At 38.6% G+C, this 576,716-nt stretch overlaps 2 protein-coding genes and 1 pseudogene across 12 annotated transcripts; 2 read left to right on the forward strand and 1 right to left on the reverse strand.

The window, feature by feature from the left end:
- Positions 1-250: 250 nt before the first annotated feature.
- Positions 251-268,702, reverse strand: ANK2 (ankyrin 2). Of its 11 annotated transcripts, XM_055433969.2 has the most exons (51): positions 268,317-268,702; positions 234,882-234,983; positions 209,375-209,473; positions 206,784-206,882; positions 159,454-159,552; positions 154,679-154,864; positions 154,218-154,241; positions 151,116-151,214; positions 149,719-149,817; positions 141,742-141,840; positions 137,712-137,909; positions 135,448-135,546; positions 135,188-135,286; positions 129,823-129,921; positions 123,833-124,030; positions 120,076-120,174; positions 119,436-119,534; positions 113,115-113,312; positions 108,582-108,680; positions 107,757-107,855; positions 104,060-104,158; positions 103,029-103,127; positions 93,755-93,827; positions 92,499-92,552; positions 82,716-82,860; positions 67,761-67,863; positions 66,955-67,058; positions 62,425-62,460; positions 55,725-55,949; positions 53,882-53,980; positions 52,731-52,885; positions 49,557-49,768; positions 49,054-49,258; positions 46,614-46,710; positions 43,649-43,877; positions 41,492-41,617; positions 39,039-39,161; positions 36,443-36,475; positions 34,519-34,540; positions 25,299-31,535; positions 23,680-23,754; positions 18,603-18,734; positions 17,522-17,665; positions 14,177-14,459; positions 12,146-12,437; positions 8,886-8,978; positions 8,308-8,391; positions 8,032-8,196; positions 6,857-7,039; positions 5,379-5,470; positions 251-2,817 (listed from the first exon to the last, which is right to left on the reverse strand). In XM_055433969.2, exons 1-51 carry the CDS (start codon positions 268,449-268,451, stop codon positions 2,634-2,636), a joined length of 12,531 nt encoding a protein of 4,176 aa, XP_055289944.2. In that variant the 5' UTR covers positions 268,452-268,702; the 3' UTR covers positions 251-2,633. The 11 variants fall into 11 exon arrangements, with proteins under 11 accessions (XP_055289944.2, XP_088692290.1, XP_088692291.1 ...); XM_088836164.1 differs by lacking the exon at positions 154,218-154,241; XM_088836165.1 differs by lacking the exon at positions 92,499-92,552.
- On the forward strand, positions 45,919-46,037 carry LOC129562242 (U4 spliceosomal RNA; annotated as a pseudogene).
- Positions 268,703-330,658: 61,956 nt separating the features above from the next.
- Positions 330,659-331,045, forward strand: LOC129561457 (large ribosomal subunit protein eL37). Its single transcript, XM_055433968.2, has one exon. The coding sequence runs from the start codon at positions 330,692-330,694 to the stop codon at positions 330,983-330,985; it is 294 nt and encodes a 97-aa protein (XP_055289943.2). The 5' UTR covers positions 330,659-330,691; the 3' UTR covers positions 330,986-331,045.
- Positions 331,046-576,716: the final 245,671 nt, after the last annotated feature.

Genomic DNA, 576,716 nt, shown 5'->3' on the forward strand with positions numbered 1-576,716 from the left:
TAAAAATATCATAGCAGCACTAAAGGGTTTCTTCCAAGAACAAAACCAAAGATACTCTCCAAACACAACTGATTTCAGTTTTGCACATTCCTGCCCTGTTCTTTATTTGCATTAATGGATCCATTTCATTTCTAACCCTCAGTCGATGAGAGACGAGTAAAACCCCAGAGCTAAATGCTGCTCCCGAAGGCAGAAGGCGTCCTCGGAGCGCCATGACCGCATAGGAGAGAAGTGAATCATGGCCCCTCTTCTCATCTCTTCCAGGCCCCTACATTCCCGTTTCTCATTTACTCGTGATCGCAAAACTAAATCATTGTTTTTCTCCTTTTGCATAACAATAAAAATTATTTCAGGACAGAATACAGTCTGTTTCTCCCAGTGCTTAACAGCGTTGGGCATGAAGCATATTCAGTTCGCAAACAAGAACAAAAGCAAGTTGTGTCTTCCTTCAGGCTTCACATCTATTTCATCTCTTTAATATTAATCTGTTATCTCCTGGAGTCAAAGGTGAGTGATAAAGAATAACAAATCACTGTTGCCACATTTAACACTTGTACATTTTATTTAATTAAATCAGCCATTGTACACATTGCAGCTATGTATTGTTAGTGTTGTATTTTTTCCGTTAACTAATACATGCCCTCATAGATATATTCAATTAGTGTTATCACCATGGGAACAAGATGCTGATTCATCAACTGAAAATTCACTTCTTCTCACAGTATTCAAGTTTTTTGATTACACAGCAAAAATCAAAACCAAAGAAAAAAAAAAAAAGGTGAATAACCATTATGTTGTTACACAGACATCATCTGCACTGCAAATAACACAACAGAAATGCTTTTCTTGAGCTCCAGTGAGGGTTTGGACAAGAAGGCCATGGTGTGCTCAAAAAGTTTCACCACTGGCCTCCCTCATTTTGGCTGCCAAAGAATGCTTTGTTTCCTATCCAATTGCCAAAAAGTGCTATCATTTGAGGCTTAGGAGATTTGGCTTGTGGGAAACCTCCCTCCCAGGAAATCTTCTCTCTTGGCAACATTACTTGAAATGATGAAGTAACATTGTTTGTCATCTTTGTTTTTGACATTCGGAACAATGAGTCATTTTTGCACAACAGGAAAAGACCAGATAGAATTGGAAAATGTTCAATCCCTGGAGGATAGACTCTGGTTTTTAAAATTTTTAAATTTCATCTTCATTGAATATACTTTTCTTTAACAAATAACTGATTCAAAATGTATACTGTTTATATGAATATATTTGTGAATACATATATGTTAAAATGCTACACAGCTTCAACCACTAGAGGAATGGGGAATAGGACATGGAAATCACTCAGATGATTAAAGTCCCTTCTTTGAAACAGACAGGAAAGTGCACAAATGCACTTCAGAGTTTCCAAGGGAGTTTGGATTTCAAATAAATAAACTAAAAATTTTAAACCCAAACCAAATTTTTCAGGATTTCTCAATCTCGTCTGCAAGCTAAAAAACAGACCTAGCAGAAAAGTGAAAAGTGCTTGCTGAGGGCAAATAGAATGAAAACCGTCGATGTGATTAGAAGAGGGGTTTGTGGTTTGATTCTTAAATGCTACATGCAGGTATCCGAGAAGATATAAACCTGGAGAAAAAAAAAAAGAAGAAACCACTTCAACATGGTGAAGGAGTTCAACCATTTGTGTTGGGCAAATCTTGTTTCCAATGAATTATCTACAGTGCAGTGGCCAGGAGAAAGTACCACCAATAAGACAGCGTGGTTTGCTAAAGCAGCAATGAAAACTGGAAAACTACAGTAGTTATAGCTTTTTAAAATACCCTGCCAACATGTCCCAAATCTAAAGGACCTGAAGATGCTAGACAGCTGTGGGATGCTGCTGCTGGCAACTGAACACCTCACTGCTTCATCTCGTTGCCTCGGCTCCCCGCCTCCCCGCCCTCGATGACGGCTGGAGAGTCATAAATCATGGCTGGCCAGCACCAGCAGTAAGTGCTTAGTTAGGACAGTTCTTCAAGGTTTTGAACCCATCTTTAACTAGGAGCCAGGGCTACTCTGGAAATTCTAAGGTCATGGTAGGTCTGAAGTGCTTCTTTTGTGGTAGAACTGTATTATCGTTCGATTGTGTTAGCAATATCTTAATGAACCATGGTTCAGCAATTCCTCTAGAGGCCTTTTACTCCGTGATGCCCAGTGTGGTCATGATAGGCAGTGGTTTTAAGTTTAATATAGTGTTCGTCTGAGCATTAGCTATATGCATCGTACACAGGTGTCTCCTGGAAGGATTCCTATGTGTCATCATTTGAAGAGGTCTGCAGGTGAAGTTCTCCCGTTGAATGGATTTTCATGGAGCTTGTGCAGAAGCTAAGAAGAACAATGGAGGTGGCCAGGTCCCAGGTCAGCACAGACACAACAGAGTGGTGGGTACAGCATCCAGAATGAGGGATGCTATCTTTGGTCACAAATTAGCTTACAGTTAAAGAGGATGGGGAAAAACTCAAACCAAATGCCGCATGTTTGCGAAAAGTGAAACGTCAGGGTACCCCATTAATCAGGCCAGTGAGGTCACTGCTCTAATGAAACGGGACGTTGCATACTGAATGAATGTGTGGTTTCTGGTGTGAGAATTGGACAGCCCCTCACTGGGCCACTTGCTTCGAGTCCTCCTTGCAGAAATGCCGAAGGAGTTGCTGGAGGTCGTGCTGGAGGTCGTCCTGGTCTAGTGCTTCTGGGACATCCTCCAGGTGCTCCAAGTAAATGCGTTTTCCCTGCTGGTCCTTCACCACAGCCCTCTTCTGAGTTCTAGCTTTACTCATTGTTGTCCTGGAGGAAAGCAGACAAGAGAATGTTACATTCTTTCTTTACACTAAAGGCAGCCACTACCTTTGGTATGAGGGGACCCAAGAGTGAAAGTGGTACTTACTGTCGACACTTCTGTACTGGGCTATTAGAACAACTACAGCCATCTCTGCATTTCTTTCTTTTATTAAACACGGCTCTCCTATTTAAATGACTCATGAGATTTCTAAAAACTATTCTGGAACAAGGAGTATTTTCTTTAAAAAAACTTTAAGAAATATTTCAAATAAATGAAATGATGCTTTCATATGATTCTCTTAAGAACTAACCATACAATCATGCCTGTTTTGATTGGGGCACTGCTTCATCTCAATGTACTATTTTATTGGTATGATTATTTTCCTGCATCCTTACTGCAAAGTGATCATACTGTAATTTGCTCCCTCTCTACTTGTAAATACAATTCTTCATTCCACAGATATGTGGTAAACATGTCTTATGGACCAGGTACTATTATTATTACCTGAAACTGGATCTCAGAGAATTTAAGCAATGCTTCAAATAAAAAAAAATAGCTCAGTTACTATATAGCAGGGCCAAAAATCAAAGATTTCAGGATTTGAATCTATAATCATGAGGCCATAGAGACCAACTTATATCAGCATTGGAAGTATCAGTTTTTGAAGCTTTACCCAGTATTTTCCTTACAGGTTCCTAGTGTCAAGGAGTTGAGGGTTCTGCCCATGGGTTGCCCTTAAGCATTATTCTTCCTTTAACATCTCTACACATTTGTTGAGATCACCTTGATTTTTAAAATGGCTGACTTCAGTCAAAACACTTCCGGCTTACCTTTGGACATCTTGTTTCCTTCCTTCTCTTGTGTTCTCTTACCGCCCCTTTCCTTTGAGTCTACCTGAATTATTTTCTATCTGAAAGCAAACTTTCATTTGTTCCTTTTGAGTAAAATGTCAAATTTGGTGCCAGTGGTTGAAGTCAGATTGTTTCATAACTATTCAGCATCAATATATATTTTTTTCACCCAAAATGCAAATTTCTGACTATTGCCGCCAAGATCTAGTATAAACCTTTAGGGCACTGGCGTTGGGGGTTAAGCTTCTATCAGAGGACACCGCTTGGTGATTTGTGTCCACACATGTCAGTGAATGTGTTTATGAATACACTTACATATACGACTCAAACAGCAGAATTAATTGTATGCCTATCAGGGGAGCAGTGGGTATGATCAAATGTCTTTAGCAACATGTAAGATAAAGTGTTGTGGATCACAAACAGACTTCCATAAACTAAGTAGCTATGGGACTGGACTGAGCTGTCTGTGTTCCTGGCTGTCACTGAGAGTTTTGAATGAACTGGTCTCAATCTAATTCCATCTGAAGATCTCATGATGCTAGGGTGTGCGTGGTTCATGTGGTCCCTTACGAAAAACTGAGTAAAAGACGTAAAAGTTCAGAGTATAAAAAGCACTCTGTCCTTAATTCATACAGCATTTTTAAAGTTCTGTGAGCAATTACTCTCTCTTAAACTCTGAGCTGGGGCTGTTTTTCACATGTGGTTGGAGGGTGGAATTGTGACAGAACCTTTAATTTCACTGTTCTAATTATTATGTTCTACAGGCTAAAAATAGCCGTGTAGAGTACTATGAATGACAATCTTTCTTTTCACTGAAATGAAAAGCACAGCAGTAACTTCAATTTCCATTGTGTTTTCAATGAGAAGCTGAGAACATTTTGTTAATACACACGGCACTGCTAGAAGCCCAGAAAGAAGTGAGGTAACAGTGCCCAAGTTTACACATCGAACAAGCGATGGGGATGAGGGTTGACTACAAAGCCTCAGAGCTAATCCTTGTTCATATGCACAGATATGAGCTGCTTACTGCTTTTATAATACTTTCTGAATTTATTAAAGCCCCTGGTTTCAGCCTCACTAGGTACATTCAGCTTCATGGGTATCAAATTCATGCTTATGTTATTTGCCACTCACATGCAGAATCATGAAACAGCTTGTTAAAAACAAAAACCCATCAAAGGAATGATTTACCAAGATTGAGCTGAAGGCAGCTAGATTAATTTGTGAGCAATTCAATTTGATTCCTCTTACTCTGTTCTACAATGGAATATCCCAGATGGTTGGCCCAACGAAATTGGTGACTTGCTGAAATCTAGGAAGTGACTGTGTAAAAGTCATCTGACTATTATCATGTCTTAGTATTACTTAAAAAATAATTTGTTTATTTATTTATGGCTGTGCTGGGTATTCATTTCCGTGGTATGTGGGATCTTCCTGGACTAGGGATTGAACCCAAGTCTCCTGCATCGGCAAGTGGATTCTTCACCACGGAGCCACCAGGGAAGCACCTTAGTATTACTTTTAAAGCATCAGAACACTTTAGGAATGACACAGTGACAGATGTATCACTTGACAGAAGTCTTAAAATGCAGGGTGAGTCTGTAGCTCCCAAGGGGTTTTAGGGTAGATGTGCGGGCTCTACTTATCTTTTCTTAAAGTTAGAAAACTTTTAAAAAGTGTTAGTTGGCAAAGCATCACCCCATGCTAACCCAAACCTTCTAATTATTGATCCATCCTCCTTCAGGACTTCATTCTCTACTAAACTGGGGGAATAGACTTTCATGTGGCTACCTGTGTAACTCAAAGCCTGAAATAAGGAAAAAACAGAACAAGACAAAGTCCATCATAAACCACAGACTTTAACTTAATCTATCACTCTGCTTAATGGACAGTCAATATAAAAATACACGCTTGAAAGGATAAAGGAAAGCAATTCTTAGGAGCAGATCTAAGGATCAAGTTTTATTTAACAGGTCTGTAAAATTTCTTCCATTCATGAAGGAGACTTGTTCAACTACTTTACAGTTGTCCCTACCTATACTGGTTGATTTCTAATTTCCTCCCTGCTTCTTTCACCCTGCTCCTTTCTACAATGCAGACTTTAATGACAAATACAATCAATAATGACCAGCGGCAAAAACAAGCAACAAACAAATAAAGCTCAAAGTGTATAACTCAGGTGATTCTTCTTTTGATAGTTCAAGGTCACCAGTTGTCGAAACGTGAAGAACAAAAAGTGTTATAAATAAAGTATGCTCTTAATATCCGAATGCATTCATATATAATCTCAATGCATACTGTGGGTATAAAAGAGGGCATACACATAACATTTAACTTCAAAATGTTTCAATAGCAAAGAATGTTTCATAGATGTATTTTGCACATGCCCACCAGCCCTTAGCTGAATTTTTGGGACCAGATGTGTTTCAAATTTCAGATTTTTTTCTTTTTGGATTTTAGAAAGGTAATATGACGTATACACTGTATATTCTAATATCTCAGTTGGGGTAGGGACAGCATCCTGAAATCACACCCATTAATATATCAATAGCAAAACATGAACATTCATTCTTTTGGAATAAAAAAGACTCCAAGTCATTACAATTCCTTGTCAGTTCACACCAAATTTTCCTGCCAAACTAGCTAGATACTAACTTAAAAAAATTTGTTTTGGTTTTCAAAATTTGGGGAATTTTTGTATTGTAGTAAGTGTTTATGGATATCACTGTGGACCCATTTCATAATTATTGAAAATCAGAACTTAATTATAAATGTTTACTTATGGTTATGAAAGATATCTGAATCTTCTTTAATGCTTATCATTGGAAATATCTGAGAATATCCATTAGCAAAAATAGGGGCAATATCTAATTCTTTCCCTTACCAACTGGAAGTACAAGTCAGTTCTGAGACTTTTAGGCAAGAGGTACCATCATGCCCTAGTTTTGGAGATTCTGATCCAGAATGAGCTGAAGTGAATCCTGGTCATGGATTTTTAAAAACTCTTCAGGTGGCTCAAATGAACACAACTGAGGAAAATTATTTCACTGTACGCATTATTCAAACAGGAATTCTATGCTCTTGAATTATTCTGCATCCTTCCATGAATACAGGTATGGAATGACACAATGATAAATCATTTTCTTCTCAAACACAAAGCACACATAAAGACAAAGTGATGATGCTTCTATACCTCTTCAAAGTCATCTTTGGCTGAAGGAAGATCAGTGGCTAAACTAGAATCCCCCAGATGTTTCTCCATCCTTTCTCCATGTACCATAGTTGTCTTAACAACTTTGCTGACTCTACGGCCTTCCACTGGTTCAGCCTGAAATTGTGAGGTACTGGACAAAATGCTGGGCTCACACAAAGTTACCTGATGAATGAAGGACACACAATACACAGTTTCTGATGACCAAAATGTAACAATGGTGAATTTTTCTATGACAAAACCCACATACTACAATGGTGTATCTTAAAAACAGCATTTTGTCAACAAGAAGCAGAAAAAACTACAGTCAATTGGTAACATCTATATAATGACTATACAGACACAGCACCAAATCAACCACTCAATTAGTTGCTTGGACAGAGGTTGGTCAGCAAACTTCATGACTGAGGAACTGGCTGCTCAGTGCAATGCAGACACAGGGCCCTGCAGATGAACTCTCTTTTCCCAAGTGTAAATGGCTTGTTCTGACATTATGAAGACAAAATTAACCATCAAAGAAGGAACTTACACAGACATGAGAAACTGAAAATGTAGATTTTTAGAGAACCTCATGTGTATAATAATAAAATTTTGAGGATGTGAACGGATGCAAGATGGTGAGAATGTCCCAAATTACATGTCAAAGAGAGCAAATACGCTTCTGAAAGAGGGAAGTAAAACAGAAGGAAATAAAACTACAAATCAAGGGAGTTTCTGGATCCTGATTTCAGTGACTCTGAAATGCAGAAGTTTAGAAATCCAATATTTATCAAAGGTGCCCTAGAGAAGGCTGCAGTGACTGGGCACAAAAACCACAGTGCATTTGCACAAGTGTTTTTCAGAATCTACCACTTGCCAGCTAATAGGATTGCTGTCTTTTAAATTTTGACTCTTGGATGTCTGCTGCTGTCAACTGAATTAATGAGAAAGTGGAAAAGGACCAAAGACAATGAGCACAGCGGTTACAAATCTCCCTCGTGGTTATTTAAAAATTTTCCAAATCACGAAGACAAAAAAAAATCAATGTGAAACTAAACACAGACCGCCTTATAAAGGGGAGAAGTGAGGCCAACAGGAATAAACGATCTTGCCCATCTCTTGTGAGCTCTATTTCACACCTCTCCATAAAGTCAGTGCTGGAGACGTTATGGGCTCACCTCTGACTGCTCGGTGTCACTCTTCAATACAACGCGCTTTATGACTTTGGAATAGCCATCCCCTTCTTCAACGCTGATAGAATCCTGTGGTGTTCCCTGCATCGTAATCTCTTCTTTCTCTGTGCCATCAGAGGAGATGAACCGCCTAATGATTTTCCTGGTAACCTAGAAAATATTTTATTCATGGAACTTGTTTTTACGTGACAGTGCCAGGGGACTGAGACACATTAAGACAGGAAACTTGAATCAATCCTGTTAAGATACTTAAGATAATACCTTCTTCACCACGGTGTGTCCATGCTCATCGACGTATTCTTCTTCTGTGACTGTTTCTGGGGGTATGTCAGGCATATCATCTCCCTACACAGTTGAGAGAAAAGGGTCACTCCGTGTTTGACATCAGTGGTGAAGAACTACTCCCAAGTGCTTAAAATGCAAGGAACATTAGAAAATTAAAGGTGCTTTGAAAAGCATTGCTGAGATGCCAAGTCCTGTCAAATAGTAAGTTTAAAAGAAAAAAAAAAAAAAGTGGGTAATAACATGCTAGAAAATCTGACCAAAGTTAGCTCAAACTTAAACAAACAAACAAACAAAAATAGACCAGCCAGAGGTGAGGTGGGTGGAGCTGGAGATGCTAAATCTTGCTCTTGTTGTTCGTCCTCTCAGAGGGAGGCTGTGGATGTCATTACTGCCGCATTTCTTTACAGACAGAACTTAGGAGGGTTAAGGATCTGCTTTCTGAAGGCCATGCACTGCCTGAGGAGCATGCCAAGCCCTCCACTCCAGGTTGGTCACTCTCACAGGGCCATGGGGACAGAAGTGTCCCGGACGTGCGGTAACGGAACAACTGGTACCTGAATAATCACTCGTCGGCGGACAACCCTGGTTGTCACCATCGCCTCCTCATCCGAGCTGGCCTCCAGCTCCCCTAATTCCTCTGTGAGCTCCTGGTGGAAGCACGGAAGCAGGCTTTTGTTTATCGTGCTAAGGAATGTCTCTTCACTACAGGTTTCTGATTTAGCTCACACTGATTTCTGCACGTTCTATTCATGGAGGCTTTGGTGGAAAAGCCAGGAGGGGTGAAAACAGCATGTGCTGGGCTCAGACTTCAGCGAGAATATAGCCTTTTGTTTACTGAATTTAAAAAAAATCTGAAATTCTGAGAGTGCCCTGAGCACCCATCTGTCAAAGTACATCGGAAGAAAGAAGCAACTTGCCCACTCTTCTGGAACTTCAGCTCCTGATGCAGACACAGATCACAGGCAGCACAAGAAACACTTGTGAGCTGTTGATTCTTGGGCTCAGGTTTAGAATGACCCACCAAAGGTACAGAAATATCCTATGCTTGTAGCAGAACTTTCTGCAGGAAGTCAAAATTTCCTGAAGCTATTATCTGGCCAGTAGTGAGTTTCCCTGCCATCAAGGAAGACAGGCTATGAATAGTATTAGACTCACTGTGCAGAGAAGCTGAGGTGCAGAGGCCAATCCAATTTTATGGGTCTGGCCCAAAGCCAGAGCTGGAGCTAAGATCATAACTTTAGATGAAAACATATCTCTTGGGAGTCATATACTGAATCATTCTTTCCTAATGGAATGCTATTTTTAAAAATTCTATTGAAAAATAGAAAAGATTACTCAACTAAACTTTATCAACATACTTTATTTTTTTTTCGTGTTAAATGCTTCTTTTATTGATAATCATGTATCTTTCCCCATTGTTACTATTTTTTCTTTAATTTTTATTTTTATTGGAGGCTAATTATTTTGCAATATTATATTGGTTGGTTTTGCCATACATTGACATGAATCCGCCCCGGGTGTACATGAGTTCCCCCTCCCAAACCCCCCTCCCACCTCCCTCCTCCCCTTATCCTCCCTCTGGGTCATCCCCGCATACCAGCCCCGAGCATCCTGTAACATGCATCAACCCTGAACTGGTGATTCGTTTCACATATGATAATATACATGTTTTAATGCCATTCTCCCAAACCATCCCACCCTCACCATCTCCCACAGAGTCCCAAAGACTGTTCTATACATCTGTGTCTCTTTTGCTGTCTCGTATACAGGGTTATCATTTGCATCTTTCTAAATTCCGTATATATGCGTTAGTATATTGTATTGGTGTTATTCTTTCTGGCTTACTTCACTCTGTATAATAGGCTCTAGTTTCATCCACCTCATTAGAACTGGTTCAAATGCATTCTTTTTAATGGCTGAGTAATACTCCATTGTGTATATGTACCACAGCTTTCTTATCCATTCGTCTGCAGATGGACATCTAGGTTGCTTCCATGTCCTGGCTATTATAAACAGTGCTGCAGTGAACATTGGAGTACATGTGTCTCTTTCAATTCTGGTTTCCTCGGTGTGTATGCCCAGGAGTGCGATTGCTGGATCATACGGCAGTTCTATTTCCAGTTTTTTGAGGAATCTCCACACTGTTCTCCATAGTGGCTGTACTAATTTGCATTCCCACCAACAGTGTAAGAGGGTTCCCTTCTCTCCACACCCTAAAATATCACTTATATTTCCATATTCTTTCCTGCTGCAGGAAAACATGTAAATTCCAAGCCAAATTATATTTTAAGTACACTTAGGAGTTTGCTGCCTAGAAATATGGTCAGTAAGAAAAGTGACTGAAATTGGACCCTTAATTCAGGGTCATGAGATGAAAAGGGTCAAAATAGGAAGCTTAAGAGAAAGAATTAGAATTCATCAAGAATAAGTAGAATAGGCCCATATAAATAATGTGGAATACAGGGCTGCTGCTGCTAATTTATCAAAATTTACTTATATGCATAGGACAGATTAAATATATGAATTATCCAGATATTTGTTTCAAGTGTACACTTCAGTTAGCTTGTAGATTCTTAGACTAAAATTGGCAACTTTTAAGTTCAGACAGCATCTATGAAACATTTTTACTAGAATTCATTTAAGCCAAGAACTTGAGAGATGAATAAAGGCTGTAAAAAAGCAAACTTGGAATAAACATCCATTCATGGGATGAATTCATTATTTAAAATAGCTGCCAAAATTTGGAGCAGTTCTTATCTGCCTGGACCTCCCCTAATTTTAAACTATGATTTTAGATAAATCTTGCCAGCAGACATCACACTCAGAGTGAACAAAAACAAATGTAGATGTTAAGCCCAAAGATATTTTCCCTCCAGAGTCTTAATTCTTTTATAAAACATTCTTTCCTAAAAGATGTATATGCATGCTTTAAAAATACCCTGACATATGTTTTTAAATCCAAAAAAGGAAAAATATATCTAATTTAATTTACATTAATTCAGAAAGATTTTGTGTGTGAATTCTTCAGGGAGCTATTGAAAATGCTGGTTCTTGTCCTTTCCCCTCCCTGGGTTCATTCTGAACCAGGAGTTCTGAGCAGGGAGCAACATGAACCATTCAGACCATGTTCTGAGAATAAGTAGTTCAGCTGAGCTTCTTAAGATAGTCTCCACCTCGCTTCACAATATCAAAACTCACTTAGAAACAAAGACAAGACAGTGAGGCATACTTATGCTGCTTTGGGAACCAGCCACAAATTTAGATGTAATGTCCTTTCCCTGAGTCATTCTTAAAATAAATAGGAGACCTCACTTGGAAATAATACTTCCTCTAATGAGAAACATTTGTTTTGGGATGTAAACCCCACTCAATACCCACAGTTGGTGTGCTTATCACCTGACCGCACAGACAGACTTGCTAAGAGGGTAGATTCCGGCACTCTCCCATGGCCAGTTACCTTACCTGATGTTCGGTAAATTCCCCTCACTAGTAGTCTTTATTTGTAAGATAATTAATTCTGAAAGGTAATATCAGGTATATTATTTCACCCCAATGCTCACTTTTCTTAGCAAAAGTGTTTCCAACTATAAAACTGGGGCTGATGGTCAAAGAGCTAGAATTAGAACCATGTACTACCTTTTTCTAGATTCACAGGTTCTCAGGTTTTAAAAGGGATTGGCAGGCTTCCCATGGCCCAAGTTAATTAATTTGGCAAGTCATTCTGTGAAAAAAACAGGTCACTGGAGAAATGGACATGGGAGAGGGTGTGGAGCTTTGTTCCATGTGGGCAAAGAAACAGAGGAGGAGATTTTACCTTTTGGAAAGCAGCATCTTCATCAAGCCTCTCGAAGGCCTGCGGCTGGTCCTCGGCTGACTCCACGATCACGAGGCTGGTTTTCCGAGGTGAGCTCTCCTCCCTGCATTCAGGGGGCTCCTCGGGTTCCTGCACAACTGGAGAGCCTCCCCGCTCGCTCGATGTCGGGGTTTGAAGATACAGCCTCTCCTCCTCGGGAGGGGTGACAATTTCCTCGGGTGTCTTGGCGGGGGAGCCCAACGTTCCCTTGACCTTCTGAGTCTCTGACATTTCTGTCCCTGGGGTTGTCACGCTGAAACAGAAAAACCCCAGTATACCATGAGAATACAGGCACTTCTGCCCCTATTGAAGGAAGGGAAGATGAAATCTGTCTTCACAGTCCATGGAAGCCTAAATATGTTTTCTAAATTTGGCCAAGAAATGCAATGTGAACAAAAATTGTATGTAAAATATAATTAAGCACATTGATGTAGCACTGACTGGGAAAGATGCACTTTAAAAAGATAAAAATTATCCTCGAATGTATCACCATTTCCTAATCTCTACAAAGTAGGGTAATAAATAATATGAGATATTAATAAATAAATAATTTTATCTTTGACAACTCAAGGTAATACTGATGATCTGAGGAGGTTTATATAAGAAAGATCTGTGGACAATAAGGCTTCTGAAACAAGACCAAAATTTGGCAAAAATTTTAAAAAGCAATATATAAACCCCATGTTAAATATAGTTACCACAATCATAAATAGAGGGAGATTCTTGTTATATGCCTGGAAAATCGTTATTACTTGATAAGATCTTTTGGTATTGAAACTTTTTCTATCGATATAGTTTAAGTAATGCAATCTTTATAATCGTAATTTTTTTTTTTTAATTGTTTATTTGGTTACACAAGGTCTTAGTTGAGGCATGTGGGATCTAGTTTCCTGATCAGAGATTGAACCCGGGTCCTCTGCATTGGGAGCATGGAGTCTTAGCCACTAGACTACCAGGGAAGTTCTTATCATCTCAATTTCTAAAAGAAAAAAAAATGTTCCCCTACTTTATTATAATTTTCTGTCACTCTATAGATGTTAAATGCCCCGAGTGCTTTTCTGAAGTCCCTCTTTGCTTCCCATCTTTTCCTGACCTCTCCTTTATGCTCTCCCCTACAATCTAAAGTCAGGTGGGTGAGAAGGTGGTGCTCTGTGGAAGGCAAGGTCATCTCAATGCCCATTTTACCCTCTTGTCCAATTCCAGTGATTTCAGCATAAAGCTCACTCAAGGACAAAGAGCCTCCTGACACACTATTCTCACATTTCAGGGCAGGGACATGCTTGCCTTTCTCATGATCTGGTTGGTTTTCTAGACAAGTGTCATTTAAGAAACTACCTTTTCCTTCCAGGAAGCCCAGAGCTTGAGTTCTAAGCTCACTGCGCTCTGCAGCTTCCTTTAGCCAGAAGCTCTCTAGACGACTTCTCTTCATTCCCATTCCAACCTCCAATGGTCTTTCAATCTGTGTGCGTAATTTGTGTGGCATTTCTAGTTTTATTGTCAGCCATCTCATAGCTTTGTTGAAATACACGTGGTGGCTTCTCCTGCACTGGCCCTGCTCACACTCTGCAGCAGTCAGAACAAACGGCATGCACACAGGGAAGGGAGATGCAGCACATACACAAGTCACAACCACAGGTCTACACTTTCAACAACGCCTGAGGAGACACACCCTCGACCTTTGACCCTGTAAGGTGAACAGAGTGGGTATTATCATCATAATCTACAGATGTGCAAACAGAAACTCAAAGGGCTTAGGCATTCGCCCAAGGTCACCGAACTGGAAACTGGTTCAAGCAGACTTGTGCCATGCAATGCTGTCACATGATGTCTATTAAGTATCTTGCTTCTTTTCCTCTAGTTCTGGCATTTGTGATTTGTGGGGTCATTTGAGAACTATCTGAAAACGCTTTATGCTTGGATATGGCTGGCACCCTCGCCATGTTGGCTGGCATCTCTGGACTGACCCAGCACAGCCCTTCTTTTGGAACTCACAAGTATTCTTGCTGTTCAAGAGATGACTCCTCAGGCAGGTCTTGCATTTTCCCTGAGAAATCCTGTTGAACTTGCTCCTTGTGAGTCTGGGGAAGGAGCTCTGTTGCAGAGCCGTCGCCCTCAGTTTTGGGGATACCATCCTGAAAAGTGGAGTAACCAACAGAAATGTCTTCCTCTGAGACGATGGGAGGGTGGTCAGAGGCCTCGTCCTCTTTAGAAGCAGCATGCTCCTCTTTCTGCTTGTGCTGGGCAGTGCATAGCTCCTCTTGAAGTACTGAGAACCCTAGAGGGGAGAATGATTCAAATTGTTTAATTGAAGCTAAACTATATTAAGTAGGTATTTATTAGGTAACTACTACATGGCACGTCTGTGATAGGTTCATGGTTACAAAGTTGACAGAGGCACTGTGTCTGCTTTCCATCCAATACTGACCATCTAGGGAAGCATAGGCAGGTAAGAAATATTAAAATGCACAGTGACTGGCCCACCAGTGCCAGCTGATGAATGCCAAGCACCCAACAGGGTTAAAGAGTCAGGAAAGGAAACGCAGAGGGTGAGACATCTTTAGGAGACCTAAAGATAAGCAAGAATCAACTGCAATAGCCAAGGCGTAAATCTACGTAGTAAGAAGAGGGTTCATACTACTACTACTAGCTGGCACATTCCAAATATTTAAACTATACATCAGGTACCATCATGGGCTTCCCAGGTGGTACTAGTGGTAAAGAACCTGTCTGCCAGTGCAGGAGACATAAGAGACATGGGTTTGAACCCTGGATCAGGAAGATCCCCTCGAGGAGGGCATGGCATCCCACTCCAGTATTCTTGCTTGGCGAATCCCATGGACAGAGTAGCCTGATGGGCTACAATCCATCAGGGTCACAAAGAACCAGACACGACTGAAGCGACTTAGCACAGCATGGACACTATTATAGGTGCTTTGCAAGTATTAGCATGTATTAAATAAACACTCTGAGGTTAGTACTCTTTTTATGAAAGGTCTCTTAGGCCAGGCCATGGAATTTCATTATATCAAGGGCAATAAGGAGTCACTGAAAAATTTTTTGGCAGAGATGTGACTAATATTCATCTATTCTCTATTCACTCAATAGATATAATATGTTGAGTTTTATATCTAATAGGTGTTGTTTAGATGCTGGATCCATAGTAGTAAACAGGACAGGAAAAGTTTCTGGCCTCACTGAACTTGAATTTCTGCAGATATAGATTTATAATAACTTTTAGGGGGTAAGAAAGCCAGGGGAAAAGTACAGAGTAAAACTGGGCCAGTATTTCAGATAAACTTGTCAGAAAAGGCTCCTTTGAGGAGCTGATACTTGAGCAGAGAGAGGCCTGAATAAAGTGAGAGAAAAAGGTACCTGATTATCTGAGGGAAGAACGCCTCAGAATGGAGGGGACAAAAAGCACCAGAGCCTAGAAGCCCAAGAAGACAGAGGTGCCCAGGGAGCAGCCCAGAAGTCAGGTGTCTCAGACTTGGAAAGAGGGGGAGAGATGGGAGACAGGGCAAGCTCTGAGGCTCCTGCTGACAATAATACATGCCATTGTGTGGGTTTGCAGAATGTAAACTGCACAGAGACACTGAGGGAGACTACCCTGTGAAATGGGGGGGAAAAAACCAAGAAGAGAGGGTATCATTTTAAGAAGAAGAAGGGGTTAATTTTCTGTGTCAAATGTTACATGCAGGTAAAGGAAGATGAAGACTGAGTTGCTCAGTGCATTTGGCGATGAGGAGAAACTGGTGAATTTTGCAATATTCTTTTCTGTAGAGCGGTGATGACCACACATGGCCTGTATGGATTCTAGAGACAGGTCTATAGAGAGCAGGAAGAGAAGAGATGGGAAAGTTAGACTCTTCTTTGGAAGAGACTCCCCATGAAATGACTGGAGAAACAGAACAGTCATACAGGGGGACACGCTGGGTGAAAGAAGACATTTGCCTTGCTTTGTTTTTTAAAGCTGGGGTCTATGAAGTACACTGTAACGCTCCAGAGCATGGTCTAGTTGTAGGAAGACAGAGCGGGTCACTGCTGGAGGGAAGCCCATAGCTGGTAAAGGGGATGAAATCCAGCACGAAGGACGAGATGGTGGCTGTAGCAAAGCAAGGCCATTTCATACGGCAGGGAAGGCAGAGTAAAAGCACTGAGATGCACTTAAGTTGGGAGATTTTGTGGTGAACGGATATGGACATTTGCTTATAGTTATTCTCATTTTTTTCTAAGGAATGTGAATTACGATCACATTGGAAAAAATGAAAAGAAGAGAATGTGCAAAAATAGTGATGAGACAGAAGGAGAGTCAGTGAGAATGGAAATGAATGAGGGTAAATTAGGGAAATTTTAATATCAAAAATGAGGTAGGAACAATGGCTGGAGGTCCAGTGGATCTGAAGGACTGTGTAGAAGCAAAAGAGGATGCAAGTGTAATGCCTAAAGTTAGGGCCTGGAAGGAGTACAGACACTGATGACTCAGGTCGGGTTGCAGGCATAGAAACGGGTTACTAAGGTTACAAGCATCAGAAGTGCCACCCAGGAGCTGAAGAGAGGGCAGCGGATCACCCACGCTGATGGCTGCTATGGACTATTTGTGTGCATGTGTGCACGCTGAGTCGCTTCAGTCATGTTCAACTGCGTGACCTCATCAACTATAGTCCACCGGATTCTCTGGTCATGGATGACTCTCCAGGCAAGAATACTAGAGTGGGTTGCCATGCCCTTCTCCAGGGGATCTTCCTGACCTGGAAATCAAACTCGCATCTACCTGTGTCTTCTGCATTGCAGGCAGATTCTTTATCTACTGAGCCACCTGGGAACACTGGGTCCCCTTCAAATTCATATGCTGAAACCCTAGTCCCAGTGTGATGATATCTGGACAATATATAGGAGGGAATTAGGTCATGAGGGGAGAGCCCTCATGAATATGATTAGTGCCCTTATAAGAAGAGGCCAAAGAGCCGGCTGTCCTTGATGTGAGGACAGAGCAAGAAGACAGCCATGAACCACCCTGAAGACGGCCCTCACCAGATCCTGACTATGCTATCACCCAGATCTTGAACTTCCAGTGTTCGGAACCAAGAGAAATAAATTTCTGTTGTTTAAGCCACCATGGTTTTCTGTTGGAGCAGCCCACGATGACTGAGACGGCGATGAAATAACAAAGTATGAGCGGTACTCGGGTACCTAAAATGGGCAAGGAAGTCAGGATAGTGAGGAGAAGAACGTATGACCAAAGACCATAGGCAACCCTCTGAAAAAGGAAGAGGGTGGGTCCCATTGCCTGAATTAACCGTACAGAACAGACTCGCATACACACACAATCTGTCTGACCTTCACTGTGATCCAGTGTAATGGTCTGCTCAATCTCTGCATAGCTGTGACCGATGCGCTCCTGGAGAGATTCTGTGCTGGTCTCCATGAGATGCACGATATCCATTCGGTTGATCTTGGTGAGACATTCAATGAGACTGGCATCTGGGATATTAAAGCAAAAACATTGATTACATTAGTCTTTTAAACCCTTTCCTGTAGTTTTCTTAGTGATTTTTTTGTTGATACATTTTAAATATAGGAAAAAATTTACTAAAATTTTGATATCTGTACCAAAAACAGACAAAGCCCAACTAAGGATCTTTGTGAAAGTAAGCAAACAAACCAGACAAACACACAAAATGGGTGACACAGCATGGTAATAAGTCCTAAAAGCAGCGTTATCAGACAACATGTAGAAGAGCCCGTCAAATGTGAACCTTTGATAAAAAACAATTTTTTAGGTAAAAGTATATCCCAAATATTGCATGGGATATACTCGTACTAGGAAAAGTATTTGTTGACCACCTGAAATTTAAATTTAACTGGGTGCTCTCTATTTTTATTTTCTGGCAATCCTGTCGAGAAAAAATGGTAAAAGAAGGAAAGATAAATGTGGGCTGGAAGTCTCTAGGTAAGGTCTTCAAAGAGATATTAAAGGAAGTAGCACAATTTAGACCAGCTGAAGGATAAGAAGCAGTTATGGCTACTTCCCATTTTATTTGATGTGGTCAGAATATCCACTTGACATTCCCCCCTTTTAGTTATTTAGGAGTAAAGGAAGCAGGAACTGAATGTAGTGTACCATCAATAAAATAATGACTAATAAAGCAAGTGTCTGCTATCAATATTTAGAAAATTTAAGGATCTTAATAACATTCCTGTTAGCAACCAGTGCTAGTACCACTTTTCACTACTTAATGCTGTTCACAGAAACACAGTACAAGAAGTTTTACGCAACATGGCTATTTGAGAAATGTTATGGCTTCTCCTTATTTGCTTACAGCAGCACTTCGGACTGACGACACCTGGCATAACAGGTATTGATAAGACTTCTTTCTCCCTCCATCCTATCGCCCGTTATTTAGAGCTCCCCACCCACCTGTGGCATGTTTCCCATCCCTTTCGAGCCAGTACTTCAATAGTGCGTGACTCTGATCCTGGAGGGAGTTAGGGTTCTCAATTCGAATTTGATGAATTTGCTCTTCAGTGAAATCCAGTTCTCTTGCTAACTCTAGAAGAGAAAATACTTCTTTGTAAACACATTAACTTCAAAGTTTGAGTCTCAACACCTTGTCTTGTGATTTTGCAAATGATGTGTTCTTTGTACTGCTGTAACAGAGTTCCTTTATGTTTTCCTATTAGAAAAGACTCTCATATGCCTTTGTTCTTCTAGCACTAATCCCAGCTATTTTTCTTACAATTTGGTTTAGAATTCATCACTGTCATAGTGGAAAAAGTAAGTTTGAAACAATGATTATAAAATATGTATATTCAGGCAGGCCCATTTAATTCCAAAATTGAGAAGAGACCATTAATACTGGTTTATACAGTTTGAGTGAACTTCGGGAGTTGGTGATGGACAGGGAGGCCTGGCGTGTTGTGATTCATGGGGTCGCCAAGAGTCGGACATGACTGAGCAACTGAACTGAACTGCACTGATACTCTTAACCAAGATAATGGAAAATAAATGAGTGAAAACAGTAGAAGATACCATGTCTCACTTTTAAGCATAACTAGGTAATTTTCACATCCCTTATGATTATACAGTGGAAGTGAGAAATAGATTTAAGGGACTAGATCTGATAGATAGAGTGCCTGATGAACTCTGGATGGAGGTTCGTGACATTGTACAGGAGACAGGGAACAAGACCATCCCCATGGAAAAGAAATGCAAAAGAGCGAAATGGCTGTCTGAGGAGGCCTTACAAATAGCTGTGAAAAGAAGAGAAGCGAAAAGCAAAGGAGAAAAGGAAAGATATAAGCATCTGAATGCAGAGTTCCAAAGAATAGCAAGGAGAGATAAGAAAGACTTCCTCAGTGATCAATGCAAAGAAATAGAGGAAAACAACAGAATAGGAAAAACAAGAGACCTCTTCAAGAAAATTAGAGATTCCAAGGGAACATTTCATGCAAAGATGGGCTCGATAAAGGACAGAAATGGTATGGACCTAACAGAAGCAGAAGATATTAAGAAGAGGTGGCAAGAATACACAGAAGAACTGTACAAAAAAGATCTTCCCGACCAAGATAGTCACGATAACGTGATCACTGACCTAGAGCCAGACATCTTGGAATGTGAAGTCAAGTGGGCCTTAGAAAGCATCACTACTAACAAAGCTAGTGGAGGTGATGGAATTCCAGTTGAGCTATTACAAGTCTTGAAAGATGATGCTGTGAAAGTGCTGCACTCAATATGCCAGCAGATTTGGAAAACTCAGCAGTGGCCACAGGACTGGAAGAGGTCAGTCTTCATTCCAATCCCAAAGAAAGGCAATGCCAAAGAATGCTCAAACTACCGGACAATTGCCCTCATCTCACACGCTAGCAAAGTCATGCTCAAAATTCTCCAAGCCAGGCTTCAGCAATATGTAAACCGTGAACTCCCAGATGTTCAAGCAGGTTTTAGAAAAGGCAGAGGCACCAGAGATCAAATTGCCAACATCCGCTGGATCATGGAGAAAGCAAGAGAGTTTCAGAAAAACATCTATTTCTGCTTCATTGACTATGCCAAAGCCTTTGACTGTATGGATCACAATAAACTGTGGAACATTCTGAAAGAGATGGGCATACCAGACCACCTGACCTGCCTCTTGAGAAACCTGTATGCAGGTCAGGAAGCAACAGTTAGAACTGGACATGGAACAACAGACTGGTTCCAAATAGGAAAACGTGTACGTCAAGGTTGTATATTGTCACCTTGCTTATTTAACTTATATGCAGAGTACATCATGAGGAACGCTGGGCTGGAAGAAGCACAAGCTGGAGTCAAGATTGCTGGGAGAAATATCAATAACCTCAGATATGCAGATGACACTACCCTTATGGCAGAAAGTGAAGAGGAACTCAAAAGCCTCTTGATGAAAGTGAAAGAGGAGAGTGAAAAGGTTGGTTTGAAGCTCAACATTCAGAAAACAAAGATCATGGCATCTGGTCCCATCACTTCATGGGAGATAGATGGAAACACAGTGGAAACAGTGTCAGACTTTGTTTTTTTGGGCTCCAAAATCACTGCAGATGCTGATTGCAGCCATGAAATTAAAAGACGCTTGCTCCTTGGAAGGAAAGTTATGACCAACCTTGATAGTATATTAAAAAGCAGAGACATTACTTTGCCAACCAAGGTCCGTCTAGTCAAGGCTATGGTTTTTCCCGTGGTCATGTATGGTTGTGAGAGTTGGACTGTGAAGAAGGCTGATCGCCGAAGAATCGATGCTTTTGAACTGTGGTGTTGGAGAAGACTCTTGAGAGTCCCTTATACTGCAAGGAGATCCAACCAGTCCATTCTAAAGGAGATCAATCCTGGATGTTCATTGGAGGGACTGATGCTAAAGCTGAAACTGCAATACTTTGGCCACCTCATGCGACGAGTTGACTCACTGGAAAAGACTCTGATGCTGGGAAAGGTTGGGGGCGGGAGGAGAAGGGGACGACGGAGAATGAGATGGCTGGATGGCATCACCGACTCTGTGGACATGAGTTTGAGTGTACTCCGGGAGTTGGTGATGGACAGGGAGGCCTGGCGTGCTGTGATTCATGGGGTCGCGGAGAGTCGGACACGACTGAGCGACTGAACTGAACTGAACTGAACTGAGGTAATTTTCAAATACTATAAATCCTGTTTCTGAGTACTTGGATAAATATTGGTTGCAGTTATACTATGGTGGTTGGATAAACTCTTTTCTACAACATTATGCCATATGAATAAAAGGTTTGGGAAGCATTAACTGACCTAGGGAAGAAGCCACAAAGTTCTTATTTAAAGTCTATACCATTAACATTCTACATAGATGCTACATTGAGGGGCATGCGTGTGTCTGTGTGTGTATAAATGAGGTGTCCTCTTTAGAGGGTAATTTGCTAATATCTTTCAAAATTAAAAATACACATATCCTTTACCCAGCAATTTTCCTTTCAGGGGTGGGCCCTACAGTGTGTGCGTGCTCAGTTGTGTCTGACTCTATGCAACCCCACGGACTGTAGCCTGCCAGGCTCCCCTGTCCATGGAATTCTCCAGGCAAGAGTACTGGAGTGGGTTGTCACTTCTTTTCCAGAGGATCTTCCTGACCCAGATATCAAACCCACACTTCCTGCATCTCCTGCATTAGCAGGTGGGTTCTTTACCTCTAAGCCACCAGAGAAGCCCATGCCCCATAGACACAGCCACAAAACTACCAGCGCACAAAGATATTTACTGCCACTAATCAGTCCTGGATGTTCATTGGAGGGACTGATGCTAAAGCTGAAACTCCAATACTTTGGCCACCTCATGAGACGAGTTGACTCACTGGAAAAGACTCTGATGCTGGGAAAGGTTGGGGGCGGGAGGAGAAGGGGACGATGGAGAATGAGATGGCTGGATGGCATCACCGACTCTGTGGACATGAGTTTGAGTGTACTCCGGGAGTTGGTGATGGACAGGGAGGCCTGGCGTGCTGTGATTCATGGGGTCGCGGAGAGTCGGACACGACTGAGCGACTGAACTGAACTGAACAAGAAACAACTTAGGCATCCATCAACAAAGGCCATTGATAAAATGGCTTCCTGTACAGTGGAATTAAATATTTATTTAAAAGAATTATATAGCTATTTCTATGATGATGGATTACTTATGAGAAATACTATTATTAATTACACAGCTTATTTTTTAAATAATAGGCACAGATGTGAGCACTGCAGATTTTGTCTGAATACATGAGAAAGTGTTAGCAGTTACACTTGAGGAATGGAGCTTGAAGATAAGATGTAGGTAGTGTGAGGGACTTATTTACATTTTATACCATTCCATATGATTTTAAGGTTTGAATTTTCACCAACTATAATAGATGTTGTTTAATATACATACACACTTAAAAGGCAAAATAAATAATTCGGAATGCTACCTATTTAATAAGTCAACTAGGGATATTTTGAGATCCTCCCTTCCTCTAAATTCCTCAATTAAATAAATATGATCAGTATTATTAAACTACTTTAAACTATTTCAGTCATTTATTCTACATTATCAATTATCTTTGTTAAGAGTATTGACTTCATACCAAATCTTTAAGAAACTTAAACGAGCTTAATATTAACTTTATAATGTTTCAATTGCATAGTCTGCCAGGTTCCTCTGCCCATGGAATTCTCCAGGCCAGAATACTGGAGTGGGTAGCCATTCCCTTCTCCAGGCTATCTTCCCAACCTCAGGATCAAATCCAGGTCTCCCACAGTGCAGGTGGATTCTTTACTGTCTGAACCACCAGGGAAGCCCTTATACTGTTTCAATTAAGTAGTCACAAATGACATAAAAGTCAGACCAAAAAAAAACCCAGGAAAAAGCAAAAAATCCTGACAATCTTGCTTTAGTATGTTATATCATAGGAAAGATGAAAGGGTATACCTTTTAAATCCTGATTTGTAAATAAATCACATTGATTTTAAGAATTCACTTTGCATCAAAAAAATTATTTAACATATAATTTCTAAACTGAAACATTCCTATTTCTCAGAAAATTAGTGAACATCTCATTCATATGTATTTTAACTTTCATCTGAAGTTAAGTTTAGTATTGTTCACAATGAAAATATCTGACACAAGGTGTCTAAAACAAGAAACCCTGGTTGAATTTAAAATTAAATTCTATGACAACTGCATCTAACAATGGTTTTGAAACACAGTAATCTCTCCAAAATTTAGATAGCCAAAGAAGGGTGGTGGGAGTTGTTTTGTTCTCAATCTAAAGTTCTATTATTCAAAATTCCAGAGACAATAGAAGGCTTGCCCTGGTTCACACAGCGAGTTAATGCACACCCTGGATTTTTGAGTTCACAGTTTATCATTCTTTTCACTATTCCATGTGGTCTTCCTCAAGGGGAAAAAAAAGACCTTTTACATTGTTAATGACACTTGGCTGATGCAAACTACGTCATTCAAACCAAGCAGGTTTTGTTGAAGAAATGGGTCATATGCATTTTACCTGTCCAGCTGAAGCCAAGGTGATCAGCAATATATGCCAGCCTTTCCTCAATCCGTTCCTGCTCATCCTGTTGATCTATAGAAGGTCAAAAACAGAATGGCCAAAAGTTGTCCATGACAGGAGAGGAAACACAGTACTGATTATCCAAAGAAAGACAGTCAATTGTCCAAATATTTGATTATAGCACAAGTTAACTATTACACTGTAAATCATATTAAATTGTGTGTTTCCCTGATTTCTGGAATGGAATGGGGGGATACATTTAATAAAAATCATGGAAACCATCTGCTTCCATATCTCTTTAATCAAGACTAGTCATTGGACATAATTGCATAAGTTACTGATTTCTAGTAATCTTACGACTTTCCTCTTAAATTGTCTGAGAGGATACTGCCCACTCTAAGATAATCATCTTGCTCATCAAACAGCAGAAAAATCACAAATGGGATGGAGAAGTGGAGTATGTGGTTAGGACCTCCTATTATTGCCTGTGGCAGTATAAGATCACTTCTGAGTCACGCAGCAAAAAATCATATCCAAGATTCAAACGGGACCGAGATCACCGGTTGATCGGACCATCCCGGATTTTTTCGGCACGGCCAGAAACAACGTTTGTCTTGGTCCTGATGACCTTGGAAGAAGGAAGAATAAAATGTACATAGTTGTATGTGCATGTTATATTTGTATGTATATTTGTCTTTTGGGCAAAGTTTCTGTCTGCTTACTACTAAGTAAACTCAGATAACACTCCCACAGACTACAATTTTGCCTTTTATTTTTAACTTCCATTAATTGATGGGCAGCATTTTAGGTCATGGTATCATGACAATTTTTATAAACCAAATTTAAAAATAATAGTCTTTATTGTAGAGATATTGGAAGACCAGAGGCTTCTTCTCAAAGCCATCTATGGTTTCCTTTTTTCATAATTCAAAGGGTCATCATCCCCTCACAGTCAACTTAAATCATGCAAAGTTTGAGTTTTCGTTGTCTGCTGCATCTAATCAGAGTCCATTCTCTATTCATCTGTCGCATAAGTGAAAAGCATGCTTTTACCTTATGATTGCTTAAAGTATTTACCATTGGTATCTGAAATCCAACCTTTCTAAATCAAAAACAAATCCACAACAATTAGAATTTCATGTTATGTGAAATCTTGTGCAAACGGCTTTCTAATGATCATAAAATTGTGAAGTACTAATTATTTCAAAGTACACAAAGGTAAGAAGAGAAAGCAATGAATCCTCATAATACAAAACCAAACCAAACCAATCCATGTGCTTAATTTGAGGCTAAGCCTGGAAAGTCAGAACAACAAAACTCAAAGCTTGCATGGCTTCACGTGCAGCGGTTGGAGAAAAGGCAAGATCCTGGTTGCCTGCCGACCATGTTTATGTTTTCCATAAGCATTCTCATTACTCAATCTTGAGATTGTTTCCACGGACAAGAGTATACAGAGAAAGCACAAAACACAAAGGGCTTACACAAACATAGTAACCACTACAGAAAGCTTAAAGGAAATGAGACACAAATCACCAAATAAAACAGACATAAAAAAAAAAAACGATATCAAATTTATGACATGCGTAGCACAGGGAATCCCAGTGGCTGGCAAATACCTTCAGCATGGTCATGGCCATTTTCATCAGGGATGCGTTCAATCAGAGTCTCAATGGACTCATCCCAAATGGGCCTTGTGTCAAAGATGTCCTCAGGAATTGAGTTCTCGGTCTCAACAGGTGGCAGATTTTCAATTACTGAAACTTCCAGGGCACTACTACTTTCATCATCTGAAACTAAATCTTGCTCCCTTTCTGACTGTGTAAGTCTATCCACTAACTTGGAAGCTTCATCACTAATCTCCTCAAAGAATTCTATGGAGTTCCTGTAAAGATCAAAGAAATGTTCCTTGTTGTCTCTTGTGGGGCTTGTGGGCCCCCTGCAGGAAGATGTGGTGCTTCTGCTCCTTACTGGCAACTGGGATGCAAATATCTTTGGTCGTGTGGGCCCCTCCTCTGATTCTAACTCAAGCTCCTCTTCCTCCCCTGTGCTTTCTCTTTCTGTCTCAATGTAACCTCTAGTTTTTACTGGACATTTGCTCTTCACGTCCAAACTGGCACCAGTTTCAGATTTGCTTCTATCATCTGGCGCGCTGCTTGTCAAGTCCTGTCCCTGGGGACCATCTGTCTTCTTTAGAGGCGAGTCTAGATGTGAAGGTTGCTGCTCCACTCTTTGGGCAGGCGCTTTCACGGGGATTTTAGACTTTGGTTTTGCTTCATCTTCTTCCTCATCCAGGCTGGGTAGAAAATCTTCAGAAAGGGAACTCTCATACTCCGCCGATGGAGGTATTGAGGTTGAAGTCCTTACAGGGATTTTGGATTTGCTCTCAGTAGAAGGCACATTCTCCATGGGTGCAGTAGGGATTTCAATGACTGATTTCTGTTCCTCTGGGGAGGAATCGGGAGAATCATCACCCCGATCTGAATATACAGACCTAGTGACTGTGGAAAAATCTAACTGAACTTGTACAACTTGTTCAGGGAAGTCAGGGCAAGTTGTCTGCTTCACACTGGACAGAGGAAGGGAATCACCCGTTTGCCTGGTGGGTAGGTCCTCAAGCCCTGTAGAAGTAGCCTCTTTCATGGATGTTTCTATGGAGGCTGAAAGGTCTATTTGGGAGCTAAGTGGGGTATCTGAAGTGTGTATTTCTTCTACCTCCTCACTCAGGTCATCTGGGAGTAACTCTGCTTCATCATCCACTGTTTCTTTTGATTCTGAGAGTGTTAATGACTCAGCTGATATCTCCACCTGTGGGGGCTCAGCACCTGTACCCCCTTCTTTCATGTCTTGTGAGACAGTCTCTTCCCTGGATTCTTGCCCAATTTGGAAAAAGTGAAAGCTTTCATCGGCATAGGACCTTTTGGTCATATCAATGGCACCACTTCGGGTCATCTCAAACAATTTTCCTTCCTGAAAGAGAAATGGATTTTGCTCACTGGTTGGGGTCCCCTCTTCAGTTGGGGTCCTAGCAGGAGTGGTGTCAGGGGTGGTACCCTGCGATTGTCTGTCTACCATCAAACCAAATATCTTCTGTTCTTCCTCTTTCACTCGAGCCTCAAAGGCTTCGTCATCCTCACGGATTTCACTCCAGGAATCAGAATCCACATCAGTTTTTGTGATGATGACTTTGCTTATTTGTTCACTGACAACTGTTGATGTTTTTGGTACAGTTGGCTCCAAAGATGAGGAGGCTCCATCTGACTGTATTTCCTGCAAAATACTCTCTTGTTTGGATTCTACTTCCAAGACCTGGTCCTCAAAATTAGCTTCTTTACTTGAAACAGTTTTATCAGAGGAGCTTGTCTCTACTACGTCTTCAACAGAGGATGTGATAGTAACAGAATACTCTTCAGAAGAATGAAAACTTGCATGTCTTGTATCTGTTTGGGTTTTGCTTTCTTCACCAGAGAAAAAAGATTGAGAAGGAACATTTTCATAAGGGCTTATGATTTGAGGATCATAGATTTCATCAGTCTCTGTTGGGTCTGACACTGGAACATCCAAGGATGATCTATCAGTCTGAGTAGTAATGAGTGAATCTTGAATGGAACAGTCTTTTGGTAAGCTCTCAAAAGCTTGGTCAGTTTTTGTGACCTCCATTTCTGTAGCAGAAGCTGTAGAGACCATGTCTTCATCTAATTCTTTTGCTTCAGATGCTGGACAAAGAGGTAAAGAGGAGAAAGATGAAGAGCTTTCACTGGGGGGATCTGTCCGTGGAGATTCGACTCCAGGAACATCAAGCTCTTCTTCTAGGTCTTTCTCACCAGTGTCTTGGAGGGCTAGTGATTCCTTATGGAAAACTAGCTGCTCACTGACATCGTCACCAGGGGAGCTGCAGAGACCTGAAGAGACAGCAGCGGCTGAGTTGCTAGGACTCCCAATCTCACACCCAAGGCCGTCACAAAGTTTTGGTTGATAAGTATCGCCATTCAGGCCATCATAAGATATCTCTGGTCCATCAGTAGGAAGAGCATGACTGTCTTCAGGTAAGCGAGATTTATAATCTTTTTCTTCTTCTGATTTATCTGAATCTTCCTGAGCATCTTCATTCATCTTAAAAGTGTACTGTTTGGAAACGATAGGCTGGAACTGTATTTCTTCAGGACTGGAATTTGAGTCTATGCTGGATGGAAGTGGGGAAGGAGGCTGCACTCGAATAACTGGCTCTGCCAAGAGGCCTGAGTCAGCACCTTTCTTCAGCTGTGTCAACTCAGGTTCACTTTCTGAGGAGGAAGAAGCCTTCCTGCCCTCTGCTGTTACTACCACAGGAGCATCACTTTCATCCTCGACACTCTCTGTGAGTTTTGGTTCATCCGTGTCTGCTGAACAGTCGACATCTGCATCAGAGGATGAAGAAGATTCTTCCTGCTTGGGTTCCCTTTTGTAGTCCCTTTTCTGCTTTGCTTCTTGTTCAAGTTCATCAAACGTTTTGACTTTGGTTACCATTTTAAACATCTCCTCTTCCGGTGTGAACCTCTTTTTCTCCCCATTTTCTGAGTCGTCCTCCTCCGCACATTCAGGAATCACAGCTGGCTTTGGGCTGCCTGTGTCTGTGGTTTTGGGTGTGACCTCATAGCTGACTTCTTCGGAGCTGGGGGTGTCTGGGGAAAGGGGGCTCTTCCCCGAACTCTCCATGAGTGATGTCTGCTCGAGGCTGTCATCCTCGGCACTGCCGTCGGGGTCTCGGAGCAGCCGGGACCGCACAGAGGCCACTTCTGTGAAGAGCTCAGTCTTGGCAACAGCTGAGGGAAGAGGAAAGTGACTTGGGAGAATTCCAGCCTTCATCTTTGGTTCAACGGGGCTGCTTTCAAGAGAGTCACGGCAAGGAGATTCCTTCAGAGGACTCGGTTCCAGAGAATCGGGAGTTTTGTGTGAGGAGTTATCTTCCAGCACTGGGCTGGCCTCCAGGGAGTCTTTGTGGCTCACAGTGAAGGATTCATCAGCCCCGGGGCTGAAAACCTCACTCTCGCGGCGAGGGAGTGCGAGTTCTAGCCCTTGGGGACTTCTAACGGCTACCTGGGGCTTTGATTCAGTCCCTGAGCCTGGCTTTACAGCAGCCTCGGACAACGGCGAGGCCTCTGTCTCCTCTGAGGGCTTGGTGGCTGTGGATTCCTGAGCTTCGGTATCAGTTTGCATTTCGTGGGCTGGACTAATGTGTGCAAGTGGACCTTCATCACTGACTTCCTCAGTCAGCCCTTCAGGTGTTTCTTTTGCTAATGATACACTTTGACCACCAAGGCCGTCACCTTCTTGTGGGGGACACGTGTCTTTGGAAAGGTCTGGGGTGGCCTCTGTCAGCTGACACTCAGCAGAGGACTCTGCTGCCTCGGTGACTGCAGCGCCTTGCCCTTCAGAACCATCAGCGACATCTTTGGTTGAGGGATGTCCTTTTTCAGAATGACTTTCTAGTGCTATTTCTAACTTGGTAGTTTCATGCGTTTCCCCAATCTGCTCCTCATTTTTCTTTGGCGAGAAGGAAAGGCTCTCTGGGCTTGTCTCGGGGGTCTCGGCTAGGCCCTCATGCTTATAGCTTTCCTCGGAACTAATCTGAGGGGTCCCTTCCATCAGGCTGCCACATGGAGAATCGGCCACCCCTTCGGGCTTCACGCTCTCAGAACTGCCATGTAAAGCGCCACTCTGCAAAGACAGAGTTGGGAGGAACTCATCTTTCATGTAATCTAGTGGAAATGTCGTGTTGAAAGGACTAGTGAGCACTTGGTCTAAGTGAAGCTGTGCCTTCTCAGGCTCCTCACTCATACGGAACTGCTGGTATTTGTCATTGTCTTCCAGTTCTTGCTTAATGACGTCAGAAAAGTCAGTGGAGGTTTTCCGGTCTGGGCTGATCTGGAGATCCATGTCTCCCTGGTCGTCAGCCAGCTTTTCTTTGGGGACTTCGCTATCTTTATGGCTTTCTTCTTCAGGCACTGGCTGAACAGGTTCGGGTGTTTTGTGGTTGAGAGATTTCTCCTTTTCTCCAGCCCCATCTTCTCTCTTAAACCCTGTGGAGGAAGCACGGACTGCTCTTCTGGGTTCTGAGAGTCCCGTGACCAGGAACCTCTGGCCTCGTTTGATTGTCTGACTCTCCGTTTTCTGCGTTTCTCTTGGGGTCACTATTGGCCCCTTTTCTTTTTCTAGCCGAACTCTGCCTTTTTCTGGTGGCTGTTTTTGTTTTGCAGATTTGTGCTCAAAGAGTCCGGTCCTGTGTTTCGATGGGTCCTGACCTGACTGGAAAGCTTTCATCAGTTCCCGAACAGACATGCTCTCCTCGATTCTTTCTGTTTTTGAGGTGGGGGAGACAGGTGGTTGTTTGTCTGTTTTACCAGAAGGTGACACTGGCAGGTGCTTCTCAGTTTTCCCGGAGCTTGAGACGGGAGAATGCTTTTCCATCCTTCCAGCGGGTGATACTGGCAAGCGTTTCTCTGTTCTGCCAGGAGATACTGGCGGATGTTTTTCGGTTCTCCCAGAGGGAGATCCAGGGGGGCGTTTGTCTGTTTTACCTGACGGCGAAATAGGTGGGTGTCTTTCTGTTTTTGCAGCAGAGGACATAGGGGAGTGTCTTTCCGTTTTGGTCGAGGGTGACACGGGTGAGTGTTTCTCAGTTTTACTTGAGGAGGACACAGGTGAGTGCCTTTCAGTTGTCGCGGAGGGTGACACTGGTGAGTGTTTCTCGTTCTTACTCGACGGTGACACCGGAGCGTGCCTTTCTGTTTTGGCAGAGGAGGAAAGAGAAGTGTGTCTTTCTGTTCTAGGGGAGGCGGATGCTGGCGCATGCCTCTCTGACTTCAGAGAGGGGGATGCAGCCAAATGTGTCCTCTGTGTTATCTTTTTTGGCACATCCTCTTTGCCTTTGACTCTGACAGGCAACTTGCTTCGACCTTTCTGTTCATCTTCCACCCGTTTCTGAAGGGCCTTCACCTTGTCCTTTATGGAACCAATGGGCGTTTCCTCTATCAACGGTGACGGAGCTTTTACAGCGGGAAGAGGCTCGGGGGCTGAACCTGCGTCTTCATCTGCCGACTCTTCTGAACTACCTTTCTTAAGTTGTGTTGCTTCTGCGCTAGCTTGTGCACTAGCCTCCTCCTGCTTTTGTTTCTCCTTTAATCTCCGTCTCACCGGCTTCTTTATCCCCAGGCTTGGCTTGGGCTGTCTCTGTGTGCTCTGTGTCTCCTCTGAGGGCGCGTCTTTGCCTTCGCTTTCTGAGCGCCTGCTGGGACCCTGAGCCTCACGCTTCTCCCCTACCGTACCTCGCTCCTTCTGGGGCTGCTCTTGGTGAGGAGGCGTGTAGGAATTCAGGTCCTCAGTAAGGTAGTTCACTAGCCCTGTTGCGTCTTTCTCTACTTCTACTTTGGTCTCTTTATCTAGCCTAACTTCTACACATGGGTATTCGGTGATCTCTGAAGATGCTTTTTGCTTAGCCTCTGCTATCTCCTCCTCACTGACAATGACCCACTCCTCTTCCACTAACTCCTTCTCTGGCTGAGGTCTCGGCAAACTGCCTTCATCTCTTGTGCAGGTTCCGCTTCTCAGGATTTCGTTCACCTTCTCTAAGTCCTCTTTAACTCTTTCAACAATTTCAAAAGGCTCCCCTGGCTCTTCCTCGGCAGCCTTCACCAGCTCCTTCACTTTGATGGAACCTGCCCTATCAGATCCATCTGTGGTCAAGATGGCAGTCATTTTGATCAAATCTTGTTTCATCTCAGAAACTTCAGAGAGCAAGTCCGGACTTGCCAGGACAGGAACTTCATTAACCAGGTGACTTTTCAGGACAGATGTTTCTGTAGATTCTGTCTCATCATCTTTGATGTGAATGGAAAAACATCGAAAGTAAAATGGAAATCAAAAAAGATATTGGCAAATGTAATCAGGACTGAAACGACACAGTGTCTTTTCCTGTCGTGGCGGGAGGGACAACAAAATGGGCTGGGAATGGTGGATCCACAAGGTCTCAGGATACAAAAGCAAAGCAAGGCTAACGGAAAAAAAACTGAAAAGGAAAAATGAGCAGGAAATAACTTGCTTAATTTTCTCACTTGTAGCACATCCACACATATAACAAAGCTTTAACAAATAATCAAGACACACACACACAATCACAAAACAAAGAACGAACGCAGTGAAATTACACGGAGATATCTCAAGATTGTTCAGATGTTACAATGTCGAAAAAAAATGAATATGTGAAAAAAAAGGAAAAAAGCATTAGAAATCGCAGATAGTTGATTTCCTCTAGGAGAAAGCCAGTAGTAGCAAACTCAGAATACTTCCTAATGATGTATATACATTATTTAATCACAGAAAAATCTGGAACGCAGCATGTTTAGTTCTGCCAATATACAATGACTATATAAAATATATCTGAATCAGCTGCAAACCGGCATTTCATCTAAGGGAAATTCACACCTAACAATGAAACAAACAGTCTTGTGCTGAGAGGCATGGTCCTTTCCTTGGAGCAACCTCCTTGCTTAGACACGTAATGGACAGACCAAGGAGGGAAAGAAAGGAAAGAAAAACAACAAAAACGACTGTGATTAAACTTATATGTGAGTCCAAAGTTAAAATGTGATGCATGGCAACCCAAATCAGAGACAGTCACACGGGACACACGCACAGTTTATGTAAGCCAAGTTATTTCCATGCAAAGCAAAGGTGGACTAAAACTGGTGGGAGAGGCAGCCTTGCTGAAATGCACGGGCAAGAGGATGGTGAGAAATTAGAACAAATGTGGAAAACGTTACTGTGGTGAAGCATATTTATTTCCCTAAAAGTCCATATACAGGATGCTCAATGCAGTATGTTTGAGGCATGGGTGGTGGGTGCCTTTATCCATTAAAGCAAGGAGGAAAACTCACACTGTTTTAGGATTTACTCATGAAAAGACCTTAGTTCAAAAAGTCCTTTCAACAGAGCTCTTCTTTGGAGATTATTTCACACCTGGATGAAGATTATTTTATCATTGTTTTACACTAAAAGAAAGCCAAACATGGGACTTCCCTGGCAGTTCAGAGGTTAAGAGCTTCCACTACAGGGGATAAGCATTTGATCCCTGGTCAGGGAACTGGGATCCCACATGCTGCACAGTGTAGACCCCGCAACGGGAAGCCAAATGTAAGCCTATATTTGAAATTTTTTAAACAGTCACAATGCCTTGATTCATTTAGGAGGACTAATGGCATTATATCAATATAGTAACCTTTTTTTTTTAATGATTGAGCCAGATGGATGACTTTTTAATTTCTGTAAGCTTGTATCCAAGGAATAAAGGGTCATTTAAATAAACATATTAGTACCAAAGAAAAAAGTGGAATAATAAAATCTCTTTATAAAGAGGAATTAATGAAAGCAATAATAATGCAAAACTTTTTATAAAAATAAGTTCCTTCTCTTGAGAGAATCAATATTTGTTGAGATATACTCTGTGAAATGCATATATAAAGATATACTTAACTTATATTAAGACAGATTTGTTCAGATATAAAACAATGAAAACACTCAGAATTTTAAATATGCTAGTCCTAAACAAAGATTTATAGTGGTTAGTAATAGTGGTCATGGCGTGCTGTGATTCATGGGGTCGCGGAGAGTCGGACGCGACTGAGCGACTGAACTGAACTGAATAGTGGTCAATAATGGCACCTAGCTTATATCTTACGTCATGATCTTAACCCTCATATTTAAGAGGGTAAGGAGACTCTTAATTAAAAGTATTTCAAAAACTTAGCAGTAAATTACATTGCGCTAGGACTTCAGAAAAGGGGCGGGGGGGGAAGTCCAAAGATTACTGCATAGGGCCTAAAGACCATATTAAACATACTTCTAAGTTTTCTCCTTTCGGGAATAGCACTCTGAAATACAGTGAATCAAAATAAATCTTAAGGTGAATAAACACTAAAAATCAGATTTTTTTCTAAAGCATTTGGGGCATAAAAGTAAGAAAGAATCCTGAAAAACTCAACTTCTTCCACACAAGAACCTAGTCATCAGAAACAAGCCAACAAACTGAAAATTTAACTGAATGTTACAGACCTAAAATGAGCTCTAAGATAGCTCTCTCAGTGTCTATAAAAACCAGTTCTTTCTGTACTATATTATGTTTAGGCTTTGCATCATTATTTAAAATTAGCCCTATTATGACATTATGACATACTGTTATGATTAGTAATTTCATCCAGGAGGTTTTCATTTTTGCTTTTCCTGGTTCTTATTTTTTCCAGAACACTTTAACAAAAGTCCATTAGACCTCAGCCCTAGAGAAGTCAGTTACACTTCACCACAGTAAGAGGTGCAAGGGGTCGGGGTGGTGTGAGGGGAGTGTTAGCTTTAGCTGAGAACTATTAAGACAGTATCACTTTTGCAGGTGTGGCCTACATAAGTAATGAGCTCTCTACTGATGTCAGGGTTGCTTGATATAAAAAGTGATACTGTCACATCAGAGCTTAAAAAAATGAGATGACAATGTTATGCTAACAAATGTACAAAAACGATAGGGTGTTTCTAAACAAGCATAACAGCAAAAGCAGGGCTAACAGGGATCCAAAAGAAAGTGAATGCTTAGATGATTAATCATTGCATTTTACTGGTAATTTGCTCACAAATTAGATATATTCATAATTCAACTGGCCAAGCTGCTTTTCTAAAAATATATTAATGATTAATAAGGATAATATAAAAATATAATTATTATAATGGTTAGTAATGGCAACTAGCTTGCATCTTAATTCATGCTTTTCTTTATTGTAGCCAGCTTTCAAACAAACTCAGTTTTATTTGAAATCTTACTTTTTTCTGATGTCATATCGATCTGAAAGAAAAGATACATAAATTGAATGGTTACAAATAGTGTTGTCGTCCATATCCCCGAAGTACACAATAAACTCTATCCTAATTATAAACATGGGAGACACCATAAGATCAGAGTAATTTGCTACAGTTCTTCCCCAAGAGTGTCTTTGATTCTTATCCTAACTTTGGAAAAAACAAATCTGCTTTCTAGACACTACGGGTAGAAAGTCCTTTCCAACATGTTTCTTTGGGAAGATATGACCTAGAGGTGTTTGATGTTAGAAATACATATATAGGGGAAAGGGCCAGGGAAAAAAAAGTGAAGTAGGTATAAAACAGCAAGTGTCAATTTAGTTGAGAAAAAGCAAAGTACATGCCAGGGTGATATGTTCTATAGAAACAGTTTCATTATTAGTTACAAGACAGAATTCCAAATCCCCAAAATAACACAAACTAGATCTACTGCACTGAATAGTTCCTGAAAATATTCAATAGAAAATCGTAAGCCTAATAAAAAAAGCTCATTTGGATATAATAGCAAAGCTGGTTTCATAATTGTGTTGCTCTTTCAACAAAGTATGCAGGTATCATTTTGACCAGCCTGGGGATCGAGTCATCAACTACAGAAGGGAAGTTGAATATGTGAGGCAAAGAGTGACTGTGTACCTGAGGGTAAGAATGGCTTCAGTCTTGTAAGTTTACTGTGCATCTGGTCACACATGGTAGGACAGTGAGTCTACAATCGCCCCTATCACCCTGCTCCACGGCTGGTATGAATAAAGAAGGGAATTGATGGGTAGTCTCTGAACTGATAAAGGCCTTAAATTTTAAGCGGGTGAGCACAAGGGTTTTTATTATGTTTTTCTTCATGGTTTTGTATTTCAAATCCATCAGAATAACATTAAAAAATAAAACTGGCATATTTGAAAACATTTACGTGAAACAAATAACAATTCCATTTGTCTGTCTTAGAGATATGAAACAATATGGTAATTAAGTATCAGAACTTTTTCAATAATTTCTTTCATTTCTATAATGCTTAGGCATTTTCAGATCTTTATTAGGAAAACAAACATATACTTTCTTTGACTATCAAAGCAGGTATAATTCAAATGGCTATTTATTCAAGGTAACCTAAGACTCATTTTTTTCATCTGTCATATAGCACCTATGGTATACATATACATATACCTCTTAGCATGACTGTGAGATCACCGTTGACGGGGTATGTGGAATACTTAATAAAGTGTCTACCTTATAAGAAGTGCTCATTATTAGTAGAGTTCTGCATTATAATATTAGTATAGTAAAATGGATGAACTATATACTCCTTTTGATTTCAGTGGTTCTCAAACTTTTTGTTCTTAAGACTCCCTTTATACTCCTCAAAAAATACTGGGGAGTCTGAAGAACTTTTGCTTATGTTTAACATATATAAATATGTATCTACATTACAAATGAAAGCTGAGAAAATACAAGAACCCAAGTGTAAGCAAGCACACATTCCATAGTGTCAGGGTGATAATGTCATCATATGCAATGCAGCCTCTGGAATACTTCTGTATAGCTTGTGAGGGGCTGAAAGGCAAATGATGACTCAGTACTAAGGAAACGGTTTTATCCTCCCGGCATCTCCTGACCAACCTTTGAGAACCAATGAGATTGCAGTTTGGCAATCTCATGAGTTGGCAGAGAAATCTGTATTATTGCACAGACAGGTAATAATTTATGGAGGAGTTTTACTGTCCTATGAAATCAGTCCATAACACGAGAAAACAGGCTCAGGGAGGTTAAGTAAAATTGTGATCCTTCAATTACTAAAAACAACTATATAACCCTTCTGTGTTAATCATGTGCTCTTATCAGTGGTTATAGCAATGACACAGCCATTAATTAACAAGCAACAATGCCATATAATTACCTCTTCCTCCTGTTCTTGATCTGACTCTGATTCCTGGCCACCCCAAGATGCCATGCAAGATGGAGAAAGAGAGCAGGAAGAGTAGAGAGTATTTAGAAGAAAAGACAAGACTAAATACCCTGACAGCAAACATCAACAGGCAAGCATACAGTCAGCATTTGGATATTTTTTCTTCCTAACAGTTTACAGAAGACAAGCACAAAAATTAAAGAAGATTGATTTAAATGCAAACATCTCTAGATTCAAAAGACAAAACAACCAAAATTATAAATATACTAATCTATTAGACAAAAGAACTAATGTTACAAATGTACTCATTTCAGATATAGGTTACCAGCAGCCACAAAGTGTGACATTTCATGGATTTGATGGCATATGTCTACAGAAATGGTGATGATAGTATCTCAGCATAATATCTTGATGCTTTTGAACTGTGGTGTTGGAGAAGACTCTTGAGAGTCCCTCGGACAGCAAGGAGATCCAACCAGTCCATCCCAAAGGAAATCAGTCCTGAATATTCATTGGAAGGACTGATGCTGAAGCTCAAACTCCAATACCTTGGCCACCTGATGCAAAGAACCGACTCATTGTAAAAGACCCTCACTCTGGGAAAGACTGAAGGTGGGAGGAGAAGGGGACGACAGGATGAGAGGTTGGATGGCATCACCGACTCAATGGACATGAGTTTGAGTAAGCTCCGGGAGCTAGTGAAGGACAGGGAAGCCTGGCTTACTGCAGTCCATGGAGTCGCAAAGAATCAGACACAACTAAGCAACTGAACTGACTGAACTGAATATCTCAGCCATTACAGGTATTGGTTAAACATGTTAAAAGCCACAAATGAACATGCAGTGAAGATATTTTCAATACACAGGCAAAACTTAGGAGTTCTCTTGTAATAAAGAGCTACTCTGTTCTAAAATATATCTAAACTCTACCATGTTTGTCAATTTTTTCTTTTTGTTTTAGTTACTAAATGGAGCGCTGTCCTGGACCATCATAGAATTAATAACTGTGCCTGATATATCTTGACTTAGATACAAAAAGGAATAATGAACTAAATGCTTTCTTTTATGGCATACTGAAAGCTCATTTGAATCAGAGACAAAGCTCATTCATCTTTACACACTGCTCAGATGGATTGCCCCAGCATTTACATATCTCTCTGTGGTTCTTATTTGGCATTCTGCTTCAGCGATTCAAAAGTGCTCAGCACTACCACCCCCAAAGTACATTCTTTACCACTGGGATGCTATTAGATAACAGTTACTTGGATGCACATGCCTGCTGCTGTATTCGAATTCTTGTAATAACATGTAAATTTACATATGCAGATTCTGGTATTTCATTTCATTTTGATCATTAAATAAGAATTTAGTGTTAAATATGATGCTGCATGGTTTTCTCTATGTGACCGATTTCTAATTTGTAAGAATAATTAATCATGAAAAATGGTGAATGAAAATAAATATAGAAAATGTTCTGTTTCATGGAGTTAAAATTTAGGATTTTAAATATGTTTCTACCTCTCCTCCTGGGTTTCCCTTGTGGCTCAGCAGATAAAGAACCTGCCTGCAGTGAGGGAGACCTGGGTTCGATCCCTGGGTTGGGAAGATGCGCTGGAGGAGGGAAAGGCTACCCACTTCAGTATTCTGGCCTGGAGAATTCCATGGACTGTAGAGTCCATGGGGTCGCAAAGAGTCGGACACAACTGAGCGACGTTCACTTTCAGTTTTCACCTCTCCTGCAAGTCTCACCTGCCAGTATCCCACTTCCCAACCTCTAAAATACACTCTGACAACTTGTTATAACCTTCTGTAAATTGCCACATGGGAACTTTCCATTAAAAAGGAATACTGGTCAAAATTTTTCAAAAAATAAAAAAGCTTTTCCCACCATTTAATCCATTCCCTAGTCTTCTTTGATTTGATCAGAGTAATCAAGGAATTCTGTAAAGAGGAGAGGTCTGAATAGAAAGAAAAACTTCTAGTAGATTTGGGTCAAGTATTAATTTTCCTTTCAACAATGTTTCAAATCTATTCCTATAACATGTGAGTATTTTGTATACTAACCATGTTAAAATAGTTGAAAAATGAATTTGATGCTCCCCATGTAGTATAGGTTACAAAATGAACAAATAATTATTTTAGCAACAAGGTAAAATACCCTGAAGTTGCTCTGAATTTCATAACACATAATCCACCTGTGAACTGGTAGTAACCAGAAGCTAACAGACATAATGTCTTGGCAGGGCCGAAAGCACTACTAGCATGGTGCCAGGAGGGCACATTAAAACAGTAAGGAAGGCAAAGTGAATAATTTTATGTTCAAAATCAGTACAAAAGGTTACATCTTAAATTGAAATTTTCTCTCTTCCATATCCAATACATATTTATAGAAACTTTTCCATCAGTGAAGTTAATGGGAAATAAGGTAGAGCTACTTTTTCCTTACTTAAGTGGAAAATCACAAATTGGACAGGGTATCAGAAATGACTATTACACATGGCGCATTCAGTGTCTTTGCTTGCATCTATTCTGAAGGACTTGAAATCAAATCCTCTACAGCCTGAATGCACTATAGCAGATTATAATACCTTGGTATAAATTGGCAGGGTGATGTTTAAGTTGCAAATAGCTTGGTGCACCAGGCCTCTTGTAGATTTTGGCTCTTTCATAAATGATAGTCGTCCGCAAGGTTCCTGAGTTGTATCACGTACCTTAAACAAGAAAGGCGTACATGCTTCACTCACGTGTGACATACACTGTTTACTTTAGTGAGATGACACTCAAAAGAACCAGAGAAAAGTAAAATTCACTTGCTGACGCTAAGTGAGGATTTGGAAGTGCTCCTTTCCCCCTTCCCTATTATCATTTAGAATGATTAAAAAAATCATTCAGCTTTTTAAAAATTGTGATAAAGTATACATCAGAGGGTAAAGCAGTAAAGCCTACAATGCGGGAGACCCGGGTTCAATCCCTGGGTTGGGAAGATCTCCTGGAGAAGGAAATGGCAACCCACTCCAGTATTCTTGCCTGGAAAATCCCATGGATGGAAGAGCCTTTTAGGCTACAGTCCATGGAGTCGCAAAGAGTCGGATACCACTGAGCGACTTTTTACCATTTCACTTTCACCATACATAACATAAAACTGACCATTTCCACTTATATTCTTACCATTGTTATGCATACAACTCAGTGGCATGAAGCTCATTCGCAAAGTTATGTGATTATCACTACTGTGCAAAATTTCCCATCATCCCAAACAGCAACATTATACCATTAAGCAATAACTCCCCATTCTCCTCTCCCTCCAGCACCTAATAGCCTCTACTTAACTTTCTGTCCCTATAAATTTGCTTGTTCTAGGTGCATTGTATAGACAGAGTTATACAATCTTTGTTCACTTGTATCTGTTATTTCAGGTTGCATAATATTATCAAGATTCATTCACATTGCAATATATACCAGAATTTAATTTTTTTTAAATTGTGTTAAATTGTACATAAAACATCATTTCAACCATTTTTACATGTATAGTTTACTAGCGTTAAGTACATACACGTTGTTGTACAATCATTACGACCATCCATCTTCAGAATGTTTTCACCTTCACAGACTGAAACTGTTTCCACAAAACAATAATTTTCCATTCCTTCCTTCATTCAGATCCTGGTAACCACTATTCTATTTTCTGACTAGTTGACGACTCTAGGTATCTCATATAAGAGGGAACATACAATATTTGTCTTTTGGTGTCTGGCTAATTTTACTCATTTTAAGGCTGAATAACATTACATTGTATGGATATATCACATTTTGTACATCCATTCATCTGTCGATGGATATTTGGAACATTTCTACTTTTTCACTATTGGGAATAATGCTGCTATGAACATTGCAAGTAACTGGTTGAGTCCCTGCTTTCAATTGTTGGGGAACTGCTGGATGATATGCTAATTCTATGTTTTAACTTTTTGAGGAACTATCATACTATTTTCCACACTATGGAATGGCTACACCCTTTTACATTCCTTCCAGCAAGGCATCAGGGTCCCCATTTCTCCATATCCTCACCAATATTTGCTATTTTGTTTTGTTTTGATAATAGCCATCCTAATGAGTACTCATAGTGGTTTGAGTTTGAATTTCTCTGCTGTTAAACATCATTTCATGTGTTTATTGGCCATTTGTACATCTTCTTTAGAGAAATGTTTAAGTCATTTTCCTATTTTTGTATTTGGTGTCTAAAGGATAACTTTTGCCCACTAACAACATCAAATATTAGCATAATTACATAGCTGTTTATGGTAAATAGATCCATTACTCCTTAGAAGAACCTATCTTTAATCAGGAAAACCACTGAACCAGAAATCTTGAGAAAACAGACATTAAAACTTAAATAGAATTATTATTTCCTTTTATTTCATGAATCTCTCCCTCATACTCATTTTTGTTCTCTTCAGAACTGGTATCTAAAATGCAATTTGCATATGTTACTGATAAATTCCTAACCTAGATTAATATTCCTAAACAGGGACAACAAATTCATGATACATTGAAGTGTCTCCACAAATGTTTGTTGAATGAATTTATGAAAGTATATCCAGTCTACTACTCTATCTGGGATAATCTCTTGATAGATTAACTGGATCTTTTAAGAGCTTTTACTATGAAAATTGGTCACTAAGAACTCTTTTTGGTCTCCACATTTGTGAAGTTCATATATGAAAAAAATTTAAGCACAAATATTTAAAAGAAATAATAGTTAAAAAAATAAAGAGAGACTTCTCTTAAAATTTGGAAAAGAATGACCAATTTTCCTAATTAATCAGTTGGCGATTTGTCCCTCATTCTTAGCCTATAACTAAAAATCAAGGTTGAATCTGAAATTTCAAAAAATAGTTTTTAGGAGTTTAAAATTTTATAGAAATAGTTTTAAAAAAATCATTAGAAATGATTGAAAAGCAAATATTCTCTTCTACCAAAGGAAGTCAAAGCCTTACTTGATGCTGAATAAATACATTCCCAAATTCCACGTATATATTACCTTGACAAAGAGAGGAAGTCTGTTTTCTTTGAAGGCAAAAAAACTGAATATATGATGTTGGCCACTCTTGGTTAATGGCACCAGGTTGCCAAAACAATCAACATAGATGGGTTTTCCTTCTAAGACCTGAAGAAAACAGAGAAAAACAAAAAGAATACCATAGCTGAAATTATTACATTACTGGAACATTAAAATTCTTAAAATGTGCATACAATAATCTTTAAAATCCTGACTGACATTTTGTCTTACCTGTGACAAGCATGGACCAGCACTCCCTCTTACTACTAATAGGAATCTTCAAATACACAGGGGCATTTAATTTTACTGTACTCATTTCTAACACTGTACCATGTTATTTTCCCAAATCAATGTCTTTAAATAATAAATTTATATATATTTTTGACATTACAATGAATTGGGTTACTTGAATTCAATATCAAAGATCCACAATGATGGGAAATTAAGAAATAAGAAAAAGTAGTATAGCAAAGCCCTGGATATTGTGTTTTTAAGTTTACACAAAGGATATACCTCCTGGGCTGCTTTCTTTATTGGTTTTTAAATTCTCTTAAAATTTGCTTATTTTTGACAATATATAGCTATATATTGTCACCCTGCTTATTTAACTTATATGCAGAGTACATCATGAGAAACACTGGGCCGGAAGAAGCACAAGCTGGAATCAAGATTGCCGGGAGAAATATCAATAACCTCAGATATGCAGATGACACCATCCTTATGGCAGAAAGTGAAGAGGAACTCAAAAGCCTCTTGATGAAAGTGAAAGAGGAGAGTGAAAAAGTTGGCTTGAAGCTCAACATTCAGAAAACGAAGATCATGGCATCTGGTCCCATCACTTCGTGGAAATAGATGGGGAAACAGTGAAAAAGGTGTCAGACTTTATTTTTTGGGACTCCAAAGTCACTGCAGATGGTGGTTACAGCCATGAAATTAAAAGAAGCTTGCTCCTTGGAAGGAAAGTTATAACCAACCTAGATAGCATATTAAAAAGCAGAGATATTACTTTGCCAACAAAGGTCCATCTAGTCAAGGGTATGGTTTTTCCAGTAGTCATGTATGGATGTGAGAACTGGACTATAAACAAATCTGAGCAATGAAGAATTGATGCTTTTGAACAGTCTCCTGGACTGCAAGGAGGTCCAACCAGTCCATCCTAAAAGAGATCAGTCCTGGGTGTTTATTGGAAGGACTGATGCTGAGGCTGAAACTGCAATACTTTGGCCACCTCATGCGAAGAGTGGACTCATTCAAAAAGACTCTGATGCTGGGAGGGATTGAGGGCAGGAGTAGAAGGGGATGACAGAGAATGAGATGGTTGGATGGCATCACTGACTCAATGGACATGAGTTTGGGTGAACTCCGGGAGTTGGTGATGGACAGGGAGGCCTGGCATGCTGTGGTCCATGGGGTCGCAAAGATTCGGACACAAGTGAGTGACTGAACTGAACTGAATTGGGGGGTAAGTGCTTTACAACGTTGTGTTGGTTTCTGCCCTACATCAACGTGAATCAGGAGTCACATGCCCCTTCCTTCTTGTACCTCCATCCCACCCACCCCACCCCTTTAGGTTGTTTTCTTTATGGTTAAAGAATAATAGGGAAAAAATCCAATAAATAGTCACCTCAAAAAAAAAAGAACAAGGAAACATAACAACAGGTAAATTGCTATATCCATTTATATACTTATAATTTATTAATAATGTATAATGTTTCCCTTAATAATCTTTAAAAGAGTCCTTTTATCCCTATTGAATGGGTCCAAATTGGCTAAAAATGGCACATCTTAGACACTGGCCTTCTAACTGATCAAGATGTTGACTGGTCTGTTTTTGATGGCATTATTTATTAGATGGGCTTCCCTGGTGGCTCAGCTTTAAGAACCCATCTGCCAATGCAGGAGACGCAGGTTCAGTCCCTGGGTCGGGTAGATCCCCTGGAGAAGGAAATGGCTACCCACTCCAGTATTCTTGCCTGGGAAATCCCATCGACAGAGGAGCCTGGTGGGCTACAGTCCTTGGGGTCGCAAAGAGTCGGACACAACTTAGCGACTAAATAACATTTATTAAATACTATTTTAAATATATTAATAGAGGTATAAACAACATACTAACATAAATTGGTTTTTCATATACAGTACCTCCACATCCCTGCTTCTGGCCACCTCAGCAAAGTTTTCTTGTTGTTCCAGGGTCTTATCCACTTTATCATCAGTCATGCAGAAACACCTCAACCTGGCTTCAATGGGGTCATGTGATTTGGCAAAAACTACAAATTTGGCCATATATGGTACACAGATAATTTCTCTATACACTTGTGATGCAAAGGTAACAGATTCCTGAATTTGTCGACAATCGATCAGCCAGAACCTATAAAATGAAACAAAGTCAGTTATCTGAAATTTAATTACAGTCATCCCTCAGTATCTGGTTCTTGGAACTCCACAGATATTGCGATCCACAGATGCTCAGGTTCATTTCACAAAAAGGCAGAATACAGTCAGCCCTCTGTATCCATGGACTCCACAACTGTGAAAATGGATAGTCAGTTACATGAAAAACAAGTCAGTTCCTTCACTATAATCAGAGTAATCATTGCACGCCTCTTGGAAAAAGTGAGAAGCAAGAGAGGGAGACAAAGAGAGAAAGCAAAAGCAAAGGGAAAGAAAGATGGGGGAGGAGGGAAACGCAGGAGGATCGATGAGAAGGAGGGAGAGACAAGGATGCGCCAGCTGTTTCAGGTCAAACATTACACACCGTGGCTCTCTTCCTTGGACAGTCTTCTGAGCATTCAGTCTTCTGAAATACATCTTCAGTGTCTAGAATCCTTCTGGGGGGCACCCTGGTATTGTACCAATATCTTGCTGGATGAGTTTCTATCTTCTCTGATCGCCCCTGCTGTTCCTCATTTCATTTCCTAAAACTCTTTTCAACAAAATCTACCTAATGTTTCTTCATCTCATCATTCTTTTCCAAAGGACTCACAGTCACCAAGGTTGAATCAACCAAACTACTTTTTAAAAAAAAAAATCTGCTTTTGCTTCAGAACTCCTAAATACTGCTTAATATAATCCATAGAAGAAATTATTGGCTTTGTGAATAATTTATGATTTCTAGCCTCAGTCAAATCTGTGACATATTTTGGTAATTTTTTTCCTCATATATCATTTTATACATTATAGTAATATTGCTAAACCTTTATGACACCCCTCAGGCCTTCAGAAAGGTAACTTCACAGAAAAGCAGTAACCATCAGATGCACATTTTCTCAATTTGCTCTTTATACATGTCAAAGATTTATTCCACGTCCTCTCACATTGAAACCTTCCTCCATCACTGATCCCTTCTTCCTGACTCATTGCTCATAACCTTTAAACATTTAGAAATTTCCTTATCTTCTGAGCTTTTCTTTCCTTCAAGTTCCTGATCTCTCTTCTTCTACTTTTTAATTTTGATAAAATACAATTTAATTGGCAGCCTCAACTCCAAGAAATGGGCTGTGTGCACTAATGATAATGTAAAATTTGTCATTTTAACCATTGTTAAGTGTGCAAGTCGCTGGCAGTAAGTACATTTAAAGTACTGCACAACCACAGACACTCTCCATTTCCAGAAATTTTTCATCGTCCCACACAGAGACACTATACCCATTAGACAATAACTTGGAACTTTCCCGTTCACCTCAGTCCCTGGTAAACTCTATTAAACTTTGTCTCTATGAACTTGCCTATCCTAGGTACCTCATTTATGTGGAGACATGCAACATTTGTTCTTTTGGGTCTGGCCTATTTCATTTACTGTAATGCTTTGAAGGCAGCCTAGTTCCTGGCTCTTGACAGGCACTCAGTATTACCTCCTTCCTCTTTATACTGATTCAACTATCCTTGATTCACTGCTTCTTCGACTGTCTGAAAGAATTATATTATTCCTATAATAATATAATAACTCCTGATTTCTTTGTCTCTCCTATAAAGTCTGTTGTAAATAACATTAGCCAACATTCTGGCATTATTCCTGAATTATAAACTTCATTGTTGCCAGCCTCCAACGCCTTTCTGCATCTTGGCTCATGTTACCTTCTTTTCTACTTTTATCTGTCTGTTAGGTTTCTATCTATCTCAGGGGCTACCTTCTCTCGACCACTCTGATGTGAATGCCCTTTTTTGAATTCTTTCAGTAACTCTTGTGTACCTTTCCATTCAGAACTTGTCATTAGAGTGGAGATGAGTGAATGGCAGGGCACGCAGACACAGAGCCAGAGACTCTCAGTTGAGCCCTTTGGGTGGCTCAGACTACACCCAGCTATTGCTGTGCACTGTTATTCATGCATCTATCGTTTTACCCCCTGAGTAAGAATGTAAGCTTTAACTACTCTCAACTTCAAGTTTCTCATCTTTAAAATGGACATATTAGCTTTGCGCAGTGGCAGTATCGTAGCCAATGAGGTTTATCTGAGGTGCGATTATTGCTAAAATGGACATATTGCCTCTTGTTCTTCTTAAGTCACAAGATTTTATAGCAATCAAATTAAGCAAATAGGAAAACACTTGGCAATCCATTAAAGATCAAGCAAATGAGAACTAATGAGTTAGTATACACACATGCAATAACACTAGACAGCTTAAGCTTTTTAAAGATAACACAAAAAGGAGAATATGTAAATATGCTATGATGCATAAGAGTCACTGAAAACTCTAAACTGTGTAAGAAAACCATGATGTGCTCAGTGGTTTGCTTATCATTCTATTTGAAAAAAAAAACAGTTCAGGCTATTTTGTTGACAGTAGGAAACCCATCATTCCTAAGTCCTTCAGGACTGGAAAAATTAGTGGTGGCTGCTAAAACCAGAGTCTGGGTCATACAGTAATAGCAGGCAATAATTTACTTTCTTTAGATTTTAATCTGAATGGCTGTACTTCATACGTCATTAATGCATTATCACCATTACATTTACTGGCGAGTCTGATTTAAGACATGAAAGTAAATGCAGACCACATTTAAAACCAAACCAAAAAAAAATTACTTTTAAAGACTATATGAAACAAAGTAAAACAAAGACATTTGGGCACACAATTTCAATGGTTTTTCTGTGCAGTGTAACCATACCTGGCAGACACATTGGTTGTAAAGGAAACACATTCATTGACAAATGTTAATGGCGTAGTTCCTGTAATATCTTCCCACTGAGCAGGGGTGGTTCCACCTGAAATAACATGATTGTTGAAAAAATTAGGCAGAACTCCAAACTCTGTGTTATAAAATAAAGGCTTTGTGGTTCTGGCTTCTGGCTACATTCATTCACTCTTTAGGATGACATCCTGGAAACAAAGTGACTGAAAACTACGTGCTAAAAAAATGACACACTGAAAACAAACATTAACACCACATTTCACAGAACTAAATTTAAGGGAGGTCATTTGAATAACTGCTTCAAATTACTAGGTGCTCTTTTCTCTCCCTGACATTCTAAAGTTTTTTATTGTAATTGCTAGTTTCTGAAGATAATTTTGAATCGTATTCAGTTGATGATTTTAAAAGGCCCTTTGATTAACCAAGGAGCTGAATGCTTTGTTAAAACAAAAATCCAAATATTCTTTCACTTGATATTTTAGGCAATTATTTTCAAGAAACAAAATTTCCTTTCAGTTTGCAATTGAAGGTTGGCAAAAATCCTTGGAAGATATTAAAAGCTTAGTAAATATTGCAAAGTGAAAGAACAAATGACTGAATGCCTCTGTACACTGACATTCACTCTGGCTGGTGATGCTGACTTTCATTTCTACTGAGAAATTAAGTTGGCATAAACAAGGACAAAACTGTCTTCACGCATTGTAGGAGAAATATATGTTTGAGATGAAAACAAATTTTGACTCTAAGATTTCTTAAAGAAGGGAATGAGTTATCAAAGTTCTCATAAAATATACATTCTAAACAGAATTATATAATAGAGCAAAATACAAAAATCCAAATATCTATTAACGTATTTGTAAAAATTAACAAGTAAATTTAAGAAATTGTTTAGAACAAATCCATCCCAAGACAGAGGCCCAGAATAACGAGACTAGATAGTGTCAAGGCCCAGGTGGTATCTTCACTTGATCATCTAGAAGGGCAGGATGTGCCACGGACGTTTTTCAATCTGACTTGTTTTGCATCCAAGCTGCTACATAGCATATTTTAGGATGATTAATCATGAACCAAACAGTATGGGAATGCTATGCCTTAAGCAGAAATGAATAATTGGGAGAGGCCCTAAGTGGAGCATAAGAGTTCGCACTACTCTCATTTTAGTGCATATATTTTCTTTTATTATTTTTGCTTTGTTTTGGTTTTGAGTGTCTTTTTTGTGTGTGGTCATGCCATGTGGCATGTAGGACCTTGGTTCCCCCAACCACGGATCAAACCTGAGCCCTCTACATTGGAAGCACAGTCTTAACCACTAGACCACCAGGGAAACACCCATGTATTTTAAAATTATGTCATATTATTAAACTTATGGGGTAAAGTCTCAATGGTCTGCTATCAAGAGTACAGAAAAAACACTGATAAGAAGGAAGAACGAGAGAGGATAAAAGAAGGGTGAACGTTCCTGCTAAAATGAGGAGAAATGAAAAAACAATCCAATAATACAGAAGCAGATATGGTTATTATTCCTACTAAAAACAGTATGAATATTTACTGAATGCTAGTACCATGCCGTTTTTGTTAAATAGGGAAATTCTCAATTATGTAGTTCTAACAAATGGCAACCCACTCCAGTGTTCTTGCCTGGAGAATCCCAGGGACGGGGGAGCCTGGTGGGCTTCCGTCTATGGGGTCACACAGAGTCGGACACGACTGAAGTGACTTAGCAGCAGCAGCAGCAACACAGGTTACCTGTGTGGATTTTTTTTAATCTCTCACTATCTGTGGTAGTATTATTGGTCACAGACAACCAGTGTCCTGGGGATATCTTTCTGGAGTTTGATGGTTAACTGAAAGCTATTACAACTTCCAACTGAGAAGACTAAATATCCTTCCTTTTTCCAAAGTTAGTCAATAGAATAATCATAAAGTCATAACCAATTCCTGGACAGAAAAGTTTGAAATAGTTGGTATAATTATTCAAGATATCATTTAGTTTGCAACAGGTATAAGATGAAATCTTCAATGAAGGCTTAAAGCTTGGGTTTAGAGGTACATGGACTTGGGTTTGAATCCAAACTCTGTCAGATATTTACAGTATAATTTCAGGTGAATTATAAAAAAAATTCTCTCAATCTTGGTTTCCTTTCTAGTAAAAGGGGGTTAAAGTTTCCTCAGAGGGCTACTTTGGAGATAAAAATGACAATGTATGAAGTGTCTAAAAGTCTGGCATCAGGCTTTATTTAGAAAATATTAGTTCACTTCATATCCCCTTTCACTTCCCTAGTTAATTGTGCTTTTCCTGAACTAATCCATATTAATAAGATGCAGGCATCTTATGACAAAGGTAATTTAGTATTTACAATCTAAGTTCTTCTTCCAGAACTTTCTATTATTAACACAATAGTCCTATGTGACTCACCTGTGATGCTGCATAGTAATCTTAAGGTTGGTGCATCTCCCCCAAAACCATTCAACATGACATCACTTGAAGCTTTGGGGACAGGAATGGTCATGGTAATTGGTTTATGAAATTTTCTTCTTCTAGGTTCCAAAGTGACTATAGGGCTGAAGGTAGCTTTGTTGCCCAGAATCTTCTTAACCAATTCACTGTGCATAGGTTGAGCCTTTTAAAAGAAAGGAAAAATATGAAACAATACATCATTATATTCCATGTCAAATTTCTTAATACATTGTTTTTATTTCATAAATCAGTTTTGTGTCTTCAAACAGGGCAACTGTAATTTCCTACTGTTACCAAACACTCACATAAAACTTTATGACACTGATGGCTTCTAAGGGCAGCTTTGGCTCACCCAGGAATAACTGGATTCTTTAGCCATTTAATTCTCTTTTGAAAAGCTGATTTTGAATCACTGGGATAAAATCCATGTTAGGTTAACTTGCATCTTGACGTGGGCGTACCTGTAGGCCAACACGGATCCGCTTGGTCAGTGCCCCCTCGGGGAAGACGGCCTGCACCTGGGGCACCACGGTGCTGCTCAGCACGCCTCCCTCCGGGCCAATCAGGTTGCTGTCCTGCTTGATGCGAGACACCACCGCAAAGTACTGTGGGAAGTCACGGGTGATGATGCGGCAGATCCGTTTCTTTTCTAGGTCTTCCGGGCTATCCAGCACTGAGACAAGAAATGACCCATCTTCATAGAGCAAGGATTCGCTTTTGAAAGCATTCTAGCAAACTAACTGGCATAGTTAACACTGAACAGATGTGGCAGCAAAAACCTTCTTTTTTTAAATAATAGGAAAATTAAAAAAGCAAGGCTATCCTAACAATACCAGAATCTCTCAAGACCTGTCAGCATTTGGCTGGCACATTTCTCTCTGTGAAAACTGGGTCTTTCCAGGGCACTGTGAAAGAAAAGCATCTAGTTCCAGATGCAGTACTGCAAGGATGTCTTTGTAAATGAGGAGGTTTGAGGACAATGAAATGAACCTGTCCTATTTTTGGCTCAATGTGATGAAGAGGAAATTGAATATGGGCTCTGTTTCTTTGCAATTTCAAAGTTAGTTCAAAACCAGTTATTTGTGGTTTTAAGAAGTAATATGGTCCTTTTGGTTCTCAGGGGAGTAGTACAGGAATAAAATCTGTCTTCGAAGGGTAAGATTTGTATCAGGGTGTTCACTGCAGTGGCATGACTATCTCTGAGATAACCACTGTGGATATTTTAAAAAGATCAGTGATAGCAAATTTAGGGTTTCAATAGTCCCCTGAAATCGTGAACTTACCAAGCAGATCATCTAACATGAGGAGAATGGGATAATGGACTCTTGATAGCTTGCATTAGTGTAGATATGTAGGGCAATACAGTAAATCCAACTGGTTTAAAATTTGAAAATTTGAACTAAGTAGATTACTGAATTTTAAGGGATTATGGAAAGCTTTTCATTTTTAGAAAGCATTTTACAATTCTACAGAGGCATGAACAGCAACTGTGTTTTTCTTGACTCTTGAATATAACTAGATAGCAAAAGTCAGAAGTCCCAGGATCTGATCATTCATGACTGAAGACTGATACACTGGCAATTACTAGCATATACTTATGAAAGAACAGGTTTTCATAGAACAAACATAAAAATATACAAATTCAATTCTGTTTCAAAATGAGCTTTTTACATATGTAAAAAGTTATAAGAGGGGGTCCCCATCTAAGGACAACATGGCAGTGTTAATGACAGGTAAATATATCAGAGGGAAATATCCTAAACTCAATGCACGCAAAAGAAATGGTTCCCAGGAGCAGAAGCAGCTAAATACCGCACAGAACAAGCTTTATCAGTAAGAATCATGATCTTTTCATCTTAATTGTAAAATACTGACCCACACGTCAAAAAGGCATAATTTCCTCTTCCGTGGCCTCTCTTCTTACTAAACCTCAGCAGGGTACATAAAGAAACATTAAAGCAGCTGTGTCAGGCTACACTTTACTATCCATGAGCCACACATGAAACTACAGCTGGTGGTCCTGGAAGACTGATGAAATCTGGCAAACAGCCGCACAGTTGTGTGCCCAGGTTGGTGCAAATTTCGGTAAGTTCTTGGCACTTGGGCAAAAAAAAAGTGCCTATTTGTGTAATCGCATAAAGTGGAACATATCTCTGGTTATCAGGACTGACACCTCATCTCTGTGCAACCTCAGGAGGCCTAAGAAAGAGCACCTCCCTCTAGTCAAACTAAGGTATTTCAACCTGAGGCTAAGTGGCCTAAGCTGGGATTTGGGATTTACAGAGATTAAAGCCCTAATGAAAAATATGTTCCTTAACTATATGTGTAGGTGTCCATATGAAATTCAACCATAGCTAACTCTCTGTTTAAATTAAGTGTAAACTGTGAGTGACCTCCTTAATAGAAAGTTAAAAGTATTATTCTAGTGAGAAGTTGCTATGCAGCACAGACAGCCCAGCCTGGTGCTCTGTGATGCTCTACAGGGATGGGATGGGGCAGGGGAGGGAGGCATGAGAGACAGGGAAAGGACTTCTCAGGTGGCGCTAGTGGCAAAGAACCTGCCTGCCAATGTAGGAGAAGTAACAGGTGTGAGTTCAGTTCCTGGGTTGGGAAGATTCCCTGGAGAATGAAATGGCAACCCTCTCCAGTATTCTTGCCTGGAGAATCCCATGGAGAGAGGAGTTTGGTGGGCTACAGTCCACAGAGTTGCAAAGAGTTGGACACGACTAAATCAACTTAGCACACACAGTATGTGTATAATTACGGCTGATCTGCATTGTTGCATGGCAGAAAACAAGACAACATTGTAAAGCAATTTTCCTGCAATTAAAAAATAAGTTAATGAAAGAAAAAATTATATTATCCTATAATGTAGTAGTTATAGGTATATGTAAGTTTTCCTATAGAAAAGCTTAGCACTTTTTATCAGTGTCTTAAATATCTAAATTTTCAGGTTAGGCATTTTAAAAAATCATGGATATATTATCCAGTATCTATTCATTTTGTTATGAAACAGCATCTATTCTATTTCATATTTTAGAAAAGTTTGCACGAAAGATAGAGATGGGCTGTATTTCTTTATTAACCTAAGATATTTACTATTAAAGAATTTCATTTTCCTGAATGCAACAAAAATAAGACTAGGCAAATATACTGTGCACTCCAATGCATCACCATGGGAATATACCAGGACACTCTGTTGTTGTTTGGTCACTAAATCATGTCTAGCTCTTTTGTAACCCCATGGACTGTAGCCTGCCAGGCTCCTCTGTCCATTTCCCAGGCAAGAATACTGGAGTGGGTTGCCATTTCCTTCTCCAGGGGATCTTCCCAACCCAGGGATCAAAGCCACGTCTCCTGCATTGGCAGATGGATTCTTTACCACGGAGTCACTGGTGCCAAACAAGGGGTCTGGGCAGCTAATGCTCAAAAATCCAGACTTCTTGTTTGGCACCTGCAATAACCTGGTATTATTTCCTTCACCACAACCTTGTGTCAATAGGCAGGCTTTACTGTGCAAGCACCAGCAGAGAAAATTGGATTAGGTAACACACACCCCTCCCTAGGATATAAAGAAATGCATCACTATCATGCCTCCACTTCAGAGGCCTTTTAAAACCTTCAATATGAAGTACCTTCATCCATGCCATTCAGGATTTCATTCAGCTCCTCCTCCGTGTATTCACAGTAATGCTCTTTCCAGCTGTCCCCGTTCTCACTGCGCAGGACCACCAGTTCCCTCTCTTTTCCTCTCAGGGCAGCAAAATGAGGGATCTCCACGATCACAGGCCTGACACAGCAAGGCAGAACATTCAGTGTGGACAGGTGCTAACCACCAGCAAGACAAGCACCTCAACTCTGTCTGTTGCAAAGTGACCTGGAATTCTTCTCCTTCTGGGGACAGGGACAGAGCGGGGCCATCCTCCGGAGCCCTGCAGCTAGCAGACGGTCCCACAGTAGCTAGCACTCCACCTCGGGGGCACCAATCCTCGGGGCCATGCTGCTACCTTAAGCCAATGATGTCTCCCTGTGAGTGCATGTGGCATTCTGGAACTTCTCCTTTGATAAACGTAAGGATAACACATTTAACCAAAAGAAATGTACATGCATATCTATGAGGTATGCCAATCTCTTAAAATGTTTTCTACAAGGTGCAAAATGACAAAATGGCTTAAGAGGGAAAATGGCTCATACACTGTGTAATTTCATGAGCTATAAATGAGGAGATGTCAGAAGAGTCAACTACTTCGGAACTCGAGAGACATGCACTGAAGGACTCTTTCCATCTATTTCCTCCATTCAAGGAAACATAGGCATGTGCACACAGTGTGGCCCTGCAGGAGCACCTCAGCAGGCGGCCAGGTTGTGTCCAATGCCTGTCATATTCAGGGTCCAGAACATGCACTGCCCTACTGTTTCGGTCACATTCACTCTCCAAATCCAGAGAGGCTTTTGATTTTTTTTTTCAGTCCAGGTTGCTTTGATACAGACTCCGAATTTATCATAACAACATCGTAACTAGCACACAGTACAACTAGGCAGATCTCATGCTTGAAACGAAAATGAAGGTCACAGCACTTAAGGGGAAAAGATATAAAAACATCACTCAAAAATAAAAGTCACATACCACAAGGGTCAGAAATGGTCCACTAAAGATAGGTTGTACAGAATTTAAATCATAGAGAGGGACATGTCATGGGCACAATGACAAAAAGAGAAATCATATTGCAGAAGAAGGAGAAGAATGGGGGCCCGCAGCCATCAATTTGTTTTAAGTCACTCCTACCCAAGGAATTTGGTTCCAGGAGGCCCCAGCTGAAGGATGCGGCTGACCAAACTTTCTCCCTCATTAAGTGGGGGAGGAGCCGTTGGCAGGTGAAGTTTACTGAGTACATCCAAAGCAGCAGTGAAAGAAAGAACATAGGTAAGCTTCAGGTGTTGTGCTCCACAGAACCCCAGCGTCACCAGCTGATGAACAGGGTGAAGTTTGGTTTCACACTGCGTTTGGTTCTGCCCCCTCCATTGGTCACAAAGAGCAAGAACAGAGACCCAGAGTGTACAATGGAGGCGCGTGGAAGGAGGGCGCTTGGGGTCGGATCTATTCCTGCTTAGGTTCACCGCCAGGGCATGAGCCAAAAAAAAAAAATATATGCTCCACAGGAAAGACAAAGCTGTTGGGAATACAATAAAAACTCTGACTCTATAATGAAGCCAGAAGTTTTCATGGGTATTTCTCAACAGATCTGACAATTATTAAAAAGCCTACATCTATCTGTGCATGAGGAAGGAGAAAGGACCTGGTACAGAATATGAAAGGAATCACTGGGGAATTATTCCAACCAGAATGGAGTTTTCTGATGCAACCCAGAACTTCACAGGCTCCTTCTAAATCTCTGGTCTGTCTGATAGGAGGACATGGGAAGTAGTTTCCATAACTGGGAAATAACACACACACACCTTTTCAGGTGTGAACATAATTTGGAACAACCTGTTAAGAATTTGCTCCAAATTACGAGGCTTTAGAACGTTTCCTGAGTTCTAAAGAAAGAAATCCTCTCCCCAGTATGACACTGGCAAAGCAAAAGAGTTCATAATTAATAGGATTTTCTCCCAGTTTTTTAGCACAAAAACTATAACTATAGTTATATATAACTATATAACAAGACTTAAATACAACCAATTTGTTTCAAAATATTTTGAAACTTGTCCCCCTCCAAAACTTCGTTTTGTCAGTTTTCAGCAGGTGCTACTCATTTCTTGGCACACTGAGATACCAGGTAATATAACAGCAGCAGTACAAATGGAAGAAAAGCTTATTTCTGCTCAAAACTGCTAAAAGGAGCATGGTAAAAGTCATTATTGATTTCGTCCTCTTAATGAAATCTATGCCAAATAAAACTGCCAGGATAATTTTTAACTAATGGTAGCAATTCTGATAACAGAAAAGACAAATCACATAGATTAAATTTTTGTATGTTCTATAAAGAACACTGCTGTCCAAAGCAAAGATGATGATTCTGTTTGTTGTAACTATACAAGACGTCAAGTTTATGTTCAGAACAGACTAGCACAGTTGACCCTTGAACAGCTAGGCAGGTCCATTTGATTTTTTTCAGTGGCAAATAGTTCAGAACCACGTGGTCCATCAGTGGTCGCTGGATCCACAGATGAAGTGCCTGGGATATGGAGGAGCCTCTTACAGGCAGACCCAACCCTCAGGTGTTTGCAAAGTTTCGGCTGTGTGGGGGGCGGTCAGCACCTCTAACCCCTGCGTTGTTCAAGGGCCAACTGTATTTTTTCTCTACGACTTTTCCACTTAAATCCAGATTAAAAAATACCTACCATCAACCAAAGTATGATTATTCATAGTGGAAGCCTGGCAGATACTATCAAATCCAAAGAGAAAGAGTAATAATCAACCTGAATGCTTAACCCATTAATGCCTTAAAATAAGAGGCATTTAAGTGTGGTCAAACACTGAGGCATTACTTTCAATTCTTAAAAAATTTCATAGGGGCCAATCTTCTTTCAAAAGTTTGACGTACCTTTTTCCACTCCATCCTAGTGATTTCATGTAGAGGACACAAGCTCACCGGTGACTAACTGGGAGGTTTATCAGAAACCCTTACCCAAGGAACTGAGCACCAGAAGGTCCGACTTCAATCAGGCGACTGGCCAGGCCTTCTCCTTCCACCATTGGAGGCATTGTCGCCAGTCTGTGGCGTTTGACGAGTCGGCAGGTGACTCGTGTTGGGGCAGTACATTTCCGAGGCGGAATAATGATACGGAGCCCGTTGTGTCTGCATCCTCGCATAGCACCACCTCGGGCATCCACCATAAAACTAACCAGGAAACTAAAAATTAAAATGGAAGATTAGATGGTGTTTTGAAATGTCAAAGGCAGATAAACAAGCTTTGTCAAGTTAGCTTTTCTTCCATAATGCTCTGTTCTTAAAACATTTCTTTTTATATGCATGGTGGCCAAAAGCATGCCCTTAAAAAGTAATTTTACTTATACCACTGCCTTTATTTCAGTTTGGTTGCTGTTTTAATTTGTGTTTTTTGATCTGTTACTAAAGAACAGTTCTGCTCCTAATTTGACAATGGTGATATTAAACATGAACTTGTAAATTAAACATACATCCAAGTGACTTAGAAAGTGGAATGAAATTACATAAAGAATATGAGTCTCCTTTTGTTATAAATGCAGAGGCATTTGCTTCCTTCTATATGCATCTTGAAAAATCCATAGTTTGAAATAATATAAAGATAGAGCAGAGAGGAAAGACTAAATTGTAGCTTTTCTAACTTAACTCAACCTGACTTTTAAAAATTACATCATGTCCAGATCATTTTAGCATAATTCTACCACTTAAGAAAAATTCACAGGCTTTCTCTCAAGACCAAACTCATATGTACATGCATCCTGCTACAACACTGTCATACTCAGGATGTGGGTTTTTAACTGATTACATTCTAAAAAAGAGGAAAACCAAAATAATCAAATGCTTTGGAAAGAGCCCATTTACCGATTCAAAGGCAATTTTTCACTTCTTAAGTAGAAATATCTCTTCTATACCATTTTAATTGATAGGGGAGACAGAAAACAAGATTATCAATGCCCTCTGCTCTGGATTTTCAGAGGGAAATCTTGGGCTCATGCTAATGGAAGACATCTGTGCATCGTGATTTTCCCAAAATTATAATAAACTGAACATGGAAAATCATAGCGAGTAACTCAGAAATGTAAAGGCATCTCTTCTTTTGCTTCTTTTTTGCCAACCTAATTGTTCATGAATAAGGGAATAATGATCCAAGGTGATTTGGCTTGTTTATTTCAACTGTACCAAGAGAAAGGGTTTGTCTCAACTCTGAAGTTGGTTCCTTCAGGATGTTTCTGCAGCTTAGTTTGAGTTCATCTCACTAGGTTAGTGTAAAACTCTAAGTCTGGGAGGCACTCCCTCTGTCAAGGAGGAAAAATTAAACCAGGCAATCTGATGGTTGTATACATATACACAAAGACACACACAAATAAAGTGCACACCCTCTCACAAATAACATTACTGTCTTTCCAATTCTCCTTGCATTTGCAAGAATTTTATACCAAAACAGAAAGAGGAAAGCAACACATAGGTGTGGTAAGATCTACTGATAGCTTAACCAGCCCAGAACTATACCAGATTCATCACACTCAGATATTACATCCATGACAAACATGCAAAACATTCGAAAGGTATTTCATTAAAGTAAGTTATGGGATAGAAACACAATATATTTGTGTTATTTTTAAATAAGTGAAGGAAAAATACCTTAGCATCCTCTTCATAGCAGAACACAGAACTCATTAAGTATGCTACTGAACAGAACCCTGCTGCGAGTAATACAGTCGTCTGTGAAGGAGCCCAGAGTGCCTATCTGAAGCAGGCCATGCAGAACGAGACCAAGAGAGGAGGTCTCACACTTCTTTCCCCATGCAGGAGTCAGTCTAGACCGACCAGTTCAAACCCCGCCCTCTCAGTTTTTAGTACGGGGCACAAACTGGGGAGTATAAGCAACAGGTCAGTTCTGAAGTGTGGATGTTTCTGGTCTTTTATCAAAATACAATGAGGAAATGTTGGCGGCTTTTCTTATTACTAGTGTTTAAGCAGGAATTCTTAAATTACTTTCTATTTGCTTTTTAAAATGCACTATCGCTCAAAAGAATGAAAGAACTGGTAAAACATCTAGATGACTATAAAGGTTTCTTTTCCATTTTATTATTTTCATTTGCCTATGATATTTATGTTGATTTTTATAAAAACTAGAAAAAAATGAAGTTTCAACCAGTGCTATTTTGAACTCATTGCTGTATTTCTGACTTTCTCTACTTTCTTTGATTTCTTTTTCATCTTTTGATTACTAGCACCATTGCTGAAGAACAGGGACTCAGAAAAGTCCTGATCTGATAATAATATAATCATATATATATGTATATGTATGTATATATATGTATATATGTATGTATACATATGTATATGTATACATATGTATATGTATATATATACATATAATATAAAAGATAATAATGCATCTGATTAATATTATCAATATCCAATACTATCTGTATTTCTTGAAAGCATTCAGGATGTTTCCCCATTCATGGTACATGCTATTATATTTTCACTGTATCTATTCCAGTAATGGTTTACAGCCTATATATTCCATTGAGCATATCTTCTAGTGGTGCATTCTGTGAGGAGTGAATTGAAGTAGCTATATACTTGGCTGTAACAATGTCTAAGCACCTACATGTTTGATGTCACATTTTTTATGCCTCTTGTAAGTGCCAGGTGCTCTGCTAGGAACTGAGCAAGGATGCTCACAGTCTAAGCCCCAAATGTCACATGATGATTTCACTTACTCGGAATCATTTACTCTCCCGGTCAAGGAAAAAGGAACTAAACCACACACAGGTCCATATCAGTGTCACAATGTCAGGGACCTTGTGCTCCGTATTTCTTCCTGTGTCCCAAGTGCCTAGTGCAATGTGAATGGGGCACATAGTAGGCAGTTAATAAGCAATGGCTTAGTAGTGAATGAATGGAAGAATGAAAAGGGTAAGTTGTGAGAAGCTGTATAGATTTGTTTCTAATTGAGAAAAAGGCTAAAGTAGAAGGTTATTTAATTCTTTGATTCCTGGACAACCAATCCAGTCAGACCTCATTCAAATTACTGCACTCAGACATTTCAGCTCATAATAGTTGAGAAGGACTGTCTTCAATATTAAATATTCCTCTACAGGCATTTCCCTGCTTGAAAATGAGAGAGTGAATATATTTAATTACTTTGATAGAGGATTAGTAGAAAAAGAGGGTAAACGAAAAACCAAGAGTTTGGATACACCAAAGTAACGATTTTGTTAGGAGTGAAAACTGTATGAAAAAAGACCAAAGACTGGGAAGTAAAAGGACTTCAAGACTGGAGCTGCAGTAGATAAATTTAACTATATATGTCTTGGTGTCATCATAGATCTAGGAAATTATATTTAAGTATCGTACCAGAACGGCAAGCAAATTTGAAAAATTAAAGTGGCAATGTGTCTAATTCAGAGAAAATTTCCAACAAAAACAAGCTTTTGTGTCTTTATGAAATAACTAAAGGAAGTGCAATAGACTAGTAAATAGGAACAAGCTCTGTTGAGGGAATTATTAGACGAGAGAGGGAGAGATGAAGGAAGAGAGGGCAGGCAGACAGAGAAGAAAGCAAATCAGAAAGATATCAAGGAAGAAACAAAAGGACGGGAAGTCATGAAAGAGCTAAATACTGATAGTCAAAACGGATAAAAATGTTTACAAATTTAGTAAGAAAGTACTCTAAGCAAATCAGACTCAAATAGTGTAACTGTAGATGCTGCTTAATAGCGAATGATGGAAGAGTGAAAAGGGTAAGTTGTGAGAAGCTATATATATTTATTTGTAATTGAAAAGAAGGCTGAAGTAGAAAGTACGACTGAGCGACTGAACTGAACTGAACTGAACTGGACAACCAGGGACCAAACACCAGTCAGACCTCATTAAAGTAAACAACTAATTAAAAAGCTGACTATGCAGAATTATATATAAAAGTCTTTTCTTCAACTAAAAGAGAATACGAGAAATAACTATTCAATTTTTTTTCTAGGTACTGATGAGAAGTCTTTTGATAAAAGGCAACATGCTAATCAGTTAATCCCAACAGTTTATAATATAAAATTGGCTTAGCATTTGAATATTTTTAGTAAAAATATCAGGATATCAAAAGGTGTTACTATTTGGATGTGTGTGTTAGTCATTCAGTTGGGTCCAACTCTGTGTGCCACACTCCTTTCTGTCCATGGGATTTCCCACTGGAGTGGGTTGCCATTTCCTTCTCCAGGAGATCTTCCCAAACCCAGGGATCAAACCCACGTCACCTGTATTGGCAGGTTGGTTGTTAACCACTGAGCCACCAGCAAAGCTGAGGTAATAGATTAGTGGATAGTTATTTTGTAATGTGTAACAATTTCAAAAAGCAGATTGAAAAAGACCATTTTTTTTTTTTTTGTATCACAGGAAAAAGTGAAAGGTTAGGGTGAATCATGAGAGAAATTAGTTCACATACCAGATTTGATTAAGTAAATTTGATTTTCTCATATTTTCAGGAGATTAAAAATGGGACAAGATAACCCTAACCCTAACACTGGGCGATGAAAAGAACTAAAGTAAAATGTATTGATAAATGGATTGAAGTTCAGTTCCACTGTTTGTGAGCTGTGACTGAAGCCTCATCTGTCAATGAGGGATAAACCTATCACCCACTCAAGGGTAGAGTGAGAATTAAATCATTTTGGGTCAAGCAGATAGAATTCAATAAATGTGCATAATTTTATATATTTTGGATGTCTTAAAATTACCATATAATGTAAAAAATTAAACAGAGAAACTAACATAAAATATCTACAATGAACCCAGAACTTTGCTAAAGTAGTTTAATATGGAGTTTTGATTAGTTTATGAACTGTACTAAAGAAGATGTAAAAAGCACTATTATTACAGAGCACAAGATAATTCAACATGTACCACATTCTTTCCGGGCTCCAGCTTGGATCTATCACAAGATCCAACCCTGTGTTGAATTACTGCTGTAACCTCGGGCAAGTCACTTAACATCTTTAGGTTTCAGTTTTCTCATCCCCAAAATGAGAGACTTTGATTAAAACTCAAACTATAATGTGGCATTCTGGTATTAAAATTCTAACTAGGTTAGGCGACCTACTGGAATGTTCCATTTCAGAAGTTCTGGAAGCATTTCTATTTGAAAAACAAACTGCTATTCCTCCAAGTAATATATACTATTTTTGCTGTATGGCTAAAACAATCAAGAGTAGTTTTGCAGAAAATGTATACACATACTACACTAAACATTTGACTTTAGACTGTACAGACAAAAAAACATCACATAACATACTTGGTTTTAATTGTTTATCTTACTCTTCAAAGGAAATTCAGCAATCATGCAAAGTAGAAATCCTTATTGAAGTTTTCTAAATTGTGAGATACAGTGTTATCACAATTTAAAAGGAATAAAAGCAAAAGCAACCCACCATTATTATGCAGATGACTTGCCTAGGAATATGTAGTTGATTAGCTAGACAGATACATGCTTCAGAGGAGGCAGCAGAAAATGATTCTGGTCTTTTGAGGACTATATCCTCCACCCCAAAAGTTATGAATCCTTAGGTTTACGTTTAATTCATCCAGGACCATGGGGGTAAGGATGGGGAGGAGATTGCAGCATTCAGAGTTAGTTATTGAGTGAAAACAGGAAAAAAATCTGTCATCAGGGTGCTTCAGTGAACTACACATACATAGCAAGAGGGCCTTAAATTAAATCTGATTACTGGGTTACTAAGAAAACCATTCCGTGAGCTCCCTGTCCTCTATAATTTCCTTAATTTCTTCCTAATCTTCCAAATTCCATCAACTGAAAAACTGATGAAAAATAGCTTTGAAATAAAGTGCCTCAAACCTATTAAAATCACCAAAAATGTATTTATCACTATGTTAATGTATAGAAACAAAATATTTAGTGGGTATTGCAGAAAAAGTAAAAAAATGGATATAAATTTGTCAAAATTGAAAATTGATTTGTAGACAATCTTCAGTATCCTGATCCTGATGGATGACTGTATAATAAAAATACTATAACCAGTAGTCTGATAAGAACTTTTAAAAATAACTTTATCAAAATAATATAGATTCATAGATATTTTTAGAACACTGGAATCATTCTATAGTACAATTTCCAAAATATCAAAAGTTGCATTTAAAGCAGTACTAGCAAGCAAGTGGACTATTAATAAACTTTCAGTTTTTGGTTCACCTAGACTATAGCTTTAAAAAACTCTGCTAAGTGATACTTAAAATCATAACCTTTACTATAACTTGAAAATAGCTTAACCAATTTGCATAATTGCTAGGAATAACATCTTTCAGCTCTATGTAGCCCTTTTTCTCTCAAAAGAAGCCAGAGATATGGAGACTTAGATGAAGACAGCCTCTCACATTAGGTCTACATTCATTTTAGCATAACCCCACTTATTTCCAACAAAATAAAAAAATACCCACTTTCCCTGAACTACAATGGGGAATTCAGTAATGGTCATGACGTGGAGAGAATAAATCACTCTCCCTCGTGTGCTCTCTCTCCCGCTCTCTCTGGCTAGGTATGGTCACACTAAAGCATCCCGAGGCAAGGTATAGGGAGAAGGACGTGGAGAAAGGGGACGAGGAGAGGCAACATGTTCAGAGAAGGAATTATGTGGAAGTTCACCTGCTGTTGTCACGATCAAGACATGGAGAGGTGCGGCTGCAACAGAATAGATACTTTAGCACAGAGAAGGAATGGATAAAGTGAAATATAAAGAAGGAAATCAGAAGTGACTTTCAAATGAAATATTTATATACCAACACCGTATTCACTGAAAAAAAGGATGGAAATACAAATGAGATACAGCTCTATGGAAAGGCTGAGAGAAGACCCAGATAGGGGGGCTATGGCGTAATCCCAGGTGAGGGAACTGGGATATAAAATCACTGGAGAGGGATTTGTGGCCTTACTCAACATTGGAGTATGTGGGGACTCAAAGTCTAAATATCCAAGAAGCCATAAAATATCACGGGGCAGTTTAATGAAAGTTAAAAAAGTCTTTGATTTGATAGACACAGTTTTGCCTCCATAGCTTTTCACTCACACTTTTAATACTTTCAAAATAATGATAATGCCCTTTGGGCTGCTACAGAGGAAATGCAAACAGAAAAGGCTCAATTCAAAAATCAGCTCCAATGACAAACAGTAGCATAAACTATAAGGCAGAGTAGGTAGCATTAATTACCCACTCTAGGTAACAAAAACTCTGTGAACGAAGTCTTAGTGCTTTTCCAAGACTTTCATTCCCTGTCTTCCTCACTGGTCACACTGTTTAATCTCGCTTTACAGTCCTGTCTTTCACTCCTCTTCTACTTGAGTCTGCTCTTCCTCAAAACGCTCCGTACGTTTTCATAGAGTCCACTTGGGTTTTCAACACCTGATGACTGACAAATGGATATGTGTATACTTTGGACCAGAAACCTAACTTGACAAAACAGTTGTTTTGCTGCTTATGAAACAATTTTATTCACCCCAAAGAATTTACCTTCATGTCCCATTAAAAAAAATAGAGTATTTGAAATACATGAGCAACCAAATTAACTTAGATAAATATTGATGTCGTCAAATGAAAAAGATCTTTAATTTCTATGAATTTAAAATATGAACTTCCACTATTTGAGCTAACATCCTTACATTTTTTAAAAAATAGACTATATTTTTTAGAGTAGTTTTAGGTTCACAGCAAAACCATCTTCGACATGTTTTTATGAAAAAGAAGTCCTATAACAGATTACTTTCCTATTGACTTATAGTTACTATGTCTTATATACAACATCATGAACTGACATTTATTTGTTGGCACTTGGCCGACATTAAAAAACTATAACAATAAAGACTTTTGAAATAATATTTAAAATGAGTCACAAAACTAGCTATTGATAGGAATTTGTGGCTTACATCTATTAATTCATTATGCACTTATGAAATGGGGAAGAAATGTAAAATTTAAGTTCTTGTCCAAGCTTGCACTGGACGTGATCATGGTTAGGATACTAGAAATAATAATCACACTGTGAATCAGTAAGGCAACTTCTTTAAGAACAACAACAAAAATATTACAGTCAGCCTTTTTTTTGCTAGATACTGGCTGTATTTATTGGTCAGAACAGATTTTTTAATCACCGATACCTACTGTGATGAACACTAGTCACTGGAAACAGTAGAAGTAAAAAGAAAATAATGGTGCTTATTGGTAGAAGTTGTGTCTTCTATTAATCTAAAATCTCTTCATCTAATCTAATAGATCATTATCCACAAAATTAGTGACATACGCATATAAAAGCTAAATTTATTATCTCCTCTATCAAAAATTATTTTTTTCTTACAATTTGGACAGGCTTTAAACAGGCTTAGGAATTCACCTAATTAATTAAAGAGAAACTCAGCTCCTTGAAAATTACATAAAAACTATTACTCAGGGACCTGATGTATAATGAATAAAATTATAAGAAGTCATTTTTATATGATATATTATGAATACTATTTATATTTATACCACAGTAGCTTTCAAATACCGTCACGCTCAGAAATATTGAATTTTTAGTGGTAACTATCCATTCCATTGGAGTCATCTTTTGCAGTGTTCATTCAAATACTATAGTAGAAACACAACCTCACGATAGATTACCTGATAAAAAATAAGTCAAACACTGCCATTATGAATTGTACCACATTGGTTATTCCCATTTAGAGAATTCAGAATACTTTTGTTTCACAGACTGGAAATTTGCTAAATATGTGTGTAAGGATTGTATAAATGCAAATGGCTAAAATCTATGGAGTATTTATTCTTTCTAGGCAAAATGCTAACTACTTAAGAAGCATCTAATCCTTAAGTCTCCCCTATGGAGTCTATAATATAACATTCATCTTATAGATAAATAAACTGAAACACTTTACACTACTTGCCCAGTGTCACATATTGAATGTCAGGGCCAGGATCTGAATTCTGTTTGATATGATTCCAAAGCACACTCTTAACCATCATGTTAATGCTCCTTCAGAGACTGTCTTCCAAATTCAAATAACAACACATCAGCAAGTTTCTTAAAGGTACTGGCTATGGCTTACTTATCTGTTTTCCTTAGTGCCTGGCACAAAATTTGGTGTGTTGTAGAATTCAACAGTGTGTGAAGAGAGAATACTTAAGTAAATGGAAAGGATAAAAAGATATGTGAGGTAACTAGTCATATGTTAATTACCTAAGTCAAACTTATAGTCGAAGCTTTATTAGGCAATGGTGTTCCTTTCTAATAGCCTGCTGCTGCTGCTGCTAAGTCGCTTCAGTCGTGTCCGACTCTGTGCGACCCTATAGCCTGTGCGACCAGGCTCCCCCGTCCCTGGGATTCTCCAGGCAAGAACACTGGAGTGGGGTTGCCATTTCCTTCTCCAATGCATGGCAAGTGAAAAGTGAAAGTGGAAGTCGCTCAGTCGTGTCCGACTCTTAGTGACCCCATGGACTGCAGCCCACCAGGCTCCTCCGTCCATGGGATTTTCCAGGCAAGAATACTGGAGTGGGGTGCCATTGCATTCTCCTTCTAATAGCCTATATAAAACAAATATATTTGACAACTGGTGCTTGTGGAAAATACCAATGGCAAGGCCCCAACAACAGAGACTGTGATATAACTGGTTTCAGCTGGGGCCTGGGCATCAGTATTTTTAAAGCTCCTAAGTGATTCCCATGTACAGCTAGAGTTGAGGATCAGAGTCAGTGATCATGTTTCATAGTAAAAAATAAGGATCTTTAAAATCTTGGTCTGCAATAAGACAATTTTTCTATGTCACATTTTGCTTAAAATAATCTTGTCACTTTGTAGGCTGGACATGGACTTCAAATACTAGATTATAGTTTCTAAATTCTGGTCTATTATCCATCAGCACTCTAGGCCCAAGGTTTTTTTCTTATTATTATTGTTGAAAAATTTAGTATGTGATGTTATGCTTTCTGAACCACTTATAGCTGTCAGATTTTAATTATTTCATTTCATACTTAAAATAAGTAAATTTGAATGAAGTTTAATTGGTTTTCATTTCCCTGAATAACACTTGCATCAAGAACTAGCTTTTACTGATTTAACACAGAAGAGTATTATGATTATTTTCAATATCTATATAACTAATTTTATATCTATGTAACTAATTTTATGAGCCTTTAACAGAAGATCAGATTAAGAAGTCCCAAATTTTAAACTACAGTATCTTAAAACGCTTTCCTGAAAGGAGAATATTTTAGAATAATAAAAACAAGAAAGGATCCATCACTCAAAATCATTCTGTGGATTATGGATAAGGAGTTTGGGATAATTTAAATCAAAATATTACATTTAGTTAGATAAAATATGAGCAGGGTTTAGAAAGTAATTAAAGAGAAACATTTTAAAAGTTTATTCATAATTATGGAATTACTATACAACTTGGAACCATTAAAATGTAAGGAAAAGACCAATTGTGAAGAGTATTACAATTTAAAACCCCTTAAGGAATTTATATTCCAAATAATTGAATTCTTCTAACTTAAGAACATCTTTAAGGATATTTAAAATCATTAACTCAAAGTCCTACTTTTTAATGAGCTAATAAAAATAGGCAGCATTTCTGAAGTAGTGGCATATATATTACCTGAATGACTTTAAAACAATAATTGAGAACCTAACTGGTTGCACTCAAATCTCCCTTTGTAATATATTCCTACTTCAAGCATCATGTGAACTCTGTATATCTGTATGACTCAGACTCCTGTAAACATTATTTTACATGCATTAATATGCAAGGAAAGGCATTTATTAAACTAGTCAATCTTAGTAAACAGAACTTTCAAAAGCAAATGATCTTGCCCCTCTTTTCAAGGTATCTTAAAGACAAAAATATGAACAATAAGGAGGCCACAGGTATACTCTGGTTAGTTAACAAGCTATTTGACGCAGTTCTATGCATTATTTTAAAACAATGGTCAGTTCTTCTAAGCTGAATTCAACCCTTTTTGCTGGTCTGTTTGTGTGGAGAGAGTCCATGGCGGATAAAGCATGACCTTTTTAAAAAAGGTCACTTCCCCTGTAAGCTAGCCATCAGCTAAAGCTACTGGACAAAGCTGTTATTTTCGCTCATCTCTTTTTACCTCTTGATCTGGATACATAATATTGATTTACTCACCCTGAATGAATAGGGCTGGAAGAAAGAGCCACGTTGTCTAAGTTCTCAGTGCCCCAGCTTAGACGATAAGAATTCCTTTCTGCCTCCTTGGCTAGAGTTGTCACCTAAACACAAAGAACACTGGATTTAATAAGAAAGACTTTCTTTCAATTAAATTAAAATATAATGAACTTCAATAACTGGAATCACAGGAAAGTGGTATTACATGGAAAAACATTCATTTAAAAATATGACATGAGACTAAGGCATTTAAAAAATACCTTTATAATGCATTCCAATTTAAATTATATTATTGATGTAGGGTTACACTTGAGTAGTTGTCTTTGAAAAACAAAGGTTTCATCTACTTCCTTATATGCACCCAAAACTGATAAAATCTTATCTAAAATTAAGCTCATAACAAATTCTACATCTTTTCTCATAGAAAACAATTTTAAATATTGAGAGACATATTTTAACCTGTACCTTTTATCATATACTTTAAAAAGCATCCAACCTTACATTTTCCTTTAACAGACATTTCACAAAGAAATGGAGTTTTATATATAATCTTCACAGAAAAATCCAGTATAGCTGAAGACACAAGTAGTATATTATTTTAGAAAAACTCTGCTCACTGAGAAATGCAGCAAACATTCTTTATGCTTTTGAAAAACTTGTAAATCTCTTATCCTAGGCTTATTGACTGAATTAAGACAGTTTTTTTTTTTTTTTAGGTTAAAAATCTTCTTCCAGACATTTCCAACATCAGATAATGTTAAAAAGGCCTCCAGAAAACAGAAACACAAAGGCAAAAAGTCACATACCTGGTGACTGGGGATCACAACTGTGTCGTCGATCATGGCACTGTCCCTCAGGTACGAGGCATGGCTCAGGGTGTGAGACCTGTCGGAACTGAAGGATCGAAGGCTGGTAGGTTGGCAGGAGGTCATGGTGATATACCAACAGCAGTAGTAGGGTTGGGAGGATGGAATGATGAGCCGAGCAGGGGAGTGAAAAAAGCGTGCTATTAGCTAACAGTGCAACTTCCAGGGGGACATCAATCGCAACCATGGAAGAAGGAAACACAGGTCCGTGCTGCCACACCTCTCTGTCCAGCAACTAAACTAACACATCTTTTGACTGGCTCCTACCACTCAATGGCCAGGGCACAAGGGAATCCAGAAGATAAAATTTGATACTCCTAATCTGATTCATTTTCTTCCCAGAAATGTTTTAAACCAGCAACTGTAGCTTACTGCCAGTATAAGAAATTCACACAGAAAGTAATTCCAGGATAGAGTGCTTAAATCTGTGTTAAATGTAAATCTCCCTGCAGCTAGGAAAAATATTAGTAGAGTAGAAGACAGCCCTCGGAGAGAATGAAATGAAAGCACAGGTTTCATTTTCACTCACTTTCCTTTCTCCCACACCTCTTTCTCCTCCTCTCCAGCTGTGAATGACTGAATGTTGGTGCACACCCCTGGAAGCTACAGAGCGAGATGAATGGCGGCCAGAGGCATGCTTCCTGGGGAAGCAGCGTTTCTCCTGTTGTCTCTGGTGTTTCCAATAAAGGTATTTCAAAGGACAGCACTGTTCCCTGTGCATGTCCTGTGTGTGGTGAGTGAAGCACCAAAGAATGCTGGTTGCTGTGGCAATGAAATGCAAGAGCACAAAAAACCATTTCTAAGACCAGCCCACAACACACACGCACACACACATCTGCCAGCACGAAAATGAATTGCCAGCGGACACTGAGCAAAACTGAGGTTTGGCTTCACAATAGGATTTAGGCCTTGATAAGCAACGCTTTACATTTTTGGTAAATCTGAATTTCAAAGTTCTGAATTACATACTCATATGCAATGGGTGAAACTCGTTATCTGCATAGATGCAGTTTCCTTACTTCCTAGTTAATTTGTACAATCAAATGACAAATACATTGGTATCTTAAATAAACTATATTTTATACATGTTAGCCCAAGAATTAAAGATCTGTATTCAAAATACTAGCCCAAAGCCCACAGGGGAAAATAAAAAGGCAAACTTTCACTTTATTTATAGAAGCAAGATTTCATTTACTTTTAGCTAGTAGGTATTTGGCCAGTGAAGCGCTGTAGAATTATGGACTAAACGTCAAGTTAGCATATCTATTAGTAGAAACTATTTTCTTTTGCAAATATACCTAAGTTTGTAAACCATATATTGTCATCTATGAGAGGTGTCAATATCTCCAACTATCTTTGAGGAAATCATCACTTGGTAGGTAATTTATAGTGATTTGGGGCCTTCTCCTATTTTCCTGTAGGATCTATGCCCCCAAAATAAATGCTCAATATTAGAGGGTAAGTTCAGTTCAGTTCAGTCGCTCAGTCATGTCCGACTCTTTGTGACCCCATGAGTCACAGCACGCCAGGCCTCCCTGTCCATCACCAACTCCCGGAGTTCACTCAAACTCATATCCATTGAGTTGGTGATGCCATCCAGCCATCTCATTCTCTGTCGTCCCCTTCTCCTCCCATCCCCAATCCCTCCCAGCATCAGAGTCTTTTCCAATGAGTCAACTCGTCGCATGAGGTGGCCAAAGTATTGGAGTTTCAGCTTCAGCATCAGTCCTTCCAATGAACACCCAGGATTGATCTCCTTTAGAATGGACTGGTTGGATCTCCTTGCAGTCCAAGGGACTCTCAAGAGTCTTCTCCAGCACCACAGTTCAAAAGCATCAATTGTTCGGCGATCAGCTTTCTTCACAGTCCAACTCTCATCCATACATGACCACTGGAAAAACCATAGCCTTGACTAGACGGACCTTGGCGAAGTAATGTCTGCTTTTTAATATGCTATCTAGGTTGGTCACAACTTTCCTTCCAAGGAGTAAGCGTCTTTTAATTTCATGGCTGCAATCAGCATCCACAGTGATTTTGGAGCCCAGAAAAATAAAGTCTGACACTGTTTCCACTGTTTCCCCATCTATTTCCCATGAAGCGATGGGACTAGATGCCATGATCTTAGTTTTCTGAATGTTGAGCTTCAAGCCATGAATCCAAAAAGTTAAATTATCTAATCCTATGTATTTACACCTATATAAGTCTGTGTGTTTATAATACAATTAAATCTAAATAGAATTTGTCAGTACAGCATTTTATGTTCTACAGTCTCTTGGGGAAGATAGAGGCTTCTGACACAGCCATGGCAGGAGGAGCCTGGAAGTCAAATAATCTATTTATAGGGGTTTTAGTTCTGGCACCTGGAAACAGCTTACATTATAGCTATTTTTACAGCTGTGCAACTAGATTTTGATGGTGCACTTCATAAATAGGCTACTGTGACTAACCTTGGCCTGATGTTGAAATTGAGGCTAGGAAGGGGATTAAACTATTGGGAACAGGGGTCTTTAATCTCAGCAAAAGCTTGGCTCAACTGGTGGACTGAGCAGTTTTCTTTTCCTGCTTTAAACTATAAAGATAGCTAAAGATTCACTTGGAGGTGTTTGGTAGCAGGCAGCACTAGATCAACAGCTCTTAAATTCTATTCTCCTGTTTTTTGCTTTGAATTGAACCAAGAAGAGAAAAACAGCAGAGGGGTCAGCCTCTTGAAATGATGTGTTGTGTATGGGCTCATCCGTCTTCCCCCATCAAGATCTACCGGGTTTAGAAAGGAACAAGATGGCAGAGGAATAGGACGGCGAGACCACTCTCTCCCCCACAAATTCATCAAAAGAACATTTGAACGCGAGTAAAGTCCACAAAACAACTTCTGAATGCTGGCAGAGGACGTCAGGCACCCAGAAAAGCAGCCCACTGTCTTCGAAAGGAGGTAGGAAAAAACATAAAAGATAAAAAGCGAGACAAAAGAAGTAAGGACGGAGCTCCGTCCTGGAAAGGGAGGCTTTAAAAAGAGAGAAGTTTCCAAACACCAGGAAACACTCTCACTGGCGAATCTGTGGCGAGCCTTGGAAGCTCAGAGGGCCACATAACCCTCTTTTTTTTTTAAGATTTTTTTAAAACCCACAGACTACCCGCCAAACGGTAACTCCCAGCGGAAAAGCAGCGCAGACGCCTGCATACGCCATTAGCAGCGGGGGCTGGGCAGGGAGGAGCCGGCTGAACTGCTCAGAGAGAGGACTGGGCTTGAATGCCACGAGAACAATTTGAGAGAACTGGGGAGAGCAAAGCAGACTGTGCGATAGCTTCCCCACGAAAAGGCGGAAAGCTCTAACCTATGACTCAGCCAGTCCCGCTCACAGAATAAAGGACTGAGCAGAGCGAGCCGGCTGCGGTCGGCCTATCCCCCATTCCCCGCCAAGACAGGCAGGGAGCGCAGCCAGAGCCGGAGCGGACAACCGCGGCCCCAGAAAGGCATCCGATACAAACTGCAGACAGGCTTGTTGCTAATCAGGACTTCTTGGGCTCAGGCCGGTCGATATCCCCCTGAGAAGGTGCACCGGTTGTACACCCAGAAAACTGAGTAGCGGGGACTGGGGAGGCGATAAGTCGCAGAGACCGTGCTCGCCAAACACCTGGTCCCCTGAGCTGCTCGGACCAGGGAAGGCACAAAACGCAGGCCCAACCAAGTCTGCGCCTTTGTGGAGTACCTGAGAACCTGAACTTGAGCCGCTCAGACCTGGGAAGTGCATACAACCCGGCGCCGGCCTCGGACAGTTCCCAGCAGAGCAACCTAGAGCCTGTGCAGTATAGACTGGGACAGCATACGTGCTGTGAGCGGGGGCAAACCCAGTGTGGCCGAGACGCTGCGAGCACTCCCCACAGACGCCAGAGACATTCGACGGCAGCGTTCCTCCCTTCCCAGAACAGGACTGAACAACTGAGCCTTAAAAAGTGTCCACCCACCCCCTAGTATCAGGGCGGAAATTAGACACTGAAGAGACCAGCAGACAGAAGCTAAAACAGAGGGAACCACCTTGGAAATGACAGACAGAGACGTCTAGAGACTACTCCAAGAATAAGACCAAAAACCAGAGGCAAGAGGCTTAAGCCCGAATCCTGAGAACACCAGAGAACTCCTGACTCCAGGGAACATTAATCGATAGGAGCTCATCAAACATCTCCATACCTATGCTAAACCCAAGGGTCAACAAGTTCCAGAGCAAGACATACCACGCAAATTCTCCAGTAACACAGGAAACTAGCCCTGAGCTTCAATATACAGGCTGCCCAAAGTCACTCCAAACCCACTGACATCTCATAACTCATTACTGGACACTTCATTGCACTCCAGAGAGAACAAATCCAGCTCCACCCACCAGAACACCGACACAGGCTTCCATAACCAGGGAACCTTGACAAGTCACCTGTCCAACCCCACACACAGCAAGGAAACTACATAATAAAGAGAACTCCACAAATGGCCAGAAGAGGGAAAGGCCACCCCAAGCAAAGCATTATAAGCAAGATGAAGAAGCAGAGAAATACCCAGCAAGTAAAGGAACAAGATAAATGCCCACCAACACAAACAAAAGAGGAAGATATACGGAATCTACATGAAAAAGAATTTCGAATTTTGGTGGTGAAAATGATTCAAAATCTTGAAAGCAAAATGGAGTTACAGATAAATAACCTGGAGAAAAGGATTGAGAAGATGGAAGAAAGGTTTAATAAGGACTTAGAGGAAATAAAAAAGAGTCAGTATACAATGAATAATACAATAGATGAGATCAGAAACACTCTGGAGGGAACAAACAGTAGAATAACAGAGGCAGAAGACAGGATAAGCGAGCTAGAAGATAGAATTGTAGAAATAAATGAAACAGAGAGGAAAAAAGAAAAACAAATTAAAAGAAATGAGAACAATATTAGAGACCTCTGGGACAATGTTAAATGCTCCAACATTCGAATCATAGGAATCCCAGAAGAAGAAGACAAAAAGAAAGACCATGAAAGAATACTTGAGGAGATAATAGTTGAAAACTTCCCTAAAATAGGGAAAGAAATAATCACCCAAGTCCAAGAAACCCAGAGAGTCCCCAACAGGAGAAACCCAAGGCGAAATACTCCAAGACACATATTAATCAAATTAACAAAGATCAAACACAAAGAACAAATATTAAAAGCAGCAAGGGAAAAACAGCAAATAACACACAAGGGGATTCCCATAAGGATAACAGCTGATCTTTCAACAGAAACTCTTCAGGCCAGGAGGGAATGGCAAGACATACTTAAAGTGATGAAAGAAAATAACCTACAGCCCAGACTACTGTACCCAGCAAGGATCTCATTCAAATATGAAGGAGAAATCAAAAGCTTTACAGACAAGCAAAAGCTGAGAGAATTCAGCATTACCAAACCAGCTCTCCAACAAATGCTAAAGGATCTTTTCTAGACAGGAAACACAGAAAGGGTGTATAGACTCGAACCCAAAGCAATAAAGAAAATGGCTACGGGATCGTACTTATCAATAATTACCTTAAACGTAAATGGGTTGAATGCCCCAACCAAAAGACAAAGGCTGGCTGAATGGATACAAAAACAAGACCCCCATATATGTTGTCTGCAAGAGACCCACCTCAAAACGAGGGACACATACAGACTGAAAGTGAAGGGCTGGAAAAAGATATTCCATACAAATAGAGACCAAAAGAAAGCAGGAGTAGCAATACTCATATCAGATAAAATAGACTTTAAAACAAAGGCTGTGAAAAGAGACAAAGAAGGAAACTACATAATGATCAGAGGATCAATCCAAGAAGAAGATATAACAATTATAAATATTTATGCACCCAACATAGGAGCACCGCAATATGTAAGACAATTACTAACAAGTATGAAAGGGGAAATAAACAATGCAATAATAGTGGGAGATTTTAATACCCCACTTACATCTATGGATAGATCAACTAAACAGAAAATTAACAAGGAAACACAATCTTTAAATGATACAATAGACCAGTTAGACCTAATTGATATCTATAGGACATTTCACCCCAAAACAATGAATTTCACCTTTTTCTCAAGTGCACATGGAACCTTTTCCAGGATAGATCACATCCTGGGCCATAAATCTGGTCTTGGTAAATTCAAAAAAGTTGAAATCATTCCATGCATCTTTTCTGACCACAATGCAGTAAGATTAGATCTCAACTATGGGAGAAAAACTATTAAACATGCCAACATATGGAGGCTGAACAACACGCTGCTGAACAACGAACAAATCATAGAAGAAATCAAAAGAGAAATCAAAATATGCATAGAAATGAATGAAAATGAAAACACAACAACCCAAAACCTCTGGGACACTGTAAAAGCAGTGCTAAGGGGGAAGTTCACAGCAATACAGGCACACCTCAAGAAACAAGAAAAAAGTCAGCTAAATAACCTAACTCTACATCTAAAGCAACTAGAAAAGGAAGAAATGAAGAACCCCAGTGTCAGTAGAAGGAAAGAAATTGTAAAAATTAGGGCAGAGATAAATGCAAAAGAAACAAAAGAGACTATAGCAAAAAATCAACAAAGCCAAAAGCTGGTTCTTTGAGAAGGTAAATAAAATTGACAAACCACTAGCCAGACTTATCAAGAAACAAAGGGAGAAGAACCAAATCAATAAAATTAGAAATGAAAATGGAGAGATCACAACTGACATCACAGAAATACAAAGGATTATTAGAGAATACTATCAGGAATTATATGGCAATAAAATGAATAACCTGGAAGAAATGGACAAATTCCTAGAAAAATACAACTTTCCAAAACTGAACCAGGAAGAAATAGAAAATATGAACAGACCCATCACAAGCACGGAAATTGAAACTGTAATCAAAAATCTCCCAGCAAACAAAAGCCCAGGTCCAGACGGCTTCACAGGTGAATTCTACCAAAAATTTAGAGAAGAGCTAAAACTGCAATACTTTGGCCACCTCATGCGACGAGTTGACTCACTGGAAAAGACTGTGATGCTGGGAAAGGTTGGGGGCGGGAGGAGAAGGGGACGACCGAGAATGAGATGGCTGGATGGCATCACCGACTCTGTGGACATGAATTTGAGTGTACTCCGGGGATTGGTAATGGACAGGGAGGCCTGGCGTGCTGTGATTCATGGGGTCGCGGAGAGTCGGACACGACTGAGCGACTGAACTGAACTGAACTGAACACCTATTCTACTCAAACTCTTCCAGAAAATTGCTGAGGAAGGGAAACTTCCAAACTCATTCTATGAGGCCACCATCACCCTAATCCCAAAACCTGGTAAAGACCCCACAAAAAAAGAAAACTACAGGCCAATATCACTGATGAACATAGATGCAAAAATCCTTAACAAAATTCTAGCAATCAGAATCCAACAGCATATTAAGAAGATCATACATCATGACCAAGTGGGCTTTATCCCAGGAATGCAAGGATTCTTCAATATCCGCAAATCAGTCAACGTAATACACCACATTAACAAACTGAAAAATAAAAATCATATGATTATCTCAATAGATGCAGAGAAAGCCTTCGACAAAATTCAACATCCATTTATGATAAAAACCCTCCAGAAAGTGGGAATAGAAGGGACATACCTCAACATAATAAAAGCTATATATGACAAACCCACAGCAAACATTATCCTCAATGGTGAAAAACTGAAAGCATTTCCCCTAAAGTCAGGAACAAGACAAGGGTGCCCACTCTCACCACTACTATTCAACATAGTTCTGGAAGTTTTGGCTACAGCAATCAGAGCAGAAAAAGACATAAAAGGAATACAAATTGGAAAAGAAGAAGTAAAACTTTCACTGTTTGCTGATGACATGATCCTCTACACAGAAAACCCTAGAGACTCTACCAGAAAACTACTAGAGCTAATCAATGATTACAGTAACGTTGCAGGATATAAAATCAACACACAGAAATCCCTTGCATTCCTATACACTAATAATGAGAAAATAGAAAGAGAAATTAAGGAAACTATTCCATTCACTGTTGCAACGAAAAGAATTAAATACTTAGGAATATATCTACCTAAGGAAACAAAAGACTTGTACATAGAAAACTATAAAACACTACTGAAAGCAATCAAAGAGGACACTAATAGATGGAGAAATATACCATGTTCATGGATTGGAAGAATAAATATTGTAAAAATGAGTATACTACCCAAAGTAATTTATACATTCAATGCAATCCCTATCAAGCTGCCAACAATATTTTTCACAGAACTAGAACAAATAATCTCACAATTTGTATGGAAATACAAAAAACCTCGAATAGCCAAAGCAATCTTGAGGAAGAAGAATGGAACTGGGGGAATTAACCTGCCGGACTTCAGGCTCTACTACAAAGCCACAGTCATCAAGACAGTATGGTACTGGCATAAAGACACAAATATAGATCAGTGGAACAAAATAGAAAGCCCAGAGATAAATCCACGCATCTATGGACACCTCATCTTTGACAAAGGAGGCAAGAATATAAAATGGAGAAAAGACAGTCTCTTTGACAAGTGGTGCTGGGAAAACTGGTCAGCCACTTGTAAAAGAATGAAACTAGAACACTTCCTAACACCATACACCAAAATAAACTCAAAATGGATTAGAGAGCTAAATGCAAGACCAGAAACTATAAAACTCCTAGAGGAGAACGTAGGCAAAACACTCTCTGACATAAATCACAGCAGAATCCTCCATGACCCTCCTCCCAAAATATTGGAAATAAAAGCAAAAATAAACAAATGGGACCTAATTAAAATCAAAAGCTTCTGCACAGCAAAGGAAACTGTAAGTAAGGTGAAAAGACAGCCTTCAGAATGGGAGAAAATAATAGCAAATGAAGCAACTGATAAAGGATTAATCTCCAAATTATACAAGCAGCTCCTGCAGTTCAATTCCAGAAAAATAAAGGACCCAGTCAAAAAATGGGCCAAAGAACTAAACAGACATTTCTCCAAAGAAGACATAAAGATGGCTAACAAACACATGAAAAAATGCTCAACATCCCTCATAATCAGAGAGATGCAAATCAAAACCACAATGAGATACCATTTCACACCAGTCAGAATGGCTGCTATCCAAAAGTCTACATGCAATAAATGCTGGAGAGGGTGTGGAGAGAAAGGAACCCTCTTACACTGTTGGTGGGAATGCAAACTAGTACAGCCACTATGGAGAACAGTGTGGAGATTCCTCAAAAAATTGGAAATAGAACTGCCATATGATCCAGCAATCGCACTCCTGGGCATACACACCGAGGAAACCAGAATTGAAAGAGACACGTGTACTCCAATGTTCATTGCAGCACTGTTTATAATAGCCAGGACATGGAAGCAACCTAGATGTCCATCTGCAGACGAATGGATAAGAAAGCTTTGGTACATATACACAATGGAGTATTATTCAGCCATTAAAAAGAATACATTTGAATCAGTTCTAATGAGGTGGATGAAACTGGAGCCTATTATACAGAGTGAAGTAAGCCAGAAAGAAAAACACCAATACAGTATACTAACACATATATATGGAATTTAGAAAGATGCAAATAATAACCCTGTATACGAGACAACAAAAGAGACACAGATGTATAGATCAGTCTTTGGGACTCTGTGGGAGAGGGTGAGGGTGGGATGATTTGGGAGAATGGCATTGAAACACGTATGTTGTCATATGTGAAACGAATCACTAGTTCAGGGTCAATGCATGTTATAGGATGCTCGGGGCTGGCATGCGGGGATGACCCAGAGGGAGGATAAAGGGAGGAGGGAGGTGGGAGGGCTGTTCAGGAGGGGGAACTTATGTAAACCCGGGGCAAATTCATATCAATGTATGGCAAAACCAACCAATATAATATTGTAAAATAATTTGCCTCCAATAAAAAATAAATTAATCACCTAAAAAAAAAAAAAAAAAGATCTACCGGGTTTAGATGTGTTAATTCCATAGTCTCTGTCCTGGGCTTTGAAATTCACAGATCCAGACGGTGGCTTTATAAATTTAAAAGTGCTACATTTATATTAACAAGTAGTACAAAGGATCAACAGGCACTGGAGTAGAGGAATAAAAATGCCTGCTCATAACAGCAAGTAGAGACTCCATCACTATGTAGAATTTACCCTTAAACGCAGCCATAGAATAGCAGAAACACAGGTCTCAAAGTGAAAATGGATATTTAGCTTGGATGGGAACAAATTGAATGGATTAAAAAAAAAAAAAGATGCCTCAGTTAAGAACCAGTGATGTGGCTGCCAGCACTGTAAAAGTGTAAACTTTAAAGAGGGCAGCCAGGTTTCAACTGCCACTCTCAGGGAGGCCCCATAACCGAGTGGAAGTGTGTCTGCTTTAGGAATGAGGTCTTTAAGGGCTCCTTTGGGTGTGAATGGAAAGAGGTGTTAATGAGGTTTCTAAGAGTTCCTTGGAACGTGAATTTAAAGCCACATCCTGCAATCAATGTATCACTAATAAAGGTGGACCACTGGAAAAGAGTCTGATGCTAGGAGGGATTGAGGGTGGGATGAGATGGCTGGATGGCATCACCGACTCGATGGACATGAGTTTGGTTGAACTCCAGGAGTTGGTGATGGACAGGGAGGCCTGGCGTGCTGTGATTCATGGGGTTGCAAAGAGTCAGACACGACTGAGCCACTGAACTGAACTGAACTGAACTGATATCCATCGACCTAATACATGGGTCTACCTTTCAACTAGTTTTGAACCAAGAGGAGAAAAGGGATGTTGGTGCTATTTGTGGTCTTTCCTAGAGCCCAAACAGCAAAGAAACACAGAGGGAGAAGACAGGAAAGAAAGAGACAAAATGATCACAAAAAGGAGATTAGGGTAGGGAGAAAAAGATATTAGGATCTACAGAGAGTGAGGGAAGTTAGAGAGACAGAATAAAGAGAATGAGTAAGTTAAAACCATATGTCTGAAATGTCTACCCTCTGATTTTATTTTAGCGCTCTCTGTTTACTGCCTTCTAAAATGCTAATTGGCATTTAATCAATGTTTATAGTTCTAATTGCTCTTTTTTCTATGATATCATAGAATCTACTTAAATGAAATTAATGAAGCTAGAATATTTCAAGAGTAAGGAAATTCTTCTCTCTAAAGGAATAATGATAAAAAGCAGAGACATTACTTTGCCAACCAAGGTCTGTCTAGTCAAGGCTATGGTTTTTCCAGTGGTCATGTATGGATGTGAGAGTTGGACTGTGAAGAAAGCTGAGTGCTGAAGAATTGATGCTTTTGAACTGTGGTGTTGGAGAAGACTCTTGAGAGCCCCTTGGACTGCAAGGAGATTCAACCAGTCCATTCTAAAGAAGATCAGTCCTAGGTGTTCATTGGAAGGACTGATGCTAAAGCTGAAACTCCAATACTTTGGCCACCTCATGCGAAGAGTTGACTCACTGGAAAAGACTCTGATGCTGGGAGGGATTGGGGGCAGGAGGAGAAGGGGACGACAGAGGATGAGATGGTTGGATGGCATCACCGACTCGATGGACGTGAGTTTGAGTGAACTCCAGGAGTTGGTGATGGACAGGGAGGCCTGGCGTGCTGTGATTCATGGGGTCGCAAAGAGTTGGACATGACTGAGTGACTGAACTGAACTGAAGGAAATTCTTCTCTCTAAAGGAATAATGATTAAAATTCAAGTCTCTGTATCAGAAACTGTCTACTCTGATTTAAAACACTGCAAGTATATTCAAATATTTTGCAACAGAATTGCCACTTTTTAAAATTAGGTCAGAGGTGGTGCTGTTCAGTTAAATTTGCAATAACACATATCTATAGAAGTATACATTTTTACTTGCTGTTCAGCTAAGGGATGAGCCAAAAGTTTTTTTTTATAATCTTAAATTTATACTTTTTCACCGTGATACAGCTGCTTTATGGACACATATTAGATGGTATCAAAGTTTGCAATTTCACTGAAAAATGTAATAATTACTATGTTAGTAAGCTGCAAGATTTATTAGAAATTTAATTAATGGTACTTTCAAACCTATTATATCAAGTGAATATCCCAAAATTCAATGTGTTTGCTTTAATACATGGGGAAGCTTCTGTGGTTCACTGTTATTTAGTTCTGCACTGACTCGGAATAGCATTTTTTAATTTGTAAGCAATAATAAAATAAAATGGAAACAAAATCCAACTAATCAGATCTTGGTTGTGTTCCTATTCAATGTAATCAGAATTTAGCTATTTTTATTCCTCTGCATCTATATACATTTTAGGCATCAGAGTAATTTTTTCTATCTTTGGAGCAGGAAATGGCAACCCACTCCAGTGTTCTTGCCTGGAGAATCCCATGGACAGAAGAGCCAGGTGGGCAGCAGTGCACGGGGTCGCAAAGAGTGGGACACGACTGAGTGATTTAACATAAACACTTTTCTTTTTGGGAAGCCATGCTAATGTTTGATCAACCACAAGGTGGAGCTGTGACAGTTAAAATAAAGTTGGGCGGGGGCATGTCACAGACTTTCATCCTAGTGAAATATTCCCCCTTCTAGCTCAAATATTAATAGATACTCAATGTAATACATAAAAATCCTAATTTGAGAATTAATCCATAATTCTAGAATATAAGCAACCCTTGCCAAAACACACATGCACGCGCACACACCCACACACTACACATATATTGAGCAGTGAGCAGGGAAATGTGGATGTATCCAGGAAGGTCATGTTTTCATCATATGCAATTAATACCTACCTGGGCATGGTACTATTGAAAGCACACCAAATAAAGAAATGAGAAGGAAAAAATGATTACCGAAAAAGATAACATATTCAATTGGCTAAGCAAAACTAAAAAAAAAAAATTGCAACCATGAAAATGAAATGCTGACTATAATGCCAACTTGGAAAGGATGAATGCATCTGGTGTTTTACAAATGCAAGTGTGGCCCCGGACAACCGATCATGTCTTCTTTGTTTCATATCCCCTGTCTTTACAAGCGGAGAAGTATTCAGTTTAGGTAGAATCCTCAAACCACTGATACTTGTCTTATGGAAAGCATTGTTCTAAATCTTTCTCTGTACTAAGTATTTCAAAGTAGGCAAAAGGATCAAGTTAAGCACTTATTCTTAACAAGAGAAATCAAGCTAAAAAAAGGATTTTTGGATAACAGTAATATGATTATTCACAGAACTGTGAATTTTTGCAAGGCCATAAACATTTTATTGCAATTTAAAGTCTTTCAAGAATCTCAGACTGTAAGTCTCAAATCAATGAGTGTATCAAAATTCAGAATCTAGAACACTGACCCCTCACAAGCTCCCCTACCCCCACTCTCCGAGCAGCCCCTCCTATATCCTGATCCCAAGGCCCCTCTCCATCTAAGTCACTGAAGCCAACGAGCCAACTGGGTCTTCCTCCTCTTCCTCACCCACCCCATAAAGCCTGTCACCACATCCGGACAGTTTTGCCTCACTGATACGTTCTCAAGTTTTTCATTTCTAAAATTCTCTCCAGGATTGCTACCACCCAGGTTAAAAGTTCAAGTCTTGTCCTAGCTACTCCAGGGAGCACTGCAGCAGGAATTCCTCAGATGGTTACCACTGCCAGAGGTGGGTAGCCATTTGACCAAGCCTCTGAAATTCACCCTGCATCTCACTGTCAGAGAGACCCACCCAAAATGCAGATGAGGCCTCCCTCCTTCACGCTTGCACTCCAGCCGCACTCACTACTCTTTCCCTCACACGCCACAAGCCTTTGCTCACCTCCCTAAAGCTTCAGATGCCCTCCCCACCTCTCTTCACTGCTACTACTCATTGTTCCTTCCCAATCTAGGCTCATCCGCTCCAGGAAGCCTGAGCCTCAGGGGGCCAGGTGCACTATGGTACCGCTGGCCTCATCTTTCTCTCAGGCCATTAGATAGTGAATTCAGCAATTATATATTAGTTATCTTTGTACCTCCAGCACCAACCACAAAGCCAGTCCAGAAAGGCACTTATACGCACATTGAATTAAAAAAAATGATAGGAGGGAGGCATTAGTACTCAAGGAAAATGCCCAAGGTAGGCCTGTTTTTGCTATTCATCCCTTTAGAATTGACTAATCTTTAAGGTATTTATTTCTTACACTCCACGTATGCTGGATATAGCAAAAATAGAGCCAATATTAAAATTATAAACTTGAGATTACTGATTGGCAAAAGATATTACATTATATGAATAATCACACACAACCTAAATTGGCAGTCATATGTTTGATGAGGCACCATGGAATGTTCTTAGTCTGTCTCAAAAAAGAATAATCACCTGAAGTGCTAGTTAGTAATAACCCCCAAAATTGATTGTATATTTCAGAATAAAATGTAAACCTCCCTGGATCTAGTGATAAAACCTGATCCCGTTCAGATTTTGCTCAGATTGCTCTTGGTATCCAGCCTCTTGGGGGATTCTATTCCAATTCTTTTTCATAAAACAGTTCCAGGCAACGGTTCATTCTCAATTTGTTATCGTTAAATCCTTCTTCACAATATAGTTGATTCCACTAACAAAAAACCCCAAGGGGATTTGGGAGTACCTGTAACTGCCACTGAGTAAAGACTGCCCATAAGGCAAAACCGTCCTTTTAATTTGCCTAGAGAAAAAGTTGAAGATGATTAAAAGTATCATACTTTAATGGTTCAGAGTTTGTCATGACTCTGCTTCTTACAAAGCTAAACTTTGACTAAATTACTTAATCTCTCCAGGCCTTGGTCTCCTTTAAAATGGACACTAAGTTGTCAGAGAATGCAGTAAGATAATGCAGTAACTGCTGAGAGGACAGCCTACCTATGAAGCGTCAATGACCGTGTCTACTTCTTTTTATTACTATCGTCACAAAGTGAGCGCTTTCTGTGAATACCTGTCGGAGCGCCCCCCCTCCAAGCTGTATCGCAGGTAATTCATCCCGTCCAGGAACTGACTGCTGGGGAGGGAGTCATCACCCAGTTCCTTTAGGTCCTCAGGCCTGAGGTACTCTCCCCCATCACCCGTCATTGTGTCATCACCTTGAAACAGAGAGAGATGGAGACTTACTTGTTGAATGTAATATCAACTGCAAAATATGATTATAATTGTGAAAAAAATCAGAATAGCACTGACATCACTGAAATACTGCATACTGGAAAAAAACAGAACACATGCAATTAAAAAGTGCTGAAACTCAGGGAAACGATATTTGACCCATTTTCCTATTACTTAACAAGAAGAAATAATTACCTGAATTGGAATTCTTTTAATATTAGACAACTTTCTTTACTCATTTTTTATCATAATAGCTGATTTATAGCTTCATATTTAACTTAATAATTAGTACAATATATACAACTTAGCTTCTGAATGTGGTTTCAATAATTCTACACACAGTAGCCAGCATTAACAGTCTTCATGTAATCAACAATACGCTAAGAAATATCTACTGCTCTAAAACAAATAAGAAGTGTACTAAATGGAGTTAATAGGACTTATATACAGATATTAGCAAAATATGCACATTAGGACGGGGAAGGCAATGGCAAGCCACTCCAGTACTCTTGCCTAGATAATCCCATGGACGGAGGAGCCTGGTAGGCTGCAGTCCATGGGGTCGCTACGAGTCAGACAAGACTGAGCGACTTCACTTTCACTTTTCACTTTCACACATTGGAGAAGGAAATGGCAACCCACTCCAGTGTTCTTGCCTGGAGAATCCCAAGGACGGGGGAGCCTGGTGGGCTGCCGTCTATGAGGTCACACAGAGTCGGACACGACTGAAGTGACTTAGCAGCAGCAGCAGCAGCACATTAGGAAAAGAACACTAGAATGAAGTGGGCAGATTGTAGCATTTTAATAAACAACCAGGGATTTAATTTTAAAAACATTACAGAGCTTAGAAAGGATGCTTTGGGATGGCTTCCCAAAGGTGAAGCACCAGGGAAAAAGTGAGCTAAGCAACGAAGCGGTGGTAGAAAGCGATGCCTAAGTGCTGTGGCTGTCATCTGGGGGCACAGACGGCGAGAGCGCACTCCCGGCCCGTGGACTGGAACAGAACAATTTCAGAACACAGATTTCAGGAGACTCGATAAATGACACCTCATGCACACACATGCTGGCTGTACCACTGATGTGCTAGAATGGGGGAATAATTTAGCTAAGAGAAACTATTTTCGAAGGTCCTTCAAGGGCACGAATCACACAAAGCCTGAAAAACTATGTAAGGGAAACCTGAAGGAATGTACTTCATTCTTACAAGTAAAATATTATTTTAATTTCTTCTGTTTAAAATAACTATTTCAAATCAGCACTAATTCATTTATAAAGACACAGCATTAAAGAACCATACAAAACATGTCTTCAGTCTTTCGTTACTTCCCTGTATATATGATCCTAAGAGCCCATAATCAAAAGATTATTAGCTTTCTAAATTACTTAAAGACAGTTTGAACAAAAGATCTTCCAGTAAATAGAGATGCAATTTATTCACCGCTGGAGTTTTTTCTCAGAATCATTACACTTAATATTTGGCAGTTACAAATCTCATCATTAAAATTACTTTTCATTTTGCCTCAGTGAAACAATTATATTTTTATTTAGTTTTAGTTGAGTGAGGCTACACAGAAGAGTAATTAAAAGTTGAGTCTTTAATATCAGATAGATCTGGTTTAAAATTCTAATTCTGCTACTTACTGGCCAGTTAATCTTCCCATGAGAGTGATGCTAATAATCTGTTTCACATGCCGGGGATCTGAATTAAATAATAAATAAGGATGTATTATCGCTAAGAGTCGGACACGACTGAGCGACTTCACTTTCACTTTTCCTTTCATGCATTGGAGAAGGAAATGGCAACCCACTCCAGTGTTCTTGCCTGGAGAATCCCAGGGACGGGGGAGCCTGGTGGGCTGCCGTCTATGTGGTCGCACAGAGTCGGACACGACTGAAGCGACTTAGCAGCAGCAGGATATAATATTACTAGGCATTATTTTTGTTAATACAAAATGGTCAAAGTGTTGACACTCTGAAATATAAGCTAAACTTCATTTATGCAAAATAATTTTTGAAAATATATAAAAAAAATATAATTGCACTGCTTAAATAGTTCATAAATCTGATAACTCTAATGAAAACATGAGTAAATTTTTTAAATTAATTTTGTTAAACTGGTTCCCCCTCAACTCTTGTATATAATCTCTTCTTCAAAGTGTTCCCTCACAAAACCAGAGGCAGCAACAGCAGCAACCCATAGATAAATAACAATACAGATGCATATGAAATGCATGATGTTAGTTAACTTTAAGGACCAAAAAGGCCAAAGGAGGGAGAGATCTCTTGTAGTGCAGTGGGTTGAGCAGTATCCCCCCAAAATTTCATTTTGTCAACTTGGAGCTCTAGGATGTGGTCTTATGTGGAGTCAGGGTCCTTCTAGATGTAAAAGAAGGATTTAGATGAGACCATACGGGATAATTTCAAAAAGAGTGTTTTCACAAGAAACAGAGAAGGACACAAAGAGACTCAGAGGAGGATGTCATGTGAATGCAGGTGTTAAAGAGATGTGTCTATAAGCCGAGGAACACCAAGGTGCTAACAGGCACGGAGGCTGGAAGAAGTGATCAAAGGTTCTTCCCTACAGCTCTCAGAGACGAGCATGGTCCCACCATGGACTTTCCAGCCTCCAAGTCTGAGGGAGTAAATCTGTGGTGATTTGCTGCAGTAGTCCTAGGAAATTCTAGGGAAGCTGCAAAAGGAATTGCTGAAGAAAGAATGGGAGCTGGTCAATTGCTTGGGGGCCATTGTGATAGGCAGCTGCTGCTGCTGCTGCTAAGATGCTTTAGTCGTGTCCGACTCTGTGCGACCCCATAGATGGCAGCCCACCAGGCTTCCCCATCCCTGGGATTCTCCAGGCAAGAACACTGGAGCGGGTTGCCATTTCCTTCTCCAATGCATGAAAGTGAAAAGTGAAAGTGCTCAGTTGTGTCCGACTCTTCAAGACCCCATGGACTGCAGCCCACCAGGCTCCTCCATCCCTGGGATTTTCCAGGCAAGAGTACTGGAGTGGGTTGTGTGATGGGCAGAGAGATCAGGGTATTTCAAGTGAGAGGCTGGTGTGTGAGGGGTCATGGAGGGCAACAAAAACAGTATGAATATGAGTAACACGCATTACTCACTGAGAGAATACTAAGTGGAGTGACAGCATTAGTCAGTGTCCCTGCTGGCGAGCAATGTGAAGAGTCGACGAAGAAAGTCTGTCTCTGAACACAGCAGTGAGATCAGGGAGCTTGGACGCTTTATTACAGGGCTTCTGGGACTTTCCACTATTTCTCCCTCTTGTATAACTAGTAAGTATTTACACAGGAGCATTTTTATGAGTCAAATAAGTTGGGATTCCCCCTTGGTTTATTTCTGGGAGATAAAAAGTTCTAAGATCAATTCTAAAGAAAGTGAAGTCGCTCAGTCGTGTCCAACTCTTTGCGACCCTGTGGACTGTAGCCTACCAGGCTCCTCTGTCCATGGGATTCTCCAGGCAAGAATACTGGAGTGGGTTGCCACTTCCTTCTCCAGGGGATCTTCACGACCCAGGGATTGAACCCAGGTCTCCTGCATTGCAGGCAGACGCCTTAACCTCTGAGCCACCTAAGATCAATTCTAAGACTTGGCTTATTAAAACACAAGTATTCTTTGGATATAAGCCTAAATTATTTCAGAAAAGAAAAGTTTTCTTAACCTTTGAGAAAACTAAGCCTTATTTATGAAAAAGTAAAGGGAATGACTGAATTCACGATGACATATAAAACAAGCTGTACTTCATCCCTTGAGCAAAAGGCCTACAGAACTATTTAAAACCCAAAAGTGCTTGAATGTACTCTCTCATTCTTGCTTTATCCCCCACTCTACTACCCCAATTCTCCTCTGAGCTCCAGCAATCAAACAGTTGAGCTTTGCCTTCTAGCATCAAATTCCTAACTTCACCCAGACTGAGGCATCCTACCCATCCCCAGAGTCAACTGGCTTTTGCATTTCATCTTGCTTCTCATAATTTGCCAGCTCTCACCAGTCTCTTAGCAACCAACATGGTTACAGAGAACAAAGACAAGTCACAATGAGCTTTAATTTCTTCTTAAAATTACTCACAAGTGAAAGCATTAGCTGCTTAGTCATGTCCAACTCTTTGCGACCCCTTGGACTGTAGCCCACCAGGCTCCTCTGTCCATGGAATTATCCAGGCAAGAATACTGGAGTGGGTTGCCATTCCCTTCTCCAGGGGATCTTCGTGACCCAGGGATCAAACTTGGGTCTCCTTGCACTGCAGGCAAATTCCTTACCACCTGAACCACCAAGGAAGCGCCCACATTACTCAAAATTCCTTAATAAAGTAGGGCTTACAATTCAGGTTCTCGGTCTTATTCCTCCCTTTCTTCTTCCCCTCTTGTCATCCTTAAATGGACAGAAGGTTTACATGGTGAAGGAAAGAGAAGGTCACCCAGCTGGACTCACTCCTAGTCTGGAGAAGCAAGGCCCAGTGTCACCTGTTTTACCTTGTAGAAGATGCAAATGAACTTAGCCTTCCCCTCCTATGCATGTAGTCATATTAAAAGACAGAAAGAAAGCAACTGGAAGAGGACACTTTTAATCAAATATATCAAATGGAGTGACTGCAGTGATAAGTCAATGCACAACTGAAAAAGCCCTTATTTCACTGAGTTGATGAGAGAGTGGATGTCCGTTACATTCTCCCTCATTTCTGTACTTTGATGGTTTTATTACAATGCTATCTGCCTAAGACAGCTGCTACATTAAACAAACCGCCTCCTAGGCTCTATATTACCAAATGTGAAGTTCGAGGGTTAGACCCCCTATGGTGGTCTTGTATCTATCCTGATGCCTGTTTATGTTTCAGAGTCGCTCTGTCATGTCCAACTCGACTCTGCAACCCCATGCTCTGTAGCCCGCCTGGCCCCTCTATCCATGGAATTCTCCAGGCAAGAATACTGAAGTAGGGGTCCTACAATATAGCACATAGAACTCTGCTCAACATTATGAGGCAGTCTGGATGGGAGGCGAGTTTGGGAAAGAATGCACATGTATATGTGTGGCTGGCGGGCTTCCCTGAGAGCTCAGTTGGTAAAGGATCTGCCTGCAGTGCTGCAGGCCTGAGTGCGATCCCTGGGTTGAGAAGATTCCCTGGAGAAGGGAAAGGCTACCCACTCCAGTATTCTGGCCTGGAGAATTCCATGGACTGTTTAGTCCATGGTGTTGCAAAGAGTCAGACATGACTGAGCAACTTTGACTTTCACTTTCATGCATGGCTGAGTCCCTTTGCTGCCCACCTGAAACTATTACAACATTGCTAACTGGCTATACTCCAATATAAAATAAAAATTTTAAATAAAATAATAAAAAAGAGAATACTCGAGTGGGTTATGATTCCCTTCTCCAGGGAATCTTCCTGACCCAGGGATCAAACCCAGGTCCCCTGCATTGCAGATGGATTCTTTACCATCAGAGCCACCAGGGAATACTTACGTCTCAGAGAGAAATGGCCAAAGATGCAGAATCCCAACATGCTGGTGTCAGTGGCCAGATGCTAACCCAGTGTTGGAATTATCTGGAAAGGTATGTACTTAGGTACTATTCTCACCATAAAACTCTTCTCCCAGGACATGTGTGTATAAACCATGCTATTTGACAGTGTCTGCAGTGTGGGATGGAAAGCAGAAATGTCTATAGCAATTAATGAAAAATAAGTCTGCTTTAGAACTGTGGTGCTGGAGAGGACTCTTGAGAGTCCAAGAGATCCAACCAGTCCATTCTAAAGGAGATCAGTCCTGGGTGTTCATTGGAAGGACTGATGCTAAAGCTGAAACTCCAGTACTTTGGCCACCTCCAACTCTTAGGCCTTCTTTATTTCATACTCTGAGTCCTTTTCCTTTCACAAACAGAGGCTTTCTGCTTTTACAAGTTAATCAGTGGCCAAGAGGTGACTTCTCTGCAACACTGCTGCTGCTGCTGCTGCTGAGTCACTTCAGTCGTGTCCGACTCTGTGTGACCCCATAGACGGCAGCCCACCAGGCTCCCCCACTGCCCTCCTTAACTTCTCTGACCCAAGTCCTCCCTGGTCTTCCTCCTCACATCTTTGAGTCAGTCTTTCCAGTCTCCACTCTCCTTAAATGTTGATACTTCCTTTCCAAACTTTCTTCGTATTTGATATATAATCATGTGCTTTTAAAACTTCAAAGATCACCTATATTTTGCTTGCACACTTTCTGTATCCATCCCAAACCTCTCTCACAAACTCAACACGCACATTCAAATGTTTCCTGGACTGCCCCACCTGAACTTGCGAGAAGCGTCTCAGGTTCAGCCTGGGGACCCCCGACTCATCTTCTTCCCCACCTTCTCGCTACCCACCTGCTTCTCTCTGCAAATTCCCTATGTGAACACACAGTACAACTACTTCCCTGCCCGAGCCAAGGCGGGGAAAAGGGATACGGGTCTACTTTCAAATAAGATTCTGAATGTAAAAACTTAACCCTGATTTGTTCAAGTACAGTTCTACAGGCTTGCAAAGAGTGTATGACAGAGTGGTTATACCCCAGTATTCTGTGCTTTATCAACTTCCTTGTCGTAAAACAAACAAAAAGCAAACCCTTTTTTTTTTTTTTGGCATCATAACAAACCTAAAGTGAACTTCCTTTCTGTTTCTTATATTTGAACAACCCCTTCGCTGACATTACATATTTACTTACTTAACAGAATTCTGACTTCCAGATTTTAGGATTTAACTTGTTTTTCATTGTATTCTCCAATTATTCCATACAACTTCATGAAAACCCTTTCCTACTAATTGTATAGCATTAATGTATTGCTTGCTTTCAAAGTTTCCTGTCTTAACATCTGGAAACTAAACAGTCCTCAGGGCTAGAGCCACCACCAGTCTCTACAGGGCACAGATCACAAAAGTATGGGAACAGATACATACGCACAGTGGGAAGGGCCCAGGATTCTTCCTCCTGACAACTCTTCACAATGCCAGGAAGAAGGAGATTCTCTGAAACGTTCCTGAGGTCTCTCCCTCTCAAGACTACTTAGCACTTCTGCAGGTAAGTGTGTAAAGAAATCTGAGGGAGGTGCCATCCTAGGGTCAAGTGTCCACAGTGGAAGTGGGTCAAAAGGAAAAGACAGATGTGACTCTGCATTTCATCCCAACATGCAACCACTCTGGAGTTCTCTTGATCATTAGGGCACATCACCCCAGAGAACTAGTGGAGAAGTTTGTACAAACCTCCCGCTCATAAACCCCTGAGTATAAGGGATACATGGGTCACAGTTCCACAGGTAACTTAGTTACACAGGTGTTATGATTCCAGAGCCCCATCATATAATTTACGGCTGGAGAGCTGAGTCAGCAAAGGTAGGAAGCAGCTCACAATCCGAAGATGTAAAGGATGACACTGACAGCTTGGTTTTAGTCTGCACAGTAGAATATTCTTAGACTGAATTCCCATTTCTCTTTTTCTTCCATTTCTCTGCCATCCGACTTATTTTACATCCTGACTGAGCTATTGCAGCAGCTTTCCAAGTGGGTTTACATCCCACATCTACCACTTAGTAGCTCTGGGCCACTGAACAAACTACTGAATGTGTTTAAGCCTTAGTCTCCTCACCCTTGCGTGAGTCTTTCTCACCTGAAAAAAAAAAAAAATGAGGGGAAATCCACAGCTGATCTCACATGGATGTGTTGGGGATGAGATAATGCAGCTAGCGTTGTGATGTTTTGCGCTCTTTTCCCTCAGATATCTGCTTTCCACAGCGAAAACCGTATGTTTCAATGAATCAGCCACATTGAATGGCTGGATTACTTTGCCACTCTGTGTCCCTCTCGTGTACTTTCCTATCTCAGGACCTTCCATCCTGTTCCTTTTCCACTCCCCAAAGCCTGCGCCACCCTCCTATTCATCTCTCAGCTTTCAGCAAGTCCATGAGACTGTGATGTTCCCAGGCAGATAGGAAAAGCGGATGACATAGTGCCTTCAGTTAGGCTTCATGAATTTATACATTTCCATACATATTCATCTGTGATTCTGCCACGGTACCAGTCATAGAGCTTACACACAATAACATAACTTTCACCATCCGTTGATTGGATTCACGAATGGAAAATTCTGATTTCTTCACTATAGCAAGTTAGCCTGCTAGGACATCTATACTTGGCTTGAATACTCTTCTGAGTACTGATACACAGACTATTATTAAAACAGTAGAGTTGTAAAGAAAACAGGGATTAGCTAATACTGTCCAAACACATGCAGCTGTACTCCGCCCATATAAATGATGGTAGGTTCCAAGAAAACATTTTAAACTCACAAAAAAATTAAAGGATTGGCAATGTCAACTAGTTAAACTCTTTTATACTAATTGTACTAAAATGTTACTTCACAATACTTAGCTATATTCTACACAAGAATATTATTCAACTTGAATTTCTTAGTAAGGAAAAATGCTCCTGGTGGCGCTTGTGGTGAAGAATCTGCCTGCAATGCAAGAGATACAGGAGACTCAAGTTTGATTCCTGGGTTGGGAAGATCCCCTGGAGAAGGGAATGGCAACCCACTCCAGCATTCTTGCCTGGAGAAACTCATGGACAGAGGAGCCTGGTGGGATACAGTCCGTGGAGTCACAAAGGGTCAGACACAACTGAAGCGTCTTAGCACTCAGGAGGCCACAGAAAGCTTCCTCTCTCACCATGAAAGATATTCTTGATCATTCACCAATATTCCTTCAAGAGTTCTTATCACTAATAACTTTTAACATGTAACAGTTTTAACAAAAGTATATGAGATGTTATAACTAGATCTTATATTATTCAGTGCTTAGGTTCAAGAGGTTGTTTCATACAAATGAAATTTCTAAAACCTCAGTAAATACCTTGGAAGCATTAGCTATTGGAATTCTTTATTAAGTATTTTAGAAATAAATAACAATTTTTAAATTAAATAATCACTACCTAATTTATCTCATTTATAAATTTAGATTTTCATGTAATAGGTTTCCTTAAAGTGGTACCACATGTATTTTGGAGTCTTCTTGATAGAAAGGATATTTTATATTATTCACTTTTCCCTATCTACCAAAGTCACCCCTAAATTTTTAAAGATTACTTTATTCCTCAGTAATTTTAAAAAACTGGATTATAATTACTAACCTAATATATTTTAAACTACATCTAAAACATATCTTTATCCAAGAATGGTATGACTACATATTCAAGCAGTCTAATGAAGTTAATATGTTCATGCTAATTCAATATCAACTTATCAAAAATTAATTTTTCTCTAAATTTGTATTCTAAGAAGAAATATTAGTTTTAAAAAATATTTCTATAGTGTCATTAAATAATGTAATTAGTTAATAGGTCTCAATAATAGTTTCAAATCATTAATATTACAGTATAAGCAATTCATAACATTAAACTTCCAAGTTAATACAATCCACACACTCAAATGCACATGGAAACAATTCCACTCATATTACACGTGCTATGTAAAAAAAAAACAAAAACAGATGAGTATTAGGCACCCAGATATAAATATTAAGAAAGTTGCTTCTAGCCAGTTAAGAAAAATTAAAAGCAAAGACAGGTTTTCACTCCAACAATGTCCTCAAAAGGTACCTGAATCACTAAGGACTTCCCCATCAATAAAGTGGTCACCAAACTGTTTAAAAGCTGTTCAACATGTAAGTGAAGATAAGAAAGATGATCACACAAAGCAAAATATTGTGTGCAAATACGAATGCAGAAAATTGGCACGTTATTAGGATGGAATACAAAATTATCATAATAAATACTTGGAACCATTATTTTTGGCAACATCTTTTAATCTGACCCAATGTTTGTTTGTTCTTATCATAAGTTCTTACAAAAGTTGAGACAACTCAATGTCTGTCACCAATAAGTGAGTGCATCTCAATGGAAAGTTTGACTTTATGATTTTATCTTGAAGAACCTAAAGAAATATCTTTACTATTTCTCCATAAAAGCAATTAGTATGGGGCCTACTACTAGGGCCAGTGTGGCAATAGTTTTCAAACATATACACTTGCCATGTGCATACACATGTACACATTTTTCAAACATGTATGCCTGACCAATAGCTGTACTACTGAAACTTGGTTATTCACTTTATTTATTCATGAATTTTTTAGATTTTTCTTTTTGTTCAAGAAAAGTCAGCTACTCCAGTGAAGTACAGTGGCGGAAACCTGCTGGCTGGATCTCAAGCATAATGCCTTGTACCCACCCCAGAGAGTCCCTAGTGCTCCTCATAGAGCTTCTCAGAACTTTGAAATCCACTGGCTTAGATAATTTTTATCAACTGTAAAACTATAGCAGGCACATTTTCTGACTTAAAGAATCAAATCTCAGGTTTAGTTTGTATGACTTACTGCTGTGCTATTTTTAACCTTCTCTAGGCTCTTTTCCTCTGGATTTAAAGTAGATTCTGTGTGATTGAACCAATCAGAAAGCAGAAATTTCTCAATATACCATTGATAAAACATGCTTTAAGTACTTTTGCTTTCAGGCATTTTAATAAAAAATGTATTTTAGCATAGTTAAAATATATTAACAACAATTGTATTATCAGGTAGATATTTTAACAGATGGTCAATTTCCAGTTTCTTTCCCTTTCCCCAGCCCTGTTATTTAGTAAGTCATTAAAGATAATACCAGTTGAAAATACATAAACAGAATCCTCCCTCCTCCCAAACTGAAAAAGTAAATGTACTGAAACAAAGGTGAAAAAGTGACTTTAAGTGCTAAGATGTTGTCATCTACACCCACTGTACCAGCTTGGTCCCTAAAAAAAAGATGATTTCCTTCATGTAAGATCATGACAGATGTCATAGAAGATTGAATAAAAGTCTTACCCTCTTCATCAGAAACATCAAGAACCTCAGTCATGGTCTCAGGAACATTTAGCTTGTGTTTTTCAGTGATAGTCTGGAAAGACAAAAATCATTAATGTTCAGCTTAAAACAAAGGATTGAAAGAATCACAGAGGAGAACAGTCAGTAGCATCAGCAAGTGATCAAGTCCTGAGCACGCCATCTTCTCCATGTGGACATTCTGGAAGCTTAGTCTCTTATTCTCCTTTATGGAAGTTCCTTTGTTCTTTCTGAAAATAAATGACCATTTACTCCAGTGAAGTTGTTAAGAGAAAGTTCATTATTTTAGGTTCCCATTTGCAAAACACATTCTTTAGCAATGTGGAGAAAGCAGATTCATGTTTTCAGGGCTTCCCTAAAATGGACTAAGGTATGTCTCCAGACAATCTTTAAAAAGAAGCAGTGAACACAAGCAATCTATTACAAACAAAATCATTGGTTAGAAGTTTTAAGCAGTGTGACAGACTTGGGCAGAAAATGAGATGCATCTGTTCTGGACCAGAAGATCAGCAGTGGACAGTCACTCATCCTTGTGGTCTTTTACTGGGTACAATTCTGGTTTGCTGCTTAGTGGCCTTCCTGAGTAGCACCCCAGAGCTGCCAAATTCTCTGCCTTCCAGCCCTGGCAGACCAGGTAAGGTTATGAGACCATTCTCTGGCCTGGCTGCCTAAGTTCAAATTCTAACTTCATCACTTATCAGCTATGAAGCCTTAGCAAGTCCTCTATTTTTCTATGCCTTAATTCCCTCATTTATAAAATGGGAATAATAACACTACTTCCTAAAACTATTATGAAGATTAGATGAAACAATATATAGAAGAGCTCTAAGAACAGAGCTTAGAATATAATAGTATTCAATAAATATTAGCTAGCATAACTTATCATAATAATTTGATATTAAATTAGTCTTAAAAACAAAGGTCCTCTCAACTTTTTAGTCATTCAGGCACTCAAGAAATATTTTGAGTGCCTATTCCATGATAGGCACTGTTTAGACACCAGGAATACCAAGGTGATTAAAAACTAAAGATAAAAAGTCAAATCCCACAACTTTAAATATCACTTAGAGATGGCTGAGTCTCTTTTTTCTGTATCCCTGTCTCTTGTTTCTGTATTGAAAGTGTATTAAGTACATCAATTGGCATAGCCATGAGAATGTTAAAATACTAATCTCTCAGAATAAAGAGTATAATCTTCAACTAAAGACACCAAAATACAGTCAATAGGTTGTCAAGGTTTTTAAACTTTGCTGCATAGATATTTCAGACTTGTTTATCTTTAGTATCCCATTACCAGCTCATTTCTTTCCAAAAGCAGTAGAGAACTTCAAATATATTTATAGGGAAATTCAGTTGATTAATATGAAAATATATTTATATGTGTGCTGTGCTTAGTCTCTCAGTCATGCTGACTCTTTGCGACCCCAAGGACTGTAGCCCACCAAACTCCTCTGTCCATGGAATTCTCCAGGCAAGAACACTGGTGTGGGTTGCCATGCCCTCCTCGAGGGGATCTTCCCAACCCAGGGATCGAACCCAGGTCTCCTGCATTGCAGGGAGACTCTCTACTGTCTGAGCCACCAGAGAGGGCCAATATACAGGTATAATTTCTTTGTATTAAGAGGGATTGATTAAATCATAATGTGATACTGAACAACCTTTCAGTGGCTTCCCATTTTCTTCAGAAAAAACTTCATACAGTTGATCCGTAAATAATTCAGGTTTGAACTGCATGTGTCCACTTATATAAGGCTATTTTCCAAAAGTAAGTACTACATCACTACACGATCCGAGGTTGGCTAAATCCATGGATGCAGGACGGGGCATGGCTGACTGTAAGTTACACTTGGATGAACTCCCTAAGTTGTCAGGGGGTCAGATGAACTGGCTCCGATAATGCCTGGTGATGTAGCTAGAGGCAGGGAGACCACATCGCTCCCCCAACCCTGCATCTGTGTTGGCAGCCACGTTCTCTTCCGCCTCTGTTTTCCTCCCAAATCCTTTTCTTTACAATAAATGTTCTCTTCTCTTTTCTTGGCTCATGTAAGATGCAACTTCCTTGAAGAAACACTCCTTGATCCTCCCCAATGAATGTATTTGTTTAGCCATGTTTATCTGCTATTACTCACTCCTACAACATCACATGAACCACATCACACACATCTGTATATGCCTCATCCGCCTCCTACCTGAGTGCGAGTCAAGAGATGGTTTCTGAACCAAAAACACAGTAGGGGCTTCTTAAATACATAGAGGAATAAATCGATGACATAAAATTATGCAAAATACATTTAAAATTCACACAATGACTACATAGATTTCCTCTGGGGAAGAAAAGTAAAGGAAGAAATGGAGAAAGTCTTATGTTATCCAGATGAAGGCGCACTGAAGACTAGAGTAGTAAGTTCAGCTTTCCAGAATGTTGCTTCTGGTGTTCAAATAGTTCCATAATGCCTTATTCACTGAAAACAAATTAAACACTGTAGGAATGACAAAAGCATCTATCCAAAATTATGGAGACTAACAGGTGGTAAATTAGTATTTGATGAACAAATTTTAAAAATATACCAATTAATCATAATATTAATTTATGAATTTAACACAAAAAGATGATAATCTAAGTTCTATATCAATGGTTATCAACTCTAGCTGCATAAAATAATTATTCAGTTAAGGTCAGCTCAGTTCAGTCACTCAGTCATGTCTGACTCTTTGCGACCCCATGAATCGAGCACGCCAGGCCTCCCTGTCCATCACCAACTCCTGGAGTTCACTCAAACTCATGTCCATTGAGTCGGTGATGCCATCCAGCCATCTCATCCTCTGTCGTCTCCTTCTTCTCCCGCCCCCAATCCCTCCCAGCATCAGAGTCTTTTCCAGTGAGTCAACTCTTTGCATGAGGTGGCCAAAGTATTGGAGTTTCGGCTTTAGAATCAGTCCTTCCAATGAACACCCAGGATTGATCTCCTTTAGGATGGACTGGTTGGATCTCCTTGCAGTCCAAGGGACTCTCAAGAGTCTTCTCCAACACCACAGTTCAAAAGCATCAATTCTTCGGCGATCAGCTTTCTTCACAGTCCAACTCTCACATCCATACATGACCACGGGAAAAACCATAGCCTTGCCTAGACGGACCTTGGTTGGCAAAGTAATGTCTCTGCTTTTTAATATGCTATCTAGGTTGGTCATAACTTTCCTTCCAAGGAGTAAGCGTCTTTTAATTTCATGGCTGCAGTCACCATCCACAGTGATTTTGGAGCCCAAAAAAATAAAGTCTGACACTGTTTCCACTGTTTGCCCATCTATTTCCCATGAAGTGATGGGACCAGATGCCATGATCTTAGTTATCTGAATGTTGAGCTTCAAGTCAACTTTTTCACTCTCCTCTTTCACTTTCATCAAGAGGCTTTTTAGTTCCTCTTCACTTTCTTCCAGAAGGGTGGTGTCATCTGCATATCTGAGGTTATTGATATTTCTCCCGGCAATCTTGATTCCAGCTTGTGCTTCTTCCAGCCCAGCATTTCGCATGATGTACTCTGCATATAAGTTAAATAAGCAGGGTGACAAGATACAACCTTGACGTACTCCTTTTCCTATTTCGAACCAGTCTGTTCCATGTCCAGTTCTAATTGTTGCTTCCTGACCTGCATACAGGTTTCTCAAGAGGCAGATCAGGTGGTCTGGCATTCCCATCTCTTTCAGAATTTTCCACAGTTTATTATGAACCACACAGTCAAAGGCTTTGGCATAGTCAATAAAGCAGAAATAGATGTTTTTCTGGAACTCTCTTGCTTTTTCCATGATCCAGCATATGTTGGCAATTTGATCTCTGGTTCCTCTGCCTCTTCTATAGCCAACTTGAACATCTGGAAGTTCACGGTTCATGTATTGCTGAAGCCTGGCTTGGAGAATTTTGAGCATGACTTTACTAGTATGTGAAATGAGTGCAATTGTGTGGTAGTTTGAGCAAACTTTGGCATTGCCTTTCTTTGGGATTGGAATGAAAACTGACCTTTTCCAGTCTTGTGGCCACTGCTGAGTTTTCCAAATTATTAGAGATTATAATTATTCCAAATAATTATAATTTTTAATATAATTATTAGAGAAGTTTAAAACATATTATTGCTTGGGTCTCAACACAAGTCAATTAAATCTGTATTGCTCAAGACAGGAACCAATTACAGGTGTTTAAAAAAATTTCCTTGGGTGGGTCTATTGTGCAACTCAATTTGCAACCTGTTACACTTTCTTGTATTAAGAAAGGGCATAGATTGCAGAAAAATGACTTTTTTTTTGCTTTTAACATATAGGATAGAGAAAATGAGATCCTATTAAATTATGACTGCTGGGGAAACTTTAAAAATAAGTCTAAGTGTAAATTAAATGATTTAAAAAGTTAAGGGTTATCTACTGTATTAAATACACCAGAAAGTCAGTTTTTTTGCAGAAATATTCTAGAGTAATTGTCCTTCACTGGAAACAGTTTCACAAGAGGATGCGTCTCAATTTAAAAACAACTGATGGAAATATACTTTAAATGGGTAACTTATATTGCTCAACATTCTCAGTTTCTATTTCAGATGCTGATAATGTGACTATTTTTTTTGAACTTGTGACAGTGGAACTAGCTTTGCATTAGTTTGGTTATTGCATGCTATTAAAATTACTATCAGCCAATATATGTGGCAACAGAAAAAGTAACACACTGATCATATTAGCCTGGGATGTTTTTTGGTACAGATGTTCAAAATGCCTTCTATTTACAAAGCAGTAAATATAGGATGCATTTTTACATGGCATAGTGCCTGACCTTTAAAAAATCATCAGTAAATATTTGTTAAATGGGTAATAAGCCTTGTACTCATGACTAATGATAAAAGAGATGAAAAAAAAAGTCCCTTTAAATGAAGCATCCTTTGAAAACTTGATTAGCCAAACATAAATATAGTTTTGTGCAACTCCATCTGAATAGTCCACAGAAAACAAGGATATAATTAAATGATCATAGGCATCTTCTGCTATAGAATCTCAGATTCTATGGTCAAGACTAGAAACAACTTTAAAATTAAAATGAGCGTGCACAAAGCATAAGTTTAATAGGATGCAGTTAAATCATACGTTGTGGCAAAACCAGTATGTGATGCCTGGCAGACTTAACTTACATCATAATGAGGACAATAAAACATGAGCTTTTAACATGCTATTTTTGCAGATGGGGATGATACCTGGTTTGTTTCATGTGGAAGAAAACATGTGCTTTGCTGCCCTTCATCCGGTGCCTCCACGGTCAACCATTCCCTTGGTGTCACACACTCTGCCAGTCGCAGCGTGCTGAGCGACCCTGGCTAGCCCACACACAGTCTCCACCAGTACTACAAGCCAAACCTTTATGCCAATTGCACATGTTAACATAATTTTTGTATATAATTTAAGTACTATGTAAGTAATATTTTTCTATTAAAAAAAACTAAGGTTAAAGGCTTGGAAAGTATCAATGAAGGTGAGTTACCAAAAATAACTGCTACTCAGGTGTGGTTGAGACAAGTATAGCACATTGGGAAAAAATACGTCAAAAGTTTTAAAAGGTTCAGCATTCAGATTAGTGTTCTGAGTCAAAAGTTTTAAAAAGTTCTGTATACAGACTCTCTCTTTGAGATAACACATCAGATAAATTTATATAGATATTATAGGATATACACATGTACCCACAATACAGTATGTATTATTGATATTCTTTGTGCAAGAATAACAACTTTTAGCTTTCCAGTCAGGGACCTGTATTCAAAGAAATGTTCTGGACTCCATCTTAAAAGGTGTCAAATGATTTACATGTATTTACTGCATTGCCATTTTTATGATTCCCACTTTATCTGACTCATGGTATCATATAAGATTTAGAACTGATGTTTAAACGCTAATATAATGTCATTTTTATTTTAGTAGGTTATTCAGTATGTATGCCCTACATATCAATGATTATATGCAACATAAAACATGATCACTTTAAAACTATGCAAATAACTGATGATTGCTGATCAATCATCTGAGCCACTGCTCCCTGGTGGCTCAGATGGCAAAGAATCTGCCTGCAATGCAGGAGACCCAGGTTTGATTCCTGGGTTGGGAAGATCCCCTGGAGAAGGGCATGGCAAGCCACTCCAGTATTCTTGCCTGAAGAATCCCATGGACAGAGGAGCCCGGTGAGTTACAGACCATAGGGTCACTCAGAGTTGGATATGACTGAAGCGACTTAGTACGCACGATCAATAACAAAAGGATGACTCCTATCTCACAGCTCTTCCAAACTGCATTAGGAGATTGAGCTTGTTGGCTTCCGTGGCCAGAAATGTGTCCCTCCCACTTTGATGTCCATTCCGGCAAACAGACAATTATTGTAATCCCTGGAGAATGCTCAACTGTCTCACATTCCCTGCTGCGTCTTCTGAAGTCAGAAAAGCAAAGGTTAAGGAAACAAACTGCAATCCCAAAATGTCTCACAAATTTCTGAAGTAATGACTTTTCCTTTACAAACTGCTCCCTTACTCTCTTCTCCACACAATGACTTTATTCATACTTTGGGATGAAGAGCTCTGGAAGGAGGAATAGCTAAGGAGACTCTCTCTGATGCCAAAGAACTCACATGGCTGCTCAAATGGCACACTGTACTAAGTGAATGATGTGAAGCTTTTATGTTAGGTGTGTGGCTGTAGCTCAGCTAATACATTCAAATGGTAATAATATTAAATTTAATTTGGTTTATTTTACCTATTATTAAATTGCTTCATACTATTTGCCTACCACCAGTGAGTAGTTCCAAATAATTTTCAGTGAATCTACAGACTTTAGAAATAATAGTCATAGCTTTAAATATCATCATTATGTGGACAAAGAAAGAATAAAAATCTCTTCTGAAAAAGAATATAAAGTAGGAAGACCTATATTACAGGAGGAATAAGTTTGTATTTTCAATCCTTAGACCCAAATTCCATTTCATAAAACAATAAAACCCATAATTCTAAGAATCCAATTCTTAAGAGAAGTAGAAAGTAAAGTCAGGACAGTAGCAAAACATGTAACCGGTAAAACTACCCATTTAGAGAAATGGGGTTCTTGTTTGATTAATGTGGGTGATGATTTCTTATTTTGCCAACTGAAAGTGATTAAAATCTAAAACATTTTATTATGTTTTATATTTATTTGCTGGCTTTTCACATAGAAATTTGATTGCTAAGTACGGTGGTTTTTATTGGAGCAATGTTTAGCAAGGCAGTGTAAAGAATAATAGATACAAGAGAAAAAGTTCACGGAGGAGCTTTGGGGCGTTTTCACATCCCCCTAGAGCTACATGTGGAGATATGACCTATGTCTGATTTGTGACAAAGTATCTGAGAACTATGTGGCAATTGTATTTAGAAAGCAGTTGCTCCTCTTTTAAAATATAGCTCTGAATGGTTCAAGTATAACTCTAAGTAATATTTATGAGCCTGAGATCACTTTGAAACATGTAAATTTTATAGATTTGGTGATATTAAAGAAGATTTTCTTACAAAACTTAAAATCTCATTTTTCACTCACACTACACTGTAAGTTATTGGTCGGGAGGAATAATGTTTTTACCACTGATGACTCTTCAGCATCCAGCATGGAATCCAACACACCTTTTATACCCAATAAACACTAAATGAATGAAAGAAAAGCAGGTCACGATAGCAAAAGATGCCACCTAGTGGCCATTTTATAAAAATGCATATACACGATTCCTAGAACGTGTAAGAGATGATAAAGTTGAGAGACGACTAGAACAAATGTTTAGCCAATCTTGCCATCTAAAGTTTCACTTACCTGTGACGTGCACACTGTTTCAAAGGTGCCAAATAAAGACATATGTAAAGGTCCCTAATATGAAGATTCTCCCGGTATAGGAAACCATACAGTAAGAAAAAGCCATTACGATTCATTCATATACAGTGACTCAGGACAGTGCTAGACAGTGACAAGACTTGTTTTTCTCCTATATAATTTATGAATGCTATGCTTTAAGTCTTTAAAAATATTGTGGTACACTGGCCAAAGATTTTTCTTGGGGAAACAAGCAGTGCCATTCTCTTATCTAAATTCAGTCTGTGTCTTGCAGTTCATTAATACAGTTCATTAATACATCATCCTTACACTCGATTTAAAACTTCACATCAAACTACTCCAACATCTGTCATCAGGGACTTGCTGTCAGCCTGAAGAACAAAATTCTCTTCTTTTTCTTCATATCTATCAAAAGAATCAAGAGTTCTAAAACTATATGCATCACTCCTAGCTTGGAGCATGTATTAGAACCTCATTCAGAATTTTTTACTTGTTGGTTCATGATCTCATTGGATCTCATCTCTAAGGAACAGCTAATGATCTGCTGTTGCTCTACTTTTCTACTTTACGAAGAGAAATTACAGAGCTGCTGTTCTTGCTCAAAGAGGAAAGTTAATAAATAAAAGCAAAGAGAAGAGTACTTTTAGCTGTGAGTCTCCCTCTCAGGAGGCCTCCTTTAAGCTCTGCTCCAACTGAATAGCACAAAAGCATTAGGAATGATTCCATCATGGTCTTCACTGTTCCAGAGTTTCTCTGGCACAGGCCAGTGATGATCACTGGCCTAAAGAATCAGCATTTATATTCCATATAGTGAAAAAAAAAAAAAATATATATATATATATATACTCTGTCAAGATGCAGACATGGTTTTTCTCCTAAGCACACTCAATTTTCTTTTTGAATAAAAAAAATACTCAGAAATAGGAAGAAAATCAGGATGAACTGTTCTCACTGCGAACGCATCTGAGCCAGTCCTGAGCTAAGAAGGGGTCAAGGTCTTCCCAGCGTCTGGAGTGACCGTCAGGCTAAGATAAAAAGTGGAGTGTCCTACCACTTTGCCAGCAGTAGGTGTCACACCCAACTCCAGCAACAGGGCAGAAGAGCCAGAGAAAAAGAAGTCAGTCACAGAGAAAGGGCTAGGTGTTGTAAAATTACAATTCACACAATTTATATAGATTTATGTTGACAAAAGGAAGCTGAAATCCCTGTATGAGCTGTGTAAACGTGTTTACATCTGCATACTAAAGCACACAGGCTCTACAATATGTTCACCCAAAGTCTCTACAACCTGTTCACGCAAAAAAGTTCAAACGCTCAAAACATTTTGTAAATGAAAATGCCTGTGGCTTAAAAACCACAACAACGGAGCCAAAGTCCATGCGTTCCTTTTACTTACCGTGGTGGTGGTGGTGACCTCCTCCGTTACAACCTTCAGGGTGTCCACCACCGAGATGTAGCCCAGACGCTTAGCAATCGCCAAGGCAGTGTTGCCATTCTGAGGAGCGAGCGAGAGAGAAAGGCAGTGAGAGCCGGGGGAGGATGGAGGGCTGAGCCAATGAGCTCACCCGCCGCTCCAAGTGAGCCAGCATTTTCTTCCAAAACAAGGCACAGCCTAGGAAAATCACTAGTTTTTACCATTACATCTGAATCTTCTTTGTAACTTCTTCAAACTACAGCCCAGGTCACCATGGTAACACAACAAGCTGCATCTGCCTGCTCTAATAAGAAGCACTCGATTGCTTTAACCCTGAGGTTGTCAAGCAAGCGCTCCGAATTCTGTACTTAGGAGAGTCACGTTTGAAGCCGGAAGGAGGCCTCCGAAGAAAACTATTCAAGAATCAAGTACACTCAGTCCTCATCAGAAGTCAGGCCATCTGCTGCAGGTAAGATGTCACCACAGGGAACGCGGCAACATTTCGCTACAGCTGTGCAAGAAGGTCTCCGTGCAGCAGAAGAACACAAGCAAGCAACTGAGGCCCCAGGCCGGGCCACTGGGGACCCCGCTCGGTTTAATTGCACCGCTTAGTTTACATTTCAATGGCTCCACATCCCAAAGAGCTTCGTCGGAGCCAGCGGCCTCGGAAAGCGGAAAGCGTACTCCCTTAAGACGATCGGGCGGGAGGGGTGGACTCCGCTCCAGCCGAGAGCCAGCTGGAAGCCGAGCCCGCTTCCGCAGCCCGAGCCCAGGGCCCCCTCCCAGGAGGGAAGACTGAGTCAGGCCGCTGCGCTCCCTCCCGGGACCGGCGCGCTCAGAAATCACATGCCGATTTCTGGAAATCCCGGGCTTTCCCCCGACTGCAGAGGTTTAAGAAGGATGTGGGGTGTTGGGGGACTCAGCTCGGCCAAGCGGCTCCCGGGCAGGGGGATTCTAAGTCAATCAAAGGGAAAGAGGGGCGGCGTGGTGAGAGACAACCGGCGCCCCCTTACCGCGGTGGTGGCGTTGGGCTTGGCCCCGTGCTGCAGCAAGACGTTGATGATGTGCGTGTGGCCCTGCTGGGCGGCCTGGTGCAAAGGCGTGTAGCCATTCTGTAGACGAGGCAGCGGCGGCAGACCCAGCAGGAGTGTGCGGGAGAAGGAGGAAAACTAGTTAGCCTTCATTTTGACTTTCTTAGTCTTATTTACACCCAAGTCGGCGCGGAGGCCTGTTTCTCTGGAGCAAGATATCAATCACCAGCAACCCATTTTCTTAGCAGCAAAACTCCCTCACACCTTATGGTCCGCTAAACAAAAAGGCTGGCTTCTGAAATTAGCAAGATCAACAGACTCCAAATGGTAACTATTATTATATTTTCACCAATTAGCATTCTAATTAGCATTCAAAATGGATATGCTGAGCGAGGAGATTTATAATGAGGAAGAGTAATGTCACAGTGAGTCCTTCCCTAGGAAAAATGGAAGCATCAACTGAAACTTAGGAGGATCATACAAACCAGTGTTTGTCCATTGTGACTTCCTCTGGGCTAGCTTTGGCAATTCTAAACCAGTGACAGTAAATCTAAATCTTCTTTTCCTTTCAGAAAATCTTCAGTCAAAGATGTACACACTTAACAGAAGATTTCATTGGAAGCTGAGTGGCCCACTTTCAAATAAAAACTCCTTTAAAAGTAGGTTCTTTTAAACATTCTGGTCTAAACTTTACTTAGATAAAAGTTCTGCAACTGTGATTTGTGAAAAATTGCAGCTGAGGTTAGTGAGAAGCCAATCTTGCTCAGAACTCTAGTGAGAGCTAGGTATGGTACAGATTGGTTGCATACAGACATCGATACAAGCAAACGGCACTGGAATCCTTGGAGGCACAGTGAAACAGTAATAGCTGTCGTGTCCTAAGCGCCCATTTTATGCCAGATAGTGGACCTTATATTTATTCTCTTAATCTGTACTACCATTCTGAAAATGAGGGCTTGGTACACAGTAGGTGTCTTATAAACGCATACATGAACAAACGAGTGGATCATGAATAACTGTCCCTCTATTTCAGAGACGATGAAACTGGAGATAACGGGGCTAAGTAACTGTGCACAGTCATTCTCGGTTCAGACCCCAGGTAGGAGGTCATGAAGGCAATGACCGTCAGATTACTTCCTGATTGTCTACCGGCCTCACCCCTGATAAAATGTTATCTGCATATGTCAGACCCCAGAGTCCTGGGCTCTAAGTTATGAGTAGCCCATTCATACCTTAAACTTGTAAGAGTGCACATCCCCTATTTCTAGTGTCACTACCTCTTCATGATCAACATGCACATTTGCTTCTCCTGTCTACATGAAGTGACTATCTCTATGCTGTTACAAAGAACACTACAGGCCCAAAATAGAGTCACTTATGCCAGGCAACCCCACCACATTGGGGCTTAATACCTAACCTAATAGAAGCTTCAACCCCCCCCAGAAATGTAGTCTCAATTGGTCAGTCAGGAATTTTCTGGTCAGCACCAAGGAGGTAATCTGCCATGTGGGCCCCCTGCATATAAGGAAGATGAGGTAATCTGCCACTGAGACCCCTTCTGTCCACCGTACATAGGTTACCTTTATTTTTTTTTACGACTTCCTTGTTCTGCATTTAAAAACCCTTCCCTTTCTGTCTTCCTTGGGAACTCCTCCCTGCTTGCTAGATGGATGCCACCGATTCATGAATCATTCAATAGCCAACTAGAGCTTTAAAATTTACTTGACTTAAAAGACTTTTAAAAAATCAATGCACAGGGTGCCACATGATTCCGTCTATGCTTTCACTTGGGCCTTTCCATCCATGGGAATGTACCATATGTGTGAGAGTCTGTCTGAAGATCTCTCAGACTGGAATGTCATCAGCTCAGCCTTGTCTGCTGATATCCCTGTAATGGGATGACTCCAGGAACCTGGAAATATAAATCAACACCAGGGACTCTGAAAACATAGCTGTTGCAGGCACTCTACTCTCAAATCAGGCAATCCATGGATAGATATTTCAGGAGCATAAAATAAGTAATATTTATTTTCTTAAAAAAATTTTTTCCTTTCCATTGTGTTTATAAATATTATACCAAAGTTTTACAAACTTTTCCAAATTTTTATACCAAGTGATGAACGTTTGAAGAGTAAAGGAAATACACATATTTTCATAGCAACAAAACAATTTGTAGTAACCATGGTTACATATGAGATGTGAGGAAGAAAACTAAACTTATTCTCCAAAAGTGTCATTCTGTGTGAAAACATTCTGAAGTGTTTATTAAAAGACTGTCCTTTGAGGTATGCATCAATCCACTCCTCTGAAGGTATATGAAAAGATACTTCCAACTGCAAGTAAAATCTACATAGGTCACTTTTTAAAAACCTTAAAAGTTAAACTGAGATTTTTCTCTAAACTAAATGTCCATTTGAATGCAGATCAAACCCGAGGGAGACAAATGATGCTATCTAGACGACATGTTTTGCTTCTCAATATTATAACTATTTCAGCAGTCAAACACCTAAGATAAAAATATAGTAAATATTTTCAAGTTCTGCCAAAATCTCATTGCATTGCTGCATTAGGCCTTACAAGAGAATACCTGTTTCCAAAAGTCTTTCCTGTAGTACTTGTATGGGAACTGACTCAGCCAAAATGGTATTACACATTATTATTTAAAAGCTCATATCGGAGCTTTTAAATAAGTCTCCAAGTACAATTTCATGAGAACTCAAGAATTTCTCAGAAACTAGGTAGTCACCATTCTTGCTTGAGTCAGATTAGAAGTTTTGTATCTCAAATGTTACTAGTATAATTTTTAAAATAACTTTAATTCACTTACAAATATGCTTATCTATAGACATGCTTTTGTTTATGCTTCAAAGAGGATATGAAAAAGCTAACTTCCGAAATTTGTTATGTTTCTAATTAGTATCATCTTGAATGATGACTTTGAAAAATCCTGAATGTGCTCACAGTAATTTGCTTGAGCCTACTCACATAGCTGAAATTAGCGATTTGTGATACATAAACAATGCAATTACATACATCTTTGGACTAAAAAATTGGAGCTCCTAGGTTACACTATGCATAGTACCAATAGTTATTTTACCCATTTCTCTTCCTTTGAAATAATCTGAATGTACTGAAGTGTGGTGTTATGTTCCCATCATGCTTTGCAGGATAGAACCCTTACGATTACACTGAGAAACATACTCAGCTCTACATTATCCTTGAAAACCCCCAACCCAGGCTTACATATTATTGCCTCACTGAGCACGACCATGTGGTATTCCAAATGTGACAGAGTTCATTAAAATGAAAGGCAAGCAGTCCAAGTGGCCTAATTGTATTTTCTCACTATGGGATGAGGGCTGGGGGCTCTGAAACAAGGTAAAGGAAATCGGCCTGAACATCAAGATGTTCTTGCTGGCATCTATTGCATCCTGCAGCGAATTGTTAAATCGATGTCAGCTACTTGAACTTCATAACAGAAGTAGTTCTGAAGCTGACCTACATGGCTGTCAAAGGTTATTAAAAAGAAAAGTCTCAAACAATTGCACAAAGCTACATGGCTTATTCAAAATCAGTAGAAGCACTAAAAGGAAAATATGTAACTATGGTGAGCTAGTGAAGTGTCCCTATGGCTGAACCAATGGCTTACAGAAAACAGAAATGAGTACAAGTATTTTACCTTGGTTTTTGCATTGACATTTGCTCCCTGCTTCAGAAGGAAGTTGACCATTTTCACGTTTCCATAGTGACAGGCCACAATTAAAGGAGTGTAACCAAGCTATAAATAATAATAAATAAATTAGCACTCCAGTGGTTAAAACTGAAGGGGAGAGGGACTGGGGAGAACTTCAGTTCTGGGAGGATTGGTAGAAATTCTATTTGCTTGTATAGATGTTACTTAGTAGGTGATATATGCATCCTGTGGATACAGATATGGACAGGAGCACACCCCTGAGCACAGGAACTTAACGCAGCACAGGAGCTCTGTTACTGGGCAACTTAATCTGACAAAGAGCTAAGGAAAGACACAAATAACAGGATCTGAAAACAAGGAAGAGAGACTGAGTCTAATAGGATCCAGAGGAGATGCACAGAAAACACAGAATTTTTTGTTTTTGTTCACCTATGAGAATAAGATGAGCTCATAGAATTTAATGACATAGAGAAACAAAAGCTGTTTAGAAATGACAGGCATGGAGGCAAGCAGGCACAGGAAGAAGAAAGCAAGTCATTTTGCCTAACAGATATGATGAGGGGGAGAGGGTAAACTTAAGCCTGCAAAGTTGGAATCTTTTGGTAAAGAGCCCTAACATCTGCTATCCATTTTGACTTGATTCCAGCAAAAATGGAGAACCGTTAAATATTTGTGAGCAGAAAGAGCTACAATTAAATCAGAATGGCCATCTGAAGAGGCGGGGACTTGGACTTGTGGTGACATGAATGTGGGCTACTGGGAATCATTCCAGTTAGAACCTGTCCCGATATCAACAGTGATTGGCTTTACCTTTGTGTGAGCATCCTGGTCAGCCCCATGCTTGGTGAGGATATCAGCGACATTCACTTTATCTTCCTGGGCTGCAAGGTGTAACGATGTGAGTCCACTCTACGGAAAGAATGAAAGCAAAGGGGTACATTTGAAGAAGAAAATACACAGTAGCATCTATAATAGCATGTCGTGAAAAAATCCTGGAAAATTCAGAACCTCTCCCTAGAAACTGCATCTTTTGATATCTAAAACAAACCCTCCAAGTGAATATCACTTTCCATCAAAGACATGCTCTCTAAGTTAATCAACACTTCCTTCAAATTACATTTTCTGTATTGGGTACTTATATTATGATGTGAGACTTTAAAATAACCCAGCTAGTAAGCTTCCAAACAACATTCATTTCAAACCTGTTCTGTTTCTCCTGTTGAATCTATTTATTCACTTGAATAACTGATCAACCAATTACTACTTCTACTTTATAGAATAGCAGCAATAATGTATATTTTCATCAGTGAAACATCACATCAATGTAAAAAACATCCAGAGTTACAGGAAATGAGTTCAGAATAAATTTCTCCAGCACCCAAAGACAGGATACTGTTTTAGGGATTTACCTAAGTGCTAAATAGTGATCCAATCACTCATATTTGGCCAGTTATATGTAAATTTCCTGGCATATGTACATCAAGTAATTATTTTAAGTAATTAGCATGCAAATAAAGTACAGTTAAGAATTAATAAAAGAATAGAGAAAGGAGGGAAAAGTGATTTATTCAGTCAGTGTCACAATCTGACAGCCTCACTACATATGCAAGTATCTCCCATTAAGCAAAACTGAAATTTAAAGGGTATCTTTAAAACCTAAATCACTTGTACATTTAAAACGTGTTTTTTGAGTACCTCTCATATGCCAGCAAGAGTCCTAGACACTTCACTCTATCAGTGAACAAAAGCTTCTGCCCTTTTAGGACTTACATTCCAGCTAACAGGATATTCATACCATATGTTCATCTCCTGCTGTACTGCTCAATACCTAGCGTATTTATCCTTTCCCGGTACATGCTACATCCGCACACTGAGGGATCTTACTTGTCCTCTCAGTTGGCACTCCCGCTCCCCGAGTTCATAGCCAATCAAAGTGTCTCAACCATGGCCTGCAGGCCGGCTCTCCTACAGTCTGGTTGGGTTGAAAAATCTAAACCATGTTCTTCAACAGTCATGATCTCTAGCCACGGTGTTACTTCTATAAACTGACAAGTTCTCTGACCTTTAAAAAGTCGAAGTAATATTTACAGAGAAAAGAAAAGAAAAAGATTCTCCAACTAGAGAAAGGGCTTTATGTTTAAGAGTCTGAGGCCTTTTAATTCTTAGAGTTCTGGCTGAGCTCAGCTTTGAGTTTCATAAACCATAAGAATGAGATGGAAGATACACCCTTCTGCATTAAAATGTTATAATTTCTAAACAAATAATATATAGTCCTAAAGTATAAACATTATGAATATTAGGACAAAGCAGATTTTTCTTCATCTTGTTATTCTCTATATTAAAACAGCAAACATAAAATTATTTCTCCTTAGAAATAAGCAGTCTTTTAAAAATGTTACTGAAGTGATCATTAAATGAAGTAATCATCAGATGTCTCAAAGGCATCTTTAATGGCATTTCAAAGGTATGTGCTGATTTCTACATTATTTGCAGAATGGATTTTTTACAATATAAGATGGTAAGCTAACAACCAGTGTAAAAATCCTCTACAGTTTATTATGGTAAATTTGCATGCCTAAATCAAATTATGTAAACCTTCCTAATAAATTGAGAAAACAGAAGATGTTGAAAGAGTTCTTTAAAAAAAAAAGTAATCTATTTCCTAAGATGCACTGGTAGATGCTACAATTGGTTTTATTATTAGATGGGTGATTGGATAAGGAATGAAATATCTATTTCTATATTACAGTTCTTACTGAGAAATAGTCACTTAAAGCATATTAGTTGATTTTAGTTGAACTTTCTTTCTTTCCAGCCACACTGAGTGGCATGAGAAACCTTAGTTCTCAAACCAGGAATTGAACCCCTGCGCCCTTCAGTGGAAGCATGGATTTTTAACCACCAGACTGCCAGGGAAGTCCCTGATTTTAGTTGGTCTTAAATAGAAAAAGAATATATGTAGTTTAAAAAAGCAATGGGAGATTTATTGTCAGTTTTGTTTATTATCTAAGACACCTTCACAGTTTCATTTTCCTATATTTATTTCATATAAATTTATTTATTATTATAATTTATAAAATAACGCCAACCAAAAGGCAAGGTTATATTTTTCAATATCATATTGTTATTCAGATATATTTAAAATATTTACTAAAGTTTTACTCCAGTAACAAATACATCATCGTTGATCTTTAGGAAATCACCCAATATTGAAATCACGTTATACAGGTAACATAAATACTTTGTGGTTCAAATGGAATATTTTTCTCCATTGCTGAGTGGAGAAAATATTCAAAAATACTCATTAAGTATTTGTTGACTGCTAAAATTGATGCTTTTGAACTGTGGTGCTGGAGAAGACTGTTGAGAGTCCCTTGGACTGCAAGGAAATCCAACCAGTCCATTCTAAAGGAGATCAATCCTGGTTGTTCATTGGAAGGACTGATGCTAAAGCTGAAACTCCAATACTTTGGCCACCTCATGCAACGAGCTGACTCACTGGAAAAGACTCTGATGCTGGGAGGGATTGGGGGCAGGAGGAGAAGGGGACAAGAGAGAATGAGATGGCTGGATGGCATCACCGACTTGATAGACATGAGTTTGAGTGAACTCCGGGATTTGGTGATGGACAGGGAGGCCTGGCGTGCTGTCGCAGAGTTGGACACGACTGAGTGACTGAACTAAACTGAAAATTGTCTCAAAAGAAGTAATATGTTTAGATGAATACCATCAGGAAGAACATAGCAAACTGATTCTAGATAAATGTGTGCCATTTTATGAATTAAAAATTACACCATCAGAAGCACAGTGAGATCAGTTTCATGAAATGTCAATTCTACTCAAAATTTTGCATGATTTGTTTATGGATTTCTTGTGTTTATTTTCAAATGAAGATTTGTTTTTAATGGACAATAAACATGACTCATTTGTGTACTGATATAAAATGAAATATTCTACCATTGGTTTCATGATGAGACTGTCCCCAGTGAGCTAAAAGACCACCTGAGTCCCGTGATTTTAACAATCACAAGGAAATCCATGCCTTTAAGGATTGTCTGGCTGACACATTGAATTTCACCGTAAAGCGTCATCATGTTCATTCTTGTTAAAAATGGAAATATCTTTTGGAGGCTTAAGCCTATAATTAGTCTCACCATACTTTAAAAAAGGATCTCTGAGGCCTTTTGATAGAGAAGAGAGAAATGCATAAGGGCAAGGAATGTACTGACACACTTCTGAGTGATTAAGGCACAGAATAGGAATCTGGAGGCAGTCATAACAACCTGTCTTTTTCACAGCTCTTTCTAAAGGACATAAGCTACATAACCTATTTACAAATGTTATTAAGACCAACTTACAGTTGAGTCTCCAAAAGTAATAATTAACTCAACAGTGAGATGTGGAAAATATCTTATTTATTTATTTGTGGGAAATCCTAAGAAACTTAACTTTCACTAAACCCACACCATGTGTTAAAAAAAGGCATCAGAAGATATAAATGATGAGCTAACTTATAAATAGGCTCCAATTTTTTTGTTTCTCAGCAGCTGGTTCCAATGGAGTACAAAGAAGTGTTAAAAAAAAGATACATAAATAGACAGGGTTATGGATATATATGGAGAGAGACTGGCACGTGCTGGCAAAAATTTTAATATCTTTTTCTGATATGTCCCTGACTTACTCTATTATAGTTAATACACTTGTCCACAAAGGCTATTCTCTGGAGAGGTGCTTTATTAAAAACACTGATTCTCTGACCACCACCACAACCACCCAAGCTAAGCAGAAATCACTATTTTACTGAGTTCTCTGCTATGGATCAACAGGTGCCTCTGCTGCTCAGCCCTGTTGAAAATGACTTGGGTCGCAGGCACAGAACAACAGCTTAGAAGCAAGTGTTTGGGCTGGACCCCAGATGAAACAGTCAACTCTCCTCTCTCTCTGGAATTTGGAAGTAGGACCAGAAGGTTCTATAGCAATCTGGACAGCTGCTTAAACTGCGGTGATATTAACTCTCGGGAGCGACAGGATAGCCTCTCTGGTCAGACATAGAGAAGCAAAGGGAGCAGGCACAGAGAGAGTGAGAGAGGTAAATGACACTGACTTGCTGGAAAAGTCAAGACAGGCAGACAGCCCTCAGGCAGAGTCTGGGAGCCTCGCCCCTCACGTCCTTCTGATTTTCCAGCCCCTCGTAAGGCTTGACTCCTTTGCTACCCTTGAATTCTATAAGATATCCCCATTTCTCTCCAATACATGCCCCCTTTTTGTTTCAAATTGTCTTAGATTGCTATTTACATTCACTCAAAAGACTCTTCGCAAAAGCAAGAGGCCAAACTAGAATACCTTGGTTGACATGTGGATATTGGCTCCCTTATCCAGAAGCAAAGTGACCATATCTGTGTGTCCCTCCTGCGAGGCCAGATGGAGTGGAGTGACTCCTTGCTTCGTCACAATGTTTGTCTCTGCTCCGTAGCTCAGGAGTGTGGAAGCTATCTGCATTTGATTCTTCTTGGCAGCAATATGTAAAGGAGTGTAGCCATTCTAAAAAAATAAAAACAAAAAAAACACACCTATGTTGTTAGCTTAGCAATTGCCCTGATGTATGCCTAATGGAAATAAGAATCTAATCAACAGAAAAGCTAAAAAGGTTATAAGAAATCCAAATTCTTGCTCATCATGTTTCAGTTCAGTAACACCCAAATCTTTGCAAATCATTCTACTATATTTATGACAGATATAGACATAAATGGCCAAAGCTTAAAATCTCCCCATCATAATGCTGCTCCTGAAGAGCAACAAGCCAGATTCCTCATCTCCATCACCATCCTTTAAATACCTGGAGATGGTTTTCATTTCTCCCTTTAGTCTTCTGTTTTTCAGATTAAATTTCCCATTCCTTCAACTATTCCGGACAGAAGCCCCATTTCTAGAGTTCTCCATTGAGGAGGACCTGCTTTGGACTGACTCTCAGTTCAGTTCAGTCGCTCAGTCGTGTCCGACTCTTTGCGACTCCATGAATCACAGCACGCCAGGCCTCCCCGTCCATCACCAACTCCTGGAGTTCACCCAAACTCATGTCCATCGAGTTGGTGATGCCATCCAGCCATCTCATTCTCTGTTGTCCCCTTCTCCTCCCGCCCCCAATCCCTCCCAGCATCAGAGTCTGGACTGACTCTAGTTTGTTAATATACTTTAGATATGATTTTAATAGCACATAATAAAACATTATTTCCATGATCTTGTTATAACACCCCTACTAATGTGCTTCTAGTTGGAGTGTACTTTTTAATCATTTAACAAATATTTAGTATGTGCCTAGCATAGCCAGTCAGTGTGTGGGGTATGGTGAAAAAGATTTCTGTTGTTGTTGTTCAGTCGCTAAGTCAAGTCCAACTCTTTGCGACCCCATGGACTGTAGCACACCAGGCCTCCCTGTCCTTCACCACCTCCAGGAGTTTGGTCAAATGCATGTCCATTGAGTCAGTATCTCATCCTCTGCCACCCTCTTCTCTTTATGCCTTCAATCTTTCCCAGCATCAGGGTCTTTTCCAATGAGTTGGCTCTTAGCCTCAAGTGGCCAAAGTATTGCTGCTTCAGCTTTAGCATCAGTCCTTCCAATGAATATTCAGGGTTGATTTTCTTTAGGATTGACTGGTTTGATCTCATTGCTATCCAAGAGACTCAAGAGTCTGAGAGTCTTCCACAGTTCCACAATTCAAAAGCATCAATTCTTCAGCGCTCAGCCTTCTTTGTGGTCCAACTCTCACATCTGTACATGACTACTGGAAAAACCATAACTTTGACTATATGGACCTTTGTCAGCAAAGTGATGTCTCTGCTTTATAATACTCTGTCTAGGTTTGTCAAAGTTTTCCTTCTAAGAAGCAAGAGTCTTTTAATTTCATGGCTGTAGTCACTGTGAGAAGTGATTTTGGAGCCCAAGAAAACAAAGTCTCTGTTTCCATTTTTTCCCCTTTTCTTCTATTGGCCATGAAGTGATGGGACCAGATGCCATGATCTTTTAAATGTTGAGTTTCAAGCTAGCTTTTTCACTCTCCTCTTTCACCCTCATCAAGAGGGTCTTTAGCTCCTCTTCACTTTCTACCATTAGAGTAGTATCATCTGCATTTCTGAGACTGTTGATATTTCTCCCAGAAATCTTGATTCCAGCTTGTGATTTATGCAGTCTGACATTTTGCATGATGTACTCTGCATATAAGTTAAATAAGCAGGGTGACAATATGCAGCCTTGTCATATTCCTTTCATAATTTTGAACCAGTCTGTTGTTCCTTGTCCAGTTCTAACTGTTGCTTCTTGACCCAAATACAGATTTCTCAGGAGACAGGTAAAGTGTTCTGATATTCCCATCTCTTTAAGAAATTCCAGTTTGTTGTGATCCACACAGTCAAAAGCTTTCACATAGCCATTGAAGCAGAAGTAGATGTTTTTTTCTGGAATTCCCGTGCTTTCTCCATGATCCAATGGATGTTGGCAATTTGATCTCTGGTTCTTCTGCCTTTTCTAAACCTAGCTTGTATATCTGGAAGCTTTCAGTTCACATACTCAAAGCCTAGTTTAAGGGATTTTGAGCATTATCTTACTAGTATGTGAAATGAGTATAACTGTATGGCAGTTTGAACATTCTTTGGCATTGCCCTTCTTTGGGATTGGAATAAAAATTGATCTTTTCCAGTCCTTGGCCATGCTGAGTTTTCCAAATTTGCTAACATATTGAGTGCGGCACTTTCATCTTTCTAAAAGCATCATCTTTTAGAATTTGAAATAGCTCAGCTGGAATTCCATTATTTGATGGAATTCCATCAAAGCTAGAACAAATTCTAGCTTTTTTCATAGTGATATTTCCTAAGGCTCACTAGACTTCACCCTCCAAGACGTCTGGTGAGTGATCACACCATCGTGGTTATCTGGGTCATTGAGACCTTTCTTATATAGTTCTTCTGTGCATTCTTGCCACCTCTTCTTAATCTCTTCTGCTTCCATTAGGTCCTTACCGCTTCTGTCCTTTATCATGACTATCCATGCATGGAATGTTTCCTTGATATCTCCAGTTTTCTTAAAGAGAACTCTGGTCTTTCCCATTCTATTGTTTTCCTCTATTTCTTTGCATTGTTCATTTAAGAAGGCCTTCTTCTCTTTCCTTGCTATTCTCAGAAACTCTCCATTCAGTTATGTATATTTTTCCTATTTTCCCTTGCCTTTCACTTCTCTTCTTTCTGCAGCAATTTGTAAAGCCCTCTCAGATAACCATTTTGCCTTCTTGCCTTTCCTTTTCTTTGGAGTGGTTATGGTCATGGCCTCCTGTACAATATTATGGGCCTCAGTCCATAGTTCTTCAGGCACTCTGTCTACTAGATCGAATCTCTTGAATTTATTCATCATCTCCGTTGTATATTAATAAGGGGTTTGATTCAGATCAGATCTAAATGGCCTACTGGCTTTCCCTACTTTCTTTAATTTAAACAATAAAATCAGCTTATATTAATCTTGTGGTCAATTAAAATCCTCAACCTCCTTTTTGTCTCTAAAAGCTGCTCAAAGGCAGAAATATGAGGCCACTAGTTACGAGGAGGTTTGTAGAGAGAACTAGAAACCAGAGGAACTCACACTTTGCTTATAACAGCTTAAGTTTAAACCTCATACTTAGTTAAAAGGACAAACAGCTTAACAAAACTCTGGAACAAGTGTAAGTCTGGAACCTACACTGTTTGCTTTCCTTTTCTTTGTCAATTCTGGTAGAATTTTTCATGAAAAATATGTGGTAGAAACTAAAAACAGTGACTGGCCATTAATTGTGGAACACTGAAGGGAAGCACAGCATATTGATGAAGTGCTTCTTATGAGACTCCTAAAGTCTAACTGCAAAGTGTACCGAAAAATGAAAAGGGGCTTTGAGAATTTGAAAGGCCTTCTGCGTCGTCTGAGATCTGGATCCTCAAACGTCCCTACAGTATCCCACTGTCTCCTTCTCTCCAAGTCCATATAAGCATGTTTCAGTTCCAATGAACATTTCCCTCTGAGCTGCTCAGGAAATTCAGCAGCTCTTCTGGAAGTCTTTTCACAGGTCCCTTATAGGCCACGTGATCTAGAACACTGCACTTGAACCATGGGCTCTATTGAATAAAAGAGCACGTAGATTATTGTGGACCCTGTAAGTTTATACATTATTAATATTTTTTGCAGTGGGTTTTCTTTCTTCAGCCCCCAACTCCCCCCAGTCCTGTAGCACAGACTACCAAAGCTAAGCAAAGTATCAGTAAACCTACCAAGGTTAGGAAAAACTTGGGACTCATGTAGAGAAGGACACAGAGGTTTTAAAAAATAAAAAAACAACATAAGAGATCAAAGAGAATGCTAAGTTGTAGCAATATAAGAGGTCTGACTGTCCAGCAGCTACTTAACCTGCTAGTCTGAAGAACCCTCCTAACTCCATATAGAGTCAAATTTTGGGGAACTAAATAACAACAACAAACCCAATGAAGACTAAGAAAGGATTCTGGAGTTTGATAGAAAGAAGCAAAGAGGTTCCAGGATCCAAGGGACAGTGTGTGTTTGTGTGTGTGTGGCAGGTGGGGTGGGGTGGGGTGGGGTGCAGTGGGGGGATGGATGGATGGGGTTTGGGGGGCGGTTAGGGCACTGTAGTGAACAGAGTGTCAAGAGTGGAAGCAGGGGTGGGGTCCACTCACTGGCAGCCTCTTGGAGCAGCCTCAGAGCTACAGGACTTATCCTCCCTGACAAGCTGGGGCAGGCGAGCGGAAGACACTAGAGGGGCCTCCTAAACCCTCCCCACTGCAAACGCTGGAGCAGAGGCTGCTCTCCCTAGTCTTCTGGACCCTGAATGTTTGCTCCTCAGTAAGGACCACACTTTGTCCAGGAGAGAGATCAAGGCTATATTTGTCTCTTTAGAAAAACCATACACATTATAACTTAGGTCTTCTCTCCCTGGTAGATTGAGAGTCTCTTGTCGGAGGAGAACATCCATCTTATAGTTTTACCACAACCCTTTCTTTATACATATTAAGAGTTCAAATAAAGAGTTGTGTTGGGTATTGACAAAGTCTTTCATATCTTAGTTCATAACTGTCAGCCTAGAAAGTTAATGGAAAAAACACTGGGATGTTAAATGAGCAGGTATTTTTTATCCCATTGGACTAGTTGCTCAGTCTTCATTCTTTCCTTAAAATTTATTGAGAACCTACATGATACTGTATGAGACACCTCAGAGACATACAAATGTGAATATAACATGATTACTATCCTCAAATAGTTTATAGTCTATTAAGAAGAAAGACATTTTATGACAAATGCAGAGTTGATGACATTATAGAGAAAGGGGGTTATAAATAAGAATAGTATGTGCAATAATAAAATTTGTCCTGTTCTTTTGATAAACATCACAAGCTATATATTTGTAACAATAAAATATGTGTATACATATTTACACATACACATACAGGCACATATGTAGGTATGGGTACAAAGTTTAAATATTTGTAATAGTTTATCATATATAACATTTTTATATACAAAATATTTGGTATTATACAAAATATACTTCTACAGAGTATTCCATTTTATTACATATGTATAGTGTATATAATTAAACAGACATGTGAGAATATATGTACATATTGCTACACTAGAAGTGCGGTAATTCTCTAATGCTTTGGGACACAGTAGACCTAGTAGTTAAGAGTGCTGGCTCTAAAGTCCGATTGTCTGAGATCAAATCCTAGCTCTGTCAATTCTTAGTCATGTGACTTTGGACTTACAAACTAACCTATTTAAATCTCACTTCCTCATCTGTAAAACAGAAATTATTACCCTCATCTCACAGGACCATTATGAAAGTAAATGAGACATTGCATGTAAAGTGTTTGACATATAGATGGCAACAGTGGTTACTCTACTATGTCATCTAATATAGCTTGACTATTTTGCCACCACAATAAATACTGTTTCTTTTTCAATAAACAAATAAACTCTGACATGTTTTCAATATATGTCTGCTGAATGAATAAATGCAACAGACAACAATGACGTTATGTGTTATGTGACCTTCATGTGTATTTTCAGTGTAATAAAGAGGCAGCTCAAATGACAGAAACATCACCCAAAGGTTCAAGTCTTAGTTGGAGCTCTTTTATGAGTTGCTGCTACACATACTCCCAAAATGCATTCCTAGACTAGAAACCTAAAAGGATGTATGCTATAGTTAACAAGAATGCAACATTTAAAAACCAAAGAGCAAAAAAAAAAGAGCATTTCATAGAGCACAATGAAAATTCTGAGTCGGAAAAAATGAGCAAATAAAAGGGTGGGTGTATCACAACATTTGGTTTATAGAAGAAAAGGAAAAACCTGAACTTTCTTATGTCAAAATTCATACTTCGGTGTCTAAAACACTGACTGCTGGCAGTAAGAGTCATCTTTCCTGGTCCCCAGGCACATCTCCTTAATATTTGCTGACTTGTAAAAAATGTTAAAAGGTTTTGTGAAATCAAATGGAAGGGAAAAAATGTTAATACCAAAGCTCCTATCAGTACTAGTTGCAGTTATAACAATACCATATGTTTAAAACCAATTCCCACGAGCTGTCAGATTAGTTACACCCTGCAGCTGTAAGCCCTTTCTGCCGTCCTCACCTTGGCCGTGGCGTGAGGGGAAGCGCCCTTCTCCAGTAGCAGCAGCGCCACCTTCTGGTTGTCATAATGAGCAGCAACATGGAGCGGGGTGAGGCCATTCTGTAAAGGGTGTGTTTAAGTCTCAGAATTAATCAATTAGCATTAGCTGCTGTATAGCTGCCCGGATGCATGGAAACTGATACCGACTAAGTTCATGTTAATGAATTAATATAGTCAATAGGAAAAAATCAAAGTAAATGATTTCCATATTAGCAATGTAACTAAAACTGAAAAATGATCAGTTGAGCTTGCGATTAACACAGAGCATCTGGATTCCACCATGAAATAAACTTCTAAAATGCCATGTAAGAATTATTACATTAACATTGCAAGGATTCTTCTTAATATAGAGAAGTTCTGGACCCTGTTGTGACACCAACACACGTTTGAGACACAGCTTTCTTACATACCTTCGGAATCGGTATGTATGGGGACAGGTCACGGACAGACACCTGCATCATGTCTATTTGGAATAGTTTCATCAATTACATTGATATTTCTTTCAGAAGACTGAGAAAAATTTCTGGAAAAAGCCATCCCCCAAGTTTCCAACTTAACCGAGTTATAGCCTAAGAACAAACATGCATTACTGAAAACTTACCTTCCCTGCAGAATCTGCGGCAGCACGGCGTTGCAAGAGAAGTTTTGCCACATCCAGGCTCCCATACTTGGCAGCTACGTGCAAGGGGGTAAAACCCTTCTGAAAATGGGAAGAACAAAAGTAAAATGTAGCATTTGTCTTTGTGACTGCTAACAAAATTGTTTTAACAAAACTTATTAAGCAAACTATGTTGATTCTCCACTTGGGAAAAATACTGGAAACATTAAATCTGTTAGTCATAAACGAGGACTAGAATAAGGAATAAAATTTAACAAGCAAGACTTTGGCTTGATAGACTGGACAAAAGAAATCTTATTTTGAGGGCTTGGAGACTGAGATTGGACCTTACAGGCCTGGAATGTGCAAGGGTCAGTAAAATGGCTCTGATCTGTGAGTGAAAAAAAAAAAAAATCCTGTCTTTTTCTTACCTCTAAAATTAATAGGATTAAAACAGTAATGCCTTCTGTCCAGACTCTTTTTCCCTATTCTTTTTATAATACCTGAATTCCAAATTTCTTCATTTAAGGTTTAGGGTAGTTTAGCAGTTATGATTTTAAAAAAATTATTTGTGATTCAGTTGATTGCATTTTCTGCAGAAATAGCAAGATAAATGGTGGACAGAACAAAAAGTGTTCACCTTAAAAACCACCTCTCCTGACTGTTGTCCCTTTTCTCAGAAGACCCACACTTTATCTAATACCTTTTGGAAAACACACTTCACTTCTGGCATTGTATTGAGCTGAGTAACACCAGATTAACTGTTGCTCTACTATACATTTGTATGTACAGATTCAAAGTCTTGTGTGCCTAATCCACGTCACTCTGTAATTAGCAGTGTGTTACAAATATAGCCAAGTTCCTGGACTCAGATCTCTAGGATGGCACAGCTCCTACACCATGATCTCAAATCCATCCTCTTGGCCAGACAGTCTAACCACATGCTCTTCTGGCACTGGGGTGGGTGTGGGAGGATTTTAAAGCTGACCAGGGCTTGCAAAACACACACAACAAACATGCCTGGGTTAAGTGGTCTAAGATATCCTCTATCCTCCAGACCACTTAGGCCCTCGTCAGAATACAGAACACCCCTCAAGAAACAACACTGCTTTCTCACGGTATCACTATACAAATTATTTTTAGCTAAGATGTCTTTTTTTCTTTTTGCTTTTTTTGAACCTTAGGTACTAGTCAGTCTTTGGAGGACAGTAAATCTGCTTTTTGCAAGTGTGGGAGGAATACAAGAAGTCCATTTATGCCAACATATGTTATTAATACTCTCCTCCCTACACACAATGACCGGGGTGCCCCCAGGGTGAAGTAGAGTTCTTTGAGACAAACCATGTGGTAAAGAAGAAAAAAATAAACTCCTTATCCTTAAAGTCTTGCTGGAATAATGATCAGCCCCTTTATAAATTTGGAAACTATTATTACACAAGACTATATAGAATCTTTACTGTAGAATCACAAAATAGAGGTTGGAAAATCTCTCTTGAGTCACACATTTTCCTTCTTCCCCTATGTTAATCTCATCAGGATTTCACTTGCCCTCTGATATTTATAAACACTCAAATAGCTCTAATAATGATGAGTCAACTACTCTTCAGAACCCCAGTCACTTCTACTGTAGAACTGTTTTGTTTAATAGTTTCTTCCATTTAACTGTTGTAATTTAACATTGCTTTAGATATATTTTTAATTCTAAATATCTTTGCAAGACAAGGGACTATATTTTATTCCCTATTTCTGTATTTTTACATATCTGAATTTCACTATTTATCATTGTCTGAGGAGACAATCACCCAACCTTTCTTGGGTTGCTATTGCTGCTATTATTATTATTATTATGGAGTTGACCCTTGAATAAAATGGGTTTGCACCGTGGGAATTCACCTACATGCAGATTTTTTCCAAGGGCAAACACTATAGTACTGCACAGTCTGCATTTGGTTGAATCCAAGGCTGCACAATGGACATGGAAGAAACCAGGATACAGAGGAAGTGCGGATGTGAGGACAGACTACAAGTTATATGACTATTTTCAACTGCATGAGGCGTGTGTGCCCTTAATCACCTCAGTGTTCAAGGATCAAATACATTTTTCTTGTTTATGATTTTAAAAAAATTAAAAATACTTTCAACCCTTTAGATTTCAGCATTTGAATAACTACCAATTTCTTACATCAAAACATGTTTTGCAGTCATAGGCAACCAGGTATGTCATAAGGGATAGTGGACTGCTTCTACCACTAAGAGGACAGAAGCCACCACAATACTTCAGCTTATACTTGCAAACTTCCTTCTCGCTCAGATGTAGTATTTATGTCTACTTATTATGAGCAAATTGAAGGTGTCTCTTTAATAATCTGAATCACTGTTGGACTTGTCGGAATTATTTTGCCCTGCAAACAATTCAGTTGTTCTAGGCTGTAACATGTCTCATTCACCTCTTCTGGACTAGCTCATATCTTTTGCTCCAGTAAATTGTGTTCATGTTTCATTCTAGGTCACATTCAAATAGTGGAGCTCAAATAGAATGCGTTAAGTGGGAAAAAAAATGGTCTGCCCTAGCATTAAACTTTGAACATAAGTAAAATTCTGTGATATGGTTATGGATTTTCTTTAGAAAATCTAATTTTCTAATTAGATTAGAATTAGATTCAGTTCAGTTCAGTAGCTCAGTCGTGTCCGACTCTCCGCGACCCCATGAATCACAGCACGCCAGGCCTCCCTGTCCATCACCAACTCCCGCAGTTCACTCAAACTCATGTCCACAGAGTCGGTGATGCCATCCAGCCATCTCATTCTCCGTCGTCCCCTTCTCCTCCCGCCCCCAACCCTACCCAGCATCAGAGTCTTTTCCAGTGAGTCAACTCGTCGCATGAGGTGGCCAAAGTATTGCAGTTTCAGCTTTAGCATCAGTCCTTCCAATGAACACCCAGGAGTGATCTCCTTTAGAATGGACTGGTTGGATCTCCTTGCAGTACAAGGGACTCTCAAGAGTCTTCTCCAACACCACAGTTCAAAAGCATCAATTCTTCAGCGATCAGCTTTCTTCACAGTCCAACTCTCACATCCATACATGACCACGGGAAAAACCATTAAAATTGTCTAATTTTCTATTAGACAATAGTGACTAATAAATTGTGATTCTGCAGCCCACTTCTGTTTAGTCCATTGTTTAACCACTGTGAGCTGGTTAAGTAGAAAACAGAAAAGGCGTGATAGCTGATACCAAGGTTGGGAAAATGCAAGATTAAGTAAAGTGAACTTCTAGGTGGTACTCTTAACTCTTAACAAATACAGTACCTCCAATCTAATGCAATTTTCTTTTCTTCATGGCAATATATTACAGATTTTACCATGGAAAGTAAAGAGAATGTAGCCCCTGCTTTATGGAAATATCTTAATTAAAGTTCTAGGGAGAATTCCCTGGCAGTCCAGTGGTTAGGACTCCACATTCCCAGCGCAGGGAGTCCAGGTTTGATCCCTGATCAGGGAACTAAAGTCCCACAAGCCAGACAGCCTGGCCAAAATAATAAAGTTCTAGAAATAACACTGGCATTAAATTAGAAGAAGAAAATCCAGCCCTCTTTATTGCAGATACTATACATAATCTCACAATCCCCCGGTCATCTAGAAAATGAATAAATATTCAAAGAGAAAGAAGTAAGTGGCAGGCTGACAGGAGACCCGCCCTTCCCGACTCTGTGACTCAGGGTGCTCCTGGTCCACGTTGGCATGAAGCCACTCCTCTTACCTTGGTAGCCAAGGAGTGGGCTGCCCCCGCTTCCAGGAGGACCGAGGCCACGTCCACCTGTCCTTCCCTGGCAGAGATGTGCAGCGGCGTGTACCCATTTGTAGTGGCCGCATCTGGATGAGCCATATGTTGCAGAAGCAGCTGAACAATTTCTGTCTTACCCAGGCGGGAGGCAATATGCAAAGGCGTCTGTTCCTCCTACAACTCAAGTCAAGTAAAAAGTTAGTGCCGGATACACCGAACTTTACCTATACTGCATTTTACCCGGATGTTTCATGATGTCTCCTCGGAATCTCTAGGAATCTCTACCACAAAGGAAATTATTTCAACTCTGACCACAATTTACATCTTGTTACAGAATGACCTGTTTGGTCACAGACTCTCCCTCAGATTGTTTAAAAGTAGATATTCCCATGAACTTGGTCACTGTTTTCTGTGCATGCCAAAATGCTTCTCAACTCATTAAGGCTTCAGCCCTCACTGATGTTTAAATATAAACCAGCTTATGGTTCAGAATAAGAAAGAAATCTAGTCCAGAAGTCCCAAGACCTAGATTCTCATCCAAAAGCTTTCACCAAGAGACAATATTCTGGGAACTGTATCAAGAGAAAAAGAACAAAGCATGCTGGGAAAACATTGCTATTATTCCACTTAGCAAGCCAAGGATACACATGCTGGTTATTTTCTTCAAGGAGAGACTGTGGATAAAGAAGATATTGTAATCTGATTTAAAAAGATGTCATTCCAGGAAACATGGCAGACGGGTCTGGGACTTGCATCTAGGGCTTCAAAGATCAAATGGAAGTCTGGCGAGAAGCTAATGGGGTTAAGAATTTGCCAAGTGCTTTTCATTTAAAAAAGGGAGAGGATATAGCTGGTATAAGAGACAGGAAGGACATGTTCAAGGAGGCTCAAGAAAACACCTGACTCTAATGTGTGGTCAGGAAAACATTTTCAGTGTTCAGAAAACCAGGCCAAACTATGCTCTTATAAAAAGAAAATTGTGTGTAACTTTAGTGATGAAAAGAGGTATATCTCTAATCTGCCCAAGGGCATGTCCTAACAAAGGTGAAGTTGGAAAAGCTGGGCCAGCTTCCAGGGCTAAGAATGAATAGAGAAGATAGAGTGGGGGAGAACTGTTCAAAAAACGCAGTATCTTAAAGTTATAAGAAAAGAAGTATTAAGGGGGAGTGACAAGAAGAGAAGAAACAGGACTATATGCATTCCAGGATGGTAAGAACAAAATAATAAATAGTAATTATATAGAACTGGGAGTTTAGAAAAAATTGCACTTTCTAAACTTCTTTCATGTACCCAACAAGTCCTATGCTTATAACAGGCCTCAAAGGAAGATGTAGGCTGTATTAGTCAGTCTTTTCCAGAGGAATTAAATGAGTTCTCCAGGACTGTCCAAGGTCACTCAGTTATTAAAACAGAACGTGAATTCAGGCAATGGATTCTAAAGACATTTCTTTGTCTATTCATTCTACAGAGACAATATGACGGCCACTAAGAAAACTAATGGGCTTCCTGGGTGGCATAAGTGGTAAAGAACCTGCTTGCCAATACTGGAGACATGGGTTCGATCCCTGGGCCGGGAAGATCCCCTGGAGGAGGGCATGGCAACCCACTCCAGTATTCTTGCCTGGAAAATCCCACGGAGAGAGGATCCTGGTGGGTTACAGTCCAAAGGGTCGCAAAGAGTCGGTAATGACTAGGCGACTTAGCACACATGTAAGAAAATTAATAGGACAATGGGAGATTCTCAACAGGAAAGGAAACTGACAACACTTTAAAAGATACAACTTTCTCTGAAATATAGAGGAGATAAGAGAGGAGTGAAGAGAATTACAACTACCAAAATAAATGGACAGCAAAAACAACAATCAAAAGACCAAAGAACTTGAGGATCGCAATCATGAACATCTGTTGTTTCTGGGTGTCCTTTCTCGGACTTCTGCCCAGCAGAATTTGATAGAGGTGGGTATTGCAAGTGACACACTCTAACATGTGTTTTCAGTGAGCGCGAGAGAGTTGGGGCAATGATGACCCCTCAATCCATAGCTGGAAAGTGACAAACCTTGACTAGTGGTGACTGAGTAACTGGTTAAATTATCAGTGTCTCCTGGTTCTTAGACCCTAGAGCATTAAGGTACTTGTTTTTGTTTGTTTTTAAAGTTAAGAAATAAGCTTTCTTGCCTAATTTCTTGAATTTTTGGTACAATCCTATCTGAAAATTGGAAAGGAAAGAACATACAGATTCAATAAATTCTTTCCACCTGAAATCAGAGATTATAAGATTTCTGAATGTGCAGGTTGTTGTTTTCCTGTTGAATAACAAAAGTTTAATTTGCCACCCCCAGTTAAAGCTAATTCAATCCAAAGCAAAGAACTGGGAAAGCACAGAAGATAATATTAAAGAAAAACTGTATGTATCTCGACCTTCTCGGTCTCCTCCAACTATCAGTTCAGTCGCTCAGTCGTTTCCGACTGTTTGTGCCCCCACGGACTGTAGCACGCCAGACTTCCCTGTCCATCACCGACTCCCAGAGCTTGCTCAAATTCATGTCCATCAAATCAATGATGCCATCCAACCATCTCATCCTCAGTCATCCCCTTCTCCTCCTGCCTTCAATCCTTTCCAGCATCAGGGTCTTTTCCAAAGAGTCAGCTCTTCGCATCAGATGGCCAAAGTATTGGAGTTTCAGCTTCAAATCAGTCCTTCCAATGAATATTCAGGACTGATTTCCTTTAGGATGGACTGGTTGGATCTCCTTACAGTCCAAGGGACTCTCAAGAGGCTTCTCCAACACCACAGTTCAAAAGCATCAATTCTTTGGTGCTCAGCTTTCTTTATAGTCCAACTCTCACATCCATACATGACTATGGGAAAAACCATAGCCTTGACTAGACAGACCTTTGTTGGCAAAGTAATGTCTCTGCTTTTTAATATGCTGTCTAGGTTGGTCAAAGCTTTTCTTCCAAGGAAGAAGATTTTTAATTTCATGGCTGCAATCAGCATCAACAGTATGAGGAACAGTAATTCTCTCATCATAAAGCATCACTGACTGTAATACAGCCTGATCCAGGCAGACATGAGCTCAGCCTTAGCATCACTACTAGCTTGAAAAATCAGGGAGACTTTCTGAGCCCCAACCCCTTTAACCAAAATGACAAAAAAGCAATGGCTGGGACAGGGTTTAAATGTTTGATAAAATTTCCGCTACTAGTTTCTAGCTAACAAGATCCCCAGGAACCATATCTGCCGGCAGCTAACTAAAGGTTTAAGTTAATTTTCAAGTGAGTTTAAATTAGGAGCCCTGTGATTGCTCAATCCCTAAAGAAAATGCCAGACCCCCATATTGTGCCAACAGAACGTGGGCACTTAAAGCAGGAGAGCTCTCAGAGGCGCAGGTCCTAGCAGAGCCTCAGGTTACGTCCATGGCGGACGCTGGCTGAGAAAAGACCTACGCCGGGTGTGGGGCAAGCACACAGCATGAACAGGAACCAGCGCCACGGCAGCCCCTGCTCTCCAGTCTGTTGAGCAAAATGTGACACATGCTCCTGACTAGTGAACAGAGTATTCTTGCACTTCTTAAGTGAAAGATATTATTGTGATGACATGACATTTCTTTCATTATGGATCACTCATCAATATGACTTAGCCCCATGATCATATAACCATGAGGTAATATTTCTAAAACCCGATAGAGAAGAATACATACAACCTAGAGATCTTGACCTTAGAGATCAGTGTGGTAACCAGGTAAAATTTTTACTGTCTCCCCTTTGTAAGAAAGTGAATTTTAGCACAATGGTATTAGGTTAAGAGAGGGAGTTTTCAGAAGTGCATGCATGTGGGAATTTGACTCAAACTATTAGGTAGTTTCATATTGAAAGAGAGGGCTTCCCTGATAGCTCAGTTGGTAAAGAATCCACCTGCAATGCAGGAGACCCGGTTCGATTCCTGGGTCAGGAAGATCCACTGGAGAAGGGATAGGCTACCCACTCCAGTATTCTGGCCTGGAGAATTCCATGGACTGTACTGTCCATGGGGTCGCAAAGAGTCGGATGCAACTGAGTGACTTTCACTTTCACTTCACTTCATATTAAGAGAGATAAATGTGAAGGCCTTTTATGATTAAGCATGGATTACAAAATATTTACCAGGACACTACCACAATTTCTGGTAAACTTAGTGAAGTTCATAGTACTCAGAGTGCACTGAATGACCATAATTTTTTTCTAATAGCTGAATTGCCAGGCAAACTTAAAAGGAAGTGAGAATACACAGAGCACAGAAGATTTTTGGGGCAGTGAAACTACCCTGTTGATGCCTTAAGGATGGATACATGTCATTATACATTTGTCCAAACCCAGAGAATGTACAACACCTAGGGTGAACCCTTGTGTAAACTATGGGCTTGGGGGTATCATGATGTATCAATATAGGTTCATCATTCATAATCAATGTACCACTCCAGCGGGGAATGCTAAGAATCGGGAGACTTTGGGGTTGGGTGCCTTTTGGAATGGAGAAGGAAATGGCAACCCACTCCAGTGTTCTTGACTGGAGAATCCCAGGGACGGCGGAGCCTGGTGGGCTTCCGTCTATGGGGTCACAGAGTCGGAGACGACTGAAGTGACTTAGCAGCAGCAGCAGCAGCCTTTTGGAAATCTATGAACCTTCCTCTCAATTTTGCTGTGAAACTAAAACTGCTTTTAAAAAATAGTCTTTAAGGGTGGGGGAGGGGAGAGGGAAGCAAGAAAAATGCCAAGGGAAGAATAGAGATTGAATAACAAAACACTTAATACATAAGAGCATAAAACACCAATGATGATTACCAAAGACCGTAAGTTATACTACTTGTACAGTGGATAGAAAGGTGGATAAAATCTAAACGCACAACAGTAATGTCAAGGCTGCCATGTATATCACTGCATTCTGCATGAAGGTCTGCAGGGAAAAATGCTGCAACATTCAGAGTCAGAGAATGTTAAGGAAGTCCAGCAGAGTTTCAAGGTTTCTAAGGCCAAGCTTACATTTTAATCATAAAGACCTGGAAGTGAAATGGCTTGCCTAAAATGACAATTTGTATGACTCCAGTAGAATGCTTTCATTCCAGTACACTAATGTTTCTGAAATGGACTCACAATGGTGCGATTCATGCTGAAGCAAGCTCTAGCTTAGATATTGAACAAGGAGAGAAAAAGTATTTAAATATTCTTTGAGAATCCCAAAGATGCTAGTGCAAAAGTTAACAGAACAGCGTGGAAAAGGAAACAGAAGATATTGATAAAATATTCAGTGTAAAGGAAGAAGGTGAAAAACGCTACAGGGAAGCAAAACTTTTTTTAAAAGAAGTGGGAAAAAAAATCAAGTTGTGGGAAAATTAGAAATGGAAGAATCCAATCACACAACCTCCTAGGCCAAAATTCTTCTATTTTGGAAGAGTGGAAGGGCAGAATGTCTAAATATGGAAAATCAGAGTAAGAAGAAAAGGAGAACTCATTACAAAAAGGAGGAAAGTAAAGCAGATGAAGGGGAAACATGAAAACTTTGAACGTGGTTTGTTTTCTGGTAACTAGTAAGAAGTGTCTATGGAAATTTGATCAGCTTTGGTGGTAAGAAAAAATTTTATTATGTAAGTATCTTTATAATATAGATAAAAATATTAAAGCTCATGAAAATGAAGATATTTGTGGAAGTGCTTTCATAGGTTTAAAAAAAATCATTAAAATATTATTCAATGCCAAATTTCTTAGATACTGTATATTTTCTCAAATGCTAGTGTTTCTAAAATTGGAGTGTATTTTCCATTGTGTATATTCACTGTACCACTTCATTTCTGCCTGAAAAACTGGTACTGAATTGATGTGTTCACCTACAGTCCTTGGCATTTCCACATCAGGAGATGAAGGACAGCAGCATCCCTTGGAGACGGAAGTCATGCACGTAACAGCAGCAAGCCCCAAGCACCAGCACCTACCCTGGCTCTGGCATCGACGAGGGCACCGTTCCTCAGGAGGCATCGGACCACTTCCACCTGCCCTGCGCGGGCCGCCATGTGCAGGGCCGTCTCCCCACGCTGCCAGGAAACAGAGATCGCTGAATCGTAAGCAAACCCACTGCTCCAGATGGCACGATAAAAATGTGCCTTTTTGTGAAAGACAGCATTATATCCAAAGGTGTAAGAAATCTAGGTAAAGGTACAATTATTTCATAATTCTTCAGTCTGGAAAAATGGTATCTTCTCCATTTTCATAAGGATAGAACAAATGTTTATATATATTTTTTTCTGGCTCAGACGGTAAAGCGTCTGCCTACAATGCGGAAGACCCGGGTTCGATCCCTGGGTCAGGAAGATCCCTTGGAGCAGGAAATGGCAACCCACTCCAGTACTCTTGTCTGGAGAATCCCATGGATGGAGGAGCCTGATAGGCTACAGTCCATGGGGTCAAGAAGAGTCGGACACGACTGAGCGACTTCACTTCACTTCACTCCATAAAAAAACTAGTGAACTTACCCAAACATCCAGGATACCCTGAGGTTTGACTTTGTAACCAGCATAACCTAAATTGTCTTTGGTGACATGAAGTCATCTTTCACCCTGTAAACCTAAAATCTGTCACACTTGCCTATGTGATTACGACTTCATCCTTTTATTACTAATGAGAAACTCTAGATGCTGAAGATCAAGTCAAGACAAAAAATTGCAGCACCTGTACCATACGGAAGTCACTCCTTTCCAGAATTCAAAATTTACTTCTGAAATAAGCTATTATTTGTCTTGGTGTTATGAGACTAAAGACAGTTCATATGAGAAATCTGATTTGCCCAGGAGGTCCCTGCTTATCACTGATGAACATGTTTAATTACAGACAGTTATTTGAGAGAACCACTCAGAAGTGAGTACAGCGATGTTAACAATGCCATAGGCTGAGGTGGGCAGCACTGAGCTTCGGGTCTCTCTTAAGCATCTCTGTGCTGCATTAAGGAAGACACACCTATCAGGAAAAGGCAGCTTACCCTGCAGCATGAAGGATGATGGTTAGACATAAGAGAATTTTCTCATTAGGAAGCCTGTTAATTATTGCCTCTAAGAGAGAGATTTTTTCCCCCCAATCAGCATGCTAAAACCATGATAGTTCTAAAGAAAGCAGGGGTTCGTTCTGTTAAACAATTTTACAATTACAAAAGAATAAGATTCTAGAATAAAAGTTATTTTTTGTCACCACAACTATGCTAGAAAAGAAGGTTGACTTCAACCTGGTAAAGTAAACCATTCCAAACAGACTAAATTGATTTCAAAGTTGGTTGAGGTAATTGGATAACACCTGACAAATCCCGGTGAATAATTTCTTCTGATTCCTTGCACAACAGACTAAGAAGATTTAAGACAAACTTTAGTTTGGTACTTAGCTCACAGTTCATTTTTTGCTAGTGTTCAGTGTTCCACTCCTTATGAAATTATAAGAAATTCATTTCCAATGATCTGAATTTAAAAGCACTGAATTGGATGTCTAACTCTAATTTTCTTTTTGTTGGTGATTCATTTATCCTCTAATGGCCTTATTTTCTGATGCTATCTTTTGACTTTTGTAAATGTATCGGAGTATGTTATCACATCAAATAACATTATCAGAATAGCTGTATTTGTTTTCATCCTTTGGTTATATGGGAAGATTTTTCCTCTTCAGACAACCATGATTTCTAACTTTTCTGTATCACTTAAAACCTGTCCCTAAATAGATGAAGCTAGATCTTCTGATTTAGAAAAAAAAAAAAAAAAACCTCAAATTTTACAAAGTCCTATAATAATATGGCAATTTTACTAATTTTGGAAGAAATGAAGACAAAAATAAGTTTTCTTATAAGAAGTTAAATCAAAGCAGTCTCAGGAGTACCTACTCAATGATGAATTTTATATGCTTCCTTTACAAGCCAAACTTTATAAGTAAGGGGTTTTCAAAATGTAGTGTTTCCAGTACTAGTCTTAGTATTTCAATATCTTTATTTGTACTTAAAATAAGTTATTTGTTTAGTGTTTACACATTTGAAATTGATAAGTAAGGTATAAACCCTAAAATATTAAACATTATATTCAAAGAAAAGTTACACATATATACACACAAATCATCTGTCCGCTTTAAAACAATGGCCATGTTCAATTCTTATTTAATGACTTTTGGATAATTTACTTTTATCATAAATTGTCTTTATTCTTTTAGCTTTATCTTATCCTTGTTTACACATAAATATAAATAATAAAATTAAATATGTTATATATTATTTTAATCAGTAACTTTCATTTCTTAGTTACTGGGTACCTCATCTTATTCAAAGATCTTGTTTTCCTTATGTTAAGCTAATTAACTGTAAGGGTTAGGGGACATTCTTAAATATAACATGCAGTGTGAACTTAAGCCATGAATCCATTGGTTAACTATAAGAAGAGAAAAACTCTGTGTGCCCCACACTGCACTCTGGACAGCCCCCAAAGTGCTGGGGTTTTTACTCCCACGCTTGTCAATGCATACTTTGGATTATGGATGTATCGCAACTGTCAGCTCAGCTTTCTAGGTTTTAAAGTACATTTGTGAGCTTTCTGGAAAGGGAACTTTGCAGTAATAAAATTTGCACATGATTGAGTTGTTGGTACACTTCAAGCTTGGAGTGAATTTTGAGACAAAAACAAGACTGGCAGGAGAATGAGTATGCTCATGTCCAAAGCAGGTACTAAATTTCATGCCCCTCCTCCCAGTCATTAAGATCGACTCTGCTGACAGCTATGTTGACTTCCACTTTGGCTGCATCAGTTGGAAAGCATCAAAGCACACAGAAGCATTACATTCAAAAATGCAACATGATTTCAGGCAACACACAAAGGCACCAAGGGTGGGGTACTTTGGGGTCAGGAAATGACCAACTCTGACACAGCAAGCAGGCAGCCAGTGTTCACATGGTTTCTTAATCAACCCGCAAAGAGTTTCAGATCCAGTAGCTATAGCCTCACGTTCTGAGAATACATCATTTCACAGGCATGTTGGGTTGCCAGAATTACCAAATCAAAATACAGGATGGCCGGTTAAATTTGAATTCCAGACAAAGAATAATTAATTTAGCCTAAGTGTGTCTTGACTATTGCCTGGGGAATGCATATACTAAAAACAATTATGTGTTGTTTATCTGAAACTCAAATTTAACTGGGAGTACTGTATTTTTTCTGGCAACCCTATCTATATGGTATCTGCTCCCTGAAGGACGCATCCTACAAAACTTGAACAAACAAAAAGCAACTAGGAAACACGTTTAAGGAGAGGAATAGATTGGCAAGTACCCCTCAAATATTTATTTCAAAGGATCTGAAGGAAAAGAGTATGGATGGACAAATGAGAAGATGAAGAATGAAGAACTTTATAATGACCAACAGGTGGAAGTTAAAGTTTAATACAGCAATTGCCAAATTTGGGAGTATTTAAGAACCTAAAGATGTCAATATTTTTATTGCTTTAATTGCTATTTATTTTTACTTGAAAATCTATATGTAGCCTACACAGGGTTTTTTTTTGTGTGTGTGTGGAATGGAGCATATCAATATGGAGTAAATCCGTAAGCATCAAATAATTTGGAATTGGTCAGTTAAGAAGCAAATTAAGAGTGCCACATAATCATACAACCATTTCTTGTGGCTTTTCTTTGATTAAGAAATATTTATCAAAAATCTCCCCTCAAAAAGATTTTCCAAAAAGTCTCCCCTCAGAAAGATTAACATAGGGAGTTTCAATCCAGCATTGCATAGACTATACTTATCTATATTATTATAGCATGATAATGTAATTAACACAGTATCACCATTGCTCCTGAGATCCTGCAGGCATTTTAATGCAGAGAAGGAAAGTACAGTACAGTGAGAAAGTACTCAGAGAACTTCTTTTAAAAGGTACTGGATTGTACAGGTCTCAATTTAAAAAAAGAGAGGCAGTCATTTCTGAACACAAAAAAAGATGCTGTTGATTTCTGTTAAAGTTCTAAGAAGTGACCATAAATTAAACTCAAGTTGGCATGTTGTGAAATTTATCTTTAATGGAGAAATTAAAATTTGCATACAGTATTACTTTAGGATCAATAGGTATAAGTAAGGGAATTATAAATATGGACTGTATTTCAATTCTTTAGTGGTTTTATACTCCAATTGTGAATACTATGGAGAGGTATTAAATCATATTTAAAATCAAATGAGTTTATTTCATATGGATTTTGTCCACACATCAGAAACTTCAGCATGGAAACAGTGTGTAAAACACAAGGAAATGAGTAAGTGAGAGGGAATATGAATAAAAAGTGAAATTGAACATTCTGTTTTACAAATTAAAAGGAATGGGATACCCAAAATTAATAGCCACAGTAAACCAACTGCTTTTGATAGCATGATTCATTTCAATAGTAAACACTAACATGTACTGGGGGAGTTATTTCTGTTGAATACTTTTTAAAACCTCTCAGTGGTTCAGTGGGTCCTGGTGAGCTTCAAATACTTGACATCACCTTGTACAGAGCACGTTCTCTTGGTCAAAAGAAAATCTGCATTCAATGATCAAAGTTTAACTGGGCAGACTCCAAGAAAATGAGAGAAATAAGAAATGGGAAATAAAAATCCTAACTTAGATTATGTAGAAGAATTCTGAAATATCCAGCATTTATTGGCAGAACAAAAGTTGTCTGGAGCCCAACATGGACTTTAGGATACGTGAAAAAGTTGCAAATTATAACTATTTCAGCAAACAAAATCAAATCAAAAGGAAAAATCAGAGTAAGGTTAGAAAATGGAAAATCCATGTAATTTAAAGAGGGAGAATTTAAGTGAAAAACAACAACAAAAAAAACCTCTTGGTCTACCTCTGGTTAATCATTTTATATAACCAATTATGGTACTCAATATTTTAACTAAAATTACCTGGACTATGATTCACTCAAAATAAGTAGATTAAGCCTTAAAGTTTTTATTCCAACCAATAATTAATTCACATTCAGAGGACCTCTTAAAATGCATTTTGTTTAAATAAGTGTATTAAGATGTGTGGTCAATTCATCTGTACCAGGAAGCTGACACAGTCTTGTTTCACAGCTTCCAATGTACTGTGTGAAATATTTCTTACCCTATGGAGGTTCTCCTCAGTGACATTCTAGCAATTATTTCAATAAATTTATCACAGGGGTGCTTCCCAAAGCTCAGCCGGCCACTGAGCTGTGATCTCACACACACACACACACACACACACACACCTCTCCACACACCCACACGCGTCCTCTCTCGGTCTCTCCTGTGTTATTCTGACCCAAGCCATACTCACAATGTTAGTGACATCTGGAGAGGCGCCGTTCTGCAGCAGAAGGAGAACAATGTTCAAGTGGCCCATGAAGGCAGCCACATGTATTGGTGTGAGGCCAGACTGCGGAACAAAGCGACAGCAGTTTTACTCCTCTGCACCGGTGGGGGCCTTGGGGCTTCTTCAGATAAATAAAACTCAGAGAGGACAGAAGATGGGTGGAAGGAAGGGGGAGAGGGAGTAAGACAAGGAATGTTCTGTGACAAGCTGAAACAGTTTTCTACCTCTGTTATAGCTTGGATTGAAGCCCCATATTTCACCAGCAGTTCCATGACTTTGATGCGGTTTTTCTTGCAGGCAATGTGCAGTGGAGTAAAACCATTCTGTGCAAAAGACAATCAAGTTAGTTGAAAACATGCAGAAACGAGTCTCACACAACTCCATGCTGGCACATTGCAGGCAGTAATGCTCCATCATCACATAATGTTACCATTTCTTCAAACACTGTAGCTGTTGGAGTTAGAGAGACAGTGACGGTGTATTCCTGGAGGCTTGTGTCATATGTGGGGGCAGGTATGGCATTGTTGTGTGGTTACAGAGAAAACAAAAGGGACGTGGGCCTATTCTTCTAAGATGGAAAAAACACACACAATTATAGTTTAGTCCTAAAATGGTTTTAGAGTATACTAATAGGACAGATTATGAAATGGCTTAACGATGCTTCAAAGATAAGAGTACATTTTTTTTGATGATGGGCTATTTCTTAGAGTGAAAAATCATTACCTGTTTTATGTCGAAAATCTAAGATTTATGACTGTATCTATAATAAATGTTTCAGGTTAGCTACTATTTTTTTTAGGGAACAGGTGTTGCAAATTAACAGAAATCATTATTTGTGTTGATCATCTTTTATAGCCAGAAGTTATACTGTTTATATTAAAAACTTTTTATGAGGAGTTGTTGCATGTTAGCAGAAATCATTATTTATGTTGATAATATCTTTATAGCCATGTTATAGTTCTTATATTTTTAATATAATATTTTTATAACATACCAATCTAGATACATTTTGTTTTAGAAAGAAATTAATAAGTGCTGAAATATTTTCAAAAATAGTATGAAGAATTTTTGAAATAACTGTAAAAAGGTATCTCTTAAAAGCAAAGAAATGTGGAGAAGTCTTTAAGGTACTTTTGAACTTTCCATACTAGGATAATGTGCAGGAATTGGGGGAAATTACATAAAAATATGTTAACCCCATGCTTAATCCTTATGTGTTATATTTAAGTATTATATTTTTATTTGAACAATGATGACTCTATATAGAATAGCTGTATCCATTCTGCTAGTTAACAATTTTGCATGTCCCAATAGGGACTTTTTATCAGAAAATATTCTTCTACACTAACAGTTCTTGGGAAAGCATATAATTTTTTTTAACGTATGACATTATTATTCACAACATTTTAAAACTAATTTCCCATCTATTAGCTATGTAATAAGACAGATATAAATAACCACATGTATATGCAGCACTTAAAAGACCTGCAATGATTACAGTGTGATATCTTACAAGCTTATTGGCCACTATCCAATTAAAAATGAATACTTTTTTCTTTATAAGAAAACAAATATTCTCATGTAATTGCACATAACCCAAAAAGTATAGTTGTTTCCCAGGAAACGATAAATAAGTTGATTCCAATGGAAAATTTCTCATAAAAGTAAGATCCAATATTTTCTAATTCTAATACAGTCTCTTAAATATTGATTGCCTGAAGACTAATTTAACTGACATAAATAGAAAAAAGGATTTGCCTTTAGTTAGAGAATTAGGAAACAAGAGGCATAAATTAATACACGCCTAATACTTCCGATGATTATGGTTAAAATATAAGTGAAGCAAGGAGACTTATTCAATATTAGACCATGAAGGAAACAGAAGGTGCTCTAGGGACAACCATTTGCAGATTTCTCTTGAGCAGTTTCTGAAATAGTTCATATAAAATGCTTCCTGAAGTAAAAAGATGACAAGCATCACTTTTCTCTTAGTCTACGGTTGAGTAATCAGGTCAATAAGCAACATCTCCAAGTGAATTCTTTACAGCTTACATTTCACATTATCTTACACAGTCAAATCTGTTCACCACTTTCAAACATTTTCCCCCCAAAGATTATAAAGTTTAGCTTTTTTTACAGTTTTATTCTGACTCTATATAGAAGTGTATAGAACTTATTTTTGTAACTGCCTATTTTGCAACTCCTATTTTCCATTTAAAAATGCTTATCACTCCAGAGGTTTCATATTATCTATGACTTTATAATTATGGCAATATTACGTTGGTGTTCTCTTAAATCTATCCCTGCCATTATTTAATAGCAAACTGTGAAGGCATGAAGTAGGCAGGCAACTTGTGGGAGGTGACAAATTTAGAATTAATTGCGTATCTGTAACCATGCACTGCTGGTGTCTGTAACCATTGATCAATCAATGTGGGTTTGCTGATGTCAATCTGTATTCATTTAACGTGGACTGGGCCAGGTTTACCAGGGCTCTGGCGTTCGGGTTGGCTCTCTTGTCCAGGAGAAGTTTGGTTACACGGTAGTGGCCACAGTGTGCAGCAACGTGGAGGGCCGTCAAGTAGTCCAAAGTGACGTCATCAACAGGCGCCTTGTGCTGGAGCAGGTGCTTCACACATTCCACGTGGTCCCCCTGTGCAGCCATGTGAAGTGGAGACAGCCCATTCTGCACATCAAAACCAAACCAGGCCCACATTTTAGTCATACTGAGTAATAAGAGAGAGAAAGACATATCACATGATATCACTTATATGTGGAATCTAGAAAAGGGCACAGATTAACTTATTTACAAAACAGAAGCAGAATCAGATGCAGACAACAAACTCAAGGTTATGGAGGGATAAGGGTGGAAGAGGAATAAATTGGGAGATTGAAGTTGATATATACACACTACTGAAAATAAATAGATAATTAATAAGGACCTTTTGTGTAGCATAGGAACTCTACTCAATACTCTGCAATGGCCTATATGGGAAAGAAGCTAAAAACTAGTGGATATATGTATAACTGATTCACTTTGCTGAACACCTGAAATTAACATAACATTGTGAATCAACTATACTCCAATAAAATTTTTTAAAAAGATAAGTTTGAAGGAAAAAGAAAATGTATAGAATAATCAGATGGCAGGGAGTGAGAGTGAACAGACTTAAAAAATACAGTGTGTAGTCAAGCAGCATCAGGCTGACTTAGGGATCACAGGGATCATTAGGGATTACAAAGTTAAAGAGAGCCCCATTCAGCCTCAAAAATGGGAGTTGGATTTAATCAGGGTGAAATGTAGCGAGCGTGTCTGAGTATGTCAGGGAGTGGTACAAGTAACCAGGGAATTTCTGGTGCATAGAGATGAGGGCATAAGGTGAATGAGGGACAGTTCAACACCTGGCTAATGGCACCAGCACAATAAACAGTTTTCTGGAGTTGGGCTTCTGGAGAGTATTCACTGAAACAGAGAAGGAGGTGGATGGACAGAGGGAAGTTAAACACAGAAATTACAGAGGCTTTACAGTGACCAAACTGAGAGGCCAAGTGCGAGGATCATCTACTGCTCTCACCAAGCTTGTTAAAATCACCAATTAGAACAGGGGTTGTGGGGACTTCCCTGGTGGTCCAGTGGCTAAGACCCGACACTGTCAATGCGAGGGGTCCAGGTTTGATCCCTGGCCATGGACTAGGTCTTGTATCACAACTAAGGCCCAGTGCATCCAAATAAATAACAGATCAATCTTTTTTTTTTAAAGATGAATTGTGGAGAAGAGTCACAGTTTACTGAGAATTAGAATTTTCAGAGAAAGAGAGAGAGTGACAACTAGATAGATGAATATTTGCTTGAAGGAGGAATAATAGATGCTACAAAGCTGGAAGATTTTATGGACAGGGAGGGAAGATAGTCTGGTATTAGTTGCCTTGGCCCTTTCCAGGTTGGTGGTGTCACCTCACTCCAAGATGGTTAATTCATTTTCTTCTGTTCCTTACCATAAACATAGTTCTACTTTTTGTAACTAACTCCTTGTCTATCTTACCCACATAAAAGTTTCTTGAAAATACAGACGGCATATTATTTTTCTTGATAGTCCCTTGGTGTTCAGAACACTGCTTGGCACATTGTACCTACTCATTATGATAGATAGATGATGCATGCATGCATGCTCAGTCATTTCAATCAAGTTCGACTCTTTGCAACACTAAGGACGGTAGCCCACCAGGATCCTCTCTCCATGGGATTCTCCAGGCAAGAATACTGGAGTGGGTTGCTATGTGCTTTGCCAGAGGATCTTTCAGACACAGGGATCAAACCTGCGTCTCCTGCACCTCATGTATTGCAAGCAGATACTTTACCCACTGAGTCTCCTGGGAAGACCAGTTTGATGATACATGAATGATATCTGATTTTTAAAAGTATGCCATTAAAAAATTCCAAGGTAATCCATAGTCCTCGTTAGTGATTACAATTACAGGCAAATTCTGCAGATGAGATTTTATAGTTTATGTAATGGCCTATCTGCCTACCCTCAATTTGATACAGGTCTTTTATTAGTTATAGCATGACCAGTGTGAAATTTTGTTCCTTCCATTTAAATTTCAATCTATTTCCTCAACAAAATTTTCCTTAATTATGTATGCATTACCCAGCCCCAAATGTTGCACTTTAAAGACAGAGCTCTACAACATTCATACTATAGAAATGAGAATGAAAATGATGCAGATGATTTATTCTTTGTCTTCATATACTTCTGATTTGAAGCCACCCTTTTAGGACCTATGAGGCACATCTCTAAAGACTGAGTTCATTCTTTATAAATTTTGAACCCGTGGGCTGGTTTTGGCTCCAATGATCTTAATTAAATATTTAATTATAGCATAAATTGAAAAATATGTACTTGTGTTGGCTGCCTTATTTTTCTCAGCTTACCCTAGTTACAGCATTGGTTGATATGAATCATGTTCAGGGGATGGGAAAAATGCAATAGAGAGAAAATAAAAGAAATGTCCCTTGTCTAAATTTCTGCTGTATTTAAGGATCTAAGTGTTGTTACATTTCCCATTAAATAACTCTGGGTGATTATTTTCAAACTGTGTCTCATGATATCTTCTGGTAACCCAAAGAAAATATCCAATAAATCAGCTCATTACTCTGTTTCTATTTGTATGGATAAGAGTTTTCCTCATGGCTGGAATATTGATGAAATGAGACCAAAATATACTAGTTGTACCATGCCATAGAGAACAATATGGTTGTTTAATGGTTCTCTGTAGCTAGACTATCCTAACTTTTGCTTTTCACATCACCTATTAATCCCAATTATAATCAACCAACACCACTGGTGAATAATTCTTTTTAATAGTACTGTCTAAGAAGTAAAGATTGGAGAGCTAGAAATCTTATCTTATATTGCTACCTGTACTTCTTTAAAACATAATTTTATATGCATTTTACAGCCATCTCAGAGTATCATAAAAATGTAGACTAACAATGTTTAGAAATATTCTCACATATATAATATCTTTATTTATATATAATACAGTAATATTCACATTTCTATCTACAGAGAGAACAGTGGGTAAAAATATAGAAATAATTTGAAGTTATACATTTAATATAACATAAAGTTGGCTTAAAACTCAACACTCAGAAAACTAAGATCACCGCATCCAGTCCCATCACTTCATGGCAAATAGATGGAGAAACAGTGGAAACACTGACAGACTTTATTTTGGGGGGCTCTGAAATCACTGCAGATGGTGAGTGCAGCCATGAAATTAAAAGATTACTCCTTGGGAGAAAAATTATGACAGCATATTAAAAAGCATATTAAAAAGCAGAGACATTACTTTGCCAACAAAGATCCATCTAGTCAAGGCTATGGTTTTTCTGGTAGTCATGTATGGATGTGAGAGTTGGACTATAAAGAAAGCTGAGTGCCAAAGAATTGATGCTTTTGAACTGTGTTGTTGGAGAAGACTCTTGAGAGTCCCTTGGACTGAAGGAGATCCAACCAGTCCATCCTAAAGGAGATCAGTCCTGAATATGCATTGGAAAGACTGATGTTGAATGAAACTCCAATACTTTGGCCACCTGATGCGAAGAACTGACTCATTGGAAAAGACCCTGATGCTGGGAAAGACAGAAGATAGGAGGAGAAGGGGAGGACAGAGGATGAGATGGCTGGATGGCATCACCAACTCAATGGACATGAGTCTGAGTAAACTCCGAGAATTGGTGATGGACAGGGAGGCCTGGCATGCTGCAGTCCATGGCATCGCAAAGAGCTGGACACGACTGAACAACTGAACTGAACTGAACTGATACATTTAATACACCTCAACACCTGTATTTTTAAAATAATTTTTAAAGTTTGATACCTACGACTCATTCCCCAAACACAACTATTGAGCAACTAGAATATGCTCAGCTGATGCTTTGATTTTAAGAATAGATATTATCAGAAAATGTCTTAAAGAATTTGCTGGACACCGTCTTCCTCATAACAACTCACCTTCGTCCTTGCCAGCAAGGGAGCGCCCCGCTCCAGCAGAAGCTCCACCACTTGGTCATGCCCACTTCTTGCAGCACAATGAAGGGGTGTCAACCCATCCTGCAAAAAGAATGAAAGATAAGGCCTGCGTTCACTTAAAACAAACAAACAAAGATTGTATCTATTGCCATCCTGAAGAGAGGGTTTCCTGAATTCAGTCCCAGTGACTCAGATCAGTGATAGAATTGCTATCAGTTAAGGGATAGAGAAGAAAACTTAAGAGAGAAAACAAGATAGATCTTGACAGAGAGAAAGAGAAAAGCAAAGACAAAACAGAAAGAGGGAGAGAATAAGAGAAATCCCATGTGTGGAGGTTCAACATAAAAAAAATAAAACAACTGTGGCTGGTCATGAATTTGCATATTTAGGAAGATGGAGAAGCAAAGTGTGCTGCGTTTGTTGAACTTCAAAGTGCTACTTGCCTGGAGCCACCCCCAGAGATATTTGATGATTCTATTTTCATTCTGGTTATCTTAACACAACTCCTAAAAATTCTTCTTAATCTAACTTGTCCATCTATCTTCTCTCTTAAATTGTCACTTTTGATAAATTCTTCTGAAATGCTCCATGAGGCTTATAAAGAAAGAAGGGTTATTTTTTTCACCTTCTTCTATAGGTTTCTGCTCATATTTTTATCATTTTATAAATACATAATTATTTTTCAAAGATTAAATTTATTATCAATAAATAGCATTAAAGAAGTGTCAAAATTATGGCACAACTGCATGTTATGCTATTTATAAAGCTTTCTGACCTTGATAATGTCACGGGTAGTTTTTAACTTTGGCCACCTGATGCGAAGAACTGACTCATTGGAAAAGACCCTGATGCTGGGAAAGATTGAAGGCAGGAGGAGAAGGGGATGACAGAGGATGAGATGGTTGGATGGCAGCACTGACTCGATGGACATGAATTTGAGCAAGCTTCGGGAGTTGGTGATGGACAGGGAAGCCTGGCGTGCTGCAGTCCATGGGGTCGCAAAGAGTCGGACACAACTGAGCAGCTGAACTGAACTGAATCTCAAGTACCCTCTGTCTTTTGGGTTTTATTTCTCTTTAGGGCAGCATGGCCCAAGAGCAGCATAGATGGAAAATGTGATATAAGATATATAAAACAAGATATAAGAACAATGGGTAAGAAGCAAAACAGAAAATAAAACCCTGGGTACATAAATTTACTAGCGATTTCAGATTTAAAGAAAAAAAAAAAAGATTGTCTCAGGAAAAGAAGTTGAGAAGGTATGTAGTAGTTGAGAAAATGAGGGATGACAAGCAGTTATGAGGGCTTTAGAAGCTTCTGATTTATCCAGAATTTTAATGGCTTATCTTTTGTGTCTCTGCTTCAGTGACTGCTATCTCTGGGTTATGTTTTCCTCCTAATGAAAATCACTCATCTGGATTGCAACACTCTTCCTGATCCAACATTCTGCGATGTCTAAGCTAGCTGTCTTCCATTTGCCCTTCCAGATCTGTACTCTACCCTTCTCCCCTGTGGGCTACCCTGCCCCTGGCTTCTGGTGGGGGTTGGCCAATGCGATACACAGCAAGACCTGGAAGCAACTTCCTGAAGGGCCTCCTGGGTCTGGCAGTGACTTTTTAACCAAGTGCGCACGCCTACCAAAGCAGCCTTCCATGTACAGCACTCTCCTGTGAAGGGCAGGTGACCTCTTCTACTGCTCACCTTTCGGACCTAGGGTTGGTAATGAGCCCTGCGGGCAACTAGCCCCAGGATATGCCACCTTCCCTGTTGCCTCCCCTTCAGTCCAGCTACAATGGTGTAAATAAGCCCTTGAATAATCTCTGTTCAAATTATCAAGTTTGAGTATGTCATCTGATTTTCGCGAGGACCTTTTTTAATTTTTTATTGGAGGCTAATTATTTTACAATATTATATTGGTTGGTTTTGCCATACATTGACATGAATCAGCCCCAGGTGTACATGAGTTCCCCTTCCTGAAGCCCCCTCCCACCTCCCTCTTCCCCTTATCCTCCCTCTGGGTCATCCCCATGCACCAGCCCCGAGCATCCTGTATCATGTGTCGAACCTGGACTGCTGATTTGTTTCACATAAGATAATATACATGTTTCAATGCCATTCTCCCAAATCATGCCACCCTCGCCCTCTCCCACAGAGTCCAAAAGACTGTTCTATACACCTGTGTCTCTTTTGCTGTCTCGTATACAGGGTTATCATGATAACAATTCCTTGCTTTGTTAAATCTATTTGGCCAGTATTGAGATACTAATAACCAAAACAGACCTTGCAGTTTTTGGGTATCTGGGATTTAGCATAAAAAGACTGTCTTCTCAGCAAAAAGTATATATAAAACTATTGCAGTTGGGATGCCAATTTATTTTAAAGTTTGCCAAAGGAACTTAGAGAAAACTGTGTAGGCAAGGTGATTACCATGATGACACATTTGTATACTGGTATCAGTGACTGGTGGTAGACACATTGAGCACTGGTTGCTGTCTTATAAGTAAAATAGCAATTAGATGCAACTTTATATCTCAAACGTATTTTTGGTGAGGGCTTCATGGAGATCTAGAGTTTGAGAAACCCAACACAGCAAATGAAGACATGACGTGCACAGTCCAGCATGTCTAGTGGTCTCTGGAACCACTGAGCTACGGGTGTGAGTGTGTCTCAGATCAACCCACCATGGGTGAATCTGCCTGAGGCTCAGCTGCACGATCTGTTGAATGAGGATGGTTTTTCTTACCCAGTTTGACTTAAACAGCCTTGTTTGAAAGATGAAGGGATGCTATTTTAAATCACTTTTAGAAAAGGCAGAGTATTGCTTTCTATAGATTGTATGAAATATTCATTGCATAATCATTTTGAAACCTCCAAAATGCTTTCAGAATAATAGGAAAATATGGAGAACCCTTAATAAACCCACCAGAATATCAAGGAACAGTAAAGGTTAAATAATTGGTTCTATGAATAAATATTACAATTTAGTGATGTAATTTATCTGCCTGTATAAATTATATGTAAATTGTATCAAACTCAAGTTGCCCAACATTATCAGTCTGGATTAGGGTTGATATATTCTAAAAAGTACAGTGTCTCATCCCCTGCCCCAAATCTTGATCGAGATGTTTTGTATTCAAGAATGTTTTAAACTCTTTTTACTCTTAGGAGCTATCACCTGTTCATTACCTTTTTTTTTTTTTTTTTTACTTACATTCTTAAGACTGTATTTGAAGATTACCTTTTCTCCCACTGCAGAGTCCCCTTCCCTGTGTTCTCTTCCCTCCACCACATTGGAATCATTTCAAATCACACTGCAATGTCTGTAATTCTTAAAAGGACACCATTTATCTGGCTAGTAACCCACAGCATTAGCTTCTTACAACCATTTCTCTTATCTTTTCCTCTCCTCCCTGTCAGCTTAGATTATTCTTCCAGCAATGTATCCTGAAGTCTGTGGGTTAATATAAGCTCTGCTAATTACTAAGCTGTGTGTCCTTGGTTAAGTTATATAACTCCTCTGAAACTCATTTTTCACATTGGTAGTCTCATTTCTCAATTGAAACCACCATATTTTCTCAACAAGAAAACAATGATACTTGGTAAGTTGTTAGGAAGATGAATTAAGATGATATTAGCATAGTATTTAACAGGGTGCCTAGAACAGCATGTGTATATGACAACTTATAGCCAGTACTACTACTTTAATTATTACTTCTAATAATGAGTAGCAAGGGTGATCTCTTTCTCTGATGCATTGTTTTTCATTAATCATCCTCTAATGTTTTTTGTATATTTTTACTGCTTGCATTGAAATACATATTTCAATATTTTAACCATAGTCCTTATAGGAAGTATTTCCATATTTAGATAAAACTAAGTTATAAATAAAAAAGAATAATGCCTTTAAAAAAGTTGAATTAATAATATCATGCTTAACTAGCTGTAACATTTTAAAGCCTTAATATGAAAATGAAGTTTTTCAGACACCAGAAAACCAAGGCTCTGGTGAAAATGTCTTAAAGTTTCACATGAGATTCTAGTCAGTGATGAGAATGCCTCTGAGATGCACAATGTCTCAATGATTGATATAATGCTGGTGAAAGTGGTGAGAAACTGTGGGTATGATTTTTTAAATTGCCCCAAAGCCTTTACATATAATATTACAGAATAATGTTTATATTATTTAAAATTCCATCTATAGACACATTATTATATTATCTAAAAAGATAGTCAAAAACAAATACAACATTTTTTTAATTTTAAAAAATATTTTTAAAGGACAAAAGGAAAAACAAACCATGAATTGGCCGCCTGATTTCAGACATAGTCCTGGATTTTCTGCATTTACCTCTACGTGATTTTACTTTCAGTAAGAAGGATACAGGTCTAATAATTATAGCCAAAACCTAAAGAATATACGTGCTTTCAAAATTCTACTTTAGAAATGAAATATTCTCACTTACAGAACAGCTCAGTGCCACCTTCAGTATTGTGACTGATCCCAGGATACACTGGAATCAATTTGCACAAATTGGTGAGAGTCAATTTTTTGCCTAGCTTTTCTCAATTCTGCGTCAGTGATATGACATTGGTAGGTCTAGTTGGCCATGACAGAAGTATGGACATATTTACACCATGTGAATCACCAGAGGAAAAGGCTACAAATCAGAGTCTATAGTTTATTTTTTTGAAGAGCTTATTATTAAACTTTTACCAGGAAGCTGCTAACCTGCTCCCGTGGGTATTCTTGATATGCATCTCTGAGTGCAGGGATCTAGTCTGTCTTTGTTAACAGCTGTATCATTAGGGTTCATAACACCAAGCAGGAAATCAATAATTATTTGTTCAAGGAAGGAATGAACAGAATGTCTGCACAATGTGTATAATTAGAAAATCTATTTTCACTTTATAAATTCCTGAGTGAAATTCTATTTACTTGCTATATCTAAAAGCTACACTGGATGAAATACAGTCCAAATATTCCCTATAAGAAGAAGAAAGCAATGCTTACACTGACAGAACTAGTATAAAAATCCATTTCTTAGTATTCTTTTTATGAAAAAGCAATGCTCATTTGCAGTTACACTTTTAAATCACATACGCAAATGTGTGAAGGGCAAGCAAATTAGAGCATATTGTAAAGGACAAAGCAAATATTGTGATGATCAATAAAAACAAAATCAATTGCCTCAATAATTAATGAATACACCTGAAAAGTGTTAGTAAGAGTAACATGCATCCTTAAAACACTGATGAAGATATATATTTTTTTGCATTTACAAAGTGCTATCTTTACATTGGTCCTCTCAATTACTAGAGTCTCAATAGAGACAGACAGGTAAGTATAAAGGGACTCATTATTTAAGTAACGTACTTAAAGAAGGTGGTACAGAAACTCTTTCCTTCAAACACAGAGAACAAGTAAGCAAAGCATGTGACATTATATGTAATTATTCCAAATTCTGCATACCTACAGCATAGCAAGAGAAAAGGCATGCCATCAAAGCAAAGGGTAGAAACCACATAAAACCCTGGTGAAAGACACTAGACACCACAGCAAAGATCTTGACAAAGCAAACCATTTCAGAGTTCCCACATGATAATATGACCCAGGTGCTCTGGACCAAATGTCTTAGAGAAATGAGATTTAAAAAGCAACATATTCTAAAGTCATTAAAAATCAAAATGTATAGTCTGGGACTGGTGTAGCTTCTAAAAGCTCAAAGATGATGATTTATTAAAATATTTTTTAGTCTTAAGATTTGCAAGGGAATTAGATCTTTATTCCTTTGACTATGAGAATGCAACGTCCCAGAATTAAACAAAGTGACAATAAAATATCACAAGGGACATATTCTATCTACTAACTTACATAGACTTCTTCCACCATACATTTCAGAATTTTACATAATAGGGATGTTTAAAGTTTTGCTTAAGTCTATGATTAATCAAATGTACTCGAGAATTAACACTGAAGTACTAGTTCAATGTTTAAGCAAGTAATTGTACATCATTTCCATAACATGATAAAAATTATGAGTAGCTAAGTAATTTATTGGTAGTTCAGCTGGTAAAGAATCCACTATTCAGGAGACCCTAGTTTGATTTCTGGGCCGGGAAGACCCTCTGGAGAAGGGATAGGCTACTCACTCCAGTATTCTTGGGTTTCCCTGGTGGCTCAGCTGGTAAAGAATCCACCTTCAATGTATGAGACCTGGGTTCGACCCCTGGATTGGGAAGATCCCCTGGAGGAGGGCATGGTAACCCACTCCAGTTTTCTTGCCTGGAGAATCCCCATGGACAGAGGAGCCTGGTGGGCTACAGTCCATGGGGTTGCAAAGAGTCAGACACAACTGAGCAACTAACCACAAAGCACTTTAAAAAATACCTAAGAGTTGATTCTCACACAACCCTATGAGGTAGGTAGTATTATTGGCCTAACTAAGTTTAGAGAAGACAAGTAAAAGGTTAATATCACTAGTAACCAGAAGTAGGATTTGAAATCAGGTAGTCACTTCATGGAAATGGCAACCCACTCCAGTGTTCTTGCCTGGAGAATCCCAGGGACGGGGGAGACTGGTTGGCTGCCGTCTATGGGGTCGCAGAGCTGGACACGACTGAAGTGACTTAGCAGCAGCAGCAGTCACTTCATGGGAAATAGATGGGGAAACAGTGTCAGACTTTTTTTTTGGGCTCCAAAATCACTGCAGATGCTGATTGCAGCCATGAAATTAAAAGACACTTGCTCCCTGGAAGGAAAGTTATGACCAACCTAGATAGCATATTAAAAAGCAGAGACATTGCTTTGCCAACAAAGGTCCGTCTAGTCAAGGCTATGATTTTTCCAGTGGTCATGTATGGACGTGAGAATGAGACTGTGAAGAAAGCTGAGCACCGAATAATTGATGCTTTTGAACTGTGGTGTTGGAGAAGACTCTTGAGAGTCCCTTGGACTGCAAGGAGATCCAACCAGTCCATCCTAAAGGAGATCAGTCCTGGGTGTTCATTGGAAGGACTGATGCTAAAGCTGAAACTCCAATACTTTGGCCACGTCATGCAAAGAGTTGACTCACTGGAAAAGACTCTGATGCTGGGAGGGATTGGGGCTAGGAGGAGAGGGGGACGACAGAGGATGAGATGGTTGGATGGCATCACTGACTCAATGGACATAGGTTTCGGTGAACTCCGGGAGTTGGTGATGGACAGGGAGGCCTGGCGTGCTGTAATTCATGCGGTCACAAAGAGTCAGACACGACTGAGCGACTGAACTGAACTGAACTGAAGTCTGTGTTCAGAGTCTGCACTTTAAACAGTTGTGTTGTCCTGCTATCTTGTTATCTAGTTTTTGGGAGTGCATTAAAACTCAGAGCTATATTTTAATCAAAAAATTTGAAATGAATGATGGGCACTGCCTCTTGGCAAGTTGACATGAGTAAAAGTGCAACATAGTAATAACTGTATGCCTTTTTTTCCATAAGCATAACCGGAGATCTCCTGTTCAGATCCCTATAGCATAGCCAGTTAAGAAAAATGACTTAGGAATTGAAAAGGTCAAACCAAAAGATTTTCAACATGTTTTAAAATATATTTATGTAAAAACCACACTCTCATAGCTTAATGTGTCCTAATGAGTTTGGGCTCTTGGTATTTATGACTAGCCAAATCATAGATGAGTAAGTTCAATCTTTGATCTTTCTGCCCAGAAAATCAGTAAGCAAGAACTTGAAAAACTGTCTCCCTGAGGAGCTAGCATTCTGCTTCTCTGGGTACCTATGAGCAAATATTAATGCCACTTTATCATGTAAAACCTTTACATAATGTATGAAGTTTAAATCAAATCCAAGAAGGTAATTTCCTTGAAAATGCATTGCTTGTGTTTAGGGACTGGTATTTTAAAGTGCCTGCTAAAAGAATAAAAAAATAATAATGGTAGGAAATTGAAAGAACAGAGACACTCACCCTAGTTTTGGCATCAATCTGACCACCACGATCCAGTAAGAGCTTCACCATGTTTGTATTTCCCCTTTTGGAAGCCACATGCAGAGGAGTGATTCCATTCTACATCATGGAGAGACCAAACAAGAGTATGTTGGGTATGACAGGGCATGGTGGTGATGGCTTTGTGCTGAAGAGCACAAAGGAGATTGTGACCTATTTTACAGTTTTATCCAAGGTTTCTATGGCTTCAATGCTTTTGATTTTTAAGGAACAAAAAAAGCACACAAACCACATAGCACTATAGAGAATGAAAAACATAATGAAACTGCATAACTAAGTTAATCAATAACTACGACATATGTACTAAATCTACACATCACAGTCAAGAGACAAAGGAAGCAATTTTGCATAATAGAAGCAAAATTTCAGATCCTACTAGGATAGAGCCCTAGTCCAAAGTCTATCTTTCTTAAAACATTCATGCACTTAAAGATTCTGGGATCCTAAAGATTGCTCTGCTTAAAAATGGAATACACATATGCCAATAAATACCCAATGGAAAAATGATTCTTAAATACATCTTCTTCAGAATAATTCAGTATGAAAAACTTGAAAATAACTCAATATAGTTTCAGGGCAGAAGACTTCTAAGGACAAAAACACTGCAAGCATGAATTATATGTCTTTCTTTTCTTGGCTATTCTATAATCATCATGATGTCAAGGATATGTACCTGATTTTTTGGTATGCTATGATTTTGTAAAATCAAGTGTTGCATTTACAGTATATTAAGTATACTGAATTTTATATCTGTTATGTAAGTGAATTCTTTCCAATGAAAGTATACCATTAAACCTAGCTAATAAGACTCCTCATATGACCAAATTAATTCTCAATTTATTTTAAAAAACCTGTGTCAAATTATGTGCCCTATAATCACTATTAGGACATAGTATAAATGTACTTATATATCTTATACTGAACATTTTAACAGTTTTTTGTTGACTTGAAGCTTCTCATTCATGATTCATGGTGTGACCTTTAAATGTAACTGCTCATACTGATGTCAGAATCAGCATTCTCCTTATTGAAAATGATTTGCACGCATGTGAATTTACACACTATTTTTCACTTGCTGGGTCATAATGACTTCCTATGATTTGAAGAGAAGAAAAAATGGAAAATCTAATTTCTCCAGCACAGATAAATCCATTAAGAAAAAATAAAATCTTTATCATTGTTTATCTTTACTTTAGTAAAATGCCAAATTCCCTGGCAGTCCAGTGGTTAGGACTCTACGCTTTCACTGCTGAGGGCTCAGTTTAATCCCTGCTCAGGTAACCAAGATGCTGCAAGCCACACAATGTGGCCAATCAATCAATAAATTAAATTAAAAGAGAAACTATTTTAATCCACACCCTGGCTGTGAAGTCCACAGCAGCTCCCCGGTTTAGAAGAAGAGTGGCCACGTTGACGTTTCCATAGTGGGCAGCGATGTGCAAAGGGGTGAATCCACTCTATGGAAAGCAAAGCAAACAGCAGTCAGTAAAGCATTTTACCTCCACGCGTTGTAGTCACTGGATTAGTGAAGAAAATCACATGGTAACTGTCTACCTAACACGTGAGCAAAGTAAATCAGGTCATAAATGCTTTAATAAAAGTTTTAAGTTTGGGTGGTATTATTCAAATTTAGTGGTAAATAAGTCAACATAAAAAGGTAAACAAATATCCTATATTTCTTGGCAACATTATTTCTAATTACCATAATAATTTATTTATTTATGAGATTGGTTGTTTATATAAAACCATGTTTCCTGAGTTGATTTAGCTTTAAAGCAAAACAAAATATGATTAAACAACATTATATTTTCAGCCATAGAATATAACTATGAATAAAGAATATTTTCTCCAGAGAAAATTTCAAATCTTCTATTTTTAAAATTTGTGTTTTGGTTTGGGTGTTTTTCAAAATGAAAAATAGCATTGGTTGATATTGTATCTTTGGAACAATGAATATAGTGTGAGAAATCCTTATAGAAGATATACAATTTCATCTCACATCATTTATACTATCCTGATATTTCTATTCTCTTTAACAACTGAGTTTTGTCAGTCTATATTGTTATGAAAAAAAGTTTAAAAAGCAGTAGTTAAACAATACAATAGAATAAATATGAATATAAAATAAAGAAAAAAATTAAGTGGAATCCAAATTTGAATGTTAATTAAACTAAATTTTATCAGTAAGACTAATATAAAAAATAAGTAAATCATATGAGCATTAAAGAACAGTTTACTCTGAGTGTTTTAAAAATGAGTCTGAAAATCTTAAATAGAGAAAAGCATATTTCCTTACATTTTTGCTAATGAAAGCGTAGTTAGAAATTTCTGCCATTTTCACAGCAGAAGCATATTGATTCTTTTCTTATTTACCGTATTAAAAAAAGCATTGCTCCTGCTCTCCAAAAGATAATAGGAACAATAAAGACTGTTCCTATAAAACTGGGTGTCAAATCCTGCAGTTTTGAGGCCATTTTTCATTACGCTCTTTTGTTTGAAATGAATTTTTATATACACAATATTGTTTTTAAGAAATGTTACCCACATCACAACCATTATTTTCCTATTCACTTGGTGACTTTGCTTTTAAAATGGCCTAAATAAGTATTCAGATACCTTAGGTAACAGAAATTCCTCTGTGCTAGTAGCCAAATTAGCTGCAAATAATTTCCGACTCTAGTGAAGCAAGATACAAAATAAGAATAGCAACTATCAATCCAAAGCCTACGCTTATAGTCACGATATTTTTATTTTGTGTTTACATGATGCCAAATATTCATGTCAATAAAGAAGAAAAAAAATCAGCCTACAACCTGGGGGCTATTTTACAAAATGTCAAACTTTGATATTTTAGGAAATAATTGACTAGATGTTTTTCATTTTTATTTGATATTTCCTGTCACCCAGTCATATCCTAAACATGCATCTATTTTTTGAGTTACAATTTAATTTCAGAAAAACAAAACAGATCGCTGATGAATCATTTTCAAATTATTCAAGTATAACAATATTATTTTTCCCATTTTCAGAAGTAAACTAATTTATTGCTTGGCACAGCCTCATTGAAAATCCACAGTGATGCCTCAGGCTGTGACTCTTGGATCAGCATGAGGCTGGTGTAAGCCCCTCAGGAATCCTTCCCTGATTAACAGAGATGGCAGGCTCGGGTCACGATTCTACAGGACTGTGGATGAACGGGTTTCTCTTCTTTGATATTCTATTGTCCTTGAAGAAATAGTTCTAACTCAGTATGTATCTACTCAAATTGCTGCATAATAATTAGAGCCAACACTGCTTTCAAAGATGTAAACAATTACCCCCAAATCACCTAAAAGTAAAAAATATTAAACTCAGTAATTAAGATATATCAATTTGTATTATTCCAGTCTTGAGCAATTTCACCAAGCAGTTGGGCATTTTTAAAAAAGTCTCTGACCTACGATTTGGAACAGAAGAAATGATATGAATAATTTAAGTCTATTCACATCTCAATGGATAAACTTGTTAATAAACAGGTATTAGTTTTAGAAATACACTACTAACACTAGGCAAAATGCTCAAAATCCCCATAGGTCCACAACCCAGTGATCATATGAAATGTTAATCTAGAGAATTTCCTCAGCAAAGTGAAAATCAATCTATAGAAACAGTCACTTGCCTTTCAAGGTTACATTTTATAGTACAGGTTAATCTTTATAATACACTTGCAACAGTTTTTGAATTAGTGTCTCTTGATAGCAACAGAGAGACCACTACACATACACACACACACACTCTCTGTCACATATACACACACACACACACTCTAAACCAAATGCTCTTATTGATTTTGCTGGTGGATGGGACTTATTTAGATATGTGGAAAACAGATGATTTCATGACAGCTATTACCAGATAGCAAGATGATGAAAATATTTTGTTTATGATATGCTCAACATCATTACTGATTATATACAACATGGTAAAAAAAATACAAAAAAGGGCAATTGCAATTAGATAAGAGGATGAAACACTGGCAGAAAAACCTCCTTAAATTACACTTTACTAGCCATCTATGGGGTTGCACAGAGTCGGACACAACTGAAGCAACTTAGCAGCAGCAGCAGCAGCAGATTCTAAATGGAGAATTCTCATTAAGAAAAGGAGGTCACATCTCTTGTTGGCAAAAAGTTAATAATAAAGCTCACTTAGTAAAATACATATTATGGAACAGTATTGTTTCATGCTCTACTCTAATGATCTATTTAAATAGTTATACTGATTAATAATGTTTCAAAAATATATTAAAAATTTTTTGAATTACCTATTTTTCCTAATTACGGGCAAAGTTTCCAAATTAATTTCCTAATAATGAAAGTTCTAATCATTAGTATGAATTAGTGAGCATTTATTCTAATTGGACAAAAAAATACAATAAAATTTTTAAAAAGATATATTTTGGTATAACCGCAATACTGTACCTCGGTTGTCCTATTCACCATCATCTGAAGCAGTGTTGTGTGGGAAAAAGAGGGAAGATATTACACAGTGCAAAATTAAGGAAACAATCAACTTGCTCTCTGCAATTGGATACACCAATCCAGCATGCCAAAATGCATTCTATTTAGCAAAGGCAACCATAACACTATACAATACAATTGTATCTTTCTATTTCTGTTCCTGTTATTTTTTATCATAAATAAATAAGAAGATTTCTAAAAAGCTTCACCTTTTGGAGAAAATTATCTTATAGGGTTCTTTTTGTTTTCTTACTGTACCCAGTAGACAGTCCCCTTTATTTTGAAATACCTCTGAAAGTAATTTATCTCTTTTGATGACCAGAAGTAATTTTGCATTATCACCATGGCCTACTTCTTTATCATCCCCCAGGAGGAAGCCGGCTGCTGAAGAGTTCCCGTCCACAAATACGTGCAGCTTTTACCTTGGACTGTACGTCAGCGTTGTGATCATTCTGAAGCAGGAGGGCAGCAGATTTGGTGTCATCTTTCCTGGCTGCAATATGCAGAGCTGGCAGCCTCACTTTCCCTTTGGTGTCATTCTCCAAGAGGATGGCCACTGCCTGGTTGTGTCCCTGCTGGAGCGCCACCGCCAGGGGTGTAAAGCCATCCTGGGAAAACAGAAGGAAAAAATTTCCATCAACTTTGGGAAGCCTGGGATTCAACTCCAAGAAACAGTGCATCTAATTTGCAAATTAAAGATTAAGATTGACAAAAACATTGGAAGGAATAAATATTACTGTGAAGACTGTAGCAAATTATAGTCATTTGTTATGCTATGTACTGGCTTCATCAGATATTTTAAAATACCTATTCTATATATATTTTTTATAAACATCTGCATTTCCTAATGAAGCATACTGCACACAGGATATGCTTAATTATGTTTTGAATCTGAAAATAAAAATTAGAAGCAACCCGAAATGATGCCTGCTTATAGAAAGAAAACTGTGGGAAGGGGAGAAATCATGAAAACCAAGTCTGACTGATATGGTAGCCAACTCAGAGAAATAAATTAACTTTGCAAGCTGCTAAATATCTCTGTATTGATTAGGGAAAACAACAATTGTTAATTGAATGGTCTATTACCAATTAACTTGGGAAACCTGGGACATAATATGATCTAAAATTCTTTGGCAAATAAAGCTAGTTCATTAATTTTGCCCTTAGTTGAATTTTATATTGTCTTTTGAATATAAAATTGTGCTAAATAATGTAGGAAATCAGCCTTTCACTTTGAAACTTAAAAAACAAAGAAATAGCACAGATCATCAAAGTTAGAGGCGTCTTAGCGGTAGATGGATAACCATGCTAGAAAACTGGGAAGCTACATTTTCTCTCTAGAAACATGTATTCAAAAATGAAAAGGTGACAAGTAGAAAAAAAATATACTCTGTAGGCTCTGTTAATGTGAAAACCTCCCTTAATTCACAAAAGCTTGAAAACACGTCTCGGCATTCAAAGTTTCCATTCACAGAGGAGACAAGAGGAACTGGATGGTGATTCGAACAAACGCATACCGGAGACAATGAGTGTTTAACCGCATCTAACTGCTCCATGTGTTTCCAAAGATAATTTTTAAAAAGGTAACTGTAGGACGCCCCTGGTGGCTCAGTGGTAAAGAATCCTACCTGCCATTGCAGGAGACATGGGTTTGATCCCTGGTCCAGGAAGATCCCACATGCTGTCAGCAACTAAGCCCATGTACCACAATTACTGAGCCCGTGCTCGAGAGCCCAGGAACTGCAATTATTGAGCCCATGGGCCACAAGTACCGAAGCCCATGTTCCCTGGAGCCCGGGATCCACAACAAGAGAAGCCGCCACAATGAGAAACTTGTGCAAGGCGATGAAGGCAGCCTTCGCTTGCCACAACTAGAGAAAAAGTTTGCACAGCCACGAAGGCCCAGCACAACCAAAAATAAGTTAATTAATTAGTTAATTTTAAAAAACGGTAACTGTAGACTTTGGAGGGAAAATTATTTTCCTCAAATGTACATATCATATATGTACTACCACAATAAGGACTGAATTTTTTAAAGTAGACTTGAATTTCAAATAAACACATTACTTAATGAAATGGAAGAGTAAAGCATGTAGTGTTGTAAGATGAAAGAGAGTAGCCTAAATCTGGAACTTTGGCACAAATTAAGTCCTCTGTGAAGGAGGAAAGAACAGGCTCATTATCATATACATATTTAATTTGATTCCCCCTGCAATACTGGGGTAGTTTATATTAAAAGAATGTGAACTTCATTTTTTTCTTAGAGACAAGGCATTTGCTGACAGTACAGGGCTTGATTAAAAAATTCCTAGCTTTCAATTTTGATAACATTCAGGAAGAAGGAAGAAAGTAGAAAATTATAAAAATGATACTGGATGGACAGATAACTCCCTGCAGAGAATTTAACTGAATCTCCACCACATGATTTCATTCTAATCTACACTTCATGGAAGAAGGGTAAATATTTGAAATTTTTTTTTACAAGTATCCCCACTAACTCTTTGAAAAGGAAACCAATATTAAAATTCAATAAGCTTCATTTTTCAACATCTATTTACCAGTGCCAATTGCTATAATTATGGGAAATTTCAAAACTTTAAATATTTCTTTTCAAATATGAGTTTCACTGCCATATTGAACAATCTCAAAACTCTCTGATAAACTTGTCATAATGTCTTGCTTAGTAATTTTTGCAAATTAGGGCTATTAATGGGTTCAGGGTGTCTTCTTTAGGTATTTTCATACATTGCACACATGATCGTTGAAGGTATTTAGCAATACAGCCTAAAATATCACATAGTAATCAACAATAAAGCCCTGTGAAGATGTTATTCACAGAATGATAGACTAAAGCATGCATCCGTGCATGTTCAGTCGTTTCTGACTCTTTATGACCCCATGGACTGTAGTCTGCCAGGCTCCTCTGTCCATGGAATTTCCCAGGCAAGAATACTAGAGTGGGGTGCCATCTTTTCCTCCAGGGGAATCTTCCCGACCTAGGGATCAAACTCCCACCTCCTGCATTGGCAGGTGGATTTTTTACCACTGTGTCACCTGGGAAGCCCAAGAGACTAAAGGAAAACATGCAAAGAGTTTTCCATTAGTGCATTTTCTAATAACCATTAAGACCAGTGGTATGGAATAACCAATTAAGTTTATGTCCACTCAGAAAAAATTATAGTTATTTAAATGATTAAGGGGGCCTCCCCAGTGGTTCAGCGGTAAAGAATCCACCTGTAATACAGGAGACTCAAGAGATATGGGATGGATCCCTGGGAAGATCCTTCGGGAAGATGCCCTGAAGGAGCAAATAGCAACACACTCCAATGTTCTTGCCTGGAAAATTCCATGGGCAGAGCAGCCTGGACAGCTACAGTCCATGATGTTGTAAAAGTTGGACACAACTGAGGATTCCCAATGCAAATGATTAAAAAATGAAACAACAGGCATATATGAGTCTAAACCAGGATTCAAAACCTCATGTGATTGACTTTCAAGAGCCACACTTCTGTGTGAAAATCAAAGACCATTTTCATTTTCTGAGAGCCACAGTGTGACATGGACTCTACCAATGCAACATACATAAAAAGGTGTTGATATTTCTGGAAACAGACTGAGAAGGTACAGAGGTCTAGTCTGCAGGAGCCATGAGACAGCTGAGAGTGCTGGCAGGCTGCGTTTCCCTGAGCCGTACACTGGAAATAGTGTCTACACGAGAGGCAGAATTCTGTACTGTAAAGATTTCTCTAGGTAAATAATTCTGTTTTTAAGGAAATAAAAGAAAACAAATGCAGATAGCCATATTTAGCTACAATTCTCAGAGGATGTGATGCAGAGATACTGTCTCCTATTGTTACCCAAGCTTTGCCTGAGGATATTCACAGGCCACTCAGTGACAGAATTAGTGTCTCAGAAAGTCATAAAATCAATCATAAAATCATAATTATAAAAATCACGCTGTACTCATGTGGTAAGAAGGTAAAATCTGTGTGTGCTGAGTAGAAAACATGAAATCGTTTCACACTAGATAGCTGTATTTTCCAGTCATAAGCAGGAAACGTGGTCTCATTAAGAGTGATGTCTTGGGATTGTTTTTAACTAATGAGAATAAGCTGTTAGAAAGTTACTATGAGACTCCACAGAAAGTTTTCTATCAAAGGGCCTGGACATGAATTCAATAGATTATAATGACCTCTCCCCACAATGCAGGGTAGAAGGGATTTTGTGTTTATTTCATCTGGAGATTTAATTGCCCATAAAGGAGGTCATTTAGACATTAAAAATTAACAAGACAGTTTCTATTAGTCATCTTTCACTCCAAGCCAGCAGTTTTAAAATTTTGTCAGTGGAGTCACAGAACATGAACCAGGGAAATTAAAGCTGACTGAAAAGGGTGAGGAGAGGCACGTCCCGATGGAGGCCTCCTCCCTTCCTCTCCTGTGTCAACTACTCCCAACCTTCCAGTGGCCCCTGAGCATTTTCCCCAAGCTCAAAAACATCCTGACCATCAGGTACAAATCACTATTCCAACAGTCACTAAATTCACTCCTTAATCTGCCTAGGGCAAAAATCAGAAGGAAAACACAAAGCAAGTTCTGCTTACTGGAGGACATACATAGGGAAAGGAAAGTGATACACTATGTTGGCTCATTCCAAAATCATTTTTATGTCTAGATGTCCTGAATATTTGGAGACTGAATTGATTTTGAACATTCTATTCAGTTGCTGCCATAACCACAGTCACACAACCACATGATAATTTGAAATAGGAACAGCTTTCTGATGTCCTATTCCTCATGAAACTATACAAATACAAAGAACTATGAATCAGTGCTTATCACTAAAAAAAAGTCCCTTTAAGGAATTGTATTAGATCTTAACAAAGATAAAATATTGATGAAAAGAGATGGGTAGAATTTACTATAATTTGATTTTAGAATGGTATAAATTATGCTCCAAAAAAGCTACAGAATGGTAAAATTGATGGAAGCATTATTTCACATAAGAATAAATTGATATGAATCCCAAATTAAAAACTCATTGAACTGTGATTGCTCGTTCATGGCCACCGTTTTAGATTACAATAGTGACATAAACATTCCTAAAAGAAAGATAATGGAAACCCTTTACAGCTAGATACAAAGAAAATGGACATTAAGATCAAAAAAATTCAAGTCTTTAGATCTGACGGTCTTACCTCAGTAGCAGTGCTCTGATTAGCTCCATTTTCCAGCAAATATTTCACAACATCAATGTGATTCTCTTGGGCAGCCATGTATAAAGGAGTGAAGCCATTCTGAGGAGAAACGGTGAAACAGGTATCTTCAATCATTTGTCAAGTTTAAACCAGGGAAGAATACAAGACAAGGAAAGAATGAATACTATGAAGAAAAATTTTGAAACGTTGAAACAAATAACATACCTTCACACTGAAGAAGTCATACCTGCATTTACCATCATATAATTAGACAAAATCAAAGTTAACCAATCCCCACCTAAGATATTTCAAAGAAGGAGAAGAAATGGGAGAAATACCCCCTCATTTCCTGCCTTCATTTCAGTATCAGATTCACATTTCTTATCACCCAACACTGTGTTAAAACTAAAGATATTTAGTATCTAAATATCTATATAATTCTATAGTATATGGAATTCTCATTATATATACTATCCATATAAAGTAATGTTAATATAATATCTCCCGTATTTATAAATTCAAATTTATATCAAATTTATAAATTTAAATTTATCATTTAAACAGATGATCATTATCTTGAATATATACATTTTAACACTCTTAAAGGTATAAAATATTACTCATATCAAAATAGGCTGGGAGAAATTATAAATCTGATTGAAAATTTAAAAATCTATATGTCAATGTTCTGACTGAGGTGGCATGATTTATACTGAACCCTCTTTACTTTTTAAAATTCATTCTGACATTCTATTATTTGCTAATTCTCATATTCATTTGCTCAGTTATTTACAAAAATCCAAGCACTGGTAGCTGGGCCATTTCTGGGAAACGATGACAAACAAGACAGACATCTGCCCTCCTGGAGAACACACCACAGTAATAAGACAATATCATGTAGTCACAGTTTTTCAAAGCATTTAAAGTGTATAAATGAGTTTGAAACTAAGTTTAAACTGGCAAATTTTTTTGTCATTAGAACCTTTGCAATATGTAATATTTTATTAAGGTAAAAACCCATAAAGCTTTATTTTTAAAAACACATGAAATAATTCATAAACTATCAAAACTCAACATTCTCTCAAAATTATGTCAGAATCTTAAACACAGTTGGTTCCCTTAAAATTTGAATGCATTAGTGAGAATAAGTAAAAATACTGATGAAACTTCAGGGAGTTTCAAAAACTTACAAGGAAAGAAAAATAGCTTTTTTGAAAAATTCTTCCGTATACATTGTGTAAGTATGGAAACATTATTCAAAATGGTCAAGATACAGCAAAATATAAATACACAAGGGTATAAGTAGAAAGGAATTCTCAGGTGGCTCAGGGGTAAAGAACCCACCTGCCGATGCAGGAGACATGGTTTGATCCCTGGGTGGGGAAGATCCCCTGGAGGAGGGCATGGCAACCCACTCCAGTACTTTTGCCTAGGAATCCCATGGACAGAGGAGCCTGGAGGGCCACAGTCCACTGGGTCACAAAGATTCAGACATGACTGAGCATGCACGCACAAACACAAGTGGAATAAGAAAAGTCTTTAAAATTTGATTACAAAAGAAAATTTGGAGGTTTCAAATGATGGTGGAAATTTTAAAACAAAGAAATATTACAGGAGGAATGAACTGACAGTTTTGTAGGATTCAGGAATAACTTGCTAGCTGGAGAGCATATTTTTTAGAAAACACAGAAAACAGGTGAAATCTTGTGTATTTTAAGAACTGAAGAGGTGGCGGAAGGATGGATTTAGAGATTTAAAGGAAGGGAAAGCCAGTGAGGACGGTTACAAACAATGAGTGGGTGTGGATTGGGGCTCTTTCGCGACAAGTAAAAGGCAGAGATACAAAAAGAAAAAAAGAACTTTGAACAGAATAAAATAATTTGCTTACATGTTTCCCTCAAACAGAACCTTGTATGTGGATCAGGAGAAAGGTGAATAGACTGTGGCTGCCAGATGGCAGGGGGAAGGAGCAATGGTCCATCCTTAGGCTTCTGTCTTGGGTTGTGGACTTTAAAGGGACCTCCTCTAGCTGAACAGGGTAAGGGAACCAGAGGGCTAAGGTGACATGCCCTCTCTGATCCTGCAGCTCCCCTGCCCTCAGATCACACATGCTGCCACCCAGAGTTCCCTCCCATGTGGCCCCGAGTGTGCTTCAGCACAGGCTCAGACTTCTTCCTTGGGATCATCCTCTCAAGGGTCCACTGGCATGCACACCCTGCAGGGGTTGAATAATGGTCCTCAAATATGTCCACATCCTACACCCAGAACTTGTAAATGTTACCTATAATGGTAAAAGGAATTTTGCAGATGTGACTAAAGATTTTGAGATGAGGAGATTAACCTGAATTACGCAGGTGGGCTTGATGTAATCACAAAGTTTTTACAAGAGGGAGACAGCAGGTCAGAAAGCAGAGATTTACTCAGAGCATTCAGTAGGGATCATCAGTGCCAGCACCTTGGCGTTAACCCTGTAGGACTGATTTTAGCCTTCAGACTTCTAAAATTATAAAAGAATAATAAAAGAATAAATTGTGGGGATTTTTTTACTACAGTTTGACATTTTTCATTGAAGGATGATTGCTCTATAATATTGTGTTGCTTTCCACCACACATCAACATGAATCAGCCACAGGTATACATATGTCCCCTCCCTCTGGAACCTCCCTCCCTCCTTCCACCCCATCCCATCCCTTTAGGGTGTCGCAGAGCACTGGTTTCGGCTCACTGAGACATACAGCAAAGTCCCACTGGTCATCTATTTTACATAAGGTAATGTATATGTTTTCATGCTATTCTCTCCATTCACCCCACCCTCTGCTTCCTTCCTACTGCATCCATAAGTCTGTTCTCTATGTCTGCAACTCCATTCAGTTCAGTCAGTGCAGTTCAGTCGCTCAGTCGTGTCCGACTCTTCATGACCCCAAGATCGCAACACAACAGGCCTCCCTGTCCATCACCAACTCCCGGAGTGCACTCAAACCCACCTCCATCAAGTCAGTGATGCCATCCAGCCATCTCATTCTCTGTCGTCCCCTTCTCCTCCTGCCCCCAATCCCTCCCAGCATCAGAGTCTTTTCCAGTGAGTCAACTCTTCACGTGAGGTTGCCAAAGTATTGGAGCTTCATCTTTAACATCAATCCTTCCAGTGAACACCCAAGACTGATCTCCTTTAGGATGGACTGCTTGGATCTCCTTGCAGTCCAAGGGACTCTCAAGAGTCTTCTCCAGCACCACAGTTCAAAAGCATCAATTCTTCGGTGCTCAGCTTTCTTCACAGTCCAATTCTCACATCCATACATGACCACTGGAAAAACCATAGCCTTGACTAGACGGACCTTTGTTGGCAAAGTAATGTCTCTGCTTTTTAATATGCTATCTAGGTTGATCATAACTTTCCTTCCAAGGAGTAAGCGTCTTTTAATTTCATGGCTGCAATCACCATCTGCAGTGATTTTGGAGCCCAAAAAAATAAAGTCTGACACTGTCTCCACTGTATCTCCATCTATTTCCCATGAAGTGATGGGACCCAATGCCATGATCTTCATTTTCTGAATGTTAAGCTTTAAGCCAACTTTTTCACTCTCCTCTTTCACTTTCATCAAGAGGCTTTTGAGTTCCTCTTCACTTTCTGCCATAAGGGTGGTGTCATCTGCATATCTGAGGTTATTGATATTTCTCCCAGCAATCTTGATTCCAGCTTGTGTTTCTTCCAGCCCAGCGTTCCTCATGATGTACTCTGCATATAAGTTAAATAAGCAAGGTGACAATATACAGCCTTGACGTACTCCTTTTCCTATTTGGAACTGGTCTGTTGTTCCATGTCTGGTTCTAACTGTTGCTTCCTGACCTGCATACAGATTTCTCAAGAGGCAGGTCAGGTGGTCTGGTATTCCCATCTCTTTCAGAATTTTCCACACTTTATTGTGATCCACATAGTCAAAGACTTTGGCATAGTCAATGAAGCAGAAATAGATGTTTTTCTGAAACTTTCTTGCTTTCTCCATGATCCAGCGGATGTTGGCAATTTGATCTCTGGTTCCTCTGCCTTTTCTAAAAGAAGCAACTCCATTGCTGCCCTGCAAATAGGTTCATCAGCACCATCTTTCTAGACTGCCTACACGTGTGTTAATATACGAAGAATGAATTGTGTTATTTTAAGTCACTGAATTTGTGATAACTGTTACAGCAGCAACTGGAGTCTAACACACACTAGTAGTGTTTTGTGAGGAAGAGTGTTAGTAACATATGGACAGAGCCTGAATGTACAGGCTGGGATGTCTACACCTTGACACATGATGTTCCTGTGGTATGGATGGAGCCTAGGTGAGGAAGGGGAAGAGTCCAGAATCGGTCCCAATCCTGCAAAGAATGAACTCCAGGGTTTTTAAGAAGTCTAAATTCGGACTTATCATATTGCTAGAAAGATATATTTATCAATGTAGGAGGATGTGTGCATGTTCAGTTGCTTCAGTCATGTCCAACTGTTTGCAACCCTATGGACTGTAGCCTGCCAGGCTCCTCTGTCCATGGGATTCTCCAGGCAAGAATACTGGAGTGGGTTGCCATGCCCTCCTCCAGGGGATCTTCTTGACCCAGGGACTGAAGCTGTGTCTCCTGCAACTTCTGCAAGACAGGTGGATCTTTACTGCTGAGCCACGGGGGAAACCCAATATAGGAGGATTTGATAGTGTATTAGCTTGACACATAACTTTTAATTTTAAAATATGCTATAAGTGGACCTCTTTTGCACTCTTGTCCTGGGACCTGTAAACATTAATGGTAGACTAGAATAATAGACAAGAAAAGGGAAAATCTAAAAATCAGACAAACATCAACGGTGACAGTGTATAGTGTCTTGAGGGGGAAGGCTTTGACAAATGTCCAGGATCTTGGTTAGGGGGCACCCTGATCACCATTTGTTCTTTGTGCCACAACCTCAGCGTGCAACGGCTTCCAGCAGAGTGCAGGATGCAGATGTGAAGAACAATGAAAATAAAAATTATTTATTGAACACACGCTGTATATCATTCACTGTGAGAAATGCTTTGAATATACGGCTTCAAATTACTATGACCACATGTCTCAGTTGCCTGGGATAGTCTGAGTTATGAATAGTATCTTGGAGTAATTATTAATAGAGTCTCAGTTCAGGGGATAAATTAAAAGGCCCAATACTATCTCAAATATTTAAAATTGTGCTGTAACACTGGTATTATTATCCTCATTTGCAATAACGCAGCTAGGGCTCAAGTATTAGGTAACCCTGCCAAAATCTCACAGGTATTAAGTGAACTGGAAGCGACAGGCAGGAGGCAGTCCATGGAGAGCCTTCTTCCCTACAAAGGACCTGATCCTGTAGATGTGTGATTCTCAGCCTGGCTGTGTGATAGAATCTCCTGTGAAACTTGTAAGAAAGCCTAGGGACTACCCTGCCTCCCCTGAAGTGGAGTCTCCAGATATGAAGTCAACACACATGCATTTAAAAAAAAAAAATTTTTTTTTTAACTACCTTTAGCACAGGGAGGCCTGGCGTGCTGTGATTCATGGGGTCGCAAAGAGTTGGACAAAACTGAGTGACTGAACTGAATTGAACTGAACTGAGGACTTTGTTAGAGGCGATGCAGAAAACTACATGATTTTTGGCAGGGATCACTTTTGCATTTTGGACAGGTCACTCTGGTGACCTCAGGTGCCTTGGTTTGGGATGGTAGGGGACAGAAATTGAAATATGGGATTAATCAGCTTTTGCAATATTTGAGATAGTGTATGGAAAAGATGAAGGACACATGAGCTAAGACATCATCTTTGCTAGGAAGGAACGGGAGAAGGGGAGCTATTTACTGTTACTAAATGTGTAAAGTAAGAAAGCAGTAAAGATTTACTGCAAGTGCTAAAGATGTTGGAAATTATCCTTCCTTCACTTACTGATGCTATTTAGTAAGAATTAGTCTACCAGACAATATGAAACACATCTCTGGGTAACTGGGAAAGGGCATGGCAACACTTTAACACCACTGTCAGTTTTATAGGAAGCATTTATCTTCCTACATTGACAGGTCCCCAACACAGGGTTATTGGCTCCTGTGTCCATGTATACAAGTACTGTCCAATAAATTATGTCTCCATGTTTTTCTGTAATAGTCTGACTGTATGTAGGCATCAAAGTATACATTTGATATATATATATATACATTTGATACCTCCTTGTTGGTATCAAAATGTCAGACGGACTTCCCTGGTGGTCCAGTGGTTAAAACTGCACATTCCCAATACAGAGGGGCCTGGGTTCAATCCCTGGTCAGGGAACTAGATCCCACATGCCACAAGTAAAGATTCTGCATGCCACAACTTTGTCTGCATGGCACAAAGAAATAAATACATATTTTAAAATAGATAAATACAACAAATTAAATATTTGTTGTCAGAGTAGTTCCAAGGTGACTAACAGAAGCCTCTACCAACTAGTTACTAAATATTTTGAATGCTATTTCTCTCCATAGCAATTATTAATTATTTGCCATTCATTTATATTTATTCACTAAACAAAACTATGTTTGGTGACTTCACTGCCAGGCATTGTGCTCAGCTCCAGTGATTCAGAAATGAAAGCTCCCTGTTTATGAGGAGCTCATGGTCCAGAGGCTGATATGGACAAGTAAGCAAACTACAGTATTACAATTCAGTGAGCACATATCTAGTTAAATTTCTTTAAAGAAAATTACGTGTTGGATACAAAGAGAACATAAAGGGACATAGAACTCAACTGAACAAAAAAATTTTATCTGAAAGAAACCCTGGGAGTGACACTTGGAAGACACTGGGAGTAATTTGGCTTGAACTAAGCTAGATTCAACCAGTCCATTCCAAAGGAGATCAGTCCTGGGTGTTCATCGGAAGAACTGATGCTAAAGCTGAAACTCCAACACTTTGGCCACCTCATGCAAAGAGTTGACTCACTGGAAAAGACTCTTATGCTGGGAGGGATTGTGGGCGGGAGGAGAAGGGGACGACAGAGAATGAAATGGCTCGATGGCATCACCGACTCGATGGACATGAGTTTGGGTGAACTCCGGGAGTTGGTGATGGACAGGGAGGCCTGGCGTGCTGTGATTCATGGGGTCGCAAAGAGTCGGACACGACTGAGTGACTGAACTGAACTGAACTGAAGCTAAAAAACACAGAATTTAGGCACAGAAATAGGGAAGGTTTTCCAAACAGAGGAAAGCCCATGAGAAGAGAAAATCCTGACCGTATAGGGATTTCCAGAAAATTCACGGTGACAAGTGAGCAGAACGGGCAGGGATCAGGCATCTGAATTTTATTCTACTGTCTTGGGAGTCACTGAAGGGTTTCAGGGCTTCCTAGGTGGCGCTAGTAGTAAAGAATCTGCTTGCCAGTGCATGTTCCATCCCTGGGTTGGGAAAATCCCCTGGAGGAGAGCATGGCAAACCATTCTAGTAATCTTGCTTGGAGAGTCCCACAGACATAGGAGCCTGGCAGGCTACAGTCCATAAGGTCACACAGATTCGAATATGAATGAAGTGACTTGGCATGCACACACAAAGGGTTTTAAGCAGGGGTTTGACATAGTCACATTTGCATTTTAAAGAGATTAAGTTGCCAGAATGGGGAGGATGAATTAGAAAATGGTCAGAGAATAGTCTGGAAGAAAGAAGATTTTTGTAATAATTCAGATGAGAAATAAGGATTAGAAATATTTAATATGATTTGGGGATTTTGAACTGTCATTAACTATTTATATGTATTTATATGCCACTTAAAGATTGGAAGTGGTTTCAGTCTGCATGATCCATTAGTCATTATAACATTTCTCAGATTTACTGAAAAGTTAAAAGACTTTTCTTCAAATCCAGAAATAATATTTTGGAGAATTTAAACACTTGCAATATTACCAAAAATATTTTTCCTACTTTTATTAGTGGTATAACTATGAACCAGTAATGAGCTTTCAGTCATTGGAGGGAAATTTTTTTGCTAATTGGATTATTTTGGAAAACTGAATGAACATGAGCTAATAATTTTCCTATCAAATGTAGATTTATTGCAGTTTTGGGAACATTTTAATGCAATTAATCTATTGCTATGTGTCATTTCACAGCAACAGATAATGTATGAAAAGTAATGAATGGATTAGAATCAAAGTTTTAGATAAGGACCAAAACTCTAAGAACTAACATTATCACCAATTTTTAACAAATCTTAACTTTTCAGACTTAATTGTGCCAGAACGTATAACCTTATTCTTTTATTACACAAATTAGGATTTATCAGTTGGATGATTTGAAATGGTTGATCATACAAAATCACTTTTATCTTAACATAAGAGTCAATGCTACCATTCAATTCAATAGTTATTTTTTTAAAAAATTAGATATAATTGATGCTATATTAGTTTCAGGTGCATAACATAATGATTTAAAGGTTATACATATTGAGCAGTGATTAACAAAGTAAGTCCAGTTATCTTCTAAGATCATAAATAATTTTTATAATAATGAAAACTTCAAAAAAAGGTCTCTTTTTAACAGCACCAGATTTGTTCTAAAGTTTTTCACTTTAGCACTGGACTAGGTGCTTTGAGAGTAACAATTATGAATATAACATTGTTCCTGCCCTCAAGAGCAGAAAATGCAACAGAATTCATTGATTACTATACTTATACAGAATCACAGCACAAGACATATTATAATTGCCAAAAGAGAAACACGAATAAAATGCTCTCAGAGCACTAAAGAGTGAGCAGTTAACACTGAAAACTGGTGTCACTGGCCTAAGCACACAGACCTGAGAGGAAGTTAGGAATTGATGAATCAAGAGGGTAGACCTAGAGAAAATGAGCGTCCTTTGCAGCATTTTTTTCCTTGTTTCATTTTTCTCTCTCAAGAGATGTGGTTTTTGTGTGAAAAGTCTAAAAATTAAAAGAAAAAGTTCAAAGATCTCTTAGGCTTCTAACAGAAAACTGCAATTCACATTTAGCATACTGCTACCCAGCTGAAGATATACTTTAGGTAATTTTATAAATCAAGAGAGAGCTAAAGGAGTAGAAAATGATTGTGGAAACTTCAAATGGTGTATAAATTAATTTCTTTATAACTGCTCGTTATCATTTTATTTGTTCTTAATTTCAGTTCTGTGCTACTAAAATTAAGTATATTTCAATGATTAAAAAAACTGTCCTATTTTTCCAGGTGAAAATGTTATATCTAAAAGGAGACTCATCATTTTACAGTTGAGGAAATTTTAACCCGGAGACTGAGTGAACTTTTAAGTGGACGGGGCAGAGAAAGAGGTTAAGCAGAAACCAGAATGGAGAAGTCATATCCAGCTCTTTGTGATCCCAAGGACTGTAGCCCACCAGGCTCCTCTGTGCATGAGATTTCCAAGACAAGAATACTGGAATGGGTTGCCATTCCCTTCTCCAGGGGATCTTCCCAACCCAGGGATCAAACCCGCATCTCCTGCATTGGTAGGCAGATTCTTTAGCACTGAGCCACCTGGGAAGCCTAAAACAGGAGGTCAGTTGGAAGTAAATGGCACAACAGAGGCAAAGATCTGCTCGGGATCTCTAACCCTTTCCTTCTCATCTTTCAAGCCCTAACACAAGTGTCACCCTCCCAGGGAGGCCTTATCCGCACCCATAACAATGCTTAACAATGGATGAATCACTAAGTGGAATAGGACCCAAGATATTTTTATGTCTGTCCTGGTTTTAAAATATGTCTGCCTATTCTTTTCCTGGTGGCTCAGATGGTAAAGCGTCTGCCTGCGATGCGGGAGAGCCGAGTTCGATTCCTGGGTCAGGAAGATCCCTGGAGAAGGAAATGGCAACCCACTCCAGTATCCTTGCCTGGAGAATCCCATGGACGGAGGACCCTGGTGGGCTACAGTCCACGGGGGTCGCAGAGTCAGACATGACTGAGCTACTTCACTTTCACTTTCATTCTTTTCCCTTAAAGTTTACTACAGAATATTGAGCAGAGCTCCCTATGCTGTAAAGTAGGTTCTTATTGATTATCTATTTTATATACAGTGGTATGTATATGAAAATCCCCAAAAGAATAGACATAGGTATATGTATAACTGAATCACTTCGCTGTACAACTGAAACTAACACAGCATTGTAAATCAATCAACTATTCTCCAATATAAAATAAAAATTTACCAAAAAAGAGCACTGCATGTCTAAAAGCTCAAACCTTATGTATATAACATGACAGAATTCTGGAAAAGAACTGTGTTGTTGGCAACAGTATCTTAAAAGATAAAAATAGAAGTAAAAATCTTAAATTCATACACAAAAATAAGACAAAATGTGTCCGCAAATTCTTTGACACTCCTCCCTTCAAAAGGTGAGGCATAATTGTCTTTCCCTCAAGTGTGGGCCAACTTAGCACTTTGCTTCCAATGCACTGATTAAGGTGGAATTGAAGGTGTGTGACTCCTGAGGCTATGGTTTAAAGTCCCTATCCTATCACTAGGTCTCTCTGGGGTGGTCTGCTCTGAAGGAAATGAGCTGCCATGTCATGTTAACATTCAAAGAGCCTGTGGAGAGACTCACAGAGAAAGAACTGAAACTTCTCACCAACAATTAGCACCAACTTGTCAACCATGTGATAGAAAGCTAATCTTGGGAGTGAATCCCCAGCCTCAGGAAAGCCCTGGTCAGCCTCTTCACTACAGCCTCATAAGAAACTCCGAGCCATAATTTCACAGTTACGCTACTAACGAATTCCCAGTTCACATATACTATAATGATAGCATGTGTTTATCACTGTTTTAGGCCACTACGTTTTGGGATAATTTGTTATATTGCAATAACTAACTGACACAACGACCAACAAAGTCATACATGATCGGGCCAGGGCCTACCTTGCGACCACATCTCTTACCACTCTCACTCTAAACAACTCCCTTTCTGTTTACAAAAGAAATTCAGATCCTAATTTTGTTTGTTTGTTTTTCAAATTTTCTAATCATATAACTTTCTTCAAATGCTATCTAACCTAAAAAACTTGAAAATAAACTATTAAACAGGGGTCTTCTTTTTGATGCTGAGAGAGTTACAACTGTTCAATAATGTCTTCCTTATTTGCAGACTACCAGGACAATATTTATAAACTGTTGTGTTCCAAGGAGGTATATCAGGGTTCCTCCTAGTAGAGTAGTGAGTTTTATGAGTTACCACTGCTTGAAAACACAAAGACAGAGCAGCATAATTTCAAAGTCATGTGTTACTTTTCCTTTAGTATTTTGCAGTTAAAAATGATATAGTCTTTGCATTAATAAGAAGAAATGAGTGAAGTAGGCAGTTTGCATATATTTGCTTAGACGGAGCAATCTATATTTCAGAGAGTTTGAAAACTGCAGCTTTAATATTTATAATACTCTTAATTCCCTGTGCCATTTGCAAGCGGATAAAAACATTTCATATTCTCTCCATATCTACTGGAAAACTCATCAAGTTACACAATCAGTCCTAAAAGTAGAAAATGGTAATGGCTATAAATAGCTCTGGGCTTCCCAGGTGGTGCTAGTGGTAAAGAATCCACCTGTCAATGCAGGAGACCTCAGAGTCGGCAGACCTGGGTTCTATCCCTGGGTAGGGAAGATCCCCTGGAGAAGGAAATGACAACCCACTGCTGTATTCTTGCCTGAAAACTCCAAAGACAGAAGAGCCTTGCGGGCTCCAGTCCACGGGACCACAAAGAGTCAGACACGACTGAGCACATAAATAACTCTGGGTTTGAACTCAGCAAAAGTAGCATTTTCTTTTTGATGAAACCTTCTGTCTTTTGCAGGAAGGTCACTATCAAGATTTAGCTTTTTCACAGAGCAGAATTCTTCATCAGCCTCAGCTATGACGTGCTCAGAGGCTCTTTGTCATATAGCAGTTAGCACTGGTTAGGAATTACTCCTCTAGTTTCTATTCCAAATACCATGCATCATCTTCTTCTTTTGAATTAGCATTATAAGGGATAAGGTTAGAAAGCATCCCCAAATTGTCACACAGTTTAAAGTCAGGATGGTTCAAATTATTTGCCTAAATATACCATAAACGCACAGCTGCAAAGGATGTAAAAAGCCAATGAGTACTAATTGCAGCCACAAAAATAAAGGCTACTTCGTGTACTTCGGGGGTGTGCTTAGGGCAAAAGAACAAAAGATACAATTATACATTTGCTTAGTAATTAAGAAGGCATTTTATTAATTAAAATGTCATATAAGTTTTCTCAGATAATCTAAACATGACAATTCTTTACAAGGGTTAGGATATACATGTTATTATAACCATCTTTTCTCCAAAGGTCCTCCTTAAAGGATTTTAGCTAGCCTATTACATGACACTAAAACGATTAATACTAAATTTTTCTAGGAAGGTTAAACTTTATGAAGCGTTTGCTGTGTTGCTGTGTTTCATCCCCACCCTATGTTATTAAGGTCATTTAAGACGATGGCTGGGGCTTCCTTGCTGGTCAAGTGGTTAAGAATCTGCCTTGCACTGAAGGGGACACGGGTTTGATCCCGAGCCCGGGAACCAAGATCCCACACGCCTTGGAGCCACTGAGCCTGAGCAGCACAACTAGAGAGTCTGTGTATTGCAACGAAAGATCCTACATGATGCGACACAGACACCACATGCTGCCAAATAAACACATATTAAAAAAAGATTATATAGTTCATAGTCATTCACCCAAGGGCACACCACAAGTGGTATGATCAGGGTCTGAATCCTGAATGACTCCAAATGCAGTGCTCCTTCCTCTCCCTTCAGCTGTCCCCTTCAACCAGAATTACATTGCCTCAGAGAACAGACAGACTTTTCTCTAAGTCTGCCAACCAAGGTCTGTCTAGTCAAGGCTATGGTTTTTCCCATGATCATGTATGGATGTGAGAGTTGGACTGTGAAGAAAGCTGATCGCCAAAGAATTGATGCTTTTGAACTGTGGTGCTAGAGAAGAATCTCGTGAGTCCCTTGGACTGCAAGGAGATCCAACCAGTCCATTCTAGAGGAGATCAATCCTGGGTGTTCATTGGAAGGATTAATGCTAAAGCTGAAACTCCAATACTTTGACCACCTGATGCAAAGAGTTGACTCACTGGAAAAGACTCTGATGCTGGGAGGGATTGGGTGTGGGAGGAGATGGGGACGACAGAGAATCAGATGGCTGGATGGCATCACCGACTCGATGGACATGAGTTTGAGTGAACTCCGGGAGTTGGTGCTGGACAGGGAGGCCTGGCGTGCTGTGATTCATGGGGTCGCAAAGAGTCGGACACGACTGAGTGACTGAACTGAACTGATGGTTGAAATCTTCCACTTTTTAAAAAAGCATTCTGGTTTCCTCTTAGAATATCTAAGAAATACTCTAGATATCTGTGTCTTTCCTGACACAGTTCATGTAATTCCAACAAAATTGAACTTCTCTTCTCATCGTCTAGCTCCAGGAAGTGTATCAGATGACTGAAGACAATCGACACTTTTCATTCTCTTACATATAATTAGTGTCTCAAGTTTGGGCAAGAGAGTTAAGATGGCCCAAATAGTCAGACTTGGGATTCTCTTATGGAAAGCTGGAGCAGAGTTCCCTTATTTTATCCCTGAGCAAGAAAATGCCTGGCTCTAATCTTAGGTCCACAAGGAAACCCAGTCTAGAATAAAGCTGCAGAAATCACAGCAAAGACAAACAGTGAAGCTGAGCTCTTGGCTATGAGTAGCTGGCAGGGGGTGGCGGGGGGAGACAACAAAAGTAATTTAGTTTGGAGTTTAGCATTTCTCTATTTCAACATTGTGGGCTTCCCAGGTGGCACAGTGGTAAAGAATCTGCCTGCCAATACAGGAGGTACAAGAGATGCTGGTTTGAATCCTGGATCAGGAAGATCCCCTGGAGTAGGAAATGGCACCCCAGTCCAGTATTCTTGCCTGGGAAATTCCATGGACAGAGGAACCTGGTGGGCTACAGTCCATGGGATCCCAAAGAGTTGAACATGACTGAGCAGCAGGCATGGCATGGCTGCATTTGAATGTTATATACATGAAAACTAAGAAAGTCCCATTTTTATTTACCCAAATATGAAGCAAGTTTTTTCTTGTTTGCAATTGAAGGCATCCTAGTTAATATAAACACCTACACTAAAATAAAGTTTATATTGTCATTAGTTTAAAATAAAACATATTCCAGAAAATCTGGAGTATAACAAAGTATATCACAGAAATAGAAATATTAATAGGGATGCAATCTACAACAAAATGACCACAGTTAACAATACTGTATGGTATACAGGAAGCTGTCAAGAAAGTAAATCCTATGAGTTCTCATCACAAGGAGAAAAATTTTATTTTCTTTCGTATTCTTTTTATCATGTTTATATGAAAAGGTAGATGTCAGCTGAAACTATGTGGTACCTATTCAAAATATATGTAAATCAAACCACCACACTATATACCTTAAGCTTACATGATCAATAAAACTAATAAAACTGAAAAAATAAAAATATAAATAGACTTTTAAGAATTAAAAGGTTAAACTACAAAAAGGCAAGTGGATCATTTTCAGTAAGGAAATAAATTTGCTCATCCAAGCAATAAGATTTAAAATATTTCTGTGTGAATGGCAAATACAAACTATTCAGTGGTAGATTTTCTCCCATTACTGTTTTTGCACATATAAATGCTAACTTTTATTTAAATTATTGATAGAAATGGCAAGTTTATGTACCCCTGGATTAAATGCTTTCTCACTAATCACATAAAATTTATATAATAAACTATATAAATGCTTTTATGTTGCATGTGTAGTAAATGATTTTAATGACAAAAACTAAAATTAAATTTGCAGATGTTTCAGTAGAACTAATCTCTATAGAAGTAATAAAAATGCCAAAACATCAAATATGAAAATTTAACATAAAGTTAATTAATATTCAAATACTGAAATTAAGTGGAAATTAATTATCTGATTCATAGGCTTTAAATACACTTTTCTAGATGTTCAAATTGTTGAATAACATGGATTATTAAGTTCAGAACTTTAGTATGAAGTACAATTTACTTGGTATACGTAGCAGGTGCTTTAACAAATGTGCATTTTTGGGCAGGTTCATAATGACCCAAAACCTTTGAAGTAAGAAGAAATGTGCCACCTCCAAAAGCAAAAATACCGACTGCTTGTACAGGTCCATGACACTGAGAAAATTAAGCCAATAACAATCACAGTAGGGTGTTTTTATTTTCCCTCAGCAGAGTAAAATCCCAAGAACGGAAATAATTATTTTGAATTATGCAATGCATGCATACTAAGTTGCTTCAGTCGCATCCAACTCTTTGCAACCCTACAACCCTATGGACTGTAGCTCAACCAGGCTCCTCTGTCCATGGGTTTCTCCAGGCAAGAATACTAGAGTGGGTTGTTGCCATACACTTCTTCAGGGGACCTTCCTGACCCAGGGATCGAATCCACGTCTCTTACTTCTCCTTCACTGGCAGAGGGGGTTATTTACCCCTACTGCCACCTGAGAAGCCCTGGATTAAGCTATGAAAAGTGAAAGCATTAGTCCTAGTCATGTCCAGCTCTTTGCAACCCATGGACTACAGCTGGCCAGGTTCCTGTGTCCGTGGGATTCTCCAGTCAAGGAAAGTGAAGTGGGTATCCATTCCCTCCTTCAGCGTATTCTCCCCACCTAGGGATCAAACCTCAGTCTTCACGCTGCAGGCAGATTCTTTACTGTCTGAGCCACCAGGGAAGCCCCAAATTAAGCTATAGGACTAACTTAATTGGTTATTGTTTTATTATTTTGAGGTTGATTAAATCTAATAAGGGTCAAAGAATTTTGACTCACCAGATTAAAATACTGAAAATAAGAATAATGGGAGTAATAAGTGCTTCTCTTGCACATTATACAAAAATATTAAATTAATGCTTACTAAATAGTTTTCTTCTTTCTACTCAGCTGCCTTTGAGAAAATAAAATGCTGTTCTAAGTCTTTAAAAATATACCTAACATCAGAACAATATATGATTCATTTAGACCAACAAATGTAAAGCCATATTTCTTATAATCCTGTCAACAGCTGCAACTAGGAAACAGTTTTGTTAATAAATATAGAAGGCAATCAAATAGCATTTCTTTATCACCTGAGACGTACCCAGAAACTTTAAATATTTAATGCAAATGACATCATTGCTTCCTTCAGTAATGTCAGTCACTTTTTGCCATTTAATAATTAAAGTATTTTGCAAGGCAATTTAAAAATTAAACCAGATAGTTGAGAACATGCAGACACCCAACTTCACTGGGTCTCAAACATTTTTTTCTTAATTATATCAAGTAAAAGTTTCCTTTTCTTGTTTCCAAAATATTTGCTGTAAGTTTTCTCAGTCACTCAAAAGTGGTCAGACTTAAACATTGCAATTCTTACCTCTTGTCCAATGTTAACAATTTGGGATATAAATAACATCTCATTTTGTATCATATTAGACATATTACACCAACAGAAATTAGAACAAAACTCCAGAATGTAAACAGGTTTGCTAAAATATAAATCACAGAGTAGTAAGGCAATAAAAGTCTTAATTCAGAACTCTGCCCTTACAAAATCTGTGTTGATTTACCCTTATCTAAGCTCTCTTACGGAGAAGGCAATGGCAAGCCACTCCAGTACTCTTGCCCAGAAAATCCCATGGATGGAGGAGCCTGGTAGGCTGCAGTCCATGGGGTCGCTAAGGGTCGGACACGACTGAGCGACTTCACTTTTCACTTTCACACATTGGAGGAGGAAATGGCAACCCACTCCAGTGTTCTTGCCTGGAGAATCCCAGGGACGGGGGAGCCTGGTGGGCTTCCGTCTACGGGGTCACACAGAGTCAGACATGACTGAAGTGACTTAGCAGCAGCAGCAGCAGCAAGCTCTCTTAAAAAGCTGTGACGGAGTTAGAGCAGACAGTGCTTCCAGGCAGTGTTGAGACCAAGAAAGAAAATAGATCCATTAAAATAACCAGCCCCACATGATATGCTCAATATTTAACAACTGCTTTACACATCTAGTTCACGACTTGCCAAAGATATAACCTCAAAGGATGAATAATGTAATGATTCAGAAACAACACGTGAAACCATTCAGTCATGTACTCAGACTTGGTGTCCCTCAGAGTGTTATTTATAATTTATATTTTGAAATATATTCACATTCACAAAGGATTTTCGGTTACCTAAAATACTTCATATACACATAGAGTTAACATATATACCTATAGTTAAGATAGGGCTATAAAGGCCTTCAATAAACAAACTTTAGTTGCAGAAATCTAGTGGGGATAAGCAGGACCCAGAATGAGCTGGGTGTAATCACTGAACACTTGAATTTTGGTAGCCATAGAAATAAGTGAAATGTGAAAGATGGTGGGAGTTGCCATATTTTTGGAAAAAGGAAGCTTGCTGATTGTCATCTAGAATCTTGATTTCATACAAGAGACAGAGAAGCTGGTTGTCTACGCATGCCTGAGGCTATTCCTTGGGAGGTGGTCTCAGGTGCAAAAATGTCAGGGCAAGATTTGTCACTGAATGGAGAGCAAGTTCTCCTCCAGGGAAATAAACTCTAATTAGCATCTTAGGTGACAAGGCTGATTCATGCAATTCCTGAAAGCTATGAGCGTGACATATCCTTCTTGAGTCAGAGGCTGCCTTACTGCAACTTAGAGGTACCAAGAGCAACCCTTCTCTTCAAAGAACTGTGTTTGATCTGCTTAAAAAGTTTGGGTGCATGGAATTCTTGATCTTAAAATAGAAAAGCTAAAATTTGTATCCAAATTATTTTGAGGGAAGATGTACCCTTCAAGTTCACTCATAAGTGGATGTAAATATGCCCCATTCATTCCTTGAAAGTGAAAGCGTTAGTCATTCAGTCATGTCTTTGCAACTGCATGAACCGTAGCCCACCAGACTCCTCTGTCCTTGGGATTCTTCAGGCAAGAATATTGGAGTGGGTTTCCATGCCCTCCTCCAGGGGATCTTCCTGACCCAGGGATAGAATCCATGTCTCCTGCACTGCAAGCAGATTCTTTCCATCTGAATCACCAGGGAAGTCCAATCCATTCCTTATTCTGCCATTAAAAATCCGACTTTGAACAAAAACATTCCGATAGTCCTTCCTGAATGCAGGCACTTCAAATTGTACACAGCAGCAACCAACCGGCTGTTAGATGTGTTTCTGAAGCATGCCCTCCCACGCGTGTCATGGTCTCTGAGATAATAATAATTATTATGTTTTCAAATGATGATTTCTTAACAGATCTAATTGCAAAAGGATTACTACTAGTTTTTGTTCATAAGTCATCATTGCCATTGAACAGAATTCTTATCTTTCTTTTGGCTGTGGCAAGTGAATATGTACTAAATCATGTAAGTACAGAATCAGGTTGTTTTAGGCCTAAGCACCTTTAAAGGTCTAAAATTAGAATCTGATTTGTCAATAGACAGTGCTTTTCCTTCCTGGTGTTATAAACTACACTAGTTGAGAAAGCCTGTACTGTGTGAGGTCGCTCACAGCATCCTATAACTGGAGCTCAAACAGTTTCTAGTTACAAAATCAGAAGGTGACAAAAAATTGGTAAAATGGTTCAGGGAAATGCATACTGTTTTAATAGTTTCCTCAGCAAACTGAAAGATCATAACAAATATTAGTCATGAAATAGTTTTGCCAAAAATAGCTTCCTCCTCATATTAAGAGAGTGGGACTTAAACAGCTTAGTTTAACAGTTGAAAAAGAAAAAATAGGATTTTTCTAAGCAAGTGATTTTCTTATCTTTAGCCTTAAAAATGTGCTTTTCATGTGAAACAAGATGAACAGCTTTTTCCACTATGAAATCATATTTAAGAAAATTTGTTAAATACTGCAGTTTAAAGTGTAAGTTATGTTGAATTAATGGAAAAGAGAAAATTAATTATTAGATAAAGATAACACAAGGCACAATATTGTAAAGCAATTATCCTCCAATTAAAAATACAATTTAAAAAAGATACAAGAGAAAGGTGCTACTTTCCACTTTGGTTGTTTTAACCATGAAAAAGTTGATAAAACAGATTTTTTCTTGCACTGCCAGCAGCAACAGCAATGCTTGCATATGGGATGTGTTCAATGAATATAGCCTTTTTTCTTTCTTACTGTTCCTTTTCTCATCTTTCAACTTCATGCCCTTTGCTCTGAACCTACATTATATCAAGAAAAAGATATATATTGTTATTCACTAAAGATAAAATTTTTATGAAATCTTTCCTCTGTTTCTCTCCAGATAATAGAATGACCGCATAGCTGGAATGGAGAAACATCCAAAATAACAGATATTGTCCTAAACTGATCTCCATACCATTCTTCTCTTACTCAATAACTTAAGCAGGTAATACCAATATATCTAATAATTAGGATAATAGCTAACATATAAATTGCATTTGGGTTTCCCAGGTGGCTCAGTGGTAAAGAATCAGCCTGCCAAGCAGGACACATGGGTTTGATCCCTGGATTGGAACAATTGCCTGAAGAAGGAAATTGCAACCCACTCCAATATTCTTGTCTGGGAAATTCCATGGACAGAAAGGGGCCTGGTGGACTCAGTCCACAGGGTAGCAAAGAGTTGGACACGACTCGTGACTAAACAAACAACAGCAGAATCTTGCGTCTATTGTGTACCAGGTACTTGTTCTAAGCACTTTACATGTACTAACGCACTTCATCTTTACACATACCCTGTGCATTAAATACAATTACCCAATTTTAAAGTCGAGAATATAGAGTCAATGAGAGTTTCAGTAACAAGCCCAAGGTCATACAAATAGTAAGTCACAGAGTAGGGGTTCATAACCAAAAGACTCCAGTGTCTCTCATGAAGTCTACAGCCCTGCATGCAGGTTAATTAAACGTATTTATTGCCTTCTATCTCTTACTCAGAAGTCATGTAAAATCTGTAAGTTTCCTGTGCTTGTGACAACACCCAGTTTCCCCGACAGTTAGTCTATCCCATCAGGAAGCTTCCATAAGCCTCTTATCCTTTTCCATCAGAGGGCAGACAGATGAAAACCACAATCACAGAAAACCAACCAATCTGATCACATGGACTACAGCCTTGTCTAACTCAATGAAACCATGAGCCATGCCGTGTAGGGCCACCCAAGATGGACAGGTCATGGTGGAGTGGTCTGACTAAACATGGTCCACTGGAGAAGGGAATGGCAAACCACTTCAGTATTCTTGAGAACCCCATGAACAGTATGAAAAGGCAAAATATAGGACACTGAAACATGAACTCCCAGGTCAGTAGGCTCCCAATATGTTACCGGAGATCAGTGGAGAAATAACTCCAGAAAGAATGAAGAGACAGAGCCAAAGCAAAAACAACACCCAGTTGTGGATGTGACTGCTGATGGAAGTAAAGTCCAATGCTGTAAAGAGCAATATTGCATAGGAACCTGGAATGTTAGGTCCATGAATCAAGGCAAATTGGAAGTGGTCAAACAGGAGATGACAAGAGTGAACGTCGACATTCTAGGAATCGGTGAATTAAAATGGACTGGAATGGGTGAATTTAACTCAGATGACCATTATATCTACTACTGTGGGCAGGACTCCCTTAGAAGAAATGGAGTAGCCATCATAGTCAACAAAAGAGTCCAAAATGCAGTACTTGGATGCAGTCTCAAAAATGACAGAATGATTGTTATTTGTTTTCAAGTCAAACCATTCAGTATCACGGTAATCCAAGGCTATTTCCCAACCAGTAATGCTGAAGAAGTCGAAGTTGAAGAGTTCTATGAAGATCTATACCTTCTAGAGCTAACACCCAAAAAAGATGTCCTTTTAACCATAGGAGACTGGAAGGCAAAAGTAGGAAGTCAAGAAACACCTGGAATAACAGGCAAATTTGGCCTTGGGGCACGGAATGAAGCAGGGCAAAGACTAATCGAGTTTTGCCGAGAGAACGCACTGGTCATAGCAAATACCCTCTTTCAGCAACACAAGAGAAGACTCTACACATGGACATCACCAGATGGTCAACACCGAAATCAGATTGATTATATGCTTTGCAGCCAAAAATGGAGAACTCTATACAGTCAGCAAAAACAAGACCAGGAGCTGACTGTGGCTCGGATCATGAACTCCTTATTGCCAAGTTCAGACTGAAATTGAAGAAAGTAGGGGAAACCACTAGACCATTCAGGTATGACCTAAATCAAATCTCATACAATTATACAGCGGAAGTGAGAAATAGATGCAAGACTAGAGATCTCTTCAAGAAAATTAGAGATACCAAGGAATATTTCATGCAAAGACGGGCTCAATAAACGATGAAAATTGTATGGACCTAACAGAAGCAGAAGATATTAAGAAGAGGTGGCAAGAATACACAGAAAAACTATGCAAAAAATATCTTCACAACCCAGATAATCACCATTGTATGATCACCAACCTAGACCCAGACAACTGGGATGTGAAGTCAAGTGGGGCTTAGGAAGCATCACTACGAACAAAGCTAGTGGAGGTGATGGAATCCCAGTTGAGCTATTTCAAATCCTAAAAGATGATACGGTGAAAATGCTGCATTCAATATGCCAACAAATTTGGAAAACTCAGCAGTGGCCACAGGACTGGAAAAAATCAGCTTCTTTTCATTCCAATACTAAAGAAAGGCAATGCCAAAGAACGTTCAAACTACCACACAATTACACTCATCTCACATGCTAGTAAAGTAATACTCAAAATTTGCAAAGCCAGGCTTCAACAGTATGTGAACGTGAACTTCCAGATGTCCAAGCTGCATTTAGAAAAGGCAGAGGATCCAGATATCAAATTGCCAACATCTGATGGATTACCAAAAAAGCAAGAGAGTTCCTGGAAAAGATCTACTTCTACTTTATTGACTATGCTAAAGCCTTGGACTGTGTGGACCGCAACAAAATGTGGAAAATTTTTAAAGAGATGGGAATACCAGACCACCTTACCTGCCTCCTGAGAAAACTGTATGCAGGTCAAAAAGCAACAGTTAGAACTGGACATGGAACAACAGATTGGTTACAAACAGGGAAAGGAGTACATCAAGGCTGTATATTGTCACCTTGCTTATTTAACTTATATGCAGAGTACATCCTGAGAAACACTGGGCTGGATGAAGAACAAGCTGGAATCAAGATTGCTGGAGAAATATCAATAACCTCAGATATGCAGATGATACCAGCCTTATGGCAGAAAGCGAAGAAGAACTAAAGAGCCTCTTGATGAAAGAGAAAAAGGAGAGTGAAAAAGTTGGCTTAAAACTCAACATTCAGAAAACTAAGATCAAGGCATCTGGTCCCATGACTTCATGGCAAATAGATAGTGAAACGGTGGAAACAGTGACAGACTTTATTTGCGGGGGGGCGCTCCAAAATCACTGCAGATGGTGACTGCAGCCATGATATCAAAAGACACTTGCTCCTTGGAAGAAAAGTCATGACCAACCTAGACAGCATATTAAAAAGCAGAGACATTACTTTGCCAACAAAGGTCCATCTGGTCAAAGCTATAAATTTTCCAGTAGAGGAAAGGGTAGGAGAGGGTGAAGGTGGAATGATTGGAGAGAATGGAATTGTAGCATGTATATTATCATAAGTGACCAGTCCAGGTTCGACGCATAAATTTTCCTCTGTTCATTTCTTTGCATTTGTGCTTTTTTAATAAAATTCTTTTTTAGATATTAAAAAAAAAAAAAAAGAGGCAGGTCAGGTGGTCTGGTATTCCCATCTCTTTCAGAATTTCCCACAGTTTATTGTGATCCACACAGTCAAAGATTTTGGCATAGTCAATGAAGCAAAACAAGAGTTCAAAGTTTTAGAGGTGGACAAAGCACAAAATGCCCTAATGACACCATCTAAGGATGTGGCACCTGAAGAGTCAGTTGTCCTAGGTAACTGAGCACAGAGAAAAAAATCTCTTTCATAGAGTTGCCAGCCTTGGGATGTGAAGGGTGGAAGGCACCTAGGGCCTGTGTGTACCTCATGCTCTACTAGGTACTGTGTGCAATTAAACCAAGAAAGTTTTGAACTTAGGAATCTCACAGTCTACTAAGAAGCCAAGGCACGGAACAAATGGGACCCAGGAGTTAATGGAGTTTTCCTTATTTCAGGCTGTGCCTACCTGATGATAGGGAAAAAAATCACCCAGCTGATTATTTCATCTCACAACTTCATGCCACTTTTGATCCTTTAAAAAAGAATGAACGACCTCACTGCTGAGGCAAGAAAATTTCAGAGTGAATGGAAGTCAGTGTGGATCAACAGCATTTTTGAGGACATACTTGCAGCTCAGCTGTGATGGACACTTTCAGATATGAAGACTCTTGGAGACAGAGTAGTTAGAGGGTGGTGAGCATATGCTATCTGTTAGAGAATGGATTGATCCTGTGCCCTCCAGCATTAGTTGCTTGAGATATTGTTCAGAGGAGGTGATAGATTCTATCCACAGATACATATGGGCACAAATAGTAGTAAACATACTGTAAAGGAAAGTTTCATAGATATCAGACGAGAGAGACAAAAAAGTTATTATTTACAAGGAACTTATACTTGCGTTGAAAATAATATGATGTAAATTTATTTTTAAAAGGATAAAGAAAAGTATAAAAACATACACCCAGATACCATGGGTGCATACTTGGGTAGGAGTGAAACTAATTAGAGTAAAAGCTAGATTTAATATTAATGTCAGTGTTTCTGTTGTCTTCTCTTAAGATTTTTGAAAAGTCTACTTAGAATGAGAGTGAGAAATGTATAGTTTATATTAGCTTATGGCTTCAGAAAAAAAAAAATAAATAAAAAGCAGAGACATTACTTTGCCAACAAAGGTCCATCTGGTCAAAGCTATAATTTTTCCAGTAGTCATGTATGAATGTGAGAGTTGGACTATAAAGAAAGTCGAGCACCGAAGAATTGATGCTTTTGAGCTATGGTGTTGGAGAAGACTCTTGAGAGTCCCTAAAGGGAATCAGTCCTGAATATTCATTAGAAGGACTGCTGTTGAAGCTGAAACTCCAATACTTTGGCCACCTGATACGAAGAACTGACTCATTTGAAAAGACACTGATGCTGGGAAAGACTGAGGGTGGGAGAAGGGGATAACAGAGGATGAGATGGTTGGATGACATCACCGACTCGATGGACATGAGTTTGAGTAAGCTCTGGGAGTTGATGACAGACAGGGAAGCCTGGCGTGCTGCAGTCCATGGGGTCGCAAAGAGTTGGACATGACTGAGCCACTGAACTGAACTGACCTAGTTCACCACTAACTCACCTAGTAAAGTCTTTATCTGGCTCTCCTGAAACGATACATCTTTGTTTTACATTTCAATGTCAAAGTTTCACTCTATTGCTTACATTTTCTGCTATATGTGGGAGTCTTTAAGTCAATATGTTTAAATGGTTAGATTTTAAAATATTTTACCAAGTACACTCAGACTGCATGTGTGACAACCCCTAGTACAACTGGATAAATAATAAATATCTTTTGATGACATTTTTGGTTCTCACGTGTTTCAATTTCTGAAAATCCAAAATTTTAAAGGGCTGCTGACTGTAAATGAAAATATATGTACTTTCACAATGATAAGGTTTTGTGACTTTTTAAAATCATTTTTTAAAATTTACCAATGATTTGAAAAGAACAGAAAATATGGTTGAAGTGAGTTATATAAGAACAGTATAATAAAGCTTTAACTTTTTCAGTTCAGTTCAGTCACTCAGTCACGTCCAACTCTTTATGACCCCATGGACTGCAGCAAGCCAGGCTTCCCTGTCCATCACCAACTCCCAGAGATTACTCAAACTCATGTCCATCGAGTCGGTGGTGCCATCCAACCATCTCATCCTCTGTCATCCCCTTCTCCTCCCGCCTTCAATCTTTCCCAGCATCAGGGTCTTTTCCAATGAGTCAGCTCTTCGCATCAGGTAGACAAAGTATTGGAGTTTCAGCTTCAGCATCAGTCCTTTCAATGAGTATTCAGGGCTGATTTCCTTTAGGATGGACTGGTTTGATCTCCTCCCAGTCCAAGGAACTCTGAAGAGTCTTCTCCAACACCACAGTTCAAAAGCATCAATTCTTCAGGGCTCAGCTCTCTTTATAGTCCAACTCTCACACCCATACATGACTACTGGAAAAGCTATAGCTTTGACTAGATGGACCTTTGTCGGCAAAGTAACATCTCTGGTTTTTAAGATGCTGTCTAGGTTCGTCATAGTTTTTCTTCCAAGGAGCTAGCATCTTTTAATTCAGGGCTGCAGTCACCATCTGCAGTGATTTTGGAGCCCCAAAGCATAACATCTTCCACTGTTTCCATTGTTTACCCATCTATTTTTCATGAAGTGATGGGACTGGATACCATGATCTTCGTTTTTTAAATGTTGTGCTTTAATCCAACATTTTTACTCTCCTCTTTCACTTTCATCAAGAGGCTCTTCTTCTTCGCTTTCTGCCATAAGGGTGGTATCATCTGTGTATCTGAGGTTATTAACATTTCTCCCGGCAATCCTGATTCCAGCTTGTGCTTCATCCATCCCGGCATTTCGCATGATGTACTCTGCATATAAGTTAAATAAGCAGGGTGACAATATACAGCCCTGACGTACTCCTTTCCCTATTTGGAACCAGTCTGTTGTTCCATGGCTGGTTCTAACTATTGCTTCTTGACCTGCATAAAGATTTCTCAGTAGTCAGGTAAAGTGGTCTGGTACTCCCATCTCTTCAAGAATTTTCCACATTTTGTTGTGATCCATACAGTCAAAGGCTTTGGCATAGTCAATAATGCAGAAGTATAAGTTTTTCTGAACTCTCATTCTTGTACTTCTCAAATCTAATTTTTTAAGATCTTCAGAGTCTTCTGTACATGTATGCTCAGTCGTGTTCAACTCTGCAATTCCATGGACTTAACCCGCCAGGCCCTTCTGTTCAGGCAAAAATACTGAAGTGGTTGGCTATGTCCTTCTTGAAGGGATCTTCCCAATCCGGGGATGGAGCCCACATCATCCACATTGACAGGTGGATTCTTTACCACTGAGCCACCAGAAGCCCTTAAAGTCTTAATCTATCATTTTTAGATAAGGAATTTGCTTGTTTGGTTTAATATTTAACTTTTTAAAAGAATAATTCAACTTTCATATTGCTGAAAATCATAGTATTTTCACAAAAAGACAACTTTTTGAGGCATGGGATAGAATTATTCAGGTAGTATGCTCTTAATAAATTAGTGAAGGAAAGCAGTATTTTAAAAACTGATTAGTTTTGGATTATCTAAACAATTAAATCTTATATGAAACCATATTGTCTTTTCTTCTCATTCATATTCTTATTTCACTGCACTGGGCTTCTGTCTATGGGGTCACACAGAGTCGGACACGACTGAAGTGACTTAGCAGCAGCAGCAGCACTGGTTACAGCTTGAATGCAACTTTGAACAGTATCATAAACAAGAGTCTTTTTTTCGTTACAGACTTTAATGAGAATACTTCTGATATTTTAACATTTAGGCTGGCATTTCAGTGTTTTTTGGTATATTCCTTCATAAGCAGCATAATATTACTAGCTGAATATTTTTTACATTATTAAAATTAAATTTTAATTCATTCATTTAAATACACGCTTGAAATATCATTTAAAATGATACGACAATGTTAGATACAAAAATATGAGTAGTAAAGGAATAAAACGACCCTTAAAAGTACCACCAATTAATCCTGAAAAGTGCTGTCTGCCCAAATAATAAATAAAGTATGGAACTTTAAAGAAAACCAGTCCATATCAGTCAAACACTCTGGATATTTTTTTAAAGAATTTAAACTTTCTCTTCAACCTGGGACTTTAGCAACATCAATACCTTGTTGTAACTAAGGTGTACTAGCACTATCAGTTCAGTTCAGTTCAGTCACTCAGTCGTGACTGACTCTTTGGACCCCATGAATCACAGCACGCTAGGCCTCCCCATCCATCACCAACTCCTGGAATTCACTCAAACTCATTTCCATCGAGTCAGTGATGACATCCAGCCATCTCATTCTCTTTCGACCCCTTCTCCTCCTGCCCCCAATCCTTCCCAACATCAGTGTTTGGCAGTGAGTCAACTCTTCGCATGAGGTGGCCAAAGTATTGGAGTTTCAGCTTTAGCATCAGTCCTTCCAATGAACACCCAGGATTGACCTCCTTTAGAATGGACTGGTTGGATCTCCTTGCAGTCCAACAGACTCTCAAGAGTATTCTCCAGCACCACAGTTCAAAAGCATCAATTCTTCGGCGCTCAGCTTTCTTCACAGTCCAACTCTCACATCCATACATGACCATGGAAAAATCCTTGACTCGACAGACCGTGGTTGGCAAAGTAATGTCTCTGCTTTTTAATATACTATCTAGGTTAGTCATAACTTTCCTTCCAAGGAGTAAGCGTCTTTTAATTTCATGGCTGCAATCAGCATCCGCAATGATTCTGGAACCCCCAAAAATAAAGTCTGACACTGTTTCCACTGTTTCCCCACCTATTTCCCATGAAGTGATGGGACCAGATGCCATGATCTTTATTTTCTGAATGTTGAGCTTCAAGCCAACCTTATCACTCTTCTTTCACTTTCATCAAGAGGCTTTTGAGTTCCTCTTCACTTTCTGCCATAAGGGTGGTATCATCTGCATATCTGAGGTTATTGATATTTCTCCCAGCAATCTTGATTCCAACTTGTGCTTCTTCCAGCCCAGCATTCCTCATGATGTACTCTCAGTTCAGTTCAGTTCAGTCACTCAGTCGTGTCTGACTCTCCGCGACCCCATGAATCACAGCATGCCAGGCCTCTCTATCCTTCATCAACTCCCGGAGTTCACTCAAACTCATGTCCACAGAGTCGGTGATGCCATCCAGCCATTTCATTTTCGGTTGTCCCCTTCTCCTCCCGCCCCCAACCTTTCCTAGCATCAGAGTCTTTTCCAGTGAGTCAACTCGTCGCATGAGGTGGTCAAAGTATTGGAGTTTCAGCTTTAGCATCAGTCCCTCTAATGAACACCCAGGATCGATCTCCCTTAGAATGGACTGGTTGGATCTCCTTGCGGTACAAGGGACTCTCAAGAGTCTTCTCCAACACCACAGTTCAAAATCATCAATTCTTTGGCGATCAGCTTTCTTCACAGTCCAACTCTCACATCCATACATGACAACGGGAAAAACCATAGCCTTGTCTAGACGGACCTTTGTTGGCAAAGTAATGTCTCTGCTTTTTAATATATTATCAAGGTTGGTCATATAAGCAGGGTGACAATATACAACCTTGACGTACTCATTTTCCTATTTGGAACCAATCTGTTGTTCCATGTCCAGTTTTAACTGTAGCTTCCTGACCTGCATACAGGTTTCTCAGGAGGCAGGTCAGGTGGTCTGGGATTCCCATCTCTTTCAGAATGTTCCACAGTTTATTGTGATCCACACAGTCAAAGGCTTTGGCATAGTCAATGAAGCAGAAATAGATGATTTTCTGGAACTCTCTTTCTTTATCCATGATCCAGCGGATGTTGGCAATTTGATCTCTGGTTCCTCTGCCTTTTCTAAAACGTGCTTGAACATCTGGAAGTTCACGGTTCACATATTGCTGAAGCCTGGCTTAGAGAATTTTGAGCATGACTTCACTAGCGTGTGAGATGAGTGCAACTGTGCAGTAGTCTGAGCATTCTTTAGCATTCCCTTTCTTTGGGATTGGAATGAAGACTGACCTTTTCCAGTCCTGTGGCCACTGCTGAGTTTTCCAAATTTGCTGGCATATTGAGTGCAGCACTTTCACAGCATCATCTTTCAGGATTTGAAATAGCTCAATTGGAATTTCATCACTTCCACTAGCTTTGTTCGTAGTGATGCTCTCTAAGGCCCACTTGACTTCACATTCCAAGATGTCTGGCTCTAGGTGAGTGATCACACCATAGTGATTATCTTGGTCATGAAGATCTTTTTTGTACAGTTTTTCTGTGTATTCCGACCACCTCTTCTTAATATCTTCTTCTTCCATTAGGTCTGTACCATTTCTGTCCTTTATCGAGCCCATCTTTGCATGAAATGTTCCCTTGGTAGCTCTAATTTTCTTGAAGAGGTCTCTTGTTTTTCCTATTCTCTTGTTTTCCTCTATTTCTTTGCATTGATCGCTGAGGAAGTCTTTCTTATCTCTCCTTGCTATTCTTTGGAACTCTGCATTCAGATGCCTATCTTTCCTTTTCTCCTTTGCTTTCGCCTCTCTTCTTTTCACAGCTATTTGTAAGGCCTCCTCAGACAGCCATTTTGCTTTTTTGCATTTCTTTTCCATGGGGATGGTCTTGGTCCCTGTCTCCTGTACAATGTCACGAACCTCCATCCATAGTTCATCAGGTACTCTATCTATCAGATCTAGTCCCTTAAATCTATTTCTCACTTCCTCTGTATAATCATAAGGAATTTGATTAAGGTCATATCTGAATGGTCTAGTGGTTTTCCCTACTTTCTTCAATTTCAGTCTGAATTTGGTAATAAGGAGTTCATGATCTGAGCCACAGTCAGCTCCTGGTCTTGTTTTTGCTAACTGTACAGAGCTTCTCCATCTTTGGCTGCAAAGAATATAGATGCGAGAGACGCCGGCCCCAGGGGCGCAGACGTGAGAGACGCCGGCGCAACCGACCAGGCGCAGAAACGTGGCCGAGAAGAGCTGCTGCATGCCGGAGGTCAGGGGCAGAGGCCACGAGGAGCCACCCCACGTCCAAGAGGCAGTGGCTGCGCGGGTTGCAGGAGGGCCGAGAGGAGCTACTCCACGTTCAAGGTCAGGAGGGGCGACTTTGAGGAGATACCCCACGACCAAGGTAAGAGAAACCCAAATAAGACGGTAGGTATTGTGAGGGGGCATCAAAGGGCAGACACACTGAAATCACAATCACAGAAAACTAGTCGATCTGATCACACGGACCACAGCCCTGTCTAACTCAATGAAACCAAGCCATGCCGTGTGGGGCCACCCAAGACAGACAGGTCATGGTGGAGAGGTCTGACAGAATGTGGTCCCCTGCAGAAGGGAATGGCAAACCACTTCAGTATACTTGCCTTGAGAACCCCATGAACAGTATCAAAAGGCAAAATGATAGGATACTGAATGAGGAATTCCCCAGGTCGGTAGGTGCCCAGTATGCTACTGGAGATCAGTGGAGAAATAACTCCAGGAAGAATGAAGGGATGGAGCCAAAGCAAAACCAATACCCAGTTGTGAATGTGACCGGTGATAGAAGCAAGGTCCGATGCTGTAAAGAGCAATATTGCATAGGAACCTGGAATGTTAGGTCCATGAATCAAGGCAAACTGGAAGTGGTCAAACAGGAGATGACAAGAGTGAACGTAGACATTCTAGGAATCAGTGAACTAAAATGGACTGGAATGGGTGAATTTAACTCAGATGACCATTATATCTACTACTGTGGGCAGAAATCCCTTAGAAGAAATGGAGTACCCATCATGGTCAACAGAAGAGTCTGAAATGCAGTACTTGGATGCAATCTTAAAAATGACAGAATGATTTCTGTTCGTTTCCAAGGCAAACCATTCAATATTACAGTAATCCAAGCCTATGCCCCAACCAGTAACGATGAAGAAGCCGAAGTTGAACGGTTCTATGAAGACCTACAAGACCTTTTAGAACTAACACCCAAAAAAGATGTCCTTTTCATTACAGGGGACTGGAATGCAAAAGTAGGAAGTCAAGAAACACCTGGAGTAACAGGCAAATTTGGCCTTGGAGCACAGAATGAAGCAGGGCAAAGGCTAATGGAGTTTTGCCAGGAGAACTCACTGGTCATAGCAAACACCCTCTTCCAACAACACAAAAGAAGATTCTACACATGGACTAGCACTATATTTTAGACATTTTCAAAAAGATTTTTATTATTGTAATATAAGTAAAATGTAAACCATACTTATAAGGTTTATGGTATTCTATTTAGAATTTTTGACATTTGGAATTTGCCCCTGAAAGTGATTTTCAAAAATAATCACATTTCGTTACAACCACATTTTGCTATTTGTACTTCAATGTTCACTATCCAGAATATCTAAATTGAGAGTTATCATTCTTTAATCCATTAGTATGAAGCTGCAAGGGTCTCTAGGTAATCAATGTTTCTATGCTAAAAGACCTGATCATTCAATTACTTAACCAAGTAAATTACTACTGCGTCTAGGCTTAGAATAACTATGCAGCCAAATGGCAGTGTTGTGAAGAATATGTGGAAAAAGTCAGTCATGTGAACTACAGATTTCACTGTTGGTAGCAATCTCTTCGCGGAGAAGGCAATGGCAAGCCACTCCAGTACTATTGCCTAGAAAATCCCATGGATGGAGGAGCCTGGTAGGCTGCAGTCCGTGGGGTCGCTAAGGGTCAGACACGACTGAGCGACTTCACTTTCACTTTTCACTTTCCACTTTGACACATTGGAGAAGGAAATGGCAACCCACTCCAGTGTTCTTGCCTGGAGAATCCCAGGGACGGGGGAGCCTGGTTGGGCTTCCGTCTATGGGGTCACACAGAGTCGGACACGACTGAAGTGACTTAGCAGCAGCAGCAGCAGCAGCAATCTCTTCGGAGAAGGCAATGGCAAGCCACTCCAGTACTCTTGCCTAGAAAATCCCATGGATGGAGGAGCCTGGTAGGCTGCAGTCCGTGGGGTCGCTAAGGGTCGGACACGACTGAGCGACTTCATTTTCACTTTTCACTTTCACACATTGGAGAAGGAAATGGCAACCCACTCCAGTGTTCTTGCCTGGAGAATCCCAGGGACGGGGGAGCCTGGTGGGCTTCCGTCTATGGGGTCACACAGAGTCGGACACGACTGAAGTGACTGAGCAGCAGCAGCAGCAGCAGCAATCTCTTATTCTACATCAATGAACTAACTTTGTTACATTCTTACATTCTTCACTGTGCTAAGAACAGGCAGCAGTGAGTATGCCGAGTGGCTGTTATTACACAAAGGCACTGTCACTGAATCTAGCAATAATGACAGCTAACAGTCGTGAGTTCTTATGCCAGGCATCATTCTAAGTGCTATACATGAATTAACTAGTTTAATTCTCACAACAACTTCTACGAGGGAAGTACTATTATTATTATGCCCCTTTTAGAGAAGAAGACTTCCCTGGTGGCTCAGACAGTAAAGCGTCTGCCTACAACGCGGGAGACATGACTTCAATCCCTGGGTTGGGAAGATCTCCTGCTGAAGGAAATGGCAACCCATTCCAGTATTCTTGCCTGGAAACTCCCATGGATAGAGGAGCCTGGTAGGCTACAGTCCATGGAGTCGCAAAGAGTCGGACACGACTGAGCAACTTCATTTTCACTTTAGAGAGGGAGACACTGAAGCATGGTTACATGAGTAGAAAGGAGAAGAGTTTGATAATCTCGCTTCAGAATTTGTATTCTTATCCACTTCACTATGCTGCCGACCTATGCAATGTCAAAAGTGGTCATGGGAAATTTTAATATCTTAAAAACATGTATCTGCTTTCATGGATTCAAGAGTGGACATAAAAAGTAGAAATAATCCAAAGATTTCAGTTATAACACATAAGTAGTTTAGCTATAGTTAACACTGTAATATGTTCCAGTGCTAAGTCGCTTCAGTCGTGTCTGACTCTTTGTGACCGTATGGACTGTAGCCCACCAGGCAACTCTGTCCATGGGATTCTCCAGGCAAGAATACTGGAGTGGGTTGCCATGCCCTTCTCCAGGAGATCTTCCAGACCCAGGGATCAAACCCACGTCTCTTACGTCTACCTGTATTGGCAAGCAGGTTCTTTATCACTAGCGCCACCTGGGAAGCCCCAATAGTGTAACATATTTACATATAAATCTGTAATATTTTACATGTGCAGTAAATTATTGGGCACTGCTTGTGTGTGTGTGTGTGTGTGTGTGTGTATGTGTTAGTCACTCAATCATATCCAACTTTTTGTGGCCCCATGGACTGTAGCCTGCCAGGCTCCTCTGTCCAAGGGATTCTCCAGGCAAGAACACTTAAGTGAGTTGCCATTTCCTTCTCCAGGGGATCATCCCAATCCAGGGACTGAACCCAGGCCTCTTGCATATTTGGCGCTGCAAATTTTCCCAAATAAGAAAATAAATGAATACTTAAGATATTAGTTAGAGGACTTCCCTGGTGGTCCAGTGGTTAAGAATCTGACTGCCAATGGAGGGGATATGGGTTCAATCCGAGGTTCATGAAGATTTCTCATGCTGCAGGGCAACTAAGCCTGCAAGCTGCAACTACCGAAGCCCATGCACCTAGAACCCATGCACCTAGAACCCATGCTCTGCAACAAGAGAAGCCACCACAGTAAGAAGCCTGTGCACTGCAAAGAAGAATGTCACTACAACCAGAGAAAGCTGGCATGCAGCAATAAAGACCCAGCACAGCCAACAATAAAAAAATTTTTTAAAATATTGGTTAGAATAACACTTGAAAAGAATTATGAGGAATTGTACCAAATATGAAAGTTTAAAAAATTAAGACATAATGTAGATGCTAATTTTCATCTTCAATTATGGTTATATAATTAATCAATGTTTGGGATATAAACAAAATCACTTGAGACCATGAGTGTTATCTAAACTCTCAATTTCCTCTTACAAAATGAAGAAATGGCTGATCTCTGTACAAATAATGCAGCGAGGAATAATACAATATTCTCAATAAATTTTCTTGTGCTTTTCAGAGTTTCAGACACACATGCCTGCAAAATTCTATTAAGGGACAATAAAAATGCAATTACTTATGAAGTATTATAATGTATCAATAGTATAAAGAGAGTTTAACTGCATAGAAAGAAACCAGAAAAATAATTACTTCTGAGGAAGGGCATGGTAGTTGGGAAACGGGAATTAGTGCTTTCTAAGGAGATCCAACCAGTCCATTCTAAAGGAGATCAGTCCTGGGGGCTCATTGGAAGGACTGATGCTAAAGCTGAAACTCCAATACTTTGGCCATCTCATACGAAGAACTGATTCACTGGAAAGGACTCTGATGCTGGGAAGGATTGGGGGCGGGAGGAGAAGGGGACGACAGAGAATGAGATGGCTGGATGGCATCACCGACTCGATGGATGTGAGTTTGAGTGAACTCTGGGAGTTGGTGATGGACAGGGAGGCCTGGCATGCTGTGATTCATGCGGTCGCAAAGAGTCGGACACGACTGAGTGACTGAACTGAACTGAACTGAAGTATACTTTTGCATTGTTTTGATTGTTTACAATAGGAATAAATTCACATGTTACTTGTTAAGATAGATAGCTAGACACTCAAATCACATGGAGTATTTAACCAGATATCAGAAGACAAGTGACACCAATATGGCTTTGGGTTAAGAAACACACTTGGCTCTGTGGACCTCAGATTCCTATAATTAATGCTAGAGATAGGCTGTCTCTAATACTACTCTTTCACTTCTAACCTATAATAATTGGTGAGGGACATAATAAGGACAGAGTTCTAGGAACTCACAGCCCCAAAATAAAGCAAATACTAAATAGTTCATCCACAAGAGACTTACCCTCAAAATAGAATACTGTCCCCATCCTATTGTCTCTACTGTTTTTGCTAAAGCACAACAGAAGGTCAAAAGCTCTTCAAAACAATTTCATAAAATAGAAAAAAGACCAAAGTATCTGTGTAAGGTGTAACACACTGAGTGAGGGAGTGAGTGATGGTCGCTCGGTCCTGTCCGACTCTTTGCAACCCCGTGGGCTGGTGCCTTCCAGGATACTCTGTCTATGGAATTCTCCGGGCAAGAAAACTGGAGTGGGTTGCCATTTCCTTTTCTATAGTACATTGAAGTGAAGTGAAGTGAAGTCGGACACTCAGTAGTGTCCGACTCTTTGCGACCCCATGGACTGTAGCCTACCACACTCCCCCGTCCATGGGATTTTCCAGGCAAGAGTACTGGAGTGGGTTGCCATTTCCTTCTCCAGAGGATCTTCCTAACCCAGGGATCGAACCTGGGTCTCCCGCATTGTAGGCGGATGCTTTACCATCTGAGCCACCAGGGAGGTCCTAGTATACTGAACCTAGCTCCAAACTACAAAGCTGTTTAATTGCTAATGAATGACACTTAGAATAAAGGAAAAGATGGGCCATCTCCAAAGTCTTTGCAGTTGGTCCAGTTATCAAATGTCTGAGTTATAAACTGGCACAACTAACAAATTCATGACTGTTAGAATGTTTGTCATTATATACAATATATGGTGTGCACATTGATACAAGAATCACTTTTTAGTCAGAATTGAAGTAGGTATGTCAGTTGCAAATCTCTGATCTGTTTAAAAGGTCTTGATATAGTTTCATATTTTTGGTTTTCCCTTGGCTTCTCTTTTTTAATTGGTTTTCAGTGGTTCCCAGGTTTCTTTCAGTGGTCCTTGCCCTGCTCTCCTTTCTTTTACACTATGCTTGACTTGTGAATGCAAACTTAGATTGCGCCCTATGCTTTTATTCCTAAGAATCAATAAATTTAATAAAAAGAGGGAAAGTAATTTAGAACCTAATGAATCAATAACAACTGAACAATCGCTTCCCACATAATCTCCTTCCCATGCCCATGAAGCTAACAACAAAAAGAATAAAAATAACAACGATGAACCATGGATTGTGCTACATACTTCAGTCCTCGCAATAATCCTAGATTTATGTACTACAGTTACTCCTGTTTTACAGATAAGTAAACCCAGACACAAATATGGTGAGGAACTTGCCCAAAATCACAAGGTTAGTCAGTGAGGCAGGATTCAGGATTCCAGATTATCTGACTCCTGAGCTGATGCTCTTAATTACTGTTAAACTGAAGTCTGTCCAACTTTAAATCAAGTGCTCATTATACTGGTCTCAAATGGTTCTCATTCTAATTCTTCAAAACGTGGTATTTTTCACTCACTTTACATTAAGGACCCAGAATCCTCAAGACAATTACTGTAACATTTTTCCATTTTTTGGGGCATATGTCCCAAGTTTTCTTCAATATGAAAAATTTCCATAAGACCTAGACCCTCCTCCACCTCTCCCTGGCCTCACTGCTTTGGCAGTCTCACTGAAGTCCACTGCTTCAATAACTACATCTGTCAGATGACCCATAAATGTCTTCATTTCATTCCAGAATTCTCTGAACTTCAGACTTGCAGCTCAAGCTTCCCATTAAAATCTCCTCTTGGATGTCTAACTAGCACCTAAAACTCATGTTCTTTACCCACCCCACCCCTGACAACAGAAACAAAAATAAAACCTTGTCCTTATCCAGCATCCTCTATATCAATGGACTGCATCACCAACCATAGTGGCTGACAGATGAGAAATCCAAAAGTCATCGCTGTCACCATCCTCTTCCCCACCTACTTTATGCCACCATGACCAAGTGGAGAACAAGATCCTACATCTGCTTCAAAGCAGTTGCCTTTCTCCATCACCCAAAGTACCGGCAAGCACTCCACTCTAAGCTAACACCACCCATTGGCTAGAGGCGACCTCCGCAATCATCTCCAAACAGTTTGCTTGGCATCTGTCCTGTCTCCCTCCCAGTTGTTCTCTGAACTGTACCAGGTGACCTTTTCAAAATCTAAGTCTTATGTTATCTCCCATCTCCACCTCATACTGGGCTTAGGATAAATACCTTAAAACAAAATCCTCAACATGGTTCACAGGGTCCTATAGGATCTGACTTTCTCTCTCAGGCCTCATACATGTCTCATTTTCCCCTTAATGTTTTAACCCTCAGATTTATTTTAGGCTCATGCATGCACTATTTCATCTTGCCACAGCACACACTATCTCCTCTTACCCCTAACAGTAATATCAACTACTTTCTTTAAGAGAACAGGTCACTGGAGGAAAGCATGCTAAATGAAGTAAGTCAGACAGAGAAAGAGAAATATCACATGGCATCACTTATATGTGCGATCTAAAAAAAGAGAAAAGCCAAACTCATATAAACAGAGGGTAGAAAAGTAGTTGCCAGGAGATGGGGGATGAGAGAAATAGAGGTTGGTAAAAGGGTATGAAATTTCAATTATAAGGTGAATAAACCTTGTAATTTGAGGATCTAAAGTATAACATGGTGGCTATAGCTGATAACACTTGTATAATGTAAATTTGCTAAGAGAATAGAATTTAAATGTTTTTTTAAAAGAAGGAAGGAAGGGAAGAAAGAAATAAAGAAGAGAAGAAGGGAGGGATGAAGGAAGAGAGAAAGAAAGGAAGGGAAGACAGAGGAAGGAAGGAAGAAAGGAGGGAAGAAATACTTGAGGTGATGGATTGTTAATTAACTTGATGGCTTGGGGGGAATCCTTTCACAAAGAATATATATAACCAATTATATGTGGTAGACTTCAACTAACTCACAATTTTATTCATCATTTATACCTTTATAAACATGGGGAAAAAAAGAAAATATGAAAAATTATTTATAAGTTTTAAAAAAGAGATCAGTTCAGTCATCATTTCCTCCAACTCCACCACCCTCGTCTCTACCAAATCAAATGTTTAGCAAACATTACTGAGCACAAATTAATTCCCAAATACCTGCTGAGTATGTGAGGGAAGAAGTAAAGGATTACTTCCAAAAATTTTCTATTGCCAAGTTTTATTTAGTGTCATATTTTCAAAATTACAATTGTAATTGCATATTTTTTTCCAATTGCAATTACATATTTGACAATTACAGTGTCAATTTTGTTCTGTGATTTTTGCCTTGAAAGCACATTGTTTTCAGGTCTTCCCAATGACTTCACCTAGCATCTTAGCTGCTGTGGAATGTACACATTGAGCTCTGAGATCTGAAATAAGAGGCAAACTGCTACTGCCAGAGTAGCTTATCCTCCACATTACCTCAGAATGGGAGAAAATAAAGGAGTCCTCGATGAAATTCAAATTCCACATTTATTATGAGAAATTTGAAGCTATCTTTGCCATTTTGCTCTTCTCCCTAAAAGTTTTACCTTACTACAAATTTAGTTCCTTTAAAATGCAGTAATATAGGACTTGGATAGGCTTGTAAAGGGATAAATACATGGGACATCTACCAAAGAGTTAGATTTGATGATGCTTAACCATTAGACCATTCAAGTATGACCTAAATCAAATCCCTTATGACTATACAGTGGAAGTGAGAAATAGAGTAAAGGGACTAGATCTGATAGACAGAGGGCCTGATGAACTATGGATGGAGGTTCATGACATTGTACAGGAGACAGAAATCAAGAACATCCCCAAGAAAAAGAAATGAAAAAAAGCAAAATGGCTGTCTGAGGAGACCTTACAAATAGCTGTGAAAAGACAGGAAGCGAAAAGCAAAGGAAAAAAGTAAAGATATACCCATTTGAATGCAGAGTTCCAAAGAATAGCAAGGAGAGATAAATAAGAAAGCCTTCCTCAGCGATCAATGCAAAGAAATAGAGGAAAACAATAGAATGGGAAGGATTAGAGATCTCTTCAAGAAAATTAGAGATACCAAGGGAACATTTCATGCAAAGATGGGCTCAATAAAGGACAGAAATGGTATGGACCTAACAGAAGCAGAAGATACTTAGAAGAGGTGGTAAGAATACACAGAAGAACTGTACAAAAAAGATCTTCATGACCAAGATAATCACGATGGTGTGATAACTCACCTAGAGCCAGACATCCTAGAATGTGAAGTCAAGTGGGCCTTAGGAAGCATAACTATGAACAAAGCTAGTGGAGGTGATGGAATTCCAGTTGAGCTATTTCAAATCCTGAAAGATGACGCTGTGAAAATGCTGCACTCAATATGCCAGCAAATCTGGAAAACTCAGCAGTGGCCACAGGACTGGAAAGGGTAAGTTTTCATTCCAATCCCAAAGAATGCTCAAACTACTGCACTATTGCACTCATCTCACATGCTAGTAAAGTAATGCTTAAAATTCTTGAAGCCAGGCAGGAGCAATACCTGAACTGTGAACTTCCAGATGTTCAAGTTGGTTTAGAAAACGCAGAGGAACCGGAGATCAAATTGCTAACATCCGCTGGATCATCGAGAAAGCAAGAGAGTTCCAGAAAAACATCTATTTCTGCTTTATTGACTATGCCAAAGGCTTTGACTGTGTGGACCACAATAAACTGTGGAAAATTCTGAAAGAGATGGGAATACCAGACCACCTGACCTGCCTCTTGAGAAAACTGTATGCGGGTCAGGAAGCAACAGTTAGAACTGGCCATGGAACAACAGATTGGTTCCAAATAGGAAAAGAAATACATCAAAGCTGTATATTGTCACCCTGTTTATTTCACTTATCTGCAGAGTACATCATGAGAAACGCTGGGCTAGAGGAAGCACAAGTTGGAATCAAGATTGCCAGGAGAAATATCAATAACTTCAGATATGCAGATGATACCACCCTTATGGAAGAAAGTGAAGAAGAATTAAAGAGCCTCTTGATGAAAGTGAAAGAGGAGAGTGAAAAAGTTGGCTTGAAGCTCAACATTCAGAAAACGAAGATCATGGCATCTGGTCCCATCACTTCATGGGAAACAGATGGGGAAACAGTGGAAACAGTGTCAGACTTTATTTTTCTGGGCTCCAAAATCACTGCAGATGGTGATTGCAGCCATGAAATTAAAAGACACTTACTCCTTGGAAGGTAAGTTTTGACCAACCTAGACAGCAGAGACATTATTTTGCCAACAAAGGTCAGTCTAGTCAAGGCTATGGATTTTCCCGTGGTCATGTATGGATGTTGAGAGTTGGACTGTGAAGAAAGCTGAGTGCTGAAGAATTGATGCTTTTGAACTGTGGTGCTGGAGAAGACTCTTGAGAGTCCCTTGGATTGCAAGGAGATCCAACCAGTCTATCCTAAAAGAGATCAGTCCTGGGTGTTCATTGGAAGGACTAATGCTGAAGCTGAAACTCCAATACTTTGGCCACCTGATGCGAAGAGCTGATACATTGAAAAGATCCTGATGCTGGGAAAGATTGAGGGCAGGAGAAGGGGATGACAGAGGATGAGATGGTTGGACGGCATCATTGACTCGATGGACATGGGTTCGGGTGAACTCCAGGAGTTGTGATGGACAGGAAGGCCTGGCATGCTGTGGTTCATGGGGTCGCAAAGAGTCTAACATGACTCAGAGACTGAAATGAACTGAACTGAAATGATGCCTTAATTCATTCAAGATTCATGAAAATCAGCACTCAGTGTTTCCACCTCACCTGTCTCCGGAAAGATGAACAGAAAGACAAAATATTTGTGTTAATTTCATTACAAAAATTTGAAATTTGCTTTATTTTACTACAAATGAAAATATTACCATGTCTTTTCAGATATGTGTGTGTATTTAGCAGACTAATAAATTTAATGTTAGAATTCTACTGGGATCTGAGACAATAATTCCATTCAAGGCAATTTTTAAATATATATCAATCCTCATCATTTCTCCAAGCGTACCGGAGGGTAGAGAACTGGAGGAAGCATATTACCTTCATTTAACTTGGAATGCTGAAGAATGCAGATACTCTTGCAAACTTGTGATCACCCAATAAACTGATTTTCAGAATCAACAAGAAAAAAAAAATCCTGTCTTCAATCTTACCTCCAGTCACATGCTAGTATATGTCATCATCTTAACATCAGAGAATTTGTATTACTATAGCAATTTTCCTAATTAAAAAGCCAACCCTTATGAAGAATCATATGTATATATTTGGGGAAAAAGCTGAAAATAAAACATTTTTTTAAATGTGTGATCATGTATTCCATTTTACACTCTGTGTGTGTGTGTGTGAGACAGAATGGAATGTCCCATTCTGAGTTTTTGTTTTGAGAGCCAAGGATGGCTCTGTGGTCATATGGAAGCAATTCGGTGTAGCGGGCATGCTGGACAACTGTGGAGGCTTTCTTCCTCTTTACAGTCCATCCAAATTATGAGACAATGTGTGAGCACCAGTGAAGAAAAAACTATTGGAAGCCACACCTGAAAATACTTATCATTGCATATAGTGGTTGCTGTTTGTTACTAAGTCGTGTCCAACTCTTTTGCAATCCCATGCACTATAGCCCCCAGGCTCCTCTGTTCATGGGATTTCCCAGGCAAGAACACTGGAGTGGGTTGCCATTTCCTCCTCCAGGGGATCTTCTCAACCCAGGGATTGAACCCACATCTCCTGCATTGGCAGGCAGATTTCTTTACCACTGAGCCACCTGGAAAGCATAGTAGATATATGAACCCTTATAATTCTGGTGGGGTAATCGATGGTTATTTAAGTTTGCAACTGGTCATAGTATGTCTGAAAGCTAATAAAATAGTGGTATAATCATGTTTGTGTTACAAATTGAAAAGTCTTCTTCTAGAATAAAATTTCTAGGATTTAATGAACAAAGAGTAGTGATCATAAAATAGGTAAAAGGATTCAATGAAAATAGAACTACATTCAGTAAAATATGGTATCAAGAATATCAAATCAGAATGTCTTATTGGACTCACCATAAATAAAATAAAACTACAGTGTTCCTGAAGGCCTCATAAAAAAAACCCGAAAACAAGAAATTTCAAGAAAGAGTAGAACAATGTAGACTAGATAAGAAAAGTGAATCAAAAAATCACAAACATTTCAGAAAGTATAAAATAATCCATTTGTTAAAAATTGTCTGGTAAAAGAACACTGTAAAAAATGGATGGCTGAGTGTCACAGTGCTGATGAATTCCTTTATGTGCTAGTTGTCTAGCTTTTGCAGAATCCTTTCAGTATTCCTTAGCATCTGAGTGACCAGACCAGGGGAGGATGGGTGGCATTAAGCCATAGACCTGGCTCTGGTGGGAGGTAAGTAGGGTCTTGGACCTCCCTAGAGGTCTCCCTAGAGGAGACAGAAGGTGTAGTAACAGCTCAATGAGAAACAGTGAAGTATCCTGAAGATTGGTGGAAGGAAGGGGGCCATACCATATGGTCATGCGTCTGTAGCTCCATCACTAACTGATGATGAGACCTTGGTTTTCCTGTTTGTACCTCAATTTTCCCCATATTCAAAATAAGGATAATCATTGCTGATTCACATAATTATAAAAAAATGAAATTAAATAACACGTGAAAAGACTTTTTACAATTGAGAGTGTAAGTGCAAGATATTACAATTGGGCTGCAGTTCTTTGGCATCTGGAATCTCTTCCAAGCCACACTCAGCTCCCTGGATATTCTTCTAATGAAATCACATTTTCCTTTCTCTACAACTGCCAGGGAACTCAAACACTATGGGCTCCACCGAATGAAGGTAAAAGTTACAGAGCTGCAGCTGACCACAAGTTCTCTCCCCAGGATCCACAATATCCCTCAGTTGTATGGAGGGATACACTTAAAGCTGTGGCAAAATATAGATAAGATAAGCCAGTTTTCTTTGTAAAATCAAAAACCAAATACACATTTTTAAGTCACTTTGTATTATTTCTAGAGCAGTCATTCGGAGAAAGCAATGGCACCCCACTCCAGTACTCTTGCCTGGAAAATCCCATGGACAGAGGAGCCTGGTAGGCTGCAGTCTATGGGGGGGTTGCTAAGAGTCGGACACGACTGAGTGACTTCATTTTCACTTTTCACTTTCATGCATTGGAGAAGGAAATGGCAGTCCACTCCAGTGTTCTTGCCTGGAGAATCCCAGGGACAGGGGAGCCTGATGGGTTGCCCTCTATGGGGTTGCACAGAGTCGGACATGACTGAAGTGACTTAGCAGCAGCAGCATTCTTATTTTAATAATTTTATATACAGAGACTATAATAAAGATCTATAAACATACACTTATATGAGGAATATAAGATAGAGAAATGTTTCTCTGTTAATACATGTTGATAGAGAAAATTAAATAGGGGAGATTTCTCAGGCGACATATCTTTGCAGAAATAGCAAATGTTCATATTTTGAACATTCTGCAAAGATATAGCATTTATAGTTCACAACAAATACTAGATAAAAATTTTTCACATTAAACCTTTTGCAGGGATTCTGCTTTAGGAGAATCAGCTTATTTAGACCTTAACAGGATTTCAGCCTGGAGAAGGCAATGGCACCCCACTCCAGTACTCTTGCCTGGGGAATCCCATGGACAGAGGAGCCTGGTGGGCTGCAGTCCATGGGGTCACTAAGAGTCGGACATGACTGAGCAACTTCACTTTCACTTTTCACTTTCATGCACTGGAGAAGGAAATGGCAACCCACTCCAGTGTTCTTGCCTGGAGAATCCCAGGGATGGGAGAGCCTGGTGGGCTGCTGTCTATGGGGTCGCACAGAGTCGGACACGACTGAAGGGACTTAGCAGCAGCAGCAGCAGTATTTCAGCCAGAAGAAAAAAATTATTCTCTGGGGTCTGTAGTGAAGGTAACTGAGGTCTTGATGAGATCTTCACACCACTAAATCCAGGAGACCAAAGAACCAAGCCAAAAAGCTACATGGTCAAGGCAAGGCTTAAAATCACACCAAGAACTGACTCAGTAAGACCACACAGTTACCACTGCTGAACAAAGAAACATTTGTTGACTGTTTTTGTATCCATCATATAGTTCTATTTAAAACATTTAAATTGCTCCTGCTGGTGTTCTGAATTCTTCTTGAATGAAGGACTGCTGCTGCTGCTAAGTCACTTCAGTCGTGTCCGACTCTGTGCGACCCCATAGACATCAGCCCACCAGGCTCCCCTGTCGCTGGGATTCTCCAGGCAAGAACACCTACTAAATGTGGCATGGTGCCATATGGAAGGTAAGCCTCCCATGGGTCTCACTGTTTATGTAGAGAATACATGAGAATCCATAGAGGCATACATCTCCATAACCTACGAGTCTGTAAATGTTGACTCAGTGATGGTTCCTTGCAGCTTTTCAGAGTTTCCTACTTTCTCAATTTAACAATAACCTTAGCGCTCCATTTCCAAATAACTCCGAAGTTTGTCAAAGGCAAACTACTGTGCAGTAACCCATAATGCTATAGTAACAGACTATTCTGCATTCGCCATGCATTAGGTTCTTACAAAGAAGTAGGAGAAGACATAATTTGAGTACAAACTTCAGGATTTACGTTATACATCTGGGATTCCTATGCTCTTTTTTTGGTTCTCAAAAAGGAGTGAGTGTCCAACTATCAAAAGCACAGTTCCTACTGATTCACCTGACATTCACTGTTCTCACACAAGAAATCTGTACCTTAACAAGCCACCACCAACAAGAATCATCCATGGAGAAGGGCTAGCATTCCCCTTCACCAATCCTTAAAATCACGCCTTTGGAATTTGCTCACACACATGGCAAAAAAATCAATCTGTTTTATATAAATCCCAACATTTTAAGTTCAATTATAAATTATAAAATATTCTAAGTTATAATAATTTTTGTTAATTTGTAGTGATGGCTACCTAAATTTAATATAGCAAATGATGTTATAGATCTTTTCAAATGACTTAGGCATTCAGAAAAATTTTTCTTACTCTAAAACTTTCTCACAAAAATACATGAAAATATAGAAATTAGTTTGAAGCTATCTGTCAGGATTCCCTACAATATAAACCTAAATTGAGTTAACTGAATACAGCAAATAAAAATTATTTTAATCTCAAAGATAATATAAATTTTCCTTTCAGTTCAGTTCAGTCGCTCAGTTGTGTCCGACTCTTTGCGACCCCATGAATCACAGCATGCCAGGCCTCCCTGTCCATCACCAATTTTCCTTTAATATCTGTTATAATCTGGCGTGGTGTGACTATAAACAGCCTCACTGACACTGAAAGCAAATCACTGATTAAATGGTTTGTTTTCTTTGAAAAGTCTCCAAAGCATATAATATCTAATAGACAGTAAAATAACTGATATAACTTTTAACAAGTTTTTACCTTACAACATTTGATACCTGTCAGCTTCTTTGAAATTACTATGCTTAGCTGACCATCTGGGGAGAGTAAGCAAGTTCTTTTGATAGATATACAGTACCAACATATATGGAGAAGGCAATGGCAACCCACTCCGGTAGTCTTGCCTGGAAAATTCCACAGACAAAGGAGCCTGGTGGACTACAGTCCATGGGGTCGCAAAGAGTCGGACATGACTGAGCGACTAACACACACACACACACACACCAACATATATGTAAACTTTTTACCAAAAGTAACCTCCTATGGGCAAAGGAACGCTTCTGTTTCCATGCTTTTTTTAAGGTCACAGACTATTGATTTATTATATGCAGTTGAATCTGTATTTAGACAATCTTACTGCAATATCCTTATACTCAGTTTTCTCTTACATTCTCTCCAAAGCAGAGGTTCTCTAAGTGTGGTCCCTAGATTAGCAACATCAGCATTACCTGAGAATCTGTAAGAAATGAAAATTCTCAGGTCCCTCATCAGAACTGAATCAGAAGCTCTGAGGTGTGGCCCAGAAACAGGTGTTTTAACAAGTCATGCAGGTGACGCAGGTTAAAGTTTGCTCTGCTCTAAAGCAAAAAGATATTATCTAGCTACAATGAAAAGTTTGCTTGTTTTTTTTTAAATTTTTTAATGTATTTATTTTGAAATGAAGGATAATTGCTTTACAGTATCGTGTTGGTTTCTACCAAACATCAACATGAATGAAGAAAAGTTTTTATCCCTTACTTTGGAGCAGTCAATTTTGTAGTGTCCTATGTCTCTAAGCCCAAGATGCCATTATACTTTATAGAATATACTAGAGTTCTTTACAGTGATACCAATTTTTTAAAGAATTTCATTTAACAAAGATTTTAGAATACACCATATTCTCAGTAAGTGTTAAAATGTTGATGCACACTTAACTAAAAACGTAGATTATAAAGTGAAATGTGGTTATTCAAAAGAGTATGGTATAGAGATAAAAGTAGATAATGTTTGGTCTGTTGAAATTTCAACAGATTCCTTCCTACAATTAAGGTCAAAGAAAATAGGCTGATTTTAAATTCTACCCACTAGTGTTTACAGGTCCAGAACTTGTGTCATTTGATACAAGCAGAGCCATGTCTGAATGATGAGTGAATGAACAGTACAGGTAATATATATTCCTGTACAAAGGTCTTCAAAGGCAAGTTGGAGAGATTAACCCAAGGAATGGACAGAGAGGAACTGGTTTATTTTGCCAAAGCACCTTTGGTGTGGTCTATGTTATTAGAAAGGCTAAAAACTTTAAAAACAGAACGAATGGATTTGATTACAAAGATATGCACCTCAATTTCTGCATAAATATATAATAGAAACTAAGAATAATGCTTTGGGCAAAGCAATGTTTTCTCGACCTTTCAACTAGAAAAAACAGGGATAAAGTTTGTAGTATGGTGCATTTTGATTATTATTTTAAAATTGTAATTAGTTTCATTTTAAGATTATCATTCTCTATACTATATAATTAGTATTACATGCACCATAAGGCTGTGGGTCTTGAATTTTCCTATTTCCCTAAGGAGATCTGTAAAGCCCACATCTGACATGAAACTACCCAAAGGAGTATGATTCCCACTTTATAGCAGATTCTCCACTGGACTACTAATTTTTTGATAATTTTTTTTAATTTAAGGAAAGAAAATACTTTATAGAGTGACATAACTTGCATGAATAATTCATCTTTCACAGATGTTACATTCAAGGAAAAACACTATATCATTTTTTAATGCACTTAAAGACAATGATAGACTGTAAACTTGTCAAATTTTCAGTTATATTAACAAGAAGATGATGTACTAAATAAAATAAATCAGAAAGAGAAAGACAAATACCATATGATATCACTTATATGTAGGATCTAAAATATGATACAAATGAACGTATCTGCAAAACAAAAATGATTCACAGACAGAGAACAGACTTATGGTTGCCAAGGAGGAGGGGGAGGGATGGATTGGGAGTCCAGAATTAGCAGATGCAAACTATTATATCTCTAGACGGATAAACAAGGTCCCATTATACAGCATAGGGATCCATATTCATATACTATGATAAACCACGGAAAAGAATGTGAAAATGTATACATTTATACGTAAAACTGAATCACTTTTCTGTATAGTAGAAATTAACATAACAATGTCAACCAAAATAAAAAGAAAAGAGAAAGAAGCTAGAAAAAAAGAGGAAGATGATGATACATAACGAAAATCAGAAATGGTATAAGTTAGTAAAATAAGTTGGCTGAAATAAATCACAGACTGTTTATAGTGAATTTATGTACCCAATAGCTGGATAAACACATTAAATCAATTTCACAAGGTTAATTTAAATTTCTTTACATTATAGAAAATCAGAATGTAATACCTGAGACTGTGCATTAATATTGGCTCCTTCCTTGACAAGAACTTTGACAACTTCTGCTTGTCCAGCCAAAGATGCAATGTGAAGAGCAGTATTTCCTTTCTGTTTTGAAATAAAATAGAAAATGTCAGAGGCTTCTAAACCTTGTAGAAATCAAAATGTACAGATATTTTCAGTTTTGCTGTTTATTTCAAGTGGTTAAAATTTGTCATTCTGTTAAGATAGCAGCCCATCTTGGGAAAAGATAATTTTTACCATCAAAACATTGGCCATCCTATACAATGTTTTCCTTCTCTATTCTGTACAATCCTGGTTTAATGTTAAGAACATGGAAAGACTAAGATCTTACTGAAGTAAATAATTTGGGATGCGTGTGCATACGTGTGTGTGACTGACAATATAACCATTCATGTTATTTAATCAACAACAAAAAAAGTCCTACCCTAAGATAAAGTTAACTAAAAAAAAAAAAAAGTTTATCTGAATTCATTTCATTATGTTGAGAAACCTAGGATTTTAAGTGGTAAAGAAAATGACAATTCACAGTTGTATTTTGAGTCACGAGAGCACATAGGTGTTCAAAATATTTGGGGACTAAAATAATAAATTTTACACGCACTACACAATAATACCAACAATTTCAACCATTAGCTACATCAAAAATTTACCATTAAGAGTATTAAACAAAAATGAAAAATAATTTTAAACCATCATGAAAAGAAAATAAAGGCTAAGACATTAAAAGAGGCCTATGATATGATTAAAACAAATATAAAAAAATAAAAAACAAACAAATCTGGGGCTTCCCTGGTGGCTCAGTGGTCAAGCATCCATCTGCCAATGCAGGAGACACAGATTTGATGCCTGATCGAGGAAGAGCCCACATGCATGGAGTGACTATGCCCATGGGCCACAACTATGGAACCTGTGTTCTAGAGTCCAGGAGCCACAACTACTAAACCCTGTGCACTCGAGAGCCTGTGCTCCGCATCAAGAGAGGCCACCACAATGAGAAGCCCACACACACAACTAGAGAAAAACCCACACAGCAGTGAAGGCTCGGCATGGTTAAAAATAAATAAAATTATTTTTTTAAAAAATCTGTACATTCAAAGTCATAAATTTTGGGGAAAAAAGGTCATAAATTTTAGAAACTGGTTCTTTTTTGCCACTAATTCACTGTGGACCTTTACCACTCACATACTATACTGAAGGCGCAGTTGCCTTCCCTTCAAATGAGGAGTTTCAGTGAGACTTGTTTCTGGATCTAAAACTCTACAACTGTTGTAATCTGTGATTAAAAATGAACCTGTATTTTAAAACATCAACAGAGTTTAAAGAAAAGGAAACAGATGATAATAAACAGTTAAGCTAGAAAAAGCAGTTGGTTTAATGAATACATTAATATAGACAACTCGGGGGAACCAAATAATTTGATATAGGTTAAAATTTACATTCTTTAAATATTTAACATTTATTTGACGTTGTCAAGAGAAATGTTAAAAATGTTTATTCTCTCTTTAGATTTAAAAGTAAGCAATTTCTTGCATATGGTGAATTTATATTTTAATGTCTTTGGAATTGGCAAAGAGTTTTTCATTTGGTTTTGTTTTTATATTTCCACTGGAACTGCTGTATACGACACTGGGAGCAGTATCAGTCCACATTTTGGCAATTATGTATGAGGTATCGGAGATTCGGGTTAAATGGTCATATTTCTAATTTACTCCAGCACTCTTTCTGTCTATTCCTGATTAGGCTAATGACCCAGCTGGGGGTTGGGTGCCTGCAACCTCTCTCTGAATCACACACAAATTGTCATACTTCAGCCCTAGTCAGCAGGCTTGACTCTGATTGGCTATGGGTTGTTTCTGTTTTTTTCCAAATTAAAATTTCACCTTCTAAAGATAAAGATTTGTCACCACTGATGATATTTTTTAAATACTTGTTGTTTCTGAAATGATCCCCCAAAGTTCAAGTACTTTACCAAAAACAGCATCAACAAGGAAGTAACAGGTACTAGTGTATTCAGCATCTTATAAATTCCTTTAAAAATGAGCCCAATTTCTTTACAAACACACATTATAGTGACAAAAATCTAGTTTTACCCTAATAATTCAACCTATGATCAAAAATCTCTTTTCTACTAGAGTGTAAAGTATCTGTATATTCTCTTACCAAGTTAGTTGAATATATTAAAAGTTATAACAACTCACTTAAAGCATGAAAATTACTTGTTCGTTTCCATCAAGTAGTTTACTACATCAGTTAATTTTAAAAAATGAATTAACCTTGGAAAAATAGGTACTTTTGTCTATAGAGGATTATATTAACCTAGTCTCTATGTGAATCAAATGAGAAAATAAAAGATAAAACATTAAAAACTAGATATACAGAATTCTTTAGTCTCCGTTAAGTCTCTAAAGGAAACAATTCAAACTCTGCAAGATTTAATGAACAGGGTTTCAATTTCAGTTCTGCATTGTGAAGAATCTTGGTGTTTCTGCAAACCTCTGAAATACACAGCCAGGGAAAAGAAGCTTTAAATTGTTTCCTCTTTACCAAAGAATAAATATGACCAGCAAAAACATTACCTTGGTGGCAGAGTCCACAGCAGACCCTCTTCCCAGCAGCTCCTGAACTAGCCCCACGTGGCCTTCCTTGGCAGCCAGGTGAAGCGCGTTGAGTCCATTCTGAAAGGAGAAAGTAATAAGGCTCAGAAGTGGAGTGATGATGAGGCACACCATTGCTGATCTTAAGCAAGTATAAAACCCAGAGGACAGACAGACTCTGATCCTCTCATTTTCTCTCTTTTTGCGTTAGTGTGACGCTATTAATTTCAGAGAGACTAATTTCCAATGGTTTTGATTCAAAGAGACAAAGAAGTAAATATCACCACTGCCCCTTCCTTCTCTTTCAAGATTAACCCCAAACCAAGGCCCACCTCTTGAGGCGCTGCTGGCTCTCTAGGAGAGGTCTCAGAGCAGCTGTGGAACTCAGAGAAGGGGCCCAGGGTTCCAAGCCATTAGAAGCAGTGTTAGAGGTAGTCCAGGGGTGGCCCAGGCAGAAAAGGAGGCCCACGTGGGCCTAGTGATGGAGCTGCAAGGCCATGAGGGGAGGACCACCTGCTGCAGAGGAAAGAATAGATGGTGCTCCCTGTAGCATGCGGGGGATCAGGGCTGATGCAGGAGAGGAGCCCTCGGGTGAGGGGGCCGCAGCTGCTGGTGGCAGAAACAGGGCTTCTCAAGCCACTGGACTGTCCAGGTGACTTCAATAACCATGGCAAAATGTACCCGAGTCCACAAAAGGAGGGTCATCCACCTTGGGAGGAACCACTGTGGCTGCAACGGCTGCCCAGAACTGGAGAGTCTGTTGGGTCTGCTAGTATGTGTGGGCAGGTCACTGGAACTGCTGGGACCTGCATTGCTTCTCATATGGGGACTGTGGGTGAAGCAGGTGTATAGTTGGGATTCTGGTTGCCAGAGCCCTAGAACTGCCTGCTAAAACAGGGCCATCTCTGCCTCCATCTCTTTCAAGCATTCCTTGCTGTCCTTGCCTGGCTGTTGGAACCAGGGCCCACAACCAGGGGTCCTTGGGGACCCAGGAATTGTGAGGTTGACCTGCCAGCTGATGTCTTTACTGTGGCGGTATCCTGAATATGGACCAACCAAAACAGGCTACTGTTGATAACTCTTCGATATTGGCTTTATGTAAGTTAATGTTGATAAAGAATATGAACTTGGAAAAAAGGAATAAACCAAAAAAAAAATATGAACTTGAGTCTTTTGAAACAATCAAAAAATATTCATTGAGCTGGCTGAGAGCAAAATACTAACTGGACTTATAACTTGTGAATCCCAAGCAAGATATCACCTTGATCTACACAACTATTGGAATAATGCTGTTTCTATATAACATCATTAAAATGACTAAATATACCACACAGTTAAAAAATAAATAAGATCTTAACACTACTTTGAAACAACCATATATACATTAATCAAAGGACAGAGTTATCTCTTTTGATTAGCACTTTTATTAAGTGGCTATAAAGTAATATTGTACTATTTTATTTACAATTAAATTTTACAATAAGCTCTATTCTCCATTTCTCTTGCTGATTTTATGAGATATTTTGCCCACTGACTGCTTTTCCATGATCATATAAAACTAGTGAATGAAAATCCAGGTAAAACAGTCAATAAAAATTTTATAGAGTCACTGACCATTGGTTAAATTTCTGACACTTACAGAATATGCATAGATTAATCCATTTCTAAAAGTTAAGGAACAGATTCAAGGAGAACAGCTAAATATAACTGAATGTTAAAAGCACTGAAATCCATTAAACCATTTTGCATCTTAGGACAAATCTGTAATTAATACAAACTTAGCAGTTAATCAACAAGCGTTTGCTAAGTTCCAACCAAGTGATCAGCTCTAGGTGCTATGTGCTAAGGAAGGACCCATAGTTGAGGCATAGTTTGAGACATAGTTTCCAGCCCCAAAGAGCCCTGAAATACTTATCACTAAACTACTGAAAATCGCTTCTGCACTAGCATATACTTGTCCATGACTTTCTTAAATCTTTGTCTATTCCACTTTGCAAATCTTACATGTAGAGTTAAAGGTTCTTCAATCTGTTTTAAAAGTATAACTAACTTATATAACTTCCTTAATAACATTAAAATTTAAATATCTGAAAGGAGGCAACAGCAAATAAATATGAGTTCTTGAAAAATATTAAAGGAAAAAAATGGGGGGTAAATGGATACATCAAAAGGCAAATAACAGGAGAAAGCAAAACTTGGTCCCTAACCTCCATCCCAACCCCACTCTTAATGGGACTCCTGTGTCAGAGACACTAAATGCCCACATATAGAGATACAAATAATTGTGAAATGCTGTTTACTGTTTCGAGCTTCCCAGGTGGCTCAGTGGTAGAGAATCCACCTGCCAAGCAGGAGATGCTTGGGTCAGGAAGATACTCTTGAGAAGGTAACAGCAACCCATTCCGGTATTCTTGCCTGGAAAATCCATGGACAGAGGAGTTTGGTGGGTTACAGTCCAAGGGGTCACAAAGAGGCAACACAACTTAGCAAGTAAAACACCACCATTCAGAGTTTTACTCTGCCATTAGCATAAATGACACTGATAAAAGGAATCATCTATAATGGGAAGAAAAAAATCAAACTTAAAATGAAAATGACTGTTTACATATTCCCAATCCACTTCCCACTCGGTAAACTCACCCAGAATCTCTCTGCACCTTTCCCATCTCTTTCACGGTGGCTGCTCTAAGAGTACTCACTGTGTGACGCAAGTAAGAATGTATTCAGTTTTCACAAAAACAGGGAAAAACAAAGCATGTGTCATCTTTGTCAGTTTAACAGATTTTACTGTGTTGAAGAATTGACGCTTTTGAGCTGTAATGTTGGAGAAGACTCTTGAGAGTCCCTAGGACTGCAAGGAGATCAAACCAGTCAATCCTAGAGGAAATCAGTTCTGAATATTCTTTAGAAGGACTGATGCTGAAGCTCCAATATTTCAGCCACCTGATGTGAAGAGCTGACTATCTGAAAAGACCCTGATGCTGGGAAAGACTGAAGGCAGGAGGAGAAGGGGATGACAGAGAGATAAGATGGCACCACTGACTCAATGGACATGAGTTTGAACAAGTTCCAGGGATGGTGAAGGACAGGGAAGCCCGCCGTGCTGCAGTCCGTGGGGTCACAAAGAGTTGGACACACCTGAGCGACTGAACAACAACTGTGTCTTTGATGTCCAAAGATTTCTGATTTAATAAGTAAAACAAGCTGTGAATAATCCAAGAGGAAACTTGTTTTGTTAGTTATTCTCAGATCCTAAAGACTTTCTTTTTAATTCCCAAATGATGAATATTTAATGAGGATTTACTGAGTCTTCAATTTAAAAATGTTTACAATGAGACTTGAAATTTAGTGACTCATTTATAACTTTATATGGAAAAGTGAGAATACGAGTGCTTTGAAGATACTACTTTATAAAGCCTGTTTCTGGATCTCCATTTCGACAATAGTGGAAGGCCCATCTAGCACCCCTAGCTGGTAGCTCCCTTTATGGCCACTGGTCCTTCTCCCCTGTCCAGCCCTATCAAATGTTTCTATTGTACAATCCCCAAATATAGAGAAAGACACTAAATATGATGGCGAGTTACCTGAGAGAAGAAAGAATTGCAGAAATCCTTCAAAATCTTACCAAGACCAAGTGGAATGAAAATATTATGGGAGCTGAGAAATAAATACTTAATGAATGAAAGATAAGCTTATGCCATAAATATCATTATTATCTTCTACACTTTACATATATTATATCACACTATTATATTTTACAGATGAAGATACAAAACCCTAAGACGCCAAGTGACTTGCCTCAAAGATCCTTACCATTAAGAAGAGGAGGAGAAAAAACCTCAAACTTAGATCTGATTTCCAAACTCATGCTTTTAAAAAAGTTAAAACAATTTAATCCACACTAGTGTTTCAAATGGTAGGTTATCATGCACAAGTACATCTAAAATCTATTTAATGGGCTGCCAATCAATATATTCCAAAACATGAAGTAGAACAAAGAAAAACAGAGTACACTGTGGATGGCAAGTGTTGATATTATTTGGGGTTTTTTTGGTGAAACTTTACATACACATACACATGTACACATGTGGAAAATTCTTAAAGAGATGGGAATACCAGACCACCTGACCTGCCTCCTGAGAAAACTGTATGCAGGTCAAGAAGCAACAGTTAGAACTGGACATGGAACAACAGACTGGTTCTAAATTGGGAAAGGAGTATGTCAAGGCTGTATATTGTCACCCTGACTATATAAGTTATATGCAGAGTGCACCATGTGAAATGCTGGACTGGATGAAGCACTCACTGGAATCAAGACTTCCAGGAAAAATATTTAACTTATATACAGAGTACATCATGTGAAATGCTGGGCTGAAAGAAGCACAAGTTGGAATCAAGATTGCCGGGAGAAATATCAATAACCTCAGATATGCAGATGATACCAGAATTATGGCAGACAGTGAAGAACTAAAGAGCCTGTTGATGAAAGTGAAAGAAGAGAGTGAAAAAGTTGGCTTAAAACTCAACATTCAGAAAACTACAGATCACGGCATCCAGTTCCATCACTTCATTCAAATAGATGGGGAAACAGTGGAAACGGTGACAAACTTTATTTTGGGGGGCTCCAAAATCACTGCAGATGGTGACTGCAGCCATGAAATTAAAAGACGCTAGCTCCTTGAAAGAAAAGCTATGACAAAACTAGACAGCATATTAAAAAGCAGAGACATTACTTTGCCAATAAAGGTCCATCTAGTCAAACTATGATTTTTCCAGTGTCATGTATGGATGTGAGAGTTGGACTATAAAGAAAACTGAGTGCCAAAGAATTGATCCTTTTGAGCTGTGGTGTAGGAGAAGACTCTTGAGAGAGTCCCTTGGACTGCAAGGAGATCCAACCAGTCCATCCTAAAGGAAATCAGTCCTGAATATTCATTGGAAGAACTGGTGCTGAAGCTGAAGTTCCAATACTTTGGCCACCTGATACGAAGAACTGACTCACTGGGAAAGACCCTGATGTTGGGAAAGATTGAAGGCGGGAGAAGGTGACGACAGAGGATGAGATGGTTGGATGGTATCACCGACTCAATGGATATGAGTTTGAGCAAGCTCCGGGAGTTGGTGATGGACAGGGAGGCCTGGTGTGCTGCAGTCCATGGGGTTGCAAAAAGTCAGACACAACTGAGCGACTGAACTGAGCTCATGTGCACACATCTGCATTGGGTGTGCATGCGGTGTGCACCTGTTTTTGTCAGAGTATGTGTACACGCACAGTCCTCTACATTACAAGAAAAACTTGAAGACCCACAACATGAGAGCATCTTGGGGAAACAAGATGTTGTTTCAGACCAATAAGTAAGCTAAAAAGCTGATACAAAGATCATTCTAACATAAAAATGGTTTGTATGATATGTCTATGTGAATTTTATGAAATAAAATGTCACAAATTTTACTTTCAAAAATAATTTTCATTTTAAAATGAGTGTTGAGATGTAAGTAAAATGAATGATATTGGCACAAACAAAATTTCTTTATTTTGAAAATACTGGCAGTCTCACAGTTAAATGACATCCACATTTTGAGTTCTAAGAAGGGCTGTGGTATAATAGAGAACACACACGTTAGAGACCCAATCCTGTCTCTCCATTACTGACAATATAATTTAGTTTCTTCACGAGTACAAATGGGGACATTTCCACTCTGCCTACTTCAGATAGCTACTTAAAAGATAATATAAAATAATGTATGTTTCTGTTGTTTGGAATCTATGAAGTAATATGCAAGAGTAGGTTACATGCAAAACCAATAAATTCACACATACTCCTAAGTCTTTCCTTCTGTTTTCTATCACAGAGATTTGGTGAAGGATGATGAGCTGAACTGAGTATTTTTTGTTTCATGAAAGGGACCACAAGCAAGTGGCATTCTAGAAGTCAGATGTCCAAATCAAATTTCACAGGGCTAAAATCATAGTGTCAGCAGTGCTGTATTCCTTCCAGAGGTTCTAGGATAGAACGTTTTCTTTGCCTTTTCTAGCTTCTAGAGGCCACCTGCATTCCTTGGCTGGTGGCCCTTTCTCCATCTTTAAAGCCCACAGCACAGCATGTGCAACCAGTCTTGAGTATTTGGGGTCTAACCTATAATGTTTACCTGGGCTGGGAAAATTATTGATTTAAACAGAAATGGTTATTTTAAAAAGTATTTTGAATTCTGTGTGCTTAGACATACACATACACACACACGTGTTTAATGCACTGCTGTGTGTGTGTGTGTGTGTGTGTGTGTGTGTTTGCTTAGTCACTCAGACGTGTTCAACTCTTTGCAGCCCTATGGACTGTAGACCACCAGGCTTCTCTGTCCATGGGATTTCCCAGACAAGAACACTGGAGTGGGTTGCTATTTTCTGTTTCAGAAGATCTTCCCAACCCAGGAATTGAACCCCTGTCTACAACATTGGCAGGTGGATTCTTTACCACTGAGCCATCTGGGAAGCCTCATTTTTATTTTTTGGAATTCTAATGAAGCCTAAAAGAGCAGATGGGAACCTGGTCCATTAGTAGCCATCCTGTCAATAATTCAAAGAATTGCTATTTTACTTCTGAGTTGTAACTCTCTTAACTTAAATGTCATTTTCACATGGTCTCATTTCTTTGGTTAATTTAATTTTATAAGAAATGATAAATTATTTTAGTATTTTACTTGTTCTAAAGCAAAACATCTGACTTACCCATGACACTCAAAGACAGAAAATTACTTGAGCTACTTATTTGAATAGAATGGTTTAAAGCAATTTAAACATTAAAAGTCAGCAGCAAATCATTTAAATAGTAACTAAAACTTATTCAAATTTATACTCATGTGTTAGGCTTGGCTCTAAGCTTTTAATTGCATTAACTCATTTAACCCTGAATTGAACATTATGAGTTATGAACTACCTGGTGATTCTAGCTCAGAAACAACACTCCACTTCTACAGTCAAGACAAAAGCAAACTATTTGGGCCCTGTATTATAATTTTATTTCACTTTCTTTAGACCTCAGTTTCTCATCAACTGTTATTTGATATTTTTTAGAATAAAAATATCTCAGCCTTTGATAATAAGTCAGCAGTTAAGGAGAAAAATGATTTCCTCTAGGCCTCTACACTTACAATGTCTGAATGTGTCAAAATTAGAAATGAATTCTATAGTGAGTTCTAGACTGTTGTATCATGTACATGCCAAATTTAATTGGTTAAGCAGGTTAAGTGTAGTGGATCTTTTAAGTTATATATAGTAATAAAATTCTTCGGTTCTTAAATGACAAGTAATGAGAGTATAATTTCCAGATGATTTAAAGAAAGGACCCATGAGATGAAGTCTTCTCTTTGTATATTTATCACTCGTTTAACTTTTCAATCAACTCATCTTGACAGAAAACTTTAAAAACATGGCTCTTCTCCTTCTGACATGGAATTTATCAAGACTGGAAGCAGGGGAAGGAGTCTACATCACAATTAATCAGCAATCTCTTTTTTAAAAAATGAAATGAAAAAACTCCCCTAGTAGGACAGGCTGAATTGGATGTGCATTCAGGGGTAAAGGGTAAAACTGAAGTAAGTGAGAGAGGGAAAGAGCAGCAGGATCTCAACGGGAAGGAAGGAAGACAGGAGAACAGAGCCCTAAAAGGTCCCACACAGTTCACTCCAGTTGTGCCATGTCCTCCTACTGTTAAACATGGCACGGAGTTCCATATTAACACAGACTGCTGCTGCTGCTAGAGAAGGCTTAAAGTCAGTAATTAATAATAACTGAATATCAATTATTCAACCATTTAAACTGTTTTGTACATGCGTTATATGCCAAGCATCATGCTAGGTACCAAGTCTATATTTCAAGGTACCCATAAAAAACCTACTAATGTTATTAGGGAATTAATAATTAATCATCTCTCCCCCCCATTTTACAATCTTAATTAAAAATAAGCCAAATTTTGCTTACTAGCCTCCAAAGGACTACGGGAAGACAAAGAAGGGAACCCTCAAACAACAAAAGTTAGCTTACAGCAGTCTGCTAAGAACCTCATCATCACTCTGTTTTACATCATAACAAAATGATTCCTGCAGTTTACATTTGGTATCAGTTTCAGGTTTGTGTCAGATACACTCACTGGCTTAGTCACTTTATCCTTTGCACAATCACAAAATTTGGTTCTTTTCACAATTGATTGTATTTTGTGTTTCCTGTTTATCTTCTATGAGAAACAAGGCTTCTCATGAACAACAGTCAAATCTATTCAACCTTGTAAACTCTACACCTAACATAGTACCTGGAACAAGAGGAAGGGCAGTGCAGTAATGTTCTTACAATGAATGAGCTAATAAATAGCATGTGCCATGCAGAGGTAAACAAGAGTTTGCTTAATTCACCCAATAACTGTGCATTTTGTCAGTAAAGCGACAGGTGCACAGACAAGGCAGGACAATCACATCCACCTTTAGCCTTTGGAAACACAGTCAAGAAAAGTGCACTTTCTGAGGCTGAAGTTGGTTCACATTAACATATATAAGAGCAAATTAGACCCTGAGATAAATATTTAAAGTGGTTTTTCTCAACCTGAAATCCTTGGATGTGCTCTTAAGGATCTATGAATTCTCTGAGAACTTTTTTAATTTGGCATTTTCATGCAAGTGCCAATCTTAAAGTTATTGAATTAAATATCATCTAGCAATTTCTTGTTCTCGTATTCTTGATTGATTCCAAAGGATCATTTAAAGGAACATGAATTTTAATGCAGTACTTCTGAACCTGAAGCATACAGATATATTCTCAAGGTTCTCAAAATAGTCTCCTTCTCTAAGTAGAAGAAATATGGCCTCAAGAGACGGTTAGTAAACATAACCTAATGAAACTTGGGTTGCTCCATTTAGAGAGTAGAACAGATGCTTGAGGAGGCAAGATAAGAACTACTCAGCCATAAAAAGGAACAAATTTGAGTCAGTTGTGAGGTGAATGAACCTAGAGCCTGTTACAGAAGTCAGAGAAAAACAAATATAATAATGCATATATATACGGAATCTAGAAAAAGAGTACTGATGAACCTGTTTACAAGGAAGCAATGGAGAGCAGACATAGGGAACAGACTTGTGGACACAAAAGGGGAAGGAGGGAGGTGTGACTAATTGAGAAAGTAGGACTGACATCACACACTCTCACGAGTAAAAGGAAGCGTGTGGCAGGAAGCCGCTGCGTAAGACAAGGAGCCCAGCCTGACGCTCTGTGATGACCTGGCGGTGTGGGGTGCGAGAGGGGAAGGGGGCTCGAGAGGGGGGCTCCTGTATGTGTAACTATGACTGACGGGGGGTTGTTGTTCAACATTGTAAAGCAATTAGGGAAAAAGCAAGAGAGTTCCAGAAAAACATCTACTTCTGCTTCATTGACTATGCCAAAGGCTTTGACTGTGTGGATTACCATAAACTGCGGAAAATTCTGAAAGAGATGGGAATCCCAGACCACCTGACCTGCCTCTTGAGAAACCTGTATGCAGGTCAGGAAGCAACAGTCAGAACTGGACATGGAACAACAGACTGGTTCCAAATAGGAAAAGGAGTGCGTCAAGGCTGTATATTGTCACCCTGCTTATTTAACTTATATGCAGATACACCATGAGGAACGCTGGGCTGGAAGAAGCACAAGCTGGAATCAAGATTGCCGGGAGAAATATCAATAATCTCAGATATGCAGATGACACCACCCTTATGGCAGAAAGTGAAGAGGAACTAAAGAGCCTCTTGATGAAAGTGAAAGAGGAGAGTGAAAACGTTGGCTTAAAGCTCACCATTCAGAAAACTAAGATCATGGCATCTGGTCCCATCACTTCATAGGAAATAGATGGGGAAACAGTGGAAACAGCATCAGACTTTACTTTTTTGGGCTCCAAAATCACTGCAGGTGGTGACTGCAGCCATGAAATTAAAAGACACTTACTCCTTGGAAGGAAAGTTATGACCAACCTAGATAGCATATTAAAAAGCAGAGACATTACTTTGCCAACCAAGGTCTGTCTAGTCAAAGCTATGGTTTTTCCCGTGGTCATGTATGGATGTGAGAGTTGGACTGTGAAGAAAGCTGATCGCCGAAGAAGTGATGCTTTTGAACTATGGTGCTGGAGAAGACTCTTGAGAGTCCCTTGGACTGCAAGGAGATCCAACCAGTCTATCCTAAAGGAGATCAGTCCTGGGTGTTCATTGGAAGGACTGACGCTAAAGCTGAAACTCCAATACTTTGGCCACATCATGCAAAGAGTTGACTCATTGAAAAAGACTCTGATGCTGGGAGGGGTTGGGGGCAGGAGGAGAAGGGGACGACAGAGGATGAGATGGCTGGATGGCATCACCGACTCAATGGACATGAGTTTGAGTGAACTCCGGGAGCTGGTGATGGACAGGGAGGCCTGGTGTGCTGCAATTCATGGGGCCGCAATGAGTCGGACATGACTGAGCTACTGAACTGAACTGAACTGAAGCATTAGAAGATTTACTATGTCCCAGAGAATTCTAAATTGCCTGAAACAAATAATAACAATATTGATCATATTGGAAGGAATACACTTGTTAGAATTTACCCATCCAGCTACTCTAGCTTGAGTGAAATCAGTAACCATGGCCAGCCCAACTTTTTTGTTAACTTCTATCCAACTGCAACTGACACAGCCATAATTTGGTCCCCTGAATAAGTGTGTGCAACACAGTGGGTTTTCCTAATATCATTTGAGCCTAAAGTAGTCTTGCTTTGAGAAGAGAACTATGCTGTGAAGCTTACATATATAAAGTACATAGACAGTGATGAGCATGTATCTGGCATGCAATAAAGTATTATTTAATACCACAGGTATTATTTCCCATTTCATGACTGGGTAATTTGAGATTCAGAAGGATTTAGGTGACTGGCTCAATATCCATATTTATTCAATTATTCATTTAGTGAATATTAATTGGAAACCTATTGTATGCCAGTCCTTCCAGCAAGGTGCCCTTTTCACTAAACAACACTGAAGCTTAAATTTTAACTTATAAATCATTCTTTGTGAGCTGGTTCAGTAAACATATTTAGATTACTATACTTCACAGTCTTCTCTTTTTTAAACCCTTAATTTTCCTGTGCTGTTAATGTTCCAAGTTTTGTTTGTGGGTTGTGCATTCCTTTCTGCGTTTTGCTAAATTGTTAGCTCTAGATACAAATGGTTAATAAGAATATAGTGCCTTCTTTAGAGACATAAAAATCCCACTAAAAGGAATCATTAAAAAAGGCTATAGCGGTTATAGTTATTTTGTTTTTCAAATTAATAATTTCAAGAGGACTTGAACAGCAAATCTCTTAAGCAACTTCTCTTTGGTTGCTTTGGATGAGAAAATATAGTCTCATCTCCCTGATAAATTGCTTCCTTCCATTCCTGCTTCTCTCCCCTGCCTTCCATGGGCACTTTTCTGTCTTCCTTCATTCCTTAAGGGAAATATCACATCACATGTTCTCCAATAAACCTCTTTCCCAAGAGCAGTAGCATCCTTCTCTCACCCCAGCAATGGGTTTGTATACATGATCAGGTGCAGGGTTTGATATCAGATTGTCCCCACCACAGCCTCTACCCGGCTCAAAGTACTTGTCTTCTTTGTATTGTTGGTAACTTTTTTTGGTGGTGGTGTGGTAGTGAAGGGAGTCAGAGGAAGGGAAGAGCCAGGGATTACCTTTTCCAAGGTGTGCCCTTATAAGCCCTTGTTCATCTGCATTTTAGATTCTTTTATCTTACCCTGAAGACCTTTCATTTCTGAGGGAAGAGGCTGAAGAAAAAAACAGTATGGTACTAAAAGCAATCACCTACATCAAGTTATACACATGTAAATACACAGGTTCATCAACAGACAGGTAGCTCCCGATCATGTCCATTTCAAAGGACAACCACTTTTAACATGGAGCTGCTAAATTCTCTTCTACATGTCTATTTCCCTCATTTCTAAGAATCTGAAGAAGATATCATCTGAAAACAAGGTTTCCTTTTCTTTCCTACTCCTTTTCCATAAGAGAAGACTTTGAAGACTAGAGATCCTAGGATTTGGGGTTGCTCCTTTACAATCATCAAAACACACACACACAGAAGGAGAAAGAGAAAATTATGAGGGTAGACAGCATGGTAAAGGCCTGGGAGCTGTCTATAAAAGAGTGGGAAAAGACTGGAATAAGTGATTAGCAAAGAAAGAGACTGTGAGACTAGGAGTGGGCAAGACCTCAGCTACTGCAAAAGGGCTGGCTGATTTTTAATGGCACAAGGGAAAAACCAAGCAGAAAAATGACTAAGCAAGAACGGCATCTAAATACATCTCACTTCACAAGCCACCTGTGTTTGGTTGTTGTGTAGATCTGAAGAGCTCTACTGAATACATGTTTGGATAAAGATCTTCCCTCTCTTGACCCTCCACAGAAGAAACCAAGGTGGGACTCCAGAGCTCTGTGGGCTCCTGGTTAGACTCCCCACTTCCTCATATCTTTTCTCAGACAACTTTCATAATCCCACCATCACTATCTGCTTAGGACCATATAGACTAAATTTAACAAAACTTAGCATACCCTGTATCTTTGTGTATGCCAGTCACCAGGTCAATCCTCATCCCTCCAAATGCAACCCCCATACACATCCCTTTTTCTGATCATCTCTGATCACCTCCCATATTCTGAAACTCTTACACAAGGTCTTCTAGAACACATGAATGTGGTTATTGGCAGTGTCTCTGTGCCTTAAATCTCTTCTCTGAACATTCCTTTTAACCTTTCTGTTCTAATTGAAACTCAAAACCACTGCTTCCCTGAAGTCCACTCAAGTGATAATATTATATTTATCTCCCATGCCCCAGTTAACCACTGGACTTGGTGGAGCTGTACTGATGCTTCTTGCTCCTCACTGCTCTTCAAAACTACTTTTCCTTCTCCTTTTACATAAATCTTCAGATGCCATCAGCCTGTATCTTTTAGATTCCATCCTCACCTCTCTTCTAGTTTATTGCCACTTTTTCCAACAAATATGAAGGTGGTTTTTCCAAAACCACTGTCAGCTTCCTGACTTCTCTATCAATAATGTTTCCTTCTCTCTACCTCATCGGCTCTCTCCACAGTCATTTCCAGCAACATAATCTTCCTCCAGGATTTCAACTTCAAGCGTCAAATCTGTTCACTACCATTTACACTCTTGCCAATCACCTGACCCAAATCCAACAGTCCTTCAGCCCCTGACACCTAGAGTCTGTTCACTGCTTCCCTGTGTCCATTTCTTTCCTCACTCAGCCTAAATTCCAAGGATAATCTTTATAACAATTTTATTCATTCCATTGCAGGCATCTTCAGTTGGCTTGGCCTTCTCTAGCTATACCATACATGCTTAGCTGAACCACATTCCTGGTGATGGACCTCTCCATCTGACACCACGTCTGAATGTGGCTGCAGAAGAACGCACGCATACATGCTTGCCCATCACACTGCCTGGCAATCATACCCTGTTACTGTTCCCCCTACTCCCCCAGGTGACTATTTCACATCTTCTCTCTCCTCAGTCTCCAATACCGCCTCTCTCCCATCTCCCCTGTCTGCTGATGACCTTCATTCAGATTTCACTAAAAAAAAAAAAAAAACAGAAGCAATGAAAAGAACTTCCATTCCTCATCCAGCTCCCAGCACCTCATCCAAAGTGCTTCTTGCTCTTTTATCCATAAACCATTCCCTTTTCCTGAACTAGCCCTTTTCTTAGCAAAGGCCAACTCCCCATGTGTATACCAGGCCCCATCCCCTTTCACCCACCTTAGGACAGCATCCACCATTTCTCCCTTCTCTCTCATGCCTCACTGACTTTTCCCTCCTCTGCTTATTTTTTCCATTAATGAGACAAAAATGCTATAATTTATCTCATATATTTTTTTAAAAAGCCTCTCTTGATTCTACCTCCTCTTCCAGCTCCCTCCTCCATTTTCTCCTTCCCTTTATAGAGTTTGTGCAGGAGTATCTGGTCTTCCCATTTCGAGTGAATCAACTCCAGTCAGGCTTTCACCCTACCAGGCAACCAAAAAAACTTTAATCAAGTTATCAAGCTATCACCAATTTACCAAGGCTCTTGTTCCCTTCTTCAACTTATTTGAACAGTGTTTTACAGAGCATTTTTCTCCACCTGAAAATAAACTTTTCACTTGGTTTCCTGGACACCACACTCCAGGGTTTCTCCCACTTTTCAGGGCACTTTTCCCCATTCTCCTTCCCAGCTCCACCTCATCTTCCTGACCTCTAAGAGTTGGAATGTCCCAAGGCTCAGTCCTTGGACCTCTTCAGTTTTCTCATATAATTTTCACCATGTTTTGGTGACATGGTCCAGTTTCGTGGCTTTACATAACATCTATAACACTGAATGCTCCAAAATATGTATCTCTGGCAAAATGTTCTCCTCCAAACCAAAGACTCATATGCCCAACTACATGCTCAACATTTTGGATATCAAATAGATGAATTGAACTTATATTCACAGCTGGACTTATGATTATTTCCTTAAACCTGCTCAAATCACAGTCTTTCCCATCTCAGTTAATGAAACTTTTAACCCTCACTATTCTAGTGACCCAGCCTTCATCCCCAACTCCTCTTTCTACTTCGCTGCTTGGCAGGCTACTTCTCAGGCAGTGCAGTGGTAAAGAATCCACCTGCCAATGCAGGAGAGTCTCAGGTTTAATCCCTGGGTTGGGAAGACCCCCTGGAGAAGGAAATGGCAACCTCTCCAGTATTCTTGAATGGAAAATTCCATGAACAGAGGAACCTGGCAGGCTACAGTCCATGGAGTCACAAAGAGTCAGACACGACTTAGCAACTGAGCACACACACACACAACCATTCGGTTACCCATCATCACTCTCTTCCACTCTCCTAGGTGATTATTTCACAACTTCACTCTCCTCTCCAGTAACAAATCTTCAACCCTTGTTAGTCTCCTTGTAGCCCCAATCTTCATCCCCAACATCTCTCTTTGGCTCTCCGTTCCGTTCTGTTCCGTCGCTCAGTCGTGTCCGACTCTTTGCGACCCCGTGGACTGCATGTAGCCTACCAGGCTTCTCCGTCCATGGGATTCTCCAGGCAAGAATACTCTCAGGCTACATTAAATCCATAAACAACATTTATCAGCTCTATCTTAAAAATATATCCAGACTCCAACCACTTCTCATATCTCTCCTGCCTGATGCCTTAGAACAGAACACCTCATCTCTCACCTAAAGTACTACAGAAGTGTAACTAAGATCATAGCATCTGGTCCCATCACTTCATGGGAAATAGATGGGGAAACAGTGGAAACAGTGTCAGACTTATTTTGGGGGGCTCCAAAATCACTGCAGAGGGTGATTGCAGCCATGAAATTAAAAGACGCTTACTCCTTGGAAGGAAAGTTATGACCAACCTAGATAGCATATTAAAAAGCAGAGACATTACTTTGCCAACAAAGGTCCATCTAGTCAAGGCTATGGTTTTTCCAGTGGTCCTGTATGGATGTGAGAGTTGGACTGTGAAGAAAGCTGATCGCCGAAGAATTGATGCTTTTGAACTGTGGTGTTAGAGAAGACTCTTGAGAGTTCCTTGGACTGCAAAGATGTACAACCAGGCCATCCTAAAGGAGATCAGTCCTGGGTGTTCTTTGGAAGGACTGATGCTAAAGCTGAAACTCCAATAGTTTGGCCACCTCATGCGAAGAACTGACTCACTGGAAAAGACCCTGATGCTGGGAGGGATTGGGGGCAAGAGGAAAAGGGGACGACAGAGGATGAGATGGCTGGATGGCGTCACTGACTCGATGCACATGAGTTTGGGTGAACTCCGGGAGTTGGTGATGGACAGGGAGGCCTGGCGTGCTGCGATTCACGGGTTCACAAAGAGTCAGATACGACTGAGCAACTGAACTGACTGAACTGAACACTCCTGTGTAAAGAGTAACATTCCCCCTTCATAAAGTATTGCAAAGCATTTCCTCCTTCTACCCTTGCTCTTTTTCGGTTTAAGGGCTACTTTTCAACATAAAGTCAGTTTATGCCCCATCTTTGCTATTACTTCTCATCAATTCTCTTCCCTCAAATTAAAGCCAAAGTTCCTGAAGTAGCCTATATGCTCTTTGGCACTGCCTCGGGCTCTCCCCTGACCTTCTCTTCCCCTCTCTCATGCTACTCGAGCTACACTGGCCTCAACCACACCAGGCACACTGCTTCCTTGGGGCTGTCTCTCTGCTAAGGCTTCTTTTAAAATGTACTCCTGGGATTGACATATATGCACTATGGATACCATGGATAAAGTAGATAACTAATGAGAAGCTACTGCAGAGCTCAGCGAACTCTACTCTGTACTCTGTGGTGACCTAAATGGGAAGCAAACCCCCCAAAAGAGGGGCTATATGTATATATACAGCTGGTTCACTTTTCTGTACAGCAGAAACTAACACAACATTGTAAAGCAACTATACTCCAGTAAAAAATAAAGTAAAACGTACTCCCTCCAAACAAAGCCGAGTTTTACTGTTTAACTCTTTCAGGTCTTCTAACCACCCTGCCTTCAATAACATGCTGCTCTCCATCCCCCTCCCTGTCTTCATCCTGGCTGTATTTTTCTCCCTGTCACCTACTGTCATTTCTCTTCCCACATATTTTACTTTTTCCCTTGGTGACCACCTCTCTCCTCTCAGGCAGACCGTAAGCTACATGAGGGCAGGGTGTTGCCTCTACCTTCATGGCACCTAGAATTCTGCCTGCCGCATAGTAAACACACAATATGTGCTTGAGTAAACAGATGTTAAGCTTGCATTCAGACTGGCAGAAAGACTGCTATGAAGGTAAAATCTGAGATGACCTAGGGAGGAATGAGCGACCGCCTGGTTGTTATGTTTAAAAATCAACATCTTTTAAGTCATAGAAAGCAAGCACTGAAGAATATTCTTAGAATGTAAATTGCTCTGTTCAGTCTAAATCACTTAGCAAAGTACTTAAGAAGACAGTCACAGGAATAATCTGCAGGAAGTTACCCTTGGGAGTGTCTAAATGAAAAGTGTGAAAGTGTTAGTTGCTCAGTCTTCTCTGAGTCTATGCTATTCCATGGACTGTAGCCCACCAGACTCCTCTGTCCATGGGATTCTCCAGGGAGGAATACTGGAGCAGGTTGCCATTTCCTTCTCCTGGGGATCTTCCTGACCCAGAGATAGAACTCGGGTCTCCAGAATTTCAGGTAGACTGTTTGTCATCTGAGCCACCAGGGAAAGCTGTTTTTAAAGTGAAAGAAGAGCTACATTTCAAACATTTCGTAAATCTGTGTGGTTACACATGGAAACGAAACTTTTTAGAGCTATGGAGAAGTAGCTGAGGAAAAGCATCTATTGGAATTTCTTTACATTGAATGACTTAACTCTGAAACTAAAAATTCTAAGAGCTCAAACTATTTGGCAGACATCTTTCAAATCCAATTTGAGTCAATAATACTCAGTATAAAGCATGAATGAGTATTACTGTATTGCAGAAAATCAGAGAATGATGCAGAATCTAATAACAAAAGAGTGTACCTAATCTGAATCAGAAAAATGCACCACCTTTTGCTTCCTCTAAATGAGGTGTCACAATTAACTCATAGATATACACCTAGATTATTTGTACAAATATTTGTACCTCATTTAACTTGTAAGAAAACTGTGTGTAATTCATTCCATATTCTATTAATTTTATGAATTCAGTTCTCAGCTATTCATTTTTCATCTTTATAAAGTCCCAGGCTAACAACTGTTTTTGGCATTTTTAAAAAGAAGTTCTGAGCAGATGGAGCCAAATGACATTCATAAAAAAGATTTTTGTTCCAAAAAAGATTTTAGTTTAAAATAACCCATATAAACAGTAACTGTTACCAAACTGCTACTAAATGGGATCTTTCCTATTTGATGACACAGGCTATGATAATACCTGTTATGTTCTGCCTATGAGAACCAGCACTACTCTTACTAAAGCTCAGGTTGAGACTCAATATAAAAATATTACATTATCATAACAAAGATTATAATTTGCTAATATTTTTAGAATGCTTGCTCTGTTAAGCATTTTGCAAACATCATATTTAATTATCACAAAAGCCCTATGACTTCAGTGTTGTTATGATCACTACTTTATAGTTGAGAAACAGGTGAATCCTGGAGAAGTTGGCTGCCCAGGGTCAGGTAGCTGAGAGGTCACTAAAATGAGAATCTGGATTTCAGCACCCACATTTTAAATGTGGCTTCCTAAAAGGCTGTGTGGTCTGAGTCATAACTATGTGAGCTTATGATAAAGTCATTGTTGGGTGCACCGACATTGCCCTCTGCTTTTGAGAAATGAAACATAGGCTGTAACTGATATTTTGCACTTTATCACTTCAATGGTAAAAATGTCAAGACGAAAAATCAGAACACTTTAAGAACTGTTAACCTTTAAGGTAATAATTAGAATTATGTCCAATAAATGATATGTGACATCCTTCATTCTGAATTCATTGCAGTGGAACCAATAAATTTTGTACATAGTGAAAGTATCTGAACCTTCAGAGGCTCTTGTTGATGTATGTCCTGTGCTTAGTTGCTCAGTCGTGTCCGACTCTTTGTGACCCCAGGGACTGTAGCCTGCCAGACTCCTATGTCCATGGGGATTCTCCAGGCAAGAATACTGGGCTGGATTACCATGCCCTCCTCCAGGGTATCTTCCCAAACCAGGGATCGAACACAGGTCTCCTGCATTACAGGCGGATTCTTTACCATCTGAGCCACAAACTGGCTATAAAATCTTATGAAAAGGTCATTGAGGCTATTTTTAATATCTAGATGTTAACTTTGTTTATAATATTATCTTATGAACAATTACTAAGTAAATATAAAATAAGTACACATGAGTTTCAAAAATAGGGAGCGAAAGCTAAGATTTATTCTCTTTTTCTGAATGTACAAGAGATAAAAAATAAATACTTTACCAGCTTAATCTTTTAAGAAAAATGAAAGTTAACAAAATTGTGATTGCTTTGAAAAGAGAAAAATGAAAACTCAGCTCTTTTCTTTTTAAAGAATACTGTCTTATGCCAAATTTTGAATTTTCCCCATATCCTTCAAATGAAAGAAGTAGCCAAATGGCATTTTTCAATTAAATTTCAAAATTTTCTTGGTAGTTATGAGACCAATTTTATAAAGAAAAGGACTTTCATCCATGTTTCAGCTTAAGGAATCCTTAGCACACCAACACACATGGTATTTTTGGAAAGCTAGTGCAGCCCAGATTGCCTTTCATTGAAAAATACAACAGGGGTACAGAAAGTCCTGGTTTCTATGTTACATGTCATGATGCTCCCCAGAAGCTCAGGCTTATGAGCAAGATATGCAATATTAGCTGTGAGATTTTATGTATTTAGAAATAGCAATACTTGGGCTAAAGAGTTGCCTCTTTTGCTCTCCTGGACGTTTGGGAATGATTTCTGCTCTATATTTTATTTGAGTTTTAGTAGTAATCCTGGTGGTGGTGCGCTTTGATTTAAAAGTTCCTTTAACAACATATCATGCTAATCTGTGGATGAATAAGGTCCATTTTATAACAGCAATATTAGATTAAAAATAAGATTTGACAAATTTAAAATCAAGGGCAGCACCACTGCAAATTTTGAAGGGCAGATTCAAACATCTCAGGAAGATTAAAAGTTGAAAGAGAACAGATCTCTGTGACCCTGGGGACATCACTTAACCACCTGTGGACTCTTTCTGTATTTGTAAACTCAGGGGAGTGTGTCCCTTACATTTGTCTCTGCTGATTAAAGAGCTATCAGGCCACCAACACAAAGCCTGATATGTAGTAACTGATTAGTTAGTGTTTGTTAGTTCATTTGCCTAAACTCTACTTGATGTACATTCCTGAATGGTAATAAAAAAGAGCCAACACCAGACAACAATATTTACTTTATTACCCGGTAAATTCTGGTGACTGAGGAGAATCAACCTCATACTTTGCAAGGAGGTCAACTTCAATTTTACTGGTTCTCGGTGGATTATACACAGTAATTGCAGTTAGAATATGTACACCTTAGAAAGTCCTTTCATATTTCATATTTAATTCACATTGCTACTCAGTGTGTAAAATTGTACGTATTATTATTTTCTTGTCCCAGAGATTAGAAAAATGTCACTTACTAATTTGAAATGACCTGATGAAAGTGGAGATAGAAGTTAAACGTGAGCCTCTGGGCTCTAAATTCTGTATGATTTCATGACATTGTTGCCTTCTCACAAAAACAAATGTTCTTCCCTTTTATAGTAATGTGTTAGTGGACACTGGGCCACAAGAAAAATATGTTGCTGCTGCTGCTGCTAAGTCATGTCAGTTGTGTCCGACTCTGTGCGACCCCACAGACGGCAGCCCACCAGGCTCCCCTGTTCCTAGGATTCTCCAGGCAAGGACACTGGAGTGGGTTGCCATTTCCTTCTCCAATGTGTGAAAGTGAAAAGTGAAAGTGAAGTCTCTCAGTCGTGTCTGACTCTTCACAACCCCATGGACTTCAGCCTACCAGGCTCCTCCATCTGTGGGATTTTCCAGGCAAGAGTACTGGAGTTGGGTCCCATTGCCTTCTCCAAAAATATGTTAAGCTACTAAAAACTTTTCTAGGTAACTCAAGAAGTTAGGTTCATAACTCTACAAAGCAGATAAGAAGTAAGCATTTACTGTTGAGAGTTTTTCTTAAAAAAAAAAAATCAACCTAAGATCTTTTATATGATTAAGATATTTCTTATATTTTAGGGTAAAGTGGACTTGGTTTGACTGAGGTTAATGTCATTTTCCTTGGGTTCCTCTTTCGGCATCACTTATGAAGGTTTTATCTAAATGAACTAATACTTCAAACAGTTTCATTGCCTTTTTTCTAGCCTATTCAGTTCAGTTCAGTTCAGTTCATTCCAGTCGCTCAGTCGTGTCCGACTCTCCGCGACCCCATGAATCACAGCACGCCAGGCCTCCCTGTCCATCACCAACTCCCGGAGTTCACTCAAACTCATGTCCATCGAGTCGGTGATGCCATCCAGCCATCTCATCCTCTGTCGTCCCCTTCTCCTCCCGCCCCCAGCCTTTCCCAACATCAGACTCTTTCCCAGTGAGTCAACTCGTCGCATGAGGTGGCCAAAGTATTGGAGTTTCAGCTTTAGCATCAGTCCTTCCAATGAACACCCAGGATCGACCTCCTTTAGAATGGGCTGGTTGGATCTCCTTGCAGTCCAAGGGACTCTCAAGAGTCTTCTCCAATACCACAGTTCAAAAGCATCAATTCTTCGGTGATCAGTCCTCTTCACAGTCCAACTCTCACATCCATACATGACCATGGGAAAAACCATAGCCTTGACTAGACGGACCTTGGTTGGCAAAATGTCTTTCTAGCCTATTACAAATATAGAATGTTAATGAATTGATATTAAAATTGGGAGAATGTATTTAATGTACCTGAAAAAACTCTAAAGTAGCATGTTAAAATATTTAAACAATTTATATTCATTCTCACAGGCAGTTTTGAAAGAAGTTCATATGTCTATATAGGAATTTGGAGGAAGTTCATACATCTATATAGGAATTTCGTATAGTCCAAGCTATATTTTTCCAATAGTCATGTTTGGATATGAGAGTTGGACCATAAAGAAGGCTGAGTACCAGAAAATTTATGCTTTTGAACTATGGTGTTGGAGAAGACTCTTGAGAATCTCTTAGGCTACAAGGAGATCAAACCAGTCAATCCTAAGGCAAATCAACCTTGAGTATTCATTGGAAGGACTGATGCTGAAGCTCCAATACTTCGGTCACTTGATATGAGGAGCTGACTCATTGGAAAAGACCCTGATGATAGGAAAGATTGAAGGAAACGGGAAAGGGGCAGCAGGAAATTGGTAAATAGCATCACCGACTCAACGCACATGAAATTGAGCAAACTCCAGGAGCTGGTAAAGGACAGCAGAGCCTTGCATGCAGTAGTCCCTGGGGTCACAGAGTTGGACATGACTTGGAGACTGAACAACAACAGGAATTTGGATGTTCTTTCTCTTTTAATATATGAAAACCCCAAATTATTTGTTCAAAAAAATACTAGAAACATATCAAATAAAAGAATTCATAACAAAATATAAGACAGATAAGAAATGGAGGTATAAAATGTGAAGATCTTATATACTAGGATAAAGGCATTTGGCTTGATTCCATATGTCAGGGCCAAAAACTATGTAAGGTCTGCTATTTTATCTTACCTATAAACTAAACTGCTACACTGCTACTGCTTCCTGATGCTAGAAGAAGACACGCGTCTCCTAGATGAGAGACAATGGACTTCATGCATGCGCGCTAAGTCTCATCAGTCATGTCCGACTCTTTGCGACCCTATGGACTGTAGCCTGCAGGCTCCTCTAACCATAGGATTTCCCAGGCAAGAATCCTGGAGTAGGTTGCCATGTCCTACTGCAGGGGGTCTTCCCGACCCAGGAATTGAACCTGCGTCTCCTGAGGCTCCTGCATCGCAGGTGGATTCTTTACTGTTGAGACACAAAGGAAGCTCAATGGACTTCATAGTTCACAGCAAAGAATCGGCTGACTGTCAACATGTTGCCTATACCAGTTCCCTATATCCCCTCCCAATCCCAAGGAAGTGACACAGACGACCATGGATACCTGTGCATACCGTGGGTTATGTTAAAGAAGAATTAACCTTCAGGGACTCACAGCTTTTAAACTAAGAATAAAGAAGCCTACTTTTTCTCTGAAGGAATGAGCTACCTAACCCCCTAAGGTTGGACACTGCAAACACTACCCTGAGAAATGCCCCAGATAAACAGCATTCAGTGTCTCTCATTCTTGTCACACAAAAAGGAATAGATAGGGATGCTCAGGGTTACAGCAGACTGATTCCTAAAAGCAAGTAGCACTCAATATATTTGATGCCAAGAGATATACTCCCCTAAAGAACAAGAAATATTGGTGGGGACAATACTTCCTATGGTGGAAAGTCTTGGGAGGAGCAAGGAAAATCCTGCACCCTTTGCAAAAGTCTACAGGTAATTTTTATATAAACCACACTGATCTAAGCACTGGAAGCCATAGAAAGATTGGGGGTAGGGGAGTACCATAAAAATATTTTTATTTTAGAAAGATGACTCAATACATAGCATAGAGATTGACCAGAGTGACAGATGAAGACAGAATCTAATTAAGGAGGATCTTACAGCAACTATGGTAAGTGACCCTACTGTGGGTTAATGCAAATTTGCGGATGTAGAAAATGAACCAGGAAAGGAGTGCTGGACTGGAGCAGAGGAGAAGACAAGGGTGGAAACCTGTGGGAACTAAGTATTAGTAAGGAAATTGACTATGCTAAAGAGTCGGTCACGACTGAGCGACTGAACTGAACTGCACTGAAAGCCTTTCACTGCGTGGATCACAACAAACTGTGGGATATTCTTAAAGAAATGGGAATATCAGACCACCTTACCTGCCTCCTGAGAAACGTCTGTGCAGGACAAGAAGCAACAGTTAGAACAAAACATGGAACAGACTGGTTCAAAATTGGGAAAGGAGTATGTCAAGGCTGTATACTATCACCTGCTTATTAAACTTATTATATGCAGAGTACATCATGCAAAATGCTGGGCTGGATGAAGCACAAGGTGGAATCAAGATTTCCGGGAGAAATATCAACAACCTCAGAAATGCAGATGATACCACTTTAATGACAGAAAGTGAAGAGGAACTAAAGAGCCTCTTGATGAGGGTGAAAGAGAAGAGTGAAAAAGCTGGCTTAAAGTTCAACATCAAAAAATGAAGATCATGGCATCCAGTCCAATCACTTCATGGCAAACAGATGAGGAAAATGTGGAAACAGTGTCAGATTTCTTTTTCTTGGGCTTCAAAATCAATGCGGATGGTGACTGCAGCACAAAATTAAAAAAGATGCTCCTTAGAAGAATAGCTATGACAAACTTAGTGTATTAAAAAGCAGAGATATCACTTTGCCAACAAAGGTCCATATAGTCAAAGCTATGGTTTTTCCAGTAGTCATGTATGCTTGTGAGAGTTGGACCATAAAGAAGACTGAGCACCAAAGAATTGATACTTTCAAAATGTAGTGCTGGAGAAGACTCTTGAGAGTCTCTTGGACAACAAGGAGATCAAATCAGTCAATCCTAAAGGAAATCATTCCTGAATATTCATTGAAAGGACTAATGTTGAAGCTGAAGCTCCAATACTTTGGCCACCTGATGGGAAGAGTGACTCACTGGAAAAGACCCTGATGCTGGGAAAAGACTGAAGGCAGAAGGAGAAGAGGGTGACAGAGGATGAGATGGCATCACCGACTCAATGGACATGAGTTTGAGCAAACTCAGGGAGATAGTGATGGACAGAGAAGCCTAGCATGCTCCAATTCATGGGGTCACAAAGAGTCGGACACGACTTAGCGACTGAACAACAAAAAGAAAATCAGCAGGTAGGAATTTGGGAGGATAGCAAGTTTGAGTGTGAAAAGACACCCGATTCAGTTTTTGAGAAGTTGTATTTGATTTACTAATTTCAGGGGACTATAGATTGAACGTAACTGGGCTCAATACACATCAGGATATATATATCAGTATATATCACAACATTCTATAGATGATTTAGAACTAGACAATGAAATTTATCTCCTGCAAGCTTATAATTAGCCAGGATTATTCATTTCCCAGTTAGCTCTGTCATGCACACACACACACACACCAGCAACATTTAGCACACTATAGTGAATACTGGAGTTCACTAAACACTTGTATTCATGGTATTAAAATCTTACAGAAAATACAAAAATCTCAACATCCCTGGGATCAAATAATATCCAAAATGTATAATACCATCTAAACTCTTTAGCAAATGGATGTTATAAATAAATAATCTAAACACCTCATTTAATCCAACAGTTTCAAACTCTTCTCACTCAAATCTATACTTTAAAAGTAATGTCAGGGTGGGGAGGGGTAAGTGGGTGCATAATTTTGATTTTATCCTTTTATTTCTCTACCCCAAGTTGTAATAGTCAGTTACCCCCTGAATAAAAGGCTTACAGCAGACAAGAATAGAGGACAGCATCCGGATAACTAATTGATAATAAATGAGCAGTAAAACATCTTTCTTGGTCAGCATTTCAGCTAAGGGCAGCCCAGATCAATTCATAAGCAAAACTGATATTTAATTATTTTTGATCTATTTACTTTGCTGGTATTATGAGCTCTAGACACAAATGTCTGAGGCTTCAAAAGTTGGTAAGGAGGCAAACATGAACTTTCATAATTCTGGACTGGTGCTATTTTAGTAAATTCAACAAAAGACAAAAAGCCCTGCTGGGCTCTTTGACTGTATCTATAGGGAACAGGTGTGTCTTCAGCATATAATACAGATGCAGCTGCAGGGCGCTTACCTGGTTGCAGGTATTGATGTCTATGCCCCCCTTCAGATATTCCACGACTTTGTCTAAGTTGCCTGCTCTGGCTGCACGGAGGAAGCTTGCATTGCTGTCAGACTGTGAAAAACAGAAAAGAGCTTCAGTGAGTTACTGATAAAGTGAGAACATATCAAAAACAAAGAAACAAGAATGTCTTCACTGCAGATCAGAAGAGCTTTGGCTGCAAAATAATTCAAACCTGAGTTTAAAACACTTAATTAACAGGACAAGTGAGCAACCTCACAACATTTCTAGAGAGCTAAGGACATTAAGGTCAATGGGAATACATTCTGCTCTATTAAAGAATGTAAATGAATCATTTAAATAAAAATAATTTTATCACTTTATTCCAAATCTTTGGCTACATTTGAAGATGAATTTATGCTACCCCCAAATCAAATGTTACCCATTCATTTTAGCTTCAGGAAGCTAGTAACTTTATACTGAGCCTAGTATGAAGCCAAAAAGGAATCAAAAACTGAAAAGGAATGAAAGGTACTGGGTTTCTACTTTCTCCCTTGGCTGGTTTTCAGATGCATCTGGGGGAGAATACTGACTACGGTCACCTGGCAGTCATCTGTCCTTATGATAGGGGAAAAACAGAAAGTTGCAAGGATGCTTTGAGGAAAGCAGATAGTGCGAGCTGGCAGGTGTGGACTGGGCCAATCAAATTTTGTGATCCTAGTGATTTTGGAAAAACAAGATTAAATTTAAACCAGCTGACATAATACCAGATTCAAATCTCTTGGTAAAGATGATCAGTCCGAGTGGAAACTGCTTTCTAAGTCCTCATCTTGAGTTCATTCCTCTCAAAACCTGATTCTGGGAAAATCAGCTGAATCCCCCCACCCCCACAAAAAAATATGTCCAAAGGAGGCTATTTCAGAGACGTAGCCACAGGCACCTTGCCTCTCTGACTTGCTGACAAAGTCCGGTTTTCAAACTTTAACACAAGGATGATGATAACTTCATTAGGTTCCAAGATACTGGCATCACTTTATAGATCTTCTTGTGGTATAACATCTGACTAAAGAGGGAATGGGCTTCCCAAGAGGCATTAGTGGTAAAGAACCCGCCTGCCAATTCAGGAGACATAAGAGATGTGGGTTCAATCCCTGGATCAGGAAGATCCCCTGAAGGAGTGCATGGCAACCCAGCGCAGTATTCTTGTCTGGAGAATCCCCATGGGCAGAGGAGACTGGCAGGTTATGGTCCAAAGGGTCGCAAAGAGTCAGACGCGACTGAAGCAACTTAGCATGCACACACATGCAAAGAGAAAACAGAAACCTACCTACAATAGTGGATCCCTATGAAAAGAGACCTACGAGAAAGGGAGATGCAGCTGGGATGGCTCTTAATCCACCATTCTCCCCAGTAAGCTACACTGCCCTCCTCCTTCTCTCTCGAAAGGACTCAGCAAGGGCCCTTGGCATGCTCTTGGACCTATTTACTATGACTGGTGATGAAGTACACATATAGAAATGGAAGTGTTTCCTCTGGGAGTCTCAAATATGGAATTACTTGCAGACTGTTAGAATGATTTACACAGGGGAAGACTGAACACCCTAAGACAAAATTACCTCACATTTAAGCCAAATACCACAATGCCATATATATTTATAAATTTGATAGATAATTTACGAGGAGTCGAAAGGTATGACTGAACTCTGCACATCTGGACAGAATGCTCGGAGCCTTCAGAAACGTATCCCGGTGTGACTAACACAGTGCTGCCTTCCTCCTCCCCGCACTGCTGTGATGCCTCACGCTTCATCCTTCCTGAAATCCTTGCTCATGGCAGGGTGCCCCTGGCATATATGCAATGCTGCAGCAGCTGAACGGTGACTCATTTTGAAATGCCCATTCTATGGAAGTATTTGTGATTTGCAGCAAATTCTAAATTCCAGGAAGATTTTCGTCCTTCAACTTTCTTGCCCCAGCACTTAGTGAAACACGATAATACTTTGCATCATGCTCCGTCAATATCCCTAAAGAAACATTAGTTATTACAAAACAACAATTAAATAACATTAGGTCACAGAAAGTATTACAGCATTATTTCCCACATCCAGGTTTTTAAAAATAAATCCACATGCTATATATTACATGGTCTTCCCAGGCAGTACTAGTGGTAAAGAATTCGCCGAGAGATGCGGGTTCAATCCCTGGGTTGGGAAGATCCCCTGGAGGAGGGCATGGCAACCCACTCCAGTGTTCTTGCCTGGAAAATTCCACGGACAGAGGACTACAGTCCACGGGGCCACAAGGAGTCAGACACGACTGAGCACATGAATGTTTATGGTGAGTCAGGCACAGAGCGAAGAAGTCATATGCTTTATATTGTGATTAAAATAGTACTAGGAGAAAGCAGTTATTATTATGCTCATTTAACAGGTGAGGAAAGAGGTTTAGAAAATTTTCAAGGTCACAGAATTTTTCAGTGGAAGATCCAAGATTTAACTCATGTTTCTCAGTCTCAAAGCAAGTTTTATCTGCTGTTCTGCCTCATCTGTGCAAGGCATTAAAGCAGAAGTTACTGTAGATACCTAACCTCAGCTATAGGTTCAGTTTGTTTGTGATAACCTCAGTATGCCCTTGGTCCACCTATTTGCTCTGTAAATCCTGGCACTTGCTTGATAGAGTGCCTTCCTTAGCTAGAGGGAGAATTCTTGGCTGACAGCTCTAGCTTCAAATTTATCAGCCATCTATGCACCTTGAAAAATGAAGAGTTGGCTTGAGACAAACTACTGAGAAACACATCCACTTTGGAATAATGAAAGAGACAGTAAAGTACACACTGCATTAAAAAGCCAGTTGACTGTCTCTCTCTACATGCCTAACGTGACCAAACTCACAAACTAAGATCAGGGTTCACTGTCATTCCTGTAGAAAAAAAAGAATGCCATGAACAGAAGTAGAGCCAGAGGGACTGCAGACCCTGCAGGAATGAAGAAACACCCAGAGACACCCTGCGGAAGCTTGAGGGGAGCGGGCAGTGCTATTGTTGGTCTGAAGGGACTTCAGGTGTCATGGAGGGGTACCTATTAGACCCTCTCAGAACCTTCTGTAGGGGCTGGACATGACACTGAGGATTGCTTTTGCTGTTACATAATAACAAGTTTTAATAACTAATTTTCTCTTTTCTGAATCAAACTTCTAAAGAGTAAAGGCAAGTAAAAGACTTAAGGCCAGTCCCTGGAATTCTAGCAAAAAAAAAAAAAAAGCTCCCAGTTTTTTAGACAGGCTAAAGCCAATAGAAAGGAAACACGTGAGCTACCCTGGCAAGGATCTCTTCAGCAGTTGAGTCAAAGGAAATTTTGCTATAAGCTGTATTCTTCTAGAACCCCATTAAGGGATTTAGTTTTTCCAAAGTAAGAAAATGCATTAGAAATGCATTTTGCAAATGCAAGTAAGTGTGTTATTATAAAATGCTTTCAGATCATGAGTTTCAAGAACAAACGTAAAATGAAACTTCAAAATGTATATGTAGATACTGACATTATTGAAGGTTAAAAGTATAGATTGGTATGGAAGTTTATATTTTTCTCCTACTTCCAGATAAACACTTGCAAACCCTGTACTACAAAGAGGTCAATCTGTGATTAAAGCTCTTGACATAAGAGCTTAGGATAAACAGCTTTTAGTCTGGTTACCTTCAATCAACACAGAAATGAAAGAGGATTCCGGGACTCCTGGTGAGAGATGCAGCAATTTTTACCATGCTATGTTTCCCTCCGAGTATGACAAAAGTAAGAATTTAAAAATTAAAATTAGGTATTAGTAGTGGGAGAGGCATGCTTTCAAAACAGACTGTTGTCTCTTGGCTTGACCCAGGAGATTTCATGCACAAAAAGCACTAGAAAGAGAAAAGAAGGCAACAGCAATTCCTTTGAGAGCAAAGTCTGACATACAGACTAACTTTTTATGCTTTGTTGCTGTCTGTCCCTAGAACTCTCAATCCTACTGTGATTATGCCTATATAAAGTCCAACTCTGAACAAGGCATTCAAATGCTGAGCTCCACTTATTTTAATCTGCAACAGATGGATGTCATTAAAACGTGTCCCTTTTACAACCCGAGTGTGGCATCTCAAGCCGAGAAAGAAAAATTTCCTCTTCAATTCTTCTTGACACAGTTCTGTACGTTTTTTGATCTGAATGTTAGAAAAACAATACTTTCTCAGCATCCAGCAGAGCAGACATGAAAGGCAAGGAGGAATGTGCGTTCACAGAGCCACATTACGGCCTGAAGGAGTGCCTCCCCAAAAGATCCAGGGGCTCGCTCACAGGGGTCCTTGAGTTTGCTAGAAGATTTTGCAAAAAGTCTATGCTTACAGTTCAGTAACAGCCTAACAAAGAGAATATAAGCATGTTCCAGGTCATCTAGATGGCTATCCTTAGTTTACTGAGTGTAGCTATCTATCTTTAGCATGTGACTTTGAGTTTATAATTCAGTGCGTAACAGGTGAAGGAGAGATGGAATACAGACAGATGCACAATACATAAAATATTTTGCCTTGGAACAGACTCATCAGAGAATCTGGCCTTCATACATGGCAGGATGCACTAAAGAACCTGAGCACAGCACTCAGGAGCACATCAGTGTTGGTTTAGTCACTAAGTTGTGTCCGACTCTTGTGACCCCATGTACTGTAGCCTGCTAGGCTCCTCTGCCCACAGGATTTTCCAGGCAAGAATACTGGAGTGGGTTGCCATTTCCTTCTCCAGGGGGTCTTCCTGACTCAGGGATTGAACCTGGGTCTCCTGCATTACAGGCAGATTCTTTACTAACCGAGCTACAGACCCCACATATTAATAGGGACTTCCTTGGCAGTTCAGTGGCTAACTCCATACTTCCTCTGTGGAGGGAGCAGTTTTGATCCTTGCTCAGGAAACTAAGATCCCACATGTTTCACAGAGTGGCCAAAAAAAAAACTAATAAAAAAATAAAGTTACAAATAATAGGCTCAGATGCTATCTCTGTGTGGTCCAACTTGCCTTGACTATTGGCAGTAAGTATAACAAAATCCAGAGTAAAATGTTTTTCAGTTCCTAAATGCAGTATTATTGGCTTAGGTACATATCTTTAGCACAATACTAATTCCATCACCAAGTAAATGAAGAGAGTTTTAAACGATTATCAAATAGCATGCCTTTAATATTGGCTTCCCAGGTGGCTCAGATGGTAAAGCGTCTGTCTGCAATGTGGGAGACGTAGGTTTGATCCCTGTTGGGAAGATACCCTGGAGAAGGAAATGGCAACCCACTCCAGTACTTTCGCCTGGAAATTCCAAAGAGTCTGACATGACTGAGCAACTTCACTTTCACTTTCAATATTGGCATTGGCAAAGTTCTCTGATAGCTTTGTTTTGATTCTGAAGTAGGAAACAAAAGTTTAAATGTATTAATAATGGTTGTATGACATGCTTCTAAAAATGCATGCTCTGTATTATTTTTATTTAAGGCAAATTCAGAAATACATTATAGAAATACAAAGTTAAATCTTTTTACTATTAAACCAACATCTGCAACCTAGTTTTACACAGGCCTGTCCATTCTATTACATTGATGCTATTTTTTTTAAATAATACTAGTTTTGTAGTTTTGTCCATGCTTAATTTGTAAAACTTTCATTTTAGTAATATTCTAAGAGTTTAAGGAGTTTTATGTAGTTTGATTTTTACATTTAAGTTACCACTATAGGGAATTCTGTGGCAGTCCAGTGGTTAGGACTCCAAGCTATCACAGGCCAAGGGCCCATGCTTAAGCCCTGCTCAGAGTGCTAAAATCCTGCACGCCACATGGTGAGGCCCCCAAAAAATGCTTTTAATCAAAAAATAATAATTATTATTATTAGTCTAATAAAAATAGCACTAGAGGTTACAAACTATTTTCATTCTTCAAAGGGAGGAATTTATTATTACTATTTGAGAAGCTCACATCCTCTAGCATAAATTAGCCACCAGCCTCAACTAACCTAGCAAGCAACACTGGGTACCTCCCCTCAGTCTGTGGCTTATCCCACACACCACCAATATGTGCCAAGCGATTAACCAAAAGAAAGCACATGTTCCCTGTGAAACTTGGGGAATTTGCTTATTTTCTTAGGATACAGTTATTCCTTTAAAAAAAACGGGGTCATTTACCTGCCTACCCCAAGATCTACATTTTTACAGTAATACAAAATAAACAAAATGTATTAAAATCACTTGGGAAAAATCTTAATATGAACATAATAAAATAAGGGACATTTCTACAATTCCTTAGGTCTTTTCTTAGGAATGTTGGATAAGTTAAAACTATGTCCAGCAAATCACAAGTTGTATGATCTTGAGTCTTTGTGGATCTCAATTTCCTTATCAAAAAAAATAAATGTACTTTACAGAATTGCTGTAAGAATGAAATATGATCTGAAGTGCTTAGCCCAATGACAGGCACAGTAGACACCGACTAAGCTTTCTTTAATTTCAGCTTTTCATGTAAATTATAAGGCAAAACAACAACAGCAAATCAAAGGATAGAAGCATATGTATTATCGTCTTTAAATAAGAAAGTGCTGCCAGAAGACCAGAGTATTTGAAAATATCCTGCTAACTGTTAAAGTGTCCTAACTGTATAAACACTTTACACTGCAAAACCCCCACTTACTTTCAATTCAGCTGGCCACTAATAACAAAAATTGTGATTAAAACATAAGTCTGTACACTGCAGCTCAAACATGCTGATTAAGCTACATTTTTAGTGTCATTTTAACAGGTCTTTACACTGCAACTAAATGGAAAATGCTGAAGGAGCTCTGATCTTCAGAAAGAACTAACACAACCTCTCGAAAGGTTGCTTTTACTTCACTGACATATGTTTTAAGAATTTTAGTTCAGATATAGGTGTTTCTATTTTTACTTTTAAAATGTTACTTAAGATAATTAATGACTAACACATAAAATTGAGAATTGATACCAAAACAATATCTAACTTTAATTAAATAAATTGTACCTGAATATTTCAAGCAAATACCTATTTGATTTGCAAGGTCATTTGAAATTACTTTTACAGAAAGACAAAGTTTTTTCTTAACTTCATATGACATTTTGACATTGATTTGCACTAGCACACTAAATAAATTTTTTCATTATCAATGTTTTCCCTGAGATTATTATCCATGAGAAGAACTGCCTATAGGATACCATAGGATACCATCTTTAAAAAGATGGTGACACTGAAGTAAGATAGTTGTTCCTAACTTACACAATGGTGACAAAATCACTGAAGAGTAAATAGATGAAAAAATTAGTATTCAAAAGCAATAACTTTTTCTTACTGTGGAGGCAGTTTTTCCAATGCAGATTATTCATATTATGTAGGGCTTCCCAGGTGGCACTAGAGGTAAAGAATCAGCAGCAAATGAAGGAGGCCAAGAGACCAAGAGATGGATCCCTGAGTCGGGAAAATCCTCTGGAGTAGGAAATGGCAACCTGCTTCAGAATTCTTGCCTGGAAAAATTCCACGGACAAAGGAGCCTGGCGGGCTACCACCCATAGGGTGGCAGAGTCAGACACAACTGAATGACTTGTTCTTTTACTTTCAAGGTGCCACCCAGCCAAGAAAGAAACAATGCAGACTACTAAGCACGCATGGCTATGTACCTGAACCCAAAATACGTGCTAAGTCCAATTCTAGAGCATCGTTTTATTACAGTATTCTAATAGCACTCCTCTGGTCTTCAAAAATATTTAACATGAATCCAGGAAGACCGGATATGGCTCAGAGATCTTGATTGTTAAGTCTTCTAAGATAAATAGAAGTAAGCTGTTAGAGATAATTTTATACCTTAAAAAAATTTCTGCATCACATTTTTGAACACTGAGTCAAAATAATAATAATGTAACAATATCTTTCCTCAATAAATTAAAAATATGGCAAGAACACAAAACTAGTAGGAACAAAAACCTTAAATCAAAAAAATCATTGTAATGTACATTTGATTGATAACTATTTTATACTTCAGATTACCTGTGATTTATATATAAATATATCCATTTTAAAATAATTATTAAACAGAAGAAATATGAATTCCTCAATTAGTATATCATCAGACAGTAGAAGTCTGACTTGAAAAGTAACTCTGCTTTGCTGATACGAGTTTGGTTTAACATACTGAAACCCTCACTAAAATGGGAACTTTTACAAAGAAAAGGTAGAAAGGTGTTTATAAGTTTCAGTTTTCTACTGAACATTATCGAAATTGAAAATTAAAACAACTTCTAATCAACAGGTTTTGATTACTTGTATTCTAGCTATATGTTCTGCCTGTGACTCCAAAACACCTACAGAACTCAGAAATTCTGTCACAAAATACAACATATCAATTTTTTTTCTGAATTGAAATGGGAAGATAGAAATGGCTCCACCACAATACTTACAAATCTAAGGAAATCAGAAAAAGGGAAACATTTTGCCACAGCTATAAGTCAGGCATTAGATTAAATAGTTTGAGGTTCATCTTAGAATTTTAAATCTTAGAACACTGCAACCGAACGCTTCAGATCGTTTCAAGGGATAAGACGCCCCGTGAAAGCGAAGTCGCTCAGTCGCGGCTGACTCTTTGCGGACCCCGTGGACTGTAGCCCACCAGGCTCCTCTGTCCATGGGGATTCTCCAGGCCAGAATACTGGAGTAGGTAGCCACTCCCTTCTCCAGGGAATCTTCCCAACCCAGGGAAGGAACCCAGGCCTCCTGCACTGCAGGCGGATCCTTTACTGTCTGAGCCACCAGGGAAGCTCTTTGGGAGGTTTCAATTACACAAACAGATACTATAGTCAGTACTATAGTCAGTGAGCTAAGCACCTTAATAATTGCTTTAAACTGTTTATCTAGAGTTAATATTCCTCCCTAAAGAGCATATTATACTTGGGAAAAACTGGCGTATGATCAGGAGACTGTGACACCCAACTTCCAACCATCACAGGTTCCTCCGGGTGTAGGGGTATCCCATCACATGATGGTTTCATGCCATGCACCACCTCTAACACTATTGCCTGAATTGATGGGTTTGAAAAGTTCTACTTTATTTATTTATGTTCAGAATGCTAACAACGCAAAGGACAGTAAAAATACTCTACAAATCCTATATTACTGAATATTAGTTTCTCCATAATATTCGCTAATTTTTTCAACAGCCGACGTAACATGGAAATCTGCATTTCACATGCCAACAACAAAATTAATGAAAACTCAGATTCCATATACTTGCATTAATATTTGATATTTGGTTTTCTCTTTCCGGTTTCTGGAAAAATAGTACTGGTGAACCTATTTACTGAGACGAAATAGAGACAAACATAGAAAACCATCTGGTGGAAACACCAGAGGAAGGAGAAGGACAAATTGAGAAAGTGGCGTGGACATATATACACTATCCTGTGTAAAGTAAATAACTAGCGGGGAACTGCTGCCCAACACAGAGGGCCCAGCCTGGCACTCGGACAGCCTAGAGGGGCTGAATGCGGGGCGGGGGTGTGGGCGGGGCGGGCTGAGGCATACCAGGGAGGAAATGGAAGGAAGACTCTTTGCCACCCCATGGACTGTAGCCTACTAGCTTCCTCCATCCATGGAATTTTCCAGGCAAGAGTACTGGAGTGGGTTGCCATTTCCTGCTCCAGGGGATCTTCCCGACCCAGGGATTGAACCCGGCTCTCCTGCATTGCAGGCAGACGCTTTACTATCTGAGCCACCAGGGAAGCCCCTTATGAGGGAGGGGATACATATACATATGACTGATTTGTGTTGATGTATGGCTGAGACCACTACAACACTGTAAAGCAATTATCCTCCAATTTTAAAAAATAATGAAAATCTAGAGTTCCGCAATAGAAATTTAATAGCATACAACACAACTGTATAGGATTGAGTTCTAAACAGTTCTCTACTGTTGCTTTGGCATCTCCAACCAGTATTAATTGAGAGTAAAACATTGAAAATTTATTTTTAAAACAATCTGTATCCCAAGCCTAATATCTTTCCTAATTTTCAATAGGCTGGACATATCCGTAAAAATCTTCTGCCAGCATCTTAAACTTAAATGAACATGGGCCACAGCATGGAAGAGATTATCAAGCTTTCTGCATTATACACAAATCCCCAAAGGAATTTCCCTTTGCCTAGCACTGGCCATAAGAGTAGGTTTCATAAATGAATAATAACCTACCGTAATAACACTCCAGTCAGAAGAAAAAAGACAGAGCTTTTGATATAATTTGGTAACAATTGTTTATTTAATTCTTTCTTTAAGAAATATTCTCTACACAAAACTCTTCTCATTCCCTGACTAATTCATGTGTTAAAATATTACAGAGCCTTTGGGAGGAAACGTATATTAGAGTTTATCCCACTGCTATACTCAAGGATCAGGATAAATGAACCTGAATTAGGTTTTAGTCTCCCTTGAAGGACTCTGGAACTGTCATGATATGAAAAATAAACCCAACCAAGTGAAAATGTCTTTCATCAATTCTTTTTTATGCTGGGCATCCTACAGTGTTAATTTACTATTGCCCCCTTGAGGTAGGCACTGAATTTCTATCCCCATTGGTCTGATTATTCATCTTTAGACCATCTGTTCTGAAGCAGACATCACTCAGTCAAAAGCAGCTTCGTGACACAGCACAAATGAGGCACTGACCGCACCCCCACATACTGCATACACAAAAAAGTTGATTGCTTCTCTAGCACTGAATTATTCAAGACTGAATAAGAAAATACATTCTTCCAAGGAACGCTTCACAATGGCTTACCTTAAAATATGACCACTCTTTTAAAAGAACTTGCATATATTTTTCGATTCTTACACTGTTAATTTTAGTGTGGCCCTCCTAAAACTCACATAGAAATATAGAAGGGTTTTCTGTTTACAATAGTCCAGTGTACATCTGTAATTGTCAGTCAGATTGATTTTCTAGAAGGGTATCACTTATTTACAGCTTAGCAACCACACACAACCTGACTCGTTTAAAATGTAACTCTGAACTCATTTCCCATTTATAGGAAATCATTTCCCATAAAAGACCAATTTAGAGAAAATGCATCAAAACTGAGTAACTCGAATTTTTAATTTTACTTTTTTGAGTACATATGTTATATAATATTAATATTTACTCCAGAATAAAATAAGAATTTGAATTCATTACTTTCTAGTATCATTTTTGTCCCAAGACGATATTTTAATTTTATAGGAATAACAGACGTAAGAACTCAATTTGTGCCACTCTTGGCATTTCTATTTTTTTAGAAATCTTTCTAATTACTGAGTGTCAGGAATTTCAGCATGATAATTATGTTGCTTATTGGAAATAATTTGAGTCACTAGTCCCTTTGGTTAAACTGTTCTTAAGTTCATTGTTATCTACAAAATGGCCAAAGTCAATCCTTCTAATGTGCATATAATTTTTGAGAAGTTGTTTATTCAACCCATTCTCCAAAGCATGTGGGTCCCAAAGGAGTATACAGTTTTCAGACTCTTCTGCACATTTATGATGATCTACATGGAAAGCAAACTTCCAATTCTCAAAAAGTCTACTTTATGCTAAATATAACATACAAAATCATCATTTTTTATGCTCATTTCTTGACTCTCTTTATGCTGGTCCAGTGGTGCACAGTTGAAAGTCAACAAAACTTTAAAGTTAAATTAAAAAATACCTTAAGGATACACAATATGTATACTGTATAAGAAGGAAATCATTTCCCAGTTTTACTCATTTTATTAACTTGATTAAATTACTGAAAAGATATAAATGTATACATACTGGAAAAAACAAAGCTTCAGTTTGAAAAAAGTGAAAACAAATTAGTCAAAAAGCAGATTATTTTTATAATAAAATATACATATAGGATGGATAAACAACAAGGTCCAGCTGCATAGCACAGGGAATTATAGTCAGTATCCTTTAATAAATCATAAAGAATATGGAAAATAATAATATATATATGTGTGTGAGTCACTTTTTTGTATACCAGAGACTAACAAAATCATCAATCAACTATGCTTCAATAAAAAAAAAAAATTAATAGTTAAAAGAATTTAACCAGTTCTTTACAAGAAGTTATTTAGTTGAGAATAAGACAATTTTGAAGTCAAGAACTGTGTTAAATGCAAAGAATTAAATGCAGAAAAATAAACATGATCTATCCCCTCAAAGGATTCCCAGGTAACTCAGTGGTAAAGAATCTGCCTTCCAAAGCAGGAGACACAAGAGACTTGGGTTCTATCCCTGGGTCAGGAAGATTCCCTGGAGTAGGAAATGGCAACTCCAGTATTCTGTCTGGAAAATTCCATGGAGATAGGAGCCTGACAGGCTACAGTCCATGGGGTAGCAACGACTGAGCAACTGAACACACGTACATCCCCTCAGAAGATTTTAAGATCTGCAGTTAGAAAATATTTTTTAGCTGCAACATAGTCCATGAATTAGATGGAAGTGGGCAAAAATGGATTCATGGATATCCATTTAGAAACAGTAGTCCAAGCAATAAGTGCTTGTTTGTTTTACAATATATTTTACTTTTGGAACATATAATAGGAATAGCAACACAGTATTTTACAAAGTTCCTGGTGATAAGTTCGGTGGAAAACACAGCAGGCATAGGACTAGCAAGTGAAATATCACAGTGGTAGGGAAGAACACAGTATGCAGGAAACTATGAGTAATGCAGTGTGGTGAGTTATAAAGTTGGAAATGCCAAAGAAGTTAAAATTCTCAACGTAAGGCAGGGCCCAGCCTGTGAATGTTCTTACATGCTATAAGAAGAAGACTAAATATTACCACTTAGGTGAAAGTGCAGGAACTGCCAAGATCAGAATGCTGTCCTCAAAATAATCACTGGAGTAACATATGGAGGGTGAGTTAGATGTAAAGAGAATGAAGTCTGTAAGATAATTTGGATACTATTGCAATGGTCCTGGTGAGCAACGTTTCAGGGACAGCAATGTAAAAAAGGAAGTGATTTGTCATACGCGCAGGGGAAAGAAGGTACACAACTTGGGGGAATTGAATTTAAGGGTTTCTGGAAAAGAAGAAATTAAGGAAACCTTGGAAACATCTAGCTTTGGTATGTAATGAGCAATAATACTAATCAAGATCAGAAAATTGGGGAAAAAGAAAACCTAAAATTGGAGAAAACACAGTAGTGTGGTTTTGGTCTAATGAAATCTGCTGTGCTGTCACAGCACGGTAGTGTGTTCAAAATGCAAGACTAAAAGTTCTAGGAGAGTGTGTGGACTATCGACAGAGGCCACACTGTAAGCTCCGGGAGATGGTCTGGGGGTTTTTGCAGTGATACTGGATTTGTCTTCATTCCTCACCATTTCTCTGTCAATAGGACTCCTAAGAATAGGAAAGCACTTCTGTGTTGCCTGTGGAAGCAAATACTGTTGACCTATCAACATCTTGCATGAATGCCAGGAAGTGCTGATAAAATAAAAATTGCAAGGTATACATGTACTTCAGTACACATGCATAGACACGCACCAGTGAGACTAAAACAGAAATCTGTACGGGAGGCTTCTCATGAGCTCAGAATACTAATAGCATGCAGCTGACTTTTCCCTGTAAGACCAGGGCACAACTGAAGTACCGCTTTATTCACAATAGATGTGACCTGCTGTGACTTTCTAAATTTACCCTTGTGCTATGTATGAACTGTAACTGTCTAGAAAGGTTCCAGCTAGTCAGTTCTAACTCTATGAAAGGTAAAGAGCTTCATTAACTTTACACTGAAATGTAAAAAAGGTATGGAAAAGTGGCTTTAAAAAGAATGTGTTTAATTAATTATAGTACCTGACACATGGCAATGGAAAAGGACGAGCAAATCAAGTATTTGTAGCTTGCACTGCCTTTAAAAAAAAAATTAGCTTATACTAGAAAATCTCTGTTGGAAATCAGTCAATAAAAACCCCTCCAGTTATTACTGCATTTCACAGAATATCTGAACTTCTTCTGAGGCAGCTTTCAAAACAAATTCTTGATTTGTTTGGGTAAGAGTATTGGCATCAACTCCAAAGAGAATTTTGAAAAGTAAGGGATCTCCTAATTTAAACATAACCAAAAACAAAAGTAGGGTTAATTCATTTCATGAAACTAAGATTTGGTTCAGATGCTCAAGACCATTTTTAAAAAACTGAGCTTAAGCCAGGTTTAATGAGAAATGGAGAATTCTCTATTAGTTGTTTTTTATTATTTGACTTCTACAGTTCAGTTCAGTTGCTCAGTCGTGTCTGACTCTTTGCGACCCCATGGACTGCAGCACGCCAGGCCTCCCTGTCCATCACCAACTTCTGGAGTTTATTCAAACTCATGTCCACCGAGTCAGTGATGCCATCCAACTACCTCATCCTGTCATCCCCTTCTCCTCCTGCCTTCAGTTTTCTACAATAATTTGTATTAAGTGGATCCCATGGGTCTATTTCCAGAGGCTTGGGAAAACTTCTTCACAACACCCTCCCAACCCACCCTTCTCCCCTCAAGTCTAACCAAGTTCCATTACTCTGGGGTCCCATAACACCCTGAGAATCATTCAGTCATTCATAAACGCTTGTTGACTTCTAGTTATAAAAACAACACTGCACTGAATGTTGTGGATGGCTATAGCAGGATCCCCAAATATATGCTGACATATCTATCTCCCCAACTAGCCTGACCCTCCAGGATAGATTAGGCCATGCCTTATTCATCTTGGGTGTCTCCACTGCCCAGCACAGGGTTTAACAGAGAGTAGATCAATAAACCTTTGTGGAAATAAGATAAGATAAAGGAAGAAGTTCAACAAAGTGAAACTGGCCAAATAGACACACAAAGCAGCACTAGCCACTATGAATTAAACTAATGAAAAGTTTGGTGAATCAAGTACATTTTCAGAGTTAATAAATTTTAAAACTTGGTTTAAAATCGACCTGCCTACACTAGCATGTGTAAAATGGATAGCTGGTGGGAAACCGCCATATAACACACACTATGACAGCCTGGCACTCTGTGAAAGCCTAAAGGGATGGGGTGGGGCAGGGGAGGGAGGCTAAAGGAGAGGATATATATGTAATTATGACTGATTCTCGTCGTACGGCGGAAACCAACACAACATTATAAAGCAGTTTTCCTCCAATTAAAAAATAAAATCCTGATTAGCAACGTTTATACCGGTTATGTTAATTCACCTTTATAATTCTATTCAGTTCAGTTCAGTCGCTCAGTCGTGTCCAACTCTTTGCAACCCCATGTATCACAGCACGCCAGGCCTCCCTGTCCATCACCAACTCCCGGAGTTCACTCAAACTCATGTCCATCAAGTCGGTGATGCCATCCAGCCATCTCATTCTCTGTCGTCCCCCTAGATAACCACAATAAAACCAAATCCTGCCTAACTCTGCCTAAGGGTATGTGAATATAGAGTAATGGGATCAGGATGCCCTCCAACTATGAGACTTCCCCTGTGACTCAGCAGTAAAGAAGCTGCCTGAAATTCAGAAGATGCAAGTTCAATCCCTGGGTTGGGAAGATCCCCTGGAGAAGGATATGGCAACCCACTCCACTATTCCTGCCTGGAGAATCCCATGGACAGAGGAGCCCAGCGGGCTACTGTCCATAGGGTCGCAAAGAGTCAGACACGACTAAAGCTACTTAGCACACATGCACACCCTCCATCTGTATCATTATTATCTTACAGCTGAAATGATGGGAAAACTGTTATACTTAACAGTGGAATTGGTTAGGTAGGCCATGGACTCAACATTCTCTGAGCTTAATTAGTTTAACAGATAACTGCCAACTATGACATTAGTAAAGAAATTAAACACAGAAAGAAATGGTATTTTACTGATACTGACTACATAGAACTATTAGTATCCTGTTTCTCAGAAATAATAAACTATAATTTTATTATTATAAAACTGTTACTATTGCTCAAATTGTTAAACAATTTTAAATAAAATTGTTAAAATTGTTATTGTTTTATATTATAAAATTGTTCTTTTCTGGAGGGGGAAACTTTACATAAAGCAGTAACATAAGCTTCCATTATTGCAAAAATTATCCAAAGAAGAAGGGATTATAATGTATAACAACACATAGTAATACATTGCACTATCCCCAGTAGTTACAATAGGACTAACTTCTAAATAAAAGAGATGATTGGCATGTTTAAATTATTTTGACCAAGATACCAACGAGAAAGTCTATTTTCTTTTAGAATTACTATACACATAAAATACACCTCACTTCACTCATAAAGAAACTATATATTTATTCTACCTCCACATTCTTATATGAATATCTATCTGTAACAAGATAAATAAAATTAAACTAACATATACGTGCACATGTGTATGTGTGGTGTGTGTAAGAATTTGTGTGGAGAGTGAAAAAGACAACCTACTGAGTGGGAGAAAATATTTGTAAACGATATGGTGGATAAGGGGTTAATATTCAGAATATATAAAGAGCTCACACAACTCAACATCAAAAAACCAAACAATTCAATTTTTTATAAAAAGGGGAAAAGAGCTGAACAGACATTTTTCCAAAAAAGAAATGCAGATGGCTAACAGGCACATGTAAAGATGCTTAACCTCACTAACCATCAGGGAAATGCAAATCAAAACCACAATAAAATATCACCTCACGCCTGTCAGAATGGCTATCATCAAAAAGACAGCAAATAACAAACGGTAAACATGTGGAGAAAGAACCTTTGCACACTGTCAGTTAGACTGTAAATTCGTGCAGCCATGGTGGAAAACTGTACAGAGGTTTCTCAAAAAACTACAAACAGAACCACTATGTGACTCAGCAATTCCATCCTGCGTATACACCTGAAACAAACCAAAAATACTAATTCAAAAAGATACCTGCACCCTGATGTTCATAACAGCATTATTTACAATTGCCAAGATAAGGAAGCAACCTAAATGACCATCAACATATGAATGGACAAAGAAGCCGTGAGATATACATATATAGAGAGATACACACACTATGTAATAATATTCAGCCATAAAAAATGAAATTTTGCCATTTGCAGCAATATGGATGGACTTGGGTGTTATTATGCTCAGTGAATAAGTCAGATAGAGAAAGACAAATACCGTATGATATCACTTACATGTGGAATCCAAAAATACAACAAACTAGTGAATGTAACAGAAAAGAAGCAAACTCACAGATACAGAGAACAAACTAGTGGTTCCCAATGGGGAGAGGGAAGGAGGAGCATTAAAGGAGCAGAGGGGCACAGGAGCAGAGGAGTGAGAAATGCAAGCCATTATGCACAAAATAAGCCAGAAGGACATATAATTTACAGCATAGGGAATAGAGCCAACATTTCACACATTTATTTATAAACGGAGTGCAACCTTTAAAAATTGTGACTTATTATAATTTATATAATATTGTACATCGACTATACCTCAATCAAATAAAAAACAAAAGATGTTTAGATTGTGCCACTTCTGATTAGCAATGTTCAATATGGGAACCCAGCACATAAAATGAAGCTTGATGAGAATTTGGGTATATATTAAAATCCTGTGGCATCCCAATAAGGTACAGTCCTTTACAGTTGGAGAAGCTCCACTTCTATTTGGTTTCCTTTTCCTATTGGGCTTTCCCAGTGCTCAGACAGTAAAGAATCTATTTGCAATGCAGGAGACCTGAGTCAGGAATATGCCCTGGAAAAGGCAATGGCTATCCACTCCAGTATTGTTGCCTGGAGTTCATTGGACAGAGGAGCCTTGGGGGCTACAGCCCAGGGAATCACAAAAAGTCAGACACAACAGAGCAACTAACACTTTCCCATATGTAAGAAGTGTGGCATATTTTAGCAGTTCAGTTCCCTCTACTAATGATATCTTTTCATAGATTTAACTATTAATTTAACATGAATTATGTAAAGTAATCATTACAAAGATTTAGCCTGACCTAAAGCCTTTCTATCCTGGCTTTAAGATAATTAATTTAAGAGAATTAATTACACGTGTTTTGATTAGGGTCACCACAGTTTTGTTCACTATGTTCTGATCAAAGATAATTGTCAAAGGCACATTGAACAAGTCAATTTTTCACCATTTTTACAAGATTTGTGCTGGATGGCATCACCGACTCTATGGACGTGAGTTTGAGTGAACTCCGGGAGTTGGCGATGGACAGGGAGGCCTGGCGTGCTGTGATTCATGGGGTCGCAAAGAGTCGGACACGACTGAGCGACTGAACTGAACTGATGTAGCCTTAGTGATTTATTCCTAAATAAAAAAAAAAAATTCTTGTAGAATATGAACTGACATATACCATGTTAGAATTCTATGGTATTTCCTTGGCGATCCAGTAGTTAAGACTCTGCACTTCCACTGCAGGGCGTGCAAGTTCAATCCCTGGTCATAAAATTCCACATGATACATGGTGCGGCCAAAAAGAAACAAAACAAGAAAAGAATTCCACATGCCACCTAGATTTGCTTCTTTTTTAAATCGTTCTATCATGAGACTGTGTGACGTGCAGTTTGCTTTGTGTGGTTACACTCTGGCTATTCAACTCCCTGAAGGAATGAATAATAGTTTGTACTTTTTGTCTTTACAATATTAACTGTAGGCTAGTCCCACTATATGCCAAAATATTTAGGTTCTCATTTAATAAAACACACAATTGCAGAAACTGAAGTTTAGTTAGATTACAGCACTTGTCCATGGATATTTGGTAATTGGTACCCAGTCATTCTTACTCCAGAGGCCATGATCATATCACCATATGATACCAGCTCCCTGGCTCTGCCCAAAGGTGCCATATATTTTTCCACTATTGAATGCCTTGAAGAAGTGTCTGCTGCTTCCTATTCTGGGGCAAATTACTGCAGTCATATTGGTGGCCCCAGTGGTCACGTTCTGATTGCCCTTGACACCCAACTCCCTCTCCTGTGCCAGGGGCAGGGCCTGAAGTTTGAGCATATGGCACTGACACCACTGGAATACCAAGATTTCTTTTCTTTAATGTTGCTAACTCAAGAGTTGTGACTCTCGGGGACTCAATCACCGTACTTCAAAATATTATTGCATATTACATTCAACAAGTGAATCCAGAGCAATGTCTCCATCACCCTTGTTATCACTACGATGCACAGGGAAAAAGTTTCAAGCTCCAGAGCACAGTAGGTTTCAAAGACAACATTTGTTCCTCTGTTTTCAAAGCAGCATGCAGATTTTTACGAGCTTGTACTGACATATTTTCCTGAATGGGATTTAAACCTGGACTGCTTCCAAAGTGGATGAAACCTCTCTCAGCTGTTCTTAATTAATCACCATACCTGCTATTTAAATGTTGATTACACCTGTGCAAACTTATAATAGTAAATCTTGTTTTCCCAGTGAAAATTTAGTAAAATGTACCTATAAAACTCCTCTCCTCAAAATTAATTGAAAAGTTAAATGCAGAGTAGTAAATAAACAATAATTTATTATGCAACCTAAAGGATACAGAAAAGCATATTCCATCAGAGAGTTTGTCTAAAACTATATAACTTTCTGGGCTTCCCTGGGGGCGCTAGTGGTAAAGAACCCTCCTGCCAATGCAGGAGACCTAAGAAATGGGTTTGATCCCTCTGGGCTGGGAAGATCCCCTGGAGGAGGGCATGGCAACCTGCTCCAGTATTCTTGTCTAGAGAATCCTATGGCGTGAGGAGCCTGGAGGGCTGCAGCCCATAGGGTTGTACACAGTCAGACAAGACTGAAGTGACTTAGCATGCACATATAACTCTCTAAATGGGCTGGTGTGCGGGGATGACCCAGAGGGAGGATAAGGGGAGGAGGGAGGTGGGAGGGGGGTTCAGGAAGGGGAACTCATGTACACCCAGGGCGGATTCATGTCATTGTATGGCAAAACCAACCAATATAATATTGTAAAATAATTAGCCTCCAATAAAAAATAAATAAATAAATCCTTTTTTGTTTTTAAAATCTCCCTTCTCTTAAAAAAAAACAAAAAAACCTGGGGGAATCACTATAAAAGTATATACATATTCTCATAGAAAATTTTAAAAATGAGTTAAAGGGAACTCCCTGGCAGTCCAGAGGTTAAGACTCGGCACTTATCCCTGGTCAGGTAATTAAGATACCATAAACTTCGCAACACAACCAAAAAATAAATCAAAAAATAAAACACACATTAAAGAAAAACAGCCAGCAGCTCTCGTTCCACTACTCAAACGGAACACTGCTTATTTCGATGCACTTTCTTTTAGAAGGTTTCTCATGTACACTGTATCTATGCATATAACTAATATTTTTACAAAGTTGGGATAATAATACCTTGTCTTCTACTTTTAAAAACTAACATTACTTGATGTACACGAGCTGTTCAAGCAAATCTGTTGAACAAATGGTCTATTTTCAAAAGCCTGTAAACCCAAGATTTTTAAATAAATAAATAAAAATAAAAACTAACATTACCAAATTAATAATGGCTACACTATTCAAAAATTGTAAGGGAAGTTCAAAATCTGATATAGTAGTTTATAGTCAGATACTTTTCTTTAGCTTTCCCTAATTATTTGTAAAATCGTGCCTTTGTTTTCATTGTTGTCAAGAATGCTATAATAGGGATTCCCCTGGCAGTCCAGTAGTTGAGACTCTGTGCTCTCAATGCAGGGGGCACAGGTTTGATCCCTGATCAGGGAACTAAGATCCCACATAGAGAAAGAATGCTTGCTATGACAAAAAGTTATATACATCTGTCCTTGATTATGTCTACTGTTTAAATTCCTAAGTATGGAATAGTGCTGTCAATGTATGCAGATTGTTGATACATATTTTAATATTGCAAAACTATCCTTGAGAGAGCCTGAAGCAGATGTTACCAAAACTGTTTGTGGAAGAGCCTTTCTCAACTCAGTAACATGCTCAAATCTGCTTCACTCAATTAATATGTCTATCATTCTGGTCTTGATTTTTTTTTGGAAGAGTTTAAAAACTCAGTCATATATTTAATGCCTATTGAAATTTTTGTCTTCTTTGACTTGCCCACATTTTTGTCCTTTTAGAGTTTCAAATGTCTTTTTTTTTAATTATTTTTAAAAACTTCATACAGACAAGATAATATTTTGCCATATTTGTTGCAAATTTTTCTAAGTTTTCTATTTTCTCTTTAATGGAAGTTTTAAATATAAAAGTATAAACTTCTACTTCTAGATTTTTATTCCATTGCTTTTATGCCTTGCAACCCTAAAATCAATGAAATAGTTCCTTTCATTCTCTTCTAGCTTTAAAAAAAAATTTTTGTTTCCATTTAACTTTTAATCATCTGAAATTTGTTTGGGTATGTAGTATAAGTAATGATCTTACTTGAAATTTCCCAAGTGGGCAATTTTTTCAATTGTTGAAAATCACTGAACCCACTATTAATTTTCTTTAATGTTTCCTTTGTACAATTTGCTTTCTTCAAAAAGTCCAATACAATGAGCTTAGAACTATCTTTTCAAGGACAGTACAAATGTAGGGTTTTTAATGCATTTAAAATTAAGAAATCAATCACAAATATATATATATATAAACTGTTATAAATAAAACCTCATGGCAGCCACAAACCAAAAATCTGTTATAGATACACACACAGAAAATAAAAAGGAATCCAACATAGCACTAAAGATAACCATCAAATCACAAGAGAACAAAAGAAGAAGAAATGTGAAGAACTACCTTTTCCAACTAGTTCTACCACTTACCATGAGTTATATGACCTTGAGCAAAGTACTGAACTCAAAAAAGCCTCAGTTTACTTGTTCATAAAATATACAGGACTATATGGACTAATTTAGGAAATACAAGTAAAATCCCTAAGAAGGGTACATTGGGATAGCAGACACTCAATAAAAGAACATTTTAATACTTGATTAACAGAGCTATCATTAGGAGTAAATGAAAGATGTATCTATAAATGGTATGTTCAGTTCAGTTCAGTTCAGTAGCTCAGTCATGTCTGACTCTCCGCGACCCCATGAATCACAGCACACCAGGCCTCCCTGTCCATCACCAACTCCCGGAGTTCACTCAAAACTCATGTCCACAGAGTCAGTGATGCCATCCAACCATCTCATTCTCTGTCGTCCCCTTCTCCTCCTGCCCCCACCTTTCCCAGCATCAGAGTCTTTTCCAGTGAGTCAACTCATCGCATGAGGTGGCCAAAGTATTGGAGTTTCAGTTTTAGCATCAGTCCTTCCAATGAACACCCAGGATTGATCTCCTTTAGAATGGACTGGTTGGATCTCCTTGCACTACAAGGGACTCTCAAGAGTCTTCTCCAACACCACCATTATATAACCCAGCAAACAACAGGAGCTCAATAAATGATAGATGCATTGACATTTCTACATCCTTTTATTTATTTTTTATTCTCCTGCTGTTTTCCACATCTAAGTCAACTGTTTATTATAAGAAGACTAGATCTAATCCCAATGTCAAATCAAGCGGTTAGCAGTAGAGCAGAAGGCATCCCAGTATCAATAACTTGGCTGGTGATCTCTTGGTTAGGGTCTGACACATGGCTAGAACTGCATGGGTCACACTTTAAATGGAAATGGAAGTTGACCTGTCCATCTGGATTACTGTTTAATTCTTCAAAGAATTCACTAGTGAGTTTACACAAACCAATACCAAAGAAAAGACAGACTCTTTAATGTGTATTTATATATTAATACTATATCACAAAAGAAAGAAAACAGTATGTAGACAATGGAGTGCACTATTTACTTTCTTGGAAAAAAAACTGATTTAATACTTAATTTTACAGGTCTTTCAGAAATGCACATATACTTTTTAAAACTGAAAATAAACAGAGTGAATATTGAACACCGCACATTAGTTAGTTTATTTTACTAAGAAATTTTAATAAGACCAGAAGAACCCAATCATCCCTCACATGCAGCATGATGTTTAAGTCACAAGTGTGGAATTGAGCCAGGAAATTATACCCAACTTCAATTCCAAGGAAGGAGCAAATCATTCAGAACAATCCTACTGTTCTAGCTCAACATGGAATGAAATCTTGACTTCTACAAAAAATTGGGGGCACATTTTCATAACATTTTACAGTACCTCAGTGTCTAGGTTTCTGATGGAAGTTTATAAACTTAAGCAATGAAAGGACTCTATATAGGTATATAGCGATGATTACTTTTTGGAAGTAGAGTTTAAACTTAAGAGTTGTGGGGTTTTTTGGGGGTTTTTTTTGTGGTTTTTTTTTTACTTTTAAGATAATGCACGGGACTATAGGAAGCCCCATTCACTGGCAGAGTAGCCTTAGTTCCCAAGTCCTATGTGATCCTGGTGTCTTTGTCAGGAAATGGAATTTGGCAATTGTTGAATTAACTTGAAATAGAAGAAACTTAATATAACGTGAAGGGTTTTTATACTCTTACGCCCTTATGTGCAGTTGTTACATATTCAGCCCCACCTCTTCAGTAAAGTCAAACACTTAGAATATAAAGCAGTAGTTATCATACATTAATGCACTTAAGGGTTACTTAGAGATCATGCTTAATCCTGTTAAATAAATATTCTTGGCTTCCACCTCAGAGATTCTAATTCTGAAGGCCTGGAGTGGAGCTCAGCAATCTACATCAGTTTAAAACACTGCAGGTGATTCTTCTGATGAGAGCAGTTCAAGGAACACACTTTGAGAGGTGATGACATAAGGGATTAACTAGACCTTTCATTCTATGTATTTATTACACAACCCAAATACACTTTATCCTTTATGTCATCCACAATCATTTAGGCAGTCAAAATGTATGAGGTAAGAATGCATAAGAAGCTGAATGATAAGCCATTTCTAAAGAAATAATTATATACTATAGATATATGGACAATTTTATGAAACATACACCTTACTAACAGAACTGTTGAAAGAGTTTCACTTCTGAAAAATGAGCCTTTTCTTTTGTAAATCTAAAGAAAAAATTATATGTGACAACCAGTGGTCTTCAAAAAGAAAAAGAACCACATTTTTCCTATTTACTTCTGTTTTACTAGATGTCTCAGTATTGACATATGCTTTCTAATTTATTTCCCTCGGAAGGCTGACAGTCTAGAAAGATATGATTCTAAAGTAGCAAATCTAAAGAGACTTCAACTCTAGTTTTAATGTATTATTTCTGCCTTCCCATGATAAAGTAAGAATTCCTCACTAGGCAAATAATTAGTCTTAGAGATTTAATTTTAACTACACGATACGTTTATTTAATAGAGTTGTTATACTAGATATAGAAATTGCTATGGTATCAGGTAAAACATAAGATTATATTTCAAAGCCCCCTTTGAAGCTCATTGATAACTGAGGTAGGTAAAGAGTAGAAAAATCCAACTTTTAAAATAAACAATATGTCAGCAACATTTATAATTCATCAAAAACACTGTTTCAGCTCACAATCTCTATTAACACCTGGCTTTCACATAGCTTTTAGATAGAATTCATTAGCTCAAAGACACCACTGAAATTATTATGATTCTGACGATCATTGTAACATTTTACCTCATATAAGCAAATATTAAGGGAAGTTTTACTATAATCACATAAGCTCAAATAAATATGACACGAATGTAAGGTTTGAAAAGTCCAACTATTAAAATTTTGGCAATAAAAATGTAATATTATATGCCCCAAATTTCCTAGAGAAACCTTAAAATGAAAATTAAGAAACCAGAAAGCCAGTAGCTATTTCTTATGTTAAATAAATTTTAAGTTTCACCCATTAAAAGGGCATTCAATCGAAAACAGCAACTGAAAGTGGGCAAGAAACAACAGATGCCTATGTGGGAAGAAAAAAACACAGCTGAAGAGACAGCTCTCCCTCAACAGTCTTCTCAGCTCCACCATATATGTGACCTCAGAAAGGTTACTGTATATCCAGTAGGACCAATCTTATTAAGTATAGCAGACAGAAGATTTTAAAATTATTACGTCATTCAAATTTGGTTTGGATGAACATCACTGTAAGAAAAATATAACAGAAATAGTACTCAGTTCAGTTCAGTCACTCACTCGTGTCTGACTCTCTGCGACCCCATGAATCACAGCACGCCAGGCCTCCCTGTCCATCACCAACTCCTGGAGTTCACCCAAACTCATGTCCATCGAGTCGGTGATGCCATCCAGCCATCTCATTCTCGGTCGTCCCCTTCTCCTCCCGCCCCCAACCTTTCCCAGCATCAGAGTCTTTTCCAGTGAGTCAACTCGTCGCATGAGGTGGCCAAAGTATTGCAGTTTCAGCTTTAGCATCAGTCCTTCCAATGAACACCCAGGACTGATTTCCTTTAGGATGGACTGGTTGGATCTCCTTGCAGTCCAAGGGGCTCTCAAGAGTCTTCTCCAGCACCACAGTTCAAAAGCATCAATTCTTCGGCGATCAGCTTTCTTCATAGTCCAACTCTCACATCTATTTTTATATTATGAAAATAATTCCTCTTATCACAGTGTAATCTTTCACTGAAGGCATCTATTCCATTTCTGTACAATTTTATATGGAGAATGCATAATAGTTCAAGAAATTATTATAGTAAATATTTTTTATACAATTAATATTTCACAGCAGTAATGTGTGTGGACTTGCAGTAGAGTACATTTTTTTTTTTGAGCAGAAGGTTATAATGAAAACTTCTTAATTTCAATTCTTAGTTTTTCCAGGTTCTTTAAATATTTTTAGAAATGCTTTTTGTATCTTTATCACTTTTTCAATCTTCACAGACTCTGGTTTCATCTAGGGGCTTGTGGGTCACCTAGATTTGCTACCTTGGGTGACTTCTTACCTATTAATTAATTCATATTTTTCCAAAACCATTTATTGAGCACCTGTTAGGTGCTAGGTGCTTGTTAGGCACTGAGAACAGAGTGAAGTTTCTGATATGCAAACCACAATCCAACTGGTTCTCCTAAAAAAGCCTCTGTTAGGGGTCTTTCAGTAGAACAGAGGCCAAATTCTGAAGCTTGGCTTAGGAAGCTCTTGATAGCCTGATGTCAAGAATACTAACCACATTTCACAGATTCCACCTATGTCCAATAAAAATGAGGTGTTACCTCCAGGGGCACTCATACACTGCTTCTCTATCATTCTAATATTACAACTGACTCCAAGACGGAGTTTGTGATCTGCTCATAACGCTTCAACATTTGACTTTTCTGTAACCCTCTGACTCAGTTGTCATTCTAAGGCATTCCACACACCCTGTGCTTTCTCACGGCACTGTAACACAGTACTGAGACTCCTGCTCTGTCCATCCTTGGATCACACTCCTTCAAGTCAAGCTTGCAAGTCTTATTCATCTTGGTAGGCCCAGTGCCTGGCACTTAATAGATGTTAAAAACATGCTTAGGAAATGTGCCTTCTTTCCAACAGGAACCAAGATTGTACTCTGCTTCCAAGATCTACTGCAGGCTAGCATATCTATTGGAGAAGGAAATGGCAACCCACTCCAGTGTTCTTGCCTGGAGAATCCCAGGGATGGGGGAGCCTGGTAGGCTTTCGTCTATGGGGTCACATAGAGTCGGACACGACTGAAGTGACTTAGCAGCAGCAGCAGCAGCATATCTAAACAATGTATACGATGGAGTACTACCTAGTCATAAAAAATAATGAAAACTTGCCATTTACAAAATGGATGGACCTAAAGTCCATGTGCTAAGTGAAATGAGAAAGACAAGTAATGTATGATATCACTTACATGTGAAATCTAAAAAATATAACAAACTAGTGAATAAAACAAAACAGAAATAGACTCACAGATGTAGAGAACAAACTGGTCAACACCAGTTGCAGGGCGTGGGGAAGCAAGTCAGGGCTAGGGGTTTAAGACATACAAACTATATATAAAATAAATAAGCTGCAAGGATAGATTGTATAGTTTAGGGAATACAGCCAATATCTTATAATATTCATAAATGGAGTATAACCTTTGAAAATTGTGAATCACTAGGCTGTACACCTGAAACTTATCTAATATTATATACCAAGGCTGGATGAGATCACCGACTCGATGGACATAAGTTTGAGTGTACTCCGGGAGTTGGTGATGGACAGGGAGGCCTGGCGTGCTGTGAATTATGGGGTCGCAAAGAGTCGGACACGACTGAGCGACTGAACTGAACTGAACTGATACTGTAGTAAAAACATTTAAAAATAAACAGATCTACTACAGGCTACAACATATCCATTAACAGACTGGATATTCAGAATATTTAACAACTGATACAGTTCACACATCAAACAATCACAGTGGATGCTGGCTGTAGCATTGGAGGAAAGTGGTCCTGAAGGCCCCTAGCTGGTCCACACATTAATCCTTTGTTTGCTCATTTTAGGGTTGGAAGTAAACTGAAGAATCCTGGGGGTGGGCTTTAGGTAGCCATTATAGAAGGAACAGGTTGGTGAGCTCACAGAAGCAGCTATTTAGTTAGTCTGCATGAAAACGTTTCAAATTGTAAACAACTGGTACAGCTGTTATGCTCCATACTGGCTGAATCTCAACCCTGTCTGTGGTCATCCCCCAAACACTGTGGTCTGTACTGTTCCTCTCCTTCCTTGGCATCTTTGAGGTACTCATTTCACCACCCACGCAGCCACCCACTCTCCGACTGAGAGTTCACTGATTACATATGAATAAGTCCTGCTTCTAAAACTAGATTGAAAATTCCTAGAGGACAGAAGCCATATCTTTCTTCTTTCAATATTTACCTTTAATAAATCATCCAAAAGTTACATGACCATGCTCTGTATCATTTTATACTTTTAAAAATGCTTTACCAGAAAGATTTTCATTGTACTTGCAGATTTTTTTAGGGTTAATAGCAAAACTATATGAAGAACCTTTTCTCATAGAAGTTATAAAGACTTCAGAAGGTAACGTTCACAATATCAAAGTCTCCTGTTTCTGTCTTCTTAGAACTCAAACCTGAAAAGTCTAACTCTCCTGACATTCTGTGTACTTCATGGATAAGGAATTCTCTTTCTCTCTCCTACATACCACATTCATTCACACTCTTACACCCGCCACTCCATCTTAGCAAACAGCACCATCTGGTACCCAGTAGTTTAAACCAATAACTCCTTATCTTTCTTTTATAAGCCAATACAACCTTTGACAAAAACCAAAAATACTCTGAGAAACTGATCACTTTGCACTGCCACTGATAACACCCTAATTTAATCCTATATCATCATCCGCCTAGCAGGCTACAGTCTATGGGCTTGCAAAAGAGTTGGGTATGACTTAGCAACTAAACAACAACACTGCTCACCTCAGGGGTTTCTGGGCAGCTTAAATCAGCCCCCCTTCTTCCTCCCTTGATAGAACGGACAATCCGTTCTCCACCAATCAAAGACAGACAAAGAGAGAGGCAGACGCAGAGACATAGGGAGGGAGTAGGAGTGGGAGGGGGGACAGAGTGACCTTCTGAAGCATGAAAAAGGTTCTACTATTTCCCTTAAACCTTTCAGAAATTTCCCACTGTACTTTGAATGAAATCCAAAGTCCTTTACCAAGACCCACTACAATCAGAAAGAAAGCTAAACGTCTGCCAAGGTAGGCTTGTGTCCGCCTCTCAAACCTTGTTGCCAGCCCCTTTCTGTTCACAATGTTGCAGCCACGCTGTCTTTCTGCCCCTTAAATTAACCCAACACACTCCTACCTCAGCGGGGCAGCAGGGGCCCCCAACCTCCCTAAGCATGTCTGTCTCCCCTTACTCTGTCTCATCAACATATCGCCAGCATTCAGATCAATACCTAGCTCAATAAATATTTTCTGACTGACTTACTACCTTTTGATTCTGCACAGAAGAAAAGTACTGGTTTCCACAATAACACCAGAGTTCATTGATCATGGACTAAAGTCACAGAAAATTTATACAGTAACAAAAAGCCTGAAATAAAGAAGATAAAATTCTTTGCTATAACTGGGGAAATAAATGAAACAAGAAAATAAAAATGTCTGAGAAAAAAACTGATAAAACAAGGATATCATAAAAAATCAGGACAGATAATCTAAGTAACATTTGCAATGAAGCGTCACATTTATGGTTTTGCTCTTGGGACAAGACAAATTAATCTGAAATAGTAAAGAAACTACAATGAAAAGTACATGATCTTAATGCAAGAAAAATATACAGAACACACAGACCAAAATGTAAATCTATAAATGATGCCATGACAAAAACAAGCCAGGAACAAGAAATAAAGATACATTCCTGATGCTGCTCTAGACTGCACTTTACCAAAGCATGGGAAGCTGTCTCTATGGAAGCCACCTTAGCCCCTGCATGGCTTTGCAAACATGTCCGTGATAAAGCTCCCCTAAGGATCCAGGACAGATTCTGTGAGGCATCTCTTAGAACTTCTTTAATAAGTGAACCTAGAATAAACATACCAGTCATCTGCATAAATGAAAAGGAAAAGGTATCTGAGAAATGATGCCTTCTGTGATCAATAGAAACATTTAGAACTATTACTGGAACTTACTCTGAATAAGAATTTGAATTTTGTTCTTGACTCTCTCCTGCCCCACATGCTGCCTCTTTCTGGAACTGTCGGGCTGACTGTGATAACAGCAGATTGTGGAGTCCTTTACGGGCCAATGTAAGAGACAACCACATTTCAGAGGAAAACCCTAACATATCCTCAGGAGTCTCACATCTCCAGACATTTTTTTCTCAGTGGATTTGGAATAAGGTCTCTGAGGGTAGAGTTCTCTGGCGCCCTTAAAGTTTGCATTAAGGGAGGGGTAGGCTTGGGAATACTCACAATAGAGGGGTTGGAATCCAGCGTAGCTGGGGGTAGGAGTCTGCCCAGAAGGTTTGCCTACTCTTTTTCTCCATGCAAATACCTCCTTGCTACTAGAGTCCTCACTGCACTAGCAAAATGAAAAGAGACACTGTAACTAGTTTGAAATGTATTTCCAGATTGCATTCCAAATATTTAGAAAAAGTTTACAGCATATCCAGGAATGTCTACCAGTCTCAAAGCATTCTTCTGAGACTGAATATCACTATATTCTTTGTTTACAAATAGAATGATATTTTATTATTTTTTAAAGAATAGTATTACAAAATGCAAAAAGTAACTAAAATTAATATTTAGTGGCTGAAAAAACCAGCAAACGAAAATTTAATTTAAAAATTTAGCAATTATTTTAATACAGCCAGCTATTTGTCTCCTACACTCTACAACTGCTTTTTCTCTACAACCTAACACAGCTGAGAAGCAGCAACAGATACTACGTGCCCACAACGTCTATAAAATCCACTCTCTGACCCTTTAGAGAAGGGGCTTGTTGAATTTGGCTCCGAAATTTAAGTATTAATTTGTACATAAGTTATATAATAACCTATTTTTTTTCAGCTGTAGAATTTTGAAATGCTGTGGTGTATGAACTGTTCATCTTTTTTGCTATAATCTTTTAAAGTTGCTTTAAAGCTTAGGAAATTATTATATTGCCACAATATTTAGTTTCATGTTCTACTTTTTTGGTATAACTTCTGGGCTTAACTATGTAACAAACTTGGAAATTATTCTGGTCTGATTTTTTTATCTTATAAAAAATGAACAACACAACACTGTAAAGCAATTTTCTTCCAATTAAAAAAATTTTATATGGATAAGTCTATAAGTGAAATTTCAAATATACACACACAAGAAGAAATTCTTTTTGCTTGTTTACTTCCAACACAATTCCTAGTAACATATTTATTCCTCATTGCTGTACTTATCTATACAAACAAACGTCAGAATATTCAAAATTCTAAAAAAAAACTTAAAAGAATGAAGTATTAATTTACACAAAGCCCAGCAATTTTAGAATCTTAAATTTATATTTTCCCCATGAGTTTAGTTCTGATTATGAATAAAGTTGTGAAATTTAGTTATTTGAAATTTTTGTTCCCCAAACACAAAAAACTCTATAAAACATGTATAAGTTAATTTTCAGAAGAAAAAAAGTGCTAAGGACCTCTATTTCTGTTTTTGCCTTAAAAAAAAAGAATATTATAAAAATATGTTAATAAGACTTGAATTTCCTAATTGAATCATCAATTGTGATAAGCCTGAATGATAAAAAAAAGAGAGAGACTAATTAAGATATGTAGTTATCTAGGTGATCTAAGGAGTGAGTGACTTCAGTCTTACAGTACCCATTTAAAAGTAAAGAAAGATGGTAGATTACTTAAATTTGGGGAACTTAAGCTAGAGAGAACCACATATTTTGCTTGCTATTATTGGTGTTAAGAATTAATCTTTTTGCCCATGATTAAAGTGATAAAATCCTGAGTAGAATATCACTTCATAAGGTAGACAACAGGTGCATTTCCACTTCTGCCATTTCTTTCCATATCACAGCAATCATCATATGCTCCTGCCTGTAAAATCTTTGACAGAAGAGTTTATTTAACTATCAGCAGGTTAGAAGTATATTATTTAATTCACAGAAATTAGATTGCAATTATTTTTTTAAAAATCAACTCAAAGTTTTTTAGGGCTAGTATCTGCATTAAAAGAGATATGAGGTTTTTTAACAAGGGAATGAGGTTGCTGTTGATTATTTCTTCTTGGAAAGCTTTTTTAAATCATTTTCTGAACTCAGAAGTTTTAAATGAATTTATTTTAGCCCTTGAATCTCAAAATCACGCTAACTCTTCTTGCTCTTAACTCACTAACTCTAACACTTGCTCTTCTTTACCTAAAAGAAACTATCAGTGCATCAGAATACTGTCTCTTCTCTACATTTTAAAAATAGGCTTTTACATTGTACTGTTAAAGTACTTTTAATTTACTTTCATTTTCCTTATTGGAAAATACTTTACATTTTCCTTATTGGTTTTTAAGAGGTGAAAATACGGAATAGAGTTGTGTAACTTAAAGATATTGAAGGAAGTATTAGTTAATATTTTAAAGAATGGCCTAAATGATAAATTAATGGAAAAAAATCCCTAGAAACTATTTTTTGAACAAGATAGTCACTGCTTAGAAAATATAAATATATAATGCAACTAAGCAAGCTTGTAGAGGCTACTGAACAGTTACCCAAAAGTTCACCCTTTCTAGCCCCTTCAGGCAATAACTGCACTCCAAGTGGCTACTCAGAAATTCTGAATGACACTCCTGGTGGATGTGGGAAATTTAAACCTTAAACCGTAACCTGCAACAGACCCGGGTCACAAACCCAAGCTATTTTTAAGACAATTTTAAAGGCAGGTACCTTCCCTCCACAGGGGAGCACCTCCCTCCCCACCTTTCTGCTTCATCTCTTGCCTGGGGTGGCTTCTTTCTAATTCCAGAAGCACCATCTTCCTTTGCACTACAGTGCTGACAGACTTTCTTTTCGCTGCTAACTGCCAACGCTGGCCCTGCACCTTATTTTTATTGATAAATTCTTAGTTTCTCTTTCCATTTCACTGTGGTCTGACAGAATTTCAGTGCTACAATATTATGAAATTACCCAGGTCAGAGTAAAAGCCAAAGAGAATAGGGAGTCTCCTCAAAGTCCTCACTCCTGGAAATATCAGGCAAACACTTCAAAGTATTAATACAAAGTATGCCTCTCTGATTCGGAAATCCTCCTTATCTTAGTTTCGTGGCTTCACTCTGAAATAAATGCCTTGCAATGCAGGTCAAATTCCTGCATCTGACAGATCAAAGATACACTTTATCCTCCAGCAAAAATGAAAATCAAAATATTTCAGAAAGATTTCTGGCCCTCTCCGCCACCAAAAAAATTCACAATAAGCCTTTGTAACCAGTTTAGGGAAACTACCATGACTGAATTATTAAAGCATGTAAGTCAACTTAAATAAGTGACGGCTCAACTTCTCTAGGACTCAGAACAAAATATTATTATCATAATCAGAACAGTATTTAAAGGGCTTGTCACTGAGGTCAATTAAATATTAGAAGAAAACATGCCTTTATAGGCTGAAACTGAGATTTGAAGTTAGCATGTGCTTTTCAAAAATAATCTGTGATCCTAGTGAGAAATCAACTATCAATATATAAACAGGCAAAATAAATTAACCGGTTGAATGTAAGTGAATCTGTGCAATACTGCTGCAAGTCACTCCATAATAAAATATATATTCAGTTTTGAAAATTTTAAATTAAAGAGATGGAATCCTTGTATACTCCCAAATGTCAGTTCATCACTAAAGTCAGATCAGAAGGTATAAACATGAACCTTGCGGATCACGAAGAGGAAACAGCAGGAGGCCACAGAACCAGAGGCAGTCAGCTGGTTTGATCACATTGGTTTTATTCTGTCAGCTTCCTTCCAGGAAGTTTAGAGGTTTAACCAATGAGGTCCAATGTTGATTCTTATGCCACCATCCTCCTCTCCTCTGCTCTGTAGCTTAGAACTTACCTGCGGCCCAAGTTCTTTGGTGTCCTCGCTGTTACAGCCATAGTAGTCTGGGGTTCTGTCCAATTCCTGCAAGTGTCCCTGTGCTCTTACGCTCTTATCCGCATGGCAAGAGGGGCAGAGAGCTGCATTCCCCATCCCAGTTCTAGACTTCCTGCTGTCAGTAGGCCCGTCCTTGCCCTCTATGCTCTGTCCAGGACTCCCAGGGGGACACTAACGTGGACGATTCATCCAGGCGATCCTTGGCTCCTCTGCTCAATTCCCCTGCACGCCCCTCACCAGTTCTCCCCATCTGCTGGCTGGCTTGCTGGTGTCAGAGAGAACTCAAAACCCCAGCAACTGCTGGCTGCCTTCAGTGACCATTTCCAATTCAGGCGCTGCCAGTCTATTTTTACACCTACCAGGCCAGCTATGCATGTCAATGGAGTGAGGGGGGTGGAGGCCAAGGCGGGGCAGGGGAGGGGGCGGTGTTGTTTTGTTTTTCACCATGCGAGCAGCCTGCTTTACACATGGACTTAAGTTCCTGCTGTGTAAAATGTCTCTACATAGAATTCCTGCATTACTCAATGAATGCCTTTGATTTTTCCCCCTCAGTCTTTCTACTCACACAGAACACCAAAGCTGCTAACCTCACTTCACCAACATAACAGGTAAAAATACTTTTGTAATTGCATAAACCAAGAAGCAGCCCCTTGGCTTAAATAGATTTTTTTTTTTTCATAATCATTTACAGAAGACAATTAACCATCCTTGCTGGATTTAAAGTCCACTGGAAAAACATCAATCAAAATAGCTCATTTTACACCAATATGGATGTTTGAAATTTTATAAGTTATCCATAGTTTTTCATTATCTACCAGCATTTCAGGAAGACCAAACATTTTGCTTCACTTATAATTCATTTTGGGCTTCCCTGGCGGTTCAGAAAGTAAAGAATCTGCCTGCAATGCAGGAGACCAGGGTTGGATGCTTGGGTCGGGAAGATCCCTTGTAGAAGGGAATGGCAACCCACTCCTGTATTCTTGCCTGCAGAATTCCACAGAGGAGCATGGTGGGCTACAGTCCACGGGGTTGTAGAGTCGGACTGAGTAAATAACATTTTTTACATAATTTAATTTGTACTATTTTAAAAATGTTTTACTCGGCTTTATAATAGATATTCAAGAATGGTTTTCAACACAATACATACTATCTTTGAAACCATATTACAGATTTTGAAAGAAATTGTTCCCCACTGAGGTGAGCACAGCAAATACACCGTAGTTTTTTAAAGCCAATTATGATTTTTAAAAAAAATCAAGACTTTGTTATAGACTATTATGGGTTGATGAAGAAGGAAATGGCAACCCCACTCCAGAATTCTTGCTGGAGAGTCCCATGGACAGAGGAGCCTGGCAGGCTACAGTCCACGGGGTCGCAAAGAGTAGGACACAACTGAGCGCCTAACACGTGTTATAGGTTGAACTTTATTCCTCCATAGAGTTTCCTCTAAAATTTATATGTTTAGTTATTTCAGTAGTTCTATCGTTCCTCAGTTGTTATTTGTTTTGTGTATGCATGTTCTCTCTTCCAAATAGGTTTGTAAATTATTCACTTGTAGGGTCCAGTTTTGATCTTTGTATCATCCATCCATGTTACATATTAAACAGTAAATGCTTAAATGTTTTCAACTGAATTAAAAATAATCATTTGGGGAAGACAGGAAGTGGAAGATACTCATGAATTAAACACATGACACTTGATAAATAGAGCTCACCTTTCAATTTGTCATTTTTTTTTTTAAAACTAAACATACTTTGTCATTTTCTTCCATTAAAAATGGCATTCCTGAAATAGTCTATCACTCTATATTGCTGTCCAAAACTCTATGAACTTAAATCTGAGAATGACACTTTTGGATTGTTGACTTTTATAAGAGCCTCAAGCTGCTTTTTTTTTTTTTAATCAATCATGGTTTTTGTTTTTGTTTTTTGTTTAACCTTTAATTTCTTTCTTCTTTTTTAATTGGAGGATAATTGCTTTATAATGCTGTCTTAGTTTCTGCTGTACAATAATGTGAATCAGCTATTTGCTTGTGTTGCGTGCATGCTCAGTTGTATCAGCCTATTTACAACCCCGTGGACTGTAGCCCGCTAGGCTCCTCTGTCCATGGGATTTCCCAGGCAAAAATACTGGAGTGGGTTCCCATTTCCTCCTCCAAGGGATCTTCCCAACCCAGGGATCAAATCAGCTTTAAGTATACATATATATGAGCTTCCCTGGTAGCTCAGCTGGTAAAGAATCCGCCTGCAATGCAGGAGACCCTGCTTTGATACCTGGGCTGGGAAAATCCCCTGGAGGAGGGCATGGCAACCCACTCCAGTATTCTTGCCTGGAGAATCCCCATGAACAGAGGAGCCTGGAGGACTGTGGTCCCTGGGGTCACAACGAGTGGACACGACTGAGTGACTAAGCACAGCACAATATATATATATACTTTTTTTTTTAATTGACTGAACCAACAATATTAGGAGAACAATGGAGGGGTGGACATGATTTCTTCATTCATGTTAAAGAGGAACATAATGTAAACACTTTAAATGTTAAAGGTTTGGATGAAGGTATTAAAAAAGATGAAGCTTCAGTATCAGTTACATGATTGGATCGGTAACTGAGATATATCAAGCAAAAGCCTTCCATGTTGCCTGAATTATCCTTAAATAAACTATTTGCATAGTATGGTAGTTTTTCATCAAATGTTCCATGTACTTGAACCATGTTCTGTAAGAATAAGGTAAGCTGTGATATTTAACGATGTGGTTACAAACTCTATCAAAAGGATATGTTTGAAATTTCCCTGTCTTTTCTAGAAGGTAATTAAAAGCCTTACAATGAATTACAAACTCTTACAACGGCTGCTTCTTCCTGAATATATATGAACTGTTTTATTCAAAATATAAATCAAGGTTTCACCAGCCATTTATCCCCACCTTTGGAATCAACTAGTTGACTTTTTTTAAACAAGAAATTTAATATTCAATTTTTTTATATAGAATTATGCAACTTAATAACTGGAAGCAAATCCTAAAAATTCTCTCTAGCCTCCTTGAGCCTTCATTGAGCTGAAATCTGAAAATCAGTACTAAACCATGTTGAAAAAGAGAAAAAATTAACTACTCCAGATTGGAAAAGATGTTCCTAGATGCTTAATAAAATACTTTTACAGTGCTTTACCAGCATGAAGTCTTTCCCGGCATGTTTCTGCCATGTTAATACATTACCCACTCTACCACCGCTGAGCCTTAGATTTTGTTTCTCTTTCAGCCAAGCATGCCTTGCCATTGCTCTGTCAGTACAAGTTCATTGTCTTTTGCAAAACTCTTATTAAAATTCACTTCCTCCTGAAAGTCCTAATTATATCTATGTTAGTCTCTTTTTCTACTTGTTCTATCTTGAATAAAGTTGAGACTACCATTGGCTCTTGTCTTTTTACGTAATATTCTTCATCTCTCTCACTGACCTTCTCAGAGGTAAAACACACACAAGAGCATTAAATGTCTGTTAAGTAAATGAATAAAAGGTAGCCGAAGATAGGAGCACAATTTGTAACATCAATGTTTAACTGGACTACACTGACCTAAACTTCTCCTTTCATACATTAACAGAGACAGATTTAATCATTATAAACATTTTAAACATGACAAATCTAATTTTATTTCCAGATCTGCAATAAACACCCTTTTTAGTCTTTGAAAAAAATATTAACATTGGGTGAATCTTCCTAGAAAAGAATTTGTAGTGCTTTGTTACAAAGGAAAAAACTCCAACAAAGAAGCTGTTAACAACTCTTAGAAGATACTTTTTCTAAATGACTAGCAATCAATCTTCAACCCATTTCTTACTTTTTTATTCCAGGGACATCTTCTCATTCTTTTCCTAGAAGAGAAATGTCATGTTTGTTGACTATAATATCCACACTGCTATCATTTGAGCAGCCCAAAATATGTCCCATAGTGGTACCAAAATCCCATTGCCAAAGTTCAATGGTTAAACAAAAATGGGCAAAGGAAAAGTACACAAGACTGGTGCTCTGATAACTGCGGACATTTTCTATTTTCTGGCTTTTAGATTTAAAGTATTGACTTGGAAGATACAATAGCTACTAAAACAGAACTTCCAACAAATAGCTTTCACATTCCAAACTTTGCCAGTGGTCTGGATGCTTTCAGTCTGATCAAAACAAAACGATGAGAAGGGTCCATAGAAAAAGGCATTACTTCAGAAGTTAAGACATTTCCAGTTTCACACCTAGTGCTTAAGTAAAAGTGACTGCCAGACAAGTCTGTTACAAAGTCTCGGGTGATATGACAATGTATATACCTAACATGGTGTCATCCAGAAGGTCAGTTAGTGAACACTGTGCAGCATCCATGTCCTGACAGTATGCCCACAGAGTGCTAGGATCTCTGTGGATACAACAAGGAGTATGTTTTCTGCTAGGGCAGAACAATGTCACCACTGTTTCTCAAAAATGTTCCAAAGTCATTAGGGCAGATTACTCAGAAAGCAAATATTTGCATGTTCGGCCACACTTGGAGCAGGATACTTGAACTTGGTGTATGAGAAAGTGAAAGTAAAGACACCCGCACTGTGACATATTTGCAATATCTTCATAAATTCCCAGGCACTTCTACTGTAATTATTTCACCTATATTGCTGTGTTTCAAATCCATCAAGACAGAAGTGACTCAGGAATAGGAACAAAGGCCATCTTCTCAGCTCTAATCTTCTGAAAGTAGCTCCTGTAGTCCCTGTGGTGGCAAATCTGAAAACCAACCCCTGTAGTTTTACATTTCACCTCCTAAGTAAGAAGCAATGATTACAGAATCATCAGAAAACACCTTGGAGAAGAAATACCTGTCACGGTTCTACAAGTTAAGCTATAGAGTCAGATCACAGCTTCTGCAGAGGCATGAAAAGACCTCATAGCTAGGAGTAAATAATCCTAGATTCTGGTTTTACCACTAATATACCTGTGCAGATGTGTGTAACCTATATCAAATCAGGGCTTTCATTTTCTCTTTTCTAAAATAAGGGGGTTAGACTGAATGATTGCTAGATTCCTTCCAGCTCTGAAGCTCTTTACTTCTATGAAACAAGATAACACTTGAACATACATCTAACACAAGGTGATGAGTGAAGGTGACATCTATTTAGTTAATTAGCGTTAAAAACAAACAAACAAAAAGAATAAGAACTACTCAGCATCTTGCATCACCGGCCCCTGTGCTAGAAGCTGACTATGAAGCATAGCATTTCCCTGGGAGACTAATAAAGAAGATAGGACCATAGTGTGAGATACGGCCAACTCTGTTGGGATCTAGGATGTAGATTCTTTTGCTTTTGCCCCACCCTTTCTGAATATTCAGTTCAGTTCAGTTCAGTCGCTCAGTCGTGTCCGACTCTCCGCGACCCCATGAATCACAGCACGCCAGGCCTCCCTGTCCATCACCAACTCCCGGAGTTCACTCAAACTCATGTCCATTAGCCCCACTGAAAACTTTCAAACATTTTGGAAACTGCACCCTGCCAGTATTCTATATTTCACAATTTGTAATAGAACTTTCACTTGGAATGGTCTTATTCACCAAAATGGGTGTGGTAGAATAGCTTAATAGGACTCTATAGGACATGTTTTTGAAAATCAACTGTGAATGCTAGTAGGGGTTTCATTTTCCCCCAAATATTTTGATTCATTTGTTCTTAAAGGGCAAGTGTTATCATATTGAAAATACTTTAAGAAAAATATTTTGCCAAAATTCTTAAAAGTGGCAAATCAGAAAGAAAATTTCACTCAGAATCATGGAAATTAATTTTTCCCTCTCTTCCAAGTAGTAACGGTTTTTCAGGAATATCTATTACACAGATGAAAATTCTCTCTTAATCTGAACTATCATGTACAAAGTGCACTGTTCTAACATGATATTTAGTTAACACTTTGATTGTATTTTGAAGGCTACTGTAATATGTAAGATTTATTTTACTTCTGCTGAATTTAGAAATCTCCTTAGATTACAAACCATCTTTGTCTTTCCGCTTTTTTCCCCCAATTGAAGACTAATTGTTATGGTCAAATGTATTTATCTGATTAAAGTAGTATTTTGTTACTCCTATTGTGTGCAAAATTCTCCATGTCCAACCACATGAAACCAAGGACAAGTTCTTTTAACTTTGGGAACCACTGACCTGTGGAAATAAAACTGGAACACTTTGTGCAACAACTGAGGCAGCATGTTATTTTCTCCCTTGTCTGGATACATTCAATGTCATTTGTAAATATATAATGATTTTCACCAGTTGGAACTGTTATATAATTGATCGATCAGAAAAACTGTTGCATAATTTCTCGATCTACACTAGATTCCCTGTAGTAACATGTGGCATAACTTTTCTAATTGAGGTCAGTGCAAAGGCGTTTTACTGTTTATGCTGTACATAAATTAATCAAGATGAATACTGCCAAGCTATTTATCTGCCCAAGAACATCAATTAACCAATTTAATTTTACATTCCTGCTAGTGATTATTTTCATTCCAGACTGCTGGCTCTTGACTTCTAGCACATAAAGGAGGACATTCTTTAATAAACAGTGCTAACAACTTGAGACGTTTTCTAAAGGCTACTCCACACAATGCCCACCACAAAGTGGGCACTCAATGAATGTCTTTGACTGACATTAAAGAGACCACGAGGCAAGAAGTGTAGGGGGTGCAAACTCGATCTAAAGGGCCATTTGACCAGCTCTGTGCCCTGTCATATTAAACTGGATTTTGAAACACAACATGAATAAAACAATTTAGCCATTGTGCACTCCTACTTTTTCTGAAGAAAACTATGTGTGTACATAATACTCAGAAAGAGGTTAACAACTAAAGCAGGGGTTACCGACAAGCATTGTTGATAGAGAGGGCCAAGTGCCAAGTGACAAAAATAAAAAAGCAGGTAGAGGGCTCTACTACAATCTGGCTTTAGTTTACTAACACTTCTCGTAAATTTCCACCTGTAAACTAGAAAGACAGATGACAAAGGGAATCTGAAAAGGACTCTGTTAAGGTGATTTTAAAATCAATGAATGGTGTGGAGCACAACTGTGGATCAGTTAATGGGGAAAGTCTAGTGTTCAAAGGAACAATGTTCTCCAAGGCTGTGGAAAAAGCTGTCCAGCTCTGTTCTGTACATTGTTTGCCACAGTTCTCTAGACCTACCTATCAAAGAGGTCTCTGACCACCACAGTGATTAGACACAGGACTTGAACCTTAGGACAAGATAAACAGGAGAGCTGTACTAGGAAGAATTTATAATCAATCTCTTCAAATAATGTTCTACTATTAAGCATACAGGAAATCCCACTATGAAGCTCAAATTAATTACCCATGACTGAGACCAAAAAACAAAAATTTACTTATCCTTTCCATGCTTCTCAATTCTCACTTCACTCAGAATCTGGACAATGTTTTCCTTTGGTGGTTCACAGGCATTAAGCTATATGCATTTATAGTCTCAGTTTGTACGTTCACCCTGGAGGGTCCAGAGAAATAGCAACTTTTCATCAACTTTGGGGGTTATGCCATCCAATATGATGGTTTAAATGTTTTAATTGATTTGTCATTACTGCAAGAATGTCTTCAGCTATAAAACAGAGTCCACTGCAATGCAATCATATACTCAGATATTTTAATTTGTTGGTCTCAAATATTTTAAAATAATATTTTCCAAACAAAATAAGGGCAGATGTATACACACACACACACACACACCATTTGAAACAGACTGTCAGACTATAGCAAAGTACTGATCAATCAAGAACAAATTCAACTTCAACTAAATATTTAACCAAATTGGAGCAGATATGAGTATTTATCAAAATTACAAATTAAACTGAATTATTATGAGTATGGTAGCTGATATTCTTGTAATATATTAAAACACTGAAACAACTAGTTTCATCCAAGTTTCACTGTAAAATACAGTTTCACTAGTTTTCTTTTAAAACTACCTATTGAGTGTGCATTTAATCAAGAATTAAATAACAACTATAAGATGATAGACTAAATTGAATTTATTTCAAAGGCTGTGATAACTTAGAGCACCAGAAAGCATCTGAATTTCATTGTCCAAATGATAATTAATTTAGAATCTATTTTAAGCTCTCTCTACAACAAATGTATTCTATGCACCTTAAAGTGTAAACAACTTTATTTTCATATATTATTTATACTAGAATATTCTGGTGAGATGTAGAAAACAATCTTATGGCAACTAATGGGGGGGAGGAATAAATTGGGAGATTGGGATTGATATATACACATGTGAATGTGAAAGTTGCTCAGTCGTGTCCAACTCTTTGTGACCCTATGGACTGTAGCCTGCCAAGCTCCTCTGTCCATGGGATTCTACAGGCAAAAATAACAGAGTGGGTTGCCATTTCCTCCTGCATGGGATCTACCCAATCCAGGGATCGATCCCAGGTCTCCCCTCACTGCAGGCAAATAGTTTACTGTCCGAGCCACGAGGGAAGCACATATACACACTACTACATATAAAAGAGATAACTAACAAGAACCTGCTGCATAGCATAGGGAACTCTACCAGCACTCTATAATGACCTATAGGGAAAAGAACCTAAAACAGTGAACACATGTACATGTGTAACTGATTCACTTTGCTATATAGCAGAAAGTAACACAACATTGTAAACCAACTATACTCCAATAAATTTTTTGAATAAATAAATATCCTGATTAAATGTCAGTTATTCTCCCTGAAAAGTGGAAAGACTTTTTTTTAAGTTTGAAAATGTCCTACATCTTTTGAAGACAGAATAATTTTATAGACAAAAACCATAAAAATTAAAATATCATAAAATTAATATTGAAAACTCAAGTCTTCATAGTGTCAGTGTGGTCTTACGTCCTCTGAGCCATAATGTTATTGGCCACATGTTGTTAAAGAAGAAATACTGGACAGAGTGCTGTTTCTGCCATGTTGAAATTTATTCTCACCTGTATAATAATGAGCTACGGTAAACAGACTCTTATGCTAATACTTGTATGTCTTTAATCTTTAGAGTTGTAATCTATCAATCATGCTATGAGCTCAGCAAATGATATCTTCTCTGCAGAAGATAAGAAAGAAGGGAAGGAAGGAAAGAGGGAACATAAATACGATATGAAAACACAGATCTGTTTTGAAATCTTGAGTATTTTTAAGAGAGCTTATTTTTAAAATCTTTTTAAAAAGTTTCTCCTTTCTAATAGATCTTAAAAGTGAGCATTTAAACATGCTCAGGGCCTTCCCAGGTCATTGAAAGTCTCTCCTCTGACCACTGTTTCCCCCAAACCCACTCCCGACCCTGTCTTCTCCAGTCCGCTGACCAGCACCCTTGCACACCTTGTTGGTCCAGCGGGAAACTGCTGATGCATTTAACGTTCCCTTTTCCATACACCCAGGCCTGAGGAGGCTACTCTTGTACACCCCTTTGCTACTGTGTTACATCAGGAATTTATCATTTTCTGGCTGCTTTACTACAACCACTTCCTAAACAGTTTCCTACTTCTATCCTTGCTCTATTTCAATCCATTCTCTACACCATAGCTAGAGTAATCTTTCCAAAGCTTAAACCTGTTCAGGGCACTTCTCATAATTTTCATGATAAAAGGGAGAATCTTTAATGTGGTCTGCAGAGTCCTGTAGGATCTGGTCCCCTTCTCCCTTCACCTTAGCCTTTTCTCTTGTAATTTCTTCCAGACTTTTATAAACAACTAGTATTCCATCTGGATCCCCTCCCTCCCTCCCTCTATATTTGCAAGATTCTCTTGGAAGCCCTGCCTGGCCAACAGGATTAAGGGCCTATTACAAACACAGAACCATCACAGTGATTGATGCACTGAACTGTAATCATCTTTTTACATGCCTGTCTCCTTCACAAGAGTATGAGTTCATTATATATTTATTTTTCTATTTCTCTCCAGTGCTTCTGATAATGCCTCTGATATAGCAGATACTTATAATTGATTATTGAATATATAAAGAAATAAAAATCTTCCTTAACACATTTAAAATAAAATTAGTTTTTAAAAACATTTATTTCATTCATCTCATTAATATTTATTCAACAGTACAAGCTAGGTCCAAATATATCATTTATATAAAAAAGGCAAATGTGTAATATTTCTGATGTACACACAGAAATCCTTCAATAAATCTCTGAGAATGGCAATCCACAGCAAACTATTCAATTACCAGTTAATGCTCCTTGGTTTTGTTCATATTATTATTCTGTCAGTTCTCATATGATTGTTTTTTCAGATGTTTGATTTTTGTCATGAAATAGTCTAGGCATTGAACCTATTGGTAACCATTAGCATATGAGCAGGAGTGAAAAGAACAAAAATACAAATGACCACAGAAGTAGCCACAAACCAGAATATGGTTTATTAAGTAAGAGAAAGACTATTGATTTTTATCATGAATAGTTCATCCATGCCTAAAACCTATGGAGAGTAATCACTGCTAATGCCAGAAAAATGCAATGACTGTTCTCTAGAGGCCCAAATAGATTCCTCTTACAATGAATGTTTACACACACACACACACACACACACACATGACTCTGGGGCTTGGCCACTCTGGGTCTCTAATGTGTTACTTGTGGTAGAAATCTATTTTCATTCCATTCTTTCCACCTGGGTGCTGCTCTGTGCTCTTTCATTATTGGCTCTTTTTTATTGATGATGATAGATGATCAATAAATCCCTGCCTTTACTGTCACATCTGACCCTCTGCATGGCCATCACCTCTACACAGTCAGGACCTCCTCTGACATTGCCTCCAGTCTATGAAACGCACTTCCATCTCCTCTCGCCAGTTTTTATTTCTTCACATGCACCCTTACTTCTAACATATCTAACCTTCAGTGAAAAACACTATCATTTAACACAGCAAATCCATAGGTGCAAAAACACCCCACAGTGATCCGTCTACAGTAAGTACTCATAGAAAAGATTTGCATTTTCAACTTTAGTTCACAAATAATAATCAATTAAAGTTCTCAAGTGGAACTCTCCGATATTTGCCACTCTTAGCTGCCAGTGAATCTGAGTTGTGTTAATTGCAGTAAATGTGTGTCCTGAAGAAAGGAGCACCATGAAGACTCCAAGTCTGGCCTTCATTTTATGGCAACTCTAAAGCTTGAAATTACAATTTACAATTTCTAAATCCCTGTGGAAATTACATTTATTCCTAACTTCATATTTTAATAACTCATAGGATTATACTGCAAGATTCTAATCAGATTTTTGTCAGATTTTAATAAACACATAGGTAATGGTTTATTTGACTAAGAAGCATTTTATGACATCGATAAGTGCGAATGTAGCTTTCATTAACCACTGACATTTTAAAATGTCAATTTTGCTGAAATATGTTCTTTCTATTTTAATAACATTCGATTTTAGCTGCTTTGAGGATCAAATGTTAAAAACCATTTCTTAAAATTTTGCTTCTCTTTGCTCTGGAACCCAAAATAGTTCAGTTTATTATTAGCCCACACTAAGGGACAGCATGATCGATCTCCCTGTGTTACCAAGATAACATACAGATCCTGGGCTAACATACAGTGAGGACTGCTCAGCAAGGCCGAAATGGCACCCAAAGACCTTTATGTGCTATATACCTGTTTGTGTCCAGAGTCAACAATGCCTCAGTGATCTTCCTTTTCCAGTTTGTTTTGTATTTTTGTCCTTGGGTTCTGTCTATGGTCCAGTGAAAATACTAACTTTCAAGAAAATTTAGAACCACCTGCATCCACAGTTTGATAAACTGACTTCAAATTAATCAGCTATTTGATACTCGCAGCTCTATGAGACCGACCTCATCTGTCTTCCTCTCTTACAACATATTCCTCTTAGAGACATCTAAGACTTAGACATCTGCTTTGAAGTTATTTTGATTGTTGGAGATGCAAGTCATGCTTGAGCACTTAATAATTTTAATCACTTTGTCCTTCTTTCTATAACCTTACTATTGAAGAACTTGATATAGTGTAAACCACATTATGACTCTTAAGAGGCTGCTCTATCCTGTTTGCTTTGTTCCTGGAAATGTCAGAAATATTTTTATGTGTATTGGTGTTATATATCCTACATCACAGCTACTTTTCTCTCCAGCATTATAAGTAGAAGTGCAGATAAAAGTTGTCGAGAGCTTTCTCTTTCTTCTCCCTTAAACCTCATTTTTCCATTTGACAAAAGGGGGTTATAATCATTTCTATTTCACGGTGTTGTGGGAACTGAAATAGTTGCTACATAAATACTTAACATTGTGCCTGGCACATTGCATTGTTCAGGAAATGTTAGCTATGATAAATTTTCCTCATCTTTATTTTTCTTTGTTTGAATTGCACTTGTATTTATTTATCTGTTCTACAATTTGGTGGTACTAGTGGTAAAGAATCCACCTGCCAATGCAGAGATGTAACATAAGCAGGTTTGATCCCTGGGTTGGGAGGATGCCCTGGAAGAGGAAATGGCAACCCACTCCAGTATTCTTGCCTGGAGAATCCCATGGACAGAGGAGCCTGGTGGGCTACAGTCCATGGGGTTATAAAGAGTCAGACATGACTGAGCATCTGAGCACACACAATATAATTTAAAAGTACTGAAAAATTAGATATTGTGTCATAGTACACACCAGCATGGTTTAGAGAAAAGGCATGAGCTCTGGAATTGGATATCTGGGATGTATTTGAGCTGAGATTTGGGGGAAGATAAATTAATCTTTCTAAACCTCATTTATGCACCTGGAAAATGAGGCTGAAAATATACTTCATTGTGGGAATCAAATAATATAATGAATAATTGTTTGTTTTGTTTTACAGTCCAGAGGCTACATGGTCTTATTTCTCTCTTGATCCCATTTGCTGCCTCCATTCATCCTTAATTTCAAAGCAAATGGGTCAAACTTCCTCAGGTTTCCACCCAGTGGTAGCTCACAATGAAGTCATTTTCAAGAAAAGTTCCTCCTGCTCCCCTGTCTCATTTACCAACCATTTGGAAGCAAATCCTTGAACCTTCATCTGTGTCTAAGGACAACTAGTAATGATGTCATCACCAAAATGTAACTTCATTTTCCTCTCCGTTTTTCTTTCCATGTTGCCACTGAAAAGGAGTAACCCTTCCTTCTAAATCTAGTCTGTGTGCCTCTCTCTGGTTGGAGGGTTGTCATGAAGAAGGCTGTAGGTGGCATAGCTTCCAAGGTACATTTATGACACTTTTCTTTCCAATACCAAAGCTATGTCCCATAATCTATAACACTGAGTCGTATCATCCTGGCCAAGAAGAGATGTTTGCTTGATTGCCAAGCAGCTGAAATTCCCCATTGCTATATTCCCCCTGCCCAATAAAAACCCCAGTGTTTGCTGCTTTCTACATTGTGAATGAGGTAATTATGTGATACCACATTTAGCATGGGCTTCCCAGATGGCTCAGTGATAAAGAATATGCCTGTCAATGCAGGAGACCCGTATTCAATCCCTTGGCTGGGGAGATCCCCAGAGAAGGAAACGTCAACCCACTTCAGCATCCTTGCCTGGGAAATCCCATGGACACTGGAGTCTGGAGGGCTACAGTCCCTGGGGTCGCAAGAGTCAGACATGACTTAGTGACGAAACAACAGCAAAGCCTGGCCTGCCTGTCTGGGCCCAGGCTTTGCAAATACATTGGTCTAGAGGCAGAGCCCAAACATCCCATCCATCTCATGGGCTGGCTCACAGACCGGGTCATCAGGCCGCAGGCCAGAGTTACGAAATAGTAGTGCTGTGAAATGATCTGTATTTTAAATGTTGATACTTTTGAACTTACAAAATTTGTTTTTAATTTCACATACTTAGAAAATGGATCCATTCTTTTGTTCAATCTTACTAAAATGATCGTTCCCTTAAGTACACTTGAAGTACATACTGCAATAAGACTACAACACTGTAACTTCAATATATTGAAAACTCAGGGGGAGAAAAAGAGGAGAGAAATAAAATTTTGAGGATTACAGATGGATAGAGTCTAGATCCTATGTGCATACATTTACATCACACCTTAGGAACAGAGTTCCAAGGAAAGGTTTTCTCGGAAAAGATACTGCTTCAAAATAAGCTAGGTAGAAGAAGAAGAAGAAAAAAAACAAAAAAACAAAAAACCTCTAATCAAGTTGCAATAGAATTTATCATCTTGTGACATCTCAGAACAGTGTTCTATTACTTCTTTTATATGATAGAGATAATTTCCTAGTCAACTTTACTTCTCCAGTAGGTCACACTGTTGACCTATGTACTCCAAGGAATCAGACAATCATTGAACTCAAAGAAAGGGGGATGGGAAGAGCCTTTGAACTGTTAAAGCTTTTATCTTTACAAAAGCTGTATGATGCTTTTGTATGAAGTCTATATTTCATTTTTATATCTTGCCTGTGTGTGTTTTTACCCCCTGAATCTTCCATGAAAATGAATGTGGTTTCACAAAGAAAAAAACTGCTTCTTTAGAATATGAAGACTCATGAAGAATCCCATTTAATTCTACCATGCTTTTGCATACAAGAATGTTAGGAGGTTTTATACTCAGTTACAATATACTGCTTGCTGCAACAGAAGTGTGACTTTGGGGTTGTGTTCTGCAGGTTGGTCTCCACTTGCAGTCTATAAAGTACACTGACATGCCACAGTTTCTCTGCCAGTCTTTAAAGTCTAAATGAGCTCCACAGTTCCTTGCTTCATTTTTGCACTACAATGATGTGTACACTTTCTAGCAGCTTTCCATTGGAGAAACCTACACATGTCAGAGAGCTTCCCAGGTGGCACTAGTGGTAAAGAAGTTGCCTGCAAATGCAAAAGACAAAAGAGATGTGGGTTTGATCCCTGGGTTGGGAAGATCTTCTGGAGAAGGGAATGGCAACCTACTCCAGTATTCTTGCCTGGAGAATTCCATGGACAGAGGAGTCTGGGGCTACAGTCCATGGGCCACAAACAGTCAGACATGACTGAAGCGACTTAGCATGCATGCATGTGTGCTAAGTCAGAAGAGAGAATCCTTCAAAAGTTTTAGAAATTACTGGAACCTTGATATATCTCACAAGGGATAAAATCATGATTTCAGTAATGTAGCCTATACCTAAACAAGCTACATGTATGGGTTATTGGCATGCAGACAGTTCATCACAGGAGCCTGGGTAGCATTCATCAAAATAAGAGCAGGAAGAGAACAGAAAAAGTTACTGACTTCGGCCAGCTAAGCGTGCCATTATTATGTGTGAACAAGGATCAAGTTTGAGAGGAGAAATAGGGCAAACAGGAGTTATGAGAGAGTGTTGCCAGCCTAATGTCGCAGACTTCATGCACCCCAGAGGAAAGTTTAAAATACTATGAAGACAAGGGAATTTGCACTGAAAACTGGAAATTAATAGTTTACAAAATTATTAATTTATAGTTTTAAACATTAGTGTGATTTTTAAGATTCAAATTATGTGCATTAACTTTTAAATATACAAAGGAAGGCAAAAACTATTCCTCTAGAAAAATTTTTGTCCCATCCTTCATAATATCTTTAATCTCCTTGTTAATAAATGTAATTGAGAATAGTTTTTCACAAAATGTTAAAATTTCTGGTTCTGTTTGATTCTGTGATAACTGTTTATGCTACAATCCACAAGTTGACCAAATAAACTTTTCTTCCTAGGTTTGATTCAGAAGACTAAGCTATGACAAATTAGAGTTGATAACACAAAAATAGTACTTAGGAGTTTAGAATTGGTAGGGTATCTACTGTGTCTCAGGCAATGGTGACACAGTATAGGAAGAAAATCAGCAATTATTATGGACACAGCAAATTGGTTAAATTCCATGACACCAGGGCATGTGGGACACTGTTCTCACCTTATAAATTAAAACTACATAGTACATAGGCTTAAAGAAAGAACTTTAGTCCTCCCAGGTAAACACATCTAGTTATCACTATACTATGTAGTCACTTACACAGAGAAAATGCATGGAACGTTAACAGAAGTACTTTTGTGTGCTCTGATCAGTGGACAAGTGCTCTCTACAGGAGGTTGTTGAAAACAGCTCAACTTACAAGGTCATCATACCCTTGATCATAGCGATGAATTTAGTGTCAAGAGTGAACTAACATTACACATATAAATGAACCATCATTACACATTTAAATATTTTACCAAGCTAGACTGAGGCAGGCAAGCAGACTGCTAATGGCAAAGAAATCAGAAAGGAAAAAAATTACTGAGTTTGGCCATTCAGTAGGAAAGTAAATTGAAACTAGAAACGAAGTGCTTTGGGAGGGACCAGGGATTGAGTCATAATTTGTGAGGTTATTATCTGTATGTGGAGAGCAGATGCCTGCTTCTGAAGATAATCAGAGAATTAAGTATGGTAAATCAAAGAGAAAGTCAATTCTCATGGTCAAGGTAGAAAAAGGACTACTCAAGACACACACTGTTACCACTGAAACAGAAGGAGCACACTGTGTAGGTTCTGCAGATTCACAGTGTGTGTCAATTTACAAAAGAGGCAGAGAAGTAGTACAATTATCCCAGGAATTCAAACTATGTAAAATTATAATTTTGCACACCAATGGGAAGATGAAAAATGCTCAGCAAATGTTAGTTGCCAATGTAATTTTATCACCAGCAAATAAATATACACATTACCAAAACAACCTCAAATACCTATCTAGAAGAGACATTGTTTGATATAAAATATTTTTTAACTCAATCAAAAATCTTTACCATTCAAAATATAGTTCATAGCAGTTATTCACTTAATAATTATTTTATCCAAGGTACTGCAATATGCTGAAGTATATCTGCATTCATAATGGAAATAGAGAGGAGGATTAATGGGAAATGAATTGTGATAATATTTTTAAATGTAACACAAGAAAGAAGAGAAATTAATAAGTACAATACAAAAGAAATTCTGGATGGCTCTAAGTGGAAAATGTTCAAATTTCTAGCATAATCATCTGAGTTTCCTGATTGAGTTTCATAGAATTTTAAAGATCATTGGAGGGACTAAACTGTTTTGCAAACTCTTATGCAACTTACTATAGAATACATAATCCAGAAGGCTCATGTGTGAAGGCTAATTACAGTGATTAAAGGGACATGCATCTCAGTTATCAAGCTTCCTTTGATGGCAAAAAAGATTTCTCATATTAGCTTACTATACATTCTTCTTCCAGTGCTGTTTTCTAGTGTAAAAGTCAAAAGTTCTGAAATAGCGTCACTTGTGTTAAATGGGTGAGTATGAGTGTTTCATGTTATATACAAAGTCCTTTCTATGGTTTGATAAAGTGTTTGTAGCTACAGGGTTGGCACCTGCTCCTGGGTCCTTTGTCCTCTGCTTCCTCCCCGTTAATGACAACTTCTGCTTTCGCAGATGGCTTTTTTCTCCCCCACCCACGCCCAGTCTTTGACTGCTGCCCTTCAGAGCCCACATGTTCTGCAGCCCCATGTTTTGCAGGTAACTGCCCTGAGCAAAAGCTCCTCATTTCCTAAGTGACCTCTTCCTCAAAGGAGTTATGTTTCCAGGTTATCTGTTCTACTTATACTTTATTGGTTTCAGTCATGTTAGGATGTGACATAGTTTAATTAAGTATCTGGCACAGGTTGAGGCAGAAGCCATAAATAAGGAGGAAGTTTGTACTACTACCCCTAAAAGAATGCAGGAGATGTCTTATTTTCACTGAGCTATACAGCTGAATTGTTTGTGAACTGCTGAGGTTCCTTTAAGCCTGAGGTTACTACAGGCTTTTTTCACCATGGCACCCTCTAGTTCAAAGGCAGCTATCATTACTACCATTGGATCTTTGTAAAACGATTAACACCATGATGATACTTTCTGTGGGTTTATAAGCTGTGGCGTTATCAGGATACACAGGCTCTAACAGAAAATAATGGAACCACAATAAACTTCTTCCTGCAAAATGACTCAAATCAGTACCTAAAATGCAAAACAAAACAACTGCACCATTTCATAAGGTTACTTCATTTTCTGTATCTTCTGTCTTAACTACTTCCAGAAAATTTCAAGTGTTACCACAACAGGAACTATTTTCTTCCATTACTTTTTCTGCCAAATAAGAGCTTACAAAAATACACAGCCTATTAAATAAAACTTGCGTCATATACACAAAAATAGACAATGTCCATTCCAACTTAATGGCCCAAATAACATTTTATTCTTGTTATTTGTACCTATCACCCCAGGTGATATGAGAGCTTCTTGGTTGCAGGAACTGTGTCTGGGACATAGTGTCAGGCCCAAACAATTCCTATTATATGAAGGAAAACTTGGAAATTCAATGGAACTACCTCAAGCACTTACAAAAATAAAGAGAAGCAAAAACAGTTGAAAACAGTGCAGAATCATACAGGAACAAGAAAGATCGCTAACAGATTTCAGGGCCACATCATTTCATAGGTGAAAAAACTAAAGTCAGGTTAATAGTTTGCCCAGTGTCACAGTTAGCAGATGCAATCATACACAGGTCTCCTGAATTTGTCTTTATTGAGCTTTAGGAGTATCTGGTAATTTTACTTAAATATAACTTATTAAATTAGTAAACAGCTTTCTAGTATGTTTTCTGTTCTTTATAACCCTATGTACCATATCCACCTCCAATCATGCTGAATGTCTTGCAAGGATTGGCAGCTAAACTTAGTTTCAAATGCAAAAGTAATATTTGATCCCTGCTGCTGCTAAGTCACGTCAGTCGTGTCTGACTCTGCATGACCCCGTAGACGGCAGCCCAACAGGCTCCTCTGTCCCTGGGATTCTCCAGGCAAGAACACTGGAGTGGGTTGCCATTTCCTTCTCCAAGGCATGAAAGTGAAAAGTGAAAGTGAAGTCGCTCAGTCGTGTCCAACTCTTAGCGACCCCACGGACTCCAGCCTACCAGGCTTCTCCATCCATGGGATTCTCCAGGCAAAAGTACTGGAGTGGGTTGCCATTGCCTTCTCTGATTTGATTCCTATAATTAATAAAAAACTACAGTAGATTCTTAGAGTTCATGTTTGCAATGCTAACATAATTTACTTTTTAAAAATTTAGTCGATGTTTATTGATTAGATTTTTTTAAAGTAAATTATATTAGGAACACAAACATGAACTCTAAGATAATCTACTTTAGCTTTTTATTAATACGTAGGGATCAAATATTACTTTAGCACTTGAAACTAAGTTTCTTTGTTGCAAAACTTCTATATAACCTGGCTCCTCCCTTTGCCTCCTTGGAGCAGTTCTCTCAGGGTCTCTTGAAATGCTGTCTCCTAGACGACTGAGCAACTTCACTTTCACTTTTCACTTTCATGCATTAGAGAAGGAAATGGCAACCCACTCCAGTGTTCTTGCCTGGAGAATCCCAAGGACGGCGGAACCTAGTGGGCTGCCTTTTATGGGGTTGCACAGAGTCGGACATGACTGAAGCGACTTAGCAGCAGCAGCAGCAGGCTTGAAGTCCTAAGAATACCCACCAAATAAAACATAACTCTCAAAAAAATTGATCTAGAGATTAAACAACTCCCTTGAAAAAAAAATAGAAATTTGGTAAAACCATCATTATTCACATTAAGATACATAGAGGTCAAAGTCAGTTTTGATTTCAACCTTTTTTTACAGACAAACTGTGAAAAAATGAGTTAAAATTGGTAATTAACAGGTCTCTATTTGGGTCAGTGGTAAAGAATCCACCTGCCAATGCAGGAGACACAGGTTTTATCCCTGGCTCAGGAATATCCCCTGGAGGAGAAAATGGAAACCCATTCCAGTATTCCTGCCTGAAAAGTCCCATGGACAGAGGAGCCTGGGGGGCTATAGTCCATGAGATCGCAGAGTTGAACATGACTGAGCCACTGAGCACACATGCATGAAAAAATATAGAGAGAGTCAAGAAATATACATTAGTGTGAAATTATTAATGTGAAATGATACTATTTCTCCTAACCACATAAAGATGAGGTTGAGATGTTTATAATAATTTTTGTATCCCTGATATTTCTCCTCCTTAATAATACATACTTTTTTATTGAGGTGTTCCTCACGATATGAGCAGTATCAGTTCAGTTTAGTCGCTCAATCGTGTCTGACTCTTTGCAACCCCATGAATCACAGCACGCCAGGCCTCCCTGTCCATCACCAACTCCCGGAGTTCACTCAAACTCATGTCCATCGAGTCGGTGATGCCATCCAGCCATCTCATTCTCTGTCGTCCCCTTCTCCTCCTGCCCCCAATCCCTCCGAGCATCAGAGTCTTAGTAATGATAAATATACAGTAAAGGGACATCTCTAGAAAAGGACTAAGTTGGTGTCAACGCAGATCTAATGGGAAAAGTTTTGGCAAGGTACTAATCAAGTGAAGGAAAATGGAGGGAGTAATAGTCCAGCTATACATGCTGAAAAGTCCATTTCAGAATTCTGCATAACCTAGTGGGGAATCCCTTTCTGGCTATCCTGGAAGCTCTGGTGAGCGAAAATGAGTTTGAGAGAACAGCTGATAAAATATTCATGCAAGTAACCAAAAATATAACAAAGAAACAAACAAAATCCTGGCATCGTAAAGAGCTTGTTGAGTTAGAACTATTAAAAGGAGGTATCTGAGGAATTGGGAGAGAGAATTCATCTATGAGCTGCTCATTCCTTCTTTCTTCCCTACATTCATGGATTTCATACTATTTTAAAGATATAGAAAATCCACCAAAGTCAAGGACAAAGAACAAAAAGTAGTTGCTGTCTTGTGTTTAGGAGTTTCAGAACTGCTAACGTCTCTAAAGGTTTGAGGTCTCCACGGCTGCCAAATTACCAATTAAATCCCCAGGACATTTACTGAAGTTTATTCAAAACAGCACAGTCTATTTAAGGTATAACTTTTAAATCACACTTCAGTGGTTTTCTTTCAAAAATTCAGCTTGGGTAACACCTCGGGCCTCTATGAGCTTAGCTATATATGTATGTATCAGAAACACACAGCCTCCTTTCTGAAGATTATACCATCAGGACAGAGATAGTCAAACTTCATGCAGATCATAAAGCCCTTCAGCTTATCTGATAAAACTGTATCCTCTTTTCCATGCTCAAAAGTAACTGGAGGGCAGGGTGGAAGGAGGGCTCAAAAAGGGAGGAGATCTATGTATACTTATGGCTGGATCACGCAGCTGTACAGCAGAAACTAACACCACATTGTGAAGCAATTTTATCCTACGATATTTAAAAATTCCAAAAAAGTAATTGGTTACCAGATAGACCAATTAGTCTCATTAAACATTCAAAAAATTGCCAGGGTGTCTCGTATATACACATGGAAAATTGTTTCTCAATAGCAATGTAGAGTCATACCGATTATTAAATGCAGACCTGCTATTGCTTCCAATTCAAAGGTGGGGTGGGTGGAGTAAGGGATGATGTGGAGATGAAAGTACTTATTGCAGTGGTTTCCAATGCTGGTTGGAATCACCAAGGGAGCTGTAAATGCATATAGATTATGGTCTTCTTTCCTTTTTAGCCTACCCCAGGATCCTGATTTATTATGAATGGAATGGAGCTATATGACTTTAATGAGATTTTCCACAATATGCATTTAAAAATGACAAGTCACCCTTGAAGCAAAAGGGTCATACTCAAACAGCTGATGATTCCACTAGCAATTTCTGTAGGACTCCAAAATTTGGGAAGTGCCTTTTTTGTACTATTCTTTATTTTAATATACTATATCTCAGTCTCTGATAATAAAGGTAGTCATTCTTCGTGAAGAAATTATTTTGAGAAATACAAATGAAAAGAGTGATATAATGGAAAAATACAAACACAAAAAATCATTAAATATGGCACAAGTTGAATTCTTAACTTCCTTGTATTTTCACTGGCTCCTATAATACTTCTACAAAATATTTCAGCATTCTTTATGAGGTAAAAATGTACAATAAATAGCATTACTTTTATCCAAGTGATGAATACAGTAACTAATAAAAATAAAAATTTGTTAATAAAGGTACCAATGAAATCTGTTTTCATAAAGATTAAAACATTTATATGAATTCAGATTAACATAACCAAAAGGGGGTGGCAAATTCCTCTGAGGTATGCTTAAAGAATTTAGATTCCAAAAATGAACCCACTCATAGTAGCTTATTTACTTTAAGATTTTTGTCTTTTTAGTCTTCTTAAAAACTTATCTCAAGCCATATACTTGGGACTATTTCTGCCACAATCCCACAAATTTGACAGTTGTAATCCTAAACTAGTAGTTAGTCACCCACTCAAGTGGTTGAAAGAGGTTCTTTATAATTAAAAACTAATAAAAACTTAGATTACGGTGCTATTCAAGAATACCATTAATAGTGCAAGTCACTTACATAAAAATAATTATTCTAGCCAGGAAGGGGTTTCTGAATTGAACTAAGAGAGGAGGATAGAAGGAATGTAAAAGAAAAAAATATATAGGTTTTTAAAAAATCATGATTCTGGGAGTTCCCTGGTGATCTAGTGGTTAGGATTCGGTGCTTTCACTGCTGTGGTATGGGTTCAATCCCTGGTAGAGGAACTGATATTCCACAAGTCATGCAGGTGCATCCAAAATTAAAAAAAAAAAAAAATGTGATTCTATAGAAGCTTCCCCACGTAAACAGATATGCCTGAACATACTTATTTAGACTCAAGTGACTATTAAGACACAAAAAGAGATAAAGCTGTCCAGATAAAGCTCAAGACCTCACCAATCTACTTTATGTAAATGTGGTTTCTAGAAGTACTGATGTATCGCTGAAGGGGTTATAGGAAACTATATGAAGACAATTTGATATAAGTGCTAAAATACATTACTGGAGTTTTCCATATTTGAAGAGTTCTAGAATGTAATACGGAGAAGGAAATGGCAACCCACTCCAGTGTTCTTGCCTGGAGAATCCTAGGGACGGGGGAGCCTGGTGGGCTTCCGTCTATGGGGTCACACAGAGTCGGACATGACTGAAGTGACTTAGCAGCAGCAGCAGCAGCAGAATGCAATACATTATACAGGACCCACATTATTCTGTTGTGATTTGTACTTTTAATCATATTGCATTTGGCTTAGTATCCAGAAAACTGCGTACATGGTTCTTAACAAAGTGTAGCTCATCTCAGAGGAAGGCTTCCCTTCAGGAGCAGGCTGGGTGTCCGTGCAGAAGGGACCAGCACAGGAGAGCTGACTGGCTGTCCACTCTCCCTCCTATACAAACTGAGCTCACTCAGACCACCAGCAAAGCAGGCTCAGCTGGCCATTGTATTTTATGCTTATTTTAAACCCATAACTTAATTCAAAAGTTACAGAATATATTCCTCTCCACACGTGTAAATAAACATCCCTCCATTTTAACAAAGTATACTAACAAACTAACTTTCGGATTCTTCATGTTTCCGTGTTCCCTTACAACTTAGTGATAGGTTCATTAAATATACTCAGTAAGTCTTCTCATTGTCATCAATTTGATAACAAAAGGGAAAATTAAAAATTTAATAACAAAAGGGACAAAAAGAATATGGTTGGGACAGTACCCAAAAGTTATCCTAGAAATAAGAAGTCTTATTCTTTCCAAGATAATAATTATATACATTTAAAAGAAAGCAAAAAACTGATCAGAACCCTTTTTTATGAGAGTCAATGAAAAGGACGTGGAAAAAAGTTTGCTTTTATTTTCTACTTGCTGCTGCTGCTGCGTCACTTCAGTCGTGTCCGACTCTGTGTGACCCCATAGACAGAAGCCCACCAGGGTCCCCCGTCCCTGGGATTCTTCAGGAAAGAACACTGGAGTGGGTTGCCATTTCCTTCTCCATTTTCTACTTAAGTCTATGCAAAATCACCTTTCTGTGTTAGTTAAATAAGTGTAAATACGCAAATACATCTGATGTCTTGATAAAACTGTAACAAAGAATGATCCTATGTAATCATTTATCACTGACAGCAATTGCTATATTTAAGAAGCAAATGTTGACTTCTAACAATTCAGTTCAGTTCAGTTCAGTTCAGTCGCTCAGTCGTGTCCGACTCTTTGCGACCCCATGAAACAGCACGCCAGGCCTCCCTGTCCATCACCAACTCCCGGAGTTCACTCAAACTTATATCCACAGAGTCGGTGATGCCATCCAGCCATCTCATTCTCTGTCATCCCCATCTCCTCCCACCCCCAATCCCTCCTAGCATCAGACTCTTTTCCAGTGAGTCAACTCGTCGCATGAGGTGGCCAAAGTATTGGAGTTTCAGCTTTAGCATCAGTCCTTCCAATGAACACCAAATCTCATGGAATATTTTGGTGCAATTATAATAGAAGCATAACCTGAAATTTATACAGTTTCCTCTAAAATATGTCACTTAACTTATTCTCACAGTAATTAAATTTCTTTCAGTTATACGAAGATATTTTGGGGGCTAGAAAATTGAGACATTAGCAGATTAAATGATTTACTTATGCTCTAGATTCAGTGTAGGTACAAGACCAATAAATCATACTACCTTTTTTCCCAATGAATTTTGGAGCCTGAGGTTCAAATCCCAACTCTGCCATATGCTAGTCAGACATGATTAAGCAAGTTCGATAATTCTGACAGTACGTTTCCTCACTTGTGAAATGGAGAGAATATCTAATATATAGAACTACCATTGGGATTACATAGTACAATGTGTATGCTAGACATAGGACCACCTTTGTACTCAGTAAATATTACCATAATTTTCACACAAAATATGAACTCTGGCATTTTAATAGTATAAATTAAAATAATAGGAATAATTCAAGCATTACAATGCCAAAAACTAGTCACACAAATTGCCTCACATGCCATATGATTTAAATAAATATTGCAGACAGTATGACGGATTAGAGAACGGTTTGTCCATGCTGAAAAATGGAGAACACATCTATTTATTTGAACTGGTAATCATAAGTTTAAATGACAAAGATACATATGTTTTCCTTTCAAGAACGAAACTGTTTTGTTTAGTGATCCTCTGAAAATTATAAATTTTTCCAAATTAAAAAAAAAGTACATTTGGGAATGAGTATATGACTGTGGAATGAATATTATACTCAAAATCGCTTTCTAGAACAAAGTCTTAGAAGTCTGTGAGAAAGCATTCCTTTTGGAATCCTCAAGTCTAAAGTTTTCAGAGTTTAGTATGAAAACTAGATATCTGGACATACACAGAAACAAGTTAATCAAATAATGAGCGCTCATCTCTGTAAAAAAGCTAGAATGTCAATGTACTCTTTTGAACAAATAAATGATAAATTAGCTTGCTTCAAATAAACTTACTTTTGGTCCATTTGCTTGAAGCTTGGTTTTATTCTCGGTCTACCACAGAATGACACATGTACCATATATGTTTGGTACACACTATATTTAAAACAGTCCAAAGAAGCCTGAACATTTTATTCTAAGATAAATCTTGCTTGTAATGAAGTTGAAACTAGGTTCCTTAGTATACAAATCCAGCATTTACAAAAACCGTACCACTGAGAAGCTGGTAGAGGGCTTACAGCCAAGCATGCAATGTGTTTTAACTTTACAAATAATTAAAATTTATTTTAAATGTTTTATGGAATACAAAATAACAACGCAAAGATTCTTTTAATTAACAGCAAGTTTATAAAAGAATATTAAAATGAAATATAAATATGAGGATGCTTAATTGATTTAATACTCTATAATATTTTACTTCAGTAAAAGTATTTTCAAAATCAGTTTATTTTTTTTAAGATCCACAGTTGGTTTTAATACCACAGGGGCATGTCTCATCTGAATTTTTTAAATAAACTGGTTCATCTACAATATACTTTACAAACGGATATGTAAATGATAAAGTAGATCATCTCTACAACCTATGGATTCCCTTATGGTTATAAAATGGCATCAGCAAATAAAGTATAATCATTTTTAGGTTAATTTCTGGAGATGGTGTTCCAGAGTGCTGCTAATAAGCAACCATCCTTTTTTCATTTCTTTTTCAATTACCACTATATATACCTTAAGGAATAATTATGAGGTAGAACTTTCTTCTTTTAAACCAAATTTCAGGACTGACTCAATTTGGTTATGTGTGCATGGGGCCGGGGTGGGGAGGTGGAAATATATCTAGAAGATAAACCTGACACAGCTAAAAACCCAGTCCCTCTCTAGCAAGCACTTCTTGTGCCATGTCAATAGCCAGGTAATGCCACACGCATCTGCAGTAGAAAAGGGAAGAGGACCAACAGATCTGTATATTCCCCCCAAAAAGAGGAACAAAAACAAATAGTAGCCATGCCATTATTCCCCTAATTTAATGATACTATCTAAATACGAAGATCAGATGATCCCGTCATATGATCACAGTATCAACCAATGATCTCTCCCTGCCAAGCTGGATTCAAGCTAAAGCAATGCAGCACCCAGGCAACTGAGACTCAACAACTGTTGGCACTCTTCCATCTTAATGATGTGGCTTTGCCATTTTACTAAAGTATAGAAAAAGAAGAAGCTTGAACTAAATACAGAAGCAAGCCAAAGGGAGACCAAGAGAGTGGTATGAGTGGTACTTTAGGTAAGCAAAGTTACTAGGTTACAGTATATGCTAAACAAGCACTCCCGGCCAAAAAATAATAGACTGTGTTTCAGAGAACAAAAGATAAAAACTATATAATCACAGGAAATTGCTTTATGGCACAATGTTCCATTTAGACAATTAGAAACAGAACTGCAGTAGCTGTCAAAAAGGCAGCCAACTCCCAGCAAAATTGCCAATAATATTCTTGATATTATAAAAAAGAATTAATGCATCCTTGAAACAAGGCCATTTAAAGGTCAGGCAGGCAGTATTAAAGTTTTCCCCAGAAGGAAAATAATAATATACTGCAAATTTTATTTGTTTGTATTGCCTAATGACAATCATTTGATCTAACTACTGATGAAATAAGTAGTAAAACTGAAATGTAAGGAATCCCTGTGCAGTAAGATCTGAACTTAATGTGGGTCCTCAGGTGTCCTTCCACAAGTGAGGCAAAGATAACAACCCCCAAATGAAAAGGTAAACACATCTATCACTGAAGAAACAAAAGACATTGAGCACATGGATTATTAAGCCTATGGATCCCCAGTGCATCCCTAATCCCAGAGCTATGTTTAACAGCTTGTGTACAAACCACTATTTTTATGCTCTGCTAATGTAATATGTCGTTTATCATCTTCTGAAATTATTCACTGACCCACTTTGCTAATTAAAGCATTTATAGAGATTTCCTTGCCTTATAGAAGCAGACCACTAGCTAAAGGAATAGTTCAGTTCCATCAAGTTGTAAGATTGTTTCTGTCTTAATGAAAAAAATATTTTAAAAGACAGAAAGAGAAAGACAATGATTCTACACTTTAATGTAAATGGAATCAACATTTTGTTCCATTTACTTAACCCTGGTCTTTTCACTTAGTGCTACAGTCAGAAGAGAAAATCATAAGATTAATAATGAAAACCAAAAAGTGAATTAATTAAAATTATAATTTTAAAAATTCTGAGAATCGAGACTCTCAGTATAGTTTTACATGGAACAGTGTCAACCTTTAGAAGGGGGGATAGGGAAGAGTAAATAAAACCTGTGGTTTATTCTTAACCAGAGATCTACAGCAGATACATAAAGTCAGAGAGAAGGCACAGGCTAAAGATCCTGTAGCAGATGTGATGAACAAGAAAAAAATACTTTAACCCTCCAACCAACATTTCCTGCTTCTCTGACAAGTGTTCAGAGTCACTTGGAGGAATAAAAAAAACGCCTAGCTTTGAGACTGAATAAAGATATTAAGGAAAAGCAGAAAAATGAAGTGGAGACTTTTTTTTTTTTTTTATCTTTACTTGGTTAAGCCAAGGAAATTTGCCCTGTTCAGGCATCTCCTCCCAATGCAGCAAATTTAGGCATGAGCCATAGGCTGCAAACTGAGCTTGGAAATGGTGCAGGGGAATGATGGAGGGCAGGGAGGAGGAAGTTGCCAGTTTTGAGGCTGATGGTTCTACACTGAGCCTCAGAAACAAGGGCCTAAAGGGATGCTCCTCATACCTTTCTTTTCCGTTCCATACGTTCCCTGGGGATTTTCCGTTGTTTTTTTCTCTCTCTCTCAAGGTTTTTTTCCTTTTCATCCAGTTCAGCCTCTCGAACTTTTTTAATAGAAGCAGCAGCATGAGCCATTTTTGCAGAGGAGAGGAGCAGGAGCAGTTGCGGCAGCTCAGTTTCCACTCCCCAGCAATCCAGGTGATATTAGAGCTAGATGGGGAGGAGATTTTCCCCACCAGGGCAATGGCTGGCAGCCAGAACACTCACAAAATAATCCACTCCGCCCCGGAGCTAGGTCGGAATCTTGCTCCAGCCTCCGCAGCATTCATAATTCACAAGGTACCAAGGTCCGCGGCCAAGCCCCTCCAGGAGCGCACACCTGCACACACGCGGGCATAGGTGGGCGCTCACACTTAGAAATGGTCCCACGGGGAAGGCGGAGCACTAGATTCCGAGCTCTTCAGTCGTTGGATGGCCGCAAGGGCAGACAAGCATCCTACTAGTTGAAAAAGCCTTCCTCTTAGACACACATCACCAATTGGAACGGTCTTTGGGGACTCCTCCAGACAGTCTGTGTCTTCCGACTGGAGCCAGGAAGAGGCCACCTCCGTGGAACTGGTAGGGGGTGGGTAGTTGATTGCCGCTTGCAACCACACCTCTATGCAGGGCGAGAAGAAAATGGTGCAGTCTTGCTAAATGACTCGCTGCTGCTGCTGCTGCCGCTACTGCCGTTGCTAGGGCTGCTCTGCTGTAGCACATGACATGAATTCCTGTCTCTTAAATCTCTCAGCCCTTCCCCTCTCCAAGGGTCATTTAAGAGGGAAGAATCAACGCTGCATTTCAGGGAGAAGACGAGCGCAGTTGGAGTCACTTGCCACTGCCAGAGAAACACGGGGGTGAGCCGGTCTGGGAAGGGCTGGGAGTACTGTCAAGCGTGAGCCCGCATTAGGGAGCTGCGTTAAGCAGGGAATGGAAAGGGGCTGTCAGCGAGTACACAGCATAATCTGGCCTCAGCCAGGTTACCCTGGGAGAAAGAGGGAGAGGAGAGCAGAGGCAGAGAAAGGGAGACAGAGAAGCAGGCAACACCTGAAGTCACTCTCCATCATTCTGAGAGGCACACAGGTACTCATCATTCATTACCAAAGGCTTTCCTTAAATACAAAATTAACTAACTATGATGAGGTCACGCAGGATTAATATTTCTGGATGTTCCTGTATGTATACCCAATAAAGAGACACAATGAAAGAAGAGAAAGGATACAACCTGTTAATTCAAGAAGATGCAGTTCTGTATAGTGTTTCAATTGCTTATAGTACCAGTCCTTTCCCTTAGAAGTTTACAATTTTATCCAGGGCCAATACAATGTCACTCGTTTCTTAATTATTCATCTCTGGACTCTAGAGTCATAACTCTGTTGTACACAGTAGACTATGGACCCCCATCCCTACATATAATCACACAGTTGTCTCATTTTAGAAGAAAACTTTTGACTAGCACTATAATTGTTGACATTTAAAGAATATAATCCTATCCTACTTATATCCTATTATTAGGAAAAGGTAAAATATTAAAAGTTCTCTTTTACAAAATGGCATATTTTTGTATCCTAATTCTACGACATATCTACATAGATAAAGGAAAACGTAACATTTCATTTTCAGTACTACATGAAGAGAGTAACTCTTCTGGGAGGGAACATACTAACTTTCTATACTGTGGCTCGTCTCTACATATTTTGACCTATTACAACATAATCTGTAATTTTTCATTTTTACCTAAACTAAGTTGAAAGAAAGGATTAACAAAATATCCCATAAGCAAGCAAAATGTACTTCATGGTAGTTCAGGGCAATGGTCCCCAACCTTTCTGGCATCAGGGACAGGTTTCATGGTAGATGATTTTTCAATAGACTGGGATGGGGGCGATGTTTGGGGGATGATTCAAGCACATTACATTTATCGTACACTTTATTTCTATTATTATTACATAGGCTCCACCTCAGATTATTAGGCATTAGATCCTGGAGGTTGGGGACCCCTGATACAGTGAACCCTACACTTAAATCGGACTCAAAAATCAGTCAAAAAATAGAAATAATTGCCATGGCATGAGCCAGCATTGTATTGGCACCATGAAGATTCACAGGTTGGTTAACTTTCAGCCAGCATGACTAGTTTTTTATACATGATCAGCATAACTTTCTCTGACTTGAGCAGCTGAGAATTCATCGTCTAAAAAAAAAAAAAATCAGCTTCTTACTAACTCCCTCCTCTGGAAAATCTTATACGTATTTACAAAGAAACATACATAGATATTTAAGTTCCTTAACCAGGTGAGTCACTGCCTGCCACTTGATATAAGATAATTCAAACATTTTCTCCTCTGAGGGACTTTAAGATAATCATCTGTGATGGTATCAAAGCTGTTGTTAGAAATGAAAGTGGTTCAGTGAAAGTAACAAGACTGAAGCACAGGGTGATCCTAATGCCATCTGGCATTCTCTTTTCTTCTAAACATTTTTTATATATTTACAACCAACAAGTCTTATTTGATTTGTGAATATCCTTTTAACTTAATAACATGAATCCCAACAAACTGTACCTGAGTCTCCTACAGCAGATTCTCTTTAGTGAGAATCTTTCTGGGCTTGTCTGGGACGATGCCTCTCCCACGCCCCTTTAGAACCTGCATATACTGGATCACAATATCTTCTCCTTGCTATAAACCTCCCCAAAGGAAAATGGAAAACCACAAGCACAGATAGAGAGGAAAGTGGGGAGTTCCTGTTGTTAAAAACATTTGTTTGTTTCATTAGCCTTTAATGAACTCAATAGACCTACTTGTAAAATTGGACAATATCAGTTTAATTATGTGATTTTCTAGTGCCAGGAGAATTACACATTTTAAAAACTGCAATCTAATAACTTTACAAAAATGTTTTTAGGCATAGTTAACAGTCTTAATCCTCTAGATTCCCTCCATTTTTCTACAAAAAATGTATGAGAGCTCTTTTCTTCATTCTGTCACATGAAGAAAAGGTAATGAATCAGATGTTAGTTTGACATTAATCTTTCACAAAGCACCATGATTGCCAGATCTTTAAAAACAATAATTACACTACTTTGATTACATTTTCTCATAATATCTTTGGATGCAACTCAGGGAGCAAAGCCACCATGATTTTACAGTTGAGGACCCCAGAAGGCCAATGACTTGCTCCAGATAGCCCTCCCCAGGAATGGCAGGAGGGCTGAGGTTCCGTGTTCTTAAATCAGCCCACCTCGGGAGAAGGAACCCACCCAGAAAGCCTCACTGTGGGCTCTCCTACTCAAATTACAGGAAATCTCAGACTAGTATGAATACATTTAAATAAAATAAACTGATCACAAGTTCTTTTTTAGCCTGTGATTTTTCATTAATCTTTTTCCCAATCACAGAAAGGTTGCTTCCCACATAAGATGGACAGAAGCACATAATCCTTTCCGAAGCGTCAGACTGGACATTAATATCCAGTGATAATGCTGCCTCTATACTACTGACTTATTTAACAGTAAGCTGTTGAGAAAATCATTTTATAAAATCATTCCTTCCTGTATATTTGTGTTGCTCACACCTTCCTATGAGTTTCTATTTGAATGGAAAAAAAAAAAAAGTCTCAATTTTCTGAAGAAAGAGAGCAGCATACACTCACCAGCTGACCTCTGCAGAGACAGGGCACCAGGTTCCAGTCCCAGGAGCTCCGGGCCATTTAAATGATGCATGTACCACAGAAAAAGGAGTCTTTCCATCAGGCCTCCAGCAGAGAGAGAATACTGGCTGAATTCTGGACTTGAAACAAAAGCTGCTTCCTTTTACAAAGCATTTTGACCATCATTGGGATAAGCTTGTGTCTGCCTTCAAAGTAAGGAATGCACTGTCGTTTACATTTAAACTTGAGAGGCAGCTTAGATTGCCCTTCAGAGAGGACTTACTTCACTTGAAAGACAGGAGAGAAAATGGCCATTTGCTGTTCTCAGGCTCTAGCATTCCATTGATCCAGAATCCCAAGAAAATCCTCCGCAGACATCAGGCATCAATCGGGACGTTGTTCAATAACAACTGAGCTAGCCCTATGCAATTTAATCTCCCTGCTCTCTCCCCAGCCTCACCCAGGAGAAGCAGCTATAGAATTAAACGGCATATACTGTCACTCCTCCATAAATGGAGAGTGGATGGTAAGTGAGAAAAGCAGCAGAGGCACTACAAAGACTTAAAACATCACCTAATCAGGAAAAAATAAAAGGCTCTGCTAACTTGAACTATGAACCAAGAGTTCATTCTATTCAAGTTCAAGGGTGTTTATCCATATTTAAAAATGTATGTGTGTTCTCAGACAAATGCGTGGTCAGGGTAAGGTAAAGTAGACCGAAAGAGCAGCTACATTGACATGTCACCGCCCAATTTGTTTCATTGTTGTTTAGTCTGACTCTTTTGCAACCCTACGGACTATAGTCCACCAGGCTCCTCTGTCCATGGGATTTCCCAGGCAAGAATACTTGAGTGTGTTGCAAGTTCCTTCTCCACGGCATCTTCCTGACTCAGGGATCAAACCCGTGTCTTCTTCATTGGCAGGTGGATTCTGTACCACTGAGCCACCAGAGAAGCCCCCAGTTTGTTTAACTCGAGCCAAACCAAAAGTCAATTTGATAACACAGATTAATAAAGCAGAGCTTGCTAGTAAAGTAATAGGTCCTATTTTCTGTTGATAATACTTTCTGTAGGGAGATGACTTGGTTAAAATTCAGTTCAGTTCAGTTCAGTTCAGTCGCTCAGTTGTGTCCGACTCTCCACGACCCCATGAAAATTACAATACCCAAATTGTGTCTTCCTTCTGCTTCTGCCTGAGGAATGGCAACAAAGAGTTTCCATTGCTCAGGATGGGCTTCCCTGGTGACTCAGTGGTAAAAGAGTCTGCTGCCATGAAGGAGATTCAAGTTCAATCCCTGGGTCAGGAAGATCCCCTGGAGAGGAGAATGGCAACTCACTCCAGTATTCTTGCCAGAGAATTCCATCGACAGAGGAGCCTGCCTACAGTTCATGGGGCTGCAAAAGAGTCAGACACAACTGAGCAACTGAACAACAAAAACATAACTCAGGATGGAGAAGTAGAAGCGGTCTCAAGACCCTCAACTTCCAGCCTCTGGAACAGGCTCACAGCACTTCTGAGGTTTCCCAGGAACTTCCCAGCTGGTAACGGTAAGGGCACAAGGAGTGAAAAACTTCCAGCCACACAAATTGTAGGTGATAAATAGCTAACATTTTGTCACCACAGGCCTCGGCTCTATGAGGACAGTCAGGGGATCACGGGCAGCAGCCACATCTGTAACAGGGAGAGGTAAGAATAAAGCACAGACAGAGAAGGGAAAATCGAAAAAGCCACAATTCAGAAGAAAAAGAGAGACATAGCCTATCTCTCCCTGAATTCTACCTACCCTCATCTCCATTCATTCATTCCCCAAGTGCAAATTTAGATGAACGAAGATGACTGTGCCTTAGCCTCACTGGTGAAGATGGGAGCCTATGGGCATGGGTTGTATTTGCCCATTGTGAAAAACTTCTGACAGAAAATCCCTTCCACCAAGGCTTCTTATTCAAATTTATTTTCTCATGCTCAATTGGACAGGAAATAAACAAATTCACTCAGGAATCAGAAAAGCCCCACAATGCTAAAAATATTTCTTTCTTTTAATCTACTCTATAATATCTTAGATTAAAAGTCTAGGAATTAATCTTAAAAAGTGCTTCTAAAATATTTTTCAAATAAAATCTTTCTCCCTGTCCTCACCTCATTACTGCACAGCTTGTTTCTGGTGCCATCTTTTTATCAAATACAGTTACTGAAGGCCTGATAAGAGCCAGTCAAGGAGCACTGGGGATCCCGAAGTGAAAATGACAGTCTCCACCCTCATGGAGAAGAAAATCCAGCTGTTAATATGTTCTCAGACTTCCTTGCAACATCTCAGTCTCTTTGTATTGTCTAGTTTCTGGAACTATGAATATTCACATCTTGACTAGAAAGCTACTTCACAAGGTTCACATGCCTTGTTTCAAGTTTCCAACTATTTCCTTTTGCTGCTAAGTCACTTCGGTCGTGTCCGACTCTGTGTGACCCCATAGACGGAAGCCCACCAGGCTCCCCCGTCCCTGGGATTCTCCAGGCAAGAACACTGGAGTGGGTTGCCATTTCCTTCTCCAATGCATGAAAGTGAAAAGTGAAAGTGAAGTCGCTCAGTCATGTCCGACCCATAGCGACCCCACGGACTGCAGCCTAACAGGCTCTTCCATCCATAGGATTTTCCAGGCAAGAGTACTGGAGTGGCTTGCCATTGCCTTCTAGATATCTTCAAATGTCTTCTTGGGACTACACTCTTCTTTTAATTATTTAAACTTATTCTGAAAAATATAACGATCATGAGCAAGAAAGACCCACAGTCCATTAGGGATTGAAATGTTGGGGTTAAGTTCTAATCCCTCCTGAAAATTTACTGTTATGTTTTAAATAAAAACATAAAACTTCCCTTTGGGGTTTGTAACAGCTTTTTATAAAAACTCAGAATGTGTTTCTTAACCTTTTTACTTTGGTAAAGTAAAGAACACTGAATTGTGGTTAAAATGTAAAAATGCAATCTCAAGCCTGTTAGTCCTAAAGAACCCTGAAAATATTTTTGTGTGCCTATTATTCATAAAGGAATTTATATTTTAGAAGTTTTATTTTTACTCAGGAATTATTATTTGACAGTAGCTTTAGCATCTTAAAGGAAACAACTTATTGGTAAGGGACAGAGGAGTCTGATCACCACTTGAAGGCTTGTACAATGTCAATTACAGAAGTGCCACCGAGATAGTTTGACAGAACCCATTTTAGTTAGACACAAAACCAGATTATTTTCTTGATTGTGACAAAATTATTTTTAATTTTTATTCTTGTGTGAATCCAAATTAAGCCATGTGTATCCTAAATTTTTGTGAAATAACATATTTGCATATAAATCAGTAAGGCTGAAAAGCCAGTAAGTGGGGGTTTAAATGAATGGGATATTATTCTATACATTTTATGGACCATGAATTGTAACCCTCTAACTCATTATTCCAGGCCAGTAAATTATTAGCCAAAAGGTCACATTGTTTTTCAAAATTAACCATGTAAAAAGGGTAAAGTGTAATCTCAGAGTATAAGCAAATCTGCTGAAGATAAAATATCAAATCAGTGATAGACGTTTCAGATCTCTGATTTTCAACCCAATGCACTTATCATTAAAACATGAACATAAACACTTTCCAGAGTTTCAACAACCACTTTAATGCCCAGTAGAGTTTCTGTGTAGTAGATACTTCAATAGGTATAAAAGACATAAAATATGCTGTTTCAATAATACAAACACTTAAAAAAAAAAACCCTTGTGGCAGAATTGCTAGTACCAGAAAACTGATGTACCACAAAGTGTTACTATTCTATCCATAGGGTGTTAGAAATTTTTATAAAGATCTGGATTATTATTGCTTCTGGTGCTACTACATATAGTTAGCCATCTCCTCTCTGACTCACTGAGTGTCCATGAACTGTTTCACAAAAAATGTTCTTTTTATCGCAACCTTTAATTAACCTATAAATAAAATCTGTTGGTAGGCAGTCAATGTTTCTTGCTTTAGGCATGACCAGCACTTTTCATTTTATACTTACTCATGCAAAGTCATAGTCCATGAATATGGGAGCCAAAGTATAAAATTTAATCAAACTTTCTTTGGAAACCACATTTCAGAGGTAAGGCATGGTCAAGTCTTTTCTGTGACCTAGAGAAATGAAATCAATCATGGAAATACTAAACACCAACATACACAGTATGTGTTTCCAGCTACTGAAACACACTAGCCATGTTGGATGAAATATAAATAACTTCTTCTTAATAGCAACAAATAACTGACATGATAACAAGGAATTCCTAGGCAAAACTGAAGGAAAATGGAACCACTGGGAGATTAAAAAAAAGCAGAGAAATACTTTTTGTTTCCTGAGTGCATTTCCCAGAAAATTTGAACTTTCATTTTGAAAAGTTCATCAGCAAGAGGGCAAAAATCAGGGAACTCTACTCAATGCTCTGTGTCAAGGAAAGCCAAAAAGGAGGGGATATATCAGATTTATACATACAGATTTATACATTTATTTATACAATTTATACAATATTTATACATACAGCTGATTCACTTTGCTGTTCAGCAGAAACTAACACAACATTGTACAGCAACTGTTCTCCAATAAAATGTAATTTTAAAAAGGAAGGCAGAAATCAAAAAGCAATCAATGTCTATACAAGGTGCAGAATCAAATAAGTGCCTCCCCACAACAAAAAGCTATATTCTCAAGCTAGGAGTAGAATAACAAATAAGCAGCCCTTCAGCAGAGGTTTCATTGCCTGGAGTTTCAACAAAACTCAAACCCTGAACTTGGATTAGGGGGATTTCCAAATGATTTGTCACCACAGAGCCTGGGAGAACTAAATACGTATCTTCTCTGAAGAAGTTACCTTCATCCTTGGCCTCAAATTATTTACATAAATAATTTTCCAAGTACAGTGACCTGCCCGCAATCAAAGACAACCAAACACGCAGCAAAAACCACAGAGCAGAGAGACAGACCTATAAAGACTTGAACAAAAGGGAACTATAAACAAGGCACAGACACAAAAGGGATAAATTAAAGGAAAAAGGAATCAGTTCTGGTTCCCCAAAGTAGCATTACATAGATTAGAAGTTAAATAATCTGAACTCTTCAAGCACAGTCTTATCTCATTTTTTTCTGTACACTTCCACCAAACTACACTATTTGCATAAGAACAAATAACAAGAAATGTTAGATAAATGAGCAATATAAGCATCAAATGAATTATAGAAGCAATATGTACTATAGGACTTTAGATAAATAGACTTATTTATTAATAAAAAGTTTTAACAATGAAGTAATAAATCTTAATAAAGAATTACATCCTTAAATGTTTGATAATTCAAAAATGGCACCAAAATCTAATAAATACATGTTACTAAAAAAATACAATAGAAATATTTTTCACAAGTTAGAAGTTTTATATAAAAAACAAACGATGGCTTAGGTAGAAACTTTAGGCAATGTTCATACAAACTTTGTAAAACAGAAAGAACTATAGAGTTTTTAATGTGTCAAGTCTGCAATACATTTAGATTTCAGTGTCTTCAGAGAAAGGGAATGAGTTTTCTTCCTCCCCTAATTTCTTAAAAAACATGAAGTTCTCTTAACAAACCTTTACTTAATAAAATGTCTCTATGCTCTCTATGAATACTGACTAACGCTCTCCGTATATTAAAAGCTTGTAGCCTATTAGCTCTTGAATACTATGTGTATATTCTTCTCCCACCAGTAAAGTTGTATGCTTACCAACAGCCAGGTATGTTTACTATTAATCTTTTTAATCTCAGTTGTAATTTTATTGCAATTATATAATATAAATTAATAAATATTTTCTAATGGAATATGGGTACAAAAGAGTTGTTCTATGAAAATTAACATAAATGCTTTTAAGGACTTGATGAAGATGAATCCCTAACAAATACTGCTGTTGAATTATAGGTATAATTATTATACTTGCTGAAACAAATGTAAAAGATGGGGGAAGTGGCTTTGAAAATCTAGAAATTATACAAGCAGATTGTTTTGAAAATGTCTTTAAGTTCTGACTCCAATTAAAAGATATCAAACTGGAAAATAGAGATAAGACAACACCTATGAGTATGTATTGGTAAAAAAGATAAGATGAAGCCCCAAACAGCGGCAAGTTCATAAACAAAATATTCTTAAATGAAATGTTATGATCTTACATCAAACCACTGGTAAAAAAAAATTCCAATATATACATTTCAAGTTAAAATAAAATGTTTTAAATATGCATGTATCATTGTTTTTGATTCTCCACATTAACCATCTTTTTGTTTTTTTAGTAAGGGATAAAATAATAGTTTCGATAATGTTACATAATAGAGTTTCTTTTGTGTAGTAAAAGGTCTTGAGTTTGGGTTTTGAATTTCAACTTTGGCTTTATAACTTTGGGTATATTATCTAGTCTACAAAGACTTCAATCTTCTTTTTATATAAATGGAGATAAAGTCTATCAAATAGAACCAAGAGAACTCATGCACATATAACATCTGTTCTGAAGAAAAAAAGAAAAACATGAATATAAAAGCATGAAAGGGAAGCAAATTCAACCTGTAAAACAGAAACACAGGAAATAGGACATGGTATAGAATAACCCTTCAAAATAGTGTGTGTAGATAGAAAACACTGATCGCTTTGGATAACCAACATCATTAATAAACTCACACTTCTCAGGACTATATGAATAACAAAAGCCAACACAGTCCTTGTAACACAGAATAAATCTTAAAGTCAATGAACATGTGCTACGGTCTGAATGTTTGATCCCAACCCCAGAATTCACATGTTGAAATCGTAATACCAAAAGTAATCATATTACTTTTGGTGGGCCTTCGGGAGGTAATTAGGTCATGAATGAGACCAATGCTCTTATAAAAGATACCCCAGAGAGCTCCCTGCCTGCTTTCCACCATGGGGGAATACAAGAAGCTTGCCACCTGGAAGCGGCACAGGTCATCTCACCTGACCGTGTTGGCACCCTGATCTCGGACTTCCAGACTCCAGAACTGTAAGAATGCATTCCCGTTATAAGCTACCCAGTCTGTATTTTGTTAGAGTACCTTGATTAGATGGAGATAACATATGTGCCTCGGAAAGTATTCATCACCCCTATGCAAGCACAACTTTTATAGTTGTATTGCTTAAATAAATGATCAAAGACTTAGACCTGGCCTCAATCAGAATAAAGGGACGTCCGACAAAAGTGTCACTCTGACTGGAAAAACAGAACAAAGAACAATTACCGTCTGGCCACTGGGGAGGCACAGGTCCAAATGGAAGGTTCTGTAATGGTTTCTTTTGTAAATAGATTTATAACCAAGGCAAGGTAATAAACAGGTAGGAGATGGAATGCTTTTTTACTCTCATAATTAATCCCTAAAATTCAATTTTAGTAAAGGGCACAACTGACCCCATTATAGGAATAGTTTTACAAGTACACAAACAGTCTATCAGTTTGGCACACCTACGAAATAGTGTGAGAAAATTGGTCAAATAAATGCCTTTGCCTCCTACTGTACAGCACAGGGAATTCTGTTCAATGTTATGTGGCAGCCTGGATGGGAGGGGAGTTTTGGGGGAGAATGGATACACGTATGTGTACGGCTGAGTCCCCCTACTCTTCATCTGCAACTGTTCATCTGTTCATCTGAAATTGTTAATCAGATATACTTCAATTTAAAATAAATAGTTAAAAAAAGTCTTTTCCATTCCTAAGATTGGAAATAAAACTGCCATCTTTCCTGAAACAAAACAAACAAACAAAAAACAAGACATACAACCATACAGTAGGAATTATAATTGAAGACAAAAACTTGTGTGAGGAACGTTCATAACTCGAACATTATTCTGCTTATATTTTTTCCTGCAGTGTCAGCATTAGGATTTTCACAGAGGGAACAATATTTACGACACTACTCAAGAAGAGCTGACTTTGAATTTGGAAGAATATTTTTGGATAAATCAGAGCAGAGAGTTTCAATCATCTTCCTCACCTCACTGGGGTTTCTGCAGAGGCATTCAGGGGCCGTTCTGCAATTAAAGCAGCTCCATGTGTATCTCCTCCATGTGTTGGGAAATTCCATTTTAGGAAAAGGATCTGGTGCTTAAACAAACAAACAAAAACTAGAAAACTGAAATCCTGTGTGCTTGTGCTCAGTCTTGTCCGATTGTGAGATCCCGTGGACTGTAGCCCGCCAGGCTCCTCTGTCCATGGAATTTTTCAGGCAAGAACACTGGAGCGGGTAGCCATTCCCTTCTCCAGGGGACCTTTCCAACCCAGGGGTCAAACCCGCTTCTCTTGCATCTTCTGCACTGGCAGGTGGATTCTTTACCACTGTGCCACCTGGGATCAAAACATTCAGCGCCTCAAATAATACTTTAGAGCAACTGAATTTAATTGTTTATATCAGAGAAATAAACTATGTAAATTTGTAGTCATGTGTGTAAATAGAAACTGATAGAGTTTGGTAGCCCTCTGCTGGCTGAAAGATATTAAATCCAGTTGCTCTGAAGTATTATCTGAGGAATTAAATGTTTTCATAAGGATTATAGGATTCCTTTAATGCTTACTATACGCATATTTTTGTTTAGTGGATATTTTCTGTTATTGCAGAAGAGAGACACGCAATATCCTCTCTGCCAAGCCATGTAATGTAACATTAAACTAGAAGAATATAATGGAGATTATTATTAAAATACCTTGCAATTTTCTTAAAAATAGAAATTGAAACAAAGCAAGTAAAATTTACAGACAACAAATATATTTGGAGGTTCTCAGTTGTCAAATCCCAAACCAGGATTTCTCTTAATTAAAAATTACCTGTTGATGCAGTCTTAAACTGTCTAGTAATATGCACTGTCAGATCTAATCTTACATACATTTGACTAATAAAATATAATCAGGCTTTTTGCTTAGAGTAAGTAAATTTCTAAACATGATGGCAGAATCACTTTAGAATATTCAACTCTTAGTTTGGATGTGCAATTTCTGAAGCAAACCAGGTGCTCGAACAATACTATTTTCACAAAACCTGTTTCACAAATGAAGTTCATGCTTATTAAACCCAATTGGAAAAAATTTTTGTTGTATATTTTGAAGCCTCAATAGTAAGCCTTAAAAATGAATGAGCCTTGAAATAGTCTCTTTGGAATTTGGATTAATTTCTTGTTAATTTTATTTCATATATCCAGTCTTTTCAAAATCCCATCCTCCTGTTGTATCGCTGAGGATGGGATATGCCCATCCTCTTCATATGCCCAGCCTCTGTCATTCAGTTCAGTTCAGGTGCTCAGTTGTGTCCGACTCTTTGCGACCGCATGAATCACAGCACTCCAGGCCTCCCTGTCCATCACCAGCTCCTGGAGTTGCTTCCTAAAACTAATTGATAAGGTTTTGTCCAGTCCACAGTCTTCAATGTTCCCATCTTCACAGCAGAGGCCACTTGAGGTTCACTTTCAAATTCTTTTAATCTTGTCCCAAGGCAAAAAGGGTTTAGGAATTAATTTCCAATTATCTAAAATGCAGGACCAACTCACTTTTACATCTCAGTTTAGATAACTTGGTTTATACTTTAATGTCAAAATTTAATCTCAACCTGGGTTAGTAAAATGCCTATGACTTCAGAAGTGCTACCTCCTGACAGGGATTCCCTGGTGACTCAGATGGTGAAGAATCCACCTGCAACGCAGGACACCTGGGTTCCACAGTCGCCTGTGACCAACTGCCCAACTCTCCTCCCAAAGTTCCATCTCCATGCCTTACCTGTCTGCTGGGACACCACTGTCACACACATTAGACCCTCGCAATATGTTTGGATTATCACCTATTTCCTGAGGCCATTCTCTACCACCATCCTAACTACTGAGCATACCAAGTCTCACTATTTTCTGTTTCTGCTGCCCACTGTTCCTAATGAGACCCTGCTGGAGGAGTCCCACGGTACCGTGCTTACTACCAAAATAATGTTCTCCACCTTCACCCGTTATATTTTATTTCATTTACATTAAATCACATAACACTTCACTTGATTTTTTTTAATGATCCTCCCTTGTCCTTCAGTTTTTCCTCCATTATATATGCTTTTCAATCTTCTTCAAAACAACTGTCCAGATTTATAAAGCTCTTTGTGATATTAAAGTTTTCAATTTTCTCTTTAAGGTAAAAGTCTGCTTTTCCTTTTCTCCTTATTTCCCAACTGAAAAGTCCCATGATGTCTTCATCAAAATCATAAATCACTAACTTTGGGGGGAAAAGACTATGACCTTTCACCTTGGGAACAGTAACATGAAGTAGGGGTTACATTCTTAGCTTGATACTGAAAAAAGAAACAGACTAGGGGAATGATCACGTGGACAAAGCAGGTTTACCCTTCAATCTGCTTCTAACATTAACAAATACGCATCAAACCTCAGGTCTCTTAGAGCCTTGATATTTTAAAAAGCACTGCCCAAGTCAGCACTTTGTCAGTTTCCAAGGACAAGAGTGAGAGACTTGTAGGAGGACAGGGACACAAATGACAACTCATATTTTTTAACTTCCTAAAATCCAGATATTATTAATCTTTTACTATAAAACTAGACTTAAACATCTTCCTCTTATTTTGTAGTTAAACACTCATGTTTATGCAACATCCTTAAAAATGACTAATGGACATATCTAATGTATATACTCTATCAATTTTATACAGCTGACTTTTAAAACAGTGGCAATAAAAGTTTACATTCCTAAATGAGAATAAACCATTCAAGGCACAAATATCCAGGAATGCATTTCCAGAAATCTTACATGTCTCAAAAGTATTAAGCACTGTTTTAACTGAAATTTGCTTGGTGCCAAGCAAGATTCTAGATTATTTAAGTTATTTGCAGTAAATTCATGATGATGCATATACTGGAGCAACTTTTGATTACTTTCAAAAATTGCTTCTAAAATGTCACTAATATGCTTTTTTATCTCAAAAAACATTTTCTAATTAGAAGAAATCTTCAGTCTTAGATAACACTATATTTAAAACTACATTTAACTATATTTAACACTATATTTAAAACTATATTAATAGTTTTTATGTATTTTATGTTTTTGTACCACAAATGCCATCATAGTTGCCATCAGTTCCTGGCCATGTAAGCATTTATTTCTTAGTTTTTAATGCCATGTATTTTCTTCTATAAATATTATAAAAATTAAATAAGTGAAAAAATATGAGAAATTTCAAGTCATCATGACATAAGCCATGTCAAGTATTTATGTTCCAAATTGAGGCCAATTTCATTTTATGCAACGGATTCCAGCAAATCACATTGCAAAGAGAGCTCTATTTGTGACTTAACCCATCAGAAATACACAAAACAAGGATGTATTCACAGGGGTTTGATAAAGCAGATAATATTTTATTATTGATTCTTCTAAGTAGATGAAGCTAAAAATTAATAGAACAAAGAAGAAAAGTAATTCTATGTACGACAGTAGAAAATAATTATATATTGGACATATGTTATATTAACTTTTTCTTTTGTCCTGTTCCATTCTCCCTGCCTCCCCTCTCCATGTGTCATACTTTTCTTTTGGCTTAAAAAAAAAGAAAAATTAGATAGGGGAGGATAAGCTGGAGTAGAACAGAAAACGCAGTTATTCCCTGGGGACAATACAAACGTGAAAAGGATAAAGACGAGGATGTCCTAGAAATTCAGTTCAGTCTAGTTATGTGCTTTCAAAATACCTTCCTAAGTTACCAGTGACCCCCATGTTGCCAAATCTAATAGAGGGCTGTCAGTCCTCGTATTACTTGACTTTCAAAGTATTTCACATACCTGAATATTACTTACTCATTTGGAAAACGCTCCTTCCTCAGTTCTGGCTCTAGAAACTTCTGTTCTTCCCCCACCATTTTAGTTTTGCGTCAGCCTCCTTTGAGGTGTCCTCCTTATCCATCATCTGAACTCAGAGGTTCAGAACTGTCCTGGGGGCTTACCTCCTCTCATGCTACACATATTCCCCAGCAGCAGCATCTACCATGAGTAGTAGTCAGCCAACACCCTGGGAATTGTCCACATTTAATCCGTCTTATACCTGTGCTTTCTTACCTAAATGTCTCTCCGTCTATATGTTCCCTGCACCCCTTCATTATCACTGCCTCTCACCAAGGCAATCACAATAGCTTCTTATTAACTCCCCACTTTCCCTCTATCCCTCCTCCCTTCCTCTCAGTAAAAAGGTGTCAAAGTATAAAGCAAATGCCTAAACAGTTCCAAGGAATTCACACTGAGCTTAGCAACAGTTCCAAAGTCTTCGTGATCTGGCTGTTCTTTGCTCCTCTCTCCTGGCTCTGCTCCAGTGACCTGATCTCACTTCAGTCCCTGTCCCTGTGTGCTACAAGCCTTGTCCCACTTGAGGACATCTACTTCCCTCTGCCCAGAATGTTGTCTTCATTCTTCTCACTTATCTTCCAAATCACAGATTCAGTGTTACTTCCTTATAGTAGGTTCCTCTGATAACTTTCTCAACTAAGCCAAATTAGGTTTTCTTTTAAAACTCTCTTATAACAATCTGTATTCTATTTTATAGCATTTATCACAACAGTTAATTGGGTTCTTGTTTGGTTAATGTCTTTTTTACCCATTGGGATGTAAACTCCATGAAGGCAAGTTCAAGGTGCCACAAACACTGACTAGCACATGATACGGACTCAGTATCTTTTTGTTTGATAGATGGATGAATGCATGAATGATTTATTAGTAACTAAGAATACTGAAAGGATGCTTGATTCTATCAAACATCTTTTCTACATCTATTGATACGATCACATAATATTTTTGCTTTAGTCTACTGATGTAATGGCTTATTTTAATTGATTTTTCACTATTGAAATAACCTTGTATACCATCGTTTTACTTTATCTGTCAATATTTTTATTAAAGATTTTTACATCTATTTTCAAGACAGATATTGGTCTTCAGTCTTCCTTTCTTGTCATGCCCTTAATCAGATTTTGGTATTAGGGTAACGATGGCCTCATAGAATGGTTTAGGATGTGCTCTCCCTTTATATTTCCTGGAAGAGACTGTAGAGAATGGATATTATTCCTTCCTTAGATGTTTTGTTGATTTCATCAGTGAAATCATCTGGGCCTGATGCTTTCTTATTGAAAAGTTATTATTGATATAATTTTTAAATAGATATAGGTTTATTCATAGGCCCAGGTGGTATAGTCGTAAAGAATCGGCCTGTAAATGCCGGAGACACAGGTTTGATCCCTGGTTCAGGAGGATCCCCTGGAGGAGGAAATGGCAGCCCACTCTAGCATTCTTGCTGGGAAAAACCCAAGGACAGGTTGCAGAGAGTCGGATACAACTGAGTACGCACGCACAGGCTTATTCATACTATCTATTTCTCCTTATATGTGTTTTGGTAATTACACTTTTCAGTGAATTGATCAGTTTCTTTTTTTAAAAAAAAATATTTCTTTATTGTCCTTTTAATATACATGGGGTCAGTATTGATAGTCCCTCTTTCACCTGTCATATTAGCAATTTGTCTTCCAATTTTTCCCCTTGGTTAGCCTGGTTAGAAATTTTAAAAATTATTTTTGGCTGCGTCAGGTTTTAATTGTGGCTGGTGGGCTTGGTTTCCCATTGGTATGTGGGATTTTTAGTTCCCCAACCAGGGATCAAACCCATATCCCCTGCATTGGGAGGTGGATTCTTAACAACTGAACCACTAGGGAAGTCCCAAGCCTCAGAATTTTATCAATTTTATTGACCTTCTCAAAGAACCAGTTTTTGGTTTGGTTGATTTTCTGTATTGTTTTACTCTTTTCAATTTCACTAACTTCTGCTCTAGTTTTTATTATTTCTTTTCTTCTGCTTCCTTGAGGTTTACATTGTTCTTCCTCCTATAACTTCCTACGGTGGCAGCCTAGATTACTGGGTTTTGGATTTTCTTTTCTAAAACTGCATTCAAGGCCATAAATGTCCTTCTAAGGACTGTTCTTGCTGTTTTGTTTTGTTCATCTTGAATTTTTAACTTTTCAAAAGAAACTCAACACGTATTATACATATGCATGAGTGCGTGCATATGTGCTCAGCAATTTTGGACTCTTTGCAACACATGTAGTTCACCAGGCTTCTCTGTCCATGGAATTTTCCAGACAAAAATACTGGACCAGGTTGCCATTTTCTTCTCCAGGGGTTCTTCCTGACCCAAGGATCGAACCCATGTCTTTTGCATCTCCTGCATTGGCCGGCAGATTCTTTACCAGCTCAGCTACCAGGGAAGCCCCTATTACACATATAGGCAAATATAAAAAAGCAATAAAACTCTGAAACATGGATAGAATTTATTGACCACTAAGACATGTTGGACCTCTCTAGCACTTTATTCAAATCATCCATGTATATATGCTTATGTGTATGTGCAAAAGAAAAACGCCTATAGGTTTCTTGGTTTTTCTTCTGAGCTAATGGCTAACCGAAATTTCAAAATTAGCATTCTGAAAGGTACAGTGATTAGCAGTTCTCAAATATCTGCAGCATATGATGTTACTGAATCTGTCTACAATTTCTCTTGATTGTATCTAAAAATTAATTTCCCTTCAAACAGGACCAGCCTTAGGCAAAAATTAGAACATTTTTTCAACCACACACTGCTTCCTGAAATAAATGTGTACCAAAAGCAGATAGCACTGAGAATGATCTAAACATTAATTGATCCTGATAAATTGACTTTTAACCAATAGATTTTTTTTTTAAATGATTGCTTGCAACTTTTCAAAGTGGCCTTAATGACAAGGCATGAATATCCCTCCCAACTGCTAGATATGATGACTAGAGTGTAACCATTATTCCAGGCTATGAGGAAGAAGACTCATGGTGAGGATGGCAGAGCAAAAAGATAAAAGGACCATGGATTAAAAGATAAAAAGGACCCAGTGGAGTACCTCATCAGCCCCAGATTATTTTATGTGAAAGAGAAATGAACTTCTATCTCATTTAGGCCACTATTACTATGAATTTTTAATGGTTCCAGCAATAAATCAATCAGTAAACTAACTAATCCTAATTAATGAAGAGATTTACCTGCGATGCAGGAAACCCGGGTTCAGTCTCTGGGTAGGGAAGATCCTCTGGAGAAGGGAAAGGCTACCCACCCCAGTATTCTTGCCTGGAGAATCCCATGGACAGAGGAGCTTAATGGGCTAAAACACGACTGAGTGATTGACACTCTCACTTGTCAGGGAACTTTTAGGTTAAAAACGAAAAACAACTCATTCAACCTCTTCAGCAAGTGGTGCTGGGAAAGTTGGGCAACTGCATATAAATTATTGAAGTTAAAATACTCCCTCATACCATATTCAAAAATTAACTCAAAATGGCTTAAAGATGTAAACGTATGACATGACACCATTAAATTCCTAGAAAAAAAGTAAGCAAAACATCTCTCTCATAAATCACAGCAATACTTTCTTAGATCAGTCTCCCAAAGGAAAGAAATAAAAGCAAAAATAAACAAATGGGACAATAATCAATAATCAAACACAGAAGCTTTTGCATAGCAAAGGAAACTATAAACAAAATGAAAAGACAACCCACAGAATGGGAGATAATAATTGCAAATGATGTGACTGTCAAGGGATTAGTCTCCAAAATATATGAGGAGCTTATACAGCTCAATATAAAAAGAACAAACAACCCAATCAAAAAATGGGCAGAAGATTTAAATAGATATTTCTCCAAAGAATACATACAGATGGCCAATAGGCACATGAAAAGATGCTCAACATCACTCATTATTAGAGAAATGCAAATTAAACTATAATATATTATCACCAGTCAGAATGGCCATCGTCAAAAAAAAAAAATCCACAAAAAATAAATGCTGGAGAGGGTGTGCAGAAAAGGGAACCCTCCTACATTGTTGCAGGGAATATAAATTGGTGCACTCACTGTGGAAAACAGTACAGCGGTTCTGCAAAACACTAAAAATAGAATTACCACATGATCCAGCAATCCTACTGCTGGCCATACACCTGGAAAAGATGAAAACTCTAATTTGAAAAGATACGTGCACCCCAGTGTTCATAGCAGTACTGTTTACAATAGCCAAGACGTGGAAGCAACTTACATGTCGATCAACAAATGAATGGATGAAGAAGATGTGGTACATATATTCAGCAGAGTAGTAGTCATGAAAAAGAATGAAATGTTGCATTTGCAGCAACACGGATGGACCTAGAGATTATCATACTAAGTGAAGTAACAGACAGAGAAAGACAAATATCATATGACATCACTTATATGTGGAATCTTAAAAAATGACACAAATGCACTTGTTTACAAAACAGAAACATATTTATAGACATAGAAAGCAAACTTATGGTTACCAAAGAGGAAAAGAGGGGATAAATTAGGAGACTGGAATTAACAGATACATGCTCCTATATACAAAATAACATGTACCTAATGCTTTTGAACTGTGGTGTTGGAGAAGACTCTTGAGAGTCCCTTGGACTGCAAGGAGATCCAGCCTAAAGGAGATCAGACTTGGGTGTTCATTGGAAGGACTGATGTTGAAGCTGAAACTCCAATACTTTGGCCACCTCATAATTAGAGTTGACTCACTGGAAAAGACCCAATGCTGGGAAGGATTGGGGGCAGGAGGAGAAGAGGAGAACAGAGGATGAGATGGCTGGATAGCATCACTGACTCGATACACATGAGTTTGAGTGAACTCCGGGAGTTGCTGATGGACAGGGAGGCCAAGCGTGCTGTGATTCATGGGGTCGCAAAGAGTCGGACACAACTGAGTGACTGAACTGAACTGAACTGAATATATAGTACAAGGAGCTATGTTTAATATCTTGTAATAACCTACAATGGAAATCAAGCTGGAAAAGAATCTGAAAATCTATATTTATATCTGTATCTATACATATATCAGATCTCTATATATAAGACACGTATAAGATACATTTAGAGAGACAGAGAATATATCTGAATCACTTTGCCACACATTTGAAACTAACACAATATTGTAAATCAAATATACTGCAACAATTTAAAAAAATAACTCATTCAAATAGAAAAAAGGAGTGATTCACAGAAGACTCATGCAGTAACAAGGTCATCTTCAGAAGACAGGAAGAGCTGGCAGCTGTCACAGATATTTAACTCCCTGTCAGCTCCTGAGTCCTCTCATATTTGAACTTTACAGAAAGAACTGGAATGAAATTTGTAAGACACTGGGGCACAAGCTACACTGCTTTGGCTGCCATTCCCCATGTGGCACAATGGGAAATGTGTTCCAATCAGTTCCTTGGTACCTCAAGGGCACTGATGCATCAGTGGAGCCCGGTGATAGAGCAGTGGGCAATGGAAGAAAAGGAGTGACGTGCTCAGAAATCTTATAACAGCCAATAAGCTGGCTCACCAGACTTGATGACAAACACTGGTTAGACCACACCAGTGATGCCTCCCTTCCTTAAATACAAGAGTGGTGAATGAGGGCAAGGACAGCAGGCTTCTCAGGAGACTGAGATGGAGATACAGGTCATTAAAGAAGACACGTGACTATTAACCTGACTTCAATTGTATCCATGCCTGGTGAGGCCTAAAAAAGTTTGGAATCCAGATGTGGTTTCCGTCAGCCATTACCATTGTGCTAGTTAACTAAAATAAAATGCCACATAAATTACAGAAGAAAATAAATACGAGCAGGAACAGTGAGATATACAGTGTAAATGTATTTAGATGAGAAACTGAAGCAAGGGAGGAAGACCCCAGAGTTCCTGGTCCAGGAAAGCAGAAGGAGAAAAAGTGTGTGGCAGTGGTGGCCTGCAGGAGGTGAGTAGTAAAATCTTGGAAAGCACTTAGTAGTGCTGCAGATTTTCTCAGAGCTGGTCCCAACCAGTTCAATTGATATCTGAGGTTCTCCTTTCAATATGCTGAAGAATTCGACTTTCTACACAAGAATCAATACATTTATAATAAAAAAAAAATACAATATTTGCTTCACTTCTTCTAATCCAAGCTCTTTCCCTGGTCCGCATCCTTTTATTTATGGTGACAAAAGGTGTCACTTCTGGGGACAATAAAAATAGAGAAAAATAATGAGGAGAAAAGACATCCCAAAACAACAGTTTAAGGTCTGAATACTCTTTGTCTTCACGCAAACCTCTCAGTTACCCACACTATCATTTTAAATTCAAATTAATAGGGTTCTTGATATATGGATCCTCCATTTTCACCTATATAGGCACCATATCAGAATTCTTAGAGTATCTAGGAAATGGCAACCCACTCCAGTGTTCTTGCCTGGAGAATCCCAGGGACAGGGGACCCTGGTGGGCTTCTGTCTATGGGGTCACACAGAGTCAGACACGACTGAAGTGACGCAGCAGCAGCAGCAGCCAAAATTAAAAACTGCCAGAGAAAAAGGCAGAAAAGAAAAAACTGGTAATATAATAAAGGTATATCTTGGACAACTATCAGCATAGCATAGCAGAGAGAAGATAGCCAGAGAGAAATAAGTCTCTTCACTGAGAAAAAGAAAATCACTGTGAAAAAGGCCTGAGCAACAACTGCATTAAAGTGACTCCCAGCATCAGAACACTTTTTCCATGGTGGGGGAGTCCCAAGATTAGAGGAAGGCAGTTCTGACCTCCCAGTATGGAAACCCTGATGTTCCCTTTCACCAGCCCTGCCGATTAGCACCTGATGCATGATCTTAGTTTGAATCTAGCAGTAATGCTATTCTGCCAAGACACCACTGGAGGCCAGTCATGCTACAGTATAAATTGCAGCCACACCCTAAATTAAAAATAGATTCGTACCTAAATGATACTTATAAAAACAATGACTAAACACAAATAAATGTACACAATAAACATATACATTTGTACACAATAAATGTGCACACTTATTTATGACTAAACACATAATAGTCAACATAATAGTAAAACTATTTTTTGGAGAAGAGATGGGATTTGGTTTGGATATTTCAATTAAACATCTCAATCAATCCAAATATAACTAAATATATTGATTATCTTGATTGTGGTAATGGTTTGCACATATGTCAAAACTTTCTCATGTTGTACACTACACTAAATATGCACACTAAATATTTATGTCAATTATATTTTTAAAAGCTGTTACTAAAACAGAGGGGCTTCCCAGGTGGCCATGCTAGTGGTAAAGAACCCAACTGCCAATGCAGGAAACACAAGAGATGCGGGTTCGATCCCATCCCCTGGAGTAGGAAATGGCACCCCACTCCAGTACTCTTGCTTGGAAAAGTCCAAGGGCAGAGGAGCCTCCCAGGCTACAGTTCATGGACTCATAAAGAGTCGGACATGGCTAAACACACACACAACAGAAAAGGAGATACACACACCCACACAGGAGGATACCCTCCTCTCCACAGCAGGAAACTTCTTCTGGCCTTCTCAGTATTGAAGAAATAATTTTGAATCCATAACCAAAGTTCCTTCTCCAGATGAATGTCCAAACTTTTAAACTTTTATATAAACATGGTTCCCTTGAGACTGTCTCTTTTCTAATGACACAAAGTCTCTGCCTCAGAGATCTGTTGATAAGTAAAGTCTTTACTTATTTATGAGTCTGATGATTAAGCAAAATGGTATTCTCATGGTTTTTAAAAAACTACCCTTTTTTTAAAATCACAGAATACCTCAATGGGATATGACTTGCAGACAAATTAAAATAAGCAGAAAAAATGACCCCATTTAATTTGTATTCACGTTAACAGGCAATTCAGTTTAAATATTTATTCAATGTGCTGGCCACATGTTCACCAGGAAAATTTATCATCACTAATTGAGAAAGAATTGAAAGCAGCAAATGAAGAAAGGTCCAAGAAGTTCTATCCATTTATAGAACTTTCATAATACACTCTGGTTCCACATAAACACTGACCGAGTTGATCATGAATTTGGGAGAGGCTTCTCAGGCAAAGAAGAATTGATGAACTCCAAACAGTTGTTTCTGGTTATCGAAGAGTTGAAATTTTGCTACGAACTTTATAACCAGAAAAGAGAAGTAACAAACTTCAGAGAATTTCCCAGTGGAGAACAGACAATTAGGGTGAAGGCACTGTCTTTCATCCAACGAAGACGCGCTGTGTGTTTGCAATGACTCAGACAATATGCTCACATGGAGCCTAGACAGCAAGGTGGCAGAAAAAGCAGAGGACAGCCAACTTCTATTCCAAGCTTTAATAAATGAGCTATTGCATTTTCAAATAGCAAATTATTTCCTACAGAAATTATGGATTTGGGATTAGATATGGATTGCGTGAATGCTCAGTCGCTCAGTCGTGTCCGATTTTTTGCGACCCCAGGGACTGCAGCACTCCAGGGATTTTCCAGGCAAGCATACTGGAGTGGATTGTCATTTCCTTCTCTATAGATATGGGTAATTAGAGCATATATTTGTGGTGGAAACAATAATTTGAATGATTTATTGAAACTTCTAAAAGTACCCAATATAGTACCACAAAATAACAGTTATCTGAACGCAAATTCTCATCATTAAGATGATAAGTGGTTTTGCCAGTTCTATAAAATCTATAAAATAGTACTATAAGCATTTTATAGCATTTTAGGTTCTCATATAATAGTCATGAAATCCAAAGATGTTAGACTTCAGGTTCAAGGTCAAGAGAATGGGACTAACTCCTACCACAATGTTCTTCCACTGGAAAACCTTTAACTGGAAAATCTTGAACTGGAAAATCTTGCTCCTTTTAACTTCAAGGAAAACAATTTTGTACTACCTCACAAAATTGAAAACATGCATCAGTTCAGTTCACTTCAGTTCAGTCGCTCAGTCGTGTCCAACTCTTTGCAACCCCATGAATCACAGCACGCCAGGCCTCCCTGTCCATCACCAACTCCCGGAGTTCACTCAAACTCATGTCCATCGAGTAGGTGAGGCCATCCAGCCATCTCATTCTCTGTCGTCCCCATCTCCTCCCACCCCCAATCCCTCCCAGCATCAGACTCTTTTCGAGTGAGTCAACTCGTCATATGAGGTGGCCAAAGTATTGGAGTTTCAGCTCTAGCATCAGTCCTTCCAATGAACACCCAGGATTGATCTCCTTTAGAATGGACTGGTTGGATCTCCTTGCAGAGATGGGAATACCAGACCACCTGACCTGCCTCTTGAGAAACCTGTATGCAGGTCAGGAAGCAACAGTTAGACTGGACATGGAACAACAGACTGGTTCCAAATAGGAAAAGGAGTACGTCAAGGCTGTATATTGTCACCTTGCTTATTTAACTTATATGCAGAGTACATCATGAGGAACGCTGGGCTGGAAGAAGCACAAGCTGGAATCAAGATTGCCGGGAGAAATATCAATAACCTCAGATATGCAGATGACACCACCCTTATGGCAGAAAGTGAAGGGGAACTCAAAGGCCTCTTGATGAAAGTGAAAGAGGAGAGTGAAAAGGTCGGCTTGAAGTTCAACATTCAGAAAACGAAGATCATGGCATCTGGTCCCATCACTTCATGGGAAATAGATGGGGAAACAGTGGAAACAGTGTCAGACTTTATTTTTGGGGGCTCCAAAATCACTGCAGATGCTGATTGCAGCCAGGAAATTAAAAGACGCTTACTCCTTGGAAGGAAAGTTATGACCAACCTAGATAGCATATTAAAAAGCAGAGACATTACTTTGCCAACCAAGGTCCGTCTAGTCAAGGCTATGGTTTTTCCCGTGGTCATGTATGGATGTGAGAGTTGGACTGTGAAGAAAGCTGATCACCGAAGAACTGATGCTTTTGAACTGTGGTGTTGCAGAAGACTCTTGAGAGTCCCTTGGACTGAAAGGAAAACATGCATAAAGCATATTTATTTATAGGTATAGTGAATTCTGAAATAAGTGTATTATCTCACTTGCCATGTGATAAAGGTAATATAATACAGTACAACAGAGAAACAATGAAAAAGATACTGCACGCATTTATTCATGACATACAAGTGAACAATAGTCCATACACCTTTTAACAATTACATCATTTAATACTCACAATAGGGTGAGGTAGGTATTATTATTACCTCTATTTTCCAAGCAACTAAATGGAGATACAGAATAACTTCTCCAGAATCAATGTGGCAAGTGACAAGGAAGGAAGAAACTAAAATATGAGCTTAGTAAGTGGCTTACTAAAGATTGCACAACTAATAACTGGTGGAATCCAATATCTCTAGCCAAGTACTTTTCAAAATTTAGCCGGTACATGAATCACCTGTTAATGTAAACATAGGTTCAGATTCCCTGGTCTGGGCTGGCATTTGAGATTATGCATTTTTTACAAGGGGATGCCCGTGCTTCTGGCCTATGGTTACACTTTGATTAGCAAGGATTTATTCCATTGTTTCTGCCTCTGTGTCAAGTTACTTCTCACTATTTCTTCCTTATATTTATTAAGCTTAATACTTATTAAACCCTAGTCCCCACAGTCAGGGTTAAGGGCAGTTCTGCACTGGGATAAGTGTGGTATATACCTTTGCTATCATGTATGGTAAACACTTTCACCACATAGATTTTAATCCTATAGACGCCACTCTAAACAAATTCAAATCTGTGCTCTGCGCTCAATCACTCAATCGTATCTGACTCTGTGGCCCCATGGACCTTGCCAGGCACCTCTTTCCATGGCACTTTTCAGGCAAGAGTCCTGGAGAGTGTTGCAATTTCCTACTCCAGGGCAGCTTCCCGACCCAGGGACTGAAACTGTGTGTCCTGCATCTCCTGCACTGGCAGGTGGATTCTGTACTACTAGGACCACCTGGGAAGCCCTAGGTAAATTCAAACATTCTAACCTTCATTTTCATCTTTGCACACTACCACATTTTAAGAATAACTTTGAGAATGTACACTGACTCTATTCAAGCCATCTTAAGAGAAGAAAAGTAATGTTTAGAGTAGAAACACATGATTTTATTTCATAAGATTCTACAAATCTTCAAATTGAAGAATCTTGTTATCTGGCATTATAGTCCCTACGGGGCTTCCCTGGTGGCTCTGTTCCGTTCAGTCGCTCAGTCATGTCCGACTCTGCGACCCCATGGACTGTAGCCTACCAGGCTTCTCCGTCCATGGGGTTCTCCAGGCAAGAATACTGGAGTGGGTTACCGTTTCCTTCTCCAGGGGATCTTCCCACCCAGGGATCGAACCCAGGTCTCCTGCATTGGAGGCAGACGCTTTAACCTCTGAGCTGGTGGCTCAGGTGGTAAAAAATCAGCCTGCAATGCAGGAGACCCTGATCTGATCCCTGAGTCAGGAAGATGCCCTGGAGAGGGGAATGGCGACTCACTTCACTGGAGTCTTGCCTGGAGAAGCCTATAGACAGTGGACCAGGTGGGTCACAAAGAGTCGGGCACAACTGATAGACTAACACACACACACACACACACACACAGTACCGAGGATGAAAATTCTTTAAGTTTCATACAATATGTTCCAGAAGCCACAAACATTGTAGACTCCTGCACATTATTAAAACATCTGGAAACAGGCCTTTGTGAAATTCAGCGGAGGCTGGAATGAGTGTCAGAGAAACCAGGCAAGAGGTGGTAGAAAAGAGTGAGTAAGAGCAGATATGGAAATCAGACTGCCAGGAAACACATCCCTGTGCTCTGTGAATTTAGACAAATTTTATCCCCTCTCTATGCCTCAATTTTTGTTTATCTATAAAGTAGGGCTCTCTAATAGGAATAAATGAGTTAATTAATACGGAAATTAAAATACTAGCATGTAATAAGCACTCAATAATGTTAGCTGCTATAGTCAAAAACTAATTTTACTCATTTTCAAAATTATTCATGGTGATCCATGGTGATCTTTGATTCAGAAAGGAGAACTACAGAAATTTGGTAATTTTTTCTTTTGAAACAACCTTAAAATTGACAGGAAATTCATAACTATTCTGGAAAAAAATAATAACAAGGCAGAACACACAGTAATAGATCAAGAAGATCAAGAGATCAAGAAACACATAAAGGCTTGGATCAGTTCAGTTCAGTTGCACAGCCACGTTCGACTCTTTGTGACCCCATGGACTGTAGCACGCCAGGCTTCCCTGTACATCACCAGCTCCCAGAGTTTACTCAAACTCATGTCCATTGAGTTGCTGATGCCATCCAACCATCTCATCCTCTGTCGTCCCCTTCTCCTCCTGCCCTCAATCTTTCCCAGCATCAGGGCATTTTCAAATGAGTCAGGTCTTCACATCAGGTGGCCAAAGTATTGGAGTTTCATTCAGCATCAGACCTTCCAATGAATATTCAGGACTAATTTCCTTTAGGATGGACTGGTTGGATCTCCTTGCAGTCCAAGGGACTCTCAAGAGTCTTCTCCAACACCACAGCTCAAAAGCATCAATTCTTCGGTGCTCAGCTTTCTTTATAATCCAACTCTCAGACGGACCTTTTATCAGCAAAGTAATGCCTCTGCTTTTTAATATGCTGTCTAGATTGGTCATAACTTTTCTTCTAAGGAGCAAGCATCTTTTAATTTCATGGCTGCAGTCATCCTCTGCAGTGATTTTGCAGCCAAAAAAAAAAAAAAAGTCTGCCACTGTTTCCCCATCTATTTGCCATGAAGTGATGGGACCAGATGCCATGATCTTCATTTTCTGAATGTTGAGCTTTAAGTCAACTTTTTCACTTTCATTAAGAGACTCTTTAGTTCTTCTTCGCTTTCTGCCATAGGCTGGTATCATCTGCATATCTGAGGTTATTGATATTTCTCCCTACAATCTTGATTCCAGTTTGTGCTTCATCCAGCCCAGCATTTCGCATGATGTACTCTGCACATAAGTTAAATAAGCAGGGTGAAAATATCCAGCCTTGACATACTCCTTTCCCAATTTGGAACCAGTATGTTCCATGTCTAGTTCTAACTGTTGCTTCCTGACCTGCATATAGGTTTCTTAAGAGGCACGTCAGGTGGTCTGGTATTCCCATCTCTTTCAGAATTTTCCACAGTTTGCTGTGATCCACACAGTCAAAGGCTTTGGCATAGTCAATAAAGCAGAAGTATATGTTTTTCTGGAACTCTCTTGCTTTTTTGCTGATCCAACGGATGTTGGCAATTTGATCTCTGGTTCTTCTGCCTTTTCTAAATCCAGTTTGAACATCTGGAAGTTCACAGTTTACATACTGCTGAAGCCTGGCTTGGAAAATTTTGAGCATCACTTTACTAGTGTGTGTGATGAGTGTAATTGTGTGGTAGTTTGAACATTCTTTGGCATTGCCTTTCTTCGGGATTGGAATGAAGACTGACCTTTTCCCATCCTGTGGCCACTGCTAAGTTTTCCAAATTTGCTGGCATATTGAGAGCAGCACTTTCACAGCATCATCTTTTAGGATCTGAATAGCTCAACTGGAATTCCATCACTTCCACTAACTTTGTTCACAGTTATGCTTCCTAAGGCCCACTTAGCTCTATACAGCTCTAGTCAGCAAAAACAAGACCAGGAGTTGACTGTGGCTCAGATCATGAACTCCTTATTGCCAAATTCAGACTTAAATTGAAGAAAGTAGGGAAAACCACTAGACCATTCAGGTATGGCCTAAATCAAATCCCTTATGATTATACAGTAGGTGTGACAAATAGACTCAAGGGATTGGATATGTTAGACAGAGTGCCTGAAGAACTAGGGACAGAGGTGCATGACATTGTACAGGAGGCAGGGATCAAGACCATCCCCAAGAAAAGAAATACAAAAAGGCAAAATGGTTGTCCTTACAAATAGCTGTGAAAAGAAGAGAAGTGAAAGGCAAAGGAGGAAAGGAAAGATATACCCATTTGAATGCAGAGTTCCAATGAATAGCAAGGAGAGATAAGAAAGTCTTCCTCAGCGATCAATGCAAAGAAATAGAGGAAAACAATAGAATGGGAAATACTAGAGATTTCTTCAAGAAAATTAGAGATACCAAGGGAACATTTCATACAAAATGGGCACAATAAAGGACAGATACGGTATGGACCAAACAGAAGCAGAAGATATTTAGAAGAGGTGGCAAGAATACACAGAAGAACTATACATAAAAAGAGGCTTGGATATCAATCCAAAATATGATCGTAGGATTTGACCACTAAATGCTGTTTGCCTAGATTCCTAAATTCAGAATTTAACGTAACTTGAAATTATTTTTATTTTTTTGTAGCTTTAGAAGAGTATTCAGAGAAGTCACAATTTCAGGCTATGTTGGCTTGTGTTTCAATATGATGCTCAAGATGACTGATAAGTATTTTTAAAACAGCAGGTGCAATCTAGTGCTGAAGTATTATGGCCAAAGTCAGGTTTATGATACGGTTCGGAGACAGACAGAATCTGTACCACTGCAGTCCACAGCTTGATTAGGAGGTGGACAGACCGAGGTTCTTTTTTTGCATTTGTGTTTGTGCCCATACACCTGATGGTCTCCACACTCAGTCACGCATCTACCACTGAAACCCCACTGTAGCCTCCAAAGTCTCTGATTCTCAAACATCACAGGGGTGTTTGGATCCTGTCAGCCATAAGCCCTCTGCTATCTCAAACTCAAAATGCATCTACAGGCAAACAGGTTATGTAAGCATAAGAAGTGGGGATGATGGTGACCAAGACTGCATACGCCCTATCCAAAGAGGGCAATTTCTATTCCGCCTCAAACCATTATGTTCAAGTGGGAATACTGGCTCAATATCATCAGATATTCTGATTTTTGTAAAGAAACTTGATTTCAGACTCTTACGTAAGATACTCTGTCAAAATACTGACAACTCAGTCAATGTTTAAACATTACATAAGCAAAAGAGAACATACCTATAGCTCAGGCAGTGTGTTTTCTAATTTCCAGATTTTACGGTAGAGGATGCAATTTGAGCAGGCAAACTTACATAAAAACAAATCAAAAAAACAATTGAAAATCACAGAAGGAAACCGTAAATCCTTATAATATCAGTTTACCAGAGTCATTTAAAAACAGATCATTTAGGGCTAATTTTCAAGAACTGATTCCTAAATAAAGCCCCAAAAATCTCAGACAGCTTCCTCTTAGAAAAGCAATCTCAGGAGGATCTCTCTTTTTGTTAGGTTTTCCATTTTAGAATTCATTTTGGCACACCGCAGTAATATTTTGAGATGCCAAAAGAAATTAGATTTTGGAAAGAGTTAAGAGTTAAGATTTATTACACAAAATGGAAGCTTATCAATTATTTGATGTTTTTATGAAAGTCCTATTCAAGGTTAGAATAATTATTAGAAAGAAAGGATGTCATTGAGAAATATCATATTGGGAGAAAACGTTTGGAGTTATAGGCATTTCTGCATTGTTGTTTGTTTTTCAGTCGCTCAGTTGTGTCTCTCTGCGACCCCATGGAGTGCAGCATGCCAGGCTTCCTATTCTTCAGTATCTCCCAGAGTGTGCTCAAACTCATGTCCATTGAATCGATGATGCCATTCAACCATCTCATCCTCTGTTGCCCTCTTCTCCTCCTTTAACCAGAACCATTCCATGCTCATAATATGACTCTATAGACTTCTTGATATAAAAACAACTGGATCTAATAGTATTAACCATCCAAAGAATGGCAAGACTTGGACTTCACACAGCTTTTACTTATTTCTTGATTCTACACAAATACAATAAAAAAATCACATTTCACTGCATTTCAGAAAACTATTAATGCTTCTGTAAGTCTAGAAGAAAATTCCCATGCCCTATGAACTAAAGGTGGTTTCACATTTCTTTTTAATCTCATTTTAATCTATTGAAAATTCCTTTTAACTACAAATCTACCATCTTTTATAAATCATAACATCTTAAACTACAGAGGGCTCTATTTATAAGCTTTCAAGATATCTCGATGCTCAAATCTCCTTTGAAATGGTAAAGTAGGACAAAATTAGGAGATAGATTCAAGAACCTAAAGCATCATTTTCTAACATTCTTCAGTGTTTGGTAATAACGCAACACAATATCACATATTAAAAATTAAAAACAGAAAAGAATAGCAACAAATTAAATATGATGATAATATGTTTGTAGTCCTTCCCATCAGGAGACAAAATCTTTTTCCATCTCACTGAGTCTGGGTTTCCCCTGTGACTTGCTTTGACTAGTGCAATGTGGTAAAGTGGCACCATGGGACTTTCAGAGCCCAGGTCTCAAGACACCTTGCGACTTTCATTTCTACCTTCTTTTCTGTTGCCTTGAGACCATCATGAAAAAGAACTGATTGAGTCTACCAGAGTATGAGAGAATTTAAACTGCTGTTGTTTTAAGTGTTCCAGTGGTTTGTTATGCTGTAATAATTAACTAGAGCAGAACTAAGGCTCAGAACAAACTAATGATGTGTTTAAGCAGAACTGGGACTCATGATAGGCAAGACCATGGACTTTAGAGCCAGAAAGGCTGGATTCCAATTCATGATCTAGTCATCCAGCTTCTCTAAGCCTCAATTTACTCATCTGTAAAATATGGTGCTAACAATGTCTGTGTAACAAATAGTGACACATGAACTAATGCAAAAAAACCAAATACAGTTTGGTTGCCTTCCCAAGTTAGGTCACTTGTCTTCTGTTTCATTGTCTTTTGGAGACATAAAATGGTCTTCTTTTCTAAACAACATTTTATAAAAGATTAATATTCTGGGGTTTTTGAGCTTTATTACGTAAAGGTTATTAAAAAAAGAGTACAATCATGCTTTTAGGCATGTGAGGCCAATTGTGGATGATGATGTGCCCTGAAAATCTCCTCTTTAAAATGATGTTTGAAAATTAAGGAAGATGCTAATGTTTTATTCACAAGGACATACATATTCTAAAATGCCAGTGTTATTTGATCATTCTTAGATGAACTGATACTGTTGCCAACCACTAAAGAAAGGTCCCTAACATAGTCAGAGAGGCGCCCATGAAAGACTTCCAGTGACCCAACTGTACCTCTATGGGGGCTGCCTACACCTCTGAAGGACCTCAGAGTCCCTGAGCTCAGGTTCTATACAGCCTGTGGTTCCCAAGACATTACTTCACACAGTACTTTCAATTCTAATGAAGAGCATCAAGGGAGGGCTTGACACAGCAATTTAACAGCCTTAAACCTACCGAGTGAACAACATTCATGAGTGAATTCTGATTTCTTGTAGACAGCATAACAGCACTGTTAGAAAAATTCTAGGAGCACTTTAATCTTTGAAAACAGTACCAATGAGGTTTTGCAGATGCCACCAATGTCAACACCCAGCCAAGGTCAACTACACTATTCTTTGACATCACAGTCAAGGGTGAGACCTTCAGCCATATCTCTTTCAAGCTATCTGCAAACAAAGTTCCAAAGACAGCAGAATATTTGCATTCTTATCCCTAGAGAGAAGGTTTGCTTGTGAAGGTTGCTGCTTTCACAGAATTACTCTGGGGTTTGTATGTCAAGGCGGTGACTTCTCACGTGGTAATGGCACTAGTGGCAAGTTCATGTAGGGGCAGAAATCTGATGATGCAAACTTCTTCCTGAAACACAGCCTGGCATCTCATCCATGGCAAATACTAGGCCAACACAAAAAGTTCCATTTTTCACTTGTACTGTCAAGACAGAGTGGTCGGACGGCCCATGTAAGTAAGGCAAAAGAACATATATAGTAGAACTCATGGAGCACTTTCGGTCAAGGAATGGCAGGACCACCAATCCACTGAGAGTGATTCTGATAAATTTGACCTGTGTATTACCTTAACCACCAGGTCGTCCTCCTGTAGCTCAGGAGAACACCTTTCCACCCTCACTGGCAGGCAATATCGCATAATCATGCTCTCACTGCAGTTCTTCAAGGTCAGGGTTTTCCTGTCTCCATGTAGATCTAGCTGGATTACAGAATTAGGTTTATGATTACAAAATCAAAGCTAAACAAACAATAAAAAAAAAATACCAATGAAAATATTGCATTGGGAAATTTACGTTCAGAGTCTAGAATTTATTTACAACTCATTTCTAAAAGTTTCCAGCCAGGATGTAAGACAATACGGCAAATAAACTTTAAATAACGCTAACAGTCATTCAAAACATGGAATCTCCTGAAAATATTACTTGAGCAAGAAAGAGTTGTTAAAAAATAGATTACTATATTTATGTCCCTAGAAGTAAGTCAATTTCTGTGAGGAAACCAGAAAATCCATCATTTTTCAAAAGTAATTATTAAGTAAAGTAGATATAGCTTTGAGATCTTGAATTTTTCCCCCAAAACTAAAAGTTAAAGCAAACATGGAAATTCTTCTTGTTTGCCTGTCCTGAGGAAATAGAAAAATTCATCTATCTTTGATGTTATTAATTCTTGTTAACAGTTTGTCCTACTTTTAAGGAATCCCCCCCCCAAAAAAAAAACAGAGAAAAACAATGAATTTAATATAATCGATAAAATTTTAAGCTTCCATAGCATAAAGTAACTCAAATTAAAAAGGAAAAACTGCTCTTCCGGACTCTTTGGTCTCGGTGGCAAAAGCAAGATGACGAAGGGAACGTCATCGTTTGGAAAGCGTCGGAATAAGACGCACACGCTGTGCCGCCGCTGTGGCTCTAAGGCCTACCACCTTCAGAAGTCGACCTGTGGCAAGTGTGGCCACCCTGCCAAGCGAAAGAGAAAGTATAATTGGAGTGCTAAAGCTAAAAGACGAAATACCACTGGGACTGGTCGAATGAGGCACCTAAAAATTGTGTACCGCAGATTCAGGCATGGATTCCGTGAAGGAACAACACCTAAACCCAAGCGAGCGACTGCTGCAGCATCCAGTTCATCTTAAGGATTTCAATGATTAGTCACACAATAAATGTTCTGGCTTTTAAAAAAAAAAAAGGAAAAACTGTCCAGGATACTTTAATGTTCAGTTTTCTTTTTTTTTAAACTTGGAACTTTTACAATTTGATTCTAATATATTCTCCAGCCTCATCTCCCATTACTTTCCAATATACATCTTTGGGGGTTTTGTTTGGCTTTTTCTTAATCTCATTAAACATTTTTTTAAATCTAAAAATACGCCTTGACTCTGGCATATGCTCCTCCCTTTCCATCCTGGAAAGCTTGTTCTCATCTTTCAGATTCCATTTCGGCATCATTGTCCCTGCAGTGCGGTTAGCTATATTATCCACTGCACTTTGCTCTTTTCTTCATAATGGCACCTACACACTGTATGCAATTTATTCTGTTTACATCTGTGTGCTATTTGAATATAAGCTCCGTGAAGCTAAGGGCTGTCAGTCACTTCTGTAGTTCTGTCTCCCAGCGTACACATGCCTCCTACAGCAGTAATTAAATGCGGTCCCTGGTGACCTCTGACCTTACCTCTGACCACTCTCCTTCCTGCTCCATATGCTTCAGAATTAAAAACCCTTCTGCTCCTCATCAAGCATGCCAAGAAAGTCCCCTTTTCAGGAACTACTGTTTCTCTGCCAGGAATGGCGTACCGGAGTCACAGAGGCTACCCTCTCAGGCCTCCAATCAAACATCCCCAACACTGCCTTTAACTACCTGAGTTTAAAAGCCACCTGTCACTCTCTAGCCCCCTACTGGGTTTTAGCTTTGGTCACGGAATTTATTGCCATCTAACACTGTCTGTCTGTTGACTTATGTCTCCACCTCTACCCTACCCCTCCTCCACTAGAGCATACTCACCACAAGGGGAGGGACATTGCTTCATCCAGGGCAGTGTGCGCGGCACTTAGAACAGGGCCTGTCACAGGGTGGGCACTGAGGCAACATTTCTTGAATGAATGAATGATCAATGCTTGAGTTAAACTGAATTGCAACTCTAGAAAAATATCAATGAGTACAAAGAATGGAATATAAATATGATTTTAAGATAATATAGCAATTAACCTCTTTTCAAATTTTTCTTTATTTTTATTGTATTGCTTTTTCAATAAAAATAAAATGGATTTTTAAAAAAGAAGGGAGAATCTTACAGACATACTATCTTTTATTGACTTTTGAAACTCATGTCAAAGGCAGGCAAGATGCCTCCAAGGTATATACTAGGAAAGTACAGTGGTTCTTAAATGAGTTCTGAGGCAGTTTTTGTGTTTATATTAAACATAATACATTAAATTAGTTCTACTATATTCTTCTGATAAGTGATCAATAAATATATAACACTGAAAGAGATTAGGGGACATATATAAGGAAAAACCGATTAGCCAATTGCCAGATTTTACAAGGACACGAAGCTAAAAGCAATTTTGTTAGCTCCTCTGTTCTGTCCATCTTTCCCTCTCCTGTCTACTTTTATGGAGCGCTTCAAGAAAACTGGTCCAGATGATGAGAAACTATTTTTTTAAGGAAAAATAGGTCAAGATTTTACAAAGTCTAATGACTGAAAGTCCTTCCTTCCTCCCAACCTCTTAGGCTGCATCTAAGTCTGGGCTGGTAGGGCTTCCCCACCCCTTTCCTCACAGCCAGCCTCTCTGCTATCAGGGCCTTCAGAGGGTTCAACAGTGTTACAAACTCGTATTTTAGGTCTGTTCTCTATAATGAACTTTCTCTGATCTCCCAAAGAATTTTAATATTCAAAGTCACAATTTGCATCCATTGGTGACTTCCGCTGCTGCTGCTGCTGCTGCTGAGTCACCTCAGTCGTGTCCGACTCTGTGTGACCCCATAGATGGCAGCCCACCAGGCTCCCCCGTCCCTGGGATTCTCCAGGCAAGAACACTGGAGTGGGTTGCCATTTCCTTCTCCAATGTGTGAAAGTGAAAAGTGAAAGTGAAGTCACTAGGTCATGTCTGACGCGTAGCGACCCCATGGACTGCAGCCTACCAGGCTCCTCTGTCCATGGGATTTTCTAGGCAAGAGTACTGGAGTGGCTTGCCTTTGCCTTCTCCGATTGGTGACTTCTAGGTAGGCAATAAATATTGCCGCTGGAATTAATTTAAAAAAATCAAAGCCTGCAGAAACAAAAGTGTTAACAGACACCTGTGAAGGACAAGGACTAACACAATAAAGTTGGGCGTAAGTTACCCACATGGAAACAACTACACATAACAAATGCATCACAGCAGGCATGGGAAATGATTAATGCAGACTTAGCCAGAGGGAGAACAGAGACAGAGCAAAGAGAAGGACACACTGCAAAGAAACGCACATAGGTCACTACACACGAGGAAGCACAGAATGAGCTCAAGTTAACTATAAATCTAACCATACTAGATTTGTATTTATGGAATGGGTAGCCCTCCCTGGAGAAGGGAATGACAACATACTCCTTGTCTAGGAAATTCCATAGACAAAGGAGCCTCGCTGGCTACAGTCCATGAGATCACAAAGAGTTAGACACAACTGAGCGACTAACACACACACTCAACCATAATACATGCCTACGATTGGTTTTATTTCCCAATGTTTATGGGATGACAGAGGATGAGATGGTTGGATGGCATCACCTACTCAATGGACGTGAGTTTGAGTAAACTCTGGGAGTTGGTGATGGACAGGGAGGCCTGGCGTGCTGCAGTCCATGGGGTCACAAAGAGTCGGACATGACTGAGCGACTGAACAGAAATGAACTGAACCAATGGCTCTCTACTGAACCATCCGTTAAATTCCTTTACTGAAGCCCAGATGTGGATATTATGTTTTGATATTATTTCAGACTTTTAAGTCAAATAACTATAATGTAAGCAATGGCAAGCCACTCCAGTACTCTTGCCTGGAAAATCCCATGGATGGAGGAGCCTGGTAGGCTGCAGTCCGTGGGGTCACTACAAGTCAGACACGACTGAGCGACTTCACTTTCACTTTTCACTTTCACACATTGGAGAAGGAAATGGCAACCCACTCCAGTGTTCTTGCCTGGAGAATCCCAGGGACGGGGGAGCCTGGTGGGCTGCCGTCTATGGGGTCACACAGAGTCGGACACGACTGAAGTGACTTAGCAGCAACAGCAGCAGCAACTGAACTTTGTATTTTATATTTTAAAAACACCACGTCTGGTTTGAACTTCTACTTATCCTTCCAGAACAAATTCAAACATCACCTTCTATAGCACCCATTCCATCCCACCCTACTCTGGGGGCTTATAAGACTCCCTGAATATTCTTCTTTCATCAGCTTTATGGATTGAGACATCTCTGCTTACTCTTTGACTCTCATAAGACTGTGATCTTCTTGAGAAAAGTGACTTTGTCTATTATATCTGTAACAACAATTTTAGGCAACAAAAGCTCATTAATGTATCAATGAACAAAAAGGTTAAAAGTCAACTATACTAAGAAAAGCATTTTGAAAAATATAGAAGAGTTCTGGGTTCATTTAAAAATACACTGGAGCTACAGTTTCGAAACTGTAGCTTTTAATCCCTTCTGGATTAAAAGAAAAAGCCGTAAAATCTGTCTACTCCTGGAATTCTACTCTATAAATATTTAAAAGCTAATACACAAGATATGCCTACACCAGCAAAAATGAGTAAGCCCAACAATGCTGATCTGTTATTTCAGTAACCTTGTGATTCTCACATCACCTGCATCAGTGGTCATTTTTATAGATTGTACAAACTGAAAAATTCAGACTAATGGTCTTTTCCAGCGTTCAGATAGATGTAGTCACGTAAGTAAAGAAAACAGCATTATAAGATTATACTTCTAAGGCATCTAATATTTACAATCCAAAGGATTTTAAGCTAATCATTTAAACACTGTGAGTCTATATTTCTTATCCAAACAGGGGACTAATAACACCTTTTCTATGTTTCTCAAAGGTTCATTGATTGTCTCAAGTGGTATAAGGACTCAGAAATACTTTGAAAAGTACTTTAAGGACACAGTTATTCTTAATCACAGAAATTTATTTTAGCAGCACAGAATGATTATATGTCATAATCACTACAATACAAAACGATGTGTTGAATATATCTTCTAAATAGAACTATCATCTTGCTTAGCAATTTTATTTAAGCAGCTACAGAAACAGGGCTTTTAAACTGTGTTACTTAAAAACAATCACCAGAGGGGGAGAAAAGGAAATAACCATGTTAAACTTCTGAAATTTAAGAATATCTCCATAATCATTTAAATGGGATTCTACTTGATGACACAACCCATCTAGTTCTAAAACAATAGCCCTACATTTATTCAATTATGGATTAATAATGCTTAGTTGTTGTTTTTTAAAATAGCCTTATTTTTAATACCATTACTCTAAAGACAATCCTCAGTTGTTGCTTGAATATAGCAATCATAATCACCTTCTAACAAAAGCAGAGGAAGCTCGCTAGTCACTAAAAGTTCATGCTGTCCTTTCACAGAAAAGTATTGTTTTTGGAAAATGGCCACCCACTGAAGACCCTGTCTTCTTGTTCCCTTTACATCTGGTTAGACTATAAGACATTGCTATTGTTCAGTCACTAAATCGTGTCTGACTCTTTGCGACCCCACAGACTGCAGCACGCCAGGCTGCCCTGTCCCTCACTATCTCCCAGAGTGTGCGCACACTCATGTCCATTAAGTCAATCCAATTGTCTCATCCTCTGTCGCCTCTTCTCCTCCTATTGGAGTAGGGAATGGCAAACCACTCCAGTATCCTTGCCTTGAGAACCCCATGAACATTAAGACAGATTATGGAACCCAAATAGAAGGAATACCCACCGCTTTCAGATGAAAACATCCTGCACAATTCTCCACATTTTCCTTAGTTGGTCAACCCTGAGGGAGACCTCAGAAGCCCAATGTTAGCAGAAACAGAGTTTCTATCAACCCGAGTCTCTAAACAAACACATATAAAGCCAAGTCCCTGACAACGGCATGCAGAAGATGTAAGAACCTCAACTCCCAATCGACCATCATTGCACTAGACTTTATGTGAACAAAAACTAAGCTTCTTCTGTGCAAAGACATGAAATTTCAGGCTTTTATGTGATAGTGACCATCAGCCATAACTCTTACATCACCTAAATTTAGCATAAAATCTTAAATATCCAAGAGAATTTTCAGAAAAAAAAATAACATGAATGAATGATTTTTCCAGATACATAAATATTTTCTGTACTAAACTTGCTATTGGCTAGTATCTTTAATGAGATTGAGATTTCTTATTTCCTAATCAATGCTGTCATTATAAATCAACGCATCTATGTTATGGCTTCAAAATTCAAGGCCCACGTGATTTTGCTTGGCCTTATAGAGTGGGAGGAATACATTGTAATCCTCCTTATCCATGCCTTATATCCATCATGGACCTGGTTTGGGACTGAAAGAAGATGGAGTTGAGAACAAGATGCAAGTCATTTGTGTAATCTAATTGAAGTTACTTCTAATTCCTAGCAGTAACTAGGAAATTACATGGAAATGCACCGTTCCAACCAAATGAAGCTGAGGGCATATATCAATTATGCCCTCATAACTCGAGAGGAACTCACACTACTTGCGCCCAAGGTACCAAGACATGTTTCCACCTTTGAGATTCAGACAGATTTAAAAGTCTTGGGCAGAATCAGTTTCACAAAGATGGCTCAACATTTATAACAAAATTTACACAATATTTTAAGAAACATAACAATGAGCCCTAAATATATTAAATTTAAAGAGAGAACTAAGAATAAATTACAGACACATTCTGTTTTGTAATATTCATAAGATGAAAAGTATGTTGAGTCAGAATATTTGAACCATGTTTTCTCTCCCCTCTTGTACAATATTCTCAACTGAAGCAGTTATCCACAACAGAGGAATACTCTCATCATGTTTCAAATACTAAAGCTGAACTGGTTTTGTAAACAGTCCAATGGATAAAATGGAAACAGTGAACTGTATGCTAAAACTAAATGTGTTTCATTAAACTTTAATAATCATGGCATCTCATCATTAATAGTAGTATAATATTATTAAATAAGTTATTAAAATGTTTAACTATTATAAAACCTGAAAATAAAAGTAATCCTACAGAAATAAGTAATACATTCTTATACTAAATGAAGTTGAATTACTATACACATTTTGCTACATGTTTAAACACAAAATGTCGATCATGCAAATCCAAATCCAAGGTGGTATAAAATGTAAAATTTTTGTATATTACAGATTTTCATGTATGATTTATTGGGCAAATATTTATCAAGTACTTAGAAGGCGCAGCTACTGTACTAATTGCTGGGAATATAAGTAGGATCAAGTTATTTTACAGGGAGCAAGATGAAAAAGTATAGAATGACTGAGTTTACTTAAGTAGGAAAGATTTTCTCAGAGAAACAGGATCTAACCCAAGACTTAACAGACTGGCCAATTTTGCCTGTTATTAACAAATAATTTTTCATCATCATTAAAAGCACTTATAAAATTATCTGAAGTCTGAACCAGCAATTATTACATGTTCTCTACAAGTGATTTAAATAATTTATTCAACCATCAAAACACCTTGGGCCCAAAGAAGAAGAATAAGGCAAGATTCTGCTATGAATAGTTGACATGACAGCAAAAATTTCCCCAAGAATTGTCAATGATAATAAATTTTTCACACCAAAGAACAGGTCTTTTTTAAAATTCTATTAAATATTCGGCTTCTTATTACTTTATTACTAAACAGTCCTTAATGTCATGCTGCTAGGATCGAATTAGTGATGAACTCAAAATTCAATGGAAGCCAGCTTCATTAACTGGGAAAAAATGCCCAGTCATTCCAGCAGGGCATCAAAGACTGCTACCCTAGAGTGGAATACACTCCTTCTAAACTTAAAAGCAATCAATATACATAGGAGATTCCCACTGATATCAGTTTATGCTGAGCTTAAAAATCTAAAGTGGTAAGTGGTTCTAGATATACACAGTAAAAATCTTATTAACAGGCCTAACTAAATGAAAAGACAGTCAAGTTAGTGAAATCTCTGTATCATAATATTTTCAAAAAGAAATTCAACTTCTTTAAAAAACACCAAACATTAGATTTCTAGGGTCTGATAAGAATGATACATGTTTTGTAAGTAATTCCTCTGAAGAGCTTGAAAATAGTTTGTTCATGTATTTTATAGATTAAAATCTTCCCACACAATTTTGTTTCTACTGTCAATGTGTCTCTAATGGATCAATGTGGAGGTTACCACACTGTCCTTACTGGGCTTGACTGTATCTTTTTTCTCTGTCAAACTTTCCCTTTCCACCCCTGTTATTTCCTGTTCACAGTATCCCTGGTTTCACTTTCTGCCACATCTCCCTTTGCCTTTTTGTCCTAGGGAGACTGATTCCAAATACAAAGGTGTAAAAAATAAAAATATCAGTGAATTACTTGCCCACTAACCACCAGGTGATGGCACAAACAGGAAAACTAGTGAACAGCCTAAGCCAATTACAGATATAACAGATTTTTTTGCCAAGTAGCAGAATTTCTTGCCTTCCATGTGAAGGGCTTTTAAAAGTCTTGCATATACCTATACTACTTCCAGGCTTGAGAATTTTAACCTGTAAGAGCATAAAATCATGAAATCAGTTTTCCTGTGTAAGTTAGTCACTCACAATTATAATCACCTAAAACTGGTCATGGCTTGGAGGTTCCTTAAAAAACTAAAAATAGAGTTATCATATGATCCAGCATTCCCATTTCTGGGCACATATCCAGAAAAGAGAAACACTTTAATAAAAAAAGATACATGAACCTCAATGTTCAAAGCAGCACTATTTATAATAGACAAAACATGGAAACAACCTAAGCTTCCACCAAGAAAAGATGGATAAAGAAGATGTAACACCACTTACACATGGAATCTAAAAAATGATACAAATGAACCTATGTACAAAACAGAAAGGGATTTACAGACACAGAGAACAAACACGGTTACCAAAGGGGAAAGGACGTGGAGGGAATAAATTAAGAGGTGGTGATTAACAGATATGCACTGCTGCTGCTGCTGCTGCTGCTGCTGCTGCTAAGTCACTTCAGTCGTGTCCGACTCTGTGCGACCCCATAGACGGCAGCCCACCGGGCTCCCCCATCCCTGGGATTCTCCAGGCAAGAACACTGGAGTGGGTTGCCATTTTCTTCTCCAATGTGTGAAAGTGAAAAGTGAAAGTGAAATCGCTCAGTCGTGTCTGACTTGTAGTGACCCCACGGACTGCAGCCTACCAGGCTCCTCCATCCATGGGATTTTCTAGGCAAGAGTACTGGTATATACAAAATAGATAGCAACAGGAAATTTAGTATAGAACAAGGAACTATATTCAATGCCTTGCAATAACCTATAATGGAAAAGAATCACTTTGCTGTATACCTGAAACACTGTAAATCAACTGAATTTCAACTTTTACAAAAGAAAATAATAAAAATAAATAAATAAATTGGTTATAGCTCAATTTAGAAAGTGACCTTTCACTTTGGTTAGAATCTAAGGTCTATAGAGAATAGAGTCTATATCCATTACATTGGGTACATTCTTTCAAAATGATATGGGAAGGAGGCTTCCAGAATGTGCACTTATTTTTCCATCAAACAACTGAAAAGGCATCCCACGGTTTTTATACTTTATTATTCCTGATTTTTAGTCTTCTAGTGACAACGAATAACAATGAAAAATACAACCATTAGAGGCTGATTGTGAAACAACAGACTGCTATAACAAATAAAACCAATTCTACCTTAATAAACCACACACAAATCTCCTCCATAGGAGGGTGTTGCTGCTGCTGCTGCTCAGTCACGTCAGTCGTGTCCGACTCTGTGTGACCCCATAGACAGCAGCCCACCAGGCTCCCCCGTCCCTGGGATTCTCCAGGCAAGAACACTGGAGTGGGTTGCCATTTCCTTCTCCAATGCATGAAAGTGAAAAGTGAAAGTGAAGTTGCTTCAGTCGTGTCCGACTCTTAGTGACCCTATGGACTGCAGCCCACCAGGCTCCTCCGTCCATGTAGGTAGAATAGTGAAAAGGAGTCCAAAATGGCGGCAGCTAAAAGACAAGGAAGGGAAAAGCCCGCAAAAATAGAACAGAGGACGGTCAGAGGAAGGTCCAAGGACCGGCGTGAGGACTTCAGGTAGACGAGCACTCCTGACTAAGCCCAATTTGCACAGTGCAGGCCCGGGGGGAGAAAAAACATAAAAAGAGGAGCCAAAGCTATCTCTCTTTCTCTCCCTCTCTCCCTCTCTGCCACGCCCTGGGGGTGCTCCCCTCTTCGCGTCTTTGGGTCACCATGCCTTCACGCCTCGAAGATGGATTTTCCTGCTATCTTCTAAATAAAATAGAGCTGTAACACTGAGTTGTAACACTGATTTGTCTAAGAGATATAACATGTTCCGATCGAGAACTGAGAGCTATAACACGGTGTGTCCAAGACCCAAGAGCTGTGACATGCCGAGGGGGCTTTAATATCCGTCACCCCAAATCTTTGTTGTGACGAGGCAAAGAACCAAGGAGCATACACTCGCCTGACAAGAGCAATAGCAACTGTTTTGCTCTAGAGATCATCTTAAAGCCCAGCTAACCATTGGCATGTTCATAATTCTTGGAAGTCACAGAGGACCACAGACAAATTAGCTAGAATTGTATCCACCAGAAGCAAGACATTAAGAATGTCAGGGCAGCAACTGGCTGCTCTCTCTTCAATGGTTAAAAGTGCCTTCTGCTTTCATCGTTGATTAGTTTTGAATATTCTTTGCTTCAGTTCTTGTGTAGGTTCCATCTGTTTTATCATGAGAATTTTTGGAGCAAGTGAGCTTTCTCTAGGTTTTAATTTTTCATTTTTAGGAAAGAAATGGTTTATATGAAATATTCTGCAACTTCCCATCTGAACCTCCATTTGAAACTCCCCTCTACGAGTCTCTAATTTGAGAATTAGCAATTTTATTTGGATGTTAAGCTCTGAGTTTAAGAAGAAAGCAGCTTACTACTTTGCATTATTTTTACATGAATGACTAATCCTAAAATACCCTCTGGCAGTTGGGCCTTCTAAGTGAGTGCTTCAGACATTGCTAGATACTGTGCAGCAGAGGTTTTACAATCAGTCTACCTGGGAGGTTCCAAAGTTTGGTCCATTGACCTTGAGAGCACTGCCTGGTTTTTCATAGCCTCGGTTTCTTCATCTTTAAAATAGCAATAACAACAGTATATCACAGGACTGAGGAGAAGGATCACTGAGACAAAGTATGTTTTGCATAATGCCTGGCACATGAATTGTTCAATTCATGTTTTGAATTCAAAACATACTTATATGTTTTTACCTTTCTTTTCTCTACTAGACTGTAACTAGACAGAGAATATTGACAGCTACTTGTTAATGTGTCATCGTAGACCCCCAATCTAGAGACCTGGCAGTCAGCTTTACACCCAATCTATATCTCTTGATCTCACCTGTGAATGTTTCTTGAATTATTCTTCCCATCCCTGACTACCAATACCCTCATTGAAGAAGTCCCCATCTGTTGCCTGGATGATAATCACATCCTATATGTCTTCCTGCCTGCATAGCTGCCAAAGTGACTTTTCTATAATACAAATATTGCCATAATTTCTTCTCCTGATCAAAACTCCTAAAGGACAACTGCCTAAAGGACAACGTACCTTAGTTTTTAAGGATCTCAAAAAATATAGTGCCTGCTCACCTCTTTGTATACCAGGGGAAAAAAATCACAAAGATCTTATGGAGAGCATCAGGGAAGGTTTAAGCAGTAAGGCAGAAAGAGAATCAGAACAGTATATTGTTGTGTAACAAACATCAATAGTATTTCTCCTTTCTCAAATAGGTAGGACTGCTGCTCTACAAATTTAGTAATAAAACAGCTAAAGAAAACACAGCAGGACAGGCTCACACCTGGGTATTTTTCTATTCTGACGAGAAAGAGGAAAATTTCTATCTACCACAAAATTAATAAACTTTTAGAAGGCAAAGAATTTGGTGCTGTTGACTCTATGAGGTTTAAGCTTAATTTTAGGGAAAAAAAAACATAATTCATCTGTGTCCAGCCTATGCCTCAGACAGGCTGTAGCTCTAACCACTAAATCACTAGTAATATGGTGCTTCACTTGACCTTATTTCCCCAGACATCACTGCCACTACTGACCAGCGGCATCCAATACACTGAGAGAATAATGTCACAAACAATCCTCAGCAACTCTGCCTTCTGGTAGTGCTGCTCCTGCCAATGACATCACAGCCTGTCAGCTCAATATGCTACTGGCATATGGACTCACTTTAAGTGGTGGTAATAAATAGCATCGGGCCATCCAGTTGCACTCCATTTTGAGATCACATTACAAAGCAGCATGAAGTCCTGGGCAAGGCAGGAGGTCTGATGCTATTTTACTGTCTCCTTAGTATCACTATGTACTTGAAAAGGAAAGGAAATCATGAGAAAAATGTGAACATAATCCTCTAACAATTATTTTAGAAATGTAGGTTATAAACTTCTTTCTTACATGTTTTACAGGCATCAGAGAAAGTCATTATGAGTCCAGTTTTAAAGAGGAATAAATTGAGGTTCACTTGAGTTTTCCAAGGTCACTCAATAAGATGTAGCCATCATGTATTTTGTCTTCATAGTTTCTGTATTTTTGGATGAGCAGAGCAGATAAAACTGTACTCAGTAGCGTCTGTCTTTCACGCAGGCATATTCAAGATATGGGAGCAGGGCCCCTCTTGAGAAGGTTGGGCTTGGACTATTGTTCTCTGTAATAGTGTGGATGGCCAGCTGCTGGCTTTGATTCAGTAGCCAGTTGTAAAAAGTGAACAACACTTGCATAGAAGCAAAGTAGAAAGCAGCCTTCCTTGGGGACAGTTTGAACTCAATAAATAGCTCCATTAGTTTAAGGCGGCAGATATGCACAGGGATACAGAATAGAACTCACAAAGACACATTTCTTTCTGCCTTTACTAACTGGATCTAACTTCTTTCAATGGTTACTGGTTAACAGAACTGGACAGATGGTCCTTAAAATTGAAGGGACACTAAAGGTTCATTTCACTCATCCGCCTGTCATTCAAAGAACCACACTTAACACAATTTCAGATTTTTAACGTTTAAATTTCTTTAAAATTTTTCCTAATTATGAAAGCCACATAAGCTCACTGAAAAGATTTTGAACTACACAGAAAATTATCAAGAAAGAAATTAAAGTCACCTAAAATTCAATACTCTAGATATGACCATTGCTGTTTTTCGTTTCCATTCAATTCTTTATGTGTATGCTTTTATTTTTGTTCTCAAATTTAACTTTATTAATCCTGTTTTTTCTCTTAACATTATATGAGAGAAGCCTGATTATGTGATGAGATACTTCCTGGTAAATACTGTTGAAAAATATTAAATTTAAATGGCTGATGAAATTATTTGCAGGGCAGCAAAGAAGACACTAAACATAGAGAACAAACTTATGGACATGGGTTGGGGGGAGGAAGGAGAGGGTGAGATGTATGAAGAGAGTAACATGGAAACTTACATGACCATGTGTAAAACAGATAGCCAGTGGGAATTTGCTGTATGACTCAGAACTCAAACTGGGGCTCTGTGACAAAGTAGAGGGGTGGGGTGGAAGGAGGTGGTAAGGAGGTTCGAGAGGGAAGGGACATATGTATACCTATGGCCGACTCATGTTGACTTTCGGCAGAAACCAACACAATTCTGTAAATAAATTATCCTTCAATAAAAAATAAGTTAATTGAAAACATTTTGCACTTTCTCTCTTATGAATATAATATAATATGTTTACCCTTGTTTCTATGGTTCAACAGTAAAGTTCACTTTGCTATTGACAAAGTTGCAATGATCATCCATTTACAGAAATGGTTGTTCAAATTTGTTCAAATGATTACTTCCTTAAATTCTTACAGAGGGAATTACTAGCTGAGGAAATATTAAGAGTTTATGACTTGTTGGGCTTCCCAGGTGGTGCTAGTGGTAAAGAACCTACCTGCCAATGCAGGAGACACAGGTGATGTGGGTTTGATCCCTGGGTTGGGAAGATCCCCTGGAGGAGGAGGAGAAGGCAACCCACTCCAATATTCTCGCTTGGAGAATCCCCATGGACAGAGGAGCCTGGCAAGCTACATCCACAGGGTCACAAAGAGTTAGATACGACTAAAGTGATTGAGCGCGCACACACACACACACACACAGATTTTTTAATACAACTATGACTCTTGTTTTCAAAAAAGCACCAGAAATATATAAGAGGGACTCTTAACCTTCATCACCTTTAAATAATATGTTTTATATTTATATTTGAATTTGCTAATCCAAAAGCTTGTAGGACTTCCCTGGTAGTGCAGTGGATAAGAATCCTCATGCCAGTGTAGGCAACATGGGTTTGATCCCTGGTCTGGGAAGATTCCACATGTCATGGAGCAACTAAGCCTTTGGGCCACAACCTTGGAGCCTGTGTGCTGCAAGTACTGAAACCCACAAACCTAGAGCCTGTGCTCCAAAACAAGAAGAGCCACCACAGTGAGAAGTCTGCACACCTCAACAAAGAGGAACGCTGCTCACCACAACTACAGAAAGCATTGGCAAAGCAGTGAAGACCCCAGCAGTCAAAATTAACGATAAAAATAAATAAACAAAAGTTTGCAAGTATTCCTGAATTGTCTTTTGTTTTTAAAGATATTCAGAGAATGGGATTTTACATCCTCCCTTGACAAAATCCCACATGAATGATTGAATACAGATTGAATATAACGAAGTTTAAAATGCTATAAACACTTGTTGTTGTCACTTGATGCAGAATAAAGTTAGGAACAAGAGATAAAGTGAAATGGAACATGGAGGTAATTTAATCATATCTCAAAAGATTTCTTGGTGTCTTAAATACACATAACAAATATATATTTATCTTTACTCATCAAAAAGGTATGTCAAATTTGTCAACCTGAGTATTTTAACTCTTGTATCTCCTTCTATGGACATGAATTTGAGCAGAACTCCAGGAGATAGTGGAGGACAGAGGAACCTTGTGTGCTGCAGTTCATGAGATCACAGAGTTGGACACGACTTAGCCACTGAACAACAACAACAATCTCCTTTTATATTACAAATTCTCTTAGCTTCATAATACATTGAAATGTAATGAAGTCATTGACTATTCACAGTTGCAAAAATTCACTGATAAATTAAGCATGAGAAGTGGCACAAACTCCTCCCTTTCCAAGATAAAACTCAACACTGACCCTGCTGCAGACTTACAATAAGATAACTAATTATCTAATATTTCTCAGCCCACAGATGGATAGAAACGTCACTTAGCTTTTTTTTCTCCTACCTTTCCTCCCTTCTACAATGGTAAGTAGGTATGGAAAAACCAAACCAACAAAAAAGTTTTCAGTCTTGGAAAATCAGATTCTAATTGCTAATCAGATGCTAGATTTCTTACAAAAAATGTACTGAACTATTTCCTACAAAAATCAAACATGATCAATACTCAAATATAATGGATTGTACATTTCAATGCTTAGAATATGAAATTCTACAGTGAATTAAAAAATCATTTCTTAATATCATCTCCTTCAGAAAGTGTGCCTGATTAAGTGGATCAATCTACAGTTTACAAAGCTTAGTTAATAGCCTCACAATTGGGTTTTAGAAATACTGATACTGGAAGAAAGTCAATAATTCGCAAGATTATAATGCCTCCAAGCAATGTTTTTTCAAAATATAGTAAGTACTCTTAGCCAACTAAGAACAGAATCTCTTGGAATATCTCTTTCAGTGCAGATACCTGAACCTTTTCTAAGCTACTAGATGAGAATCTCAGTAAGGTTGGAAAAAAAAAATTTTTTAACAACTTCCTCACATATTCTTTTGCACACTAAAGACTGAGAAAGTCAAATGGTTTTTGTACATAAAGCAAAATAGCTCTTGTTGCCAAATATCAACCTAAAGATATTTAACCAGATCACCACATCCAAAACTACCTTACATTTAAATTCATGTGACTTTGAAGAGGTTTTCCACTTTAGTTCCTGTCCTAATGTCCTAAATGAGGATCTTTCAACTGTAGACCTTGATAATATTTCCGTTTCAAATGGATGTCCTCAAAATTCACCTCTGAAACCCATTACAATCCAATATACTGTGCCACTGCCATTCTACTGCACATGGGTTTGGTGGCATGTGGCAGACGGGGAAGAAGAAGGGCCTGTGAAACTTTATCCACAGAAACCTGAATGCCAGAACAGACCTGATGAATACAGGGAGAGGGCCTAGCATGGGAGCTTAAGCATTATTTACCTCTTTAAGAGGAATTAAACAAGTAACTGCAAATAGTAACTTAGAGAGGTTTTGCTAAATGGCAGACTATTTTATGAATGGCTATTTGCCAATGGTGCCTCCAACCAAAAAAAGGCAGTATATCACATATAATTATTAAGACATCACTTTTCTCAAATATGTATTAATCATAGTTAAGGAAATTATCACATGGGACTCTATGGTGTGAGAGATAATACGAGAGCTCCTGATCTGAGACGCATACACTTTGAATAGCAACATATGGGCTTCCCTTGTAGCTCAGTCGGTAAAGAATCTGCCTGCAGTACAGGAGACCCGGGTTCAGTCCCTGGGTTGGGAAGATTGCCTGAAGAAGGAAATGGCAACCCACTCCAGTATCCTTGCCTGGAAAATCTCGTGGACACAGGAGCCTGGTGGGCTGTAGTTCATGGGGTCGCAAAGAGTCGGGCACAACTGAGCGACTAACACTTACTTAAAGTACATTTTTTATTACCATGTTTCATTGAAGTATAATTTACAATGCTGTCTAAAGTGCATTTTTATATCTATGCCTATCATGATATCTATTATATCATGAGACACTTTCAACCTTGTGGTAAGAGTAACTCTTAGAGCATGAGAAAAAAGGTTGCTGAAATATCCCGTCATTTCACACATGTACTTGAGCTTTTGCTAGCCCAAAATAATTAATACAAATCCATGGTACTTTTCATAACAACAATCAACTGTGTACTCCTTTTATCATAATCATTCTCAGTGTTCTCAGAACTGGGCCCATTCTTTCTCACCCTTGCCTTTGGCCCTCCTCCTGGATGTCCAACTCTGCCAATCAAAATTTCACACATGTAAAGTCCATTGAAATATTACCTCCTTCAAGAAATTTTTCCTGATGGCCTCAATAGAATGTAATTCACCCCCCTTCTAAATCCTCATACTTTTCAAAGAGACAGACCATTATAAACACTGTCCTTTAAACATCTACTGGAACTTGGCCATGTACCTTTTCACTTCCTTTAGACTAGCTGTTCTTCCTCAAATCCAGTGGCGCATTATGTATATGAAGAGACATATGAAAAATACTGAGGCCACAAGCCTCACCTAAGACTTCTTAAATCAAAGTATCTGGGGAGTGAGAACCAGGCATCAGATTCTAACATATGGCCACAGCTGAGAATCACTATCTTAGATGGTAGGCTCTCCAAAGGGTCGCAGTAGGTCTTAGGCATAAATATTCATAACAGTACACTCAGTTCAACTCAATAAATATTTACTGAGGCCCTTAAACACAGTAGGCATTTAATAACTACACATCAAATTGAACATGAAAATTTTCCATACTTGAACCCTGGGAAGAAAAGGAAAGCACATCAATCAAAAAAGTTTTATTCTTCACAACACATTCTTTAGTGATAGACTGTCAATAACAGAACAAATCCTTCTGTGAAAAAAGAAAAAGAAAAGGTGAAATTGCTGATATATTCCTCCACTCAAATGTTCACTCTGTAAATTAAGATTTTCCATAAGACTGGGTCCAATTTACTTTTCATTTTTCAGACAAGCACTTTTCTCCTCTCTTCAAGTTGAATAGATATTACAAATCATTAATGGAATTTTCAGCAGCAACCATACTGGAAATAATCAGCTGACATCCAAGGTAGGGTGCACTTTTTGCCACTGTCAAACAAAATTAATCACAAGCTTCCAGCATGCTGAGTAGAAGCGGCTTGGGTGCCATCAGATGAGGTGTTCCTATGGCCTGGCAGCCATGGGTGACCAGCAGGAGAGCCAAGCTGTTTTCAGAAAACACTGCAGTGGGTTTCTGTATCTTGCTTTCTTTTCTTTCTTCTTTTAAATTCCTAAGGGAGACTCTCCTGGCAATGCATCCAGATTTTCTTATAATAGAAACAAGGAAGTAGGGTGTTTGAAAAGCCAGCTGTAGGAAAGAATGATATTCTCTTTGCTTTCTTCTACCTCTGCCTTATAGTCTTCTGCAAAGCACTAGGAGGATTATTTAAACAATTCAGGCTGAGTCCTAGTTTCACCAGAATTACCCAAATGACCCATGTATTTTGGATTGCCCTGACTATATTATCCAGATCCATGTGTTCTAGTATTCTTCAATATTATTTAGTAGAGATCTAAATTGTATATGTTCAATTAATAATGAGTTAATTTACTCATTAAAAAGAAATTAACTGAGCAACATTTATGCACCAAGTTGTGCAAAACTGCAATAATTAAAGGATGTAGTGGAGAAAATAGGCAGGTCTGTGAGCAATACTATTCAAGAAATTCTATAATAGGGTTTGAATAGAGAAACTAGTATTTTTAAGTAAGCACCCAGTAAATAATCTAGCAACAGCTTTAGGAGCTAGAAAGGAAGAACAGCAAAAAAAAATTTTTTTGAAGTAAAAAGCCTTTAAAGAAAATAGAAATTACAATCACAGCCATCATGGTAATTTCTCAGATTTTGGTTGAGTTGAATAAGGTATTGTTTTGGCCACCTGATGCAAACAGCTGACTCATTACAAAAGACCCTGATGTTGGGAAAGACTGAAGACAGACAGAAAAGGGGGCAACAGAGGATGAGATAGTTGGATGGAATCACCAATTCAATGGATATGAACTTGGGCAAACTCTGGGAAATGGTGAAAGACAGGGAAGACTGGCGTGCTGAGTTGGACACAACTTGGTGACTAAACAACAACACTGCCTAAATAATTACCACAACTTCCCTATACAACTAGTACCTCCAATCCCACTGCCAATACCTCTAAAATAGATTCTTCTAAATTTCAGACTATCTCATACTTACTTTACTTGGATGTCACCAAGACCAGTTTAGCAAGAAAACTGATATCTGAACACCTGGATACACTTCCACTTGAAATTGAGCATTCAAAACACAGTTTTCCCCCTAAAAATACGATTGTCTATGTTGTTTGAGTTTTCTTATTATATGACTCCATACAAATCTACCTCTCATCTCTCCCTGCTGGAGATGCCCTGGACAGAGGATCTGTTTCAGTTCAATTCAGGTTAGTTGCTCAGTCGTGTCCAATTCTTTGTGACCCCATGAACTGCAGCACACCAGGCTTCCCTGTCTATCACCAACTCACAGACCTTGCTCAAACTCATGTCCATTGAGTTGGTGATGCCATCATCCAGCCATCTCATCCTCTGTTATCACCTTCTCTTCCTACCTTCAGTCTTTACCAGCATCAGGGTCTTTTCCAATGAGCCAGTTTTTAGCATCAGGTGGCCAAAGTATTAGAGTTTCAGCTTCAGCATCAGTCCTTCTCATGAATGTTCAGGACTGATTTCCTTTAGGATGGGCTGGTTGGATCTCCGTGCAGTCCAAGGGACTCTCAAGAGTCTTCTCCAACACCACAGTTCAAAAGCATCAATTCTTCGGTGCTCAGCTTTCTTTATAGTCCAACTCTCACATCCATACATGACCACTGGAAAAACCACAGCTTTGACTAGATGGACCTTTATCGGTAATGTCTCTACTTTTTAATATGTTGTCTAGGTTGATCATAACTTATCTTCCAAGGAGGAAGGATCTTTTAATTTCATGGCTGGAGTCACCATCTGTAGTGATTTTGGAGCCTGAAAAAATAAAGTCTGTCACTTTTTCCATTTTTTCCTGATCTATATGCCATGAAGTAATGGGACCAGATGCCATGATCTTCGATTTTCAAACGTTGAGTTTTAAGACAGCTTTTTCACTCTCCTCTTTCACTTTCATCAAGAGGCTCTTCAGTTCCTCTTCATTTTCTGCCATACGGGTGGTGTCATCTGAGGTTATTGACATTTCTCCCAGCAATCTTGATTTCAGCTTGTGTTTCACCCAGCCCAACATTTCGCATGATGTACTCTGCATATAAAACAGGGTGACAATATACAGCCTTGACGTACTCCTTTCCCAATTTGGAACCAGTCTGTTGTTCCATGTCCGGTTCTAACTGTTGCTTCTTGACCTGAATACAGATTTCTCAGGAGGCAGGTAAGGTGGTCTGGTATTCTCATCTCTTTAAGAATTTTCCACAGTTTGTTGTGATCCACACAGTCAAAGGCTTTGATGTAATCAATAAAGCAGAAGTAGATATTTTCCTGGAATTCTCTTGTTTTTTTGATGATCCAGTGGATGTTGGCAATTTGATCTCTGGTTCCTCTGCCTTTTCTAAATCCAGCTTGACCACCTGGAAGTTCATGGTTCATGTAATTTTGAAACCTGGCTTGGAGAATTTTGAGCATTACTTCACTAGTGTGAGAGATGAGTGCAATTGTGTGGTAGTTTGAGCATTCTTTGGCATTGCCTTTCTTTGGCATTAGAATGAAAACTGACCTTTTCCAGTCCTGTGGCCAATGCTGAGTATTCCAAATTTGCTGATATATTGAGTGCAGCACTTTCACAGCATCATCTTTCAGGATTTGAAATAGCTCAACTGGAATTCCATCACCTCTACTAGCTTTGTTCATACTGATGCTCCCTAAGGCCCACTTGACTTCACATTCCAGGATGTCTGGCTCTAGGTGAGTGATCACACCATCTGCATCATGAAGATCTTTTTTGTATAGCTCTGTGTATTGTTGCCACCTCTTAATATCTTCTGCTTCTGTTAGGTCCATACCATTTCAGTCCTTTATTGTGCCCATCTCTGCATGAAATGTTCCCTTGGTATCTCTAATCTTCTAGTCTTTCCCATTCTATTGTTTTCCTCTATTTCTTTGCATTGATCTCTGAGGAAGGCTTTCTTACCTCTCCTTGCTATTCTTGTAATTCTACATTCAAATGGATATATCTTTCCTTCTCCTTTGCCTTTAGCTTCTCCTCTTTTCTCAGCTATTTGTAAGGCCTCCTCAGACAACCATTTTGCCTTTTTGCATCACCTTTTCTTGGGGATGGTCTTGATCACTGTCTCCTGTACAATGTCACGAACTTCCATCCATAGTTCTTCAGGCACTCTGTCTATCAGATCTAATCCCTTGAATCTATTTCTCACTTCTACTGTATAATCATAAGGGATTTGATTTAGGTCATACCTAAGTAGTCTAGTGGTTTTCCCTACTTTCTTCAATTTCAGTCTGAATTTGGGAATAAGGAGTTCATGATCTGAGGCACAGTCAGCTCCTGGTCTTGTTTTTGCTGACTGTATAGAGCTTCTCCATCTTTGGTTGCAAAGAATATAATCAATCTGATTTTGGTACTGACCATCTGGTGATGTCCATGTGTAGAGTCTTCTCTTGTGTTGTTGGAAGAAGCTGTTCACTATGACCAGGGCATTCTCTTGGCAAAACCCTGTTAGCCTTTGCCCTGCTTCATTTTGTACTCCAACGCCAAATTTGCCTGTTACTCCAGGTATCTCTTGACTTCTTACTTTTGCATTCCAGTCCCATATGACAAAAAGGACATCTGTTTTGGGTGTTAGTTCTAGAAGGTCTTATAGGTCTTGAAGACCTATAGAACCATTCAACTTTAGCTCCTTCTGCATTACTTCTGGATCACTGTGATAATGAATGGTTTACCTTAGAAAGGAAGAGCTCATTCTGTCATTTTTAGATTATACCTAAGTACTACATTTTGGACTCTTCTGTTGACTATGAAGGCTACTCCATTTCTTCTAAGGGATTCTTGCCCACAGTTGTAGATATAATTATCATCTGAATTAAATTCACCCATTTTCATCCATTTTAGTTCACTGATTCCTAAAATGTCCATGTTCACTCTTACCATCTCCTGTCTGACCGCTTCTAATTTACTGTGTTTCATGGACCAGGTTCCTATGCAATATTGCTCTTTACAGCATTGGACTTTACTTCATCACCAGTCAAATCCACACCTAGGGGTTGTTTCTGCTTTGGCTCCATTTCTCCATTCTTTCTGGAGTTATTTCTCCACTGATCTCCAGTAGCATATGTGGTACCTACCGACCTGGGGAGTTCATCTTTTAGTGTCCTATCTTTTTGCCTTTTCATACTGTTCACGGGTTCTCAAGGCAAGAATACTGAAGTAGTTTGCGATTCCCTTCTCCAGTGGACCACGTTTTGTCAGAACTCTCCACAATGACCCGTCTATCTTGGGTGACCCTACACGGCATGGTTCATAGAGGATCTGGTATGAGCATATAAATATTGTTACAGAAGATGTGTTTTATTGGCCTTCTTTCCCATACCAAGTAGCCCTTAGGTTATCATGAAGCCAAAGGCCACTCCTATTTATATCAATAAGACAATGGTAAAAGTGTTGGTAAGAGTAGAGAGGTTAGTTTGTAAATGGCTCTTCAAGGTACTTGTCTTTCTGTCTGATCTCTGGCTGTATGGAGCAGATTTTATTAAAAATGGAGAAAGGCAAGGGTGTACCATAGTCTAAGCCTAGACCAGATTATAAAGCTATTATGGCAACAAAAGTGTTTCCCTGGTGGCTCAGCAGTAAAGAATTCACCTGCAATGCAGGAGACACAGGTTCAATCCCTGAGTCAAGAAGATGCCCTGGAGGAAGAAATGGCAACCCACTCTAATATTCTTGCCTAGGAAATCCCATGGACAGACAAGACTGGCAGGCTACAGTCCACAGGGTTGCACAAAAGTGAGACACAACTTGGCAACTAAATAGCAATAGCAACAAAAAGGAAGCAATGAATTCTACTGGGGTATGGGTAGTGAGTAGGGAAGAGTAAGCATGTTAGTCTGTAAAGGAATGAGGAAGCTTGGTTAAGGAGAAGGTAAATTTAAGTCTGGGAAGAGTTTTGGGTTTTTTTTGGCAACCAAGGTAAGTAGTTCAGGTAAGGTTCAGGTACGAAATACGTGAAGATGTTCACAAAGTGTTACCTGATCCCTCAGTTTGAGTAGGGGATGGCATTGTACATTTCTATACCACTCTTGAAAAATATGTAGCATGGCCTTCATTGCAATGAACTGTAAACACTGTTTATTATCTAGCCTTCCATCCTATCTGCTGACTGACGTTGGAAACCACGCTGTTATATCTGCCATTCCTTGTCGCTAATCTGAGTGAAAAGACATCAGGCCTAAGCTTCTGTCACCTCCTATTTCATTTAGGCTTGTTTTTAAATAAATGTGAGGTAATTAAGACAAGAACAGTATATATTAGAAGCAGTCATTATTTTAGAACTATGCGATGATTGTCATCTCAATTTAAAGTGAATGTTATTCTTAAGGCTTTCTCCTTTCTAATTTAGAAACATTATTCTTTCTAAATAAATCTAACTAGACATTCTTGCTCAAAACTTCTCTGGGGTTTGATAGTGTCCTTTATCCGCCACTATTACAGTCATCAAAACTGGATCGATATTAAGAGTTCACTAAGCAAGTAAATAGAAGCAATTCAAATGTCCCAAGGGCTTATTGTCTTATATAGAAAAGACCAAGGCAGAATGGGATGTTAATGACACATGCCATAAATTAACTGAATTAGTATTTAAGTGTTTTCAAATGATTCAGTGCTTTCAATGGCAACAGCAAGTAAAATCAGGTAAGTCACGTAAGGGAATGAGGCCACTGGATCGCCTTTCAAGGAAATGTACTATCTCACTGAGCAGGAATGGTTGCTGCCCAAGTAAATAAGCACTGATTGATTCCAGAAGTATAGTGACAGACTCACAGGGCAAATATTCTGTCTTTCAGACAAATGCAGTGATTTTTCAAATGCACCTTGAATTTCCAGGAAATTCAAGTAAGAGAATTTTTGATGGAATTCAAACTGAGTCACTAAATTCAGCTGAAATCAGAAGAAAAAATTCAAACATGGGGCAATGCCATTTGTACTGATTATTTCCAGAGTAAAAGATGCCAAGAAATTATGTGTGTGGAGAATCGCCATTACACTTCAAGCACAGTTTCATGAACTTTAATGATGCCAAGACTTTTAAAATGATAAAGTGACAATGTTGGTATTTTAGGAATAGAACTCAGTAGCGGACAAAGCAAAGCTGATCAGCATTGTCTAGAAGAGAAAACATTCCACAACCAGAGAAATGAGTACTAGAGGCTGCTGCTGCTGCTGCTGCTAAGTCACTTCAGTCGTGTCCGACTCTCTGTGACCCCATAGACGGAAGCCCACCAGGCTCCCCCGTCCCTGGGATTCTCCAGGCAAGAACACTGGAGTGGGTTGCCATGTCCTTCTCCAATGTGTGAAAGTGAAAAGTGAAAGTGAAGTTGCTCAGTCGTGTCCTACCCTTAGCGACCCCACGGACTGCAGCCTACCAGGCTCCTCCATCCATGGTGTTTTCTAGGCAAGAGTACTGGAGTGGCTTGCCATTGCCTTCTCCTACTAGAGACTAGAGGCTACATTTTTAATTTGGAGAGTATAACACAGACTCTCTCTGAGCAGAAATGCATGGAGAGGAGAACTTAGGTACCAGTTCTCCACAGCGTTTTCCCAGGATGAGGAACAAAATAGCCAAATCATGTAAAGACTGATATGTGGGCTGAACCTCCAGTTGACTGGACATCCAACTGGGCTTGGGATAAGATGGGTTAGATTATTCTGGTCAAGTGTCAACATGGAGGTGGATAATTCATTTAAAGCATGATATAAAGCTCTAAAGCCCCCTTGCCTAGAAGACAAGATGAAAGGGAGGAGGAGATTAAGAGAGTCAAGCAGAAGATAGCACTTTGGCAGCAGCATCCTTCCTTGAGGAAGGCCAGAGAAGGAAAAAAGGACAGAGAAGGAAAAATGCACAGGGACTGTGGTCAAGGTAAAAGTGTTGAGCTACAGAGACACACTGGCTATTTAGCATAAGAAGAGCAATGAGTCATGTGGTCCCCAAGGTTAAAGAGAAACAATACCCTTTAATGGAAAGGCTCAGCATAAATGATGATGCAATGAAGAGACGAGCAGCTCTTCCCCTGCCCTATTTAATTTCACTCAGCAGCAAAACACTCAGGTTAAAATAACACATACAGTAGTTGTGCCAAAGGCCAAATGAATTATTTGACTTTTAAAAGACTGATTGCGGGACTTTCCCGGGGTCCAGTGGTTAAGACTCTGTGCTGCCACTGCCTGGGGCGAGGGCTGGATTACTGGCCAGGGAACTAAGATCCCCCAGGGGGCACAGTGCAGCAAAAACTTGGGGTGGGGGGAAAAGGCTGACTGCAGTAGGGAAGGCTCATGAACGGTTCATGAATCTTCTTGGATTGCATTATCCCTTCTTTTACTAAGTACCCTTTCTTGTCTCCCCACTCTCCCCACCCTGCCCCGCCCCCAGCTGCTGCTAATAGTCCACTGCAGCTTGTGCTGGAGACCTGGATGTTGGCCTGCTCTAATTTGGCTCACTTGATGGCTTGTGCCAATAAATACTACAATTCTGCTCTCCAGGTGGCAAGGCTGTTTTACAACAAATTGCTCACTAATTAGGGCATAAATGTTCTTTTCTTCACTTCTCCCTGACCTTGCTGATTACAAGCCCAGAGACAAAGCTTCCTCCTTGTTCTGCAATGTCCCCTGCAATTTGTCCACATCACCTATGCCTTCCAGGACTTTGGTCTTCATTTCTAACTTTCCTCATCTGTTGAGTCTGACAGCCCTTATTTGATTTTATATCTTTTTGAATAAGGTGAAGTCGCTCAGTCGTGTCTGACTGTTTGCGACCCCACGGAGTACTACCAGGCTTTTTCATCCATGGGATTTTCCAGGCAAGAGTACTGGAGTGGGTTGCCATTTCCTTCTCCAGAGGATCTTCCCAATCCAGGGATCGAACCCAGGTCTCCCGCATTGTAGGCAGACACTTTACCATCCAAGCCACCAGGAAAGTTAGTGTTTCCCTAAATCTAGACAGGTACTTTATTATTTATCTATTATACAATTGCCTATATTTTGGGACTCTTAGCCATATGAAATTAAAAGACAATTACTCCTTGGAAGGAAAGTTATGATGAACCTAGATAGTATATTAAAAAGCAGAGACATTACTTTGCCAACAAAGGTCCATCCAGTCAAGGCTATGGTTTTTCCAGTGGTCATGTATGGATATGAGAGTTGGACTGTAAAGAAAGCTGATCGCCGAAGAATTGATGCTTTTGAACTGTGGTGTTGGAGAAGACTCTTGAGAGTCCCCTGGACTGCAAGAAGATCCAACCAGTCCATCCTAAAGGAGATCAGTCCTGGGTGTTCATTGGAGGGACTGATGCTAAATCTGAAACTCCAATACTTTGGCCACCTCATGTGAAGAGTTGACTCTCTGGAAAAGACTTTGATGCTGGGGGGAATTAGGGGCAGGAGGAGAAGGGGACGACAGAGAATGAAATGGCTGGATGGCATCACCGACTCGATGGACACGAGTCTGAGTGAACTCCGGGAGTTGGTGATGGACAGGGAGGCCTGGCGTGCTGTGTGATTCATGGGGTCGCAAAGAGTCGGACACGACTGAGCGACTGAACTGAACTGAACTGATACAATCATATGAGTCATTTTGGATCATTCTCTTGATCTTCTGTGTGTGCTTAGTCACTCAGTCGTGTCTGACTCTCTGTGACCCCACATACTATAGCCCACCAGGCTCCTCTGTCCATAGGGATTCTCCATGTAATTAGACTGGAGTGGGTTGCCATGCCATCCTCCAGGGGATCTTCCCAACCCAGGGATCAACCCAGGCCTGCCACATTGCAGGCGGATTCTTTACCATCTGAGCTACAAGGGAAGTCCAAAAACACTGAAGTGAGTAGCCTATCCCTTCTTATCCCAGGAATAGAACCAGGGTCTCCTGTATTGCAGGATTCTTTACCAGCTGAGCTACCCGGGAAGCCCACTGATCCTCATCTGATATCAAACTCTAATCCAAAATCTGGAAAATACATGCAGGTGCTCCTTAGGCATTTTTCTATTCCATTACTAAAATGGTGTAATTTTATTTGCTTTTCATTATATATTATCAAGTTACAATTTTACAACACATTTAGGGGATGCCTGTTTGTAGAACATTCACAATACAGCAACTGGTGGAAGCAAACAAGGGTAACACATGTTTAAAGGACTTCCAGGGACCTCTATTTTGCAAATTATTTTAAAATTATAAGGTAAATATTCTTATAATAATTTCTGTCATCACTTACATGCAAAACATCCAGTATATACATAACTAATCACCTCAATTTTGTATATCTTTACAATTCTTTCATTGTATAGGAAAAATTCACTCACAAAGGCAGGAATAGCTTAGATTTTTATCTGGTATTCATAGGCAATTATTAGCAGATTTGTTTTTCTGTAAAGATGTAGCTATAAAGTTCAGGTCTTTCCACACTCAGGAGAAAATTAAAGAAAAAATAAAATATCATAGAGATGATTTGAATTTCTTTGGGAATAGTTGCCCAAATGAACTTTTTTTAACTTTTTATATGAAGTAGAGTTGATTAACAATGTTGTGTTAGTTTCAGGTGTACAACAAAGTGATTCAGCTATACATATATGTGTATCCATTCTTTTAAAAATTATTTTCCCATTTAGGTTGTTACATAATATTGAGCAGTGATTGCTATGCTGTACTGGTGGCTCAGATGGTAAAGAATCTGCCTGCAAAGTGGCAGACCTGGGATCAATCCCTGGATTGGGAAGATCCCCTGGAGAAGGAAATGGCAACCCACTCCAGTATTCTTGCCTGGAGAATCCCATGGACAGAGGAGACTGGCGGGCTATAGTCCCTGGGGTCACAAAGTTCGGACACGACTGAGCAACTAAGCACAGCTTTGCTATACAGTAGGTCCTTGTTGGTTATTCATTTTTTAATTTACTTATTTTTAATTGGAGGATAACTGCTTTGCAATGTTATGTTGGTTTCTGCCATTCATCAACATGAATCAGCCATAAGTATATGTACATTCCCTCCCTCTTGAACCTCCCCAAATGATCTTTAGCGATCTCTTTAGTTTGGGAATAACTACCTAAACGATCTACATAATGCTCCAATGATACAGACTCTAACAGCATGCTTAGAAAATCAACTGGCCTCAATCAATGGCCCCAAAGACACAATGACTGTGTGATCATGGACAAGAGAATGAGCTTGGTCCACCTAACCAAGGAGAAACCTGGGATCAGTTAACATTCTCACTACCAGCCATGCAGCCTAGGTGGAAAACCAGGTAACCTTAGACTCATGGTTTGGCCTGGCATTCTCAAGTGGGGAAATCATACCTGGAGACAAAGATGAGCTTGTGCTCTTTCCCAGCTCTCCTGGGAGCTCTCTATCTCCTCTTGTCTTTATCCTGAGAATTGCTTTCTTAAGCGATTGTAGTTCTTTTCTGTAACTACAGGTGTCACTCCAAGATTCCGTCCTCCATCTATGAGTGATTTCATTACTTCTCATGATTTCAATCTTACCATGCAAATGGTTCTTAAAATTACACCCATCCAGATCTTTCCCCCACACTTCTATCACACTTCAAATGTTTGTTGGATTTTTCCCTCAGCATATCCTACAGGAACTACAAGTCCTACTGGTGAAAATTAGGACCCAACACCTTTCATCTGAATCTGCTCCTCCTGTGCTATTTACTATGTCAGTTGTTAGCAATACCAGCCACCAAATCACCAAAATTGGACACCAAGGAGTCATTTTGACTATTGCTCTTCCCTTAATCCATCTCACCACTATCCACAATCAGACTCATATAAGTTTATCTGTCCCTTCCTCTCCACACCTACCACTGTGACATCTTAGTTTATTCCCGTATCACACTTCTCAAGCTTTATAGCTTCCTAAATAAATTCTACAGGAGACAGGGACCAAGACCATCCCCATGGAAAAGAAATGCAAAAAGCAAAATGGCTGTCTGAGGAGGCCTTACAAATAGCTGTGAAAAGAAGAGAAGCGAAAAGCAAAGAAGAAAAGGAAAGATATAAGCATCTGAATGCAGAGTTCCAAAGAACAGCAAGGAGAGATAAGAAAGCCTTCCTCAGCCATCAATGCAAAGAAATAGAGGAAAACAACAAAATAGGAAAAACAAGAGATCTTTTCAAGAAAATTAAAGATATCAAGGGAACATTTCATGCAAAGATGGGCTCGATAAAGGACAGAAATGGTATGGACCTAACAGAAACAGAAGATATTAAGAAGAGGTGGCAAGAATACACAGAAGAACTATCTTCATCACGATGAAGATAATCACAATGGTGTAATCACTCACCTAGAGCCAGACATCTTGGAATGTGAAGTCATGTGGGCCTTAGGAAGCATCACTATGAACAAAGCTAGTGGAGGTGATGGAATTCCATTTGAGCTATTTCAAATCCTGAAAGATGATGCTGTGAAAGTGCTGCACTCAATATGCCAGCAAATTTGGAAAACTCAGCAGTGGCCACAGCATGGGAAAAGGTCAGTCTTCATTCCAATCCCAAAGAAAGGCAATGTCAAAGAATGCTCAAACTACTGCACAATTGCACTCATCTCATACGCTAGTAAAGTCATGCTCAAAATTCTCCAAGCCAGGCTTCAGCAATATGTGAACTGTGAACTTCCAGATGTTCAAGCAGGCTTTAGAAAAGGCAGAGGAACCAGAGATCAAAAAGCCAACATCTGCTGGATCATGGAGAAAGCAAGAGAGTTTCAGAAAAACATCTATTTCTGCTTCATTGACTATGCCAAAGCCTTTGACTGTGTGGATCACCATAAACTGTGGAACATTCTGAAAGAGATGGGAATAACAGACCACCTGACCTGCCTCTTGAGAAACCTGTATGCAGGTCAGGAAGCAACAGTTAGAACTGGACATGGAACAAAAGACTGGTCCCAAATAGGAAAAGGAGTACATCAAGGTTGTATATTGTCACCCTGCTTATTTAACTTATATGCAGAGTACATCATGAGGAACGCTGGGCTGGAAGAAGCACAAGCTGAAATCAAGATTGCCGGGAGAAATATCAATAACCTCAGATATGCAGATGACACCACCCTTATGGCAGAAAGTGAAGAGGAACTCAAAAGCCTCTTGATGAAAGTGAAAAAGGAGAGTGAAAAGGTCGGCTTGAAGCTCAACATTCAGAAAACGAAGATCATGGCATCTGGTCCCATCACTTCATGGGAAATAGATGGGGAAACAGTGGAAACAGTGTCAGACTTTATTTTTGGGGGCTCCAAAATCACTGCAGATGCTGATTGCAGCCAGGAAATTAAAAGACGCTTACTCCTTGGAAGGAAAGTTATGACCAACCTAGATAGCATATTAAAAAGCAGAGACATTACTTTGCCAACCAAGGTCTGTCTAGTCAAGGCTATGGCTTTTCCCGTGGTCATGTATGGATGTGAGAGTTGGACTGTGAAGAAAGCTGATCACCAAAGAATTGATGCTTTTGAACTGTGGTGTTGGAGAAGACTCTTGAGAGTCCCTTGGACTGCAAGGAGATCCAACCAGTCCATTCTGGAGGAGATCAGTCCTTGGTGTTCTATGGAAGGACTGATGCTAAAGCTGAAACTCCAATACTTTGGCCACCTCATGCGACAAGTTGACTCACTGGAAAAGAGTCTGATGCTAGGAGGGATTGGAGGTGGGAGGAGACAGGGACGACAGAGAATGAGATGGCTGGATGGCATCACCGACTCGATGGACATGAGTTTGAGTGAACTCCGGGAGTTGGTGATGGACAGGGAGGCCTGGCATGCTGTGATTCATGGGGTCGCAAAGAGTCGGACACGACTGAGCGACTGAACTGAACTGAACTGAAATAAATTCTCCCTATATCATGAAGGAGGAAATGGCAACCCACTCCAGTCTTCTTCCCTGAGAAATCCCATGGACAGATTTACAGGCTGTACACTGGCAGGCTACAGTCCATGGGGTCTCAAAGAGTTGGACACAATTGAGCATGCACGCATGCACAATTTCCAATTCAGTCTCCAGAGTGATGGAAAAACTAAATCTGGTCCCATCACCGCATTGCTTAAAGCCTTTTAAAGTCTCCCCTTTAGCTACACAACATACAGTCCAAGCTCATCACCATGAGGCGCAACAGCTTTACTTCTGCCCATACCTTCAGCCTCATTAATCACATGCCCTACTTACTTTCCACTTTATAATCTAGCAAAAGAAAACTTACATGATGTTCATTACTGCCAAGTCTTCCTCTAAGCACTTCACATATATTAACTCACTAATCCTCACAGAAACCCTAATAAGCAAGTTCTATAATTATCTCCATTTTTACAGATGAGGAAAGTAAGACACAGAGAAGCTAAATTGCTCATCTAAACTTACACACCTCACACAGCACAGCACCTGTCCCACTCTAGACTCTGACCTCTGCCCTATTCTGCCCTTCTTCTCCAGGTGAGCTGGCCTATTTTCACTTCTCCATAACATGAGTCATGCTCTAACTTCTGGTGGAAATGCTTCTGCTGCACCTGTGCCCAGGTCATTCCTACTCGTCCTTCAGAGCTCAGCTCAGTCACCCTCACTTGCAGGGGTTTTGTTGGCCTTTCGGTGCTCTTGTACTAGACTAAGCACACTTCCAGCATGTCAGTTATCATCTAAGAATCAGCTATTGAGTGAGGGAGACATATTCTTGGGCTTCAAGGAATTAGTATTCTGTATTTTGCACCATACAGTGTCCAGAGGCATTCAATAAATGTGTTGAGTGAAGCATTAACAGTACCTGGATAAATAAAGAGCACCCCGCAAGAGTCACCAAGAGCCTGTCCTAATAAGAGTAGCACAACATCAAAAATGTCGACACTCACAGAATGAATCTGTTAGCCCCTGGAGAAGGCTTCCAAGAACCATAAGGCGCACGTGTGTGTGTACATGTGTGTGTGTGTGCTGGGAGGTGGGGGAGGACAACGTGAATCAAAGTAGGAAGAGATTAAACATTGAAGCAGCATGTCCTCAGTCCTTGCCCAATGGGGTAGAGATATAAACTCCCATTTTATTCCCTCTACTCAGATATAAAGCGATAGAAAGTCTTCTCATCCCCATTATTTTTCAACAGTCTTATTTATAAACTTTGTGTAATCCAAAATAAAACAGTAAGGCTGCTCGATAGGCTCTTAGAAGCAACATTTTGGCAAGCTCTTCTAGCGTGTTTACTGCATCTTGGGTTTGTAGTTACAGTGAGTCAATATATGTTGTTTGTTGTTGTTGAGTTTCTAACTCATGTCCAGCTCTTGCAACCCTATAGAATGTAGCCCACCAGGCTCCTCTGTCCATGGGATTTCCCAGGCAAGAATACTGGAGTGGGTTGCCATTTCCTTCTCCAGGGGATCTTCCTGAACCAGGGATCGAATCTGCATCAGCTGCATTGGCAGGTGGATTCCTTACCATTGAGTTACCAAGGAAGCTCAATATATACTTCCAGATAAAATTTAAAGTTTACACTTAAACACTAGATGCTTAAAAGAACATCTGAGAATGGAATATTAAATAATACTCCACCAACATCTGATATTAACTGTTGACTGGGAATAATACAACATTTAGGTGTTATAAAAATCTATCTTGAATCAGCCTGGCAAGGAACAGAGGCAGGATGTACTCCACTGGGGACAGAGAGAAGTAGAGCGGAGGGCTCTACTAAGGAGGGGAAATGTATGCTGAAGCTGAGGGTGGACTTGGGACAGAAAAAGATCTTGTGAACTGTGGGATGCTATAATGTAAAGTGTGTGCAACAGGTCTTACAGTCTAATAATTTAGAATAAATGCAAGAGTAATTGATTTTTAAAAATTGAAGCTATTAATACGCAGACTGTTAAGTAAAACCAAGTCCCTTTATAAGATGGATATATGTCAAATTGTTCAACAAATCCATATACAGTTTCCTAATAATGTTTTGATTCCAGCTACCTTTTTAGTTTGTTTTACAGTTCTAATTTTTAAAGGCGTTAAGGTATTATAAAATATATACCTGACCCAGTGGACACAAAACTAGTGACTCCAGGAAAGTAGCCCCCTGCCACATATCCCAGCTGAAAGACTGCCCTAGATTGAGAGCACTAGTACAACAAGTTCTCATGAAGCATCTGAATACTAATATTCTAATATTTAGTATTATTAATAGAATTATTAATATTCTAATATTTAATACTAAATACTAAAAGAAATTAGCTTTTGCATAATAACCCTGCTGGTGAAAACTTAGCACATCACTTGGCATTAGAAACATGGCTTGTCCTGTCACCTGACCTAAGTCTCCTCTATAAGCATATAAGGGGCCTTTGTAAAGTTTTACCTTGATCAAAATCAAAACTTTTTACTCTTCTCATTACTAGGCTCTGATTACTATTTAATATGAAGATCCCTGGAGAAGGAAATGGCAACCCACTCCAGTACTCTTGCCTGGAGAATCCCATGGACAGAGGAGCCTGGTCGGCTACAGTGCATGGGGTCACAAAGAGTCGGACATGACTGAGTGACTTCACTTTCACTTTCTAGCAATAGAAAGATCACTGTTCTAGGAGTCAGGAGATGTGAAGTCTAGGCCCACGTCTGCCATTAATGACTTATGATTGTTGCCAACATATTTGATTTCTCTGCATCTTAGTTTCCTCATATAAAATAAGACATTTGGATTTAGAAATTTTAAGTTAATTCCAGCTCCATTTTAAGCTACTTGGAGCCCTAAAGTTCATACTCTCAAAGAAATTAGTAAGAATCACACAGTAAAGTCACTTGGATGCATACACATTAACACACACGTTCATACACACAAGAGAGTGAGAGACATCCATAAATATATTGGTTTTGAAATAATAAAAAATGATACCTTTTATCCTATGTATTATACACATAGGATAGGTACTATGGATATTCGAGAGGTATTACATTTGTTTAAACTTCAATTCTAAAATTGTTTATTTGTTAGAGCTTCCACAGATACACAGAAAATGGATGGCAATTTATGATTAAAATCATAAATAAAAGATTGCTTACTTCTCAAAGACTCATACAAGGCCATACTGTTCACAATAGTCTGGATTTTCTAAAAAATAATAATAATAATGGGGTAACAGGGGGCTTCTGGCATAGGAAAAACAAAAGGTGGCTCTGTGCCACAGTGGAGCATAGAGTCCTCCTGGCTAATCCTGGCTAAATCCTGACTGGCACGCCTGCTGTTATGAATGTACTCACTGAACAATTGGCACCTGCATATGGGAAACATGATTAAAGCAGGCACAAAACCCTATCATCATGATAAGCCCCTAGGAGTATTGTTGAGGGAGCTTAATCCACACAGAGAGATGATGAGGTAAGTGGAAGGGATCTTTTTTTTTTTTACTGTCAGATTTGCAGTGAATTACATTTATGTCATATCAAACTCTAAAGGGTTAAAAATTCATAAAGAATTATTATTTTTTTCACACATTCTTTTTTTTAATTAATTTATTTTTTATTGGAGGCTAATTATTTTACAATATTATATTGGTTGCTTTTGCCATACATTGACATGAATCCGCCCCGGGTGTACATGAGTTCCCCTTCCTGAACCCCCCTCCCACCTCCCTCCTCCCTTTATCCTCCCTCTGGGTCATCCCCGCACACCAGCCCCGAGCATCCTGTAACATGCATCGACCCTGAACTGGTGATTTGTTTTACATATGACAACATACATGTTTCAATGCCATTCTCCCAAATCATCCCACCCTCACCCTCTCCCACAGAGTCCCAAAGACTGTTTATACATCTGTGTCTCTTTTGCTGTCTTGTATACAGGGTTATCATTTGCATCTTTCTAAATTCCATATCGGAGAAGGCAATGGCAAACCACTCCAGTACTCTTGCCTAGAAAATCCCATGGATGGAGGAGCCTGGTAGGCTGCAGTCCGTGGGGTCGCTAAGAGTCGGACACGACCGAGCAACTTTACTTTCACTTTTCACTTTCACACATTGGAGAAGGAAATGGCAACCCACTCCAGTGTTCTTGCCTGGAGAATCCCAGGGACGGGGGAGCCTGGTGGGCTTCCATCTATGGGGTCACACAGAGTCGGACACGACTGAAGTGACTTAGCAGCAGCAGCAGCAGCAAATTCCATATATATGCATTAGTATACTGTATTGGTGTTTTTCTTTCTGGCTTACTTCACTCTGTATAATAGGCTCCAGTTTCATCCACCTCATTAGAACTGATTCAAATGTATTCTTTTTAATGGCTGAGTAATACTCCATTGTGTATATGTGCCATTGAGCAGATGCAAGGAATCATTTTCATATTCCAGAACATTCAATATTTAGAAAAATGTAGTCAGCCATATCTGCTTAAGTATCAATCATACCCATGATGTAATTATTTGTATCAAAAACATTCTAGGAGTTCCATGTTGGATCCCATATTCTCAGTTTATTGAATTCTGTTCACTTTTTCCGCTCAAATAGTATTAAATAATCTTTACTCAAAATAAAGTTCCTCTGGAGGTTAAAAAAAGGTGCTATGAAAGGGTAATATGCATTCATACAAAGAGCTTGTAGGCAATAAAGAATATAACAAAATCTAAACTCATTGATCACCTTGAGATAAATTTGAGAAATCATTCCAAACAGTAAAAATTCCACAACGCACACTAAATGTTACTTTATTATAAAGTGTTAAGGTGAGATGTACATGATATTTGAATTATAGGCCATCCCACGATCTCCATATGATCTTGACACCTGGGTTGGAACTTGAGACTGTTGTCATAGATCCTGACATACACAGATAAAAGTAGTCTAACCCACCATAAGAGGAAGGAAGTCTTTTCGGACATTTGGAAATTCAATTTATAACTTCCAAATTAATAATCTGGTTGTAGACAAGAATCTAAAATCTGTATATGGCATAGCACTAGCTTTTTAGAATGAGGATAATTCATTACAGAAACTTTTTAGGACAACAGCAATAATAAAGGTATTTCAAACATCCAGGCAAATGTGATTTAGAGTATGGTTACTATAACTTCTTTTTCAAATGAAAAGTTTCTAAGCCATTTCCAATAATATCATAGCTGAAACTCAGAATAATACAAATGTATATGTATGTGTGCATACAATTTTTTCCTAAACGCTTTGACATTGCTGTATAGGCAACCTACAAAAAGTTGATCTCCTAATACCCTTTTTGAAAAGAAAAATTAATTTCTTTGCAAAGGAAAAAAGAATTCCACTCTCCTGATTGTCTTCACATGTGGATAAATTATCAGTCAGATGTTACAATAAAAGAAATAATCATCCCTTAATATTATTATCAGAAAGAAGCTAAGGAAAGGACCTTTACTACGTCAGTGAACTCTGGCCAGTGATTCAGCAAGGTGTTCCAAGAGTAGTTCTTTGTCTGACCAAGGTATTCTGTCAAAAGTAAAAGTACCCAAATCTCATAGACTTGTTGCTCTTACCTGAGAACTACCTTCACAAATCAGGCATGGAAGCCACTTGGGATTAGGCCATTTGGAAGAGTTTGGAAATGGACCTCCTACCCTCTCAAAAGGTCCAGGTTACCCCACGGCCAGGAGACAAATGCCTGACTGGCCCCATGTAATAGGGCAATCACTCCCACTGACTCTTTAACAACTGGAAGAGGCCCCCGCTGTGTAATGAGATTATGGAACACATGATAGATTAGTGACCTTTCAAATTAGGACAAGCAACAGAAACTCACTAACAAATCCCTCCTTATTTTGGAAGGCTGTGTTAATGATATCAGTCGTTTGACTGAAATAGCTGAAGCACAGATGGAAATACCAACGGATAAGCTTCATTCTTCAGTGTTCCAGGGCTAAGACTAAGAATTCACCTCTGGCTTGGATATTATGAAAGCTTCTGATAATTTTAGTCAACAGCTACATAAAAAACATTTTCCTATTTGGATTTATATTTTTATTTTGAACTATTTTTGAAAAAAAACAATCAAAATAGCTTTTTAGATTCATTAGCCAATCGGTGAAGGCATATTGGTAACAATGCGTTTTGCACACAAAGAAACCTTTATTTCTTTCAGTCTTGGGTCCTGTCTTAATTATTTAAACTGTTCTATCAACATATGAGGGGGTTTTGGAGATGGGCAAAATGGTAGGTTTGACCTGGGGTTACATTTGGGATAGCTACACAGATTCAATCTTGGAAGTTTTTCAATCTATTTAGATCAATTTCCTCATCTTTAATATGGAGATTATATTGTCACCCACTCATCGAATAATTGTGAAGAGAAAATTAATCTATGCAGAACTCAGCACAATGGCTAGCACCTAATACTATGATAAGCTCTCAGTACTTTTAATTATTGCCTTTTATTTATTTTTGTAAAATGTTGTTACAGTTAGGTGAACTATTTTTTAATGAATATTTTTTCTACTATTAAATTGCTCAGTTTATTGGAAAAAGCATAATTTATTCAAACAAGCATAATTAATTGACTTAGGCAAACATCATAAGTCATAGAAGACTTACTCCTCTTATGGATCCCCTACAAAAGAGAACTTTCTTTATTGAGGAGAAAGATAAGTAATTAGGGAGGAACACTGACACATAAATGTGTCAGCAGAATATCCATTTCTTAAAAAGTGTATGTGCTGGGTAACGGATTTGGATGTACACACATCTAGCAGTATTCTCCGTCTCTGCCCTAAATAGCTGAGCAATTCAAACCAAACCCAGTCACTATTAATCCTAAAACCCCAGTGTTGTTATTGCTGTTGTTTAGTCTCCCAGTCATGTCTGACTCTTTGCGACCCATGGACTGCAGCACACCAAGCCTCCCTATCCCTCACCATCTCCCAGAGTTTGCCCAAGTTCATGTTCATTGCATCGGTGATGCTATTCAGCCATCTCATCCTCCAGTGCCTTCTTCTCCTACCCTGATCTTTCCCAGCACCAGGGACTTTTCCAATGAGTCATCTGTTCACATCAGACGACCAAAATACTGGAGCTTTAGCTTCAGCATTATCCCTTCCAGTGAGTATTCAGGGTTGGTCTCCTTTAAGATTGACTGGTTGATCTCTTTGCTGTCCAAGGGACTTTCAGGAGTCTTCTCCAGCACCACAGTTTGAAGGTATAAATTCTTTGGTGTTCTGCCTTCTTTATGGTCCAGCTCTCAAAACCGATGTGACCACTGGGAAGACCAGAGCCTTGACTAATACAGACCTTTGTTGGCAGAGTAATGTCTCTGCTTTTCAATACACTGTCTAGGTTTGTCATCACTTTACCACCGAGAAGCAGTTGTCTTCTGATTTCAAAGCTGCAGCCACCATCCACAGTGATTTGGGAACCCAGGAAGAGGAAATCTGTCTCTACTGCCACCATTTCCCCTTCTATCTGCCATGCAGTAATGGGGTCAGATGCTACAATCTTAGTTTTTTAACAGTCTTAAACAGGCTCTTTCACTCTCCTCCTTCACCCTTGTAAAGAAGCTCTTCAGTTCCTCTTCACTTTCTGCCATCAGAGTGGTATCATCTGCATATCTGAGTTTGTTGATGTTTCTCCCGCCTATCTTTATTCCAGCCCGGCATTTCTCATGATGTGCTCAGCGTACAGGTTAAACAAACAGGGTGACAGCAGACAGCCCTGTCACACTCCCTTCTCAATTTTGAACCAATCAGTTGTTCCATACAGGGTTCTAACGGTTGCTTTTTGACCTGCATACAGGTTTCTCAGGAGACAGGTAAGATGGCCTGGTATTCCCATCTCTCTAAGAACTTTCCACAGTTTGTCATAATCTACACAGTCAAAGGCTTAAGCCCAGTATATGGACTTATTCAGAGTCTTAGAACAGACTAATGTATTACTTACAAACATTTTATTAATGTTACTCCAATATAGTTTTCAAAATAGTCTAAATTTATTAAAATAAATGGGTAATTTACATTAAGACTTTTCCTAATCACTACTATAAATTATGAGTTATGAGGAAACTGTTGCCAATTTTGGAATTCTCAAAGTACAGATACAAAACTCTCCAAAAAGAATTTTACATATGTATTTTATTTTATCCCCGTCGCTTGTTTCATTTTCCTCTATATGTTGTCCTGAGAGAACCAAAACCCTTTGTTAGAACTAGAGGGTAAACTCCATAATGTAGATTCTATTCTAATATCAGATTTACTTGTTCAAAATGAACAAAAATTACAGTACCTTGAAACCCACACCAAAAAAAAAAAAAAAATGCTGTGCAGATAAACTCTAGATGCAAATTTATTGTGTCCTGCTGAATCTACAAACTCTGATGCATGTCTTCTGATACGGGTGGAAGAGGCCATGGGACCTTACTTCCATCCTTCTCCTTACCCATACTCCACAGGATAAAGCATCAGCAGGGCAGAGCAGCGCCTTGACTTTCTACAGAGCTGGGAAGCTGACAATCATACTGAAAGTCAGGAGATTCAGAAGAAACATCACAACCCTGAATATGACAAACCTGCCTCAATGCGGTCATAGGCACACATCCCCAGTACATGCTGTGTGGCCCAGCAATGAACAGGTGTGTGGCATACAGCCACATCAAAGTCCTGGGACAGAGGAATAATTCATACAAACACACTATGATGATAGTCCTCTCATCTTCATGCTAAGGCAGAACAGAACTGATTCCTATAGGCTATTTACAAAGTCTATTCTTTGGCCATTAAATACAAGCTTTGGAACAACTTTTCTACACAAATGATGATACATGATAAATCATGCTAAGCCTCAGTTGCATACAGAAGTGTTAACTGCACTATTCTACTACAGCTCATGACAACATATGCATACCAAAATCCTATGTAGATCTTGCCTTTTGAATCTGATTTAAGAGGGCACTGAAATGATTTATTGTGTCTAACATGGAAAATGCTATACAATTGTAGCAGGTGAAACACATCTAACACAGATTTCACTGGATGTGAGTTAATTAAAGCAGATACTCAGACATGTTAATAAGCCAATACGATGGATGGTTCTAATGGTATCTCTAAATTACTGAATATAAAGTATCTGTACTTGTTCTAGTTTTTTTATTTCTGATTTTCATTTTAGAATATTGGTTTTTAGCTCTGTTGCCACCTCTCTGTGCAATGATTACAATGAGACAATGCTATAAAATAAGAGAGGAGGGCATCTTGCCACCACACCCTCTAAAATCAGGGCAAATATTTAGAACACCTAGGAAAAGGAATCTTTAGGGATACACATTTTATGAAAAGAGAACTAAAATCCTGACACAGAAAACACCATTTTTCTCATACATAGTTCTCATAATGTTTTGCTTAAAACTTTCAATAATTTTTTAAAAGTTAGAACACCCTCACCTAAACTGGTTCAATTTGCCAGAGATGTTTGTTGCTAAAGATCAGCATGACAATAAATGATTACATTAAAATACTTATAAAAAGGTATCAGTTACTAGAACTTGGTGAAACATTCTAGAATAGTACACGTTTCATTTTTAACTTCTTCAAACTTGCAAAATCCACACAGATCCTAACACTTATTTCTGTCTTCATAGTTTTACTTCTGAAATACTCCCTTACTTCTTCCTCTTCAAACCTGAAGTGTTCTCTGAAATAGCAATAGCTATCCTTATTTTACAGATAGAAAGCCCAAGGCAGCTAGAGGTAAAACAATTGGCCATGAGTCACTCTGCCTGCCAGTGAAGATGGACAAAGACCAAGGGCAGAAACCTGTAGACAGACCAGGTAAGTGGGAACAAAGGAAAAAGTCATGAATTTCATATTCAAAGATCTGAAAATACAACAGGACCTAGCTACGCGGAGATAACTTTGCCTATACACAAAGCAGGCTAATGTACAACAGATATAATAATAACCAAATAAGAAAAGCCATTTGCATTAATATGCAAAATCTTAGAAATTCCTGTATATGTGTTCTAGGTAGCTACAGTCCTGAATTAACCATATCAGTATCTCTTAAGGTAAAGGTAGAGACTGATAATTCGGATAATTTATAAAAATGTTCTCATGTTTATTTATTGGGATTTACTATTGACTACAGAAATAATGTATAAATATAAATATATATGGGGCAAGGCCTTCATAAATAAGTGACTAGAGATATATAAGAGAAGGACACAGTAAAATTCCCCAAGAAAATGGATTCCAAAATGCAAGCCCAGAACTGACCAAGGCCCAGAGTATCAGGACATGACAGCAAGAGTTCACTCACAAAGTTTATAGCTGTGAGCTACAATCAGTGTCTCAACAGTTTCTTAGTCTTTAATGTAACTTGAAATTATATGGGGGAAGTTGCTTCATCTGATTGCCTGTGTTCCTTCATACTGAAGTATTCGTTGAAATCCAAGGCTTAGAGATATTGCTCATCACTCATATGGTTTAGTGTTTTAACAAAATCACACTGATCTCGTGCTCTCCTCCAGGCTCTTACAGAATTAATTTTTGGCAATGTACAACATAATAATTATTATAACATACGTTATATATAATATTCATAATATTTCTCCAAATGGTTTATTTTTCAGTAGAAATGTCTGCTCAACCAGATTATAAACTCAAAGTAAGGGTATCAAGCATTGACTTTCAGTTTAGTTAATACCACAGCAGCTATTGCAGGACTATACACCTAGCAAACCATTGTTGAATTAAAGGAACTGTCCTATGCATAAGGAAGAAACATCTAAATTAAGCTGAGTTAAACAAGCTGATTCTTAGAAATTGAAGCTCGTTAAGTAAATGTTAGAAATCCAGGTCTTTGTCTTAATGAGCACAAACACAAATTAGTGGGTAGAAGAAGATAGTTGTCTATGAGCCACCAGGAGAAAACAAAAACAGGCCTGGTAGCTAAGCATAAGCTTACCCTCTAGATTTAGGTGTATCACTAACTAGAACATTTCTTACTGTCTCCTTCCCTGGTGGCTCAGTGGTGAAGAATCTGCCTGCAATGCAGGAGACACAGGTTCGATCTTTGGGTCAAGAAGACCTCCTGGAGAAGGAAATGACAACCCCCTCCAATATTCTTGTCTTGAAAATCCCATGGACAGAGAAGCCTGGCGGGCTACAGTCTATGGGGTCACAAGAGTTTTAGACGTGACTTAATGACTAAACCACCACCACCACCAGCTTTAAAAAATTCACCCTCCCTGAAGGGTTGGAAGGCACTGATGCATTTCAGAGAAAAGAAATGCCCTATCATATTTACTTGGTCTCAAGTATATAAAAGATTTTTTTCTATCAAAAAATTGTTTCATTTGGTAGCAATCCCAACTCTGACTTTCCAAAATAAAAGGAAATTGAGATGGTAAATTTATTTGCTGTGATGAATCTGGTCAGTGCCAACTAAGATAAAAATAGTTATTTTGTTTCTGCTACTTGTGGCTCAGAGGTTAAAAGCGTCTGCCTCCAGTGCGGGAGACCCGGGTTCGATCCCTGGGTAGGGAAGATCCCCTGGAGAAGGAACCGGTAACCCACTCCAGTATTCTTGCCTGGAGAATCCCATGGACGGAGAAGCCTGGTAGGCTACAGTCCACGGGGTCACATAGAGTTGGACACGACTGAGCGACGGAACGGAACGGAACTACAGAATGCAAGCAGGAAAGAAATACAACTGTAGACTCATTTATAATTTAGTATGTTCTAACTAATGCAGATTAGAGATCTTAATTCTATTTCAATATGCAATCACTTGTCTCTTTAGAAACTTTATCAAGAAGGAAAAAGAAACCTCAAACATTTCGTAAAAGAGTGCATGAAGAAGAGTCTTCTATAGAACAATTACTGAGAATATCACCCTAACAAAGTTCCTCAAAAGAATAATTAGAACTCAAATTATGAAAGTAGGATCAACTTTTTATGCTAGCTTAATTTAACACACCTAATCCACATCACGGAGAAGGCGATGGCAAGCCACTCCAGTACTCTTGCCTAGAAAATCCCATGGACGGAGGAGCCTGGTAGGCTGCAGTCCATGGGGTCGCTACGAGTCAGACATGACTGAGCGACTTCACTTTCCCTTTTCACTTTCACACATTGGAGAAGGAAATGGCAACCCACTCCAGTGTTCTTGCCTGGAGAATCCCTGGGACGGTGGAGCCTGGTGGGCTTCTGTCTATGGGGTCACACAGAGTCGGACACGACTGAAGTGACTTAGCAGCAGCAGCAAACCACATCAAGATACCTGTTTATTTGTTGTTGTTGTTGTTGTTCTATTCATTTTTGTGGATTTTCAAAGTCCAGTACATTGTCTGTGTAAACTGAAAGAAACATCTACACAAACATGCCACAAGATGTAATGGAAGCAAAATGAATAGAAAGCGAAGTCCTGCTTAGAAGAACATTTCAGAGAGTCAGGAAAAATATCCTCCTTACATATTATTTCCAGGGATTAGAGTGGGCATTTTGGAAACTGTGATCAACTGATGAAAGATAGGAAGTAACATTGGGGGGAAAAATCTGGAGGATATCTCAGCAGAAGATGAAACTATAGATAGCTTAGAAGCTTTGCTAGAGACACAGGAATAGCTTAGCATAGAATAACTTAGCATCTGGTTTGCATGGGAGAAATGGTTCAAAATATGTCACTTCTTGATTAGTGGGAAAAACGTCCATCATTTCTCCATCACCATCTCTATATAAAGCTTCTGAGTCTCCAGTCACTAATCTATAAAACTGGGATAACAGTACTCTTATAGCAGTTATCGTGAAGATTAAATTATATGGTATATGTGAAGCATTCTATGTTCTAGATGTAGAAGAAGAATACAATAGGAGAAAAATGCTTTCTCTTCTCTTGTATCATTACTATTGCCATTTAGACTTAAAAGAAACAAATGTAATAGCCAAGAAGCAATTTAACATATCTAACAGAAATCAGAGATTCTTCTTTCTAAAGGAACTCAGCTTGCTGACCACATTCTAAATCAATGGTTCTAAACTCCAGCACACATCAAAAAAAGTGGAACGCCTATCAAAACTCACCAAAAATGACTGAGCATATCTAAGGTGGATCCTAAGAATTTTATTCTTTTAGTAGGCAACCCAGGTAATTCTGGCAGTTGCAGTCAGCAGACAGCACTTTACTCCAGAAAGGACATTTTAGGATTATTTTCTAGTTACTGCATATGAAATTAGCAGTGGAAAAAAATAAGTATCATGAAGGTGAGTCCAAAGAGATGGAAACGAGTGACAGATACAGAAAGAAAATCATAGAATATCAAGTTGCAAGGGATTTTTCCATCCAGTAAAAATATTTCCATCATCTCTGACAGATGGCCATTTTTAATACCTTCACTGACAGGGAACTGCTGTCTTCCAGCAACACACACTGTTTTGGATTATAAACTAATGTAAAACAAAGGGTAAATCATAAGTTTTTGGAAAATTGAAGAAATGGGATATTATTCTGGGAGAATTATACATTGCAGCCTTTCTAGTCCTGGTTGAACAAGATAAGGCACTAACTGAAATCAAAACTAATTTGACTGCCAGACAACTACCAGATCCAACACCCAAACACTGGATCTGCTACCTGATTCCACTAAAAAAGTCATACTTGCTGTGGTTGCTATAAAAATAAACCTTTCACTAGGTCTGTCATTCATGTTTCAATGGTGCAGTATTTCAACCATATATCTGGCACCACTTTCATCTCTCCATTTAGGCAGTGGCAAGTAAACAGCAATATAATTATATAAAATCAAAATAATGTTGCAATGCTCATAAATATTCTCAAATAATGGTCCAGGTCAAAACTGTTTAAATGAATATAAGGTATATACAAAGTCATTTTATCTTACTATTTGTTAAAAACAACAGTACATATTTATATTTTAACTTCATCTTTATATTCATGTCACTAAACAAGGAAAATAATTATAAAGCCATTTAATTATTTACTTGTTTCAGAAGAACTCACCACACCTAGTGGCTTCAGATGACTCTGCCATATGTGATTGATGTCTGGGCATTTCTGTTATCATTTATGCAAATTATCTAAGGCTCCTGCAGCCTCTTTCAGGGCAAATCCATTGTCATGTCATTGACACAGAATTGAAACGTGTGGGATGCTGCACATGAATATGGTCTTGGATTCTTTTCATCTAATCTGCCAAAATATTATCTAGGATAAGAAATTTTTATAGAGTTGGTTGGGATTTAGAACAGGCTAACCACTCACCCTGATAGATCACACAAGTGTCAATGCTTCCTTTACATTCAGGATACCAGGTGAGAATTCCAGCATTTCCATATCCTCTTCTCCATTGAACCTCACTAGAACTTCAATCCCAAATCTGTGCCTTAGCTAATATTTACTGGTATTTGTATGAAATAACTGGGCCTTAAGGAAATTATTTTGATGGAGCATTAAATGAAAAAGTTTCTATGAATACTTTGGCAACAACACTATCTAAATTATTTTCTTTGGACACTAAGGAGCTGCTGCTGCTAAGTCACTTCAGTCGTGTCCGACTCTGTGTGACCCCATAGACGGAAGCCCACCAGGCTCCCCCATCCCTGGGATTCTCCAGGCAAGAACACTGGAGTGGGTTGCAAGGAGCAGCCAATAATAAATACATCTGTCTCTTTCTCCAAAAGTATCTTTGTGTACAAGCTTGAGAAAAAGCTATCACTGACATCCAGGAGCTGGTCTGCTCCTATCAGCTTGACCTTGGGGTTCTGCTGTTGAACATAAATAATTTCACAGCGCATCCCATCATCAGACCAGGCCACTGGGTGACCGTGATGGCGAGGGACAAAAATGAAACCACTGTCTTATTATGTCTAAACACAGACAAAACATGAATACTGTCCAAGCCACAAAATTCCAGACTTCTGAGAGACTGCCATTTCTTTACTGATTCAGCTTTAGTCTGCTCTCCTAGAGCTAAGATTTACTGGGATACACAATCATAAAACTGCCCCTGCTTCCTGAGAACACCCAACCCAGAGTGAGTCCTCATTTTCTTGGACCCTCCCCCAGATCACTCATTCAAAGCCCAAACCTAATGGGTCATATCACATTCAGTTCCCCACGATGAACATCCATCCTCAGTGCAATGGGCTGTAATCCAACGCACCTAACCACAGGTGTACTCCTGGTGGGCTTTGCAGGAGAGCACCGACAAACTCAATGACTGAAGCCAGAACAGACATTCTCAACAAAAGCTAAAAGAATTTCTATCTTCCAGATACGCACTAAAATCCTAATACAAAATAAACTCCTTGAGCTTATTGTCTCATATGGTGGGTTTTGTGGCAAAGGACCCTTTAGTTTTGACCCTCAGAAGAGTTACTTTTGTGAGGCGTAGAATAAACAGGTGGATTGTGCTCATCTGTTAAATATTTACTTGAGGAAGAGGCATATTTCCAAAAATTATGATTCAACATATTAGATCAACACCCAGGCCACAATGAGCCTGGTGGTCCGTAATCCTGGATGCTGTATCCTAGAGAGGATTCAAAAGAAACCTCTAGCAGAAAGCAGACAATTGAATTAAAGTGATATATGGCATTGACTTTGCTCCAGTTCTTGCTTTTCTCAGATTTCATCCTTATTAGGGATGCTTATCTCTTGATTATTATATCCTCATCAAAGCACATTTAATGGTCTGTTGAATTTAGCAGGAGAGAGGGATGTCTGGTGTTTTCTGGCTTGGACAATTTAGAAGTTTCTAAATATGAAATTAAAGTTGCTGCTGGGCAAAAGATGTGAAGCAGGACTCTGAAGACCTAGAGTACATTTATGTAAATCTCAATAATTTCTATGAAATCAAAATTTTCCAATTTTAACATATAACTGGTGACACTTTGAAAAATGACTATGAGCCTTTGCAAAGTACCAATAGTATATTATGCCTCTCTCTAAAATAATCTCTATAGTCTCTATATATAGACTTTCCTTCTACATGCTTTATTCCAATAAATAATTTCTACTTAAGAGAACAACAACACCTAAAAGTTACTGTCAACACTATATTAAATACTACTCAAACAATACTGGACGCATTATTTTTAACCCTTACAAAATGCCAAAAAGTATTCACGATTATTCACATCTTACAAATGAGGACCTGGGTCAGAGAAATTAAGTGATAGGCTCCAAACACAATATGAAAGGGTAGAATTAAGATTCTAACCCACTTATGTCTGATTTGCCAAACTGAAGGATGTTTATGCGCGTGTGTGTGTATGTGTTCTTTTTAGATGAAATTACTTTTATTTTGTTTTTTTTTTGCTTTTTTTTTGAAATTACTTTTAATACTTTTAATTTCACTATCTTAACAGCTCATTTAATATAGGCCTATTAATGTATGTACAAACACACACATTCAAAGCTTGCTATCAGTTGTTATTATTTTGACTGCAAGTGTGGAAGAGAATTTATTCTTAAAGTAAATATGTTTGAGAAAATGGAGCTTTAAAAATATTACAGTTATCCCATATGATGATTTTGTCTCCTCTATCCCCTCAAACACTTTAAGATGGCTTTGGTTGTGTGAATTTAGTATCATCACTCAGAGCTTAAAATCTCCTTGAGATACATTCTCCAACCCTTTAATAGTTCTGAGTATATTGTTTCTAATATAGGCCAGGCCCTTCAGAAATTAAGAGGATTTTGGAATGATATTGTGAATTCAAGCAAAAATTCTTTTTCTTTTCCCCTCTCTCTCACTCCCTTTCTCTTTTCTAATTGTTTTCTTTTAATGTTGCTCAATTAGCTAACACTATAAAAATGACCTCAAGGGCTGGGGTATCCAGAATCCTTAAGTACAAAAGGATATTCTACCAATGTTCCTGCCTGCCCTGAATTATCCTTTTGCCTTTATTAGACTGCATCATTATCTTCATGCTATTATCTAAAAATTGTCATAGGTGAGCATGCTTATTTTTATCAAATTACATGGGATTGTACAAATATACTAATCCCTTGTTTGCTTATACAGTGATCTTTTGATATCAGAGGTTTTGAATTTTTTTAGATTATGACACATTTAGTACATCAGGGATCTATCGCTTCGAACGCCATGCAATTTCAACATTATTAAAATAAAAAATATTCATTTCTTCAAGATACCTATTTTTTTAATCTGCTCATTCAAAACCCTAAACCATCTAGCATTGGAATCTATTTACATTAGAATCACAGATCCTGCCCATATTATTGACTCAGGATTTTAGGAGACTTTATTTAAAAGGCATCTCTTTCAGAGGTGGAGCTCAAAGAGCTCTGTGAGGCTGCAACAGTTTACCAGGAGTCAGGCCATAAAGAAAGAAGTGCTGGCATTGGGTGGGGCTGAATAGTTTGCATCTTTTCCCACTGTTTCTCACTGGTATCATTTCCATGATAATCACAGATGTGGGAATGCATGCAAGGGTATGAAATCCTACATATTACCCTGTGTGCCCAACACCCCCTCCCCCATAACATTGTTAGCTGTTTACCTTAATCAGTGAAAGAGCTATCACATTAATGTCTGAGAAAACTGCAGAGGAGCTAAGCAAACCAAAGAAATATCATGGTGGGGATCAAATTTCTCCTGTCACAGCAGTCTTTTCTCCTTAGGAAGAATACACCTAGCACAGAACCAAAAGGCATTCGCTGTCCAGCCATCTCAAGATCACCACAGAGCAAACACATCTGGCCCCAAATCTTCCTTCTGCTCCACAAGACACCTTGCTTAACCCATTCCTTTCTAAAACTCACCCATTCTAAAAATAAAATGACTCTCTCTGTACCAGAAGCATCTCTGTACTACCAGAAGCATCCACAGTTCTCAGTAATCCATATGCTGAACACACCTTAACTCTGTGCTCCTCACCATGCTCCAGCCAATCTATCCATTATGAACCCCAGTTCCTTTCCTATTCTCAAAAAGCAGCAGCTTGCACCTGCCTCTTTAAAATGCAATGCTTGGCACAGTTATAGTCTCTAGTTACTCATAACGCTCCACGGATTCTACAGCCTCACTAATATTACACACTTACACACACACAACCACACCTCTATACGGCAGCAATTTACCTTTTTGGGTTTTTTCCTTCTCTGACTACTGCCATTGAACTTCTCTCCACTGTCGCTTTTCTGAGCTGCATCTTCGTTCATCATTTTGAACAGTTGGGAAAGAAAATAGCTCTGCCATTAAACCCTGCAGCTTGTACAGACCACTAGCGAGTATGCACTTACTGGAGGAAAGCAGGCGGAGGAGGCGGGGTGGGGAAGGGGCGCGCACGGGGAGGGTGAGGACGGTGACGTTGCCATGGCAGCAGCTGCCACAACTGTTTATCTGACTGCATTGTTAAATCTGATTCAACCAATTACCATCAGGGACCGGTTACAATGAAGAAAGCCTTCAGAGAAAAAAAAAAAAAAACGCCAGGGACTCGAATGATTGAGGACTCTGCTGGTTGGTTTTTGACACACCCGCAATTCGATCGGCTTTCCACCCACACACAAAACCTGCACTTTATTTTCTTCCTACAGGTACTTCAACACCGAGCAGACACAATGTGCAATGAGAAAACTGTAACATCCTTGAATGTGTCTCTGAACCTGAAGAGGTACATTTTAGCTGGTGAAGAGGCTACTCGATGAACAGGGTTAGCCATTAATATTCTAAAGTAAATGTAAGCTACATTTTTAAGATGTTATTCACTTGATTCCAAATGATAATCTTTCAAAACTCAGCTCAAAGATGATTTCTGTTATAACCCTTGAGAGCAGGCTCCCCAGCAACCAAGTAATACAGACCACTCCCTCTTCTGTGCCACCTCCTTCCACTGAACTGTTCTGACCTAGCACCTGTAACAGCTTACCCAACTGTTTACCCAGCTGTCTATTCTTGACAGGCCAGGAGCTTCTTACAGCCAGAGATACTCTGTGTGTGTGTGTGTGTGTGTGTGTGTGTGCAACACGAATATAAGAAAGTTGTAGAGTTGAAAGATTTTATAACTGATCTTAAAAGTCTGCTGAACCTAATTCTCTCCGCTAACTGATGAACAAAACATAATTCCTGCTCTCCAGGAGTTTATAAAGTTTCAGAATTCTTCTCAATAAGAAAAGAAATCAGTGTTTGTTTTTATAACAAAAAAAACAACTTCACCTATTGGATTGTGGTGGCCATATTTGTATATTGAGGTGGTCACAATTTGTTGTAAATTGTGGGTACAACCAGAGCCCAACATGTTTTGTACAAACACACACATGCACATACTTAACACTCATCTGTATTCTTAGAAAACAAAGGATAACACAAAGAATACGTAAATGTAAAAATAAAGGATTAAATCAATGAGATTTTATATATATATATATATACACACTTTGAAAATTGAAGGCACCTATATAAATGTGTTATTGTAATCATATTATTATTACAAATTTAGGTAATTTTCAACTCAGAAAAATCTACCTTAAAAATGTTTCCTACAGGAAAATGGCTACCAAAATTAGGGATTCATCTTTCCAGTAAACACAGAAAGAAAGACACCTTCCCTCCCCACTGCTGTCGGGGTTGCTCTTTATCCCCGCCTGACCACTCCTGAGACCCTGGCCACTTCCTCGTCTAGTGGCAGCCCCCTCTCACTGCTGCTCACTCTCGCCACCCTCCTTCTGCTTGAGCAAACCCGTCCCACCAGAGATTCCTCAGATCCCACAGACAGGAGAGAGGCAACAGAACTCTTTTTTCCTAAATGAAATCCTACAGGAACTTCTACAGAAGCCTCAAAGGCCTAACCTCCACTGTTGTCAGAGCCCACACCAAAATCCCTCACGATCTCCACCCATTCCTCCACTCTCTCCTCAGCCAGACCCTCACTCATTCCCTCACCTGTTCCCATAGTAACTCCTTTTTTGACCTTTCTTAGGAGCACCCACAGCCTGGAAACTGTATTAATTTACTCAATAAATTTATTGAATGCCTATCATGTGCTAGGAATTAACCACTAGGGAGACACTGTCCTAACCTCCAGGGATATAATGGTGAACAAAACAGGCAATGTGTTTTGCAATCATGGTGCTTATATTCTAACAGGGAAAACAGAGAGTAAACACCAACAACAGTGGTAAGAGCTATGCGGGTGGGGGGTGGGGGGAGTAGGGTAAAGAATGATGGGGAACAGATGCTATTTTAGATAAGCTGCTGACAGAAGAGTCTCTAGAAACCTGAATGAGGTTAGGGACCAAGCAAAGCAATTATCTCGAGGAAGAATATGTTTCCTTATTGCATTAAAAACAAACTTTAGGCCCCTATTATATGCCATGCAATGTGTTAGGTTCCAAGTGGGATTTATAGATAGATGGTAATCTTGCCCTCAAGGCAAAGAGAAAAGCAGTTCAAAAGTCCTGAAATGGGAATTTCTTGTCAAACACATTAGAAAAACTATGATACTCCAAAAGGGGAAAAGAAGGAAAAAGGAAAACTTTTCCAAAAACTGGATCTATAGGAGAGAGATGTTATTAATACCGTTTATTCGCATTTGATACCAGAATGTATTTTTCAATCAATGGGTTTGGTAGCCCAATTGGGAACCTAATCATTGTTTTGATATCACCTCTGCAATGTAAATCACAAACAGATGTACTTCATATTTCATTACTTTATGAATCAGCAACTTTTGATTGTGTTTGAACCACCTCTTGTAACAGTGCCTTCTCTCTCAGTACCCAAATATATAGTACACAGCTTAGACACACACACGCAGGCCTCCGATTTGGACAGTGCATGCTTCTTCTGAAATGCTAAGCCTTTCATAATATGCTGTCTTTACAGAGTGAAAGTCATGTACAATACTAGACCAGCATTCCACAGAGGTAAGCACCATATTCAAAGTGTTAAACAAACATCTCAGCAAGTAGATAACAGGTGCTGACAGTATTATGTGCATCACAATATTAGAAGGTGAGTTTTATACATATAGAGCTTATCAACGGCGCGTCATAGTATTGTGAGTGTGTGGGTTTCTCCTTCGAAGCTTTCAATCAATTTCTCTGTGCCTCTCTAGTGGACACTCTTCCCTTTCCAATCTTACAGTGCAATTTTTGTGGGCATCTGTCCAACTGGACACAAAGCTTCTTGAGGGCAAGACTGCTGTCTTTGCATTCCACATGGAAGCTAAGACACTGGATGGTATATAATAGGGGCCCATGGCTCACTTTTAAATGCAATAAGGAAACATTTTAAATATTTACCATGAATTGATACTTATGGCTCAACTTTCAGTGGGTAAATTCTTCATATTTTGTGTACTTTCTGACATCTAGGAGCTAAGCATAATTTCAAATAGGATTTTTAAAGATATTTGAGAAACTGGAGTTGCAGCACATAAAATAGCAGTGGTGATAGCACCTTACATTTTAAAGCATTTTATAATTTACATACGTTGTATCTCCAGAATGGAAGATCCACAAAGACTGAGTTCTCTGCTCACTGATCTATCCTGAGGGCTTGTAACAATCCTGGCAGATGACAGACATAATTATTTAGTGATTTTATGGGGCTCTCACAACCACATAGGGGAAAAGATTAACATCACTATAGTGCCATTTCCAACCCACTCCAGTGTTCTTCCCTGAAGAATCTCAGGGACGGGGGAGCCTGGTGGGCTGCCGTCTGTGGGGTCACACAGAGTCGGACACGACTGAAGTGACTTAGCAGCAGCAGCAGCAGTACAGGTAAAAAAACTGAGGTAAAAAGCAGTTTGGGTGACTTTCCCCAGATAACAAGGTTAATAAGATACAGAGCTCAACGTCTCCTAATTCTAAAGTCACTATTCTTTTATTAAATCATGGCTTGCTTCAATGACGAGCAGCCACTTAATAAAGTACAGTAAGATGGAAAATGCCAAGAGCAGAAACCATAGTCAAATGACAATGATCCAAGTAGAATAAGAAAATCTTTATTAGTTTCATGTTAAGCATATTTTATAAGCATGGAATTTTAGAGGTAATTATATTAATTTTAATATGCCTACTATGTTTTATTAAACCATTTGAATTAACAATATTACAAAATCTGACACATATATATACTCATACTGACACATTATAGCATTATTTGAGCGGGGAGAATTTCCCTGAGATGTAAGCAATTGTGTCTTAAAGATAATCTTCCAAAAGTTTGTCAGTTAAAGTTGCCTGGTGTTAAAAATACTTTTTTCACAGAAACAATGTTATCAATAAAGGCTTAGTTCCCCAAAATTCTCAAAAACCTTTCCAACTCACTATTACTTGTAGTAGAGAATCTTAACAACTAGGCAGAAATTGGACAGTGGTTCATCAGAAAATCTCTTTTCCTCCTGGCCAACTAGACTACTGTCCTGGGTTGAACTGTCCCCTCTTCCAAAAAAAAAAAAAAAAAGGATTTAAGTCCTACCCTCCAGAACCTGTGAATGTGACCTTACTTGGGAATAGAGCCTTTTGTGAATGGAATCATATAAAGATGAGGTCATGATGGATTAGAATTAGACTTAATCCAATGACTGGTATCCTTATAAAAGGGGAGAGATGTGGGCACAGAGACACACAGCAGGAAGACAGCCACGTGAAGAGTGAGGCAGAAATAGGAGTAATGTGGCTGCAAGCCAAGGAAGACCAATTGCCAGCAACCACCAGAAACTAGGACAAGGTAAGGGAGGACCCTTCTCTAGAGCTTTCGGAAGGAGCCTGGCTCTGCCAGCACCTTGATTTTAGACTTCTATCCTCCATAACTTTGAGAGAATAAAGCTTTGTTATCTTAAATTGCTCAGTTTGTGGTCCTTTCTCATGGTAATCCTAGGAAACTAATACAACCATATTTACCAGCCACCCTGGCAAATGCACCCAGGCGTATGACTTGTTCTAGCATTATGGAACACAAGTCCATGCGCCCACTGCACAGTGAGGTCAAACAATACTGAAACTAAAACATCAGGGTTACAGCAGGGAAAGCTTTATTGCAGGGCCATGCAAGAAAACAAGTGGACCATGCCTTCAGTTCAGTTCAGTGGCTCAGTCCTGTTCGACTCTTTGCAATCCCATGAACCGCAGCACGCCAGGCCTCCCTGTCCATCACCAACTCCCAGAGTCCACCCAAACCCATGTCCATTGAGTCGGTGATGCCATCCAACCATCTTATCCTCTGTTGTCCCCTTCTCCTCCTGCCCTCAATCTTTCCCAGAATCAGGGTCTTTTCCAATGAGTCATGCCTTAAAAACCCCAAACTACCCAAAAGCTCTCAGCAAAGCCCTTTTATAGGAAAGGTGAGGGAAGGGTGTGGTTAGTTGTTGTCAACTTTTTGTTATCAGATCCTTTGTTTTTGAGGTCAGGTCACGATGCTCTGTTCACCTCCACCAAAGCAAATGTTACACTCTGTACTGACCAGAAAGGGCAAGGTCCCAAGGCTCAACTTTTACCCTCTGGGGTCCAATCTTCATTTAAGATGAGGGGAGTCCCTGCACAGACCAGCTGCCCTGTCTGAAAGCATTCATTCAGCACCCAGTCTGGATCCTCCTGCAGTGCCCAGGCTTGACTAAAGAGGCAGATCTCGGCTGGTGGCACCCTCAGGGTCCCAGGCCCTTCCCAGTTGTCATCGCTGAGGGATCAAGGTGCCCAGAACTCAGCTGGCCCTCAGGCTTTTCATTTCAACTGAAGAGAATCATTTGTATAGAATTAATAGGAATACCTATTATAACAAATATCAATCAGGTTCATTCCCAGCTCACAACTGCCATTCTTTGAGAAAAGCCCCAACCACAGAGGTGGGCCTGAAGTAACGTTATGCAACATCCTTGCAATTGAGACAAGGACCGCTTGTTGTATGGTCGCCCCAGTCAGGCCTGTAGTAACCACTTCATCCTAGGCCTTAATATTTCAACAAGTATACTTGTCCAGAGGCTGATTATTGCCCCATGTAGGTATCCAAGTGTGATCGTGCACGTGTGTTCAGTCGCTCAATCTCGTCTGACTCTTTGCAACCCCGTGAACTGTAGCCTGCCAGGCTCTTCTGTCCATGGGATTTTCCAGGCAAGAATACTGGAGTGGGTTGCCATTTACTTCTCCAGGGGATCTTCCCGACTAGGTGATCAAACCTGATCTCCTGCATTGGCAGGTGGATTCTTTACCACTAAAGCTCCATCCAAGTGTGATACCTGACCCTTTTAGCTTAGGAAGAATATATACTCAGGCTTCCCTGATGGCTCAGATGGTAAAGAATCTGCGTGCAAAGCAGGAGACCTGGATTTGATCCCTGCCTCTGGAAGATCCCCTGGAGGAGGGCATGGCAACCCACTCCAGTATTCTTGCCTGAAGAATTCCATGGATAGAGGAGCCTGGCAGGCTATAGTCCATGGGGTCGCAAAGAGTCAGACATGACTGAGTAACCGAACAACACCAACAAAAATTCAAGTTCTGGGAGGAAGTGAGAAGAGGACAATGCGGAGACATCCTGCCTAAATCGCAAGAAGAAAGAGACCTCCTCTTCAGTGAAGCTTTATATTTAGGAAAGGCCCCAAAGAAAAATTTTGGAAATCCATTTCATTTAACAAAGAAAGAACAAGACTCAGGAAGATTAGAAATTGTTTCCAAGGTTTTACGACTAGTTAGTAGCAGATGAAAGACCAGGATCCTGGACTCACACCACCTCACTGAGTAGTCTTTATATCATGGTAATCTTCACATGGGTGCACTTAGAAAGCTCATGTCAAATCTTAGCTATTTTTATTATTTACAGAAGATGTAACAGAAATTAGAAAGAAATTAGTTCACTGAATAACCACAACTCTCAGGGAGTGATTGAAAAGAAAGACCCTTGTTTCTCATGTAAAATAGTATGTGTTCAACCTGGATTGAAGCAGGTTTATTTAATGTTTCATTGAGATGTATCTTGAAGCAGCAGCAACAACTGATTAGGGACCTACTTCTTTCCCTTTAAGGTTTACCAAAGAGATATTTGATTGCTAAATTTACCATGTGCAGCATAAAAAGGAGCTTTGGGAACCCACGGCAAACAATTTGAGTACCTCACTTCACCTGCAAACTGAAAGTGAGAATCACTCAGTCATGTCCAACTCTTTGCAACCCCATGGACTACCCAGTCCTTGAAATTCTCTAGGCCAGAATACTGTAGTGGGTAGCCTTTCCCTTCTCCAGGGGATCTTCCCAGCTCAGGAATCAAACCCAGGTCTCCTATATTGCAGGCAGATTCTTTACCAGCTGAGCCACAAGGGAAGCCCAAAAATACTGGAGTGGGTAACCTATCCCTTCTCCCGCAGATCTTCCTGACCCAGAAATCAAACCGGGGTCTTCTGCATTGCAGGCAGATTCTTTACCAACTGAGCTATCAGGGAACCTGAAGAACCTAATTATTAAAATTAGCGTGTTTGTGTGTTCAGTCATGTCTGACTCTTTGTGACCCCATGGACTATAGCTCACAAGGCTCCTTTGTCCACGGAATTTTCCAGGCAAGAATATTGGAGTGAGTTTCCTTCTCCAGGGGATCTTTCCAACCCAGGGATCAAACCTATGTCTCTTGTGTCTCCTGCATCAGCAGGTGGATTCTATACCACTGAGCACCTGGGAAGCCCGGAAATTAGCATAGTGATTATTACAGTCTGATTTTACATCAATATCAGCAACAATACTTCAGATCAAAGGTAGAATTTTATGCACAAATAACAAAATACGGGTGAGCTCACCATGTACATGTCCCTGTCTAGGTCAGTTTTTTAGGACGCACTGCTATCTGCTTGCTCTGCTATAGGGTGACTGCTCAGTCTCCAGTGATATAAGTTCTTGAAAATAGCTGTTATAATTGAGTTTCTCTGCAGATGCAAATGGTACATTCAGGCAGGCTGTGTCCTTGACAGACATTTTTCCAATGTAATTTAACTTTATTACTGTACACATTTTAAACCTTAACCTAACCCAGCTTGAAAATAAGTTACAACAACTTTTTAAACTACAAAGAGAAATCGTGTGGCCAATGATAAATACCCCACATTAAAATAATCCAGAGGCTTAAGTCTCATACAAATATAAATCATATTTTAGAAGTTGTGTAACCACAGTGGTAACAGAAGTGACAAACCACAAAGAATTACGATGTTAGAAGGTAATTTAGTGACTACTGTATCCAGCTCCTTGCTTTTAACGAGAAAATTGAAGCCCAACTTTGTGTGCTACTTACTCACTGCTGTACCTACAGTTATTAGCACTTTGAATTCAATTCCAAGTTTTCTCATTCCTAACCGAGGATTGATATCTTCCAGTGGGGTGTCTCTTTATCAAAATAGACTTCAAGAAGCCCTCCCTCCTCAGCAAACATATAGGCCCAGTGATGGCCCAGTTATTCAAAGAACAGAGAAAAAATTATATGATTCCTTATACACCAGGCATAAATGTTTCAGGCATTAGAAGTAGAGAACTAAATGAGACAAAATATTTTCTAATGTTGCAAAATATCCCAAGTTTGGACCAGAGTTTACTAAAACATTAACCATAACAGCGTCACAGGAGAGGTCAAAGGAGGATTGTGTTTCCCCACAATGTTGCTCTTCTCCAAAGACTCAAAAATGACAGAAAATTAGCGATAATATGAACATTAAAGCTTCAAAGAGACTTTAAACAAATGGCTATGATAAAAATGGCAGATGAGAATGAATTATTAATGAATGACCACTACTATTCCATCCATTTAAAATAAAAGGTCAAAGTGAAGGGTTTATTATCTATTAGTGCTCTGACATGTAACTACCATCCTGTCCAGATTGACAGTATTCCAAATATTTATTGCTGTTGCAAACTACCTCATAAACTAAGTGGCTTAAACCAATAGTTCTATTTGGCTCACAGACTTGTGGGCCTGGGATTCAGGAAGCGCGCAGCTGACGGATTCATTCATATTCATGCGGTGTCAAGTGAGACAGCTAGGGCTGGAGGCTCCACTCCCACAGTGGCATCCTTACTTGTACATCTGGTGCTGACTGGTTTCTCTCTCTATCCACATGGCATTTCATTTTCCAGGTCTCCCCATTTTCATTTTCTCACTGCATGGTGGTCTCAAGGTGACTGTATCCTTCTGTGACAGCTGCCTTCTAAGAGGTAGGCTGTGGAAAGTACCAACTAAGGGTGCTACCATATTGTACTGGTCAAAGCAGTCACAAGGCCAATCCAGATTCAGAAGGTAAAGAAATGGACTCCGCTTCTTGATGAGAAGGGTAGAAAGGTCACCTGACAGAAGAGCATATGGGATGGAAGCCATCTTGCAAAACGCAACCTGCCATAGACGGCTGGCCAGCAGGCACTGTGCGAGATGAAGTGTAAGGGCTGATTCTGCATACTATAAACACAGGGTCTTTTCCCAAGTGAACAGACTCTGCTAGCCATAAATGCTGTGTCCTGCATTCTTTCATTTACTTTATTACAAAAAATGTCATCAACATTAATTTCTGGAATGATTAACTATATATTACTGAGTCAAACTGGACTGTTTCCTCTTAAAGCAAAGTCTCTGTTGATGACCAAAGATGAGTCTCACATATGACACTTTCTGATTGTGACCCCCTGTGGCTAATAAATTCATAGGAAGTATTTTGTATATTTGAAGCACAGTTTGCTTTGTACTTCTTCTGTTTACTCTTTCTTTCCATTCTCCTTGACCCCTCGCTCACTCTTGCATCCATTCTATCCTTCCATATAATATCAATGTGACCTCATAACAACCTTAAATTTTACAGTATAAAAAACATGATAATAAAAAAGCTTAAAAAGAAAAGGAAAATATGTTAGAGTTTAGAATTAACTTCAGCTAATGTCTAAAGAGAAACTGCACCCATATTCATTGTTTAAACCCTATACCAGGGTTTAAACACTGTACCAGGCAAATAACTGGAGACAAGATTATTAACTTGTTAACTACACAGTTACTACAGCCCAGAATTTAGTGTGTAGGGCTGATATGTATAAATGCTGGATATTATATTTGTTCAGGGCCCTAGCAAATCTTAAGTGTCTAATGGGTTTTCTTTATCATTCAATATTCTTAGTGTTCTATTCTATTTAGTCCTCACATTTAGTGTTTATGGCTTGGTGGTAAAACTAAAACAGACAGTATCTGAGCAAATTGTGCCTTGGGTCTTAACAATACAGTGATAAGCAGACCTGAAAGAGAGTTTCCAAATTCAGGTAGGAAGAAAAATCTTCCTCAAGGAAGTTTTGTGCAAAATTCAGGAACCAGGGTATAGTCGATCCATCCATTGTGGTCACACTGACTATTTATATAAATTACTATATAATATCTACTTGCCAGTTGATCCTGCATAAATGTCCCAAAATAACTTTTTTCACTATGTCAATTCACACAGACATTTAGAACAAGAATAATGTATTCAATGCTCTATATGTTGTAAAGGGTGATAGAAAGTGTTATTTCACAAAAGTTACTATCAGTGAATCCCAGGATATTAATGCCACACTTGGATCTATGACTATTCTATCTAAAATTATGGAAGTCTAACCAATTAAAAACTGATATACAGCACTTTAAATTTCCTTTCAGTTCAGTTGCTCAGTTGTATCCGACTCTTTGCAACCCCAAGGACTGCAGCATGCCAGGCTTCCCTGTCCATCACCAATTCCCAGAGCTTACTCAAACTTATGTCCCTCAACATGATGGACAAATTTCCTTTATGCCTAGGCAAATTTCCTTTATGCCTAGCCAATTATCAGACTTTTCCAAGGTCCATTAACCTCTCTACCTAGAATCTGTTAAGAATTGTGAAGGGTTTGAGATCCTACTTGCAAGCTAATAAGTTAGCCTGCTACAGGTTCATGGATGTTAGTAGAAGATATGAAACTCCTGGGTCCAAGACAAAGAACTTTATTACTCAAGGCATAGCAAGCAGCATGGACATCAACATGCTGCTGCTGCTGCTGAGTCACTTCAGTTGCGTCCGACTCTGTGTGACCCCATAGGCGGAAGCCCACCAGGCTCCCCCGTCCCTGGGATTCTCCAGGCAAGAACACTGGAGTGGGTTGCCATTTCCTTCTCCAATGTGTGAAAGTGAAGTCGCCCGGTCGTGTCCGACCCTTAGCGACCCCACGGACTGCAGCCTACCAGGCTCCTCCATCCATGGGATTTTCTAGGCAATAGTACTGGAGTGGCTTGCCATTGCCTTCTCCGAGACATCAACATACTTGTGTCAATTTTCCTTACTCTCAATTTTAACAGAGGTTCAAATGCATACCTGCACACTCAATGGGTTATACACAGGAGAGGAACTCTAAGTTTCAGGATCCTGAATCTTTTATAACAGACAATAAGCATATCTGTACTTTGCTCCACAGGGAGTCACTATCTTTATTATACTGGATAATAAGCAAGTCTGATCTTTGCTCCACTATCTTCTAGGGCTGTATGCTATACCAACATCTTGGGAAAAATAATAGGAACAAGGAAAACCAGTGCAAAATGTACAGAAGTGTAAGAAACCAACAGAAATCCTCTCTTCAACAGAAATTTTTTTTAAAAATGCAGAGGAGGAGATAAATGCCAAATTGTTCTTTGTGACTGTCTAAATTTAAGTGGAAATTGAACAAGATTTCCTACAAATTGTCCACATACATGTCTGTGCAATAAGTTTGAACAGTTATCTTAGTTGTAAACATCTGGAAGATTTTACACATTACTTGTAGTTTTGCCAATATTACTAGAGCACACAGTAAGAAGCAATGGTTTGAAAGTCGGCACATCTGGATTTTCATCAGCATGCTGTCATCAACTGACAACGTGACTCTCAGGAAATCATATAATTTACCTGGACCTTAGTTTCCACATCTCTGAATAGATGTGCATTCTCTTATTTTTCTCCTAGAAAATTCTCTACTTCTTTTTTATTGCTACAAGTCCTTGAATCTATGAACCTACATTTTAAAGGACAAAAATATGCCTCAATGAGAATTTAACTGAAGATTAAATAGCCAGTGATTCAGTATCAAACAGAACGTGGTGTGGCTATCTTTATTTTCAATTTCCTTTTCTTCAGAGACATTGAAAAACACATGAGACTATACAACCTAACTTTACTCAAGGTCAGCAAATGAAGTCAGAAATAATGAGGGAAAATAGAAATGCTGACAGTTATAACACAAATTATTTAGACCTGTAAAACAAATTTGGCACTCATAAGTATGCTGTGGAGTTTTACCCACCAGTCTGTATAGAAATAAAATGTCGACTAGTCTAGAAACTTTTATCACTCTTCCCTTCTCTCTGTTCAGTTCTTCATACCCAGTAAGTAAAATCTTTTGTTTCTACTTTGGAAATCTTATGTATTCTTATTTCTTCCCTTCTTTCCTGTCACCAAGGTACCACCACTTGTTTTTTCCTACCTGAACTATTTAAATCAACAGAATTCATTACCTTCAGGTTTTCTCCTTCAATCTGACCTGCAGACTGTTGTACTTCTGTTGTTCATAAAACATTTTTTCTAGTCTTCATCATCCTCAGAATAAAGTTCAAATATCCTCAATTATTAATCAAATTCATCTATATATTTCTGTCTTCAAGTGTTTTATTCAATGGTTTATTTTAAAGGAGATAGATATATCACAATACAATGTGTTCAAATTTTTCTTAAGAAAATGTTATCAGATCTCTTAGAATGAGCGTCCATGAATGCATCAGTGAGGTAGGCCTGTGAATAATTCCCAGGTAAAAAAAAACCCTATTCTTCTTTTCTTGTTTCTCCCTTAAATCTACCCACCTCAAGTCCCAAACTGATCATAGAGCTTTTTCTAACAGCAAAGTACATTAAACTTTTTTCTCTCAAGATTACTGTGCTACTTCTGTGTATTAATCACACAAGCTAGTTAACTGTTTGATATATATCTATCTTTTATGCCCAACTAAATGCCTTGCAATGTTGAATAAAAAAAAAAAAATTGAATGAACTTGGAACAACTCCCCACACCACCACTTATCCCTTTATAACTATCTTTTTATCCTGGGTGAAAGGCACTTGATATTTTTTATTCCCTCTACAGAGTCAAAGCAGTAAGAATAGTAGAAAAGCCTATTTATATATATAAAAGGTGGATGTGAGACCCTAATTGATAAAAAGGATTGGGTTCCTAAGTTTGAACATACTTGGTCCCAGAAAATATATGTGACCTGATGGATAACTCACAAAACCCTTTGCATTCCCCCAAATGGTTTTTCAGTTACATCCAAACTGCTGTTTTAAATGTGTCTTCCATAGGAAAATGAATTTCATTTTCCACTAGAGATGCCAAAATGCACTTCCTCATCATGGTAGCCTGAGCAGGGATATAGAGGGAAATGGAGAGAGAAAGGTCATTAGGTGGAAAAGAATCAAGTCATTTACTCATTCTTTACATTTGTCCAAAAAGGTTGTCAATACTCCTTCAGCAAACATTATTGTACACCTGCTAAGTGCTGGGGTCTGTTCTCCATTCTAGAGATGCAAAGATAATTAAGAAATGTTTCTTGCCTTCAAGGGTACATACAAAGGTGCTTTCTTCTCACTGAAACTCTCTGTTCCCACTTTCACTATAAATTAGGAAGGTTAAAAGCACCTCCAGGAGGTGCCTTTGTATTGGTCACAGTTTCTTTTCATCAGTTTTTCTTTCCAATAATGCTGGTCACTCAGCAGACAGTGCATATTTCTTAATCAATTAAATAGCAGATAAATCAAGACTACTTAGTTATTATACGTTTAACTGAAAAACTCCATCTGGTTATAAGCTACATAAAAATACTAATAGACAGCAGAGATTCTTCTTTTTTAGCCTATCTAGAGAACATTTGTGACATACTTAAAATTAATCTTGATTTCCCCTCAGTATCATTTCATTCTCAAATTCACCCATCTTTAAGCCTTTCCTGTTCCAACATTCAACCTGGATCTTCCCTTGAATTCAGAGGCTCTTCCTCTAGAAATTTTTTGGTAATTCCCAGCAAATTTACTTATTCCATTCTTCCAGCTAATTTGACATGACAGCATACTGACAGAAAAAAATGAAGCAAGCAGGAAAACAGATTGACCTCAGCAAGCAGGAAAATAGATCTACACACTGGATTCCACCAGGAGGTTCAACGAGGAAGTCAAGACACACTCTCAACCAGTCATCCAAGATGTGGTGATGAGACAGTATAGGAAAGAGATTAAGGCATATGATTGCTGCTGCTGCTAATAAGTCACTTCAGTCGTGTCCGACTCTGTGCAACCCCAGAGATGGCAGCCCACCAGGCTCCGCCATCCCTGGGATTCTCCAGGCAAGAACACTGGAGTGGGTTGCCATTTCCTTCTCCAATGCATGAAAGTGAAAAGTGAAAGCGAAGCCGCTCATTCATGTCCGACTCTTAGCGACCTCATGGACTGCAGCCTACCAGGCTCCTCCGTCCATGGGATTTTCCAGGCAAGAATACTGGAGTGGGGTGCCATTGCCTTCTCCGAATGACTGCTAGAGACTGTCAACATAGGCGTCAAGTGCGAGTAACAGATGGCAGTTAGATTGTCTCTACAATGCTGTCTGTCTTAGACCCTATACACCTAAAACAAATGGAAAATGCCCACTTAATTTGCTTTTTACTATAAAGAGTCACATACTTGGCTGGGCTTCAGGATACTATTAAATGAGAGCAGTAATGAAGATGACAACTTCCATTTGACCCAACTTGAAATCGAATCCACAAATTTCTTTTTCAAATTGTCAGTAGCTATTACTAGGGAAAGAAATCTCTCCTCTCCAAAAATATAATAAAGGCATATGATAATAATACAAAGTTCACATTTGATGTGGAATTTTGTTTGACTTTGTTTTTTGTTTTTAAAAGTATTTCTCTATTTTCTAAGGTTTAATTCCCTAGAAAGCACTATTCCCCCCATTATTCACCTTGAGTTTTTGGTCTGCTGTATAATATAAGCAGGGCTTCCCAGGTGGCACAGCAGTAAAGAATCTGCCTGCCAATGAAGGAGACACATGAGACAGCAGGAATGATCCCTGGGTCGGGAAGATCCCCTGGAGGAGGGAATGGCAACCCACTCCAATCTTCTTGCCTCGAAAATTACATGGACAGGGGAGCCTGGAGGGCTATAGTTCATGAGGCCACAAAGAGTTGGACACAACTAAGCATGCACACATGCATGCATAGGATAAGCAGTCAAGACTCAAGAATCTCATTCCTGGATCAACCACTTTTGGTGGTTGGCAAATCACTTTACCTGAAGCTCAGTGTCTTTATTTCTAAAGTAAGAAAGTTAAACTATAGGTATGATTTCCAGGGTTGTTCTACAGGCTTGTAACCCTGGAAGACACTCAGTCATTCTCACCTCATGTAATAGAAGATTGTGATGTATCCTGTGTCACACTGGTGGCCACATGGTATTCCTTGCATGATTATTTACCATGTTTCTTAAGTCCAGATAATAACTGGTTTTTCAAACACCAGAAAGAGGTTGTTTCATGTTTCTCAAGTGTAATCTAATTTAAATGACCCACGTGGGCAAACAGTGTCAGACCTTATTTTGGGGGGCATCAAAATCACTGCAGATGTTGATTGCAGCCATGAAATTAAAAGACACTTACTCCTTGGAAGGAAAGTTATGACCAACCTAGACAGCATATTAAAAAGCAGAGACATTACTTTGCCAACAAAGGTCCATCTAGTCAAGGCTATGGTTTTTCCACTGGTCACGTATGGATGTGAGAGTTGGACTGTGAAGAAAGCTGATCGCCGAAGAATTGATGCTTTTGAACTGTGGTGCTGGAGAAGACTCTTGAGAATCCCTTGGACTGCAAGGAGATCCAACCAGTCTATCCTAAAGGAGATCAGTCCTGGGTGTTCACTGGAAGGACTGATGCTAAAGCTGAAACTCTAATACTTTGGCCACCTGATGAGAAGAGTTGACTCATTGGAAAAGACTCTGATGCTGGGAGGGATTGGGGGTAGGAGGAGAAGGAGATGACAGAGGATGAGATGGCTGGATGGCATCACCGACTCGATGGACATGAGTTTGAGTGAACTCCGGGAGTTGGTGATGGACAGGGAGGTCTGGCGTGCTGTGATTCATGGGGTTGCAAAGAGTTGGACACGACTGAGCGACTGAACTGAACTGAACTGAACATGGGCAAACAGAGCAGCACTTTTTTTTCCACCAGGGTGCAGATGCTTCTGCTAATGGAAGCTCTTTTGTAATATAGTGAATGTCAATTGGACCCTCTTCCAAAGCTCACTCTAAAATTTGATTCTTCTGGGAGGAACTCATTGCTCTCCTGGAAAGAGAAGAATATTTCACCTGCCTGATAGCAGATATTTTCAGAAAAGATATATCTATCAGTGTTTAAGTGAGTATTCTAACTCAGCTTAGGAACACTATCCTATCAGAAAGAAAACACTATGGGTGGCTGTACTAAACTGATTTTTACATCTTTCACTGGTAGCACTGACTTTGGAAAACAGAAGCAGCTACCTTTGAAAACACCTCACAGACATGTTACAGCCTTTCCTCATTGCTAAGTGGAAGATTTGGGAACCACACAAACATCTCTCCATCTATTTCCAGAATCTCAACACCAAAATTACCAGATTGGGAAATTAATAATCTATACTCTCAGTGAATCCCTTTGGGAAAACAGTTAAAAGGCAAATACTGTATGTTAACACTTATAGGTGGAATCTGGAAAATAAAACAGAAACAGAATCACAAATATAGAGAACAAATCTGTGGATACCACTGCAGGGAGGGAAGGACAGAGGGCACAAAATGGGGCAGGGGGTTAAGAGATACAAACTACTACATATAAAACAGGTAGGCAACAAGGATATACTGTGCAGCATTTGGAAACATAACCATGATTTTGTAATAAATTCACAGGGAGTTTATAAAAATATTGAACCACTATGCTTTACTACACCAAAAACTAACACAATATTGTAAATTGAATATAATGCAATTAAAAAATTAAACTTACAAATGATCAAAAATGAGTAAGTGTAAAGGCAGGAATGAAGAATAACTGGCAATAGAAAAAGGACTCAGAGAAAGAAAGATTGATTTGTCATCGCTCTGGAATCCCTCTTATGCCCCACTGGGAAAATGGAGTTCAGTTCCCCAGTGAGAAACCAAATTGGTATCATAGCACATGGCATTCACAAGGTGACTTCACCTAGATTATTGCCCTTGGTCTAACACCAGAACCCTCTATGAAGAGGTTCTCCTTGGTTCTCTCGTTCTATATGGGAGGAGACTTGTAGCTCAAAGAGGTTAAGTACTAGCCAAAGCAAACCCAAGTCAGTGGCAGAGACAGGCTGCGACGCAGGTCCTCCAGTTCACATTTCCACTCTTTCACATTCCTTATATTTAACCCATGCCCTTGACTTTCCACACAGTTTGTGCCCCAGGTCTGGGACAAATCCATGGGACAACGAGTTTTCTAAACGTAGAAGCCAACTGGAATTATAGAAAAAGACAAGAGATGGATTCAAAACATTCCTCATGTGTTTCTCCCTCCCCAAACCACAGTTGCATATGTTTTTCAAATAGTGTAGCCAGAGTAGTACAGTAAATAGAACTGTTAATTAGAGTCAAGATAATGCTTTGATTCATGTGTGAGGGTATTAACATCTCTGCCATGGATATTTGGGATGCTCTGGTTTGAGAAGCTCTTTATTTCTAAAGTACTCTATTGGGTTCATAGAGGGATTACACTACAATTTGATCACACAGTAATTACATCAAATGGAACTACCTCAAAACCTGCTATGCTTGAGTAAATATGAAGGTTTTGTTTAAGGGAAGGAAAAAAAAAAGAAAAGGAAGGAAGAAAGCATACGGTTTACTGCAGTTCGCACATACCCTTGCATCTGAGATTAAGGATCTCACTGTTTTATTCATCATGTGTTCTACAATTACAAAATAATAGGAGGATGGATGTTCAGATGGGATTTCCCAATTCTTCTTTAATGAGAGGCTTCTCCTAGCTACCTCCCACTGAACCCTGCAGTTACATCTGTCCTACTCTGATAACAAAAGAACAAAAGAACAAACCACTGGTCCATTTAAGGATTCATCAGTGATAACACTAAGTCACCAAATCAAACCAGAATACCAAAAATTAGAAATAAGTGAGGGTTGGGGGAAACGAAATAATATCTTTATTTTTAATTATATTTCCATGATTGAGTAAACCTCATTTTAAGTGGCTCCTCTCCCTCAGGAAGAAGTTTAAAGTCAAACCATTCCAGCTTACTAATAAGCAAGAAATCAGCCCATCTGCCCATTATTCTCCAACAGTCCCCGGGGCACCCTCCCTCTCCTTAAATGAATAAACCTAAGGCAAGATATATGACTACTGCACAGAGAGATGAGTATCTCCCCAAAAAAAGATAAAAGAAAGAGAAATTTTCAGGCAATTAAGAAATTAATTACAAAATGTAAGTTTCTCTAATGCATCTCATAGGAGTCTCAAAAATAACATTACATAGCTCTGCCTTTCATTTATTTAAATTAAAACTTATCATTTATTTCAGAGTTTTGGGCAAACTTCAAATTATAGTCTCAGGAATGGTAGATAAGACAATTCAAGTCATCTGCCAAGTATTTTTCAAGTAAGTAAATATCTCAAATTTTCAGGAAAAACCACCACTCATTATCTCAGTCAAGACCTCCAGGATGGCAATTTCACGGTTCTCCTTGTCTCCTCTAATAGCTATCAATCTGATAGTCATCAAAATGTCTTTTTGCCTTCACTGAACCTCTTTTTCTTCCATTTCAATTTAAAAACAACATAATCAACCTCCCTCTTACTTAAAAAAATTTCCTCCTGTACTTTAAAGCATCTATTTAAGTAATTTTTAAGCTCATTTGTTATTTTTTTAATTTTCTGGACTGAACCATCCTGATTTCTTAAATATGTACTCACGTATGACCTTCTTTTTCTTCCTTTTATATCATTTGGGTTACTTTTCAGCAGTCTTTAGTTTTACCATTTAGTTCTTAAAGTACATTGGACTTTCACAAATACAGAATTAACAAAAACCACAATCATCATGGGACAGACATTTTTAAATAATGACACTGTATTATTAATATTCAACTTATACCAGATTTTCCCCCTGGTCTTTCCCTTCTTTTCTTTTGCTGAGTCAAATTATGTGTTTAAATTACAAAAGCACCATACTTCTCTGTATGTAAAACAACTTGAACTTTACTTCTGCCCTTCAAGTACAAATCTGACAAATATATTCCAGATTCTTTTCTCTAGGTCCTCTCTAAAGATACTAAAGCAAGTGGCCCCAAACTCATTCCAGTTGCTTGATATTCTGTAAGAAAGGAAATGTGCTACCGAGAACTGTGTAGGTTCTTGCTTCAAGGTCACTCTTCTGCACAACCGTCAGCCTGGCTGGAGACAGCTACTTTGTTTAGGAAGCTATCATGCGTACTCAGTCACTGAGGCACATCCAACTCTTTGCAGCTGTAGCCTGCCAGGCTCCTCTGTCCATGGGTTTTCCAGGCAAGAATACTGGAGCAGGTTACCATTCCCTTCTTCAGGGGATCTTCCTGACAGAGGGATCAAACCCACAATTTCTGTGCCTCTTGCACTGACAGGATTCTTTATTCTTCAGTCACCTATCAAGTGATGTCAAATATAAGACTTTCCATTCTCTAGATGGCTGGCCCCTCCTTTAAGTTATCTGTTTGTTTTTACTACAATATAAAGAATGTACTTTTTCTTCTGATCTTATTTTAGTTCCACAGATGAAATACATGCTTTATTTTCTATACTGCCAGTCTATTAGACATTATTTTTAATATATATTTTTATTCTAAATAACAAATAGAATTATTTTCCATTGAAAATATATACTTTAGTAGCAGGTAAATTTAAAAGTAAACCAGATTTTACACTAAATTTAAAATTTTTGAAATTTTTAAACCAATTTCAAACAGAACAATGAGAAAACCATGTAAAATTGTGTAAATATTGTTAAGGTGTGTGCATTTTATTATTTCTTTCACTTATAAATTTAAGAACAAGTCAACAGACATCTCTATACCCTACCTCTTTAATCTATCTCCTTACTCTACTGGGCATTTGCGCTGTCAAGATAAGGATGTCATTCTGAAGCTGGGGAAAAAACTGGACAACTACATGTAAAAGGATGGAATTAGAACACTTCCTAACATCACATATACAAATAAACTCAAAATGTGTTAAAGACCTAAACATAGGACCAGAAACTATAAAACTCTTAGAGGAAAACACAGGTAAAACACTCTTTGACATAAATCACAGCAAGATCTTCTATGACCCACCTCCTAGATTAATGACAGTAAAGACAACAATTTTTTAAACGGGACCTAATTAAACTTAAAACCTTTTGCACAGTGAAGGAAACTTTACAAAGGTGAAAAGACAACCCTCAGAACAGGAGAAAATAATTGCAAATGAAACAACTGACAAAGGATTAATCTCCAAAATAAGCAGCTCATGCAGGTCAATACTAGAAAAACAAACAGCCCAATCAGAAAGTGGGCAAAAGACCTAAACAAGCATTTCTCTAATGAAGACATGCAGATGGCTAACAAACACATGAAAAGAAGCCCAGTGTTGCTCATTATTAGACAAATGTGAATCAGAACTGTTAATACAATGAACTATCATCTCACCCCAGTCAGAATGGCCATCATCAAAAAGTCTACAAACAATAAATGCTGGAAAGGGTGTGGAGAAAAGGGAACCCTCTTCTACTGTTGATGGGAATGTAAACTGATAGGGCCACTATGGAGAACAGCATGGAAATTCCTTAAAAAACTAGGAATAAAACTACCATGTGACCCAACAACCCCATGACTGGGCATATACCCTGAGGAAACCATAATTGAAAAAGAGCCTCTTGGTGAGAGTCAGAGAGGAGAGTGAAAAAGCTGACTTAAAATTCAACATTCAAAAAACTAAGATCATGGCATCTGGTCCCATCACTTCGTGGCAAAAGGTGGGGAAACTGTGGAAACAGTGACAGACTCTATTCTCATGGGCTCCAAAATCACTGCGGATGGTGACTTCAGCCATGAAATTAAAAGACACTTGCTCCTTGGAAGAAAACAAAAAATGTCCTTGCTTTAGAATAATTTTATTTTCTTAAAATATTATTTGTCTAGGAATTAATTTCTAGGAATCAATACAATTTACTCTTATTTATATGTTAATAGTGCTTATAGTTTTCCCAGCTACTCTGAATCCAGGTTTCCATTTTATTTTTTATTTTATTTATTTATTTTAATTGGAGGCTAATTACTTTACATTATTGTATTGGTCCTGCCATACATTGACATGAACCTGCCCCGGGTTTAATCATCTACACTCATTCAATTGTGGGACTTCCCTGGTGGTCTAAAGGCTAAGACTCCATGCTCCCAATACGGGGGGTCTGAGTTCGATCCCCGGTCAGGGAACAGATCCCACATGTTGCAACTAAGAGTTGGCATGTTGCAAATAAAGATCCATCCTGCACAACTAAACCTGGCACAGCCAAGTAAATAAATAAATATTTTTAAAAATATGTATTAAACTAATTCAATTGTGTTGATACAAGGTATGATCAAGCTTTTAGAAGCTGAAAGGTAGTAAAAAAAAAAAAAAACCACTGAGCAACACATCATTCTAAGATATTAATTTATATTACTACAGAGTACTTGAGCTGATTGTTTACTTCAGTCTTCTTCCTAAGGAGACTACATATATTGGGTTTACATAAAGCAAAATGCAATGGAAGTAGATGGCCTTTAAAGTTTCTCCTGCAACCTTTGAGTTAGCAAATCATTTTCCCCATCATGGAAGCAATCTCCCAGATAGAATGAGTAGACTCCACTAGCATTGTTCTGATCATTTATTCTAGGTTTCTTATTCTGAAACCAGCTGAAAGCAAACATATTACCTTGGTAGTACAATCTTGAATTCAGAATTAAGCAAATAAGTAAAAACTGAACAAAAAGACCCTTTAACTTTTGGATTGTGGTAAAAAAAAAAAAAATCAAGCCTTCCTTCAAACCTCTAAACATAATTGATTATTCCTCCTTTGTTCTACTGCAGCCTTTGCACATGTCTGTCTATTCCACTACTTATATACTGTTCTGCAATTGTTCGTTAATGTATTAATGTTACTTCCTGACTACAGAGCAAACACATGAAGATAGCTGCTTTGACTTTATAACTGACTTTAGTATAGTGCCTGGCACACTGTAGGAGCTTACTATACCTGTTTGTTGGATGAATGAGAGCTAACAAATGTTCTCTGCATTTTCTGAATTGCCGTGTCTGACTGGAGTCTGGGACAGTGTCACCTGCCTTTCCCTCTCTTCAGAACCTTCCCCTGTCACCCTGCATTTGGCTCCCACCGATGATCTTTCAGGTCTTCTGTCACAGGTGACTTCCTCTGAGAAACCTGTGTCCCTAGATTAGTTGCTTGCTCACTCTGTGCTTTCATGGTATGGCACCTGACACTCTGTTGCAGTCACCTAATTGACCATGTCCCCTGCTTGATACACATAAATACATCCAAATTTTTTATCATCAGCTGCTGATGCTGCTGCTGCTAAGTCGCTTCAGTCGTGTCCTACTCTGTGCGACCCCGTAGATAGCAGCCCACCAGGCTCCCCCATCCCCGGGATTCTCCAGGCAAGAACACCGGAGTGGGCTGCCATTTCCTTCTCCAGTGCATGAAAGTGAAAAGTGAAAGTGAAGTCACTCAGTCGTGTCTGACTGTTAGCGACCCCATGGACCGCAGCCTACCAGGGTCCTCCATCCATGGGATTTTCCAGGCAAGAGTACTGGAGTGGGGTGCCATTGCCTTCTCTGTTATCATCAGCACTAGGGCATAATCCACAAAGGTGCTAAATAAAAGCTAGTTGGATGGATAACTATCAGTCACCTTTTTCTTTTTTAATTTTCTGGCTAAGGCAGCTTGTGAGATCTTAGTTCCCCAATCAGGGACTGAACCTGTGCCCTCAGCAGTGGAAGTGCGAAGTCCTAACCACTGGATCACCAGGGAATTCCCCAGTCACCTGTTTTAATACCTTTACCAGAAGAGAAGAAATACATTTGAAGTAAGTTAATTTTAAATTTGAAACAAATAAATGGGTTCACTGGAGGAATGCACATTGTTATACCATCACATTTATGTTATTTTTAATATCAATAAAACTCTGTCATGTTACACAACAACACAATAGTGTATTATAACCAAGGAAATCAATCATTTCATCCAGTCACCATTTCAGGATGAATCCACTAGGTCTCCCCTCCTCTATACAAGCTTTATGTGTTTTTTAGGGAATTTCAACAAAAAAGACAGGTTTCTATTTTTATGTATGGCCTATATACCACACAACACAGAATTTATGTTTAAAATTCGTGAAAACAGCAGTGCGTTGTACTATTCAGTAGAAGAAAAAAATAAAGAAAGAAATGGCTGTAAGACACCTGAGGACATGAGCTCTTCCATAGCTCTAAGCAACTTGATATTATGCTGGAGTCCAAGGCCAGAGCATGTGGGTCAGCTTAGGTAATAGTGGCCCCAGGAAGGGGACAGACATGGAATTCAGAGGAAGGCTACACATAGACAGGTAGAGATCCCATTCTGCACAGCCTGCAAAAACAACCACAGAAAGCTCCTGACTCAGCTTGGCCCCACAGTCAATTTCTTAAAGTACAAGTCACCTTTAATGAACTAAACCCATAGGTCTGGAGATACTATTACATGCTAAAGTGACTTTTAAACGTAGGAGAGATAGTTGATTTCTGGCAACCTGTGAGATAGTGAAGGTATTGAACTTCTGAATATACTCCAAATATGCTCAAGTGATGAGTCATAATTTTATTAATTATATCATGCAGAAGCTAGCAAGAAATTTTATGTTTCAACTATGCATACCAGAGAAGGGTTCACATAAGTCACCAGGCATGCTAGTCAAAAAAGGTCACTTACTTTCCAATATACCAGTGACAATGAAGAGAGTGTATCACCATCCAACTTCAAGCGAGCACAGGTACTCCCAATTTCCAACACACTGTCTTCCCTGAAACCACTGGATTCCTCAACTCTCCCCTAGTCTCTTCTCTTTGTATCCAGACTCCTGAGAAAGTGGCATACTTCTGGAGCTTCCGATTTCTCACCACTAACTCCAGTAACCTTCTCCAACCTGACTTCCATCCCAGCTCATGCAAAGGGCCACCCTTCCCAAGGTTTCCAATAACTTCCTCTCAGCCAAATCAAATTGCTTCAAATTAGTCTTCCCTGGACTAATCACTTGATTTCTTCACTCCAAAAAGCCGGTCAGCGCAGTCCACTATTATGAATAACTTCCTTCTCCTTGATTCCCCATTGTCCTGTACTTCCAGACATACTCCAGCTATTTGTCATTTTCCTTTGCATCCTGTCAAATCTTTTCTAACCAGATTCTAACATAGGTTCCACAGTTTATCACTTGGGCCCTTTCTTAAAAACAGCTTCCCTCATAATTATCAGTGTTCTTTGTCCACTAAAAGTACCTTTATAAGTCAAATTTACCCATAAAAATTCAATCCAAGGAAAGTTCTGATTAAATATTTTTGTCAGTTGCTGATCCACAGTAGCAATGCTTTTTATATAGTTAAAGAATAGATAGTTCCTGCCCTCAAAGAACTTAGCATGGAGCTCTCTAGCACAGAAAGGAATCTTAGAGTGATCTAGTTTTTAGGAAACATCATGGCAGGCCCTTAGCTGGGTATGCCTTCATTACGTGACCTCATTGGGTTTAGTTTGGTATACACAGCTTTGTTTTTGTTAGAGGTCACTTTAAAAAATCAGGAGATTTTGTATCAAAATTCTAATTTCTTAATTCTTTTGAAAACTCAGATCTAGACACATTGAGCTCACAATCCTACATGACAACAATAAGTAGAGCTAAATTGCTACAGTTCCCTCCAGATAGGGCATTTGTTTTCCACCTATCAGGTCCCAAGTGTCAGCTGCCATATATCATAGCAGTTGTGTTTGTGGGGCGGTTTCCCTTAAGAAATTTATCTCATCCTTTGTGGCTATTAAATGTCAAAGTGCAAAATGATCAAGAAACAATGAAATTCTTCTTATGCCCATCCCACTTCATTTGTTTAACATGTTTGTTCCTATTTTAATTTATATTCCTGATCTCCTAATTTTATAAATTAGGACATTAACATACATAAAGATGAAATAACCTACGTAAGTTCAACTGTGGGTTTCCCTTGTAGCTCAGCCAGTAAAGAGTCTGCCTGCAACACAGGAGACCTGGGTTTGATTCCTGGGTCAGGAAGATGCCCTGGAGAAGGAAATGGCAACCTACTCCAGTATTCTTGCCTGGAGAATCCCATGGAGCCTGGCAGGCTACAGTCTATGGGGTCGCAAGAGGCGGATACGACTAAGTGACTAAGCACACAGCACACACACACAAGTTCAACTATGTATCATTTCTCACTATTGAAAGTCACACTGCTATTAGTTATACATCCATATCTCCACATCTCTGAAAAACGTTTTTTCCCAGAAAATAATTCCTGATCCCGCCATCAGAGTGAGACGTCCCCCATCCCCCCAACCTCCTAGATCCCCTTAACAATTTATATTTACAGATTTCACAAAGAGAAAGAAGCACTCATTAACCATTCATAAGAGCCCAAGAAAGAATGAACACAGCTAATTACAATTGCATAAGGAGATAGCTACATTCATTTTGAAAGAATGTGAGTATGATTAAAAAGAAGCTTTAGAGAGTGTCACAGAGATTAATTTTTAGCAATGCTTTGAACAGAAGAAACATTATGTTATCAGGAGTTTGGATATTATCCATAAAGGCTCAAAGAAAAGAAAAATTTACATCTGTTTGAACAAAATGAAGAATACAACTGGAGATGGGCCTGTCAGATAAAAAATGTGTGAAGGAAGTGGCAGGAGTGAAGTGATGTATAAAAATACCCAAGGAGGGACTTCCCTTGTGGTCCAGTGGTTAAAACTTTTCCTCCCAGTTTACGGGGTGCGAGTTTGATCCCTGGTCAGAGAGCTGAGATACCACAGGCCTTGAGACAAAAAAATAAAATAACATAAAAAAGAAGTATTATCATAACAAATTCAACAAAGATTTTAAAATGGTCCACATCAAAAAAAAAAAAATCTAAAAACAAAAAAGACACAATAACCAGGGAGACTCTCCAAGTCCACGTGTACATACAAAGTTCCTTGCTCTGTCACGATTCTTACACCACGATTCTAACATTCCCAGTGTGTATGGTGGGGGATAAAGAGCAGAGAATTCACAGAGGCAACCACTCTAGACATGTTGCCTTGTTGGAAAAAAAAAAAATGCAATGTGATTAGAGTGGCATCTGAAGATTGATGCTGGCTATTATGGCTACAATAAATTGTGGAAGAGAGCAGAAAAAGACCAAAAGAAAAGAAGTAGAAAAGAATTGAAGGAATATTGAGGGGTACCTGGAACAAGGATTGAGAATATAATAGGAATTAGGAGGGAAAAGACGACTTTCAGAATTTTAGTTTTTGAATAATAATGAAATAACATTTCCAGAGTTATAAATCAATTGTATGCTTTTAAAAAAAGGTACAAAACTAACATAAAATATTAATTTCCAAAAGTTGACACAAGTAGATTAACTATGAACTTAAGGATAAGAGGTTGCTTGGGTAATCTCTGTACCTTACTTTTAAATGTGACATGAACCTAGAACTGCTTTTAGAAAATAGTTTGGACCAACACAACATTGTAAAGCAATTATTCTCCAGTTAAAAATAAATTTTAAGAAATATTTTGGGGACTTTCCTGGTAGTCCAGTGGTTAAGACTCCACGCTTTCACTGCTGGAGGCTCGGGTTCCATCCCTGGTTGGGGAACTAAAGATCCTGCATGCTGCATGGTGTAGTCAAAATAAATAAATAGCTTCTTTTTCTTTTTTAAAATACAGAAATTCCCTTTAGTTTGAAATGTAAAAGAAAGTACATGCTGGAAAATATTAACCTTTAACATTGTGAATAATACATTCTTCATACGTTTTACTATTATCACAGGGACAGAAATTTTGTGACTATCAAATATTTAGAACCAATAACATAAATCATACTAGCTTCCAGTCTCAATCACTTACACACGGCATTCCCTGTATGTTTCTGTAAGGCTGGGAAATGGAGGTGTATTTAAATTTGCATCATGTCCTCAGGGTCATTAGTCTACAGGCTCTACGTTCCTCACAAAGACACAGAGAATTGTTTTCCTGGAGACCCTCACAATATCTTGCCGGTCACAGGTCAGGTGACTATTGCTGTAGTTACAGAACTTATGGCAGAGACACTCTGCAGGAGTATTCTTTAAGGTGTTTTGGATTTTTTTTTTTTTTACTGTTTGTTTGTTTTTGTAGATAAAAGAAATTTTCTGCAGTCTTTTAAGAGTGCTTTCTTCACGTGACAAATTAACAAAATAAATAAGTAGAGAGAAAAAATTTTTAATGGGAGAAAAGAAATCTGGTATCCTAAAACTGAACAACAGAGTATCTCACCTGTGTCTCTGAGAGAATGTCTAGTATGTTTGTAATCCTTAAATTAAACTGATGAACATATACTGTTCATTACTAAGCCCTGCTTCTGCAGCGGAAGAAGATGCTCTTTGAGTAAATATACAATTTTCTGCTGTTAATAAGTTAAAGAATTCCTTTACATGTATCCTTCTCAGTTTCTATTCTCATTTCCTGGTTTCTAGACTTGATATATGTTCTGCTTTAATGGACTAGAATGTATGTAAAGTTTCTAAAATAAGAGGCTAAATATTTTAAATTCCATGAAGGAAGGAACTTTGCTGGTTTCCTTCACTGTTTGCCTTTCAAAATTATCTTCTTATGAAGGAACTCACTGATTTTACTCCAATTCTTATTAAGCACCTACTAAGTACCAGGACGAGTTGACTCACTGGAAAAGAATCTGATGCTGGGAGGGATTGGGGGTGGGAGGAGACGGGAACGACAGAGAATGAGATGGCTGGATGGCATCACCGACTCGATGGACATGAGTTTGAGTGAACTCCGGGTGTTGGTGATGGACAGGGAGGCCTGGCATGCTGTGATTCATGGGGTCGCAAAGAGCTGGACACGACTGAGCGACTGAACTGAGCTGAACTGAAGTACCAGGAACTGATCTAGATGCTGGGGATATAACAATAACAAAACAAAGACCCCAAATCATGAAGCTTGAATAACAAAGAGACAGAAAACAAACAAATGAAGATGGAATATGGCCAGTGGTGACACGAAGACAACATAGGGTGAGGCAGTAATAGTATGGTGAGGGTGGAGAGGTTTTAGATGAGGTATTCAGACACAATGACTCTGAGAAAGTGGCTTTTGTTCAAAGACCTGAATGGAGTGTGGGAACCAGCCATTAGCACATCTTTCTTTACAGGGCATTCCAAGCAGCAGATTAGAATATGCCTGCATGGAGAACTGAATGAGGACCAAGAAGGTCTAGGTGGGTGGAGTGAAGGATACGAGGCAGAGAGTGACGGGGCTGAGGCAGCCAGGGCCATCCATGGACAGCCTGGCTCCTGCTGGCTCAGACTGCTGCTGTGGAACCTGTGAAATGAGATGGGGGTTTAATGAGAAAGAACAGTGTTTTAGCTGTGATCTGAATTCACTCTATTTGCTCTGTATTCTTGGACTGACTCACTCCTCATTTCCTATCCCACCCACACTTTAAACCATTTTTTAATAATAGACACCGCCTGGAGCTATGCACAGATTTTTTTAAAAAATCAATCCGAACATGTATTACTTTTATAAAAATTCAAGTAATGGGAGGAGAAATCATCCCTTTTTCTATAGCTTCGTTGTATTGATTATGTTATGGACACAAGTCTGAGTGAACTCCGGGAATTGGTGATGGACAGGGAGGCCTGGCGTGCTGTGATTCATGGGAGAGTCGGACAAGACTGAGCGACTGAACTGAACTGAACTGAACCTCTTGAAATTTAGCAACACAGCTCCTTTCCGGATAGAAGAAACCATAATGATAAAAATTTGGCTAATTTTCAGGACTCATCATCACTGCATTACCCAGTGAAACGTGCAATGAAGTCTCTGCTAAAAATAGGCCACTCCCTGAACCCCCTCAAGGTTAAGTGAAATAGTGTCAGCCACACTGAGACAAGTAGCAACTATATTTTTACATTTTTAAATTTTTCTATCATGGTTAGCCCTAAATGAATGATACAACCCTTAAAATTCATTTCAAATAGATGGGGAAACAGTGATAGACTTTATTTTGGGGGGCTCCAAAATCACTGCAGATGGTGACTGCGGCCATGAAATTAAAAGACGTTTACTCCTTGGAAGAAAAGTTATGACCAACCTAGACAGCACATTAAAAAGCAGAGACATTACTTTGCCAACAAAGGCCCATCTAGTCAAGCCTATGGTTTTTCCAGTGGTCATATATGGATGTGAGAGTTGGACTATAAAGAAAGCTGAGCACAGAAGAATTGATGCTTTTGAACTGTGGCGTCGGAGAAGACCCTTAGAGTCCCTTGGACTGCAAGGAGATCCAACCAGTCCATCCTAAAGGAAATCAGTCCTGAATATTCATTGGAAGGACTGATGCTAAAGCCGAAACTCCAATACCTTGGCCACCTGATGGAAAGAGCTGGCTCACTGGAAAAGACTCTGATGCTGTGAAAGATTGAGGGCAGGAGGAGAAGGGGCTGACAGAGGATGAGATGGTTGGATGGCATCACCAACTCAACAGACATGAGTTTGAGTAAACTCCAGGAGTTGGTGATGGACAGGGAAGCCTTATGTGCTGCAGTCCATGGGGTTGCAAAGAGTTGGATACGACTGAGCGACTGAAATGAGCTGAACTGAACTGAAAATTCATTCACATAAAGACAGCGCCTCCTGGCAGGGAATGGTCAAGTGCCTGCAGGATGTAACCAGGATTCTAGGCCTCCCAAGAACTAAAAAAAAATCTCTGAACCACTCTGAGTAAATGTGAAAAATGATGAATTTGTAGTCGAGCCCCTTTCCAGTTGGAAAATGCTATTATCTTGGAACTGATTATCAAACACAATATGGGTTGCTGCTGCTGCTAAGTCACTTCAGTCGTGTCTGACTCTGTGTGACCCCCATAGACGGAAGCCCACCAGGCTCCCCGTCCCTGGGATTCTCCAGGCAAGAACACTGGAGTGGGTTGCCATTTCCTTCTCCAATGTGTGAAAGTGAAAGTGAAGTCGCTCAGTCGTGTCCGACCCATAGCGACCCCACAGACTGCAGCCTACCAGGCTCCTCCATCCATGGGATTTTCTAGGCAAGAGTACTGGAGTGGCTTGCCATTGCCTTCTCCGACAATATGGGTTAGGAATGTCCAAATTAAGGAGGGGGAATTAGAATAGATTTTAATAAAAATAATGCTTTTTCTCTTAAGCTTTAGTTTGCAAGTTAGTAAAACATGCATTTCATAAATGACAGGAGCAATGTTGCTGAACTTGCCCAAACACACTGATCAGTTAATTTATGTGTGTTATCAAATGCATATGATCAGCAACATCACATGGACAAATTGATGATCTACCCTAGTTTTCCTTCTCCATAAGGGAAAAACACATACAAACTCATCCATGTACACACACATATGTTCTCTGTAAAAGCAACCTTGCTGGACACCCTGACCAAAGAATCCAAAAGTTTTTATCTGTTAATATAAAATTATCCAAACTTCGGGAAAATTTCTAAGTTCTAGAAGATTGGGAAAAGAAGGAAATAAAAGAAAGCAATCCAGACCATTGACTTCAAAGTGGGAAGCTTAGTGTTACATTGTTTAAACATAACTTGTTATTAATATTTTAAAACATAGTTAATTCTTAAAACAGTTTTATCTAAGTGTCTTTTCTTTCCCTTTAGGTTCCAAGCTCCTCAAAAGCCATGGCTCAAATTACCTAATACATACTTATATGTAATACAGCTTTAACAGTCACATAGGGAGAAAGGCTGCCATAAATATATAATACTATATCCCAAACAATGAGTTATAAACAGTTATACATATTTCAGAAAGGCATCTCCTTATAAAGATGGCAAAGTTATTTCTCAAGATAATGTTTCTTGATATTTAAAAAATCATACAAAATAGATAAAATGAGATCTAATCCAGTAAGGGTAAATTAAAAAATGTCCACAGAACTCATCTCCCTCTCCTCTAAAATCCAGGTTGAATTTCTTTCCTGACTCTACCATGAATATGCCTTCTCAGCTCAGGATCCTTCAAAAAAGCACTCTATATCACCCCCTCCCAGCCTTTAGGAAGCCTTTTTACCACAAAACTGAAATTAATATTTACATTTAAAGTTCCTTTTAGAAATGAAGCATCACACTGGGCATTAATAGCTACTTAAATGAGAGTAGTACTCACTATTTTCAGAATTAAAACAAGGACTTGTACCTTGTAGGTTACATGACCTGCAAGTTTTGCATCCCTAAAAGAAAACCTCCTTTCAGTTCTATGAGTTTCTCTTTAATGAATTCCTTTATTTTGAGACTCCTGAACTTTAGAAAATATATTGGAAGAATTCTTACTTAAAGCTACCTTAAAAAAGAAAACAAGAACGGAAAATGAGAGGATCCTGGATGCAATCACAGGAGTAAGCTGTCAGTCATTTTGAATAACTTGGTCTCAACTGGGTCATTAGAGAATCATGAAATAAAATTTACAAGTGTTTTCAGTGCTAGTTTTCAGTCAGGCTTGACTGAATCATATGGGTAACCTAATAATTAATGGAGCATTTTAATAAAAATCTGTGGCTTTGAACAAGCTGTCTCACTGAAGCTAATGTCAGCAAGAGGATGAGTAAATTTCTGATATCCCAAATGGCCTTCATTTGGGAAACCAAGAATGGTTTTATAAAAAAAAACTTTGGTCTCCATTACAGGCAGAGAACTATTCTGAATGTTTCTAAAGAGCTATTGAAATTCAGTGATGAGTCTGTATCAGGTGGAACAGCAGTGATGTGTTTTTTCCATTGTGATTGCCTTAGGAAGTGAATTCACACCGTGTGTACTAGAACATTTTTTGAAAATGTAGTTTTAAGGAACAAAAGGACAGGAAAACAGTAGAGAAAACCTGATAGACCTCTGTCTGATACTAAATTGCATCGCAATGTTCTCTTCCTCTTTTGAATAGTAATAATTATCACTTACCTAGTGCTTTATAGTTTAATCATATTATTTCCCTTGATTTTCTCAGGAGCCCAAAGAGGTAGGTAGATTTATACCAGCAACATAAGGGAGCATTTGAAAATGCAAACACTTGCTTCTTTCTTTCCTCTGGGACTCTTCCTTAATCCTTTTAGGTTTTTACCTCCAAAATGCCTCCTTTTTCTGTTAGACCGTCCCTGGTGACCCTACCTAAGATTATAAGTCAACCCACATGTTTCACAGCTTTATTTTTCTTTTTTTTCTCTTTGTTCTTTGCACTTATCACTCCAATGTATGATATATTTTATATTTTCTTTTTAAAAAAATTCTTCATTCCCCTTCCCTATTAGAACACAGGCCTATAAGACCTTGCCTTTTTTGTCTGAGTTGTTCATGGCTATATCTCGAGCATCAAGAAGAAGTATCAAACGGGTAACAGGGGCTCAGCACATACTCTTTAAATTAATAGAGTCAGGTTCCTTCTCTGGACTTGTTTCTTTCTCTGTAAAATGTTGTAATAGTTCCTATTATTTAAGGTTGTTAAGGCAATTAAACCTTGTTAAGTCCTATAATGCACTTAGCACAGCACCTAGAATGTAATAAGCATAGAATCAACAGAAATCATTACTTTCATTTTTTAGGTAAGTAAACTTGAGATTTGAAGAATTTAAATGACTTTGCTAAATCACACAGCAAGTATTTACTGGTGTCTGATCAGGATCTGGTTTGACTTCCATTTCAGTATCTTTTTTAAATGTATAGAAATTATTCAATGCCATAAGTGTCACCTTCTAAACAACAGACATATGGAAAAAAGTGCTGTGGAATAAAATGCCTAATAAAAATAACTACCATTTATTCAGTGTTTACATGAGCCAGACATGTTCCCTTACATAAATCATTTCTGATAATACTCAGTAAAGACTCTATGAGATCAATTCTATTATTATCCTCATGGTATTGATAAAACATAGAGGTACAGTTGAGTAACATGCTCTCTGTATTAAGTAACTTGACAGAGGTCCCAGTGTTACAAAGCAGATCTGGGGTTTGCTCTGAGGTCTTTCAACTCCAGAGCCCCTAACTACCCCACCGCATCCCCTGCCAGCCCTGCCCCAGCTTGTCATTGCTCCCCACCCTCTCCCTGCAGAGATCTTATAGAGGTTCACCCGAAGGTGACTATAGGGTCTTCTGGTTCCGAGTGATCCGTGGGAGAACAGAATAGTCCTGTGCAACCAGAAGCCCCTGAAACATCTTACCCTGAGGATCTGGCAGAATAATGGGAATGCACAAGGGGAAGTGTTGTGCTCAAAGAGTACAGGGCTCTCTGAATTCTTTCTTTGTGTATAAAAGCTTCTATTCACTGGGACTTAAGAGGAAAAAAATCCCCTTTACTCTCTGTGCTTTGAAGCGTTTACATCATTTCTTCTCACATTCCAATAATTCAGCAGAAACAGCTGTTCTTCCTTCATGGGCAAGAAGCCATGAACTCCATTCCAAAGAATGTGTTCCATTCCGTCATTATTTATTAATTAATGCTATAGCTCCTGCCTTATAGTAAATGAATATGTCAAAAAGAGTAAAAAGGGAGAAAAGTTACATATTTTCTCTATTTCCCTAACCCAAAGAAACATCTGATTTTATATCCCTATCTTCTAAATGAACTATGTTATTCTCTCCATTTTTCTAATAAATTCATTAAGAATCCTTCCTTGTCTTTTGCTACAATACAGACCAGAAATATTTTAACATTAAAGCTGTTTCATAAGTGAAAGTGAAAAAGACTTCTTTGTCTCAGGGAGCCAAAAAATACAAAAAAGAAAATTTCAAGACAGTGAAAATGGGAAATGTCTTGCATATAAATTTTTTAAACAATAAACATTCAATTCTGCACAGCTAGTACAATCTTATCACTGAAAGCCTAACCAGTTACCCAGATGTTCCAAATCACAGGAGAACCAATATATCATTAATGCAACTAACAAGATCTAGTCTTTGAAGTTTGCTCCTTATCTATACAATTGCATCTATATATTTATTAGATGATAGAGAATACCTTACTAATCTATATTTAGTTCAGCATAAATATATTCAGTCGAATTTAGCAATATATTCACTATTTTTCTGGATTTATTTTCTGGATTTTTTATTTTTATAAAAAATAGTTTGTCTACTTCAGATTTTAAGTTAGTGATCTCTTTCATGAAACAGAAAATGGGGACTTTTCTCCCTAAAACATTATAAAGCTATAAAACCAGATTCTCAGAAGTACTCAAATTTTTTTGAATAGCATTATAATTTTTCATATACAGAAGGTATTTTTGTGTTCAAAATTATTTTTAATATGCATTTGTGAAAATACATTTTACTTCCTTTTTAAGATTAATTTTTTATAAAAAGGATCCAAGTACTAATATGAGCAAAAATAGTTGCATTTACTCAGTCATTAAAAACTAAAATGATTTTTTCTATAATATTTTGTGTGTTTTGTTTCACCTGATTTCTTTCTGTTCAAAAAAATCAAACAAAAACATTTTAACTGAAGATATTTTGCTTGGGGGAACTGACTTTTTATACCTAGGGCAGATTTTAGATACAAAATGTGTGCTCACAACTTTATTTAAAAGTGTGATTAAAGTATCTGTGTATCTATTTCACACTATAAGTAAAGTGACAGAGAACTGATGAGAATTTTTAACTAAATATTGTTGGAAAATACAGAATATCTTAACTAAAATATTTAATTTCTTTCAAACCTACTGGCAGTAGGTTAACTACCTTTTCTTAAACACAGAATCTGTAAGTACAGATATCTTTAAAAATAAACATGTACACACATCTTTAATTGTTACCCTAAATAAAAATTTTTGAAATCCTATCATAAAAGCTCAGGAATAAGGAAGTCACATAGTTCTACTCAGCTGGTTAATTTGAGAAGTCCAATATTTTAGGATATTCAGCTACACCTTGAATTTATGTGTCTACTTGGATGAAAAGAACAATAGATAATTAGAGGGAACTGCAGAATTAAACAAGAAATTGATATTCTTGCAAGAATCATCAACCCAACTCTGTCCATTTACATCCCAAGGAAATGTGGAAAGTGAAAAGAGTAGTACCACCCAGGGACCACCTGAAGAAGCAGACTCCAAGCCTTGGGCTCCAGTGCTTCTGTGACATGATCAGAGGGGAAACCATACTGATGCTAGAACTGGTTTATTTCTTACAGTTTTGCTTTGATTAGCCCTGGCTATGGCCTTAAAAAAAACCATCTCACTCACCACATTTGGCAGAAGTGCTAAAGGAAGCACCCTTTAGACTCTAACTTTAAACTTTTAAGTTTCTGGACTGGTGAGCTGTCAAATAGTAAAAAATGGTTTAATTTTTCTTCCATTCATACAGACTTTTCTCCTAGGAGAATATGATCTACTCCTATGATGTTGATTTTTAACACAATGGTTCCTTAGAAATTGTGCTACCAAAGCAAAATCATGCACTTTAATTGCAAGCTGATATTTTGATGGATGGTCAATGATTAATATCCCTCAAAGGATGGCCCTCTCCCCAAGATAGACTTAATTTCAAATTTCCTCCAAGTCACAACCACTAGCTTTGCAAAATGGCTTCCTGTCAAGTTGCCTGTGTTTTATATCATTAATTTCAGCCAGCTGCCTCAAGCAGCAGAATACTGGTCTTGTCAGTTTGAACACAGAAACATGGAGAATGACTGACAAATGAAACACTTTAAAAACCAAACACTGAACATTTCATCTTGTTATTTTCAAGGGAAGTATCACAGAGAACTGTGATAAATCCCCATTGTTTTCACATGTATGACTTTGAACTTTTCTTCTTTGTATCCATTAAATTCACATAAGAAGGAGTGCCTCAGTGGCCCTTTGCCCTCACACCCACCACATCCAATTATGTAGAAAGGGAATGTTTTCTGTATCTAATGATCAGGTCTGCTGGGCCATTTGACACTGAAGTAAACGGAGGGAGAAAAAGCTTTTCAGAGCAATTGGTATGGATCTCATTGCATCATATCCCATTGGCTCAGAGTGTGCAGTTAATAAGGGCTTCTGTAAAAACTGCATGCTGCAGCTAAAATTCAACCCCGTTAGCCAAGTATTTCTAATCCATTTTTAGGTGCACTTTAAACAACTGAAGCATTAAAGGTCCATGTGAAAATCTGCATGTTAATGAGAGATGCAAATCCAAGGTTTGGATGGAACCCAAATAATATGAGTTTCTAAAAGATTTATAGTTGCAGCATACTTCGTGAAGAGAGACTCCATCAACTAAATTATAGTCTTTGGGAAATGTGTTAGGGTTCTGATTTCTGCAACGTTGGTTTAGCTTATCTCTTTTGTGATAGGCCAAAGTAGGAGTCTCAGTCTTGCAAAATTCTCTCTTTAACGTAAAAGGATCAAAGACTATTATGCTATACATGCAGCACACTAGGCTTCACTTTTTGTTTTTTCTATTTTTTGCACAGTTCATACTGTCAACAATAGTTATTCAAAAAACAGAAAACTGATCAAGTCAGAGTTTCCAAACACCCAAGATACTTCTTGAAAGTACAATGGGTACTGGGAAATTTTAAGTTACACAATGTACTCAAAGAATATGAAAGTTTAATATTTAGCTAAACAAAACAGGAAAATTAACCCTTGCAAAAAGAAAATTCAGTAGCATACATAGAGGTCAAAAATCAGCCACAAAGTCTTTTGAGATACTTTTAAATTAGAAATTAAGAGCTGTTTATTTGCTGTTTCAGAAGTGATCTGCCACCTTTCTAAATACACCCTTGCTTAGAAATGAAGGGGATGGTAGAGAATGCTAATGGTAATTCTCCTTTGTCTACCGGAGAGAGGAGTTGGGCAGGGGGTATGGAGATATGGCCCTCAAGCCCTTCTTGTTGCTGTGAGGTAGGGCGATCAGGGACAAGCCACACGCTTCTGACCCTCAGAGACAGAGACTCTTCTCATCTCTTCCTCACTACCTCCCACAGCCTCTCTGGCAGAACGTATAGGTGGGTTCTACAGAACTGTTAGGGAAGCAAACTGACTGAAATAGCCCACCCTGGCCAGGCACCATAGTAACCATTTGAGTGACTTATAACAGGAGATCCCAGTAAGGAACACAGAACTAACAAGTCAGGAAAAGTTCAAAAGGAGACTGCACGTGTCTGACCACCTCCCAGAATCCTTCTCACATCCATCTTGGCTGAGCAATGTGAGCATCACCAGGAAGGACCCTGTGTCAGAATGATTGGCTAAAGACAACACAGAAACTAATCCCATCACCGTAAAACCTGAGACTGCGAGCCATGGGGCAGAGCAGGTCTCTTGGGTTCCCTTGCTCTACTGCTCTCTCTACTACTCCTTTCCTTTGTCAGCACATGTGTCTCCTCAGACAATTCATTTCCGAGTGTTAGACAAGCACCCCCTTTCAAGCCCTGGAAGTGAAGTGAAGTGAAAGTCACTCAGTTGTGTCTGACTTTTTGCGACCCCATGGACTATACAGTCCATGAAAATCTCCAGGCCAGAATACTGGAGTGGGTAGCCTTTCCCTTCTCCAGAGGATCTTCCCAACCCACGGATCGAACCCAGGTCTCCCACATTGCAGGGGGATTCTTTACCAGCTAAGCCACAAGGGAAGCCATCTGGACCCTGGAAGGAGTCCCCTTTCCTGCAACAGAACAAGAATCCAGCTTCCTTTTCACACTGCTACCTTGGACCTACTTTCCTATTGTGTAGCTTTTCATTCCTTTGGGTCTTGACCATTTAAGAAGCAAAAATCCTGTGGTAGAGGAGAAAGGTCATGGCCACCAGAGGCAGAGGGAGGTACCACACTATCAATTAACCCTTCACTAGTATATCGCCTTTGCAGGGCCCAGGTGGCAACCCAGGGAAGATCGGGAGGCCTGGGAAGAGCATCTTGAAGCAAAGAGACATAGGAACTTTGAAAATGAAACAGGTGGTTGTCAAAACAACATGACAATGTTGCCATTTCCCCAAAACTGTCTTGCATCACCGTAAGAGCTATGAGTTGCTGAGAAGAAACTTAGTGGATAAAGAACCTACAAGAGCTTGTGCTTCCTGGACATTAAGAATGCACACGAAAGATTCTATGGGCCACACATCAGATGAGACTTCCATCTTGCTAAGCCCTCCTGATCACTCTCCAAAAGCCCTTAAAGATTGAAGCCTGCTTGGAAAAAACAAAACAATGTGAAGAAAATCATCATTTTCTCTGATGATTCTCTCAAATCCTTCTACATCTTTTTCCCTGAAAAATATTACATGTGTGTTTTGCAAATACTGACTTTTTAAGGCCATATCATAATCTCCTTATTAATCATTTGCTTGTCTCCCTAGTTGTACAGGACATTATTCCTCAAACCTTGAGCATAACCTTTTAAATCTATGCTAAACTGTCTTTAACTCTCTAGGAAAATGAGCAAAAATTCATGAAAGTAAAAAATATATGGACCAAAAAATATATGCACAGTTGAGAATTTAAAATCTGTCATTTTTTACAATACTTCTAAATGGCTTTTGTGAAATGGCATCCTCCCTAACAGTAATCATCAGACCATGTAGTTTGCATGGAAAATGGAACATGATTCAGTATGATCCAACAGCCCATACATTTTACACTATTCATGAAGTAAAAGAAAGAGCAACAAAACTGCAGGCAGCAGAAAAGGAAACTAATAAATTCATATTAATGACCTCATGAACATATTAAATCATGACATTTAATCCAACAGCTGAAAATGCAATGGGCAGCACAGAGGGCTGAGTTAGACGCTCGCAAAGTTTGGGCATATGGTCAGGAACGTAAGCGCCTTTGAAATTTCAATTAGTTACACTATTAAAAAGTAGTCTTAACCATTTATTTAGGGCTCTGAGCTAAGTCTGTTCTCATCTCATCCTGAAACTCTATTACAACCTTGAAAATCAGGTATTACTACATCCTCTCAAAGAAAGTAAGAAACTAAGGCTTAAAAGAGGCTAGGGGTTTGCCAGAAGCCACATACTTTTAGATGCCAGAAATTTCTAAAATTTCTTTAAACCTGCTCCATAAAAAATAGATAAATTTTTCATGATCTCTATTTAAGAAATGATATCTCATAAGTCTAATCCGGATGACAAGCATGCACTAAGAGCACTACATGAGTGACACAAATAATAGAAGTTTTTCATATACACTTTTTCATTTAATCTTTACAGTAAGTGTAAGCGAGTATCTTAGTCCTTTCAATCTGCTATAATAAATACTCAGACTGGGTAGCTTATAAACAACAGAAATTTACTTTCCATAGTTCTAGAGGTTGAAAGTCTAAGATCAGAGGGCCAGCATGGTCGGGCTCTGGTGAGGGCCCGCTTCTGAGTTGCAGACTGCTGAGTTTTCATTGTACCTTCACAGGGCCGAAGAGGTAAGGGAGCCCTCTGGGGTCTCTTTTAAAGGGCACTAATCCCACTAATAAGAGCTTCACTCTCATCACCTAATCACCTCCCAAACAGGTCACTTCCTAATATCACCTTGGGGATTAGGTTTTCAACATATGAATGGGGACGAGGGAAACACATTCAATCCATAGCAGAAAGTTACTTATTATTTCCATTTATTAAGATGAGAAAACTGAGGCTTTGAGAATTCGTGTCTAGAGAGGACGTGGAGAAAAGGGAACCCTCCTATGTTGTTGGTGGGAATGTATGTTGGTAGAGCCACTACAGAAAACAGTATGGCGGTTCCTCAGAAAATAAAATGGAATTACCATATGATCCAGCAATCCCATTCTTGGATGTATATCCAGGCAAAACTCTAATTCAAAAAGATACACGCAATCCCATGTTCACAGCAGCACTGTTTACATAGCTAAGACATGGTAACAACCTAAATGTTCATTGACAGATGAATGGGTAGAGAAGATGTGGTACATGTACACAGTGGAATATTATTCAGCCATACAAAATAATGAAATAATGTCATTTGCAGCAACACGGATGCAACCAGAGATTATCATACAAAGTGAGGTCATAAAGAAAGACAAATACCATGTGATATCATTTATAAGTGGAATCTAAAATATGATACAAATGAACCTGTCAACAAAACAGAAACAGACTCATGGACATAGAGAACAGACTTGTAGTTGCCAAGGGGGATGGGGCTGGGGGGAGTGGGGGACAGAGAAGGAAGGCTGGAGTTAAGAAATGCAAATTATTATACATGGAATGGATAAACAACAAGGTCCCTACTATATAGCACTGAGAACTATATTCAATATTCTATGATAAATCATAATGGAAAAAATATAAAGAAGAATGTGTGTGTGTGTGTGTATATATGTATATATATGCACCAGAATCACTTTGCTGTATAGCAGAAAGTAACACAACATTGTAAATCAACTATAGTTCAGTAAAATAACATATAAAAATGTCCAAAAACAGTTGAAAGAAGTAGCTTCCCCAAAGACACGTAGCTACCAAGTGGCAGAGTCAGGATTGGACCCAGTCTCTTGGCCCACAATAGCCATGATCCTAAACCACTTTGCAATATTGCCTTTACCTCTTCAAGTAGGTCAGCAAATGAAATGGACTCTCGTTTTTCATAACAGAAAGCAAACTAAATGCATGAAGAACAGCCAGTTAATACTAACTGGCTAGTTTTATCCAGTACCATTGTGAAGTGAAAGTGCTTTGGTCTTACATGAACTTTTTATTCTTGGATAGTAATACATCCCCAGAGTCAGAGAAGACCAGATACAGTGAAATTGAAAACACGCTTTGAGAAACATTCATTCTAATTTAATTTTCATCAGAACTTTCTGATTTGTAATTTGGTTCCCTGAGTAGATTTGCACAAAGGAAACAAGGTGTGACGATGACGTGTCTGTCTGAAAACTGGTGTCTTATTTTGTGAATGGTTTCATCAGTCCATACCCTGTGCGTGTGCTTACTGTGAACACACCATGAAAAATAGTGTGCCCCTGGACGAACTAACAAAAAGACAAAAATAATGTCGGGACAAGCAAAACTATGAACAAAATGATGGGCCATGAATATCCCCAAGAGAATGAATGACTTAGCCTAATACAACCATCCAGTATCCCTCAGAGCAAAGCACAGAGGTTTTAGAAGAGGGGTCTTGAAGTATACTCCAGGTTTGAATTCTGGCTCTAATACTTAGTAGTCATGCAACCTTGGAAAGGTGTTCAACTTCACTCTTCCTCAGTGTTCGTATCTGTAAAATAGGAATAATAATAGAACCCTCCAAGGGTTATTATTATTAATAGAAGTGGAATCTTCTTAAGAGTGTCTAGCACATACTTAGTTCTCAAAAAATACTGGCTATTAGTAATTTCTCTTAGATTCACAAGCATCTCAATTTTTATTGATTAGCCAGTCATCCTATGAAATCATCAAAGATATGCTATTTTATTTTTCATTCATGGTCTCCATGAAATGACAAACAACAGACAGAGGATGCCACTTATAGTTCATGCCTGACTCAACCCCATATTCAGTCAACCTAAAACCAACTCTCCAGGCTTCAGAGCTCAACCTCTTAAAATATGTACTTTTTTTTTTCAATTCTGGTTTCCTCGGTGTGTATGCCCAGGAGTGCAATCGCTGGGTCATATGGCAGCTCTATTTCCAGGTTTTAAGGAATCTCCACACTGTTCTCCATAGTGGCTGTACTAGTTTGCATTCCCACCAACAGTGTAAGAGGGTTCCCTTTTCTCCACACCCTCTCCAGCACTTATTGCTTGTAGACTTTTGGATAGCAGCCATTAACCAGAGATGTCCATCTGCAGAAGAATGGATAAGAAAGCTGTGGTACATATACACAATGGAGTATTACTCAGCAATGAAAAAGAATACATTTGAATCAGTTCTAATGAGGTGGATGAAACTGGAGCCTACTATACAGAGTGAAGTAAGCCAGAAAGAAAAACACCAATACAGTATATTAATGCACATATATGAAATTTAGAAAGATGATAACGATAACCCTGTATATGAGACAGCAAATGAGACACAGGTGTATAGAACAGTCTTTTGGACTCTGTGGGAGAGGGCGAGGGTGGGATGATTTGGGAGAATGGCATTGAAACATGTATATTATCATATGTGAAACAAATTGCCAGTCCAGGTTCAGTGCATGATACAGGATGCTCGGGGCTGGTGTATTGGGATAAACCAGAGGGATGGGATGGGGAGGGAGGTGGCGGGGGGGTCCAAGTTGGGGAACACATGTACACCCGGGGCAGATTCACGTCAATGTATGGCAAAACCAATACAATAATGTAAAGTAAAAAAAATTATATATATATATATATATGTACTTATTTTAATTCCATAAATTGAGTAAAATTCTTCATTACAAAGTTGAAATAAAACAGTTGCATAGTCTCTTTCCCTAGTTCAAAAGTTTAGTGACAAAAACAAGAAAAAATGCTGGCTTTATGTTCTATTAAGATGGTGATCAACCAAATCCTTAAGCCAAATATTTTGAATACCTCTTGAAACAGGACAGAGCAGATATTTAGTAAACATAGAGGATTTCAACTGTATGACTAAGTCCTGACCATTTCAATGTTTCAGTGTACTTGTGAAGGAAAAACAATGTTAAAACCACAAGATAATTCAATGTAGATATCTTTTAAAAACACACAGACATGGAAACAAATACATGTTGTACATCTCTTTATTTAGCAGCTACAGACATACATGATTTTTGCCACAAGATGCACAAAGCAGTTAGCTCTAGGAGATTTTTAACTACCTGCTTTATGCGATCTAAACTTTCTGCATTTTAGATTAAAAAATATGTAGTAAGTATAATTAAAAATTAAAATCATTTTCATTTTGAAAAAGAGAGAAATACAAATATTATTTTTGGAGTCCTCAAGCATTCTGATGTATGACAGAATGTGAAATAATAGTTTTGCTTTCAAATAATCAATGTGTGAGGATTGCTGGTCTGACTATTTTGTGAGCCCTTGGAAGAGTCAGATGATACTGACCTTGACTTAGGTAGTATCTGTGAAATCAAGACACTCCAAAAAACAGGTTGCTAAGTTACCACCCTGGTACTGAAGATTACATACTCTGAACTAACCATAAACTAGAGTGCATTTCATTGGGGATATCAGTTCCTTTCCAAAGTACGGAGTTCCTGCCTTATGCTAGCTAGGATCATTTTAAAATACCACTGAGATAAATAATGTCTTTCACTCATGAATTCCAACTGATTGCAGGGAAACTTTAAAGTCCTAGCAACACTGTTGCTATAGCAATGCAACCTGATCAGATATTCTTAGCAACCAGCCACAACTCACACCCACGGAGTCCCTTCATTTATTCCAAGAAGAATAATGTTGACATTCCAATCTCTAAAATATACAGAATTCAGTGACAGACATCTATGGATGAGAGGCCTGTGAGATCCAATGGAATAGCAAGTTAATAAACAATATACCTGGGCCCTGAACACATCCTATATGCATTCAATAAGCACATATAAAAGTGTATTCTACATAGCTAAAAAGTGAAGCTATTTCATTTGGTCCTTGGAGTATATGTAAATCAGGAGAAACTTTCAATTTCATAGTGTAGTAGCTAAAGTGTACATGCTTCTCAAATAGTGTATTTCATACTGAATTAACAGAGATGAACAATAAATGTTCATGTTTGCGACCTATTTGACATTTTGATTCTAAAGGTTTCATCAAAACTGGTACCGCGCTTGAAAAGCCACAGGCGCTACTGAGAGTGAGGGTGAGGCTAACTGTGAGGGCGCCCAGCAAAGAGACTGCCTCTACCACACGCGCCGGCTGAGTGACTGCTCTGCGGGAAGGGTCTGTCACATCCTGAGCAGGACAGGATTCTGAAGACCAGATTCTGCAGGCATCTCCAGGCTGATCATAACAGGAAGGTCAAAAGCAGGATCAGATCTACGAAGGCTCAGAAAAGAAAACAACAGCCCAGAAAGCTACAGACACGGTCCGTGATTCTATAACTGAATAAAGGATGCTTTTCTATAAACTGAGATCCTGAATCATTCTGTTTTGATATGGAAAAGAGCCCAGTTACATTCTTAGCCTCTCCCCTGAATGGCTGGCAGTTAATAACCCCGTCTCTCCATATATACAGTTTCTGTTATAAGTAGAGGACTACAGTGGGAAGGAATTAAGGTGAAAAATAACCAGAAGCTTTTGCTGCTGTTGTCACTGCCTTTGAAAGTTATTAAATTTGAGACAGGGATACAATATTCTAAAAATAATGACTCTCAGCTAAGCTACAGAATTAGAAAACCCTTTCGAGAAGTCTCCAATTTTGATTATTTTAAAATTTCAATTCTATCTTAAAAACCTGCATTGAAAACTTTTTGCACATCCCTATATAAAAATTTAATATAAGAAAATTATTATTGTGCACATATGCATGGTTAGAAGAATGTTCATCCCAGCAGTCAAAAATGACAAATAACTTCACTGGAAACAGTCTAAATATATAAAAATGTGGCATTAACTAAATCAATTATGGTGTCTTGTATCATGAAATCGTGCTCCGCAACCCCCTTACCTGTCATCTTGAAACCTAAAAAGTATAAAAAATCAAAAGTTTATATATAACTTAACTGGCAGAAAAACTTGATCTGACCAGGACTCATTTGACACCAAAATCTAACTAGAAGTGAGACTATTCAGAGGCTTTATTTGTCTCACACAGTGTGATTATTCTTATGGTTCACTGCAGAAATACTCATGTGTTTGATTGCAGAGTGCTATCACAGACACTGCTGAAAATGTTTCCTAGTATTTGAATTTAACCATATTACATTTCAAAAGTTTAAAAATTCCTCAATTCTATACTAAAAAAAAACAAAAGTGTGGACAGTGATATAGCCGGTGTTGCGTCTGCCTGGCACACCCTCTTCTTGACTTTCACATGACTTGCTTCTTCTCACCCCTCAGGTCTGGACTTCGTAAGTCTCCTCTAGGAGTTGCTTCCCATCTAAGTCTAAAGAAAGCCGCTGGAGTTCCTCTCCGCCACACATGCTGGTTATTCTTCCTCCACAGCTCCTCCTGCAACCACTGGTGATTTCATTCGTTCCTTGGCTTGCAAATCTAGTGACTGTCTCCCCCTAACTAGGTCCAGGACGGCACAGACCTTATTTGCCTCACACAATTGGGCTTCCCTGGTGGCTCAGACAGTAAAGAATCCGCCTGCAATATGGGAGACCTGGGTTAGATCCCTGGATCAGGAAGATTCCCTGGAGGAGGGCATGGCTACCCACTCCAGTATTCTTGCCTGAAGAACCCCCATGGACAGAGGAACCTGACAGGCTATGGTCCATAGGATCGCAAACAGTCGGACATGACTGAAGCGACTTAGCACACATGCACGCTTGTCCGTGGTTAAATTGATTCACATTACACCAAATATTCTTCCCTGGTGGCTCAGCTGCTAAAGGACCTGCCTGCAATGCCTGAGACCTGGGTTTGATCCCTGGGTTGGGAAGATCGCCTGGAGAAGGGAACGGCTACTCACCTCAATATTCTGGTCTGGAGAATCCCATGAAGTGTATAGTCCATGGGGTCGCAAAGAGTCGGACACGACTGAGCGACTTTCACTCACACCAAACACTTCTCTGAAAACACTTACTATTACAAAAAGTACACAACTATCAAGAATTCCTTCAAGTCAGAACCACACAGCACAGCTCCACCAAAATGAGAAACCACACAAAATAAAAATGAAAGATAAAAGTAAGCCTCTCTTACACATACAGCTGCTTCACTTTGTCGTATAGCAGAAACTAGCAACATTGTCAAGAGATTTTACTCTAACAACAAAAAAGTAAACCTCTCTAGATGTTGCACATTTTTTCTTCAACTGTTTATCGACTTTTCACCGTGTGGATTTATTATGTTATTTGCTCTCCTACCTAATTCTCAAACCAAAGCACTACCCATACTATACCACAAGCATAGCAGGTGTGTGTGCGTGTGTATATGTGATCTCTTCCAACAAGACCTTGAAAACCACGTAATCTACCAAAAACCTTTGGCCAAACACTCTCTTCCTATTGATGAAGAGAGGCTGAGAATTAGAAACACAAACCTACTTCATAAAGGTAAAACACTTCAAATCCACAAGGAGGCATTTCGAAAATGGATTCATCATGCTGAGTTACTGTGTATCATTTTACAAAGGACACATATAACCAAATGTTAAAATTTCCAAATTCGTTGCCAAGACCCATTTCATCCTGAGAAGCAGTCCAGCACCCAGCAAGAGAAAGCACCCTGTCCTCTGACCCAGCCACCCACAGCCCTCCAGAACTGCAGGGCATTTGGAAACAGAAAAGCTACATTATATTACTGCCACATTTACACAAAACGTTCTCAATATGCTTTTCTTCAACCTCCAAACACGTTTTCAGGAAACTGCCTCGAAATATCCTGGTGTTTGCAGACTTTCTGCACACTCTGTTTTGTCTTTTTTCTGCACACTCTGTTTTCCACACATTCTGCTTTGTATTTTATGCACACTCTGTTTTGTATTTTGTACCTTTTTCAGATTAATGTACCTGGGACCATTGCTTTGATATTAGAGGTACTTCAACTGAAAAGGTATCAGGACAATGAAGAAATACATCCTAAACACATAAGATTTTTAAATAATGAATGTATATTTAAAACAGCTCCAGATCCTGTGGACACTATAGTTTCCAGGATACGTTTAAATCAAGAACAGCATGGATTTGCTATCATTTTGAGGAATCATTTGATACCACATCTATCTCACTTAGTTCTTTCTCTAATTCTAATAGCATCTCAAAAAGCAAAACAAAACCAAATCACTCACCAGAACAGAGTTCTCCTTTATCTGCATGTCTGCAATGTTTATAATTAAAAATCTTTGGTTCAGGCCTGGTGGGGGAATCGGTTCCCGCCAGCCCTCTGCCTCGACTGTGGTGCGCAGGTGTATTGCATTGTTATTTAAAACATGCTGTTTAGAACACAGAATTCTTTCTCTGAGGCCCCTTAAGTGAGGCAGCTGAAGACCAGCAGCTGCACATTTTTTGCTTTATTTCCGAGCGTGTCATTGTTAGCTCTGGTCACTGAGCCCTTTTCCCTAATGAACAGGCTGGGTCTGGGGGTTGGGGAGCATCTGGACAGCATTGCTCCTATTTACCCCAGACGTGGAATACAGAACCCCAGGGCCACACCTGCCAATGGCCAACAAGCATGGTGTTTAAGTAATGGAGTGTCTGGGATATTAGATAATAAAATTATCCCGCTAATGATACAAAATGAAAAATCACCTTTGATTCAATAATTTTCTGCCCGATGTTCTCCCAATAGTATTTCACACTTATGTTTAACTTTTCTACAGAGGAACTCATTTCTTTTAAATTCACATTAAAACACCAAATATCAAAGGCTTATTTCAGGGGAACTCCCCCTGCAACTACATAATAAGCATGAATTAAATTCTTTCATCACCTATTCCATTTTTTTGTAAATGATTTTCAAACTTTTAGCCTAAAACTGGCTATAATCAGAGGTCAAAAATACTCCTTCTGGTATGAGAATTAAATTTCCTGTCTAAAAACTTCAGTCTTAACTAAAGCTAAAATAACATTCCTATTGGCATATCAGAACTAAATTCTAAGGCTACACTTGCAAAAACAGATGACGATCATGTGAGGTTTTCCTCTAATTACAAACACAAGACTTTTGTACAAAAACCTCCACTTGACTGCCTTTAATAGCCAATAAAGCGTAGCACACAAGGCTTTATGCAGTGTTTACAGTCCTATGCAAATGGAAAATCCTGAAGTTATAACCTGAGTTTATTTCCATTAAAACTTAGTTCATAAGGAAAAAGAAAAAATTCCATTCAGAAAAAAATAAAAGAGCTTAACAAGTGAATGGTACAGATACAATATTATTGGGGTAAAAGCTACACTAAAATGTAAGAATTAAAACTGCACATGATGGTGGCTCCAAGGAAGAAAATATTTGCTGTTCTTAACCCTGGAAGATTTTAGAGTAGCTGAACTGGAACCCTGAAGCTCACTAGCTGGATTTATATGGTGTGGAGAAACAGCATTCTATAATTTCTGTATGCTGCATTTTCATTTTTCCATGCCATATTACTACCATATGACAGTATTGTTCCACATTTTGCAACCCACTTTAATACTGGCTTTCATTCAAGTTATGCTTGTGTTTACATAACCTTGCCTTTTTATTCACTTCTTTTTGTTTCTGTTTTTAAATCTTAATGTTGTACTTTCAGATACAAACTTGCACACTGTTAATGTTCTCTGTTTAGCAACCCAAATCATTAATGTGATGTGATGCTAAATAACATTTCCTTACATCAAAGTCCTTCAGAGCTCTTTCTTTTCTTTGGGTAATAGTTTTCTCCTGGGATGGGGAGAATAAAACACTCTGAATAAAGTACATGGGAAAAATACATCTACCCACTTCAGCAGATGGCACTTTGGGTATCCTGTAATGGAACTATTGATTCTTCACAGTTTCTGAATATAGTTGTCAGGTAGGGCTAAATCTCTACGGGTTTGTGGGCCAGGGTCAGACTTAGCCACCTGCTTGAAAAGCTTAAAGCTTACTCTACTCCCCAGAGGCCAAGACCAAGGTCAAAATATTTACAACCAACAGCTCCACAAAACAAATCAAGAAATTCCATGTATTATATATTTTTCCATTTGTATTTTTTGGGGGGGCTCCAAAATCACTGCAGATGCTGATTGCAGCCATGAAATTAAAAGACGCTTACTCCTTGGAAGGAAAGTTATGACCAGCCTTGATAATATATTAAAAAGCAGAGACATTACTTTGCCAACCAGGGTCCGTCTAATCAAGGCTATGGTTTTTCCCATGGTCATGTATGGATGTGAGAGTTGGACTGTGAAGAAAGCTGATCGCCGAAGAATTGATGCTTTTGAACTGTGGTGTTGGAGAAGACTCTTGAGAGTCCCTTGTACCGCAAGGAGCTCCAACCAGTCCATTCTAAGGGAGATCGATCCTGGGTGTTCATTGGAAGGACTGATGCTAAAGCTGAAACTGCAATACTTTGGCCACCTCATGCGACGAGTTGATTCACTGGAAAAGACTCTGATGCTGGGAAAGGTTGGGGGCGGGAGGAGAAGGGGATGACCGAGAATGATTATGGCTGGATGGCATCACTGACTCTGTGGACATGAGTTTGGGTGAACTCCGGGAGTTGGTGATGGACAGGGAGGCCTGGCGTGCTGTGGTTCATGGGGTCGCGGAGAGTCGGACACAACTGAGCGACTGAACTGAACTGATTATAAAATCAAAGCATGTACCCTAAAAGATACAACTCTCTTTAAAAACAGATATTTTAGAAAAGTAATGGATAGTACATGCCAGTGTAGGGTGTACCTATAATTTTTAGACCATTTATTTTCTCAGGCAAAATAAAATGCTAGCGTTTCAATTTCAAAATAGAAGATAGAAAGAGTAACTCTTTTCCTTCTGTAAATTTTCTAATTGCTAGCAGTCTTTAAAGTATGAGTTCCTGTGGAAATGCATTTGTCAGATTCATGGTGGATTCCTGACAGTTTTACATGTTTGAAGCAAAATATAGGGAGACAGACACATTGCCCTAGCTGGTGGTGGAGAAAGGTAGTAGGGAGAAAAGGACAATGCTGGACTAAAATATTATGAAATAAAGGTTTTTAAAAATAAAGTTGTATTTATATTTTAACATAGGAAATACATTAATACAGTTCTAAATATATCTGTGAATTTAATACCTACATGTAAAAATACCTAATCAAAGGGCATATTTATTTGTAATGTTGAGAAATTTTGCCAACTACCTCTAGAAAAGTTGTACCCACTTACACTCCAACCAACAACCTATGAGAAAAATTGTTTTCCCACATCTTCTAGCACAATTATCAGGATTTTCTTCATTTTTGCTAATCAGAAAGATGATACATGATACCCCAATAAGCTTCAATGTGTACCACTCTTATGAGTAAAATCATACCTCTATTCATATGTCCAAGACATTTCATTTTCAGTTAACTCATTTCTTTTACCTACTTTTATTGGTTCATTGGACTTTTCCTTATTCATATATGAGGGTCCTTCATATATTTGCTAAATAAGTCCTAAGTCCATAACAGAAGTTGCCAATGTTTCCCTTATCAAGAGATTATTTCTTGAATTGACTATAGTGATCTCTGCATGCAGAAATTCTTTATATGTAGTTGAACTTATTTTTCTTTCCTATGGCTTATTGTTTTTATGTCATACTTAGAAAGATTTTTCCCTACTCCAGTTTTATAAAAATATTCTCCTGTGGCTTATTGAAGGATTTATATTATGCTTCCATTCTTCATATTTAAATCTTTAATTCATTGCCATTTATTGTGGTGTCACATAAGATTATTTTTCCTAACTGACCAGTGGTCCCTACAGATTTGAGATGTCATGTTAATCATATATTCAGTCCTCATATGTATTCCAGTCTATTTCTTCATCCTCCATTTGGTTTCATTGACTTGTTTCTTTTCATATTCCAAAACTATGTTCTATGTTTCATGCTTTTATAGTATTTTCAAATATTTAACATTTTAAATATTTAATATAATATTTTAAATATCCAGGCTCCAGGTGGCACTAGTGGTAAAGAACCCATCTGCCAATGCAGGATACATAAGGGACATGGGTTCAATATGGAAGATCCCCTGGAGGAGGCGTGGCAACCCATCGCAGTATGCTTGCCTGGAGAATCCCATGGACAGAGGGGCCTGGTGGGCAGAGTCAGACACGACTGAAGAAACTTAGCGTGCACGCACAGCTCTCTTCCCCCATGTATTGTTCACCTTTTATAGAAGCTTTTAGTCAATTTTTGATTATTTTTTCATTTGAATGTTAGATTCAGCTTGTCTTGCTCAAAAAAGAAATAGAAAAAAAAATCAATATTATTTTGGGCATCATGTTAAATGCATAGATTAACTTGGGGAAAATGTATATGATATTGAATTTTCCTATGTGAAAACACGGTATTGCCTTTCCATTTGTTCATATCTTTGAGACTTCACGAATAGATATAACTTTTTTTTTTCATAAAAGCTCACACATTTCTTGTTTTATTTATTTTAAAGTATTTTATCTTTTCTGTTGCTATTGTAACTGGGAGTACAAAGAATTGCATGATAAGATATCTAAAAAGAGTTTAACTCCAATAATAAAAAATTCAGGTTACTAGAACCACTAAAATATAATGTGATGTGTGCCATTTAAAAAGTCTGTAAAAGCACTCTATGAAAATGGCACCATGGAGATTAGCACACAGAGGAGTCCCAAAAGACCAAAGGCACTTCAGATGGAAAAATCTGTACAGATGCCTGAGAGAAAGAGGTGACTTGATGAACTGCAAATAGTTTCTCAGAGCAAATCTGTCAGAACCTTAGAGAGAGTTAGGAGGAGATGAGGCTGAAAAGGTGGGTAAAAGTCCAATCACAAGGGACCTCTGTGTCCTTGTAAGGTGTTTAAACTTTATAGATATTAAGGGTTATAAACAGAAAAGGTCCAAAGTACCCCAGAAATGGGCTAGCCCAGAAATTAGGAAAATAGGAGAATATTTCAAACTTCAAGATAGGAAATAACAAAGATCTGAAACACAGAGTTCAATGAATGGATTAAATTGATTCTCAGGAAGTAGAATTTGAATTTTAGGACTTATAAATCATAGAATATGTAAAGTAAGAGGAGGATTCCAGCGTTCTGCCTTGAGCATGTACCAGGCAAGGACTAGAGAGGGAACTTCAAGACAGTAAATATTTGGAGATAGATGAAAAACACTGTCAAAATCAAGATACTCATTTGGTGGTGGTTTATCTCATTACCATTCACTCAAGTGGCGAGGCTGAGGGGACGAGTGTGACAACAGAGACCTAGGAAATCCCAAACTTTAAGTGTCCAGTGGAGGAAGGAAATCCTTGTAAGACTGAGGAATAAGCAGAACTGTAAGTGGAATTGACTCAGTGGCGTCTCAGAATCCAGTGCAGGACCAAACTCACAAAGAGTGAGTGGTCACTAATATCAAAGGTAAAATAATATTTGAATAGTTTTCAGCTAATCAGAAACACGGGGACACTTGAGTGGTTTAGTTTTGGGGGATGGAGTGGGGTGGGGAAGGAAAAATCTTAGTTAAATATTTATTAATCTGATACACAGAATATTCAAGAATATGTCAATCATTTGATTGCACTCTTGGTAGTTTTGCTTCATAAACTACATTTGCTTTATGTTTTTCTGTATAATAAAAGTATTTTTATTAAAAGTTTGACACTGTTTTTAAGAAAAGAAGCAAAAATGCAATGGAAAGGAAGAAAACATTCAACATTCATCTCATATCTTTACCATCACAGATATGAGACCAAAATTTTGTAGAAATTATTCCTGTGTTTTTTGTAGACACTTAGAAAAAGTGACAAATAATTATGTCTTTACGATCTTCCTTACAGTGATGATGATTTGGGTAATACAGAGAATAATAAAATCAACATTGTTCGGTCATGAACCTATAACAAGGAGCCATGTGAAGGCATCTGGAGTTTTGAGCCAATTTGCTGGTAGCTGATCTGAACCACCCACATGCTTTCATCAGAAGCTGTGTGCACAAATCTAGTTTTCCTGGTTTACTTAAATTGTGACTCTGTCTTTAGCTACCACATTCAACTTTTCTTCATTCCTTTCTATATCCCTGAAACTTGCCACCCCACTTATCAGATGACCATCCTCCATTAACACACTGGCCAGTGTAGCATGATGAGAAAAACACTGGGTGGTGTATTAGGAACCTTAGATTGCCCTAGCTTTATTATATGTTATTGAGTAAGTCTCTTTACCTCTCTAGCCCGTAGTCATTTCTAAGACCCTCTAGATTTCACGGCCCCAAATCAACTTTCTTATGATGTTTGTCAAGAAAAGCCTGAAAGGATTCCGTGAGGTTCAAATAAAATTAAAATCCACAGTGAAACCCCTCGTGGTTGGTATTCCATGGGCTCTTTTCTTTTTATTTTTTTAATTTTTTTAGGAAGAGGAAGTGGAGGTAGGAGTGGCGTGAAGACGGTAGATTGCTGGAAATCTACTGCTTTTGCAGTATACAGTTTTAGATATTCTTCAGTGAACCAAAACAGTGAACTGAATATTTCAAAACTATATATAGACTAGGAATTTTTATCCCTTTGCCTCCTGAGAGGCAGGCCTAGATCAGGCTGTGTGGTCTTCAGCAAGTCATTTAACCTCTCTGATCTCCATTTCCTCAAGTGTGAAAGGAAGTCAGACTGAACCTGTCTACTCCACAGTGTGATTTCAAGGACTAAGTTAAATGACACATTTAAAATTGCTTGGTAAACTGTGACACACTAACATAGGGTATTATATTAGTTACTCTTTTGAAACTGTATTCTTTATCACTATTTTATTATTAAAATAGAGCAAAATATTTTCAACCATGAGGAATGATCTCAGCATCTATCTGCATCACACAGGAAAATGACAGAGTACAATGCATGTCAATTTTATTTTAATATTTAAAAAAGCATAATGTGCACATACAGAGCATTTTGTCTAATAGATATGTTGCAACAGTTTATATGTGTGTATACCCTATATATATATACAAGAACAGGAACAAGGTTACTCTTACTAAATTTCTGATTATCTTCCTGATTTCTCCTTTTTTTTTTTGATTTGCAATAAAATATATATGAAAAGGAGTATATATAGAAAGATTTCTCCAAATTAATTTAGACGTGTGTTTATTTTTTGCAAGATGAAAATTGGTATTTTTGAATTAAAAAAAATGTGCTGTGATCAAATATGTTTAGTCTATGCCATGGACTCTATGCTTATCTTAGAGATTAAAAATACAGCAACTTATGAAAGGTTCCAAGAAATCTTGCAACAGAGGAATCTGTTCAACTTCATTTAACACAGTTACCCAAATTTATTTAACCATGACACTCATTTTTTTTAGCTAACCGACTATTAATAGCTTATGAACCTCCAGTATTCTGCATAATACAATGTAGGAAATGCTGAAATCTGTTCCAAATATGAAACAGTCATTATAAAATAAAAGACACCAAGTGTTGACTCTACACTAGACTTGCTGAGCTCTTTTTCCCTGACTAACATTTCAACCTAAAAGTCATCCTGGAAAATCCTGACAAATGCAAATGAAACATGCCACCACGTGACTGAGATCGAAGGAAAGGCAGTGGGACACTTCTGGCAAATGGTACAAAGCATTACAGTTGTTAAACACCATCAGTCATTTTGGACACAAAACCGCTTCTGAATTATACCCTCAGGGCCTAGGGGGTGAGGGGAAAATTGCACCTAATATGAGGCAGGCATAATTGACTTCTGCTTGAAATAGTCAGTTTGCCCTTGGCAAAACAGCCAAATGTACCTTGAAAATGGCAATTATTTATTACCATTGGATTTTCTGAGATTTATGAAAAACTCAAAGTGTGCCAGACTCTATAAAAATATTAGTCTCAACTAATGGACCTTTTAAAATTTCTTTTAACTTTCGAGACCATCATGTTTAGTCAAAAAAAAAAAAAAGACCATCATGTTTAGGACCATAGGCTCAAAAGATGACCTTGGTATATGTTACAATATTCCACATGCTATATAATTCAACAAAGTATAATGAAAACTGATGCTACAATTAGAAAATAAAATGGCCAAAATATTTGTGTACACACATACTGTGAGAATAAAACAAAACGCTACACTCCCCAAGAACAAGGGAGTTCTGTTGAGTGTTCTTAGTGTCTGAGTAGAAATGAGTTCCCAAGGGTGGAAAGTCCAAGAGATGTGATGGAGAAATCACCTCAGCCTCTGAAGGGTTTCAAGATGAAGACCTGGTTGACGCTGTTAAAGCTTGTTGTATTAGCAGTGGTTTCCTGGGGGAAGGAGGAGGGGCGAAATGGAGACGGGGTTAGGGGAAACAAGCTCCTAGATTTGATTCTGCCAGATTCCACAAAGTGCGATACACGTTGAATTGGAAAATTTTTACTACTCCTACTACCGGAAAAGAAACTCCATCATTCTCCTGTTACCAACAAACTGGCGCTTGCCAAGGACGTTTGCCGTCTGCCTCTGTGGAGACTGAAGCCTGTGCTACTGCAGCTACTGAACTTCAATGCGCCCTGAAGGGAGTTCAGGCTGGACAGTGAGGCACTCTGTGCGCCAGGGCCACTGGTGGAACAGGTCTTTAGATGGTTAGTCCCAGGAACTGATTTCATGATCCCAATCCTTGCATCTCCTCATATCTAGAAAAGCATTAAATCCCTTCATGGTGACATCAGCTCCTTGTGACCGGCAGAAAACCTCTTGTAAAGTAAGTGACTGATTATATTGAACTCCCCCTTCACCAAAATCTTATATATTGACCTTCCCCCACTACCTCTTTGAAGAAGTTTCTCAGAGCTATCTGAGGTGTTGTCTCCTGGGCTGCAGTCCCCATTTTGCCCCAAATAAAACTTAACTCGCAACTCTCACATTGTGCATCGTTTTAGTTGACACTCTTGGCTAGTGAAGATACGCTCAGCACAAAAGCACTAGAAGAGAACCCTAAAATTCATGTGGGTTGAAATGAATGAAATATTGTGATACAAATTAAGTGGATAGTGCAATAAAAGAAAATGTTCCTATTGCATTCTATGAGCCCAGTCTGTGTTTGATGTGTAAAATGAACATATATGCTTTCCCTTTTTAATACAGTTTTATTGAGGGAAAATTTATGTAAAATAACCTGCATGTATTTAAAGTATACAATCAGAAGCTTTAATGTATGTATATACATGTAACAAATGTTAAACAATCACCACAGCTAAGATAATGGACATATCCATCACTCCCCCAAATTTCCTGATATCTATTTATAATCTGTCCCTCCCTATACCCAACCTTGTCCCCAGAAACTCACAAATCTGCTTTCTGTCACTATGGATTAGTTGGCGTTTTCTAGAGTTTTATATAAATGGAATAATACAGTATGTGTTTGTTTTATGTCTGGTTTTTTTACTTAGATAATTATTTTGAGATCATCTATGTTGTTGTAGATATCAATAGTTTTTTCCTTTTGTTTACCCATTTGCCAGTTGATGGATATTTGGCTTGTTTCAAGTTTGTGGCTATTACAAATAAAGCTGTTGTAAATATTTGCATACTAATCTTTGTATGGATTCATGCTTTCACTTATCTTGGGTAAGTATTTAGGAGTGAAATGGCTGGGTATGGTAGGTGTGTGTTTAACTTTTTAAGAGACAATCATATTTTTCTCCAGAGTGACTGTACCATTTTACATTCCCACCAGCATTGTATGAAAGTTGGAAAGGATGTGGAATCCTCACCAATATCCCATGAAAATAGACCATACTATCAAAAATCCAACATATAGATCACAAATAATTTTTTTAAACTAATGAAGAATTTACTCAAAAAATCTTGCAGTCTGAGTGTTGCCAAACTTTATTATTAATAGTAGAGGAAACCCAAAGTAATCTTCACTAATTCTCTTATGAATTATTGGCCCTGGAATATAAATTTCAAATTCTGTAAACAACCACATCATTTTTCTTTTTGCTATTAATTGCAATGAATCTACCAGTGAAAGGAATTTTATCTATCTACTTGTTTATTGCAATATGTGACAAAAACAGGGAAGAAGTAATTCCTTTCCTCAGTGTCAAAGAGAACCTGTAAAGATGTCTCTGAGATAAAGTCAAAACCATCACTAGAAAATTGGTTAATATCTGTTTTTATTATTGCATTCACTGATCCACTCAGGTCCAAGCATCAGCATGCAGATCTACCTAGCAATGAATTAGATGCTCCAATAAGATGACAGTCCATCAAACAGAAATATGTTTGCATGCATGGATGAGCTCAGGAATGCAACTGCCACTAGCACGTAAGCTCCATGTACCTGGGGACTTCGTTTCACTTATCCCTGTGTTCCTAGTACCCACGACAACACATGGCATATAGAAGATTTACAACCACAAACATGCTGGACATTAGAGAACAAAGAAGTATCTGGGCTTAATCCAAAAATAATACTCAGAGTAGTGTCATCTACCCTCTTAGAATAGAGGCTCATACATTAGAGATTCTGCTCATGCCAGCCTTCTCAGGGCCTCAAAGCTCTCGTTTCTAATATTGTAGAAAATTATTAATTCAGTTTGCTAGTATATTGTAATTTCAACAATACCTATTGAGCTATGGAATTCAATGTTAATTCTCAATTTCATCTTGGAAGGATACAGTCATGAATTATCCAAAGTTAAAAAAAATATTTCCTTATGATCCATTGGTTTAAAAGGAGGTATTATTCCCACAGTACAAAACTTGGCACACTATTATACCACCATTAAACATCAAGCTCGCTGACCTCCCACAATTCCCTTTAAAACTATTCTCTTTCCAAGACCTCTCATGAATCTCCACCATTTGGGGGAGCTGACAAGACTACACCACGAGGCTGCAGGGTATTTTCTAAAACTACTCAATTAAAATTTGCCCTGTTGAGACATATTTTATGAAACTATAGTGAAAACGTACTGTATAAGGCTGCTGAGTCAGTGGCACTAGGGCTTATTTTTATTCCCAGAATCAATTAGGTACAAAAAATATAAAATAGCACTACAAATACAAAGAAATTTGGTAGGTAAATATTATGGCTAAGATGAATCAATGAATCAGTAAGACCACATGTTTTATCACATGTTTCTGTCTACAGATTTCATTTTCATCAATATTACACTGTAAATTGTCCTATTTTATGAGTTTCTGTTATACTATTAAGAAATTTTTAACTTGGGAAACTGATGACCTCTTTGTGTCTCAGCTTTCTTATTAAAGTATGAGAAGAACTAGATCTCTAGGGTTACCTCTAGACATATGTTGGTTTTTACCTGCTTTAAGAAAAACACAACACGGAGATACATCTATACATAAATGAAAGTAACATTTGTCTACAAAGAGTTGAACAGAATCACTCTCTTAGCATGTGGCTCACCTAGAAAATCTGCCTTCTCCCATCAGACTAAAACCAAGCTGTTTTTCTCTCTCAGGTAGATGAAGAAAGCCACCTCCCATATCAGTAATCAAAGGATGCTGCAGCCCATCAAGCCATCAGCAACTGAAGTTACCCCATGTGTACCCTGAGGGGACTCAGATTGGGGGAAAAAAAAAACAGGATACTGACCCTAGACAGTAAAGGTGCATATCAAAAGAATGATTTCAGAGAGCACAGACTCTTGCAATCTTCCCTTGCATTGAAAAATGCTAAATTCATTAACTTGAGATGTCTGGTTTTTCTTTAATTAACAACAACCTTTTGATGTTCAGACCACCAGGGTTTTGTTGCAAAAAATGCCTATATATCCTGGCTGCTCCTTAACTCTTCAGAACAGTCCCTCACAGCTGTCTGAGAGGCCGTCTTCCAGGCGTTAAGTCCTCTCAGTATGTCTGCTGAATAAAAAATAATTCTCAGGACTTCCCCGGTAGTCCAGTGACTGGGACTCCGTGCTCCCAATGCCAGGGGCTTGGGTTAGGTCCCTGCTGAGCGAACTAGGTCCTGCACGCTGCAACCAAGAGATCCGAAGTGCCGCAACCAAGACCTGGCACAGCCAAATAAATACACAAATAAATATTTTAAAAACAATAATTCTCAAATTTTAGGGTGTGCTTTATTTGCAGATGACACTCATCAGATTTTTTTTTTTAACCATTTGGGTTACCCAGCAAAAGTTGATTAAAAGCTAGAAGCAGAATAAAGACTCTCCCTTTTATTTCATCTGTATGTTCTCTCTCATACACACATACAGGTTAACTGACCTTTTCTGTTAGGTTCTAAAAGCATGAATTAGGTGAAAGGAGGCTGTAGATCATAAGGCACTGTATGTATTTTAGCTGTTACTATTTCACAAACATGAACGTGACATGGTGACTGAACAACAACAACAATTTAACAAACAACAAGTAAACAAAGCTAAAATATATCCCAAGATAATCACTCATTGTATCTCCAGATAGGATTCTCCAATTTCCATGTCTAAGTCTAGAGACTGGAGGTGACTGCTTACCCTGTAGCAAATTCTTTCCTCTTGCTTTGAGACTAAGTATATGCTGGATTTCTTCTCAGTTCAATCCTTCTTTCCACTGATTTCGTAAAGCCTCGCTTCCACATCTCAGAATCTACCCAAGTGGAGGGTTGGAGTAAAACATGGAATAACAAGTCCACGTAAGTAAGAAGTAGATTCCCCACTTAAAGTACTTCAGCCATCATCCTGTAAGCAATGCTCCTAATGTGGTCACCAGAATAACAGGAACAAGCTCTGCTGAAGACACTTGATTCCTACCACAATGTAAATGGCCAGAGAACAAAGGGTTTTCTCTGATTTAATGTTGCACCCCGTTGTGGGAATAAAGCCTGGCACACAGAAGTGAAGTGAAAATCTCTCAGTTGTGTCCAACTCTTTGCAACGTCAAGGACTGTAGTCTGCTAGGCTTCTCTGTCCATGGAAATCTCCAGGCCAGAATACTGGAGTAGGTAGGTAGCCGTTCTCTTCTCCAGGGGATCTTCCCAACCCAGGAAACAAACCCAGGCCTCCCGCACTGCATGCAGATTCTTCACCGGTTGCGCCACCAGGCAACACCCTGGCACACAGAAGGTGTTCAATAAATATCCAGTGAACAAATTAACCTGCTTCAAGTATGCTGTCTTAGCAAATTCTAAAAGATTCTTTTCTCACAGAGCAGTCACATATGTGTAGCTATTATTACTCTGCAGTGCAAAGGACTGACTTCTTTTCACTAGGGCACTGAGAAAGCACTAGAGCATAAATGATACCCTAATTTGGAGCCCAGTCCTCCTTTCTTATTCTAGCTCTGCTCTGGTATCTGAGTCACCTTCCCTGTTCTATTTCCTATTCTGCTGCGCACTAATCCTGTCACTTCCTGGAATCTGAAATGGTATTATCATCACTCAATTCATTTATCATTCAGTAAATGAAGGTTATTCCTGTGTCCTGCTACATTTAGTGAGGCATCCCCTTCCCCAAGACAGGACACCTTCTAACAAAGGCGGACCCCAAAGCCAACCTCCAATCTGAACCAGGCTAGTACCTGAAACAAAGGACACGCGGTTGCTGTTGCTGCTGCTGTTCAGTCTCCAAGACTTGTCTGACTCTTTGCGACCCCATGGACAGCAGCACGCCAGGCTTCCCTGTCCCTCACCATTTCCCAGAGTTTGCCCAAGTTCACGTCCATTGAATTGGAGATGCCATCCAACCATCTCATCTTCTATCGCCCTATTCTCCCACTAACCTCACCTGGAGAAGTGAGCACATAACCTGCTTACACCCCAGCACTGCCCACCAGAGGAGAGGGAGTCTCAGCCAGAAGAGCAGACATCTGCCCTGAATGCCAACCTAGGATGAACAAGATGGGAAGACGGGACCAGAGAACCAGGCAAGATCTTGAAATAATTGGGCAGCTGATTTGTGAAAAACTTAATTAAATATGTGCAATCTGTGTTGATATCCATCTAGTGTATCAAAGTGCAAGTGAAATTTGAACAGAAAAGGTAGAACATGGCACAGTGTTGTTGTCTACAAGCACTAAATGTTCACTCTGAACAGCTATACCTACTTCATCACCCAAAATACTATTACTCTACTATATATATATGTATGTACATAAAGGTCAGTCTTCATTCCAATCCCAAAGAAAGGCAATGCCAAAGAATGTTCAAACTACCACACAATTGCACTCATCTCACACGCTAGTAAAGTCATGCTCAAAATTCTCCAAGCCAGGCTTCAGCAATATGTGAACCGAGAACTCCCAGATGTTCAAGCAGGTTTTAGAAAAGGCAGAGGCACCAGAGATCAAATTGCCAACATCCGCTGGATCATGGAGAAAGCAAGAGAGTTCCAGAAGGACATCTATTTCAGCTTTATTGACTATGCCAAAGCCTTTGACTGTGTGGATCACAATACACTGTGGAACATTCTGAAAGAGATGGGAATACCAGACCACCTGACCTGCCTCTTGAGAAACCTGTATGCAGGTCAGGAAGCAACAGTTAGAACTGGACATGGAACAACAGACTGGTTCCAAATAGGAAAATTAATACGTCAAGGCTGCATATTGTCACCTTGCTTATTTAACTTATATGCAGAGTACATCATGAGGAACGCTGGGCTGGAAGAAGCACAAGCTGGAATTAAGATTGCCGGGAGAAATATCAATAACCTCAGATATGCAGATGACACCACCCTTCTGGCAGAAAGTGAAGAGGAACTCAAAAGCCTCTTGATGAAAGTGAAAGAGGAGAGTGAAAAGGTTGGCTTGAAGCTCAACATTCAGAAAACAAAGATCATGGCATCTGGTCCCATCACTTCATGGGAAATAGATGGAAAAACAGTGGAAACAGTGTCAGACTTTATGTTTTTGGGCTCCAAAATCACTGCAGATGCTGACTGCAGCCAGGAAATTAAAAGACGCTTACTCCTTGGAAGGAAAGTTATGACCAACCTAGATAGTATATTAAAAAGCAGAGACATTACTTTGCCAACCAAGGTCCATCTAGTCAAGGCTATGGTTTTTTCCGTGGTCAGGTATGGATGTGAGAGTTGGACTGTGAAGAAAGCTGATCGCCGAAGAATTGATGCTTTTGCACTGTGGTGCTGGAGAAGACTCTTGAGAGTCCCTTGGACTGCAAGGAGATCCAACCAGTCCATTCTAAAGGAGATCAATCCTGGATGTTCATTGGAAGGACTGATGCTAAAGCTGAAACTGCAATACTTTGGCCACCTCATGTGACGAGTTGACTCACTGGAAAAGACTCTGATGCTGGGAAAGGTTGGGGGTGGGAGGAGAAGGGGATGACAGAGAATGAGATGGCTGGATGGCATTACCAACTCTATGGACGTGAGTTTGAGTGAACTCCGGGAGTTGGTGATGGACAGGGAGGCCTGGCATGCTGTGATTCATGGGGTCGCAGAGAGTCGGACACGACTGAGCGACTGAACTGAACTGAATATATATATAGACAGACAGATAGTACACCCATAATACTATTTAGCAGTTTGATGTCTCACACATCCAAAATACTGTAATGCTTAATAGTGAAACACCTTAAAAGCAAACACTCTGTTACTGCCTTCTGGAAAAATGTCACCTACAGAGAGATCTGTTGCAGTCAGTCACACAATATATAGGGCATCTCAGACGTGTGGAGGATTTTCCAAGCTGAATGTTACTGGAAAGAGTCTTCTCCAAAGTCAAAGCCATTTTTTCTATGCATGTGTTTCTTCTTCCACTCTCAGCACTTTGCTGGCTAGAGTGACTTAGGAGAAAAATCCTCTGCTAACCACCTTTCTGAGGTTTGTACAATTTGTTGGTTTTATGCTCATGCTAGTTACCAGAATACATGCCCTCATTTAAAACTAGAACTGCAAGCATTTCAAATTCTGTAACTTCATATTTTTTTATAAATCAAGCTTTTAAGCCTTAAAATGCACATGAATGGAATAGACAGTCATGACTTGTTCAGTTAGAAAAATTGGCTATTTATATATAGCAACCGTGTATAGAGCTTCTCCATCTTTGGCTGCAAAGAATATAATCAATCTGATTTCAGTGTTGGCCATCTGGTGATGTCCATGTGTAGAGTTTTCTCTTGTGTTGTTGGAAGAGGGTGTTTGCTATGACCAGTGTGTTCTCTTGGCAGAACTCTTGTAGCTTTTGCCCTGCTTCATTCTGTACTCCAAGGCCAAATTTGCCTGTTACTCCAGGTGTTTCTTGACTTCCTACTTTTGCATTCCAGTCCCCTCTAATGAAAAGGACATCTTTTTGGGTGTTAGTTCTAAAAGGTTTTGTAGGTGTTCATAGAACTGTTCAACTTCAGCTTCTTCAGCGTTACTGGTTGGGGCATAGATTTAGATTACGTGATATTGAATGGTTTGCCTTGGAAACTAACAGAGTTTATATAGTCAGCAAAAACCAGACTGCGAGCTGACTGTGGCTCATATCATAAACTCCTTATTGCCAAATTCAGACTTAAATTGAAGAAAGTGGGGAAAACCACTAGACCATTCAGATATGACCTAAATCAAATCCCTTATGATTATACAGTAGAAGTGAGAAATACATTTAAGGGACTAGATCTGATAGGCAGAGTGCCTGATGAACTAAGGATGGAGGTTCGTGACATTGTACAGGAGACAGGGAGCAAGATCATCCCCAAGAAAAAGAAATGCAAAAAAGCAAAATGGCTGTCTGGGGAGGCCTTACAAATAGCTGTGAAAAGAAGGGAAGCAAAAAGCAAAGGAGAAAAGAAAAGATATGCCCATTTGAATGCAGAGTTCCAAAGAATAGCAGGGAGAGATAGGAAAGACTTCCTCAGTGATCAGTGCAAAGAAATAGAGGAAAACAGTAGAATGGGAAAGACTAGACACCTTTTCAAAATTAGAGATACCAAGGGAACATTTCGTGCAAAGATGGGTTCAATAAAGGACAGAAATGGTATGGACCTAACAGAAGCAGAAGATATTAAGAAGAGGTGGCAAGAATACACAGAGAACTCTACAAAAAAGATCTTCACAACCCAGATAATCACGATGGTGTGATCACTCACCCAGAGCCAGACATCCTGGAATATGAAATCATGTGGGCCTTAGGAAGCATTGCTATAAACAAAGCTAGTGTAGGTGATGGAATTCCAGTTGAACTATTTCAAATCCTAAATGATGATGCTGTGAAAGTGCTGCACTCAATATGTCAGCAAATTTGGAAAACTCAGCAGTGGCCACAGGACCGGAAAAGGTCAGTCTTCATTCCAATCCCAAAGAAAGGGAATGCCAAAGAATGCTCAAACTACCACACAATTGCACTCATCTCACACACTAGCAAAGTAATGCTCAAAATTCTCCAAACCAGGCTTCAGCAATACTTTAACCGTGAACTTCCAAATGTTCAAGCTGGTTTTAGAAAAGGCAGAGGAACCAGAGATCAAATTGCCAACATCTGCTGGATTATCGAAAAAGCAAGAATTCCAGAAAAACATCTATTTCTGCTTTAATGACTATGTCAAAGCCTTTGACTGGGTGGATCACAATAAACTGGAAAATTCTGAAAGAGGTGGGAATACCAGACCACCTGACCTGCCTCCTGAGAAATCTGTATGCAGGTCGGGAAGCAACAATTTGAACTGGACATGGCACACAGACTGGTCCCAAATAGGAAAAGGAGTATGTCAAGGTTGTATATTGTCACCCTGCTTATTTAACTTATATGCAGAGTATATCATGAGAAATGCTGGAAGGAAACTTATGACCAACCTAGACAGCATATTAAGAAGCAGAGACATTACTTTGCCAACAAAGGTCCGTCTAGTCAAGGCTATGGTTTTTCCAGTAGTCATGGATGGATGTGACAGTTGGACTGTAAAGAAAACTGAGCGCTGAAGAATTCATGCTTTTGAACTGTGGTGTTGGAAAAGACTCTTGAGAGTCCCGTGGACTATAAGGAGATCCAACCAGTCCATCCTAAAGGAGATCAGTCCTGAATATTCATTGGAAGGACTGATGTTGAAGCTGAAACTCCAATACTTTGGCTACCTAATGCGAAGAGCTGACTCATTTGAAAAGACCCTGATGCTGAAAAAGATTGAGGGCAGGAGGAGAAGGGGACGAAAGAGGATGAGATGGTTGGATGGTATCACCCACTCAATGGACATGAGTTTGAGTAGATTCCAGGGCTTGGTGATGGACAGGGAGGCCTGGCATGCTGCAGTTCATGGAGTTGCAAAGAGTCGGACACTGCTGAGCAACTGAACTGAAACTGATACAGAAATTGTACATTTTTCTAAATATACTGTACAACTCAGTTACAGAAACCAACTGACTTTACTGATATTTAAACCCTGATTCTATTAACTTAGACCAGAGTATATTTCTTTAATCAGAGCCTAGGGTCTCCAGATCTTCAGCCCCAAATCCTGCCTTCCTAAGGGAGCTGTGAAGCCTAATCAGAATGGCCCTCCAACAATATGAATAATGAGCATATAGGGAGACTGCTATATTACTAAAGCAATATACAGATGTCTTCTGAAGCTAGTAGCTTCAAAGAGCTAACATTAAACCAATCAGATCCCTGTGGAAGAGTGAGTATCTTTATAAACCTCCAGATCAGAACCATTTTATTAATATGAATAAAAGAACTATCCTTAATAAAAGCTCACAAAGAGGTTTCTTTCTGTTATAACCACAACATAGCTTCAGAGGGAAAGCACATCACTGTTTGAGAGCCTTCTCGAGAAGCCCTTTGGTTCTTACTGCCTATCTTCCACCCTTAGAAACATGACTAGAGAGAAAATGGGAAGAAAACAGGTTTGTGTTAGCATTCTTAGTATACTGGTACAGGTGGGTATTGTGCGGTAGTCGCAATTATAATATAAATGTCTTACCTGTGAGAGTGAAACCTGACAAGTTTGCAGAAAACACTCAACTGGTAATAGCTGGAACTATAGTAGGACTTCCCAGGTGGTGCTAGTGGTAAAGAACCTGGCTGCCAAATGTAGGAGACAAGAGACTCGAGTTTGATCCTTGGGTCAGAAAGATCCCCTGTAGGAGAAAATGGCAACCACTCCAGTATTCTACTCTGGAGAATCCCATGGACAGAGGGGCCTGGCATGCTATGGTCCATTGGGTCGCAAACAATCAGACGCAACTGAAGCTACTTAGCACACAGACTCACACACATCTCAGTAGGAGAGGCTTAAGCATAAAACACTATTCAAAAGTAGATTTGGGGATTTCCCTGGTAGTCCAGTGGTTAGGGCTCTGCCCTTTTACTGCAAGGGGCATGGGTTCAACCCACTAATTGGGGAACTAATATCCTGCAAGCCAGATGGTACTGCCAAAAAAAAGTGGGTATTTTGTGGGAGGCCCTTCGGTGATTTAGTAGGTAGGTTAGAAATACAAATATCGCAGACAACAACAGATATAGATAAGTTTATGCAAAATTTAATTATAGAATCTAGGTTGTGGCATATGAACATTCACAATACAATTATTCTATATATTTGAATCTTTCATAAGAAAATGTTAGACACTGTTGAGGAAAAACCACACTACAGAGGAGTTAGCTCACTGAGTTTAGTTTATCAGGGACTACATGCGGCTCAATACATACTGGTAACATAATTGAGCAGCTCAAATCTAGAGGCGGTCTGAATGTTCTCTGCAGGGTGGCATGCATGAGCTCATTCCTGACTGCTAGGATGAACTTTAATAACAGTCAATAACATTTGCAACAACATGGACGGATCTTTAGGGCATTATGTTAAGTAAAAAAAAAAAAAAGCCAGACAAAGACAAACTGAATGCTATCAATTTTATGTGGAATATTAAAAAATAATCAATCATACAGAAAGAGAAAGTAGAAAACTGACTACCAGGGGCTGGGGGGGGGGGTGGAGAAAACAAGCAGAGGTTGGTGAAAGGGTGCAATCTTTCATCTGTAAGATGACTAAGTTCTAGGACCTAATGTAAAACATTGGGACTATGAGTTTATAACAGTTTATACAATTGAAATTTGCTAAGAGAGTAGAACACAAACGTTCACAACAATAGAAATGAATTTAAAGGATAAAAAGGGAAATCCTTTTGCAATGTTTATTAAAACACATATCAAATCACTGTTCATTAATTATATCTCAGTAAAGCTGAAATTTTAAAAAATTAGTCAGTAACCTACTTGGATTGGATGAATTTCTGGGGCTCTACACACCCAGTCATCTTTATTCTTTACATGGAAAGCAGGGATCTAGTAATAAAAACCTGGGCTCTGGATCATAGTTCAGATCTTGACTCTACCGCTTTACACTCCTCAATCTTCCTGATCTTCTCCCCGTACATCAGAAAAACAAAGACACTAATTTCAATTTTTGTATTTTTCTTTATTTTCTTCTCTGAAAATATATATTTAATTTATTGAAGCATTGTTGATTTTCCTTTTTTAAAAAAACATTATTGGAGTATAGTTGATTTACAATACTGTGTTAGTTTCAGGTACACAGCAAAGTGATTCAATTATACATATACATATATTCATTCTTTTTCAGATTATCTTCTCATTAGGTTATCACAGAATATTGAGTAGCATTCCCTGTGCTATACTGTAGGTCTTTGTTGATTATCTATCTTATTTACAGTAGTGGGTGGCTGCTAATCCTAAACTCCTGATTTAACCCTCCCCCCAACATTTCCCATTTGATAACCATAAGTTTGTTATTGAAATCTATAAGTCTGCTTTTTTTTTTATAAATAAGTTCATTTGTATTATTACTTTTTATAAATAAGTTCATTTGTATTTGTGTTGTATCAGGGGCTTCCCTCGTAGCTCAGTCGGTAAAGAACCTGCCTGCAGTGTAGGAGACCTTGGTTCGATTCCTGGGTTGGGAAGATCCCCTGGAGAAGGAAACGGCAACCCACTCCAGTGTTCTTGCCTGGAGAACCACATGAACAGAGGAGCCTGGCGGGCAACAGTCCACGGGGTGGCAAAGAGTTGGACACAACTTAGCAACTAAACCACCACCACCATTTGTATTATTTTTAATTAGATTCCACATAGTGGTATTATATGATACTTGTCTTTGTCTGACTTAGTTTAGTATGATAATCTCTAGGTCCATCCACATTGCTGCAAATGGCATTATTTAATTCTTTTTTATGGCTAATATTCCCTTGTATATATGTACCATATCTTTTTTATCCATTCCTCTATCAATGGACTTTTAGGTTCCTCCCAAATCTTGGCTATTGTATTGCACTAATTTCAACTTCACACAACTGGGCACAGGGTAGGAGAAGTTTGGTTATGATTTCATATTGACTGAGCTTTGCCCAGGATTGTCTAGAACTGTTAAAATCACTTTTAGGCAGTAGGATATCAAATTACCATTACTATTTTTTTCACAATATTAGAAATATGGATAAATTCTTTTAAGCAGCCTCTATATTAACTTCCATATATCTACAGAAAAATATTTGGTTTGTTGAACGATGACCCTGAGGTCCCAAAAATTTCTAAAGTGTCTCCTGAATCATGGTGATGAAAGGGACAAAAGGGGAAACAGCTGTTCACTCTTCTAGAACTCAGTTCTGTCTGTTCCATTTTATCCATTAAAATAGGGAGAAAGAAGAAAAGAAATTGCAGGAGACACATTTATAAAGGAAGTTCAATTTTTTTAGTCCACATTTTGCACTCTGATGTTAGAAGTCTATGCCCCTCAGATAGAGATTTAATGCACGCAAATGCCAAGGAAACATAATCATTTTTGTCATTATCTGAACAATTATATAAATATACATGATCTAGAAAATAAGAAAAATCTAGCATGCTGAATAAAATATATAATGATGTGAGGAAATAAACACATTATATTGAGAAATGCATATTCTTTTCTAATTCAGCATGACAGTTTTTCTTCAAGATAATAAAGAGAATTTTGACTTTAAAGATAGCTAAAAATATCACTTAGAGTTAATGAGAGAAATGAAAATGATTACTATTATTAGTCTTGTTGGAGTAGCTGAAATGCCATGTGGGTATGGTACACTGGTTGCCATGGTGTATACTGTTGCATTCTCCAAAAAGAGGATAAAACAGTTCTACGATCAATAATAAAGGCTGAAAGAATAAATTCCACTGCACAGACTGCAAAACAGCTTTTCCATATCTGCTTTTTCCTTCAACTATCAGGAGGAGTACCAGAATATACACTAAATGATGGTACTTTCTAGAACTGCTAAACTAAAGGTGTAATCAGTGTGTTCTTGGTGGTTCAATTCAAATTTGGCCAGCTTTTATGTCACTGTCTCCCCATCTACAGGACAAGTTCAATTTATGCTAGTCATACAAACTAGATTATTCTGTTTTTCTGATCATTTCACATTGATATCTGTATATTAGACAATAATGTGGCTTTTCAGTGTCTGTCAAAGAAGACGATCCTTTTTCAAAATTTAATGCTTGAGATCACTGACCTCTAACGCAAGACTCTCCTCCTATCAGCTTTCTGCTTCTCCCTGTACCTCTCAATGACCATACCTCCTCCACTCTCCTCTTTCTCTACCTTTACCTTTAAAACAGAAAAATGTCTTGAAGTTTCTTCTTTTGATAAATGTTCTTCTCTATCATCTTTTGTTTCAATGACTTCATCCTTCACCATGTCTTCCAAAATGTTCTCCATGAAGACGCCCACTTCAGTCTAAAAAAATGACAGTTCCCAGTTTTTCCTTTCAACATGGATGGAAACACAAATATGCACTGAAGGGTGAAGGAATAAGCAATATGTGGCATACACGGACAATGGAATATTATTCAGCCTTAAAGGGTAAGGAAATTCTCACACACTCCAACATGGATGAACTCTGAAGACTTTACAATAACTGAAATAAGCTAGTCACAAAATAACAAGCATCATACAACTCCACTTACGTTAGGTATATAGTATAATCAAATTCATAAAGGTATGAGGAAGAAAGGTGGTTGTCAGGGGCTGAGAAAACAGAGGAAAAGTAGTTATTATTTAATGGATATGAGCTTCAGTTTGGGAAGATGCAAAAGTTCTAGAGAGGAATGGTGGTGACTTTCTCATAGAAATGCTAATGTACTTTATGCCAGTGAACTATACACTTGCTGCTGCTAAGTCACTTCAGTCGTGTCCGACTCTGTGTGACCCCATAGACAGCAGCCCACAAGGCTCTCCCGTCCCTGGGATTCTCCAGGCAAGAACACTGGAGTGGGTTGCCATTTCCTTCTCCAATGTGTGAAAGTGAAAAGTGCAAGTGAAGTCGCTCAGTCGTGTCCAACTCTTCGTGACCCCATGGACTGCAGCCTATCAGGCTCCTCCGTCCATGGGATTTTCCAGGCAAGAGTACTGGAGTGCGTTGCCAGTGCCTGCTCCAGAACTATACACTTAAAAATGCTTAAATGGTAAATTTAAAAATGAAGTTAAAAATAGATCAAAACTACCTTGCAAACCTAGAGTAAGAGGAATTTTTAAATGAAAGTAACACAATTGTACTCATCTCACACACTAGTAAAGTCATGCTCAAAATTCTCCAAGCCAGGCTTCAGCAATATGTGAACCGTGAACTTCCAGATGTTCAAGCAGGTTTTAGAAAAGGCAGAGGAACCAGAGGTCAAATTGTCAACATCCACTGGATCATGGAGAAAGCAAGAGAGGTCCAGAAAAACATCTATTTCTGCTTCACTGACTATGCAAAAGCCTTTGACTGTGTGGATCACAATAAACTGTGGAACATTCTGAAAGAGATGGGAATCCCAGACCACCTGACCTGCCTCTTGAGAAACCTGTATGCAGGTCAGGAAGCAACAGTTAGAACTGGACATGGAACAACAGACTGGTTCCAAATAGGAAAAGGAATACGTCAAGGTTGTATATTGTCACCCTGCTTATTTAACTTATATGCAGAGTACATCATGAGGAACGCTGGGCTGGAAGAAGCACAAGCTGGAATCAAGATTGCCAGGAGAAATATCAAAAACCTCAGATATGCAGATGACACCACCCTTATGGCAGAAAGTGAAGAGGAACTCAAAAGCCTCTTGATGAGAGTAAAAGTTTGGCTTGAAGCTCAACATTCAGAAAACGAAGATCATGGCATCTGGTCCCATCACTTCATGGGAAATAGAAGGGGAAACAGTGGAAACAGTGTCAGACTTTATGTTTTTGGGCTCCAGAATCACTGCAGGTGCTGATTGCAGCCAGGAAATTAAAAGACGCTTACTCCTTGGAAGGAAAGTTATGACCAACCTAGATAGCATATTAAAAAGCAGAGACATTACTTTGCCAACCAAGGTCCATCTAGGCAAGGCTATGACTTTTCCGTGATCATGTATGGATGTGAGAGTTGGACTGTGAAGAAAGGTGATCACTGAAGAATTGATGCTTTTGAACTGTGGTGCTGGAGAAGATTCTTGAGAGTCCCTTGGACTGCAAGGAGATCCAACTAGTCCATTCTAAAGGAGATCAATCCTGGGTGTTCATTGGAAGGACTGATGCTAAAGCTGAAACTGCAATACTTTGGCCACCTCATGCGAAGAGTTGACTCACTGGAAAAGAGTCTGATGCTGGGAGGGATTGGGGGTGGGAGGAGATGGGGAGGACAGAGAATGAGATGGCTGGATGGCATCACCGACTCGATGGACATGAGTTTGAGTGAACTCCAGGAGTTGGTGATGGACAGGGAGGCCTGGCGTGCTGTGATTCATGGGGTCGCAAAGAGTCGGACACGACTGAGCGAATGAACTGAACTGAACTGAACAGGAAACAAACTTTCAAAAAAGACTAATAAATACTTTTATTCAGAATTTTATGAAAAAATCAACAAATTAATGTTAAGTGCTTAAAGAAGAACGACGACAGACATTAGAAAAAGAATAACATTTAAAAGAAATTCAGGAAAGACATTAGTTAATGATTCAAACTTACTTTTCAAATTCCTTTGTTTTACAGTTAATATAAATTGTTCTTGAAACTGAATTCAAAAGATACTTTCTAACAGCTTGTACCTTTTTGATGAAGAAAAGTGTACTTTGCCATTGTTAATTTCAACAATATTCTCTAAGGGAAAAAGGTAATTATCCATAACAAATAACTTAAAAGTAACTATTCCCATATCAAAACAGCATATTTGACATTATCAATTCATTTCTTTAAAGATTACAATAAAGATGAAAGAAAGCTATATGATTACAGGCTGTGGCTGCTGCTGCTAAGTCATTTCAGTCGTGTCCAACTCTGTGTGACCCCATAGACAGCAGCCCACCAGGCTCCTCTGTCCCTGGGATTCTCTAGGCAAGAATACTAAAGTGGGTTGCCATTTCCTTCTCCAATGCAAGCATGAATGCTAAGTCGCTTTAGTCATGTTCGACTCTATGCGACCCTATGGACAGCAGCCCACCAGGCTCCTCTGTCCACAGGATTCTCCAGGCAAGAATACTGGAGTGGGTTGCCATTTCCTTCTCCAATGATTGCAGTCTAATACCTGCTATTTGCTTCTCCTTCCATAAACATCTAATCTTTAAAATAAATTTGGTTCAGTATAAACTTTCTTTTAGCAGAGCAAACCTCTATTTTATTTAAGAAAAGATAAACAAGTGAAAGAATAGAATACACAATTCCTGCTTTCTTGTCTTGCAAATTAAATCTAATTCAACAGAGACTTGGAAGAGCATACAACTGGCAAAACCCAGCATGAGATTCTAGGGCTACAAAGATGACTAAGGCCTTTTCTCCCTGTTTTCAAGGAACTCAGTCTGTGGAAAATACAAACATGCATGTAAATGCATCTCTATGTTGTAAGCAGAGATTCAAAGAAGTAGACTTAACAACAGAGGTAGATTCAAAGTACAGTAGGGACACAAAGTAGTCGTCAACTTGAAGATGGTGATTCTGGAGCTCTCTTAAAGGAAAATTTAAAAAAAAGAAAATTACAAGTCTCTCCAGGGAATGGGCTTCCCTGGTGATGCAGACGGTAAAGAACCTGCCAGCAATCCAGGAGACCTGCATTTGATCCCTGGGTTGGGAAGATCCCCTGGAGGAGGGCATGGCAACCACACCAGTATTCTTGCCTGGAGAATCCCCATGGACAGAGGAATCTGGCGGGCTATACGCCATGGGGTCGCAAAGAGCCGGACAGGACTGAGCTGACTAAGCACAGCACAGCACATAGTTTGGAATGGATCTCTAGAAAATAGCCCGTATAAACATTAGCATCACCTTACATTTCTAACATCACCTTATGTTTCATTGTAAAACTTATTAAGCAATTCCTCACACACTGCTGGCTATAAACAACCCATGGAGGCCTCTGTGTGTGTGTGTGTGTGTGTTTGTGTGTGTGCACTCAGTCGTGTCCAACTCTTTGCAACCCCATGGACTGTAGCTCTCCAGATTCCTCTGTCCGTGAAATTTTCTTGGAAAGAATACTGGAGTGGGTTGCCATTGGCTTCTCCAGGGGATCTTCCCAACTCAGGGATTGAACCCAGGTCTCCTGCATTACAGGCGGATTCTTTACCATCTAAGCCACCATGAAAGCACTAAAAGCAACCTGGGAAGCCCAGGATTGTTCATGATAAACTCTTTTAATTCCTAAACTGCTTCCTCACTGCACTTACACCAACATATTCACAAAACAAAGGCATAGGGAAATTGTGGGTTGCAGAAACAAAAAAAAGCCAGAAGCAAGTTTTGGTATATTACATTTTCAAACTGAGAAACATCAATTAAAAGTGAAATGGAAACAAACTCTTATCCTTCTGAGGCTTTCCTGAATAAAAAAAAAAAAAGAAAGATTTAAGTAACACTAGACACAGATTTGGCATATTCAAATATACCCACAAATGGTAGCCATTTGCCATATATAGAGAATTTTCTAAAAAGTAATTAATTGGTGCTGTAATCTAATAATCTAATAATTTAATTGAAATTATCTGATTACCACAATATATAAGAACTACTGTAAGCCATGCTTCCTGATTACTGTTAACACTAAGAAAAGCATTTGTGCAAAAAAAAAAAAGTTCAGTTCAGTTCAGTCGCTCAGTCGTGTCCAACTCTCTGCGACCCCATGAATCACAGCACGCCAGGCCTCCCTGTCCATCACCAACTCCCGGAGTTCACTCAAACTCATGTCCACAGAGTCGGTGATGCCATCCAGCCATCTCATCCTCTGTCGTCCCCATCTCCTCCCACCCCCAATCCCTCCTAGCATCAGACTCTTTTCCAGTGAATCAACTTGTCGCGTGAGGTGGCCAAAGTATTGCAGTTTCAGCTTTAGCATCAGTCCTTCCAATGAACACCCAGGACTGATCTCCTTTAGAATGGACTGGTTGGAACTCCTTGAAGTCCAAGGGACTCTCAAGAGTCTTCTCCAGAACCACAGTTCAAAAGCATCAATTCTTCGGTGATCAGCTTTCTTCACAGTCCAACTCTCACATCCATACATGACCATGGGAAAAACCATAGCCTTGACTAGACGGACCTTTGTTGGCAAAAAAAATAAGTAGAGAACACTAAAAGAGAGTTTGCTTCCAATCCTACTGTATATTATTTATGGAAGGAATAAACATTAGAGTGGTTGATGATGTTTGCTTTCAATTAATAGGTCACGTAGATAAAACTGTCAGCCCCTCCTTTGGATTTATTTTCTCTAGCTTAATTAAACCCATTTTTTTCTGTATTTAGTCTTTCCCTTCTCCAGGAGATCTTCCCAACACAGGGATCGAAACCAGGTCTCCCTCATTGCAGGTGGATTCTTTACCAGCTGAGCCACTAGGGAAGCCCTTCTGTACTACCAAACAAGGAAAAATCATTTGAAGTTCTATGTAATGTTTTCCAAAAAAAATTTTTAGGATCCAGTAAGTGTTTTTTCCTTCCAAGTTTACATTGACTTCAATGATATTTGACAGTCTGAAAACTATATTATTTGTAGCAGCAATGGCAACTTCAAATTTACTCTAGCAAGAAAAAAATTGTAAAAAATAATCATCATGAACTTAGGAAAATTACAATTCCTGCTAAGTGAACATAAACATCAATAAAATATACTGATACAAGTAACTGAACAGAAGTTCCTAACCAGTATACTCCTTTACAAAAAGTCTATGTCAGACAGATAAATAACCACATCTAACTTAAATTGTCTAGGAAGGGGGCATTTTCTCAGTTTGAAATGAAGAAAGGCAATGTAATAGAGCATATAAATAGTACTAGACTGGAAATGGGCAACACTAGTTTCAAGTCCAGTCTTACTTCTAACTAAATGTTTTATTTTATTATCTTGAAAGTATAGTTAAAACATCTGAAAATGAAAATATTGGACTAGAGAAACTGAAAACTCCTTCCTATGGTATTTCTTCTCTTCTTTTGATAACCCTGCTTCTCCACTTTTGAGTAAGCACAGGCTACACCTATGCTAACTTCCTTTCTTCTTTTTCTACATTTTCCAAGACAAGACTGGGGGCTAACTTGGAGAGAAGAAACAGAGAAGACATTTCTATGGAAAATGTGAGTTCTTTAAAGAACACTAATTAGGGAAATGAAACTAGACCAGTTTGTTAATCTCCCTAAACTTCACTGTATCCATCTATAACGTGAAATGATAAAATTATCACAAGGATTAACGAGATAATCCATATGTAGGCCTTGCTGCATAGAAAGCATTTAATAAATTCTGGCTATTATTCCTATTGTTTATTTATAGTGGGGAGGTGGAAGGAGAAATAAGACAAGTCCAGAATCATCTATACCCCTCTTTCTTCTTTTGATTTTATTTTCCCTTTCCTTGCAAACATTTACAGTTCCACTTCACTGTGATGATCTATGTGAATTGTCAAGTGGTATTTTAATTTAGCAACAAGAGAAAGTAGGCCTTTTGAATTAGCACTTTATGTTTATTTGATCCCTCTAGGCTCTTTATATTGGAATAGGAAATTAGCAAGGTCCTCTTTTAAAGGAAAATGTTTTCTTGCTAACTCTACATTGCTTTCCAATTTAGGCCCTTGTCATTGTGCTTCCACAAATGACACCATTTAACAGTGCATGGGTGGATTCTCTAGAGACTGAGAAAGCTCATGAAAACATGCATAAGAGAGGTGTGCCATTTCCCTCAGCACTACGCATTGCACCCAATTTAGAAAGACAAACTCTAAGCAGATGGGTCTCCTGGCCTCTTTCCAATACATGATTCGAATTGTTCTTCAAAGACACCACGAATCAAAAGCTGACTGAGGTTGCAAACAATTTTTATGTCTCAGAGAATCAAGTGACAAGGTTACTGTGAAGCACTGCTTTAATTATTATACCTTTTAATGACTTGCTTTTTCAAGTATTATCCGTTCCGTCGCTCAGTCGTGTCCGACTCTATGCGACCCCGTGGACTGTATGTAGCCTACCAGGCTTCTCCGTCCATGGGATTCTCCAGGCAAGAATACTGGAGTGGGTTATCGTTTCCTTCTCCAGGGGATCTTCCTGACCCAGGGATCGAACCCGGGTCTCCCGCATCGGAGGCAGACGCTTTAACCTCTGAGCCACCAGGGAAGCCCTTCAAGTATGGTGGCATAAGTAATTTGAGGCTTTCCTAAGATTATAATGAAATATTTCTTACTTTCAGTTATCTATCCAGTCAGATGGACAGTGACTGACCCTTAGCAACAGTGCAGTGGCCTGTAAGAATTACATTTCTGATTTTAATCCTGTTCCTCAATAGAGCACAACCCACATCACACAACCCATCACCCGAAGTGTGACAACTGAGACTGCAGGAACAATGGCCAGAAGTGGCCTGCAACTGGATGAGTTAACATTTCCGTCAGTATCCTAAATGACCGCACAAGGGCATGCTCATTAAGTCTGAAGAGGAAGCCAGGTTTGCAGGAGGGCAGTGGCCAGCGCCTGAGAAAGTGCTCATCAGCTCTCTGTGATCATGTCTCATCGGATCCTTATCAAAAGCAACACAACAGAATTAGGCAAGGAGAGTACAGATAGACACAGTGGAGGAGGAAAGACAAGACAGAAAAGCACGAAGCTAGTCAGAGCTCTGAAGTCAAGACCTAACTTGGCCATCTACAGATAGATATGTAACACATATTTACTAATATATGTTTACAACTATATAATATAAATATATATTTTAAAACATATATTTAAATCTTGAGCATATCACTCTGCTTCTTTATAATCTGTCAACTATAAACTATAAAAATATGCTACCACACCTATTTGCTAGAGTTTTGTGAAACTCAAACTGCATCTGTTCATTTGATTTTAAAAATAAAAACATGAAAAACGTGCATTCCAGAGAAAATAACCTCAGTTTTCTGTTGTCCTACTCATATGGAAGTTTTATTGAGGGAATTATATTTATGGAAGACCGTTTGCATTACCTGTGCTATCCTACTGCCAAGGCCACTACCACTCGCTTATCCACGCATCCAGGCCCATCACCAGATCCCTTCTCTGGTCTGAACTTCAGTCAATTCAGTCCACCTAACATCCCCATCTGCATATCTAAGAAGCACAGCTAAGCTTATTTTATAATAAGAATAAATAATGATAGTGATGATAATAGCAGTTACAGTTTATTGAACCCTTACCTCATGTCAGGCACTATACAACATATGTCTTCAATACCACCTTATTGTTTCTGCCCTGGGAGGCCTCCTGAGAGAGTCAATTCCTAGGCAGGTTGATAAGAGGAGGAGAAAGGGGTTTGGAATTCTCAAGGAGGAAGAAAGGACAAATGTCTTTTTTTTCTCTACATTCCTTAGGCTTCAGTTCAGTTCAGTTCAGTGCAGTCACTCAGTCGTGTCCAACTCTCCGCGACCCCATGAATCACAGCACGCCAGGCCTCCCTGTCCATCACCAACTCCCGGAGTTCACTCAAACTCATGTCCACAGAGTCGGTGATGCCATCCAGCCATCTCATTCTCTGTCATCCCCTTCTCCTCCTGCCCCCAATCCCTCCCAGCATCAGAGTCTTTTCCAGTGAGTCAGCTCTTCGCATGAGGTGGCCAAAGTATTGGAGTTTCAGCTTTAGCATCAGTTCTTCCAATGAACACCCAGGATTGATCTCCTTTAGAATGGACTGGTTGGATCTCCTTGCAGTCCAAGGGACTCTCAAGAGTCTTCTCCAACACCATGGTTCAAAAGCATCAATTCTTTGGCAATCAGCTTTCTTCACAGTCCAACTCTCACATCCATACATGACCACTGGAAAACCATAGCCTTGACTAGACGGACCTTGGTTGGCAAAGTAATGTCTCTGCTTTTTAATATGCTATCTAGGTTGGTCATAACTTTTCTTCCAAGGAGTAAGCATCTTTTAATTTCATGGCTGCAATCAGCATCCACAGTGATTTTGGAGCCCAAAGAAACAAAATCTGACACTGTTTCCACTGTTTCCCCCTCTATTTCGCATGAAGTGATGGGACCAGATGCCATGATCTTCGTTTTCTGAATGTTGAACTTCAAGCCAACTTTTTCACTCTTCTCTTTCACTTTCATCAAGAGGCTTTTGAGTTCCTCTTCACTTTCTGCCAGAAGGGTGGTGTCATCTGCATATCTGAGGTTACTGATGTTTCTCCCGGCAATCTTGATTCCAGCTTGTGCTTCTTCCAGCCCAGCGTTCCTCATGATGTACTCTGCATATAAGTTAAATAAGCAGGGTGACAATATACAGCCTTGATGTACTCCTTTTCCTATTTGGAACCAGTATGTTGTTCCATGTCCAGTTCTAACTGTTGCTTCCTGACCTGCATACAGATTTCTCAAGAAACAGGTCAGGTGGTCCGGTATTCCCATCTCTTTCAGAATTTTCCACAGTTTATTGTGATCCACACAGTCAAAGGCTTTGGCATAGTCAATGAAGCAGAAATAGATGTTTTTCTGGAACTCTCTTTTCTGGAACACAGAAGAACTGTACAAAAAAGATCTTCACAACCAAGACAATCACGATGGTGTGATCACTGACCTAGAGCCAGACATCTTGGAATATGAAGTCAAGTGGGCCTTAGAAAGCATCACTATGAACAAAGCTAGTGGAGGTGATGGAATTCCAGGAGCTATTTCAAATCCTGAAAGATGATGCTGTGAAAGTGCCAGCAAATTTGGAAAACTCAGCAGTGGCCACAGGACTGGAAAAGGTCAGTCTTCATTCCAATCCCAAAGAAAGGCAATGCCAAAGAATGCTCAAACTACCACACAATTTCACTCATCTCACACACTAGTAAAGTCACACTCAAAACTCTCCAAGCCAGGCTTCAGCAATATGTGAACCATGAACTTCCAGATGTTCAAGCTGGTTTTAGAAAAGGCAGAAGAACGAGAGATCAAATTACCAACATCCGCTGGATCACGGAAAAAGCAAGAGAGTTCCTTAGGCTTAGTCACATTTTTTTTTTCTTTAAGCCGGGAACTGATGATTATACAACAAACAACTCTGTTTAAACTCTGTACTAAGGATTATCTCAGGACAATATATCTTGCTTGAGGACAGTTTCTCCTTCCTGAAAACCTTCCAGCTAATCTTGTCATCTTAAAATATATATTGTGGGAGTGGTTCTGGTAAGACCTTTACAACCTTGAGACATTCTTTTGATTTATTGCAATAACCAATCAAAAAAGTATATAACTCCCTTTTCTAAGACTAGCAAGGGGGGCACTCCCCATCCCCCTCTCATGTCTGTGTCAGAAGCGTTCTCTGTCCCTTTTTCACCCTAATAAAACTCTGCTACGCAGAAGCTCTTGCGTGATCAACACTGGTCCCTGGTCCCAAAGCTAAATCTTCTGCTTCAGAGATCACGAATCCAACATCGTTCACCATAAGCTATCACTCCCTTCCCTGAAATTTCACACTGCTCCTGGCTCAACTATAAAAAGAGCTCCTTGAACCTTGGGTGATTCTTCTACATCTCTTTGAAAAGAACCATTACTAGAGGTAGATCACATGAGCCATCTTAAAGTCAGATTCTTGGACTATAATGATTTGTTTCCACTCCATTCTCACCCTATCTCAGTCCCAGGGGAATTGGTTTATTTGGGTGGATTTTAACATCATGTTTGAGGCCTCCATCACAGGGCATAAGAAAACAGCCCTATGACATTTGTTATTCCATCTTCTGGAGAACTGTTTTGAGGACTGAGATGCAAAATTCCAAGTTCGCATTCCCTGACCCCTAATAAGAGGCTCCCCAGGATAAACTTGTCTTTTTTAATGAATTGATGTATTCTTTCCAGCCATAAAATCTTCTAACCTTTCATATCTTCTATTCTCTTTGGATACCAGAAGATCTACAAATTTCAAACATATCTATTATATAGGACCTTACAGCTGGTCTATGAACTTATAGTCAATTTCCCACCTTTACCTTGATCCTTTACACTAATTTATGAATCATCTGTCAGAAAAATTATCTGAAACTTGGAAATAGGCAAAAGAAATTACTGCATATGCTTTCGTGCAGTACTGTGCTTGACATTCTATTTAGTGACTATTTACAACTCTGTAGAGACAGAAGTTAAAATGTAGATTCTGTCAATAGAAATGCAGATAATTTCTGTCCAGTGGAACCGGTAGGTTATGGTTTAAATCCCTGTTGGACAGTCACCAAATTTGCATCTAATTTAGTGATCTGATAAATTGTAATAAATTTAGTAAAACCCAAATGTTCTTTGGACTGATTTTTAACATTTTACTTGTTCCCTCATCAATTAATATGATGAATGACATCTGTAATACGCATTCATTTTATATTTTCATGAATTAGGATTTTTCATTTTTAAAATCACTTTAAGATATTTTATGTAATCAAGATTTTAAGTCTCTATTTATAGTTTACCATTTTGTTATATGTACTTTTGTAAGCTCTTCTGGATCATTTAGCATTTATATGTCATATATCATTTATATAGAGATAACATATAAAGAGAGATTTATATCACACATATATGTACATATATAGAGAGTTTGGCAGCATTGTCAATTAAAATGATATGACAAAGTCTTGTATCAAAAATACTATTTAGAATTTGATAGCCCTCTTATGCTTCACTAATGGGACTAGTATATTAAAACACCATATAAGGACTCAGCTACAAGACCATTCAGATATGACCTAAATCAAATCCCTTATGATTATATAGTGGAAGTGAGAAATAGATTTAAGGGACTAGATCTGATGGATAGAGTGCCTGATGAACTATGGACGGAGGTTCATGACATTGTACAGGAGACAGGGACTAAGACCATCCCCATGGAAAAGAAATGCAAAAAAGCAAAATGGTTGTCTGAGGAGGCCTTACAAATAGCTGTGAAAAGAAGAGAAGCGAAAAGCAAAGGAGAAAAGGAAAGATATAAGCATCTGAATGCACAGTTCCAAAGAATAGCAAGGAGAGATAAGAAAGCCTTCCTCAGTGATCAATGCAAAGAAGAAACATAATACTTATCATCAAATACTAAAGAAGGTTGAACTGCTGCTATACATATCCACCAAGGACAGAAGAGGTTATTGGTGCACAGTACAGGGCAAATGTTGGTTTACATGTAACAACAAAATGTTCTATAAGCAAAATTGTTCTAAAATATTTTTTAAAACTAATTAGATGAGGTTTGCTTGAGTTTTTCTCCACCACACCATTCAGCTCATATTCCGCCTTTTCAAAGCATCAGCCTCAAGCTCACTTTTTCATTTTTTTCCTCCCTACCACTTCATTTTCCTTAAGTCTTACCCTTAAAACATCTAAACGTAGTTTGGAAACAGCATAAACTATTCAACATGCAAATCCCGGGCAAGGTCAATGGCATAAGAAGTCAGAAAAGAAGGCTAAGAACTGAAGTGAGAGATTTGAAAATAAGAAGGAAAATTTTGGGAAAAGGCAATACCTCTTCCCTGGACACTTAGGAAATGGTAGCCTCTTCCCCAGGAAAAATGAAATGTTGCATGTCCAGGGCAAAAAATATTCAGGGCATTTTTATGGCCTGAAATCTAAGTGGAGATGCAAGTGGCTCTCACTAGAGTGTTGTGGAGTCAAGAAAAAAGAGCTTCAGAGCCTGAAGACTGAGAGATCTGATACCACCATTTATTAACCCTGTGTGTACCTGCCAAGTTCCTTCAGTCGAGCCCAACTCTCTGAGACCCTCAGACTGTAGCCCGCCAGGCTCCTGTGTCCTTGGGATTCTCCAGGCAAGAATACTGGAGTGGGTTGCCATGCCCTCCTCCAGGGGATCTTCCTGACTCACGGATAGAATCTGCATCACCTATGTCTCCTGCAATGGCAGATGGGCTCTTTACCACTAGCCCCACCACCATGTGGTCCAGACCCCCATTTTCCCATTTGTAGAATGTGGGTGATCATAGACACTGCAATATAAAGGTGAAGATTAGACAACGTATGCAGAACTTACGGGGTAGTTCCTGTGCTAGTCAAACTACTAGTTCAACAATTTTAATCTGTAATTATTATTAAGGAAGAGAGCCACTCTGAGTTCAGGCTATGGGGATGAATCTGAGGCCAAGACTTACACACACAAAAAAACCCAGCTTCTCCAGAAATCTAGGACCAGTTTAAAAAATCAAAAAAGGTCAGTATCAATAAACAAATGAGCACCTAAAGAGTAAGTAAAATATTAAACTCTCTAGGACATATCATTTAATGCTTTAACCCTATACTAAGATAAATATATAATAAATGTTTGTGTCCCTAATGGAAAAAGCATGTAATTTCTAACTTGTTATTCCTTCCCATTGTAGTAAAAATTGCTTTGAGTGTTATAACATTAGTTGCTATTGGCAACAGTGGTCAGAATGTAGGAAAAGAGGAAAAACAAAACAGGAGGTTATTCTATGGAAATCTCTCTTGGCAGAAATTCTATATCTTATTCCTCTGTTCTTCATTTGGGGGGCAGGATACATTTCCTAAAGAGAAGCAGAAAAAAAAAAACCATGCCTAGGGCTGCATGAGCAATTCCTCAACCAAACTCTCAGGTTTTTCTCTGGGATGGCCATCCCCTTCAGCCAAGAGCATGGCATAGGAGAGATGAGACAGGAAAAAGCACCAACCAGCCAGTCTGATGAGCCCTGTCAATGGTGAGGTGACAGATGTCCCAGTCAATCGCTCTAACATCTGAGAATAAAATCTGTGACTGCAAGGATCAATGCATCTGACCATGATTTAATCACACTACTACCTCTTTGAACCCTGTGCAGTGATACAGATTTCAATTTAAGAATTTCACTACCCCACTAATAATTCATGTTAAATTATAATTAATGATTCATAGGAAAGTCCCTCAGATGAATAATCAGCTGAAAGAAAGTCCAATGCCTTCAAAATTTACATATTCTATGACTGAATGAATCTCTCTGGAATAAATTTTAAAATGTCAAAAATGAATAAAAATCACTCTAAGAATCATCTAATTTTATCTCCTAACATACGTAATTTACCATCGACTTCTAGGGAAATGTCTGGATGGTAGACAAAATGGGTCCAGTTAGATTTTATCTTTTTTGAGAGACAATGGATTTGATAGTCTTCCTTGATATGTCCACAAGTATCTGTCTATTCACTTCAAACTGAGAGTGGAAATGATTAAATTTAAAATAAGCAAACTGCTATGTCTCTCTGCCACCCACATCTAAGGATTTTGCATTTAAGAGCTGTCTGAGTATGACTAATAAGCTAAAAATAAAGGATCTAACTAAAATAAAAATCACTATAACATCAAAAACATATTGGCTTGATATAGTTTATAAGGAGAAATATGAAACCATTAATCCTTTTGACTTGTGACAACTTTGGTATCATCTGTTCATTTTTATATTTTTACACCTCTGGAAATGTATACAACATTTCAGTAGCCATTTCCACAGACTTTTCTAAAAAGGCAAAAGTCATTTAAAAATGGACAGCTTTTACCATCTAGATTACTATTTGGATAATCAAATAAAGGAAAGAGACTTCTGAACCTCCATCCTAAGTGGTGGCGAGAGGAAAGGTGGCAAACTCGAGCCCTCAAATGCAAGTTTCAGTTCTGACACAGAATAATGTGGCTTGGGGGGAAACTGTTTCACCTCTTTAAAATTCATGTTCAAAAAAAAAAAGATCTGGATTAATCTAATCTTGATTTTGACTCTTGGTTTTCAGCCCTGGAAAGGCAAAAACCATAATCTAGCCTTTGACCTGACAAGGGAGAGAGAGCCAGGCCATGTGCACAAACATGCAAAGTGCACCTTCCTGGAGGGTGGAGATTACATTCATTTATATTTCTTATTTGAAACTCAGTACAATACCATAATATTGCAACTTTTTTAAAATAATAAGTACTTATTTCATGAAGAGATCAACTAAGAATATTTCTAAATTATCTGTAGAGAATATATTTTCTTCTACCACTCAAAGCTGCTCAATTTGCCTTAAGAACATCCCCAAACAACTATTATGCCAAAAGAACCCGCAGTTTGCTTGACATCCTAACCCCAAGGCTCTCATCAAGCTTTCTTACATTTATTGACAGTGCTTGTTCAGGCTGAAAATGAGATTTTACCATTCCAAAGGAAAGGGTCAGAAGAGTAACACTTTTATTTAATAGGTTTCACAATATTTTATGCATTGTCAATCAAATACCACCACCAAGACTTTTCAATTGTTTATAAAATGATTTCATAATAGATTTTCAAAGTCGTATATAGAATACATTATTTTCTATACCATCTTATACATGGCTATGGTTTTCAGTTATACTCAAGCATAGATATTTTTAATTCTCTAAAAATTAACTCTATGTACAAAAATATTCACTATAGCACTACTTGAAACAGTAAAAAAAGAAAAAAGCAACACTGATAACATTTTCTGAGCATATTTATAAGGACTAGAAAGAAAAATAAAACATTAACACTAATTTAGGTGGCTAATGTGACTAATGTGAATAATTTTCTAAATTTTATAATAATAAATTTTTATATCCCTTGGACTGCAAGGAGATCCAACCAGTATATCCTAAAGGAAATCAGTCCTGAATATTCATTGGAAGGACTGATGCTGAAGCTGAAACTCCAATATTTGGCCACCTGATGGAAAGAGCTGGCTCACTGGAAAAGACTCTGATGTTGGGGAAAACTGTAGGCAGGAGGAGAAGAGAACGACAGAGGATGAGATGGCTTGAGCAAGCTCCAGGAGTTGGTGATGGATAGGGAAGCCTGGCATGCTACAGATCATGGGGTCGCAAAGAGTCAGACATGACTGAGCAACTGAACTAAACTAGATACATATTCCATTTAGTTTTCCAATTATTTACAGGGAATATTCTTGTCTGGAACATCCCATGGACAAAGAACCTGGCGGGCTACAGTCTATGGGGTTGCAAAGAGTCACGGCTAAGACACAACTGAGCAACTAACACTTTCACTTTCATCTACAGGGAACCAAGGTTTGAAGACTAAAGACTAGATTAATGGTTTTTAACTCTGACAACATATTGTAGGTAGGAAGCTTTCAAAGGAAAGCTTCAGAAAAATTCTTAGGCACAGGCCCCACTCCAGACAAATTAAATCAGAAATTTCTGAAAAAGGACTCAAATATCAGTACCTTTTAAAGTCCCTCAAGTCATTATAATGGACACACAAAGTTGAGAACCACTGCATTCTTTTGTTTTCTTGAAAGCTCTTAAGTCTGCTCTTTGAAAGTGAAAGTGTTAGTCGCTCAGTCGGGTTTAACTCTTGCTACCCCATGGACTGTAGCCCACCAGGCTCCTCTGCCCATGGGATTCTCCATGCAGGAATACTGGAGTGGGTTGCCTCTCTTTCTCCAGGGGATCTTTCTGACTCAGGAATCAAATCAGAGTCTCTTATATCTCCTGCTTTGGCAGACAGATTCTTTTTTTTTTTTTGGCAGACAGATTCTTTACCACTAGCACCACCTGGAAAACTCCATTAGCAGATTCCCTTACATTAATTGAAAAAGGGGAGAAAACTGTTAACAAGAAGTTGACCAAAGACACATGGTTCAACGGTCTTAAAAATGAAGGCAAATGCAAAATGCTTTCATCTTGGTTATAAAAATCATAGTCTGAAAAAGCAAAATTTATTGTCCAGTTACAGTACCTACAGGTAAGCCAATGCCCAGTATCTAAGGCATTTAGAACCTATTAAAGAAATAATCTGATTAAATACAGAATTTTCCTTTCTCCATCCCATGCTCAGAATCTTTATGTTCGTAACTTTGCTTTGGTAATTTTGGTGTAAAAACAGATTCTGTTTGGTAGTATCTTTGAGATGGAAAGAAGTAACGATCACTTATATACCTAAAAGGAAAACAAACATCCTTTAAGTCAGTTCTTTTCCCACCAGTGTTGAAAGGAGCACACAGGAGTGTTGCTACATATGATATACTGACTTTTAGAATACAGAGAAAGCACTTGTTTTTCTTTACACAGAATTCACTGCAACTAGATCAGACAAACACTTTCCATGGGCTCTCTGCCCAGTCAAGGAAATAGCTGTTCATACAGAACTCTTCTCTGCAGTTACATTTTTGTAAAGGAATTTTATCTGTAACCTATTTGCCTCAATTCAGCCCACTATTATAATAGCAATTACTTAAACAATTTACATAAGCTAAAGAATTTACAATATATCTTAAAAAATAACCATGCTACACACAGATTCACATAGAAATTGAGTTTTGCAAATAGCTTACAAATCTGATGATCTGTAAAAGCATCTGATGATAAGGCAATGTGGCAAACTGAGAATAACCTGGAACTTATGTCCTAAGGAAAAAAGCAAATTATTATTTTCTGAGGAACCTTGGTTTTGTCGGTAAAATTAGAGTAATGATACCTATCCTCTATATCCTCATGGGGATGTTACAAAGGTTAAGAGGGAAAAAGCACGGAAGGAAACTTGGGAAGCCAATATATAAATTACTCTTAATACTATAAAAATGTTGCAGTTAAGGAAAATATTGGTAGAGTTAAATTTTATTTTAAGAATTACCACTAATTTATTATTTTAAAGAATATATTTATCAAGATAACAGTGTTTGCTTATTTTAAATTGATTTAATTCTGGTCTTGAGCTAAACAATCTAATTTTAGACATTATGATTGCATTCAAGATTAGGGCTAATAATTTATTCTATAATAAAAAATGTTTTGAGTTCTGGTTCTTAAAAAACAAACAAAAAAAGCAGGAAAAAAAATAAGTCACTCTCACTTTCTGACTTGATCTTCTTTTTTAATATTAAAAATTATTATTTTATTAATAATTTTCTCCCACAAAATGTCATTATTAGAAATTCAAGTGACAATTCCAAGGTAGTCTACAGTCATTGCTACTTCAAATCTTAAGGAGTTAGAGACCTATCAAAAGGAGAAACTCAACTTAACAGTGGATCAAGTATTTTATGCCTAGACAAACGCTTTCTCCACTATGACATGTCACGATTTTCAGAGGAAAATGTGTTTAGTCCATAGTCTTTTTTTTTTCCTCTGTTTATTTATTTTACTTTACAATAGTCTATTGGTTTTGCCATAGACTTGAATCCACCACGGGTGCAAATGTGTTCCCCATCCTGAAGCCCCCTCCCACCTCCCTCCCCATCCCATCCCTCTGGGTCATCCCAGTGAACTATATTCTATATATGGAATGTGTATCTCTCTAAAGAAACTCCCTTTCATTCTACTTCAGCTCATTCCTGAATTCTTTCCAGCAAGAAGCCAAGGACCCTTACTTGGTGGCATGTCCCAGGGTCTCACCTGAGACCTGAGATATGACCATCATCTTACGCCCCATTCTATTGCAATGCCCTGGGGTCAATTACATCTCATTTTTTAACATGGTACTTGCAAGCTGCATTGCAAACAGTTATAACAGTGAATAGAGATCACGAACTTTTTCTAATGGCTCTAGAGATATATTTAAGAATGAATGAAATAAGGAAGTCTCTAAAAATTCCAAAAATAAAATTTTAAAAAATTAGAAAAGAAGCAAACAGGGATTATACTTGGGAACCATAAAAACCATATTAGAAAATAGAAACTTTTTATGTGTCTGGATGGGATGAGATCTCAGAGGACAAGGCTGTATGGCACCACTGACTCAATGAACATGAATTTGAGCAAACTCTGGGAGATGGTGAAGGACAGGGAAGGCTGGCATCCTGCAGTCCATGGGGTCACAAAGAGTCAGACACGACTGAGCAATTGAACAACAAATGTATCTGGTGTAATGGTCAACTATTTTCTGTCATTTTGAGTCACTTTGGAAATGAGATACCAAAAGATAACAGTGTGAATGCAGCATTCACACTGTTCCTTCTCTGGTTTGGAATCTACCAGAATCTACACACATTTCATTTACAGTCATCATGTTTAGACAACCTTGCCCTCAGAAAGTGGCTTTCTGACAATACATGTAGACCCTAAAAACCTAGGGGCACCTTCTGACATTCCTGACACAGATGGGCTTCGAACTATTATAGTAAGGTCTTCTCAAAAGTTTTCCTCTTAGATGATACTATTCATCCAAGTTGTTAGGCATGGATACACAAAGTCTTTTGTCTTCACCTAGGTTATTTTAAATAAATTCTTAATTATTACCAGTGTCACCACAGGAGATCAACACAATGAAAGGCTCATCAGAGTTTCCATTATGTACTTTCTCTGTCTGGTTTCAAGTTATTTCAGCTGTTTAATCTTAAATCAGTCTAAGCCTTGACCTCCAGATTGTAGGAGCATTTGTAATGGCTGACAGTTCTGAGGCAGACCTCAAACAGGGGTGTCTCAAACTGGGGTTGACATAAGGTTCTCCTCATGCTTTTCTTTTTTTTGGCTATCCCAGGCAGCATGCAGGATCTTCAATCCCTGACCCGGTATGAACCCTTGCCCTCCGCGTTGCAAGCACAGAGTAGTGGAGCACCGGGGACGCACTGGAGCATAACCACTGGAGTACCAGGGAAGTCCCAAGGCACTCATGGACCAAACAAGTACTGGTGGCTGGACTTTACAATTCTTCTCCAATATTCCTAGAGTTCATCAGCTAGTATTTCTTATTTCCATTCTTTAATCTTACTGCCAGCACTTTCAATAATGGCAAACAAGAAAACTTGAATGTACATATATTTCTAAACATCAACAAATTTGAAAGAATTCTGATCATAAAAGGTGGTACTAGAGACTATCTCAAGTAAAATAAACTAGTATCAATCTAGCTATCCATATGCATGTATGTGTCTTACGATTATCTCCATGAGGTTCCTAGGCCTTTACTTTTTACCTTTGCATTAGTTCGTTTAGGCAAACATTGATTAAAGCATTAGAGAATCAAAAATAATTTATTAACATCCCTAAGGAACATCCTCTTATTTGTGGCAGTAGGGAACACTTCATTAATAAAATAACATTTCGTATTCTGACACTTTTTTCCCCAGAAAATCTGCTTCTTTAGGGGTTAAGTCTGAATTTCAGCCTCCTTTTCTCCCAATAAGAGAAACTATTGTCACTAGATAGAGACAAACACTTGGCTCCATATATTAAGAGTAATTTATCATTAACTGTTTTTCAAGTATAATAAACTCAACCTTATGTGGTACATATTAAATCTTCAAGACAAGGGCAATATTGCAGATACACTATATTGACATTTAAGAGGCCACTTTAAAGAAATATGTCATCAACTACACAGTATAGACAGTGCCCCCCTTCCTATCCTTAGCCATTATATTTAAGTGACACTCAGAGCATTCAATGTCTTTTATCCACTTTACTCCCTTCTTTCAATTTTAGCTTTTTCACCAAGACCCCAAGAGAAAATGACTTAGATATCATCCACAATGATTATCTTGGGATGTCTAATATTTATAAAAAGGCAATAGTTTTCTTTGAAGGAAGAATAAAAATAAAAATCATTTTAATGTTTTTTTTCTTTCCTGCACTAAATACAGCAACTGGTGATTGATAAGTACCTATTAAGTGAATGAATAAATTAATAAATGCCTGTATTGCTGCAACAACAACAAAAAATTCTTAAAGAAACAAGGTGACATCCATATAAACTTTCCTAACTAGAGATATAGATCCTTCATTTTCCCTCATCCCTTAAATCCTACTATTCAAAGATTAGTACATAAATATTGGCAATTACATATTTGATGTTTTATATGCCCAGCATATTACTACATATAATATGTTTGTTTTTAGTAAATAACACTCATGACATTACAAACTGTAATCCCATTGTATCAGGCTATATGTGTGCATGCAGTAAATTGGTAATTCCTTGTGCAATCAAGTATACGTTAACTTCATTTTCACTTAAAAAGGTTTGTACAATAAGATGTTTTGGGGTTTCAAAGATTTTAGACTAAGAATTAAAAGACTAAAAAATTTTTTTTTAATTTTATGGTACAAAGCACAGTGCCAAAAACATTAACAGTTAAAATTTCACCAAAAGAAAAAATAGTATAGAATTCACAGTTGTAGAAAGCTATATTAAGTTATTTTACAACTGCCTCAGGCTGCAAAAAGAAAATTTTAGCCTTTTTTTGCTACTGTGCTGTCACATCTACATATCAGATGGAAATTTAGAATATGTGATCTCTAAGGTTCTGGCCCTTTCACTATTAAAACTTCTTACCTTCATATAATCTTAAATTATTATAGGGATGAAAGATTGTTTGTACAGATCATTGCTGCTGCTGCTGCTGCTGCTGCTAAGTCGCTTCAGTAGTGTCTGACTCTGTGCGACCCCATAGACGGCAACCCACCAGGCTCCCAGTCCCTGGGATCTCCAGGCAAGAACACTGGAGTGGGTTGCCATTTCCTTCTCTGGTATAGGCCTAGGTTAATCAGATACCTAGTTCTGAATGAGGAATGCAGCTTCTTATTTTTCATGATCTTTATTATAAAAGAAATATGATCTTTTTAATTTAAAAAAAGAAAATGTTAGGCCACAACTACTACTAACACATCATTTTCTTCCATAGAAAGTTTAAATTTTTGCCTATTTTTAGTGAACTTTATATAATTTGTATCAAAGAAAATGATTTCTACCTTCTTTTTTACTTACATTGCCATAAATTTTCATTCTGTTGCCTTGCTTGTGTTAATTGTAATATGAGCATAGTTAATGTGACTTCATATTTCTTGCCAGAGATCTACATTTTTCACAATTATAAACATATTTAGCCATGTAGAGTTTTAAAAAATATATTTAGGATTATTTCCTCAGAACTGATTCCTAGAAGTTGACTTCTTGCTTGTTTACACTTTCATGTTTTTAATACTTATTTCAAAATTATTTTCCAAAAATATTACCCATCTTATGCTCATGCCAGGAAGCAAACCCTATTTATAATACTTTATCTACACAGAATTTGTGCCTACAAACAAAAAGCAGGGATTACTCTTCAGTTCTCCGAACTTTTTCATTTCTAAAACTAGTGCCTTTCTATCAAAATGTCTTCTTAGAGACTATACTTATATACTGGTATTCTTTTTGTTTGGAAATAGATGCCAGCTAATGGTCAAATAAAATTAAATCTATTAAGAAATCAATGGATGTTAAAAACCAGTAATTACTGGTCTAGGTAGCTAGTATAATTTTCTACTGAATGAAGCCCAAAAACCACCACCTGTTTAACAATTTAGAGCTCTCACCAGTGTGCTTATATTTGAATTGCGTGTTAGATATGAGCCATCAGGGCTCCTGGGGCACCATCCCTTCCATTTAAACACTTTATCACATTATTCTCATGGACAATAAATGGTATAACTGGAGTTCAAATAATATTCTGCCTCAGTTCAGGAAATAAAGTTAATGGAAGTGCTTTTTGCCATTCTAACTCTGTAGAGGGAACTATGCCTTTTTAGGGTTGATGTATTACTGAATTGATTTATGGAAATATAAGAAGGAAGGAAGGGATGAAAAGATGGATAGATAAACGGATGGAAGCAAGGGAGGAAGGTAGGAAGAAAGAAATGAAGGAAGGGGGAGGGAGGGGGGAAGGGAGAGATGGAGGAAGACGGCAGAGGGAGGTATCAATATCCAGGGGCTAATACAATACCATAAAAATGAACCAAATTATTCACAAAGGAATAGCAATTAGGCAATAAAATCCTGTTTGGGTTTAAAATGTGGACAGAAATTATGGCACTTTTCTTGGTCCATAAAGTATCAAACTATCCTGTTCTCTAGTCTTTTTTTTTTCCTTTCATTTATACAAAAGAAGAAAAGATCTGTTTTTATAACTTCAATCACCTAACTGAAAACTTAAAAAATGGGATACTTGAATAAAGTGGATAAGATCTCTGTGGCTAGTTCCTATTTATTTTCACGATGTATGAGATGCTTAAAAGTGGACAACCAAACATTTGATAACATCCTTAACAAAATTCAAGGGGTAAGCTCTAGTGCCATCACGCAAAAGAACTACCTTCTTGCAGAGTGGAGAGACAGGGTTTAGACCTAAGAGAACTCCAAAAGTTTAATTTCCTTAATTGGAAATTAGTATCTATCAGAAAGTGTCTCATATGACAAATGCTAAGGTCAAAGCTCTGAAATTAAAGCAAACTAAACAGGAAATCAGTCCTGAACATTCATTGGAAGGACTGATGCTGAAGCTGAAACTCCAATACTTTGTCCACCTGATGCGAAGAACTGACTCATTTGAAAAGATCCTGATGCTGGGAAAGATTGAAGGTGGGAAGAGAAGGAGATGACAGAGGATGAGATGGTTGGATGGCATCACCGACTCAATGGACATGAGTTTGAGTAAACTCCAGGAGTGGGTGATAGACAGGGAGGCCTGGCGTGCTGCGATCCATGGGATCGCAAAGAGTTGGACACGACTGAGCAACTGAACTGAACTGAACTGAAACAAGTAATCCTCTCAACAGCTAATGATGGGATTCTCCCTACATCCAGGTGAGGAGGCTCAGGAATGGGAGGCAGAGTGGCCCTCTGTGTGACCATCTCCCTCACTGGAACCTCAAAAAAGAACTCCAACCTTTGAGTTTCACATAGAATCAAATACCTGAATTCAGCACTTTCTTTCTGGAATGATGCAAAACAGAAACTGAGAACAATGAAGCTATATTCAGTTCAGTTCAGTTCAGTTCAGTCACTCAGTCGTGTCCAACTCTTTGCAACCCCATGAATCACAGCACGCCAGGCCTCCCTGTCCATCACCAACTCCCGGAGTTCACTCAAACTCATGTCCATCGAGTCGGTGATGCCATCCAGCCATCTCATTCTCTGTCGTCCCCTTCTCCTCCTGCCCCCAATCCCTCCCAGCATCAGAGTCTTTTACAGTGAGTCAGCTCTCCGCATGAGGTGGCCAAAGTATTGGAGTTTCACCTTCACCATCAGTCCTTCCAATGAACACCCAGGACTGATCTCCTTTAGAATGGACTGGTTGGATCTTCTTATTACTGAGTGGCTAATTGTTTAAAAATATACAATCCCCTAAATAGCAGAATATTAGCTTTAGTAAGTTACCAGAGAGAAACTCATATGCAACAAAAGTCAATGAGCAAACAAAACTCTACAAAGATGTGGTACAACAGAGTATATCTGTTACAAGAAATCAGCTTTAATTAGGTATTAAAAAGAACAGCTATGGTGTATTTTCCCCCTGGGTGCTAAAATATTTAAAGAAGAGAAATTACTACACACATCATAGTTTGGATAAGAAGACACTCAGATAAGACTAAAAGTGTCTGAAGAAAGAAAAGGGGAAAAAGAGTATGAATACTGTTAAAAACAAAAATAGAAACTATGGTTTAAAAATAGTTCAATAAGTTTTACTCAGTATTATTTCTATCACAAACTTTAAAGTATTTTTAAAAGCCATCCATCATGATTTCTTTATTTATTTAAAGGAAAAATACTAAAAATTCCTCAGAGGCTCTTAAAATAACCAAAATTTTAGAAAATATAAAGGAAAAACAATCCTGTTTAAGGAGAAAGGTAGTATTTAATGATATTTCCCTGGAACTATTTTTGCAACATTCAAATAAACAGTAAATTATACCTGCCTGAGAAATGAGTCAGATATTAAACTACATTTCCAGTTCTTTATCTGCATAGAGTACAAACAGAGTACAGGTTAGAACTGGGGTCGGGGGGGTGGGGGCAGGAGATTACTGCAACTCTGGCATTAGATTCAAGAGTCAGACACACCCGGCTGTGAAACTTCATGTTTGTCACTTATTTTATAATCTTGCACAAATTGCTCTTCTTCTGATTTCCTTCATTGAAACATGGAGATGTATTCGTGCTGAAGGGATTAAATGAAACACCACCTACAACGTTTAGCGTATCTCCAGTTGTTAGCCAACAACTCCTGTAGCGACACTGTTTCTGCTGTTCTACTTGCTGTTCAGTCGCCAAGTCGTGTCCGACTCTGCAACCCCATGGACTGCGGCACACCAGGCTTCCCTGTCCCTCAACATCTCCCGCAGTTTGCCCAAGTTCATGTCCATTGAATTGGTGATGCCATGGAACCATGTTAACCTCTGTCGCCATTTTCTCCTTCTGTCTTCAATCTTTCTCAGCATCAGGGTCACTTCCAAAGAGTCTGAGGTTCAGTCAGGTGGCCAAAGTATTGGAACTTCAGCTTCAGCATCAGTCCTTCCACTGAATATTCAGGGTTGATCTCCTTTAGGATGGACCGGTTGGATCTCCTTGCAGTCCAAGGGATTCTCAAGAGTCTTCTCCAGCACCACAGTTCAAACGCATTAATTCTTAAGCACTCAGCCTTCTTTATGGCACATCCCTCACATTCATACATGACTACTGGAAAGACCAGTAGACTTGAACATACGGATCTTTGTCAGCAAAATGTCTCTGCTTTTTAATACACCGTTTAGGTTTGTTGTAGCTTTCCTGCCAAGAAGCAATTGTCTTCTAATATCATGGCTATAGTCACCATCCGCAATCATTTTAGAGCTCAAGAAGAAATCTGTCACTTCTTCCACCTTTTCCCCTTCTATTTGCCATGAAGTGATGGGACCAGATTTCATGATCTTCGTTTTTTATTATTGAGTTTTAAGCCAGCTTTTTCACTCTTCTCTTTCACCCTCATCAAGCAGCTTTTTAGTTCCTCTTCGCTTTCTGCCATTAGAGTGGTATCATCTGCATATCTGAGGTTGTTGATATTTCTCCCGACAATCTTGATTCCAGCTTGTAACTCATCCAGCCCAGCATTTCACATGATATGCTCCACATATTCGTTAAATAAACAGGGTGACAATAAACAGCCTTGTCACACTCCTTTCTCAATTTTGAACCAGCCAGCTGTTGCATATAAGATTCTAACTACTGCTTCTTGACCCACATACAGGTTTCTCAGGAGACAGGTAAGATGGTCTGGTATTCCCATCTCTTTGAGAGTTTTCCATATTTTGTTATGATCCACAGAGTCAAAGGCTTTAGCATAATCAATGAAACAGAAGTAGATGTTTTTCTGGGATTTCCTCACTTTCTCTATGATCCAGCAAATGTTAGCAATTTAATCTCTAGTTCCTCTGATTTTTCTAAACCCAGCTTGAACATCTGGAAGTTCTCGGTTCACATACTACTATTATAATCTTTATTATTATAACTCTCCTAATCTCTCTTGACCTTGGTCAAGCCACTTAACCTTCTGTAGTCCCATTTCCTAACCTATAATATGGGAGTAATGATACCCTCTTAACGGGGTGTTAACAGGGTCACTATCTTTTATGCTTTATTCCCCCTTTCTACATTAACATTTAATTTTTGACTGTGGTGGGTCTTTGTTGCTGCACATGGGCTTTCTCCAGCTGCTGTGAGCAGAGGCTCTTCATTGCACTTTGCAGCTTGCTCTTTGTGGCGACTTTGGTCTTGTTGTGGAGCACAGGCAGGCTCTAGGCAGGTGGGCGTCAGTAGCTGTGGCTTTTGGACTCAGCAGTGGTGACACGTGGGTCTGGTTGCTCTGAGGCATGTGGGATCTTCCTAAACCAGGGATGGATTGGTGTCTCTTTCATTGCAATGTGGGATTCTTAACCACTGGACTACCAAGGAAGCTCTCCCCACCTTTCTGTTTTAACAGGAAGCTCAAAGATTTAAAAGACACTTGTCAAGCAAGAGTCTTCTCCTTAATTAATGCATGTTATGTAAGTAATTACTCTTCTTCAACATGTACTAATGGCAGATAACAATAAAACAAGCCATGATATGCTGCACAAATACAAATTAGAAACTCAAAGAATGGTTCTCTTTCATGGGTCTGCAGTTTTCCCAGAACAATAAAGATAACTCAGAAAGCAAAGATAAAAGCTATATTCAGTGATGTGCTGGAACTGGCTAACACAGGCTTACAAGAGCCAAGTGTCAATTTTTGAAGAATTTTGCAAGTCACTTGTAACAATTATTGAGGTTATTATGGTAACTTACAATTAAATACATTATATTAAAACTAAAAAAACTGCATATTTCAAACTTATCTCTTCCTATTTATCACATTTACTACATTGTACTATTATACCTGTTTATGTTGAAAATGCTGTATAATGGTCTCCTACTGTGCATCTGTTCCTAAATTCATGTTTAGAAAGGCCACGTTGACTAGATTAAGTCTGACCATGTGGGAATATTCACAGAGCAGAAATTTACAATTGCTGTACAAAAGGGACTTGGTTTAGTGCTAAAGGTGAGATTTGAGTTTAATGAACATAATTCGTACAAGAGTGATAAACAGTTACAGAGTAAATCAGATATAACTGGGAAAAGAGTGGATTGGAACACAACTCTATGTGTCATATCATGGTTGAACTCAACAATGAGCACCCTTCAGAATGGCCATCATTAAAAAGTCTACAAATAAATGCTGGAGAGGATGTGGAGAAAAGGAAAACTTCCTACACTATCGCTGGAAATGTAAATTGGTGTAGGCAATATGCAGAAGAGTATGAAGGTTCCTTTAAAAAATGAAAAATAGAACTACCATAAAATCCAGCGATCTCACTCCTGGGCATATATCCAAAAAAAACTCTAATTTGAAAAGATATATGCACCTCATCATTCACAGCAGCACTATTTACAACTGGTGAGACATGAACACAACCCAAGTTCCCATCAACTGACAATTGGCATAAGATGTGGTATATACACAACGGAATATTACTCGGCCACAAAAAAGAATGAATTATTACCATTTTTAGCAACATGAATGGACCTAGAGAATACTGTACTTAGCGAAATAAGTCAAAGACAAATACTATATGCTATCACTTATATGTAGAATGTATTACAAATGAATCTATATACAAAATAGAAACAGACTCACAGACCTGAAAGTCAAATTTATAGTTACCAAAGAGGAAAGGTGGAGGAATAAATTAGGAGCATGGGATTAACAGGTACCAACTACTGTATATAAAATAGATAAGCAACAAGAATTTAGTGTATAGCATAGGGAGCTATATTCAACATCTTGTAATAACCTATAATGAAAAATAATCTGAGAAGAATTATATATATATGTGTATATATACATATGTATATAACAAAATCATTTTGTTGTACACCTGAAACTAACACAATATTGTAAATCAATTATATTTCAAGTTATGGTTGAACTGCAGCCATTGTTTAGCTACAGACACATGATGTCGGCAAAAAAATCAATGAAAGCATTTTGTGATAATCAATTAGGTATATATAGCTTAAATAAACAGTATTTCCTACTGTATTATTACTTGTACATTATGTGTCACCTTTACATTAATTGTGTGCATCTTTTATGTGAGTAGCAGTTGTTAAAATTTATGAATATATATAGTTTCTTGGAAATTTTGTTGTCAAACATTTACCAGGACACCACTGGTCATTTTTTTAAAAAACTCCTTTAAAAATAGAAAAAAAGAAGCTATAATCTCAAATAGTAAAACGGTAAACAACTCCTCATCCACTAGGTGGCAGTAACAAGAATCAAGAAAATCGCAGAAAAACTGAGAGGAAAAGAAATTTACAAAGAAATTACTTCATCTGTTTTCTTGTCAATTGACTCATTAAATAATACTGGGAAAGAAAATTATGACCATTTTTGAGGCTGCCCGTATACTAGCTAGTTATTAAAATAACCCACGTTCAGATGGAGGAAATGAACAAGGCCATACAAATTAAGTAAAATGGCCCATAAAATGACTAAAGAACTGCTGTCAATATCTTGATGAATATCCTTGTATACATTTTACAAAAACAGTATCATATTATGCATACTTTTTTAAAATTTTATTTTTCCCTTGCTGTATCAGAAACATTTTCTGCCAAGAAATAAAATCTATACATCATTTTTAGTGACTATGTAATATTTGGTTGTTTGGATGTGCTACAACAAATCAATTTCCTATTTATGAATGAGCACTTCACTTACTAATAACTTTCCCTATCATAAGTAATACTTTTATAATCAACCATATGCATATATCTTTGTGCATAATTTGTCCAGTAATTTTCTTAGAATAAATTCCAAATTGTGAAATTACTTGATTAAAATGAAGTATACATTTTATAATTTGATTCAATCTACCAAATTTTCCTGAAGAAATATTGTGCTAGTTTATGAGGATACATTATTTCACCCACACTATGTACCTTCTGTTTTCAACCTTTTTCAATTCAATAGGTAAATATTATATGTTTCAATCTACCTTCTATTAACTCCTTCATTCATTTATACAACTATTCAACAAACATTTGAGAATCTGCCCTGACCAAGCACTAGACATATGTTAAAAAAAAACAGAGATTAGTTTCCCGATCTTAGAAAGTTCTGTTCAAATAGAGGCAGGCAGGCTGTGGCACAGAGTGTTACTGAGTCGAGGGGCATTAGAGTAAAGACCTGAGGGAAAAGGATCAAGCCTATAAAATTTGTGAGGAAGGGAAGGAAACATTTAACCGAAACCAAATAGCAAGTCATGTGTGAGACGGAACATATAATCACAGCTATATTTATCTTTATTGAGTTGCCTATTTCTAGCCTTTGTTAATATTTCTATCATGTTTCTATGTTTCTTAGTATCATATTTATTGAGAATATTAGCCTGTTTTGCAAATTATCTATCTATTGTATAATTAGTCTTTTACGTGGTTCACATCATACAAAAGTCTTTAATTTTTGCATTTCTCAATTAAGCATTTCTGTCCTTTACAGTTTCTTAACTTTGGCATCAAATTTAGAAAGGCTTTTCCCAGACTAAAATGATAATATCTCTTTTTTTCTACTATATTTATTTTATTATCAACTTTTTCATCATTTTAATCTTTTACCCACCTCAGGTTTATTTTTGTGTCTGGTATTAAAATAGAGATCATACTATTTTTGTTCCAGATGGTCAGCAGGATATACCATATCATTTGGAAAGAACTTCCTCTAACATGTATGATTATTATATTCAAAAAATACCATGGAATAAAACACTTTGTTTGGCCCAGAATTTAAGCTGAAGCCCCAGTAGGTCAGCGGTGTCTACAAATATTCTAAAAATATCCAATAAAAAGATTTATCATCTCCACAAGAATCAAAAAATACAAGAGTCAGCCAGTGAATATATACAAGATGGCTAGACACATTAAGGCTGTTTCTCTGAAGACAATTTTAGGAAGAGAATGCTCCGCGACATGTCCCCTCCAACAAGCCTTGTAGAAAAGGAGGGACCAAGAGAACCACCTGGGAGATGGTTCCAAGTTTTACCCAGCTGAAGATACACCAGTCTTTTCTTCACACTAAGACCAAGCTAGATTCAAGTGAGCTACTAGATTCAAGGAGCTTAGGTAACTAATAGGCATTGTCACGGAGAAGGCAATGGCAAGCCACTCCAGTACTCTTGCCTAGAAAATCCCATGGATGGAGGAGCCTGGTAGGCTGTAGTCCGTGGGGTCGCTAAGGGTCGGACACGACTGAGCGACTTCACTTTCACTTTTCACTTTCCACTTTCACACATTGGAGAAGGAAATGGCAACCCACTCCAGTGTTCTTGCCTGGAGAATCCCAGGGACAGGGGAGCCTGGTGGGCTTCCGTCTATGGGGTCACACAGAGTCGGACACGACTGAAGTGACTTAGCAGCAGCAGCAGCAGCAGGCATTGTCAAGAAAGCTGCTACTTGGTGGGACGGAAAGACCCAACAGGAAATGGTGTCTGTAATACCAGACACAAAAGCTGAGGGGTGAGAGAAACTCACTGGAGAAATCTCATGGGATATCCTCAAAGAATTCTACTGATGGTGGCCTCACAAAAGAGGCAGCAGCTGAGTACTTGAAATCAAGAGGATTTGATACAAGGAAAGTGCCACAAGTGACATGACTCATTATCCTTTTTCTCCCAACCTGAGAAGATCTGAAAGTGAGGCGAATATGGGCCAAGCAGAGTGAACGCACAGGCCTTACTCCCCCTCGCCCCCCGCTGACACCACAGCCGGCAAAAGTCAGACCTGAGCAGGAAGCAGACAGAGCCTTTGGACTAGACATCAAAATAAAGTTTTGATATACATAGACTAGGCTTTTTAAAGGTCTGAAAATAAGATCTTAAAAAGGTCACCTGAAAGTGACCAAAAGCTATCAGATGATTTGAGATGATATCCAGAGCCAAGGATGACAGAGCTTGAATGAAATGCTAAGGAAAAGTCAAAGCTGTTTCCTGTGTGCAGCCCCTTCATTGAATCAAGCCAGCTATACATCTATCATATAATTGGATTTCTTTCTGGACTCTATCCTGGCTCATTGATCTGTCTGTCTCTCCCTTTACCAGGGACCATTTCAATGATGAATTACTGTTGCTTTAAAATTGCCCAAACACAAATAGCAACTATGTTCAACTTTAATCCAAACAGTTAAAATTTTACATCAGTTCTCACAAAAATGAACTATAAATAGAAAGTGGACATGGGATGTGTGTGTGTGTGTGTGTGTATATATATATATATATATACACATACATACATATATATATATATACACACACATACATACATATATTATCAGTATAACATCTATGCTAAACATACACTATCGGATTAGAGAGCTAAATGTAAGACCAGAAACTATAAAACTCCTAGAGGAGAATGTAGGCAAAACACTCTCCGACATAAATCACAGCAGGATCCTCCATGACCCACCTCCCAGAATATTGGAAATAAAGCAAAAATAAACAAATGGGACCTAATTAAAATCAAAAGCTTCTGCACAGCAAAGGAAACTATAAGTAAGGTGAAAAGACAGCCTTCAGAATGGGAGAAAATAATAGCAAATGAAGCAACTCATAAAGGATTAATCTCCAAATTATACAAGCAGCTCCTGCAGCTCAATTCCAGAAAAATAAATGACCCAATCAAAAAATGGGCCAAAGAACTAAACAGACATTTCTCCAAAGAAGACATAAAGATGGCTAACAAACACATGAAAAAATGCTCAACATCCCTCATAATCAGAGAAATGCAAATCAAAACCACAGTGAGATACCATTTCACACCAGTCAGAATGGCTGCTATCCAAAAGTCTACATGCAATAAATGCTGGAGAGGATGTGAAGAGAAAGGAACCCTCTTACACTGTTGGTGGGAATGCAAACCAGTACAGCCACTATGGAGAACAGTGTGGAGATTCCTCAAAAAATTGGAAATAGAACTGCCATATGATCCAGCAATCGCACTCCTGGGCATACACGCCGAGGAAACCAGAATTGAAAGAGACACGTGTACTCCAATGTTCATTGCAGCACTGTTTATAATAGCCAGGACATGGAAGCAACCTAGATGTCCATCTGCAGACGAATGGATAAGAAAGCTTTGGTACATATACACAATGGAGTATTATTCAGCCATTAAAAAGAATACATTTGAATCAGTTCTAATGAGGTGGATGAAACTGGAGCCTATTATACAGAGTGAAGTAAGCCAGAAAGAAAAACACCAATACAGTATACTAACGCATATATATGGAATTTAGAAAGATGCAAATGATAACCCTGTATACGAGACAGCAAAAGAGACACAGATTTATAGAACAGTCTTTGGGACTCTATGGGAGAGGGTGAGGGTGGGATGATTTGGGAGAATGGCATTGAAACACGTATGTTGTCATATGTGAAACGAATCACTAGTTCAGGGTCAATGCATGTTATAGGATGCTCGGGGCTGGCATGCGGGGATGACCCAGAGAGAGGATAAAGGGAGGAGGGAGGTGGGAGGGGGGTTCAGGAGGGGGAACTTATGTAAACCCGGGGTGAATTCATATCAATGTATGGCAAAACCAACCAATATAATATTGTAAAATAATTTGCCTCCAATAAAAAATAAATTAATTACCAAAAATAAATAAATAAAAAAATTAAATTAAATTAAAAAAAATAAACATACACTATCTAACTGCCTGGAAACAATAAGATTATAATCTTCAATTGCACAGATTTCTGAGGCCATCCGTCTGTGGCTTTGCTCTAGATGCCTGCATGCTTCTCTTGCGTGCTTGCATACTAAGTGGCTTCAGTTGTGTCCAACTCTGCAACCCTATGGACCATAACACACCAGGCTCCTCTGTCCATGGGATTCCCAGGCAAGAATACCAGAGTGGGTTGCCTGCCCTCCTCCAGGGGGTCTTCCTGGCCCAGGGATCAAACCTGAGTCTCTTATGTCTCCTGCGTTCGCAGACAGGTTCTTTACCACTAGTGCCACTACTCATATCTTGATTTTATGAAAGCAAATTAAATAATTCTACTCATTTTTTGAAATAACTCAGAACAAAGTATAAGCACCATATTTGATAGCAAGATCCCAAAGCAAAGATCTTCATTTAAATTTTGGGCATATGTCATCAGTTAGTGAAATAGGTAAAATGCCAACCATAAAAGAACTACACTTCATAAAATCAGCCATTAATTGAAAGGCACCACACTGAGATTAATAATGGGGTTAAATAACTGCTTAGTTATGGTTCCTACTCCCACAGGGCATATTATGTGGAAGATAATATGGACCTGATTAATGCAGCACCCATTCATAAGAATGAATCATTCAAGATAAAATACTGCTCTTTTTGCATCGGTTTCATATCAGTGTTAACTAGGAAAGGGAGTCTAGAAATGTGGGGTGAGCAGAGACTTTGAGAAAAGCTGTAATTCTTCACCTTAAAAGTAGAATTGATCCACTGAAAATAATCACCTACGCAAGTGTATTTCAAAGAAAAGCAGATGTTTGAAGCTTAGAAGCATGACTTTCCAGCTGTATAACTTTAGAGAAAATTATTTGCTTTAAGTTTCAGTCTGCTAACCCATAAAATGGAATCATAATCAACAACTCTCATAGGGTTGTTGTGAGGAGTCAATAAAACAAGCTATATTTGGCACAGCTCCAACACTTTGGTCACCTGATGCAAAGAACTGACACAGGAAAGACCCTGATGCTGGGAAAGAATGAAGGCGGGAGGAAAAGGGGATGACAGAGGGTGAGATGGTTGGATGGCATCACCGAGTCAGTGGACATGAGTTTGAGTAAACTCCAGGAGTTGGTGATGGCCAGGAAGGCCTGTCATGATGCAGTCCATGGGGTCGCAAAGAGTCGGACACAACTGAGCGACTGAACTGAACTGAACCTGACATTGTCTAGTACCGAATCAGATTGATTATATTCTTTGCAACCAAAGATGGAGAAGCTGTATACAGTTAGCAAAAACAAGACCAGGAGCTGACTGTGGCTCAGATCATGAACTCCTTATTGCGAAATTCAGACTTAAATTGAAGAAAGTAGGGAAAACCACTAGACCATTCAGATATGACCTCAATCAAATCCCTTATGATTATACAGTGGAAGTGAGAAATAGATTTAAGGGACTAGATCTGATTGATAGAGTGCCTGATGAACTCTAGACGGAGGTTCGTGACATTGTACAGGAGACAGGGACCAAGACCATCCCCATGAAAAAGAAATGCCAAAGAGCGAAATGGCTGTCTGAGGAGGCCTTACAAATAGCTGTGAAAAGAAGAGAGGCGAAAAGCAAAGGAGAAAAGGAAAGATATAAGCATCTGAATGCACAGTTCCAAAGAATAGCAAGGAGAGATAAGAAAGACTTCCTCAGTGATCAATGCAAAGAAATAGAGGAAAACAACAGAATAGGAAAAACAAGAGACCTCTTCAAGAAAATTAGAGATTCTAAGGGAACATTTCATGCAAAGATGGGCTCGATAAAGGACAGAAATGGTATGGACCTAACAGAAGCAGAAGATATTAAGAAGAGGTGGCAAGAATACACAGAAGAACTGTACAAAAAAGATCTTCACGACCAAGATAGTCACGATAACGTGATCACTGACCTAGAGCCAGACATCTTGGAATGTGAAGTCAAGTGGGCCTTAGAAAGCATCACTACGAACAAAGCTAGTGGAGGTGATGGAATTCCAGTTGAGCTATTTCAAGCCTTGAAAGATGATGCTGTGAAAGTGCTGCACTCAATATGCCAGCAGATTTGGAAAACTCAGCGCTGGCCACAGGACTGGAAGAGGTCAGTCTTCATTCCAATCCCAAAGAAAGGCAATGCCAAAGAATGCTCAAACTACCGCACAATTGCACTCATCTCACACGCTAATAAAGTCATGCTCAAAATTCTCCAAGCCAGGCTTCAGCAGTATGTAAACCGTGAACTCCCAGATGTTCAAGCAGGTTTTAGAAAAGGCAGAGGCACCAGAGATCAAATTGCCAACATCCGCTGGATCATGGAGAAAGCAAGAGAGTTCCAGAAAAACATCTATTTCTGTTTCATTGACTATGCCAAAGCCTTTGACTGTGTGGATCACAATAAACTGTGGAACATTCTGAAAGAGATGGGAATCCCAGACCACCTGACCTGCCTCTTGAGAAACCTGTATGCAGGTCAGGAAGCAACAGTTAGAACTGGACATGGAACAACAGACTGGTTCCAAATAGGAAAAGGTGTACATCAAGGCTGTATATTGTCACCTTGCTTATTTAAGTTATATGCAGAGTACATCATGAGGAACGCTGGGCTGGAAGAAGCACAAGCTGGAATCAAGATTGCTGGGAGAAATATCAATAACCTCAGATATGCAGATGACACTACCGTTATGGCAGAAAGTGAAGAGGAACTCAAAAGCCTCTTGATGAAAGTGAAAGAGGAGAGTGAAAGGGTTGGCTTGAAGCTCAACATTCAGAAAACAAAGATCATGGCATCTGGTCCCATCACTTCATGGGAAATAGATGGGAAAACAGTGGAAAGTGTCAGACTTTATTTTTTGGGGCTCCAAAATTACTGCAGATGCTGATTGCAGCCATGAAATTAAAAGACGCTTGCTCCTTGGAAGGAAAGTTATGACCAACCTTGATAGTATATCAAAAAGCAGAGACATTACTTTGCCAACCAAGGTCCGTCTAGTCAAGGCAATGGTTTTTCCCGTGGTCATGTATGGATGTGAGAGTTGGACTGTGAAGAAAGCTGATCGCCGAAGAATCGATGCTTTTGAACTGTGGTGTTGGAGAAGACTCTTGAGAGTCCCTTATACTGCAAGGAGATCCAACCAGTCCATTCTAAAGGAGATCAATCCTGGATGTTCATTGGAGGGACTGATGCTAAAACTGAAACTGCAATACTTTGGCCACCTCATGCCACGAGTTGACTCACTGGAAAAGACTCTGATGCTGGGAAAGGTTGGGGGCGGGAGGAGAAGGGGATGACGGAGAATGAGATGGCTGGATGGCATCACCGACTCTGTGGACATGAGTTTGAGTGTACTCCGGGAGTTGGTGATGGACAGGGAGGCCTGGCGTACTGTAATTCATGGGGTAGCGGAGAGTCAGACACGACTGAGCGACTGAACTGAACTGAACTGAACTGATAGTGTTCCTGGTGTATATATATATATATATATATGATATAGGGCTTCCCTGATAGCTCAGTGGTCAAGACTGTCTACCAATGCTAGAGATGCAGTTCGATCCCTGGGTTGGGAAGATCCACTGGAGAAGGGAATGGCAACCCACTCCAGTGTTCTTGCCTGGGAAACCCCAGGGACAGAGAAGCCTGGTGCGCTACAGTCCCTGAGGTCACAGAATTGGACATGACTTAGCAACTAAACAGCAACAACAATATATATAATATAGACCTCATTTATTTCTAAGTTAGAAATGGTGAATAATAGATACCCACATCTGGTTGACTGACAATTTCACCCTATTTGCCTTTTAATTCTCCCTGAGTGCTATCTTCCTCGCTTGGTTTGCTTTAAGCACCCCTTTAAAGGTCCATTAGCTGGCTGTGCCTTAATCAAATTACAGACAGTCCTCAATTTACAAGAACCCTCATAGCCTCTGCTATTTGCACCCGTGTTCTCACTTTGGCAGCACTTAGGGTGTACCGGTCAGCCTGTTCATTGCCCCAGAGCGCCAACTCCTAAAAGCCCACCTCGCCCTCAGCCCCACCACATCCAAGTATCAGGACGCCAGCTCTGCCGGGCAAGGGCTCTTTTCCAGGAAGGGCTGTGGTCTTCACCTTCTGGGAGATCCCTGGCTCCCAGCCTCAGACAAGGCCTTTCTCCCAGGCCCAGGGCAAACAACAATAATAGCTGGGCTCCTGCAGCAGGAGTCTAGAAAGTCACTCACTTAGAAACACTTTATTCTGGTAGATTATCAGCACAACTACTAGAGTGCCAAGCTCAGTCACTCTCCCCCAGGGAGTCCAGCTGATCCGGCCACACCAGCGCTGTCCCCTGACTGCCCAGGGCCCCGGCCACACCAGCGCTGTCCCCTGACTGCCCAGGGCCCCGGCAGCCAGCTGTACCATGCCGCCGGGCCTGCTGCAGGCTAGCAGAGTACATGGTTGAACATATGTGCTTCGAGGCCAGACAGGCAAACCTCCGCGCTACTTGGGAGATGTGACTTGGCCTCTTACAGCCTGGGCTCCATGTCCATAAAACAGGCACCACAGCACCACCACCACTTATTATAAGCACAATAGGATACCGCCTTGTATCTCAAACTAGAGTCTGCTGATCTGAATTCCTGAGGCTGGGGCTTGCAGGTGGGAGTGCAGTCCCATGTCTGCTATTGTTCTCATGCTGAATTATTATACCTCTTTCCCAGGGAAACAAACTTTTCTTTAGTGATAATTTGCAATTAATAGTTTCAGAAAACAAAACTTCCGTTTCGTAAATTGGGGTTCCTCAGTCTGCTGTGCATGGAGGCATTCCCAGGTACACTTCTCAAAGTGACTGTCATGTGGTTACCGGTAAGAAATAGTAGCCTTGACTCAAGTAAGTAAGTGTTAGTCGCTCAGTCATGCCTGACTCTGTGACCCCATGGACTGCAGCCCACCAGGCCCTTCTGTCCATGAGATTTTTCCAGGCAAGGATACTGGAGTGGGTTGCCATTTCCTTCTCCAGGGGATCTTCCCGACCCAGGGATCAAACCCATGTCTCCTGCACTGTGGGCAGATTCTTTACCGACTGAGCTACAAGGGAAGCCCAGCTTTGACTCAGGGATTTATTAAATAATTTTTTGTGATTAGTCACTATGTCTATTTTTTCCTTAAATCTTGATACTAAATAGTAATTGAAAATAAATTTTGCTCTTTTCAGTTGAGCTTGGTGCAATTCACCAATATTTTTGGTTCTCCTCCTTCTGGGTCCAAGGTGGATCTGTCCTTTTCCCACACTTGGTTTAGCCGAAGAAGTATGAGGAGAAGTAATGGCACCCCACTCCAGTACTCTTGCCTGGAAAATCCCATGGACGGAGGAGCCTGGTAGGCTGCAGTCCATGGGATCGCTAAGAGTCTGACATGACTGAGCAACTTCACTTTCACTTTTCACCGTCGTGTCATGCATTGGAGAAGCAAATGGCAACCCACTCTAGTGTTCTTGCCTGGAGAATCCCAGGGACGGGGGAGGCTGGTGGGAGGCCGTCTATGGGGTCACACAGAGTCGGACATGACTGAAGCGACTTAGCAGCAGCAACGTTCCTTTACTCTAAGGAGAAGCCCCTCAGTCAATACCGATGCTACCTGCTGTGTGCTACAGCACACAGTGATTCTGCAGATGGTGGAAGCCCTATGAGCCTGTGCCTTGAACGAGGGCAATGTGAGGCAGCGGCCCCACCAACCCTAGATGCATGTGTGATAAAAGCAAGAGCTAAATCTTTGTAGCCGTAATCACTAAGTTTGTTGTCATTTGTTACTTCAGTATAACCTTGTCCATTTTGACTGGTACACAGCTGGCTCAATACTACGTAATAATAACTTGTACAAAACCTTGTCTAAGAATGTTAGCTTTCACTGTAGCATTGACCTTTTCAATAAGCTGCTTTTTCCTAAAAGGCAGTCAGCCAGGAGAGGGAGAAATACCTACACTGAACTTTATTCGTCAAGGTGAGGTGTCCTCCTCACCGTCCACTGATGGCTGTGCTGCCTCTCTTCCCTCTAATGTCCTCCACAGGCCACATTTTTACTCTACACTATCTGCTTCAGCTCTGCTGAAAATAAGCTGTCATTTCCTTTCTCGTTCTATACTGTTCCTTAACCTTGGAATCACTTCCCAACTGCCATGTGCAAGCAACTACCTGGCTCATCAGACCTCAGGAATTCACCCATTTACACCATCAACAACGGAGGAAATGAACATAAAAGAGAAAATTAGAGTTTATAAGGCCCTAGGCTCTTAAAGTTAAGGGTACCTTTTACGTGCTACATCACTCACTAAATGTATTTATTCATAATAATAATTTCCCATTATCCTATCACAAAGAGGAAGAATGTTCACATCTTTGGAAAAATTCCAAATTAGCCCATGATTTTGTTCACCCAAGTTAAAGAAAATACTATGTTTGGTAGGTCTATCAACTGCAAAAAATCACTGCCTGTTTATTAACTGGAAATGGAAATACTTATACAGTAGTCTGAGGGTAAGAGTATGGTAGACAAATAGACAAGGCAGCTAATACAATATATCATCATCTTGTCAATTAGGAACAGGCTATAACAAACAGATTCATCCATGCCCAAGCCCTCTCAGAACAGTAAGTAAAAGGCTTGTCCAGGACGGAAAGTGGGTTTAAAAGCTGATTTCTATGTAGATAACCCTGATGCATGTTTTCCCTAGTCCTCATTAAATATAAATATTAGTTCAATGGACTGAAAATTCTGCAAACAAGGCCTAGACTTCTCTAATGAAGGGCTACCAAAATCCATTCTCATTTCACATAAGTAGTCTGAAGTCATCTAAAGTACATCGGACATACAAATTAGATTTGAATCCATAAAGCCTGTTTCTGAATGCCAACTCCGCCTCCCTAATTAAAAAATATTACCCAAGAATGCCAGAAAACGAATTAAATTATATTCTCTGAGTAATCATCTCTTTCCACCACCCCAATTCCATCTTCCAAATGTTTATAGCAAAATGAAGTAGAGGAGAAGACAGAAAAAAATTATAGGCTCCACTTTACTATTATTTTTGAAAAATGCCATTAATCTTGACATTATTGTGTACACACACACCCCTTTAATATACAATAAAATTAGAAGAGTATAAAGCTGAAAGGATCTCCAGATGCCTAATGCCGTTATTGTGAAGATGAGAAGACAGAATCCCACAGAAATCAAATCCAGGACTACAATTCAGATCATATGACTTCTTGTCAAGAGTTACTCCCAACAGGGCACAATGGTCACAGTGAAAATAAACAGAAAGGAGACTAACAGGAATCTGGTTCTCCCGATAGCCTCTAATTTTCTCCAACAGAGGGAGAAGGAAGCTGGGAGAGACAGAAGCTGTAATGAGAGAGTTCTCACGGAGGATACAGTTCCGTTTCAAGCTGTACCTTTGAGACATCAGCATCTAGGATAAGAAGACAGCCACCCACTGAGCTCCATCTTTCTGCTTAAATCTGAACTCAGACTTAAGGGTTTATTATGAGGCTTAGGCTTCCCAGGTGGCACTAGTGGTAAAGAATCCGCCTGCCAATGCAGGAGATGCAAGAGAGGCAGGTTCGATTCCTGGGTCGGGAAGATCCCCTGGACAAGGAAACGGCAACCCACGCCTGTATTCTTGTCTGGAAAATCCCATGGACAGAGAAGCCTGGTGGGCTTCAGTCTGTGGGCTGGCAAAGAGCCAGACATGACTGAGCACACGGCACAATGAATATGAGACTTAAGACTCTGCCATCTCCCTGTTCACAGAGGTCCAGAGAAAGAAAAAAAAGATTAAGAGCTGCAGAATGGTTACTAGGTTTTGGGATTCCCTGGTGGCTCAGTGGTAAAGAATTTGCCTGCCAATGAAGGAGACACAGGTTCGTCCCCTGGTCCAGGAAGATCCCACGTGCCATGGTGCAACTAAGCTCATGTGCCACAACTAAGGAAGCCCGCAGCAAGTCCGGGCGCCACAGCAAGACAGGCCACCGCAGTGAGAAGCCAGCGCACCACAGCCACAGAGCAGCCCCCACCGTAACCAACTCCAGAAAAGACTGCACGGCAACGAGGACCAGCACAGCCAAAGTTAAACGAATGACTCTTTTTTTAAATGGCTACCAAGTTTAATTATTTACATGTTTGGGCAAGCAAAATCACGTTCAACTTTGCCATTTGTCTTGTTGCTAATACTTTGATTACTGCTAATTTTAAAAGCTTCCCTCCCCCAAAAGAGATAGCATGTAAGAAATTAATGGAGAAAATTATTTTCTTAATTTTATCTTATGAATCTGAGGTAATATAAAGAGATAAGCAAATAAATATAAAGTTAAAGTTGACATAGATAGTAATGATTTGCTTGGGAAATTATCAGGAAAGAATGTGGTATGTGTACACATGCAAACCCATCTGGAAAGCATGCTAGATATGCACACATTTTGTTCTGTTCTTCCCAGTTTTATTTTTTCAGTACCAACAGATATTTCAAGAATGTCTTATATTATTGGTGTAATTCCTTAATAGTATTGCTTTAATCACTTTTCCTCATTTTTCTCATGAGAGACAGCTCCCTTTAATAACATTACCTGGGTTCAAATCCTGACCCCACTGCTTGCTTGTTGTGAGTTAGCTTGGTTTTCTCATCTATAAAGTGGGAGTAATATCACTACATGACATAGCACAAAGTACTAAATGGCTGTAAATGCCTTTGAACATAGCCTTAGCTTTCATTCATTCAACAAATGTTTACTAAGCACACACTAGGAACTGGAAGAGCATTAGACACGAACGAAACTAAAATCAGCAAGATCCTCACTGCCCTGTCAGTGAAGTGTACAGCTTACTGACAACAAACATCAAACAGATACTGAATTACAGTATCAGTATAGGCTGCAAAGGAGAATGATGAGGGCCTATCTACCTCACTAAGCTTTGATGACAGCATTTGGAAACTAAAAAAATTCCTAGAAATATATAATATATATATATATTTTTTTAAGATTTTTCTTCATGTAGGCCATTTTTAAAGTCTTTATTGAATTTGTTGCAATATTGCTTTTTTCATGTTTTGGTTTTTTGGCCATGAGGCATGAGGGATCTAAGCTCCCTGAATAGGGATTGAACCACACCCCCTGCATTAGAAGGCGAAGTCTTAATCACTGGAGTGCCAGGAAAGTCCCTAAATAATGAATAACAATCATAAAATTAATATATTGACTATAGAAAAATTAAAAAGTAACAAAAAAAGAAAATAAATCTACATAAAAATCTATAAAACACTATTCATAGCAACAAAGATGACAATAATAATAGCTATCATTTATAGGAGACACTATTCTGAGCATTTTATAACTATTATTTTATTTAATCTTTATAACAACCCCATGAAATAAGTCCTGTAATTTATCTCACTTTTAAGCTGAAGAAACTGAGGCACAGAGAAACTGTCTATCAAAGTTTTGATATATAGCTTTTCAATTTTTTCTGTGCACGTATATGTATTTTTCTTTTTAACCAGATTAGATTAACACAGCTTATATTCTTTTCTAATATGCTTTAATATGTTCTTTTACTCAACAAAATAGCATGAACATTTTCTCATATTATTAATAATTCTTCTGCCACATAATTTTAGTACATATTACGTAAATGAAGAATACAAATATCTCAGTGTTAGTCGCTCAGTCGTGTCTGATTCTTTGTGACCCCATAGACTATAGTACGCCAGATTCCTCTGTCCATGGGATTCTCCAGGCAAGAATACTGGAGTGGGTTGCCATTTCCTTCTCCAGGGGATCTTCCTGACCCAGGGATCAAACCTGGGTCTCCTGCATTGCAGGCAGATTCTTCACCATCTGAGCCACCAGGGAAGTCCATAAATATCTTACAGATGCTTTCAATACATTCATAGCAAAGTAGCCAAACTCCTCTGACAGTAGAGTTTCAGTATGTTTTCTCAACCTTTAAAATGCCAAAATATTATCTACAGCAGTATGGTGGGTTGAAAGTATCTGTCCCTTTCACCCGTTGTTCTTAAGTTCTTAATGGGAAATCAAGCATTAAAATTTGTGTTCCAGTTCATAAATAAAACTTACAGCTTGACACAAGAATCCTTGTTTGGCTACGCTTTCACCAAGACACACGGATGGGTCAGGGACAAATCAATGTGCTTTAAGCTCTCTGAACTAAAAATGCTGCTTTCCCATGCAAAAAACAAACCAGAAAAAAAAAAAAGTTCAAAGATTCTCATTAGATTCCTTTACTTTGGGTTCTTTATTCAAAATACAAATACTGAGCTGGCATTGCAGGTATGATTCAGAGGCTGTTGTGTTAAATGAAGTCCCACAATAGTTATCCAACTGACCAAGTTTCAGACAGTCTGAACCCCACTGCATGATATTAAAAGGTACCCAAGTTTTCTGCACAATGCCTCCAGCATTTGGAAGAGTCTTAAAAAGCTCATGACATCACTTCTCATTATCCAAAGACTGAAAGTGATCTGGTGTCAGTAAGCTTTTTTTTTAAGTAATGAGATATTCCTTGTGTGTGTGTGTTCAAATATAGCCAAGTTTTAAAATGTCACTAGTTTCTTTTATTTACGTGTCCCTAGGTAGAATTTTTACCACAAATGGTCTACATAATTACCAAGTGATTTTTAGTCTTTAGCATAATTTTAGGTTTACGGGCATATTTAAGAATTACTTGTCAAATGAATATGTATCTTGCATCTTCACTGCTTCTTAATAGGAAAATAAAGAAATTAGGCAAAAACCTGGCCAGGTTAATAGGCAACTAACTAAACTGAACTGAACATTTGATAACGTAAAATGACTGTAACTGTGTTTCTCCTGCCTGCTGCTATGATTGCAGCAAATTACCAAGGCGCTGGAAACATGAAGTGCTTGGTAGACATTTACCACAACCTGGTAAAACTGTCAAACAACATACAGAGACTCTGTGTAAATAACTTACATGCAAGTATAAATTTACTGTGACAACTAACTTAAGAAATTGACAAAACTAAAATAAGAACTCCTATTGAAACATAATTCAGGGAATACCTAAAGGAATTTTTTCAGTGGGAAAACACTACTATTTTTAATAATTAAAAGCATATTATGAAAGTTAAGATGACTAAGTAACTAAGTTTTCCATCAAATTTTGTTCTTTATAATAATAGGTTTAAGTTGTCTAGTAGTTTTATAATATGAGGTACAATCTTGTAGACAGGCGTATTCACTTGCAAACACCTAAGATAACTCAGGAAAGACCACGGGAAAACACACTGGTGGCTTCCAGGTAAGGGAGTTGGGAAACTGGAAGACAGAGAGGGAGAATTTTCACATTTTTTGTACTTTCTGAATTTTGAGTCACTTTAATGACTACCCAATTTTAAAATAAAATTATAATTTTAAAGAATGATTTTTCCCTGACCTTTTGTTTTTTAAATGGACTCCTCTGTACTTGATTACTTTGCCCATGAGCTTTCCCATTTTCTACTGACTGACTTGCCATTTCCCAAGCAAATTTAACAAACTAGTCATTTCCACAAGCCCTATTTTAGTTTTTTTGAAAAATATGATTCAAGTTTAGATATTAGCAAAGTGACTGGGTAAAAGGAGATAGAATTCAAAATTCTAAAGTACAAATAAGACTTTCAATCTTGTTTTTATATATGAACTATAGAAAATTGTCCAGCTAAAGGAAATATACAAATACTATTTTTAATGTAAAAATGAGAAGTCAACTCTAATTAATTCATTTAATGAATACTGAGTTGTGACCTGTGATGGACTGTTCTGGATTTGGGGATACAGTAGAGAACAGAAGAGAAAAATTACTGTGCTTACATTCCAGTGTAATAGTCCACTGGTGGGTGGTGAAAAGTACACTAGAGATTCTAAGGTGGTAAACAGACTCCCTGATTACATGTCCGCTTTCATTGTTTCCCATTATTTCCACTTTTCCTCTTGGTGCAGAGCTGTCTAGAGAAGCTCCACTAGGTGGCACTGTTTTCACTGATCAGAATAAATGTAACTGGCTGTTCACAATGTATTCTTTCTGTCTCTCCTTTGGTTTTATTTTTAACCTGCATTTTTTGTGACCAAAACACAATTTAAAAGTATAACATTTGGGGGAAAACAAAAAGTATGGAAAAAGAAGACATGTTAGTCTAAGTGTGCTGACACATTCCACCTTCTAACATAAGGTGTGATCCATCACTTAATCACACCCCAACGCATGTAATAGTGGATAGACTCTTCACCACAAATGGATAGGACCCCTGAAAACTGGTGTAGAATGATGGAAGACAAGTCAGCAGAAGGTTTCTAGAGTTGCACATTCAAGTTCTAGCTTTAGCTCACCTTTAACCTACCTTTAGGTGAGCAACAAGGGACAACTCACCTAAGCACCATGAACTTTCCTTACTCATCTAAGGGGGTCTTGTAAAGATCAAATGATTTAAAATCTGTGAAAGTGCTATTTTGAACACATTTAGCTATATGGTTCTGATAAGATATTTTGGCTAGGAGAAGACACATGATTTTTTGAGTTATGAACATAATAAACAGCATTTTTTTTTTTTTGGTCAGTATGATGTGATCTGGAAAACACAGTTTCTCTAAGGAATTTAACTCTATGCCAGTCACATTTTGTTCATTCAAGAGATGTATGAAGCAATGTAGATTTTATGTAAAATTTTTGAGGGGGATGGGACTATATATGGAGAGATGAAGTAACTGGTTTGTCTGAATATGCCTCAAATTTAGGCAAATTTCTCAAGTTTAAATGTTTCAAAATTTTTCTTATGAATTATTTCTTTTTCTTTTTTTTCAAAAATTTATTAGAAAAGTGAAATTTACCATGTGTTTATATCACTCACTGAGTATATGGCATTTAAAAACAACAATAAATGGCATTTTTAATTAGTGTTTACTATCTACTATCTATCTTGAACTGTTTGAACTGCTTTAAAAATATCAACTCACTTAATATTTTAAATGTAACACTATGAGGTAGATACTATTATTATCCTCACAGCTGAGGAAACTGTATTACAAAGAGCGAGAATAACTTGCCAGAGGTCACTCAGTTATTAAACGACAGAGCTCATCTCTTCCCAAAGACCACCTCATTTTTATAAATCAACCATTACAGGAGCTGTTTGAGGAGCCCTGTACCACTGAAAACATCATAGCCAACAGAACGCTTAGTGTATGCAAGGACTGCTGCTGCTGCTAAGTTGCTTCAGTCGTGTCCAACTCTGTGCGACCCCATAGACGGCAGTCCACCAGGCTCCCCCGTCCCTGGGATTCTCCAGGCAAGAACACTGGAGTGGGTTGCCATTTCCTTTTCCAATGCAGGAAAGTGAAAAGTGAAAGTGAAGTCGCTCAGTTGTGTCCAACTCTTAGCAACCCCACGGACTGTAGCCCACCAGGCTCCTCCATCCATGGGATTTTCCAGGCAAGAGTACTGGAGTGGGTTGCCACTACTTCTCCGATGCTAGGACTAAAGAATAGGAATTTCTTCCAGAACATGACACTGTAATGAATGCTTCGTATACAGAAATCAAGCTATTCAGACCTAAAGATGCCCAAACTGAAAGAGATAAGAACTGTGATCATACAAATAAAGTCTTCCTCACATATCTTGGGTACTTTTATAGCTGCTTCAGCATACAGCTGCCATCCCAAAGGTAAGAAATGAAAGGTAAGATTTTTAACACCTACTTATCTCAGGGGGCCTCATCCTGCAATAACTTGAAGTAAGGCTTGGGCTCCCAGCCAGTGACTGGGGCCAGGATGCATCAGTGAAGCACCAGATCCTAGCCCCTAGATCAGTGGTCAGTGACAAGGGCTCTGGGCCTTCAGCTCTGCAAAAAAGAATTTCCAAGAAGACAGAAAATAATGAAACCAAGCATTTATTAAGAGGAAAAGAGTACTGTATGTGTGGACAGGCACGCTGATGGACTGAAGGAAAGAGTAGCTGACTCACAACCTCGCGGCAGCCTGAGCTACTTTTATGGAGTACTTCTTTTGGGTTTCCTTTGGCCAATCATTCTGATTTGCCTGGTTTGCAGTCCATATTTGGTAAATCTCAGGATCTTCCCATGTGTGTGCATGCATCTCTTAGCAAAGACGGATTTTACTAAAAAGGCGTACAGGTAGAGAACATCCCTTGACATAACTCCCCTTCGACTTCCAATGAGCATTTTCTGTGCATGTGTGGTCAGAGAGATCTCCTTACTTAGAGAAATGTGTGGTCTGAATAGGGCCCAGCCTCCCCGCTTTTAACCGTCCTCCTATTTTCATTCTGGAGTTTCGGTCAATAGGGAATGAATCTCCAGTTGCTTTACGCTGGCTGTGGAGGGGGCATCTGCCTCCTGCCTCACACAACCACTATTTCACCCAACCCTTCATATACGTGTAAGCTCTTTGAAAACAAGTTCAGATTTATTTGTTCATAATTTTTTTTTAAAAAGTTGTTGAAGTACAAATAATAGTTTGGAACATGACCTCTGTAGAGTATGGACTATTTTGGAGAATTCTGTGTTCCATTTGCCAGTTAAAAGACTGAGAGAAAGTTATTGACCCCCCACGTCTGTAAAATAGGGGCAGTAAAAGTATCTCTTCAAGTTGCAAGAGTAAAATGAGTTAATACATGAAAACGCCTAGAATTGGACCTAGCACATAGTAACAGCTCAATAAGTGTTAACAATATTCTTTCTGTTCCACTTCTCAAATTACAGGAACTCTTTGCACTTGGTGGTCAAATCATCTTCCATTTAGTGCTGCACAATAGAGAAGCTCCTCCATTTACAAACTTTCCATTAACACAATTACAGAGATGACAAAGTAATGCTCTAAAAGAAAAGCATCTACCACTGAGAGATGGTGAGAGCAGTCACTGATAGACGGAAAACTCTCAAAAGGGGGTCTGTTGTCATCCTTGTTATGCTTACTTTAGTCTCCCAAAGTCACAGAACTGAGAAGACAAGGTGGATGGTCTCAAAGGCAGGGTCGTGGCATAGATATCTTTTCTCTCATGACTGACACTATTGTAGGTGCTATAGTCCCAAGGTGCTGTGCTGTGCTTAGTCATTCAGTCATATCTGACTCTTTGTGACCCCATGGACTGTAGCCCACCAGGCTCCTCTGCCCATGGAATTCTCCAGGCAAGAATACTGGAGTGGGTTGCCATGCCCTCTTCCAGGGGATCTTCCCAACTCATGTTTCAAACCCAGGTCTCCCAAATTGCAGGCAGATTCTTTACATTCTGAGCCACTAGGGAAGCCCAAGAATACTGAAGTGGGTAGTGCATCCCTTCTCCAGGGGATCTTCCGGATCTAGGAATTGAGCCGGGGTCTCCTGCATTGCAGGTAGATTCTTTACCAAATAAGCTACCAGGGAAGCCCCATTGTCCCATGGTATGTGCCCCGAAGTATTTATTCAAATAAACAAAAAGTTGTATCATATTTGCCTTCACAGTTTCACTCTTAAGTTTTTTGTTTGTTTTGTTTTTTACTTTCACCTCCAAGAATATAAATCTTCAGTAAAAGAAAACATTAAAATGCAATCTGAGACTTCCCTGGTGGTCCAGTGGTTAAGACTCTGAGCTTTCACTGAAGGGGAATTAGGTTTGATCCCTGGTCCAGGGAAGTTCCGCATGCTTTGTGGTGAGGACAAAATAAAAAAGGATGCAATTTGGTTCCTGTCACTTCTCAGCTAGCAATCTCCGATGGTACCCTATATCTCACTAGGAGAAAAGCTAAAGACCTTGCCTGACTCTGTACGTTACAGCACCCCAGTTGTACCCTTACACACACACATACATACACACACACACACACCTCTGACTGTGGTCTCTACACTATCCCTTGCTTATTACCCTATTCCAACCACAGTGGTCCCCTTGGAATTCCTGGAACAAGCCAAGCACACTCCAACTAAAGGCTTCGCCCCCACTGTTCCCTGCATATGGAATATTCTTTCCTCCAACATTAACACTGTTCTTTTACTTCCTTCAGATTTTTGCTTGTGTTGTCCTGTGCTTACTCAGTTGTGTCCAGCTCTTTGCAACCCCATGGACTATAGCCCGCCAGGCTCCTCTGTCCATGGGGATTCTCCTGGCAGGAATACTGGAGTGGGTTGCAATGCCCTCCTCCTTCGGGAGACCTTCCCAACCCAGGGATTGAATCCAGGTCTCCCACATGGCAGTCAGATTCTTTTACCATCTGAGCCAGCAGGCAAGCCCAAGAACACTGAAGCAGATAGCCTATCACTTTTCCAGGGATCTTCCCAACTCAAGAATCAAGCGGAGGTCTCCTGCATTGCAAGCAGATTCTTTACCAGCTGAGCTATCAGGGAAGCCCCCATCTTTGCTTAAATGTCTTCTAATCAGAAAGGACTTTCCTATCCATTTTATATGTTAAAAAAAACAACTATCCTACATATATAGTTTACATATCTTCCATATAAACTATCCTTCACATATAGCACTTATTACTATCCAACAAATATATTAATAGTAGATTGCTTTCTGTCTTCTTCCAAGAATATAAACTCCATGAGAGCAAAAATCTTTTGCTAATTTTGTTCAGTGCTGTACCGCCAGTACCCAAAATATCACTGGCATGTAGAAAATGCCCAATAGTTATTTATTCTGAGTTTACTTTCCATCATCTTCCTAATATATAACGATGTGTTTAACAAAATATGAATAAATACTGGGAGAAGGAAGGATGGGATTGACAGTGACCTTTAATGACAGAAAGAGAAAATATGGAACCTAATAAAATACCATTGAATTGACTTACATGTTGGAAAAATAGAGATGTTGACTAAAACCTTAAGTAGAGAGGAATTAGGAGACCAGAGGGAGAAGAAAAGAATGTTGAGAGAGAATAACAACTTAGATAAAATGAAAAATAGAAAGATATGGAGCTACAGGGATCAACAAAACCACAAACAGCTGCAAGTTTTCTCAAGGCTCAAGAGCATCCAACCCCCATCCCCTGCCCCTGCCATTTAAATACAGAAACACCTTAGCAGGGTTACTAGCACCTTGACAGTAGGTTACTAGCTTCCACTGAAATCTTCAACCAGAGAAATAGTCTTATTTTACAAGATAATCAAATTTTATCTCGAGAAATTCTCATTAAGTAGACCTTTCAAATTCTGAACCCAAACCTTCCACTTTATACTCCCATAAACTGGTCCCATTCTGCCTTCCAGAACTACACTGATTCTCTTTCCACAAATCTCCAAATATTCAAAAGCAACAATGGCCCCATCTCCCTCAAATATTCCTCCTCTAGGCTAAATCTCCACAATGTCTTTGGCTACTCTAATATATCATTTCCAGATAGTCATCCTTTTTCTTAGTCAATCTCCTTTATATCTATCATAATTTTTTAGTTTGCTTTAAAAAAATATTTGCACAAGGATAGGTTAAAGTTAAATGATTGTTTATAACTTGTACCTTATTTATGAAAACACTTTCTTCAGAGTTCTTTACATGAGTTCTATGGTTCAATCCTCACTGTACAATGCACTTTTTTTCAATTTTAAGTTGGAAAAACTGAGAATCAGAAGGGCTCATTAACATATCCAGAGTGCGGGTCCAATATCAAACAACTGTCTCCAGTTTTGTTTTTGTTTAACTTTCAATTATGAAAAATTTCAAGACATACAAAAAGCAGAGAGGTTTGTAAAGTGAAGACCCATCTCTCTTTCCCTACAATTATTAGCATTGGCTTCATCTAAGTTATTTTATTCTGTGGTATTTTAAAGCAAATTCTAGGCATAGGCATCCTGGCATTCCATCACTAAATTTTTTAATATGCATCTCTAAACTATAAGGACTTCTGCTTACATAACCATGAACTGGTATCACATCTAACAAAATTAACAATAACTTCTCAATATCACCTAATTCAGTTCAGTTCAGTTCAGTCGCTCAGTCATGTCCGACTCTCCGCGACCCCATGAATCACAGCACGCCAGGCCTCACTGTCCATCACCAACTCCCAGAGTTCACTCAAACTCATGTCCACAGAGTCGGCGATGCCATCCAGCCATCTCATTCTCGGTCGTCCCCTTCTCCTCCCGCCCCCAACCTTTCCCAGCATCAGAGTCTTTTCCAGTGAGTCAACTCGTCACATGAGGTGGCCAAAGTATTGCAGTTTCAGCTTTAGCATTAGTCCTTCCAATGAACACCCAGGATTGATCTCCTTTAGAATGGACTGGTTGGATCTCCCTGCAGTCCAAGGGACTCTCAAGAGTCTTCTCCAACACCACAGTTCAAATGCATCAATTCTTCGGCGATCAGCTTTCTTCACAGTCCAACTCTCACATCCATACATGACCACGGGAAAAACCATAGCCTTGACTAGACGGACCTTTGTTGGCAAAGTAATGTCTCTGCTTTTTAATATACTATCAAGGTTGGTCATAACTTTCCTTCCAAGGAGTAAGCGTCTTTTAATTTCATGGCTGCAATCAGCATCTGCAGTGATTTTGGAGCCCCAAAAAATAAAGTCTGACACTGTTTCCACTGTTTTTCCATCTATTTCCCATGAAGTGATGGGACCAGATGTCATGATCTTTGTTTTCTGAATGTTGAGCTTCAAGCCAACCTTTTCACTCTCCTCTTTCACTTTCATCAAGAGGCTTTTGAGTTCCTCTTCACATTCTGCCATAAGGGTAGTGTCATCTGCATATCTGAGGTTATTGATATTTCTCCCGGCAATCTTGATTCCAGCTTGTGCTTCTTCCAGCCCAGCGTCCTCATGATGTACTCTGCATATAAGTTTAATAAGCAAGGTGACAATATACAGCCTTGACGTACTCCTTTTCCTATTTGGAACCAGTCTGTTGTTCCATGTCCAGTTCTGACTGTTGCTTCCTGACCTGCATACAGGTTTCTCAAGAGGCAGGTCAGGTGGTCTGGTATTCCCATCTCTTTCAGAATGTTCCACAGTTTATTGTGATCCACACAGTCAAAGGCTTTGCCATAGTCAATAAAGCAGAAATAGATGTCCTTCTGGAACTCTCTTGCTTTCTCCATGATCCAGCGGATGTTGGCAATTTGATCTCTGGTTCCTCTGCCTTTTCTAAAACCTGCTTGAACATCTGGGAGTTCACGGTTCACATATTGCTGAAGCCTGGCTTGGAGAATTTTGAGCATGACTTTACTAGCGTGTGAGATGAGTACAATTGTGCAGTAGTTTGAGCGTTCTTTGGCATTGTCTTTCTTTGGGATTGGAATGAAGACTGACCTTTTCCAGTCCTGTGGCCACTGCTGAGTTTTCCAAATTTGCTGGCATATTGAGTGCAGCACTTTCACAGCATCATCTTTCAAGATTTGAAATAGCTCAACTGGAATTCCATCACCTCCACTAGCTTTGTTCGTAGTGATGCTTTCTAAGGCCCACTTGACTTCACATTCCAAGATGTCTGGCTCTAGGTCAGTGATCACATTATCATGACTATCTTGGTCGTGAAGATCTTTTCTGTACAGCTCTTCTGTGTATTCTTGCCACCTCTTCTTAATATCTTCTGCTTCTGTTAGGTCCATACCATTTCTGTCCCTTATCAAGCCCATCTTTGCATGAAATGTTCCCTTGGAATCTCTAAGCTTCTTGAAGAGATCTCTTGTTTTTCCTATTCTGTTGTTTTCCTCTTTTTCTTTGCATTGATCGCTGAGGAAGGCTTTCTTATCTCTCCTTGCTATTCTTTGGAACTCTGCATTCAGATGCTTATATCTTTCCTTTTCTTCTTTGCTTTTTGCTTCTCTTCTTTTCACAGCTATTTTAAGGCCTCCTCAGACAGCCATTTTGCTTTTTTGCATTTCTTTTCCATGGGGATGGTCTTGGTCCCTGTCTCCTGTACAATGTCACGAACCTCCATTCAGAGTTCATCAGGCACTCTATCTATCAGATCTAGTCCCTTAAATCTATTTCTCACTTCCACTGTATAATCATAAGGGATTTGAATTCTCTGCTTATATCCAAAATGGCTGGATTTTTTGCAATGAATTTTCTTCATGAGTCATACCCCTTAACTGGGGCTTCCTGGTTGGTCAGACAGTAAAGAATCCGCCCTCAATGGAGGACACCAGGGTTCAATCCCTGGTTCAGAAAGAACCCCTGGAGAAGGGAATGGCTACAGTATTTTTGCCTGGAGAATCCCATGGACACAGGAGCCTGGCAGGCTACCCCTAACTCCTGATCCATCTTATTTCTTCTATTCCATGGAAATTATAAACAAAAGGGGAAAAGATATGCTTAAGGAGGCAAAGATGAAAGGGGAAATTGACTGATTAATCAATTAACTGATATTTACATTTTCCTGAATATAGGAATAAATGGGAGAATACCAAAGGCTACATGAAGTTAACTCCTTTTATTAACTGAGGAAAATTATATTAGCAATTTTAATAAAGTTTTTTATTAACATGTCACTTTCTTTTAGCTTTACATTAGGGAAATTTTAATCTTACCTAGCATGAAGCTACTTTGAAAACTAATTGAAAGAGATTTTTGGGTTTCCCTTGTGGCTCAGCTGGTAAAGAATCCGCCTGCAATGTGGGAGACCTGGGTTCAATGTGAGTTGGGCGGATCCCCTGGAGAAGGGAAAGGATACCCACTCCAGTATTCTGGCCTGGAGAATTCCAAGACTGTAAAGTCAATGGGGTCGCAAACAGTCGGACACGACTGAGCGACTTTCACTTTCACACTTTGAAGAGTGAAATTATATTTAGTAATCTGGGAAATATTTTCAAGAAGTTTTCTTTGTCTTTAGTCTTAAAATAGTCTACTAAATCTGATTACAAACAACTGAAACTTTGGATTAACACTGAACCTTATATCCTTTGTAGGCAGAAAGTCATAGCTGCAAATATGAATGAGGCTAGCTTGTTTAAGACTGTTCAATATTTCAGCCAAATGTTTTACCTTTATCACTTTCATCAGGCTAGAGGCTAAACCTTGCACTTATTAAACAACACTTATCAAACAACATATTAACACTTGTTGATAGATAGCTAGTCAATGGCAGTAGGAACACTATGATATTCTATTGTCTTTTAAAATATGAATTATACCAAATCTTCAGCACCTATATTAGGCAGCAATTTCCAATTTTCTAGAGTCACTATAAGCCTGAGTGTTTGATTTCATCACAACTCCCAAATATGAGTGAAAATTAATTTTGTCTGTAAGAAAAAGATACACAATTCCTATTAAGATAACTAGAGATAGCAGGATTAGGGAGATAAATCAGTATGGGATGCTGTCTGATGGAATTATCATTAGATTCTCTAATCAAGGTATCAAGACCAATCTACAGTAACTTCAAGTGAGAGAGGAGCCTTTGTGGAACTGGTTAAAGTAGAAATTCTGGAATAGTACATAATATTAGTAGTATGCAACCCAGGTTATCATTAACTTACAAAAAACACAGGGCTTCTTGCACCCCCATTCATTTATGCTGTGAGCCAATGATAACACGGTATTGAGAAGACCAACTTTGCAGGTTCCAGCCTCTCTATTTCCAACCATTAAGACGCTGGTCTCCATGGCTTGGTTATGCTCAACCACTTTCCCAGAAGTGGCCCCAGGCTTCCTCCCTAGTGACAGGCAGAGTCCATAAAGGGCTTGAAAGTTCTTATCATCACCAAGAGGAAAGGATTATAGCGCTGTTACAAAACATCAGACTTTCTGTTCATCTCCACCTGACACCGTGACACCTCAATGGCCTGTTCCACACGTGCTCTCTGACCAAATCCTGGCAGTTATTCTCAATCCTTGCTTAATACAGTTTCCCACTAAGACATTTTACACTTGTCAAAGGCAACCCCATCTGCTATTCCTGCCTGCTGTCCTTTATCAATTTGAGTCTCAGTCTTACATCTCACTTTTTTCCCCATATACAGTCCAATCTCACCTTCTCTCTCTGCCCCTCATACCCTGGTTGGTATTCATAGGTAGCACCCTAAACAACACCTGAGTATTTTCAATAATCAGGAAAATGACTGTACAAGGTTAGCTCCCAACCTGATAAGAACTTCTACCACCAAATATCCTATTTCTCTACCCTCTCAGTGTCATCTTATTCACCAGCTCCATTTTATAGGTCTGGTAGCAAAAAATGCATTATTCTGCTAGTGGCAAGAGAGTCACTTATATGTTGCACTTCATGACTCAGAAACCATTACAGTCTCCTCACTGGGTAACAACTCATCGTAAATGGGTATAGGAGAGGTCTTCCAACACCTATATAAGCCTCTACTTTCTGGTAACAAGAGAGAACAGGCCACTATGCCAGTCCTCATCCTATGGAACGATATCACTAGACCTGTGGTCATCAGAGAATCAAAGTTTAATCTGTGGATCAGATGGTGATGGTGAGAGCCTGCATCGGGATGCAAGAACAATGGCTCATTGTAATCCAAACTCAGGTATCTCTGCATTTACCTAGAGTCATTGAGGTAAAGAAATAGAAGATTGGTAAGGGGGAAATCAGCTAGGCCAGCTGGATAGTGCCTAGGTTGATCATGACAGAAACAAAAAAGAAAGATTAAGGCACTGGCTGCACATGAACACAGTTACAGGCTGAATCCAAAGGACAGGATATGTATTTGTCACAGCAAGGCTACTAGGTCAGGAAGATCCCTTCCACAAAGCTCTCCTCCCTTACTTCTTCATTTTTTTCATAATCCTAAAAACAATTTGCTTTCATAATAGCAAACTGTTTAGAATAGATACATGTGTAGAGAATAGTATGATCATCTTTAAATGAAGAGGTAAATAGCAGTATAAATCAGGGACTTCCTAAATACAGAAGTTAACTTTGACCAAAGTATGAGACAAATAAATGTTGACTGGTAAGCACAAATCAACCTACTTATAAACTTAATACACATGGTTCCTCATACTATCTTGAACTCAATGAAAACAAAACAAAACTTAATATTGGGTGGCTTAGACAACAAAAAATATTTCCTGACAATTCTGGAGGTCAGAAGTCCAAAGTCAAGTGTAGTCAAGATTGGTTTTTTCTGAAGCCCCTCTCCTTGGCTTATAGATGGCTGTTTTCTCCCTGGATTTTCAAATGGTTTTCACTCTGGATGTGTCTGTGTCCTAATCTCTTCTTACAAAGACAAAAGTCCTATTGGACTAGGACCACCCTAATGACCTCTTTTTAATTATCTCTTAAAAGATCTATCTCTAAATATAGTCTGGAATACTGGAGCTTAGAAATTCAACATATGAATTTTGAGAGGACACAATTCAGTCCATAACAATTACTATTCCAAAATATTCTACCTTAGATGTTTTAAGAAAAAAGCACATTTTTATGATTGATAATGGGAATATCTCATAGTTTCATTTGTGTTTTCTATTGTAATTGCTAATGACTTGAGAATATATTCTTTTCCTATTTTTTTATTTTTTTAAGTAATTTATTTTTTATTGGAGGCAAATTATTTTACAATATTATATTGGTTGGTTTTGCCATATATTGACATGAATTCGCCCCGGGTTTACATAAGTTCCCCCTCCTGAACCCCCCTCCCACCTCCCTCCTCCCTTTATCCTCCCTCTGGGTCATCCCCGCATACCAGCCCCGAGCATCCTATAACATGCATCGACCCTGAACTAGTGATTCGTTTCACATATGACAACATACGTGTTTCAATGCCATTCTCCCAAATCATCCCACCCTCACCCTCTCCCACAGAGTCCCAAAGACTGTTCTATATATCTGTGTCTCTTTTGCTGTCTCGTATACAGGGTTATCATTTGCATCTCTCTAAATTCCATATATATGCGTTAGTATACTGTATTGGTGCTTTTCTTTCTGGCTTACTTCACTCTGTATAATAGGCTCCAGTTTCATCCACCTCATTAGAACTGATTCAAATGTATTCTTTTTAATGGCTGAATAATACTCCATTGTGTATATGTACCAAAGCTTTCTTATCCATTCGTCTGCAGATGGACATCTAGGTTGCTTCCATGTCCTGGCTATTATAAACAGTGCTGCAATGAACATTGGAGTACATGTGTCTCTTTCAATTCTGGTTTCCTCGGGGTGTATGCCCAGGAGTGCGATTACTGGATCATATGGTAGTTCTATTTCCAGTTTTTTGAGGAATCTCCACACTGTTCTCCATAGTGGCTGTACTAGTTTGCATTCCCACCAACAGTGTAAGAGGGTTCCTTTCTCTCCACATCCTCTCCAGCATTTATTGCATGTGGACTTTTGGATAGCAGCCATTCTGACTGGTGTGAAATGGTATCACATTGTGGTTTTGATTTGCATCTCTCTGATTATGAGGGATGTTGAGCATTTTTTCATGTGTTTGTTAGCCATCTTTATGTCTTCTTTGGAGAATGTCTGTTTAGTTCTTTGGCCCATTTTTTGATTGGGTCATTTATTAAAAACATTTCCTAATTGCATCAGCTTAGGAAAATAAGATACTTCCTCCTATCAATTATAATTATTGCAAAAGCTAGTTCAAAAAATCATAGCAACTGTTTTATTGTGAATTCCAATGTATTATTATTTTCTCTATATTTGCACTACTTAAAAATGCAGCTATACTTATTACTTCAAAACTTAAACATATTGTCACAGGTGATTCTATTCTTCAGCAAAATTTTTCCTGATATTTCCAAAAGTGTACATATTAATTTATTTTATTTTTTAAGGTAAAAATGAACCAATAAGACAATTAGAAAATCAGAAAATGCTTATACATTTTATAGGCTAATAACACAGCAGAGACTTTCTTAATTAAACATGAAAAATATCTAGAGATAGCCTTATAATGGCTCTGATCATTTGGTATGAGAAAGTTTACTGGTCTAGAAAGCAAGAGAGGATCTTTGAATTGTTTCAAAAGCAAAGTCACATCTCCACACAACAGGTCAGAGAAATAATTACAACTTACACAGAGCTTTGATATATTTTGCCTATTGCCATGGGAGCAAGGAAAGTTTCTCCAGTGAATACAATGGGATTTATGACTATAGTTTAGCAAAAGATGTAAGAATGATTATGATGTAATTAAAAGCTGGAGAATGGTTGATTTTTTTGTCAATAAATCTGCCAGAATATATTTTTAGAAAATGATACAGTAAATGATTTTGTGTGATATCAGAGATAGACTCATCTCAGCTTATGAAAGAAGCAGTGATGGGCAAGAAAGATACATATCTTATCTCCAACTCCAGTCCCAAGTAGTAACAAGTGAGAAAACAGCCACCACTTGGAAGAGCAGCAGGTACAGAAATATTCCTGATAGGAAATCCCTTCCAAAGGCAAATCTAAGTCATACGAAGATTTACCATTGAGAAAGCATCATTTTTGAAAAGATAAAATCATAACTATCATTCAAATATTTGATGATACATGTCAAAGATTTTATGTATCTAATTAATGATAAGATCAGTAAAACTGGTTGAAAGGAGAATCTGAAGAACAGACTTACACATGGATCGCTATGTACACTAAGTGCTGAGATAATTGGCTAGTATATACAAAACTGGTTACTATCCTATTTGACACAAAAACATTATGTTTTGGATTATCTTTTACATAAAATAGAAATTAATCATATTCAAACTGGACAAAGTCTATTAGCATTTCTAAGGAAAAGAATCATTTGCATTCCTATCAGTTTTCTACAACCTTCTACCTCTACAAAGTCATAAAATGGCCTGGAAAGAGAATTAAATATGCAAAACCTTACAAAATCAGATAATTGTAGGAAGGTCTGCTTGATAACACCTACCACTTCACTAAACAGACACCCAGAAATCTCTTCTGCCCATTTCAGATCTTTGACAATTTATTCTGACATAGTTGAGTCAATCAGCCTGTTCTTTGTCACAGTATTCCTGGCACAGTAGAACTTTAGACAATAGACATAAAAACTATCAATATGTGGAATGAGTGTTCATGAAAGAAAGATATATTTTCTATTAGAAAAAATAAGTATCTACCTATTTTAAAGAGTAGACTCTGAACTCTTTCAGAGAGTAAACAATTTTGAGCTCGAGTGGACGTCTTACTTCTTCATATTCTCAATGATTTGCACATACAGCCCAGTCATTCCTGATCCAGGCTACACTTCAAAATGACTACAGGAGATTTTCTGTTTTGTTTTGTTTAAATATTGTCACTCTGATCCTACTGAAATCTACTGAATCAGGTTCTCCAGGCATAGAATCCAAGTCTCCGGGCTTTTTTAATGATTCTGATGTGTGACCACAGGAAAGACACACTGTTGACTGACAGAAAAGGTTCAAAGAAGTCATTTCTGAAATTGTTGTGCGGGAGTCCAGAACACAAACTAATGATTGACTTTAGCTGGAACTATCCTATTAAAAGCAAAGTATCACTGGATTTTCTTTTCATGATCACTATAAATTTTCTCCTGTAATTATCATAATTATAGTCAACAGTAGATAAATGTACTGATTACCAGAGAAGCCCAGGAAAGAAACTTATTCCAGGCTCTACAACTTTAATTAATTTTATATTCTGTACCAGCTATCTCTTCTGAATAACCTCTCAAAGTTCTTCCAAGTTTATTACACTCAGGTAATAAAACCCTAAAATGTTTACAGTATGCTCGCACCATCAGATTTTATTAATTAAGAATTTCTTTGAGTTACCTACTATCACTATCATTATGTATTAGGAGGACTATGCCAGGTTCCTCTTGGTGGGAATTTGACAGACTTAAGCTATTATTTTCTTCCAACCATGTACAATTTTTCTTTCAGAACATAATTCATATAAGCAATGGAACCTACATTAGGCAGATATATTTTCTGTATTAATGAAAAAATGTCATATAATTTACTATGCCAGATAAAAAATAGATGAATGTTATTCTTCTAAGATCATGACTGCTAATCTGAGAGGTGAACTGAAGCAATTGATCCCAGTTTCAGGTTAACAAAGGTATTTTTGCATTCCTTGTTGCTTTTCCCCCACACATTTCAGAAAAAAACCTAGCTTTTAACGTATACTATTGATAATGATTATTTCACCACTGTGGCTTGAAATAAGATTTGGAATAAATAAGCTTTAAAAAATGCAGTTTGCAATTTAAAAAGATAATGTGTTCATCCTAAGAAAATTTGAAATTAAAAGTTGAAGAAAAATGATAAGTATCCAATAAAACCACTATTTACATACATATTTCTTTTGTATGTTTCTATGCATATGAAAAATATAGTTGAGGGCATATTGGATACATTTTTTTATCCTGAATTTTAAAATTAATAAATCATGAGCATTTTTATGTCATTAAGTTTTCTCTTAAAAGACACTTTAGGAGTGGATGCATAATATTCCATTTCATGGATAAAGATAAACCATAATATTTTAACAATTTCCTCGGGAAGATCCCCTGGAGAAGGAAATGGCAACCCACTCCAGTACTCTTGCCTGGAAAATCCCATGGACGGAGGAGTCTGGTAGGCTACAGTCCATGGGGCCACAAAGAGTCAGATATGACTGAGAGACTTCACTTTATTATTACATATATGATCATTTTTAATTTGGAGTCATAATAAAATAATAAATCAGCTTTTAAAAAGCTCTTTTCTCAACAAGCATTATCCATATTACGCACCAGTTATCTAAAACTGTTATCCATGGATAAACTACTTGAATTTTCTGGAGATATTTCAAGAAATCTAAGGAGCACATAGCTTTAAAATATCAGCATATGCTTTTTAATTAATTTAAAAGTCATTTTTATAAAAACGAAAACCATTATGAGATATCATCTCACACCTGTTAGAATGGACATCATCAGAAAAAAAAAAAAAAAGATAACAAATGCTGGCATGGATGTAGAGAAAAGGGAAATGACTGCACACTGTTGTTGAAAACTGGTGCAGCCATTGTGGAAAACAGTATGAAGGATCCTCAGAAATTATAAGTAGAACTACCCCATTAGTTCAGTTCAGTTCAGTTCAGTCGCTCAGTCATGTCCGACTCTTTGCAACCCCATGAATCACAGCACACCAGGCCTCCCTGTCCATCACCAATAGGATTCAGCAATTCCACTTCTGAGAACATATTTAAAAGAAACAACAACACTAACTCTAAAAGATATCTGTACCCCTTTGCTTACTGCAGCATTATTTTCAATAGCCAAATTATGGAAACATCCTAAGCATCCATCAATGTAATGCAATTTAAAAAAGAAAACAAAACCTCATAGAAAAAGAGATCAGACTTTTGGATACCAGGCATGTAGGGTACAGTGAGGGAAACTTTGAGGAAGTTGATCAAAGGTACAAGCTTCCATTATAAGATAAATAAGCACAAGGATATAATGCACAATGATGATTAGAGTTAACACTGCTATAAACTAGACATAGGAAAATTGTTAAGAAAGCAAATTATAAGAGATCTTATCATAAGAATTTTTCCCTTTTTGCCTTTATTCTTTTGTTATTGTATCTATATGAGGAGATAGAGGTGAGCTGAACCTATTGTGGTAATCATTTTGCATTGTATGTAAATCAAACCATCATTCCGGATGCCTTAAACTTACACAGTGATGTATGTCAATTATTTCTCAATAAACTGGAAAAAAGATTCTTAAAAAGTAAATTAACTATATAGGAAAAAACACTTTTACATATCATCTCTTAGTTTTTCACACCAAGACCTACAGAAGTACCTTTGAGGTCATTAAAACAGAGGTGTGACTACAGTGCATCACAACTGGAAGCATCATTATTTTTAAATCTGTGCTAAATTTCAGAGATCATTCCTTTTGGTTTGAATCAAATTCCAAGAATTTGGGCGTTGCATTATATTCTTTTCCAAATCCTCATTCCTCTCTATTTCAATACCTAAAATGCCTTAACAACATAGAAAAAGTGACCAATTCTTTTTTTTTTTTTAACAACTTTACTCAAGAGATGACTTAATATTAATATTTTGGTTCCCATTTTGTTCCAATCTCAGCACTTGGCCCTTAGCAGTATTTAAAATAAACATTCTAATTTTAGAGTAGTAATGAACTTTTTTTACTTAATCCGTTCCGTTCTGTCGCTCAGTCCTGTCCGACTCTTTGCGACCCCGTGGACTGTAGCCTACCAGGCTTCTCTGTCCATGGGATTCTCCAGGCAAGAATACTGGAGTGGGTTACCGTTTCCTTCTCCAGGGGATCTTCCCGACCCAGGGATCGAACCCGGGTCTCCCGCATTGGAGGCAGACGCTTTAACCTCTGAGCCACCAGGGAAGCCCTTTACTTAATAGTTAATTCATATTTCCAAAACACAGTCTTATTTATTTTAAAAAATATCTAGTTCATGTTATTTTCCCCCAACTTCATCTACTACTTGAACTTGCTATTTGTTAGCATTTTATTGGCCCAATTCTCATTTAAAACAAAATGGCAACAATTAGCTTAACAATTGGCTTCCAAAACTATGCTATAAAGTTCCATACTATAGAGTTTAATATTTTAGTTAGCAGTTTAAGTACCTACAACATACAACAGTCTCTACCAGAGCGACTGCTTTAGCATTTTATTTGGAAAGGCAAAGAAGCAACAACATTAAAGACATTCTTTAAAAGTCTTCATTATTATCTTCTACAGGAATTATTTAAATTATTGAAATATAAATAAATTTCATGTCTCTAATCTCCAGATTAGCATTAATGTGTTAAGTGGGATTGGCTTTGACTCTAGAACTATTATGTGTCAAAATACAAAAATGCCAAAAATAGAATAATAAGTCCAATAGAATATATTGGTTAATGAAAAACCAGACCGCCATTTTTAAACTATTAATACTTATCTGGTGATGACATTTAAATCTATGCTTTTCTAACAACAAATTCAAGGTATTATTTTCTTTGAAGTTAGAAAAATAATCTTAGCATAATGTAAGTTTTCTTTTTTAAAAAGGAACATTAAAAACAAGTTATCTTTTATAATACTAGGAAAAAGAGAAACAAAAGTAACTCTGTTCCCTCTGCTTCTGTATCTTGAGTTTTGCTAGACTGATGTCAGTGAAAATAAGTATTAGACAGTCATTTTTATTACAGCTGTTTTTTCAGAGTTTGGCCATACTTAACTAAAATGTGACATTGATATTGAGCTGTCTGAACTGATTAATGTATTAAGTCAACATTAAACTTCAAGACCTTTTTGAAACTTTAATCTCCTTACAAAACCTTTGCTCAAAATAAGTGATTCACCCCATCTCTCTCTCTCTCTCTACATATATATATAGGTCTCTCACTGGTTCCTGGCACAGAGAGCCTAAAATCCATGTAAGTAACAAGAACTGAAAAAGATAATCTTTCTATTCTAATATTTGATCTTTGGCCTCAGTTTCTGACACTAGTTGGAATTTCCCTGTGCCTTTTGTTCTAAAAAGGTGAGTCTTAGTGGGATCCTGGATGGGGGCTGATCGCAGAAACACAAAGCCTTGTTTAGAAGCTTGTTATTTTCAGCTCTACCATCCCCCATTCTCCAGAGAAGGGAGAAGGGCTGAAAATGGAGTTCATGAAGAATCATACTACATGATGAAGTTCCAAAAACATCCCCAAAATAGGGGGTTTGGAGAGCTTCCTCTGGGTAGGTGAACAGTGAGATATCTCTCCTTCCCACTGTAAGGCCGGACCCCGGGGGCCATCTTGGCTTCTTCTTCTCCTCTTCATTTCCCGCCGGCGCGAAAAAGTCCCGCCAGACCGATGAAGAGCCTCTGACGAAACACCTTCCGACAGAAATCAACCCTCCCTCCTAGACCTCCGGAGAGACCAACCCGGTCTCGTCACCTCGACTAACTGACCTATGAGAGACCACCACTCCAAATCTTCCCTATAGTTATATAAGTTGCTCTCTGCCTTTGTTCTGCACGGACTTCCCCGACCTTAATGAAAAAATAATTTTTTCACTAAGATGTTCAATTTTCATTGATGGCAGACATTTTAATGCAATTAAAATTCACTTTTCTCATTTCCCAACTAGAACTTTAGCTTGGCTGCACTTACATTTTCAAGCATTAGCAAGACACTTAATATGACTGAAGCAAATAAAAGGTTATTTCCTATTACAGAAGTATGAGCAAAATGCTGGCTTATGAGTTTTCTGCTTACTATTTAGCAAAAATAATGCACTTATTCCATTTGTCTTAGGAAAAATAAAGAGACTATTAAAAACTCTATGCATCTCAAATTATTAGGATTTAGGAAAATTAAAAATAATGTAACATATATCCAAATTATTTACATTAATTATCCTCTATTGGCTTTCATGAAATAAACTGTTTTATTTCCTCACCTGAAAGGTTGGATTTCAATCAACATTAATGACAATTAATGACTTTTCATGTTAAGTTTCTATTTAAAATATCATGTTTTTTAAAAGTATAGTTAATACCTATAAAGAAAAACATCTGTGATAAAGAAATGAAATCTGACTAAAGTTAATGGAGTATAAACTACACTTCCATATAGCTGCTATAAATTTTCACTGTCACCAACAAATTCATTTAATACAAAAGATGCCTCTCACATGAAAAAATGCTCAATATCAATAATTATTAGAGAAATGCAAATCAGGTCATGCACATGCTGCTATACTAAAAATGAATAAACAAATACCTGTTGTATAGCAGATGGAATTCTGCTCAATGTTATGTGCCAGCCTGGATGGAAGCAGGGTTTGGGGGAGAATGGATACATGTATATGCATGTCTGAGTCCCTTCACTGTTCACCTGGAACTACCACAACACTGCTCATCGGCTATACCCCAATACAAAATAAGAAGTTTAAAGTTAAAAAATTTTTTTAAAAATAATTAAAAAAAAAAACTGCAATGAGGTATCACCTCACACTAGTCAGAATGGCCATCGTTACAAAGTCTACAAATAAATACTGAAGAGTGAGAAGAAAAGGGTAGGAATATAAGTTGGTGCAGCAACTATAGAAAACAGTACAGAGGTTCCCCAAAAAACTAAAAATAGAGTTGCCATATGATCCAGTAATCCCACTTCCATGAATATACCAGACAAAACTGTAATTTGAAAAGATACATGTACCCCTACTGTCATAGCTGCACTATTTAAAATAGCCAAGACATGGAAACAACCTAAATGTCCATCAGCAGATGAATGGAAGATACCTTCTAGTATCTTCTATGTGTCTAGCACATAAAAAGCATCAATTAGGGCTTCCCTGGCGGCTCAGTGGTAAAGAATTTGCCTGCCAATGCAGGAGACATGGGTTTGATCCCTGAACCAGGAAGATCCCACATCCTGCGAAGCGACTAGGCCTGTGTACCCAACTATTGAGCTTGTGAAGTCTGTGTCCTACAACCCATGTTATGCAACAAAAGCCACAGCAATGAAAAGCCTGTGTGCCACAGTGAAGAGTAGCCCCTGCTCACTGCGACTAGAGAAAAGCCCACGCAGCAACGAAGACCCAGTGCAGCCAAAAATAAATAAAAATATTTTGAAAAAAAAAAAAGCATCAATTATGATGTCTGGCTCATCAACTAAAAAAAAAAAAATTCTGAATCATAAAAGGCCCGAGTCTACAAGTTGGTAGTTACTTGCAAAAACACCATGTCTTACAATAAATTATATCCCTAAGCCAGGTGCCTAATATACAACATTTTAAAAATACTCTTTAACGAACAAATGAGACTCCAGTCATTAAAAAGTCTATGCCTGGGGTAAAAAAAAAAAAAGCTGCTCATGAAAGAGTCTCAACCTTGTTAGTGAGATGTGCCCTCATCTCATGCTACAGGCAGAGACTGCCTAATTCTGCCTACAGCAAAACTGAGGAAAACGACCCTCTTTATCAACTAAGTAGTGCTTCATCAAACTGACTCCACTTATAAAATAAAGCAACAAACAAAACTATAAATCCTCGGATGTGGACATGGGAGTGAGGGAGAGAGCATTAAAAGCACTTAGTGGAACGGTATGAATAATACCAAGCAGTGTTCAAATTAAAAGGCACCAGTAGATTTAGGCCATAAAGTATGATGGACTTGTCTTTCAGTTAACCATTACTCACAATTAAGCAAGAATTTCCCACTAAACTGAAGAGTGCTGACTCTATAAAAAGGCCCTCAGCTTTGCTCAACAAAGCCAATATTTTTTAATATGTTTTTCCTTATTCTTCATACAGGAAAAATAGTATTCACTTGGATAACAAATGCCATCATGATGAAGGCAACTATAGAAAACTAGTCTCCAAGGTTAGATGTTTCTGCGATTTCCCTCGGCTATTCCCAAGTAGCTTACCCTCAGTGATACAGGGAACATCAAAACTGGGGAGGCAACTTCATTATCTTGGTTCCTCCTTAAAGGAAAATCTGATGAGGTCACTTCTCTGCTTATGCTCCTTCAGGTACTAGTACATAATATGAATTATTCATGGAGAGAAAGAAAATATAGTAAATTATCTCTACCCTTCCCTCCTGGAGCCCAGAGCATTCTTCAATCACAATCTTCCAGGGACTCTAATCCTCTAAGCTTGTCTAAGTCTCCAAGTCCTTCTCAAGACAGCTGCAGGTAGCAACTTCCAATCAGTCGTAGATGGCCCATGAAATAAAACCTATTTATCTCCTGAATACACTGCTAATCAGGAGAATGCTCTAACCAGAGGAGGGTCTGGGCAATGGTGGTTTCACAGGTAAAGCAGAGTCAAAGAAGAAACATGTGGACAGTGCCAGTCCAAGCAAGGGAAGTGATGCATGGACCCCAGGTCACTTGCACTCCTACCCTGCTAGCCATATAACGCTTTTCATGCAGATGGTGTCTTGGGACACCTTGGGTGTCTTAGGCTAATGCCCCTGACAATTAAATTATAAATCTTCCTCTCGCTCTAGTCTCATGCTTATGTAAAAAATCTGTAAATATTTGACACACATATAATTTCATTTGCTTATAAAGTTAGAATATCAAACTCATGCTGGCACTATTCCAAAGCTGTAACAATATAGTGGAATCCTGTTTTAGATATCACATTCTGTGAGTTCAGTTAACATGAAATTCACCCCTAAGAGATTTACCCTTGATGTCCTAACAAACTTAGTTCCTGATCCTACAAAGTAAAGATTCAATACAAAACCATGATGGATTCACTGAGATCGATGCCATCTTATAATGCATATAACAACCAAACAGCTGAAGTTTATTACTAATGCTACCTCTTTCTCACCAGACCCTCAACATGGAAAACAGGCCCCCTGTGACCTAAGCCCATCTTTTTTATAATTTTACCTCCTGCTAGTTAGTACCAATAGCAGGAGTGCCACTCATGGCAGCGTTGGTGGTGGGGCATAGGATGCATGATATCTAAAGTCATGAAACAACATCTAAAATAGGAGAATGAGAAATAACATTAGAAGTCAGGAGCATCAAAAGCTTATAGAACCACCCTGGATGTTAAATGTTATGGGAAGTGAGTTCATATCCAAGAGAGCTATCAATACAGAGACTTTTTAGGAGTTCTTTTCTACGTGGTGTTTGGTGCCATGCAGAAAGATGGTAGCTGAAAGCAGTTGTGTGACTCTTGGGCCCTCTCCTCAAACTTACCTTGTGCAAGGCCCCGAGGACTCACTATTCTGAATCACTTGCTGTTCTGGAACTGGCATTTTCTTCATATTCCTGTGCCTTTGCAAACGCTTTTCCTTTCCTCTGAAATATCCACTGTCCTTCACTCAAGGCTTCCCTCTTCTCTGCTCCCACAGCATTTATGGAATTGGAATTTAAGTTGTTCCTGTATATTTCCTTTATGATTTTAAGTTCCTTAAAAGCAGAGCCCTGTTTAACTCATCTTAATTCCACTAAAGTGCTATAACATTACTTTGTATTAATATATAGTAAGGAAATATGTAATTTGATCATTGAATTATTCATTAAAATACACTGAATGGAAATCCAGATGGTATTATAACGGTTGAAGATATTCTCACATATATTCATTTATTCACTTATCTGACAAATGCGTATTGAGATTTTAGTTTTTTACCTTTTTAATGTGTCAGACCAGGTGCTAGGAATGGGAGGTATGCAAGTGACACAACCTTGACCATTACAGTACTCTCTGTACCGTAAGACTATATAGAGAGTACAGTCTTAGCAGAAAGTTGATACTTTTACTCTCATTACCAAATTCCTATAAAAAATACATAGACTACATATATTTCATTGAAATACTTGTATACTTAATAGATTAAAGGTAGAAAATTTAATTTATGCATTGGTTATTCATCAAGTCTTTATATATCAATTTCCTCTGCTTCATAACTATAGTTTTGAATAGAATTATAATGTGCATAAAAGATGATTTCAATAAATGACCCCACTTTTCAAATTTTCCATTACTGAGGTTCAGAGTCCTTCTCAGTGGTAAATATGCAATAGTACATTTAGTGCATTAACCTTCAATAACGAAATCAAGGGCAGATTTTTATTACCTATGTCCATAAACTATTAGACCTTAATATTAGCCCATTTCCTCATCAAATCACATTGGAACACAAAAATTCCACAGATTCATGTGTTTGGTTTATTAATTCAGGAATTGTAACATTTAGAATCAACAAACCAAAAGTGTCATTTGATCTCTAAAGCAAATATATTTATTGGATAGTTGAACAACTTTTTTATCTTAATGAAAGTCATACATCAGTTTTTTGCAGAAGCTAAGTATTAATTAAAAACACTAAAAAGTATACATGAAAGGAAAAAATTTCCATATGCTAATTTTGATGGTGTGGGTACAAAATTCTGTGCTAATAGGCAAATATTTGGGCTTCCCTGGTGATTCATACAGTAAAGAATCCACCTGCAATGCAAGAGACCTGGGTTCAATCCCTCAGTTGGGAAGATCCCCTGGAGTGGCAACCCACTCCAGTATTCTTGCCTGGAGAATCCACATGGACAGAGAAGCCTGTCCAGGTTACAGTCCATGGGGCCATGGGGTCTCAAAAGAGTCAGACATGACTGAGCAACTAAGGATATACACAGGCAAATGTTACATTAAGTTATACTAAGTACACTTAGACTTAGTAATTATACTAAGCAAAGTCATGTGCCCAGAAGCAAAACTGCAAAGCCTACAACATGAAAGCAAATGCAAGACCAAAACCTAACACAAACTGAAAAATAATTTATATTATATTGTTTTCAGTTTTTAAAACTCAAAACTATTATTCAAGATAAACTTCATCCTATATTCTGCTTTGACAATTTTAACTTATTCTTTTAAGAAAAATCTGTTTGGAGTCTAATTTTCCTGTCAAATCTGTTCTTGGCAAAGATTTCTTTAAATCTAGTTTGCTATTTGCTGTTTGTTTATCCCAATATGATTACCAAGCTCCATCATGAGCCCCAAGGCACTGAGAATCCTGAGGTTAAGAAAATGGACAAGACTTCTGCTCTGAAAGAGCTTTCTCTAGAAAACAAACCAGGAAATAGAAAGAGCAATAATAAATAGAGAAGAAATCAAAATCTAATTTTTGTAGCTCAATTCAATTCACTAAAAGTCATAGATTATTATCTTGGGAAAAGACACTAAATTTAGTCACACCTTTAGATGTAATTTCTTTAACTATTCAGAAAAAACTAGCAGTCACTAAGACTCAGCCTCAGAAGCCCCAGTAATTACCATTAACATTAATACAGTGTTGCATTAAGTTTTCCAAAAATAGGATTCACATTTTCAAATTCACATGTTCCTTCATGTATCCTCAACAGATCTTGACTCCAACAGAAGAAATATTATATTCTTCCTAGACTATCATTTGAACTGTGAGTTAGGGATTTGAATGTTAACGATAAAAGGGGTTGGACTGCTCTGGAAGACCCTTATAAGCTCTAACTTATAGGAAACAACAGGTGCCACTGCTTCTCAATCTGAACATGCATACGCTGGGGTCTTTCCCCGCTCAGGTTACAGAAACAACAGTAAGCACGTGTGGAATCAGATTGTAGTTCACGTTAGAAACTGTATGCCATCACATAACTATGTTAATTCTGTCAACGACTGGATGTAGTAAATGTTACACAAATGGATATTTCATTATTATGTTCATGTTCGAGACAGATGTGGATTTGAAGCCTAGCTATGCCACAACTGATGTTATCCAAACAAGTTACACAGCCAAGCTAAGACTTGGTTTCCACTTCTACAAGATGAGTATAAGTATCTACTTCAAAGTAAGATGTGCCTGAGGCCCTTCGCAGCAAGTAAGTACTAAAGATATCAGCTATTACTGCAATAAAACATTTCCATTGAAAAGAACACAGAATAGTATCTGTGAATAGTTCCCTAATATAAGAAAACATAAATACAGAAAACATATCTTGAAGATGTTATTACATCTAAATTTCATAGCAAACTGTACCATGTTTATAAGACTTGGATCTCTTTTCAAACTCCAAACACTACAACTTCTCTTGAGTTTCCAAGCAGAGCTTTCAAGCTACTAAATAAAAATAGCTACATCTGTACAAGTCAAACAAGTTTACAGATGAGGACAATACAGATGAAGAGAATAAAGGATATGAGAGTTTTGAAACATTTAGAGAATTCAAGGCGTTGGAATTAATTACTGATTCAAAAATCTAACTGGGAAAATTCAAGAATATGCACTTTTCCAAAGGTATTATTCAAATTAACCCTGATCAAAAACAATGTTTTAGGAAAATAATTTAAAAGTACAGGCTAAAATCAATTTTCATCGTTAAAATATTCCATTTAAAAGGGGTAGATCTGGACTTGACAAAGTACTCATATGATACACTGGGAAGTCTCTCTCATTCTCTCATTCCCTCCTTTTTACCTCGTTTGTTTTTAGAACGGCAGAGATCATATTTATTTTAAAAAACTTTTATTAAGAATTATTATATTGAGCAAATTTCTCATTCTCTCAGTATCTTAATTACCTTGCTCAGAAAGTGCGAATGATAATAACTTTATCTATTCAAAGGGAAGACTTCCCTGGTGGCTCAGACGGTAAAGCATCTGCCTACAATGCAGGAGACCCAGGTTCAATCCCTGGGTCGGGAACATCTCCTGGAGAAAGAAATGGCAACCCACTCCAGTATTCTTGCCTGGAAAATCCCCTGGACAGAGAAGCCTGGTAGGCTACAGTCCATGGGGTCGCAAAGAGTCAGACACGACTGAGCGACTTCACTTCACTTCACTTTACCTATTGAAAAGGAAAGGAATTATACTGGTCAAAAGATTTTTACAATGAGCTTCATTTTGCTATAAAATTGTACTGCACAAAGATGCTGAAGTGCTGATGACTGATTATTTTATACAAATATTTTATATTATATAAATATTAGTTATTCAGGCAATATTTAAATGGCACTAGTCAAGTGATATCAGATAATATGGATAGTTACAACGGTATGAACTAGCAACAATAGATGCAAACAACTGTGTAAAGTACTCTGACTACAAGCTAATATTAGTTCTTTTACTGTTACATAGGTAACCTGGGCCTTTGTAGTGCATCCTGTTCCAACCCTTGACTTATTATAACAGAAAAGTATAGATCTGGAAGAAACCTTTGAGACTTCAATGAATATTCAGTCCAGTACATTTTTTCCCTAATATGTTTTCCTAGATGGATTCATTATCAGGCCATATGGAATTTTAATGTAGATTTATAGTAAGTGAAACTGATGGACCCAAACCAAAACTCTACATACGTTATGAGGGAAAAAAGCCAAATGCTAATTATTTTTCCACTCACTAGCAATGGCTAATGATGAATTCTGTCACTCTGTCACATATAATCTCTATCACATGACGTTTTTGTGACTCCCCAATTTCATTGCTTTCAGAGTAACATCTACAAATAGAGATAATTTTACTTCAGTGCTACTCTCTTGACACCATCATAACTCTAACTTATTGCAAAGTTCTTAGCCTAATTATCTCAATAGAATTGCTGCATTTTCTGTCAGTGACCTTATTTAACAACAAAAAAGTTAATCTTCTCTTCCTTATCCATGATTCTCTTAATAATCATAAAATATTAAGAGGAAATAATAATAATAATCGTAAGAGCAAAATAAGCAACTCTATTTACTTTTTTAATGGTCACACACTCAATAACAAAGTCAGGACTAGTAGTCTTTCCACTATGTTATTCCTCTTAAAATATATACATGTTTCCTTAAATATATATATATATATAAGTGTGTATATATTTGAATACATATGTATTAATAAACACTCATTGAAAAAAGATCCAAACAATACAGAATCTATTTACAAAAATTTCCATGTCCACTGACAGAGTCTTATTTACCAAAGGCAGCCACCATTAACAGTTTGGTGTCCTTCAGATATTTACTGTGGCCAGGCACAGCAATAAATTCAAGCATAGCATTACAAACTTTTCTTTTCTTTCATTTTTTATTTTTTTTTTACTTTGGCCATCTTTTCACCTCAGAATACATAAATTTATTCGTTTTATTTTAAAAACCCTTCATCCACCGTCCATTCTTAAAAATGTATGTTTTCTTTTAATATGCTTATAATTTAACCACATTAAATATTTTGTAATACCCCAACTGTAATTAAAAATTCTACAAAATGTGAAAATCAAATAAGTAATCAAATAATTACATTTCAAATAAGTCAGTCCTCTCTACTGTTTTGTATGATTTAACTCTGCATGATTAAAAAAAACACTTAAAATATGTATATTGAATTTAAAACATTTGTATCAAATTACTTTAAACTGCTATAATAATTTGTTCTGAAAGACCATGTCATCACCCATCCCATATATTTTCACACAAACACATATACTATAAAGTATATTCTGTATGTTAATATTTATATATATATATATATGGAACACATCTTCATTATGCCAATATTTTCTAGAAAACATTCTTTGGTGTAAATTCATTTCTACTCTTTTATAATGAGAATATTCATTGGAAGGCCTGATGCTGAAGCTGAAGCTCCAATACTTTGGCCACCTGATGCAAAAAGCCAACTCATTGGAAAAGACCCTGATGCTGGGACAGACAGAAGGCAGGAGGAGGAGACAACAGAGGATGAGATGGTTGGATGGCATCACCGACTCAATGGACTGAGTTTGAGGAAGCTCCGGGAGTTGGTGATGGACAGGGCAGCCTAGCAAGCTGCAGTCCACGGGATCACAAAGATTCGGACACGACTAAGTGACTGAACAACAACAACTCTTCTATAACTTGTTTTTCTGTCATTAAACAGGATTTGTTTCATACAGATACATACTTAGAGAAATGATGGCACTGGTTTCATAAAAATGAAACTAAAACAATAAACAGCAAGAAAACAAATGATAATGAAATAGAATTTTGGGGTAAAACAGCAAAGAGTAAATAAATGTCTTCAAATTAGAAACCATATGGCTTGGGCTTCTGTTAATTATGATAAACTATTTAAAGAGCATAAATGAGTATTAAAATATTTTGATAAAGGTTAAATATAGATTTTTCTTCCAACATTTTTCAAATGTTGCTTCTAAAACCTCTTAGCAGTTAACTGTCTTCCAAATATTATCCTCTTTCTAAGGTAAAAAAGACAAAAGATAATTAGTTCCTCTGGAAGTTTATGTTTGCCTGCTTATTCTGAGTAGAAAAATGCACATTTGCAGATCTGCCAAGTTCAACCCATTTTGCTGGAGAATTCCCAGTGCACTGGATTTTTGCCAAAGAACTAAGCTAGGCTGTTGAAAGTTCTTTTATCCATCTGCAAAATTTCACTCTCCCTCTGCTGGCGGCCACAGACACCCTTTACAGACACTAGGTTTAGACGTGCAATGAAACACACATTTGTTCCCTGTAAGCTTTTCAACAAAGCACACTTTAGTATCCCCTTCTCATAAGTATTTCACTTTAGAGCAGCTCTCACTAACTAGCATTCACCACTCCCTGTGGAGCTGAATAAAGCTTTTCTATGATAGGCTCTTCCTATAAGATTTGCAACTCTTACCATTATTTGAAGAGTTCAGAAGCACTTCTAAAAGATGTAAGCATTTTACAATGTTTTCTTTGCACCACTGAACAGCTCCAGCTGATGAAAGCAAAATGAAAAGAGCCAGATGCATGCTGAGAAGGGCATGATCTTTGCTGTGAGATCAGTATTTCCAGCTTTAGTCCACTGAAAGGTAAGGTCCTGCTTTCCTCATACACTTTACCCTTAAGCATGTGTACTCAAACACTGTAGATCGCTGTAATTCATATCAGTTTGTGATTTTAAAAAAGTTCTCCAACTTGTCCAAGACAGACATGCTTACTCTATTGTTCCCTTGTTTGCAAAATTTTAAACACTAGAGAAAATGGTTGATTAAAAAAAAACACACAAATTTTACTGTTGTGCCCCTGATTATGTGACCGATGTAGCAACTGTAATAAAGAATTATTAGCACAGCTAGAATAATTTATACAAGTTAAACGAAGGAATTGTGGGGGTGGGGAAGGCAAATTTTGCTTGGAAAAAAGTAATCAATTAGGTCATTAGAGCTTTGTTCATTATACTGATATCAATCCTTTCTCCAAGGTCTGTGTTGCACATAAACTAACCACAGACTTAGGGACTGATTAGTTCCCAAAAACCTTGTCATGGAGTGAACCCATTCTCGCCCCCACCGTCTCTTCTTTTCTTTCAGAAAAATCAGCAGTACTTCAGTTTACTGAGTTTTCATATCCCCTTCTTTCACAGTGAGGACAGAAAAAGGCATTTTATGCCGATTATAAATAGATTTAACCAAAATCAAAATAAAATAGGGTAAAACAAAAGAATATTCTTCAGTCATAAGAACTGTATGTAAAATACAATTCCAGTAATACAAAGATTATATATCTATTAAATCTATCCAGCGGGGAGAGAGCATCTAGGAAGCTGCCACATTGATTTGATGCTTAGTAACACTTTAAGGGATTAATATGAACAAATCTAATTCTATCATTAGTCCTAATTATATACATTCTCCAAGAAAAAAGTATTCCAGAAGATACAGAGCTTAAGAGTTTGAGTTTTCTAAATTAAAGCAACTTATATCATAATTAGTGATCAGAACAAAGGGTCAATATTCCAGCACTGTAGCAAAGTCTCATATATTACATTTGATTTATACAAAAGATAAGAAATTGGAACCACTTAAGTATAAAAAATTTGGCATCACAGGCAAACAAAAACACACATCATCAATAATCTTATCAATGCAGGGAATTCTATCCCCTAACATCTGAGAAGTTTATCAGTCTTTGCTACTTTCTCCCAGTAACCCTACACATTTTAAACAAGTCCTGAAAAGCCTTTTGAAAACTCAAGATTGTAAATTTTACATCTGGCTCACTTGATATCATAGTTAACTTTCAATTGCTATTTCCTTTCGCTACTTGCTTCTGTATAGAACAAGATTTCACACACCAGGAGATACAGATCTCAGTGTGTGATTCAAGGATCAGTGCCTGAATGGAAGCCGTCAGGGCACAACCCAGAGCTGAGCTCTTTTGCCTTCCCCAGGAAATGAATCCTGGAGTAAACAGACAAAGCTCTCGCCATCAATGGGCAGACTCTCAAGTAAGGGACACCATGGGGAGTCCCGAGCCACTCAGGACTTCCCATCTGACCTCACTATTGAAAGTTGTTGGTGGCATAAAGCCCCAAGTGACCTGAGCCGTGAAGAGACAGTCCTCTAATCACCACAGTCTTTGGAGGCAGGATTGTCTGGAGGCAATGAGAAAGACAGTAGATTCTAAGGATAAAAATCCTCATTGGACTGTCACTTCTTTCTTGGTGAGCTAGTGGAGATGCCTAACTTCCTGAGAAGCACTCTGGTGTGGAGGACAAGCCATCTTCTTGCTATGTCTCAACAGTTGAGGACATTGTTTTCACTTCAGTTACTTCTAATCCCAGCTGGCTGTTGAGTCTGACTTCAGTAGGCCATGTGGTGGTGAAAGAAAATGATCTGGATCTCAGTTTTGACTCCACTACACTTGCTGGTCATTTACTGTGTGAGTTGGACAAGTTGCTTAACCTCTGGGAGACTCATCAAATACAAAATCAAGTTATAATATTTACCTCATTCAGGTGCTATAACTATCAAAAATAACTGAAGTACACAATTTGAAATTGTACGTGGCACAAATCATATGTTCAATACTGTCGCATATTAGTTTGACTTTATAACTCTATTAGCAAGTTCTACATACTCTAATTTAGCTTTCTTTTGACCATTCCCGGTATGTAACTTATCCATGCTCTAGTTCCCAAAAGATTACTGTTTTATTTAAAACACCCCATTCTATTTCTATGAATACTGTCAGCCCTAGACCAAGTCACATCCTAACAGAACAATATCTTTGTAACTTATATCACAAACTTTCACGGCTGCTCAAGATCAAGGCAGTTAAATCCTCCCTGCCATAGTCCTATGTCCATCTTTTGATGACTACTCCTGAACTTAGTAAAAGGGTCCCCATGTATGAACTTAAACTAAGTGCCTGGCTTTTCAAACTCCAGATTTGCACATATATAGCAATGGCTTTTATGGAGTTTCTTTGGCCAAATTCAGTATCTATTATCACTAAAATTACTAATATAAGATAATTATGCACTAAAAAGTAATAAAGTCAAAGTAAACACTAACCTGCCTGTTGGAGAGAGAAAAATTATCTTAAAGTCACGGTTAGTTTATCTTAAGAACTTTATATTTTGGTGAAATTCAGTATGGCCGTGGACCACCTAGAATTTAATTTTCAAACAATGTTCCACTTCAGACAATTGTAACTTTTCAAACAATGGCCAATGGTGATGTCTCAGGGGATTTAGACAAAAGTGGATGAAGGAGGACAGGAAAGAGGTGACCAGAGCAATTGGGTTCAGGTCCCCTATGCCTACTGGAACCAGAATACTTCTCTTTTTATCTTTATTTACACAGATTTTATTTTTCAATGTGGTTTTGCAGCTAAAACAACATTTCACAGTCCCACAACTAGAGCTCTTTTGAGTTTTACAAAAAGCTCTAAACTCTCAAGTAAACACTCAAAAGAACCAAAATGGGAAATAGAAATTTAGAGTTTTCTCATTAAATGGATATATTAACATACTCACAATTCAAAGTCAACAAACTGAAGTCTTTCATCTTTGGGCATGTTTAATACTTCCACAGTCTAACTCTACTGTGCAGAGGACCCATGCCAGAGTAAGAAGAACATGCCTGAGTGGCTTCAGACAGTGATGCCTAAGTAGCTTCAGACAGCAGGCTCTTTCCAGTCATGGCAGACAAGACAAAAGTTTGGATTAAAAAAAAAATCATCTAGTCAAACAGTGTTCTTAAATTTTGCCATAAAAACACCATAATTAGGAGACACACACCAAAAATGAGTACCTGAGAAAAGAATACTCAATAACTTCTTTTATCCCTTTTCTCCAAGCTGAATATATCAGATTTCTGATTTTTAGGAAGAAGTACTCAACATATAGTTCACTTATAAACACACAAATGTTCATGCAAGTTAAGGGAAAACACCACACTTAGATCAAAGTCTTCAAATATGGCTCTATTTTAATTCTTTGGGAGGAGGTCATTATATATTGCTAAGTCACTTCAGTCGTGTCCGACTCTGTGTGACCCCATAGACGGCAGCCCACCAGGCCCCCCGTCCCTGGGATTCTCCAGGCAAGAACACTGGAGTGGGTTGCCATTTCCTTCTCCAATGTGTGAAAGTGAAAAAAGTGAAGTCGCTTAGTCGTGTCCGACCCGTAGCGACCCCACGGACTGCAGCCTACCAGGCTCCTCCGTCCATGGGATTTTCCAGGCAAGAGTACTGGAGTGGTGTGCCATTGCCTTCTCCGCAATATATATTAGATTTAAATAATCTTCCTACCACCTAAGGTTTGTCATGATCTACAGTGGTCAGTTGAGAATTGTAATAAGATTGGAAACTTTAGTCCACTGACAAAATTTAGGGAATTTGATTATACTACAAATTTCAGTCATTGATACCAACCCAGTGCAATTTTCCCTCTCCCTTTCTCCAAAAACACTACTTCAAACTTTTCTTCTTTCCTCAAATCCCTATTAACTACTCTGGCCACACCCTATTCATAGAGAAAACAGATATCTTTGTTGACACTCCCCTAAACTACCTCTACCAAATCTATCAGCCTATCTGTGTCTGTACATATTCTACTGTCATTGCCTTCGTTACGTGAGGGGATTCCTCCCATCAGTTATGGGTAATACTCCTTCCCGCACTGCTACTCCATCCCTTCCTTCCTTCTCACACCTTAAATCTATCCCCTTCTCTTCACTGTTCCCCTTAACATTAAAACATGTTTGAAACTCTATCATCCCACCATCCCATTCTAGCTACTGGATTCTCTTTACTTTTATTCACAGACAAAATTTTCATAAGAACTATCTTCTTGCCAACTTTATCTCCTTACCTCACATTTATTCTTGAAACCACTCCAATATGGCATATGCACCCACCATTCCACAAAAATTTCCCTTGCCAAAGTCACTAAGGACATTCATGTGGAAAATTCCAGTGGGTTTATTGAAGTCTTCATCTTCCTTGACCTGTCTCATCATTCTCTCCTTTTCTTCAAGTATTGAGAGTGGTCCTCTGTTCTTCATCATACTATAATCTCTACTAAATTGGTCTCATTTATTCCCACAGTCTTAGTTACCAACTGTGAGACAATGGTTTCCAAAATCTACCATAGATCATGCTCTGAGTTCTAAGACTCATCTATCTCTCCAACTGCCAGTTTAGCATTTATGCTCGGAAATATCACTGACACTTCAAGTGAAGCAAATTGCATCATAATATATTAATATAATAAGACAGAGTAATAGCTGCCTTGTCTAAAAATAGCCCAAGCTAATTAGGGCTCTCTCATTATCAGTATTAATAAAGTTGCCTAGTTCTCATTTGACATCCAAAAAATAGCCACAAAGTAGAGAAAATTCTTGCTAATTAAACGATCATCATTGGAAAAGAATAAACTTTTGGATGTAAAGCTATTTCCCTAACTTTTTTTAAACTTAGCTTCAAATTAAGCCTCTTCAGAGCACTTGCCCTGGGTTTTGTAAGCTCCTTCAGCAAAACTAGAAAGTTTTTTAAATTGTGGTTTTATACAGACATTAAGCTGATTTCTCCTCTTTTAATATTCTCATATATCTTCTATTCACTGGAATGAATTTTTAATTTAGTATAAAGGGACAATACATGCTTCATTGCATCTAAATGTCACAGGTCTGTGCATAATTGCCAACACTGATGGAGTCACACAGCTCATCTGATAGTTCCTAATGCAATTGTTTCCCTTGTAACCAGACATCATGGTTTCTATAATATCTTAAAGATTCCTTCTTGAAAATAAAGAGATTCTTCTAAACAAGGTTCATAACTTCAAAAAGGAATTGGATTTCCTCAAATCATGCATGTGACAGATAATTAAAACTTTTATATTCTATTATTTCTTTAAGTGCATTATTTCCTTCTTTCTCTATTTTATTAAAAAATTTTTTCATGTAAACAGAACCTGGAAAATTCTCCACACTGACGCAATCTATTTGAATTATCCAAAATCAAATTGCCTTACTAACAAACTTAGAGCAATCAATTCTATGAGCAATTCTGAAGATAATTTTTTGATCACAGAAAACAAACCATAAGCCTTTGGAGAAAAACAGACAATTTTGATGCACAAATCCCAGTGTATTCACTTTGTCCATTATATCTAATTTCTTTCCGTCTCCCTCATTCTACCAATGAATATGAGGTAAAGTGATCGATTTACTTATCTTTCTAATCCTAAATAATACTGACAATAATTTCCCAGACTCAGAAAGAAAAGACCTTCATATTGCATTTCTCATAATTAAAATGTTTAAATTATTAAAACTATAACATCTTTAAATCTGTTTTGTATTGGCACACATGTTCAGTTGTGTCCTACTCTTTGCAACCCCATGGCTAGCTTCCTCTGTCCATGGGATTTTCCAGGCAAGAATAGTGGAGTGGGTTGCCATTTCCTACTCCAAGATCTTCCTGACTCAGGGATCAAACCTGGGTCTCCTGAATTGGCAGGCGGATTCTTTACCACTGTGTCACCTGGGAAGCCCTTTAAATCTATTTACACACACAAAAAAAAATGTTTACCAAAATAGAACTTATACATTTCAACCTCTGTGTCTTTTTATAGTATTCCTTCTACAGTAATATTAAAAATACCAAAAGTACCTTTTGCAACATGGTTGTCATTTGAAATGTCAGTTCTTCATGTCCCTGTTCAGTTACTTACCTAAAAGAACAAGAAAGAAAACACAAGTTTGAAATTATTTCAATTTATCTTCAGGAACAACTTTCACATTTCTAATAAGTTTTGTAGCAGGCATTGATAAACTTGTTAATAAGAAAACTGTACTCTATTAGAAATATTGTTCATTTGAAGGACTGATGCTAAAGCTGAAACTCCAATACTTTGGCCACCTCATGCGACGAGCTGACTCACTGGAAAAGAGTCTGATGCTGGAAAGGATTGGGGGCAGGAGGAGAAGGGGATGACAGAGAATGAGATGGCTGGATGGCATCACCGACTTGATGGACATGAGTTTGCGTGAACTCCGGGATTTGGTGATGGACAGGGAGGCCTGGTGTGCTGTGATTCATGGGGTTGCAAAGAGTCGGACACAACTGAGCGACTGAACTGAACTGAACTGAGCCAAAAATATATAAATCTTTCGAGAGCTCAGAAAAGTAAGCAAAACAAATTTTAAAAATTATGAAAATGTTCATCTAATTATAAAGAACTTTAAGCAAATTAGTAGATTTGAGATGGTCAAGATAATTGAGAACAAAATTGAATTCTGTGTTCATACTTTCAAATTGTTTTTAATTGGTTTGCATTTAGTATGACAAACATTATTTAGCCAATATGCTTCAGCTGATGCTTTAGTCATAGTCTATATGAAAGTTTAAATAATCTATATTAAAACTTCTAAGTTATTAAAACATTATAAAAACAATAGGACAATTTTAGGAACAACAAAAATCACTCTTATTCCACTATCTGAGGTCAACAGGTTTACTTATTCGTGTTCTTTCTCTTTTAAACCTACAAATATGAATAGGTACTCATTTAAACAGGTATTCATTTAAACAGGCATGAATATGTTCTATTTTAAATTGAGAACATATAGTACACTATAATTACAAAATATTATATTCATTTTTTACCTATTATTTACACTTATAATTATCCTCCATGTTTGTATCTACTGTTCATACATGTCATTTCAACATCTGCAAGTGTGTGCACTGCAGTGCTGTTTTAATGGTCATTATCTTCTTAATGAAAAATTATTGTCAAATTTCTATAAATTATCATTTAAGTATGTGTGTATACACATTTTTTAATCTCTTTTCACTTTGGTCCTAACTTTTGCTGATTTACATGTCCCTAAATCAGGTAGGATTGGAGAAGGCAATGGCAAGCCACTCCAGTACTCTTGCCTGGAAAATCCCATGGACGGAGGAGCCTGGTAGGTTGCAGTCCATGGGGTCGCTAAGGGTCGGACACGACTGAGCGACTTCACTTTCACTTTTCACTTTCACACATTGGAGAAGGAAATGGCAACCCACTCCAGTGTTCTTGCCTGGAGAATCCCAGGGATGGGGGAGCCTGGTGGGCTTCCGTCTATGGGGTCACACAGAGTCGGACACGACTGAAGTGACTTAGCAGCAGCAGCAGCAAGTCAGGTAGGATATATCCTTCTCCATTATTGTTTCAAAATATACTTTCATATTCATGCCTGTGTCTTTTCCAACTAAAGCGTAGTACCAGTTTGTTGAGAGTTCAAGTCCTTAAATTCCAACTAGGCTTATTAGGACTGCATTCAGTCTATAAACAGAATTGATAAGAACTGACATCCTAACAATTATTTGCCATGTGATCCATCCCTTATTCAAATCTCCCTTTTCATCTCCCAAAAGAGTTTCAGTATTCTTTGCATAGTCCAGGCACACCCTTTGCCAAGCTCATTCTGAAGTACTTAATACTTTTTCTTGCTATTTTCAAAAGGAACTTCTTTCTCATTATATTTTCTCCTTGATATACATTACTACTATTATTAACTCATACACTTTTATTTTGTGTTTATTCTCTTTAGAAAGTTTATTGGCTCCTCAAAGTTTTTAACATTTCTCTAATTACATCACAGCTTTAAAAACCATAAGAAAAATTCACAAGTTCTTCCTGAGTATTCCCATTAGAGAAGTTAATATAATTAGACAAAGGTATTCAGACCAATGTGGAGTTCATGACAGTGAGGACAATTAACATGACTTACTGAGATGCATCTCCAAAGCAGGCTTTGATTTTAGTGTGTCCTTCCAGTTATAAACTACGTGGCCTCCCACATAATATTCAAACATTTTATACCTTTTCATTAGGAGCCTATAAGTACCAACCTAAATAGTTTTACTGATCAGATTTTCAGATAAAACTTACTAGAAAATTATGTGGTTTGGCTTTTTTCAGAAAGCTACTTTAAGTGCATGTGTGCCTTATGGGAGAAAAGGCCAAAGCATGTGAACTGTGATTTAATAGGAAGAGCCTGGCTTTGGGATCTTATTGGCCCAGTCTCAAGGTCTGACTTGGCCACTTGCTAACAATAGGCCCTTTGCAAATGGCTTAACTCCGAGCCTGAGTTCTCCTCCTGAAATGACATTAGTTGAGGGCTTAGACATAGGAGATAGTATGCGCCTGGCACAAATTTTACACTCAAAAGCTGGTGGGTATCATCATCCAATAACAGAAGACCATATCCAGTCCTAATCCCAAGCATTTTATATATGCTTATTCATTTAATTTCACAATAGCTGTGTGAAATACCATGTGAAATACCTCTTTCCATGAGGAATGAGGTCAGAGTCTATACTGAACAAGTTCATGGTAACAGTCAACACTGATCCATAGAATAAATCAACTAACATTGATCTTTAGTCAGTGTTCTCTCTACTCTGACAACACTCTCTGTCCTGTCTGCTGTTTTCATTACTTTTTCCTGCTAATATCCGGGTTTCCATAATATTCTGCAGATTTCTTTTTAATTAAAATGATCAAGAATGCACCTTTTCTAATTAATTTTAAAATCCACTGAATAATGTCCATAATGCTGAAACTGTCATCTGTCTGACTGAAAATACCTTTTCCAACATTATCATTAATTCCCTTTACTCATCCTACAAACAGACCAAATTCCTTGCTATTCCTCTTTACATAATTAGAAAAGTTTATCTCCTTTTCCTGTCTCCATATTTTATCTCAAGATAATTCATTTTTTAAAAATGTATTACAAAAGGAATAACTGCTTGCACTGGTTATTTTCTAGGCACCCCTGAGCTCCCATCTGATCACTTTTCTTCTCTACCCTTCTCTCATTCTATGAGGTTGACCCCACACTGCGTCACACAAGCTCTCCTACCAGCTGACTTCCATTTGTGTTTGCTCAGTACAATGCTCCAGCAACAGATCCCAAAGCGGAATCAGCGAGATATTAACATATGTATTCTTCATGTTCCCTCCCTGCTTTGACATCCAGCAAGAGCACCAACAGATTCCATCAGATTCAACAGATTTCATTCTACATCCAAGTAACACAGTTTCCACACTTTAGTCTTTCAGGTCTAACCTGAGGGTGATGGTGGTTGCCCCCACAATACCTCACCACCCATTGATAGTTCCCTTAACCTGACTCAATTCTTCTTAAACTATCTCTTCATTAAAATCTCTTCAAGATCCTGGCTGAGGAACTTCCATGGCAGTCCAGTGGTTAAGTACCCCCCACACTTCCACTGCCAGGGACACAGGTTCGATCCATGGTCAGGGAACTAAGATCCTGCATGACACAAGGTGCGATCTTAAAAAATAAAAATAAAAAAAGAATCCTGGCTGAATGCTTCCTATTCCTTCTCATTAACAAAAAAATGGAAGCACAAAAAGTACAAAGAACATTCTATGCACAAAGCATATGAAAGTAATGAGAAAAATGTTCTTGGAATAACCAGGCTTAACAGGAGATACACTACTCCCGGAACACCTTTATATACATACATATAGCTATTTTTGTAAATATCATATTATATTATTATATAACATTGCTTTTTGCCTCATGGTCCTTAGCCATGCCAATATTAATATCCAAAAACTCACTTCATTTGTTTAAATATTTTCTTAGCATTCCAGAAAATATGCATCTACCATACATCTACTTAATCAAAGAAAGACATGCTTTCTATTATATAATATCCAAAATCAGTTTTAAATTTTCTGAGTTTTATATCTTCAAGTTTTTACATTTACAATTGTTACATGAAAGAAACATGAGGGATGATGTTTACTTGCAGAGTCAGTCTAAAATTCACACACAAGCCTTGACTGAAACTGTTGGCCAAGGAATGTTAAGCTGAACAGGCATGTCCTGTCTCACAGCTAAACTGCAGTGAGAAAAACTGAAATGAGAGATGCCTGCGTCCTGTCATTTCCTCTTCCCTTGTAACTACCATTTATTAAATATCTACAACATGTCTCTCTATGTATCATCAATTTGTTCTTTGTAACATGTAAGATTGTTGTTCAGTCATTCAGTTGTGTCTGACTCTTTGGTGACCCCATGGACTGTAGCTTGCCAGGCTCCTCTGCCCATGAGATTTCCCAGGCAAGAATACTAGAGTGGGTTGCCATTTCCTTCTCCAGGGGATCTTCCTGATGCAAGGATTGAACCTGCGTCTCCTGCATTGGCAGGAGGATTCTTTACCGTTGAACCATCAGGGAAGCCCAACACGTAAGACAGGAATTACTAAATCCCTTTCACAGATGAGAGAAGGTTAAATAATATGCCTAGGCTCTGAATGCTGAAGTCAGGAGCTGCCCATCTGCAGTCTTTTGTTATATTTTGCTGCCTCCTTTAAAAAACTTATTTATATTTCAGTTGATATCAGGAGATTAGGCAACTTTTTCATGCCAAAGTCTTGTTATATCAGGTTTTGCTAAATGCTCATCACATTATATCACATTATATCATATTTTTATCAAGTGTGATTTGGCCTACTGTGTCATTAAAACATTAAAATATTATAAAACAAATGTTGTAATGTTCTCATTTTATTATCTCTTACTCTTCAAGGCATATTAGAACTCTAACAGTCTTTAACTGACAGTTAAGCTATAAACAGTTAGGAACACATGAAGAACCCAAGTACTAAAGGGTTAGTGATGTTCCAACAGCATGGAGCCCATAGACTGGTGTCCCTGGACCAATTACAGAGTCACTGAACAGAATCACTAAAGGCATTATTTAATCTCACAGAACCTTGAGTCTCACTCCAGTATAATCTTTTAAGACTTAACAACTTGTTACAACCTCTGCATGTGATCTTTCTGCATATTAAAGTTTGAGAGAATAAGGCAGGAATCATTACCTTACTTCAGTGATCTCTGACCAGCAGTATGTCAGCATCACCTAGGAACTGAGATGCACAATCTTGGGCCCCACCCTAGGTCTTCTGAATTAGAAATTTGGGAAATGGGCCCAGTAATATATTTTAGCAAGCCTTCCTACTTACAGCCTATTCTAGAACCATTATGGAGCCAAGGCAGTGTCACTCTTCACTTTCCCAGGAGGCTCTTTAAAATTCCCAATAAGAGCCTTCTCTGATAGATACAATATCAACTGCCCACCATTTCTCTTCCCTGCCCTATTTATTTCATCTACCTTATCTCTAGACTAGGGCTTCCCTTATGGCTCAGCTGGTAAAGAATCCACCTGCAATGAGGGAGACCTGAGTTCATTCCCTGGGTTGGGACAATCCCTTGGAGAAGGAAAAGGCTATCCACTCCAGTATTCTGGCCTGGAGAATTGCATGGGCTGTATAGTCCCTGGGACACAAAGAGTCAGACACAACTGAGTGACATCATAATTCATAATAATGTCTAGATTAAGAGATTAAAGTTTCAATAGATTCAGTGTCTGCATTCACACAATCATTTTAGGAGCTGTCAAAATCATACAGTTATTCAGACACTTAAACCAGAACCATCACTTCAAATTGCTTTAGAATCATGTACGTAACCATAGAGATCACACAGTTTGCATAATGCTGTTTAAAAAAAGTCTTCCCTAGTCCACTTTGTCTGTGGTGAACAATTCTCTCTGTGCCTTAGCACCAATTTAGAAAGCACAACATTTAAGCATTCATAAGATGTTTCCATGGAAAAGGCCAATCAAATTGAAAGAAGCAAAACATCACCTCCAGGTATCAAAAGAAGAAAACAAGTTCACAGAAACCTTGTCCAATTAAAGTTCAAGACAAATAGCCAATAACATCCCAGAATAGTAATTGTGGGTTGGGTTGCTTTCCAACTCTTCATACTCCTGAATGTACTCACAAGGACCTGATCCAACATCTCACACAATAGAAAAACCAATGTAGTACACCACACACTGAGCAAAGTGTTCCATCTGACAATTAGAACTGCTTGCACTAGACTACTTTTCATTTTCGTCCCAATTTTAAGAGACTGTCACCAACACAGAGCTTGAAGTCCTTGCATCTAGCTCTCGTTGGGCTGTTCTGTCAAGTCTTTGAATAGTTTGAGCTCCACTGACAAGAACACGCCTGATTTCCTTTTGAAACCGAAAACCAGAGCCTGGGCCTTTGCATATGTGTTTATTCTTCTCCAAGAAAATCAAAAGCAATTTACGTGCTTTCCCCTTCACTGTGAGCCTGTAACTCTCCTCGCTTAATGAGGCAATGTCTTGAGCTTAGCTGAGTTTAAAATGCACTTTCTTGGCCTCTTCCAGATATATAGTTTAACTGGATTCTCTTGGCCTCTGACTGTGAATAGCTTCCTGCAGTGAAATATATCACATTCTGATTTCTCTTCTTTCAAGGGAAAGTATTTTGCTTTAAGGTTGGCAAAGAAACAACTCGGAAAACCATTTGAAACAAGTAAAATATTAACGAGATAGAATCTCTCAGCATCAGTTTCTCAACATCTCTTTCCTTCCTAAACTTAATAGAAAACGCCATGTAAAGACAAAGACTCACAAATTTAATCTTTTTTACCTCATTTTAATTACTCCTTAAATGGGAAAAATAGCTACAGTTGCTTTCCTTCATGTTCTAGTCATTTTTCACAATGTATGTTTCTGTTCATACTTTATAGTTTTCCATTCACAACTGACTACTAAAAACAATATCTGGACAGGCGGATCAATAGTTAGATGACTATGTAGGTACCCCAGGGTTAAAGGTAGTTGGTCAGAAACTTGAAGAAATGACTGCCCATAAAATGATATGCAGTATCAACAGTATACCAGGCATTATTTAAGGGCCATTCAGTCTAGCTAGAGATGATGTAATTAAGCAAAAATTAATAATAATAATAACTTATAGAATTATTTCTAAAATTATTTCAATAATAATAGAGCCTATAGAACTTTCCAAGTACCAAAAATTACACTGACTACTTTATACACATTTTCTAAGCTACTATTCAAAACAACTCCATGAAATCATCTTATATTTTTAGTCTAAGACAAGGAAAAAGAAATATGAGAAATAAAAGGACTTGCCCAAGAGTGTACTGCTAAGTGATTAGGCTGAATCCAGGTCTCTGATTTATAAAGCCTAGGTCTCAGCCACAGTTGCTTATAAATGAAGGCAAGGTAAATTAAGTGACATATTGGTGGGCTTCCCTGGTGGCTCAGCAGTGAAGAATTTACCTGCCAATGCAGGAGACCCTGGTTCGATCCTGGGTCAGGAAGATCCCCTGGAGAAGAAAATGGCAACCCACTCCAGTATTCTTGCCTGGGAAATCGCATGGACAGAGGAGCTTGGTAGGCTACAGTCCTTGGGGTCGCAAAGAGTCGAACACAACTTAGTGACTAAACCACCATCATCATTTGTGGAGCAGGCATTAAATGGCTTGGTGGTGTGTAATCTTTACTGAGGTGATAAAGCTGAACTTTGAGGTAATTAAGAGGAGAGAACAGAAAAATGAACTGGAGGGAAAGAGATGGGAGGGAAGAGAAAGACCCAGAGAAAAATGTAACATGTGACGTGTTACTCTTGGCCTAAAGTTTCCTGCTGGCTCAGATGGCAAAGAATCCACTTGCAATGCAGGAGATCCAGGTTCAATATCTGGGTCAGGAAGATCCACTGGAGGAGGAAACAGCAACCCACTCCAGTATCCTTGCCTGGAGAATTCCATGGACAGAGAAGCCTTCGAGCTACAGTCCACGAGGTTGCAAGAGTTGGACATGACTGAGCAACTAACACACAAAGATGCACAGAGGCTTCCCAAGTGGCTCAGTTGTAAAGAATCAGCCTGCCAACACAGGAGACACAGGTTCAATCCCTGGGTCAAGAAGGTTCCCTGGAGAAGGAAAGGGCAACCCACTCCAGTATTCTTGCCTGGAAAATCCCATGGACAGGGGAGCCTGGCAGGCTACAGCCCATGGGATTTCAAAAGAGTCAGACACAACTGAGCAACCAACAACAAGAAAGATACATAGCAAATATCCAAGGCAAGATGAAGAGACTAGTAGAGTTATCACTAGCTGCAGTAGCGCTAACAAAATAGAAAGATAAAATTGAAAACCTAAGTTAAGGTTGGACTTCAGGGTTTTAAGTGTCCAGCTATGCAGTTTGATTTTTATTGATAGAATATGATGCATCATACTTCAGGTTTTTTAGTAAGGAAATGACACGATCAAAATAGAGTCTTAAAGAGATTCTTCTAGTAAGTAGACAGGCAGCTTGGAGAGGTTAGAGATAAGTAACTGCAATGAAAATAATGCTCTAAGGAACTGTCAACTGCAAAACACTGCAAAGTTTAATTACATCTTAGTTCCTAAATGCCAAATCTACATCAAACAAATATTCTGGACTTATTGGTAAACTTGCCTTTCTTCCCTCCAGGTCAAGTCTAGGGCTATCATTTCCAGAGGCTCTGACCACCAGAATGCAAGTTCCATGAGGTAGAGATTGCTATTGCTACTTTAATTGATGAACATCTATGCTTAACACTGAGTAGGCATTGAGTAAATACTTATTGAACAAATGCATGCCTGAGTCAGAATGCTCAATCATGTAAAGGGCTAATTCTAGGCCTACTATTATTAAATGTTTAAGTAGAACAGAGAAAAACTAAAGCAGAAATACATTTTATGCAGACCATCATTTACCTATCTTTGACATAAATCAATATGCCAGCAAATTTGGAAAACTCAGCAGTGGCCACAGGACTAGAAAAGGTCAGTTTTCATTCCAATCCCAAAGAAAGGCAATGCCAAAGAATGCTCAAACGACCACACAATTGCACTCATGTCACAGGCTAACAAAGTAATGCTCAAAAATCTCCAAGCCAGGCTTCAACAATACATGAACTGTGAACTTCCAGATGTTCAAGCTGGATTGAGAAAAGGCAGAGGAACCAGAGATCAAATTGCCAACATCCGTTGGATCATCAAAAAAGTGAGTGAGTTCCAGAAGAACATCTACTTCTGCTTTATTGACAATGCCAAAGCCTTTGACTGTTTTCTACAACAAACTGTGGAAAATTTTGAAAGAGATAGGAATACCAGACCACCTGACCTACCTCTGTTTGCTGGTCAGAAGCAACAGTTAGAACTGGACATGGAACTGGTTCCAAATTGGGAAAGGAGTACGTCAAGTCTGTATATTGTCACCCTGCTTATTTAACTTACATGCAGAGTACATCATGAGAAATGCTGGACTGAATGAAGCACAAGCTAGAATCAAGATTGCCGGGAGAAATATCAATAACCTCAGACAGGCAGATGACACCACATTTGTGGCCGAAAGGGAAGAAGAACTAAAGAGCCTCTTGATGAAAGTGAAAGAGAAAAGTGAAAAAGTCAGCTTAAAACAACATTCAGAAAACTAAGATCATGGCATCTGGTCCCATCATTTCATGGCAAATAGATGGGAAAACAATAGAAACAGTGACAGACTTTATTTTCTTGGGCTCCAAAATCATTGCAGATGGTGACTGCAGCCATGAAATTAAAAGACACTTGCTGCTTGAAGAAAAGTTATGACCAAGGTCCTAGACTGCATATTAAAAAGCAGAGACATTACTTTGCCAACAAAGGTCCATCTAGTCAAAGCTTTTGTTTTTCCAGTAGTCATGCATGGATGTGAGAGTTGGACTATAAAGAAAGTTGAGCACAGAAGAATTGATGCTTGAACTGTGGTGTTGGAGAAGACTCTTGAGAGTCCCTTGGATTGCAAGTAGATCCAACCAGTCCATCATCAGTCCTGAATACTCATTGGAAGGACTGATGCTGAAGCTGAAACTCCAATACTTTGGCCGCCTGATGTGAAGTGCTGACTCATTTGAAAAGACCCTGATGCTGGGAAAGATTGAAGGTGGGAGGAGAAGGGGCCGACAGAGGATGAGATGGTTGGATGGCATCACCGACTTAATGGACAGGAGTTTGAGTAAACTCTGGGAGTTGGTGATGGACAGGGAAGCCTGGTGTGCTGCAGTCCATGGGCTCTCAAAGAGCCAGACATGACTGAACAACTGAACTGAACTTAACTGACATAAATCACACTCCTCTATAAGTGAAGATTAAACAAGATCTCATAAAAACCGAATGTAACATAGAAGACTTGTCTGGGTTCTGATTTGAACACATCAACCATATGGGCTTCCCTGGTGGCTCAGAGGTTAAAGCATCTGCCTCCAACGTGGAAGACCCAGGTTCAATCCCTGGGTCAGGAAGATCCTCTGGAGAAGGAAACAGTAACCCACTCCAGTATTCTTGCCTGGAGAATCCCACGGATGGAGAAGCCTGGTAGGCTACACCCCACGGGGTCGCAAAGAGTCGGACACGACTGAGCGACAGAATGGAACGGAACCATAAAAAAGGCAGATTTGGGGTCATCAGGGAAATATGAATATTAGATATTTGGTATTAAGTTATATTAAAGAGCTGTGATAATGGCATGGTGGGGGGGAAAAGGAACTTACCAGGAAGAGGCATACTGAAATATTTACAAGTGAAATGACCTGATGTCTGGGGTTCTTTATTTTTCTTTTTAAAATTTTTGATGTCAGCCATTTTTAAAGTCTTTATTGAATTTGTTACATTGTTTCGGTTCTATGTTTTGGCTTTTCAGTCATGAGGCATGTGGGATCCCAGCTCCCTGACCAGGGATCAAACACATACCTCCAGCACTGGAAAGCAAAATCTCAACCACTGGACTGCCAGGGAAGCTCCTGGTGTTCTCTTTTAAATACTCTAGCAAAATCAAATGCAAAATATGTAGGAGGGGAGATAGATGAAATAAAATTAGCAAAACGATGTTGATTTTAAGCTGACTGGATACATGAGGATTCATTATATTATTCTCCTTATTTTGATCCATGTTTGAAAATGTTCATCAAAGATGTCTTTAGAGGCTTATGAAAGGTGGGCAATAAAACAGAAACAAATGCTAATATTTTAGTCAATGCATGCAGATGTCCACTAGATATCCTCCAAATACTGTTAAACTCATTCATTTATTCATTTAACACATGGTTTTTGAGTCTACAATGTACTGGGACTGTCATTCAAAGTGAATGAGACACTGTCCCTGCCTCAGAGATCTCATCATCGTGTAGGAAGGCAGGATGAAAAATAGTGATAGCAAATCTACAGTCATCATGATACTCAGATGAGAATGAATTACAGTGCGGGCACAAAGGATGTAATTAAACTTAATATTGAGAAAGCTCACTCTAGCTGCAGGGTTCTTAACTGAAGAAAGCAGAGAAAATAATGGCAGGAACTGAGGTAGTAGCACTAAACAAGGGGTGAATCCAAGAAATTTTAAGGAAGTAATAGACTTCTCACGTTGCTTATACTTTCTTTTAATAATAATAAAATAGCTACCTCTATTAGGTGCCTGCTGCTAAGCTAAGTCACTTCAGTCGTGTCCGACTCTGTGCGACCCCATAGATGCAGTCCACCAGGCTTCCCCGTCCCTGGGATTCTCCAGGCAAGAACACTGGAGTGGGTTACCATTTCTCTCTCCAATGCATGAAAGTAAAAAGTGAAAGTGAAGTCACTCAGTCGTGTCCGACCCTCAGCGACCCCATGGACTGCAGACCACCAGGCTCCTCCATCCATGGGATTTTCCAGGCAAGAGTACTGGAGTGGGGTGCCATTGCCTGCTCTGATTAGGTGCCTACTCTGTACCCAATTCTGTAAAGAAAATCATGTTTCTGAACCTGTCATCTGTGCTAATGGCTAAGAAAATGATATTGCTAAACGTGGGCCAGAGAAGGAAGAAGGAAATTGTACATGATGTGCACAAAGCAATAGTAATGTGAATACTCATTGACAAAATGAGAAAAAATGTTTATGGAGCAATATATAAATAAATAGTACAAAATAATTTTGCATGACGCCAAAAATATGGAAATACACATTAATCTGTGCAATGGGTTTTATTTTAAGAGAACTCGTTCTGCTAAACTCAAATATGTGGTACTTAAACATATTCAAATGCTACAAGGTATATCTAATCATAAGGTCACATCTGTATTCTGTTAAGGAAGTTATTTTCCTAAATTTCACTAATAGTAAAATACGTGACAGGATATTTAACTAAGTACACAGCTGAATTCTTCATAATACTTCTTTCACTCAATTTTAAATAAAAATAACGAGCTTATGCCCACAGGAAAAGCTTCACAATTCCATCAACCAGGATAGAATCAATCTAGAAAGATGTAGACGATGGTCCAGTTCAGTTCAGTCGCTCAGTCCTGTCCGACTCTTTGCGACCCTATGGACTGCAGCACATCAGGCTTTCTTGTCCATCACCAACTCCCAGAGTTTACTCAAACTTCTGTCCATTGAGTCAGTGATGACATCCAACCATCTCATCCTCTGTCATCCCCTTCTCTTCCAGCCTTCAATCTTTCCCAGCATCAGGGTCTTTTCCAATGAATCAGTTCTTCACATTAGGTAGCCAAAGTATTGGAGTTTCAGCTTCAGCATCAGTCCCTCCAATGAATAGTCAGGACTGATTTCCTTTAGGATGGAAATCAGTTGGATTTCCTTGCTGTGGTTTGCCACTCCCTTCTTCAGGGGCTCTTCCTAACCCAGTGATTGAACCCAGGTCTCCTGCATTGGAGGCAGATTCTTTACCATCTGAGCCAAGGTTGGGGACCCAGTAAACTATGGACTATCACTAATAATTGGATTTCCCTGGTGGGAAGATCCCCTGGAGAAAGGAATGGCTACCCACTCCACTATTAATAATACAACTAAGAACTATAATTCATAGTCATTTCTTATTAAGTGTAACAAATGTACTGCACTACTGGATGATGTTAACAATAGGTGAAATGGGTGAGAGAGTTATACAGAAATTCTGTGCACTATCTGCTCAGTTTCTGTGGAGACATAAAACGACTCTAAAAAACAAAGTCTGTTAATATTTAAAATGGTTCGCTTCTTCCTTGATGAAATAAATCAAAATATATTCTTACCTTTTAAATTTATATTTCATTTTATGTATTAATACTGTACTAGATATTAAATCTCTGTTCTTTTGAGCTACTTGAGAGGAATATATATCTTTTTTCTCCATTGCCCAAAACAGATTTCCCAGTCTCAGAAAGGAAATATGGCAGAAACTATCTCTTATATCGGGCTTCCCAGGAGGCGCTACTAGTAAAGAACCGACCTGCCAATGCAGGAGACATAAAAGACACGGGTTCGATCCCTGGGTCAGGAATATCCACTGGAGAAGGGCATGGCAACCCACTCCAGTATTCTTGACTGGAGAATCCCATGGACAGAGGAGTCTGGCGGGCTACAGTCTATAGGGTCACAAAGAGTCAGACGTGACTGAAGTGACTTAGTCTGCAATAATAAGAATAAAAAAACTCTTCCAGAGACAAGAGGCATGACAACTTCTGGAGAGGCATTCTGTTGCTGCCAGCTGAAAGGGAGAGCAGTGGGAATTGCAGTGCAATGGTGCCAGAAATCCCAAACAGATGTTCAATCCATTGACCAGAAAGATGAGCAGTACGGAAGCTGCAGATCCATCTGTCCTCTCCCACAAGGAGACAGCGCATCATCAGTGCATGGAAACTTCTGGCATAAGAAAGACCTTAAGAGATTCTTTGCTCTCATCCCTTCATTTTCACAGATGAGGGAATTTTAATGGCCAACTAATTTCTGATAAGCGGTTCTCTCCAAACTTTTCTGAAACATGAAAAATAAAGAGCCTGATTCTAAGAGGTTAGAGAAAATCAGCCTCTTTTCTTTATCACATATGCATCTAATTTTTGCTTGAGACAGGAGATTTTTTTTCCATTTGAACTTCTATTAATGAGAAGGGGCAAATAGAAGCAAAAACAAAGACACAATAAGAGGCACTGGGCAAAGAAAGAGAGGATTGGCAGATTAAGTCAACAAACTTGAGGCTCAAGGAAAAACCCAGGAGTGGGGATTAACTTCTGTGATGAACCCCAGAAGCCAGAGTCATACAATGTTTTTGGAGGCAGATACAGGTTTTGTTTTGCTTGAGTGAAACCCTGAACACTCACTGCTAGTTCCCTAAAGAACTGGCCCCTTCTTCAGTGACCAGTGAAAAGAGAAACTCAAGGAGAGGAGACTCTAGCTTTGGCTGTAAAAGAAAGAAGACTTGTCATATCACCATCTGGAAAAGAACCAGTGGGAGAGCACACTGGAGATGGGGAACGGAGCAAAGGAATTCGTGACTGAGGAACGATCTTCACCTAAGACACAAGAGGCTGCACGCTCACTGACACATCTGTATATAGTTCACGTGTGCTCAGTCGGCATCCTCACACTTGGAGTTAAGCAGTTTGCTTTCCTCTAAAGGACAGTTTGACCGCAAAGTCAGTGATGACCCAGTCAGAAGGAGCTGTCCTTAGAGCAGGAAAGTGGCCATGGCCAACATTTAAACGTTGAATACAGGGGGAAGCCCCTAATAGGTCTCAGGTTGATGACAACAGAAGTGACAACTGACAAAGCCCAGCATTCATAGTTTTTGTCCAAACCAGCCCCATAGCAACAATAAAAACTTTGGCTGAAAGCTCTTTAACCCCTTCCTCAGCATCTGAGATGCCCTAAATGAGAACTCAACCACTGTCTTAACCCACCCCAAGAAAACCACCCAGATACTCATTTATCCTTTCTACAAGGACAGAGAGGTCTCAACAAGCTGAGAGGCTTTGTGCTCAGTTCCTCAATCTTTTTTCTCCCTGCTCTTTATTTTATTCTGGTGAAAACAGTTTGAACCTTCTTTCCAATGCACAGATTTATCTCTCAGAATGTTACTTGCTTAGACAAAGCAAAGGACTTGGCAACACATGGAATGTAGGAGAAATTCCTGCTTGTACTCGAGACTACGACCCTGGTGAATAAATGGCTTTACACTAAACAGAACTTTTTCAAACCATAGCCTATATCACCCATGGCAAAAGAAATAATTTTTGAAAGTATATTGTCGTTCCTTCACCTATGGCTGGGAAACAACATACAAACAGGTAAGCTCTCAAAATAACCAGCTGGCATAAATTAAGTCAGTGCTTTACTCCAAGTCCAGCAATTCTGCTGACCCTTCGAAGCATTCTAAAGTAGGTTCCTTTCTCTCTATTAGAGTGTGGACACAGTGGCTTGGAACTGAAGCAGTGCAGTGACAAGAGACTGAAAACAAATGCTTCCATTGTGCAGCTTGCTGAGATATAAATGAGAGTTTGACTCACAAATACAACACAATCAGAGGCACTGCAGAGGCCACAATGGGCCAGAATGGAAACACAGACGATGTGAACGCCTTCACTTTGACACACACTCTCAGAGTCCAACAGTCCCCCTGAAATTACTGCCAACCAAGAAAATGACTTTTAAATCACTTTTACTTATATTTTGATTCTGGAATTCATGAATACTCAGGAAGACAGATTTGACTGGATGTTTTGCCCGGTTTGTTGTCTTTGTCAGCACTTTTTAAACATTCAGTTCAGTTTAGGATCTTGCATTTCTCACTAGTTTGGGGACACATGATTGCGGGAGGGCCCGGTTAGGCAGAATTTCAAAGTAATGGAACTATGTGATGCAGTTGCTTACGAATTAAAAGTGTTCCTTTGGGTTCTTATCATTTGTCTGATGTGCCAGCATCTACAAGCTCTGGCGCTCTATGAGCATAAAACAGTGATCTGGCTTGAGCATTTTAAAAATCTATTTAATTCCCCTGAAGAACAGACAATGATAACTTTCTGTTACTCTGGGGAGAAGCAGATGGCTTTCTTCACCTTAACGGTCATAAAATTGGTGGGGAAAGTAATGCTGATCTTCACTAATGAAGGAAAATTCCTTTTGCAAATCCTGCTTTGAATGATTATTTTTTCTGTTAAATTGAAAAGAGGCTTACCTCCTCAAGTCTGTGAAAGAGAAGATTCACAGGCTTTACGGTGAGTGTATCAAATTCTCCCTAAGTACTGTACTGATGTCACGCACTGTGGCATTAGGCTAATTAGACATTACGCCTGTTTTCAGGGCCATCTGTATTTTCACTCAGACAAATGGAATATGATAGCAACGAAACTAAGTGGTTCAATGCTTATCACAATAAGAATTTCCATTAGGAAAATATGCTTAAGAGTACCCAGGATAACTGAATTACCCTTAGGTCAGTTATCAGAACATTGATGCTTCATTTCTTAGAGGCTCCATCGGAAGTGGCCTCAGAAAACTCCTGCACAAAATGTGTCTAATGCACCAGCATCCTGATGTCACCAGTGGCATAACTGGTACATTAACCCTGCCAAGCATTTAGTGAATTCTTGAAATTTTATCACTTGTTAGTCATGAAAATTGAGGGGAAAAAGATATTATATACCCAACGTGGCATTCATCCCATGCAGCCTCATCCTATCTTTGAGCTTGGCTGTTCTAAAGCATGTTTCATTGATGTGACTCAAAGAAACCAGAGCTAAATCAGGAGCATCACAGACTCCCCCTTGCTTCCATCCCCGTGAATTCACACTAGAATGGCCAAGCGACGGTGGAAAATTGAGGCAGCTACTGAATCCAAACGAACATCATGCTCCCAGTGAGAAACGACAGGGGGCTGTGAGTAACTGCATTTTCCTGTGTTTTCTACATCTATCTCTGAGGCAATTGTGGGACATTCTATAGCGCACCCAGAGAAAATAAGTATGTCAAATTTTATGTCACTCAATACCAGTTATCTCCTTGAAAAGAAAAGACCAGCAGAAAATATTTACACAAATGCATAGAGTCCTCCTTCCTCACAGGACTTCCCAGAGACAGAGCCAGCATTGTCTTCACGTCTGTATTACGGGTCCTGACATGCTGGTATTTAGTAGGTGCTCAAGAAATGAAAGAATTAGGCTAAAAAATGTCTGCTTACAAGCAGTCAGCGAGGACATCTTGAATTGGGACATCAATGAGCTTAGAGACTAGGAATCAACACGACATGGTGGAAACTGCACAGGCTGTGTTTGTATCCTGATTTTACCACTTCCTGTCTGTATGGTACTGAATAAATATCTCAACCACTGCAGTGATTTCCTCCAAGACCATTAAAAAGAATATATGCAAAATGTAGAATTTGATAAATGGTAATTATTATGATACTATCACTTCCTGAGGTTATTCATAGCATGCTAAGATTTAAGATGCATCATTATTCATATTCATAATGATAATATCTCACACTTGTAGGTATAAGGCACTTTTCTAAGCATCTCGTAACTTTTATCATGTTAACTCAATCAACAAACTAATAAAGTAGTAGTATCTCCATTTTATATCAGAAAAAATTTATGTTCACATTCCTAAGTATATTTACAAAATTAATTAGAATCTCAGAAGGGCCTCTAGAAAAACAAAAAAACAGTTAAAAACCTTAAACATTTATCCAAAATGCAGTTGAAATGACTGTTTTTTGGATCTGTTGTCTGTTTTAATGAATAATTTGTAAGAAAAAATACAAATAAGATACTTGAAGCTCAAGTAAATGCATGAAGATTGTATCTTTTCTCACCATAAAGGCCACTAATGTGGCAACACTTGATAGTTGAATATGTGTAGTCAAACTGGTTTTTCAAAGATTGTAATTAAACTCAAAACCACTTAAGTTCCGTATCGAATGATCTCAGGGCACTAAGGGATTTTTTTGAGGGAATTTAAAAAGTAAGTATGCTTTAAAGTTTAACCTCAACACACTCTTAGCAAACACATCAGTAACAGCCTCAACTCTGACCACATGAATGTGGAGCACTGCTGTTCCCGAAGACCAACACCCAAGGCCCAGGGCTCGTAACTAGGACAACGTCAGCATTCATAGCAAGGCCACATCTTTGTAAAGCACTCGACAGTCACAAAGAGATTTCAAGTACTTAACTTCAAAATTCTATGGGTCAGGTAGTTGTTACGATCCTTAAAATTTATAAAGCTGTCATTTGTCAAATTTCTACTATGAGCAAACATTATATTCATGGATACTCACGTGCACACACACACATGCTTCATTCTAATCCTACAACAACCTGATAAAGGACATATTATTATCCCTAGCTTTCCAGTGAAGCAGCTGAGGCTGGCTGCCCAAGGGACTTGCTCAAGGTTAACAAAGACAGTCTGATTTCAAGAGCCAAATTTTCCTACCATGCCACAGCTATTTCTCTTTTCCCAGCATAAAATGTCAATGTTTGTGCAAATGACATTTATCTAAGAACCTCTTCCATTTCCACCCCTTCATGACACCTGAAATCTAGAAGTTTTACTGGCCCAGAGAACATGTCTAAAACTCCCACATCCCATCTGAGTCTGGCCCGCAGAAGTTGCACACAACATTCCTCCCACCCAAACTCCCATCTTCCACTGTCACCATCAAAAACTATTTGCTCATCTCCATTCCTTTCAGTTTCTTTAAAATACAAATTATCTTTGTAACACAACTGGATGCTGCTGCTGCTGCTGCTAAGTCACCTCAGTTGTGTCCAACTCTGTGCAACCCCATAGACGGGCAGCCCACCAGGCTCCCCATCCCTGGGATTCTCCAGGCAAGAACATTGGAGTGGGTTGCCATTGCCTTCTCCAATGCATGAAAGTGAAAAGTGAAAGTGAAGTCGCTCAGTCGTGTCCGACTCTTAGCGACCCCATGGACGGCAGCCTACCAGGCTCCTCCGTCCATGGGATTTTCCAGGCAAGAGTACTGGAATGGGTTGCCATTGCCTTCTCCAAATGGATGCTAGCACATTTTATTTCTCTGGAATAGTACATTCATTCATTCATTTAATTAACATTTATTAAGAACTCACTATCTAATACTTTCCAAAAACTAATGTTTAAATTCTAAGAACCAATGAAGCTATATTTATCATCTGACAAGTGTTTGGGTGGCACTCAAAGTTCTCTATGTATAAAAATAGATAATGCTCACCAAATGTTTTATTCTGTTTTAGTGCTATACAAGTATTACTTCATTTAAAACAATGGCCTTATAAAATAGGTACTAATAATATCATTCCTGTCTTATATATGAGAAAATTGAGGCATACTGGTGAGATATTGTCACAAAAATTATTTGGCTAATAAGTAGAAGAATCATGGTTCTGCTTGACTAAGTTCTATTGTGAGAGCTGCTCCTCTTAATGAGCCACACCAGCTTTAGAGGTTTTTGTTTGTTTTTATAATTAAAGTATGTATACATTTTAATTTGCCTGTGATAATTCTGGGATTAGTCTATTTTCCCAGAATAAGTAACAGCACCCCCTTTCGCTCTCAAAAGTGTCCTTCTTTGAAGAATAAATTATAGTGTCTTCCTATTTCCAATAAAAGAATAATAGTTAACTTGACATGGCTGGAAGAGAACAGCACAATAATATTCTATAACAGGTCATTAAGATACAAAGGAAATATGGAGAGGAAGGAAAAATAAAAAACTAGGTGTCAATAGACCTTGATTCAAGACCAGGTTCTGCTACTAGTTAGTTATATGGCATTGGCCAAGTTGTGTACCTTCTCTGAGTCTCAGCTAATATCCTCTATAAAACAGAGTTTAAAACACCAGCTCCCATGGCTATGGTGGAAAGAATTTAAGATTACATAGGAAAAGTACCTGGAACATAATAAGGTCTCAAAAAAAAAAAAAAAGTACATGTTTAGTTATTCTTTGGAACAGTTTCTCTTATACTCCATGTGATTTTTCTACTGCAAATGAAAATGAATTCTTAGAAGAATTAAACAGGATTTGGATAGGAATCTAACATTAAGAGCCAAGACAAATTTATACCATTAATTCCTGCAATAATTTTTATTCTTCAGAGTTACAGTACTGGGAATTATTTATGAAAATGAATCTATTACATAATGCACCCCTTGAAGGCCACACAATATTCTAAAGCCAGAATGTCCATTCATTGTAGGTGGTCTTACCATGTAGGCTAAAGTAGCAAAACCACCCCACACTCTTAGATACACATTTTAATTCTAGAATCTGGGAATTCAAAGACTGAGAAGCCAAATTTTAAGACATCTTGAGGGAACATGAAAGGAAATCCCAATGCAGCAAGGTAAAATGAAGTTCTTTTCCTTTCTCCCACTAGGAAAGAACAAAACTATTCTGCAAGGAATACTGTGTTTGTATCTCCTATGTTTAAAAGAAGAAAAAGAAGTAAGAAAGAATGGAGGGGCCCTGAATGTATTAAAAAACACTAAATATGAGTTTAACATTTTCTAAGCCTATTTAGGAAAAAATATTTATTTCATCTTTTAAGTAGTCTCTTTTCATAGCATGGCTTAGCTAGATAGTCGTAAGCCAAGATGCTAAAGAATTACATGTTTTCACCTAACAAACTATAAAAGAAGAAATAAATTTAGAACAGCACTAAACTAAGAAAATATCACAGTCCCACCGACCTCTGGAACCCTGAATCCTTGAAGAATGTGGATTTATCCAGCATTGGCTATCATTATATTGGGGAGTGACTGTGTTTCTTTAAACTCAAATAATTCATGTCAATTACATAATTCATGTAACTCCCTATGGATTTCGTAATTCCCTAACAGCTGGGATGTGAAATAAAGACCATAAACTTAGTCCTTTCCGAGGATAAATTAAAACATAAACTGACTGCATCATGATATTACTTACTAATAAAGTATCATGGTGTACTTTCACTTCTCACATTAATTTTATAAAGTAGAAATTACTGGTTATTTTTTAAAAGGAAAAAATCAGGAACCCAGCAAAACAAGTGAAAAAAGAAAGAAACTAAAAAAAAAAAAACACATCCCTGAAATCCAAAGTGTGATACCTAAAATACAGTTGAGGTAAGTGTTTACACTGTTCTATTCAGTGTGGCACTACAGAATTATGGGCTCCACTGTACCTAAAGGAGCAGGATGGAGCACACATCTATAAATGCGTGCAGTAGTCTATATAGTACTCTATTATAGAGCAACATCATGCATCATTCACTCCAAAGAGAAAAGCTAATATATTCCATAAAAGAGAAGTCTGACAGTAGCCACAGTGTACAAGTGAATTTAAAGTTTATCTTCTTAAATGAGAACTTCAAGAAAAATAGCACTCAAAGAATTCAGGAACTAAATGAAGTCGTTTCTATTTAACAAGCTTAAAAAAACTGAGAAATTGTTACTTTAAGGAAACCTTCATAAATTGAGATTTTATAGAGAAACAGGTCATTTACAGGAAAGTTAGGAATTGCAATTCACATTTTTGTAACACCACTCAATATAAGTTAGTAGATAAATTTGTATCAAAGGGACCAAATAGAATATGGAGCTTAATTATGCCCTGATTGATTTTTTTTTTTTTTGCATTACTATTAATTTTCCAAAAACCCCATCAGAGTCAATAAGGTTCAGTGCACTGGGGTCAGCATTCTGAATCATCCTCTTCTTTGTTTGGCTATCCTGACATGATACATGTTGGTACCACAACAACGACAGCTGACAACTGCTTTTCCAATTTGAAAAGACTTTGCCATTCAACTTGGACCAAAAACATTTGTCATGTTGTAGGCAGTGGATTAACTATAATCAGACCAGACCAGTGGTAGTGCCAGTTCTAGGTTGAAAGAATCTGGAGGAACAAAGGCTGGATTTATCTCTTTGAGCATTGTTGGTTTCTTTTTGAGGGGATGGAAGGGTAAGAGGTTAGAAAACAGACAGGACTCTTTTTCTGTAAAGTTGAAAGAAAATTTCAAAATTAAAATTATTTAGAGCTATTTATTTTGCTAAAAATTTCCCCAAAAGAATGTTTTCATATTGAGTATTTATCTTAGTTACATTGTAAAATACAAACATTTGTTTAATCTCAGAATGCAAAAAAAAAAAACTTCTTCATACATTTTTGTTTAAAAAAAGTTTTATTAGTTATCCAAAATATCAACTTCTCCTCACTGTGAACCACTCTCTTTAACTTTCTGGAATTAATTTTTTTATCACCTCTGATGATTAGATGAGTCTATAGGGTCCATTTTAACTTTAAAATATAAGGACATTAAACATTCTATTAACCACTGCCACTGTTTATAACTAGCAATTCCCCATCCACTGATTTTTTTTTTTAATTTTGAGTTGTTATTAAAGAGAGAATAAAATTACTATCAGTGTAGTACATATATAAAAAGCAAATAAAATCTACAGCTAAAATCATCTTGTAAAGGAAGTAAAGGAAATGAATACTTAATTTTTATTAAAATGTCAGTCAGTTCAGTCACTCAGTCGTGTCCAACTCTTTGCGACCATGAATCACAGCACACCAGGCCTCCCTGTCTATCACCACCTCCCGGAGTTCACCCAAACTCATATGCATCGAGTCGGTGATGCCATCCAGCCATCTCATCCTCTGTTGTCCCCTTCTCCTCCTGCCCCCAATCCCTCCCAGCATCAGGGTCATTTCCAATGAGTCAACTCTTCACATGAGGTGGCCAAAGTATTGGAGTTTCAGCTTTAGCATCAGTCCTTCCAGTGAACACCCAGGACTGATCTCCTTTAGTTGGATCTCCTTGCAGTCCAAGGGACTCTCAAGAGTCTTCTCCAGCACCACAGTTGAAAAGCATCAATTCTTCGGCTCTCAGCTTTCTTCACAGTATTAAAATGTAGATGTCAGTTAATAGGCCTTATATTGCAATTGTCATTTCAGACAAAAATTATTTGAAAACTCTGAAGATTTTTCTTGACACACTCACATGGTTTAAAATAAATTATCATGAAATGCTAAAATGAGTACCACACTTGTGTATGTGTGTTAGTTGCTCTTTGACACCTCATGGACAGTAGCCCGCCAGGGTCCTCTATCCATGGGATTTTCTAGGCAAGAATACTGTGATGGATAGCCATTCCTATCCCCAGGGGATCTTCCTGACTCAGAGATCAAACTTGGGTCTCTCGCACTGCAGGCAGATTCTTTACCACCTGGGCCACCAGGGAAGCCCATATATTTATCAAAGTTTGGCCAAATACCAGTAAATACAAGAAACTTAATAAATGTTTATCCAGCATTTACTATCTGCCACAAATTGTTGAAAATACTGGTGATAAAAAACAAAGTCCCTGTCTTCAAGCAGCTTACATTCTAGAGGAGAAGATAGAAATAAATAAATTTATATTCAATGTTTAGTATAAAAACAATTAGCAATTACCTTTTCAGAAATACAATCCCTGACCTCAACCAAGAAAGTAAAACATGCATGTAGATGGTTGCTGTTCAGTAAGTAAGTTGTATCCAACCCTGCAACCCCACGGACTGCAGCATGCCAGTCTCCTGTCCTCCACTATCTCCCTGAGTTTGCTCAAATTCATGCCCATTGAGTCAGGGACGCTATCTAACCATCACCCTCTGCCACCCACTTCTTTTGTCTTCAGTCTTTCTCAGCATCAGGTTCTCTTCTAATGAGTTGGCTTTTTGCATCAAGTGGGCAAAGTATTAGAGCTTCTATAACAATCCTTCCAATGAATATTCAGGGTTAATATCCTTTAGGATTGACTAGTTTGATTCCCCTGTTGTCCAAGGGACTCTCAAGAGTCTTCTCCAGCACTACAATTCAAAAGCATCAATTCTTCCGCACTCAGCCTTCTTTATGGTCCAACTCTCACATCAGTATATGACAAGGTAACCATCACATAATATATTCAGGTAGCATGGAAGAGACATAAAGAAGTGAGAAGTCAAAAGAGAAATAAATTATTTCAAGTTGAAGGAATTTAGGGAAGCCTCTTGAAATTTTCCTACCATTTAAATAGAATCTTGAAGGATGTATTAAATATCAACTTTAAACATGGGAAAAGGCACTACAGATTTTTTGTGGGTTGGCAATAGCTGGGTTGTTTCAGGCTCTCTTTATCTTAACTGCATTTTTTTCTTGATCATGGATCTTGTTCGTCTTTTCCACATAACTAGTAATATTTTTAATGTCTGGTGAACATTGTGAGTGATATATTGTAGGAAGTCTGGATTATGTCATCTTCATGTAAAGTATGTCGAGCTATTTTTCTGGAAGGCAGTTAAATTATTCACAGACCCTTTTAGTCCCATAAGGATCCAATTTGCATTGTCAGGGCAAGTCTATTTTGAACTTAAACTTGAGCAGGGATAAGCCATATCCCTACTTCACACACTCACTGAAGCATGGTCTTTAGGGAATCTCAACGAAACACAAAGTGTCCAATGTGGTATCTCCATTCTCACTGGACCAGAACTTGAACACCTCCCAGCATAGTACAAGCTCTGTATCACATTCACTTCTCTGCCCTGCAGCAGGCGATTTCTGCTGGGCCCCCTGTAGTCTTGCCCTATATAGACGTAGGCTTGTCTTTGGTCAAGGATGCACAGTAAGTCCCCAAGAAGACTTCTATGACACTTCTTCCCCAGAGTCCTGCCCTATTTGTAGGGCCCAGCTGCTTCAGCAGTTTCAAGCCCTCATCTCTGCCTTCTCAGCCCTATGAGACTGTGGCTCCATGTGACTCCACCTCCTTATGTTATGGCAGGAAAGTGTTCCCAAATAATCAGGGTCACCTCATCTCCATCCCTTTAGATATCCAAAATATATTATCTCAGGAAAAAATTAATTCCTTAACTCAGTACAGAATAGACATATACCAAAATAAGCAGAACATTTTATTGTTATTGTTGTTAGCTTTTTTATAAAGAGCAGACTTGAGCATGACTATGGACAAGAAAAGAAGTCAATGGAAAAGATTAAGTAAAGAAAGAGGGAGAAAAAGGATATTTGAGACCAAAGTGCTTTAAAATTTAGTGAAAGAATAATAAATATTGTATTTTTACAGGAAATATGCCAATCTAATAAGTATTTATCCTTTCTGTGCTTCCTACTATGCTGAGGAAAATTAGAGGGAGTATAATACATGATCTCTGGTCCAAAAGTTATAATTAAAAGAATCAAATCTCACAGATCTGAAATAATAAAGGACTGACTCATACTAATCATAGGAAAGAGAACAAAGGTACTTAAAAGAATTTGAAGGCAAGGGAGATACCTGAGGGAAGCTGGGAACATTACGAGGAAGAACAGAGGAATTAAGCTAATTCTGGATTAGAAGACACAAAGAAGTTACTCCAGGCAAGAAAGAATATGAGCAAAAAACGTGTAACCAAATATAAACACAGTGTGTTTCTGTGATGCTGAAAGATCCTGATTAGGTCATGAAAAGGCGGTGTTGAGTAAGTAGAATGAGGGCTAGATGAGGAGTTGGCAAATGAGCCCAAGGGCTAAATCCAGCCTCCCACATGTTTTTTAACAGACTGCAAGCCAAAAATCATTTTTATATTTTTAAATGGTTGGGAAAAAATCTGAAGAAGAAGAATATATCATGACATGTTAACATTATATGAAATTCAAATTTCAGGGCCCATAAGTAAAGTTTTATTGGAGCACAACCATACTGACGAGATCACATGTTGTCTGGGGCTGCTTTGGGTACGGGTAGAATTGAGTAGTGACCATATAACACACAAAGTCAAAACAATTCATTATCTGGCTCTGCACTAAAAGAGTTGCAACCCACAGTCAAAAAATAATGAAACTCCTAATCTATCCTATTAACCACAGAACAACAGTTTTAACCATTTAAGTCAAAAGAGGGCAGTTTGTTTCGTTTTTGTGATAAGACTACTAGAGAGAATTTTAAAGACTACATATTTGGGACTTCCCTGGCGGTGGATTAAGACTCTGTGCCTCCAACACAGGGGACATGGATTCAATTCCTAGTCAGGGAACATAGATCCTACATGCTGTGTGACATGGCCAAGAAAATAATTTAAAAATCTTAAAAGGCTACAAATTTATATTCTATCATTGCTTTGGAAACTTTTTATCAGAATTCCAAGTTTTTCTATAATTACCAAAAGTATTGATGAGTCTAAGTCACATTTTTATAGTTACTCAGGGGAATTTATGAAATCAGACCAAATTTGGTTGAACCGTTACAGAATCTTCTTGTTTTTTAAATCCCTATTGAAAATCACTCACAGTTTAAATTCACTCTCTTACCTCCCTATCTAGAACAAATCAGGTCCAAGTATTGACTGATAAATTGAAAAAGTTAGAATAGAGAAGTAGTTTAAAAGATATACATATATATATAATAACTCAAATACTTTAACTTAATTAAAAGTCATTTATTCACCATTGCGTAAGGCCAAGAGCCCTATTTAATTTCATGACTGCAAGGTCGAGTTTTAAGTCTTCTTCCTTGCAGTCACCTTCCAGCCTCAGAGGAGAGTCTACTACTTTAAATTTCAGTTTACGTGGAGGGAAAATGTCAAGCCAAATGTGAGACAATCTGAATACAGATTCTTCATGATGAAAGAGGAAATTCTCTCTAATCTTTTCATTTTCTGGCCCACCTTGACTCACCTTTATTATCTTTCCAAAGCATTCCATTTTTCATAAAAATAACTTTTTCAAATATGTTTCATCTGCTTTTGTAACACATATGCTTGCATAACGACAAATACAAATAGAAACACAAGTGACTGTGAGTACACGTACAACTCCCAGGCAGACCAGAAAGTGGTCTCTCGCCACATGCATTCAGCACATCATGGCCCCTTTCAACATATTCTCCAGGGGAAAGGAGTATATAAATTAATCCAGCCTGAGGCTTCATGAGCACTTACTGTACTCGGCTACAAGCTAATACAGGTTTGCATCCTTTGTACAAGACACTGTTATTTTCACAGAATTTGTCTAGAAATATTTCATATTCTCAGATTTCCTAAAAAACTTAAAATATTTTCTGTTTATATTAAGCGATGAAATCAACAGAATCTAGGAGTTTTTGGCTTTGCTTTGTTTTTTAATCTTTCAATTATTGATGCTTTAGACCTAGTATTCTTGCTTAATTCTAATTTGAATAATTCCATGTTGCCTACATAAATTTTCCCAAAGTTTCAATTAGATATGGTATCCTTTGATTCTGATTCTAAATCAACATTCTTATTGTTTTGAACCATGGTCCAGCTGCCAAATTCCATTTCCCAGATCAGGTTTCCAGTCATTCCAATTAGTAAACATCATTCAGAATCTGAAATGAAAAACACATTTTAAACTACAAATGAATATTTCAGCAACTAAAATTAATATTTTCTTCTTTTCTGACTAAGCTGGCAACCTTGACCCTAACATTGCTTGAAATTACTTTTCTACTTTTTCCCCTGTATGTGGGACTATAAAAACAATTCAAGGGTAAAAAGCTTAGAGGAAAAAAAAATGTCTTTATTCACAACAGCTGATATTCAAATTTCATTGAACAAAAATATATATTAGCTAACTCTGTTCTGCATTTTCCAAGTCTCCTATAAATGTTATCATACTTTCATGATTTAAAAAATAAAGAAAAAAAGGAAAAAAAGTATATATTAGCTATTTTAAATTGTGCTATAGAATATATTTGATAACATAATAATTTATGATACAGTAGGTAAATAACACTTAAAATGTATATTTTCATTCTTATAAAGAAGAATGATAATTCAGTTTATACTAAAATAGTTAATAAAACTGCAATTGTAAAAAAAAACAGAAGAACTATTTCTGTATGTTAGGCATAGTCATGATTTTCACTTTCTTTTTTGGCTTATCTGTACATCTGATTTGGAGCTATTCCCCAAGAAACAAACCCCTGGAGCTATTCTCCTGGAAAACACTGCAGTACGCCATATTCCTCAGTCCAGGGCTTTGGGTGAAGGTGAAAGGGACCAAGATCCTTCCTAATTCATCAATCCTAATCTCATCCTAATTTACCAATCTCTTTGAGGAATTTATAGGGAAGTTACCAACCTCTAGGTTAATCAAATAGAGAAAAAGGAAAGAGGATCAGAGGATACAGATAGGGAATGCTCTGATTATATTTGCATGTGATAACTAAATGGAAGCAGCAAGTTTTATTCTCCTACTTCAATCAAAAACTACAAATCTCTCTTCAACCTATAAACCTAACTTTTCTAATTACAGTCAGGAGCTAGTTTCCTGGAAGAAGATGATGATGTGCTGTTAGCATTTCACACTCTGCATAATGGGGTAAACTTGCTATATCTCAGTCAATCTGGCAAACACATCCCTAAAACTCAAGAGCTATCTCAATTGTCAATAGACAGAATTGTTTCCCTACACTATTAGGTTGCAATGCTCACTGACTTTGTAAACAACCAGTATATTAACTACAACAAAATAAAATGGGGTATTCTTTACCAGACCTGCACAAGTACTTTCCAGTAGAGCTTTCTATAATGATGGAAACATTTAGAATTTCCCCCAAAGAAGTATAATTTGTTCAAAATAATTAGGAGAGGAGAGAGATGATGTGAGAGGAAGGGGTTTGGAAGAAACTTTTAAGCATAATGGCTATATTCACTATCTTGACTATCAAAGTGTATACTTTAAATATGTACAGTTTATTACATTTTAATTATACCTCTATAAAGTCGTGTGTGTGTGTATCCCACTGTACTAGAAACACATAGGATATATCCCTTCTATTAAAAAATTTATATGTCTAACTCTTCCCCTAACTTTCAACACAAACACACACACACACACAATTTTATATTTGCTGCCTCTGAGGTATCTTCACCTGGGTGATCAATCGATACTTCAAACTCAGTATTTCCCAAACTCATTCCTGTCTTAAGGAAAGTTTCTCTTTCTTTCAGCAGTTAAAGAGCTGCTTTAGGGTGTACAACTGGGGCTTCAATTCAAGAAGCTGATCTTTGTTGATCCAAGAATTCTGAAACGTCAGAACACAGACGAAAGTCCAGGGGAACCAGCTGCTATTCAGTATCTCCTAGCTGGAGACACTGCAGAGGGAAGTGGAACAAGATCACACAGACTGGGTAAGTGCGAGGGACTCGAAACGTAATGGGAAACCACTGGGGGATTTAGGCAGAGATTTAATTTTCAGAGCTCCCTTTGTAGTTGCTATGTTTGTTTATACAGATAATACATTCCCATGGTTCAAGAGTGCAATACCTATAAAAATGTATGCAGCAAAAAGCCTTCTGCATTAGTTTTCCATTGCTATGTAACAAATTACTCTAAAACTTAATGTCTTAGAATAATAAACAATTATTATTTCACAGTTTCTGTGGGTCAGGGATTGGACAGTGACTTGGCTGGGTGGTTCTGTCTCAGGGTCCCTCGGGAAGTTGCATCAAAATACAGGCTAGGACTCCAAGCATCTGAAAGTTTGCTAGGACAAAGGATCTGTATCCAGGAAGGGACACACACAAGGCTGCTGTCTGCAGGCCTCAGTCCTTCAACAGATGGATCTCTCTACAGGTGTGGGGCTGTTTGAGGGGCCCACACCAAGGCAGGTGGCTTCCTCTAGAGCTACTGACCCAACAGAACAAGATAGAAGCCACATATCTTTTATAACCCAGCCTTACAAGTCTTGACAATGCCCTGTATGGTCCAGGAGCCAGCCCGATCCAGTGTGGGAGAGTATTACACAGGATGTAAATGTTGGGAGGTGGGAATCTTCAGAGGCCATTTTAGAAACTGGCTACCACAATTCTATCCACTCTATCTTTTATGCAACTTCCACCTTACTTTTATTTTTCCAAATTTACCTTTCAAGTACTATTTCAGATCTGACATCTTTCCTGAACTTCTCATATTGGTCAGAAAATATAATCTCTCCTTCAGTGAGTCCTCCCTAGTATTTTATGCCCAGAATGCCATTAAAAATAAGAGTCACTGAAAAAGGAGAAATCATGGAGATAAGAACCAGTTTGGTTTAGAAAATGCTGAATTTGAAGTATCACTTGATCAACCAGGTGAAGCTATCTCAGAGGCAGCAAATATATATTTCTGTGTGTATATGTTTGTGTGTGTGTATCTAAAGTTAGGGGAAGAATTAGACATATAGGTTTTGAAGTTACCAGTTTACATACAGATTCTGAAGTCACATACTTATATAAAAATCTGGAGTAACTAGGGTGAACGTATGGAATACGTGAGAGGACAGTTTGCACCATGAGAATACACTGAGTAAAATCCAAGGATGGTCATTTACTCATTCAAGAAATAATTTCCTATCAACCATAATGCATGAAAGGGAGATGGGACTACATAAAGATTAGGTTAATGCAAAAATTTCAAAATAAGAACTGAAAAACATGCACTGATATTAGCTGGGTGGTATCCAGAAAAACATCTATTTCTGCTTCATTGACTATGCCAAAGCCTTTGACTGTGTGGATCACAATAAACTGTGGAACATTCTGAAAGAGATGGGAATACCAGACCACCTGACCTGCCTCTTGAGAAACCTGTATGCAGGTCAGGAAGCAACAGTTAGAACTGGACATGGAACAACAGACTGGTTCCAAATAGGAAAAGGAGTACGTCAAGGCTGTATATTGTCACCTTGCTTATTTAAGTTATATGCAGAGTACATCATGAGGAATGCTGGGCTGGAAGAAGCACAAGCTGGAATCAAGATTGCTGGGAGAAATATCAATAACCTCAGATATGCAGATGACACTACCCTTATGGCAGAAAGTGAAGAGGAACTCAAAAGCCTCTTGATGAAAGTGAAAGAGAAGAGTGAAAAGGTTGGCTTGAAGCTCAACATTCAGAAAACAAAGATCATGGCATCTGGTCCCATCACTTCATGGGAAATAGATGGGGAAACAGTGGAAACAGTGTCAGACTTTATTTTTTGGGGCTCCAAAATCACTGCAGATGCTGATTGCAGCCATGAAATTAAAAGACGCTTACTCCTTGGAAGGAAAGTTATGACCAACCTTGATAGTATATTAAAAAGCAGAGACATTACTTTGCCAACCAAGGTCCGTCTAGTCAAGGCTATGGTTTTTCCAATGGTCATGTATGGATGTGAGAGTTGGACTGTGAAGAAAGCTGATCGCCAAAGAATTGATGCTTTTGAATTGTGGTGCTGGAGAAGACTCTTGAGAGTCCCTTATACTGCAAGGAGATCCAACCAGTCCATTCTTAAGGAGATCAATCCTAGGTGTTCATTGGAAGGACTGATGCTAAAGCTGAAACTGCAATACTTTGGCCACCTCATGCGACGAGTTGACTCACTGGAAAAGACTCTGATGCTGGGAAAGGTTGGGGGCGGGAGGAGAAGGGGACGACAGAGAATGAGATGGCTGGATGGCATCACCGACTCTGTGGACATGAGTTTGAGTGAACTCCGAGAGTTGGTGAGGGACAGGGAGGCCTGGCGTGCTGAGATTCATGGGGTCGCGGAGAGTCGGACACGACTGAGCAACTGAACTGAACTGAATTGAACTGAATCTTACATGGCATTAAGAAGGAGATAAAAGTTTGCAGTGGGGCAAGAGGTGAACAGGAATTAAGTGAGTAGAAATAAGGAAAAGAGACCAGATTACAGGGTAGATTTCATGATGTGCAACCCACTCAGTTATAGAGGCCCAAGAGCCTATGCATGATTTAATCCTCTGCTTGTGCCATCTAGAAATTCTCAATAATTTTGGACAAGAGGCCTCGTATTTTCACTTTGTACTGGATTCTGCAAATTCTGTAGCTGATAGGCCATACTTTGAAGAAGTCTGACTAAGCAAGGAAAGAGAGATGAGGCAGTAGAGGTGAAGTACAGACATCAGACATTCTCTATCTAACCATTGTTGCTATTCTGGTTATTGTTGATATTTTTACTTTAGGATGAGAAAGACTTACTAGCTTAGGGAAATGAGCCAATGGTGAAAGGAGGTTGAAAGTAAAGAACCAAGAAAAATCGGGCAATAGAATGAGAGAGAGATGAGAAAGAAAGGAACAATGCCATAGAGCCCAGGTGGACACTTCATACCCAAGACTAGAGGAAAAAAGATGAAAAGAATGAGAGAAAGTAATGCAGGTTGATCTGAGACTCATTTATCTAGTGAAGGAAAACAAAAGTCACGTATTCCTAGGAAGGCAGAGGAAACTGCTGAGTAAAAAACTTGACAAGAAAAAGAATGTTTAATACCAGAAGGAAATGAAACAAAATGTTACCAAAAGTAGGTAAAAGGGTTGAATATTAAACTGAGAGTCTTTTACATGGATGAATCAGAAAACAATTATGCTAATAGAAGTCAGGTGAAAAAACAAGGAGTAGATATTGTATAATTCCATTTATATGACATTATAAATGCAAATCATCCATAGTGACAAGCAGCCTGGGGGTAAGGGAGGGGCAGGAAGGGGGGATCCCACAAAGGGGCGTGAGGAAACTCTTGGGGTGATGGATATGACCACCATCTTGATTGCGGTAATGGTTTCATGGTTGCACACATTTGTCAAAACTTATCAAATTTTATATATTAAATATAATGCAAATAACTCAATAAAGCTATTTTAAAATTATGGGTTGAATAAATAGTGCTGTGTCATTTTTGGTACAACTAGACTGCACTTCTCACCTGTCTGCTGCAACAAATGATCTCTGCTAATGGGGATGAGGTACATCTGTGATCCCAGACACTGCAGTGTGTGCTATGTGATGCCTGTATTTCTTTCTTTACTTTTTTTGGTTGTTCTATACCATACAGCTTGCAGTATCTCAAGTTCCCCAACCAGGGATTGAAGCTGGACCCTGGCAGTGAAAGCCTGGAATCCTACCTACTACCTACCAGGGAATCCCTCAGTATATCCATTTCTATACCTGTTTGTTTCTTCCGTTCCAGGAGCATAGTGGTGCATCTCATCTCAAAGTTAAAGCCTCCACCTATGTCCTCCATCCCCCCACACTTTTTTCTTGCTTTTGAAATAACTTCTATTCTCCCTGGTTTCCTCTTCCTCTTAATTTGCCTCTGTAGATAGTTTCAACACAACTAAAACTTGCCTAATTTATCTTAGTTTGAGAGTGCCAGCTGTTTTTCTCCTCATTGATAGGCTGCATAATCTCAAAATAACCACCACAATGTATGCAAAATTACATCAATTTAAACTGATATGTTTCAAAGCACATAGAAACTCCAAGCAGGATTCCCTATTTTAAAGAAGTGATACTGTGATTATCATTATGATGAATCCCTTTCACCTGTTTTATGCTCAGTGTGTGTGTGTGTGTGTATATATACATATATATATATATATATATATATATATATTGGCTTTCTATTTACTTAAACAACAAACACCTGAATAGCAACTTTGGCAAAGGACTGACTATACACATTCATGAGTGCGTGCTGAGTCACTTCAGTCATGTCTGACTCTTTGTGACCCTATGGATTGTAGCCCACCAGGCTCCTCTGTCCATGGGATTCTCCAGGCAAGAATACTGGGAAGGGTTGCCTGGGATGCCCGTGCGCTCCTCCAGAGTATCTTACCTAATCAGGGATGGAAACCACGTCCCAATGTCTCCTGCATTGGCAGGCAAGTTCTTTACCACTAGCGCCATCTAGGAAGCCCATACACATTCATGAAACCACTTTAAACTGTTGGAAAGACATTGAACACTCTCAGTTCAGTTCAGTTCAGTTCAGTCGCTCAGTCGTGTCCGACTCTCCGCGACCCCATGAATCACAGCACGCCAGGCCTCCCTGTCCATCACCAACTCCCGGAGTACACTCAAACCCACGTCCACAGAGTCGGTGATGCCATCCAGCCATCTCATTCTCGGTCGTCTCCTTCTCCTCCCGCCCCCAACCTTTCCCAGCATCAGAGTCTTTTCCAGTGAGTCAACTCGTCGCATGAGGTGGCCAAAGTATTGCAGTTTCAGCTTTAGCATCAGTCGCTCCAATGAACATCCAGGATTGATCTCCTTTAGAATAGACTGGTTGGATCTCCTTGCAGTAAAACTCTACACACACACCAAAAAAAAATCCAGATATTCAGGGAGCATTTCACATTTGCTCTAATGATATATACAGGGGGGAAAGGTAATTACAGAGTTGAAACGTAATTTCTCAGAAAGGGTTTCATTTGTCTAAGCATCTCTTGCCTAAACAAGAGTTTGTTTAAAAACAAACTAGTTATCCTGCCTGTCTCTCAGTTTTTCAATCCACACTTCAAACAATCATCCAACAAATATTTATTGAGCTGCTAAGCAGAAGGCACTATTCCATGCCCCAGAAATGCAGGAGATACTATAATTATTCAATCCTGCTAAAAATTCCCACTGACTTCCTATTGATTACAAAGAAAGTCTATACTTATTGGCAAGGCAATCATCATCTTTCATAATCAGAGTCAAATTTGAGTCTAGGGTCATTTGTCACCATTACTTTAAGTCAGTGGTTATCAGCCATTTTAATCTTAGGACTTGCTCACAATTACAAAAAGTTATGAAGAACCTCAAAGAACTTTAGTTTATGAGTTATATCTATCAATATTTATCATATTCAAAATTAAAAACATGAACTCTAAAAATGTTTTTCAAATCATTTTGCACATGGACTATTCTCTAAGATACACCATATATTACGCCATAAAACAAGTCATTAAATTTAAAAGAACTGAAAGTATATGAAGAATATTCTTCAACCACAAGAGAATGAAATTAGAATCCTATAACATTGGAAAATATTAAAAATTTAAAAATATATAGAAAACAAATAACACACTTCTAGTAACCAATGGGTCAAGGTAGAAATCACAAGGGTTATTAGACAATACTTTGAGATGAATTAACGTGAAAATACAACATAACAAAAAGTATGGATTAGAATGATAGCAGGGGGAAAATTATAGCTGTAAACATCCTCGTTAAAAATATTTCAAGTCAAAAACCTAATGTTTCACTTTAAGAAACTAGAAAAACAAGAGCTGAGTAAACCAAAAGCAAACAGAAAGAAGGAAAAAATAAAGATTGGAGCATAAATAAGCAAAACAGAGAATAGAAAAAAGTATCAAAATAAACAAAAGCTGGTTCTTTGAAAAGAACAACAAACTGACAAATCTTAATTGGATTGATCAAGAGGAAAAAAAGGATTCTCAAATTACTAAAATCAGGAATAAAAAAGGAGAATTAAAAAAAAAAGGAGGATCCAAAATGCCAAAACAGTATTGCAAAAGAACATAGGAGGGGACTGCAAGGAGATCCAACCTGTCAGTCCTAAAGGAAATCAGTCCTGAATATTCCTTGGAAAGACTGATGCTAAAGCTGAATCTCCAATATTTTGGCTACCTGATGCAAAGAACTGACTCATTGGAATAGACCTTGATGCTGGGAAAGATTGAAGGTGGGAGGAGAAGGAGACGACAGAGGATGAGATGGTTGGATAGCATCACCTACACAATGGACATGAGTTTGAGTAGGCTCCAGGAGTTAGTGATGGACAGGGAACCCTAGTGTGCTGAAGTCCATGGGGTCGCAAAGCATAGGGCACGACTTATTGACTGAACTGAACAAAGGGGAGTGGGAATGGGGAGTGACTGCTAACAGGTACAGAGTTTTCAGATATAGAGTTTCTTTCTGGGGTGATGAAAATATTATGATGGAATTAAATAGTGTTATTTTCACAACTCTGTGAATATGCTTTAACAAATACACTGCTTTTAAATGGTGAATTTTACGGCATACATATTACAACTCAATTTAAAAAAAAACAGAATTTATACAAAGAGTACTGCAAAAAAATGAAGAAAAACAGAAGAAATAACAAATTAAGCATTCACCGGAAAAATGCTCCCAAAGACAGACAAGATTTAATCAAAAATATTAATATGTTTTTTAAACTTTTTAAAGTAATTACATTTATAAAATAAGAGCACAAACTAAAAATACAAGTACTTAGGGAAGATAAGGAGATATCAATACTTTCAAAGGAGATAAAACACAAGCTGATAGAAATCAAAAAAAAATTAAAAGCCCTCTGGAGTTCCCTAGTGGCCTAGTAGTTAGGATTCCAGTCTTTCACTGCCAGGGCCCAGGGTTCAATCCCTGGTCAGTGAACTGAGATCCCACAAGCTGTGTAAAAGACCTCAAAAAAGGAAATCATTATAAAAGCAGAAAAAGGGGACATTACAGAGAAAACATAAGATTTTTTAGAGTATATTAAAGGAGAACTTAGAAATTCAGTATAGCATAAATCTAGAAAATAGCTAGACCTATAGAAATACAAATAATTTTTATTGTACAGAAAAGTAATTTGAAGTAATTGCACAAACTTAGATTTATTTACAATCAATGGCAAGCTTTGATACAAGGAAGTAACTATTCTGACACAGACCAAGACTGATAAACTACCACAAAAGTTTATCAGCAGGCAATGTAGAATTGTGAGGGAAAAGGAAAAGACCATAGTTTTCCACTAGATATAATTGACTTTTGTTGTCTGTTTATAGCAGCTTTATTCATTATCACCAAAAAATAGAAGCAACCAAGATGTCTTTTAGTAGGTAGATGGATAATAGATACAAGTTACTTACGAAAAAGTTAAGAATTTAACATTGGGACCACAGCATAAAGCTTCCATATCTTTAAAAAATAATAATAAACATGAAGAAAAACATGTAAAAATTTCACACCAATGGTAACATCAAAAATTAACTTAACCTGATGCTTTTGAACTGCGGTGTTGGAGAAGACTCTTGAGAGTCCCTTGGACTGCAAAGAGATCCAACCAGTCCATCCTAAAGGAGATCAGTCCTGGGTGTTCATTGGAGGGACTGATGCTAAAGCTGAAACTCCAATACTTTGGCCACCTCATGCAAAGAGTTGACTCACTGGAAAAGACTGATGCTGGGAGGGATTGGGGGCAGGAGGAGAAGGGGACGACAGAGAATGAGATGGCTGGATGGCATCACCGACTCAATGGACATGAGTTTGAGTGAACTCCGGGTGTTGGTGATGGACAGGGAGGCCTGGCGTGCTGTGATTCACGGGGTCGCAAAGAGTCGGACATGACTGAGCGACTGAACTGAACTGAACTGATGGGTGGTTGGATAATAAATGAACTTTATTATCTTCATTTTGCTTTTGTTTTATTAATATTAAATTTCAATTTTAATATCAATTTTTATAATAACTAAATTTAAAAAGTATGAAAAAGAACAATGATATATATTGTTTACTATATAATTATGTACCTGAAGAGTATTCTGCTTATCATTATTATTCTGCAGTTTGGGTTTAGTAACTCTTTTTACTGTCATTATATAATCTCATATAAATTGTTCTCTTAGGTATGTGGACTAAAACCTTAACTAGACCTCTGCCACAGTAAAGATTTTGATGTTCTTACCAGCAGCTGGATAAGCAGCACTCATTGCATCATGCTGCTCAAGGATTTTTCCTGTCGAGGATTTACAGGAGGTAACAGGACATAAATTATAGTCACAAAGTATGCTCAATAACAAATAATTAAGAATATTTAGTTCTCCAAAACATAATTTTTCCTTGCTGTACCATATACCATACTCCAATTTAAAAACAATTATGGGTAGTATTTCTTTAAGAAAAACAGTAGTGCTGACATTTTAAAACAGAATGCTTCATAAATGTAGCAAAATGATTCACCAAACAATCAAGCAAAGTCAAAAGTGTGTGTGTGTACATATATGTAGTTAATCCTAATTTCCCACAAAACACTATTCAACAACTGAAATGCACATTGCTATGGAAAAATAACAGAATAATTAATTTCTTTAAAACTTGGAACAATGACTTTTTTGGAATGAATACATAAGAAATCTAGTGGACCATCCTCTGCCAATAATAGATGTTTTTAAAAATTGCATGGAAATTTGTGAAACATCCATCTTCAATGTTTCAAGTATATACGTCAGAAAATAAATCTTAAATAAATGAAAATATCTATATTTTTAAGGTTATGGTATAAAATGAAATTAGGTACCTTGTAGTGTTTTATATCATTACACCTTTGATGAATTCAAACTGCAGCAAAACTTCATTCAAGTGACTCACTATGTTCCCTGACTCCACACCACATTTTGTTTTGCCCTCATCATTCTGTAAGTAGTTTAATCATCTGTTTTTCATGGGTGAACCAGGCAGTACCTACAGTGAGGTTACTTCCACAAAATACATCCTTTTTATGTAACACAGTAATGTTATACTTGGGCTTCTCTAATGGCTCAGACAGTAAAGAACCTGCCTGCAATGCAGGAGACATGGGTTCAATTCCTGGGTCAGGAAGATTCCCTAGAGAAGGCAATGGCTACCCACTCCAGTATTCTTGCCCAGAGAATTCCTTGGACAGAGGAGCCTGGACAGCTACAGTTCATGAGATCACAAAGTGTTGGACATGACTGAGCAACTAATACGCATGCATGCACAAACACACACAATGTTATACTTACACCGCAGTATCTTTCAAAAAGAGATTTTTAACCATTTTTTAAATTGGGCTTCCCTTATGGCCCAGCTGGTAAAGAATCTGCCTGCAATGTGGGAGACCTGGGTTTGATCCCTGGGTTGGGAAGATGGAAAGATAGTTAATTTACAATGTTGTGGTAGTTTCAGATGTACAGCAAAGTGATTCAGTTATAGACATACATATATACTCTCTCAAAGATTCTAAAAAGAGATTTAAAAAAAAAATTGAGTTAACAACAGTCTGTGTACATTGAGACCTTCTACAGTTGTGAGTTTGGTATAAACCAAAATTCATTGTAATCGCAAGTAATAGAGGTTTCAAAATCTTTGAAAAAATGTTGATTTATTTACTATAATTTTTAAACTCACTACATTAAGTTTCAGGACTGTTTACAAAGCTTTTGGGAGATTATGACTCAAAATGCTGAGCCACAGTTCTCCCCGTTACATTGGCAGCAAGTGAAGTAACCTGTACCATTGGGTGGATCAGAGTCATCATCACACACAGGTCTTAGCAAATGCCATTCCTAAGGCTAACGAATCCCCAAGTTACTCCTAATAGTCACTCAAATTAAAGGGTCATCAGCATAGAACCTAGTTGCTTTTATATAATTTCAAAATATAGCATGAGCTAATGAATCATTTTTGAGCATGTACACAAGAAAAAAAGTCTTGGAGGTGCGGGCTCAAAACCCTAATAAAAGATATTGCTCTCTTGTTTTGTGTATTACAGGCAGTGAATAATGTCAACAGTCACAAAGAATTAACCTATAAAATCAGCCCATAATGCAAACTCTTTCTAGAGGCAGAGTAGCAGAAGTTCGAGACAGGGACTGTCACATCTCCTGTACCCCTGCCCTGATCAGTGCCTGCTACGTAATAAGTGGCTGTCTCTGAGATCATTAACACTCTGACATCTCACTTACGATATGAACATACCTGAAGGAAGAATGTGCTATGTGCTATTGCAAATTAGAATTCATCAACAGTGGAAAAACAAAAGGAAAGTCATCAGTGGAGATGTTGGCAATGCCCATCTTAAAAAAAAAAAAAAATCTCTAAAAATCCTATCAATATGTTAATTAACTAGAAAGAAGTTCCACTTCACAATGTATATGTATATCAGATCACCAATATGTACACTTTAAATATTCTACCATTTTGTATGTTGATTATATCTCAATAAAGCCTAAGGTTTAAAAAATCTTTATCATTTAATGAAAAAGTTATTGGTCTTTTCCAAAATGTAATAATATCACAATAATGGGACAGCACTGAGAATCAGCGATGTATCTGATTAAGGATATTTTGATCCCACCTGGTACAAAATCTTTCTTGAATGCTAAATGGATGCTAATACTCATTTTTTAACCAGAATCCTTATTTTAGGTCTTCCCTAATCATCTTGAATCTGTTTTCTTCCTTTTACAAATAATTTTTGGCTCCCTCCATTATACTCAATCTCTGTTTCTTCTTATTGTGACTGCCTCATTTAGAGAGTTTTTCTGGTTGTATGCAGTCCGACATAAATGTAAGTCTCTTGGGGATCCTTGGCTGTACTGTCGATTTATCTTTTATTAATTCCTTTAAAATTCCAGACATCACATTCCAGACATCCTGGAATGTGAAGTCAAGCAGGCCTTACTTAGGAAGCATCACTACGAACAAAGCTAGTAGAGGTGATGGAATTCCACTTGAGCTATTTCAAATCCTGAAAGATGATGCTGTCAAAGTGCTGCACTCAATATGCCAGCAAATTTGGAAAACTCAGCAGTGGCCACAGGACTGGAAAAGGTCAGTCTTCATTCCAATCCCAAAGAAAGGCAATGCCAAAGAATGCTCAAATTACCACACAATTGCACTCATCTCACACGCTAGTAAAGTCATGCTCAAAATTCTCCAAGCCAGGCTTCACCAATATGTGAACTGTGAACTTCCAGATGTTCAAGCTGGTTTTAGAAAAGGCAGAGGAACCAGAGATCAAATTGCCAACATCCGATGGATCATGAAAAAGCAAGAGAGTTCCAGAAAAACATCTATTTCTGCTTTATTGACTATGGCAAAGCCTTTGACTGTGTGGATCACAATAAACGGAGGAACATTCTGAAAGAGATGGGAATACCAGACCACCTGACCTGCCTCCTGAGGAACCTGTATGCAGGTCAGGAAGCAACAGTCAGAACTGGACATGGAACAACAGACTGGTTCCAAATAGGAAAAGGAGTACGTCAAGGCTGTATATTGTCACCCTGCTTATTTAACTTACATGCAGAGTACTCATGAGGAAAGCTGGGCTGGAAGAAGCACAAGCTGGAATCAAGATTGCCAGGAGAAATATCAATAACCTCAGATATGCAGATGACACCACCCTTATGGCAGAAAGTGAAGAGGAACTAAAGAGCCTCTTGATGAAAGTGAAAGAGGAGAGTGAAAAAGTTGGTTTGAGCTCAACATTCAGAAAACTAAGATCATGGCATCCAGTCCCATCACTTCATGGCAAATAGATGCGGAAACAGTGGAAACAGTGACAGACTTTATTTAGGGGGGGCGCCAAAATCACTGCAGATGGTGACTGCTGCCATGAAATTAAAAGATGCTTACTCCTTGGAAGGAAAGTTATGACCAACCTTGATAGCATATTAAAAAGCAGAGACATTACTTTGTCCAGAAAGGTCCGTCTAGTCAAGGCTATGGTTTTTCCAGTGGTCAAGTATGGATGTGAGAGTTGGACTATAAAGAAAGCTGAGTGCCGAAGAATTGATGATTTTGAACCTGTGGTGTTGGAGAAGACTCTTGAGAGTCCCTTGGACTGCAAGGAGATCCAACCAGTCCATCTTAAAGGAGATCAGTCCTGAGTTTCATTGGAAGGACTGATGTTGAAACTGAAACTCCAATACTTAGGCCACCTGATGAGAAGAGTTAACTCATCTGAAAAGACCCTGATGCTGGGAAAGATTGAGGGCAGGAGGAGAAGGGGACGACAGAGGATGAGATAGTTGGAAGGCATCACCGGCTCAATGGACATGATTTTGGGTAAACTCCGGGAGTTTGTGATGGACAAACAGGCCTGGCATGCTGCAGTCCATGGGGTCGCAAACAGTTGGGCACGACTGAGCGACTGAACTGAACTGAATTCCTTTAAAAACAGCATTTCATCATATAGTATTTGACCCTCCTTTCTCTACAAATATTTGACTATTTTACTTACAATACAAAAAATAGAGTCATCACTACATCAAAAATATATAAAGCTCCCCCAAAGTTAGATATTTTCCCCAAAATTGTGCAGGAGTGAAAAATAAAAAACAAGATTTTCTAACCTTTAAGATTATGCTGAAATCTTGGGCTACTGAATTTATTATACCTTACATAAAATTACAGATTATTTAATTAGGACAGAATACATGATCATTAATATTTTTTAATGATACTATTTGAAAGATAAAAAACTAAACCATCAATATTTCCACTACCCAAACATAGCCACTCTTCCTCCTGATCTTTTTCTTTATTGAAACACTCTTTATATTTTCATAGTTACACTCACATTATGTAGAAACTATTTTCTAAGTCATTTTTTTAAATGAAAAAGCATATTTTGGGAGGGTAGTTTGTTAAACTTTTGTTCCAGGAAAAAAACATAAACATACATTAGAACAAATTATAAAATGGCAAAACATTTAATAGATTCCAAAATCTTTGCTTTATTAATAAAGGTACACATGATAATTTATGTATAAAAACTGTATTTATAGGAAAATTCAAGTTCTGGAATGCTTGAATCCTCTAGAGTAAATGGTTTTCATTTAATTATTTTACTCATAGGAAAAACTTTTATCTCATGCCTTATGAATGTTTTCCAAATCAAATATATAAAATAATTGCAAATAAAAAACTAGTTAATCTAACAATATGATTAGGTCATAAGACTTCACATTTGAGTATTTGATTAACTAATTTCATTGCCATCTACTCTGAGGAGAAATAACTCTTCTCAAAGGAATCAGACTCAAACCAGAGTCCATAAACATTTTCCCCACTAGTTTTGTTTCTGAGCTTTTTTTAATATTCCATAAAAACAACTGGAATTCTGGAATACAGCTGCCCTTGTTAGCATTCCAAAAATTAAAGCTCTGATCTGCTTTGGCCAGGAACACTCTAGAAATAATGAAGTCCAGCTTTCACATGGAAGATTAGCAAGTTTAAAAACACAGCTTAGAACCACTCTCATTGGACAAACCATCTCTATCAAAGCAAAAAGTAATAATTAGATGTTAAAAAAATAAATAAATTTACTCCAAGAGGAGGCATCCTTCCTTACATTTGTCAAGCACCATTGTATTAAGCCTCTTTTCCTGTTTTTTATATTGACAGCTCAGCAGTTTAATGACAGTGGTGGAGGGGACGATGCTCCCTACCTTTTACTGGGCGCTGAGCAAATGCCAGATATTCTCTTTCTATCCTTTCTTTCATCTTCACAACCACCCTCCGTGAAACTAGACCCCCTAAAACTCAGCTCCTCTGTCAAATTAATAATTAACCTCTCTACCCAAATCTTTATTTCCTTTCTTGTCCCGCACTTGTTCCCCTTCAAAACTGAAAAGTGTCAAAGAAAAGGGAGGATTGAAACTGAGCAGGACCTCATGAGGCCTTTCCAGGTACAAAACCCCTTTTGTGCCCCCCTGTTCTTTCTCTAGAAAAGAAAAAAAAAAGGCGGGGGGGTGGCTTTAGACTCCTAGGCCTTCCCTGAGTTCCAAAGAGCAGGATTGAGCAGTTAATGATCAGGACAACAGTCACAAAACTCCTAACTCCCCCTGAAGGGAGATAGATCTGATTAACATCTCAGAGTTGTTCTGCAGAAACTGAGACCCTCACCCAGGTGGAGGATGGTGACTGCATTCTGACTACAAATACCTCAGACTGGCTGGAACCAGGAGGCTGAGATTCCGGATACATCACCCCACTAGCTCACCACCTACCAATCAGAAGAATATCCACGAGTTGCTCACACATCTACGAACCTCTCCCCTAACACTGTCTTTAAAAACACTTTCCTGAAAGCCAGAGTTTGGATCTTTTGAAAACAAGCTGCCTGTTCTCCTTGCTTGGTCCTGTAATAAATCTATGCTCCAAACGTAGACATTTCAGTTTATTGGACCTCACTGGGTACCAGGAACACAAGCCTGGGTTTGACAACAATATAGTATTATTACCTTCACCACTTTAGATGAGGAAAATGAAACAGATAAGCTAAATAACTTGCTCCAGTCACTTAGAAACTTGCCCCAGTCACTTAGTAACTTGCCCCAGTCACTCTAGATTTGACTCTGGATTTGAACTCAGCGTTGAGTTCTCAATGCTTTTACAGAAAAAGGAAAAATTTCTTTATGTTCTCCACGTAGCTTTGACTACTACCCCCCTATTCTTTCCTCTTTTTCTCTCAGCACCTTTTTGTTTGCTTGTTTTTAACAAAGAATTATCTCAATGCACATTTATGATCAAATGTTACCACCAGGAAAGAGCTCCATTTTAAAACATCATACCAAGTTAAAAGATTAGAAGCCTCATCATGTCCCTTGGGACACAGACCATGTCGCTGAATTTTATTCATCTTCAGTTCAGTTCAGTTCAGTCGCTCAGTCGCGTCCGACTCTCCGCGACCCCATGAACCACAGCACGCCAGGCCTCCCTGTCCATCACCAACTCCCGGAGTTCACTCAAACTCATGTCCACAGAGTCAGTGATGCCATCCAACCATCTCATTCTCCATCGTCCCCTTCTCCTCCCGCCCCCAATCCCTCCCAGCATCAGAGTCTTTTCCAGTGAGTCAACTCGTCGCATGAGGTAGCCAAAGTATTGCAGTTTCAGCTTTAGCATCAGTCCCTCCAATGAACATCCAGGATTGATCTCCTTTAGAATGGACTGGTTGGATCTCCTTGCAGTATAAGGGACTCTCAAGAGTCTTCTCCAACACCACAGTTCAAAAGCATTGATTCTTCGGCGATCAGCTTTCTTCACAGTCCAACTCTCACATCCATACATGACCACGGGAAAAACCATTGCCTTGACTAGACAGACCTTGGTTGGCAAAGTAATGTCTCTGCTTTTTAATATACTATCAAGGTTGGTCATAACTTTCCTTCCAAGGAGTAAGCGTCTTTTAATTTCATGGCTGCAATCAGCATCTGCAGTGATTTTGGAGCCCAAAAAATAAAGTCTGACACTGTTTCCACTGTTTTTCCATCTATTTCCCATGAAGTGATGGGACCAGATGCCATGATCTTTGTTTTCTGAATGTTGAGCTTCAAGCCAACCTTTTCACTCTCCTCTTTCACTGTGTCATCTTACTAACTCTTTACTTACCCCATTTTATACATAAACTCAAGTAATTCCCCTCAAAGCAAACAGCTGTTTAGTAGCTATTTATGAAGCTGAGATTTTGTACAGCTGAATTTGAAACCCACATATTGTTTACTTCAGAGTCCATGCGCTTTAAGAGGCTAAAATATGTAGGCTACCATGACTGCAGTAAAGAGGATATTTAAGACAACCCTCAGTAAACCAGAGTAACCACATGTTTAGTTTGGGTCTCAATCTAAATCCTCGTTAGTCAAATATGATCAGCCTTTGGGAGAATCCTAAATTCCTCAGAAATAGATTTAAAATTTCCAAATTTCAAGGAATTCCAACCTAATTAGTAGTCCATATGCAATTTCAACCTTTCCTTTTCCCAAGAAGACATAAATCCAAGAGCTTGAGTGTAGCCCAGCTAATTAGGTCTTTGTCAAACAATAGCCCTTTTCTTTAAATCTGTGGCTTCTCACCCAGATGATAAAAAGCTATTTCAGCTCAAGACTTTTACTTAATTGGTTTGCACCCTCCCAGGGACCTCCTGGGCTCCTCCTGCATATCCCCACATCATAGTGTAAGGGAGAGTTCTCTGCCTGCCAGCAAAGCACAGTTCTTCTAAGATTTATGCCTGGCTTTCATGTTCAGCCACTGAATTAAATCGAAAGGCTTTACTCCTATTGCTGCAACTACCTTCCCTAAGGAAAGCACTGCTTTGGAAACTTGGGCATGTCAAAGGAAGTTTGTTTACCATTAGAAAAGTCCAGCAGAATTAACAGTGAAGCAATTCTTTTGTAGCCTTTGGCAGGCCCTATGGCTAAGGACCCCAGATCACAATAGCCCCAGTCACCCAAACTTGGAAGGCAAAACTCACATTGAACAACTAGCTGTTGTAAAATCTTTTCACTCAAAAATGTTAACTTTTTAAAGATTCTACTGATACTTACTAAACCCACAAAACTAAAGAAGCTCCTAATTTGGCAACTATTACTACTATACGGTATATGCAAACTACACAATTTTAGACCTAAAGATACAGTAATTATTTTCTCAAAATGCTTCATTTTTCCAGAAACAAGGCCCAGAGGGTTCAAGTGTCTTTTCCATTAGTAGCGGGGTGGGTCCAAAACCCAGATCTTCTCAATTATTTCTTAGTGTTCAAATTAAAACTTTAAAAAAAAGGAAGAAAAAAACCTCTGTTAAAAACTTGAGTCACAACTAAATGGTAAATCTGACTCCAAGAGACTGTGGGAGGAGAGAGTGACTGGGAAAAGAAGCACAGTCAATGGCACTAAATCAAATCAATGTTTTATTCTCCGAGCGCTAGGGAACTGTAAGAAGGAAACATGGACACGACACTGACTTTCACTGCAGCTCTTTCTGCACAGAATGGACCAGATTTGCTGGGATGAGCCACCCAATGGATATAAGTGCTCAGTCGTGCCCAGCTCTTCTGTGACCCCACCAGGCTCCTCTGTCCGTGGGAGTTCTCCAGGCAAGAGTACTGGAGTGGGTAGCCATTCCCTTCTCCAGGGGATCTTCTTGCCCCAGGGATCGAACCCGCAACTCCAGTGACTCCTGTAACAGCAGGCAGACTCTTCACCACCAGGCCACCTGGGAAGCCCATACCACCCAGTGGATGTAGAGAATAGTATTCAGTATCCTGTACAGAGTGGTCACCCCATGATTAGCAGATTAGCCTGTGTATTCCCATCTGTTAGGGAACAAACATCATGGAAACCAGGGCAAACTTAGTACTAAAATTTCATCTGTTTAGGCTTTTTTTTTTTTTCTTTCAAGCAATCAAGATCATCAGTTCAGGAGAGTGCTAGCTCTTAGCCATCAAATGGAAGTCAGCCAGGTGAAAGGGAACTCCAGAAAGGGCTTGTGGCCAGGCAGGGTGGTCACAGATGAGGAGCGATGCAACTGCCACCACGCTGACCCACGAACACACAGGCTGGATCCACAGCAGAGACTTTTTGAACAAGACTTCAGGCAGCAGAACAAAAATCCCTGGCTTCCTGCCATATAAGCTGGCAGCAAATGAGAGACAATAGAAGGGACAAACTTAGGCCAAGACAGCTCCCTTGAGGGCTGAAGACTTCCTAGACATGAGGAGGAGCCTGCTGAGGCCAGATAAAACCCAGAGAGACCAACATCTATCTGGACCCAGCTGCCCTTGTTCTTTCCCAAATCCAGAAAGCATAAGAGAAGAGTTCCAGGAATGTAAAAGGCATGGTGCTTTAATGTAGATACTGAAACAAATGCTTGTAATTATCTTACATAAAAGTATAATGCTTTGAGAAAATGCTTTGTGCTAAGAAAACCCCTAAGTTCTCTCTTTAGCTTTGCCCAAGAACTATTTTTAGCCCAGCGATTATACAGCCCTCAGCCCGGACATACTTGTTTGTCATTTTACTTCAAAGACTTCAGGGTAGGCAGTGGGATAATGCAGTTGTGCACTGAAGTGACTTAGCACGCAAGCACGCAAACTGATTCTAACCCACACTCTGAGGGCAGCTAAACCACATTTCCTAGGGGTAGCTTTCTGCACTGAAGAAACCCTTACCAAGAGTCAAAATTCCCAAGGTTTCTTGGGCAAACACTTCAAGCATCTCCGTCCGAATCTATGCAAGAGGCATCATAAAGGAACACAAAGGCCTTAGATACAACCTGTTATTGGTGAACTGAGTGGTGCTCAGGCAACAGGGACAGACTGGAAAAAGTGGGATGGACAGTCCTACCCTACAGAGCCAAGCACCTGTCTAGCCTAGCAGCGTAGAAATT

The sequence above is a fragment of the Moschus berezovskii genome, chromosome 5 (assembly GCF_049115385.1).
Source record: "Moschus berezovskii isolate FMDL1 chromosome 5, NW_MosBer_1.0, whole genome shotgun sequence".
NCBI classification, from domain to species: Eukaryota; Metazoa; Chordata; class Mammalia; order Artiodactyla; family Moschidae; genus Moschus; species Moschus berezovskii.

Excerpts from the sequence above, each read along its gene's own strand:
- ANK2 (XM_055433969.2), bottom strand. The coding sequence starts at position 268,451 with ATGGGGAATGCAGCTCTCTGCCCCTCTTGCCATGCGGATAAGAGCGTA. Across the intron at positions 108,681-113,114 it reads ATATCCACATGTCAACCAAG|AGTGGACTCACATCGTTACA; the intron begins GTATTCTAGTTT and ends TTCTTTCCGTAG. Across the intron at positions 14,460-17,521 it reads TACACTGGATCACAGTGAAG|GGTTCTCAGTACTTCAAGAG; the intron begins GTCAGACAGATT and ends TCTCCCCTCTAG.
- LOC129561457 (XM_055433968.2), top strand. The coding sequence starts at position 330,692 with ATGACGAAGGGAACGTCATCGTTTGGAAAGCGTCGGAATAAGACGCAC.